Below are 458,255 nucleotides of genomic sequence, written 5' to 3'. Positions count from 1 at the left end.
TCCATTTGTTAATAGTGAGGGTGGGGTGATCCTCCTCAAGCCCTGCGCTGCTGGGAGCACAGCGAGGGGGAGACTCCCACCTGACTTGTTTGCTTGAAAGAGGGCAACCCTGAAATTATGAACACTGGACTGCAAACTGGGCAGTGGGACTGTGCTATAAACCCCCGCCCGAATCTCAGGCTAGCTTACGGCCTCAGAACTGAAGCTCCAAATTAAGTAAGTCTCCTACGTTATTCAGTGGAATTTCAGTTTCTGTCAGACAGTATAGAAGTTATCCCTGATGAAGGTGTAATAACTGCAGCTTTAGTGCTAAAACCTCAAAGATGTACAAAGTATTTTAAAGATACAGTTTGTAAATACATGAAAAGAAATAACATCAGTACAGCATGACAACAGACAGCGGAAAATTAATGGGTAGTCATATATTTCTGCTAAAAATGACTGGATGTATCTGAACTCTTTAATAAGCACCAGCAGTTAGGGTTACTTGTGCTCATTTCCCAAGATGAGTAGCTCAGTCATCTCTGCACCCTGATGAGACACAATACTGTGACAGATATTCCAGTACTCCTGTTCTAAAGGGCTGCCAGTAATTATTCCACAAATTAAGCTGGATATTCCAAGAATACGGAAATCATTCAGCTGTGTTTTGAGTTAATTCTTGGGAACCGTAATTGTTAATCAGAACCTCAGAGTATTAACCAGTGTCAAAAATACAGAAGCAATCCGGTTTCCATCTTGGAGAGTTCACACTTTGGGCACACACCATATACAAGATGCGAATAAACCCAGAGCCTAGAGAAGGATCACAGGTCAGCAGGAGAGCACCTGAAGGGCAACAGAAAGGAACTCCAGCCAGTAAGTCAGCTTCATCAGGGGGCCCAGATTAAATGCCTCTATGCAAATGCACACAGCATGAGCAATAAAGAAGAGGAGTTAGAGACATGCACACACTTGCAGGGCTATGATTTTATTGGCATCACAGAGAGGAGGTGGGATGGCTTCTGTGACTGGAGTGTTGGAATGGAAGGATACAGGCTCTTTAGGAAGGATGGGCAGGGGAGACGAGGAGGAGGTGCTGCCTTCTGTGTCAACGACTGGCTGGAGTGCATGGAGTCTGGGGATGGATGGGGAGCCGACCAAGAGCTTATGGGTCAGGATTAAAGGCAGGGCAGGGACAGGTGACTTTATAGTGGGGGTCTGCTACAGGCCACCTGACCAGGAAGACCGAGCAGACGAGGCCCTCCATAGACAGATAGAAGCAGCCTCATGTTTACAAGCCCTGGTCCTCATGGGGGACTTCAACCACCCTGATATCTGTTGGAGGGACAACACAGCAGGGCATAAGCAACCCAGGAGGTTTCTGGCCTGCATTGATGATAACTTCCTTCTCCAAGTGACAGAGAAGCCAACGAGGAGAGGTGTTATGCTGGACCTTGTTCTCACCAACAAGGAGGGGCTGGTGCGGAATGTGAAGCTCAAGGGCAGCCTTGGCTGCAGTGACCATGAAATGGTGGATTTTGAGATCCTTAGGACAGCGAGGAGGGCACACAGCAAACTCACTACCGTGCAACCCAGGAGAGCAGACTTTGGAAGCTGCTAAGCTACTATCCATCATATTTGGGAAGTCATGGCAGTCTGGTGAAGTTCCAGCCGACTGGAAAAGTAGAAACATAACCCCCATTTTTAAAAAGGGTAAAAAGGAAGATGTGGGCAACTACAGGCCAGTCAGTGTTATTTCTGTGCCCGGCAAGATCACGGAGCAGATCCTCCTGGAAACTATGCTACGGAACATGGAAAATAAGGAGGTGACTGGTGACACCCAACATGGCTTCACAAAGGGCAAATCATGCCTGACAAACTTGGTGGCTTTTTACGATGGGGTTACAGCATTGGTGGATAAGGGAAGAGCAACTCATGTCATCTACCCGGACTTGAGCAAAGCATTTGACACTGTCCCACCTGACATCCTTGTCTCTAAATTGGAGAGACGTGGATTTGATAGATGGACCACTCGGTGGATAAGGAATTGGCTTGATGGTCGCACTCAAAGAGCTGCGGTCAATGGCTCAGTGTCCAAGTGGAGACCAGTGATGAGTGGCATTCCTCAGGGGTTGGTATTGGGACTGGTGCTGTTTAACGTCTTTATCAGCAACATGGACAGTGGGATTGAGTGCAAAACAAATCTAGTAACAAAAAATACTCACAAAATAATACTTATTTAACCAGAATATTTAAAAGTTCCAAGTGTCATAAATAAAAGAAGGATCAACACACAGGAACATTAAAATGCCTCCAGCTGGTCCTTGTATGGCATGATTCAGCATAGCTCCACTGACTCCATGCTATAGCAAAGGATCTGGACCACAACTTTAAAATCAAGCTTGAATATTATGTTGTTTGCAATTATACATGATTTTACATTCTTGTGGGTGTCAGAATGAAACTAGAACTCTGAATTTAGCATACAACAGAGAAGGTAGTATCTGGATTTCTCTACGGTACAAATCTATTGACTGTACGTTGACATTCCTTTAAAGAATGGACAACTATTGTTTCTAGTTATTTTGTTGTTTATGCTGTCATATTGTTCAAGTTATTTGTATGATTTATGATTTTGGTTACAGTTTAAATGCATTCTCTTTTTTTTATCTTGTGCTTACTCTTTATTTAGAATCCTTTAAAAACCTTCCTATACTGTTTTGGTTGTCTGTTTTGTTTGTCTTGTTTTCTGTCTTCAGCTGGTCAACATTATCACTGAAAGTGATTCTCTGCAACACGCTCTCTTATTACAGCTTACAGCACCTTCACTTCTTCCGGCATCACGGGTTTGCATTTGCTACTTTGCCCTACATTTGCAACCCCCTCTTGCACTGCAGACCTTTTTTTTTTTGTCCAACTAATACAGACATGGCTATTTTTTTGCACTTTTGTTGCAAGACTTTTTTCTGAAATCAATATCAGATACATTTAGAAAGACAAAGCACTTCCTTATGAGCAGAGGGAGAACAGGAGCATCTCAGGTCTGTAGCCTCCATTTAAAGAGACAGCTGTTCTCCAGCATTACATCACAAGATCTTTAGCTCCTTGTATTAAGGTCGTGTTTTCCATTAGTGTCAAATTCTTTTCCTGGACTTTCATATACGGAAAGTTTGTTGATAAACTTGGAACACATGCAAAGTGAGGAGTCCCTGTTCGTCATATCTCACACATCTGACCTACCGCAGTCTTCATTTTCTTGGCCAGAATTGAAGCATGACTCACCTCCTTAGCAAAGGTGTTCCTGACTAACACTTCATATGAAGAGGTAAGTTGGTAGACAATAAAACATCCTCGGGCTATGGTTAAACTGCTGCTGCTTGGAGCAGGGAACATAACATATGGTCAGCGAGGTGAAGAAGACGTGTAACTAACAGCACTTGTGTAATATGCCCATGGTAATTTCAGCTGCAAGACAAAATCAGGATGACAAGAACTGTGCTAACTGAGATCAAATCTGGTGCCTGAAATTGTATGTGGCAGTTGGTGAATTAACCCCGAATTTACCATTCTTACAAGACACAAACAGGGAAATGAGCCATAAAATCAGTGTGATATTTCAAGTGATGCACTTGAACTGGTTGTTTCAGCTCTCAAGCATGTGATAGCCAGTCCCAAGCTGCGGCCATGTAATGACAGCAGTGGCCTTCACTCCTCAAAGGATTGTGAAAGATTTTTGTCCCCAAGAAACATTTGGTTCAGTTACATTTAATTTAAGCAAACAGCATTTTCTGCTGTACAGATGTTTTGTGGTAATCTGAAGAGAAGAATCCCACTTTTGGCACAACGAAACTAGCTGCTGTGTCATACAGGAACGCCCATATCAGTGACTGACCTGGCTGCCCCAGAAGTTTACTTCTATTACAGGGAAAAAAAAAATTCCAACCAGAGATTCAGGTACTCACCATTTCTGTGGGCAAATGGTGTTGACCCAATGCACCCTCACAGACTGCTTCCACCACACATGAATACTTCATCTCATCAGAGCATCTAGCCTCTGGGCCAGTAAGTGGGCTGGTATTTCTCCTTTGCCAGATGCTGCCATGGGGTGTGTTAAACAGCTCTGAAATTGGGGGGTCCGGCCTGAGTCTTCCTGCAGGGAAGCTGTGGTTGCACGTGCCTATGCAAACTTGGAGGCAGGAGCACGAGTGCTGCCATCAGATGTGGGCAATGCGAAACTCCAGCTGCCCTCCCAGAGAAACCTCTGCTGCAAGGTCCCACTGGCTGCACTGGTCTGGAGTCATTGCTACAAAAGAAAGGTAGTAAAAGCTGGTGAAAGCTAGCAGGGAAGAACCACGTGCACCACAGGCAGGTGCAGAGTATGTGGCCTTGAGAGAACCTGGACAGTGAGTGCTCCTTGGGCTTGACAGGTAGGGAGAGCCTTCAGGCACAGAAAAGGGGGAAAGGGTCAGTAAGAACCCTGAGGAGAAATCAATTTCAGAGCAGAGTAAAATTTAAAACGCCAGGTAGGAATCCGTCTTAGCAATTCTGAGTTGTGGGGTTTTTTTTTAAATAAGGTATTAAAAAACCCATCAGCAAGTGAACTCTCTGAACAGCTTTGGAATTAAGTGTATTTATATTGCTTTTTCAATGTCCTATACTTGATAATGCCATTCCAGTCGCATATCTCTAAAAGGACTGTAAGAACATAGTTCACTAGATTATTTATAAAAAAACATATGGTAAGGCTACATTTTGTTCTGCCTTCAGTAGGGGAGAAGCTGAAGAGAATGCATAAGCATTTAGTTTAAATTAGAAATTAAGCAGACATCATGGTGATTTATGCATAGAGACTATTACAAATTACATTACAAATCTAGAAACTATAACTCAGATCACATAAGCAAATATGCTTTTGCTGAGTCCTGTTTATCACAGAAACAGAAAAGGGCTGAGGATGGAAGGGACCTCTGGAGAGCTCCGGTCCAGCCACCTGCTCAAAGCAGGGGCAGCCACAGTAGATTGTCCAGGATCATGTCCAGTCAAGTTCTGAAAGTCTTCAGAGATGGAGACTCCACAGCCTCTAAGGGCAATCTGTTCCTGTGCTTGACAACTCTTACTGTAAGTATTTTTCTTATTTTGAATAATTTAAAATTTTTTTAATCTAAGAATAAAAAAATAGATACTGCTTCAAATTAATAGTAAGAGCATAAATCCAGTTTCTTATGGGGCTACATTTAACCTTTTCATGCCTGGGGAGGTTCAAGGAAGGCACTTGTGAAACCTAATGGCAGACTTTGCTTGAGAACCCTGTTACTGGGCTGCAGTGATTAATCTCATTTACCTGCTCGCAATACAGGCTCACATTCTTTTAGAACCTGTTGAAATTTGAGTGTAGGAAATAGGTTTTCTATTCAGTGAAACTTCTGGAAATTCAGACAAATACTTTCCTCCTGCTGCCTGACTACACCAAAACCATTCAGAGTGTTACATCACAAGTGGGAGCAGAGGAGTTGTTGCTCCTGTGCAGTACCATATCATAAAGATATTGTAAAATACCTACATATAACCTGTTCAGAAGCTTCTACAGGAGGATACTTTGTCTAAAAAATAGCCTGAACATCCAAGAGCCAATGCAAAAACTCATCAGTAAAGTGGGTTTTCCAGTTGCTCATGCTGTGTCACTGAAGCATTCATTTCTAGGTGGTCAGATGCGAGTGTGCCTGTACAGAGTACTTCAGATGTTGGCACCTGTGTTTTTTAAACTTATTTCTCTGTCCATTTCAATTTTTTTTTTAGCTGCAGTTTTATTTTCTTACAGTTACTGAAAGCCAGCAATTACACATTAGAAGTCTTCTCAGAAAACACTGAACTACCAAAATGGGAAAATTTTGTCCTTGCCCTTTTGAGTGTCTTGGAGGAATTATTTCGCTCTCTTGCTCATTAGAAGAACAGGAGTGGAGATTTACTTTTGTCAAAATTAAAAAAGCTGTATACAAAACAGCTGTTCTACACTGGGAAAAATACCAGTATACTTACAGGAATTTCAGTAACCAGCAATATATAACAAAGCTGGTAGCTAAACAAAACATGTTTTATTAACTATGAATAAGAAACTAATTCAAATTAAAAAAAATAAAAGCACATATGGAGCATCAGAACAGGAAATAATTTGTTAGCAGGCTGTATTTACTTAAGACATGTTAACAATATGTTACAGTTTGGGGCCTCATCTGAGCAGGTAAGACTGTTTAATTTATGACAGCACAGTGCTTTGCAAAGCACAGTTAAACCCAGTTCCTTGGGCATTGCATAAAAGCAGTTAAGTAAAAGGCAATGATTTCATACTTTTACTGATTGTGACTGAAATTACTTTGCTGTCACGATGAAAGTTTTTCCGTAAATTTTTTGAGTTTTTCACCCACTTGCTTTCATGTGATACTAATCTCTTAACACTCCAGCAAAAGAAATCGTTAACAATCAGCAATAAAGTCAATAAGCATTGAAAGAGCTGACTATGTCATTATAATGAGCAAAAGAACACTTCAATGTTTTTTTTTTCCCTCAGAAATTTTATATTTAGCAAATGACCAGTGTGAATTGCTATCCAGTACACTCACCTGGCAGTTCAAAGTAAAAAAACTGTTCACATCAGATGTCTTATATAAGAGGATTTTTCTGTTATGAAACCCTCATTCAGAGGAAAGAGGACTTAATCATGCAAGAAATCCTACTATCTTGGGGGGGACCATGTACATGAGCAACTTCAGTCTTAACAACCACTATTAAAAAACATTTGTTATTAGATGTATGAAATGCATTTGGTCTATTTTGCAGTCCCAGAAGACAGTATATGGCATTTGCCCTAAACTTGGTATTAGACTGAGACCAAATCTTTGAAGAAATTAAGGTCAGAATACAAATTGCAGCTTTGCATTTGTCACATTTACATTTACTGTAAATATGATAAAGAAATTGACATCTTGTCCATGACTAGCTTCATCAGAGCCTAAAAACCAACATTCAAACAGAGTCGCACCATCATCTTAAGAGTAAATGGGTTTTGAGAGTGATTTTGTATAGTTTTTCTAGATTTTTATTTCTGTAACGCTGGCTGTCAAACGCTTACTGAATTTCTGCCTCGTAGTCATAAAAGAGACTGTCATGCAGTGAAGAGTCTAACCTGGCAGTCACACCAGCGTGTGTGGCATGTGCTGATTTTGCCCACTGACGAGCAGTGGGGGCATCAAGGACAGGATTGCTTTCCAGCCCAGAGAGGCAGAGGCGTCCCAGAGATGCCCGGCCAGGCAGCCGGGGCTAGCCGTGCCCCATGTCATCCTCCCATGCGCTGATGGGGCATGAAAGGTTGTAAGGTGACCACGGGGCATGCCAGACCCAAACAGCAACAGGGCCCATGGTGTGGTCCTGCATTTGGACTGTGCGGCGCAGTCGTTGGGATGACCGGCCTCTGGATGGAGCAGATGCACCCAGGCTCGAACAGGAGAAAGGCATTTGGGGCCAGCCCTGGCTGGGAATTAGGAGACTGTGGAGGGTAGAAGTGGCACTGAATTGAGAACCCCCTCCAAAAATTAATCTGTCTCCATCCTTGGTGCAGCAGCAGTCAGTCCTTTCTATGCCCTTGGGAAAGCCTGAGCTGACTCTGCACTGAACAATTAACCTAACAGCAGCAAGAAGAAGTTTCTACACACAAAAAGAGCAGAACAAAAATAAACACGCAAACCCCTCTCTACTTTACCTATAATCATCACAAACTCTCCCTACAATATTCGACTTTAAAATTAATTATTGTAGCAAAGTCCAATTTTTATCATGCTTAAACCTCAAACAGCAGCAGGTCACATGGTGACTTTTGCTCTCCTTCCAGCAGAGAGGCAACATTTTCTCACTCTACAGCTGTACACTCCTGGTAAAAGACATCAGACACATTAATTTTCTTTTGTTATTACTTGTTCAAGGAAAACCATAAAAGATACTCAGTTACACAAATGCTAGCAAATATTGATGCACCTCTTGATACTAGGACTCATTACACTTTGTACTAACAGTTTTACAGCAGGTTTGGTAGCAGTTACCTAACAAAACTCTTACGTGTTGAAGACCATGTTGTACATTTTTTTTTTTTTAACCTGCATTCATTGCTTATGTACTTTCACTGGCTTTCTGTCTCTCTTTAGATGCAAATCAACATCCAGACTTGATGTATGCTGTATTAGGATCTGATTGTGCAATGTACTGAATGTTCAGAGAGACCACTTTTTGGTCCAGAAAAGCCTTAACTCCATCTGCTATTTTGCCTTTCTCATTCGTACATTATAAATACACCCAATCAAAACTCTATTCAGTCTGTGAGACTGAGGGTGGCTTTGTATCAGCATTTTCCCCTTACTTTTAGGTGATGGACTTCAAGTAGTCTGCTGTGCCTGTTCTTCCCCGCACAAGATCTTCATGGTTTGCTTCAGTGAGGACGTTGTTAAAGTTCAGAGTTGCAAGCCATTTCTACTCAGACTTCCTGAGAAAGTTCTGTATGCCTGCATTAGGCTTTTATATAGCACGTCCATGTCTGCAAAAATGTGAAATTTAAAATTCATTATATGCAAGAAAATAGTTACATTAGTTCATACAAGGATTAAAGACTATGTATAAGTCAATACTTTCTTACTTCTAACTTGACCTAAATAGGGCTTGTCTTAAGATAGAACAAGGAAAACAGTCTCACAACAACAAAAACAAAAAATTTAATATATTCAGATAGTTGGAAGACATTATAATAGTTTCCAAGTTAGAGAACTAGAATGCCTCATTAATGATAACAACGCTAGAATTTGTTTTGGTTACGAGGGTCTCAAAATTATATACATGTTATATTTAGCAAAGTTCTGCTGCTAATTCCTAGCCCCAAAATACATTATTTTTAGCTCAACTTTTGGGAATTAGTTTTGCTTATTTAGATTAGCTGGAGATTGAAAAATGTTCTGAAAGCCTACTAAACATCATTACAATATTAATAACTGAAATCCAGTGTCAACAGAAATGAAAGCAGTCAAGCTTTTTGCTTCACAGCAACAGCTGAATCTACCTTTAACCAAAACCATTCCTGTATATCCCAGGTGGCTGGTGAAAAGACTTGAGTGCAGATTACTGGCACTAAGACCTGTATGTGCTGTATCATCATGCTAGCAGAATTTGTCAGTTCATTGCTTAAACACCTCATCCAAACTCTGATTAAATTGATGGAATTTAACAGAATAAGAACTGCAGCATTACTGAAAGTTAATTGCAAATATGGACTTCAAGAGCTGACCCTGACTTGATCCTACATGACTTAATATGTAGTTCTGCTCTAAATAGTAACACTGGATATTATTAAGAGTATTCAAGAGTCTACATAAAACATCTCTATCCCCTCCTGCCCACTTTGAAAGAATCAGCCTGAAATGCAAAAAAATCCAAGTGGCTTTTCTATTTCTCCCGCACTATCAGTAAAGATTCAATTGCAGCCTCTTTTGCAGCTAGCTGCAAAGCATCACTGTCTTTGCTAGGTTTCCCCAACGAGGACTGATACAAACGTAAGTTCCACCTCTGCAAACTGAATACGCTTGTGGATGCTTTCATGCACATGGAGATATTTCTAGAGCACCTCCTTTTGAGATGCACCAGAAGTTATTATCCAAATGTCCAGTGTTCATCTCCAGTGGCACTGGACAGCAGCCTAAGTACACAGCCAGAATGTCAGAGACTGATTTCAAGCCCCCCCACAAGCCAAAAACGTTACGCTGCATCCAACAAACAGTGTCAGAGGCTAAGAGCTATGTTTTATACACCTGTTTCCTGGAGCAGCAGCTGCTTTGAGGACCCTGACTTCAACACGGGCACTCCCTGCTCAGGGAAAGGGGCATATCCAGCATGTCAGAGTGACTTCCAGAATAGCCAGCACACCAAGGCAACCCTTCAAAGCTGTGGGGAAGTACCTCCAGTCTCCTCCAGGCCTACAGATTCTCCTTTGGAGGATGGTTGTCTATCATAATTCTTGAAAATAAATGAACAAGGCTCACTCTTTACTTCTAAAATATAAAAATAAGACCCCAAATCTTAAGCCAAAATTAGGCTATTGCATAACAGGTAGGTACAAGAAGCTACGCCTCAGAGGGCGACAGTATCAAGCTCCCAACCTGCAAAGGGATGCTCACACAGGAGGGATGCACTGGGCCAACCTGCCAAAACTCACAGGGACTCAGTCTCTGCCCAGTCTGTGAATCCTGGTGGGGCTGGGAAGAAACAGTGCTGCCTGGAGCAGCAGGAACAGCCCCACAGGCAAGGACAGTCAAAAGGTAACCTGGCTAGTGAGTTTAGAAAGAAGCTCGCTCTTCTTCAAGGTTTCAGAACACAGATCTGAGCATTGGCTCAAAAAAACCCCAAACATTTTAGGTTTTCTTTTAGTGGGAAAACATTGCTGTCTGCTTTGCTTTTCAGTCTGGCTTGCTTCGTACTGTCATTCAGCTTTCCCTGTACTCCCTACCTGTTTTCTTTCCAAAATATGTCCAGGGTTTCTTTTTCTATTTTAGTCTTGAGCTTTATACGTCAGCTACCTGAAAAACTTCTGGGTTTATTTTATAAAAGTGTGCCACCTAACAAATTCCCTCCAGTTTTCATATCAAATACTTCTTCCATATTAACAGCCTGTACATTAATGCCACAAAAATCAACACCAGAGGAAAAAAAGTACAACAGGTTTTTTTTCTTGTCCTCACCAGAAGATTACACACATTCCACTGCTCGGCAGGTGTTCACACTGTTAGCATCCACAAATCGCAACTGCACACATTCACCTGAGTGAATCTTCCCTCCTCCTACTTGATGTCATTCTCAAGCACCTTATGTTACAAGATAGCACTGCTGCTGTGTCAAAGGCCAAAATTCCCATGGCGTGACAGACAAAAAAAGCTGACCATATATAATGGTTAACTTCACGGTGCCTTTCAGCTAAAACAATCCCAAAGTACCTAAAAGCTGGACAGGTAAAAGAATCACTTCATCTCTTTCTGCAATAGCAGTCATCAGAAAAACCATGGCCATCACCATTTTTGACAGGGAGTCTTCAAAGTATTTAACACACGAGAGGAACATAGGCTTGCAGGATATAGTTACTGAGAGCAGAATTTGCACACAGGACAGCCTGTCGGGCCTCTGAATTGTAATGCTGGGATTTATCTTGAGAGGTTTCCTCTGAAAGTCATGGTGCTTTGTTCTTGGCCGGTTAAAGCAAAATAACCTAAATATTACCTCCTACATATATAACTTGTAGTAAAAGTTGTAACTTGTATTTGGAGAAAGGGGAAATTAACAGGTGGGGGTGGGTGGAGGGGAAATGTTGAGGGAGAAAGTAATTGGAAACACACCCTCATGAGGATTGAATTTGTTTTCTTTAAAGACTGACTTTGCCCAAATTTCATCTGCTTTTGCTGGCAACAGCTCAAGGCAGACACACTACAGCTAAAGAAACCCTACATTTAGGTGATGACTCCCTGATAAACTTCACATTAATTTGGAGAAGCTATAAGGCAAAGATCTATGGCTTATCAGTTGTAATACATGTTTACCTTCAAGTCAGAATAAGATCATTTTAGCTGAAACAGTTAAAAAAAAAAAGACAAGAGGCAAGGGACACCCGAAGCGAAACCACCATTGTGAGTGATTAAGCAACCTAAGTTATGCACTTATGGCAAGAACGGAGTGACTTTTAGGTATTGGCTGACAGTTTCTATCAACACTACTACGGTATTATTTGAATTATTATATACATAAAGTAATTCTGTATGATGAAGTCATTAAAATAGACTTTGCATACAATGGAATTGGGCTTATCCCTATTTCCTAATAATTTTATTATTTGAAATCACTGATCCACGCACTGTATTACATTTAAGCTGAAGCAGGTATTTCCAGAGAATGTCAATCACAATTCACGTTATCATCTTCCATCTAGCTTATAATTGCCTATGATTGGAGTTTTCTGATGGTATAGCATCTTTTATGTATTCCCTTGTCCATCTGAATTTGGTTTTAGCAAATAAATTTTATTATGTAGTTGTACTGGAATAGAAAGAGCATTTATTGCTGAGAACTTAGGAGAAGAAAGTGAAATGTTCTGAGATACCACTTTAAGAGAAAACCATAACCTGCTTTGCTGAGTTTAAGGTACTATATACAACAGCCCACACGTCACTTGTATGTCATACACAGATCTCCACAAAGCAGGAATAACCACTTCTCGATTCAGTTACTCTCTTCTTCCCAGCCTAAATGTCTCCCCAGATACATATTCCTGCACGCATCAGATTGTTCAGAGTTTTCTTTTTAAAATCACAGTATTTATTGCAGGCCTAAATAAAAAGCTAGCATCTCTTACAGCCCATAAAAAGCAAGGCCTAGACTGATCCAAATGCCATTAAATTCTTTCACCAAAATTGATTCTCCTTAAGTCAGGGGTTTAACAGAGAAAATAAGATGCAGGGAATTGGTAACAATATACCAAAGAACCACTGCCACTACCTCTTTCTTTTGCTGTGGGAATGACACAGAGAGCAACACTCACTACTGGCCCTGGCATCCAGCAGACAGTCAGAAGAACGCTGTTCTGGAGAGGGACTGCCAGCAGCTCCCAAAGCACCAACCTAGAAGGGTCAGGTACTGTGAAACTGTAGATGGAAGTCTGCTAAGAGATCCTTCAGGTTCAAAACGTCAATAATTGTAAAGACAGCTTCATAATGTCTGTAGAAAGCTTGCAGACAAACTTTGACTGCCTGAGACACCCTGTGCATGAAATCCCAGCACACTTCTCTTAATGGGTGCTTAGGGAAGAAAAGCAAAGAGAACGTGTGTTGAGAGAGAAGATCAGACTTTCTTATGCAAGGATGCAGCATGAACTAGCAGTGAATTTGCCATAATGAAAGACAGTGTACAAAGATAACTGCCCTTATCTTGCTGACTTTTCTGTCAGAAGTATTGTACCCCAGCACACCATCTCCACGTATGATCATGGGGAGATGCGAAAAGCACAGGCTGCCATGAACACAGATAAATGTCCACTTTGAACAGTCAGGGTAAGACTGATATCCAGCACAAAGTAAAGTTTCTTAAGTCATGGAAAAACCTCACCACATTATGCAACTTGACAAATGACCAGTAAGCAGATCTCACTAAGCTGATTTAGCATTAACATGGTTATGTGACTTCTAGCTTGGAACTGGCGTGGGTAGACTGACAGGCTTGTAGACAGCGTAAGTTTGTCTCCTACATTGTGCTGGGTGTGCATACTTAATAAGACATTTCATTTTCTATATTAACTGCACTGACATGTATGCACTGAGCAGGAGGGTTAACTGTCACCTTCCACTTGATACTGTTATGTGGATAAATTAGGATACTCTCTCATGTATTTCAAGATAAATATTGTCTTCATGGAAAAATATTTTTTTTCTTCAAAATGGATGAATTTTTTTGTCTTTCTCACATTTATATGTGACTAATTTGCCATTCTAACTACCTTCCCTATTGAAGTAGCCATTTTCTAAATGATTGTGTTTGGAAAAAAACAAAACAAAACAAAACCACAAATCTTTCACAATCTTTTCTTCCTTTGAGAAGGTCCTTTCGAAATCTCCTTTCCATATCTTCTTATAACTACTGCTTCTTAGTCCTTTCCATATCTTCTTATAACTGCCACTTCTTAGTATTTTAACCCCTGGTTCTAGTGACAGATTTTGTTAGTCATTTTGTTTCTTCTAAACGCAAGTTCGTATAGAGTTTTTCTATACTACCAACAATTACAGAGTCCTCATGTTCTGCATAAGCAGTTACAAGATACATTTAATATTTGCAATATTTTATCTGAACTTAAATGAATATAAAACTATTCAGAATTATTTTAATCAGTATAAATAAATGCAATCTTTCATCTTTACAGAACAAAAAACAAGGGGTGACGAGGAGGGGCAATGACCCCAGAAAACCTGAATATGTAATGTGGACTAAGGTGAAGCAACAGTACAGAAGAAAGGATTACTGCCATCATTCATTTGGCAAATTGGATGTCAAATAAGCAAAAATTAATGCCAGCAACAAAAAAAATATGAGATATTGGTCATTTGGCATGAGAGAGAATAGAAAGTGCACATTAGATTGTGTCAAAGTGAAGTTAAGCCTCATGATTTTACACCTAGAGTATACACACGGCGAGGGGGGGGAAGTTACATTCCATGCTGATACAGTATCACAAGACAAGTGTTTGCTAATATCACACGTGGAAAAACCTGCTCTGAATAAAACTGCACTAACATTTATTTCTTTCAGTAAGTGCTTGCTATGGAGCACAGAGCGTTTCCTCCTAAAAGCTTTTCTGGAGCCGAGAAACAAGGTTAAAGGATACATGACCCTTGTATCACTGCATCTTTACCTTCATAGTTCCTGTTCTCAACTACCATTCTCTAGAATTTTGTGTAAGGGTTTGGAACTCTCATTTGTATCAACATCTGCCACTATATCAACAAACATATGCTTATGAAAAGCTGAGGGTTTATTATTAGCAAGCATGGAAGAATGTCTCTAGCTATTGTCTTCCTGTTACAAGTACTTAAATCTTGGTTTCCTGTCTTGCTTTTGTGAATATATTCTCTCCACATTTTTTGTGTGATTTTTCCCAGTATCCTGGATTCATAGTTATAGTTTATTTCTACATTTAACCCCATAAATGATACCATAATGTAATTTCCAACTACACTGAGGCAAAACTAAAACTAAAGCATAAAAACTTCAAATCTAAAAATTGAAAAACAAAAGCCAAAACCCAAAGCCACTGAACTACCAGCTAACCTTATGCCAGGGGAGTTCTCACCTATAAGTTCCATCTCAGGCCCCTGAGATAAAGCATACAGCTTTTTAGACGGCACAGACATCCTCAAAACACCCTTATTCATCTTCTTCTCAGCCTTTCAGAATTTAAAGTACTCTACGGACCAGTATTTCAGAAGAGGAACTGAGGCCGGACAGGCAACCACACTCCAGTCATGGCATCCCCAGTCACTGGAGGACTCACTTTGTACCTCTGCTTCCACAGGACTTTAAAATGAGGTACAGCCTTCCTTCTAGCCATATTGTTCCAGTTTCACAGCATACCAAATGTCCTCGCCAAAATAATTCAGTCTCTCACTAGCGCAAAAAGTAACTTCCTAGTTAGATTTCAGGAATGCACAAGACATATTTCTTACTGATGACATTAAGTAAGAAAATAACGTATTGGTTTAACCAGATTTCAAGGAAGGAAAGCCTCTGCAGGAAGTAAATCTCATCTCACTGCTTCAAGATAAGCAGGTATCTATAACGATAACTTTAAGCATATAAACCAACAGGACTACTTTTACAAGATATTTTTGTCTTCTTCTGGTTTATTCGAAGTGGTTCATGGGAAGAGCTTAGATCTGTTCAATAACTACATATCTGTTCTTGTCCCTAATACAGGGTTCATACCACGACATCACACAGAATCACAGAATGGTAGGGATTGGAAGGGACCTCTGTGGGTCATCTAGTCCAACCCTCCTGCCAAAGCAGGGTCACCTACAGCAGGCTGCACAGGACCTTGTCCAGGCGGGTCTTGAATATCTCCAGAGGAGACTCCACAGCCTCCCTGGGCAGCCTGTTCCAGTGCTCCGTCACCCTCAGAGGGAAGAATTTCTTCCTCATGTTCAGATGGAACTTCCTGTGCCTCAGTTTGTGCCCGTTGCCCCTTGTCCTGTCACTGGGCACCACTGAAAAGAGCTTGGCCCCATCCTCCTGACACCCACCCTTCAGATATTTATAAGCATTTATTAGGTCCCCTCGCAGCCTTCTCTTCTTCAGGCTGAACAAGCCCAGCTCCCTCAGCCTCTCCTCGTAGGGGAGATGTTCCAGTCCCCTCATCATCCTCGTAGCCCTCCACTGGACTCTCTCCAGTAGCTCTTCATCTTTCTTGAACTGGGGAGCCCAGAACTGGACAGAGTACTCCAGATGAGGCCTCACCAGGGCAGTGTAGAGGGGAAGGAGAACCTCCCTCGTCCTGCTGGCCACACTCTTCTTGATGCACCCCAGGATCCCATTGGCCTTCTTGGCAATAAGGGCACACTGCTGGCTCATGGTTAACCTGTCGTCCACCAGGACACCCAGGTCCCTCTCCGCAGAGCCGCTCTCCAGCAGGTCCACCCCAAGCCTGTACTGATGCATGGGGTTGTTCCTCCCCAGGTGCAGGACCCTGCATTTGGCTTTGTTGAACCTCATCAGGTTCCTCTCTGCCCAACTTTCCAGCCTATCCAGGTCACGCTGAATGGCAGCACAGCCTTCCGGTGTGTCTACCACACCTCCCAGTTTGGTGTCATCAGCAAACTTGCTGAGGGTACATTCTAACTCTTCATCCAGGTCCAAGCTAAAAAAATACAGTGCTGCTAACATCATGGGGCTATGTTAACTGTGTGGGCAGTCCCTAGGAGAATGCCACTCTAATTCCTTGAACACTGTTACTTTGAGTGATGACTCACTCTCAAGCGAACACTTAAGAGTTGCTACACTCTAAACCAAAGTCTAAATGCACAAAATCAAACCAGCAATTTCCATGGAATTGGACACATGTTTTAGAAAGCCAGTTTGGATGAGAACACATTCAGTGGCCTTTTCCATCATAAGAGAGCTATGGAAACCGCCCGCCTAAGCTCAGCAAACAGTCTTGAGTTTTTTTTCTGGTGGAAGCACACTTGGTTATTATTCTAACAAAATTAGAAATACTTTGTAGCATCTGACGTGAAGGTTTCACTGTGTTTCATGCTGTACAAACAGAATGAAAAGGCCCTAGGATGTGTATTTAAGTGGACATCTCTTAGCAGAGTCCAGCCGCTACCCTTTCAGAATGGGGGAGTCGCTGAGCAGCACCGGTGGCTGCAGCCTCTGGAAGCCCATCTGCCTCCTTCCAGAGAAACTCTTGTCCTGCACAGAGCCCTTCTTATCTGACCTATGCTTGGTGACCTTCTCCATGCACTAGAGAGTAGGGGAAATAACAGGGTGGTGACATCAAACGACTAGAGAGGAGATAGAGAAAGAAAAATAGTAAAGCAGCAGGGAAAGAGAGAGATGGCAGTGTAGGAAGAGATGAGCGACTGAAGGCAAACCTGGCAAGACTGAGAAAGTAACCCAAATCAGGAGTGTCCATGTAGAGAGCTTTTTACTTCTCTCATTTCTCACTTTGTCATATTCTAGGTAAGTGGTATAAATACATGACTGCAGCATCATCATTTGGTGCTTTTACATCATCCCCACACTTTTCTGGGTACAGACAAGAGGCAGCAAACATAAGCAGCTAAAACTGCAGCACAACCAGGCATACAGCAACCACTGACACACTAGTAACACATCACTTAATAGTAGCGTTATATTTAAAATTACCGCCGTCCTACAGTAAGAACAAGAAAACAATATTAGTGACATGAGAGAAGGATGACCCTGTTTCCAAGATACCTGCCTACAACAACATATCTATTTTTTAAGAATTATTTTCATTCATTTGTGGTAGACTTGTTCCAGAAGTTGATAGTAATCACCAGAGGAAGAAAAATGGGAACCATTTCAGACACTACCCTTTTGTATTTTTCTTTTAAAATGAAGTGAAATAGTATTATAGTGCCCTCAGGTGGTGTAAATTCAATTCTGTCCTATTGTCTGTTCTAGGAAGACAGCTCTGTAAGTAATACGAGTTTTCAGCAGGCTGGATGAATATGGAAGAAAGTTATACAGGAATACAAAGCACAGCATAAACAGTTTTGTTTCCAAGGAAGGCTCTTTTCTTGAGTGTTTTGACAACTCCTGATTTTTAAAAAGCATTCTTTGTTCATTTTTAAATATCTGTGGAAGAAATCTAACAAATGTCCACCAAAAAACTTAAACAACATCACCACTGAGAACAAGAATGAACAAAGATGGATAGAAGGAAAGAGATCTAGAAAAGAAGATAAAACCAGAAGGGAGAAGAGGTAATGAATTCTGTAACAGCTTTTCATAACAAAAAAACTGAGATATGTGTTTAAAAAAAAACAGAACAGATACTGTAACATTTCTTAAATGTGTTCACGTGTGATGTGGCTTAATGGTGAGGAAAAATGCATAAATAAAACAGTATGTGATAAATTTGTCATATAAGCTGAAACCTTCTGAATACATACTGTCATTTCTAATGAGACTTCCAAAGACTGTGGTTGCCAAAAATATATTCTTGGTGTTCAATCTTCGGTGATGAATTGGATTTCCACTCTTACAGAAGACATTTAGTCTGAAGAAATCTGTTGCCTGAAGACGTAGGACATCTTTAATGTGCACCAAGCCAGTAAAATTTTTTTTGTTACTAAGAGTAGCCATATAAAATGAATTTTGTTTAGCTGCCCTACTTCTCCACGTTCAGGGTAATTCCAGTATTGGGTATCACATAACTAAATGGTTGCTGTATGCCCAGCATTTATCACTGGTTTATGTCTTCTTTAAAAAAAAGGTGAGGGAGATCAGCATATCACCAGGAGAATCCTCTGATCAACCACAATTAAAAGGTTTGCCAAAGATTCTGTAAGATTATAACTACTGTTTTTCTATCAAGATACTCTTAAAGCAATGGCCTGTCAGCTTACAAGTATCAGTTAAGTCATGGAATATGTGCACTGAAGATGATGGGAATCACATCACTGAATGTGGTTCCAGCAGAGAATACCACTGCAGCATAGCTTTGTCCTAATGTCTATCCAGTTATGTCCTGTTGTCTTTTCTGGAAAGACAACTCTGTAAATAATGATAATTTTCAGCGAGCGGATGAATATGGAAGAAGCATACAAAACAAAGCAAGCACCATGTTATAGCAGCCCTGTACCTGACTAATCTACTGTTTTTCCAGCTCCTGTTGGAAGGACTCTGCTGTCTTTCAGCTTATAACCACACTCTGGTCCTCTTCATACCTGCGCCTAAACTTGCTCCTAATGTCTAGCCACCAGCATACATCAAAGCATTCCTCAAACAGCTCAGAAAAGTAATTTCCAGACTGTTCCAAAACCCAAAGGGTGCAAAAGGAATTTGAATCCCACTGATCTTTCAGTTCCTATGGAAATGACACTTTCTGTTCTTTCCGTGGTGATTTGGGAAGCTCTCCCACCACTCTCAAGTCATGTTTTACAGGAAATGCTGTGCTGATGCTTCAGTTTTCTAATGATTGCCTCCAGGATTTCTGAGGGTGGTCCAAAGAATTACTGTTACATTTTTAGCAACTGTCTTTACAAACTGTACCCTTCAAAGAAAAACAAAGTAAGCTTCTCACCCAAAGTAGTCCCCCACTCCCCTCACCCTGCTTTCAGTAATCACTAATTACTTTTTTTTTTTTAATCTCACTTGCACATTCAGGAAGAGTTTTACTAACAAAACACTTCGCTGTGGCTCAGAGAGAATCAATAGCGCTTACAAGCACACTCTTTATTTATTGGCAATTTACTCCTGAATTCTCCCATCTACACTATCAATAGGAAGGCAATCTCTTTATAGCACTAATGACTTGCTGTAAAGTGTATACATCTGCTTAATACAAACAAGGGCAAATGATTTCCCAGTCTCGGCTAGATAAAATAGAGCTCACAAGGGTTTATCTCACTTAGAAAGAATAACTTGTAGCCTTCTCTCATTAAAAAGATAAACTGTTTGACTGGGGACTAGTAGGAAAAAAATAATGTTGGTGGAAAGAGGGAAGGGGGAGAGGGTTGGTGGCCACTCAGATCTGACTTGACCTAAGAAGGCAATGCTCCTAATGCTAACAATAATCTAAGCCACTGGCAGCAGAGAAGCAACAGGTAAAATAGGGTTTCTGGACAGGAAAAAAAAAATTATAATTGAAGGCCTAGGAAATTCAGCAATACCAGTGATGTGCTGGAAGCTGCACTAGCAATTCAGCCAACCACATACTGCACTACACTGACTCCTAACTCTGCTGGGGGAGGAAAAGCCTTTCGTTTTGAAAAGGACACTAAGCCAAAAAAATGCTGCCCACCTTGTCATCGTCAAGAATGCCTCTGATGAGACGCAACTGATTGATAAAACAAAGCTAAGGCTGATAACTGCTTATCTTAAATCTCTCAGGAGTTTCACCTGCAAAAATACGGTTTCATTTCTTGTTCTAAATAAACAAATAAATATATATATAAAAAATTATGTCCATGCTATTTTCCACCAATGACCATATCTACAGTAATGGCTGGTGATTTTAACATGTTAAATATTTTCCTTAAACCTAATTCATGTTTTCCAGAGCTTCAAAAACTTGTTGCTTAAATTCAAAGCAGACCATATAATTCATACAGAGGTGTTGAAGACTTCCCAATGATACCTTCAAAATCCCAGTCTACTCTTAGCTGAAATCAGTTATTTTGAAAGAATTTACGCATATGGCTCCCTCCACCCCAACAATTCTCCAAAATGAGACTAAAGCCCTAAAAAGAGAGTAAACCAAATAAAGGCACAAAGATGTAATGCATCCTGAGCCTTTTGCTTTTGTTCTTTCTAGAAAGTACCGAACAGCAGTCTCATCTATGAGCTTGATAGCTGAAGTTAACTGGCTTCCCGGGAAGGTATGGGGTAGGAACAGAAAAGGTAGATCCAACTTTTAGTCCAAAATGTGCCTAGAGGAGCTTGAAAAAAATATTTGGTTTGACAGCTTTATATTGAGCTCTTTTGTTAAGCTATGAAACTTAGAAAGCCAATTAACTTCTTCACACAGCCACAACAGTTGATTTTCAACAGGCAAACCCTAAAACGTCTCTGAAACTTGTCAGGGAAAGGGAATCAGTGAGACAAGAAACTATTGCTTGTGATTTCAGCAATTAATCTGTCTTATTTGAGAAGGGCAAACCAAAGAAGGGACAGAAAAGCAGTCCCTCCCCATGGCATCATGCTCCCCCTCCCAGCTTTTTGGCTTTTTTTTAGCCCCCAGACTATCACCATCCTGAATTCTGCTTTGTACCAGCAACCTATCCATCTCTGTGAGGTATTTCACAGACAGCCCTGAAAGAACCCTAAGATTTCTGAGGGAGGCAATTTGATGAATGGATTAACTGTGCTGTAGTCACAGTAGTGCCAGAGTAACCCAGCGTAGTTTACTTTGCTAAGGCAACAACCCAGAGAAAACAGCACGGCATTTAGTCCAGCTTAGCTTGCTGCATGCCCCGGGTGAGATCTCATCCTGCACGGGCTCTCAACTCAGTGCTAGCATGGGCAGGCTCCTACCAGCCTCAGCTAGCTGCTCCCTCTGCTCCAACCACAGAAAACGCACGACTTTCAGAAGCGGGATGATACTGCAACAAAGACAGAAGATACGTGAATTTCTTGGCTTTCCGAAAGCATCGTAAAACTTAGATACCTAGATGGCAAAGTAACTAAATGCCCCAGTGACGGCTGCAATGCCAGCAGCATTCTTGTTACACAACTGATGATCTTCATCTGTCTTGAACTTCAGCCTAGCCTGTAATCTCAGGCGGGCAGAGGACAAGCACCAAAATGGTCAGCTCTGCATGCACCATCATAGAATTTTTATTCTCTGCAACTTCAAGCCCATGGGGAAAAAAATCTGCAAATCTCTCTCTTAAACGTGAGAGTCTAAATTCTGCCACAGCTGTATGAAATGTTGTTCTGTATTTTGCCCTTGGTATAACAATATAATAACGCCATCCCCTAAGGCAATAACTTCATGTTTGCATTTTTACGTTTCTTCACATTTCTGTTACACTGTTCTCAAGGTCATCCAGTTTCTCTTGTTTGCTGCTCTGGTGAGGACCCTCAGCTCTGCATCATTAGCATATTCCTACTTTTTGTGCCAAGGATCATAATGAAAAATATTAAATATGGCGAAGGATCATAATGAAAAATATTAAATATGGCCTTTCTCAGAACATACATCATCCTGTGAAGATGCTTCAGCAGAGATCATTGTCTTGTCTAAAATGACTTCATTTTCTAGTGACTGCGTTATTAGTCCAAAATGCCCCTCATTTTCAGACACAAGGATCTCCTTCTGGTGTGCAGTGAAGAAGCAGCATCCATACTGCCAGGCATGTGGGCAGACAGCGTGATTACAGGGCCTCATCGTGGATTCTCCTCCTCTCCTGTCACTAATGCTCATGCAACAGCATCGTTTTCCCTCCGCTACCTAACTTCACTCCCACCTCCACCAGCAGCAGAATAATTCAGAAAACGAAGCCTGTGTGGAGAGCTGCCTGGAGTTCCCCCTTCCCCAGTCACTCTGTTTTGACACGGACATTTACAGATGCGCTTTGAAACAACTTGCAACACAGTGGGGGATGCTCTCTCTCATGTACTGCGCACCTGACTTCTCTGTAGTCTGTGAAGTGAGACAGAAAGCACATGCATTTACACCCAGTAAGCGTAAAACACAGATTATTCTTATTTGTGGTTTATTTTCATTTAGTACATGGCCTCTCGGACACTTTCAGCTGCACAGAAGCTACAATAACCGGTACTTTGGCGGTATGCACGACAAAGAGGAAGTCCAGAAAGAACTTGTGTGAAGTTATCTGCGCTGTGGTATTCAACAGCGGGCAACGTACTGCAACACTCTGTTCGGAATACGGCGGAATGCATTCTCAGATGAATGTGACAGTACCAGTCTGGTTTGCTTCCACGTCCTTTGTAAGAAAGGTTACTCACGTCAAGGCCAAAACGAAAAACTCGCTAATTTTAAGCGGTGGAAGTTCATCCTCTGCCTAGCCTGGAACCACTTCCAAGTGTGCTGCCTTTACGGTCACGAGCAGCCCCTTAAAAGCAGACTCAGGTCCCGCGGCCGACGGAGCCGGCGCTGCCCGTCACCCCCCGCCACCGCGGGGGCCGGCCCCCAGCCCGGGGGCACCCACCGGAGGCGGCTCCCTGAGCCCCGCCACCGCCACTGCGCGGGGGGGGCGGGCGGGCCGCGCCGCGCACCGCCACAGCCGCCCGAGGCCGCCAGGGGGCGCCGCCAGCCCGAACGGGGCGGCGGAGGCGGCTGGGGCCGGCGGGAGCGCGGCGGGGCGCGGGCCGGCGCCGGGCGGGCGGGGCACCGGGCGGGCAGCAGGGGCACCCGGCCGCCGCCGCCGCTCCGTGACGGGGAGCGCGCCTCGGGAAGCGGCGTCTCGTAAAGCGGACACGGCGTGGCCGCACGGACGGAGCCGGCGGCGGAACCTGCACTGGTGACTAGAGACGCCTCAGACTTTTACCTCCACCCTGCTAAACTCTCTGCCGAAACGGTCCCGGCCGCGGGCAGCTCCGGCACCCCGGCGAGCAGCGGGCCCCTCGGGGCGGCCCCGGCTCGCTTTACCGAGCTCGCCCAGGCCGAGAGCAGCGGCTGCCGGGCGCCGGGCAAAAGGACCCGGCAGCCGTTTTACTGTGCCGCGGGGCCCGCAGAGCAAAGCCCCGCGTGCTTCCACCTGCGAAAACGGGGGTATTGCATTGCGGGAAGTTAGCGAACGGGACAACTGCACCGTTACCGTGAAACGGGCGTCACCGGTGACCGATATACATTACCGGCCGGGCTCAGAGCGCCGTTTTAGCGCAGGTTATACCCCAGGAGACGGGAGCGGGGGGTGAGCTTCGGGTGCGCGCGCCGGCACGATGCGGGCTCCGGGCAGCGGGACCCGGAGATCCCGGCCGGGCCGCTGCGGGGGCCGGAGGCAGCCAGCGGTAACGCGCGTCTGGTGTCTGCGCGCTCCCGGCCGCGACCGGCGGGAGCGGGCGGGGCCGGGACACGGCCACTCTCTCGTGTCCTCGGGAGAGCGGCCCGGCCCGTCGCCCCTAGCCCACCCCGACCGGCGGCAGACGGCCCCGACGGGGCGGGGATGGCGGAGGCCGCGCTCTTACCCTGTCCTGTCGGTCCTGTTCACGGCAACGGAGCGCCGGCGGGACCCGCTCCGCGGGGAACGACCGGCCCCCGCCCGCGCGGGGCGGAGAGGCTTCCCTCCCGTTAGCCGAGCCCGCACGGCCAGCGCCGCAGCGTTCGCCTTCAGAGCCGGGAAACCCGCGGGCGGCGGGAGGACGCGCAGCCGGCCCGGCCTGCGGCCCTGCGCCCCGAGCCCCGCCGCCGGGACGGGGACAGTCGGCGGGCGGCCTAGGCGGAGTCCCGGTCGTGCGCGACCGGGAGAGGCACCGGCAGGCGTGGACCGAGACAGCCCCCGGGCGGAGCGGCGCGAAGGACCCTACCCCTGCCCGCCCGGTTCGGGCACCCCCCGCAGCTCCCCGATCCGGGCGGACGCTGCAAGAATGGGACCGGGCCGGGACCCGACGGGCCGGGACTGGGAGCCGACGGGGCTAGCCGAGAGAGCTCGACGGACCCGTTGCCGCTCCCCCGGCCGCTGCCGCTCGCGCGGGCAGAGGAGAACGCAACGAGGTCGCTTACCGGGCGCCGAGCAGGGCAGCGCCGTTCCCAGCCCCGCGGCCGCACGCCGGGCAGTCTGCGAGGGTGCGTCCGACGGGGCGCGCAGCCCGCCGCGCCGCTCCTCGCGCCGCCGGCTCCACACGCGGGCCGGGGCTCGAGCCCGAGGGACTCCTCCCGGAGCGCTGCCCGCGCGCAGGCGGCGCGGCGGCAGCCGGGGGACGCGCGCGCTGTTCCCACACGGCGCCTCGTGACCGCTTCAGGGAGCTGCGGCTCCCCGGTCCGCGCGCTCCGAGCGCCCAGGGGCGGGCACGTCCCGTGAGCCCCGCCACCGGAACCGCTTCCTACGAAAACCCCAGCTCCGAATTAATTTCTTGACAAGCGAGCGCGCTGTCGGTGAAGAACGGTACCTGGGTGCTTTTACCGGCGCGAAGGAGCCTCGCTCCGCGGAGATGCGACGGCCAGTCCTCCCCCGTGAAGCCGAGGGGCTCCGTCGGGCCTCTCTGACGCCGGTGCCGTTCGAGACCGGCAGCAAGGCGAGCCGAGCCGGCCGGTCTCTCCCTGAACGTGAGGTCACCCTCACCACAGCGCTCGGAACCCCCCTCAGCCACCGGCCGCCCTCCCGGCCCCGCCGCCGCGGGCGCGGCTCCCGCAGCCGGGACCCTTTCGGGCTCGGAGGCGGCTCCCGCTGCGCAGCGAGGAACCGGCGGCCGCTCCCGGCTTGAAGGGCCTGGGGCGGCGGGGCGGGGCGGGGCCCGGGCGGGGTCCCGGCGGCCGCGGCGCGGCCACGTGCGGCCCCGCGCGCTCCCTCGGCGCCCGGGCCGGCGGTGACGTGTCGGGGTGGGGGGGGGCTGGACGCACGCCGCCCGCCGATTGGGCCGCGGCGGCGGCGCGGGGAGGCGGCCGCCCAATGGGCGCGGAGCTCGCAGGTGCCCGCGCGGTTATCTGCGCCCCGGGGCGCGGCGCCGAGGCTCCCCCGCTGCCGCCACCGCCGGGACGCGCGGCCGAGGCGAGGCGCCCAGCCCGGCCCCCCTTCCCATCGCCTCCCTCCCGCTGGGCCCGGCGCGGAGCCGCAGCCCGTCGGCGCGGGGCCGTTCTCCCCGGGGCTCCCTCCGCGCCGCTCGGTGTTCTCCGCGCTCCGGCCTGGAAGTTGGCGGCGCGCGGGGCAGCGCGCGGGGTTCCCCCCGCTCCCGACGGAAGTTCGGCGCCCGCCGCCGCCCCGGACCCGCAAGCTGCGCGGAGCCGCGTCCCGCCCGGCGCTTCTGGCGCGGGGCCGCAGCGGGGCCGGAGCCGGCGGGGCCGGGGGACGGCGCTCGCTGATGCCCGCGGATGTTAGCGGCGGGGCCGATGGATGCTAATCGCCAGAGCGCCTTCGTCCTCAGCAGCACGCCGCTGGCCGCGCTGCACAACATGGCCGAGATGAAGACCTCGCTCTTCCCCTACGCCCTGCAGAACCCCTCCGGCTTCAAGGCGCCGGCCCTGGGCGGGCTCAACACGCAGCTCCCGTTGGGGACCCCGCACGGGATCAGCGACATCCTGGGACGGCCGGTGGGCGCGGCCGGCGGGCTGCTGGGCGGGCTGCCCCGCATCAACGGACTGGCGGCTTCGGCCGGGGTCTACTTCGGCCCCGCCGCCGTCTCCCGCTACCCGAAGCCACTGGCCGAGCTGCCGGGGCGGCCGCCCATCTTCTGGCCGGGAGTGGTGCAGGGCTCTCCCTGGAGAGACCCCCGGCTCGCCTGTCCCGGTAAGTGCGGCCGGTCCCGGCGGGGCGCGCGCCCGCGGTGCTGCCCCCTCCCCCCCCGCCCCGGGGGTCCGGCGCAGCAGACGGGGCGGGCGGCTCGGCGGAGGCCGCGGGCGCGGCGCCCCGGGGGAGGGAGGCCCGGGGCCGGCCGGTGCTGGTCAGCTCGTCCCGCCACCGCGCCCCGCGATGTCCCCGGGCCGGATCCCGGCGGTGCCCGGCGCTGGCGGAGTCCCGGCCCGCCGCAGCCCGCTCCCCGCGTAGCCCAGGGCGGGCACCTGGCTCCGGGCTGGGCGCGGTGCGGACCCGTCCCCGACGGAGCTGTCTCTCGCCCGCTTCCAGCTCAGGCGGGGATGGTTTTGGACAAGGACGGCAAGAAGAAGCACTCCCGGCCGACTTTCTCCGGGCAGCAGATTTTCGCGCTGGAGAAAACCTTCGAGCAGACGAAATACCTGGCGGGACCGGAGAGAGCCCGCCTCGCCTACTCGCTGGGGATGACTGAGAGCCAGGTGAAGGTAGGTCCCCCCGGCCCCTCTCCCCCCGCCGGGGCAGCCGTCGGCGAGGCGAAAACCGCGCGGCCGTACGGAGATCTTCTCGGAGTCGGTTTTAATTTAAATTACGTTTGGCTACTGGGTAAATTTTCGCCAGTTTCTACGTCAGTTATTTTGTGCTTAGAGTTATTTGCGCTGCGAACGATTTAAGAAAAATCGATGTAATCGGTATTGAAACGAAACCAAGCCCCAAGCCGGCCCCCAGATCGAAAGGGTCCCCCCGCAGGTAGTTGCTCTCAACGGGTCAGCTTTCCGCGGAGGCGGTGACCGGTAACGGGCGCGGCTTTACCTGGCACAACCGCGCGAATTTTCTCGCACGGACTTCGGGCGCGCCGGAGCGCCCGCGGAGCTGGAAAATACTTGTTTTATTCCGGGCACCATATTCCGTTTTCAGCAGACAGTTGTTCCGCGAAAGCGCTGCTCCTCCCGGTGCGCGGCCTCGGCTGGCGGCGGGGTCGGGCGGGGGGGACCCAGGCGCTGCCACCGCGACCCACCCCCCCCACCCCCCCCGCCCCCGCTGCTGCCCGGGGACCCGCGGTGGGGGGAGGGAGGGGAGGGCTGGTGCCGGTGCCGGTGGCTGTGCCGGGGACCCGCGGCCGGGGGAGGGGAGGGCCGGGGCCGGTGCTGGTAGCGGTGCCGCTGTCGGGGCTGAGCCGCGCCCGGTGCCGGTGCCAGGTCTGGTTCCAGAACAGACGGACCAAGTGGCGGAAGCGGCACGCGGCGGAGATGGCCTCGGCGAAGAAGAAGCACGACTCCGAGACGGAGAAGCTGAAGGAGAGCTCGGACAACGAGGACGACGACGAATACAACAAGCCCCTGGACCCCAACTCAGACGACGAAAAAATCACAAGGCTATTGAAAAAGCACAAATCCGCGAACCTGTCCCTTGTCAGCCCCTGCAGCACCAGCTCGGACACCTTGTGAGGGTGGGCGTGGGCACCGACGGCTGCCGAGGGCACGGCGGCCAAGAGCGACCGTAACCGGGTGTTCGGAGTGACGTGCTGTACAGCCGAAGATGTATGTGAAATGTATATATTTTTTACAGAATAAGTTATGGAATTTATTTTCCTTCTCATCGGTGTAAATTTCAGAGGAATTTTTCCCAACTTTTGGGGTTTTGTTTTGTGTCCCTTTACGGTCTGCCCCTCCTCCTCTTAGCCTTCGTGCCGGGTTCCTGCTCCTAACAATCAGGTTTCGTTACGTTTTGTATAGGTCGCCAAATCCGAGCTCAACCACCTTGTATATAGTAAATTTCGGATTTTGTGATGTATATTTCTATTGTAAAAACGGCTGTTTTCTTTCACTCCCTCCCTCTACTCAGTGTTTCGGTGGTTTGATTTCTCCTGCCTCTGGATTTTATGCTCAATAATATCAAAACGGAAAACAACCCCCAAAAAGCACGAGAGCAAAACGGGCGCTTGATTTTTACACTGCGATCAAAGGACGTCTCCACACGGGTTGCGAAGACTTTGTATAAATCAATAAATTATTTAACGAGCTTCTCCTTTCGGAGACTTTCTTCCAGCGTCGCGTTACGCGTCGGCGGTCCCCCTCCCGCTGAGCCTCCGGGGGGGAGGGAGGGGGCCGGGGCTCTGCCGCCGAGCGCGGTGGGGGCGGGATTCGCCTCCGCTCTTCGGGACTCGGCCAGGAGGGCGCGGGGGGCACCGAGTCCTTCCTGGCCCTCGCTTCGCTGGTCCGGGGGCCGCCCGCCACCGCCCCTCTGCTCCGGGCGGCCCCGCCGGTGTGAGACCCGCGGCCGCCGGTCGCCCGGCCCCGCCGCTCGGCGAGGGGAAGAGGCAGCGCTGGGGCGGCCGGGCCAGCGGGAAGGGCCGCGAGAGCCCCCCGCCCGGGGCCCCGAGGGCGGCTGCCCCGACAGCACGGCCGGGAGCCGGGCTCGCTGCCGCCAGCAGGACCCCCTCCACCCCCCCCGCCCCCGGTGAGAGGAGGGTACCAGCGCCGGACTGGCCGAGCGCGCAGCCTTGAACCTGCCGCGTTCAGGGGCCGGTGGCCGCGGGCGGGTGATGTGCTCAGCTCGTGGGGGGGCTGGGGGTCGGGGGGGGGGGGGGGGGGGGGGGGGGGTGGTGGGGGTGGTGACGGACACCTCCCACCGAGCTCTCCGGAAGCTGCGAAAACCCCGAAGACGAGCTCGCTGAGCTCGCTGGGGGAAGGGGGGGGGGTGGGGGGGGTGTGTGTCTACCAGCACCGTCTCCGCCGCCTTCCCGCACAGGTCCCGCGCCCGCCCGCTCGGCATCAGCGTCCCCGCACCGCGGGCTGTGTTTACGACCTGCCCGTAACGAGAGCCAGGTGGAGGTGCCCAAGGCTCCGCTCTTCTCCTCTCGGGCATATTCGAGGCCCGACGAGTGAGTCCCCCTCGTCGCCAAGCTGCCTTTTTTACCTTTTTTTAATGACCGAGACGTTCTTTTCCTTCCGTGCCTCAGCTGCTGCTTCGCAGCCCGAGCACACGCAACGGCCGCACTGCGGGCACGGCCCGGTGGCAAGTCCCGCTGCCCCGGCACCGCAGCCGCGCTGTCCTGCGTCCGCCCGCCGCAGCGCGGGGCCCGGCCGGCGGCTCCACTCCCGCCTCCGGTCCCGGTTCCGGCTCCCGGGACGAGCGCTGCGGCCGTGTTGATGTGTTCCGCTCGGGTCCGAGCAGCTCCTCGGGGCAGAGTAGGGCAGGGGACGGGGTTCCGCAGATCCCCCCTCACTGAAAGCAGGGGCTTGGCGAGACCTCGCTCGAGTCGTGCCGCGGCTACAGACGGAGTAAATGAAGTTTAGAAATTAAGCTTCATCTCGGCTTTGAAGGTACGGAGGCACGGCGCGGGGACCGCAGCGGAGACCCGGAGCCGCTTCCGCGGCCCCGAAGGGAAGCGGATGGGATGCGGCTCCGCCCGCGCTCGGAGGCCGGGACGGTTCGCCCCTGCTGCTTTCCGCGCTGCGTTAAACGGGCGAGCCCCAGGCACGGGGGTCGGCCCTCGGCGGAGGGAGCTGCTCGGGGCTCAGTACTGCGGGCGGCCCCGCACAGCGGAGCGACGGGCTTGGGCGGGCGGGCACCGGGCGGGAACGGGGCCTGCCCGCCGCCTCGGTAGACGGGAGCGAAGCCCGTTAACACACACCCCCGCAGCCCGGGGACACCCCGCAGCCCGTTAACACCCCTCCCCTCCCCTCCCCCCGCAGCACGGCGCCCCGCGCGAGCCCCCCGCCCCCGGTGTCCGTTCGGGCGCTGAAGCTGCGTTTCACGACTTCCCGCAGGTCCCACCCGGGGCTCTTTCAGCGAACCGCCTCGGCGGGTCACCGGGGGCCACCCGCCGTCTCCCGACGGCTCCGGCGGAACGGGGACAGGCAGCAGCCCTCCCGCGGCCTCCCCGCGCTGCTGGGCCCGGCCCCTCGCAGCAGCCCGCGCAGCTCAGCCACCCCGCAGCCACCCCGCAGGCCGGCGCGGCCGCTCCAGCGCGCTCCCGCCCGCCTTTCCCTCGGCGCGGGCTGTGTTTCGATCAGCCCAGACCGGCGCTCTGTTACACAGGTTTTCATGTGAAAAGTAACCCCGTTAACTGGCAGGAGACGAACCGGTAGCTCCCTCGTAAGAAATGTGACAATTCGGTAACTTCCCCGCAGCCCCTCGCGCCGGCGTTAAAGGGACAGACGCAGCCAGATTCACCAGGATCAGTTTTATTGCTTGAGAACCAGAGTACTCGTTTCCAAAGGCCTTCAAAGTCATCATGAGTTGAGTTCGCTTCAGCACAATCACTGCGTGGTTACAACGCAACGTGGCACAGGAACAACTCCGAGCTGCAGGCGCCCTTCGGCAACGGTACTTGACAGAAACCCAGATCCTGCTGCTGAGAAAACACTCTGCCAGCGGACATCAAATCATTCTCAGTGGTAGTGATTTATACCAAAATCAAGCATCAATCTAATGCCATCACGCAGTCCATGAACTCTGTAGTGTTCTAAATTAAATCAATAAAACGTACATTTGTGTTTCATCAACAGACTCCCTAATCACCTTTTAATATTGTATTTAGTGGTAGGAGAAAAATGCTCGTAACAAGATTATATTGTAGGCTGTACTGAGCTACTAACCAGGAAAATTTACAGTTTTTTCTTTCCTTCTTTAACACTGTACAAATACAGTCTTGTGTCCAATACAGTTGCTACCTGAAGCAGACTATTATATTTTCTTCTCCCATGTTGTTATTGTTTCAATATAGAATACTTGGCACCATAAAACAGTAACAAAAGACGGACAAAAACAGTTTACAAAAGTCTGGAAAGTTACACCCAAACCTAGCTAAGAACTTCACATTCAATCCTTAATATTACATAGAAAGAAGGGATTATAGGAGTAGCAAAGTGAAACTGCTAATATATGTGCTATATAGTATGCTATATATCTGTATCCAGGATGGCACTGCTATATATTATTTATTATATAAATGTTGGTTGTTGATGTACACTTAACTAAACCTGCTAAGGCTCCAACACTAACTGCTGATATGGCACTCTCAAGCATTCATATTGGAAAGTATAATTAGCGTAAGTTTTGGTCAGGTTTATAAATTATTTATATATCTGTGTATATATACACACACATACATATATATACACACATATATGCATGTATAGAAAGCAGCTGCTGTGTGATTCAAAAACCATGTAACATGGCAGTATAGTAAATAACATGAGACAAAAAATTATAAAAATGAAAAACAAAATACTAGAACTAAAACACAAACCATAAGCCTTGGTCAACAAAGAAAATACCATTTAAAACCATCAATATCTCTATTTATACAATCCAATGTACAAAACCCCAAAGTGGTAAAGATACATAATGTTAGGCACGACGCCTTTAAAAGTCTATAATATGCTGAAATAGCTTTTCCACATCGACAAACACTTATTAAAAGTTGAAAGTTGTGAAATCTAAAATACATAACATCTCTGCTGTCTATTTAGTTTTGGCAACAGAATTGTGACATATATATAAAAAATAATTCCATGTTTCTACTTGATGTCACATGAACATACAAGACAGTGAGGTATGTGAGGCTTTTCTCGAACAGAGTCCGGATGCTGAAGCATAGTGTACGATCGGCAGTCTAAAAATGTGGCACTCGGGACTTGATTTATCGACACAGTTGTTACGATTATGTATTTCAGTATGCTGCGCGTTCCTTCCCTCCTCGCTACAGTGTGGTTTCACGGAAAATCTTCTCATTTCGTAGGCATCTTTTTCCTGTTGCAGAATTGGCATTTTTTTAAAAAGAAAAATAAACACAGGGGAAATGATGTAGAAAATATAAACGTGAAGGAAAAAAATGATATTTACCACCACATCACTGCACGACACAACACTTGTGCACATTTGCAATAGGTTTACCTGCCCCAGCAGCTATTCGAAAGGACAGGAACACAGGCTGCAGCGAGTCAGGGAGAAATAGAAGTTACACGTTTGAAATACAAACTTTTTTTTTTTTTTTTACAGTCAGTAGTAAACACAACAAAAACTCCTCTATGACTGGAAACAAAATGATGCAGTAATTTTTCGGATTAATCTAAGCAGAAAATGCACAAGAGACTATATAATCTCCTTACAGATCTCTGCTCCCACTGAAATCTAAGGGAAAATTTGCCACTGCTTCCTGTGGGAAGAGGATTGGGTCCCATACACAACTCCCTTTTATCACAGAATTAGCTCCACTGAAAGTGCCATGCTAAAAAAATTCCTGTTAAGCGCACCGGTGACAAAAGAAACCAAAACTACTGCTTCTGAACTGGCTGTCCTGCAGCTGCTGACACACGAAACTTTTCATTTTACTGAGAGATTAGTAAATGCCTGCATTTGAAAATCTGACTTTGATTCTGGACCAAGTATTTTAAGTGTATTCTTCCTTAGAAAAACAATATTCTGTCTCACAAGAACTCTGACCGTGAAAGGAAATGCAGGTTTATATTTGTGACTTTGGATTTATGTGTATACATGCGTACCCACACGTAATTACCCATTATCCGTCACCGAATCACTCCAGAGCCTTAGCACTGTCTCTAGGACCGACACATCACCACTGTCGTACAGTTTGCAAGTTTTGGCAAGTTTCTCATTGAGGTTTTATATGGGTTTTATATAGGCTAAAGCAAACACTCAGCTTCGCTGCATTTCTAGGTTAGCTTTCCATCTGGCATCTTCAGCAGAGAAGACTGTAAAATTCACGTCTTTTTCTTCATTTGAACAACTGGCATTTACGTAATTCTTTATCCTTTTTCCCCACTCGTTGCTTAAATATGGAACTGCCCAATGTGCTATTTTCCTAATAAGCAGCTGGGCACCACATTAACAGAAACTATGCTTTGGAAGCAATTTTGATAACCCAATGAAAATAATTCTGCTTTACAAGAATAATTGCAAGTGCGCAGACAGCTGCTGCTCTTCATTTTGTATTGTACCACGCTTTTCATTCTAGTGCACATCACCCTCTTCTTTATTTGATTTCATACAAGTATCTACTCTAACACAGTGGCTGATTTCAGTTGAATTAAACCTGAAAACACCTTTGAGACTAAATAAAAACATGACAGAGATACAGTCGACTTAAACATAACATTAACAGAAACTAGTGCATACATTCATCCTCCTGATAAAAAAGACTTAGAAGATACAATACTAAAATGTTTAATTTAATTACCTTGTGATCCCCCATGCAGACATTTGGCCCAATGTGGTCATATATTACTATCTTCTCATCGTTTTCTGACTAGTAAAAAAAAACACAACCAAACACACAAAACACAACAAAATACTAGTCAGTTGGAGTATTCTGCAGATTACAGAAACAAAGAAATATGGAAATAATCTATGCAAATAGTTCAAACCAGTTTCTGAGTGAAGCAATATTAACACATCGTTGCTTGGCTTCTCCAGAGAAAGACCATGTAGAATGCATTTTTATGGTCGGTACTGCTTGCAGTAATTTGTGCAATTTGTCCATGTGAAATAATGGATGAAATCAGTGCATGTACTCCTTGCTTCTGGGACCTCAAGAAATTTTAGAGAGCAACCCTTGGACAGATTAAATGAATGACTCTGTCATGACTGCATTCCAGCCTTTTGCCAGCGAAATGCAGCCAGCATGTGTGGCTGCTCCTTTTTTAAGAACAACATACTATTTTTAATGAATTAGGTGCAATGTATGTTGTTCTCTGAGTTAAATGCAATCCACATTGCCTTCTAAGAGCCTTTGATTTCATCATATAGGTGATTTTAACTGTTCAGAGAGATGAATGAATTATTTACAGTTTATGAGTATAATCTTTAACCATTTCTATGAGACACATTTCATCTGAAAAAGGGCATGAAGTGATTTTAAGAAAATCAGCAAATAAAAGACGACATTCCTCCAGTCTCTATTATGAATTGCTTTCACTTTGTTCCGTGTTGAACTTTATCCTTATATACTGACTTCTTTAGCATTTATAGCTTAATGAATAATAAAATGTACTGATCTTTCTGCCATTTGCAATAAACATGATTTTGAGAATCTGTTTTGATTCTCTAGCACAGTACTTCAGGAATAAATACAAATACATTCCCATATAAGACAATTTCTTATTATGCTAAACAATTCCTACAAACTAATTAAATCTGCGATCTGCACACTCTCAAGTCTCTAATACAATCACAGATGTGCTCTAAACTAGTTGGCAATACTAATTTATTTTGTATGGAACAGTCAAGACTTTCTCATCTGCAATCAGTCAAGTCTGACTGGGCAATAACTTTATATAAACAGTAGCATTTAGGACTATAAAGTTAAAACTGAATTATCTTTAACGCAGTAAGGAAGCTTAAGGTCAGATTTACTTTATAGCATGGTTGTCTGCCAAAAATACAAAAACATAACCTTCTGCATTGTATGCATGAGCACTTTCCAATATTTCAAGATCATAATGCCACCAGCATCGGAAGTGGGGATACATTCATCAAAAGCGACTTGATAATTTACAAAGGCAGCATAAAATTGTGGATTTTCAACTGCATAATCTTTAGACAGATAAACAAATTACAGCGGTGCACAAGCAGAAACAATATACACTTGGCTGAGCATTCATTACTTCATGCTATCAGGCATCAGCGCAGCTCCCTCGCAGTGGGCAACCTTTGGTGTTTTAGGGCTCAGGAAGCATAAAATAACATGATGGTGAGGTAACCGACCATAGCATGATAGATGATGTTGCATGAAAGCTGTTTACAGCCCCATGTCTGTACAATCTGTAATGTCTACTGTGTAGCTGAACACACTGTACAATGTGGCAATTTGTGCACACTATCCCTTCTTTCAATAGGACTAAAATGCAGATTTACTGCAATTTTTGCTTGAAATAAAATACGGAATTGCTAAGTTTCTTTTTTTATTTGCCTACAAGAAAAATTAATGCAGCAAAACAACTACCTGCATAAGAATATTCAGTAGCTAGTTACAACCAAAAATTCTTTAAAAATCTGTACATATTTATATTTCAAGAATTTGTTGCAGTGTAATCAGTTAATTAAAAGTTGTTTTTACTTTCTTCACAGTTCCTTTTCAAGCTTTGAATTGTAAGTCTGTGCAATGGAATAAATTCTCAATGGCAAGGCAAACACTGCTCACTGTGTAGAACCACAAAAACTTGTAAGGTCAATTTGCCCTTTCCTCTATCAGTTCAGCATTCTTTTCTACTGAATATTTTCAGTAAGTTTTATGGGCCAGAATTACAGTTTGGTTTTGGGCTGGGTAAGATAACTCCTTTCTCGGTAGAGACTCAGCGAGTTAAACAACCATCCCAGTTTGGCCTCACCTACATCTGTAATTCTGCACATGCATCTCTGGAGATGTTCCAAAATGCGTGCTCATACTTTGCAAATGCAAAGCTGCAGAGACAAAACTATATGCATTTTTTGAAAGTAAGCTTTGAATGATCCAACTGACTGAGGTTCTGCTCCATAGAGACTAAGAACTGGACTAAGTGACCTCACAGTCAGAAATCTCTTTAATGCTCTAACTTTGTTTTCCTTTGTTTAATTTTCTCCCATTATATCCAAGTTATACCCCCCTAGATAATCTGAAAGAATTCCTTTCCCTCTGCACTGTTTACACGCTTCAAGCCTTTGTGTACACTTCTATCTCCTTATTCATAGCTTAAAAAAAAAAATCTTCCCTCATCGGCCACTCTTTCCATGGTTTTAATCCTTTGTTCTTTAGGAATTTCATGGGCGCCAACTACTATCTGTAACATTTCGGGTGAAGTCTCACTTTTTCATATGATATTTCTGTATAAGAAGATCAAGTAACATTGATGTTGACATAATTATTTCACTATAAAGCCTGTACTCCTCTTAGCTTCACATTTTTTTTTAATTAGATACTGCAGTATGCGCATTGTCAAAAATTTCGGGCGAAACTTCAAGATATCATGCAGACACTTCCTCATATATTTTAATTGAAATTTGAGTAGCTATGGAAAAAATGTTCTCAGTCTCTCAGTGAGTTATACACTGCAAAGCAAACAGTCTAATCATGAGATAAATAACCCTGGTGAGAGAGAGAAACAGAAGGTTATAAACTTCAGGAGAGCAAGTTTCATGGGTTTCATTAATTTAAACAGAAAAAAAAAAAGTGCGACGAAGTTGCAGAATATGGATTTCTTTGCAAAGAGCATTTTCAGCAATTCGCTCTTATTAAACTGCATTAGTTATATGGGAACATACAGACAGACACACGACTTTGGGCAATTATAGGTTTGGTAAGTCTGTCATGTGTGAGACCATCATACAGTCTGGTCAGCGAGATAACCTCAGTGCCACAGTGCTGAAAAGTCACAGCATGATCCTTCTTGCATCGCGCTCCTGACCATGGCTAGCACAGCAGGAAAAATTTAGCTCAGAGCAGAAGGGCATGGATGAGACCTCTTTGTATCATACACTGATTTCCTGATGCGTTCTTGGTCCTTTAGAACAACTGACAGCCAGCGTAACCAGGACGGGTCTCTAGTCGCCATGAACGAGAACCCAGGAAAAACCAGAGGCTGTGTAAGTTTGCACACGTAAGTGGCTGACCTGGTTCAGTGTTTCCAAGCAAAGGAGGAGAGCAGAGCGGAGTAAGCAGGAGACAGAAAACGAGAGGCAAGGAAAATTGGAAGGCTCCTGAACTGTATTTAGGTCATTTAACCTTGGATAGAGCATCACCAAGTTTACCTCTATACACTAAAATCCCAAGAGGAACTACATGTCCTAAAACTGTTGAACAATCATATTTTTAAAGCTCTAATGGAATGCCTAAATTTAGGTACTTGGTGCACCAATTTAGGCGCCTACCAGAGGCTCTGCCTTCATTCAGGGGACAGTGATAGGAGATCTGGCCTGTCTAGGATCTGACGTGTTCTTGGGAAATCCAGTTCTCACCACCAGCAACAGAGGGAACCTAAACTCAACACGCTTGTACCTTGGGTACCTCCAGCTGTTGTCACACAGGTTTTTCCTTCAGTAGCTTTGCTCCTCAAGTCAGCAGCCACACCTAGGTACTTCTGTCTGCATCTGCGCTGAATCCTTAGTAAGGGCAGTACTGTTACTTTTGTTACCATAGAATGGACCAGATTAGGGGACTGATGGAGGTTTTTTCATTTTGTTATTTGTTTTTAAAGCAGGCACAGTTTCCCAGTGCTGTATATCCCAGTACAGCACTGACACGTACAGAAGCAGCACAGGAGAGATCACAGGCAGCCAGCGTTGGCAGCTCAGATACCAAAAGAAGCAGTTGTGAAAGCTCATGCTTTGGTAACTGCCAGTGGGTTAACTGGGACAAATCCACATTCTTGGCTGGAAACCACTGGAGGCGTAACAGTTTATTATTGCCACAGTATGCTGTCTCCAGCTTGGCGAGTGTTTGCTACTGGCAACTGAAAATTGAAGGACAAGCAGAAGTGTGTCAGCCCTACCTACCTTTGCTGAAGACAAACACACCGCAGAGGCGGTGGGAGGGCTGCAGGCCTGTACTTACTTTCAGAATGAGCTCCTTGGCTGAATGGGACATCAGGATTCTGTCGCACCACGCTGGACACCTCGTGTTCATGTACTGCTTTCCCTGGCTAGAGTCCTCGCTGTATGGGTAACTGCAAACAAATCGCAATCACAACCATCAGCAACTTTTTGCAAAGCACCCTGAAACCTCTGGCTCGAATGACTACGCTGATTAAAACATTTAACTGACAAAAAGCAGCTCTTCTAGACCCTCTCATACTCACTTGTCTTTCTTTTGTCCTCCCCCTTTCTTTCTCATATGCTCCTTCTCTATTTCTCTTCTTGTATCCACAACCCTACTTTAGGCCAACATGTTAAGACACATACAGTTTCAAAACTCTCACCTCCTACCTTGCATTTTTGCACGTGAGAGTGTTTAAAGACAGCAGATTATTCGTCTATGTGAAAGTATGAAAATCCGTTCAATATGAACTCAGGTACAGAGTAGGCTGTTGGCTATGACTATGGAAAACGAATAGGCAGAAGATGAAAAAGGAAACCTAGGAAACAAAAAGGTTCATCTCATGGGATTTCTTTGCACGACTGTCTCAAGGAGAGCTATCCAGGAATAATTTAACAGAAAACAGAGTTCAGAGCACTGGGATCTCTGCAGCTGTACACAAAACCCACTGGTACGGATTCTCAAATGCTGACAGAAAGGAAGGTATAACAAGAAACCAGGTTTTTCAGGGGATTTCTTCAGAATCAAGAAATTAGTTATGTGGTTTAAGGAAAACGATGCTGACTACATCAGATTCTGAACCTTTGTATGAAATTGTGTTAAAAAAAGTAAATTATTTTGTAATGACGTCTGGAACAGAAGCTGATCAAATGGTAGTTAAGCCGTGCGGTCATTCTGAAAGTGCTATGGGATCTCCAGTGCATTCTAACTTAGTTTAAAAGGCAACAGCAAGTGTTTAGTTTAACCTACAGAATGGCCTAAAGTAAGTTAACTCAGCATGCCTGTGGGAGTCCACAGGCTGAAATCGCCTAAAGCCCCTGAACTGGTAACCTCTGGTTCAACTGTCAGGAGGCTGAGGCCAAAGTTTTCCTCATTTTATCCAAATGTTCTCGCTAGTTTAATATGATGGAACTTTGAATTTGATGATGGCTTATCATGCTGTAAGGCCCCCTGTTTCCCCAGACCATTTCCAAAATGGGTAAGTAGCCAAAGCGGGGTTTGGGAGAAATCCAGAGGGTTTGTGACAGCCTCAATTTCTTGAGTATCAGGCCTGACTGAATTGAAGTTTGTCCTTGATAGATATCTTTAAACAAAACCCGTAAAGCTGGTGTGCATTACCTACATATGTATGTGTGGATGTATTTAAATCTACATTTGCATTTTATTCTGCTCATTCCTGAATTCATAAAGAAACATTGTGGTTTTCCTGATATGTGTGTTAAAACAAACTTTCTGGTATTGTAACAAAAGAGTTTGCATGCTTGAAGAGAAACTTGTTTACCACCCTGCTTGGTGTGATAGTCTGAAACTGAGACATAGAGCTTTCTACCAAATGGGTTTACAAGCTACACTGCCATTAAAGATTAGCCATGGCAAACATCCAAGCAAAGCGTACTGAACGTATTGGAACAAACCAGTGATCTCAGTACCTTTTCCACCTCATCAAACCTAACAAGACTCATTTTCAAAACATATTATGAGAATTCAATTTGCTGCTTCACTGACATACAGAAGTACAGCTTATTTCTGAGTGTCTGTGAAATATTTTGATGATGAAATACTACTGGTCGTAGAAGCTCTTTGTCTGCAATTTAAGGCTTGACTTTTTCTGGTAACCTCTTACTTTAGTTACTGAAGAACGCCACATAACTAAAGCTACTTTTTATGACATAAGGTGTAAGTGTCAATCACATTTCATATAATCCTTCCTTTTCCAGTACTAACTGTATGGCTTTTGAAGTATGACGTTCTGTACCCGGAATGATCTGTTACTGCTATGTGTTGGTGCATTTCATCCGAGAGCCTATATTCTGTGAAATGCTATTTATCAGTTTGCTTTATTGATCTTAACATTTTCAGAGGGTGAAAACTTCTGCCAATTTTTTAAGGTCTTTACCACCACTCACCCAGTCAAGAAATTACTGTAGTTTACAAATTTTTGACAAATCAGATCTCTAATGCTTGGACAGAGATAAAAATACACGTTGCAAAAGTTATCCAGACAAAATAATCTGTAGGTAATAATTTAATACAACAAAGTGGGGCAAGCTCTTCTTTTTATACGGCAGCATTCTTCCTTCAGGCCCGAAGTGTGGAGCATTCTGTCCGCTGCACTCCAGTGCATGAGGCTTCTCCCTTCCCACCACTGCCTCTTTGGCTTGGCCAAGTCTTACTCTCAGCAAAATGCTGACATACATGTAATAAAAAATCCTAACTAGATATCGCCCCCTTCCTGCCTCCCCAAAAAAACAAAGGAAAACTATTTGCTCTCCTTCTTGATGCTCTAGAAGGGTCACAAATACTTTGGAGTAAGCAGGCTTCTTTTGCAGATGGGCTCAAAAGGTGATCATAGCTAAATACGGCTCAAAATTGCTGAGGGGTTCTGTATTATGACTTAAATGATTTTGGGGAGAGGATAGTTCAGTTTATTATATGCCATTTATCTTAAACAGATTTTTGCAAAGAAAAGCTCTATTAGCTCAGACTATCACTGAAGAAATTTTCATGAAACATACTGCCGAATGTATACTACTCCAGAATAAAACTTTTCAAACAACATACGCTCCAGTAGTTGTCTCCATCATCCTGTTCTGTAGTTCAATGAACAGCGGAATGAAAACAGTGTGACTGCTTCCAGAATCAGATCATCTTCTTGTGAACTCTGAAGCTTTTACTTGGTTGGAGCGTTTATAAGGGTTTTCTCTCCTACGGATACTCTGGTGTCTTACATGATGTTACCTCATTCAGATGTCTTCCCACCAGCTGATGGATTTAAAACCAGTCAATAGAAGCAATTGAAAGAGGAGACAGACAGATGCATAAGCATTTCAGGAAGCCATGCTGATGATTCTGGTGCTGCCGTAACAGAGAGACGTTGCAAAAATCAAAGGCACAAGGAAAATGCCCAGCGCCTCAGAACTGCCCCACACAACAGCACTCCATTTCAGTCTGGTACACAACAGCTGTCACCCGAACGCAGCCTTTGGGTACGATCCTGCGCTCCCTGCGAGCACACGGCTCCTGACATTGGCAAGCTTGGCCCCACGACCATGAAGGCTGCACAGTGCCCAACACGACAACTAACAGTGGAGCACGTATTTCAGAAAAAGCAGGACATAAAGACACAACATCCCTTTTGCTTCTTCCAATACAGCAGCCACCCAGACAGCACAGACTCAAGATGGTACTCAAGAAACTGGAAAATACTTCCACCGACTTCAACGGGCTAACAAGATACAAGCATGGTAATACACACCTCTATTTGACTATTAACTTTTTGTTTTCTCTAGGGTGGCTTCATGAGCTACCTCCTCTTTTCCTTCCTTTCAACCTCACTTCTCACCTGCTTCTTTGAGGTAAAGCATAAAGAGTCTCTTTTAAAGAATAACACGAATTTGTGTGCATGCAAAAAGCAGAACTATTCTTGTAATACACATCTTCCAAAAGACATTAAGCATAAGATTGTCTACTATCAAGTGCATTAAAATTGCTTTGTTTTGCTGCCATCTCCAGCCTCTTTTAACACACTCAACCCTGGCAAATAAGGAACTCACAGTTCTTAATTCAAAACTCAGTTAATAGTTCCAGTTAACAGATTTTCTGATCTGTAAATTGTATAAACAGTTACAGACTCCATAAAAACAACTGCAGATCTGACAAAAGTAATTTTAAGGACTCTACACCAAATAATCAAAAGCTAAAAATTCCAGTGTTAATCTCCTAGAGGGTAAGCATCATGCCACCTTTCTGTGCATGCGTTATTAGTCTTGACCTTCGGAACTGTGACTGTTGCAGAGAAAAAGGGAGAACCAGCTCTGTCAGTCTCATGACTAGACACGAAAGAATGTCTTATTTTTTTTAGTACCATTCTGCCTCAATCATAATCTATCTTCTGCAGTGTGTAGAAAACAGTGATCTTGAGAATGAATAGTGAGTGCTCATGTAAAAATGATGACATAACAGATATAGGCCTCTAGGTACCACTGATGAGCAAATGATAAATAGATATAATGCTAACACACACAGGTGCTACAGGTAAGTTAACACTGTACACATTTCCAAACTTTAATATTCAGTATGGTTACTGACATTTTTTTACACATACTAGATTATATATATTTAAAAATACAAATGGAGAAATGAGGAATTCCATATGTAACAACTTATCTGCCCTGTTTAAAACAGTGACAAAGTCAAAATTTAGGACCTTAACCACTCATGTTAGCTGAATAACAAATAGCAAAAATTGCCTGTTATTCTCTGTGTATGCCAGCCAGCAGAGTTATGCAAAACATACTTTGACTGCATACGCCTCTGGATGATGGACAGACAGGCAGTTCTGGAGCTGGAACATCCATGCGAGAGGCTTGCACGATTTACCTCCAGTTGTTCGGAATTTATTTTCCCTCAGGATGCTCCTTCTAGCTTCTTTCCCACCTTATTTCACAAACTTTTGTTTCAGTTACACTCATTTTATTTAACCAGGATTACTGTCAGGTGGGTTTTCTGAATAAAATTTCCAAAAAGTACTAATTAAAGTAATATCATTTATATAATCCTTGATGTTGTCAAAATTTAACCAAACACTTTGAGGAATTGTTAACTAACTCTGTTAATAAGCAGCAGGCTGACCAACGAACGACAGGGATTAGAGCTAATACGGATGAGAGCTACTTAGCAATTGTATGGGGAAAATAACCATTAATAGTGTCAGTAATATTACTGCACGATTGCTGTTGACAGGTATTGTCAAAGATGACTGGACACCTTTACAAAAATACTTACTGCAGGGTGAAAAATCTTCTGACATCATAAACCATCCTGTCAGCAGTGTCTTAACGCGGACCACAAGCCAACAATGCTGTGTATATAAATGTCTTCTTAACTGGCATTTCCAGTCAGGAAAAATGCTCCTAATGAACCCTTCTCTTGTGTAAGAACGGATAAAATGTGTTACTGGGATGGGTGAAATGTACTTTCTAACAGGAAACAATTAATTCACTTTGGAGTGTCATTACCTTTAAACGCTGTCTGTCACATGCAGTTCTGCCTCCCAGCTCGTTTGTGCACACAGTGAACACAGCGACTATGCCCTGCTGCTGACAGCGCGTCTTGGTGTCGCTTTAGGGATGCTGCTTTCTATGGTCAGGACATTTCCAGCAGTGCCGCGGGAAGCGTGACAGCATCCACTAGGCACCAGTGGGGAAAAATTAAGCTATGTAATCCTCTTTAGAACAGTAAGGTCGTTCTGAAAAACTGTGCATCCTATGTCTAGATTCACACGCAGATGTTTAGGCAAACTTTATCGTGTCTCAGGGAGTGGAAATAATCTCCTATTCAAATACCATTTGTTCTCATCTATTAATTGTCATGATATTTTATATCACTGAATTGTTTCTAATACAAAACATTTGAGATCGGACGGAATTATAAAGCATTGATGAAAACTGAGCTCTTTATGTGAAGAGCTGAGACACAGTTCTGATCTGGTCCGTTTTATTTTTGAAGTTCGGTCTGAGTCTTTGCATTCACTAAACCTTCTCTCACTTTTAAGTCTTTCTATTTACATATGATATTGAGAGAGAACTTTGAATGGGAAAAAATCCTGACCACTTTTAATCAGAAAATTATTTTCATTTTCTCTACGAAAATGTGGAACCAATTTACCTTTAGCTCTGACACACTTTCAGATTGTCTAAGATGCTTTTACCAAAAGCAAGGACAGTGGACGCAGGCTGCCAGTTCAAGCTTTGGGTGCTTCAAAAGTTGTTAAGGCCAAAGATATAAATAAAAATATTTTGATATTTTTAATTGACAAGGTCCCAACTCAGCATTAGTGTGAGCTGGTACACAAGTGTGATTTCAACAAAATGCCATTTGACCAATGAAAATATGACATCTAATCTTTGTCAGCTTCCAGATCATTAGTTTCTTCCTCCAGATTGAACTATGATTTTATATTTCCAAGGGAGATTTGGGTGCCCTAGTTCTTTTGCTAACAAATGACCCCATGTAATTTATCTTCATATGTTCATCTTAGGCAGCAGATAGTTAAAGCTAAGCAGTAAGACACATTGCTGTTTGAATTGAATTAGCTGCTTCATATGTACCAAAATACTAATCAGCCTTCACGATGCTCTGCTGAGCTAACCGGCCACGATATGCACCTCACTTAAGCCAAATCAGGAGGGTAAACACCGTCCTGCAAACACAGTAGTTAAAGTACAATGCGTTAAACAGCTGCTACTTGCTAAGGCTACACTAACACCATGGTGATCACACCAACAATCAGAGTCAAAGGTGACAACAAAAAGAGGGGGTCACCGGGGCAATCCAGCAGCAAAGGGTAAGAAGGGTAAACAGGACTCGAGCCACTACTCCGGGCACCACACAAAACAGGAAGGTGAACAACATGATGTTTTTCTCTGAATCTTTTTTATAGATTTATGTTGGGCATATTGCTTTTTGGCTTAACATGCTTCTTTGGAAAATACAGGTCTATAATATGCTTTGGAGTTAACACTTCCGTATCACCAGTGGAAGTCTGCACCTTTTCCAGTTAAAAAAAAAGAAACCCAGAGACCCTTTCTTCTTCCAGCAACTGCCCCTTTGCCTTCCGCCCAGAACGACCCCCACAGAGAAAACCTCCCCTCACCGATGGCGAACGCCCCGTGGCTAAACCGCAGCGACCGTGTGAAGGTGCACAGCCGGCCACCAGCCCCCTCTGCCCGGGGTTTCGCCCGTCCGGGGGCGAGAGGCTGACACACGGCTGACCGCGCCGGGTGCGCCGGGCACTGCTGCTCCCTGCGGGTGTCGTGGGGAGGCCCAGCTAACAAAAATGGATTACTCAGGAACACTGATGCCTCAGCGAGTGGACAATGAGCGACGTGCTCTATTGCTTTAATAACAATAATGTTGTACTCCACTGAACCTATGTAATACCACTGCTGTTACAACCGGATAAACGTAACGATGAATAACGTTGGCTTGTTGGGAAGGACCCAGTGCTGGCTCATTTCAGCAAAACTGGCTGATGTTACTGCGTATGACTGTCACTGAGCGACATGTCTTTCCTGGGAAAGTGCCTGGTTTAGAGTAAGTTACTTTCGGGTTATAATCTACAAATTCTTGCACCAGAAGAAAATTACTGCAAAGCTGAGGCAACAGGTGGGACAAGGTTCAGGTTTCAAACTACTGGGCGTTCCAACAGCACTTTCAGACGAATACAGCGAGCACCGTGGTTAACAGCAAAGGCCATAATCTGTTTAGAATCTGTGTTACTTTCTGCTTGCAGCACGGTTTGAAATCCTCACCTTACACATGGCATAAAGTAATGCTCACTCCTTGAAACTTTGTTACTTCATTGTAACAGCTTTCTGAAAACCATTTTGATGATTAAATTCTCATTGTTTTGGAGGAAATGACAGCTATCTTTTCTGCTTCCAGCTGGGAAGCTGTTTCTGTGCTCCGGCATTAGATGCAGGAAGAACCTGGACAAGGACACAGCATCCCGTGGGAAACTGTTCCTCAGGATCTGAGGGATCCATGGGCTGTTTAAGATACCTCACTGATACCTGGAAGGTGTTATACAGTGCATGTACGAGTATGAAGTATTTCTACTTGATGTAAAAATAATTCTTAACTGGCAGAAAAATCACATTATAAAAGTAACTGATAACGCAAGCATAAAACTCATCCGGGGTTTGAACAATTTTTCATCTATTTGAGTGCCCAACTCTGCCTTTTGTGAGACAGCAGGACCCAGAAGCATTACTGAGGTCATATTCTAAGAAACGGTAACCCTGTTTGCTTCAGGAGTACTGCACCAGTCCTGGCAGCGGGTGGTTTGTATACTCTGAAAACACACGGGGCAATTGGTGAGGACACCGGTAAGCAAAGGCAGCCTGTCGAAATCTAAACCATCACCTTGTCTTCCCATTTCGCACCCAAGGGCGACGGCTGGGATATGTACAATGGCACCCACAGGGCTGGGTACAAAAGGCAGAGCTGCTCTTCTCTGGATGGTCTCTGCAGCAGAGGAGGAACAAGCGACCACATCCGAAAATGGCTTTGCTTCACGGAGAGCAGACTGCCTCACTCTCTAGTACAAATTAGATCAGAAAAAAAAAAAAAGTATCTATCACTGTGCAACCTACTAGAATAAAAAAGGTCATGGGACAAAATACAAAAGTAGAGACTAAACAGACTGTAGATGAAACAGGAGTCCGGCAGAATAAGGGACCAAAGCCAGCGAGAATTCCCAAGTAGAACACTCTTCCAGGAGTAAATGAGATTCAGTCTGTCTCCTGGCGAGAGACGTCAAAGTCAAGATATTGCCAGTGCAGAGGGTCTGCTTCAGAAAAATATCACACAGAGGGTACCTAAGACACAAATATATGTCCAACCAGTAAATTACATGACAGCCTAATGCAACAACAAACAAGAGCAGGTCACTTTAAGAGAATGATTAATACCTGAGATTACTGTGCATGCAGACTTATCTGAAAGCAAACCTTGTAGGTGGGTGTGAACTCTTGCTAAAGTCAGCTCCTATCTTTGCTATACAACAGCTACAAGAATAATTATAATAATTAATGGAGAACTGTGATAAAGGTAACAATTGCCCACCTGTATATTGACTGACCACAATGTCGTTACTGCTTTTTTCACACCTACTGCCTTTTCCAATGATTGCTGACTGCCACAAACTCTTTTCCAGCCTCACACTGGGCTTGCTGTTTGCTCATGGCCAGGCTGTTCAGCCTGTGACTGACAGAGCTTGCAGAGTTTAAAATTCTGAATTGTATTTAGCCTCCAATGGCCAAGGTTGCTATGGGCTACATAACATTACAAAGGGTAATCAGACGAAAACATGAATATTCACTACAGAAAGTAAAAGGTCTCAAAATATTGGAGTAAAGGAGTGGGTGAATAATGTCTGAAAAATACTCCGTTAGAAGGGGTCTTTATATTCTGTGTAAAGATACCAGACTTGTAACGCAGCCTGTGATTCCTTATTAAGCTGTGATTCCTCTTCCTGCCTGCCTTTGCTTTTTGGCAAATGCCAGGAGGATCGAGGAAAGATTTGCTGCTGCTGAAGGCAGCATGGTTTGTTACTTCTGTCTCCGGTTCAAGCGAAGTCAGATGAGGAAACGGGTGGGCTGTGAAGAGGACAACTTCTGGACTGCGGAGAGGGCCGCCCGACTCCGGCTGTTTTCCCTGCTGGCGGGGAGTGATGGCTGCGTTTTCTGCAGAACCCTCTCCCTTGGCAGGTTCCTGGCGATCCCAACTGTGAAGTGCAAGAATGTGCCAGGGAACACCCGTGGGCAGAGGCTGCTGACCTGGGGTAAAATGGCTTCAGTATGTCCAGGTTGCGAGCTAGCAGGCTAGGACTTTTTTCCTTGGAAGTTCATTCACTGCATCACTAGCACGCGTCTCTGTGATGCACGGATCACACACGATGGCAAGCTGATACAATTTAAGTACGCACTTAAAGAATTAAAAGGAATGCAGAATTGAGGAGGAATTTAGAGAAATGCCTAGATACTAAGTGCCCTGCTGATCAGAGAGGAGACAGCCTTGCAAATTAAGCAGATGCTGTGAGTGCCGTGCTCAGGCAAGGCTTTGTTCTGAGTGTTTTTGAGGGCGGCTGCCTGACCACCATTCCCTCCGTGCTGCAGGAGGATTGTCACGCAAGGCAGGAGGACGAAGTCATGTAAGATCAAGCAGACATATGGTCTTAAGCTAAATTACAGTTCTGCACTGGAGAAGAACAATAGTTTTGCTTTGTTTTGAGTTCCCTAAGTATGCCTGCAGAAATGCTATTTTCAGACGTGGCTGGTAGGAGAGTTCAGAAGTGGCTTTGGAATCATTCCTACACACAAAGCTGACTGGAAGGAGTCCTGCAGCTAACATTCACTAACACAGAGTCTATCAAGACCTTGTGGAAACCCATTTGCATATACATTAACATGAATTTACTGTGTTGCCTTAATACTATTCCATTTATAGCTACAACTTCAATTTATAACTATGATACACTATAAATTCTCATAGAACTATTATAATATATAATTATGATCTATACCTACCAAAATTAATCTATGATTAAAAACATTAAAGTATTTACTTAAAATCCAACAAATGCCATTTGCATATTGCTTAGCAGTTTGAAAACTTAGAAGTGCACTGTTGTTTCGAAAGGGCAGAAAAAAAGTCAAATTGTGGATTAACAGCTAGATAAAAACAAAGAACTTCAATTTAATTTACACCCAGCTAAGGCCAAAGTGGTAATTCTGAAAATTCCTCTTTCACCTGCCATCTTATCAGCCACGCCAAGGCTCTGGTCTCCACTCCTAGAATTGTTTTTCATCTTTTATCCAGTGATTGTTTCCTGCGAAACGCAGAAGCAACCCTGAGAGCAGAGCTCGCCTCCGCTCCTCCCCTTACAGGTGGATGGCTGGCCGTGGGGTGACAGCATCCTCTACTTTTGTGCTTTGTCTTTTTCACCTTGTGCCTGCTGTACTCAAAAGAATAACCCAAAGCAGACACGCTACATGGGTAGGAAAATACTCATCCAACAGCCTGACAGGGTGGTTTTCTTTCGTAATCGTGTTGTGAACCAAAGGGAAGTAAGCATTTTACTTCTTGTTTTGAAGCCTCTCACGTCAAGTTTCAACCCGCGATAAATTTTAATGGTCATCGTTAACTTATAAAGCCTTGAAAAATAGCTTTTCTAAATATAGAATTGACTGTCCTGGCTTTTAGTGATATAAGCCAGAACTACAAGGTTATATTAATTTAGCTACACTGCATTTTTATGCAGCCTTTCATAACGGATAGTCAACACACCCTCTCACAGAGGGTTTAAACAAAGGTGGGTCCTCACTCAAAGGATCAAAAAGCATGGAAGATTTGCATAGTTAGTTTGTTACTGAAAACCATTTTGATGATTAAATTCTCATTGTTAGTTAGTTAGTTTTGGTTCTCTTTTAAACGCCAAACGGTGAAAAGACAGCTGTACAGCAATGGTCTTACTTTCTCCATGGCTGTCTAGACTTGGCAAACAAAGCAATGCAGGGACAGAGGCCTCTAGTATTGCAATTTCTTCACAGAATTATCTGTGCAGTAGTAAAAAAAAAAAAATTAAAGTATTCTTGTCTCAGTACAGGGTCTCCTCTCTCTACAGAATTAAGAAGTAACTTTTCATTTGATATTTACTACATCAAAATTTTACTTTTAGAAACCATTAGCACAGGGACTAGAAAGAAAGTAAGAAAGGGTTTATATAAAATTCAGTTTTTAAAAGCTGGTATTAAAAAGTATGATACAGTAGCCAGAAATTGACAAAGACCTGATTTTTTGCCAGGACCTGTGAATAATGATTCCTGAGATGTTTTCTCTAACAAGTGGTAAGACTTAAATGCTCTCACTGATTATTGAATGTAGTTTACAATCGACTGAAAAGAGAAGGTAACAAACTACAGAAAAGCACATTGTACCTGAATTTTGAAGAGCATAATGAAATGAACAACTATAAATACAATGATGAACAATAAAAATCAAAGAAATATTACAACACATCATCACTCCATTATGGCATTTTGTAGTTAGAAAATTACTCGAGAAGTCAACATCTCTATGACTACTTATATTGAAATGCTATCTATAAAAACCTGGAACAAAGAAGGTCTGACAACTTAAGAATTTCAGAGACCTAAATCAAAAGATAAGAAGAATCTTGAGGGTTTTTTATAACAGACAATTTGCACTTTTTCATACTCTAAATGGTCTATTTTACGAGAAAGCACATTAAAAATGCCTTCTGTTTTGTGTTTCTCAGTTACTAATCTTCTTGTTTTCCCTAAATCCTAGACAGCAAGAGTGGTAACTCTTCCCTATCGCTCCTGTAAAGTCTCATGGAAGGTCAGTTTCCCTAACATTCAGGAATACGGGGGATTTTTATCAACATATTAAGGCAATTTAGCAGTTCGTTCCCCCTGAGAACCAAGCACGCTGCTGTCTTGTCATCGGTGTCCCAAGGAGGCTGCTTCCAGACCGGATCCACTAAACACCACAGCATCGTGACGTGATGTCATGCAAAACTTGTGGTGCTTTATGAGGTGATATTATAACTTTTAAAAAGGAGTATGAAAATTTTGGACAACAACTTGCTTATAAAAAGGTTAATCTAAAGAGCAAAGTATAGTGATTTCCTTTCAAAACATTCTTACCAGTATAAAAATATATGCCTACATGACTGTCATGGCTTCATTTGAAATCAAGGAGAAGGGACAGAGAAATTAATTGTAAAAGATGCAGATATATTAATATAAAACAATTAAAACACAGAAATGTACAAAAACATCCTCTCCATTCAGATTATTACAACAGAAGAACTTCTTTCATAATTTTAAATGAAAACTGAGAATATGCAAGAATCGGGTTTGATCATTTTCTCAGTCTGTACTATTAAGTACATTAACATTTTGAGGACACCAAAACTTCCACACACTTTCTAGAGCAGCACTATGTTTACCCCCATTTTTGTACCCACAGACTCAAAAATAAATTCCGAAATACTTGTACAGTCATAACTGAGAAAAATACTGTTAGAGAAAAAAAATTCTGGTCACCCTCTGTATCTGAATGAGTTTTCACAGTCTTGAAGTGGAGATCCGTACAGTGCACGAACGTGTGACGGTGCTGGTGAAATGAGCAGGAACGGGGACTAAGGCGTGAGAATCCAGGACTGGGTTCACTGCCCAGGGTTCTCGACAAAAGCGCTGATCAGAGCTAGCTTAACTCCAGGCTTTCCGCTTCAAGAAAGTAGCTCTGTCTCATGCATTGACCGTGAAGCCTGGCGCCATGAAAAGAGACTGCTTTCTCACTTCTTATTTTAATTAGGACTTTGCTAATTTTTATGCTATAAAACCAGTGGTTTTCCTTCACAACAAAGCTGAAAGAATTCTTCTTATGACACTGGGTGTGTCAGGTCCCCAGCCAGCGCTGGCTGGGAGGCTAGGACTAGGATCTCATGCTGCACATGGTGTGATGCAGGCAATCAAGGTAAAGCACGGGTCAGTAACAATGCGGCACGCTTCTACCTATCCATATTTATACCTGAGGTATCTGGATCGTGGTGTAACGCTGCTCAAGCAGTGGTGTAAAAACAAAGAAAACTGCTCAGGGTGAAATTTTGACCCCACTGGTTAGCCACAAAACCATCACCGACTCGAAGGAGTAAAGCTTTCAACCCCAGGCCAGCTATGGTGGTGTATCAACAAGATCTCATGGTAGTCCAGAGAACAAAAAGTTTATGCTGATAAAAAAATGAATTTATAAGTAACTGAGTCTGCTGCAACTCAAAGGGATGTGACCTTTTCCATTTACCTCAAGAGTACACTGAATCTCAAGCATGCTTTCTGAGGGAAAAATTTACAAGTAAGACGAATGCAACTGTGCTATTGATTTGTAGAACTCTGTGTGCAAATTCGGCAATTCACTGTATGCACAAATGACGAAGCAAATGAAAGAAAGAGAAAACTGTCCTAACCGATCTTTCATTTTTTGAGACATGTGAAATGTAGTACGAATTCAGTACTGTTTTAGCCGAGATACTATGTCTTCAGCTGTTGGCCAGCATCCCATGATTTAAGACCATAACACCATGGATCATGAACAGAAGTAAAGAGTAATTCATAGACTGAATCAATGGACCATAATTGAAATATCATGTATAAAACAAATTCTGAAATACTACTTTAAGGCTATCATTACAATTGCTTACAACTTCCTTCTAAATTCAAATGGTCACTAATTAAGCCCATAAGCCTGACACAAAAAGTGACTAGAGCTTTCTCTGGCTTTCCCTCTAGTGAAAAAGGCTTTGTCTGATGCCATCTGCAGAACAAACGGATGCACCATACACTTTCCAGCAAAGAATATCAAGAAGCTTAAAGAAGAAGCTTCTAAACATACAGGACAGATCATATCCTCCTTCGGTTAAAAAAAAAAATCTAGTATGACTGGATATATGACAAATTTCTTACATATTAAGCTCGTATTTACAAACAGTATATAAAAGCAGTCAAGTCATGATAAGCTACAGATTCCCTCCCAAAAAGAAAATGTGCTACATTAAAACTACCACTTTTTGCCTATTCAAAATACCTCGTTTTGCAGTTAGTAGCATACTGTAGTCATTATTTCAATACAAAGAAAAATAAATTATATTATTTCTTACAGGAAAATCAATGTGCTTATTTTCATGAACAAAAAAGGGACACTGATCTGCAGTACCTCTAACAACCGTGACTCCAGTTCTGCAGTCCTTACTGAGGCAACAGTCCTCACTGACCTGGGTGCCTGTGCAAGGACTACAGAGCAGACAGCAGGATTCCCTTGCCACATGACCCAGAACACAAGGAGAGACAGATGAAAAAAAGCACCTGAATGTAAAGCAAATTTGCTCTTTGTATATGCATGAGTTTAGCTTGTTGCTCTTACGTCTTGTATTTTTAGCAATATTCTCATATTCATTTCTCATATTTTATCAATATCCTCTGCTTAAGCTCAAAGAGATGTCATTCAGCGTTAGCTTCTCTTCCATGCCACAAAGGAAGTGCCAGCTTTCAGTATGTAAAAATTCATTACTGTTTATTATTATTACTATTACTTAGTTATAAGAAGGAAATAGAGCTAGTAGCAGGCAAAGCTGCACGCTAATCCCCTTCACTGCAGGTGAGAACAGCAGCCACAGGGCTGGTCATCTGCGGGCCTCTGGAGGTCGAGGAGGAGTTTGGTACATTACACCGTACCCGCCGTACCACTCTCCAGGTTGTTCACAAAGCCCCACAGCTGGGAACGGACTGGGAACAGAGAGGCGAAGGGGTGAAGCTGGAAACGACCCGTTATGGCTGTTTCCCAAGATCTGGACAGGGTCCCTGCTCAGCAGTGTCTGCTTCCACCTTGGTAGTGCAGATTTTTTTTTAAGCATCTGAGCGAGTGGAAGAGCTGCAGTCTGTAGACAACTGCCAAGTTCAGCGTCCCTTAGCAGTGCTGTGCAGCCGCAATCAGCATGGCACCAGCCTGCTGCGCAGCGGTTTGGGGCAGAAAGGGAAGAATACCAACAAACTCAACTAAAGCAACAATGCGTTTGGGGGAGGTCGAATCCAATTACCGGGGGCTTTGGCCAGAACATCTGTCTAGACGTTGCTCTTGCAAAAATGTTATGGGATCTTTGATGGCAAGAAGTGGTCAGGATCTTGGTTTGTCATCTTGTTTCAAAGACAACAGAAGCAAGCGCAATGTGACTGTTAGCTGCTGCCCCGTGCAGGACTCATCAGCAGCTCTGGAGACAGGGTGCCACCCCCCGCAGAGCCATACCGAAATGCCCACGGCAGGCGTCACGCCGAGAGCGAGTGCGTGATGGCCCCTTGTTCCGGGGGAGTGAGGGGACCGAATGCAGGACCTGCGTCCATCACATCCTCTCATACGGATCAACGACTGCTAGGGCTCAGCTGCCTCGACTTTAACTTTACAAGCCAAAACCGTCGTTAATGAAATAGTTCATCTTTAATACTGGCAGTGTGTACAAAACAAGGATACGAGCTGGATTTGGCTTTGGTTTTGCAAGGAACTGAAAACAAGCAATAAAATTGAGGAAGAAGGAGCTGGCAGCGGTTAAGCTGCCGTCAGAAGTTGGTGACTGCCCTCCTTGATTACAGTGCTGTGGCCTCAGAAAGCTGCTCCTGTAGTTTCCCAGCCAAGTCTGCAAGCATGTGGGCAGGGGAGGGGATAGGAGATAATACTTAGCTTGTATTACAGGGTATTTCCTTCGTTCCACTCATGACATCAACTAGACAAAGTCAAAACCTGCGTTTCATCCACAGGGATTTCTGGGATGCAACATTTTCACCTGGTCTTGCATTTTGTTACCAGGGGTTCATCTCTTGTGTAGCACTTCATTTCACGTTTTTGTTCTAGACAGTAACAGACTCATACAGAAGATATAGTAACTTTAAATGCTAATGGTATCAAAATGTATCATTTGGATGTTTATGCTCCGTGCCAATGTATTCAGATACGGAGGCAGCAGAGAGCACAAATACAGTTGACTAATATTTAATTTACCTCCCCTTACTCCTGTTCATAGGGTCCTTCCCATCCATCCCCCCACAGCTCGCTGCTGGTTTTACAGTAACGTCAGCAGTTCTCAGTCACAGCTCTCACAAGCTCTCCTATTTACTCCCAGTTTAACTTCTTTTGTCAGACACCTTCCATTTTCCACCAAGGCTTCTTTATCTCTTCATATAGTCTTACATTATGCCACTTTCAAGCTCCATTCTGGCTGCACCTCAAGGACAAGTGGCGTTACCCCAGCCAGACAGGGATTCCTGCGTACTCCAGCATCTGACATCTGACAGCAGCAGTCTATCACTCTGCAGACCAGTGATAGGAAAGGACACAGAAAATCTTTCTCCTAGCTACCTGTTTTCACCTGGGAAGGGCAAGACCAACTAGATGTTACATCCCAGGGGAAGCATCCTCCAGCCATCTCGCTCTTCCTACGGTTTTCACCACTCTCCCCCAGCGCTCCAGATCATCCTTGCCCAGTCCTCCCTCCTCTGCAATCCTCTCTTGTTGTCCTTGACTCTCATCAGCTAACTTTCTGGAGCTTTCCTCTTCTGGCTGCTTCTGCAGGTCCTGGTCTCCTCGCCTGGAGACCCAGCGCTGGCCTGAGGCTTCACCCTGCTGAGTCCTAGCAATGCCCTTCCCCGCATGGCTACCAGGCGGCTCCGGTACAGTTTCGGATCTGGCTTTTGTTCCGCCTGTGTTTCACTCATGGAGGCTTCCCACCGCTACTTGCTCCAATGGGATGTAAAGGAGAGGAAGGCTCAATTATCACCTGCCCACAACCTCACAGGACATGGGCCTTGGTAGCTGCGAGAAAAATTCTGGGTTGTATCCAGTCTAGTTGTAATTTGCAAGAAACTTAACCACTAACATAGTAACAGAAATCTCTACTGAGATTTGAACATATTTGTGAAATTTTTCAAGGGTTTAGACCTTGGCCAGATGTTCAGAGTTTCACAGACAGATCAAAAGTACAACTTAGATACAAAGACTACTCACACCAAATTTCTGATCTTTGAGAGCAGAAAGACACCAAACTGTATTGACTGAAGAATCTGCAAACAATTCATGAATAATGTATTTTTGCCAAACCTTGTTCTGGCTGAAAGCACTGAGGTTGGTGAAATCACGGAGAGGAGTTGTTTCTGGGAAGAATTCCTGTCGATTTCCCCTCACCTCCTTTTACCCTGACCAGGTACACAACTAATGAAATGCACTCAGAGATGTACACACTGCTGGTCTTCTGTTATCATACTCAATCAATAAGAACAATTTAGAGCAGCGGTAACCTCTCTGTGCATACTTCCATTGTCCCAAGGGATCAATATAATCAGTATCACAGCTGGCTGGTGAGAAATAATGAGACTATGATAACAAAAAACCAAGCTTTCCAAATTTTTTTTTCATGTATGCCAAAACATCACACTTTTCTACCTGTCTATAAAGGGTAAACCAGCAATATTTAAGAATATTGTATCTACTCTAAATATACAAAAATATGTTTTTATATATGATTTCTTGTAACTTTATTTTAACTTTCTTTGCAAATTAGTATTTCTTTCCCTTAAAAGCAACTGTGAGATTTGACTTCTTCATTCTTGGAAAGGGGCCACAAATGTTTAAAACTGTATCAAATTTTCCACAGATTTCTCCTGAACAGCACTGCCATTTCTAAAAATCTTGGTTTTGTTTGACAGCAATACTTGTCTATTCATGGCTAAAATTCACCTAAGGGATATAATTGACTAAAATCATGCACGTGTATTAAAAAAGCCAAATTATTCCAGCAGTCTTAGCAGTTATATATAACAAGTTTACTGAAACTGAAAAAGCAGAATATAAGGTCCTGCCCTCTCTCCTGATATTCCTCTTGGAGCCGTGCTTGAGCAATGGCATCAGGCTCTGCATCTCCACTTCACGTCTATTCCTAGTGAGTGCCGTTGCCAGTCCATTTTCAACAGCTTGAGGCAAAGACTGCCTTTATGGTTGCAATAAAGTATTTTAACAGATTATCTGGGTCCAGTGCTTAAAAGTAGCTACTCATCTCTTAACACACAAACACATCTCATCTATTTTAAGAGCAACTATAAAAGACAGGATCAGCTGAATCCAAACGATGAGCTATAGAGCACTATCGGCATGCGGACCGCACTGTCACTGTTTATGTACTGATGGAGGGGATGTGGGGAGACCAAAACATTTATGAAAGGAATGAAGATCGTTATCATTTCTACAATACGTAAGGGAGCACTCACATTTTACTGACAGTGCTAGTAACAATTATGTTTTAGCTAGCTAGTTAAATAAATGGATTATATATGAATCTTACCTGGGAGGAAATGAGATGTCCAGTTCATACAATCTGTCTTTAAAGACTGACAGCTCTCTGTCAAATTCTAAAAGCTATAAAAGATAGAAATAAACGTATTCACTCTTTGATGTTGAACTGAAGCAACCTAAAAATACTACATTATATAAAAGGAAATAAACAGAGCCTTTGATTACATAGCTTGAGGCATCTCCCTCATATAATAGCTTTTACAGCATAGCACGAAACACTCAGTACTATTTTGACACATGAGCAGTTCATTGAGAAAAGCGTTCAGAATGTTCCTTTTCATCTCAGCGAAACACGTAACATTGGCTCTTTACAGCACTGACCTATATGTACACTTACTATTTCAAAATGGCTACATTTTTTCAAATTTTATTAGCAATCTTTTCAAAGATAAACCAGACTGGCATTAAAAAAGTACAGCAAACTGATATGCTAATCAGTCCACAAAAATGCTGGCAAAGAGTATTATATTACGTCATATTATCTTTAGCTCAGATAAGAAGGTACGATAAACACAAGGATGTGCACATCACTCTTCCTAAGCAAAGACAAGCGTGGGTTTGTACACCTCTTTTGGGTGGTGTGCGCCAGATAGCAGAAAGAGGGGTACGTGATGACAGGTCAAAAGTGTTCGCAGGCAGCAGCCAAGATACAGTGCTAGAAGCAGATATTTGAAAGAGATGTTCATAAATCTAGATTTAATGTCCTGTATAAATATTAGTCCTTGCCAAATTTGTTTTCCCCCGACCTCTACAGAGAAAATAAATATCTGCAGTCTTCTGTTTATAAACACAAACCTACTCATAACAAGTCAATGATAATTGTCCCCATAAAACCAATAACTGTTCTGATGGACATAAACGACCTTATTTCAGAACCACGGCTGGTGTTAAGCCTGACGCCCGAGTGAATTAACGAGTTAAAAGACAAAAAGCTCATAATCTGCACTGTTACTGGCTGTCGCTCTAAGTGCCACTTTCTATTTTGACAAGTGTGTCATCCAAACAGTATCCTGTACGATGGCGGCGTGTTTGCTCATGTTCATCAATCATGTCCCATCTCACAGCTGCGCTGATACCATTGTATGAATGGCAGAGGTTCCCAAAGAAATTAGATTGTGTCCCTCTTTCCCCTCTGCCACCTCGTAAATCATTCCTGAAATGTGCAATTAGCAGCTACTTGTACACATTAATTATCTCTGTGAAAACCAGCTACCTGAACCACCTGCACTGCTGATTAGCTACCTCTCCAAGGCCCACCCGGCTCTCCTCAGTTTCCAGTTGCCATGTTGCTATATGGGCGCACTTCTACGTGATGATGTCAAATAACAGGCAGCTTCCCCTAATTCAGTGCATCTGACACCAAACGCAGTGATGGTACGCTGGAAAAGCTCTTGCAATACAAACAACTGCAGATAATTTGTACCTGTGTTAACATCTGATCAAAAGCTGAATATCCATGATGTTTGGATAAATATTTATACACATCTCTGTGGAACCTTACGGTGTGTATCGAATAATATGCTCGATCCTAGAAATGCTGAGATGGTTCAGCCACTATTCTTACTGAAGCAATCTCAACATAGTTCAGGAAAAAATGGTTTATCATGCATGTTTCCAGACTGCGATCCTCTATTTAAGTATGTATAGACAGATGTGTAGCCACAAGACATACACACAAACTGGCTATGACAAAAAAGTTACCATCCCTTTCCTGCTCCATGTGTCTCTGTCTCAAAGATATTCTCTGCCCAGCATGAATCCAGCAGAGGAAAACACCCTACCATCCCCAATTAAAACTTCTCCTTGAAACCTATGTCTATTAATACAGTGCAAATACATTTTTCCTACTGTTGCCAAGTAAACTGATCAGAGAAGAAAAGTGGCAACATCAGGAGAAAGAGGGCTATTTCTGAAGTGTGGAAACTGCAAGAACTGAATAAAAGAACAATGCTCCATAGAACACAATGGTGTAAATTACTCATGGGCATTCCAAGGGCTGGCGACGTTAAATAGATGCATTGTCCTCTCATACCAATTCACACTTTCAAAATTTTATACATTCAGATTGTTCTTGCTATGATGATATTTGCAAACTAAATGAAGGCCGGGGTTTAGAGGACTAAGCATTCAGACACGCATTATCCAAAGAAGTTTCTGATGTGTTTATTTGCCGCAGTTGCTTGTTTAGCTGTGTCTGTGCTATGCAGATGAGCTGCTGACACTGGTGACAGAGAGGACAGATACTAGGAACAAGACTGTATTGTGTGCTGTGCTCTCTATCAGTTCCCCAAGTTTCCCCAGGTACAGGGACATCTTTAACCTGAAATGACAAAGCCAAAACTCACGATTACCCAGCTGGATGTCAAAGCCCAACTGGGTGCCTGGAAGAAATATTCAGGGAATGCTTGTTGTAGACAATTCAACCTCACATGTAAAACAGTTAAATATTTTCACTGGATTATTTGCACCAACTTTTATTTCTTGCCGTATTTTAAAGAATTATTTAATTTCAACAAATTATTTTTTCCTAGATATTAAGTCACTATGTTACAGCACCTGTAACTTTCTGTTCCAGCATGTCCAACGACTATGCAAACAGACATCTGCTCATTCTTATGAAGGGCAATGACAAGTTATTCACGCGTTCAGGACTGCGTACCATGAATCCACCTAAGAGCTTTTCTTTATTTACCTGGTACCACTGAAGACAGTGGAGGAGATGAGGGGGCGAAATGATGAAAACTTGAACTGTGCATTTTGAGAAAACTCCAGTTAATTTTTCAGTAGAAGAGTATGTTTTAACTACTGTTCTTCTGGTATAAAAACACTTGGGTTCTCATTTAAGCCTGTAATCTCAAAATGCAAGATTACTGGTGAAAAAACAAGGACTTCACTAGGTCTTGCCACAAATGGTTATAAATGTCACTTTCTCTCAATGCAACTTAATGAGACAAGGAACGGGACTGGACACAGGCACTGTTTAATTGTATTTGCTTTATGACAGGTACATGGGTGTCTGGAGCTGCTTGGCACTACAGAAAATCAATGAAATTTTATATAGGCCAGATGATATTGAGAAGCAGTCAGAATCTCAGAGAATATTATTTTCAAAGCATATAACATTGTATGTAAAAAATGCCACACCCTGAACACACTATTCCTGATAATTTTCAGCACAAGCTTCTCACTTATTTCCATAACGTACATTAAACAGCATTGTGAATAGTGTCATTGCTGTAACAGTAACCATGAGTATGTCTGTCACTCTGCCTTAAAAATGACAAATTAAGTTCAAAGCCTAAAAATCAATATATTGTTCCATTTAATTTACTCATTACAAGATCATCCTTACGAACCAAATCTTTAAGGTGTTACATGATGTGCTGGGGTAATTTGAGCAATTACACAGAGATCTTCAAATGCTGTGGCTGGAAGTTAATTCCAGAACTGTATGTCACAGGCGGTTCAGAAGACTGGTTTTTTTCCCCAACTCAATTTCTCCAATGTATTTATACCTAAATTCCAGCAAGGATGATGCAGGGCCTATGTTTTATCTGCTGTAACCACTGAGCTGCTGATACTATGTCAAGATATTTGCTCTACAATGTCCAGTGACCAGCCCAACACGAACGTTTGATTAACACCTTCCAAATGAAAACACCACCCACACATACAAGTAACAGACCTACAGTTAGGTAATACTCCATGAGACACAGCGACAGTACGCCTCGGGGAATACAGCCACGCAGTATGTGTAAGAAGGCATGAAGCACCGGACTGTGACTGTCAGCAAACACTCACTGCGCACAGTATTATTTTTAAAACCAGGTTAAATTTATTGATAGGATTCTGCAGTCTGAAGTTACGCATTTCTGTTTAGCAAACTTCATGAGCCAAATGCTTCAATTAGTTTGTATACTCCAGCTCCCACTGATCCAAACAGGAACTGGCCTGGTATCAATGAAGTTCTCTGCACAGAATTAAAGAATGACTCCATTTGCAGTAAAGGATATTCCCTATTTAATCTGAGTGGAACTAAAAGCATTTAGGGCTGTTGCCTGTATCGGCTGCAGTGCCCACCACCTTTTCAGGGAATTATCAACGTTGCTGCTTTTCCAGGTAACTGTGTCGCCCGTAAAAGCTGCTGAAGAGAGTTTTGTTTCTCCCTCCCTTTTTCTTGGCAGCACTATGGCACACAACCGCATTTGCGTACAAGGGTGAAGTAGAAGGCAATGCACAACACCAGAGCATGCAGTCCCGCACAGGTACTGTCTGCAGAACCTCGATGGCACTCAAGAAGAAAAAATTGAGTAGGGCTGGACGGATGGTCTCAGTAGTGCGCAGTCCTAGCTACGGGGACCCCAGTGAGCTCCCTCGCCCCAGGGCTGGAGCACGGGCTACAGCCCACTGTCCCTATAGCTCACCGGGCTGTACGCAGTTAAGCAGTGTGTGCTTTGGCCAAAGATATCAATTACATGAAATCCTAAATTTTGTTATTATGCAGCTTGACAGAAACCAAAGGATTATTACAGAGTTTAGCCTGTTGTAGAAATCAAGGTAATTTTGCTTGCTTCAGATTAAAGTGACGAGGCACTCTTCAAAGGTCAGTGTCCATCGGTATGCTGCAAAGGGCCACCCTGGCCACAATCACACGCCTATGAACCCTTTAAAACAAGGCAACTTAATTCAGTCATTGGAGTAGAACAACGGCAATTACTCATCAAGACCCACAGAGCAAAGTCAGAGCACTGGTAGATCAGAAGGTGTTATTAGCAGCATTTATCAAATCCATCTGCAGGGCCCACCAGAGAATTCACAGATGTGAAAAGGAAATGAAGTTTCAGACCAAAAAGAGGAGATGAGCATACAGAAATGACCTTAGAGAATTAAAATGTGTGGACAGTGGTCACCGTAACCTCCATTGCCAGTCTTGTATAGCACACTATTTTTTTCAAGAGACTTTGGAAATACAGTAATTTTATCCAGCTTTCCAGTCAAAGAAAAATATTTAGAAACTGATTCAGTAGTCTACTGACCTCAGATAAAGGCCTGTGGAAATGCTGATCCCTCCTACTTCTCCATGAAAATGTCATACACAGCTCTGCTCTGGCTTTATTTTAAAGTTACTGTTTCTTCTAGCTAAGACTTTGTAGAATGATCCATTGCTATATATTTTGAATCTTAATTTTATCTCTCTCATAAAGCCATTCTTTAAAATCATGTTTCACAGAAAAAAGCCAAAATCACTGAATATAAATGTACCACTTACACTGCTTTTATATATTATTGTATTTCTGCTATTTCTGAGAATTTGTCTATACATCCTGAATGGCAGTGTTGTCAAATCATAAACTCCTACATAAATGTGGATATATGGCATACAGAGAAACTGCACCAAATATACTTTTCCTAGCATTAGAAGAGTTAGGCACAGGCCGTATAGGACTCCGTCAGCACTGAAGCCTCCCTGTGCTTGCACTGACTCAGAAAATCTTTGATTTCAGCGGAAGCTCCCCCAGGAAAATGCTGTTTTGTTCTCGTTTTGACAGTATGCCTCTCTCTCTCTCTCAGGAGACATTCCAATGGTTTAAAGGACACGAACATTTTCCAATAGTATTCCAACTTTTTCAGAAGACTGCTCGGGAAAATGCATTGAAAAATAGTATTTGTTATGGAAATATTTATATTGCTTAAAATGTCTAGAAAGAACCACACTTTCCCTTGCTGCCTACTGATCACTAGAGTAATTACAGGAGACTTCTGTTGCCTTTGCCTTGTTGGCGCTCCGTTTTCTGTCCCCTTGCCTGATTTCTCACATTCCCGCACCTCTCGCCCTCCTCGTACCCCTATGCCCGGTTTGCACCGCAAGGCCCGACAGGGCCGGAGACGGCTGCAGCTGCGCAGCCCGAGCACCAAGGCTCGCAAGGCACAGGTCCGCTGCCGGTGCGGAAACAGCACGGCGACACCAGACGCCGCTAGGCAGCATGGCCTTTCCAAAGTGGTGACATGTTCAGCTGACGGGCAGGGAAAGCGCCTGGCACACTTCAGGGCAAAGTGCTTGAGACCCAGGGCTACCAGCTAGCGTCACGGGCTAATGCAAACACGGCTCACAGGCCTTGTGCTGCACTGTTTCTCAGCCTGAAAGACGCTCAGTGCCTGTAACACCTGAACACCGATTTGGATGAAACAGTGCTTGCTAACTTTTCCAATTACGTATGCTTTACATTCTTCCAGTGGAGGTTGTAGCCCTTTTAGACATTTCATGCGTTCGGATTCTGCATATAATCTTGTTTTTCCTAAATGCCCTGTGTGGATCCTTGCAGTCCACGCCCGTGGACTTCACGCTGAAGCTACTGGTATGGATAAGCTGGAAGTTAAACACCCTGCTGACATCTCCCCAGGGCTCAGACACCCCTCTGAACTGCAGCACGCAGCAGAAAATCCAGATATTATCTTGGGATATTTTTGTTACTTGGAAAAAAAAAAAAATCAGACTCCTCTTGTACTACTTGGGTAATCAGTTCTCAGTCAGGAGAATAAACTTCAGTATACGTCAAGAATAAAGTATTTAGTTAAGAAGTCAAAAACACTGAACCAAGTGGAGTACAGACTCTCACTCCCGCAGCAGCAGTTACCTGCATTAGCGTTCCGCTGACAACAAAAGCACCTTTCCCATCCCAAGTGCTCCTTGATGAAATGCTGCTCTGCACCAGCAAACCACCTCCCACCCCTCCTGCTGCACAGCGCCCGCAGCATCCGAAACGCAGCCCGACTGCTCACGGCTTTCCCATGCAGAGACTACAGCTCCCATCATCCTACATGCCAGCCAGATTTCTCCTGTGAACGTTATTTGCTCTCTTTAGTACATCAACGCAACGCAAAAGCAATGAGGACCTCTAGGTGAGTGCCAGTTCTCAGTGACTTCACCAGCTCCTCAAAGTCCGAGTGCATGCTTCCTGTTGTCTAACGGTAAAAAGTGCATTTTGTCACTCAGTCTCCTGGGATTCCCGTGCTTGCTTTGATTTAAAAAATTTGTCTCTGCTAAACTGCATTCATGCAAATTGTCTTTTTCAAAACTTTACAGGAATAGACACTTTAACGCTATTGTAATTAATTCATAAACTGTGCACAACAGCTTGCAATATAAACCACTCAAAAATGGCAAGAACGACTGAGTGGATGCTAACTTTAAAAGTGAAAGATTCTAATTAGGAATATCCTGCTTGCAAGTGTGATAGTGGATTATTTCATTAAACTTTACATGTCTGTCACTGTGAAACATCACATGAATTTGTACCATTAGGGAGTTTAAACCAGCATGCACTGTCCTGTCAAACTGTCAGTCTGTGAGCTCCAATTTGACAACAGCATAAAAATATGCAGAATACATACACAGACCAGGGACCAGAACCCATGTCTCTGCATCCTCGCAACTGAGTACCCGACTCTCATCTCCAGCAGTACTGCTTGCATGAGTGTCCTTGAGCATTACGTTTCCTGTTAAACTTACTATTTGCTCCTCTTTGTGTGTGTGTGCACAAAGCCCCTGTGAGGCTGTGAGGGGTACCTGGAGAATGCAAAAGGATTGGGCTACTCCAGAGAGTTGCTGCAAAAAAAAATAAGCAACTTTCTACCTTTATCTGGATTGCCGTAGACTTCAGGCAAGATGTGGAAGCCTAGGCAGGATGCTTTTATATATGCCCAAATATCACCCTTAAGGGATGATGGTGAGATCCACAAGCTCTCGAGGACTGGAATGCAGGTGCAAACATTGCCTCTCTGGGTATCCTCTGGCATCTCACAAAGGTTAAAAAGGGTGCCCCTAGGCCAAAGCATGCTAGCAGATCATACTGACTACACGCTGGATTACAGAGTGCAAGTACAGATGCTGGACCTCCTCTTTAGACTATGCTTAAACAAGGACCAATGGCTAAAAAATGAAATATAGTACAGCACATCTGAATTAGCCTTAGAACTTACAGTACCTGTGTGGACAGGGGGACAAAAGGTCATGAAATAATATTTATAACTTTGTGATATGCGTAAATTCTGCACCAGAATAATACATTTATTTGGAACACAAAGCTGGCAGTAAACAGCTAACCCAGCATGTCTGGATTGACTTCTGCTTGCAATCTGGCTTTACATTTATGTTTGCCAGCGACAATAATTTATTGATAATATTTCCTGTCTCTGTCATTACTCATGTTGCAGTTTATCCAATGGCATATCAACTAACCACTAACTTAAGCAAATGCAATTCCAAGCAAGGGAATACTGTTTTTTGAGTAAAGCAATACTCAAAGTGGCACAAAGCCACCTTCCTGCCAGTACTTTATGAAAATCAGGCATCTCAGACAAGCACCTTAAATAAAAGGAGCAGTTTCAGGACGCATAAGATTTCGTTATGACGAGTCCTAGGTAACAATGGTCCTAAGCAATCAATTTCCTTCCTGTATCCTAATTTGCCCTTATACATCATATTCAAGATTTTATCTGGACAGGGGCTGGTTGGCTCAGTGGATAAACCTCTGCCTTTTCACCTCTGGGATCATGGTTCAAGTCAAACCCTGATGAAATGCACTTGATCGTCCTAATCTAGTTCTTAGTGGACAGTATTCCCATTATCTTTAAAAGGGTCAGAGCCAAGGCCATTGGGAAGAGTGCATTGTGCTATATCTTGCCTGTTGATTAATACATTTTCAGTGATGCCAGATCCTTAACCTTTACGAGCACACATATTCACAAAAAGCTTAATAAAGGTCCCTCATGGACTAAATCTTTCTTCTCAATTTGCATATCATTTCAGGATTTCCTGGGAATATTAAAAAAAACACAAATAAATTACGCATTATTTTAAAGTATGTTTGCCTGAACTGCTTGTAGTAACACCTCTAAGCTAATTAGCATGATAACAGATCACTTTAAATCATTACTTGGCACAGGGAGAACAAGACCTTTATAACTCAATCCATTTTTACAGTACATTATAAATTCCTTCTCATACCGTATCAGTTGAAGCTAAATGGACACACAGAAAAAAAGGAATCTATTCTCGACGGCTGATTTCACTGTTCAAAACACAGAAGTTGAATAAGAATGTGCTCTGCGTAGAAGTTTACCATCTGTTGTCTGCAGCAAGAGGACTACTGAAGGACCACTGATAGCAGCTCTTTGCTTATTTTTTGCCATTATAATAGCAATTAAAGTAAGAAAAGGAACCACCAACATTTCATCAGTATCTAGGCTGGAGATCATCAGGCTTTCCTGCATAACTGTCTCGCATCTGTTTTGGAATTAATGCTGGTAACAACACCAGCGTCCTCTGCAGCCCCTGCTCACCCAGGCGCCGTGGTGCGGTGGCACCCTTGGTCTCGCCGCCTCGGCCCCGAGCAGCAGAGGCCGGGGAGCAGCTGGGACAAAGGGCTGCCCAGGCACGTGTCCCTGCGTGAGGGAGGGCAGCGGGGCACCGCGGGGATGGCCAGCGCAAGAGCGGCTACGGAATCAGCCACCGGGTTCCATGAACATCAATGGACAAGATTATCATTGTAGCAGGAGTAACATCAGGTTCAACTCTTCAGATAATTAATTCACTGATTACATTTATTACAGAGTCATGGCCAAAATCTTAAGGGCAGTACATTACTTTCTATCTGGATTGATTCTTTAACATGGTTCATATGAAAGATAGGAAAGTATGCACCATTGCTCATTTCTGACTGTGGTTAAAAATCATAAAATGATTCCTACTGACTAAATCATTCCTCTGTAGTCATTAAGAGTTTTTACATTCTTATTATGTTTTTATTTAACTGACTACTACTGAAGAAATAGCATCTAGCTTGTGGTTCTTTTGTACAAATCAATAACATGATTATAATTTTTTCATTAAATAATTATCCCTGGCTTGCTTTCCTTCTGATTGTTTTGCAATTAACAGTGAACTCCCAAACACAAGATACTTACACTTACAGCCTGATTTATCATAAACGATTAAGGAATTTGGAAAAAAAAGGTAAAAGCATAGATTTATTCAAGAACTCCCCGCACACTTCTGTTCTCCTGAAAGCACCATCATGCTAGTTTTTATCACTTGAGAGCTGGCAAATCCAAAGCCACGACCAGATTTTGTGTGAGGAACGCACTGGCGAGTTAGTGCAGGGTCAGGAAGAGCGGACATCACCACAGACCCCCTCGGGTAGCCAGCGCCGAAGGCCTGGGCACTCCCCGAGCGCCCGCTTGTGCGGGGACTCCCCGTGCTCTCTGGAGGGGGGAGGAGCAGGAAAACAAGAGAGGGGTGGCTGGGACATGGTCGAGGTTCCCAGCGGGGGACTGTCGCCTCTTGAGGGGCGCAAGTGGCCAGTGCAGACGAGAGAAGCCTCTTCTGTGTTTTGCCCACTGTTCACAGGCAAGTCTCTGGAGCAGGAGGGCACACCAGTGCTCTACAGCAACGGGTGGCTGTATCCTGCCATCAAGGTCAGTGGTGTTAACCTTTCCTAATTCAAAAGCAATGACTTAAACCGGAATCTGTCTGACACTAAGGTGAAACTCTACGTGTTGTACCTCTTCTTGTCCCACTTTCTCACCGCGGCTGTGTAACACCCTTCCCTGTAGCACCTAGACATGGTAGCTCTGTTGTAGTCACGGGAGTTACACCCTGAGCCATCCGATGCACTACAACTTTGATGTACAATTCAGAACATATGAATTAAATACTAAGACAGTTTTGCATTATTGCTACACCTATTTTCAAATAGGTTTTCTCTTTTTTCTATCCCTACACAGCTGGACAAATCTGAGTGTTCCTTTCTGAAATAAGATGATACAGAATGGTCACTGCAGTTCGAGGTAATAACTACAGGCAATTGCCAAGCTAACTTTGGAATGAGCTACAGGTAAGTCTGGATAAACTACAGATTAATTTGGAAAAATTAGACCTGACAGATTACTGTATGTATTTCAAACTGAATTTCTGTTGAACAGATAATCTGTATCTATATCAGATTTTTCATAAAAAATACTCATTTTTATAAATATATCTTAAAATTCTTTTTGTTGATTACAATGTAAAAAAGAAGGAATAACTGTGTATGGACAATGATAAAGTAGCCTGTTGATAATAAATATTTGTCAGGTCTTGTCACATCTGTACACATTCCAGTGTTACTGAAGAGACACCACACTGATAAAAAAAAATACCCTCAGAAAAATCAATGGATTTTGAGCTAAAGCAGTTGCTAAACACACAGAAAACATCTTTATCCAACAGCCATAGTGCTGTGAAAATTCCCAAGCCTTGCATTGGTACAGCTAAGGAAAATTTAATCTTCCCAAATACTCATCAGGGCACTCTATCCTGCAGACCTGACAGCCCCACTTATAATTAATTATACAATTTCGATGGGAATATCGACTAAACAAAGCTATAAATCATAGAAAAAGTCAATAGGCATGGACACATTCAATCATGTCCCGACCAATGATTACTACTCTTAAAATACAATAATTATTTTCAGGAGCCAGCCTGAATTAAATTTCTGTCAGGCTGGTACAAGACCGGTGGTTGATGAAGGATGCGATGGATTTTTTGGGTTGAATTCGGCACAGAGACATTTATCCTTTTAGATAGGTAGTTTGTTTTTAGTGATCATGGTGCTGCGTGTTTAACTAGACCATGAAGATTAGATTATCTCCAATGGCTCATTATATCATTTATCTTTTCCTTCCATGTTTGATCTGGAAGATTTCCTGCTTCTTGATGCATGAATGAAATGACTGCTGATTTTGAAATGGAATGTGCTTAAGTGGGATTCTGCCTATGCTTTAACACACCACGTCCATGTATGTAAGTCAACCAACAGTCATCCGAAATACCACCGGGATGTGGTAAACGGCAGCAACTAGAATAGCTTCGCTCAGCTTCAGAAACGCACTGGGGAAAAATAAACATTACAAACATTTGTTTAAAAAAACCAGCTAAAAAATTATTATAATAATACACGTAAAGGAAAATCTGGGACAACAACAGAATTAATATGGAAACAGGAACTGGGACTAGTGTTACTGCTTTGAATTACATGTGCCCAAAACTGCAAAACATCAGTGAAGGAAACATTATGTACTTCCCAAGGATGCATTCACCTTGTAAATTAAAAAAAAAAACAAACCCCAAACCAACTTATCTCACAGTAACTGCATTTTTAAGATGAGTTGTATACAGAGATATTTCTTGTGGTGAGCATACATGCCACACGTGAAAGACGTGCTGTAAGAAGGGACAGCAGTCCCAGCAAACAGCATGGACATCAACAGATGCTGAAAGGAGAAAACAGATCTTCACCTGCCTCATGAGTGTCACTCATCAAACTCTTCTGACCTCAAGTAATGAGTGAGATTCTCATCATAGAATTAACCTCATAGATGTTAATTTAAAAACAGAGAGGGTAATAGGGCTTCAGCTGTCCTCCTTGCCTTGGAACCTTGCCGACAGTCCCCCAAACAGCCCCGTTCCCTCCGAACACAAGAAAATAAGACTTCGGTAGGAGAGAAAACCAGTGAGAGGGGACAGTCATGGAGCTTGTGTACATTCCATGCCTATGCAAAAAGTAGCAATACACTGTGTGAGCAGGAACACGGTGTAATTAGTGAAGAATGCGGCCAAACTGAGAGGTGCAGGCTAGGGCAAGCACAAAGGGGTTCTCAAAAAAGCTAAGTCACTGAAGATAAATCCCTTGTCTTATTTTGGGCATGAGGAAGGAAGGTAAAATTTGGTCACCCTGAGGAAAGGACTGAAGAAAGGGAGCCTTGGCTAGCTTGACAGCCTGCACAAACGACTTTGACACACACAGCTTCTGCAGAACACACAAAGTTCTCTGAAGGTTTTCTTTGTCTAGTGTAGCCTGTCCTGTTTACATAGCTCAGAACATGGAACACATGAATGCCATTAGTCTATGCACACATGGGCAGACCAGGATCAGACTCCCGCGAGCGTAGCTCTTCTGATGTGAGTAAAGTTGGGCCAGTTTCCACAAGCAGAGCGTCTGGCCCATGACATCCGCAATAAGGCTCCCATATGAAATACGCACATTCCTGATTTTTATCTGTGCATAACTGTTTGGGGTTTGTATTTTTTTTTTTTTTTTATGCTTAATGTTTTCCCTTCAGACACATCACTCCTAGGAACCTTAGACGAAATTGAGAAAGCTGGCAGCAGTGACATAGAGCTGTTCCAAAATGAAGTGGCTAGGTTTTGAAATTAAATCACCTTAAAGAAGTCACAAAGCCATCCGCCACAGAAAAACTGTAGTCCTCATTACAAATCAGAATATTCGTGTTCCCTGTCTGCTTTCTGCTCTTGGGAAGCCCTGTATGATTGCCCAAGCAGTGCCAGTCTGCTGCAGGGTTTGAGCTTTCTATTCTGTTTATTCATGCATTCCCATTATCCTCTGTAGGCTCAGAAGACCCAGATATTTTCAGGGCAGCTTTGCATTAAGGGTGTTTCCTAAGTTACTACGGTGCACAATGAAGAGCTGGTAAAGAAACAGGATGCTTGACGAAATGTAGAGTACAGAGAAGAAAAGTAAATCGTTACATATATTTAATTTACAGTTTTGTCTGTGAAAAAGAAGGTAAACAGATGCTAAAGTTAAGAAGCTGTACACAAAATAACTGGCTAAGTGAGGAGGAAATTTCAAGCAGCTGTTGTATTAGATTGATCTGTCTTCTCATTTGGTAGACAGGAGGGTTGATCAGGATAAAGGGCTGGTAGAGAAATGCAGTTCGTACGTGAGTTTCCAACTTATTTCTTCTAAAGTGTTTAGCAATTAACTTACCGCAGTGCCATTGTTATCTCTAAATACATCTTGATTAAAATAGTCAAAGAGCTTCTTTTCTAATTGTAGCATAACCTGAAAAAATAGAGGAGAGAGGTCAGCAAAGCTCTTGGACTCAGCTACCTAACACACAGCTGTTGGAAGTGACCATTTTAGAGATGCGCAACCCTTTACAACTACACAACATTTCTGCACGTCTAAAGCTCCTTGTCAGCTTGCCCATTTGGCTGACTGGCAATCACTTAAAAAGCTCCAATTAACTGAGAATTAGGTGTGACAATCTATATCCCTCCCCTCTCTTTAAATTATCAGTTTTAAACAACTATATTCATGCTTCGTAGGGAAGAAATTGAACATTCAACAACGCTTCTATTTACACAGGGGGTACAGAGGGCATTAAGTTGTTTACCTTTCGGTCATTATCAGATTCACGAAATATTAGCTTGACTACTTCATTTGTGTCAGCTGCCCGGATAGTCTGCATTGTAGCCTTTGCACACAGTGTCTAATAAAAAACACAAAGGGAGAAAGGGAAACTAGGTTATATGCAACATAAGGTCACATTTCATTGAACTTAATCAATCTATGTATCTTCAGTGCCCACCTGAACATATGATTTGCTGTAGGTCAAAATACAGAGCATTGCTAATTTAAGTTACTTCCACTCACGATGGATTTAAAACAATGAAATGAATTACTGTTTGGAGAGAAACAGCCAATATTAAGAGTGTATCAATGAGATTAGGCAAATACGCATTAAATTTACTGCCATGCTCACAGGTCTGACACGATATCACACGTTACTTGTAAACATCCTCAAAAGCCACTTCCTACAGCTAACGAGATATTCCTCAGCCCTACCAGTTTCTGTACCACTCTCTTAAAAGCCAATAACTACATTGGCACTACAGTTCTGCAGGTTAATTCTTGTTTGCAAAAACTTCTGCCTTTTAAATTCATGTTCCACATATAGTTTAAAAGTCCAAGCAACACTCACACAATCTGACAGTAAGTTTCACAGTTTACTCTGGATAGCAAATTCCCCACGGACAATCCGAAAAGATAAAAAAAATAAGAGACATCATCACATCTCTAGATATTTTGAGGACTGGGTGTCTAAAATACATTATAAATCAACATTTTATCAAGCACGGAGGTATGAATTTCCGAGGAAGTGTCAGGCCTCGATTCATTCGCCATTCACCTGGTTGGGGCCCAGTTTCAATGACAGTCAAAGCTGACCTACAGAATAATACAGAATAGGCTGTTTAAAGGGCTTGTTCTGTTGCATTGTAACAGGTGAAAAACCCGGAGCTTTTAGCAAAGCAGTTAGGCATACACTTAGCTTAAAAACATACTTTAGATTCACTGAACCTGTGCTTTTAGCGAAGCTTTAAGTATGTTTCGTGCTTTGAAATGCAGACATAGACAATACCTTAAGTGTAGGGTAGGCAGGCTTCACAAACTGCTCTGTAGTTATCCAGCTTGGGCAAAGCTACTGGATGCTGGATGGTGTGTAATGCTACCCAAGCCCATCTGCCTGGCTTGCTGGAAATCACAAGGCAGAAGGCAGAAAGGGGAATCGAGAAAACTTTGGCATTACTCAAAGGCAGAGAGAAAGCGGCCAAGATGTGCACCCACACCTGGGAGGCAGTCCAGCATCCTTCGCTACAGCCGAGCCACGGGCTGCTGATAGCATCTATGCACAGCCCTGGATAAGGATATTGGCAAAGACTATCCTCCTGAATAAAAGTTTGTTTTGCTAGAGATTCTTAACAAAAGCGTGCTGAAGAAAGTAACTCAGTTAAGAAGAAAGAAAGGTGACTTCCCTGCTCTGCCTGTCCCATTCCTTCTCATAACTGCCAGACAACATTTCCATTTTGCATAATATTCACTTATAAAATAAATAGGTTCTGTGGTGAGAGGGTAATAGAATTTCACATCCTACTACATGCTTCTTTCTTTCACAAATAGAAATACTTCTACTGGCATTCGTTATTAGAAGTGCAGGATCCATCAGACACAACGCCATGAAACTACAGCTTACTTCTCAGTTCCCTATTCTGAATTTCTTCTGAAGGGGATGCCAAACAAGTGTTTAAACAGAAGTCCATCTGCTTCCAAATATTTTAGATCTCGGCTGAGGTTATCAGTGCTAGAGTGGAAGCAATCTGTCAATGGACTTTTTTTCCCCTCATTTGATAGAAAGACACTAAAAAATGATCCTCGGTAAAGGCCCCTGTGTGTTGCCATAGTACAAACAAAAAGCAACAAGCTAAGCAATTTCATTTTTAAAGGATAACCTGAGTGTGATTCAGTAAAACAGATCTCTGATTTTTCTCAAGTCTGTGAACTGAACAGGTGCCAATTCCCCATCTTGCTCATGGCACCAACGTGGCCGTAGGCATCTGTGAAATCACAGTTGTCACTGGAGGAAGGTGTGCTGCTCACACGGACGCAGACACGGGCTGCCCTTTGAGAACTTTTATCTGTTCTGCAGGATTTTAAGGTGTTTTTTTGACAGGCTTGGGAGAAGAGAGGGAAGATGCCGGCAGCAGGCAGTCAAACCTGACCTGGCCTGGGTGGGAGGTAGAGTGGCACACCAGACCATCAGGGAAGCTGCCCTTCTGGTACCACTTACTTTACGCACAGACCTGCCAACTCTTCCCTGGCATTCAACATGTACCGTAGGATCCCGTTTGGCTGTTTGGACACGTCATTACCGTTCTGCCATCTGTGTCTGTACGCGGACGCTGGTGAGGTAATCCACCAGCGAGCCATTCCCAACGTGCGCTCCCTGCGATGCCGGCTATTGAAATTCAAAGCACAGATTAGCTAATCGGGTCAAGCCCAAAAAAATAGCGCTTTGGGCTCATGTGTCACAAATCAGTCTGGTTGCCTTTAAACAGCGCACCAGATTAGAACAAGCACCCGAACAAACCAAAGCGGAAAACCTGCCGCTCTCTAAAGCTGGTTTCTAAAGCCCTAACAAATCGCTCCATCTTTCACTCATTTAAACTTTCCAAATGAGGGTCAATACGGTCCCCGAGCATCCAAATGCTAATGCGCTTAAGTGCGCTTAAGCAGCTTTCCAGAGTGAATGGGCCAAAGAAGGGCTCGAAAAGACAAGGCAGAGTTACTGTCACTGTCAAAAAGTCATTGTAGACACCCCCAGAGTGGTTGCAATTCAAGAAATTCATGATTTCTGTCTCTTAAAGGCATCTGCTTGAGAACATTTTTTTTTCCTGAGCTGCTTTATCTCACAACTTCAGGCCCGCTCTAAAAGAAAAAAACGAGCCATCGCCTCTTGAGAACCGATACAGAGAAAGGACCCACATACCTTATTGCTTTCAAATTTCACACGCACAAAAAGTTACCTTATTCACAGACAAAAAGTGATTGGGCAAAGGTTCATTTCTTATACAAGCTGGAGCACTCCTTTTTTCCTCCTCCTTTCAATTTCTACAAAGTCGTAGTCACCCAAGCAGAAAACTTGCGGGAACATGTGCCTTTTTAGACAAGTCTACTTATGAAGGGATTTTTTGTTGCTGGTAAAGAAAATCAAAATGTTATGAAAACACACTGTTTCTTTTTGGGTATTCCCTCAAAGGTACTGTTTTACAAAGTCAGAAGAGGGGAAATCAGACATCAAAACTCTACCCAAGTTATCTTTTTAAAAATGTTTTTTTTCTTTGGAAACAAGATTTGGTTAAAAAGTTTGCAGGAGTGTTATATTCCGAGCTGAGAGAGAACTCAGTATTGTCTTTGCTTAGCAAACACAGACGTGCCTTATTCCTGTTTTCACATATGTTATCCACACAGGTAGACCCTTTGTAGTATTTTTTAAACAATCCTTTGTGGTAATTTATGCTTATCGAATTGTAAAACATAGCAATAACTTTTCTGATAGTTGCCTGGGAATGTAATAAAAATGCACTGTTATGCAAAGCTAGGAGTGCAGGTTTTTTATATTGACAAGAGACAGATCTGGAATTTCTTCTAAACTCTGCAGTCCTCAGAAACTGAAAGCCTTTGGATCCACAGCATAAATGCACCCTTCAAAATAAGTCTACTCCCATATATATGCAACACATCGAAATGTTTTAGACTGCATTTCTGCATGCTCACATTAAAAAGGGATAAAGACATTAAAACAAATGTGTTTTATACATAAAACATACACACACAATATTCTATCATCTATTATTTAATCGCTTTTTATATTGCTTTTATATGGAAATACTCTGCACAGCTGTGAACTGTACTACCGTTTCCTGCTAGCAGTGCTCTGCTGAAAATTGCAGCCGATTTTTCATTGATTTTGCACTCCTGCTTTCTGAACATCCTTTAGACTCCTGAGTCCACCTCTTGATGTGTGAGCTGAGTTATTGCATGCTTGTAATTACTTCTACAAATTAGAAAAAAGAAAAAAAAAAAAGCTGTATTCAAGCACATAACAGACTCAAACTTTCCTATTGCCTCTGTCTACCGATTCTGAAGATGTGTACTACTTTTCCCAATGATCTGAATACTCTTCTTAGGACTTATTATTACTTTGAATTCTTCTAAAAAAGAAAGTAGAATATATTCCTTGCTTGTTTAGAATTAAAAAAGTTCAGCAATAGTTGCAATTGCAGTTTCCAGTAAGTCGCATGGATAAGAACAGAAGTGTTTGCTGCTAAAAGTGCCAGGAGAGAAGTGCAGAGTCTGAAGAATGCTAACATGAGCCAGTTGAAACAAGGTCTTGAGCACATGAGCAACCAAATCAATGAAATTTAAGATATTTCATTTTATTCCAGTTACATACTCTGTGGATTCTGGCAGGACAAAAAAGACAGAGATGCATGTATCACCTAATTACGACAGTGAAATACTTCTTCTGAAATGCTGCTCAAAACCCAAAATCAGTCTGACACTTATTAAGTTAGGACAATCAAATGCTTTTTTATTATTATCTGGATGCAAATTGTATTTGAAACAATCAGTGAGGTAAAAGATTCGCTACTTTGGGAAGAATAGGAACATCTGTCTTGTTTGGGCTCCTCCTCACCTCTGAGGGGCTGACACAACTTCCTGGGTATTGGGAATACACTAACAGTAAATTCACCAAATCGCGTGATGTAAGAGATATACAATTTGCAAGTGAGAAAAACAAAGTTAAATGCAACTTTCAGAGTCAATGAGTGCACTTAGCTACCAAATGGGTAACACTGTGCTTTTTAAGCACTATCTGCCATTGAAACGGAGACTTATTTAAGCTATTTTTTCATAACCCTGCAGAGTTATTCAGCCATACAGCTCCCGCAAACAATTAGGGAAATTACAGAGCTAAATTCCCCAGTGTAAAGCAATCAAAACCCATCTGAGAGGACACACACTTTCACTTGAAAAAATATCCCCTAGATAATATATTAACTTGTGTTAACTTCGACTGTGTGGAAATAGCAGCAATGTTTCAGAGAAGTTACCACGCTCTTAATACTAATAAGCTTCCAGGAGTAGGAATTTAACTCAGCAGTGAGATAAATGTCAGTTGAATAAAGAAAAATATTAAAAATTATTAATGAGAAACCACTTAAAGCACCAATATGTGAAATAGTTTTTTCTGAGTATTCCCAGAGCAGTAAGCTCACGCCAGAGATGGTGGCAGGGCTAGGTGGGATGGAGAGCGAAAGCCTCCTGTACCACTTTCGCCTTTCCTCTCGGTGCACTGCTTATGTAGCATGCATACGGTCCATCTTCTGATGGCAAATCGATGCAAATTATACAACCCTGCTGCCTGTATTCGTTTTAGGACTGATTTAACTTCGCAGGCAGTTTACAGCAGCACCTGTGAAAGCCTGGCCCAGGAGCTGCCCAAGACCTACAGCAGCACTCCGGTCTCCACCGCACGATCCTTTCGCTGATTTGTGGCAAAGAGATATTTTGCTTTTAAAATGCCTCTTTGGGTAGCATCTGTGACAAAAAAAGCTCAGCACTAAGACCCTATCTTCATTCTCCCATTCTCCCAAAGATCTCCCGCGTCCCTAAAATAAATGATCCCTGCTGGGAACAACTTGCATTTCTTTGGGCGCAGTTTCATATTAGCTGTGCTGAGTTCCTCATGAAATGCATTTTCTTGTCCGGAAACTTAGATCATTCATGACAACGTTTTCAAAGTGTATCACTAGGCAATGCAAAACCATTTCCGTTAGCTTTTCAGGTACTGCACTGGGTTCAACAGCACAGCCCCTGCCCGGCAGCACGCGTAACCGCCTGCTCTGCCGGGGATGCTCTCTCCCGTGCCCTATCATCACTGAAAAAACCACCCTGTTCTTACAGAGTCATCTCTTGCGGTAATGGGCGAGACTTCTGTTTGCCTTTGCCCAGGAGGCAGTGGGGCCACGGTCCCAACAGTGCCCGGCCGCAGAGCTACCCCCAGCCCACCCCAAGCCAGGCGTGGGAGCGGGCAGCTCGGTGCCGGACGCACGCACAATGGCCTGCCCTTCCCTGTCCCCTTCCCTGTCCCCTTCCACAGGCACCTCCGGGGCCGCCGGCCGTGCCCTCCCCGCCTCTGCAGCTCTCCTCTCTGCCAACAGCTGGTGGCAATGACAGCTCTCTTTTAAACTCTCTTCTTCAGAAAAGAACCTGAATTAAGTCCAAAAGGCCTTTGCCATGAAGATGCTCTGAGATTACAGATCTGGAGGAAAGCGTCGAACATCCAACCTTACGTTCTTGGAAAGAATGTGCTGTTCCAGCTCTGACCCAGGAGAGAGGACCACCAGGCTGCTGTGGCTATACAGCTGCCTCCTAGCATCTTTTTAATCTGGAACACAAACTTGTGACAGCGTTTGAAAGAAATAATTCTTGGCACTTGTTACATGTTCAGTAGCAATAAAATTTGATCTGTTTATTAGATGCTCAAGATAACCTAACTCAGCTACGTAGACACTGTGCTTAATTTACAAACCTCTGATGTTTAAATCTGACTTTCCTCATTTTTGCTAACTATCCTAAACACTGTTTTCTTCTGAAACTGAGCAGTTTGTTCAGTTAGCTGTTACTTTGTACGTGACGATTTAATTCTAAAATTTTCATCAATACCCATCGAATGGCAGAACACTATTGATTACTACTTGCTCAGCTACACAGACCCAAAGAGTAAAGGATAATAGTTTTTCACACTCCTAGATTTTTCCCCACAGTATCTTCCCACACTCCATTTTGTCAAACTGAGAAAGACAAATTGATCAGACACTTTCATGGTGCACTGTCCAATCCCCCATCTTGTAACTATTTTTATTTTTCAACACTGGTGTTAAATGGACCTTTTAAAATATTTTTCTTTTTCATATTACTGGTAATTTCTCCCCCCTCCCCAGGTGTATCTCTTTCTAAGAATTCAGAAATCAGGATAGAACTCTTCCATCACACATATTCACCTGCCTGGTGATTAGCTTCTAGTTTTCTCTATCTGAGTCCTGGCCAGCTTCCACATCTTTTTGGCTTCTCTTGTTTCATTCTCCTGCCTATGATCTCCAAGTCTCAGTTCAGCTAAGCATCTACATATTGATTCACAATTTATCCTGAGCTGTTTGGCACCTGCTTGTGTCAGGAACACAAAACTTTGTAGGGCCTCTGCAGGCAAAGGTAAAGTCTCCAGGTAAAGGGTTCCCCTGCCCCCTTTGTAAGCTTTCAGTTTAAATTAACTCGCTGGCATTGATAGGAAGTTTCAAATGCATTCAGGACTTGGATTAGCTCTGGATAAACCCTACACCACTGGAAGATCTGGAACTTTGAAGTAGTCTGCTGGGAAGACCCCTTCCCTCCTCCTGACCTTCCCAGTCGTTTAGCATCACTACCTGATGTCAAGCAGGGTCCTGGGGAAGTTTTCAAAGACAATGATTTGCTTTTCCGAAATTAGAGGAATTGGAACAGTCTAACTGTTTCTATGGAAAGCTTCTGTGCATATGTTGGCTTGTCCCATAATGTGTGAACCTCTTGAGAATTTTTCAGACATTCCTCTATTACTTCTCTTCCATTATTTTTTGTGCTTTGGCCAAGCAGCAATACCAGCTTGAAAAATTCCTTGTTGGAATCCCTCCTGGCACTTACCTTTTTTTGACTCCAGCTGACTAAGAAGAGGACTTTATGTATTGTTTCTGTTAAGCAAAGACTTTGATGAAGCAAACAGGATCTGTAATGTACATCTGTTTCTGCAGAGCAGTGTAAAATCCCCTGTTCTCTTGAATTCAGGAGGGATGAAGTAAGAGGCAGGTTCTCTCCTTATAGCTAAGCTTGCTTTTATCTAACTTTCACATGCAGAACCTTCTATTTCTTTTAATTCTAAAAGCAAAATAGTCTGTGAACCCCATCTGCTCCTCTGTGCCTTGCAATTGCCTTTGTTTTGAGTGGCAACATTTGCCTCTGTGCTGATGGTGGTGGTGTTCCTTCTACCTCCATATCTAATGGTTTGTTACAGCTCTAAGAAATGAAACACAGGAGCAGTAACATGAAGTAGCAAAAATTTAAGCCAATATATAACAAAACTCTTTGGTGCTCCTGGACTCACTTCCAGAACTGGGCGTTGCAGGGTTCCAAATAACTGAAACCTGTCAACTTTATTCTTTGGAACAGTTCCCGGGAGCACAGGTACTGACCCAGCCCGATGGTGATGGATGAGAGCGTGCACTGCCAGAGCGCAGCCCTGCGAAGTGCTCTGCACAGCGCAGTACTTCCATGGTACCTCGCTCGGAGCCAACAGCAAGCCTCAGAAACACTCCCATGCAGTGTTTGGTTCCACCAATTAACACTTCCAGAAAGAGTAAGTTCTGGAGTTTGTCCTTTAAATTAATGTAACTAATGTAACACATGATGCACACCCAAGACACTGTTCAATAGTATTTTTGCACTTGACTTCTATTAAGCTTATCCTCAGAAATGAAAATTGGAGCTTTTAAAACATGAAGTGATTCTGAAATCAAACCACAAGTCTCCCTAAAATCTACATGCTTTTAGCCAGACACTAGCTGCTTTAAATCACAAAATGAGAAATAGAGAGGTATAAAATGTTTTTTTTTTTCTTCCTGTCATGAATAACAGCAAGAATAATTCGGCCCTTAAACAAAGAGGGAATTTGAGACCCAGAATGGGAAAGCGACTTGCGTGAGGCACGGATGCGTTCCGGGCTGCCAGCTCCTTGGGCCTGTGCTCTTGCTAAGTCCAAGCACAACTGTGAGATGATGCGTGCCCTCCATCTCATCCCTTGACCACAGGTATGCACAGCAAAGCAGAAGAGATGGTAATATTCTTCCACTGTTTCCCGTCTATGCAAAAAGAATACCCTTGCTCTAAGTTAACTTTACTTTTTCAGGAAGCAAATGTGACAGGAAAAGAATTTCCAGTTCACTGTATCTGGTTTTCTGACCTGAACAAGTTGGGAATGTGAAAGTCACTGTGCTAATAACTGAAATGTGCTGTACAGTGTTATGGCGAGGCTAAAACTTGGCTGATCAGGTGGTGCCTTGCTGATGCAACACGTGGACAATTTCCTTAATGTATTTTTCCCTTTTCTCTGTTCATCCAGCCTCCTTGTCTTGACTTTTTATATCCTGCCATCTCTCATTCATTCCTCACCGATGTACTCCCTCTCTGGTTTCACATCATTTGCTCCTTTATTCACTTTTGAAATGGAATATGAGTCCAGCAGCCTTTAAGTTCAAATACTCCTTTTTAGCTAGTCATGTTCAAACAGCTCAGAGATCTATGAGGCAGGATTGCGGAATTGTCCTCCTCTCCCACCGCTGCTGTCACGCAGCCGCCAAGCAGTTGGCTGCGATAGCACCTCGGCTCTGAAGATGCTGAGACGCTGGGCTGAACGGCAGGCTTACGCTTCTTGAACAAGACGCAAACCATCACGGAGTCCACCTATTTCCAGGAGCACTTACTCACACGTTAAAATAAATGCTTTTTGGATAAAATGAATGAAGGATATCTTTGTAAAATACTGTGCAAGGTGTGGATCCAAGGTTTACTCTGTTCTCCCTGATAAACAATAAGATGGACTGACAGATCAGTATGTGTATAACACATGCACCACACCCAATAAAAAAACCTGCCAGCACATAGAACAGTTGTGGGGTAAAACAGTTAATGAGTAGAGCAGGAAACAGGGTGGGCATGTTCTGCTTACTGCGTCTCTTCCCCACCCCAGTGAGGTAGTTTTGTATCCTCTTTGGTGTGATTTCTGACAGTGTAAGAACGAAGGGTTTGGGCATTACAGCAATGTTCAGAATTCCCTCCAGAACCCTGCCTTCACTGAACAGGTCCAAAGCTCAGCTGCTGACCAGCACCAAATGGCAATGCAGCCCTCAACCAACTAGAGAGACACAGCTGATCAGAGAGTGGAGGATGTGGAGGAACAGCAACTTCACACCCCTGGCTAGGGATCCAGAGGGATTTAACCCAGCGAAGAATGCTGATCCCCGGCTCCTCTGACAGCACCGGGTGTTACGGAGCACCACTGAGAGAGGACAGAAAGCTCTGCCAGAAACGCGGCTTCCCCAGTTCTCCTGCTCCTAGGAATCAATGATCCATCTTGGAGGGGATGGTGGCCCAACCGGGCCAACAACCAGAAAGCGTATTCCACAGAGTGTCTGAAACACAGAGGAAACCTTTTTCCTTAAAGCAAGCCAGGATTCAAACACGCTGAGAAATGCAGAGAGCTCCCAATCATGCAGAGAGAGGGAAAAATGCAAGTTCAAAAGTGTTAACACAGCATCACTTTAAAGCTAACAGCTGTGGACTAGTTAGTGAAGTGCTATTCTTTCTGCTGTATCTTTAAGTGCTGTTAAATTCATTTGTCACTTGATCGAAAGCCAACAGGCTACAAATCTCCCAAGCCCCTCTCGCGCTGAATAGTGACAGGAGTATTCTGTTCCGCCATAAGAAAACATTTGTGTGCGCCTCTGTCCAGAGTCATACATGCTACTTTAACTCATCTGCCTCCCCATTCTCTGCAGCCCAGGAGGACAAATTGCTCACTGTGGCTCCCTTTCAGAGGCAGTACAGCGCGCAAAGAATCATGACTGAGCAGAAACACAAGAAACAGGCACATAAAAATTCATCACTTTGGCCTCCTGACCTCTTGCCACTGGGTTTGGCAAACCCCGACTCAAAAAGTAGCACCAAGGGAGAGCTGAGCAGACCGGCTGAGTGAAATTACTGACAAAAAATATCTTGGACACAGGAAAACCCCACCAGATGCTTCATTGTCTTTGCAGAGAAGTGGTGCTGAAAAAGGGGGTGATCTACCACATGGCATATTGGGTGGAATAAGTAGTGCCATTGTTTCAGAGCAGCTCTGTCACTTTACTGACTGCAATACAAAGAGGTGTAAAGCAAGATTTAATCCTGACTTTTTAGTCAGCAGATTAAAACCAATCATGCCAGATGTCCACAAGACTGTTTAACATACAGAAAGCTTTTTCATACTCTACAAAAAAGTGAAAGCTGTAATAACTTCTTCTTTATTTCCTCTAGAGAGGCCTTTTTCATTCATTTTTAGTCAGAAAAAAGGGAGGTGTTGTAATGGATTTTAAGATGTGCTATTAATTTTTACTCTAGCTTTTGCTCTTTTACCTTTTGAAACAAAGCTAAACAAAGTAAATTCTTTTACCCATCCAAAATCAGACAGGTATGCCAAAGAAAATTGCTGCTATAAGAAAGCTGTGATTTCAAAATAATTTACACCTCTAAGAGCAGAAATGGACATTATCAGCAGCATTCACAACAGAAGTTAAAACTCCTCTTCGTAATACTTGATGCGATGCAAGATACGAAAGTGTGGTTGTCCGCATGCTGATAAATAAACACATAGTCTTCTTCCCCCCCCGACTGAACCTGTGTTTGTGTGACCTTTCGCATCGGTGCCTCCTCGCTCACGCTGGCAGACACCCAGCCCGAGGACGTACGCGCCCCGCTGCCTACCTTAACTAAGAGCACACTGGCCCACACAGAATCTGGGGCTGAGGGCGTCTTGCATAACCCTTGGGGCAGCCCTTGGTGGATGCAACAGAAACCTCCCGGGGACCAGGAGAGCAGCACAGATCCCAGCCCGGCCGCCCTACGGGGAAGGTCCCTGCAGACCCATGGGACACGCGCTGGCAGGGGCCACCGCCTCTGCAGCCGCCCTGCAGTGGGACCCACAAACCTGGCCAAGGTCACCGGAGGCGACGACAAGCTCTGAAATATGCATGCTAATAAGTAATCTTCTTATTTAAAAACACTCACTCCGTGCTCTTATTTAAACCCACTTACAGAACTGTTTTGCAGTGTTTTCTTAATCTGTTGCTTTCTTCTTCTATTTATAAAGAAATTAATTTCTAAAAATATTACCACAAAGGATACAAATTCAATAATTACTACACTTTTAAAACATGTTTAATATTTTTTTCGGCTATATTACAAAAGTGCAAAAACCCCTGCATATTAGTGGTCCACCCGAATTTCCATAGCCACAAATGTTGCTAAACTCCACAAAACCCAGAATGTATGTTTAGTTTCTCATATTAAATTGCAAATTTTTCATGCATTTAAGAAAAGTAATTGACTTTGAAGAAAAGTTATAGAAAAAAATACTTTCCCTTAAAATTCCAGTATCAGACTGTTTTATATCACATACATCATTCACCAACTCGGAAGCTATATGGCAGCAAAATAATGACTTGCTTGGTATCCCTTATCTATCAGTTACCTATGGAAAAAAATACAACCTACGTATGTCATTCGTTTTCTTGTCACACACTTTAACAAAATCCTCATTACAAGCTCCTTAAATAAGAGTAACCATCTTACTGAGTCACTGACCTAAAACTACTATTAAAGCCATTTTCTTCCTTTTAGATCTAGTCAAGACCTAAATGAAAACAGTTAAGACCATATGGTACACAAACTAGCAAGACATTGCTTTAGTTATACTGATACTATGCTAAGGACAGACAGAACTTTTTACCAGCTTTTTAGTACTTTCAGAGAAATACACGTAACCTCTCACTCCTGTGTTAATGCAGGTGCGAGAAGATGCTCTATTAAACTGCCTAAATCAGTTGCATGTGCAGCTGTAGATGTTCCTGCCTCCTGCCACCAACTGAATGATTTTGTGTCCTTTAAAACGAGGGTGCCACTTCTAGAATTCGTATCAGACAAAAGGATAAGGATGCTATGGTTAACCACGGTTTACAGCATTATAAACCACAGCCACAGTTACAAGCCTAGCACCATGCTCCTTTCCTCGAAAATGTATTTCATTAAGTTAATTAAACTGTACTGTTTGTCTTTCTATCATAACCATCCTTACTGTATTCCTTGCAGGTCTCATATCATACTGGTAATTCTGGACAGATAGACACCTTTACTAATGTTTCTCCTTTCCTCAGTGTATGATGATGACTGAAAGGTGTAACACGCTTGCGTTAAATCTTCTGGCATCTCATTCTCGTACTGGAGAGACCGCGGCAGGCAGCGTAATGAAGATGATGGTATTTTCTTTCTAACAAAATCCAAATGGAGGCTCTCAAGCTAGCTAAGAGGAATAAGTCAACTAAGCACAAATGTCCCTAAAAGATTTCTGCCAGTTAAACACTTATTCCACCACTACTTATTCCACTTTGGAATTTTCACAATTTTAAAGTTATAATTCTACTCCCTACTTCTGAATTTCCTCAAGCAAGTCTTGTGGGTGGCCCTCAAGATACATTTTACCAATTTTTCATGCCCATCCCTCGAAATGTGACCCTGCTCCTGCGCTTTTATCTCTCTGACAACTTCACACAGGAAAACATGCAGCCCCTCTGATAGCATGAAATCGGAAACAATAGACTCTGGAAACAAAAGGTAGTAGGGAGGCAGGATACAGTCCAGGTCCTGGCTGATTTTAGGCACAAACAGATGTTCATAGGGCCCGATACCCTCAGCAAGCTGAAAGAAAAACCTTGCAAAAGAAATGGACCTTAAAAACAATGTATTGAAGAGCTTTAAATAAAAGCAAATGGAAAGCAATATGGCTTTCAATGATAAATCTCAGCAAAGAAAACCACAGTGGCACCATGAATTTCAATGGCGCATTTTTCTTTTTCAATGAACTCTGCAGCTCATTTTGAAATCTACAAATTGCTCAGACCTCAACTTAGTTTACAAGTCTTCCATATCCATTAAAAGGTTACAATACACGCATTCCTCGTTTCTTGTAACTAATCACCATAGCTGGGAACACCCAGTGAAGTCCTGAAATATAGGCTAATGCTATTATTTTAAAAGCTGCTTATAGCTCAACAAAGAGGAATATGCTGAAAGAATCTTGATTGGAAAAAATCTTAGACTAGCTGTTGGAACAAATTATGTTCAATCTCCTTCTCTTTTCATGCACGCTATTCCAGACTCAAAAAGCCCCACGTAAAGAATCTATGACGCTCTGTCCTGAATTGGACCCGGGTTCTGCTTCACAAAAGCCAATACGCACCATTTACAAATGAAACAAAGTGCAGAATCACTTCTCTGACTGAAGTTTCTGCTTTTGTGATTAAAACTCTCTTCCTTTTTCTTGAAGAGCCTGCCATCCAAAGGCCCTGTGCCATGCTCCAATGCACAAAATACATGTATTCATTACAAATAGAAAAAAAAAAAAAAAACCCTGAAAAATTTGGCACAAAGGCGGGTGCATAGCTTAAGTCCTGTTTAGGATAGCCCTCACTTGAACTCTGCACATTTGCATAGATTTTACCTATTCATTGTCTCTGTCCGGAATAGAGTGGGTAACTAAAAGAAATGTTTCATCAGCTGTTCGTGGTCAGCTGCAGATTTAACTTGTTAATTATTAGCACCAGTGAGACACACATGGTAAAGAAATAAAGAAGTGATATCTTCCTTTACCAGCACAAAACTGTGTAGAAACAATTTTAATGAAAAGAAGATCTGAGAGAGAAGGTATCTAGGTCTGCATGGGAAGCTTTAAGAAATTATTATTCAAAACTCAAGCCAGAAGTGACCATGCGTTTGCCTAGTCTAATCATACATACACCACAGACCACTACGTTGCACCGGTTTCCTCCTGAACTGAAGGCAAATGGCACCTCTTTCACTAAAACAAATCTCCAGAAAGACATTAGCTCTTGGTAAGACATGCGACATTCACCAGTTCCTCGGGCAGTCACTCCAAGAAAACAACCTCTTATTAGTCACCCTTGTGGCTGATTTCTCATGCATGACTTCTCATTTCAAATTGTTTGTTAGTGGCTTCTAAGTATCATTTAGATGTGAAAGGAATGGGAACATTGCTGTAAACGTAGCAGAATGTGGAGACCGCGGTCTTCTAACTACTAATTGCTGGGAAACCCTCTCTGAACTACCAGCCAGGGCTGTTCAAGCTAAATTTAACAGAGGTCTAAGGAAGCCTGGTTCAGCAAACCTGACACTACTGCCCGTGAAAGTAATTCCTCTTTGGCATCCCAAGCCGGCCTAGAGTCTCAGAAAAAACACAAAGTGCCTTGCTCTCCTCTCTCATGCCAAATCATGCTTGTTCAACACATGGAGTGAAGAGATTTGATGGATTTCAATATACCACCTCTACAGCCACACGTAAAATCAACATCGTAATCTAAAAAAAAAACCACCTAAAGACGCATTAACGACATATGCGTGGCGTTGCCTCAGGAGCTGAGGTTGAGCCGTTTGCATTCAGTGACTCCTGCTGTTCTGACTACTGATGACTCCTCAGCGCTCCTACGCACGCCAACACAGCCAAGTGCAAAGTTAAGCAGTGCTGCTTTTTCAGTGAACTCGTTTTGCCACACGATCACTCGATTACCATTTCCTCCAAGTTGTTAATTTCACAACAAGCTGCCTTGTTCAAGCATATTTTGTGATTGCATTGTATCTTTCAATGTGGTTTCTCACTATCAACTTTCCTATTAGTTTGCCTGAAATGAATGTCAAGCTAATGAGCTTTTGGCTAATGAGAACCTTGATGGGTACATCTCTCCTTTTTTCCCCTTTAACCAGGCACAAATCTAACCCTCTTTTAGCATTCTGCAACATCCCAGGTAGTCCAATTTGTTCTAAACCAACATTAAAGAGTGTTGGCTACAGATGGACAACTACAATTGGCCAGTCCTGCTAGTTAAAATCCTCCTCCATTACTAAAGGACTACTGTATGCTTCATAACCTTCATGCGATGAGCATCTTCTGTTTCCTTTAGCATGTAGAGCAGAAATATATACAGAAGACCTCTGCTATTTCTGAAACAGCATTTTCAGTTTTATTAAGTGTATGAAATAAATTTTTGTCCTACTTTTTAAACGGAAACCTGGTCAGATACAGTAAAACATTGATCCTGCTCTAAACATCTGAAAGTAATGAACGTAGCAAATGACTCTCCCGACTAAAGGAAAGAAAAAGAAATGACAGAATAATGAAAGAACAACAAAACTGCTGGAGTGATGATCCAGCAGAAATTCAGCACCCTACTGATAAAACCGCCCTGTTCTGCAGAATGCCCGTCTCCTGCCTACACCCCGTTCGGGCACCTCTCTGCCTCGATCCGACAGCAGCCTTGCTGCAGCGAACACGCTGTGAGCACGCCTGCGCGCATGGAGAGTGCCGCAGTCGCAGCCACAGTGACAGTGGACAAAGGACAGAAGTGGAGAGTGCCACCCAACTTCCACTTACTGATTTAACGGCCAGGACACATCGCCCAGGCGCAGGTGGCTCAAAGCTTTCCTTCCTTTTTAAATTATTCAGAAATACGTCAAGTTAAAGAGATTTTCAGCACATTCAAGCAAAACATTCAGTCTGAATTTTCTCCTATCAGACGCAAACAGAGCTCTCAAACATTTCACTTGGGTCCAATACTGACATTCTCCTGAAATTCAGCACTTGTTAAAACTGCAAAAATAAACCACAGAAATGAAAAATAAATTTGCAAGTGGGGTAATACTTGCAAGAGTTGTACTTGATAAGCCTTCAAAACCTACTGAAAAAAAATTCTCGTATCTTCATAGCAGATACCCACTGCTCCTTATCTAGACTTTTGGACTGTCTTCAGATATTTCACAGTGAGGAAATCAAATCAGACTAGGGTTTTGCATGGCATTTAACAAATATTTTTTCTGGATGAATATTAATAACATAGTATTACTCATATGTTGTATCAATGAACTATCCATAACAATCTGATCATCAGAACTGTATCAACTAAACAACCAGTATGATCTGCACTCCATAAAAGACATCCTTCAAATTCTTGGAAGCGTACTCAATGTGCAGGAAATTCAGCTGCCAGTATTAAAGGATTTTAAAATTACCATTACAAAACCACAATAAATTAGCACATAGAGCTGCTCAGTTTAAATACTGTAACATTGCAGGCTTTGATGCTAGTTTTATTCAGTTCTAGGGAAATTATCAAAGGCGGGAACAATGTTAATGGTATCTTCCCAGTGCACACTCATGGCTGTAAAAAAATCTGTGCAAGTTATTGGCAAAAAATCAAGAGAAACAGCCAACTGTATAGAAATCATTGGCAAAAATAGCCTTGCACTTCAATGGTCACAGGTTTTCAACCAGAAATTCTGACAGCGAGGGGTCAACGCAAGCTATTTGCTAAAGCACATGTGATACACAATATCAGGCAACTGTTTGAGCCTAACTACAACAGAATTACAGCCTTAATTTTGCCTATCCCTGCGTTTATTGTTTGTCATTGTTTCTCAGAGTTATTCTGCTGTCAATATTTGAAGAACAGAATCCTGTCTTGATATTGATTTCCTAAAGACTGTGAATCACTGTCTTCATAATGCATATATTTTAAGGCAAGTGCATGCAAAAGGTGGAGGTGAAGCTGCTTATTGAATTAAATCAATACAAAATACTGGATTGGCAATTATCACTGAGTATTCATTTTATGTAACATAAAATACCCATTAAACAGAAGAAAAACAAATTTCCATCCCACTTTGGCAATCTCCAATTTAAATCTCTTGTATACTCTGGACCTTCGGCTTGCCTGAGTTCCGCTGTTGTCACTCAAGTGCTTAGCACATCCTTGACTTTACTCCAAAGCTGGTTATGACTGGGTTGCACAGTGTCACCTTCTGCGATACTTCCATGGTCCACACTGAAGGGCAGAGAAAGAAACCAGTGGCAACTACAGTCTGGAGATGTTTCTCCAAGGGCAGCTTAGGGGCTGTGCTGCAGGGAATTCACGACACGAAAAACCCAAAATTACAGTGAGGGGGAAATATAGGATCCATTCGACAGTCCAGCTCTGTCCAGGTTAAGTCTGTGCTTCTGCAAGCTTAGTGACAGTAATACAGTTACATCATGTTCAGCTGAAAACATATGAAGAATTACAACTGGTGTAATTTTCAGGGAAGCATTAGAGTTATATGAATAAAAGTAATCAAGAAATAGCATTATAGAAACACAAAGTGATTTCCATAAAGAGTTCATCCAGTATACGCACTTCTTTACTGTCTCTATGGAAGCAAGGTGATCTGAGCGACACGCAGAAGTCAGTAAGGATAGGAGTTTAATGTAACTAGCAGCAATGGTACTGTAATCCATTCTGGATGTTTTGAGACTGGAGAGTAAACTAACAACCTTTTGCTGCCTGAGGGCTACTCGCTGGTATTACTCCAGAGTACTTGGGCTGGGAGTAAGAGGGCTTGACAGCAGATGACAGAAACCATCCTGTAGCCACTTCGCAGCCTCCCTGCGCTGAACCACACAGGCAGGACCGAGCTCTGTGGCCTCTTGTCCACATGTGGCAGATGCTGAGAAGCTATGCTGCGTTAAGAGCTCAGGAAGACATTTTTCCTCCAGGAAGCTGATTTTCTCTTTTCTGTCAGGAAAGCTGGAGAGGCTGAGCAGGTTATCTTGTGCTTGCTCAGCCCTGCCCAAGAGCTGTCTGTGGGGATGGGGGAGTGCCAGGAGGGCAAACTCCCACGCTCAGAGGCATCCTGCGCCTCTGGAATACCCCCTAGCCCATTCTACACTTTTTTCCGCATTGGAGGAAGTTTCCAAAGAGCACAAAGGGGCTGACCCTTCATTTATGTTTTGTATGCTGTTCTATTGGACGCCTGAGTGTTATAACAGAGGCTGAACTCAGAATCTGCTCCTACTAGGATGCCATATCATGCATACATTTTGTTTTCAACCTCTACTAGAAAGTGCTATTTAAGTGTTACCATTTATTTATCCCGCTGAAATGGCAAGTTACAAAAATGCTTGGAAAGTCAGCCACAAAGAACTGGTCCTCTAATTACCCAATGGTATGTTAAAAAAAAAACCAAAACCCCATCAAAAGCCAGTAGAAGCCAGATGAAAGATCCTAATGACTTTGCAGAAACATCCACGCGGGTAATACACCTTGTTCTTCCAGAGGAAGAAACCATAAAGGAATATGATAATTTTCAAGGATTTTATTGGCATACTCTTCATTCATTAAAGGAACAAAAAAAATCTATTCTGTGATTGCTGAGAATAACATCAGACTGTATAGGTCAAAAATTGACTGACATCACTCTGGACAAGCATTATTGAGACACACAAAGAAGCTGTTGTGCCTTTAAGCTTATGGTACATTGCAACGCAGTAAATGAAAAGCCACTATTATGAGGGGATGTTTATGTCAGTATCTGAAACAAATCTTCTTTTTACTAGGATAATACTGTCTTAAATTGTTAACTGTTGATCAGATAAACAACATGTGATAAAGATCCTATAATCTCTTTTCATAAAATTCATTTTAAACCCCTGATAGCTTTACATATTAAATTATTACACATTATTGATCCTTGCAAAAGCTTACAATAGCTGTAAATAACATCCTAACAGAGCTCTTGTGTAAGCAGTAATACTAAAATTTAGGATTAGATTTTAAGTAACATACAGATGGGATGCTAAAATTTTCACAAGATAATGTATCAGCCACTACCAGGAACTCGTATCCTGCCCCCTTCCCACTCTTCACTAAGAAAGCCTTTTGGGCTTTGTGTACAAAGAAGCTAATTGGATTTCCATGGTCAGATTGTAGATTTAAGAGATGGTTTATGCAGTAGAAGACACAGGGAACCTCTATAGTGACCTATTACGAAGATGAAGGTGATGCCATTTTGAAGACGCGGCATGCACAAGATGTACTCCTCGTGGTCCTTCAGTCCTTAGGCAGGGTTAGTGAGAAACTGCAGAATGGTCCCAACATCATCACTTCATCCCCTCAACCTTTTCAGCAGAGAGCTGAAACATATGGCCTTTGGGTAACGGGAACATTTCAAATAACACTACTCACCTCTGCTCCTACGCCTTGCAGACACAAAGCTTAAAATAACTTACTATATACTGATTACCTGAACCTAATGACGAGACGACACCGGGTATGTTGATGAAGTTGGTACAGATGGGTGAGGAGTCCCTCCTTCAAAGCCTGCCTTACCTGCCGTGCTCCCAGATCTGAATTTGCCCCTCACTGGACAGACATGATGGGACAAAACTATATTTTGGCTGGCTAACATCATTTCTGTGACAATCCACGTTCTTCACCGACACAGAGGTTTGAGCAGAGCAGCAGGAGAGGGCCCAGGCCTGACCTTATTGAGCGCGGGCCGGGTGCTCGTGCCGCAGCGGGCACTCCCTGCGCGGCCGAGGAGGAAGCTCCCGCGCCTCTGTCTTCTGACGACTTACTGCCATGCTGTCGCCATCATGGCACACAACACGGAAGGGTGGACGGCCCGCCGTCCCACAGAGCACGTGAGGTACAGGAACATTACGCCCGGGCCCTGGAGCCTCAGCCGCCACCACCAGCGCAGGTGACAGGGCTGCCGCTCGCCTCTGCGCAGCCCTGGGAGAAGGGAGCCGCCGCCTGCGTGCCCGTCTGCAGGCCACGGGCAGAGCACGGGCGCGCGCGGCCGGCAGCCCTCACCCCAGCACGCCGGGCCCCGGCCGGCACTTCGCAAAGTGCTGTTTGCCTCTCACTGTGCACAGCTCGTTGGCTGGCTGCACCAACTGGAAAGAGTATTTTAAATAATTTATTATTGACCGTTCAGATGAATTCCTAAACCCTACCCTCCATCTAAGTAAATCCCCACTTACAAAGTATCTATATGAGGTTAAACTTATCCATAAAGATCAGAGCAAGCATGACTGAAGGGGGTGTGGGGTGGGCTATGACTGGTTCAGGGCCGCCCGGGACTCTTTACGCACGGATGGAGCACTTTCACCTCACCTTGAAACGCCCGTGTTAGAATTGGATTTCAAAGCATCAGCCTCTCTTTCCAATCTCTGGTTCACTCACAGGAGGAAAAGAAAATCTTGAAAGGCCTCAACTTAAAAAAAAACTGCATTACTGCATACATGGCCAGGAAGCTTTTCATACTTCTTAAAAAACTATCTTGTAACAGCTGAACTATTTCCTGAGAAGGATCAACTTAAAAATCATAAAAACTATTTATCTGGTTTGAGATTCCTGGGTTGTCATATTGCATATTTTGCTTTGAAATGTCAAATTCTCGTCTCAAAGTTAGACTGGGAAAAAGGATACATTATGGGAAATCCTATTCTGAGAAAGGTAAAATTGCTGTCTGAATTATCAATATTAATAACAACAGATTTGTGGATACACCATGTGGACTGGAAAAATCAACATTTCCTTCAATAATGCACAAAACGATAAAATATAGTGGAGACCCGCATCCAATCCAAATCTTTTAGAAATTCTGTTCTCCAGTACCACTGTGTGAGCCTTCCTCAGAAGACTGATGAGCAGAAGCCGCTTGCCTATTTATTACCTCTCTGCTACAGAAACAACACAGAAGGTACTCACCATGAGGGAGATAAAAGTATAACAAGTTGCATGTGCTTATTCTGAGTTGCTGAGCAGTTAAGGGTGTGTTTTCTGAGCCCTCTTAAAATTAATAGAGGCCTATGCTAATTTGAAGGAAAATGGGAACCTTCAAACCAGATCTATTTGCTCGTAAGGTGATCTGAATGCACAGAGGTCTGAAGGCGCCAAAGCAAGACAAACAAACTAAAAATCTAAGTCAAAGAGCTTTACATGTATGCTTGTATCATAAGGTTACAACCCAACATAAAATGTACTGACCACCTTTAACTCGATGACTTCATGGCAGAGATCCCATTACGAACCAAACACAGGAGAACCTATATCCTTCTTGCAAGGGGCAATTCACTAACTTGCTGATGAGTAAGTATTCAACTGTGGAAATATGTAATCCTTTTTTTTTAATTCTGTAATTTTTATCCATGTCTGAGTAGGATGGAATCACATAGAAACAATCTCAAAATGGATTTATTGAGTGATAATTACATATTCAGCCGTACGGATGTGTTAACAAAAAAAAAAAAGCAAAGAATTGGCACGGGCAGGGAAATGAGGGCTACAAAGTACACTGCAGTTAGTGGAAGTTTGCTGTGTTAATGGAATTTGGTTCCATTACTAAATATACTTGAAAAATTTAGTCTGGAAATGGACTTTGCTCTGGCATGTGCTTTTTTTTAAAAAAAAAAAAAAACAAACTGGAGGATTTCTTTGACTAAACACTGTACATCTGATTTACTCTTTGTCAAGCCACTGGGTTTACTTCCATTAAGCACTACTAATATCTTTTATTTAAGACGGCTTCACCCAGACCTTGAAAAGCAAGAATGAATAAAGTCTGTAACAGGTCAAGAAGTTGACACTCTTGAGATACTCTATCCCTGAGTGTTCTTGCAGATAACAGTAGCATCTTTTTGTTATACACTATACTAGCAAGGCACTATGTGGTCCTGGGGCCATTAGTCATTGATAAAGCAGGAGTGCCTACACTACTTACCAGTGGAGTCAATAAATACCTTTTTTACCCTAAAACTGTGACGGAAAGCTCTTCCTCTCCACTAGAAAAGCAAGACATTGAGTATGAGTTTCTGGTGGAGCTGAACAAAGCAGAGCAACACTCCAGCCGCTGCAAAGCCATAAAGCAGCATTGTGGTGTGATGGTGGATGTGGAGCGATGCTGTGTCTTGCAGCTCACACACAAACCAGTCTGTCCTGTGGGAAGACGCTGCACTAAACCGCGCCTCTGAGAAAGGAGCTGCAGTAGCTGTCTTCTACTCAGAAAGCTCTTGTACCATTGTTACACAGAAAACTCCAAGCCACATGAATCTAAAGATTCTTACCTGTCACTACACAAGTTTAAATAAGGTGGCCTTAACTATAAAGGAAACAGAAGTGATCAAGATTTGAATTACAGGCCAAGCAATTTAATGCAAGAGCCAACTAGTGTCTCTACACAGAGGTGTTTGCTGCCTGGGTCCTATAAATGCCCTAGCATAAATAAGCTTTATATATTTGAAGCATTGCGATTTGTCCATTCTCCATAAGCACTACTCCATTTATCACCAGTCAGTGCTGCTGCCATTGTAAACTTTAGAGTAATGACAGGGTTGTTCTTCAGCCAACACTAAATGTGTGTCCAAATCTAAATAAAAATAAGCTTTTTCTTCTTTCACAAAGAATCAATCTTGGTTCCTTAGTGTACTTTTCTCCCACTTTCGAGAACAACTATTTTCAGGCAAAAATCCATTGAACACATTCTTACAATGATTTTACATAGCTGCACACATACCTACAGATTTTGTCTATTCAATTCACCAATGCTTACTGTATTTCTGACTCAAATTCAAGAATAAAACGTGCCATTACAACAGGAGTTCCTGTGTACAGTATAGAGGCAGACATGATCTTGTTTCTTGATTTTCAGACGCGTACCAAATTCTTTCTTCCCAATTCAGTTTTTGACAAGCAAGCAAAATATCATTCTATCCCACAGGGTGTATTTTTGAAGAGACTCCTTCTAGGCTTCCACTTATGACAACAAAAACATGTATACATATGCTTTTGACATACTGCTGCAAACATGCAGACTGCAAGCTTCCCCCCCTCCCTCTCTTGTATTTTATACCATCAATGGGTGCCTTTCATATACTAGCGCAAACTTTGTCCATAGAGCTTCACATTTTTTATCATGGTAACCACCAGGAATAAACCAAAATGTGAAAAGAATGTATCTTTTCCATCTATTTCTTCTAAAATGACATAATTCTTAGATGGAGAAAAAGATATTTTATAGCACCTATCCAGGCGATATTTTGCCTCTGTTGATGAGTTTCTATACTGGATATAAGCAGAAAAAAAATTAATAGGTGGTTTTAGTTAAATATTTATTACAGACTTTCACTATGCATTACAATAGCCCATTTAATTATTCAAATTACACCTGATTTTTAAAAAAATAATTTTCAAGTCAGGGTATTATTAATGGTTAGTTATATGTGTTTTTTTCTAGCTACAGTCCCTGCAACACCATCAGCCCTCTCTTACCCTGACTTAAAACAATCAGTCGCTAGCATGCTTGAAGATAAGCGCACAGTGAAGCGCTTCCTGCACTCTCGACTCGAACGCTCCACGTCTTACAGGTGCAAGACCCTGGGCACTGTCAAAATGTCCGGCAAACCAGTCTCAGGATCCGTTTCCTAGGGAGTCCATCGTCAAGCAGAAATTAACCTGCAGCCCTATCAGATAGATGAGCATTGTTAAACCCGGGAAGGCTGCAGTGGCTACCTGGGATCTGGCATTAGTATCTTATTAACTGTAAGCCATTATGTGCATTTGAATAAACTCTCAGCCGCTTGAACTAGCCAACTCGAGGAAAGCTGCAAGGTCTCCCTTCAGAGAATTTTGGCTGCTTTGGCAGGAGCACTACTCCTTGCGCTACCAGATATCCACAAGCCCTTGATGAAAGAAAGGCGCACATTCTCTGGCAGCCGCCTCCTTCCCTCTCCACCTCTCCCCTGCCATTTGGAGCACAGGACTACTCCCTGAACCAGAGCCCTTCTGAAAGGGTTGTCCCCAGAAGGCCCCGCGTCCCCAGCGCCAGCCCAGCCTGCAGGTGGGTGGGTGGGTGCATCCCCGGCAGCAGCCCAGCCTGCAGGTGGGTCGGTGGGTGCATCCCCGGCAGCAGCCCAGCCTGCGGGTGGGTCGGTGGGTGCATCCCCGGCAGCAGCCCAGCCTGCGGGTGGGTCGGTGGGTGCATCCCTGGCAGCAGCCCAGCCTGCGGGTGGGTCGGTGGGTGCATCCCTGGCAGCAGCCGGCCACCAGCAGGAAGCGGAGGGATCTGGGCGCTGCCCGCCATCGCTGCCAGCTAGGTGATGAAGGGCAGGTGCGGCAGCGGGCGGCCCCGGCCCGGGCTGCGCGGAGACGGGCGCTGCTGGTACTGCTGTCACCCGCCGTCAGCGGTGCCAGCTGAGCCTCCCAGCTGCCAGTCGCTGCCACGCAAGGCATCAAACATACACTCTGAACAATCGCAGCAGCAGAGCCTGGCTTATAGACTGCATTATTAATTGGTTTAATGACGCCCAGCCCTGTTAGAAAGCTCAAGATAATTGTATTTAATTTGTGTACGTTTAAATTACGGCCCAAGCAGAACCAAATGTAATGAATGTATCATCTTTTCTGTTCTGCCCTGTAGCTGTGTTTGTATTAATTTGCATCTGAAACAGGAGGAGCTGCTAAGCCCTACTGGGAATAGTATTCCTTTTAGTTTTTAAACAGTGTCATCTTTCGCATCGTGATGCTGTGCAAGACCTCTGCCTGCTGATAACAGTGTCATCTTTTCCTGTAGCCACAAATTAAAAGCAGGTTTATGACCACATGCTACTAGACCCTCCAGGGCCCCAGAAAAGGCAGCCAGAGAACAATTCATTCACTCATCTCTCCCCTTATCCATGATGGAAGTAGAAACAATTGCATCATTTAATTTACTATTGCAACGAGGATATGGCTCATTGGCCCCTCGTTGTTTTGAAGATGGATTTAATTAACCTCCTATGAATCTTGCCAGTAAGCGTGGCAGCATCAGTATGGAACGGAAGATGTCAGAAAATCAGCTGCAGAGATGGGTAATCAGTATTTCTCAAGCTAGCTCTGCTGAGAAGACTTACGACTACAGAGTTTTGGCCCCAGCAGAAAGCTAGGGAACATACTGAGTTAATACACTGCTGACTTACCTCTGGGAATCTGAACTCAGGTTTGACTTAGACTACTGAGAAAAAGAGAGGTAATCGAATAATTCCTAATAGCCACATATATCTTTAATGCAGAAGCCATCTGCGATCACTGGAAAATAAATAATTGCAATTAACTACACTGTTAAGTAAATATACAGTCCCTTGGGGAAGCAATCTGCATGCTTTTATAAGTCTGGCTACAATATGAAACTCATCACAATGTCTATAAGAGTAATTTATACTGAACATTTAGTAGGTGCCTCAGATGGGTTCCTGCAATTTACATTCATTAATAAAACTGTCCTTATTAGACCTGAAGTTTTATGCATTTTAATTTAATAAATCTTTATTACATTTTCATTTTACACAGGATTTTGTTTCCAACATTTCCTAGAATCAGTTTAGCTTGTGAAGAAAGTTAAAATCTTTATGAGACAAAGTTATTTACAATGAACTACTTGAGATGATCAAACCAATCCAGGATCTTGTGCACATTTCTAACTGGAAAGAAAGCATGATCTGAAGCTTGTAAGCTATTAAGAATAATTTATTCCGTGATATGCAGGTTTATCTCAGAAATAAAGCAATGTCATTTTTCTTTTGTAAGGCTGGCTTAATACCACTTTACTGAAGGAAGAAGGGAACCCTATTACAGTTTTAAACTACCAGCCACTATGAAGCAAAAGAACACATGAATTGAAGAACACAAAGAAAGAACAATTCTTTTCATACACCTTTTTTTGCATGCTCTTCTGCAGGATTTGTAGCATTACATTAGAAGCTTTCCTTCCTAACTATTTAAAGATTTAGCAGGACATACCAGCATTTCGATAGTCCTGGTTCAATCCAGATTTGGTCAAGCTTTAATTAATATGCTACTTTTGTAAGCAGGGGTTTGCTTGTGGTAGCATTTGCATACCTGTGCCTCTTTATTTTGTACTGCTGTAAAAGTTACAGGAAGAGGGTTTGTTGTTTTCTCACTTACCGCAATTAACTATTCTTCAATGCAGCAATCACCCATAAGACACATTCCTCATCTCAGAAATATCCAAGAGGTTTGGTTTTTTTTTTCCACCTGAGAGTCAGATTTTGAGGAGTTTAGGGGCATAATTGCAACGTTAAGACATTGTATGTGAAGTGGCACTTTTGTTGATCCAAAAAGATGCATTAATCAGCTTCAGTTCTTGCAGAAGAGGAAAGATAGAAGGTTAGACTTACAAACACTGAGGCAAGCCTAGAATAGGTAGAAATACGTTTCTTAGCTGTTGACAGTTTTCATTGCATCAGTTTTTCCAACCCTTCCAACTACATTCAACAACTTATCACTACAAAGCAATCAAGGTTTGAGATTAGCCTCAAAACATGCACAAATCACCAGATAACGTGTATTTACTGCTATGTGTATATTCAGTATCTACTCTGGCATCACACAATAGACTATGAAATGTGTGGAAGACACGAGTTTCACCTCTTCCAGATTTAGTGTCTCTAAGCAGAATAAAATAATCTAATTATATGCCCAAACACCAAAGACTGGTACATAAATGTTTAAATCACGCTTCACAATCCAAACTACTAGTAACTTCACAGCAATCAACTGATGTGAAATTCTCATTTGTTCTCTTATTCTTTCTCATACTCTTATCATTTAGAAAAAGATTACTTTCCTATATATTTCTTTCTTGTTTTTAGATGTAATTTCAGTATTTGTTAAATAACACTGGGGGAAGAGAAGAGCTGTTCTGTTCTCCATATTCCAACCATCAAATGGAGAGATGGGGCGGAGATGTGGAACTGGGTGCACAACCTTTAGAGGGACCGAGAGAAAGGGAACGTGTGAGCTAGAGACAAGATTGGGAGAACACACCCACAAGTAAGGTAAATGTCTTCAAGAGAAACAACAGGCATTTTTCCATGGCCCCAACGGCAGAAAGCAGACACCAATTCAGGACTGGGATAAGAGAGCACCCAGATACACAGTGACGGTTGAGAGTCGAGATATGGAATCCTTACCCAGGCAGTTAATCCAACATACAGATGTCTGCAGGCTCTTGCCCTTACTAGTCGCGAGCTCACTGCCATGTCTGATCCAGCTGCTGAAAAGATTCCTTCCTTCTTCAACTACTGCCATCCCATGTCATTTCTCGAGCCTGTCAAGCACGGAAGTGCCTGGGATGTCATCTGTTCACCTTCTTTCTCAAAACATACTTCTGTTTTCTATCAGCAATTGGCCATTTCTTGTTCAAGCCAAGACTTGTGCAATTTCAGCACCAAATTTCTATGCAGTTATTAATTTTATCCTTCTGCTCCATATGCAAAACGAGAAATCAGAATTGAAGCAGTGAAAAGAAAGATTGCCATCTTTTTCATATTTTGAGGCTAAGGATCTTCTTTCATAAAGGGGCTCCTTCATGCCTTAAAACGGTTTTACTGATGCCTAGCACCAGATAGCTGAGATGCGAATTACATACTTGAGACTTCTTTTAATTTTACCATTGAGACATGATTTAACTGAAAAGTTTTCAGCAGTCTCAGCTGTTCACATAAACCAAATGTGCAGCTACTACTACGTGTAGGTTGGTACCCTGCTATTCAGAAATTATTTGGTACTTGAACAGCGTGCTGGGCTGCATTAGGAGTTGTCAGCAGGTCGAGGGAGGGGATCCTTCCCCACTACTCAGCACTGGTGAGGCCACACCTGGAGTATGGGGTCCAGCTCTGGGCTCCCCAGTATGAGAGAGACATGGACGTACTGGACAGAGTCCAGAGCAAGACTGTAAAGATGAGAAAGGGACTGGAGCATCTTTCGTAGGAGGAGGGGCTCAGAGAGCTGGGAGAAAGCTCTGTGGAACATTATTCATGTATGTAAGTGCCTGATGAGATGGAATGGAGAAGACAGAGCCAGGCTCTTTTCAGTGGTGCCCAGTGACAGGACAAGAGGCAATGGGTACAAATGGAAATGCAGGAGGTTCCCTCTGAACATGAGAAAACACTTTTCTACTCTGAGGGTGACCAAGCACCAGCACAGGTTGCTCAGAGAGGTTGTGGAGTCTCCATCTTTAGGGATATTCTAAACTGAACCGGACATGGCCTGCTACAACCTGATCTAGGTGACCCTGCTTGAGCAGCGGGTTTGACTAGATCTCAAGAGGATCCTTCCAAACCAAACGACCTATGTATTCTATGACTGGGTCTGCCTGAAGATCCCGTCTGTTTGAAGATGCAAGTAAGGTCTGAACCAGCATTACAAGACAGCTTCATAGTCTAGTTAGAAAAGTAAAACCAACTTACTGATTTCCAATCATAATTCAAGACCCACGAACTTGCAAGATCACATGTCCTAAGCACAGGTTTCCAATACCGTATTCTTTTCAATTTCTAAAAACACCTTCTAGTTCCCCCATTACAGATCCGAAACATCAGCTATTTTATAAATGCTGTGGCAAACACAGTCCCTGGGCAATCTTTGTGATCATTACGGTTATATTTTCCTTCAGCAGTGTTTCTGTGCAAGTGCATTACTATGCTGAAATGGTTTCAAAGAACACTATTTGCATAATCACCTCTTTAAACATTTTCCAATTTAATAATTTTCCAGTTGTAATCACATTTTCTGCCATACTAAATGGCAGAAAATGTGATGGGTATTTGTGGTCACAAAATCCAAAATTGCCAGATTATTTCAAATCATTGAAATAGATTATGTTTGGAAGGAAACATGAAATTTGTAGCTATTGAAATTACAAAATGCTTAAAATAGTAAGTAGTATTATCATATGTGTTTACTAAAGAAAAATGTTTCCGAATTTTTGTCTTAATTTATGAAATTTCTGAGGAAAATATATAAACACAGCTAGAAGAAATGTCACATACAGAGTCTGTTTTCTGAAAGTACTCTTAACATAAACGTTATCGTTAGAGAACGATATTCCAAAGTTATAGAACATGATTTAAAAATACTTTAGTGCTTCAGATGCCATGTTATGCTGTCTAAAACTACTGTCATATAGGATGTTCACTTGTCTTGCGCTGAGGAATTCAGCAGGACCAACAAAAGCTTATGACTTGACTGTGAATTAAATGGATGCAGCTGAGATCTTAAACTTATATGTATAGAAAGCTGCATACCTTCACTGCCTAGAAAAGATAACAATCACAGAATCACAGAATGTTCGGGGTTGGAAGGGACCTCTGGGGATCATCCAGTCCAACCCCCTGCCAAAGCAGGGTCACCCAGAGCAGGCTGCACAGCACCGCGTCCACGCGGGTCTTGAATATCTCCAGGAGACTCCACAGCCCCTCTGGGGAGCCTCTTCCAGGGCTCCGTCACCCTCAGAGGGAAGAAGTTCTTCCTCGTGTTCAGACAGAACTTCCTCAGCTTCAGTTTGTGCCCGTTGCCCCTTGTCCTGTCGCTGGGCATCACTGGGAAGAGTCTGGCCCTGTCCTCCTGACACCCACCCTTCAGATATTTATAAGCATTTATAAGGTCCCCTCTCAGCCTTCTCTTCTTCAAGCTGAACAATCCCAGCTCCCTCAGCCTTTCCTTGTAGAAGAGATGCTGCAGTCCCCTCATCATCCTCGTAGCCCTCCGCTGGACTCTCTCCAGTAGCTCCTCATCTTTCTGGAACTGGGCAGCCCAGAACTGGACACAGCACTGCAGATGGGGCCTCAGCAGGGGAGAGTAGAGGGGGAGGAGAACCTTCCTCGACCTGCTGCCCACACTCCTGCTAATGCACCCCAGGATCCCATTGGCCTTCTTGGCAACCAGGGCACGCTGCTGGCTCATGGTCAACCCGTCATCCACCAGGACACCCAGGTCCCTCAATGTCTAGTTTGGATTTGGATAGGGAGGTAGAATTTCCCATGACTATATACACTTACTTCTTCATGCTATGTCAGTATTTTTAATACAATCAAACATCACTAATTTCTCCTGAATGCTCACTTGATGAAGCAAAAAGTCAGAATTTTAAAAAAAGAAACGACTGCTGTGTTTGTAACAACATGAATGTGCAATTCTTACATGCGCTTTAGCTGATGTATTAAAAGCATCTTCTGCAAACAATACTTTAGTTAAAAAAAATACACACAAACACACACATATACATATTTGCATCTGACAAGACAGCCAGATGGTTAGTGATGACACCTGTATTGCAAGAAGACAGCAAGAGCCTCACCCTGCCAGATGACCTGTTTTTTTGTTCAGGGAACCACACCTATAAAGATGAGAAGGTAGTCAAGTCTCCACATCCACCCACAGCCTGACCACCTCACTCAGAATCAGGTTTCCAAATCAGTGCTAATTGCCTAATTAGCTATTAACCTTTTTGATTACAATTACTAATGGGTCACTGGTTGGCTGGAGTTTGCAAAGATCCTAGTTACTGCACAGAACACAGGACTCCATAATGAAACAAGTTCAACTTAAAATATTTCTTCAGATTTCAGTAATATCTAAATCAATTACTTAGACATAAAAAGCTGTTAATCAGCATTTTTTTTTTGAACAAAAGATGCTCGTTCAAATGAGAGAGAGACATCTTACAGGATGAGGTCCATGCTGTGTAGACGAACACATCACAGCAGTACCAGGGAGTGCTCCCTGAACTTCTGCCGGTGCACACTTGATAAAAAGGTATGATGCCACCACTGTCTTTTTCCAAATGAAAGACCATATTGTGCCAAGAGTGTATGATCAAATGAAAATTACGTGATTCGCTTTAGCATCAGCAATATGACAGGAGCTAAAAAACTCATGCTAGAATGAAGTTGTTCCTATTTTACTAGATAATATAAAGTTGAATGGTCAGAGGTGGCAGAGAGGCACAATGCAAGTGAATGATGGAGCTAGATATGCAACTTCTTTATGAGTAATTTTTACCCTTTAAAAAACATTTAATCAGCAATTCCAGTTCTGGCCTATCAAATGGCTGCTTGGCAGAAGTCTAGAAAGGAAGTATCTTGGTTAAATGTAACCCACTAAGTAGATAGGGTAGGTGTACAGACATGAATTCCTAGTTTTACCGTGAGGATTTTGCTTCTCATTCTGCAGATAGGACTTGAAAACTTTTCATAGGTCATAACGACTGGAATCCCAAAAGGGCATTTCTGTTGCTAGCTTTATATATGTTCATATATGATACACTGTTTTCCCCCTCCAGCTTACCAAGTTACTATCAACCCTAATAAAATGTCCCTCTAGGAGGGAAAAAGGAAAACTTTTTTCTGGATACAAGTAAAGGTTATGGTTTACCCTGAGCAAACGGATTTTGAGATTAATATTACTTTCTCCTGAAGACCTATGGTTTGCATACTGAACTTTAGATTCCTCAGTTGCAGTTCTTGAAATCGGGGAGCACACAATTATCCTTCTTCTTTTTTTGCAAGTACCAAGAACACTAAGTGACTTTTTGAATTGGCCGTCTCAGCCAGAAACAGGTTTTTATTCCAAAACAGCCAAAATAAGACCAGTTTATTAAGCCTGATTGTATTTTCCTAAGATGGACAAATTGGATTAGGAAGATTTATAGGTAAGAGTTTCAGCGGATAACTTTTTTTTTTTTAAATATGAAAAGACAGTAATTCTCAAAGATTAATATAACCTGTTACTATGGCCTGCTGACAGCAAAAATACTCTTCCTAGGTTTACAGCCAGGTAACACCTTGAATGGTGGTTTAAACAAAGCGAGGCTGTTAAACTGACTCACCGATGACCACAGCCGAAGCTGTGAGCTGCGATGCTCTGGGCTGGCGCAGGGAAACGGTGAGAGGAGGCAGTTCCTCTCCGACGCACTGCATCAACTGCCAAGTTCCGGCAAAATGCTGGGGCTAACGAGAATGGGAGCCCCCTCTTTAGTTTGAAACATCTGCTCTAACAAATGAAGGGAAAAGGGCACCTCTGCACGTTCAAGACACAAAATGACAGCCCGTGCGAGACGTCCGTGTGTAGGCAGCCCTACAAATATACTGATGGGGGTCACGACCCTCCCACTTGCACTTCCACAGACCCATGTGAATGAGGAGGCAAGGAGAGATTTATGGGACCGATTCTGCTTCCAAATTTACACTAGCAAGCGTTTGTAGAGTTTACAGAAAATATTAGCTGCGAGTAGTTGTTTAAATTTAAAAAAAAAAAAAAGTTAAAAGTGGAGATTAGACTGGCCTTCAACGCATCATGGTGTGAAACACTGTGTGGTCTATAGCAGTCACAGCAGGTGACTGACGTAACTTGTTCACCCACAGTAACTTCATTTCTTTAATTTCTCATATCAAACTAAAAGAGTCTGTCCTCCTCAGTTCTTTGTAATAAAACTCCTCATTTATCTCTCCACAAACTTCTGTTCCCTTCTTGCTCTTAACGTGCTTCAGAGATTTTAGCATCCTAGTTTTATTAAGTTGATAGCCAGCCAGTCGTTTTTGATTTCAGAACCTCCAAGCATTTACGCTATTACCTTTTCTGAAGAACCAAAACACTAACTCATAACAATTTTTGAATTTCTGGAATATTCTTCAACTTCAGCCTACAGCATACCTCATTGCTGCTGCAGATTTCTTTAAAGTCACCTCATCAAATCTCCTTTCAATTCAACTTTAGAAGATAATTTTCCAGAAATTGAAAAGCTACCTTTGTCACACGCACTACACAGTACACATAGTCTGTACTACTACACAGAAATGCGCAATTTCTGATGACCACGAAGATTATATTGACCTATCTGTACTACCTTTAAAACACAGGAAGAGAGAACTTCTGGAAATATTACAGGAGAACCATCTTCTACACAAAGAAACACCACAAATTCATGTTTCCTTGAAATGCTGTGACAATAACTGTTTTAGAGACACTGCAGAGAAGCTGATACATCCTAGAATTCAGAGTCAAACTAGTATAAAATTTCATAGTAATTTTGCTTATGTTGTAAACACTTCCCTAACATGCTGGGAATAGATGTGCAGGAAGATACCTGGAAGCAGTGGGCAAATAATTAGAATGCTGTACCACCCAAAAAATCTAGCATTTAAAAAAAAATAATCAGTAGGCAAATCTTTGAATTTAAACAGTAGCAAAATAGCTAGCCAACTTTGCATACGTAGGATTAAATGGATTTTGCTGACCATCAGAAAACAAATTAAGGTCTTAGAGCACACCTTAAAATGATCAAAACCTGAGGAAACGTACATCCTTCTTTTGTATGTATTGCCTTACTGAACACATTTCCTACTTACAAGGTTTACTTTTGGAAACACTTCTAGCATGAAGCATGATGAACTGAAGATGTTTAGCACTAAACGAATGCAACGCCAGCAAGACTTACCACAAGGAGCACTGCAAAAGTGTCTGTAATTTGCTGCCCTGAACGGGTCTACAGTGGATCTTCAAAAATGTGGTGTCTTCCAAGAGGCTAGACTGCTAACAGAAGATTTTCTGGATCACAGAGGCGTCATCGTGAGTTGTAACTGATTTTCACCGAATCACAGAACGTCAGGGGTTGGAAGGGACCTCTGTGGGTCATCTAGTCCAACCCTCCCGATGTTTTACAGCACCAAAGTAGTGGTGTTTACCTCCCTTACGGGGAGGGACTGACCTCCCACCTCAGCTACGCAGACCCAGCAGGACATGTCAGGATCAGGCCCCGACGATACCCCCAGGGCAGATCAGGAGCTAACTCAGCAAACACATCAGGAAGATTCGCTCACGCTACCTCAGCAACAGCACTTGGCCATCACCACTTTGCTGGCGCATTAGCCCAGAGGCATATTGGTCAGGATGGAAGGCATCTCCCACCACAGGCAGGCAGGGGTTCACGAGCTGAACACAGCAGAGAGACCAGAGCATTCCCCGCTTCTGGCCACGCAGCTCCCCGTCTGCACCCACCTGAGATAACCCAACAGAAAACCCTCCGAATAATTTAAAAGGCGCATTGACAGGAGCAAGTAAAGTCAGAGTGCTAGACCCAGAAGAGGGTCCCCTAGAACTCAGCCCGAGGCAGAGCTCCGCGGTAAGCTCGGCCGGGGCTGGCAGCCCGCCCTGGAGCTGGGGCAGCTGTCCTAACAGCGTAACGAGCAGAAAGCTGCGCCTACAGCATCTGCACTGCGACCACCGGGGAGACCACCGGAGCGAGCCACCGATGGGGTGTAATGGGGCGGTGTTTATTCTTCAGCATGCTGATGCAGTGAGCCAGACAGGTGATTTGCCAGGCATTCAGCTACAAGACAAACTTCCGAGGATTATTACCACAGCAATACCAAACCTTTATAACTACCACCTCGTAGCATTTACACTTCTGCGTATTTATTTTCAGATAAGCAGTGGCTGGGGGCTTTACCCTGTCCCGATGAGAGGGTGGCATTGAGCATGCCTGATGAGATCTCGCAGCCAAAGCCAAGGTGGGGTGTCACTGGCTGAGACCTGGCAAAATGACCCCAATGTCCTTGATGCGTGGCACACACCCGGAGCATACAGACATCTGAGACTTTGGGAAAAGAACTTGCAGTTCCAGGTCCTCTCATGGGCCCTGTATTTTGAATCACATATTGGCCCAAGAAAACTAGACTCAAACAGAACCTTACCATTGGTCCTTTTCAGGCTGAGGGCAACCTTAAAATGCTTTAAATGGACAAGCTGTAGGTATTTCTCCAAACATCATCATGCCAAGCTACAAATTATGCTCAAATGATAACTGGAATCTACTATAAAACAATTGTATTTGCTACGCTTGTTATGGTACATACGTCCTATTTCCTTCTTGCCAGTTTATCTCTCCAGACAGTGCTCTTGTTAATGCACACACGGATCTCAGAATTGCCAGAAGCCTTTACCTGCTTTATCAATCCCCCCGGATTACTCCAACAACAGTAAAGCAGACTTTCCTAGCAAGGAAATCAATATGACTTTAGATTAACGTTCCCATAAATTGTTTAATAAATTATATATTAATGATTTATTGTCTATTAATTATGAATTAATAAGCACAATATTTTTGGCATCTGATATAGCACACTGCACTTCAGTGTCTGGACTCCACATTTGAAACAGGTCTCAGATTCTCCTTTTCAGTGGCTTAATTGAGAAATCCTTTAGAAATATATTCTATTCTTTGTGTTTGGTGCAAGTACAGCCCATGTTTCCACAACACATGTATCGCTCATTGCATCTTAGTGTTCAAGTGTTCAGCACATTGTGGTCTCAAGAGAAAATTCAAAAGGTCAGCAAGAAAAGCAGAGATAAATTTAGTAATATATACAAAGATGACAGGTCAATGGATTAACCCTTAAAATTCCTAGTACTAACTACACTGCTGAATAGGCAGAAGAATGGTTAGTATCAGCTTGCATAGGCACATGTTTAAAATGCGAGAAGGGTCCAGGGTATTTCTGGTGTGCGAGGTTCCTACGGGAGCACAGGCTAACGCTTTGGCTGGCACCGACTGTTAGGTCAGTAACCACTGCTGGCCGTTTTTGTTCCTGTTCCGCCACTGTCAGTTGTGCATGACCTTGGACAAGGCACTCTGCCAGCTTTGGAAAAATAGCACTGTTGAGAAACATAATTTATAAATCACTTTGTGAAGCGATTTGGGATCGGATCTTACATACCTTACATACAATCAAACCATTAGATCCTATCTAGAATAACTCCTTCTAGAGCTGGCCTGTAAGCCTGCCCTTCCAAATTACACTTTAGAAGCGGATCTGTCTCTTTGGAGCCTACGCTTTACTGTCAAAACAGAGTGTGATACAGTTACTGCTAATTCATTCCGGACTGTTCCGGTGCTAAGACGCAGCCAAAGACACACTGGCTGTACCATCACTGCTGTGTAGTAAACTATATGAGACAACCATTTCTTCAACCTTTTGGATCTTCTGACACGCCAATTCACAAACTGCATCAAATGCAGAAGACTACAAAACAATATGACTTTAACCGCATATACATAAATTAGAAGTGGAAGTTTCTAGATCAACTTTTAATTATGTTTAATTAACGTTGCAATGTAGCTGGGTGAAGTTCTTGTTACTGGAGTATGCCACTTTTCAAAAAAACAACAGAAAATATGTGATATTCTATTGCTTTTTACACTCACATGTGCATACACCTTATCTAGGAAGAATGCGTAAATTAATTTGATTCATCTTCAAATTACACCTTGTGTGCTCATAGGCAACAACATTAATTGACATCGGTAAAGCATTCATAAGATGAAAAGTACCATGTCAGGACTAAGAATCAGCTGTACTCTTACTACCTGTTGTGCAGTTGCCTCAGTACGCATCATCTATGGCTAGTGACATTATTTTTGTAGAAATGGATCACTTCAAAAGTCACAGAAATAACTGTAGGAATCAATTTACTGGTAATTTAGTATTCTCTGCAGTTTCAATCCTGCAGAATCCTAGGCAGCTGGTAAGTTAGGAAAAATTTACAGCGCCCTTCAACAGTACTGGGTGTAGAAGATAATTTTACAGCAGCATGATTGATAGAGGTGTTCTCAGACAGGAGCATTCTTAACAATACTGTTGCACCACTAGTGAACAAAAAACAAACCAGTATAAACATTGATGAAAACTATGGGAACCGCAGTTCAGCAGAGCAGGATTTAGTCCTTAACATATGCAGCATCAAGCTGCCTGCTCTGAATCAGTGACTTGAACTTCATTTCAGTTATGCTTTAATGCCATGGTTTAACCCAGCAGCTGCCAACTCAGTACTAGACAGCCACTCGCCCACCCTTCCCCCTTTCTCCACCAGTGGGATGGGAAGCACAAATGGACAAAAGGGGAGGGAAAACTCGTGAGTTGAGATAAAGACAGTTTAATAAAGCAAAAAAGGAAAAATACTAATACTACTAATGATAATTGATAACAATGAATATGCAAAACTAACTATATACAGCACAGTTTTTTTTCAACACCTGATAACCGATTCACAGCCACTCCCCAAACAGCAATCATGGAACCCAGAAATCACAAATTTCGCTAAATTCCTGAAAACGTTCGAACTCCCAGACAAAAGAGGATCTGAACTCACAGAAACAAGAAGGAAAGATAGATTCCTGCCCCCCAGCCAACCTCCATTCCTGAACTGAGCATGACGTCCTTGGTATGGAATATTTCCATCGGTCAGCTTGGCTATCTGTCTGGCTGTGCTCCCTCCCAGCTCCTGCAGACCTGCTCATCAGCTGAACACGGGAAACTGGAAAAGGTCCTCGATTCCACAGCAACAACTGAACACATCAACATTCTTCTAGTACTGAATCCAAAACACAGCAGCTACTGGGAGGAAAATCAACTCTATCCCAGCCGAAACCAGGACATTTAAGTTTATTGGTGAAGCGGCTGCACGTATAAAGGATTCCGAGCAGGAAGCTATTAGTGACATATGCAGTCCTGTAATGTCAAACTCCCACGTTTCAATAGATGAAGAACTAATCATCATGTGAGGAAGGAGAACTGCACTGCACCTGTACAAGGAGTAGCCAGCCCTTGACACAAAGGCTGCTTGCTTCCCACAGCCTGATTTACAAAATAAAAGCTTCTGGTTTAGATGATACACACCTACGCTCAAGGACACCAAAAAGACACTACAGTATCTCTGGGAATTAAAGTGGGAAAACCATGAGATTAAACTGGTTTTCAAACCGGATACTATTTCTGACACTATGTTACCTGGAGACGAGCTTTAGCAGTGAAGTCAAGGTAATCACAACTCACGATGAAAAAGGTTTACTGCATTCTTTTTGGCTTTATCTGAATCTTCCAGTCACCCTTCCACACCGAGATGCTACTGTCACAAAGGTTTGTACAAATGTCTGCTTGTATTTTTGAAGTGTGGAATTCTAACACAGAAATTTAGGAAATTTCTCTTCCCCCCCTCCCCCCCACGAGTACAAATACAAACCAGCAGTTACTCCGCTTGCAGTAAGTGATTGTGAGAGTCACTGTGAGCTATGAACACACTGCAAAAGTCACAAACACACAACTGAAACATGGTGTCCCATGCTGAAGCTCGAAGAGATTTCAAACACGGAACCTGCATGTTTGCCAAAGGAAAGGAGTCCTGCATGCGTTGTGATGACTCCAGGTCTTAAGATCTTAGGTGGGTACCCACATCATCTCCTTTCTACACACAGGACCATGAACAGGGGGCATGGGCTCTGCAGCCCATACTCACTTTACACACCACTACTGAGAAGAAATGCAGCCTCTCAGCTGTGGGTTTAATCGCTTTAGCAGATTCACAACAGTGGTTTTTTCGTTACCTGTCAGATGTTCATGTTAGAAGTATTCTAAGCCAAGCCTGATGTCAATACTAAGACTAGTTCATTACATCACTTTTAGCTTCTCCATAGGCAAAAAGATTGGAGAAGTAAAAACTGGTAGGGTATACAACAGAAGAAAAATAAAAGTCCTACCTCTACTACTGCTTTGGCATCCAGTCTAAAGTTGAAATCTCCAAAGACAAAATACGAAACTTTCTCAAACCGCTGATCTATAATTCTGGAAAAAAAACCAAAACAAACCTGTTATTCAGCTTCACGTATAAGCAAGCATGCATAAACACACAAATCTTCTAGGCACAATCTCAGAAACAGTTATTGGAACAATCAAACCTACCAGTTTATACTGGAACAATGTATTAACCCTGGTTTTGGGAGGATTTTTCTTTTGCTTAGGCAATTCTATCTCTGACCGCAGCAGAACAATGCATTTGCTTTCCCCTATCTGGCTGAAAGGGCAGTTTGAGGAAAGCAAGTTTCCAGCAGTTAGTACAAACACTGCAGAGCAGGCATCTGGGCGTTGCAGAAATCCCGAGGGCATCGCGGAGGTACTGCACACCATTGAAACTGTGAGTGTATGGCTTTGGGCTGGGCAGCTAACAACTGGGAACCCCGAATTAGCAGTGAGTTCAGAATACGTCTACCTTCCGCTGCTTGCTGAGTGAGTTTACTCATCTGCAAGGCTGTGGTCGTGTTTACCGGCGTTTGCCAGTGCTCTAAGAGCCATACAAAAAGTGATAGGTTAGGGCGAAATGCTAATCATCACAGCTGATAGAGACTGACCTACGAGGTTTTTCCTGCTCCAGCTCCAGTTCTCTGGAAGACAGTTCTCTGTTTTGTTTAAAGCAGATTTTTACTGAGGTTGTAGCTAACACCTAAAAGGTGTTCTTTCCAGATGTGAAGTAAAGATTGACTTTTTTCTCAAGCCTTTGCTCAGTACTAAACAGGGAGATACGACATTACTGTTCATCTTTCAAATCTTGTATTATTAAAAATTGTTATTATATTATCAGCTTATTTACCATTACCAACAATTGCCTGGTACTCCCAAGAATGTGCAATTTCACATACTTCCAGAGATCTTGGCATTTGGAAGTCCACCGATTCGCGCTTAATTTCAAAATAAGAATCAATACAATTAATTTCCTATCAGTAGCTGATGAAGGTATGAAATACCTGAAATGCAACCGCCACAGCTGCAAAACACAGATGAAACACACAAAAACCTCGAATGGTATACTAGATGTACACTACATAAGCAACTGGGAACACCCGCAAGGCGATACACTGTGTGTATTCTGGGAACACATACATATGTCAGGGTTACGATGCCAGAAATCCCAGCCGAGCCAGAGGCAGGGATCCATACAGACAGGTAAAGGCTTACGAAGTTATGCACAGTAAGCAGGTTTCCTGGAACAACACTGCCCAGCAAGGAAGCACTCATTTCAAATGGCTTTCAAAGTTTTAACACGCTACATCCATTTAGACTTTTCAAAGCTATAATGAAAGATACAGCTTTGGATTTACAGTGAGACACTGAATCTCCTCTTAAAAACATCTCACATTTTTAGTCAACAGTAATCTATTACGTATGGAATATTATTTCATTGAAAAAATTAATGTGCATTGGACCTAAGGCAGTGATCACTTGAAGCAAAATCTCTTGCAAAGATTTCTCCTTTTCCGGTATGAAAATCTTCAAATCCCCCATTCAGCTGACAAATTATTGCAGGTACTGTTAATAAATAGTGTCTATTGTCAGCTCCCAGCAAGTACTGAGACAAACCTGTCACTCCTGACCTGCACGTAACATTAGTTTGATTAGTGCCCTCCTAGCACATTAAAGGAAAATGAGAACTTAAAAGTTGAACCATTTACATTACCGCAATTTGCTAACACTATCATCGCAAAATCTGATATGCAACTTTTATATAAGAAAAACTGATTTTGCTTTGCCAACTTTCCTGATTCATATCTTCGTTTTGGCTTTGCTTGTTGCCATTTATTGCTGACAAAGAAATGACAGATATTGCAGGAATGACATCAAGGTCTAGAGAAGGCCTCTTACAACAAATTGATATTATGAGAATGATGCCTGTGATTGTATTATGTAAAGACAGATTTTCCAAATAAACAGACTGTTCCAAAAATAGCCAGTTAGAATGCCTCCTAAGGGATGAACAAAACAGCTGATTAGTCTGCTTCTGATCAATTAATTAAAATTCAATCATTTCATAGTCTTGCACATTACCTGATTTAAACATAATTTGCATACAAATCAATCCCAGCTTTAAAGTCAATATTTTTAACCAGTTGCTTCCCTTGTAGTTTTTCTTGTTGGACCTTTTAGAAAGCATGTCTCGTGACAGACTGAATTAAAATAGTCCAAATGCTACTTCTCATGAACGATGCTTTAGTGGCTTCCGACATCTCCTTTTCACAGGTGGTGATATTTAGGTGTACAGTAAAATTATCAACAGTGGTACAGCAAGGGATATACACATATATACGTTTACTAAATGATCTGGGATACCTACCAATAAAATATGCTTTAAGTGACTCAACTTAATGTAGGCACATAACCTACTGTCCTTGCCACTGGAACTTACCATGAGTTCAAGAGTTCCCAGCTCTTAGAATTATTTCAGCACTTTGGTATTCTGATTGCTCTATTCTGAAATACTTGCTGGTGCCTACAATTCCACTGCATCAACAGCACAAGAACTAACCTTCTTGACTGTGCTTTTAGAATCAGACTCCAAGTTAGCAAAGGAGATGGCGATAAAGAAGAGTACAGCAATACTTCCTCCACCAGAACATGCAGGAAAAGTAGCTGGCACTGGGGGCACTCGGATGGAAACCCTGTACTGCAGAACATCACGAGTCTCGCCAGGACCAAGGATGCACAGCGAAAGTGTCAGGACTGGAGCAAGAGTTAAAAAAAAGCGTTCCACTTCTCTTGTTTCTGCATTCTAAGCCACAAATATGTACAGTTCATCACATGTAGAAGTAAATGAGAACTCAGAAGACTTTTTTTTTTTTAATAACAAGTGCTTGCAGAAGAACTAGGAAGGCTTCAAAATCTGCATTGCTGTAGTTTGCTATTTGTTTCTGTAACAATACCCTTCCTTTAACGACGTGTCAAATAATCCTTTAAAAATATTGCCGTGAATCAGCCAATGGAGTGATAAATCTGAATCTGAATCGTATAAAAAGAAAGCAGTCAACCTATGTCACCAGCATTAATCTTATGTTTTTAGTGGGAGGACCTAGTGCCTTTTCTTTTCTACTTGTTAACTATCAGTTTATACCGAAGGGCTTCAACCTCCTTTAAGGCTCTATTCTGTCTACACAACTTCTCTAAATAGCTTGTGACAAAATAGGCAACTTGGGTAAAAAAAAATCATGACTGCATAGAGACTATAAATACTTCACTTCCACAAGTCTATATGCAAGGGCAAACAACAGATCATCAATGCCTTAACTAGCTGTGCTGCTTGTTGTGACCTGTGCAGGGCCACCAAGAGATGACGGGCTATCCAGATGTATTCTGGATGTGCTTGAATGCAAATAAAATAGAAAACTTTTCAAACAATTACAGCCCTTCCTTTCCAGAAAGAGAAGTCTTCCCTTTGAAATGGCTGGAAGAGCACGTTCATTCTTATAACCCTTTGTTCTTGCTCCAGAAGGTATCACTTATGAGAAAAGAGTTTCTTTGCACTCAGAACATACCACAAAGAAATATCTTTTACTTCTGCGCATTTTGGAAGTCAAAATGACAAATTCAGTATGGCAAATAAGGACCACTGGAAAAAATGCACACTTATGACTGGATTTATTGATGATGCTGTTAAACTTCAAAGCACACAAACATAAATGCCATAGATGACTTCTCTTCTACCACTTCCACATACACAGAGCTGTTCATTGCGTAAGCAGTTCTTGATAACAGTTTCAGATTCTTCATGTGTGAAACATACTAATTATTTTGCCAGTTTCAAACTAATTCTACATTTTTAGCTGAAGGCTCTAACACCGGAAGCCTTCTAGACCCAGCTGGGTTATTCTCTGTTTCTTTTCAATTTCGTTACATTTTGAGAAGCGGCAGACCACAAACAGTTTTTGAAATAGAGCTGAACGGCCCTTTAGACTTGCCAGGACAGCAAAAGAATGAAACACTCAAGCGATTGTAACTTGCAGGTAAAGTTTACAGTCAAAGTTAGTCGCACCCTTACATGTTTTGATGAGTCAGATACCTGGTTCATGCTTTTTTTTAAGGAGTAAACTTCATTGGTAAGGGTGCAAACAAATGCAAAATTACTATAGCAATTTCTTTGCTGCAAAATAAACACATGTCATTCTTTCTCTGGTGTAACAACAACAGGTTGCCTCACCCTGGGTATCAGCAAGTGCTTTACAAACACAGAAAGAAGTCACTGTGCCTGCACTGGAAATGTACTTGCTCTGCTGCGTCGCTAGGACTTCTCGGAAAATGACTGCCTCTCATGAGCACTTTTTAGCATGGCAGTCCCCCGACACATTTTCCCGAAGACCTGTGACAAAAACTGTCTGTTGCTCTAGGTGCATCAGGAGAATCAGCAGAAACCTCTGAAATCTTCCGAGCCATGATGCTGAATAGCTTTAGCCTGAGCTCGAGTGGCCTGCCTGCGATGAAAGCACCACCCAGCTTGGAGCAGGGGCTGGCCGGACCCGTGCGACGGGCAAACCTAAAGAGAAGTCAAACAAATGCCACAGGAGAAGCAAATGCTCAGGGTCTGGTCTGGGGCCTAGGATATGTCAAATCACTTCGACATAAAGACAGACCTCTCGGTCTGGATGACAGTGTCACCTCAACGGATTGTGAAGGGTAAGTTATTTCAAAGCCATTTAGGAGATCTGGATGCCATATTCCTACCAAGACTAAAACAAGCATGAGCCAGAGGTGGTTCTTCTCGATACTACTGGAAATCTGGGTCTAGTTACTAATTTTAGTCTCCACACAGAATACCAAAAGGAATCGCGTAGTGCAATCTTAAAATGAACAGTTCTGTGTTACTGGAATCACTGAAATCCTTTCGTAACTTCCTTTATTTTAAAGTACTCGTTATAGTAGTTACAATTAAAGAGACTTTACGAAATGCACCCTCTTTTCTAAAAGCTATATGGTGTACTGTATGCATGTTTTAAAGCACTGTAATTCAGAACATAATAGGGCAATCGGAAATATGACTGACTTCCCCTTGCTTTCACACTTATCTTCCCCCATACTGTCACAAGAAAGACGACGACAAGGAAGTGGCTAAATATCAGCAACTGCTATTTGGTCATGGCAGAGAGCAGCTGAACATGATTCAGTGTGACAAGAGGCACTGTGATTTGGCTAAACCATTTCTCAGGGCACTTTGTAAGGAGGATCAGCAGCATTATTCCTTTAATAGCCATGTCTAATGCAATCGCCAGCTGGGTTTTGTCCCAGACCAAGGTATCAGCATCAGGTCAGAAGGTAACACTCTGTTTACACGATTATTTCCTAAAGCACTTATCTTCTCCTCGGTGTGAAAGTTGACTTTTCTGTTTGTAAGGAGGCCTAAAGAATTGAGGGAATGGGAAAAATTAGCTACACTGAGCTGGAGCTGAATGGCATTAAGTGGGAGGTCTGAGAAAGGCTGCTGCGGCGCTCAGCAGGACACCTTATTAGCCGCGTCATCACAGTTCATTCAGGCAAGCCATACCAGTGTCACCAGCATTCCCACACAAAGACAAAGTTCTTCACACAGTCTATAAACATGCCTCCCTAGCCAATTCATCCTAACTTGACACTGCTGAAAAGAGGGAGTTGAGGGGTTTTTTTTTCTTCCCCCCCCCCCCCCCCCCAACAATAACATAACAAAACAAAACAAAAAACTTGCAGCTCTGCCAAGCAGGCTGAATGAAGGAAAAGGAGTGACACTGTCACATTTCTTGGGAAGAAACAATCCAGAGGTCAAGCCATATTTTATTCAGTGAGAAAATTTTGATAATAACTAAATGTGTTTAAGCTAAATACTAGCTAATATGAGCACTTCTGTATTTCTCATACAACATCCGTAGTAGGAAATTATCTTTCCACAATCTCTTTATTTTTGCACATTACCCATGCAGAGGAACTAAAGGTGTAAAAGCTGCTTTTACAGAGAAAATGTGCCTGCCTATATAAAACATCCTTTCCTAAGTAAAGGAATACAAAAACCGCAACTAACTACGCAGAGAAGAGAGGACAGCTCAGTCTTGGCGCAGCAATCATTTCCCAGGTTGAACTGCCAATCTTGTTTCTTGTTGACCTAAGCAAAGCTTTAAACCAAAAGATCTGTTTTGATTTGAATCTAGTGAACGTAACGCTGGCCAGCGTCTCTGCGCGGGACGGTAAAACCTGTCCACACTGCAGCTGACCGGTGAGGTGCCCAGAAAACCCCACGGAGACAGAGCCAGCAGCTCCCGTTGGTGGGAGCCAAGGGCTAGCATGGAGGTAGAAGGTGACCTATGCGTGAGTCTATACACACTTTCTTTTCCACAGGTCTAAACCGTCAGCGGGAACAGCAACTCCTGCAGTGACTTCTGGTGGAAAGTCACGGAACGACGACAGTGAAACCTGTCTTCTACTACAGCCATGTTAAGGAACTGAAGGTCAAGAGAACAGAAACGTTAGGTTTCAGTTACACAAAACTAGACACAGGATTGATGTGTGGCCTTTCAGATTTCTTTCCTCACTACTTTTTCTCTTACAAGTTTTAGTCAAAGAGATCAGCTTGTACACATGCACCTCGAGAACTGGTCCGTGGAGGATCCACCTCCAACAGAGGTGTTAAGAGAAAGCCCTGAAAGACAGGACCTTGTCATCTCCTCTGCATATTGCCTCCCTTCTGCAGCACAGTCTGCACTCAGCTCGCACCAATTTGCATTCTCAGATACACATTTAGAAACAAATTCCAGAAAAAAAACCCTCCATCAACTCTGAATAAAAGTTACCTGCTGACTGTCTAAGTGTGCCTCGAAAGACGTGATGTAAGCGCCTTCATTGGCATGCTGAAAGTGTTGTAGCATTGTCACTAAAAAGGTAAAGTTTATCATATTTTTATGCCCTGTTCTTTCTGATATAATAGCTAAAACGTATTAATAACATCAAAACATCTCAAAAGGTCAAGCGGCATACAGCAAGATGAAGGGAATTGTCAAGGAGCTTAGGCAATCATCTTAGCACTCAAGACATTTGCCAGGGCTGTTTAACTAATATGTGATGTTCACTTTTAATTTCAATATAGTGCCATTTGGGCAAAAATGTTGTATTTTTTAATTAATGACAATGTCAGCAGCTATTAAGATTAAAAGAAAGACCACATCAATAATAAATACTTAATCCAAAGAAAGGATTACAAGAAGAGCAACAAAAATCAATTTTTAGAGCTGGAAAATGGTGACTTTTTCCTCACTTGACTGGTATTTTCATTATATTGACAAAACCATGATCTTACCTGACACTGACATTCGCCTAATGAAATAGCAGCCATGTATAATGATGTAAGTACCTGTCAATTTTGCTACAGAAGAATACAATGCTACAGCACTGGTGTTATGTTACAAAGACATTTTCTTGCTCTTCATCTGATGTAAGAGCAAACAACAAGAAGAAACCAGAGAAACTGCACATCTTTCTGCATCTTCCTTTACCACAGAACATCAAAATTCTTCCACATAACTTCCGGAACTCCTCAGTGTTGGCAGCACTTTGTCATAAGCAGGCAGCAGAGAACTGCCATATCTACATGAAGACTGAGACGCTGCAATTCTTGCTTTACTGTCCTGCAGGGCTTGGATGTGGTGGAATAAAGCAAAAATCCCTTATTTGCTTAGTGTTAAAAGCGCAAATAGCACACCAGAAAATAAGCAGGATTCGCCGCAGTGGGATACTGATCCATCAGCTCACTAAGGCTGTGGGTAAAGTATTTTTTGGGACAAATCTAGAAAAATTCAGAACAGAGGCATGGCACGTCCTTAAACAGCTCATCTGCAGAACAGTGGCAGAACGGTTAAGAAATCTTCCCGGATCTGCATCTCCCCAGACTTGCAACAAGGGCCTTTCCCAGTCCGAGCTCCTGCGGGTAGCCGCTTGGGCAAAGGGGACAGCGGACGGGGACAGGACACCGGCCACGTCACGCCTCAGCATGCTGCTAGCCCCAGAAACCTGCACGCTTCCATTGCCTTGCCTGGGGAAACAGCTAGGCTCAGCGGGATGGGAAACTAAAACCAAAACCCACTGCTTCCAGAAAAGGGTAATGCAAAGTACTAGAAACACAGAAAGACTTCACTTGCAAAGGATTAAAAAATGCTTGACGTTGAGAAAAGCTAATCAGCAACAACTTTTACACGCTTAATTGTTAGCTTGGGCAGTTATGCCTTTGAAAGTCACACTACAGTGGACTACTGGACTATGTGAGGAAACAAACGAGAGGAGACACCACAGGAACATCTGAAGTGCTAAAGAGAAGGGAAAAACCCCTCTCTTTCAAAAGAGCACACTGATTAAAAAAACTAGCGCTGCCAACATTAGGTTTGACCAAAGAAAATTCTGGTGGATATAGAGACAGCAGAACCATTTTCTTCGCTGAAGTGAGAAACTGAATCACCTTAGCTGCATCTTAAACCCTGCACAAATGGAAGAAAGTTCAAGAAACATTCATAAAAGGTGAAGCAGTGACAGCTATTTACCTGTCAGTCCACGCAGAAGGTCTGCCAAGTCTGTCTACAACTACTGTAGCACTTGTACAGAGGGACAAGCGGCTAAAAGTGCTGTAACTTGCATCTGGCTATTTACCTGTTAGGGAGAATATGGATCTTTCCAGAACACAAACACTCAAAGACGACAACCTTCTCACACAGTGATCCTACCTTCCTATGCGTGTAAAAATGTTGAAAGATGGTTATTCCCCCAGTGCCCACGGACTCAAATGGAAGCAGAAGGCAGCTCTTTCAACCGTTTTATAACTATCAGCTCATAGCATCATCTCACAGTAAGCATTGTAAATAAAATCATAATAGCAATTTATTTTCATTTCTCTTCAAATGAATAAAAATTGGATCAACAGCCCATACAGATTCTTTTTAATTGAATCATAGCTATCCTGGAAAATTATAGGGCTATACAATAGAATATTTCAAAAGACACAAACCACAATGAATGCTGATGTGAGTGTCACCTTTAGCTAGACACTAATGACTGCTCTTTATCTAGCTCCAGACTCTCTAAGGAACAAATTACAGTAAAAAGAGAAATATAACTCAATGAGAACGTGACGCACTCTGCACATTCTCATATAAGGCCATTTCCAGGGCAAAATCAAGCAGACACCAAGTTATCTGCAGCCATTTCTTTTTTTAAGAGGCATTCTCTCTTTTCTTCAGTTGTCTGTGTTTAATTACACAAGTTCTCCTGCGAGTGGTACTTTTTCACAATACATCCAACCTAGTCTGTAGTTACATCAGTTATATTCTACTAGAACGACACGGTAGCCAACTGCGGCAGCTCCAGGAGAACCTGTTCCTGGAAAATAGGCAAAAAGGGGTAAAGCCCTTCCAAGAGATGAGGCGGAGGCTCGGAGTGCCCCCAAAGCGGCCCCGGCGCCCAGGCAGACTTGGCAGTCCCTCAGTGCCATCCACACCACAGGCCAGGGAGACTGCTGTTGTGAAAACTGCTGCCAAAACCCTCAGAGCTCATATTTGCAGCATCTCTTCTGAAAGAGCTACAATTCTATTCACATGAGGCAGACAAACTGCAGAGTGACTCAGTGTATCCACTCTTTTTTTTTTTTTTTAAGTGACACCTTTCTGCGTGACACCTGCAAGTTCTTAAAGTTCTGGATTTTGGATTGCTGATCCTCCACTCGGACCTTTGCTTCCGAGCCTGCTATCGTTTATACAGATTTCTTTTTATCATGAGATCTTTAATTTACAATTTGAACAATACATGCTACAAATTTATTAACAACCTGTTCAGTTAGTCCCAACTAACTGAAGTTAGAGTCCCAGATGCTGAAAATGTTTAACAGAGTGAGGGCAAAATTACTGACTAGGACTATCAGAAATCACCATTCACTTACTACGGAAATGCATTTATTGTGCCCTTAAAAATATAATCATGTATATTTTCCACTACAATGCACACAAGTACAAAATTATTTTTCTGCTAAAAATATAAGCTAAATAAAATTCAGAATGTGTTTGTGTAAACAGGAAGGACGTATGAGTTAAATTTTTGACAACTACATCAAACATGCAAAAGCTGAGCCAGCAGCAAAACAAGAAGCAAGGAAAAAGTTTCTTTGGCTGTATTTGACAGGTTGAAAGTAACAACACAATTTTGCTGGATTTACTCTTTAAAGAGCATATTATACAAACACGCTAATTTTGAGAGCACTTAACCTTAGTTTGAAGGGGGGGGAATGACTGAGTATTAATGAGCTGAGCCTCAGGGTGTTTAATGAAAAGCTGTCCTTTTGAATGTGATCTAAGGTTCTAAACCTTTGTTAGCAGACATTGGGATGCAAGGTTTATTTGCCCTGGGAGTGCATTCTATCTAAATACACAGAAATTTCACTAAACGTTTGAAGGCACATGATTGCAGAGAGTTTTCGCTTCATGTCAAAATCACTGTTGCAAAAAATAAATAAAATTTAAAAAAATCCACCCCCTCCAAAGCGAGCTACTCCTAGGATCTTCTCAAATGACCCAGATCTTTAGAGTGAAGTTTTCCTTTGCCTAGAAACTAAGTGGCTTTTCTTTTGCTCATTCAGCTTCTAGTTCTGGGAAAAGCCCAAAGAGAAACATTTAGATTGGAGGGGTCTTTGAGAAGATGTGACAGTTGACTGATGAGCATCCATAAAATGACAAAGAATAGTTGTGTGGAGCCGGTGCATCACATCGCCTCTCCCTGGGAAACTAATTGCTCTGAATTGTTAATAGTAACATTATTTTTCAGGCAATCATTTCTTTTGAATACCCAAAATGAGCATGAAACAGCTCCTTTGACCGGACATAAAAGTTAAATGTCCCAATGTTGATCAAATTAACTTCAGCTATGTGACAATGGACTATATTTGTGAGAAAATAATGAAGGACACAAAGGGGAGCTTTATGCCAAGATTTCACAGTTGTAATGTAAAAATGTTTCTGTTGAACTAGGCCAGGGAACATTTCAATAGGAAAACAGAAAAGCACTGTCACTTTTTTTTTTTTTTAAAAAAAACACAACCAAAAAAACCAAAAAACCACATTAATTTTATGGATCTGAATGCTCTAGATAATTTCAGGAAATTTAAATGGCTGGCACACCAAGAACCACACTATCAGGCTAACATTTCGCGTCCTTGTCCGTCACAAACTCTCTTCTAATACTTTTAAAGGACCCTATCCTACCACTTCTACTCAATTCCCTAGCCAGGCTATTAAATTCAGTAAGCACTTTTCCACAGCAAGTGTCTAAAGGAGATGACTAATACGCCAATATAATTAATTAACATGACACATGCATAAGCGTTAGTTACAGCAGATGTATGAAAGACTAAACTCAAACGTAAACTACATTTCCTTTGTTACTCTCATGTGTAGCTTAAACCTCCCAACTTTAGAAAATACAAATATGCAAGTATTATCCAAATAGGGCTAATTCTACATGGGAATTCTCCAAAATAGGTCGGGAAGATTTTTTTTTTTTCCCCAAAAAATATATAGCGGTTGTTCTTATTCTCATTTCTAAAGCAAATTCAGTTTTGACTGTATCTGCACCTATCTGGAACAACGCAATTGACCCATGGGAGTTTAGTCTGGGTTTACATTAGCACTGAGACAGACTCATTACATGCAGCAATTTTCTACATACACACTGTATATGTATTTGTAAATATACCAGCAAGTATTTGCTTAACACTAGTGTAATTCCAACTCTCTTAGCCTTTAAAGAGTCTAACACCACATTTTCTTCACACTTGCTAAATGGCAAATGCTAAAACCAACCTGCTCAGCACATACCAGCTAGCTGTCTTTAAAAGAATTATTTTTTCACATTATTAAAGCTAATCACTTCAGAACGCCATTGTAAGACTAAACCTTTCTAGTCCCAAAACATGTTATTATGCTTATTAACAGATTCCCTCAGCAGAAAACATTTTGCAGCAGCTTCAAATCACTCAACACTTCTTCCTTTGTTTTTTCCTCCCTACCCCCCCCAGGAGTTTAGAGATGTCGCGCAACTTTGTGCCTATGCGTTAAAACCTTGCAGTTAAAATAATTTTTGGGAAACCAACTTCCCTCATGTTTTGAACAGTTACACTAATTCATTTGAGCTTTATTTGCAAACTTCTATCTTTTTTGCATTTCAGACTCCTGTGACAGCTTCTACCTTACATGAAAAGGCTGTACTTAATTCATGTTTATGAAGATGCAGTGTGAACAGAACTGCGCTTTCACTTACTCCCACAGTGACCTAAATCAACTGTGAGAAGGTGTTCCTGTTTCATTCAGTGAAGGTTTAGCTCATTAAACTGTTTTCCTTCTCAGTATTGTTCACTGGGTTTGAACTGCATTGCTGTTAAATGCTCTTTAGCAGTTTAAAGGCTTTAAACGAAAAGACTTATCAGTCTCTGTTTTTAACAGCACTAAATCTGCATTATTAGTTCATGCAGATAAGGGGATTTAAAAGCGCAGCTTGAAACCTCTCTCTTCTGTATTTATCTGACACCGCATAGTTCCAGTAGCTCAGCTGGAAATGTAGATCTATGAAGCTTTAAAGAGAGATTAAAGCCAAGAAAAGAAGTACTTTTCCCCCTATAGACGCTCGCACTTTCCCTTTTCCTACTGTCTGAAGGAGTGATGGCAGACAATGGTCAAAGATGGTTCCCAAAACTCTCTGAATGGGGACACTGTTGGTGGTAGCATTCATTCAAAGTGAGCTTCAGTGTATTGTCCTCCCCAATCAGCAGATCAGAATAGAGTTTGCTGGTGGCTGCCAAAAGGTTAGCAATGCCGATGAAAGGGGTTTCCCATTATTCACTGCTCTTACAGAACTCCCCTTTTGTGCGAGCCAGCCCATCATTTCACTACGGAGGTCCGGATCTGCGGCTGGCTGCTCCCTCAAAATGAACGATTCATCTGAATGCAAGCTCACAGTGGTAGCGTGCAACCTAGAATCGAAGGGTTTCTTTTCTAAGGACAGGGGAGTTGGGGCAGTTTTTGGCAGTGTCACATTTTAATGATATACCATCATGACATCTCTGACCCACAGCTGACACTAATACTACAGTCTTATTACCGTGCCCTCGCCAGGGCATCGTGGGAGGTCCGAAGCCAAAATTAGCTAATGAAGCACACTGTATGCAGTAAACAAGCGTGCAATAAATAATGCAAAAGTTTTATACAGGCTTGATAAAGTTCCCTCATGCAAAGCATAAGAAAAGGACAGGAGACCAAAGCAGCCAAGAAAAAATGAAATAAAAATAGGCCTTTCCCACACTGCTCTGTGTAACTGAGCTCAAAAATCTATGTCTCAGACTGCCCTGAGAGCACATGCTGCTCTCACTGCATCTCTGTCCCCTAAGTAAGGCATCTTTTATAAACAACTGCATGCTACCTATCTGCCAACCTCCCAAGTACCACCAGTGTTTTCTGACGATTTGAACAGGTTTTGTAAGTGATAGAACAGAAGACATACCGGATTTTTCCTCTTCATCCTTGTATCACCCCAAAAAGTGAAAATAAATACCTATTTTGGAGGATTTCCTCCTTAGTCCTCTGCTGGGGTGCACAGGGAAAGCGCTGCTTTGTACACAGTGGAACGCAGCGGTCTCTTTTGCTAAAATATTTGCCTGTCTTCAAATAAGATAAAACTTACAGAAAGAAAGAAAACTTTGGCTGGCATGTGACTGAAAAGGTATTTATACTCCATTCTACACTTCAGAAACTTTTTTCAGTGAAAATCTACACAGGGAAAAATGACAGCACCGCACACGCAAAGCTATTGATGGCGGCACAACTTCATTTGACTCAGGAGCGTCTCCAGCCTCGCGGCTGCTGGGCAGCAGGTTTCAGAGCCCAGGTCGCCACGTGTGCCGGGGCTGCCTGGAAGAGACGCTTTAAAGCGCCATTTCTCAGGCGGACACGAAGTCAGGCAGCGCCTCGTAAGAGAAATACCAGTTGGCTTTGCCAATACACGTGTGCCCATGCAGAAAGAATTTTATTCTTACTCTTTTTCCTGACTCTGTAACTGCTAATTAGGGCAGTTGTGAATTGTTGGGCATTTTTGGGACTACCCTCTGTATTGTACCACCCATCAGACGAATCAATGGTGTAACACCATTATAAACCACGGTGTTATTAACAGTGGTGATGACCGCCCACAATCGCTGCGTTGCTGCTTGAAAAGGTGAGCTGCCTACTGCACTCAGCTAGTCCTGAGATCAAAACACCACAGGGCTCAACATGGAGGGGGCTGGAGCTCGAGACTGATGAGAAGAGGCTGAAAGAGCTGGATTTGTTCAGTTTACAGAACAGACAGCTACAGGAGGATTTTGTTGCTGGCTTTATATATTTGGTAGTTACGGAAAAGACAGAGCCAGGCTCTTCCCCGCAATGCACACCAAAAGATGAGGGGTGATGGACACAAACTGCTTTGAGGGAAATTCTGACTGGCTATTAGGCAGAAAAAGTTTCACAGTGAGGGTCATCACACACAGTAATACGTGGCCTAGCAAAGCTGCAAATCACCCTGCGTGGAGCTTTTCAAAGCTCAGCTGGATAAGCCTCAAACAACCTGATATGATGGCGAAGTGGGCCCTACTCTGAGCTGGAGGATGAACGGGAGACTCCCAGAGCTCCCTTCCAACCAGAATTACTCTGTTATTCCATAACTAACAACATAATTGAACAGTAGCCTTATTAGACTCCACACAGACCAGAAAGCTGCTAATCTAACACATCTGAAAAACAAACCTGCTTTCTACTGTACAAGTTCTAGTGACTTCAGACAGATTCTCCAGTCTCAGCGATTTAGCTTAAAAGAGTGTCATACTTAATCTATAATTGGCATCATCTAGAAAACTCTGATTAGAAGTGACCATTTTCAGTTCACAAAATAAAAATCTCTACATTTCCGAGTGTGCCTTTTGAAACATTTTTTATACGCCACTTATGAACACGGAAGATTGAAAGATGCTAGTAAAGGCTAATACATACCTATCAAGTACATAGCCAAGAGCCTTATGCCGTATTCCTGAGTAAACCGATGGGCTTGTTTCCCAAGCAATTAAATTGGAAGCATCATGGAAAAGATGAATGTTTACCAAGTCAAAGGCACTATGACAAAAAAGGAAAAAAATAAAATGATTCAGGATAAAAGAAAAAAACATTTTTTGCATCAGCAAAGCATTCAACACAGTAACACTGTATTCTCTCTTATGTTACCTTAGTATTTACTCACACAGACTGCAAATTAAGCTATCTTCATCAGACTATCATCAAACTCATCCACAGGTAAGACTGCATCTAGGCTTTTGCTTAAAATATGCATAATATGAAAATCAAAAGCTATTTGTTAGTTACAATTCACAGAAATCAAGCACTACCCTCTCACTAAAATATTTTAAAAATAAAATTGAATGTATAAACAAGCAACTTCAAGTTTATAAAGCTGTAGCTAAATACCAAAGTAGAACTGTGGCTTTGCAATAAACAAAATGAAAAGCTACTAACAGGAGTATTTTACTAACATAAAAGGCTAAATCATATCACTACAACTCCGTACCCGACCCTGTGTGAAGAGTGCCAAGATAACAGTGGTCAATTCGCACACCACTTCCAGCTGGGAAGAGGATACAGGCTCTTTGACTTGGACTGTGCCTGCAGGATCATCGAATCAGAGAATCACTTGTGTTGGAAAAGACCTTTAACATCATGTACTCCAAGTGTAAACCTAACAGTGCCAAGTTCACCACTAAACCATGCCTCTATGTGCCATGTCTACGCACAACTCTTTTAAATACCTTCAGGGGTGGGGACTCCACCACTTCCCGGGCAGCCTGGTCCAATGCTCGATAACCCTTTCAGTGAACAAGTTTTTCCTAATATCCAATGTAAACCTCCCCTGGCGCAACTTGAGGCCGTTTCCTCTTGTCCTATCACTTGTTACTCGGGAAAAGAGACCGACCCCCCACTTCACTACAACCTCCTTTCAGGTAGCTGTAGCGAGCGATAAGGTCTCCCCTCAGCCTCCTCTTCTCCAGACTGAACAACCCCAGTTCTCTCAGCTGCTTCTCATAAAACTTGGATGTGGAGTTAGCCTCAGAAAATCAGTAAAATATTGTAAAATTTCACAGCTTTGCTTCCTAACCTGAAAGACAGGAGTATTAACTCATCCTTTGCTACTCTGCAATGAGGCAGGGACTCTGGCAGCAGTCCCTTCACCTGGCTGTGGGCATTGGCATCCCCTACCACCTACTGGCAGTGCACTCTTGAATCACAGGATCATAGAATCACTAACTTTGGAAAAGACCTCTAAGATCATCAAGTCCAACCATCAACCCATCACCACCACGCCTACTAAACCATCTCCTGAAGTGCCACGTCTATACGTTTTTTGAACACCTCCAGGGATGGCGATTCCACCAGTTCCATGGGCAGCCTGTTCCAATGCTTCACAACTCTTTCAGTGAAGAAATTTTTCCTAATATCCAGTCTAAACCTCCCCTGGTACAACTTGAGACCATTGCTTCTTGTCCTGTCACTTGTTACTCGGGAGAAGAGACCAACCCCCCACCTCACAACAACCTCCTCTCAGGTAGTTGTAGAGGGCAGTAACATCTCCCCCCAGAATCCTCTTCTTCAGACTAAACAAGCCCCAGTTCCCTCAGCCGCTCCTCATAAGACTTGTTCTCCAGACCCTTAACCAGCTTTGCTGCTCTTCTCTGGACACGCTCCAGCAGCTCAGTGTCCTTCTTGCAGTGAGGGGCCCAAAACTGAACACACAAGAAAGAAACAACCCCAAGGGGTAAAGGCTGTCTTGGCCTCGGGAGCTCTGCCCTCCTGGAGGAACATGCAGGAGTTGAGGACCACTGTTACAGTGCCCAGTGTCTGCCTTGTGGGATGGCCAAAGACTGGCAGAAGAGATTTCTGAAAAGGAATCATATTGCTTCTATGGAAACTCTATGGATTTTGGTTTGGTTGAGGACAAGAGAAATAGGGATATTCTGGAAGTTGTTTCTTAATCAATTAAACCAACTTCAAAACCCTGTGAAACAAAAATACCTTCTTCTGCCTGCTGGCAAAAAAGCTAAATTACAGAACCATAGAATGGTTTGGGTTGAAAGGGACCTTATAGATGGATCCAGTTCGAACCTCCCTGCCATGGGCAGGGACCCCTTCCACCAGACCAGGGTGCTCAAAGTCCCATCCAGCTGGCCTTGGACACTGCCAGGGATCAGGCAGCCACAGCTTCTCTGGGCAGCCTGGGCCAGGGCCTTACCATCCTCACAGTAAAGCATTTCTTCCTTATATCTAAATCTACCCTCTTTTAGTTTAAAACCTTTGCCCCTTGTCCTGTCACTACAGCCCTGGGTAAAAGTCTCTCTCCATCTTTCTTGTAAGACCCTTTTCTAAACTAAAAGGTCCCAATTAGGTCTTCTGGGAGCCTTCTCTTCTCCAGGCTGAACCACCCCAGCTCCCTCGGCCTGTCTCCACAGGAGAGGCGTTCCAGCCCTCTGACCCTCCACAGGACCATGACTTCCTATGGTCACTAGGTTGTGATGGCTATTTACAACTACTTCCTAGTCAGCGTTAGTCCATAAGTTCCCCGACACAGGGACCGGAATTTGCTATGAGACTGCACAACATTTGGCTGAATTTGGCTGGTAACAGTATTTTTAATAATAATATTGCTAGCCTTACAATGTACCTGTATGCAGGAATTTTCTGTAATTAACGCACCCAGACAGAGGCATTTCCTATTGCCACCTACGTTAATCGCATACGAGGGGTCACTTCTAGCGGGCTGGCAGTCACCTGGAAGGCAAGCTGCCTTTCTGCACTCCGGTCCCCCACTGCTGACAGGCAGGACACGTCTGCCTGGCAAACAGAAAGCTATCCAGCTGTTATGGCCAAGCTGGCATTCTGCTTTATATTTGCTCTGCTTGAGGCTTTTTGTGTCCTAGAGATCTGGACTGCATTTTTAAAAACTCTATGGTCTCATTGCTTTGCTGTTGAGTTTTTTGGTGATGGGACATGGCAAGGCACAACGAAACCTGAAAACCTGGCATATGCTTTTCACACAGATTTAGCAACCCCACCACCCCCCTAACAAAAAAACCCTCAAACAAACCATCGTATGGAGGAATTCCTGCATGCTGCACTGAGGGACTGAAGGAAAGGTGTCTCCTATGAAGCTCCAAAAGAGATACTTGAGGGACAGCACTGACAACATGATGTTTTGGAAAGGAGGGCCCTCCAGCACCTGCAGAAAGTGGTATGCCCCAGTAGCTCCTACACGCATAATACCGCTTAGCACTAAAACAGTCTGCTGCACTTCATTTTGAGGGCACAATTTTGGTTACTGTTTAAAAAAATACATTTTGGGTAAGTTCCACGAACACTGACAGTGCTTATTGCATTAGCACTGGACTGACAAGGGTAAAAAATTTCCTGGGTATAACTGAACAGACTTCTTTAAACTTCTAAACTATGAAGAAACAAAGTTACACACCAGAGTAGAGGTAAGTCTGTCCTAGATGACTGTTAGAAGAAACAAGGCTATTTAATATGTTTTATTCTCACATTCAGAAAAACGCTCGCAAAATTTGGTTGCAGCTGATCGAAGATAGCCAGCATTTAAATGCAAAAAGACGTTATGGGAAGAACGGAGGCAAAGCTCTACTACACTACTGCAAGTCTGGTCTCGCTGGCATTTTTAGGCATGATGGGAGTGGTCATTCTAGACCTGTTTTAAGCTCTCTGTCCAAGTATGCTTCAGTACTGTTCCTGTCCTTGGCAAGCTCAGGCATAATCCATGGACAAAGGATCTCTGTCGGCTCCCCTTCACAGACACGCGGGTTCTTGGTTTTCCTGAGCCCCCTTGACACGATGCTGATGGCCACAGAAACGCTCCTCAGGCCAGCACTGCTCTTCCAGGCACTGTGTGCTCTGTGGCTATATCCCCTCTCGGCAGCTCTTATCTTCAGTAGTAGCTGCAGGCACACACCGATGATTTTGTGAAGGGCTCCAAAACCATGCATTCTCCACATGTTCTCATTTCTCTGCTTCACTGATGAACACCATTTAGGCTTACCCCAGAGCCACCTACGGATTTTGAGCTGCCTCTTTCCAGAAAAACCTGCTGAATGTCCTCTCAGTGTCTTCCCTCTTCCTCGGCCTTACTGCTAGTGAAAGGTCCATTTAGTGAGTTTTGTGAGGTGAACCACAGCTCAGCCCCATCATCCGACTGTATCACCCTGCCTGGGGTTTCAGATTTAAAAAACGGTTTTTCCCTTTACAGGAGCCAAGCATTTCAAACTTGAACAAATGGCTAAATCATACTGACTCTGCATTACCACTCCTGTGCACAGCCATTTCTTGTATGAGAATTCAGTGTGGAGGTACAAAACAACAGAGAAGGCAAACACACCTCATGTTCAAAAATGAGTTTTGTAGCCTGCCAGCAAGAACGTGGCAACAGACTTTGGCAGAGAGAAGAATCAAGCAGAAACCCCAAGCTGTGCACAGGGAGATTCCCCAGCTCGTGGACAGAGTCAGGGAACACATCTGGGCTCAGCAAATAATGGCAGCCAAGGCAGCAAATGCACGATAAAGATATAGAGGTCACCAAGCTGCCGGTACAAAGGCCTCTTCCAAAGATACCGGTGGGTTTTTCTGGCTACCGAGAACAGCGTATCTTGCGGAATGAACTCACAGTGACAATAAAGTAGTCCTGCTAACCTTTGTATTAAGATACATCATTAGCACATAGTTACAAAACAATCTGGAGACCACAGCTTGAGATTTCCATTCCTGTCTGAAGGACGAACAGAAAGAATCCCTGCAGGACAGGGAGAGACCTCATGTCACGAACGCACCTCCTGTGTGAAGGTATCTATACTCCCTCCCTATCTGCCTAAATACTGCTTGTTCTTAAAACTTGCTCATGAAGGACCTGCCACCTACAATTTCCCTGCCCTGAAATTAAAACTTTCATCATACTACCTGTCTTCCTGCAAATGCAACTCCTTTCCTTCTGCCCTTTCTGCAGGGGCGACAGACAGCAACCAGGCTCCCAGATGTGGCGAGCCAAATTTTTTCAACTCCTGCTCAACTACTCCTTCCATTCTTGACCCTCCTGTTCTTTTTCCAGCTTACCTAAAGCACAGCACTCAAAACAAGACAAGAGTACTCTATCAAAGGCCTTGGCAGCACTCAAATAATTACCATACCTCCTCCCCTTCGTGTCCTTCACATGATGTCTCTATTAACATATCTCAGTAAGATGACAATAAATCACATTCAACTTTTCCCTTGATCCTTTTCTACAGTACGGGTACTGAGTCAGTTACTCCCAATACTGTATTTGTGCTTTTGAATTCTCCTCTCAAAGTGCAATGCTTTGCACTTCCCTGACTTTAATCTTGCAATCATACTTCCTTTAAAATATCAAAACAACCTCGACTGTTGATTCTGACCTCTGATATACTTGGAATCGTTGGTGCCATACCTATATTTTATAAATGTATTCACTACTCCATCCTCCCTACCAAATACAAACCATATGTGCAAACTGTATTTAAGACTGTCATGCATTCAGGGTGCTGTCTTGCACCTATTAATACAACGACACTAAGAACTATTGGACTAGAAATAAATACCACCCCACCAGCCCCCTCATATTCAAGATACTAAAAAAAAAAGGCAAAGAAAGAGGTCCATGTAGTTCCGCAGTTCTCTTTCATTTTTTCTTAAAATGAAATCTCTGAGTGCCCCAAGATTTCTTAATTCTTTGTTCACACTAAATGTAAGCTAACAAAGAATACTGGATGTGAAAAATCTGGATTCACAGAGGAACTCCGGTGGGGCAGATCACTGGATCACAGAGGAGGAAAAAGAGGACAGTTCTCAGAAGGTCACTTTTTGGGGTTTTTGGAAGCCCTCTGTTTTAGGCATCAGGTACATTCAATAATTATGTTTTCCAAGCAGGGAAAATTAACAGCTGCCTTCAAGGATTCGCACAAAAGTAACAACAAGTCTCTTGGCCATATTTCTGACGAACTATCAGCATGTAGAAATGTATAGATCAAAAGGCACAATTACGAAAACGGCCAGAAGTTTGTTCGTATGCATATGCACATAGACTGGGTTTAAACACTTGACATACCATCAACAGACACATTATGCACTTAGACCTAAACAGGTGTAATTCCTAACCCCCTGCATTTTCCATAATATTTCACTTTCATTCTCCAGAAATTGTTCACAGACTATTCCAGACACAAAACTACCACCACAGCTCACCTCACTACAGATCAGAAAAAGCTGTGGGCCTCCTCACTCTTACTTTCCACTATACCCTTAGGAAACATAAACATCGTACATTATCTGATCAGAACATCTAGCTATAGGCTGCTCCTTACAACAACTATCCTTTTTTAATATCCACCTGCAAGAAAACAATTCCTTCAAATCTATCTCTGAACAACACTGTTTTCTTGGAAAGGCCTAAAAATAAATTCACATTATGTTTTCTGCAAAGAGGAAATCCAAGAGGATAGGAGAGACAGGACCTGGAAAAGTCCTGACACAAAAGGAAAGCAATTGGTGCTAAATTAAAAATTGGTGCTAAATACCCACTTCTGCAGATCTCTACTGCTGGAATCACATGCCATGTCACATGGATCTGGAAAAATTAACAAGAACCTGCATTATCCCATAGCTACCTGCCTGACTTCTGGGTCAAAAGCCTGTAAAAGGAGAAAACCTGCTGCTTTTTCACTTTTCACAAACTGTTTGCTTAATCTACTAAACATGCTTATGCAAACAAGCAAGAACACTGTCCAGCACTCAAAAATCAGCCTGTGTGAACATTCATCAGACTTTAAAACCAAACTTACAATTTTAAGATGTCAAACGACCACAGAAGGAAAGGAAAAATGTTGAACGTCCATGTACATTTAGGTGACTATAACATAAGTAAGCAGTAAAGACCAAAACTACAACTAAATGGTAAAAAAGCATGGTCAGATTTCCAGTTAGAACTAGAGAACTCTGAACTATCTGCAGGTTTATTTGAGCTCTCCTTGTGTTAAGACATGGCAAATGTTCACGCTCTCCCACATATAGTGTTTTGCGCAGTTAGCTCTTCCCCCAACTTACGCTACTACTATTACTACTATTATTGTTATTAAAGATGGAATTTTCAAACACAGATGGTAAATAGCTTCAGTTACGAGATACACCCCCTATCAACACCGGTTGGCACCGCTCCTTCCAAAGACAGTGATCTAGCGTGTACCACCACAATGATGTCCAGCTTCTATTTTCATACAGCTATGTGCTCCCCTCAGCTCCCATCGCTTTGGGCTGCTGGACGATGCCAAGAGAGAAAAATGTTTGTTTCTTGTGTAGGTTTTCACAGTACATCTTCGAGGAACTCTCTCTGCCTTGAAGACAGGCAGGTCAGATTGAACTTAAATAGTTCTTGCTCGGTGGGACGTTTCCTCAGCAGTCTGTGAGCGCAAAGATGAGCAGTGGGCTGCCTGCTCTCTGCTGCCCTTCCATCAAACCCCACCAGTGAGCGCTGGGCTGCCAGGTGCTTTACTGTACTCTGGGATGAAAATCAGCAACCTCACAGAGAACAGGGCCATGCCTTGGGTTTAAAATGGGAATCCTGACCTGAATCCGACAAATAAAAAGTTCTGTTCCAACAAAAGTAATATAGTAGGAACTGGTTTTAAAAAGCTGCTTTCCTTACAGGTAGGGTCCCTCCACTGGCTTCAGTGGAAACTGGACTGGGCTCAAACAGCTGGCTTAAAGCGTTCATCCAGAATGACCTCTTTGCTCAGAAAGCCCGTAGGCGAGGGCTGCACACAGCCCGGCACGGGCGTCCGACCTAGGTGAGACGCTGCAGGCCCCTGGCTGTCCCAGCCGTGATGGGGAGCGGTAGTCGGGGGACGGCTCTAGCTCAGCACTGTGACCCCTGCAGCTTTGGTCACAGACACAAACTTCTTCGATCGTGCTTGACTGAGAGGTTGATTATGACCTGAATTATCCCATGCTAATTGCATATACCTGTGAACATTAACATCGTATTTTGTCATGTGTCGTTACAACTCACTGAGCATTATGTGCTCAATAAATTATAAAGCAAAGGAGCTGGTTTGCAACCAATCTGTTCTATGAATAGACCAATCTATATGTATGAATACCTTCTTTGAAACAGTTGTTAACAAAAACATACATAATATACACATAACCAGAAATAACTTAAAGATGCAGCTTACCAATCAGTAATACACCATCTTGTTCGAATGAAACCTTTTCTGGACCACTTGCACTGAAAAATAAAGAAATAAAAATCAGTCACCTTAAGAAAAGGATTACTGTGAAATCTATGTATACAGAGAAGAAAATAAAACAAAGTTCATCCATACACTGTAACCAATAAGCACTACACACCAACTCAGGTGCCCTGTAAAACATATATTGTGTCTCTTGTAAATCCTGGAATTATTTGTGGTTTTGGTCCTGCAGCGGTTATAAACTTCTGTGTAAAATTAATATAAGCTCTGGCAGTTGTTTAGAGATGAACGATAACCAGTTAGGAAAGCTTTATAAATGTACTTATGCTTAGCCTAAACCAGCAAATTCTTACTGCCTATGCATGAATGTCTTGGCTTCTTCATAGTTTTACCTGAACTGTAAAATGTCATCAGAGATTTACACCAAATTAAAATGAATGAGATCTGCTAGAAAGCTATTTCTTCTGCTGAGCCAACCCACCCAATATTTCTATAAAAGTTAAGGGGAATTTAAATAATGCTGGAACATTGCATTTATCAAAACGGCAACGTCCGTGAGAAAGCCACAAATCAGCTCATGCCAACGCATGGCACTCCTGATACAGTAACAGGATTTTTTCAGCACCACTCCTAAGCCGCTGCCATAAATTACAACCTCCCGCAAAAAAACATGATTCTGCATCCTATTTATTCACTGTTAACAATGAATGTGGGGCTAGGCTAACGTTCTCTGGTAATGAATATTGCACCAGACAGGCCTAAATAACGATGCTAATGATTCTGTAGCATAAGACTGTAACTCCTTATTACAAATAAAGTGCCAGCCACAGCAGTGCATCCCCCTCGCTCAGGGCTATCGCTCTCCTAAGGCACTGCCTTCAGAAGAGACTTGCCGGGTGCACTGATCCACCCCACTGCGAACACACAGTCCTCACGTAATTTCAAAGTCTCAAATACCGCTGAGATAGTGAAGTGCCTCATAAAATCTAAACAGGGTGTTTTCCAACCACCCTTCAGATGACGGTTACCTATCTCCCACCTGCTCTCCTCTTGCAGCACAAACACAGTAACCGCAGTCAAGACCAACCAGACCTAACATCACTCCTTTACCAGGGTCCCTTTCCCATTGGGGTTTTTGCATTCAGAATATGCTTATGAAGATATTAAAGTGTTTATTTTATGGAACAAATAATAGCTATTTCTTGAAAGCCTGAAGGTGAAAACTATTTACTGAGATGCAGTTGTTCTCCTCTATCCAAACCCAGGAAAATGTGCAGTTACTTGTAAATGGCAGCTTATTTCACTGATTGCACTCAACTTCAGAGCTTGCAATTTTGTGGAAGAAGAGTTACCTACATGCTACAAAACCACAAAGCAAAAAATTGTCTACAAAATCTATGCATGGTTACAGACCTGTTTTCAGTACTTCTTGCTCCAGGTGGTTATTTCAGAATCCCCTTTCTGCAGCCTCGTGGGACCTTGCTACACAGACTGCTAGAGCCGAATTTGACTGCCAGTGCCGCAGTGAAAACTGCAGCTTGGCTGCTTACCTGAGGACACAGCTGTGCTGGCCCTGCCAAAGAAGGGTTGGAGGCTTTTCCTGCACAAATTTTATCAGCTTCGCATCGCTAGAGCCGCGGGCAGCACATGGAAGCAGTCCTCTGAAGACCGCCGAGTCCAAGAACAGCGACTAACAACAAAGCCCTTTATGCAGTGAACCAAAAGTTGTATTTTGATACTGTGGACACACAATGAACAGCTTTATGCTGCTCCTGACTTCTGTCCCTGCTTACAGCTGGCTTTGAAGAGCTCACCAGATGTATATAAGAGAGAATAAAATAAATTGACAAACGTTTGGCCAAATGTAAGTATTTCCTATAGACGAAAGGAGAAAAATCTCCTAAAACCAGAAGGATTATACAGAATAAACGGAATTCTGCGCACACGCGAAGTTTGCCCGCACACACACACAACCCCCCCGCAGATCTGTGCGGTGACTCCTGGCAGCTGACTGCATCAATTTGTATAACTACAGACGGTAGTGCGGGTAAGTGTTTTGGGGATACTTAGTAATTAACATCAGTTGTTTGTTGATGCTTACAGGTGCTTAAATCTTCTAAAACCTTGCACTTTCAGAAGAAAGTAAATTTGTCTAGGTTTAATGAGGTCGTATTCAGGGAGGAAAGCGTAACAGTTCACTACTCTGCAATCCAGCTGACGGATACACTCAGAGGGAACTAATTTCTCTGAACCCTTATTACTTTTGTCTTAGGAGATGTCAACTTTTGATTTTTCTTAAACTGCAGCTCTACTGAGAAAAACTCTGTGGTGTCCGTGAATAAATATCTACTTCACTGTAAATATTTTTTTTTTTCAACACTGAAACAGAACGCCTGCTGTAGTTCCAGCAGCCACTCTGGCCTACCAGGGAATGGCTGGCTGGAGGGCTAACACACCAACTCTTCCCAATAGTCCGGCTTTTACGGCTGAACTACAAATCCCGTAATCCAGTAAGGTCTTGTCTATACACAGTTTCTGTGATGATCATGATAGCACAGTTACAAGTTGAGATCTGGCAAAATGTCAACATTTATTCAAAAGCAAAACAAAGTTAAATGTTAAAACCATTCAAAATTGGCTTAAATCTAATCTCAATTGAAAAAGGAGAGCTCTGTTATTTCATTTGTAAAAACAACTATAATGAACTTCTAATTACTGAAGAACAATACATAGAGCTTAAAGCCAGATAGTCCAAGCCAAGATAACGTCTTCAATCAAGCTGTCTTTTTCCATTTGCTGTTTTCCTCTTTGATTACTCCAAAAGATGTAGCATCACCACAGGGCCAACTAGATCATCTTGCTCGGAGCCACATCCGGTTGGGTTTTGAGCATCTCTAAGGACAGCGATTCCAAAACCTACCGTGTCCTCTCTTCCGTTGTTTGTCCTCATGGTGAATCGTTTCCCCAGCTTTAGTCAGGTTTTCCCTCGCTGCAGCTGATGACCACTGCCCCTTGTCCTGCTGCTGCACGCCACCCTGAGGCACCCGGCCCAATCCCTGCAGAGCCACCAGCCGGTCACCGCAGCCAGCAGCGTGGTCCCCCACCACCTGCCTCTCCCGGCAGCACAGACACCGCTCAGGCTTCTCTTCCCCATCCCGGGCTCCAGCCCCAGAGCAGCCTCTACTATGCTTGCTCCACTTCACCCATGTCTGTCTGGTACAGAGGTTCCTAAACAAGACACCGGAGATGTGACGCGGCCTTGGGAGTGCCAGGAGGACGGGAGGAGTCCCCTCCCAGGACCTAACACATCCTGGGAGGCCACTGGCCTTCTCTGCTGCCAAACTACAGCGCAGGCTCTTGTTCACCTTGCTGTCCAACGAGATCCAGGTCCTCTTCTGTTTTCTGGATAGTCACCTCCAGCCTGTACCGCTTTATGAGGTTATCCCATCCCAGGGACAAGGCTTAACCTTTCCTGAACTCCACGAGGTCCCCATCAGACCATTTGTTCTGCCTGTTGAAGTCCCTGTGAACAGCAGCCCTGCCCTCCAGCATATTGACTGCTCCCCCAGCTCAGCATCATCTGCAAAGCTGAGTGTGTCATCCATCCCATTGTCCAAGCTGTTGAACAGTAAAGACTGCAGCATTGACCCCTGAGGAACACCACCAGTGACCAGCTGGACTTTGCTCACCACCCTGTGAGCCTGGTGGATGGCCAACCTCCCACCCACCTGTACTCCACCTGCCCAGTACATGTCACCAATTGGGCTTCAACGATACTGTGAGAGACTGCATCAAAGGCCTTTCTAGAGTCAAGGTATACAGGATCCACAGCACTCCCCTTGTTAATGCAACTGGTCGCCCAGGAAGATTTGCTCCATCACCTTCCCATGACTGAGGACAGGCCACCTGGGACCGTACTTTCTGCGCTTCTTGAAAATGGCTGTGACATTTGTGTTTTCCCAGCCTTCAGGAACCTCTCCCTTTTAAGATAGCAGTGAGAAGCCTTGCAATGCATCAACCAGATCCCATTCTCCCTTGGACATGCCCTGTCTGCTGTCACGGGCCCACGTATGTACAATTAGCTTAAGGTTTCCTGGAAGTGGAGTGTACAAGATCAAGAGTCCTGGTGTCAATCATCATTCCCTTCTCCAGCAGGCCATCCCACCGGACTTTACACTGATTCCGTCACTGATGACCTCACCAACACAAGCAGTACCGGTATAAAGCATGCCCAACCCTTGGCTCTGCTGCCTTACTCAGCTTCATGCAAGCCTACACTGATACAAGCCAATTAAAAGGCATCTGCAACGCAGTTTATATCCCACGACATGGTAAAATACAGGAATCTCTTACAGTAGCTTGGCATCCTCACACATACACTGCAAATAGTGGTTTTAAGGGCAGCAGTATGTATTAGAGGCTATTTTGCCGACTATTTACTTTAGTAAGTGTAACTGGAATCCTGGCACCTCTCTATTAGAAGTCCTTAAAAAACATTAAAAAAAAGAAATCACAATTTGAAAACTTGTAGTTACATTCCACCAGCCTTTTCTTTGTGAATAGAGTCTCTCAGGAGATCACTCTGACCTTTTAAAACCCCCTAGAAACACCACCTACATAAATAACCTCCGCTACATCAGGTAAAAGGACCTCCAGACAACATTAACATGAAGAGAGAGGTTATAGAGGGCTAATGTCAAAAAGCACTGTGAGCAATAAGTAATGCACACAAACCATGATTGATAATCACTAGCACAGAGCCTTAATTCATCTTTTCTCCATCATTTTACTGAGAGGGACCATATCAAATTAAATAGTGACCCAGAAAGGGTTTATTCAACCACACAAAGCAGGGGCATGAAGGAAAGACATATTAAAGTGGCAATGACGGCAGTGTAATTGCACCTGCTTAAAGGAACACCACAGTCCAGAGGAACTGGAAAGCTGGTACATGAAATGGCTGAACACTGAGCAGCAAGAACAACTGAGGTACCAAGCGGTGTTCAGCATTAACAGGCCCACATCACCGTGGCGAGAACAACTCCTCCTCAAAGCCTCACGCAGAAACCTGTGTTTCACCTATTCATAATATGCTCAATGTTTCACTAGCCAGCAAAAGCAGCATGTATTATGACAACTTTCCATAAAAACCATGCTGAATGTAGTTCCTGCCCCAAAACTGTTTTCTTTCCTTCCTTAGATCAGTTGACAGAACTAAAGAATTTATGCTCTTGTGTTTTTAGGAGTTTGTGTACAAACTGTTCAAAGTACCTTTCTCATTTCCCTGTATTTCAGAGTAACATGCCGCATATGGAATACTCGAGCCCGGTTCAGCCTTTGAACACCATCACACATCGTAACAGCACTATCAGTCATATCTTTACTGCTAAAGATTTCTAGAAGTCATTACATAAATTAAAAAGTCTGCAAATGAAAAAAATCTATGGCACTTATCAAACAAATGCACAGTGAGAGCTGTGCGGTTTAACCCCGGCCGGCAGCTCAGCCCCAGGCAGCCGCTTGCCCACTCCGCCGCGGTGGGACGGGGGAGAGAATCGGAAGGGTAAAGTGAGAAAACTCGCGGGCTGAGATCAGGACAGTCTAACAGGGAAAGCAAAAGCCGCGCGCGGGCAAAGCAAAAGAAGGGATTCCTTCACTGCTTCCCGTCGGCGGGCAGGCGTTCAGCCGTCTCCAGGAGAGCAGGGCTCCATCGCACGTCGCGGTGCCTTGGGAAGACAAAGGCCTCACCCCAGATGTCCCCCTTCCTTCTTCCCCCAGCTCTGTGCGCCGAGCGTGACGCCGTGCGGCACAGGGTGCCCCTTGGGTCGGCGGGGGTCAGCTGTCCCGGCTGTGCCCCCTCCCCGCTCCTCGTGCGCCCGCAGCCCCCTCGCCGGGTGCGGAAAAGGGCTCGGCGCTGCGCAGGCGCTGCTCAGCAGCAGCTGGAGCGTCGCTGTCACCCTCACTGCTGCGGCCACAGATCCCAAACAGGGCCTCGCACGGGCTGCTACGAACAAAATTCACTCTGTCCCAGCCAAAACCAGCACAGATCTTAAGAATATAAAGTCAATCTATTTAATGACAAAGTCTATTATGTAGCGTAATAATTTAATTGATAATTTGCTTTTTCACATAATGCTTTCATTACCCTTTATTTACCAGAAAATACAGTATGAAGAATTTAGTACAAATATATCTATTGGAAGACCACATTTACGTATCTGTGCACGATGTAAGCAAATAGAAGAAATACGCGATAAAACCTGCACTTGCTCCACTTATTTTTACATATGAAGCCATGGGACATGCAAATCACTGTTGCTGTCAGCTTCTTCCTATACACATCACCAGTGAAGCAGTCAACCAGTAGTAATACGTAATTTCTTCACTAGAAGTCATTTTAGACGACAGAAATTCAATAACGATGCAACTTTTGAAAGAAATATCAAGTATTTTTTTGTAAGAAAGATCTAAGTTACCATGTCAAGGTGGCAGCAGGCCTGTGGAAGCCATAGGTACAAGTGGACACGGGGTAAGGCAGAGGTTTCAGGGCCCCTTTTTCAGCTGTGAGACAGCCTCGAAGGACCAAGCGGATACAGGGGAATGCAGGAGCAGTGATGGTAAGTCAGAGGGGCCTGGCCCTGCCAGCACCTGAAGCGTAATGCTCCAGTCTCGATCGCTGCCAAAAATAGCTGAAAATAACGCTATGTGTTTGAAAGCACAACACGGACTACGAGCCTGTTCTCGCACTTCATACACACTGACAGTGATACAATTTTTCTTCTATTTTACAAGGCACTGTCTTTTTTTCTCCTATATTTCACTAAACTCTCCAAAGAACATTTAAGTCCGTAAGAATTTCTTTCTTTGGAAGAACAGAATCTAGGGTTGACAGGAGTATAAACAATGGACCTAAATTTTAGATGCCCAACGCAACATACGATAGTAATTCTGTAACTCATTTCGCTTTTTCTGAGAATGCAAAGAGTCATCACAAAACTTATTTTATAACATAGTCATTAAAGGTAGATATTTACAATAATAAAATTTATCCTATTAAGGTAATGGCAGGACAGTGATAACAGAACACAGGACTGCCAACAGCAAGGTTACATGACTTGTCTCAAAATGACAAAATCAGAACTGCGATCTCACGGATTTGCTGGTGTGGTCAGGGTAAGCCTAACTCAGCATTTGGCCACATTCTCTTCCAATTACTATTTTCTTTAGGACTTATCAATACAGACAAATTATATTATTGTCAGACCACATGACTTAAAATAGTTACAAAAGCAACAGCGGTGGACGGAAACATGATGGTTTGGGCCTCTTCCTTGGTGCAAGCAGAAGCCAGCGCAGGAAGCTGGGGAGGTACTTCAGCTCATGCTGGACAATGTTACCCAGCCTAGGCTGAATAAAGCAAGGACACATATGCCTCTACATCACAAAATGACTCTTGTTTTATTGCGTCACTTGTATCTTCCCTTGCCCTAACCTGTAAATTACCTTTAGATACTCCTAACTTGAACACACCTACTTAATTCCTTTAACTTCAATAAATAATTCACTTATAATTTGGCTATTTAACATTAAGAATGCAAAAGTTAGTAGGTTTTGGACCTAATACAGCCCATTAGTCGAACCACTGTTTAACACCTTAAATATAAAAATGTCATCCTTCACCTTAGATATATACTGCAGCCGAACAACATGCCTTACATATTTTGGATCACTGACGTGCTTTAATATTTCCAAATACAGTATTTAGAAAGAAGAAACTTTTGGAAACAAATTTAAAGAAGAACTATAGCTTGGAAAGGAAAAGAGAGAAAATCATTTTGTATTGCAGATTTCAAAGCAACAATCTTTATTTTGACTTTAACAGATAGTCACTAGCTCCTCCACCATCTGTAAGCCAGCATAAAAACAGGTAGAGGATATAGATCATCTGTACACTCTCAGAGAGGTATCTACATTTTAAAATAGGAAAAAAAAATTCCTGCTTCATGTCCCAGAAAGGGGATACCACATCTTTCACCTTACAGTATTAAGTCTCTTCTCAGATCCTCTGTTAATAGGATTCCTTTAGCCAGCAGATGGATTGTGAATACAGGCAGTTTCATCTACTAAAAGACAACATAAATCATCATTGAGAAAGGAGAGACCGCAGTAAGGTTATCACCATACAGCCTTCTCCATGAAAGGTTTGCATTAAAGCATTAGTGAAATTAATTCATCTTTCATAAGAGCTTTGAGCAGTATGTGTGATCTATGATAACAACCAATTTCTCACTACGGGAAAAAAAAAAATTACTCAGGCCTGATAGACTACACAAATCTGCTTTTTTTTAAATGGCCTAACATTATCTGGAGTGTTGCTCCCAGAGGCATCATTTGAGTCTTATGCCTAGCCAAGAGGACCCATAAATCAAGGCAGAAAGTTTTGTTAGTTTTATATGCAGTGGGCTGTAATTGTTTTGAATTGCATTATGCCTCAATCATTGTAATTACTTTTAGATCATCCCTAAGCAGCAGTAATAAAAAGAAAAGAAACCAGTCTTAAACCATTTCTCACACAAAACAGTGTAAATGTGGCATGAGAAGTCTGGCTAAAACACACAAGAACATGTAAATGTAATGTTTGGACAGATATCCTGCTCATGCGTTCTGCTGTGACAACTCAAATTTTCAAAACACACACAGTATTTTGTGGCCTTTTAATTAGCATCGTTATTACTGACACCTATCTAGGAAGAAAATAGGTGATTACAAGATTAATTTTAGCTTTAAAAATGGAAACGTGTGTGAGAACCAAAACTATGTCACTATTGTTTTTCTGGTGTTCCTGTACTTACGTGTGCTTGAGAGACTCTGTGGTCTTCAGTCCAAAATGAAAAACAGCGTAGTGTAAAAATCATCACAATTATTTTCTAACTTTTCAAGTCACATGAAACATACGCTGGCCTGGTCTGTGCTATGTTGCATGCCAAATGAGCATGGGAAATCACAGAACTGTAAATATCGATGCTGCCACTATCTGCATTATTTTAGCCCTGGAGAGCCTGTGTTACTTCCCTTTCTCACTGTGCAATGGTCTGAAATAGAACACGTAAATTCCCCAGCCTGTCCTACGAGTCTTGCCTCAACACTTTTACAAGGAGTTATGCTGTGTGCAGGAACAGCACTTAACTTTCAAGGCGCTTCAGAGTTTCGTTCATATCTTAATTGCGAGTGTTTGTGAATTTTCTCTTTTCCTATTTGTTCCTCTTCCAGGTAAACAGCATCCCAACAACACCAGAACACAGTGCTTTCTCCTTCGAAAAGTCATTTAAGGTAACACAACGAACGAGAACAGTACGGAGGCATCAGATCCTCAGAAGGTATTTAGCTGCTACTCGTGTTCTGGACCTAACAGTCCCGCGCCCAGAGCAGCGCTGCAGGATGTACGGGACATAGAAGCCATTGCTCCAAACACAAACATAGAAAAACTGATTCCCGAGCATCCACAAGAAACACACACAGTCCTTGGGCCACAAAACAGCATGGGGAAAGCCGCTGGCCTCAAGCATTTCTCCAGGAGACCGTGAAAAACCGTTCATGTAAGAGGTGGCAATAAACGACGCTGAACAAGTTACAGGTTTGCCAGTCCCATGATGAAACAGCAGCAGTGAAATAATGATGGAAATCATTCTTCCTAGGTATTAATGAGCAATCCATAATTTGGCCTATTGCTGTTAAGAGTGATAACAGCACTCACGCTGCTGTTCGGTGCTTTCAGTATTACAATCAAATCATTCAACAGCACTGTTCGTTTCCCACTTACATTGTCAATCACCCATACTGTTACAGCTTGTTGCTGATGAAGGAGAAAAATAAATATCTGCGTAACCACTTGAATTTCCTTCAAAATGATGGAACACTAAAATTCAAAGAAGTATTTAAGATGTTTATTCACAGGACATAAAAGCTAGTAAAGTTATGTCAAAGCAGCTTCTCTTCCAGTACAGAGATACAGAATACAGAAATAAATAATTCCAGTACCAAAGTCAAGAAAAAAAATAACCCATATCCTACCAACCCTGTAATTACTTATGCAATGCTATTCCAAGCACACATGCACTACGTAAACATCTCTAAGTGTGTATATTTACAAATTCTAAACTAATTTTTAAAGTTTATTTAGTTCTTCCTTATATTAAAGTAGTAACATGCCTGTTTGATCCACAAATGTTATAAGAATTCAACAAACTTACTCACTTGGCTTGTAGTAAACACTAACCATTCAACACCCGTGTTCTAGATTTTCTTAAGAAATTTAAAATGAGCAAATCAAAGTAAAAATCAAAGAAGAGAACTGCAGGCAAAGCCTGCACTTGCATGTTACAATTGCCCTTGAAGGTGCAGTGCAAGAAAACCCTCAGCTGTGCTTGTGTTTCAGGGTTTGACAAGACCTTCACTTTCAACTTTGAACATGCAAAACTCCCCAGTTCTTCAGAGAACAAAAAAAGGGAGGACAAGGGCAGCATCAGAGGAAAACATCCGTATGTTTTCAAGTTACATGTATTCTCGCACCAGTAAGAAATCACCTTTTCCCTACATACTTGCAGCGAGTGCAGCAGGACCTAGCTGTCCCGAACAGAAACCGGCATCACCACAACCATGACTGCAGAGCTGCTGCCGCTGAATACAAATGGAATCCATTCAAAGTCGCCTCTCACCCTGCCAAGGAGTAAGGCTCCCTGAAACAGACTTGCAGTTGGCACTGTGTGCTGTTTCTTTAGTTTTAAATGCACAAACAAGTCTTTTCATCACTGTCTCCATCCTTCACAAGGATTTCCTACCATACAAAGACCTCCATTTGAATTTGATAAATCCATGCAATGACTTAAAACACTTACTATAGGTGACAAGAAACCAACAAATAAAAAACCAAGATGCGATTCTGACCTTATTTACGTTGCTGAGAAGAGCTACTTGAGTGATCAGACCAAACCAGAACCAAACCTAGTATTTGGGAACGCTTCATGGGGCTGTACATACCTCAGGGAAATAATCCTGTGGAAACTTCTCTTTCTCCAGCATGGGCGTGCTTTCTAAAGTGTCTGAGTAGATTTCTTTCCCAGTAACCTTTTTATACTTCTTAGCTAGGAAGAGATATAAAACAAAATTAGCATACATGTCTTTAACATTTAAGCAACTTACCGTACTCGCTGGCAAAGCAGTGGCATCTGCAAAATAGGTGGTAGGGTCTCAGCAAGAATATGCAAGCACTGAGCTGTTCTGGGGGAAAAACCAGAGACTACTAAACCACGTATAAACGTGCTTGCTTGTATCAGACATCTTTAAGCTATACGGTTATGGGTACTGTTAGTTTTACTGTCCAGAGCACTGCATGAACCCAGGTCTCTGTGCACCCTTGCACTCAAACTTTCTGGCATGGTTCTTCCAGGAGATGCCTGTTTGTGTCCTCAGCCAGCATCCAGTAATCTACACTGGATAATTAACAGGAAAATTAATACAAAACAAATTAAGGTGAAAAATGTTACTTACGAGTAGTGATTATCTGTATGCTTTATCTAGCAACTCTTTTCAGATTTTTAAGCCTACCTACCTAAGCATCAACTGGTGCACATCTGTAACACACTACTGATCACATCTTTTACCCATCAAACAACTACATAATCATTCATTTAGATCATCTCAGCTTTTTGCCTTTTGCTTCAAACCAGCAGTACTGACAATTATCACCGACTCAGTGGCTGGCCACACTTAAACTGTCTGCTGCCTAGCTGTGTCCGTGGGGGGCTGGTTTTTGTCCCTCTAGAACTGACCCAGTAATGCTGGTGAACTCCCAATGAAAGATGAGGTGACCGCAAGCTGAGCAGCCCATTCCTTTTGTGGAACTGATGGGAGGTAGACTTGTTTTTAATTAACAACTGCCTCTGCAAAGAAAGGTGACATCCTCAAGTCATCCACTGAAGTCATTCAAATACTACAATACCCTGAGACAAAACAAGAAACGTGCTAAAAAGTTCTTATATGAACAGGCTGAATGTTTTCCCTCAGGGACATGAAAGCAGCAGAGAATACACTGCACCAAAACCAAGTGGTTTACTGAGTGGTCTAGAACAGAAAGACCAGAAATTTCTGTCTGCTGTATCCTAAACCAGAAATGGGGACAGTCAGTGAAATTCAGAAATGGCAATGTGGAACCTGACAAACAGAGGAAGTTCATTTTCCACTTAACGCATTATTAATGGGGCAGCTGCCTGTCCCAGACTGTCAGACTCGAGCAAGATCCTGTAAAAGCTGGGATACTCGTAACGATGTAAATAGCCGGAACACAGGCATGACCAGAGCCTCAGAGAGGACAGCTGCTCACCTTCAAGGCCTAATCCAAACAGATGGCCGAGGTGCAGTTGCCCATCAGAGCACTGCCTCTGGGTCTCTGCCATGGTTGGAGACAGTCGGCCGGCAGGCAGAACAGCGGTCTGACGCAGCACAGCCATCCCTGCATGCACGGGTGGAAACGGTTTCCACCTCTGCCAGCATCCCCACTACCCACACCCCAGGCTCCATCCATCAAGAAGGCCAGTAACGTAAATCGTCGAGTTTCAGCTGGGTGTTCCTTAATCAGCTAAATGACTGAAAACAATTTAAAAAATAAAAATCAGATCTTAGGACAAAGAAGCATTCTTTGTTTTCCTTATTTCCTCCTGAAATGCTCTGTGCTTATATATGCAGCTCAGCCAACTCTAAATTATTTGTGTAGTCACTTGAAAACCCTCAGAGTAAGAACCAGTCTTATTTTTGAATGGCCTTCACTGATACCAGGCCTTCTGCACCAGTTCTCCTGACCAGATTATTTCAAACCAAGAAAGCAAAAACCTTTCTCCAGGGATGTGCAGAAGATGAACTGGACTCACTCCATTCAAACCCCGTGCCAGCCGCTCTGTGACCCTGTCACCACCCACCTCTTCCAGATGATCCATTTCTGGCTATCAGCACATGAGGCTGACACATGAACTTAAAGCTGGCATGGGTGCTGTGTTTGTAGAAGAGACTTAGTGATAAAGCACGTAACTTTCCAAAACCTTTAATGCATGGTTACACCAGACAGACACAGCACAGACCTTTCAGCCTTGACAACCAATCTGCGGATCAATACAGCGCATGAACGAGTGGTTCTGCTGCTTGATCCGCTTCGTGCTTGGTCTATCTCCTGACCAAGGCAATGTGCTGGCATGTCCAAAGGCGAGAACCTGACTTCATTTACCAAACTCTTGTGACACAGGAATTTGGGTAGCTAGCTTACAGCTACTGTTAAGATGGAACCACCAAACTGGATTGAGTTTTGACTAAGAGTGCGCAAAAGAAACTCCAAAACAACTATTATCAATAGCCCTGAACTGTCCAGTTCTACCAGATAGCTGGTGCAAATACCAAGCAATACAACACTTGTCACTTTAAGCTGTCTAGATAAAGTATTTTATATAATCTGAGGAAGCATTTACTGTAATGTAGCAATATATCTTCGGGGGGGGGAAAGTATCACTCTTTATGTGCCAATCGCTTTGAGATCTAGCTCCCACAGGAAGACTAAAGAAATATCCTGATAAACTAATGTAGCATCATTCTACGTAGATCATGGATGGATGTGCCTCTTTCAGTAAGTTTAACAGCATCAGCAAAAAGATCCCCATGTCATTCAGGACACAGAACACATTTGGCAGAACTGTAAGGACTGAAGGCTCCTGCTGTGAGAACCTACATAAAAGGCAGCACGTGGCAGAAAGGAGGCACTTTACAGTCAACTCACGCTAACATCAATGCTGAATATGAACCAGCGATTCATTTACATGACTGCTGAGAGGCAAATGCAGGAGGAAAGCAGCATGCCTTCTCATGTCTCTCCAAGTAAAAATACTCCTACGATGCTTCTGACTTCATACCAGAGAAAATGAGATTCTTTCTGTAAACCCAAGTGGTAGACTGAAACTGGCCTAATGCCCCAGTCAGCAAAGCCCTCTGTCGGACCATGGCCCTTTAGAACACATAGCCTGTCGACAGTTTAAACTGCAAGCAAACTTCTGGGCCTCTGACCACTGTAGAACTAGTGTAACACCTTCTATGCTGTAGCAAATAATACGTGAGGCTGTAGGAGAAAACTGTTCTCGTTTTAAAACTCAAATATGTCTTCGTGAGAACTGAAAAACAGAGACAATCTTTTTTTTCCAAAAACTGTATTCAGTCACATCCAACTGTGCAGTGAATTTTGAAAAGACATAGTGATGTTACAGGAATATTGAATTGTATACCAACATGTATTTTTTGCATGCTTTTGAGTGGAACCAGAATTTCATAATGATTTTTGTGCAGAGAATGTTTATATCCATCTGGATTTTTCCTCTGATTTAAGAGCTTAATACACTGTGAAAATGTCAATAGTCATGAGAGAAGAGGCAAGTTTTACATTTCCCCTGAAAGATGGGAGCCCTCCGGGCCGTATTTCACAAACACCTCACTGGGAGACTGATTCTGCTCCACATTAAGGGAACAGCGGGTGACTTACAACACCGATTCAGTGTAGCACCTGCTTTCCTTGGATTTTTATTACGAGTTTTTTCTTTCCAAGTGATGACTGGGCCAAACACATCTTTACGTGCACGGTTCACATCCCATCTGGCTTTGCTAAGGTTCGCCGAGCAAAACGAAGAATCGAACTTTTAAAGGGTTTATTTTCTGGAACAAGCATCTGCTTATTTCTCTCATATCTATTATTTTCCCCTACACTTCTTCCTTCTATTTTCTCACTTCTTTTTAATTCTTACATTTTCTTTTAAAAACCATATGGTAGTGAATAAGCTGTCAATCAATGATTAATAAATCCAGAATGCTCCTCTTTTCCTAAACTAGTTGTCATTTCACTCTGTCAGATGTCGCTAGAGCAGGACACCTCTTGTCTGTGACCAGCAGGAGGGAACTTCGGGTGGAATTCAGAACAAAACTGTCAGTCCTCCAGCACTGGTGCGATGAAGTTGTGGGCTCAGGACTTCAGTGTGCAGATACAGCTCACATATTACTGATACCCAGAGCCCCTCACACGGCAAAATAAATGAACAGTTACTGACAGCGGGCCGGCAGGCCGTTCAGCCCAGGGACTGGGCTAACACCTTGGGTGTGCAGCTTCATGTGCAGTGCCAGGCTCCTCCAGTATTTCCACCCGATTACTATCATTACTCAGTGTCTGCAAAACTGCTCTAGTTTGGGAGAAAGACCAGACACGACCTCTCATCAGAAGTCCCTACATCACTATCGAGTTTTCCTGTACAGTCTCTCAGAAATAAAATCTACTCTGAACTGCCTATGATATTGTAGCTAAAATTGTTCTTCAGCATTGAAACCAGTAATGACAAGAGGAGTTAAGTTGGCTACATCTTGAATTGCTATATACATAGAACTACCGTTCAAATATTTCAGGCAAAGCAGACCCTGTACCCTCAATTACACGAGCAGAGAGAATCTATCTCAACTGAGAACAAAAATAATGAATCTATATAATTAAGACAATTAGTTCACTCCATAGTTACCACCATTTTGACAGTGTCTCAAATTAATGGGATGCTAGATATAGTATTAATGTGACTCAGCTCAATAAGCTAAATGAAGCTCAGAAGATATTTGTATTTAATATAGAGACAGTTCTCAACTGAAATAACATAAGTTTTATATAATCTTTTCTACAGACATCTCAGGAAGCATTCAATAATATTCTATGGTATTTCTAATATTTAATGTACATAGCCTAGCATTACTTTTAAACTTCTCAGATTTAGCAAGACCTCCAACCTGATGGATCAATGTGGGTTAAAAACAATGACATCCTCCTACTGACCTGCACTGCTCCAATGTAATTTAAGCCATAAATCTACCTCAGCTGCTTTGCAAAATGACCATCACTGATGGACATTTAAGGTCTTGGTCCTATATCTGATCTACATGGAAGAACCTTGTGGCCATTCAGAGTTGTTCTGAAATCATCAGGGATCTCTATAGATCCAAAGGTCCATCTGCATGGGAATGATTAATGCACCAGTTTTCAACCTGTGGCCGGTCCATTGACTTCTTCTAAGGGGTCTAGAAAAGGTAAGAAAAGTAACGTCTGTCATCAACGGACTTGCATGCATTATACAGAAGCCTCCATATTATGGGAAAAAGTAGGCACCACTATCAGAGAATATGGTAGAAAAGCTGCCTTGATATATAAAGCCAATTGGCAACTAACAACATTAATTCCTTTGCTTACCTTTAAAATCAAACTGGTAGATGTTTTTCAAAGATTCATGAAGAAAGTAAAAACTTCCTAGAGCCTGTAAAAAACAACAATAAAATAAGAAATTATTAAAATACCTACTTTAGCTAACTAAAAGCAAAAAAAATCCTGCTTTCCAATCAAATAAACCAGAAGAAATAGAATACTAACAAATAGAATTACTAATATTTACATTTTCTAAGATCTAGAAAAATATTAATTTCCTTTGTTGTTCTCTGAGTTTCATAAGCCGTTATGAAGAAGATCCTTAACAGCTGACTAACCATGGTAAGGGCACAGTTACCAGGCATACTTTTAGAAATACTAAGCGGGTGGTGGCAATTAGTAACACATACAAGTACCTTTCTCAACACTGAACACATCCCCACAGTTCTTTTATAAAAGCCAGATAATTTCTGCTTCTCTTTCCAAGCAAAACAAATGCTTTTGAAGACTGCAGTAGAGCAACAGCGAAGGGCTGAGAGACACAATAGGTTTTGAGAGCCAGGCACAGGTTTGCCATCTTCCTACTGAGCTGTGCAGAGCGAACAACTTGGGCAGCTGCAGAGCAGGTATAACACTTCAAATCTGACAGGAGCGTTGGGAATGTTTGTATGCGCTTGTACAGCTCTGCCTGTTCATAAGTGTTCAAAAAGAAAGAATATAAAGAATATCTAGAAGAGGCACAGATGTTTGAATACACGTTAAGCTGCTTGACACTGGCCTAACTGATGTGTTTCTAAGTATAAGCAGAAGCAGAGTTTAGTGCCCACAACAACACATGAAAAATTTGAGTTACTACTGAAAATAAAATACTGTGAGTTCATAGTTTGGCTTTAGATAGGACTTATAACTCCTTCAGCTGATCCTAGTCCTGAGCAACTACTCTGTTTAATTGTTTTCAAAACAGTGACCTAATCCAACTACAGAATTCTGTTACAGTTTTAATGATTAGTCCATGACTGAGTAAAGCATGTAAACATAGAAGTAGTCTCTACCATATTCAGAAAAGCAAATAAACTCCCATCTCAACAAATCAATTTTTAAAACACACTGAAGTCCACCCATATTCAGCAAAATATTGGTCCCTCTTCCTTTCAAATACTTACGTACTTTCCTGATTTCTGAAGATTTCTGAGAGCTTAATCCTCTGTCCATTAGTTAAGCAAGCATCTTTGCTCAAGGTACCACTTCAGCCTAGCCCTTAGTCGCACAGGCACAAGCGCTTTGGGCCCAACGCGGACAAGAGCTGAAATGCCATCTACCTCCGGACTGACCACAGCGCAGCCTCTGCTGGTGAGAACGGCGGTCAGCCTACTGTGGATTTTAGGACCCTTTTATCTGCCACAGAGCTCCCGTGAGATAGGAGGAAATCCACTCCAAGCTTCCCACGCCTGGTAGCTATATATCCCTCATTCTCTGGGTACCCACGCTCAGACTTCTGGGATCCAGCTGACAGGAGGCCGGAGGGAACTCGGCTGCAGCTGGCACTGGTGGCACCGTGCTCCGAACACATGCATCACAGCAGCGTGACAACAACGCTTGCTGCAATCACCGTGTCTTATACAAATAGAAGAAGCAAAGATCTGAAGTGTAAGAGACTGCCTAGCGCAGAGGTGGCTCTCGAGCACGGCAGGTGAAGTGCCCGTGGTCACACGCTAGCAGCAAGGCTGGGGACGGAGTGCTGCCTGGCTACCACGCCAGGACCAGCTGGCCGTCCCTCCTCTGGTCCAGCACCTGCCCCCCAGACAGGACCAACACACCCCACACCTCGGTGTGCGCCCTGCTCCTTTGCCAGCAAACCTCCGGGGACTGGATGGCTGCTGGCCTGGGCGCTCGGGCGAGACTGTCCCTTCCTGGCTCCATTCACACCATGGCAGCGTTGCCAAGTTGTCACCTACACGTACTGTGAGCTTGCTGCTTGCTTTTACTTCCTCACAGTCATGCAATGTACTGTTTTCCTCCAGTTAATGACAGGAAAGGTACATACTTGAAGAGAGTACAGGGAAATCAAGTAAGAAAGGAAAAAATAGTGCAAACAGACTTTATAGTGAAATATAAAAAAAAGTATAAATGTATAAAATGAGAACTTGATGAGCCTTTACATACATTTGACGTGCTCAACAGAAGTTGACTGGGAGAAAAAAGCAGCCTACCACCAGATAAAGTCTTACCGAGAAGCATAAAAGAAGCAAGGCATTAAACAAAAAGGATGATTTAGTTTCATTTTGTCTTTTACTCCTATGATGACAGTCTCCTGGCAGAGCAGTGTTTTGGTTCAGTGACTGCTGCATTATTTATGAGGCGCTGCACATCCAGAGATTAAACATTTGCTGATTTGTCAAAAGCACAAACATGAGGTCCTGCCCATCTCCTTGACATATTAGTCCATCCAACAGAAAACACTGTCACCCATTTAATTGATGAGTACGCTTCCCTGCGACCCAGTCCGCTTCCTTTCGGTCTTGGGTTTGCTTTTTTATAACGTGGAGGAGGCAAATAAGAAAATGCAGGAGCACTCCTGTAGAGCACTCAAGGTTAACTATCCTGCAACAAGGACATGCTGCCAGAAATAAAATAAATCCCGATATAAGATAAAAACACTGCCACCTGATATTTAATTTCTAACTGAAGAAATTGTCATTAGCAATAGAAAATGCTGCTGTTTCAAGCTAAACTTTCAATACACTTTGGATTTTAAAACCAGATTATTCCTAAACAGCAATATGTTTACAGAAGTTTTTTGTAGAGAAAAGTATATTTTGTCTCTCAGAGAGCTAAAACTAGATAAAAGTCTTAAAATCGTATGCAAGTACAGGCAAAATTCAGTTGTTGCACTGGAAAAATAACTTTCCTAAACTCACTTACAAAGCCCCTAATTAAAGCAAAGAAACAAACATACATGCTGTCACAACTTTAAATTTTGTGGAAAGGCAGCAAAGTGCCTCCTTCTTTGCATGCACATAGGCACTGCTCAGCTGCATCATCATCAAGGAAAAACACAGATGGAAGAAAGTTATTTTCAGAATTCTCCATGGTAAAACTAAGTTACAGCGAGGCTGATCAAAAACAGGGGCTTGGGATGGGGTCAGAACATGGGGGTCAGCTGTGGTTGCCTTGCTCCACACGGACTTGGGAAGGCAGTGACAGTGACCGGGTTCGTACGTACTGCTCGGATGAGCAGCTGTCTCACAATACAGCTCTGGATCACAGAATTTCATCTTATGCACAAGCACTTTATATTCTTAACAGTGATGCATTTATACGCACACCGCTCTTATGCTGCTGAAATCAGTGCGATCAGTTATGAAGTAAAGTACTACTGAGTGGAAGGACACTACAGTTGAGCTCTTACCCGCTTATTTATTTGGAGAGCTGACCTTAGATAAAAGCTTTCAACATCAATATTATGTCAAATTTAAATAATTGGAATATGACATATATATCTATATTACAAAAAAATGAAAAGTATAAACAGTTGGATAAGTTCTCAGTTATAAAATCTAGCTAAATATGATTCCTCTATTTTACCAGAAGCTATTAACTAAGTAGAGTGTATTAAAGTCATGTTCTCCAGACTTAAGTCATTCTCCCCTCTTCTACTCTTTCTGAATTCTTCCCAGGTGGTCCATCTCTTTCTTCAACGCATAGGGCAAAATCTGACATATATAAAGATAATACTTTCTTACATAATACTACTCTTTAAGAACTCAGTATAAGGATACAGCTTTATTTCAGCTCTTATACGGTCTTCAGAAGAAGAAGAAAAGGAGAGAAAAAAAAAAAAAAAAGCCTCGGCAAGCATCATCCCAAATGCCTCAAGTCTGAAAAATTTAAAAACAAATGAAAAAGGGATCCTAGAAAGGGAAATCCTGGGCTACATCAGTAACATGTGGCCAATTCCATCTACCTGTAACATCTAAATACTATTTTTAAGGGAGTTTTTCTCCTAATCTAGCATGGCAGAATCTCGCAGGCTGGACGTGACCTCTGGGGTCCCCCGCCCAGCCGCTGCCCAAAGCAGGGCTGACAAGCGGGCTACGCAGGGCACTGCCCAGATGATTCAAAAAGCTCCAGGGTCGGAGACTGACTCCACTTTTGAAGCCTCTGTCTCAGTGCTCCGCTGCCTTCAGGGTAAACTTTTTCCCTTTATTCTCATTGGAACTCCCCTTGTCACAGCTGAGATGGAAACGTAAGGCTAAGTAAAAAAACATATTTGGCCATAGTGACCTACCCAAATCAGGCACAAATGATTTTAAAGACAGGTGAAAATTTAAATCTAGGTGACAGGATTATGAATTCTGAAGCTGCTCAATGTAACATGTCAATAAGTAAACCAAGAAGAACCAAGATGCTCTAAAGACTGTTTTATTTAGATGCTGTAACGCTATTAAAAATAGTACGCCAACCTTATTTCTGAACTTCCCCATTTGCTTACTGCTTGACTTCTTACAGTTTTACCCTCACTTTTAAAAACTAATTTTGACAAATCATGCAGCAAAGTTTGGTTTGATAGTCTACGTTTGTAGCACTGAATGTCAACTAACTGTGCACAAAGAACCTCCGATCGTGATTAAGCAACACTGTACAGTTTCAGGAACTGATAGTACTAACATTAAGATAGGCTTTGGCTGTGTAAGTCTGAACACGCCATTGAAAAGAAGCGAAACTATAATGGAATGGAAATTACGGCTATCACTATCTTCCGCATTGTTATAGACTTAATCAGGTTTATGTACATAAATGTTAACCTGTAAAAATGATGGAGTGCAGTTATAATTCACCGCTCTAACACAATGAAGTAAAAAGAAACTTTCTTTCAGGGCCTAATGCCTAGGCCCTTTTGCTGAGGAGATTATGTTAATTCAATTTATTTCTCATAAGATGACAGTTTAACAATAAGGTTAAATTATATTATTTCAAAGTCTACAACTTTATTCTCTTATTTACCATCTCAGTCTTCTTTGGAAAAATAAGTAGTGGCACACACAGTAGCAGCAGTACATACCTTATCTAAGGAATACAATATAGAAATGCATTACAAACTATAAACCACGCCAAACAGTTCAACTTTTAAAAATTTCATATATAAAGAAAACTATTATTTGTTCCATTTTAAGGATTGTTTAAACTGATTACTTCTGCTGTTAGCACAAATTCTATGCCATTTCTAAAGCAGGTGCTTTTACTGAAATGCAACCTCAGAAGCCATGTTACAGATTGTATCGTACTTTCGCAGTTCCTGCTATACCTGCTGCGTTCAGTTCCGGGCCCCTCACTGCAAGAAGGACACTGAGCTGCTGGAGCGTGTCCAGAGAAGGGCAATGAGGCTGGTGAGGGGTCTGGATAACAAGTCTGATGAGGAGAGGCTGAGGGAGCTGGGGGTGTTCAGTCTGGAGAAGAGGAGGCTGAGGGGAGACCTTATCGCTCTCTACAGCTACCTGAAAATAGGTTGTAGTGAGGTGGGGGTTGGTCTTTTCTCCCAGGCAACTAGTGATAGGACAAGAGGAAATGGCCTCAAGGTGCACCAGGGGAGGTTTATACTGGATATTAGGAAAAATTTCTTCACTTAAAGAGTGGTCAAGCACTGCAACAGGCTGCCCATGGAACTGGTGGAGTCACCATCCCTGGAGGTGTTCAAAATACGTGTAGATGTGGCATTTCAGGACATAGTTTAGCAGGCATGGTGGTGTTGGGTTGACGATTGAATTTGAACTTAATGATCTTAGAGGCCTTTTACAACCTTAATGATGCTATGAGTCTATGTTAGTGACTACAGAACAGTGAATCAGCAAATCTGCAAAAATTTCAGCCCTCTTTACGACAGTCTTTCCAGAGTAGAAGCTTGAAAATAATATGCACTGAGGGTCACTGAAGTTGACTACTATACAGCCAGGGAGGATACATGTTCCATAACTGCGGCCCCCGCCAACAGTGCCGCAGGAATCCCCTGAACAGATCAGTCTGTTGACTTTCATCTCAAGCATTCCGACCAACCTAATTTCTGAGATAAAGGCTCAGACACAGCAGGACAAGCTCTTGCTAGCCACTCTGAACCCGAATTGTAGTGCTACTGCATCAAGAAACGAAAGGGAGATGGTATATGCTCTGCTGTACCTGTAATGTTTTACCAGACTGAAGTGAAGGAAGCAGCCACAGTCTTCTCTGCTTGATTTTCCAAGCAGTCTGCAAACTGAGACTAGTCATGGAAATTGTGTTTCAGTAGCCCCATCACAGAGCAATGAATGGACAGCTCACAGTCTGGCTCAGATCAGAAAGTTCTTAATTAGTTAGGCCAACCTGCCGACCGGTGGGTCTGTAACTGTATCAAAATCACCCTGCGTTCAGGAATACCCAAATATTCCAGAAGTTCAGGAAGATCCGCACAACCCATTGGCCTCAGGCTGTCACAGGGACTGCACGTATAACTCTCTGGACCGACCAGCCCGGTGGCTTTCTACCCTGCCAGTGAAGCCAGGAGCCAACAAAACAGAAAGGGCTTCACCAGAGCGCGCGTTGCCTAGCTGCTCCCGGAAGTACATGCACAATTCACAGTAATACCCGTGGCCATGGAGAAATACCACACAGTCACGGCTCGTGGCTCTGCCTAAATTTATTCACATTTTGCTTTGTAGAGGAGTTTAAGCATTGTAAATAGGCATGAATACATATACACACAACCTAACTAGAACAGCACAAAGCATCAAAGTGAACAGTCAGATAGGGGTGACAACAGTACAGTCACGAACGACAGTAATTTCTAGCTTGGCCAAGGAGCTTAGAAACACACAAGAATTAAAACTGGCTGCCGATTATTCTTGGCTCCCCTGTACATTGTAACTAAACAGCTTTGCTTTAACACTCCTAAAATCAAATAGATCTGCACACAAAATCCTATGGCTAGACTAGGGAAAATTTCCTTTGTGAACTCCTAGAAACTCTTTCAATATCACAACCGCTAATTGTAGAGTACACAGGCAAACACATACCGGCTTCTGAGAGCTTTTGTGAGAACGGCCCTAACGGAAACGCTCAGGAAGTCAGTGAAAAGGCCAGGCGATTATCTCATGGCAACACTGTTATTAACAACATGCCTTTTCTCAGGACTGACGGAACCACCTCACTGTTCCTATCATGTGTGCGTACAGAACGGTACTGCCAGCTGTAGAAACAGACAGTAAAATTTAACTACAGTTCGCACCTGTTTATTAGAAGACCTCTGCATCTCCCCCACAAAATCTGTTAAGGGGAAAAACCTAGGTATCTTCTCCCTGTTAGCAGACCGAAGTCAAACATTCGCTGCCTTCAATACAGTTCCAGAACCATACCCAGTACAGTATGGGAGATCTCTTTCATTATTGCATGCCAAGAGACTAATCTGGAAAAACTGGTACTGATGGCAAGATAAACAAATTGGTTCAGACGGATTACACGTCTGGCATTATTAAAAGCACTATACCTTTGATTATCCAGAAATCTTGCCACAAAAGTCTGAAGATTTCAACAGCTGTAATTTTTTTTAACAGCTAATTGGCATACTTTCTTTTTAAAGTACATCATTTCAGCTGTGGAAATGTAATGCAGAATGGAAATACCTGAACTAAAGTTTAATTACTGTACAGAGTAAACATTTACTGCATTACCTCACTCAATGTGATAAAGCTAATATATAAAGATTGCTTTAAATAAATTTAAAATAAATTGCCAATGATGACACAGAAACTGTAATTCATCTAGTCATAAAATCCATAATTAGCTTTAATGAATATTTAAAGTCAAAGTTCAATCCAACTTTTTCAATGTTTAACCTACAATATCAATATAGTTCAAGGAATTCATTTATCATCGAACATGACAATGTCTGAATATTAATTAGCAGGGGGCACTGCTGACAGGAAGCCCTTATCTCTTACCCCTCTCTTTGCCTATGCTGTGTGTCAACAGCGTGTTTGTCACGCCTCAGATTATTGATTGCCTGCCTGTTTTGCTAACAATAATTAAAAATATATTTTACATATTTATAAACCTGAACATCGAGACCCCATATTAGTTTCCCATCAGTAAAATGGAGTCTATTAGCTGCCATGTTTCAGCCGGGGAAACACCGCAGACGAGAAGCTGCAGCAGCTCCGGACGGGAAGACAGCAACCTCGCACAAAAGCCCTGTTAGTGGGTGCCATACGGGGACACCATATCCGGGTTCCTTCACGTCGCCATGAGGTTCAGCAGACCTCAACAGCAAAACCCGGGATGGGAAACGGCACAGGCCCTGGCTCCCCCCCGGCCCCTCTGGGGGGGCCGCAGGCCCTGGGTGCCAGCAGTGCCTCACGCCCCGGGCCAAGCCCACCACCCTGGCCTTAAAAACGTGAATTTTGATACAATTGTCACTTTCCAAGAAATAAAGAAAGGGCGCGATGCAAGGGCATGCTGGCCCTAACACGTCTAAATAGCAACCGACAAAGTAACTGCAAATAATGAGCCAAGTTAAAGTATATGCTTGTCAACTCTGTTCACAGGCTACTTGATCCAGTATCGCTAAATTAACATTACACGTCTATTATTCATTCAAGGTTAAAAAAACCAGGCTGGGTACACCAATCAACTCATTATAAAATAATCTATCACTTTTTATTTGCAAACAAATTAGGTGTCCAGCAATTTATCATTTCCTGAATTGGACTTATCAGCTAAAGTACATACAATTAAACTGCTATTGAGCTTCCCCCCAAACAGGCCTCGTCTCCCTGACGTGCAGACGGCCGGAGCCCGAACCAGACTATTTCAAACAACTGCGCACTACTTCTGCAGCTTTGTATCTCAAACACAGGTATCGGCTTAATTTCAACAGTATTTGAATAATTACACCTTTAATAAAGTGTAAAAGTGAGTGGCCTCCAAATATTCAGTGACAAATAACTCTCTCGGTGTACTGTAACTTCATCTGTATTAAAGATATCTGCTTAGCTACACATGATACACGTTAAAGCAAACGGAATTATTCACTTGAGAAGAGTAAAACCACTGGCAGGATTGGTATTGAAGACTCTCTTACTCCATAAAACCTGAAACAACGTTACATATCATAACATAAACACACCTGTGCTGTAAAGAGGCAGCTTGTAGTGCCACAACTTGCCTGTACAATCATTAGTATCTTAGCGGTTTCTCTAGTGACCATTTCCCAGGTCCGTCCATGCTGCTGCAGCAGCAGAGACTTCTGATAACAGCAGCCTGCAAGCAGAGCTGGTGGGGGGTGGAAAAAAAGGGTCTCTAGCACCAGGTCTACCCAAATCCTGGTCATCTGTCTGCTAGAATCATATTAGACCCATATCTGCAAAGATACTTCTCCATTTCTAGATTAATTTCCACAGGCTGGTTTTGCCTTTAGAAGCTTTATTTTGTTTGTAATCTATTTATTTTACAGACCTGCCAATATTTCAGACTTACTCTCTCAGCCGTACTGTTGCAGCTAGGCAGCGAAGTTACACTGTTGACTACTTTGTGCCAGCCGAATAACCGCCCACTTTTCCGTGTTTCCATCTTCAACTAGCTGTCAGAACATGCAGGGTGATTTCTATCTATCCTCAACTCATTTCAGTGCCACAATCTTTCCTGTTAAGTTGTAGTTTAGCAGCACCAGACATAACTTTAACATCTAGCACTGCTCCCTCATTCTTTTCCTTCTTTCTTCAGAACAGTTAAGTGTGAGACCAATAACAATGGAGTTATCAAGAGGAAGAGTCACTACAAGTTTACCACTAAAAAAATCCAAATAATTAAAAAATAAATTCTGATTTTTTTTGTTTTCATAATAGTAAAATTAAACGTAATTCAGGAAACCACCTATCCATAAATGTTTATGTATGATTTTATAGCTTGTACTATTTATTTCTGGACACATTACCAAGATTTGGATATTTTCAAATGGGCTTATCTGGTTAGGTTTCTAAACAGGTTATGACCTGTCTACATGACGGATTGGAGTAACTGTTCTAAAAATTCCAAGATATCTAAATCCCAAGCCATTTAGATGCTTAATCAAGAGACCATCATAAAAAAAAATCACTCGTTTGCAGACCTGGTCTTTAGGGATACCTCAGAGAGGTGTCTCTGCTAGCAGCACCATCAATAGTATATTTTCAGGGAAAAACAAAGTCCCAGGAGCTTTCATTTTCCTGTTCTGAAGACTAACAAAATGAGTGATTTTCATCTAACATGAACTACCTCTACTCCCTTCTCCTTATACTTTCCTTACTGCATCAATATAGCAAATGAAAAACCATATTCCATTTTAAAAGCTTCTTTGGGACTCGTTAATTTAAGAAGAAAAAAAATTAACAAACAAAAAATCTGAGCTACGTATAAACATCATGCCTGGTAACTAAATTAATAATCCATATGTAACCTACCACACTGACAAAAAATATTTAATACCGCTTTTGATACTGACATCTTTCAAAAAGAAATTTAACATTTTAATTACAAATCAATGCAATTACAAAAAAAAAAATGACAGAGGTTCTTTCTCTTACAACAAAAATTACTGACAGACCAAGGAGCCACCATGAGTTAGGGAAAGCATATGTATGCTGAACAGTTAAAAAAAAGGCCACTTATCAATATTCCTGAACTCAGAGTAGAACGTTCACAAAGTCATTAATCACACTGTTATTTAATATTTCTATTACACAAGCACTCTAGAGGCCCCCAATCAGGATAAGAGGCACACAGCTTGGCTCTGCACCAATACGAACAGGAGGTTGCCGGAATACAGGATTCAAAACGATCATTCACGGCCACGCTCTGAATTCTGCCCCGGCAACTTTTTAGCAGGCCTGACTGCCAGCAGTGCGTGCAAGCCAACAGCCAAAACCTCTGCCGAGGGCTTCACGGCCAGAGCCAAGCACACCGCACTGCGCCCAGCATTCACTGGCTCTTCAGTATGAGAAGAGAAAGAAAATCTAATTTCTGCCTGTAAGTATAGCAGACAGGATAAGCGCACATGTACCTAAAAAGAGATACGTATTTAAATGCTTAAATACTTCATGGTTATTTCAGTGTTACACCTCACGGAGAGGCAAAACTATTCCCCAGGCTGTTACAAGTTCTTGACAAACAGAACTCAAAATATTGTACAAAGACCCAGGTTTATCCAGTGGATACTGGCAAAACTTCATGAACTGAGAGAAACTGAGCTTGAGTCTCAGGCTGCAGAAGATGACACCAAAGTGCAGAACATTATTTTTCAGGAAGCAAGCTATATTCTGTAATCTATTTCACATTTATTTTTGTAATCATTTTAGGAGCGTAACCAATAGCAACAGAGACCGAAGTAGCACTTCAGCTCTTCCAGAAATGTATTCCGTATTCCCACGCAGGTCTGTCCCGCCAGCACTGCAGGAGCGAGCGCGCCACGCCAACGGCCGAAGGGACGCAGCCGTGCCACAGGCAGAGCCGAGCCGAGCACGCGAGGCAGCCGCCGCTAGAAAAGCGCCAATGCAGCCGCAGAGCGCGATGAATGATGGTGCATGGTCTGGAACCGCACTAACAATTCTGATCTCCCAAGCGCAGGGCCGGACCACACAGGAAAAAGGCCGTCAGGATTAGAGAATGAGATCCTGTCACACAAGAAGTGACTAAAAGAGGTGACTCTGTATGCCCGCAAAACAAAGGCAAGCTGCAGACAAACCACAGATGAGGAGCAGCACCATGGAATGGAAGGAACTGTGTGAGCTGGACAGCCATGCTGACACAGGACGAAGCAGATCCAGACCGAACGGAAGTTAATCACCAGCTACAGGTATCTGGTAACCGTGAAGAGACGAGCTACATGGAATATCCTCCTGGGCACATTCCTCTGATCTGCGAGGGCAGAAGGGAGATGCTCTGAGGGCTAATGCTGACTAGTTCTGAAGTGAAACTTGACAGCCATCCGTGAGCCCAGCAGGAGACCCGGGGCAATTTCTCTCAGTCTTTTGCTCCCCCGAAGCAGTGGTTCCTTCATCGCCAGCCAAACCCGGGCACACAGCCCCGGGCAGTAACGGGCTGCACACAGGAGAGCTCAGCACAGCACTCCGGGCCAGCGGGCAGAAAACGCAACGCTCCGCGTGAATCTCTCGCTGCTTATGCACCTGGTGAGGTGGCTGAGCCGCGCTGTGCGCTCGCAGCCAGGGACCAGTCCCTCCCGACTGTGTTATACAAGACAGGATTTGCCTTGGGCAGTGCTACTGGAACTGGGGTGCAGCTCAGATGGCTTCTGATCAGATGGGAGAGACCAATGGACATTTAACATTTTACCCTACTTTTCTGCTACTAAAAAACAAACAAAAAAAGTGCTCCACGTAGGAAACTGGTAACATGGATGCCTCTTACCACGTTTACTTGGCTCTAAATTATTTAAATTTTAAAAACTTGAAATCTATTTAGTATTTAATTGATATATTCTTACATAATACACTCAAGATAGCAAATTCAATTTGATGAGGACGCATTAATGCCCATTTCATTTAGTATTATAGAGGTCATCTCCAAATAGGAAAGCACCATGTGGTAAAAGGTTGTATTTAGCATGTCACAGTCACTGGCGGCTGCTTTGTATCTCAAAGAACCTTTGTAACTGCCTCAAAATAAGAGATGATTGATTTACAAAGTACCAAATTTCAAATTTCATATTCTAGGACTAAACATCAAATAATTGGACAAAGCTGTCCCCCTGTCTGACCCATCACAATCAAGCCCCTTTCAAGGTTGACTGCCTGCATAAGAAATATGTGCATAATTTCATTTTGTCTCCTGTCCAACATCCAATGTTAGAAGTTAATTAAATTGCTTGTCCATTGTATTCATCCACTTACAAAGTTAATGATATTCTGTTCCTGAATTAAAGAGAATTTTATAAAGCCTGCACTATGGAACCTGGCATGCTGTACACTGAGGAGCTGAACTCTGTCATGGTTCCTGATTGCAGCTCTCCTAATTAGGAAACAAAATGAATGTTTCCGTGTCTGCCAATGCAGAGGACAAGTCATTCCAACAGCGAGGGTAAATGCTTCGTACAATAGCAACTTAATAATATCTCATGTTTGACTATAATAAATTCTGCAGGATTAATAAACCTGTTAAATTTTTAAATTACCATAACAAAGATGAACTGCAGTGTAACAAGACAGTCTTAAAAAAGGGACACAGGTTTGAGGGAGAGAACAGCTTCTTGCAAGGGCATCAACCTGGAGGACACCGAAATCACCAGATACTCCTTCTCGCACGAGATGAGGAAGGAAAACACAACGCTATGCCAATCTACTGGAGCCACCTGAGAAGCTAGGATTAATAATTTAAACTCCACTACTCTCGTGCTTTTGGCCTAGATACAAGGATCTGCTACCTGTGCAACAGTCCTTCTAAGCAACCACACACCAGAAGTATAACGCAGTTGCAAATCAAGTTACCCGTTAATGGCAAACTTCTACAGTCCACAAAAGCTGAAACTGAAGCAGAGGAAGTTCCATCTGAACATGAGGAAGAACTTCTTTACTCTGAGGGTGACAGAACCCTGGACCAGGCTGCCCAGAGGGGCTGTGCAGTCTCCTTCTCCAGAGATATTCAAACCCCGTCTGGAAGCAGTCCTGTGCAGCCTGCTCTGGGTGACCCTGCTTCGGCAGGGGGCTGGACTGGGTGATCTCCAGAGGTCCCTTCCAACCTTCGTCATGCTGTGATTCTGTGTAAAAGCTGCTGATGACAGCACTGAAGCCATCATATGGGCCAAAGGTAGAACTAAGCACAAAGCCTATGATGTTGCATGAGAAAAGATAACCACGTGGTCGAGTAAAAACCATCAGAGTACCGCCCTGCACAGAAGTGCTGTTTAAGATAACTCCTTCCCACATTCAGCAAGAAGCAGCCTTCCAGGACCTACGTCACTTTGACGCAGTCTGTCTCGCCTCAGCCATTCCGATCGATGTCGCGATCATCCCTTGCTCGGGTCCGGCCAGGGTGGCTCGGTGTGGAGCAGCTTGCCACGTCACCCGCTGTCACAGAACTGCCCCATCCCAGGTCACGCTTCACCGTTGGACTGCGGTGGGTGTACCCACTCAGCCTCCACAAACAACTGCCACTGCCATCAAAACCTCGCCCGGCGCACTGCCAGAGCGCGGTGGACAAAATCTGCACCGTCATGCTCCTTATTCAGTGCAATCACACTGGAAACTCAAGCATGGGACGGCAAAACAGCAGCCATTTGGCACCTACAAGAGACATCCAGAGCCTCTGTAACACAGAGCGTGACGGCAATGGTAGCTGGGCTGAGGGGAATGCACGTGTAACCCTCTTAACACCCTTCCTAAACCTGTTTATTCAGGCTTCACTGTAACATGCAGGAAAGGTCAGAAATCTCTAGAAATACTACCAAAAAACTAACCTTTTCAGTGCCTGTTTCATCAGCATAGTTATGTATTGAATAATAAATACAATGCCAATTGCCCGTTTTTGAAAAGCAGAATCTCTACTGACTTTTACTGACTTAATACAACATATTTTACCTTAGAAAATAGGAAAAAAGTCTCTCTCCCAGCTTTTGTCTTTTATCCAGTGGTGTTAGTACAAAAATCAGAAGTGTTACTTCAGTGACACTCCGAGTGGATAAACCTGTCCCAGTGCAATGACTCTTCACGCTCTCACTCTGCACATTGCCATTTCGGCGAGAGACAAAGATATATATTGTAAGTTTTTTAATTATTCTTGCTAACACAAGGCCGAATCCAGTACTTCCTAAGAGGCTTCACTTCACTGAAGAGCAATATAGTTTATGTGATTAGTTATTGTAAGCCTCTGCACCAGTTGCTGCAAGGATTCCATCAAGGTATAACGATTTAAAACAAAGCAGCAATAATATAATTATTTAAGCTTACTCTGTCAAAGTTTATTAAAAATATTGAAAATTGAGTTAGGAAGAATCCTAAAAAAAGATTGTGTATGCAAACTAAAATAAAAGCATAAACGAAAACTCATCCAGCATATTTTATTTAGTGAACATAAGAAAACACCAGGATTACTGAAAATACTTTTTACATACAACAATTACGTGTAAAACAACAGTATGCCTGCTGCCATTTTGCATTTTTTTCATGCACGTTTAGGAGCAATACATTGTGGGAATTCATTTTAAACTGTGCTCAGCATTTTCTTCCAGTGGTCTTATTTCCAAAATGAGGCTACATTTACCAATCCAAAAGATGTATTTTGACTAATGTAACTTTTGTGAACTGAAACTCATTAAATAGTATTGGCAAATCAATAAGGACATGAAGATGTAAAGCTTTTCTTTATGAAATAAACCAAATTATACTCTTTAATCTAAATAGTCAGGTCACTTGGTAATTAAATCATGTGGAAAATCTGCCTTGTTATTAAAATCTCTTCAGAATGTCCACGTAAGTTGGAGTATGCACATATATAATACATATTATTTACATTTCTACCTTTCAGAACTTTTCAATTTCAATTAAAATGCTGTAATTTTTATTGGGAATCACATTACATGCATGACATGTAAATTAATTAAAGGACAATCAATTGTAAGAGATGGCCAACAATGAACCTAAACAGTTTACAAATTACCTACTGTCATTCAACTGGAGCACGCACTGTCTGCGGACAATTACAGAAAAGCTTTAATTGATTTTAAAAATGTCAATAATCCAGTACATTTTGTCCATTTGTAACAGATTTTTAGAATTAAAGTAACTGTTGGGACCACCAGCAGAAACTCCCGGCACAGTGCAGAACTTGGGTCTGAAGTTCAACGAAATGCTGACATTCCTTACACATCCCAAACCAGCCATGTCTACATTTTGAATTGTACACATACCTGTCTTATGTGCTACAATTCTTTAAGCTAATCACATTTTTAAAGGAACATGAATCTGACTAATTACAATTTAAAAAATATTTAGCATGCTTACTCGAAGTTTGTTACAGATGTGCAGGTTCCACTGCTCTGACGACAGACAGGAATGCTTTGGTCTTTAAATTCTGGCAAGCCATGGAGCAAACTGAATTACTCAAGAAAAAACTAGGAGCTGTCTCTCTGATTCACTGGTGATACAGACAGGAAACATCAGCACTCGTTAAAGCTCTGTTGTCTCAACATCCTAAAAAGTCTGTGTAAAAACAGCTTTACTATGGCCTATTTTTACTGCTTCCTGCTTGTTTTAGAACTGGGAGATCTGGCAAGTCTCAGAAAACCGGTAAGGAGAAGGAAAGACCAGGCAAAGGCTTGGTCTCCAGCAAAGGTATCCTCTCAACATGGAAATACCAAGGACGCTACTTTATGCCAATAAAAGAAATTCCAGCAATTCTGCTCATCTAGGTAAGACGCTTGCTGATGTTCTGTTCCTAAGCAGGGAACTCATTTTGTGAGGCCGCCCCTGCATCAGATAGACATCGTGTAAATAGTCAGAAGAAAGTAAATGCTGGCTCACACCTTCTGATCTACTTAGCTGGTGAGACCAGTGAGACGAAGCAGGCATCAAGATGGATGTGCCTTAATCTGCCAAGCCTCTGGGCATGTCAGCTCGTGATTTATCCTGAAGCAGAAACCCAGCTTCATGCTAGGAGGAACTTGGAAGGATGCCACTCTCCCTGCTGCAAAAGTTAATTTCACAAAGAAAACACTACAGTTTAGGAAGAAACGGTTAGAAATATGTTTGCCATATCTTGCTTGGCACTGTAATTCATCTTTTCTATTAACGCTTTACCTTTCAATGTCTCAGATGAATCTTTAGCTACTGAACTGCTACAAAGGATTTTGTGGTGTTGTGCTAGAAACAACAATACAGTTGTGCTCAAAGGCTTACCATCTTAATTTCTGGGTGTTTTTCCTACACAGAGAGCATTAAATGCCCATGCCTAACTAAAAAAAACAATTAAAAAAGAAAAACATAACCAAGTGTCTCTACAGTGCATGTGAAAAATGAGCTTAAGATTACTTCAGTTACTAGCCTGTCACCACTGCCTGGCTCACAACCTATTTTTGGCCTTGCTAGCATTACCATATTACCATTAATTTCTAGCTTCGAGCTAGTAAACAATAAAGAAAATATATTTAAGCATTTCAAGAACAGTATAGCATCGTAAAAACAAAGCTCGTGGCCCTGTAACATGCCTTTCGATCATATGAAATTTGATAAAAGATAGTACAGGAGATGAGAACTAAAGACTTGCAACTGAGGCCTAACTACTAAAATTTTCAACAGAATTAAAGATATGTCCATGCTCAGCATGATGTCAATGCTTTTGAATGAAATGGCAGCTGGGGATGCCACAGCACTGAGCAGGGCACCCTGGGCTAGGAGATGGCCTTGACAACAGCTCAGAAGACCTAGGCATCTACTCAGCCCATCCGGAGTTACAGTAAGGCCCAAGAACCACGCTTTGCTGCTGCAGTAGTGTAAACTGTATATTTACATCTGAATTTGAAAACAAATAAACAGAAACCAGTTTCAATTTCTAAACACAAGTATACTTTCCTACAGAAAACAAACAGATGAATTAAAGAGCCTAAAGTCACTAAAAACCAAAAAAGCTCTTTCAAAAAAGTGAAAAGTACCAGTCAATTGCACTGTTAGTCCACCTACAGGTAGGGTTTTTCTTCCTATAGGCTCAGAGTTGAATTAAAAAGAAGCCACCATTTGAAAAGAATGTTTTAGGAATAGCAAAAGCGAAAAAGAAAACCTCTACACTGATCAAAGCAGTAACTTGAATTTTATTTTAAAACTGAGAAGACAAAAAATAGTCTATACATATCAAACAAGTTGTCTCTTCATGTCACTTTTATGATGGACATTAATCTTCGTTTCTAGACAGAACTGCTGTCTGATGTAACTGCGCTTACTGACTTAATGGGAAGAAATTTATATTAGTCTAGGAAGCTGTGATGAATGCAGTCTTAAAGTTCAGTGACTCAAACACTTTAGTAACCTCAAATGTTAACCCAGGTAGAAAGAAACTTAAATCTTAATCCTGGAATTTAAGATTATGCTTCATTCACATTTTGTTGCTAAGAAATTTTGAATGCTCATGTATTTTTCACACCTATTTATGTACGCATGTGTGTACATATATAAAATCTATACGTGGTATACATAGTTTTCATATAGCAAGCTGTCTGCGGGGGAGGATCCAAAGTACGCGCCTTTTATCCCAGTGCATGCTCCCTCCCAGAACTAAGGTGTGGAAAAGTCACCAAGAGATTGTGAAGCAAATCTGAAGCTGATTCCTTCTCAGCAACCAAAAACTGAAAAAGAATATGCTGAAACTTGACTTCTTTGCCACGGAATCCTGTTCAGGCCTTGTGCACGCTAACGCAGGTGACAGGCTATTGCAAATCCTTCCCCCGCTGAGGACTCGGGAGGGTTGCTGCGCGCTGCTCAGACTGCTCTGACACTGCTTACAACTCATGCTCTCTGCCGCCTGGAAGCGCTTCCTGACAAATCCCTCATCCCCAGCCCAGCTGAAGACGTCAGTCTGAGGCACTGCAATGGCTACCCCAGGGAACTTAGACATGCACTGTCAGAGTTGGTGGCACCGCTTACATTGTTTCACACTTGAATCGCGAAACGATGAGCACAGACAAAGGATACTGACAAACCAACAGAATCTTAGTTCCACCTCCTTCCCATGTATGACATCAGCATGTAAACAGAGGTGGACCAAAAAACCAAAAAATTCGACTCGCCCTATAGCCCCAGGCTATCAGAGCGGTTACACACAGAGGGCCTGCAGTTAGCACCCATCAGTTAATTGTAATTAAAAGTTGGGATGATCCCAGTACCATCTGCAGTGAGTCTGAAGACTGCACCTGCGGGGTGTGCGGAACAGGGCGGACACCAGAGGCATGCCTTCCCTGGCATACTCCCAGTTACTAGTTCTAGCCAAGACAACTCCTTTGAAATGGACAAAACAGCAGAGGCGTTTTGCCTCTGCTCATAACACGGGAAAATCCTTTTTCCACCAGGATTTCCCACCTTCCATTAACTTCCCTCTCCCTTGTTCTTGCTTTCATATTCCTTAAGCACCCCTTGCCTTAGTCCGTTTCACAGGCGGAATTTCCGTCGGAAAATGATTCATCTCTATTCAGGTCCACGTGGTATGACAAGTTTGAGATGGGATTCTCTTCTCTCCCTCCTTTCCTACCACCCCTGCAGACATTTTTGCAGAAATTGGTATGACTATGTCTTCAGTCTGCAATCCGGGACGAGCCTGTGCACACGCAGGAGGAGTCGCCTGGTGCTGCGGCTGCCTCCTCCCCGGATGGGAAGGACGTGATTCGCTTCGTCAGGAACCTCGCGCAACACAAGTCAGTTACAGCAGGGTTTTTAGAGACTGAGATTAAGTTTACTCGGGACAAATCCGTGCAGAAAGAACACCTCCCTTAGTGCTAGCTGTTATTTGTGACCCAATCAACTGTAGATTTCCCGTTTGCAGATGTGTCATTTTGGAAGGATTTTTTTTTTTTAGTATGCCCTACCATCCCTCGGTCACTGGGATTTTTCTTTTACAGGATACCGAGGCCTACAATAAGTCATTCCCCAACAGAAGCCTATATGCTTTCCTACGCTTACAGTACGGTTTACCTGGAAATCTCTTACTCGCTGCCTTGGGGACACGTTGTTCTCAGTCCCTGTTTTGGCTCCCATCGGTCGGCACAAAGCCCAGTGCCGGGGGTCCTCGGGGTGGTGCGAGGCAGCACGGCACTGCCTGCCCAGAGCACCGAGCGGCAGCTCCGGCCACCACTGCTCGGCATGACGGGCTGACACGGCGTGGCCCACGGCCACAAGCTACCCGGCCACAGCTATCCAGAAACACGCATTTAGTTGTGGAGCCGTGCAGAACGTTAGCAGCCAAGGAAGAGATCCGTGAAGAAAATATAGACGCTGCCTAAGATGGAGGGGACACCTATACCAAAGCAGGTAACCAGAACGATGCTCACAGAGCATCAGTGCATGCACATGAGAGGACGCCAGAGAACAACTCCCGCGAGTAAAAGAATGTCTATGAACACAGAAGTGACTAATTACATAGATTTCTTGCTCCTCTTCTACACAATGTGGAAGAGCTCAAAATTCAGTAGACGTTTTCAAGTTGTAACATACTAAAATACTAATTCTTAATAATTGAAAGGAGAAACTCAGCAGAAGGCCAAAAGGAATGCCAGAGAAAGCAGAAATGTTCCCAGTGCTAGTTATCTAAGTGCTGTTCATGAATGTGTGACTTGAAGAAGCAAAAGCCAAACAACACCCACCCTGAAAGCAGCACCCATAATCACGGTGCTTGCTGAGCCATGGAATTGCCCAAATAGGGCCAAACCAGGCACTCCTTAGGGAGCTGGGATGAGGAGGGCCTGCATGAAGACTTCAGGAACACATTTTCTGAAAGCCTGTCTTCTGACATTCACCTTTTATCAGAATTCTAAAGATGAAATTTAACTCAAAAATCTTCCTTTTATGTGGCACAGAAAAGAGCTTTGAAGTTTAACAGCAATTTGTTAATTCCATTACCACAAAACACCCTTCTTGCTGATTCCCCAGACTCTGCAAAACCACTTCAATATGGCTGATAGCTAAAATTTTAATATGCATAGTCATAATTACTAGAAAATTTGAGAGCATTTTTTTTAAGGGTTTTCCAGACTTGCAGAGTCTCCAGGCACTTCAGTTAAGGCCTCTCTGATCTCAGAGGGCTTTAAAGAAGCCAGGAAACTGCAGGCGACTGCTCCCCCCCGCCCCGGTCTGCTACTCTGCTGTCTTCTCAGGACGTGGCGAGATGTCCACGTAGATCTGAACTCTCCAAGGGATGCAGGGTGCAGCACACCTCTGCAGAGGAGCGAGGGGCACGGGCTGGGCTGCGGCTGCTCGCTGGCTACAAAGCGCGGAGCTCGCGGAGGCAGCCCCAGCAGGGAGGGAGTGCAGACAAGGGAAGGCTGCCGCTGGATGCTGTGCTCAGCGGCAACGCCGCTGGGCTCTGCCGGGTGCCAGCGAAACCCAGGACCGCGGAGCTGCAGCACAGCGACCGGACACCCAGCAAAGCCAAAGCAGGTCGCGCTCGTGCCTCCTCAGAGGACTGAAAAATGCACAGGCAGTATTTGCTGCTTCTGTAATCACACAACCTAGAAATTGCAACGAGATTTACAATGGCGTTTAATTCTACGTAGTTTCTCAGTCAGAGGAATAGAATATATGCAGTGCTCTTACTGGTTTCTACTGCCTCAGCTATTTTTTACCAAGTCTAAATTTACCTAATCAAGCAGCAATTGTCCTTTCTTCAGAAAACAGAAAGTAACACAAGCAAGGCAAAGCAAGAAAACACCACAGCCTTCATACCTGAAAGCTTTTATCATGTTATTATATAGATGATGACGGCTTCAAGTGAAATCTCCACATACGACCCTCAAAACCGAAAGTGCAGTTTTCCCAGACGGATGTCTGCAAGCGGTGTCCACAAGCCTCTCCTGCAAGCACCGGTTTGCGTTCCTCCTGGGCCAGCTCAGGAAAGGCAGCTCCTCTGAGCACAGGCACCAAGGCATGCTTTTTATCCGCAGCCTGGCCTTTGCTTCACACTGTGACTGTGCCTGTCCTAGTTCTGGTTTAGTTCCTCTGGACTTAGGAACAACCCGATCAACAGCCTTTACTCCTAAATATCTCAAAATACACGCATTCAAGGAGGAGAAACATTCCTTTACATAGCATCATTTGATTTCAGTTCAAGAAAGCCTGTTTAGCTGTTGGGATGTCACTGATTTCATGCAGCTGACAACTGGTAAATCACAAACGTGAACATTAAACATTATTACACAACTGAAAACCTTTAATGCTAACTCAGAAGAGCAGCAAAGCTTGGTCTTGTGTAATTTGGTTTGTTTCAGAAAATAAGATAATAATTAAAACAAGCCCTTAATGTCTTACAGCTAACATATTCAAAATTGAGGATGCACGATGTGAAAGAAGACCTAAAATACCTGAAAGACTTTAACATATACGGACACTAGACGCTCGATTTATCAAAGGAACTGTAGGGAAAACACCCTACTCCTATCCCCCACTGTTTAAAGACGGTAGTTACTCAGCTCATAAAATACATGCAAACAGCAAAATACCCATTCTACACCATTAGGAGAGATTCAAGAACGGGCGTATGCTGAAACGCGTTTAAGATGACAAAATGCACCGAAGATCAATTTACAGGGGACCTTAGTGAAAAGTTACTGTACGGAAATAAGAATGCTACAAGTCAAAAGGAACAAGGCAACCTAGTTTAATCTGATTATTCTGGGGTTGAGGCAACATATTAATCAAGTGGACAAAACAATTCTATTAATGAAATTCAAAAGGTACAGTACGATAATCAATCTTTTACTATATTGCAAATGATAAAACAAGCATCCAGAAGGGTTATGCTAATTACATGTTTCAAGTCAAATGAACCCGTTCCATGCTTTGTCTTGTTTAGACAAATAGAGCATTCCTGCCATTTAATTATATTTCAGATGTCTATATCAGTGTCTGCAATGATGCATTAGCCTACTGAAGAACTGGAGATAGACTGTTACCTTCTGACAACAGAAGCACACAGTCCACCTAGAGAGCAGCCTGGGCTTAGCAACTCCCGCGGACAGCGGTGCGGAGGCGAGGGACGACCCCGGGAGAAGGCGAGCGCCGGTCGGGCCCCCCGCAGGGCCACCCCCGCGTACTCCGTGGCAAACGCGCGCACGAGGGGACGGGTGGGCTCCGGGCAGCACGGGGGCTCTGCGCGGCGCGGCTCGCTCGGAGCCGAAACGCCCGAGCTGGCGGGGCAGCGGCGCAGCCGAGCGAAGGCGGGAGCTTCTCCGGGGAGAGGGTCAGCCGCGGGCAGCGCCACGCGAACACCAACGCGCTGCCGCTGCTCTCGGGTTAGCCGGGCTGTCGCTGCGCAGAACTTTGTGCTGTCACGTACCTAACTGCATCTGTCCAGACGTTCTGGAAGAATACCATGTAAACCCAAACACCGACTTGTTCAGAAAGACCAAAATTACAGCATTACATTTAGAAAAGCCCCCGACCTTCCTCCGCTGCTTGCAGGTACTCAGGGTAACCGAGCAAGCAGACGACGGGCACACACGTAGGTGCAGAATGCACACCGAGAGCGCATGTGGGAAAAGAAGAGGGGGGAACTACGCTTCTCCCAGGCTTCCAAGGAAAACGAGGACATTACCTAGAGCCCAGGAAAACAAAGACTGGCCAGATACACATCCACCAAATGCATAACCTCCGATTTGAAATATAGCAAATACTGGCTATGTTATAATTTGGTCTCGGTTATTAAAAGTTACATGATTGTGTAAGATAACAGAAAGCCTATAAAATTGGTATGTCACACCATGCTTATACTGTAGATGATAAAAGTAGCTGTGATCAAATACATACAGCTGGAAATAGATCCAATCTATTTCATTTTTCTCCAAGGGTATCAATTTTATGTTACTCCGTATAGATGGCTCAAACTGGAAAGATAAAATATCCCAAAAATAAATGAAACATAATGCAGCTTTTCTGTATAGGCTCATGCGCATATTGGTCAACCCTGCCCCTACCATGTACAAGGACATTTTTGTCTAAATAAACACAGACCTTGTGAGGCCTCAACACTTTTCCTGGCTGCTGTTCCTAAAGTACACACCCTCCTCCTTCCACCTCAGCCACACGCTGCCATTTCCATCCACGTCCTTTGCTTCCGCTCACACAGACCCAGCACTCCCAGCCAAGCTACACCTCACCACTGCAAACGCGTCCGCGCTCGCAGCGCGCGTTCCAGCACCAGCCATCCCGGCGTAACTGTGTTCGCTGCAACAGGCGTGACCGCCTGTGTCCTCCCACCGGTTCAGCGGCGTCAGCGCCCACCGCACCACTCAGCCACCGGGCACCGCGTCAGCATGCGCTGCGTCGGGACGCTGCTCAGACAGTATGAAAAACAGACATTAAATAGTAAACATCATCTACACGGTTCAACATTGACTCACTTCAGCATCTGGAAGTAGACAACAGCCCAAAAGCAGGATTGCAAAATGAAAATAAATTCCACCACGTAAAAAAAGCCCTGGAAATAGGTGACAACTTAAAAAAAAATCTTCTTCAAAAACGGTAATATTTTTAAACAAAAACTACTAGACCTGTAGTAGCAGCCAACACCACAAGAAAACAGTGACAGCAAACAAGTATGTGTCTAAGGCTGTAATTAAAAAACCTCAAACCGTAAAATCTTCCCACACAAAACCAATGAGAACATCCTTTCTGATAAAAAAAGATAAACATAATTTTTCCTTAGCTTTCAAATAAAGCTTTTTTAAAAAAAACAAACGAAAATCATTGCTATATATTTCAGAATCCTAAAACCACACCTTTTTGTGTCTAGCAATAGATTATATTTTTACTCAATGCATTTTCCTGTTTTAAGCAGGGGAAAAAAAAGTAAGCAATAAGAAAATTCAGCTTCCCATGTTGCATCATCTTCCTTACTTTAAGGAACGGTCCCTTTGTTACTTGCAAGAGAAACGGCATCCTAAGAAAGTTACACTAATAAACCCACAGATGCTATCGACGTCAATGGATTTCCTCAGGAATTTACCTATTTATCAACAGAATAGAATTTAGTACCTGCAATCAATGGGCTGTGATCTGGCCCTACATTCTCTGAACTGGGAAACTGTCAATTTTCAGACAGGATACACTATTTTAAATTGTAACAACTGTAAGTATTCCAACTCATCCAGTATCCTGCTTCACCACAGTACTGTTTACTGTTTTCCCTGACAAAATTAAAATGCAAGGCATACAGGAAAACTAGCCTACTTCATCAGATAGGAAAAAATAAAATACTTCGTTATTATGTATGAAAACACAATGCTGATTTTGTAAAATTTAGCATCAACATTTAATTTTGAAATTTTAAACGGTAAACAATCACAATAGCGACACTTGTTTCCTAACCACATTTCAGATAAATTATTAGACGAATCCAAATCACTGAAATGAAAATTTTGGCCTTAAACTATTCCATCTATCTTCTTGGACTTTTAAAGTATACTTCATACAAGAGCAGCGACATTTTTAGGCTGGAGGCTTCACAAGGCTTAGGCATCATTTTCACTATCACATGCTGTATAATCTTCCACGTAAACTTGTGTCAGCTTGCTTTAAATTAACTTTAATTCACGTTTACCAAAGAAGAAATATCAGCCTGTAACTAAATGAGGTCAAGGACTTTGGAAGACCTACTTAATCCCACAATACTTGGAGCTTTTTATGAAGTCCATGTGATCATCATGAGTCACGCAAATGGGCACAAGTCTGTATGGCAGATTAAATAACTCTGTGTAATATTAGTCAGAAATGAGAAACAATAACTAATATTTGTAAAAAGTTACACCTGAAATATTTCACTCCGTCTTATGCTAAATGTACTTTGCAGAAAGGTCAGGGCTCCTGAATTTGCTAGATAAATAAATGTTGGTGAGGTGGATGAATCACTGGAGAATTGGTGCATGGCAGCGAATGAATAACCTGCAAATGCTTCCCAAACCCCATTATTTCCCTTTTTCCAGTAGGCCAAAGATTCATGTCCCTGCATGCCGCCAGTTCATTACGGAGAAATATCATTCCTCTTCTGGCACTCTCTGGGCGGCCTCTCAGCCCCACGAGGACCCTTTAATGTTTAATTCCCCATCATCTGCTCCAGTGAACAGCTTAATCTCTGCTTGTATGATCAATACTATATCAGTGTAAATTAAAATGACAATTTTAAAGTAATTAAGCCTGTTAATGCTCGATTCAAATGTCATTATTTGCACAAGGGATTGAGGAGAAATTACATCGTGTCCAGGGTGACAGGAAAATGTTTGAGCCTTCTCAATCCTGTTGCCGCTGTGCCACTGGAGGCTTTAGCAAAGCAGATTAACTTCTAGCTCCCACTGCCAGGATACCTATCCAATTTCAAAAGAGGATAACACAATTTGATAAATTTAATTCCAGCTACAAACTCAATTATTGTGATAATGGATGAAAACTGGGAGGAGACACTAAACAAGACCCACATAAAAAATACACTTAACTTCAGAATGAGATACAACAGTAATTGTTTTATTTGATTTGCTCTATCCCTTTTGAAAACCCTTTAAATAATTGTGATTGTTGGAAGAATAGCCAGCATTTATTAAATAGCATGAGCTCTAAGACCAAAGCGGCTGCAGTTTAAAGGATTTTGATCACAATGGAAATGTTTGCTATGCTTTGCTTGTACAGCTACATTTATTAGACAAGTAAAATTACATCATTACAGTATCGGATCTCATAAATAGATCTATAAAACTCAACTACGCTCAGATGAAACCTCAGCCCATTCTACGTGCTGGCCTTTCTAGACCCTGCTGTGACAGCCTGTAGTCATTTATTATTTCAAAGGAAGATTTTAATAATAGAAAACCTCAGACTTTATGAGACAGCCATAGGATTCAGTTTGTACTTTAAGTCTGACTAGCTGAAAACGTAGCTGAGCTATCACTACCCGAGCTCATCTCTAGGTCTCAGGATACAGAAGACCACAGCCATTTAGGCAAAACGCTGGACAGAGCCATCAATATCTGATATTTTGAAGCAGACAGCAAAAGTGAAACACCAAATGTCATGGATATAATTCAACAATAAGGAACCGTGGAAAACTTCTTCTGCAAAGGAATTTCAAGAAGTAACAAATTCCTGTCGGAAGAGTTACCAGCAGCTCCAAGTGGAGCCCCAAGAGGGTCAATCAGCATTCCTGTCACTGGATATTGTTTTAATAAATTCAGTTTATCTGACCGTTTGCATTTCCTGAAGTTCTCCGAAATAATTATATTGAATTTTTATTAGTGCACATGAAACATTTTTGGCTTGTGCTTCTTTGAATAATAAATGGCATATATTAAAGTGCCTTACAGGTCTAATAACTTGCATCAGATCCGTGTAGGCCTGTCTTATTAACTTTTAGTTTAAAATACAGCAGAATTCATCAATCAGTGTTTCTACAAAGCAGAGCACAGATTGCCACAGACACTCAAGAAAAATGTATCTTAGGACAATTAAAGCATCTACGGTGTCTCAAGAATTTCATCAGAAAATCTATCAAATCACAGATTTTCTCAGATGAACTGTCAAAAGACAAACCCTAAAAGGGTAACCAAGCACTAATAAAAAATTTTCACAATAATTAAGAAATTATAAAAGAAATAACTAAATTTTAAATACAAGTTTAACTTTTTAAATTAAATTTATTAACTCTAGCACAAACGTAATTTCGAAATGAGAATTAAGGAAAGCTGATTGAGTCATGTCCCGTAGGCTTGACACTTTATTGCTAACTCCTCAAACATTAAAACTGCTGGCATGGCAGAGGTCAAATTAAAGCCCTGACTTCCATTTGCTTTAATTAAAAACAGTTTTCTCCTGAAAGAATAGCTAGATTCAAAACTCGGAAGACAATGTTCAGAAGTGGAAGACTATACTCAATGGGTTGTTTTGGTTTTGTTGGGGATTTTTTTGTTTGGTTTTTTTTTTTTTTTTTTTTTTTAAATCTGGAAACATGCTGAATATTAGTGTGAGTTAATTACATTTTGCTCTGATAATTATGAAAACTTTAAATTATAAAGCTGCCGCATCAAAACAGAACCAAACTGTTATCTTTAAAAAAAAATAATTGGAAAGCACATCAAACTAGTGAAGCCACTGTTGCTTTGGAATTCCCCTGGTATTTTCGAACACTGCTTTGTTCTTTGTTTTCTCATGTTAGCGACAGGCACATAGACTTGGCTACTGCCATAGTGTATGATAAGCACGCATGTGTTAGAGATTACATTTCTTCAAGAAACTTTAAAGAGGAACTAAAATAGATATTTTTTGGAGTTTTTCTAAAATTAAGTTGGGAAATACTAAGTAACATTTTTCTTACACCACAGCGAAATTATCACTGTTTACGATTTCATGCCGTGTATGCACTGACATCTTAAAATATTTCCTCCGTTAAGCAGCACCAAAAATTGGTTCAGATGTGAATGCTGATTGTACGATACCACATGTATTCTACTTCTAGAAAAAAAAATTTAAAAAGAAGTAACCTGGTAATAGAATTGAATAAGACAGATATTTTTCCTCAAGCTTCCCTGCATTTGTAGTGAATGAGAGAACACTGCTCCTTTTTTCACGGTGGACCAGCAGAAAGCGATCCTGGTGCAGTAAAGATGACGACAGCTGTCTAACCTGACCGGTCAAAGGAAGAACTCATTACTCGCTAGCTGGAAAGAGAGAGAAAAACCCTACTTTCAAATTAGTGTCGGAATAGATTATTAGAATCCTTTCCTTTGTACATAACCTAAAACCTGTGTACACTCTATTACAGCTTTTCTGTTTTGCATTATCAGTAGGGCATGTTAATGGACATCAGACCATATGGAGCAACAAATTAATTGTTTCCCCATGTACAATAATAGCTCCATTTATCACGCACATGTTGACCTGTGTTTGCTTTACAAAGCTTATTCATTATCAGTGATCTTGGTGCTTTAAGAATAAAGAAAGCATCAGTAAAAGTTACCACAACTGACAGATGAATTCAGAATTATTAAACATATCCTTACTGTTGAAGGTAGGAAAAGTGTTCAACTTCACCTCGCTTTTAAAATTTCATCTGATAAGCTTTTAAAGAAATAACATTGGAACAAAACCAACATTATTGGTAGTAGACTGGTATTTGTTCATGCTCATGATTGTTCTGCCTGAAAGTAACTTTGTTTTAATACTATGTCTAGTATCAGCTGATTTTTTTCTACTAGGCTTTTATTAACCTGTGAGAAGATAAGCAAACCCAAAGTGCATTAACAGATTATTAATCTCATCTGATCCTCATACTTACTATGCACATTTGCTTCATGTAGAACATGTAGTAAGGGGGGCTTCATCTGGAAGACATTAAGTCTTTGTCCTAAGCTGGCGGCCGCACAAGGAGGTGCCCACACCAGAGACTGGTCTTCGACAAACAAACCCTTCTCAGTGAGGTAGCAGATGGCGGTGTCAGACCCAGCCATTGTGGGTTCAGCCCCTTCAGCAAAACCCATCCAAACACCCCAAGGAAAACGGTATTTTATAAAAAAAAAAAAACCACCAACAATGTGCCCTGTCTCACTAAGACTTTCCTACAGTTTTAACAAAAGGTAGGCTTGATAAATTCTCTAAGCACAACTGAAAATTGAGTAATTGGAGCAGTTCTCAAACGACGGAGTGAAAAGGCTCACAGGTGTCAGAAGAAATTTCCTCACCAGTTCCAGCAAGAGGAGCGAGCACCCTCACAGAGCAAGTACGCTGAACGAACAGAACCACAAATCTCGATTCTGAACCAGCCATTACAACTTCTTGCTCTTTCTTTTTCTGTTCACCGCTTCAGTGGCTTTCTGTCAAAAAATGCTAACAAGCCTTTAAGCTCTTTAAGAGCTTAACAATTTTTCAGTTTGCTCAGCAATAGATTTCTTGCAGAATATTTGTCTTCCACATGTGGTGCTATGACACAGCATTCAACGGTATTGGTCTTTTCCCTTGATACCCGGTTCAAGCACAACACAGCTTGGTCAAACCTTTGCCAACACGTCAGTTACACATTCTTCTTACTCTTTAAGAAAAAGTTTAGTGACAAGTGACTGAATTAAAAGACATTCTGGCCAAAACACTGATCTTAACTTAATAGGACAAATTGGACACAATCAGTAATAGGTCAACAGCTATTGACTACTTTTTTTTTTTTTTTAATATCACAACCAGTAGAAGTTTGCTGAGGATAACATGAGGTGATTGAGGTAAGGACACAGCATCACAGCAGCTGCTGATGTTCTTTTATTGCAATATCTTTAAACCAATGAATTAGTATTACCGGATGTCAGGATGTTAAAATTCAAAATTCTCTTTCTCACCAATGAAACAAAGATTTTTGAAAACAGAGAGACATACCCAGATACACAGTGGAACTCGCTTTAATTTTCAAGCTAAAACCGAACCATGGAACGAGAGGGATTTGGCCCTGGGAAGTCTCCCCGCTACCCTGGCAGGACCAACTGGAAGTCCTTCCCAACAGCTGCTTGCATAACCTGCTCACAGAAGCTTCCACTGTAAAATCTAAGGGGCTTTTTTTTGGGTTTTCTCTAAAATTAAGTTGGGAAATACAAGGTAATGTTTTTTAGGAAAAAAAAAAAAAAGAAAAGAAAAAATTGTTTTAGGTCTTTTTCAGACAATATGGGGAAAAATTTATTCTGTCTGCCTTCCTCAGTTTTCTCCCGTCAAGGCTAGCCATACCCTGGTACTGCCAATCCTTCACAGCGTGTATTTTCTCGAGCTCCAGCAAGCCTTGCCGCTCTTCTCCGAGCTCTGCAAAACAACCCCCAGACATCAGCACTGCTGCTTTCAGAAGGAGGCAGCACTCTTCACGCGCAAGCTGCTCACACCCGGGGTTTCAGGGGGGCTGCTCACACGAGGAAGAACCAATCCAAAGGCATCAAAAATTCCGACACGTCACGCGCGCGTCTCCTTCAAGGCACGCACAAGTAAAGTGGCGGATGAAACAGTGACCCACAGAAGCCAGTGGCTAAATGGAAAAAGGCAGGTAAATCCTGCTCCTGTCAAGAATTTACCTATAATAAGACAGTATAGTTTCACTGCACTTGGGCTTGGATCATAAATCATTCACAGCCTGTTTTGCAAATTAATGAGTAAGAAAAAAAATAATCCTAATTTTCTATGAGGAGAACTCAAATGGGTCATCAGCATAGCACACCCATAGCAGGAAAGAGTTTCCACCTTCTTCAAAACTGACTGCACTGTCTAAGTTATGAACGTACGAGCAGGAAGGGATGCCCAGTTCCAGGTGGGATCCTGGTCCTCCCCCAGGCTCAACAGCCACTGAGCCTTGGTAAGCGGGCGTTAGGCTGTTTGTCACCAACTTCTCCTGAAGCATGGGGCATAACGAACTCTTCCGAGAGGTCAGAAATATTTCCCCACTTGGAAATATTTCTGAATAGGAAATGAAAAAAGTTTAAGTGACTATTGTGCTAGACACAGCCATCAAATATGCCCACAGGATGACTGCAGAGTTACGAAGGAAGAAGACAACACTTTTAAGACTGTTATTCTTTCTTGTTCTCCATCTCTACATCACTAAGAAAGCATTTGAACCCATGTTTTTACTATTTCACTGTTTTCTTGGCCTGCATTCTTACAGAACTATTCTTTTTCCATTTTTAAGATTACTGAAGTGGCCCTTTTATGAACAAACTCTAAGAATATCAGCTAACCCACAGTCAAAAGGTTTGCCTGAAAACAAGCACAGGATCTTTGCTATTTAGCACACACACATAGGAAACGGCCAGGTTTACAAACTGCATTCACAAGACTGACATTAGTAAAAATCCCTTATCTCTTTTTTTTTTTTCTCCCCATTCCCCTCATCACAAGTGATCCGAAAGAGTACGAAACATGCTGCAGGCTACAGATTGGCTTTTCCAAGACACGGTGAACTGTCGGTGAGCTGGTAACGGCCAGGAAGCAGTCCCCATGCGAGAGCTCAAAACCCAGCCACATTTCAGGCTCTGCTGCTTCTTCCCCTGCTGCTGCTCCCAGATGACCACAAGCAGAATAGCTGCGGCCACCACAAGTTCACGACAACACAATTGCTGCGATTAAAAAAGCATACGTATGCATATGTAAACGCACATCCCTCCAAAATGCCAAAGGCTTAGAAATAGCAAGAGGAACCGCAGCCCGGCAAAGCCAGCGTTAAAGGCTTCCTACCTCCTTCGCCTCTCTCCTCCTCTCTCTTCAGGGGGAAGACCACAGCGTGTGCCCCAAAGCTCTGCACCATGAGACTGACTTACATTGTGCCTAGAAATCCTCTAAAATATTGAATCCTGTAACCCGAATTCAAGTCTACAATGCTCAGTGGAGGAGATTCAAAAGCTCTGTGCCAGAAATGGAAAAGGAGAGTCAGAGCGGAGAAGGACATCCACTACAGCTACCTCATGGGTGTCACTGTGCCACCGACTCCGCAATCCCCTTCTGCAGCCACTGCCAACTAACACTTGGGTGCTCTCTGTTAACATGATCCATCGTGCCGGTCGCAAGACCCAAAGTGATCCAAAGCAATGAAGCACCTCACAGAAGATGGCTGAAGCGAAGGGTGGGATCTCGCGTGCTCACACATAAGCAAGCCGTTTATCATCCACGTTCTCACAGCCAAGGGCCCGGCGGAAGGGCCGCGGCTCCCCGCCTGCCCAGGCTGCTGCACCAGAGCTGCACGCCCGCAGCCGGGCTTGCCGCACTCCGCTCTGCTTCCACGCAAAACTCTTCAGGGACGCCCAGCACTCTGTGCATCCAGGCAAGCTGCACGCGTAACAAAGCGTTGGTGTCTCAACACTTACTCATAAAAGTCTTTGCCATGCAAACTGTTTTAATTAAAACATTCAGCAAGGAAGTTCAAATTTCCACCCCCACCATGCCCCCTGAAGCACCTTTACGCCACGCTCCTCGTCTCCTGTTTCTCTGTGGCAGAGCCCGGGCCCCGGCTGCGGGCGCGCAGCAGCATCCCTCCCTGACCAGAACCCCGCCAGCCTCCCTGCAGCCGACCGGAGCACTGCCTCGCGGCAGCCGTCGCCCTGCCCCAAGTGCCCTGTGGGACAGCCCAGCAAAGGCAAGGTTCCATTCCTCGTCTTCAAAGCCTCATTTGAAATTTTGTCCAGTGTACTGACGACCCTCCTGACCCCCTGTAACTATCAGTCCCCAGGACAAGCGCGCTGCAGGAGCCATGGAGCTGGCAGCCTCAACAGGAAAACCCCTGCGAGCACAGACCGGCACATCTTGGGGACTGGCTCGCAGATCTGAGGCTCACTGCTAATCAAAGTATAGCAGGAAAACACACCACACACTTTGACAGTGTCCTGTCACCCCCCATGCCCCTTTTTAGTATAGCCTACATTTAATTACAACGCTTCAAAAAAGAGTCTACCCAAAACAAAAAACCTGTAGAAATGACCCTGGGTGGGTATTCACTGAACAGACGGCGATACATAACGTTTTTCATGTACACGTGTTACAAACCTGTGAGCTAGGTAGCGTACTTATGTGTCAAGCCACATGAACACCAGACAAACAGACACAGGCTTTTGAAAAAAAAAACCCAACTTAAAAATAGTATGAACCCCAGGAAGTTTAATCAAGCTCCTGCATGTGGATAAATTTGAGAGAATTTGACTGAAAATATCTGTTGGCTACTTCCAACGGGTCTCTGGACATTAACAAGATGCACGTCGACAAAAGCAAAAACTGGTTGATGAAATGCAGTTATGCAGGGAAGGGGACAATGACTAAAAGGATATCAGCTCCGTAAAGTAATTTATGGAGCTCTAGTTTTACTCCTCTTAAATGATCATGTCCTCCTTGTATCAAACACAATAAACGCGTGAGCTTAACTATATTTGAACCATCAGGCACCAGCCAGTAAATCTAGGAAAGGAACACCGTAAAATGCGCACTGGCATGACAGAAATTTGCAAAGGTAGGAGCACTGACTCGAAAACTGGGATGCATTTAAGACTCGACAGTAAAGACCTAACTGCTTAAGGGGCTTTTCAGCATGAACCAAGCTTCTCTCTCTCTCTCTGTTAATGGAAGAAGCCACTCTCTCATCGCAACTTTTATTTTTCTACCACCTTTAACAGTAGGGCAGGCACTGCGCCATCTCTTCTGACTACATTAAAAAGCAGGTTCACAAGAGCTGCCAGAGAACAGCAACATCAATATCTGTGTTCCTGAAGACCGTTTTGAAATTTAAAATTAAACTGGCTGGTTTGTAAGAGTAAACAACTTTCTTTGTAAACACACGTTACTGTATTTTACTGTTTCCACTCATCAGAAATACCTGCACCACCACGATTCACAACACTGCAGCATCAGCGCCCGAGCAGGGTAACAGTTAAAGAGCTCATTACATTACTGCATACCTATTTCTGGTTGGATGTAAAATGAAGTTAAACCAATGAAGCAAAAATAATCCATTTAATGCTTATGCTTTGTGATGCATTTATATGGGGTTTCTGTTGTTGTTGTTACAGTGCTTCTGTTCATTCTTATGCTTTAGTGCTTCAAACGCAATTTATCAGCCTGCAGTGGAAAATACCTGGCACCTACTTAAAATGCATGGAGCTAGCAATAAAATTAACCTTGTGGCAATTGTTTTCCCACATGTTTGATAGACCAATGTCAGCTCATCTGTTAGGAGGAAATAAAAAAGTCAAGCCTAAATGTACAAAAAATTATGATGGAAGCCTTAAATAAAGCAAGGGTAATGCAAGTTTATTGAGTCAAAAATCAATCAATCAATGAGCGAGTGGATTAGGAGCACCTCATAAGCCCCAAAGAAATAATTTGCCCAAACACTGGGATTTAGCGGTAGAGGACCAAATTCCAACACTTTTAGGAAGTAAGTAATGAAAAATCAATTCAAAAGGAAAAACAGATCAAGAACCCTGGATTCTGACATGCCGACACATTTATTGCTGAATACCATTTCTTGGCTGACCCGAAAACTTCGGAAGGTGTTTATTTACTTTCAACACCTTCCAGAGATCAATATTTTTAATTTGGATCCGAGTTATTATTTTTCACATCACAGCATCGGGGAGCGGAGTAAAGTGGCTCATATTTTAGTGCTAAAAAGATCGATATGACAGTTTCACCTTCACTGCAGCCCCCCGCAGCCGCCCGGGCGCACATCATAACATCCCGCAGGGGGGTGCAAGTGCCACGGCGCGGGGAGCAGGTCATCACCCAGCCAGAGAGCCAGACAGCCCATGATTTAGCTGATCATGAAGGGCCCGGTGCCCTTAGAAAACCAATCTTGTTTCTCTCACTTTATCAGGCCTGTCTTTTATCCAGCGTACGGGAAGGGGGAGGGGGCAGGAGGAGGGAGAAGGGAAAGCGAGGGAGGGAAGGAGCAGAGTAAGAGACAATCAGTTTTGTAAAGCCGATTACGTCCCTCTTTGTAAGTGCTTCTATTCGTTTTTACCTTCCTTGAACCAGGGCACATCTGTAATCGATAATTAATTTTCCATAAATTTCAAAATATTGTTCTGGTAGCTGAAAGGGGACGGGCGCGCAGGGGAGAGTGCGAGGGAGGATCTCCTGCGCTAAGAGGCATCGCTCTTGGGCTCCGCTGGCTCTATCGATCGTCGCTATTGGGGCTGACGGAGGCAGGCACGGAGAATTATGGACCCGGCCAGCGGACCGCTGCCCTGACATCTCTTTCATTGCAGCGGTTTCAGGATGTGCAGCCTCTCCAAGAGCCAAAGAAAATGGCATGTACTGCATCCTGCCCTGTCACAGCCAACTTCACTCCGGTCTGAATTTAGCTCCTTTCCACTGTTACGCACGGACTTTAAAGGCACCCTTTACATAGGGCTGCAAAATTCACCTTCTCAATGGCGTTCATCTTGCCAGGGTAAGACGACCGAGATGCTACACGAACGCTAACGTATCGCCACAGAAAAAGGAAGACTAATTTTTAATTCTTAGGAGAGTATTAACTGCGGGTTTTACTGTATGCAAGTCAGTGACACGGAGGTCATGGACAGGACATACGCGCCACGAGGACGTGGTCCGCCGGACTCACAGCCAGCAGGGCTTGGAAGACTCCAGCTTACCTAGGCATGGGAGCACCGCACAGGTAACTGCTTCAGGCAGACTACACCACAATTATGGACCGAGTATTCTCATCATCAAGGAACTGCAACTCAAAAACAAGGACTAGTAACTGCACACCTCCAACTGATTTCTTAACAAAACATTTATGGCTATTCCTAAGGAGTCATTGGTGATACCATAAAATAACTGTTACCCGCCATTTAGCACAGTAATCCTTTCTTTAAAAGGACAGCCCGTGTGAAACTAGACAGATAGCAAATCAGGAGAAATATCTACAAGTAAGAAGCATCTATCAGGAAATCTCACACTTTCTTCTTAATGTGTCCTAGACAACAAGAAGCAGAGACAAGGAGGAAATGCGAATTTGTGGATGAGCTGCTGAAAGTAACACATTCTTTTCTTAGCATAATTAATAGCTCACGCTCTTTAAAAAATTGCCTTCATGAGGTCCTGTTCTTAGAAGAGTAATAAATGATAGTCATCCTCCTGGGGTATGCTCCAGAATACTAACGGAAAAGTAAATGCAGGACTATTTCTCCAAATTATGTACCAGAGCTAAAGGTCATATTAAAGGAGCTGCGTTATGTAATGGCATTAACTGAAAGCCAAGCAGCTTCTGGCTTCCTGACAGCAGCACTGCAAAGTCAGGGTAAGGAGACTGCCTGGGGCTCACAGGGACACGCACAGCCACCAGGCACCCAGCCTTCCCGATACGCCTCTTCTGTGGCAGGATGGACAGACGCCTCCAGTTAAATTCGACTCCTGAAGGATAACGGGAGAACTGCAGCTGACTAACAAACAATCCAAGCATACGGAGGGTCTTCTGTGGGTTTGTGACGCTGTTTAGTCCTTGGATTTCACTGCAAAGCACCCTATTTCCCAATTAAATCTCTGCTACTGAGTAAAACACTTTTGGTTTGTTGATCTCTGTCAATCAGAAACAAAAGCACCAATCACAAAAAAAACAGCTTTGTATCCAGGTCAGAGAACGAAATTGTTAACTCTTACACCAGCATTAGAAGATCAGCGAACAAATGCTGGAACAGCTGGCTGAGACTAGCCCCAGGATCCTGGCACGCTCACGGGCTGTTTGGAAAGTCTGGCAGAGGGACTGCAGAGAACAAGCTCATGAGTTGAAACCTCTCACCTGGGAGAAGGCTAAAGACTGAGGACAGGGCCAAGGCCCCCCAGAAAACACCGACCACTCTGCATGTTCTTTGAGGGAGAGACACACCCTGGATAGCACTCTCCAGACTTCTGCGCTGTCACCCTTGCTAAGGATCTTTCCCACTCAGCCAGCACAAAGACATACCATTTTACTGGCCTGTGAGCAAGGTGTCACCGCAAAATGGAAACGTCTTCACACCCACTGCAGTCCCTGAAGAAGTTTTACAGACACTTTGCAAGGGGTATTTTGTTGGCTCATGGTTAAAGGCAATACAATTAAGTAGACCTCTAGTGCACCAGAAATCATAAGGAACACTTGCCAAGTGACTTGGGCCCCATATCCACAACCTAGTTTGGGACCTGTTCAGACTCACAGTCTGGCCCTGTCAGACAGGCTGTCAGCATTTCAAAAGTACTGAAATGCAGTAGTAAACTTCAAATCTTAGTATGCCTACAAACGCTAAGGGACTGGATTTACTCTGGAACAAAACGATGCAGAGTCCTGAGATACAGCTTTGAGCCCTCTGTACTCAAAGTACCCTGTGGTTTCCTTCCCGCCACCACTGTGTGGTTTTGTTTCAGTGATGGAGAATTCTCACAGACTTCTCGCTGGAAGCCTGAACTTTCTCTGTGCCAACCTGGACCGACTCTGCTGTGAAGACTGCTGTGTAGCATGTGCTCACCTGCTGGCTGAGGCTCCCCTTTCATTTGTCTGAGGAATGACCTGGAGGTGGGCAGAGGCCATCCCAAGCGAAGAAGTCAGCCTCCTCAGGAAGCAAATTACAGGCAATAATTCTCACCGTCTGCTGATTTCTTATATACAGAGTATAGTCTTTGTCCTCCTGGAGGTTCAGCCTGTTGTGGCTTCCTAAGACCACAGCCAACCACGGATAAACTCTTTTCCAGACATCCAATAAACAGGACACTCAGCCAAAGATGTGTTATGAGAAGCCAACAAGTGCATCAGGCAATACATGGAAACAGAACTTTTTTTTTTTTGCCCCTCAAAAAAAAAGATTTCCAGATACAGAATTACCACCCTTGCCTACATGGGGAAACTAGTACTCAAAATGAATTTACAGCAAAGCAGCTGTTCTGCACTCCATCATTCCATGGAAAACAGCAGCCTCCAAATTACTTTCTTCACCCCTTCCTTCCCCATACACCTTTGAGCCATCTGACACAGAGTATTCTCTCACTACTGTCAGGAAGATATACAGAGGTACCACCAGAAAATTGTCCTTGCTCCTCTGTCTAGAGGGTAAGTCTAGAGAAAGTGTTTACCTTGGGTAAAAGATCTAATTAAGCAGTTAGCATACAAGTTTAATGCAAAGTGCAAAGGTTTACACGCTCTGTTCTTATGGAAGCAAGTGCAGGATAGCTTATATACTGCACATTCACTCTCACTTACTGATAAGCAATGTTAATTCCAGTTTTACAGCCATTAGCACTTCAGCAATATTTCCATTTTGGGGTAGCCAACTGGAAACACAATTAAACAACATGGGAAATAGAGGTACATAAGTTGTCTCCAGCCCCCCCGCCCCCAATTTTGGCCTTTATTTCTATATTGTATTAAGATTTTTACTGCTGGTTTCAGAGGAAACATTGTTTTTCAATTCTAGAATTACAGTATAAGAAATACCCTACTACGTACCCAGAATACCGTAATACCTTTCAAATATTACTCGGTGCTTTGTTTTCATCATGCCCTAAACCCTCCCCGCCATGCACATGAAACTCCATCAGTGTATTATCTGTTTTCGTGTACCATATTAACTAGGGGATTAGATTGCAGCTTTCTTTGAAATGTGGTGTGTCAAAAGAAGACATTTGTATAATCTGATAGCACTTGTATCCGTGCACGCGTATCTCAGTGGGGGATTTGGGTGTGCTGATTCCATCCAGCATCAACATTGAAACCAAGCCAACCCAAACCACCAGGCAGGGTGTGCTTGAGAAATCAAAGGTGTTTTTTGAGACACAAATTATCTGTATCAGGATCCAAAGCTGGTGCAGTTGGTTCCTTCCGTGACAATAAGTGGTTTTCAAACTGACTTGGTAACCAGGTATCAAGTAGACAGGAAGATTTAAAACAATCTAACATCACAGCAACTGCTATCTAAAAGACAATTTGCATAAGAGAGGACTAAGTACTGGCAATATTTAAATATGGGATTTACAACTGCAGCTGCTTTCACAACAAAATGAATCGATAAAGAAATACTTTTGGAGACATTTTCAGGAATGCAAGACAGTTTAGGCTGCCACCTTTTGAGTCTGATATTAACAAGCCATTATTATAATTAGCTGAGATAGACAGAAATTCTTACCAAAAAAAGCAGGTTTTCTTCGCATATCAAAGATATCATTTACTTTGTCTTCTCCCACCCTCAAGGTCCATGTATTTCCTGATCACCAGTACTCCGTTTCTGACATTCTCACACATAACCCATCCGTTCGTACTTTCTGTCCTTACAGGATTCCTTCCTCTGTGGTCCGAACCCTCTAACTGCCCCAATATAAGCAGTTGAACCACCAACTCTGAACATTTAATGCGAAGACCAGCCAAATTTCTGGGCAGCCCTATTTCCCAGAACTTCTACCCCAGCAAGCCATACCCACGAACACCGGCGGTTTCAGCCTAGTTTATTACCAGTATGCAGGAGTACCCGCACAGCTACTCATTTTCACAAACACGTTAAAGATGAGGCTCAACATTGCACAACACACATTTACACCTTCCATCATCTTCACGTTGCCAGATGCTCCCTCTTCGCTATCCTGATGCACTTCCTCATCAGTGATCCAAACAAAGCTTTGCTCTTTTATTGCCCTTGTTGCTCAGAAGAAACCGAATCCCTTCCTCTGTTTTCTCAAATCCTGTCACAGGTCTGCACTGTCTGATCAGCAATCCGACTGTTGTTCTCATCCCCCTTCCCTATCCCAGTCTACTGCCTCCACGCCACGCTCCAGATCCTCAACCTGAAAATCGTGGTCACGGAACACCCCGACAGATCTCAAACACTCAGGAGTCGCAGCGCAGCACCCTAACCAAAGGCAGCAGCACCCTGCCGGGCTGGCTCCCACGCGGGACGGACACCAGCACAGCCTGAGTGCTGCGACAGAGGGCACCCCGCGTCGGAGAGCCCCGTGTGCATGCGGGGGCTGCACCGCGCCTCGCGGGTCCCATCTTTGCAGCCACTTCGCTTCTCACCGAAACGACTGCCCACAGAACCTACACTCGCAGACCATCCTTCTACACGCACAGTGCTTACAAGTGTGCTTTGGTAAGCATGAAATAAGGCATAAGAGATACTTCCCAGTTTAAGGAAAGAGAAACAATGGATGTCTCACAACCCTGGTGCAGTAATGACTTCTACCAAAAAAAACAAAAACAAAAACAAAAAAACCACCAGCATCTTCACCAGCAGATGAGGAGTCTGTTTCAAACTGTTTGGATAAATGCCTCTCCACTAACCCCAAAAGATGAAAAAAGTACAACCTGAATAGTCAAACTGGAAGAACACAAAAGACTACCTGCTGCACATGCACCTAAACACCGCGTGCAAACCTACTCTTACCAGCAACCAAGGGCGTTCAGCCCCCACCTTCAGCTCCCACCGACAGCAGGGAGTCCTGCCCAGGACCACAGCACCTCGGTCTACGAAGGATCCGCGGGTAATCTGGGAGTAATGCCAGTCAGTTCTAGAATGAATGTTCAAGGGTATTTCAGTTCATTCAGAAATTAGTTGGTTTTTTTTCCCCAAAAGAAATCTTCTGTTTATCTGGAATAGGCGGGATAAAATGAAACCAGCCCAAAAATCCTTTACATTTTAATACTGCACAACCAAAGGAAGGGACCTGACAACAGCAGATCTCTTCCCAACCGCGACTGACACTACCCACCTCTGGAGACCTGCTTAGAAATATCTCAAGGGTGTCAGGAGGATGGGGCCAAGCTCTTTTCAGTGGTGCCCAGTGACAGGACAAGGGGCAATGGGCACAAACTGAGGCACAGGAAGTTCTGTCTGAACGTGAGGAAGAATTTCTTCCCTCGTGAGGGTGACGGAGCCCTGGAACAGGCTGCCCAGGGAGGTTGTGGAGTCTCCTTCTCTGGAGATATTCCAGACCCGCCTGGACGCGGTGCTGTGCAGCCTGCTGTGGGTGACCCTGCTTGGGCAGGGGGGTTGGACTAGATGACCCACAGAGGTCCCTGCCAACCCCTACTATTCTGTGATTCTGTGATTTACCCCGTTTATTTGAAAAACAAAAGCTTGAGACCCAAATATTTGCTATACATTTATTTATGTTAATAAATTACTGTAAACACAGCAATTTCTGTGCAGGGTAAAGGACAGAATTGAGACAACAAAGATTATGCTGATACAGTGAGCCACTTAGAAATCAGCAATATCTGAAATTGTTTGGATAGAATCGGCAGACTTGTAGCCAGACTTCATGAGCAAAAATCACGAAATTTGTCAAAATGAGTAAACCCCACATTTCTATCTTTTTCTCTTTTGTTTCATATGCTTTGCATGTCAGACAAATTATCAGGAAAATACTCCTTGTGTGACATTTCATTGCTTAATGCTTTACTGGTGCAGTAAAACAAGACAACTGCTGAAATTATAGGAAAATAAATTTGTAATTTCTTCCTCATTTAACCATTTTTGAAACTCGTGTATAGGAAAGTCATTAATGTTATGTCCTCCTATCGATGTTCCAAGCCTTTCAAGGGATAACTAATGTTTTTTCTATACTCCTCCATGTGGCCAGTTAAATTAGACACATTATTTCTGTGCTGTTAGAGAACACTGATCAATAGACACTTGGAAAGCCCTCTAAAACTAAGTGGAAACACTTCCTCAGTGTCAGAGGGTTCCGGTTTGGATTTGTACATTGCAAACAGCGTTAAATTTAATAGTACTAAGTGTGTGTCTGTGGCATTTTAATACTAGCATCAAAATCTCTGAACACTAATTTCTCTTTAAAAGCACTGCATGACACTTGGTGTGCATTGACCCTCACCAGGGTGGTTTCGTGGAAGCAGACACTGTTACGTCTCCACCAGCACTAGGCTTTTTGGTTTCTTTACCGGCTTCTGTCACTGGGAATTACTGCACTGCCTAAACTGATCAGATCCCCGCTCGCAGAGCCCGCAGGTCTCAGCGGAGCTCAACTCCACCGAGAACTGTGAGGGTTTTTATTCATATTTTTTCCCTTGGAAACCGGGCTGCTTACTGCCTTTTCACATCAACAGTAATATCTTGAGATTAAGTTTAGGTAGTGTAATACAACAAAATCTTTTCTCCTGTCCATTTGTTTTCAATTGTGAAAAATCAGGTGCATTCCCAAGCCTTTTTGAAACGTATAGCTGGTAAGCTATGTCGTGAAACCTGACTGTCACATGATATTCACAGAAAGAGAGCGAGCAGACTCACGTACTGCTTTCTTTTTTGGCTACGAATACTGCATCGTGGTTTGTTTTCTTTAGAAATTCGAGAGCCATTATTTCAAACGCTAATAAACCCATTAGTTTGTATCAGTAAATAGCATACATATTGTTTTTCTGCAGTCGTGTCGCTCTTATTTAAGGATTAATTCAATGCCTCAGACAAACACATTAGCAAGTTCCTTAAACAGTGTTTCATAACTTCTTAAGCAATTATTTTCTCATTTTCCAATCTCGCATCTTTTCTTGAAAGTCAGAGCTGTTCCAAATCAAACATTTTGTTCACACAAAATTCCTCACATGCATTGCTTGAAAAGAGCCATTAATAAAACTGTGGCTACGCTCGAGCAATGTATAAACAGTCCTGCCCTTAGCCCTACTGCATTTAAATGCAAACAAGATACCAGATCGCCCCACACTAACAATTCTGTTCAATTTTTTTTTCTTCTGTAGAAAGACAAAATCTGGCAACTATGCTCTCGAATTTCTAAAGAGGACCTATGGGGGGCTTTGCAAACTCCAAGTTAAAGCATTTACTATACTATTTGCGCCGCATCTTCAATTATATTAGTGGATAACGCTGTTTTTCATTACTGCTCTTCCTGTTCCATTAAATATTCAGCATTTCCCTGAGCACCTGGCGAACCTTCAGGCACAACACCCCCAGCCCCTCGGCCCAGGAGCGCGGTTCGGTCCCGGCCTGCTGCCGCGGCGCGAGGGGTCAGCAGCCACACAGCCCCCGGCAGCGGCTGGGCACCGCTCCCCAGCGCCGGGCCGGCAGCGGGACCGGCCACGCACCCACCGGGCTGGCGGCCGCACACCACGAGCAGCGTTCACGCCTCCACGCACCCAGCGCTCCCCAGCACGGGGCTCTCAGGACGGACGGACAGACGGACTGCGGAGCGGGTGCAGTGACGTGGCTGGCTTCGCCGGTGCCCGGGGAGCAGGGACGGCTGCCACGAGCGACGCTGCAAGCCTCGCGCCGGAGCTAGCACGGCCTTCACTCTGCAGAGCCTGCTCTCAGCTCTGCCAAGGCGACTTTCCTCCTTTCGCCCCGAGTCGGGCTGTGCTTTTGGACTTCACCTTACTAAAATGAAAGTCCTGAAAACAGGACTTTTACTCTATTCACAATAAGCAAAAAATCTCTATTGGCCGTGTTTTCCCTCAAAATTCTTTACTATTTTGCATGCAACAAATTTACGTACCAAACTGAATTACAGTCAGTCTTTAAGACAGGATTCAGAAGAATAGATTGTAAGTATTATGTACCATAATAAAGAAAAAAAAAAATCTAAATAAAACCTGAGAACTGCCGTGCAAAAAGCAGGCAGCAAGCACGAAGCTGCAGAGGCCTCCGAGTGAAAGCCCCCGGAAGATCTCTGCAGTATCAACTGAACTGTCAGAAGCAGAGTTGTCGAATAAATGGAATATGATTGAGAAGATTTACTGTTTTGAGGTATGTGTTGAGCCAACCAATAATTCCTTCCACAAATCTCTAGACAAACCACTTCAAGACCACACAGTAATTAAATACGCCATGCAGCAGCGGCAAGCAAACCCGCGCCATGCTCCCGCACCGGAACGAGAGCCGCTCTCCTCGGCAGCTCCGGAAGTGGCGAGCGCCAGCGCAGCCGGCGGCAGTGCCACAGGGCACCCCACGTGTCACCCACGGCCGGCCAGCCCGCCGGTGCCCAGGCCACACAGCCCAGCGCTGTCCGACCCACGGCCCAGCCCTGGGCAATGCCCCCCGACACCCCACAGAGCGGAAAATGAGACCCGAACCACCATCAACTGCAAAAACTCCTGAAAAGCACGGGAGGGCACGGGGGCCGAGCAGGAAGGCACGATCGAGGCATCTTCAGTGTAACGACCCCTGTGCTGCCCTCTCTTCCACGCTCCTCGAAACCCCCGGGCCTCCCCCAGCACAGCGAGGAAGCACCGCTCAGCAGGACCGTGCCCTGCAGCCCCCCGCTCTGCGCCCGCCAGGCATCTCCTTGTGCTCACGTATTACAGTCTGTAATGTAATTTCACATATTTCAGCTGATTTTTAGATCTATGGGTTTCTATGAACACAGGTTATAATTACTTTTTACAATTAATCCCTCATCTTTCCTAAATATGTAGTCTGCTGCACGACCACAGTACAAAATTCTGAATATGAAATTCACAGCCCACATAAAAACGCAATTCCATATAAATTATAAAACCACAGCTAACACCAACAGTGTAATGATTCTCTGTATAAAGAAGCTGCTGTATCACCCATTTCCTCAGCACTAGCACATCTGTGAACAACAGAAACTGAGCCAAGACTGCACTGCTGGGCTACTGATCTGTGAATTTCTCACTGTTTTGTAGTTATTCCTTCTCTTCCAGTTAGACAGAAGTGTCAGAAAACAGGTGGAAGATAAGCCATGAATTTCCTCATAGCAAGAAAAATCTGTAAGATGCCTACAGAGTTCATTTCAGAAGTGCACAGGAGAAAACACAAGTCAGAACAAGAGGAAGGTACTGCCGTGGCAACACCTTTCAGATCCCATGTCCCATCCAGAAGAGACTGGAAGAGATTACCTGACAGCCGACTTAGTTCCCTAAGAAATTAAGTGGGAGATTTCATTTCAGGTGGTTGCAAACACGTGCCCGCGTCACAAACTGACAATACTTCCACAACCATTTTTTTCATGGCTTTATCAGAAGCAGCAGGAATAACTTCTACATTCACCAGCTCACTTCATGAACTCGTTCCCCCCCCCCAAATAAAAAAATAGGACAAGAGCTAATGAAGAGGTCCAACTTGGCGAGGCAGGTTTCATACAGCTCGCAGCGTGCGCACGGGCGGGGAGGCCGGCAGCCCACCCGCTGCAGGACACTGCCACCGCGAGGCCCCTTCGCCCACCCCGCGCTCGCCACGCACCGGCTGCTCCGCGCGGAAGGCTCACGTGTTTCTCACACGGGTTCACTCCTCTGACTCTCGCGCAGGAAGCAGAGCCAGCAGAAGGTAAGGATCAAACCCGCATCTGGCCGCAGAGCTGCGCAGACGTCTGCCCCGCGCTTCTCGGCAGATGCTCGCCGGCATCCTCCCGCAGCCCACCCGCGCTGCACGCCGGCCCACGCGCTCCAGCGCCACGCAAAGCATCCCACAGAACTTGCATGTAACATTTGCTTAAAAAGTTGTTACTTATTTAAAAATGTTTATACTAACGCATTCCTCAAGGGAAAAAAGAAGAGACAGTGAGGCAGATGGAAACATTTAGTGAGAAATGACGCGTAGAGGCTAGTGATGACAATATACTTGCAGGTTTTCATATGTTCTTCTTCGAATGGAGCCTGTGGACTTTTCTTCGTTCCAGAAGGTCGCTCCCTGGGTGGACCTCACAGAGGTTACCTTCTGGAGAGAGCCTACGCAGCCGAGCGACAGCCCCGCGGCCGCTCCTGCGGTCTGACCTTCCCTCACACAACAGCCCTGTCCCCGTCCGCTGCTCCCGGCACGGCGTCTCTGCCAAGACGCTGCTTCTGCTGCCTCCTCACCTCGCTGCGCACCGCAGGAACACAGTGCTATATAAATATATATATTTGCTATACAATGAACCATACTCTGTGTAAGCACTGCTGTTGGGAAGTCCGAATTAGGCCCAGGCCTTCTGCAGGAGCACGGCGGGAGCCCCCGGGCAGCCCCGACGGGACGCGATCGCTGGAGCCTCCCGGTGCTGCCAGCACCACCGAGGAGGGCTCCCGCCTCCCCCGCAGCACCCCGACCACGCCACGCCAGCGGAGGGAAATTAAGAGCTGCGAGACTGTGATCACGCCAACACGGAGATGTGCATTCAGTACCCCAGAGATGCTGTTTTATTACGATGATACGGGTTAAGGCCAGAACTGAAGTTCTCTAGCTTGGCGTATTTTTCACAGATATCATTATAAAAACCAAAATCCAGTACAAAACAGAATTCCACGAAAAGGAGGAATGGAAAACAGGAGAAGGTGGAAAGAGGCTCGTGTAACAGCAGAAGAAAATTCAAACAGACTACAGTAAAGGATAAGCCTGGCAAGAAAGCATACTCCAAAACCTCCCGCTCGGCAGAGGGCCACGCTGATGCACAGCCACAGACACAGGACTACGACCAACCTGGCAGCTGCACCAGTGCAGGCTGCACGCCTCGCCACCGGCACGCGCCGGAGCGCACCTCGCAACGCACGCGGCGCAGCGGCTGCCGCGGAGCCCCCGCGCGCGGGGCGGCACAACCCGCGCTGCAGCTGCACCGCCCGGCGAAACGCGTGGCGGCCAGCGCCGACACCGCCTCGGAACCGCGCGCGGAGAAACGGGCCGAGAGCGCACCGGGCATGCGACTTCCCCCAACGTTCCATTCAATTATGTCTCTCTTCCTAAATCATCTTTTTTATTTAACAAAACTCTAAACTGCCACGGCTAATAAGCTCAGAAGAATCAGTGCACACCATTCATTTCTGGGAACAGGCCGATATTTTCTAAGACCCATTAATAACGATGACAGGATTTATGTACAAGATAAATTCAATTCAATTTCCTTTTTCAATTAATGGCCAATTATTCGAACTCAGCTCAACCAAAAATATTACTCAAATATCATTAATCTAACAAAAATTAACTTTACTATTCTCTCGGTAATGAGCAGATATAATTTTAAGGTAAAATAACACACTTGAATGAAATGTTGTTCACCTGTATTTTTAGGACCACTGCATACCACTGGAGCCCTCCCAGTCATGCTAGCTCAGATTATTATTATTAAAGACAGCGACCCAGGCAAAGGTCCCTCCTAGATCCTACTGCAGGCCATCTGATGCTTGATCTGGCTTAGTTTAAGAGCCATTTTACATCTAAAAACCTACTGGTACAGAGTGCACGGGGTCAAGTAAAAACAATCAGAAAAACAAAACAAAAAAATCACCATTTTCTAGACATTAGGGCAATGCACATAATCATTTACCTAGTCCAAGAGGAAACGGCCGTTACTGCAGAACGTGAGCTTTTTGCCTTTTTTTATAGCACTTGTCCTCACGTTATCTTTATTGCTCCCACCTGACGGGTGTCACCCCCGCACCAGGAACCGTTGCAGCCCACGGCCAGCGCTGCACCCCAGCAGCTGCCTGCTGCCCCGTGACGCAGGAGACAGGAGCTGGGCAGGATGGCGATGCCCGAAGGCAACGCGCAGGGCGGGCAGGGACAGCGTGGCAGCCCGGGGAACGGGCAGTTACCCTACACAGCAGCAGGGATCTGGGCCCCACTGAAGCGGTGGTGCCACAGCAGCCCCCGCGTGTTCTGGAGCCCTGCTCATCAGGAGACCCGCACACGCTGCCGACGGAGAGACGTCTGCGATCGTCCGCAAGGCAAGCGCCTCGGCCCCCGTCCCCCAGCCAGAGCTCTGGCAGGGGGTCGGGGGGTGAAGCCTGTCAGAACTATGGGTTGTTAGCTGCTGTATTCGCCATTAATCACCTTTGTCCACTTCCTGGGGGGTTATTCAAGGGAAGTTTCGTTTCAATAATTATCACACAAAACTCGAACTTTGGAAGAAGGCAGCCATGCGAGCACAGCATCCGCTCTCCTTTCGATTTACTTGTATTAGCAATGCAAAATAATCTTTGCAGTTTATGGTGCTGGTGTTGTTTAAACACATCTTCAATGTCAGAAACGCTAGTTTCAAAAGGTATCTTTCTTTGTTTTTTAATTTGAAAAAACCAGGCAATGTAACAATGAATCACAATGCAATACACCCTTTATGAGGGGCAAGCTAAAACTTCAGCACATCGGACGTAAGGCCCAGCAACATTTTTTTCATTGAAGGTTACCTACAGGGCTGAGCAAGCAGACAGGCAATTGAGGCTTCTGCTTATTTTTTAAAAATAAATCTTTACTGAGAAGGAAAGAGACTACGCTACTGTGCGGATGCTTCAGCAAATCAGCTAAGCACTGTAACGACCACACAGCTCCTAACGAAGCTCCCTGAAAACTCAAGGCATGAGCTGGCGACAAGCCTGCTCTCGGAGGTCTGGTTTGCCAGAAGTCCTCAGGATTTGACTCACCGCAACAAAGATTCTGTGTCTACCTACTGAAACCACACATTCAACACAGCGAGCGTGTCTGAAGCTATGCAGGGTTTCTTTCACCTTCTTTTAACAACAAAAAAAAAAAAAAAAAAAAAAAAAGAAAAAAGCATTTGCTAAGCAATATAAAATCTTCATTGAATATTCCAGAAATCAATAAATACAGGGCACCACACAAAACTAGCTTTGATCTAATTATAATAAAAAATGATACTGATTATACTGACATGTTTTCATATACAAGTAATTATGGATCTGATGAAAACACCAACTTGTTTCTGACTGCTATTCAGCTTCTGTATGAATGCTCTTATTCCAGAATAAGAGCACCTCATTCATAATTAACTTCGGCTGTTTCAGAAATACCCACATGTAAAAGTTCAAAGCCAACTATTTTTTACTAACTCTTCACACAGAAAAGCACCAAGATTTATTAATTCACACCTTACATGAAATATACCAAGTACAGTAAAATTAGCAGAGAATTTAAATGCTAGGATGTTGGGGAAAAAAATCAACACAGCTGCAAAGACCTGCTTTATTAAGAGTGAAGTCCATTGGGTATGCTCACAAACAAACAAATGTGCTGAATTTCTCGGCTTCTCAGACTTTTACCTGTTTCAGTCTCCTCGTATCCATCTTCTCTCTTCACTAATTCCACCTTCTCTAACAGAAACTAAGATCTACTTTCTAGATTACATTTTATATGACAAAAAAAGCATCATGGTCTCAAACAGAGATTTACAGGAGGCTGAATTTTAATAAGCACTGTCAACCTATTGGGATATCTGAAACTTTCTGGCTAGCACACGAGTCGGTTTGTCCACGCTAGTTTGCTGTCCGTATTTCCAGTTGTAACTGGAACAGCATCAGAGCCGCCCGTTTGGTTAATCTCAAACTTCTGGGAAGCCATCGTCACGCTTGCAAAGGCTGTCACCCACAAACCTCATTCATAACTGCTGGGAGCTCTTAACTCCGACGCTGTCATCCTCCCGGAGCTGATAAGCGTTAGCACCAATGCAGCAGCTTTCTGCCAAAAGATCGATTTCCCAATCATTTTTAAACTTTATAAAACCGCGCATCTCTGAAGTGTGACGTGAATTGCTTCACCCACGTGCGTGCTGCCCCGCACTGCCCGCGAAACCTCTGCTGCAAAAGCTCGTCACGCCTGCCTGAACTCGAGCCGTAGGTCAAGGCTCACTGCCAGACCCTGGCCGTGCTCCCAACACTCCCCGCAGGGCCGGCGAGCTCCGAGACCACCCCACCGGGCCCCCCAGCCGTGCCGGGAGCGGGCAGAGGGCCGGCTGCAGGCTGTCCCACAGGCTGCGCTTGCGCTCTGCGTGCGCCATTCAGTGAGCCTGGAGCGGAACAGATTCCCGCACGGCTTCATCCTATCACCCACAGCTCAACACAGCCAGCCGACCCAAGCAGAGTTTTCTCCCTAGTCATGACACCTCTCCCTCTCTCCCCACAAACCCTAAGCCTAAACCCAGCCTGGTTTATACCAGATCTGGCATACACGGCCATAAATGACAAACACCTGGTATTAAACTTTAGCTGGGCCTGGAATGACACGAAATGAACCATTCTGATCCTTAACACATAGCAAATTATTAGAGTTTTTAAAGGCAAATCACTCCATGAGAAACAGTTATCACGTTGTTCTTTTACTTCACACCACTCACGTAAAATATGCATCTCCTAGGCCGCCTTGAACTGGCAGAGAGAGGCTGCACGCTGAAGGGACAGGCTACTGAAAACGCCTTCTCAGATCTCGCTGTCAGTCCTAACGCAGCCAAGCTGAGTAACTATGGGCAGCAAAATCTGATGCAGCTTTGCAGGAGCTTAGCCAAGGACAGCCTTACAGCAGAAGTGATGCCAGATCTGCTAGCAAAGGGGATATGGAAGCAGCAGGGGTAAAGGTTAGCCAAACTGCAACTACTTGGGCTTCTCCACTTCTAAAGAAAATCGCATTATACAACAATATATGCGATAGCTGTTTATATTTCAAAGACGGAGAAGTATTAATAATATAATAATTGCAAGGCTACCATCTGCTGCCAATTCCATGCCTTAGAAGGGATGGAAAAAAGCTCACGGAAGTTAAAGAACTTTGCAATCAAACAGAACTAATGAGGAAACAGGGAGATGCGTAACATCGTGTGGGCCAAACCACAGTGGAGATAAGACTAGAAATTTACCCTAAATGGACACACCACAGTGGTGAAATCCCCGGGCAGAGTCATCCAGAGCGTAAGCTATATGCACACAAAGACCGAGCAGAGCAGCTGAAGAACTGCCAGTTCAAATCACATGTGTAAAACACGATTTGTACGAAGCTTGGATTCACCACAGTAGTCTCAGGAACTGTGTGTGAGGACTGTCAGCATCAAGCGCTGAAAAGTAGACTACAAGCAGTCAGAAGTTTAAGCAGCTCAATATGAAGGAGCTTCCTCTCCCCTTTCTAGGTTTCCTGACTTTGGTTCCAAGCTACTAGATGTCTAACAATGAAGGTATGAAATATTCCTGTAGCACACAACACTTTCTCCTGATGACAGCAGCATAAAGCGTAACTAAATCATCGCTCACCTTTTGTTTTTTTCCCCCGTTTCCACACTGAACTGATATAGCTCTACAAGGTTCTTATGAGTTGGAAAGAAGGACAGCCAGAAAAAAAGCCAGAGACATCATTCTATGATTCACCTCCATCTTTTCATTATGCTTTTAAAAATCCTGATGCAAGAACTGGATGCCAGAACACTCATGCTGCCTTCACTACATCTGTACACAGAGGCAAAAATCACACCTATCATTTCCCAATAACTTTGTTATTTCTTGATTCTATCAGCAGTGTTTTTACACTCACTGCCAGGTTACTAATACAGAGACTACATCTGAAAAGATCAGAGGGCTCCTATGGCCAATGCCCTCCCTCCTGTGACCGTCTCTGCTGGAGACGGATGGAGTCCGTTCCCAGCCACTCAACACCGCTTTACTGGTACGTGCAGTGCTATTTACCAACAGCCTGTCACGCCGGGCTACATCAAACACCTTTACAAACCTGTTTTCCAGTTACTAGTTCAACAGAAAGGAATTTATTCAAATCATAAAAACACATGCTTGGTTAGACTATTTTCCATGAAAAACAATATTGGTACAAGCAGCCTTTTCTGCTCCTTCATTCACTGAATATACTGACAGAGTTTCTTTTTCCTAGCTTTAGTAAATGCAGGATAAGGAGAAAAAGATATGCAAAGTAATATTCATGACAAGAAAGGGAGGATTACAAAGGTGGTTGGGGCATACTACAAGAAAACATAGTGCCTAGAAAATAGTGCTAGTACATGAAACAAAAAAGCACACTATTTCTTGAACTAAGAACTTTGCAAAATACAGAACTTTTCACAAACAGCGTGTGCGCTACATCTAGGATTGCTGTGTACCTCTAAGAGCCTTTTTATCCACCACAGCGGCATAAAAAAATAATGTACCTCATGTTAAATACTACTACGAAGTATTGTGACCACCTTTAAAAACAAAGTTACACATATTTTGTTATAGATTGCATTAGTCTCCTACATTGTGCTTCCCAAATTAAGATCACAGATGATTATCTCTTTCTCCCATAATCACAGAAAAGTCTAGGTCGGAAGGTACCCCTGGAGCTGATCGGTCCGCCTCTCTGCTAAGAGCAGGCCAGGTTACGCAGAGCCCCGACAGCTCCTCTCACTGGGTCAGGAGGTGCTTGCTGCAGGCCCACTACAGCCCAGTGACACGACCCCCCTGGGGTCTTTATCAGCGAGCAGCTTTATCCGGACGCAGTTCTGAGTTGTAAAGGGACTCAAACACGCAGCTCTGTCCTGCCACCCTTCACCTGCCGGGGCTTCCTGAACATCTTCAGCACACAGGTTTAACACTCCCGACGCGAGACTCATCCCACTCAGGCTCAGGAAAGCTGATAATCTTGTTTTGGTGTCCCAGCTGCTGCCTTTGGCTGCCAGGCAGCACCAGCTCACGCGCAGAGCGCGGAGCCCGGCAAGAGCGCTCTGAGAAGCTGCCAAGCAGGACCCTGGGGGAGAAGGAAGCTGCTGCCCTGGAGAGAAGGGAGATGTCACTGATCCACCTCTAAAGGACTGCTCTTGCTTATACCATCTAGCAGTAACCACCTAAATCAAGAGCAGACCTGTTCGCACGTTACACAGTCACAGCAATGACCACACGATCACTTCTGCTCTGCATAAAAGGCGACTGCACACAGGCTTTTCTGTTTACCTAACCATCACTGGCATACTAGTGGAAACTTGTGCTCTGGCTCTTCTGACGATCCCACAGGCGAGTGGGCCTGTGAATCAGCTCCAGAGATTGGTCACACAAGCCTTGAACACTCGCCAAGCCCTGTCACCAGCTCATCACGCTGCAGAGCTGGCACTGCCTCACACTGTCAGACAGCCACGTGCTTTCTTGAATGGAAGGCAATTCTGATCCACCAAGAAGGTTAATCATTAGAAGAAAAAAAAAAAACCCCTCAACCTTAGACAATCATTTTGAACAAAATAAAATACTTCCTGTGCACTCTGATATTTGACTCTCTTTTTGAAAGGATGCACTTCTGTGAAACCAGCATTTACACGTCCTGCAAAGTAAGTGCTCTTGGTAAAGATGTAACCTTGCTCACGATGGGAACAGCTCACAAACCCACAACACCCAAAAAACCTCGACCTGGTCAACAGAAAAAAGTCACCTTCTGTTGAGCTACACTTGTGGAAGAAAGAAATTTACCGTAAAATGCTCCTGTGACTTATAGTTCTCATCCAGGTAAACTCGGGCTCTGTTGTAGTCTTTCATCGCATCACTTGATAACAATTCTCTAAAAGAGAAAGAAAAGATTGAAAATATAAACGGAGGTGCGAAGAAACTGCGTTGCCTTAGCACCGTCTGCTGTGCGGTACCGTCCCCAACACCACCCACCGGAACCACCGGCCTTCACCTGCTGCGGGCGCGACTCGGGCGGGAGCTGCCGCGGTGCAGCTGCCTGCGAGCCGAGCAGCCACCCTTCCCACCGGAGCCACCGACCGCCCCGGTGCCGCTCGGGCACAGCCGGGACTCGGCACTCCGAAAGCCACGGAATTCCGTGAGGCGGGGTGACTCGTGCCGAAGGCCCGGCGGTCTGCCGGCCGGCGCGCTCCGCCTCGGCGGGGCCGGGAGCCCCGGGTGCCCGCAGCGGCCTTTCCAGAGAGCGGCTGCATCTGGAGGGGGGCCGGGAGGATGAGGGGCACGACCCTCCGGCGCCGGGGCGGGTGTGGGCGCAGCGCGGCGAGCCCCCCCCACGGCGCCCTGACCGAGCCCGCTCCCGCGCACCGGGCCCCGCGGCCGGGCGCAGCCAGCAGAGGGCGCTGCCGCACCGCCGCGGGGCGGGGCGCTCCGGGGGCTGCGAGGCCCCGCCCCCCGCCGGTCCGCCCGCGCAGCCGCGCCCGGGGGCAGCGTCCGGTGCCGGCACCGGTCCGAGCCTCGCCAGGCACCGGCAGCCAGGGCCGCTGGAAACCGGGCAGCCCCAGGCCTGCCGCCGCCCTCGGGAACGGCTTTTAAGCAGCTGCTCACGCCCGCGGCGCTCCTACGGCAATCCTCCCGCGTACCGGGAGGCGCGGAGAGCCACCGCATCAGCGGCTGCGGGCGCCGGGGCCCCTCCGCCCCTCACAGTGCGCCCGCGGCAGAGCGGCTGCGCCGGCGGGCCTGGCAGGATTCCCCCGGAGGAACGCGCCGCTCAGACCTCCCCGCCCGCCGCCGCCCTCCCGGTGCCACCGGGACGAGCCCCGCACCCGCCGCCCGCCTGCGGGTGCTCTGCAAGGCACAGTAAGCGCTGCCTCGGAGATGACGCGACGGGAGACACGTACTCCGTATCTCGCAGGGCCGTCTTGCCTGGACACAACTTTCACTACTTTTCCCCGATTTCTTAATTAATCTAAAGCACAAACATTTGCCAAGTCACTTCCTTCTGCAACGTCCTTTGAGATGCTGGAGTGGAAAAACATCTCAAAGCTTGTCTGCTTCACGCACTAATGACTTCTGCTCAGAACTGCGTACCACAGCGCACATGACAGCTTTCCAATTACTTACTTAACAAACTTGTCCACGTGAGACATGGAAGCTTCATAGTTTTTTCCTCCAAATTCTTGACAGTGTAAAGCCATGAAGTGGGGCTTGTGTGCATGTACAACCTGGAACAAACAGATAAGGATTAACAAAGTTGTATCCACAAGTATTATCACACAACATAAACGACACAAATCCAGATGTGCTGCTTCGGAAAGGAAGACTGTCAGCTGTCAGCTGAGAAGTAAATGGCAGAACAGTAACAACCAATAAGGGGAGCATCATTTATTATGCGCCTAAGAGACTGAGACAATAATTACTTCGAATATTTTTAGCTAATACGTTCTTTTTTAAACTATGAATTAGTTCCTAGGCATTTAAAGCAAATACACAACTCTTCCAACTCACCTCAAAGAGGACCTAACACCAGTAAGATGATCAAAACATCTCTTTGTCTGGGAGCTGGAAGAGTTCAAACACCTGGATTAATTTGTTAAGTGGGGGTTTTTTTTCCACTTTTAAAAAATATCTTGAATTAGCTGATGACAGAATGCTGACTAGCTGTCACATTTCATATTTTCATTTATGGAGTATCTTATTTACAAAAGTATTTAAATAACACACACACTATGGTATATATACACGCACCTAATACAGGAGGCATGCAAATCCATCACGCTATTTCAAGTGTTAGTCTTGTATAATGCAACTATCTTAAATACTAGTCAGCACTAGGATGCAATTATAATATTAAAAACCTAGAGTGTATGCTTTTTTGGTCATGCACCAAATCAAACATACACTATTTATAAATTTGCTGCTGCGTTAAACACACATTTAATGTTATTTTGTCCTAATACATTTTCTCTGTGTTGACTATATTCAGTATTGCAAACAACACATCTACAAATGTCTCTGTGTTGATATTGAGTCTCTACAACTTGTATTTCGTGTCTTACTATCTTGTGAATTAACAGACACAAGCTACAGAAGTATCTCCATTCTTTAGAAGGGTAACAGTCTGAAATAATCGAGTACTTGCTGGTGCAAACACACAGGGTAAATCACACCTGGAAGAGCCGCAACACAATTCACTGTCACTTTGGACTCGGTGGCACTTGGTGGTCCCAGCCAGCACAAAGGCCAGGCTGTCTGCGGGCCGTCCAGAGGAAGAGCGGCCTGGTTTCCACAAGCTGCTTTGACCAGAATAATAAATTAGCTCCTCTCTCTGCAGGCTTTGGCGCCAGCAGGTTGGGGGCCCCGTGCCATGTGCGGGCCACAGCATCCTCCCCCGTTCTGGTTCTGGGGGTGGGAGGCAGACAGATGTGCAGGAGATGGGCACAATTACGGAGAAGATTCCTAACTTCAACACACTGCAACGAAGAATAATTGATAAAATAACAGGGATAGCTCTCTTTCGTACTGATTTTTTTTGCTGCTGGTACCCTGAAACTCTGAACACACAATAAACCTCTGCGGTCACGCTTTTAATTATGTAAACCAAGAGCGACTAACCGTACAGTAAAAAGGTCTTTAAAAATGTTTCTTTCAAACCGTGGTAGAGAAAAATTGTCATCAGATCCGATGACAGGGTGCAAAATTCCCCATTCTCAACCACGCAAATAATCTTGTTAGAAAATCCAGCTCAAACGCAATGAATTAAAGATTAGCAAAATTTCAAATGCAGCAGCCTTCCACCGAGCGAAAGCCAAGCAGAAACCCGTCCCCGCTCTTCGCTGCCACCTCCTCGTGACAGCAGCGCAGCCGGGCAGCTCGGGGGAGCGCAGCGAGGGGCTGGGAGCAAGCCCCTCCACGCCGCCGCGCACGGCTGCTTGCGGAGCACGCAGCCGGTTCAGGGAATTACAGCACTTCCAGTCCAAGCGAGGTGAGACGCGCAGAGAGGAGACAGTGGCTGCTGGTTTCCAAGGATCTCAGACAAGGCACTTCCTCCTCTGTGCCTCAGCTTCCCCATCATCGAAACAAATCTTGACACCGACCTGCTCGGTGAAGCGTTTTGAGGTAAGCTACTGACAAGTGTTACTATATAAAGGAAAAAAGTAAATACTCCCTCCCACACACATGTTTGCAGATCTTTGTGCACTTTAGTTAGCTCATTAGCACCGGTTTCTGCCTAACCATGATACGGAGCAATCTTGCTTTAAAAACAAGCCACCATCAGTAAGTGCTGAGAATGAGCGAGAGCAGGACCCAATGGAAAGTGCAACTGAAAAAAAAAGCGGACTACAGAACAGATGGCTAAAAAAATACCTGGAACCCAAGAAATTATACTCAAGCAGGACATGCACATACTTTTCCTTTGATATAGCTATGAAAGCTTACATTAATACTAGTTGATTTTATAGATTTACACGCAATTAAGAGAAAGCTTTGCTGAGAAAGTTCTTAAGTACCTTGTCCACCACCAAACACAGCACTGACAGGACACCCATCCAAAGTGGTTTTGATCATACAAAAAGTGGGTTTTGGCTACAACTACCAACATTCAGGAGAGAGGCTTCAACTGCCCTAAAGTCTAAATGTCTAACTGTCAGCAAGAACTGTTAAAGGAAACCGAAGTCCAAGACGAACTCCTCCGTGTTTAAATGCTCAGCTCTAATGACTCGTGGGTGGTGGGGCCGGTACCCAGCGGGAGTTCCCGGGGCGCTCCGAGCACCGGGGGCTCGTGGCACAGGCTGCAGTCCACGACACGCTGCCCATGCCACGCAGGAGGCTCTGCCAACATCAGCACGGCAGAACAGAGACAAGTGTCCCCATATAGCTGCTCCTTTCTTCCTAAGGCACCACCTTAAGGGGCCACCTGACAGCAGCCTGCAACCACAGAGTCCATTAGCAATGAACTAATAACCAAGCATCTTTATGAAGTTTAACTGCTTCATTCATTTTCTTCACTATCTTGGAGATAAATATTCACCAAACACAGCCTATGAACTCGAACTTCGTAACAGAGCTCATCTGTGGTCCCTGAACAGCACGCAGTCCCAACCCTCCTTGTGCTTTATTGCTCCAAGTCAGTTTTGGCTTTCAAGTCCTGATTTTATCTACTTGGAGAGCTCTATGAAATTACCATAATTAGAAAACAGCTGTAACTATTTAGTCTTGTAAAGCAAACATATCCAACTCTTACTATTTCAAAGCAATGCATCCAGTAACTGCTTATTGCAAACACAGCAAAAGTGTGCTGGCACGTCGTGTTATTCCTTTTAACTGCTACAGCAGTTTGCTTCATTCAGCTCTTCTTACACAGCTAATAAAAATAACAAAATGGTAAGACAAAATGGTTTCAGACAGGATACAGGCCTAAGCTATCTCACACTGACGAATGATCAGGAGCCCTGAACATGGAAGTCCTGCCTTGAGAAAACACGGGAGAACAACTTTACTGTGCTACAGAAAACATTTCCAGACTCTGCATCAAGATGCAGGACAGAGTTTCTTGTTCAGATTCAAAACCTTGAGAGCTTGAAATCACAGCAAGTATTAAAAAATTACCATGCTGTTTTTAATGAGGAAACGCACTGGCTTAATAGCAGCAGTGAGAGGCCTCAGTGGCATTCCTTGCAGGTTAAACCACAAAAACGCACCTGACTCTGAGTTACATCCTCTCATATAATAAATACCCTCCAACTAAGAGCAAATTGGCTCTGCTTCATTACCTTTTACTAGTTTTCTACTGTTATGAAAGAACAAACCATACATAATAATGAGTAATGAATACTTTGGGGTTGAAAACTCACAGTTGCCAGAGGTTAAAGATCATATACAAGATCACGTAAACACTGAATTTGCATCTACAGTAGCACAGTGTTTTTACAAAGTTGGACATTATTCTCAATTTCTGGCTACACAATAATAGCTAAAGGAAGCCACAGTCAGAAGTTGTTTTTTGGGACATGGGTAATCTAGCAACATTCTCTAATAGAGTTTAATATAAAACTGGTGAAAAATAGAGAGTTAATCTCTTTCCATTCCTGTAGGTCCTTGTCTATTAGGGCAGGGGACAGGAGAGGGGACAGGGCGGAGGAGAGTGGCCCTGCAGTCGTGGTGCCGCAGGGCAGAGCGGGTACAGGTCTGCTGGAGCCGCGACGGCGCTGGGAGAGGGCACAGCCCCGCACACCGCGAAGCCGGCCAGCTCTGCTAACGGCGAGACGAGTCTGAGGGCAGTGCGTGCGCAGGAGCGAGGGCGTCATTTTTAGACCTTCAAACAAGCAAGGCCGAAGAGAAACTTGAGCCTTGATCTCCCATATCTAGGAGCCCTTTTTTAAAAAAATAAAAAAATGTAACAATACAGTCAAAATAGGAGCTTTAGTTTACTCATGAACTGTGAAATATGTACAAGTCAATTTAGCATTTGTGGCCTAAAGCATTCAAAGTATTTGCAATTCCTGTAAGCCTGAAGAAGAAAAAAAAAACAAGGGGGGAGAGGGGGAGATTTTTACAAGTGCCTAGCTGAGTCCAGATAAGCCTTGTATTTCCATATTTGATATTAACTGACAAATCCAACTTCTAGCTCTTGTTACGTGACTCAAGAGACTCTGATGATAGCCATAGCACGTTTTTCGGTTAAAGCATTCTGAAATTCCCTGTCCCTGAGACAGGCCCTTCTATGGACATGAAATATCTGACATTACACCTTAGTCATGACAGAGGAACACTGTTAAACCTGGAAGTGTTCCTCTACAGTTAAGAAACACTGGAAACAAGGCTGCCCGTGGAACTTTGAATTCGGTCTCCCGATTCACAAAAATTTAGTTACGTTATCCACAGTCTGTTGGCGTGAATGGCCTGATAGACTTGATCCCAGTTGTTAAAAAATTTTACGTTAAGAGATATGGTAGCGAACCCTCTGCCTTGCTCATTGGGGAGCGGAGATCGGTGACACGCGAGGCTGAGGATCGCAATGCCCCAGCATCTGATCTACGGAGGGGAGAAGCGCTCCCCCCTGCACCTGCAAGTCAAAGCTGTGCTTTGGGGGCATAAAGCCCTTATTTAAAGACAGAAAAGCCTGTGTGAAGGGGTTACTGCTGTACGACCTCAACGCACACAGCTGAACATCACCTCTGGTACAATAACACACAGCAGTGTGGCCACAGCCAAGGAAGTCATTATCTAGCTATTGCTACTGAAATTTTAACAGAGTTTAATCCAATGCATAAACTAGGGACAGGAAGAGACTGACCTGCAATTATCGGTCAGGCACGCGCAGCAGAGTAACTCCAGGACTGGCGTTTTGAGCTCTTCATCGTTAATTACACTGCAGGGTCATTCCAAGTAATTCTTCAAGGGATTTTTTCTTAAACCCTTACAAAGTAACGTAGGAACACTTGATCACCAGCTGGGTAGGCAGCTTTACATCCTCCCTACTACTCTGTGTCCCTGAAGTAACTGGAGGAAGGATGTTCGCAGGCCCCAGCGCCGTTCGGTGTCTGCGTCCCATCCCGGCTGCCTGCAGGAAGGCTCCGGTGCCCAGCGGCGTGCGACCTGCCCTGCTCCCGGGCTGGGACACGAATACCCAACCCACCCCAGCAACCCTGCCTGAGAAAAAAGCACCATCGGACAACAGGCCAAGATGTAAACTCGCAAAGGCTGCTGGCATCTGCGACAGACCGCTCTGGTTAATCACCCTGTCTAGTTAAACAAACAGGATTAAGTCCACTAAAATACTTAATAAACAAACTTTCTGAGTAGCTGGGTTTTGGTGGGTTTTTTTTGTTTGTTTGTTTGTTTTCCTTCTTCTTTTGAAAAGGATAATAAAGAAAGTTTCCATGCAGCAATACCAAGATGACCATTAGCTTTGGGTAAACTTTTAACTTCTGTATTGCTACAAATAAAGGCTCTAAATACTCACAAACACATTAAGCAACATGGCAAGCTGCATTAGGGAAAAAACCCTCTGTGCCTGCACACTTTACTCCAAAATGGCAATTTGCTATGAATGCTACACGCAAAGATAGTTACCAAAATCAGTAAAGATTTACAATAGCTCCAGCTCCAAAAGTGCTCCCGCCCCAAACACCAGGCCCAATGCAGCTGCAGGAAGTACAAGGGATGGGGAAGAAGGGAGTGAAAAGAAAAAACCCTTAAGTAAATAAATAAATCAACAAAACCCCTTTCTGTGTGCCCCTATGGCCCCCTCCCTTGCTAACAGCTTCCTGGATGCTCTTGCAGCTTCTTTTTTCCCCCCGTATTTTTTTCCTGCAAACTGACAGTAAGGCTGTGAGCCTGCGTACCCGGCACTTTACACAAGTGGGTCAATAATCCGATTTGCATATTCCGTGGATACTCTGTCATTTGCATAACATCTAGTTCATCAAATCATCTCATTTCTTGTTACGCACTAAGCTCTTCCCTGTCACACAAAATGCTCCACATGCTACACTCACAATCTGTTTTCACCCTCCTCCCACCAGCCACCTTCCCTCCTCGGTTCCAAGGTATGTCTCTGGGGTAAGCGACCTTTTACTGAACAGAGGATGGGAGTCTGAACTAAAATATTTAAGACTTGAGCTACCAGTAACTATTCACAGTGAAGAGATGAGGCATAACAACCAGCATTAGGACTTCACTGAATTCTGCCTCCTTATAAGAAGGTTTTTTCCCCCCCCTCACTCGCTATGATGTCTGACTATCAAGGGCATGGTAGGACATACTTGCTTACAAGACTTATCTTGATACCAGTGGATTGTTTTCAACTGCAAATACTATTTTCTGCTTCCAACATTAGAAACTAGAGGAAACTCTGCAAACCCTGGGATTCTGCAACATCCTTCCCCGGTAGCGCCTGCTTCCACCTCCAACACGCACACAGATTTTGGTGCTGGGCGTCGTGCAGCGTGGTGTGCAGGGTGACGCACCGGAGTGCAAAGCACAAGACGGCGCGCTCCCGAGCCGCCCGGTTCGCTCTGCAGGGCTCAGGCTGATGCCAGGGACAGTTACACCACGGGAGCCGGAGGAGTTTCCCAACTGCAGACTGATTTTGCTGCACACAGCGGCTGCGTGGCACTGCCGCAGCAGAGCCGGGCTGGCACAGCTGCCCCAGGCCGTCCTTCCAGAGCTGCTGCGTGACGCTGGCAGGGATCCTGCTCGCCTTCACAAAACGCTTACACATTTCTCCAGCCCAGCAAACCCACCGCAGCATGCGACACGCTGAGCTGCTCCTGAACATGCCGACAACCTTGTGCCTTTTTGCTCCGTACCCACACCATCAGCGCAAGTCCAGGTCACAGCTGTTGCCACCCGAGAGCTAGGAGTGAACAGCTGAGCTCTGAACAAGGACACCATTTACTGCACAAGCCCAAGGAAACAGCACCCGCAACCACGGCTCTCCTGACGGGCAAACTGTCTTCTCTTAATCACCTCCGCGAGGTATTTGGGGGATTTTCTGCAAAGTGATTGCTCTGTGTTTGTTCTCCTCCTTCCCTAAACATGATGCCCAGTAGGCTGGGTATCTTTTCTCATAGATACTTTATCCCATTACAGTATTCCCTATTTTCCCTATTTTCAGGGACACTCCTTCCAACAACTTCGGTGGCCTAGAGCCTATACTGACCAGTCAGTTACAGGAGTCACCAAAAGCATTCAACTGAGGAAATGTTGCCAGCTTCATACGTTGTATATCTGCAAAATGTGACTGTCGTATTACTAGGGGCTAAACAAAATAAAACACAGTCTGCAAAGCCATAGCATTTAGAATAACTCACTATGCAGCCACGGAGATTATCAAGATTCTTAAAGGTTATGATCAAATAGTTTAATGAAAGGCAAGATTCCAAGATTTTATGAATGTTCATGAAAAAAGACAAACATGCTGGAAGAAAAACTGTGAACTGTTTAGTAATCACACAGGTAGGGTGGTAAAAGGTTTTAAGTATATTACAGTGAAGTTTCACCAGTACATGCACTGATAGCCTGACTGTTGCAGATCAGACACCAATTACAACAAAACTCTATGACTGTAGTCCATCTCAGAAAGTTGTGTTTCCTATTCAACTCCATCTATAGCACACTAAAAAATTGTTTTAAATCACCTTTCTCTTTCGACCCCATTCAAAGCAAAGTAGCTGACCTATTTTTAGGTTTGAAGTCACAGACATCACCTAAGATTTCACTATGACATAGGACTCTGGGCCTTTTCAAGCACAAGCACGTCTTCTTTCAAGCAAAGATGCTTTCAGCAAAATCAGCTGCGACCAACAAGTGGAAAGGGACTTTGAGAGTAAAGCTCAGAGAGCGCCATCAAACTTGGAATAAATGGGGCTTAAATATACCTATCAAAATCTGTATTACAAATGGGTAGATATCAATCTACAGCAGCAGTGTCTATGGCTACTGATGGGCATTTGATCAGTGCCATGATCTCGATGGCTTCCTTGCACAAAGAAGAAAGACTGCAACAACAAATGAGGAAATGAAAAAATAATTTCATCTGTTACTGGAAGCTCTACCCTAGCTCCCACCCCCAAATCAAAGCATGTTTTAGATAGAGAGTAAGCATAACCACTCGCCGTCCATTCCAACTCTAAGCTTAAACACGCGATCTCAGATGGCAGCCAGCTCTTTGAGTGCTCCTTCTCTTCTCAAGGCAAAAAGCAAAGCACAGTTTGTACTTTCTCTGCTCCAGAGGTAAGACAGAGCTGCAGAAAATCACCACATGGCCTCCGTCAGCCCCACTACACACACTCTCCCATTCTCCTCCAAAAACGGGGGGGTTCTTCAGCACATGGGAGTATCCTTCAACTTTCAAGGCTTCGCAGTCCTAAATTAAGCCACAGAGGAGCTGCCAGTTCCAGGCTCGGTTTCCCGCGGTCCTGCTGCCCTCAGCCCCATCCGTCCGCCCGGACCCCAGACCCCATGCCTGGCACAGGCGGGTGCGGAAGGGGATGGCAGTGGCAGCGCTGGTACAGGCACAGGGACAGCCGAGAAGGGCTGGGAGCAGGCACGAGGTAGAAACCCTGTCTGTCTGAAGGGAGCTGACCTTCAAAACACTACAGACCAAGGAAAGATACTCCTGGCCATCTTCATGTCTACAAATTAAAAAAATTAATTCAGTGATGTTAAGTCAAGAGGCCATATGATGCAAAATTTGATGACAACTATAGAAGGAAAAAAACATTCACTGGGGCAATTCTCAAACTGCCGTATTTCAAGACGGCAAGTTCCTGAAGCTTAGCTTTTAGAGCTGAATGAAGCAAACAATATTCACCACTTCCCTACAGGACAGGTACTTTTCTGGCTTCACAGAGGAAAGCTGAAAACACAAATTGAAGGAATCCCAAAGCCAGAGCACACAAATCACAGATTCAGTTACTCTGTGCTCCTTCTGAAGAGTATCACTACTTGACAACAGATGCTCAGAAGAATCTACACCTTCAAACAATCACCACCTTACCCTACGCCAAACCAGAGGCAGGAGGCTCAGGGAGGTTAAACCTCTCAGGTTGCCATCACATGAGCCCACGTATGCTTCACGCACCACCTCTGGGAGTGGATGGAGCACAGGGAGAAAAGGAGGAACATGGGAGGAGGGCTGACATTTATTTCGTTCTACTTTATAGGTTAATTTAAAATAAGCTAACTTTAAAGTTCATGTTTTAATCCACAGAAGAGACAGAACATCATGTTCCTCAATCATGTGGTGAATGTTTTTTATGATACCGTGTTTCAATTCGATGATGTGCTTTCATCGGTTTGTGAAGCATTCACGGACAAGTGGATGGGTCTTTCTGAAGCCTCCTCTTGTTCCTAAAGCAGCTCACTACTAGAGCACTACTGGAGACGCCGACTTCCTTTTTCTACTACTACTTTTTTTGCAAAAACTGGCTGGCTTTAAGCCTTCTTATTTATCTACACATAACAAAAATACAATGCCTACGGCTTATACCATAAGGAAAAGTGTTATGAAGCCTGAAAACGAATGCCATGTATTCACCCATTGGATCAAATAGAAAAAGCAGAGCAGCGAGGAGGAAAAGCTTCGCTATGTATTTAGTGATGGGAAACAAGCAAGTTTCTGAGATCCAGGCCCCTCTTTCCTCCTAGGAGCCTGCTGTCAGCAGCGCATCACGGCTGCTGCCTATTCCAGTGCTGCATGATGTGCATGGGAAAGGCTCTGCCACCACCTCCTCTGGGGCACATGCCAGAGGCCAGTACCTATAAATATCTGGAACTGAGTTCAGCTGAACTCTTCCTTCATCTTGTTTTGGTTTTCCTTGGGGGAAAAGCAGCAATAATAGTGAACAGCTAGAAAATTACCCAGTATTTGATAGTTATATCAGTTTTAAACTATCAAGTCAGATGTCATCCAAAATGTGGGCTCCACTTTTACAAGACTGGAGACCGATGAATCCAAGGAAGACACATCACGCAAAACAACAACTCAGCCGTATCAACTGTGTTGTCAACAAAAGTGATCAAGTAATATGCTGCTTTACAGGCTGCTACATTGTAAGCTGTCATTAAAAACACCCCTGAAAGTTTATTTAAAATATTTTTTCCTGTTTTTATTTCTTGGACAAACAGTTTCATTTAACAGCATTAGATCTTCCATATTTTTCATGGTAATAGTGTAGGATATTTGTAGATTAATGGCAGAAGTTAAAATTTTAGCATGTGACATTTGAATGTTATTTTAGTCTTCCACATGCTACCATATTCTCAGAAATGCATACAGCATATTAGCAGTGATGATACCTAAATTAAGTGACTTATATTTACCTACCATAGCAATTAAAATCCCATATTTTAATTTACTAAAACTTAAAAACAAGCCCCAAAACTGCTCCTTCATCGATATGTTCTTTGACATCAATTCAAAGGCGTGTTTCTATTGTAGGTTTAATTTCTAGAAACATTTTAAACAGAGTGGTAATTGCGCTTCCTTTTTTGTGGAGATCATTTTGACTGCTTACAAAAGGACTTAATCCTCAGAAGTTATGCAAACTGTATTGACACAACTACATATGCAAATTGAATTCCTCAGAAGAATGGAAAAAAATTGTGGTCTGCGGTTTATCTGGGTTTCGAGTTTACGAAGAAGTATTAAGAGACATTTTCCAGTACTTCTGACGAACTTCGATTTGCAGAGGTTTTCAACAAAGCATGCAGAATTCAAACTAAAAAAAAAAATTCTGTTGTACATTTGCTAGGTTGCTACATAACCTAATTCAGGACTGTGCTGCACTATTATTGGTACAAGCGTGTTAGTCTCTTCCCTAAGGAGCTTTTTATAAAGTTTTATTCCACTTCCTACTGCATTTGTGAACACAATGTAAACAGCCATCATCCTGCCGCACGCACAGAAGAGAGGAAGGAGGGTTCAAGGCTACTGAGCAGCACTGTTCCTCAAAACACGCCGAGGACTGCTGCTCTGTTACCAGCAACCAGCAGAACTGCTAAACTTTATTTCCTCCCCCCACCCACCCTCCTTTTTTCTTTTAAATACAGCTTTCTCCAACTGCAGATATGGAGGGCAGTGGCACAGAGAGGGAGGGTGGACGCAGCAAAACTACTGCAGCTGAGGAAGGGGCTCAAGCCTCCTCCAGCTACACTTTGGCTAGCCGGGACCCTGGACTTCACTGGCCACAGGGGAGTGTTAACGAGTCGTTTTCTGCTCATTTTGAACATTGTATAGAAAATATTCACTGGCCCAAAGACAGACCAGGTCCAGTTACATGCCAGTGGTCTCAGCTCTAGGATACCAGCGGGTCGTTCCTCTCCCCTCCTCTTCCTGTTGTCCACAAACCCTCTGGAGGCCTTTCTGTGTGCTCACCCCACTTCACGAAACAAGTGAACATGTAAGGTGTCTCCTTGATAAAGACAGACAAATAAGTCATATGATGCTGAAAAATATGCAGCAATGTAAAAGAAGTTTCTATCTATTTAAAGGTATACTGAATTTTCTTCACAGAAAGAATCTCCCTGAAGATGTGGAGATGGTTTAAATCAGAATTAGCTGAAAGCCTGCACAGTGTGAGCATCATGTACATATAGCAGTAATCAATCAAGATGGAAGAAGAAAAATAAAACAGATGCATCTTCTGTGAAGTCAAGAGATAGTGAGGAATGTAAGAGTGGTTATTGCATCTTCGATTTTTGCAAATCCACTAAACTTGCCACAAAAAGCTAACTGCAGTATTTGACAGCATTGCATAGGCTGCACCAGTAACCTGACCAGATAAATAATTACAGGACTTTTTCAGTTACAAAAAAGCAAAAGATAAAACGTTGCTAGTAATTTTTTCTGTATTCAGTTTCCCCTTAAAACTTGAACAGCAGAATATTGTTGCTTTGACCATTTTTGTATATGAGATGTGAAAATGAATAAAGGAATCTCAGACTCGCTCCGTTCTGGCAGATGCGATCCGAGCTCTCAGAGTGAAACGTCACTCAGTACTCAGCAGGGATGACACCTTTGTGGTCCACCACTGCTCATTTCCCATTGCTTCGGTAGCTGTTTCTGCGTGAACTCAGCAAGTTAAACAAGTCTCTACTGCAATAACACAATGTGTTAGAGTGGCTCTTATGCTTAAAAAAACCCAAAATAACCCACACCTGAAATTTGCAACACATAACATCGGTTCAGTTTCAGTATTTTCGCATTGCCTGAACAAGAAAACCCATGGACAGCAGGCCCTATATATTACAAACCAACACCAGAAGTTGTTAGATTTCAGTATAAATGTAAACTGGACTTGCCAACAGGGTTATTTGTTTGGTGGGTTTTTTTTGTTTTTTTTTTTTTTAATTACTCAAATACATTTCTTACTCAGGAGACTTAAAAGCCCATTTCATGCCAAACTAAAGTCTTTTTTATAAAGTATCAAACCTTTTTTTAGGTAGAGGGTTGTCAATGAGAATAAACTATGCTTATACACTGAACTTTTATAATCATTTGTAAGAAATCCAGAAAGAGACATACTCTTTAGGACCGGTTTTGACTATAAAACAGTTAGCGACTTCAAAAGCAAAAGATCTTTACATTATTAAGCCACTAAGCAAACGTGCTTAGAACTCCATGAGAAAATAAGTTCTACATTACCTGATAAAATTCCCGAAGCCAATTCTTCTGTAAATTTTCTGGCTGAAAAACAAAACACAAAAATTAATTAATAATAACAGTAATGCATTTTTGTAATAATAGTCCCATAGTTATTGCTTTCCTCAGTGCATTCAAGTGGGGAGGTTTTTTTCCACAATTAAAGAAAAAAAGTACAAATGCAAGGGTGTTATTCCTCAAGCACCAATGCAAAGACCTCTCCCTTTTGTTTCCGAGTCCCCTCTTCGCAGATTTTCACTAAGGTGGTACATTTTGTATATGACTTCTCAGCATTCGTACACTCACAAGGTTATCAAGCAATTAAATCAACACACTTGATTTCTACTGAAATACGTGCTTTTGAAAGTACACATTCACTGGCTGGATATCAGAAACTTCACATGAACTGCTGATACCCAGCTCCTGCAAACGGAGCTTCAAGTTCTACGGATGTGCTGCTAACGAATTGGCTCAGAGGGACAACCGTGCTTTTGCCGCGGGCTCGAGCACATTGGAGCTCCTGTCAAGGACAAGCTGGGAGAAGCATTTCAAGATTGCTCCAGAAGCTACGAAAACTGAAGCAGCAAAACTACAAAGTTCTGCCTCTTCAGAAACACAGCCCACCCTAGACATGACTATGGAGGCAGATTACCAGTTTTCACACATCAAATGCACAGCTACAAGAGAAACATTTGTTGAGTTTTATCTTCAGCAACAAGACTTCTGGATAATTTTTGCATCATAGTGGGGAATAAAAACCCAAATCAGACTTTTCTCTCCCAGAAACAGCGGGAATGGACAGTATGTGTGGCAGGCAGCAGAATGTACTGAACCAAAGACCAGAGGGATGCCTCAACATCCTCCCTTTAGTAACAGTCATGACACCAGCTGCCTGGAGGCAAACATGCAGGCATCAAATGTCTGTTCTGCTCTCTTTTCTCCTCAAGCATGCTATTTTCAGAGTTGGATACAACTTTAAACTTACTAATTTATAGTGACTGCTTGTTGCATGAAGATTTGCCCATAGGTGGCTATAAAGATTTGTTAGTAAAAAAAAAACCAAACATAAAAAAAACCCCAAAAAAACCACCAAAACACACCACATTTTTTTGTCTGCAAGTCTACAACAGTCATCCAGTCCTGTAAACCTATAAACTCTACAAGTCTACAGAAGTTTTTTGAAAGGCGGAGGGGATAAAAGCACCACATTTATCCCTTGCTATCCGTCACCTCCCTTCTGTTGATTGCTCCTTCTTGACAGTTCTGGAATTCAGAGAATGCTTTCAGCAAGGTGAAATTTTCACTCCTCAGGAACAACTATTTTTTCTAGCAATGAACTCTCTTAGTATTTCCTCTGGAAGTTAGTGCTCTCTGTGTGGGGGCACGGGGCCTGGCACAAGCAAGAGCAGAGGCCCCTTGTTCTGCGCCTGAAGTCAATCCTGGTGAATCTCGGCCCGAGCTCAGGGACATCTTAAATTAATAAACACACAGAAGAAAACTTCCATGTCTCCCACCCATGCCCTGGCCCTCAGCTGAGTAGCGCAACACAAAGCCAGAATAAGGAAGCTGCAGACAAATAAAAACTGAAGGCGGCAGGCAGGCAATAAAATAGTCCCTCTGAAAATGGCATCTCATTAACTGCTTATTTAGCAACTCAACTCTTTTTCTACTCATTCTGAACTTAATGAGACAAGCCACTGGGTAACAGTAAGTAAGAACAGTTGCTTTTATAAAAGCAGCAACAAAAAACCAAGAAAACGAGGAACCACTGCGATTTCAAGCTGACTTTTAACCTGAAGTTATGAAGATAGCACAAGATTTATTGGATTTTTCTTAATCACTCTACAAAACACATACAAATTGAAAACATGCTCTGTGTGTGATTTCTGTATGATCTAAATCAAAAGGCCAAACTATCTAGAAAGCAAGACCTTGGCTATCATGAAATTCCTAATTAAATTCTTCTGGTAGTTACGAAAACTAGGTAAGCAAGTCCTGTGTTAGGCTACAAGCATGTTTCAGCAGTGCTGCATATTTTCAAAGCAAAGTATGGCCTTACTCAGTAGGTAGCAGGCAATTTTCATGTTAAACAGACCCCACGCACTCCTCACTTCTCTATTTTATTTATGCCAGTTGCAAGATGTCCTGGAGACCTCTTGAATTCTAAGAATAACCCGAAATTAACAGAAGCCATCCATTTTTGTAAATCCACTGAAGAAAACCAAACCCCACTTCAGCCTGTATTTACAGACAGGAGCTAGATGACGGGTGACACAATATCCCAAAGAACGCAAACCTGAATTTGAGGCAAACGCACTCCGGAGTGTGGGAGACTTCACCGAGAGCCTCACCTAGTTTCAGACACAGTCATTCTACGTTAAGCACAAACGTAAGATTTTTATTTAGCATGTTTTGATATTTTCATCTAAACCCGAGTGCAAATCTGTAAGTTAGGATGGCGTAGCTATTCACATAATTTTATATTAGCTATAGCTTTTTAAGGGAGAAAAAATTGCTACCAGTCAAGAACATCTAAAGCAAGTTATTCATGTTTGAGGAATCCCAGGGGAGAAGCTAAAGCACAGCCTTACTTTTGTTTTCAAATACTACTGCAAGTGGTAGACGCTCCCCCATTTGCTACATGACTAAATGAAAACATTGTAAGATTAAACATGAAAACAACCCAGTACATCAGAGGGAAGTTGACAAGACGGCTCTAGGGCCCTCCAGCAGCTCCGCACCTACCTCCCATATGCCGGGAAAGATTGTTTTTGAGAAATCAGATCAAATACTGAAAAATTTGCCAAACTGAATCCCGAGCAGTGACAGCAGTCCCTCAGATGAGCAGCCTACGGAGGCTCCTCACAGTGCCCCAAGGCTTACCCAACTCTTCTACTGCTACCCAGTTCTTCTATGACTGCCAGCTCCCCTCCCCAGCGCAGCACCCAAAGGACATACCTGTTACAGGGAGGAATAATGACTTCACTCCCGAGAAGGGACACAGGGTCACTGGATTTTGCTTCCTGTGCTCCTAGTTCTTCTGACACCCTGGCACATCGCTTGTAGCAAAGTGTCAGGGGCACATACCTACAACTTAGAGCAGCGAGACACCATCAAAATACCATCTAACGTGGACTCGTGTTGAAGCAGCAGCGAGAGGCCACAGGAGTGCAAAACCAGATGGCCCTAGCTCTTGGTGGCAGCTCTGCCACCGCAGCTCTCGGAGACGTACCAGGGATCACCGGAGCTTTCCGTGTTGGGTGGCCCCACAAGATGAGTCACGGCAGAAAGCCAACAACACACTGGCTTGTTCCACCTCTGCTACCCAGCCTGCTAAGAGATGGGCAATACTATTTACTTGTCCTCATTACAGCTTTGAGATCCTTGGACGGCAGATATTATAAATGGAGAGCATCACTGTATCAATCCATACCTCCCACTGGAGGAGATACAAATACACACAGAAAACTCAGAGCTCCCCAGAAAATTCAAGATCTCAAACTTACGTGAAACAAATCTACAGCAGCTACATTTTGAAGGTAGGCCAGGAATGAGTTTTGAACACAAGCAGGAGTCAGCCACAAGTGATGATTAAAATAAAAGCTGCTAACAGCACTCCTGTTGCCACATTTAGCGATCACAGTATCTACCAACACATGTATTTATGAAAAAGCACACATAGCCTGCAATTAGATTCATGTGGAGGAACAGTGCTTTGGAGTTTGGATTTTCATTTGTTTGTTTTTTAAAATGGTCTTTCTTATTTTCAACCCCAACAGTCACTGCCTGGAACTCCTGGAAGTGGATGGAAGATGTCCTCTATGGAGCTGCTGTGTGCTTTCACCAGGCGCATCGAGAAGCTCAGCTCATGAGGAAAGGACACCTGGCTCCTTGGGAACAAAATTCAACACAGCTCCATACCCTGCCAGGATAACCCCTCCTGACACCCGCCAGCGTTTAAATTTGCTGGCACAGGCCAGCGTTCAAACAGAAAGAGGAGAAATGAATTCAGGTCACTAAGTAGAGGTACACCTAATTTTACAACTTTGCTTGCCAGCACACCCCTTTAAACTAATTAACAACAGAGCACAAAGTCTCACAGGGGGAGGTATTTATAGAAATAATTACAGAACTTAGCCAGGTGCAACGAAATAAAGCAAATCGCCAAAAGGTGTCCGAGGGTCCCAATTTCCTCCTTCCCTTCTCCTCACCTGTGCAGCACAACAAAACCACCACAAAACCACCAAAGTCGCAAAGTCCAGAGCGCTCACGGGGGGCGAGGGATGTCGGGGAGCCCCGCAGTGCCGATGGCCCCGGGCCGGCTGCGGGTCCGTCCCTGTCCCCACTGAGACCGAGGAGCACTGCCCGCCGTCCTGCCCCGGAGACGGCAGCAGGCAGGCATGCTGCCAAACACCGGCCTGCAGCTGAAGGCCCGGCACCCAGGAGACAGTTTTAAAACAAGTTAATTCTGTAAAACAAGTAATTCTGTACTTCTGTTAATTGCAGGTAAGAAGCAAGGGGCCAATGGATCATCACAGTTCACAACTGAGATTTTCTGAAAGAGGTGACAAAAGCCCAATGAAACGACAGGGCTGGTGCAGACCACAGCTGTCCCGCCTGCAGGTCAATTCCTCCTGGGGTCCCCCAGAGCAGGGCAAGCTCTGAAGAAGTGACGACGGAAACACAAATCTGAGAAACAGCACGGGAAGGTGCCAGGCAAGCCCCTTGGCAGGCAGCTCCGGGAGCTGGGGTGCCAGCGGGGCGGCTGGGGCTGCCCCCGAGGCCGGCTCTGCCCCGTGCCCCCGGCCGCGCGCAGCTCGCCTGACTGCCGCCTCGCCAGCAAGAAGGGCCTGGCCACGCTCCCCACCGCCGTGCCCTCCGCCACCGTCCCCCATATGGCACCACCACAGCCTTTCTTTCTGTTTTTACCACTCTATGGCACAATGCTGCAATTCAGCCCTCCGCCTCAAGCTCCTGCCCGGTCACCTCCTTATAAATGAAACAATTTAAAGTTTTGAAGGACTGGAAATAACAATCAAGTGGAAACACAACTTATCTTCCTCTTATTTTTCTCTCTAAAAATAGGCACATTATATTTCATGTCTTCCAGACTCTTTGGCCTTCTTCCCATCCTTTCTCTCCATGCTCTGTCCTTCATTAAATTACCTCATTCTCTTTGTAATGTAACTGAAATGAATCTTTTCCCTGTCCTCTCCAGTGCTCAATCCCTTAACACCCATGCACCGGTTTCTCCCCATCCCCTAACCCGAACCCCACTGGTTTCCATCTCCCCCCACCCGCAGCCCTGCAGCAGCCGTGTCTGCTCAGGGTCCTTCTCCCCTGCCCAGGCAGGAGCCCCCGCTCAAGCCCTCAGGGACCCAGCAAAGAGCAAGGGCTCCAGGAACGACAGCAAGGAGAGACACAAGAAAAAGGTCCGAGCACCCTTCCATGAGTCTCCTCTCTCCGAGCGCCCAGTGCCCTGCTCTCCTGCCGCCCTCCCCTGCCCTCGCAGCCCCAGGCCCGATTTGTGACTCGGAACCACAAACAGAAACCCTACCCCCCGAAACAGCACAGCTTTCCGAGACTGCAGAGCCACGTGGGATCCCTGTTAGAACAACAGGACACGCGCACCGCACGCCGCCGCTCCCTTCAATTAAAAGCCGTTTTGACCTTTTCCTGGAATTCTGAATCCCACTAAAACAGTTTCTTTTCATGCCGAGTTTCCATTCAAAGTCTATTTATGTCACACTGCCTACTGTATTGGTCAGGCTTATAAGAAAAAGCAGCAAGCTTGCGAACACATGGATACCACATGAGTTGGTAACGTCCCGAAAACAAGCGGCTTTTCAAAATGAACATCTAAGTAGTCTCTCTTCTCCCCCGTGTTTCCATTTCCTACGAAATTACACCCAACAGCCAAAAGAAAGCTTTAAGCCTGGTGCAAAAACATATTTGGACTGGGAAGAAGTCTTTTCAAAAAAGGAAAAACAGAAAATATATTTAGACGGGGTAAGAAGCCTTTCATTCAAAAAGAAAATAAGGAAAGTGAACTAAATGAAACCAAATTAACGGCCTGGAACATTTCTTTTTAGTTTCACTCAGAGGGGAATGGAAGAAAGCAGATGAATTATAGAAGGCAGGTTCTATTTTGTGAAGTTTATTTTTAGCTAAGAATGGGCTCATTTTTTAAGCTGAAAGAAAAAATTTGTGACGCGCTTTGTGAAAACTCTGAGCTCCAAAATGAGCACAGACGAGAACTGGCTGGCTGGACTTTGCACATCGACTTGAGCAGAAAGTACAACCAACCAGAATTTCTAAGTGCCCGACTTAAATAGCCCTGAGAGCCCCATGTGGGCTAAGGGATTCCCCAGAACCCTCAGCTTGAAAGATTTCTTGGCGTTGCACAGCATCACGCTGGCCCTTCCAAGGCCGTATCTTCTAAGGGTGCAGCCCCAGGCAGTACCCAGAGCCCTTTTAATCTCTTCCCTACAATCTGTACTCCACTCAGAGAGAAAGAGACGCTATTTTTCCCTGCATTTGCTATGTTTGGTTTTCTACTTATTTAATGAAAACCAAAACCTTTAATCAAGTTCTGTTTGACCAGAGTAACCAGGCTTCCTCAAAAACTGGTTTCAGGTCCATCAGCATGACCATTACAGCTATTTCACTGGAATTGTTTAGATTAAGATTTTTGATCACGATTTCAGTCTCCTATAGTGTCTTTAAAAGTTTATGGCAAATTCTTGACAATTATATTCAAATCTCTTTGACTTAATTTTTCTTTTTCTTTTAACCTTCAAACAGACTTGTAAGGACTCCCATTGCTGTGCTCTAAATATCAGACTACACAGACGATGCTGAAGAAAGCCCATCAGATGGGTACTACTGCTGTGGTGTTTTGTACCAGCTTTACATTCACAGTCGACAAACAAAAAGATGATACCCTACACGTAATTTTCACATTATTGGTTTACCAAATTGCAAAGTCAATGTAGACAAACCAATCAGGATCAAACACGACAACAAGAACTATTTGTGAGTCAAAAGAAAACCTGTAAGGAAAAGTGTAGATCCTTCCAAATCTGAACTTTTACTTAAACACTATTGTTTTCATTACATATGTTTGCACAGACAACTTCCAAATGCAAACTCAGTGTCACTCACTTCAACGTTTCTGAAAGCTCACAGCTTTCCCAAGCAGCAGTAGAAAAAGAGAGCCTCATCCTACATTACACCCTAGGGAGCGTGACAGTCACTAAGTTCGAGAAATAAATGCACAGAAGTAGAAATATAATCAGACCAATTAATGCAGTTGGAAAAAATGGGGTTTCGGACACGCAAGTCTTTCACTGTAAAGTTTAGGGCAGTTTTACTCCTGGGCTGAGAAAAGCAGTGGCTCGTTGGATGCTGAATCAAGAGAAATGAACAAAGGCAGAAGGCAGAGCTCAGGGTAGAACAGCGTGAAAGGGGACAGGAGGAGCGAAGAAAAGGAGGGGACTGCTGCCCACCTTTCCGGTCACACGGGGTGCTGGACTGCCCTGCCAGCACCAAAGGAGACGGACACAATGCAGAACACGAATGCCGAGAAGCAAAGATGGTCTGTGCCTTCTGGTGGTCTTGTGCCTTAGGCAGGAGGGGTTAATCCTCGGCAGCCACAGCCCTCTGCCCCTCGTAGAGGGGGGTACCAGAATTCCAGGCCAGCAGAACATTGCCAGTGCAGACCAACGGACAGCCTGTGCTGGCCTGGCACCCCACGGGACAGAGCCACGCCGGCACCAGGCCCGCTGCCGCGCTGGGCTGGTGTTTAACGACCGAGGTCCCTGGGGTGGTGGCTTCTCAGAGGGGCACTGGAAACAACCATCTTGGTCTTGCCTGTTCAACCTGGCCTGCGCTGCTGACAGCTGAGTATCTACTGAACATGCACTAAACCCCTGTTCCGTCTACCACCTTCTCTGCTGATCTCCCTTCCTGCGAGTGGGTCTGAATCAAGACACAGTACACGGCGGGAAGACAAAAAGCAACTGAAGCAGCGACGGCTTCCTGTGGAGTAATGCAGAAAACACGCTGCTCGCAGCCTCCGCAAGGAGAACCACGGCAGGATCACAGGCGAAGCAGCTCTCTGGAGAGCCCCAGGCAGATAAATGGGCCGTGGCCCAGGGCTGTGCGCTCGCTAGCACACATCTCCAGCAGAAACAGCAGGAAAACCTAAAGCCTGGGCTTCCTGTCAAAAAACTTTAGAAGCTGAAAGCAGAATACTAAGCATCTGCTACCTGTTCTGAAGGCTATGTGTTTCCCTGTAACTGAAGCTGTCTACAAACTACCCGGTATATGCGAGACATCAGCACCTCCTGAAACAACGGAAACCACCTGTACCTAGGCTGTAAGAGACACCAAGAGACAGACCTTCCCCACCAGGGATGGTGCATTCAAAACCCAGCAGCACTCTGCTAAACATAGGAAATGCAGTCTAAAACAACAGCAGCAAAGGGTAACCTCTTAAAGAGTAAGTAAACTCTTCCGGCCACATCTTAGAGAAACATCGGGAATGAGGTAATTGAACTGAATTAAAGCAATGAAGGAGTGATCAAGTGCCCACCTCTTCAAAGGTCCTGGAGGTAAAGACACATGTATTACAGTGGATACCAAGATCAGAATTAGTCAGAGCTCTAACGACACAAGACAGGGAAGGGGAAAGAGCCACCTTTCTTTAATTCCTAAGAAGTAATGGTAGCACGTGCTTTCAGGACTCCAATCTGGACAAGATCTTCCAACCCTTCAGGACCTCACTGACCTTGAAACCAACCTAACACATTGTTTGTTTTAGGGTCTTTTCATAAACAAACAAATCTTCACAAACAGTTTTGACAAACTTCTCGCTTCTGAAGGGCCAAGAAACTGACCTTAGAGGGACAAAGGCACAGCTTGACAGCGAGAGGCACAGGAAGCGGCCTTGTGAGAAAGGCTCTCTGCCACGCGGCGTACAGCACGCCAACGGGCGCCGTCAGACCTGCCAGCACGCACGGGTACAGCTACGTGAACAGCAAGGGGGAGAGAGACCACAAAGAGATGCCGAGTCTCTGTCAGAGGAAGCAGCAGGGGACCAGTGATGTTGCCAGAGACTCTTCTGCAGAGAATGGGTTAATACAGCCACAAGCAGAGAAAGCCACTGGCCCCTGGAAGTAAGCCTGGAGATTTTAAAGTGCTGAGGGTACCGGCCGTGGTACTGTGCGGAGCAGGAAAGCGCGGATCAGCCCCGCTGTGAACACAGATGCTGAGGAAGGGGTCGGGACGGCTGCCTTTCTGCACAGTGCCGGAACAAGCACTTGGCACAGAACATCAGGAACAGCACAAGGTGCACAGCTGGCCGCAGCAGCAGCTGCCAGCTGATGGAGCCGAGCATGGAAACCATGGCATGCCAGCAGCTGATGGATGCGGCCTGTTGGAGCAAGCCAGCCAGCCCAATAATCAGCAACCCCAGCAGCACTCCTGGAGACAGGCACCGGACTCTGGCATTTGCAGTGAATTAATTTCGGGCAACACCTAATTGCATGAGTGCACAATTGCACACAACGCAAAAGCACGGCACCGCACACAACTGCGAGCGTCTGCGCCATCTGCAACCGGTGGGCATGTGCGCAACGGCTGAACAGAAACCAGCTGCAGCAGCAAGGTCCTAAACCCCGAGGAGCTGGAGATGGCTCCTGGTGTGCTGCTGCTGTGCAGGACCTTGGGCCAGGGGCACTGCAGGGCAGAGCAGGCTCTCGCAGGCAGCGCAGGATGAGCCTGAACATGGAAAGATGGGAGTTTTACCGCGGCGAGGATGAACCTTTGCAGAGGAAAAGACAATGCAGCGATGTGAAAACCAGCGATCTACGGTATTGCGGCAGCACGATGGAAATAGCTGAAAGCACAAGTCATTGGACAGACACAGGATAGACCACGAGCACCCAGACACGGTTCCCTCTGGTGTGACCTTACGACGAACAGGACCTCAGGGCTGAAGCACAACGCTTGCTCCAATGCCCAAGAGCCCTCAGAGCAGCCACTGAGGAGAAGAGAGGCACAGCGTTACACCTGTCAACACAAGCACCATCACTGAACACCGCACAGCACCTACAGAAAGCAAACATCATTCTGGACACAGGAGAGTCAGATAAAAAAATAATTAAAACAACAAATACTTTTTATTAAAGAAGAACATCTGCTAGCAGAACTGTCCCCAATTTTAGTTTATTTGGGGGGTTAGGATGTACAAAGTGCGTTAGCTGGTGCCCCTGTGCTTTAAGGGAGCAGGAGGAAGCGACTGAGTTACCGTGCATCAACCACTCACCCGTCCTGGCGAGACAGGAATGAAGCCTGTTCAAAAAATCTGAATTTGAAAAAGTGCACCTTTCCACGCTGCTGCGCACAGATCCCAGTGTGAGTAGCACCAAACACCGGGCCACTCGACAGAGCCATGCCCAACGTTTGAGCCCACCCCTGTGCAGCCCGGCGGGCTCCTCGGCCCTGCTCGAAGCTGTGCCCATGCAGCATTGCAAATTTTCTTTCCTGCCCCGAAGAGCAGCTCTGCCTCAGCTTCTCAGTGTCTCATTGCGGATATTGAGGAGTCCCTCCTAAACTCCATGGGCATAAATGAACAAAAAGTTCAGCCAAGAATACCCAGTGGGAGGGGGCAGCAGGAACAGACACGGGACAGGACAAAAAAAAAAAAAAAGAGAGAGAGAAAACCACTCATTACCAAGGAAAAAAATAAAGTTTACATGACAAAACTGAAACTGGACACCTACTTCAGCATGAACAATGCCTGCATTTAATGAAGGATGATTCAAGTGCGGTGACTACAAGCAATCTATCATTCATATGAACAGTTAAATCTCAGGAAAGAGTTCATGAATCACATACAACACCCAAGTTTGTAACACAACTTTTGTAATTCACAAGTACAAAGATGAAAACTGCACCCAAAGTATATCACAGCAATGGAGCATCAGAGCAAACACCAAGTACTACTGCACACAGCAGGAGGTCACCGTGACACCAGAACAAGCCCTTCTGCAAGATCTGCTTCTCATCCAACTTACAGCTAACCATCAGTGCCATCCCTGCTCTTTAAAAAAGAACCAGGAGAAAAGACCATGATTTGTACTCGCTATTACTTAGCAAGGCTCCAGTTCAGCAACTCACTCCAAACACGTTTATGCCCTAATGTTTTATAGAGCCATATACCTACCCTGTAGCTGTTACTGCTACCACAACATCTGAATTTTCCTATGTCCAAGTTACAACAGCAACACAGTTAATTCAGGAAATTTTTAGTTGTAGAGCTCCCATGAGGGAGCAAAGACACAACAGTGAAGCAGCTACTAAAGGCGATGATTGATGCAGTTCCTCCTGTAGGCTAGATTTTATGGAGGCTTGAAAATATGCTCCGTATTTAATTAATCCTGTTGGCTGTGACAGTGGCACACCTGTCTGTCTTGAAGCAGCAATGCCATAGACCCCTGGTGCCTTCCACCAAGAAATAAATGCACTGGAGAGAGCATCACAGATTAGCCATTCCCATGTGGATGTATTGCATGTACCCAACTATATCTACGGCTTCGTGGTACCTGCAGAGCCAAACAGCTCAGCCAGTAACTGCAGAGTAGTAGGGTAGTATAAAGTACTGTATTAAATTAATAAGGCAGAATGTGTTCCATGGAAAAAAATAAATGTAATATTATGTAAATGCTCACTTTTGTAGACAGGAACATTCACGAACTAAAGCTCAAGAGCCAAAGTTTCATAAGTTACTCACACTAGTGTACAGCAGTGTGTGTCAACTACTCCGAGCAATAAATACTTTTTCCTTGAGAAGATATCCACATTTATGAGCTAAACGTTTGATTGAGCATTGCTCTGCTGGGGATGAAAGTCCGAGGCTTTCCCAGAATCACTGCAGAATCGATTCCAGGACTAACACACCAGCAGTGTGCAAGCTGTCAGTGAGGCAGCTCCAACACACCCTATTAAATCAGAAGGGGGACCTTTTGTGCCAAAAATACCATAGTCTTAAGAATGGCTGTCAGTTTACTGCCAAGTGAAGCACAGGGGATGCCAAAATGCAGTTCATCACACTAATAAAGAAATATGTAGTGATCTAACCTAAGTATTTGATAGCAGAGTAGAGCATGTGAAAGTTGTTTACATCTTCTTTCAGAAACAAAGCACTGATGGAGATACTTCGAAATTAATTGAGTGGGTTTTCAGTATTTTTTTTTTCTCCTGCTCCTTACTGCTGTGCATGTTTCTGTAATAAGCACACCTTTGATTAATGGCCCAATAATCCACAAGGGTTATTTTCAGCTTTGTTCAGTGCCACCACACGGAAACACCAACACTGTTTTGGCACTGCCGGGAGGGAGCTCGGCAGGGAAGGTTTAGCATGGACAGTGCTTTCTGGCGTGCTGACACCCTCCACCAGCCAGGCTCCCGTAACGTTGCAGTGTGACGCTTTGCTGAGACAAAGCATCTCGTGCTGCACAGGAGTTCCTGGGTGGGCAGTCCGGCATCAACAGGGCAAGCTCTGCCACCTCAGAAGGATCCGAGACAAGTCTCACACGCAGCTCAGCGCAGGTTCAGAGCACCCGAACTCCCCTGCCTGCGAGCCACAGGTCGGTCAGACACACACGACATCGGGGGTTCAACAGCACCCAGCTCCCAGGGGCTTCACAACAGCAAGTTCCCAGCGTTGGGAGCCCCAGCAAAAGCACAGAGGGATGTTAGGGGCTCAGGAGTCACCTCAGCGGCGAGCAGTAAGTGCTGCTTCAGTGCCCTGGTCAACACCGTCCAGCTGAAATGCAGGGCACCAGACAGCTGCCACAGCACAGCCCACCCTGTTCAGCAGCCCCAAGCACGGGGCACCAGGCAATACCAATTCGAGGGGCTACCAGGACCCTACTTGACATGATCGGAAAGCAGACCTATTAACGCTTCCCAAAACCAGAGACTGGGTTTGGCCCTGGTTGGGTCGAGGATGTCCGTGCAGCACAGAGCCCGAGCTCTTCAGGCCAGTAACTCCCCGCAGCCACCCACGCCATCACCTCCGCTCCAGGGTTAGCTGGTGCGACAGGAGGTGGGGGGCTGAAGTCATTGATACTGCGCCCAGGCCACGACTAACGGTGGGAAGAAGAGTCTCTGCCAAACACTGTCCTGGCAGGACACTCAGACCAGACTGCTCTGGGTGCCTAGTGAACGGAAGAACACGCAAATGATGCATGACCAGGGCACCAACTCCAGAGAACAGCAGGCACCGAAAATTCAGTGTGGTCTCATTTGTTGCTCAGCTTAGGTGAAGCGACCTGAGGAGTCTTCTCCTGACAGGTGAAACTGGGGCAACCTCTTTATTGCTGCGTGTCACAACCAGGTCTTCTTAAGCAAAAGCAAAGGTTTTGGGTCGTCTTTATACAGGAAGAATGGGGGGAAAAAACCCAACCAACAATAACAAAAAAACCCCCAACCCAACACAGGAAGCATCAGTTGCCCTATACATAGATATGTTATTACTGACACTTTGGTTGCTCAGGAGGGAAGCCAAATCCCCTTCCTTCTTGCATCCTCGGGATCCTCCAGGAGGAGGCTTACGTGCTACAATTGCATTCAACATGCAGTTGCCTTAAGAGGAAAAATTTAAGAAGGGAAATAACTAGGTAATTCTTCACAGTAAAAAATAAAGTCTGCTAGGAGAAAGAAGTCTTCAAAGCCATGGACAACTGACAAGAAACAATTCAGAGAAACAGTGCTAAAAGGAAAACAGTTTTGCTCAATTTTGTTAACATTATTGACACAATTTCTAAGAAGCCAATGCAGCAGAACTGACTTATGCAATTGGAAATAACATCCTTGGTATTCTGTTTCCATAAAAGACCATCAGATGTCTTGCAGACAGGTAATATTACAAAGACATAAATTATCAGAGACGTGTACGGCCCTTTGTGAAGAGTTTTATCCACTTAACAGTTTTAGTTTAAGCAGAAGCAATCTCTCAAACTAAATACGTAAATACTTCCTTGTTGCTTTTAAAACAGATGTACATTTAAATCTGACATTGATATTCATTTGGAAACCTAAGTACCAAGCAATATTGAAACAGTGATTTTAGATGCCTAGAATTTTGATTTCTCCAGTTCTTTATTTTAGCATATAAATCTTGGGAACTGTGTTTGGGCCCTGGTGACAGAAAAGAGCCTCTTGCTATACAGATCCATTAACAGTACTACGGCCTCGGGGCTTCTACATGCAAAGACTGGATGTGCAGTCAGTTCTTCTGGCTTCAGTCAGGATACACCTTTAAACACCACACCAGGGCTGCATACTCATGTTACAAGTGGAAGACCAAGCAAAAATCCCCAAACATAATGTTTTGAAAGTTATGGCTTTACTGTTCCCCCACCCCCAAAGAAAATATGCCCTATATAGTAGGAAATGGCATTTTAGCAGCTTTCATGGAATAATATAGAACAAACATGTGAGATAAAACCAAAAATATATTCTAAACTCTGATTTGTGTAATGCTCTGTTAATTCATATGAGGCTACTACAGTGTCAAAAAGGCAGCACTTATGGTAACTTTGGAATTTCCATAAATACTTCACTGAAATGAGCGCAAACCAGGCAGTAGCGTAGAGTTCACATAAAAGGACATCTGTTCATCACCGTGCGAGAACAGGGCAGGCAGCACCCCCAGGAAACACACCTCATACCAACGCCCAGGGCTAATGGCAAGGGCCAACTACAACAGAAAGTTTTCAATTCCAAAATCATACAGATGATTGGGCATTTCCAGATAGTTTTCCCATTCGAACACTCCTCCTGGCTATCCCATACGCCAAGTGACATCAGGTGGCCTCTCGCCTGACCCCCAGCACTGCCGGAGGTGCTGAGGAGCCGGTCAAGGAGCCAGGCCATGCCACCCGCCTCGCCCTGCGGACTGCCATGAGGTGCCAAGGGGAAAAACCCCTGGCCGGGCACAGGCCCGGCGCGTTGGGACACATCCCTGGAGAGTCACCCACGCCCGTGGCTCCACAGACACAGAGCACCACGTTGTTCAGGCCTGCTTCTCCAGGGATGTTTGTGTCTCGGGAACTTGTAAGAACTGAAACAAACCAAATGTTCCTCACGCCATTTGGGAAAGTTTGCCCAGAGAAGCTGTGGCTGCCCCCTCCCTGGCAGGGCTCAAGGCCAGGCTGGACGGGACTCGGAGCACCCTGGGCTGGTGGAAGGGGTCCCTGCCCAGGGCAGAGGGGTGGAACAGGATGAGCTTTAGGGTCCCTTCCAACCCAAACCGTTCTGTGAAAGTTCAGGTGAAATAGCACTGTACTATGCTTTTTTCTGTTTTTAAAGGTATCACTTCAATTTACTGAGACAGGACAAAACACTAATCAGGGAAGCAGGAACGTTTTGTAAAGAAATGCATTACTGGAATATTCCATTTTCTAAACGTGCTCCCCGAGTCAGGCAGCAACGCAAGCAGAGGCAGCCGGGAACGCCGCCGATGTTGCAACGCTCCTTCACACAAGCCGAGCAGCGACGAACAGGGGATCACCTCAGGGGCACATCCCCTGGCTCACGCTGCGGGAACAGACCGCGCCGTGCTTCCCACCAGCGCTAGGGTCAGGCCACGCGCATGCCTCGGCCACCGCACACGGCTTACACAGCTCCCAGGCAGAGCAGCAGCTGCCCGGCTACGTACCGAAGAGCTCACATTCGTTTTTTTCTCTAAAACCAACTAAAACCCAACGTGGTCAGCACGGCAGCTGCTCCATCGCCCTAGCATGCAGAACAGCACGACTGTCAGCACAGGCGCAGCGAAGCAGCCGAAGCGCGTGCTCCACACGCTTCTGACTTCGGAGCTGGCAGCAGAGCCACCCAAGCGGCACGTGCTCGCTGGGGCCCTCGGGAGAGGGGACACGTCTTCAGGAAACACGCTGAAGCAGGTCCTCACCCTACACACCATGGCGTGCGGGCAGCACCACCTGCCAGCCGCCGGCTCTGCTCGTGGCTTCGCCCCAGGCCCCCTTCCTCCTCCAGCCCACACGTGCCAGCCTGACGCCCCGCCGCAGCCCCTCCGACCCCCGGCAGCGCTGAGCGGGACAGGACGGGACAGCGGGTGCTGCGGCTGGCCCCAGGCAGACCAGGGCTGCCCACCCCTCGGCATGGCCCCACCGCCCCGGGACAGGCTCGGCCTTGCCATGACGCCGTCCTGAGATATTTAGAGCTATTTTTAGAGCTGCTAACGAGGGAGAGGAAAACAGATCACACTCACCAGGGAACACATCTGCTGCTCTCGGAGCTCATCCTACCCGCTGCTGTACAGAAAAAAGCCGGTTTTCCTCCTCAGCTGCTGCTCTGCACAGCGTTCCCCCACGCGACGCGACACAGGGCTGCGTTCGGACGGCTGCACGCGTGGCACACGCTAGGGCTGCTGCCACGCACCAGTAACTGACCGCAAACCCACGCAGAGTCACCTGGGTGGCTCTGGGCAAGGGTGCTCAAAACGTGGCTTTGAAATGGTCCCATTCCCCACCTTCCAAGAGCAGGCCTAATTCGAGCTACAGCAAACATGCTGAGAAGACACGGGAGAAAAAAATCTTTTATGCTGGTGTAAATCACCATGGTTTTTCATTTAGCCTTTTTTGCCATTAAGTTCAAAGTAAAAGTCGACTCTCATGTGAGCGAGTTTCCACAGGAAATCCTGCCCTGCGTTCACTCTTATCCCTAAAGAGAACCGCTTCCTTTTGCTTGAAAGGCAACTGCCTTGAGTCCTGTGCCACAGCGAGTACTTTTTCACACTAAATATAGATTCTCAAGGAAGGAAACATCAGGCACACAACAAAAGCGAGGAACATTAGCATGCACTGTGTCAGATGGTGAAGGCTCTCTGAAAACACGCCTGACTATGAGAACACAGGCTCTGGCAACACAAAGCAACTGCAGACTAATGAACAGCAGAGAGAACTTTTCTGTCGAGTTTCAGAAAAATCAACCGTTGCTTAAAATATATTCTAAAAACAAAAACCCCAAGGCAACAAAAACCATGCACAGACCAGAAACACAACCTATCAGCTCCCCAGCCTCACAGGATTGTCTGACTGTTCCTCTTCACCTTAATGGATATATGACCTTGTTATATTTTACTTTTTTAAGCACACAGACTTTGTCCAGCCTGCACGTTTTTTTCAGTTTGGGAAGTTCCCCACACTGCACAAAACGCCAGCACGAAATAACAAGTGCCCCCGGTCTCTGCAGATCTCCTCACATCCCCAGCCTGATGGTTTCTCAGCCAAGCACACTCACAGTTTCGCTTGTGAAAGTGAAATTTTGTTCATAGCAAATCATACGCAACCTCAGCAGTCTGCGTGACCAACTCCACACATGAACCCACAATATGAATTGTAGCATCCAATTTCAGTTCTGCCATCAAACTATCACACTGTCCCGTGCCACAAAGGACAGACGAGCAGGAGCGTAAGCTAAGCTGGAAGCTGCCGCGTCTGTCCAGTTACTGGGGACGAAGGCTGCTCTGGATCTCGCTGACGCACGCGCTCCTGCGCTGGGGCTGCAGATCTCCCACGGGTATCACGTCCCAGTGACGGATGCTCGGGCTCCCATTTCAGACATCATCACGCTGCCTTCCCCAGACTGCTCTTCCTCAAGCTGCAAACAGAGAATTCCCCTCTTGCACAACTGCCTCTGAGCCCATTCCCGCAGAGACACCTCCCGAGCTCCTACGCTTCCGGCCAAATGCTCCAAGATCCCTCGACAAGAAAAAAACAAAGATAAGAGTGCATTTCTTGTGTAAAATAAATGTCTGCTTAAACTCAAAGTGGAGATCCAGTCCAGAAGTCTTTATTTTCACCTAAAGAAGTCCAGTAAGAGTTACTTGAGTACAACCAGAGGTTACAAAATGAAGCTTAATTTGTTCCCTGGTCCCACCATATATGGTTAAAATGAGACACTGACTCAGCAATGAACCAACAGGTCAACGTGTGAGGAAATATTCCTAGAACAGACCTCTTCGTACTGCGGCACAGTCTCACCGCAACAGCTCCCACGTCAAACCTTTCAGCTCCGACACTATACTCTAAATGCCATGCTCTCCTCTTTCTGTCTTTATAGACAGTTATTTGATTTCTTTTTTTTTTTTAATATTGAAGTGTTGATACATATTGGTCCAATTTCCATTTGTCTCCCAATCAAACTCTTCAAAAATTGTTACATGAAATTGAAGTTTAGCAGGACAGAGTACATTTCATAAACATCCATTTTTACCTCAGCATCACTATGGACACAACAGATAAGACTGTTATGACCGCCACCAGAGGGAAGCATCAAAGCTTTTATTACTCTCAGGAGAACAGTCTCAGCACCACCTGAATAAAGGTTTAATTCTCATATATTATTAACCAATGTTTCAAAGAAAATTATCAAGCTGACTGTGGACTTGCAAGTGGGGACAGATTAATCAATTAAGTTCCTTTCAAAAAAGCATGACCAGTGGGTAGTGGTGTAAAAGGTATTAAATACCTGCAGTGCTTGTGAAACACCGTTGGCTGGACAGGGGCTACCAAACAGCAAACTGGCATTTCAAAAGGGAAAAACTGTCAAAGCAAGCTTCATTGGATCTACTGCACTTCCCACAGCTTTCTATTTTCATTTCCTGCACAATTTTCTGTTCTTTAGGCAAGAAACTTTTTGTTTGAAACTGACCAAAAATAATGATACATATTAATAAAGGGTAGTAATGTATCATTTTGTAATTTTCAATATAACTCTGCAAAACAAAATTGGAAATTGAGCTAAAGCATTCCTCTTTCCACAGCTGATCTCACATTCATGCTTTGCAGAATTAGGGCCCAAATTACCCTTCTGCAGATTTTTACCAAGTAACAGGGAAGGATCACATTAGTCAGCAAGCAAACGGTACAGAAATTAAAACATGTTTTTACATGTTTTTACAATATACATGCTGAATTTAATTGACTACCTTCAAAGTAGTAGTTTATGCAAGGAACTAAGGTTACTGCCATTCAACCCACACAACACAGTACTGGCAAACAGTTTACAGGCATTTATTGTCTCAACCACCAGTAGTTTTTGCTTTGTGTTCATGACCTATGCTTTTTCTTTTTCCTTAAAGAAAACTCCAAAGGCCATGTGAGTACCTCAGTCATTATTCCTGTGAAAAATGTAATTTCTCACTGATGGATACAGAAACTTGAAAACATGACACAAATGCTCTCTAAAGTATAACACCCAGAAAGCAAATGAGTAAGGCCCCAGATCTCCTGGTTTTCAGCACGTCACAGCAGTTACAGCACCAGCTGCAGCCAACCGGGCTGGGGGTTGCCAGCTCCCAGGGTCCTCGATGCTGCACCGCTCATCCCACTGCCCCCAGGATGCTGGCCCCAGCCACTCCACGACAGGGACAGAAACACCTCAAACTCCAGCCCCAGGCACAAAAAGAAAGCTATTTTCACAGCATGAGCAGCGATTTGACAGCCTGCACAGCTGTAACGAGCTCTTACGTGCTCAGGGGTATTCCTTCTGCAAAATTATTTTTACTTTTTTGTAAAAGTGAAAAACAATTTATTTACCATGTTTTATAAAATGCCTTTTTGACATATGCTTAATATTAAGTAGCACTAATTTCATGCAAATGAGATCATAAAGAGTAAAGTGGGATGGTAAGCGGGATAAGGAATAAATTACTGCCACATAAATAATGGCACATATGTAAAGCACCACCACTGCTGGGACAACAAAGCTTAGCTACTCAAGCAGAAGCTAAGCAAGTTTCACAACCCCATTTATTGCCCGGGGCATCTTTCCTTCAAGGTTTCTGCGATCTGCTTCCCATCCCATCACACTCCTCCACCCACTTTCACTTTGACTCAGTTTCTCATGTCACACTTCCCAGGTAAACACTTGGCAGCTCCACCTTCCACAATTCCACCTTCCATCAGAGCTTCCACCCAGCAACAGCTCCATCTGAGCTCATCCCTTTCATGTGAAATCCCGAGTTACAGCTAGGAGGAGTGCCAGCCCCGGACCAGGACCCCAGCATGCCAGGCACTATATATGGATACCCGAGAAAAAAAAAGGCAGCCTGTGCCCCAATTTGTTTTTTACATACAAATACATAGATCTACTTTTTATATAAACATATTTGCATATATTAACTGTTAAAATTGTAAGCTTAAAGGAAAACCAGCAGGCTAGAAGTCAGCATGGAAGGCTGCTGTTTTCAGTATAGAAGCTGCCCAACTCCTGTCAAATTTTTCCAACGCTCCCTTTAAATTTTTCCAGAAAGTTTTGTAGAGTTTTACAAGGAGGATTCCCAAACATAAGAGGCATACTGGGCCAGAGCAAAAACATATCTCCTGGCAAATCCAGTGAGTAAGCAATAAAAACAGGAAACTTTGGCCAAAAAAAACCCCAAACCCCAAACAAGAAAAACAACTAGGAGCCAACCTCCCACTATTATTTGAAAAAAAAAAAATGTCTTAGGAAGGCTGCAGAAAGCAAGGGAATCTTACATTAAGTCAGGCAGTTTGTTCTCAAAATAAGAGAACATGAAATAAATGAAGAGTCAAGACAAGGGGTGAAATGTGCGACAGATGAGGAGCATTATTTGTGTGAGTGCAGTCTGAACAGACGCTACACGAGCCAAGACCGCATTCACCACAGGCAGGGAGAACCTTTTACAGCCATCAGGATGCAAACCAACAATGTGAACAAGAGCCCGGCAGCAGGAATGACCGTTAGCCTAGACTGCAGGCAAGGTATTAGCAAGATTGCGACCCAGCCTGAACTTCAGGAGCCAGAGTCTGCGTTAGTGCGGATAAATGGATCGTGTGGGATTCCAGAAGACCTTCACAAGCTCATGGTGAGGATGCTATTGGTAGAAAGCTTCACAGATACAAAAATCAGGCTGGCTAGGCTTAGCAATATACCAAACCATAGATACAAGAACAAAAATATACATGCAAAAGAACTAGAAATGTTCTCCAAATCACAAAAAGCAGAACCTCTCTTCAGATATTGCCACATCCACCTGCCCAAGAACAGGTCCACAGCACATCAACTACAAGATTGAACGCTGCAAGAAAGCCTGGCCCCGATTCCACAATTTCTTGCCCGTTTTTGTAGGGAGCTGTAGCCTCCTAAGACCGTTCCTGCCAGATCCAAACACTCGCCAGAACGAGAGGTCTAAGCTCCCGTGCTTTCTGTACGATCTGCCCCCAGCCCTGCTTGCCTGTGCGGGAGGGCTGATCGCAGACCCACCTCCTGACACCCCCGCCGCACTTGCCCAACAGCGCGATGGAACGCCAGACGGGGCTGCCCAGGGGGGCCGTGGGGCCTTCACCCCCGGAGATGCCCAATCCACTGGGCAGAGACCCTCTGGGCTCTGTGTTCATACTCTCACAGGTTTTTTCTTTTCCCCCATAAAATTGTGGCCTTCAAGTTGTTAAAGCGACTCAAGAGGGACTTCAGAGCAACCACACATACTCAACCGATGGTTGACTGCACACAGAGCGATGAGCAGTAGGGCTCGGGCTGCGTTTCCCCCTTGCTGAACTCCGACCCTTCCGAAGGCCATGCCCAGCTCCTTCCAGCCCCTCCGTGCCATTTCCGCAGAGGGAGACCGGCACGGCGGCCAGCGGTGACCCTGTGCTGCTGGGGGTCCCCCGCCAGCCGCTCCCCCCAGCGCTGCCATCAGCACGACGACTCTGGAAACAGGCGAAGACCAAAAAGGTGTGCTACAGCTAGCGGTGCCTTGTCTTCTGGCCTACCACATCCTCCGCTCAAATGCCAGCGCCGCAGGTCACCAATTCGCTGCCACACTCACACAGCAGCTTTCTCACCGCGAATTCACCCCGTGGCCTCTTCACCACCGGGACACAGGGTGGCTATGTGCCCACTGCAAGAGCGGGTCTTCAAAAGGTCTCATGCTCGTGTCACGTGCTTTAGCTTGCAGCAACATAACCCACTTAGCACGCTGAACTGTTAGAACTTACTATTTTTCAAATATTCAATAGTACAGAAGTAAGAAACTGGGGAAGTTATCTCGGAGCGTTTCTAGGATAAGAGTATTTCTGGGAGCTAGAAAGAAAATGCAAAGAACTGTTTCCTGTGGTGTTTTTTTTTTTTTTAAACATACAGCCAAGAAACAGTTCTGCCTCTTGATGGCCCACCACAGAACGGCAGATGCGACACCCGCCGCCACGACACGGAGGAGCCACGCACGGCCCCGCCGCCGCGACACGGAGAGCACAGCCACGGGCGAGGTGGGCGACTCGTCCTGCCCCACCGGAGCCGTGCCAGGCTGCCCCGGCACAGGGAGCGGCCAGAGCCGCCCCGCAGTGCCCACCGGGACACGGCCACACCGGGACACGGCCACACCGGGACACGGCCACACCGGGACACGGCCACACCGGGACACGGCCACACCGGGACACGGCCACACCGGGACACGGCCACACCGGGACACGGCCACACCGGGACACGGGCCACCGACTGTGCCCATGCCGCCCTCGGCGCTGGTGTGCCAGCCCGTTCCAGCAAGCTCGCAGAGCAAACTCCCGACCTCGCACCAGCCCACCTGCCCTGCTAGGAGGGCTGCAGCCTGAACTCCCGAGCATCCCCCCCTCTGCCCCCCACTACGCTTCCGAAACACAGGCAAAAACTATGCGGCGATTTGCTCACTCAGTTTCCCGATCCTCACCCTAAAAACCATGGGCTGAAGAAGACAGGCTACTTTTCTATTTTAGGAACAAAAGTTGAGCCAAATGAAAACTCTGTATTTTAAGAGAAGTCAGATTTTTTTTTCTCAACTCATTACATAGCACTTTGCTTTACTACACTCATCCACAAGACACAGCCAGGAATAGAGACTTTCTATTTAGAAGTTACACGTCCGGGATGCTTCTTACTCTAACACATTTCTCACTCAAATAAGAGACAAGGCTGCAGCAAAAGAACTGATGTTACATACATTTTCCCAGAATTTCTGAACTCTTCCTGACCTACTGTACATATGCAGTGTGGCATACTAGACTAGAATAAACACATGCTTAACAATTAAACAAAATGCTAGGCAAGTACTGCAAGGATATGTACTCTGGGTCCTGCTAATCCTCGGTGTTCCAATGAAAAATCACTCTATTTGTAAGTGAACAATCACAATCGACAGAATTCTGCTGTCGAAAACACAGACTTTTTTTGCGGGGGAAGACATCTTCAGTTGAAAAAACTTTTCATCTCAGAATAACTCCTATAATTACAAGCATGGGTGAGGCCACCACAGGGATGGATCCCTGGGCGGGGTGGGGGTGTGGACCTCCACAGTGGTGAGCAGCTCCCGGACTCCCCCCGAGGAGTCTGAACCTGGCATGCTCGTGCTGACACTGCTAAGGCATAAGGCAACCCTACCCCACGTATAATAAAGCAATGAAAACAAACACAAAAGCCAATTTCCACAAACATTTTGCAGGCACATTTAATGAAGTGGTAGGCTTGACTCAACACTAAAACCCAAACGAGCAGTATCACGAGGTATCATTGGAGACCTCCTGACAGCCAGCCAGCAGCAACACTATTACAGGCAAAATTTATCCTGTGTCCGTGGCTCCAGAAATTCAAAGCCACTATGGAAAATTTTGTATATTTAAACCGAACTATTAAGAGATATCCTGTTTGCAATGAGGTAACACCTCTATTTTTCTCTGTCACAAGGAAGTGCACTTCACCTAGTATCAACATTTCTGAATGGTGCTGGAATGGCTCTTTTCCTGTTTAGGAAAACGGGCTTCAGGCTCAAGTTAGACTCTGACAACAAGTAAAGATTACTTTATCGCCTTTTTTCCCCCTGAAATTCTTTTCCTATTTTGAAACATTCCAAATGCGTAATAGGTCACACTGGGAAGAACCACCTTGAGCTTTCTCTGACCATTCGAGTGAGACTACACTGAAATCCACTCACTGGGTACCGCAGCTTGAGGATGCCCTTCAAGAGACCGCTGCAAATAGGAGGACATGCTTAAAAGGAAGCTGTGAATGCTTTTTAAATGTTTCACTTGGAGAGCTCTGGAAACATACGTTTATACAGCAATATGTGAATTGCTCTAAGAAAAGCAAAAGTACAACTGTCTTCACATTCAGGATTGAGAATTAAGACCATCACCACAGCCGGCATTCCTCCAGCACAGGCTGAGCCAGGAAACTGCCCCACGTCCCTCGGGCCTCCCACAGATGGCCCGAGGAGAGGGCCCGCACGCAGCGCGAGGGAGGAAGCCAAAGGCTGCACCGCGAGAAACACCGTCCCGAGCAGCACCAGGCAGGGACACAGCCGGTGACAGCACTGGAGACGCGGGGGACACACCCCTGGGACTCAGTTCCTGGATCATGGAACAGTTGGGGTTGGAAGGGACCTTTAAAGAGATCAGCATGCTCAGAGCCCCGTCCAACCTGGCCTTGAGCACTGCCAGGGAGCAGGCAGCCACAGCTTCTCTGGGCAGCCTGGGCCAGGGCCTCTCCACCCTCATAGGGAAGAATTTCTGCCTTGCATCCAGTCAGAGCCTACCCACTTGCAGTGTGAAGCCATCCCCCCTTGTCCTGTCACCCCACACACTTGTCCCAGCCCCTCTCCAGCTCTCTCGCAGCCCCTCCAGGCCCTGGCAGCTGCTCTCAGGTCTCCCTGCAGCCTTCTCCTCCCCAGGCTGAGCAGCCCCAGCTCTCCCAGCCTCTCCTCCCAGCAGAGGGGTTCCAGCCCTCGCATCATGGCTGGGGCCTCCTCTGGCCCCGCTCCCACAGCTCCAGCTCTGTCCTGTGCTGGGGGCTCCGGAGCTGGATGCAGGACTCCCGGGGGGTCTCAGCAGAGCGGGGCAGAGGGGCAGAATCCCCTCCCTCGCCCTGTGCCACGCTGCTGGGGATTCAGCCCAGGACCCGGTTCACTTTCTGGGCTGCCAGCGCTCACTGCCGGGTCGTGTCCAGCTTCTCACCCCCAGCACCCCCAAGCCCTTCTCGGCAGCGCTGCTCTCCATCCCTTCACCCCCAGCCTGTACTGATACTGGGGGTTGCCCCGACCCAGGTGCAGAACCCTGTAACTTGACCTTGCTGAACCTCATAAGGATGACACAGGCCCACTGCTCAAGCTTGTCCAGGTCCCTCTGGATGGCAGTGGACCACGGATGGACAATTAAGGACAACTCAGCTTTTTTTTCTAGAGGGAAAACATTCATGCTAATTAGCATGAACAATTCGAAATTACACAGCCATTATAGAAGAACAGTTGGATGGCAGACATAAAACTGGTAACCAGAAAATACTGTTACACTACATTAGGTATTTTTAAATTATTCTGCTGAATCTCTCACAACAGCTGTAGACTTGAAGGCAACTTTTAGGGCAAACCCACTAGAATAAAGCAGGTTTGAACTGACTTTATTCACCAATCTCTCTCTCATCCTCCCTCAAAAAAAAAACCCACAAGAAAACACAACTCCAAAAAATCCCGCCACAGATTGTAGCAGCAAAACCCTTGTGATTCCAGTGTTTAATTTCACTGAATAGTTACAGCAACTGGAAGTGTGGCATTGACATGAAAACTGTGGATGTCGTTAAGAGAAACCCCACAGAATCTTGGAGGGGAGCATCCACCATGGCCTCTCGCCTCAGACGGACCCCGGGGCGGACGGGAGGGTCTCCCCTTACACACCCACTGCTCTGGGAGCACAGAGCTTCTCCGAGGGGACACCTTTCCTTTGTGAAGGGAACTCACCCTTGCTCGTCCCAAAAGCCAGCCAGCAGAGCCCTCTTTTGGGGCGATTCCACCCTCAGGAAGCAGACAAAAGCCAAAGCCAGAAACCAGCAGAAGGGAAGACACCACAGCACTACAGAGGAGTGCCAAGAGGGCATTTTCAGGTTAGGAGAAACGTAACCCTTCTGCACAGGCAAGATCAAACACCGAGACTAGGTAAAGCCACCCGCACCAGAACGGAGCGCCCAGCCGCCGCGCTGCCTTCCCACGCCCGCCAGCAACACCCTGCCTCTCCCACACGGCCGAACCTCTGGCAGAGCGGGGAAAGCAAAGCAAAGCAGCCAGGCAGCGGCCAGGACCCTCGGACCACCCGGCCTGTCCACATGCCCCTCCGTGCCTGGGCTCGGACCTGGTGCAAACCAGGCGGTATCCATGGCACAGAGGTCAGGAACGACACAAACAGCTGGGCTGAGGTGACAGAGAGCACGGACACAAGCCAGCCCGCACCACTGGACCGAGAGATCATGCCCTACTTCCAGGCAGACAGGAGAGACGCAGGAAACACGCCAGTCCTCTGCCTTTTCCCCTTCGAAAGTCTCCCTAGAGGCGAGCATGGTGCTAGCTTGCTAGCTAACAGCAGAAGACTCGGCACAAAAATGTTTGTTCGCACATTTCCCAAGGCCACAGCCCGACTCTCTGTTTCCATGGTCGGGCAGGTAGAGCCCCTAACAAAATCTTCGGCAAATGCAGCAGACCGTTGCATTTGCTTGACTGCCCTTGAAGCTGGCATCCCCCAAACAGATCACAAGTATCATTTATTAAATAATACTTTTTAGATGCACACTATTTCTTGCAATATCAGATTTCACTCACTGAGTAAAGCAGCAGTATCAGACTCTCTATAATGAGATTTTTCACTGTGCAAGTTTTCTACACTGAAAGACTGTTCTCCACCTCATAGCACCTTGCAATGCACCAATACAACACACAGTCCATTCCAGAGGAAAAAAAAAAAGGTACGTAAACTGTCAAATCCTACGGCAAATAGTTCACAATCATATTAATTTAGTGTACCCAATAATGCCTAAAATCTGTTTCCATCCTTAAAACAGAGTTCAGTTTTCAAAGCAAACCCAACACTAAAAATTTGGTCTCTCACCAGTTCAGGCCTTTCTGAAAGAGACCAGGAGTTGACATTTCCCAAACGCACCCACAGCAAAACACCCACCCCGCTCGGCAGCCTCTGCGCCGGGCTGCTGGCCAGCCAGAGCCGAAAAGCCAGGGACGCCTCGCGTGCAGAAGCGGAGGGACACGGCCTTGGGCAGCTTTCTGGAGACAGAGGGAAGCTTTCATAGGCGACCTGAACGCTAGCCCAACCTTCAGATCCTAAGGACAAATGTAATTTCCCCCCCAAAAAGTAAGTCCTGTATTTGATTGCCAGAATATTTTTTTAACCTGTAAAGCCAAATGTAAGTGAAGGCACTACACTTGGTATTTTAAAAACCAGATGAACGAGCGAAAATTCTTTTTCCACTCTCTTCTTACAGCCCTTTTACACACCTAACTGCCTTTTGCTCCCCTCTTAAGTTTTCACACAAAGTATTTTCCACAGTTACACAGGGTTTACTCTTAAATGCAGTTAGGGGTTAATAAACCTAACTAAAATTAATTATTTATTAACTAACTCTTAGTATCTGGTATATACAGGCTATCATACACCTTTTGTATATCTCTATTTGAAACCAAAAAATTTTGGTATGCTGGTATTGGATACCTCCATCCTGGTACGTTGTCTGACTTCAGAGGTCATCACATTCACACCAAAATACAAGTCTCCAGCCTTCTCCCAAATTCCATAGCAAAACACTGATTTTCTTACATTGCCTTTTCTAAGGTTAATGAGAACAATATTCCATGCACCCGGCCGGTCCAGGCACCCTCACGTGACAAGTACATTGTGAGGATGCTGGCTCTAGAGCTCAATGCCAGTTCATCTGCTTTTTCACGTACTTTATTTCAAGAGCAGACAGTTCGAAGTGACAGGGCACAGTTTAATACATCCAAAATAGATCCCCTCTCGTTTTCAACTGTAACTTGCCCATCAGAGATCCTTAAAAGACACCCCAAATTTCCGAACCACATTGAAACTCCGGAATTCTCCTCCCACCCTCTGATTTCCAGTCTTTAATAGAAAGATATTAGCTGTAACGATCATTCCAGATCATATACTGATTAAAGCGCAAAAGACGGTAAGTGATGAAGTTGTCACTACTCCTGAGGGCTTCAGAGAGTTCTGGAAGCTCCAGCCCGCCTTGGTTTTGAGTCTTCTCCTCTGACTGATGCAATAAGCTGCAGTATCCTCCTCCAGAGCAGACAGCAGCAGCCCCCAACTAGAAATGGGGGCATAATGACAAGGAAATCTCACCAGGCTAGGGAAAATGAGAGTATCATTAAAGAGCAATTAATTTCCCCTTGGAGAAGTAACTTGGTTATTTCTAGCCTCTTCATTAAAGCAGCCTGCAAGTAGTCTTTCAGGATCCACCCTGCACCTCCACCTCCCAGGCAGCTTTCCTTGGCTCCCGAGAGCCCTGCCGCAGCCTGGACATGCCAAGCGTGTCCATTTACTGCGCGTCGGAGAGCATGGACCAGAGCCACGTTCCAGCTGACTGCAGCACCTGCATCAAAAAAGGGGGTTTATTTTAAGGGGTCCCATTTTAACCAAAATGGCACAGCTCTGACAAGTATCTTTAGATGCATCCTTCATGTGCAGCTTTACAGTCAGAAAATAATTCAGGATGAAAACAAAAGATTCAAAGCAGCACTGAAGTCCAGGTTCCCTGACCATCCAGGTCATGCTTCCCATCAACACAATCCCAAGCAGATCAGATGAGACACTGAGAAAAAGCAGTTAATGAAGTGGCCTAGATTGTACATGCTCAAATTTGTTCTACAGTTCAGCTATGATTTTTAAGCAATATATTTACAGCCCAATGAGAGGAGTGAATATAAGCAGATTCTCAAAACCTAGGCAGATTCACAGCACGTACATAAAATTAATCACGAATACTTAGCTAAAGAGTGGTAGAAACGACCATCAGGGGAGCAATTTGATCTAACCAAGCTGAATTCCGATTATAGACTGCAAATTCACTCGTTCAAAAGGAATCATATGCCTATCATATATGGGGGGGTGTGTGTATATATCTCTTAATATATCCAGATCTATCCCTTATGAAGGATTAAAGTCCTTGAGGTGCAGTTTTGGCCCTGGCAGAGTTTTGAATGACACTTATTGCTATAATGGCGAGATTAACCGCCGTGCTGCCAGCAGTTAATTACGCAGCGGGGAGACACCATGATTGCGCAGTGGGTGTCACAGCTGTGGCTCTCGGTGCGGCTGGGTTAAACAAACTGGCAGTGCTGGTGAGAACGCTGCGCACAGTCTGCACAGTGTTCCCTGCCTCAGCTTCCAGCCTTCTGGCATTCCCGTGAAAAACTTACCCAGGACAGCAGTGGCAAAAAGCGTATACTAAAACTAGCACTGCCAACTCTAATGTAAGGATTTCAAAGACTTTTCAAAGACAAGCGAGTTGACAGGGTCGTAAGTTAATTAAGTGCATTTTACTTCCAATTATCCACCATTTCAGGTTGCCTTTTTATATGGTTAAAGTATAAGCAGGAAGGGCCCAAGAGCATCATTCCATATTTACAATAGGAAAGATTTTCATTTTTAATTAAAAAAGACTTCATTTGTATTTCAAACAAGCTGAGTTTCTTAGTAAACTTGGATTTCACAGTTCCAATAAAATCAGGGACAAAAGTACTTCACTTAGTAGCCTCAAAACCCGAAGTCAAGGTTACTGACAAAATAGCCTGTTATTCCAGCAGAGGTGATGCTGGAAGCAGTCCTACCCTTACAGGACAGAAGGATATTGTTAAACCAAAGAGACTGCTATTCAGGGCTCTTCAGTGAAGCTATTAAATAGCACAAATATTAACAGAAAGGAGTAGTGAAGAAAAGCATCATTGTTCCCACACTGACCAAATCTTGCATATACTGTGAACACATTAGCAAATACTTAACACCACAAGCACTAAGACACTCTTTGTGTCTTCTACAGCTACGGAAACACGTCATTGTGTTTTTACTTCACTCTGAGAAGGCTCTCGCATACAAAAATATACTCCTTCCTATCAATTTTTTTTTTATAAAACAACAAAATCCTGATTATTTCCACTTATTGTTGATAGGAGTGAACCTCCTAGATTTTCTCTGAATGAAACTAAAAGGCAATATACCTGTTTTAAGGCTGGAGTGTATTTAGCCCACAAGATCAAAGTAGAACTACTCTGAACACTGGTGCTCAAAATCAGCTGATTCTTTCCAAAACCACTTCTACTAAACTATGTTACTTGCTCATATGGTGTAACAGTGCAAATACGTAGTATTTGTAACCAAAGACGTCATAATATCTTGTAAAGTGACTTAATGCGTTAAATGCCCATTGCCATCATAGGAAATAATGCAAATATAGCAATTAAAATAACTTTAAAATTAATAATAATAAAAAGATTCAGGACTTGGGCTCCAAGTCTATTCTGGTGCTTTTAAAGTGTTTTAGTTTGTATTTTACCCTGCACTGTCCAATACACATTATTTTCCACAAAGACACAAAGCAACGTAGAACTTAATAGCATCCAAGGCTAAGCTAGAACCGGGATTAAACTTACAGGCCAGACTTTGAACTGTTTCTTGGACACTTGCCATTCCCAAGCAAACAGCTTTGTCAGGTTGTAAATTAGTTGAGTGGCACCAGTACGAGAGCAGGAACAGGGAAATTCCAGCACGCTTCAACCAGCAGGACAGAGAAACAAGAGCTATGAAAGACCCCCAGACTTGACTTCTGCTTTTCCTTAAAGAGCATTAATCCCCAAACACTTCTCTCACCTATTTTAGATCTCATGAAACACTTACATGTTCCAAAAGTCCCAACTCACACTCGTTCAGCCAACACTGGGTAGATCTCACCCTTACTTAAGGCAGTTCCTCCAGGTTTCCCTCCTACGGCCACCAGTTTACAACCTGGTCAGCAAGGGCTGCCTCTTCAGTAAATTGTAATGCAGACCAGGTGTGATTTGAGTCAAGCCTCCCAGCTGGCCCCACTCTGCACACGTGGGTTTGCCAGCAGCCCTGGAGCACGAGGACTGCAGAGCAGCAGTCACTTCTGCAAATTTTTGCAGGTTGTCACCTATGTTGCCTCCCCTGCAGTGCTTCAGCTCTGCCTCGCCTGCAGAGATGGCCCAGGCTCATGGCCATATCTCACCAATACAGCCTTCCAGATGGGCGGTGGGGATGAGAGACAGATTGAGGGTCATGAGCTGAAGTGATCTACCCTAAAATTCCCCCTCATCTGCCCAGGGGCTTCCTCTAGAGCAACTCCCATTTCTGTGACGGTACTCAAAACCAAATCAGAAAAAAAGAGGTCCTCAGCAGTGCATCAATCAACATACACAGGTATCTGGAAGAATTCTACAGGGAAAACAGCAAAATAATTATAGCTTGGTCTTTCTAAACTGTGGAAGCACTCCGAAGTGCTGCACAAAATATTTTATAATATAAAATTATTCTGATATTACTTTGGTTCTCAGATAACACAGTGTACAAACAAACACAAGTCACACTGGAAACGGAAAATAACACCACCTTAGCTTTAGAGCATGCAAACTTTACAACATTAGTTTTGTATTTCACATGACGGTTCACAAGAAAGACTATCACCCCCACCCCAAAAACGAGTATTCTGCATTTTGAATTCATTTGTCTAGGCTCTAGCGCGATTACCCCCCCCACACCAAACGCCAGGGCCCTCTGGATTTACCGCGTCGCTGCTGACCGGGATTCCCACGGAGATCCGACTCTCCCTGCGCTACCCCGTGCGGCCACCCCCAGCCACAAGCCACACAACAACGAACAGCTGTCCCGAAAGACTGAGCGGGCAGACGTCCCGCAGCAGCGACCGTCACTACAGCGAGCGCAGCCACAGCGGGCAGTTGCTCTGCCGCCTGCCATCGGGTGAACCCGGACACCTGGAGAAGGCAACTGCCTTGCACACAACCCAGCCTTCCGTCCCAGCCTTCAGCGCCGGGCTGCTGCCGCACATCCTAGCTGGGGGTGATTTATTTGCTTTCTGGTGCGTGTAGCCGTATCTCCCTCACTCAGCTTTGGTAGAAGAGCAAAAGGAAGACATTAACAGGCGACAGACCTGGGTTTTACCACTACATTTAGAGTCTGAGCTGAAGGTTTAAAATGCCTTTTCATCAGCCGTATTTAACAGCAGAGAACCATCCCTGTGATGGCAACATCCAGCACGCAGTTCGTGCCCACGTGGTTTCTGACACTGAGCTACAGAAACCTTAGCTCTACCACTGCTAAAACCAGCAGCCGCCTGATGTCCTGAGCACGAGTGCACTGGAAAGAACTGCCCAGAGGAACTCCAGCCACTCCAGCCCCAACACGAAGTTTCAGTTTCGTCGTCTTTTGATTCCCCGTCTTTGGGCAGTGCCAGATTTAAATTTTGATCTGATGTCCAGACATATAGCTCTTGAACACAATTTTTGGTTACAGCCATATAAAAGTAAACCCTGAGAATATTAGAAGTATCCATTCTAAATATATTCACTGGTACCTAGCTTTAGCTTCTTAATGTGCTGGACACAAACTTTTCAGGTACTACTGAGAATTCTAAAAACAATCCATCAGAGTAATAAGAATAACCCCTGTGTTAGAGGACCTTTCACCTTCTTGAAAACATCCCAATGTGTAAATACTTAAGCATTAATAAGATAACCAGAACACGCACCGCAGAGAGAATACTTTAAACAAGGCGCACCCCATTCTTCACTCGCGCCGTCAGGGGTTTCCCAGAACGAAGAGCCTCGGCAGTGCTCAGGTCCCCATTCTCCCCAGGGAACGCGCACGCGTGCTCCCGCGCTCCTCGCCCAGCTCCCGGGGTACCTTCGCCCTGCACCCCCCTTCGCCTCCCAGGGCTCGTGCACAGGTGTCGCTTAAGACATGGCTGCACGGGCCGGAGAGCCTTTCTGGTGATGGGAGGGATGGAGGGAGGGAGGGAGGGGAAGGCACCAGCGAGTTTGGAAACCAGTCTGCTCAAACGGCCGGCAGGTAACTCGGGGAAACATTTTGGTGGCACTGTTCTGGCTGCTCCGCCTTCCCAGCTGCTGCAACTCAGCTAGGGAAGCTAAAGATACTTTGCTTTCTAAAAATTACTTTTCCATATAAGGAAGAGCTGTTGTTACCACAGAGATGCTACCATGCAATCACCACAGAGAGGGAAGTCGGTCTACATCACCGTGACGGGATGGAGGCGGCCCCTGATATCATCTTCTCACGAAGACGAGATCACAGCTGCAGCCGGGCTCACCTCCATGGCCAACGCCGCTGCCAGAGCGTTCCGTTTCCTACCTTAACACAGCAATTCTTAAAAGCCAGGAACGCTGCAGGAACGCAGCCCTCCCGGCAATGCCAACAGATTCAGAACAAATGTAACAGGCTATGTTCCTCGGCATATGGAGCTGACCCCTCTTGAATTTTTCAAACTTTAAGAAGAAAATGTCATTGGTGTTTTTTTGAAAGATATGTCCTATTTTCCTATTTTAGTACGCAGGTTTGAAAATCACAGTCCTATTTCTCTACTGACAGGCCAACAGCTGGAAAAATGCTAAGGATGGTATAGCGTAAAAATGAAAACATCCACAATAAGAAGATCCCTAGAGAAACAGAGAAAACAGAAAATTAATAAAAAAACCCACTGCATAGAAGACTTTAAAAAAAAAAAAATCACACAAGATTAATACATTCCGTAGGCAGCTCACAGAAAGCTTGATATTCCAGCTATCAGCATGAGATATCAGAACACTGCATCAGGAGTAGGTAACAGAATGGTTTTGAAATAATAAACCATCAGGTTTCCAACGTACATCAGTATAAAAAGTAAATGAATACACAGGCAAACATACTTAACAGAAATGTTCAAATGAATCTGTTATTTGGTATCGTGTATAAGAAGTTTGAATAGGATGCTGTGTGAAGTTCAACAGGCTTCTGGATTTCTGTAGACTCTAAAAATCCAGCAGCTCTGACTGTTACATTCTCATTCTTCAATAATTTAAACAGGCAGTCTATCTTTTTTTTTTTTTTTAAAAAGCCTTTCTCATTCCTCTCAGCACATACAAAGCTTCTGTGATAGCTTTCATAAAATGCAACGGGAACCATGAGATCACAGCTAGGCTATGATAAATTTCACCCACATTCCCATATACTGGCTGCAGAAAAATTAATAAATCAAATATTTCAATTCTCAGCAGATTAGATTGTTGAGAGAAAACAGATGCTACGAAAGCTCGAAGTATCACTGGTGCCGAGGGCGCCTGAAATGGCTGGGAATTAACTGGGTGAGATAAGAAGGGAGATGATCGCATAAAGCAATCCACACGCTTTGCTGCAGATACAGGGGAAAAACACTACAGAGCTTTGGAAAGCCTACCTGCTGGCACATCTGAAAATGATCTTAACCCCAAAAATATGTGAATAAAACATACTGGCTAGGCATCTGAGAAGCAGGTGTATCAGTAGCACTGGGAATACCTTGCAGGACAAGCCACATCCTCTCTTCCCTGCACCAGCAAGAAGGGAGGCTTCTCAGCAGTGCCTTTTTCACACCAATGTGTGAAGAGCGAATTACCTGTCCCTTTGTCCCTCCAGAGTCTGGGGAAGGGTTCTGATCCTATCTCCGCTGCAATCACTGGTATTCACTGTCATGGAAATCTGCACCTTGGGGTGAACCTGAGAAGAGCCCCGGATAGCCCACTGGACCTGTTTCAGTTGTACCACTTTGACTATCCTGTTTTGACAACATGTAGTTTCATGGAGAAAAAAAAAAAAGGAGAAGAATCAACATACAAAGCACAGCCTTAATCTGTATTTGTAAAGATACACAGAGTGAGAAAAAGTGGGGAAAAAGGCTAGAAGAGAAAAAAGCAGGCACCAAGTCAGCTCCAAATTGGTGGGATGAAGAAGCTGTGGCTGAGTGAGGTTGTTTCCTGCCCAACAAAATTACACTCGATGTGATACATCTCAAATGTACAACACTATACCTAGCCACAAAGTTTTTCTGTGGAGCTCTGTTTCGCAGAATTTCACTAATGATTTCATCTGTTTAGATGCAGTATGTCCAATAGATAGCTGCTGCTGAAGCCACTTTCCAAAGAGAAGGATTTCTCAACGTCAGCACTTTGGCACAAAACAACCTTTACAGATGGTGTTTAAAAACAAAACAAAAAAATAAAACAAATTCACAAAACTCAGCCAAACAACAACAACAAAAATCCATAAACACAATACTGGAAAAAACAACCCCAAATACCTTCCAATGTAAATCAGGAGCTAAGCAAAGTAACGCATTGCTTTACTGTTACCCTGCATGGCAACTTCAGAAATGTAAAATAAAATAACATAGTCCTAGAAGAGGAGAGGAACTAGTAAAGGTTAGTTCCTGGGGCTACTGTTTTAACTCCAAATGAACTCTCCCAGCCCAAGTGAAAAAGGACTTGTGTGAGAAGACACCCTAGGAGACGGCGCTTGCTGCGGTGGCCGAGGACGGCGGGTCCCATGGCCAGCAGCTTGCCTGCACCGGGGCAAGCTGAAGCTGGCAGGAGTCTCTCCATTTCCTGGGAATACCAAATCATCTCATTTTTTCCCCTTCATATCACCTCTGAGTTAACAGCAACAGGGCCTCAAAGCTAGCTCTACGAAACTCATGTTTTAATATGATTTTTTTAATTCCTATTTTCTTGACCGGGGACTTTTCTGATGGGGAGCAGCAGGAGGGGATGTCTGTGAGCTGAAGTTCACTCTCCCGGGAGTCTAACTCCTCTGTCCTCAGCAAGGGAGGGGACAGCATGACAAGCAGGCCCACCCTCAGGTGTGTTAGTTTTATCATGCCAGGTATCATCTGCACTGAAAACACTGTAATTATATTACACAAGCTCATGGAAACAAAGCTGCATCTTACATGTTAATAAACACCACACCCTGTCACTTCAAACCAAACCTTCTGATTACTCTTTGCATCTCTGCTTTACCTAAAAGAGGCATATATACACACACACATGTGCGCACACACACACTCCCACCTCCATAAAAAACATGTGCAGTAATGACTGCCAAACAATCTGGCTTGCTCCTGCATTTTTTGTTGAAGTATTACTGCAACCTTGACCTTAAGACACATTGCATTCTATCCATATAGATGCACAAGACTCGAAGACAAGCAAAATGCAGTAAAAATACTGCACTACCAGCATACAACTTGACATATCAGTTTTTAAAAAGTTGTCCATGAAGATGGTTCAGGAAATAAACTTAAAAATCCACTAACATTTGCAGGTAGCTGTTAACTGTAGTCACAACATCTTTGCTTGAAGATCAACTGGAAATCCACGTTATTTGTCACAATGCCACAAACTGCATCTGAATGCAATACATTATGTGAGAGGCTCACAAGCAGTTATGGACAAGGAATGGCAGAGTTTTAAAAACACACACCAAGTCCTTTACAACCAGTGACACATTGTGACTATTTTCACAGACCACTTTTCAAGTAATTAATACACTTTGGGAAGAAAAAGGCTTATTTCAGTGAGTATCTGAAAAAAGCATATTAATCCCCAACACATAAAGGTCGTCTCAAAGCCTTAAAGGATTTGCTAAGCATAATAGTTCATACTTTGCATGTCTGCTTTGATTATGTTTGACATAGTTTCCGTATGGAAACTTACACTGAATTTCATCAAGAGCTCTGCTTTGTTTAAAATAGCAATCCATCTAATGTAATAAATATTTGCAGATACAGGAAAACATCACCTTTGTGGGTTATCCTTCTACAAAAGGGTGAGAGAATTCACATACAATTTCACTCAAATGCTTCCTATTTCCTTCCTGAACAATACAGACCTTCTTACTCTCCAACCCAATTCTGAGCTGTTTCTCTTTGAAAACAGCTATTTTTGGTTCACAATTTCTATTTGTGGAAAATCCTGCTTGTTTTACTCACGCTGAAAGGGTTTACTGAAGTTACTCACATAGATAAAGGTTTTAGCTTATGAAATCTCTCATCAAAGCAAACAAAACCATCTGACCAGCCAGGGTTGGACATAATGGCCTCAAGCTCATCACTCAAGAAAAAAAAAAAAAAAAAAAAAAAAAAATCCTGCCATCTTCCTATACCAGGCTGCTTTGTACACAGTCACAGAGCTGCTGCGGGATTTAATGAAAAAACACTAAGTAATGCGAGAAATAGAAGCAGCTATGTTAAGTCCAAAATTTAGGTCAATAATAATCTCAAATCATTTTAATGAAAGATTATCATTACAAGTTAATGTCTAACATTTAGAATACCACCAAGCCACGGTGCGATCGGGAATCGGTCAGGTAAGCACCTGGAACCACGTTCCCAGACCACCTCACCTAAGCCCACCCCACTCTGGAAACAACCCCTGCTCCGAAAGCCACGGTGCCCAGCGCTACGCCGGCACACGCAGGTTTGCCCCAAGGGTTCAGTCCTTCCACCCACAGTTAGGAAAGCAATGAGAAACAGGGGAAAACGTGCACCTCGCCTCTCTCCCAACATTCAGAGAAAACCATGTGTAAAATTCTGAGATTCGGTGGTTTTAAAACATTGAAGATGAGGTTCAAAACATGACGAAAATACACAAATTGAGAAGCTGAGTGCACTTCAAGCTGTCTGCTTACTAAATAAAGGATGTGACAGAGTTGCTCCTCCTCAGTGATAGGAAGGACTGACATTAGTATAAACAAGACACAGATTGCTGCAGCATAACAACAAATAAAAAAAAAGAAATTTTGAAGGAAGAAAACCAACAGCGATTGCATTTGGGATTTGTACTCCAGCTATCTTATTCTGAACAATGTCTTAAAACCAACCCATTCTGGTTTACAAATTAAAAATAGGTCTATTTCCAGATATCCTAGTCCTAAACGTTGTTAAACTAGCAAAATTAGCAGATACTTGGTACAAGTCCATAAACCCGCATGTTTTCATTTCCGTATTATCTCCAACGCTCCACGACGGAGCACAGCTAACGGTAACAGGGACGACGGCTCTCACAGAAACGGGGCTCCACGCAGCACGTGCCAGCTCACGGGAGAGGAGCTGCTCGCAGCAGCTTTCATCAAGTTTATGGTATGGCTGCTGTCAGAAATGAAATCACTTTGCTGGGAATGTCTACTCTGAGCTTAAGAAAAGAACAGCAAGTTGGGGGGGGGGAGGGGCAAATACAGTCCACAGATGGCAAGCAGTGCTTCTCATGGCTAGAGATTTAAGAAGAACTTGCCAACTGAAGATGGCAGGCGTATTTCAAAAAATAAACAAGGTAGAAAAGAAATAATCTTTAAAAAAAAGAGTGAAAGTGCTGTCTGATGCTGCCAATGTCTGCAAAGAACACCCAAACAAGTACACAAGACGCAGCAATAAACTCCAGCAAAAGTCTGAAGCACTACTAAACGTAAGCATCTTTTCCCTCCCGCCCCACCTTGGTTTCATGTCCTGCAGTTTATCAGAGATGAGTAAATTTCTCCAAAATAAGGCAGCCTAGATAGAAGCCACTTCAGACAACTGTGCATTTCAATTTTTATCAGTATGCCTACAGAGCTGTTAACAACTTTATAAACAGTACAACATTTGCCTCTACTAACCAGAACTCCCCCCCCCCCCGCCATTTTCACAGACCTGCAAGGAATACAGACTTCTTAAGAAGGTTCTCACCATCCTAAACTTCCACATCCAAACCCAACCGTACGCTGGATTTCCTCTTCAGACCATGCTCATCACTAAAGAGCACCTCCGCATCCCTGGAATGAGGGTGGAAGACGAGAGGTGTTGGGCTGGAAGAGTGTGCCAACAGCACAGAACGAACCGGGGGCTGTTCGGCACCAGTGCGGACTGCGGACACTTCACTGATGGTGCAGCTATTCACGGAAATCATCTCACTTACATTCTCAGTCGCATTATTTAATCAAAACCCAGCATTTTATTAGAGAAAAAAAAAAAAAAAAATCAAAGCTGTAGAACAGGCTCCATAAACACAACACATACATTCCAAGCACTAGATAGCTAGAGCTCTGCTAACCGAGCACACAGCAATTATTCACTTGTCAGGTGCACAGGAAATTTAAATGAGCTTTGTTAATGCCACATCTGTTGGCATTTGCTTTGCATTTTTCCACGAGGTAAAATGCTTGCTGTACTCCAGGTTCTGTATCAGGCACTGAAATTCAGGAAGGTTTTACAAACACTCTGTTTTCCCATACTGATACCTGTAAATTGTACTTGTCACTGGGCTCTCCAGGTGCCATGAGCTTAATCACAAATAATACACTTAGCTCAATTCTGTTGCTATTTCCATTTTACATTTCTAAATAGCTAGTAGATCTTACAATATACTTAAAAAATATTTATGCAATACAGCTTCAGACACAAGAGGTTCAGTTTTATCCATCTTTGAAGTATAGGCAGTAATAAAAGGAGAAGAAAAGGTGCATGACAGACAGACAAAAGGGAGAGCACTGCTCCAGGAGAACACACTGCCGTGAAAAACCCAGTGTAGGATAAAAGGGACTGAAAAGCTTTACCATCTCTAGTAACGCATATGAAATAAAGTTCACTGTGGCAGTGTTTATCACCATCTGTTCACATCACATCTTCTTGAAGTTCATCATCAGGAGTCAGTCCTTTTCAAAATATTAAAAAACCAAACAAAACAAAAACCAAACAACAAAACCAACAAAACTCATCACCCCAAATCACCACTACCACAAAAAGAAAACAACAAAAAACCAAAAAAACCCCACACAATGAACCAAGCCACATTTCCAAACTCTGGAGATAAATCCCCATCATCCTGTTCACTGACGCAGATGGTCAAGACATCCCAGGAAACATGAACTGCTGGTGCCCAGGCCTTTGGTGTAGCCAGCGCACGCACGCAGAGCTGTCAGTGCCGTGCCTCAGCCCAGGGAATGAAGGACAACAACTGGGTGGAAATGAAGGGAGCAGCACTGGTTTTAGGGGTCTTTCTGCAGATCTCTTTCCGACCACAGCAGCACGTGTCCGTCGTCAGGCCCAATGCCACTCACACCAACAGGAACAGTAACCAAAACAAGCTGCAATTCAGCAAATTCCGAACTGAAAGAAAGGTCTGTAATATTCAATTGAAGCAGTGTTTCAACAGCTCTACCAACCACCTTAAGATACAAGTCATATAGCCTCTCTAGCTATTGTTTTTTTAATGAATTCCCATAGCCTACTTGGTTCATTACTTTTTTGAATGCAAATTTGCCTGTAGATCACTTGGTTCAGTGATAAGGGGGAAGATGTTACTGACGCATAAAACTTGGCCAAAGACAACACCATGATAAAAAAGTAGACATATTTCCCCCTCAGTATTCATTCAGCTTGCCTTCCACCTCTGAGGGAAGCAAAGCAGGGTATAAGCTTTCCAGGAACAGGCAAGGGCCACAGTTCTCTGGAAAGGCAAATCACTTCAGAGTACATTGACCTGTGAGTAGACCTTTTATTCATGAATCCTCGCACTCAAAACTGTATTTTCCCCTCAGATACAGAACCGAGCACTTTGGGAGAAACGTAGTTTCTACCATCTCTAATTAGAGATCTGATAATCTCTATTTCCAAAATGAATTAGAGACCCATATTTGAATTCATGATTACTCACTTGGAAAAAGCACACGCTTGGCTCCAGTGGTAAGTCACAGTTAATGAGATATGGAAAAGTCAACTAAAGTAAATACCACAATTTCAAATTTGTTTTTGATGAATCTACGTATTGTTTTTTCACATTATGATTTGCTTATCGCTCCAGAGAAAAATACTTGCACAATCACACAGTTATTTTACAGAACGTAGGATTATACTTAAATGATAGATATACGCATCAGGCTGGGCACACGAATAAAAGGAATACGTTGTTCTGAAACACCAGGCAAATAGTACAGGAAGCCCGTGAACACCTCTAATCTATTAGCACTGCCACCATAAACTTCCCATTCTTTAGCTTAAAATGTACCACTAAGGGAAAAGTACCCATGTTAAGCAAGCAAAAGCATCAAAAACGAAACAACACACAGAATAATCCAATAAGCTGCTATCTGTATAAAAGTCATTTTCCAGAAACATTATTGGAAATTCCCACATTAAAACAAAAATCTTCAGAAGTTTTCCCACTTCTTTATACATTCTTTTAATGACAACAATCAGCTATTTCAATTTTCTTAACGCTTTTAAGTTCACGGACTTAATTAAGAGGTTTTGGAAGAAGTGCTATGAAGACAAACTAAGAACTTCAGTTCTGCTGAGAACTCTGGATAACATCTTCACATTTTTCAACTAATTAAAATACCACTGCACCTTCTGAAAATCCAGAGCGGCTAGAGGAATTTCCCTCTAGGATGATACCATGCAAAGAAATGTCAGTACCTGTGTATTTCAAGCAAACGTAGTTAAAGTGCTATATAACATATTTTCCCAATTTCAGCAAAAACTCTACGGAGCTCTAAGGAACATGGTTAAGTGATCCAAGTATTTACAGATGCTTCAGCAAAGTCAGCTTTTTGCCAGCACTAAAGGAAATTCACCATAAGTTTATTCTTATATTTGGAAGAAAAACCAGTAACAATATTCCTTGCAAGTATGAGCCTATGCAACACTAACTTTTAACTGTTTGGGTATCTGCGTGTTCTGGGTTTGTTTTTTTTTTTTTTTTAAACAAATGTCTCTTATCCAGGATATTCATTATGATTTCTGTATCTGTATGACATCCCAGTGCAATGGCTGTGATTCCAAGTAGGAACACCATCCACCCTCGTCTGCTCCAGTCCTCGTCCCCGCTTCTGGATCCTACTGCAGGAGCTGACCCTAAAAACCACGAACTATTCAGAATACAGCAGCCTTCCACGCATTTACGGTGCATAGCACAACGGGGTCCCCCATCGCTGCCGTCTTCAGGACGCAGCCCTGCACGGGCTTTCAGGATAAAACCACGCCCGTCAACCTCGGGCAGCAAAGTCAGAGACTCCTCCAACGAAGAACTCGCACAGCTGCTGCAAACGCTTTCTGTTTGCGGGTTGCTGACCACCTGCCTGCTCGGAGCAGCCCAGCAGCAGGGAGGAACGAGGACCAGGCAGAGGCGAAGCAGAAGCCGCACGGCACGACGGCCCAGGAGCAATGGAGCACCACGTGCATCCTCCAAAGCAGCGAAGGACGAGCTCCCCGGAGCCTGGCGAGCCCCTCCCTTACACCTCTCCGGCCCGCACCGCTTCGTCCTGCTGCTGCTGCTGCTGGGGAAAGCCCCTCGCACCAACAGCGGGGCTGAAAGGCCAGCTCTCCAGGACTGCCAGCTCTCCAGGACTGCCAGCTCTCCAGGACTGCCAGCTCTCCAGGACTGCCAGCTCTCCAGGACTGCCGAAGGGTTTTGCCTTCACTCCCCCCCTCCTCCGCAGCTGCCAGGAGCCTTGCCGGGGTGGCTGGGGAGGGCTGTCAGAGCCTGCAAAACCCGCAGGAGAGCCGCCGGCATGCAAGCACTGAGCTCGGAGAGGGAGCAGGGAGATGGAGAGACAGGCCTGCAAACGTCTGTGGCCTCGAGAGACTCCACTGGCCTTGCCTCGCCTCCCGCTGCCACGCAGAGCGGCCTCAAAACCTGCTGCATCCACCCGCACCATCCCCAGCGCCCCGAGCAGCCGCCGGCCACCCGACACGGGCTCACCCGGTGCCCGGGGGGCTGGGCACCCCCGCCAGCCTCCAGCCGCCCGGCTCCCCCGGAGCACCCCGCACCGGGGAACAGCGGGGAGACCACACCGGACGTGGCTGCGCAGTGGGCGACATCGTTAAGCCACACAGCAGTCAAGCTGGAGATCGGGCGTGGAATTTTCCTCGGCCGAGGGAAGGGCCTGAGCTTGCCCGGCTGCTGGAGGCGATGGCGGGCAGCCTCACCGCACCGGGCGAGCCCGGTCCTGCCGAGCACGGCGAGCGAGCCAGGCCAGCCTCCATAACGCGCCGGTGCGGCCCAGGACTGGCAGCCCAGGACTGGCAGCCCTGTACGGCCCGCCGGACAGAGCGCACACGCCACTTCCCAGAAGCAAGGCAGAGACCGCTAAAATACTGGCAGAGGCTTCACTCTCTGCACTCCCATCTATGCCAGGTGAACTACTGCAAGTACGAATGGCAAGGTCATCTTGCTTTGCGTTACCAGGCGATTGAACAGAAACGTACAACAGGAGAGGAATACTCTTATTTTTTTGCTTTTTATACTATGACAACATCTCTACCCAGTTCTCAACTCAGTTCTTCGGACCAATCATGCTTCAAGTAATAAACAGTAATATCGCCAACACAGCAGTAGATAAAATAGAAACACAGGAGTGAAGCAGCCATTCTGCTATCCAGTCGGTTCCCATCACACACCTTTGCTGTTACTTTGTTTGGGGTAAATATCGCATTCCTCAGCTGTCCGTGAGCCCTGCAGATCCACTGCTCTTACCATCACAGTCACTTGCTACTGCCTTCTGGCTGCTCTGCTTCTACCACCTTCCCAGTTCTGAAGTGATCAGGAACAGCGCATTTCCTGGCTACTGGAATGTCAACAGAAAAGCAACCAAATACAAAACAATCAGAGCTGAAAGCCTGACTTAGAGATTTCAGCTTCAGCACACCAATAAAGCATATGAGGACGCTTTCAGAATACTTAGAGAAATTTTATAAGCTGACAGACAACATGCATGTTTTTCCTCAAGTTTTCTGGAAAGCAGCATAGCCTTTGTTTTCAAAGGCACATGCTGCAGCTCCTGGACCAAAGTCACCCTGCAAAGCATTTGAAAATGGTCTACAACCATAACAGAAAAGCAGATAGAAAGGGAACATGGGTTTGCCACAAAAAGATGAACTGAGAAGTAAGCAGTCGTCTTCTGCAAGTGCTGGAAAGCAATGGGCAATGGCATCAGCAATAAAAAAAAAAAACAAGGAAAAAAACCTGCATACTCTTGGCTGCACAGAGTCGCAGGCTGGCTGAGGCTGGAAGGGGCCTCTGGAGGTCACCTACTCCAAGCTCCTGCTCCAGCAAGGTCACCCAGAATGGGCTGCCCAGGACCGTGTCCAGACAGCTTTTGAATACATCCAGGGATGAAGATCCCACGACCTCTCTGGGCAACCTGTGCCAACGCTTGGCCACCCTTGCAGTAGGAAGGTGTTTCCATGTGTACCTTCCTTGCACCATTCTGAACATAACACAAAGCAAACCTTCTATCTGTTTAATACAGATTTTCATTACACAACACTGAGTACTCACCTACAAATGAGAAACCAAATAATTTGGCAAAAGTTCATTCTTTTAAGCAACACAAGCAGTCATATCTTACACCAAAAATTCCACCTACTTTGTTGAGGACATATCCCTTCACCTGGCTTACGCTGCTCCACCTTTACCAGTCCTGGCATACAATGTATTTCCACACACTCACTTCAGGAAAACTCTAATGGCATTGATAACCTATAAGAACAAGTAGATCCATACGGCATCAGTTCCTTTCCTGCTTTTTCCTGAATTATACTAAAGATCTTTGTTTGTTAAGTAAAAGTTACACAGTGGTCATAAACCAGAAATACTCTAATATTTAGTAAGGGTAGCTGGAGGGAAAAGGCTTTGCTTCCTTTTTGCTAAAAATTGCTGTCCCACAAGACAAATGAGAATTGGCTTCACAGTCTTGCGAGCAGCCAAGCCTGGATAACGTCTGTCCTTCCAGCCCAGAAAAACAACATTGCCAGTTCATGAAAACAAACTTGCTCTAGCAGAAGATTTTTGGGTCACGTCCAGTTCTCTGAAGTGAGTGGGCTGGTCCTATCATACTGTTCCACGCAGTTCTTGACTCCTTCATGAGCCTGGCAACATCTGAAGTTAAAAATAAATTTTAAAAGAAAATAGTTCCTTCATTTCTTCCTCCAGTAAAAGTGTGATAGGAATTCTAGACCAACACTTTCACTTTGAACAGCTGTTTTTAAAAAACATTTTGTGTCCCTGACCTCACCATTCAAACGGCCAACGCTTTTGTCAAAAGAATCCTTCTTTGGGCAAATCTGCTGCAACAACGGATCTAACAACAGCTGGCTGTCCAACACTACCTACAAAGGTCTTCACTGCCCAGTTAGTCCAAGAAAAGTGGTAATTCTGTCCCTAAATAACCAAGAATTCTGAACTAATTAAAAAATAGCTAATGCTGACTGATGGTACTTAATGAATACAGCATTCCCTCAAGTGATTTTTGCACAATTTCTTTCAACTTTTTTTTGACATATAAACAAACACTGCTAAAGAGAGTTCAGCATACATTTCTGAGATGTTCCTATGGGAAAACTAGCTTTGCTTTTCCCACTGGGATTGGTAAAGCCTCTAAAATTAGAGAGTTTGCCACACTAGAAAAACAAAAAAACTTCACAACAATCCCCCATGGGATCTCTTAAAAGGCTTTAGCGAAAGAACTCAGCATTACGTCATGATCACAAAGCCTGCCTGCTGCTCACTGTTCATCTACTGCAGTGCACGCAGTGCTAACGGCACGGTACGTAGCCGCTCCGAAAAACCCATCTATTAATATGCAGTGACTTGCTGATGTATTCAAGGGCAATCAAAAAAAATAAAAATAAAATCTCTTTTCAAGAATGCAATGAAAACTGGAAAGCGAAGAGCGAACAAGTAGAGGCAGCTCTACCTCATACACAGTACAACAGACGAGGTTTGGATACGGCGTGTTCCCATGGTACTTAATGCCTGCGATCGGCCGCTCCTTCTGCCGCGTGCTAGGGAAGCCCTTTAATGAGAGCTGAGCTTTCTACAGAACAGTGACGTTACTCGGCGCCCTGTGAAGAGTCTTTGCAAGCCTCACCAAAACACAGACCGAGACGGAGCATCTTTCCCTGCTTTTACTTATTCCCATACGTGAAGATAGACTTTTTCTTTTAAAGTCTATCTAAAGAGCTAGATTTGTCATTCATCTGAGCTTACATAAATCAGAAAGAACCTCCCACTAAGCAAGAGGCTCATATAGCTTGTATTAACTAAGCCTTTGTTTAGCCAGGAACTTCTCCAGTAATAAAACGTGGTGCGTGCCCGTACAAGCTGTGCTGAAGTGAGTACATGGTGCCTCTCTGTCTTTCTCAGACTAATGGGGAAAGAATGAGCCATCACCCTGGGTCTCACCCACGACCCACACTGTCCGGTTACCCCGACAGAGCTCACGGCTCGACTCGGGCACACAGCCTTAAGAGGGAAACCTCTCACAGCCTGCTCCAGCCGAGGAGCTACTCTCACCTGCTTACATACCACCACAGCTGCCCACCTTACCATCTTCAACCTCAATACATTCACAGCATCCTTCTAAAAGCAAGCAGAACCATCACTTTCAGTTTTCAGAGGGGGAACTGGGATGCCATGTTCACAGCCTGACACAAGCACAGGAATGCCTTTGGTGGCAGCTTGAGTCGCAGCTGTCTGGGGAATCCGCTGCCGCTCGCCCAGGGTTGCACGGGATCCTTGTGGCCCAATGCCAACTGAACCCTGGTGTCCAGAGCTCCCACCACCCTCCCTCCTGACAACGACCGGAGAGCACCCGTGGCCCCAAAGCAGTTAATATTTCTCCAGGTTGTTTTGAGGGATGGACAAAGTCCTGGGCAGTTGCTACACTGCTTCTCTACAACACAGGCACGCGGTCCCTCTGAGCTGTGTCAGTTACTGGTATCCCCATAGAGCAATCCACAGCCACGAGTTCTGCAACCTAACATTTTGTTAGTTCCAAATTTGTGCTTAACTGAACACCACGTATTGCACGTTGCAAAGAAAAACACCCAAACAGCCCCATGTCAGTGCCATTCAGTACACTTCACTCCTACATCCCTGAAAAGAGAAGTGCACAGCGTCTGTATGTGCACCAGCAAGCCACTGCAAACTCACATCGTTCAGCCTTCGGAGAACCAGAACTAAAAACCCACGGGTTCCTCTGAGCAACAGAACAGCGTTCTGCTAGCCCTCCTGGAGCCGTCAGTGAGCAGCAAGCAGCACACACGCTTTGAAAACAGTGGGCGATTCCAGATTCCTTTTTACAAACTCCTGCGCCTCGGCCAAGCACCCCGTTCGGTTCCGCAGGGAAGCAAAGCACCGAGCCCCGCCGCGCTGAGCTCCCTGCTCACACCGCGCTCCCGCCCTGCTCGCCCCAGGACCCCAGCACCAGGCCTGCCTCTGTCCTCCCGAGGAGCTCTTCGAACTGGCATATAAGGTACCTATACCATGAGAGAAAGCTTTCAGTGTTGTCATGGGTTTTTTAATTACTTTTCTTAGCTTTAATTTACTGCTTTTAAGGACACTCTCTGTTAAAGCTGACTCATGAAGACAAGTGCTTAACAACTTGAAGACATTAATGAAAACAAATCGTAATTATACCTGACTTCAAAATATCATATAAAAGCAATGATCACTTTTGTTTGCTGTCAGTAAATGCTTTAATATTTTTTCCAGTAACATACTAGAAATGAAAGTGATTAAATAGCACATTTACATTTGAAGTGGTGTACGAAGAACGAAAACAGTGCTAAAAGAAAATGTTGAATAACTACTACACACCACTGGGAAAGAGGCCATAAAGAAACATTTTGCTTTTAATACTCACTCTTCCCCAGTGTTGACGATTATTGTGCTTAATCTGACCTTTTCCACAACATGAAATAACATATTTCCCTGGAACTTTCATCACGTGAAGACTCCTTGCCACTTCAGTAACACAGATGCAAAAAAGGATGCCAAGTGACTCTGCGATAGGCTATTCAAGCAGTCAACAAAGGCAGAAAGTCTTGTTTTTCTGTGACCACTTCCTTTTCTCCACCAAGAGAATGAAATAATATCAAATAATAACAAATAACAAATAATAACAAATATCTGCAGGGTGGGTGTCAGGAGGATGGGGCCAAGCTCTTTCCAGTGGTGCCCAGCGACAGGACAAGGGGCAATGGGCACAAACTGAAGCAGAGGAAGCTCCAGCTGAACCTGAGGAAGAACTTCTTCCCTCTGAGGGTGACGGAGCCCTGGCCCAGGCTGCCCAGGGAGGCTGTGGAGTCTCCTTCTCTGGAGATATTCAAGACCCGCCTGGACAAGGTCCTCTGCGGCCTGCTGTAGGTGACCCTACTTCAGCAGGAGGGTTGGACTAGATAACCCACAGAGGTCCCTTCCAACCCCTACCATTCTGTGAAAGAAGATTATTAAGAAATATTGAATAAAGTATTAGACTACGCTAACGCAGATATATTTTGCTAATTTCCACACACTAAAAGCATACGACTGGCTTGCAGTCAGACCTGCCTGCCTGCTGGATTTTTTCTTTTTTTCCAAATTAAGAGTTGAGGGGCAGAGGACAGGGTAAAGCTACCATCAAAGTGGCTGGTCTTCTGGGGTGGGGGTGGAGACAACCCCCAGAGCACCTTCTTAAAGCTACCTTCCACTTGATTTCCTCTTCTCACACGGGTGCCAAGGAATGGTGTGTTGGTCTACGCTGGCAGAGAAGAAACTTTGAGCTTAACCTCGCAGAATCACTTTTTCGACAGAGACCAAGATGCTCGTTGCATCAAAGGCAGCGCAACGACATTTCGAAACCCAAGATAAAGCTCCACGTGGAACAGTTTTGCAGCACCAAGGGAGTTATTTCACTGGAAGTACGTCGTCTCCGCTCTGTCCCTAACAGACTCGTTACCCAGCGCACCCCGGGGCCCGAGGACGTGCGTTAATAAATCAGATCCCTCTCACACGCATTCGGTCCCTGCTGCAGCTGAACAGCTCCTGCTTCAAAGGGCAACGAACAATGTGTTCAAGGTAACCACGCTCACCTTCCTCACGGCTTTTGAGGCACACGCAAAACTGCAAATCAAAAGGCTGCTTTTCTCAGCAACATCCTCACTTCAAACAATAAATGAGGAATAAATGGAGAGCGTTCAGGAGGAGGTAAGTACACACAGTACAAGAAAGGGAAAGCAAGCGTTTGAGATAAAAAGAGGAAATACGTTTGCAGGGAGTGGAAGATATAAACAGTGTGATGAAATAAATAAGAGAAAAGGGAAAAAGAGAAAACATAAACAAACAACAGATCAGCCTTATAGAAAAGTGATGAAACCTGAGGGCGTGACTGGTATTCTATGGTATTCTATTCAACCCCCTTTAAACTCCAGTTCTGTGGTATGAAAGTTTATGATGAGAACTTTAGAACGCAACAAAACCTTTAAAATTTGACCCTTGTGAGAGTGCTTGTGCGAGCTAATAAACTAACAGATTCCCATGTAAGGCATTCCTCCTATGGTATCCTACCCCCATTGCAGAATTTCACATTCAAATATTTTGGGAATTCAAGCCTCTTAAAGCATCACGCTGATACACTGGCAATTTGTGGAAACCCAGGAAGTTACAAAATTCTAACTGTGCTCCACCTGCTATAAAACCCCATGAACAGAAAACTATAATTATATAATGCACTTTGCCACTATTACCTCCTCATGTAAACATGTGCTCTTGCTGTTAATGATAACAATTAATCAAAAGGAAAGGAAAGACGATCTATAAGATAATCTTCTGAGTTTCCTGCTTAAGGGAGGCTAAACACTGCACAGGCTTCTAATTAAAACTCTTCTGCTCAGAACTGTAAAATATCTGTCAGAAAGAAAACCTGGTATTTTTTGTTAAAGAAAAAAAAAAGGGGGGGATTCTTTTAAGGATATAACTCCATCTTGGAGATAAAAAAAAAAAAAAAAGACCCTCTGTGTTGCCTGCACTATTACTGCTCCAATTCTCTCCAGCAAATTAGAAACGAGGTTTTAAATTTTACAGGTATGTGGAGGCACAATAATGTGTCACTGCTTTACCGCATGACTTCTTTGGGTCTTGATCCTCATTTATACTCCAAAGGCGAGTTTGCTCTGCATCTCGTTCTCAGCATCTGTTACACCTCAGGGGGCTGACAGCGAAGGGCTGGCTCGGAGCAGGACCTGCGCAGTCGCCACGCAAGCCCACGGGGGAAGAACCCCTGGACCGCAGCACAGAACCTGGCACAGGGATGCTCCTACCCAAGTGTGCGCACTGGCCAGGAGCAACCCCACCAGCACGCGCTGCCGTGCTGTTCTCAGCCTGAGCTAGGGATGCCAAGAGCTGAATTACCTAGGAAGCTAGAAATCAGCACGAGTAGATCGTCTTCAAGCAGGCTGTGAAGGATTTAAAAAAGACCTTGTCAAAACCGCATGCCTGCGAGCACATCGCTCTCACTGTACACATCTGACACTATCACCTACCTAAAGACTAAATGAAGAAAGAGCTACGAACTGGTACAACCCTCCCCGCAGCTATCCTCCAGTTTTTTCAAAGCATGAGTATCAACAGCTACAAGTTATCCCCGTATACCTGGAAAAAGCATTTTAGTAACGAAGACCAGCTTGCGCATTACGGCTAGTGCAGCTCCATCATACCGCCTAAGCCACTGCAGCTGTCCCCCGCGCATGTCCCTAAGCTCACAGAATCACAGTGCGGGTTGGCAGGGCCCTCTGTGGGTCCCCCAGCCCAACCCCCTGCCGAAGCAGGGTCACCCAGAGCAGGCTGCACAGCACCGTGTCCAGGCGGGGCTGGAATATTTCCAGAGAAGGAGACTCCACAGCCTCCCTGGGCAGCCTGGGCCAGGGCTCCATCACCCTCAGAGTCAGCTCATTCCCAGTCACAGCAGAAAAAGAAAACAAGAGGCAGTGAAGGAATTTCAAACCACACCACCTTTCCACAGCAGCAGATTAAGAACTACACGCAAAGCGAGGGCTATTCAGCAGCCAGACACCATCACGTTCGGGCTACCGCTCAGCTTTGTTCAGCTGCACATCTGGGCCAGCAGCTGTATCCTGCTGGTAAAGTGTTACCAACAATTTCATTCAAGATACAACAGATCGTACGATTATTAATTTTTTTTTTTCAAATGCACAAGCACTGCAAAGGGTAACATCACAGGTTTCTCCTCCCCATCATCATTTTCACACAGCTCAAGAAGTTTCAGGTACTACCAAAGTCTGGTCTACCTCAAAATTTCACCTCCTGCATAGGGGTTTAAAATTGAGGAAAACAAGAGTCTCTTAAAAAAAAAAAAACAGCGTAAGCATGAGTACAGATGAAACTAGGAAAAAATGTTTATTTGATATTCTGCAATAGAAAACCAAACAAACAGGAGAAGACAACGTTTAAGAAGTTACCAGGGGCACTCACACAACAAAAAAAATTAGTATCAGAAAGCAGACACCAAAATAACCAGAAAACAGCAAGTGAGGAGTGCAGAAACAGATAAAGAGAAAACAGAGATTACTTATTTTTAGGGTTCCCATAATAGCCAACACTGAAAAACGCTTTTTCATTGGCCACCTCCATTATTGCCCAAGAGTATATATTCCCAAAATGGAAGTCCTCAGTCGTGAGCGTGCAGTTCTACAGGATGACAGAAAGCAAGGTGCTAACATCGCGGGGCTTGGGGCAGTGCCCTGGGGAGCCAGCCAGAGCCGCCCAGCGCTGGGCTCAGCTCGGGCTCGCTGCAGGAACCCTCCCAGGAGGGCTTTCAGACCCACCCAGACACGGGCAGGGCTCCTTCTCCAGCTACCAGCAAGCTCTGGGGAGAACAGCGGAAGGAGGAGTCTGCTCCAAAGCCTACAAACCCACCGGCAAAGCCAGACCAGGGCCCTCCTCGCTCGTCTGCCTCTGCCCCTCTCCCTCCAGCTTCCCCATTTCTGTTCTTCTCATCCCATGCCTGGCTGGAACACCACCTCAGCTTACCCCCCCCCTCCACCAGCTCGGGTCCGCAGCCACTCTCACACTGTCAGCCCCACGGAATCCAGCAGAGAGACTCCCCGTACCCTTCAGTATCTCACAGAAACAGTGCCTTTACCTGGGCACATTTGTTCAGTTTTCTCTTCCACTCCAGATAACATCAACACAGCCTGGCAGTAAAGATGGAGTAAGTGTTTCTCAGCAGTGAAATAACACGGGTCACGACAAATCAAACATTATTTTTCACTCAATCTAGTAACTATGATCTAAACAAAAGAAGGTGCCTTGACTTGCAACATGCTAGTCTTCATACTTTTTAGAAATTAAAACCTAATTAATATGTTTTCCATCCTACCGCATTTGAAATACTACACAAAACTCAAATAATGATTCGGGAGGGGGAACAAAAAACAAATCCAAAGCCAAAAACCTCATTATCATTATCACCTAATCCCAGCTAAACCCACAGATACCTAGTATCAAAACAGAACTACACCCACTGTTTCAGAATTGGAAAATTAAGGTCATGTGCGATAAAGAGACATCTACACTGCAATCACCACCCATTAGAAGAGCAGGCTGTTTTTAAAAATTATTATGGAAAGTATTTCTACTTCAAATTGAACAGACAGACTTCAACTCTTAACAGAAGTAAAGGATATTCCAAGTTCATACTCGGAACTAAAGCAAGAAGCCTACTTATAATACTACTACCAACAGGACTTGGAACAGGAAATTCCACCCCTGGCCTCTCTGTGCACTGTATGAGAAAGGGAGACTTTCACCCAAATGTTGAGTAGGCTAAGGCCACTCTGCAGTGCGAAAGCTCACTGCCCCACCTCGGCACTGTCACATGAAGGCTAGCTTTTTGTATAGGCAAAGAAAATACAGGTAGGACAATAACGCTGTCACTCATCTAAAGATCTTGAGTATCAGTACCCTAGCACCACACAGCAATCCCCTAACCTACTTTCTCCTCTCCTTTTTTAAACTAATGAAGTTACATGTTCTGTTTAGCTTTTATCTTTCTTGCCAACATCACACTTCTATTTTGGCCTAAATTTGTCCTGAGAATTTAAGAACTGCATCTACCTCCCATTAGGGAAGAGCTACGTTCATTTGCTGGTACAAAAACAGAAGGAAACGTTTTTCAGAAGTACCTACCCAACCTAGGCTCATATATTCCAACTTCAAAGGAAACTGGAACAAATGAACTACTGTCCAACCCAAGCAGAAGTGTTGGAATTTGTACGGCTAAGTCTGCTGGGCATACTGGAAATCTTTGCCATAAAGACCCAAGCCCAGAGGTTTAAACATGGATTGCTAAAGTCACCTAAAACTGAAACAGATTAAGAGAATAAAAAGAGGTGCTGGGGGTGAGAAGCTGGACACGACCCGGCAGTGAGCGCTGGCAGCCCAGAAAGCGAACCGGGTCCTGGGCTGAATCCCCAGCAGCGTGGGCACAGGGCGAGGGGGGGGATTCTGCCCCTCTGCCCCGCTCTGCTGAGACCCCCCCGGGAGTCCTGCGTCCAGCTCTGGAGCCCCCAGCACAGGACAGAGCTGGAGCTGTGGGAGCGGAGCCAGAGGAGGCCCCAGCCATGATGCGAGGGCTGGAACCCCTCTGCTGGGAGGAGAGGCTGGGAGAGCTGGGGCTGCTCAGCCTGGGGAGGAGAAGGCTGCAGGGAGACCTGAGAGCAGCTGCCAGGGCCTGGAGGGGCTGCGAGAGATCTGGAGAGGGGCTGGGACAAGTGTGTGGGGTGACAGGACAAGGGGGGATGGCTTCACACTGCAAGCGGGTAGGCTCTGACTGGATGCAAGGCAGAAATTCTTCCCCATGAGGGTGGTGAGGCCCTGGCCCAGGCTGCCCAGAGAAGCTGTGGCTGCCTGCTCCCTGGCAGTGCTCAAGGCCAGGTTGGACGGGGCTCCGAGTACCCTGGTCTGGTAGAAGGGGTCCCTGCCCACGGCAAGGGGTTGGAATGGGATGATCTATCAGGTCCCCCCAACCCACATCACTCTGTGATTCTATGATAATCAGAAAGGCACTGTTTTCAAGTGTGAGCACTAAGGTGTCTTTTCGATATTTGTGACTGCACCCAACTAAATATACAGCAAACAGTAACAAACTTCGGAGACTGCAACAAAAATTGAATCGCAAAGATCTCCATCTGCCTCCATCCAGCAGCAACAACCCAAGCTGCCTTGGTCACAACTGCGCTGACAGCGAAACACGCCGTGAGGAAAGTTTCTGCACCACAGGTGGTCCCGCAGCCCACCCGAGACAGCCGCCGACAGCAGGGACGCAGGCAGGGGCAGCACGGCCGCCCGCCTGTGCTCGCTGCAGCCGGGCGCGGGGCCCGGCCTGCCCTCGGGACAGCCATGCCTCCTGCCCTCACGCTTCTGCAACCCAGCCTGCGCTGCTCGGTGGCCAGCACCGCGCCGCGCTCCGGGGCCGAACAGCCCTGCGGCGCAACACAAGCGCTTCCTCCATCGGCCGGCTCTCACCGGGCGCGAAACGCTGCCGACCCTGCCCGAAACCCTCCCGAGCAGGGTCCCGCAGAAGCCACCAGAATTGCTCGTGGGCCCAAGAGTGTCCCAGAGGAGCTTTCCTCCATGCCAGCTCGGGCATCTTGTCACAGATGTCGGCACGGCTTTCTGCCGGTCACCCACACGCACAGCCCTCGGGAGGACGAGCTCGCACCGCCGGCCCGCTCTCATCGGCCCCAACATCAGCTGCTCACGCCAGGGGTTTGTCCCAGGGGAAATCAAACGGCATTAAGCTGTTTACAAGTAACTGAAAAGACTGAAAAGGATACAGCAGACAGGAAAAAAAGACAGCACGTTAAAGTAATTGAAATCCTACACAGCAGAGGCAGTGAAGGGCCAGGCAGACGGATCCTGCGGGCAGTACGGCTCATGGAAAGGTACACGCGAGGTTTTGTCTGGGCAGACAGAGGAGGCAAAGAAAGCAAAGGGACTGGGGCGGGGATCGGAACAGGAATCTCTCCCTCTCTTTCCTGAGGGACAGACTCATATCACAGAATGGTTTGGGTCGGAAGGGACCTTACCCATCGCCTCGCCCAACCCCCTGCCATGGGCAGGTGCTTCAGAGGAGGGAAAAAAGAGAGAAAGAATGACCCAGAGGTAACCCGAACTCCACCGTCTGTTGTTAGCAAGAGCATACACTGTGACAAAAAACAGGAAACGTTTATACAGCAAGACAAGCTTTAAGTGCTTAAGGAAACACGAACGTACCAGAAATCATACACATTCATATTCATGAGCTGCACGTGTTCATCTAACTCTGAAGTATACTCGTAGATCTAATACAGCATTAACATTTTTAATGAAGCAGCAAAACTATTCGAGGAGTGAAACAAACCCAGCACAGTCCTTCACTGGTAACATGTTTATTCATGAGCTCCCAGGTCACCATTGCAACAGGTGGATGCAGATGGCTGGCAGGAGCAAACCAGTATGTTGTAACTTGCGACTGGCAATCGGAGAGCAAAAAAATCTCAATTTTATCTTCTTTGCAAAAGTGGAGCCAGGTCAGCAATACCAGTGATCTAAGAACGAAGACCCCATTCAGACAAGCCCGTCTACCAAAGGGATTTTGAGTTACTCTCCTATAAAACACTGGTCGCAGCTGCACCTACAGCTACGCGCCAGCCCCGCGAACAGCACAGAGAGCACACCTGAAGCGCCAAGCGTCCTGTGGCCGCACGGCAGCACGCTGGCCACGCTGCACACACCGGAGCAAGGTCCGCCACAGAGCCAGCACCCGAGGGCTGATCGTGTGGAAAGGGGGAGCAGAACTCCCACCCATGGGGGCTGGGCAGCTTCAGCAGCTGGAGACCCCCATTGCTAGCACCCCCTGCCCGGGGGGCCCTTACGTGGGGTGCCTGCCCCGGAGCCGGGCAGAGGATGCGCCCCAGAGGGCTTCCGGCCTGTGATGGCTCGGATCCCCAGTGCAAGAGCAGACGGCACCGCGTCAGTGCAGGACACTTGGACCCGAGCACCCCATCCATGCGGGGTCTCTGCGCCGTGTCGTGAAAACGCCTATCGCTACACTACACTGAGGTCTGGCAAAATTTGGTTAAAAATGTAGTGTTTAACTAAAATACAAATCACCAATTGAAATTTGAAATCAGAAATGGGAAAAAACAGATTAAAGGAACCAGAAATGGTTTTCCAGCCCAGCTTCGGTGAAGTCCAGCAAAGCACGAATCCTTGTTCATAACCGAAATCACTTTGGGTCAGAGCAGAGAAACCTACTCCTGCACTGAACAGGACGAGCCCAACAAACAGGGACAGCTCCACCACGTAACTCGAAAGCTGAGTTCCCACACCAAGCTCATGTCATCTTCGCTGTGCCTGAAGCGCACCAACGTTCCCCCCGAAACCTGACCGGGCAGCCGCCAGCCCCGACCCCAGCAGCCACAACCGCGATCACGAAAGCTCAGACCGGTCCTTCCATTCCCCACCCCGCGGTGGAACGTACCCAAATAAGCCCGGTTTCGTCGCTGTAGAAAACTAATTTTCCGTTGCAAGGGAGTAACTTGCTAGAGCAGAAGCAGCCCCCTCTTCGGTCACGCCGAACACGCTTCCCCTTCCCCGGGAACACCGGCGAGTCTCAGACACGGACTCGGAGCAGGCAGGAGGTCAGTCCGTCCGGCAGCCCCGCATCTCCCGGTGGCGGGGCTCCGAAGCGGCCGCCCTCGCCCCGCTCAGCCGCAGGGGCGGGCAGCGGAGCACCGCGACCGGGGCGGGCTGGGGCAGCGGGGTATCGCCGCCAGCCCCCCGCGGCGGTGGTCGCGGCAGACGGGGGGCAGGGCCCGCAGGACCCCGCCGGACACCCCGCGGCTCCGCTCACACGCGGACCCCGCGCAAGCCGAAGGGGCATTCCCCGCGCCCGCCTCACGCGGCCGGCGCACCGAGCGCCAGCAGCCGCGGTGACAGCTGCCGAAGTTCACCGAACCGGGCAGGGGCGAGCTGCGCGCCCGGCCCGCGGCGCTGCTCCGGGCCAGCCCTCGGCCGCGGGGAGCCGAGCCGACCCCGCGGACCGGGGGGTAAAGGGGGAGCACAGACCCCCGGCAGCCGGCCGCTGCCGCGCACTCGGCGGCTCCCGGCCCGGCGGTCCGCAGCCCGGCTGCCGCTCCGGACACCCGCGGACGCCGGCCCAGCCCACGCACGCTCCGCAGGAACCCGCCTGCTCCCCGCTGAAGCGGAGCCCGCGCCCGCGACCCGCGGCGTGCCCGGGAGGATGCTCGGCCGCCGGCTGCCGCCCCGGGACACCCCCCCTGCCCCTGCTCCCCTCCGCCGCGGGCCGAGCGGGAGCGGAGCGGGCGGGGGGCGGCGGCGCGGAGACCCCCGTGCCCCCCCCCCCCGGCCGCGGTACTTACGTCGTCAAAGAGGGACCCGACGTTGGCCGTCACCAGGAGCACCCCGGCGCCGGCCGCGGCCCCCTTCACCGCCATGGCGCCGGCGGCGGGCGGGCGGAAGCGCGGAGCGCGGCCGGCAGCGGCGGCGCTGCGGGGAGCCCGGGGGCGGGCGTGGGGCGCTGCGGGGAGCGGGGCGCCTGGCCCGGCCCGGCGGCGCGGGCGGGCGGGCGGGGGGCGCGGGCGGCGGCTGGTCCTCCCGGCGCGGGCAGCCCGCGGACATCCGCGCCGCGGCGGGCCGGCCGCCCTGCGGCTGCTGCGGGGCCGCGGCGCTCAGCGCTCGCCCGCCGCCGCCGTCGCGCTGCTGCCGGGACGGCTCCCGCCGGCGGAGGCTGGCGCCGGGCCGCGGCGCATGGCAGGGCGGCGGGGCGGGACGGGGCGGCGGGGCCGGGCTGAGCTCGGCGGTGCCCGGCGGGGCTGGGCTGGGCGGGCGCTGCGCGAACCGCGCTCCTGCTGCTGCCGCCGCTCCCGACTCCGGCGGCGCGGCGGGCGGGCCGGCCTAGGGCTCTGCGCCCGCGACGTCACAGCGGCACCGCGCGCCTCTTAAAAGGGCAACGCCAGCCCCGGGGAGGGGGCGCGCGCGGGAGGCGGCCGGCGGCGCTGTCCCCTGGCCCGGCCCGGCCCCGCTGCGCTCGCCGCAGCCTCAGGGCAGGGGCAGGGCGGCCGCACCAGGGGCAGGGGCAGGGGCAGGGGCAGGGGCGGGGGCAGGGCGGCCGCACCAGGGGCAGGGGCGGGGCGGCCGCACCAGGGGCAGGGGCAGGGCCGGCCCTGACCCACGCGGGAGCGCGGCCCGGCCTGGCGGAGCGGGTGTGCGGGGTCTCGGCTCTGCGCTGCCCCAGGCCCCGGGCGGCCCGGCAGGCCGGCGGTGCCGGCTCCCGAGAAGCGCCCCAGCACAGCGCGTTTCCCCCGCTGCCGTGTGAGTGGTTTTGGCCCACGCGTGGGAAACCCACGGCATTGCCAGGAGGGTCCGTCGTGGGGCGGGAGATGGGATGGCTGTTGGTGACGCTGGACAAACCGCCTGGATCCCAGCCGGCGGAGGAGTTGGCTGAAATGGTCCGCGCGGAGCCGGGAGCGCACCGAGGTAATCTTCAGTTTGCAAAAACACCCTTTGCATTGCAACCGTCTCAATAACTTTGATTAAGAAACCGGAGAAATGATAGATCGATCTTTGCTAGGCTGCGCAAAATAGCTGGCTCCCAAGTTATCTGTATTTCACGGCCGATTAGTAATAGGAACAAAATGTGCAGAAGCTGGTATTACAAGGCTGGTGGAGGTCTTACTGAGCCTCAGAGCTGGGGAAGCTGTTGTCCAAGCAGCACGTGGATGGTGTGGCCAGAGAGTCGCCCAACAGAGCAGGGAGAACAGGAAACCCAAATGAGAGCCAAGAGCAACTCCACAAATACACAAAACTGAGCGGAAAACGAAATGTCAAGGCAGATCTGGCAGCACTGTGGCAGAAGATGTGATGGTGAAGAAGGCCCAGCAGATGACACGCACCGTAGCAAAGGTGAGGAGGGAAAGCACCAAAGGCCGAAACACCCATAGCACTGAGTAGGAAGACATCACACTGAACAGTAAGGCTTGGCCAGACAAACGTGCATGCCCCTGTCAGAGAAAGAGGATTGTTACTGCTCCTCAGCAGAATGTTCTTTCTCCTCAGCTCTTGGCTGTGTCTCCCCAGGGAGAGGTGTCTGACGGGCAGCAAAGAATCACGTCTGGCTCCATACACAAGGCAAAGAAAATGTATCTGTCTCCCACATGGGCCTTCAGGGGTGGTTTATGCAAAAATTACTGTATTTTGCATTGTAGTCGACAAAGCGTGCTCATGGTCAGTTAACAAGCCTCTCCCAAGTTAAAGATACATTAGCTCAGCTGCTCGTGCTTGCAGTGAATGAGATTTTGTGTGCGGCACAAAAATTGTTCCAAGCCAGGCCGTCTCCAGTGACGCTGGACTTGGTGAGTCAGTCCTGTAAAGTCTCTTCTTTGCGGCAAACTTTCTCAGGTAGGGATGCAAGTGGAACGACAAAAGCTCTGCTAGGTCGTGACCGCTGGCCTTCTTTGCTAAAAGGTGCAAATTAAATGCACAATTAAATAAAAAAGAAGTTGAAATTGTGGAAGTCTGCCTCATACGTGGGATACTTACTGACCTCCAGCGAGCTGTGGCACGCAGATAAATGCAGCGCAGAATGTGCTCGTGCCCAGAGACACTAAACACTGCTGGACCTCTCTGGGGAATTTCCTTGGAGGTTTTGTGCTGTTCCCAAGACAACTATTGCATAAAGTTGCACTGCAGACACCCTGTAGTGGGCATGGTGGTGCTGGTTAATGGTTGGACATGATGATCTTAGAGGTCTTTTCCAACCTTAGTGATTCTGTGATCTTACCTGGATGCAGCCATCAGAGGTATCAAAGATCAGTTGATCAAACATACAATCCTGATACACCTTGACATGTTCACACGTAAGAAGAGAGAAAATGGGAGAGAGAGAGAGTGGAAAAACCCATTCACGGCTGTGTTTTTGGCACACAAGCCTTACAACTTTCAGCCCACAGCGATTACGTTGCAGTCAGGGTGTGCCGGAGGAAGCTGTGTCAGATTACACCCAGCTGGAAAGGGATCCCGAGCCATATGGCGTCCAGGTGAGAAGTCTGGCAGTGCTCAGGAACAGGAAATGAGAGTAGGAAGTGGCTGCAGACCACGAGCGGTTCCTTGGACAGAACCAGGCAGCAATCACTGCAACCTAGATGTGCTTTGCCGGTTTCTTTGGTGGAGGAAGTACCGCAGCACGAAAATGTCACGACTGCGTAAAAGTAAAGTGGTGACTGACCAATGACTGATCTGATATCTGCCAATCCCGTGCCTTTTTCAAGGAAAAGAGTGGATAAAACCTGAGAAAACAGGACCACAAAATATAGCATCACACAGAAAGCGCGTTCAAAAGAATTCCTGAGCGCTGACTCTCCCAATAAGGGATTGTGACAGGAGCCGCTTCCAACAGCAGGAAGGGCTGAGCGCTGAGCGAGGCACAGAGGTGTCTTACACCTGCGGATGCGTGTGGGGCGGCGCAGGCTGAGCAGAAGGCCCAGCCTCCCCGGAGGGAAGCAAAGCAGACGCCAACCAGCCCGGTGCCAGGCGGACAGCCTGCTTCTTGCCGCGGAGCGTTGCTCAGCGATGCCTGCAGCAGCGGGCATTAGTGATTCGGGGCAGTGTCTCAGCAGATGCAGAACTCAGACTACGCTGTTTGAGGCAATGGATCCCAGCTGCCGCCAGGTTTTTTGCTGCTTTCTCCAGGGTCAGAATTAATTCATCCCATCAAACGGCTGCATCCTATCAGTAATAAATGTTTCCAATTAAAAAAGCAAGAAGTCGCTGAAGCGGTCTGTCCACACTCAGTTGCAGGGGCCCAGTACAAATACTGGTGGAAGACACACGTGGCCAGCCACTTTTCAGAGCAGGGGAGGTGGTGAGGTGATGTGAGCTGATTTTGTGAAGACAAACTGAGCAGAGCTGATACTCGGTAAACTCAGATGAGCAAGATCTATACCTGTGCTGGGGGAGTGGGGGAAGGGGGCAAATCTATGTCCAAATATAAAAGTTTGCCAATGGCAAAGGTGAAAGAGTAAAAGGGTAAAACCATCCTGAAGTCTGTATTACGTGACCTTTGGCGTGAATGTGAAACCTGTGTGTGCTGTGGAGCTCGTACTTAATTTTGCTACCGATAATGCAATGGATAGCTTGCAAGAGGAGATGTTGCAGTGTAATGATGGGGAAACAGGAATAAGTACTGAAGTACCTCTTTGCACCCTGTTGAGCCGTGGAAGTTGTAACCGCCTCCAGCTGTATCCACACTGGTGCCAGCTCCAGCTCCAGGGTTCACAGCCCTGACCCCTGGGCCAAGTCCGGTTGGCTGGAGGTGCACATACAGGTCAGAACATTTCTCTTCCTCCTCCGCACAGAGACAGAAACTGATGGGTATTGATCAGTGGTGGTGTTGTAAGGAAAGCACCACTACTAGCTAAGGTTGCCTAACATTTTCTGTTACAGCTCCCAGCTTTCCAGTGCTTACGACCCAGACGGTGTAGTCTGAATATTTTCAGTCTTGGTGCCTGCCTTGAATGTTAAGTTTGAGCAAGAGGGCTCAAGAATCAGGTTAGTTTTTACTAACTGGCTTTGCTGCTATGAGGGAAAAAATGTTTTTGAGGTTTATTTTTCAAATGAGCCTGAGGGTCAGGTAAGTGCACAACATCACCGTCCCCATGAATTTTCATTACACAGCTTGGAAAACTCTTGTCACCACTTGCACAGATGCCATGGAGAAGTTGTCTGGTAGGTTTTGGCTCTTGCATTTTTGGCCAAAGCTCTAATGTTTTCACAGCTTTTGAAACAAATCACAAGTAAGATGATAAAGAGTTACTTGACATTATTCCTTGGCACGTCCTCAGAAAATGGGATGGAAACGGGCAGGGAGAGGGGATGTGCGGTATTCCACACCCACCGATGCACCTTCTGAAGAGCGCAGGCAAACTCAGGCAAGGAAAGAGCAGCAGCGTTTGCTGTCGGACAGGAACGGCGGAGCCCGTGCAGGTGGCACGCAAGGCAACAGGCGTGAAGGCAGGCGGGCAGGCAGGCAGCGGCAAGAGGCAGGACGGGGCACGGGCCGAGAGCCCGAATCACCCGGCCTCGTCCCTTCGCGGTGCGGATGGCTGGGGCCTGGCCTGCAGCCCGCCAGCCTGCGGACTAGGTGGGGTTGAAGGTTTCAGCACGCCAGGTTTCAGTGGGGGTTGCAAGACGGATTTTGCTGCCGGTGAAAACTTGGCTGGAAGCAAATTCGCTTTTTCAGCTGAAAAAAATACTGCGACCTCCGCCCCAAGCCTGGTCAGGCCAGCTGCCTGCACAGCAGACCTGAGCGTGTTAACAGAAAACAGAGCTTCCTTCGTTGTCTCGAGAACACACACACACCGCGCTTGGCTGTGTTGCACCCGTGTCTTGCCCCGCGGCCCTCGGCGTGTGAAAGCCGGGTGGCTGCTGACGGCCTCGAGCGCCGCGTGCCCCTGCGCACCCCAGCCTGGGCAGCCGGGCGCAGCGCGGGCACGGGGCCTGCGGCACCGTCAGGCACCCCCGGCCGCGGCTCCCGGCCCGCAGGAGCCCCCCGGGCGGGGGCAGAGGTGGACCCCCGGCCGGGAAGGGCCGGCGGTGGGGCTGGGCCTTGGCCCGGCTGGGTGCTGGGCTGGGGGCAGGGTAGCGGGTGGGCTCAACCTTACCAGTAACGCAGCGCTGACCGGACTGGTTTGTAATGGCAGTCTCCGTAGACTTGGAGGAGCTCATCCTCTGAAAGTACAGGTGAGATATTAATCGCACTGTGCTTGGGAAAGGGAAGACGGAAGTTTCAAAGTCTGCTAAATGGTGTGCCTCTGTCCGGAGTAGAACCGCGCGCGGCGAGGGGAAGCAGCTGCTCCCCGGCGCTGTCCCCACGCCGCCGGCCCGCTGTCCCCGCGGTGGGTGGGCGCCTGGCCCCCGCGTCCCCCAGCCCCGCGCAGAGCTCCGGCTGCCGGAGCCGCTGGGGCGCGGCGCTGCGGGGAGCCCAGCGGCACGGGCGCCCGGTCCGTCGCGAAGGGGCGGCCGAGGAAGCACTCGTAGGCCGATGCCACTTGTGCAATTCCTCCATCGTTGTATCTGACTTACTTTCATCACTGTCTTTATGGCTTTACTAATTGGCTTATGCTTTTATTAGAAAGATCTTTATGAAGAGCTTTTTGTACTGGCAGGAAAAACAACAAAAAACCCAAACTGTATTGGATTAAAACCCTTAAATGCAATGCAATATTTGCTGCCTGAAAGCTCTTTCATAACGCTGAGGGATGGACTCTGTTCTTCTCAGAGATGGATCTCAGTGGGCTTTGTGAGCCTATCCCGGCATTTCATTAAAGGGGCCATTTTGTACTTCATAGACTGCAAAATACAGCTGGAAGGAAATGGTCTCAGAGTTTTCACTGTCCTTTTCTAGCTCACACTTTGAAAGTCAGGAAGGGTGGCACAAGTGGCTGCTCCCTAAATGTACTGAGTTCCCGCAGCCACGGGGACCAGAGGTGGAAAACCCCAAATCGGGTACGTGGGTGTCTAATCCCCGCTTCAGACCACAGGTTGCTAACGTCCAGTGAAAGCGTGCCGACCGAGTCCTGCAGGTGTCGGAGCACGGTGCTGGGTACGCTCGCGGCTATGTCCGGAGACCGGAGGACGGGGCGCTTGCATCCTCGTTAGTACAGGCCTCCAGCTTGGCCTCAAAACAACTACTTCTGCCTACTGTTAATCAGAACCAATTGGAAATATTCAATACCTGTCTTACTTCTGGTATGGAAGCAGGCAAATCTAGCTTCTGACAGACTATGACCGTTTGCTAGAGTGGTTACAAATGCTGTTGCTTTTATTTAAAATTCTCTTATGGTGCCACTTGATCTGTGACCCAGATGAGAAGAAGATTCTTTGTATTTCCCAGAGCGGACAGCCCTTACCCCAACAAGCACCGAATCCAGTGACAGTCAATGCTACGCATTGCAAACAGCCCTAAAGCAATTAATCAATGACTGAATTTGTTATTCAAAAAACTTCCAGGTGCACCATTACGGTTTCCAGCATGCCTGAAATTGGTTTAATGTTGCTGTTTTATAGCAAGGCTGATTTACAGACAAGACAGTGTCCACTTACGCAACGAGTAGGACGTGGTTTATTTTATGCTAAGAATACAGAAGCAGGAGTAAATCAGAACAGAAAGGAGATCACAGACTAGTGTCTTCAGTGAGATGCTACTTCTTTCAGCTGCTCAGAGTTTGCAGAAGTTAGGCAGAGGGGTTTGCTTTAACACAGCTGGTTACCATTAGAGTTTTGCCCTTCAGAAAGCTAGCACGTTTGGTCTTAGGATGAATGCCTATCCCAGGCGCTCCAAAATTACACTATGAAATTTGGCCTCCCACAGTTGCTCCCAACAGAGAAACATGGTAGTAGCCAAAACCTCAAAGAGCACTTAAAAGCAACCCTTCAGCCCAAATCCTTAAAAATCTATTTCCTTTTCGTAGGCGTCTATAATCACTTGCTTTTATACTTTCCCTGTGCTTTATGTCCCCTCCGGAAGGAAAGCAGCTCAGGGGAGCGCGTTGGGGAACTCACGGTTCCAGACACTGGCGTGCAGCCCGAGGCTCTCCTCCTCCTCCCCGAGAGCGACGGGGCTGGCTGCTGCCCCGCGGGGCAAGTCCTCCCCACCTGCCCTGCTGCTGTCGTCCCTCGCTGCCTGCGGCTGAGCCAACCCCCTCGCTCTGCTGCTCCTCTTGCAGGGTAAGGCCGGTGGAGAAGCGCTCGTTCAGCTGCGGAGAATGGCACGACAGCTGGTGGAAGCGCAAACGGTGAAGGTTGCCCCTTTGCTGCTACCCTGAGCAGCAATACCTGTATTGGTTGCTGTGTAGTTACAAAGTCCACAGTTAGAAGGATCTTAAAGAGTAGGACTAGCATGCACGGAAATAAAACTTAGTGGCTCAGAAATCCACTCCTTTAACAACAGACAGCTGCACTGTTTTCTCTGCAACACCTATGCTTTATTTAAGGTGCCAGTACCCTGTATAAAATATCACCGAACACTCTAATGCTTGTGAGAACCAGAACATGTACCGCAGGAAAATGGTCATATAAACCAGAGACTTCAACTTTTTGTTTCGCCTTTATCCCTATAGCGCTATTTGTTATGATGTAACTTGCAGAGAAGCCCGCAAATTACGTGACGTTGTTCTTCGTCCACTTTTGGCACCCAAATCACACCCAAGACTGACAGGTGAGGCTCTTGGATGCCAGCAGTGCAGCAGACTGAGCAGTTTGGGGAGCTCCCGCACACGGGAGTTAATTCTGTCCCTAGAAGGATGTCATTCTGGCGCAGCTAGTGACATTAACCAAGCGACTGGGTTTTGTCCAGCATCTTTCAGGTTCAAAAAATTATTTGAGAATATTTAGAAAATAATAATAAATCTTTTGGCTAAGAAAGTTAGCATCAATTGGTTTATATGGGATTCAGATATGAATGCCAACATTGTATAAGAAAAAAGGTTATTAGTAAACAAAGTTTATACACTGCAAAAATGAAAAGGAAGAAAAAATTTCATTAAATAATAGCAGGTGCTTCTGGAGCCTATTTTATTTCTTAGTATTTGCTTTCTGCTTATCACACTAGGTTAACAGTTTCAGCCTCCTCAAGAGCCACGTACCATGTGCCAGGCTCTGCCAAGTGTCGCTGTTTTAAGCCTGGTCCAGTGAAAATAAACCAGCAGTGACAGTGCGTGTGTTAAAGCCCTTTCCACCCCCAGGCGTGGGGTGAGCCAGCAGGCTTGACAACGCCGTGGTGGACGTGGCCAGGTTCAATGCCACTGGCACGATGGCAGTAGGAAGCCTGTACAATAAAAGTTGTATCTCGGGATAGGGAGCTTGTACAGAGCTTTTCTTCCTTTCTCACAGCAATCTGCAGAAAAAGCACATTTTTTATGAGAAAAAAATTCATCTAGGAACCTCCCCTATTCAATGGCACTGGAAATAGAAAATGTTTCAATTGCAGAAAAATGCATTCTTGTTCATTATAAAAGACAGAAGCAGAAATGATGACCCCAATTTTTCTTTTTTAAGAATCTCTGATTTGGGGAAGCAAGGGAAGCTCGATGTGGCAAGCACAGATTTAGTTTCATTTTGGCAATCAGTGAGCAGTGCTGCACGTGTGGTTTGTGAGCGGTTCCTCAGCGGCTCTGTGCCATGCAGACTTCGGACTTTGATCAAAACTCTGGACCGGGGCTGTCTTCCATGCTTGGGGCAGTTCCAGTTCGTGACATCCTCAAGGACAGCTCACTGCAGTTTGCTGCTGTCGGCAAAGGGACGAGTTGAACAAAACATGCCTTCACAGCTAGTAAACGCCTACATGTTGAGGTAGCAGACAGAGCAAAACGCACAGCTCGCGAATCGCCACCGGAGAGGTATTGCTGTATCAGCGCCAGCGGGAGGACTCCATCTAATAATGCAGAGCTCTTTAAAGAGCCTCTTGGCAAAAGCATCTTGAGCAAGAAGTGCACAATTGTTGGTCTGTCACGACAATCATGCGTACAGGATCATCTGCAACTACATTAGCTTTAGCTGGTATACAACAGAGAGAAAGTTAACGCCATCTCTCCTCCATTCTTCCCTCCCGAGTACGTGCAGGATAAAGCAGGTACAGTTGTACGCTACTTCATCCTCTCATACCTGGGTGTTTATGATATTTACAGAGGCAGTTCCAGAAAAGTTAACGCCCAACACTGAATGGGAACGGGTTGTCGATATTTCACTTACTCATTGTGCCATGCGATTCGTAACTTCCCGAACGTAGCTGCATTAGTTACAACCGCTATACATCCCTTACTGTCTAGCTTCCTTCAGTGACATTACTGCTGTTACTGGACCGAGGCACTCCATAGCACAAGGATACTCTGTGGACTTGGCAATTACCTGATAAGAGAAAGGGGGATAGGGTGAATAAGCCATTTTTTTCTTCATCTTTCAAAATGTGTTTCCAGCAAAGCACCCGCTGGATCAGCACCGCCAGGATTCCTGGCGCAGAGGGTTACCTGCTGTATGGGTAGCCCACAGCGTGGTCTGGATCTAAACGGTGAGACACAGGCAGCGACATGTCTGCTACTGTACTTCCTGGAGCCCAAAGTAAGGCCTTTTGCACTGCTGACTAATAATGTCTTTCATTAAAGCTTAGTTCTGCCATTGTACTGCAATTTTTTCCTATCAGGCATTCCACGGGTGTCCTTACAATGGTATTAGTGCTGTCTTCAGTTACCGGTGGGTTCTTACCCACAGACTGACTTTGTAGCGTTACACCACACACATTTCCAAATGAAACTTAACTGAAGTTCTATAATAATCAAGGTGTAACCTAACCTAGAAATTTTTGTTTGTTGTTTTAGTGTTTGTCATTCACCAAGTAAAGAAGAGCAGAGAATTTTGTCTTTTTTAAACTTAAGCCAAACTAAGTATTATTGTAGAAAATAAAGAACCGCCCTCTCCCTGCACTGAGTTTGTAACTTCTGTTTTTAACCTTTTTGCAGACTAAAAGATTTTTTGTACAGTCTTCCACCTCTTTGCGTTTCTCATATTTATTCTCTTCTCATAGTTCTTTCCCTTAGAGGATTTAGCTGCGGATAGATCCATCTGGTCTGCTATTCCAGTGCTAAAGGCCAAATATTTACTTTTGTACGGCTCATAAACAGTCATACCTTGCAAGCACTCCTTGAGAAATCCTAAAACATCGCATAGACTTTATGTGTCGAGGCATTTAAACTCCCAATGATGTGCAGCTGCTCCTGGAGAAGGGCAGAGCGACTGTCTGTCGCGTGGTCTTGACCCTCTGGCAGCGGTGTCGGGTCGGAGGACAGTGCCCCGGCAGATCACGCCTGCCATTCCCAGCATTGTTCCCGCTCCGAGGCAGGAAGCCACGTTCTGAACAACAGGAACTGGGAAAGGTTGGGCCCGTAGCGTTGGAAAGCTGCAATGCCATCTATTTATTCAATTCAAATATGGCTCGAGTGCTTGATTCCTTCCAATGTAGCTTGAGTGGTGATTCCTTCCAATATGGCAATCAATGCTGCAGCTGCCTCACTGGTTTGCCGTTATCCTGCGCTCCGAACTGCGCTCTCCTGCCAGGAGCGTGGGAAGAGCCGCGTGTGCCCGGGGTCTTACAGCAGACCCACGCCGGAGAGGTGTCACCGGGCACCCTCGGTGTCGTGACGTGGTCGTACCGGGGCTTTGCTTCAGCACGGAGAACGCCAGTGAATGAGCACGCAGCACTCTCCTGACTCCCCTGGGTCTGCTTCAGACATCCAAGGTCCACACCTCCTCAGACACCAGAAAACTAACGAGGCCACTGACGTTCAGGGACAATGAAATGTGCCCTCGACGTGTTGCTCACAGACTGAGTCTGCCGCTGCCCACCCGTCGCTTGTCACCGACAGAACCCTGGAGGCTGTACAACAGCTCAGCTGTCTGGCTCTCCGACTAATGTCCTGTTGCTTACCTCACACCCCGTTTTCATTCCCTCTGCTGAGATCACTCAGAATTAATTACCCTGCGGTTTACGTCGCTGCCTGCTGGTGATGGTCCGGCTTTGTTTTCTCGTTGGTGAAGTTTAGTCTCCATTATCACAAAGTTTCAGAGATGCATGTGAAGGTGAGATACAGAACATTTTATAAATACATGGAACAGATTAGAGAAAGCAAGATACAAATAGCTAACCACTGATTACTCTTCTGCATAGCTACCTCCCAGACTACAATAACAATCTTTGAGACAATTCATGAATGATACCATTTCTTCCAGCCCTTGTATCAAGTAAAAAGAAAAGTTGAGTACTCTCAGCTGATTCTACTGTAAGAGCAGACAAAGAGTGGTTTGGGGGATATTAAGAAACTCAGCTCTACTCTGTGGTATCAGTCCTTCGTTTTCATATAAAATGGTAACAAAACCTCCAAAAGACCACAGCATCACAGGATTAGTGTGGAAAAAATAATAGTAATAGAAGAAAGCACAGCTTGTTAAACATGACTATACCCATAAAATAGGTATTGCAATGTATGCAGTTGCATATATTGTTTTTGAAAAGTTGTATTTAGTATATTGCAAATTTATGCCTGGTAGAACAAACATTTCCCTAAAAACAAAGGAAAAAACACAGCCGCAGGGTAGCTGTGAGCTGTGTGGTGGCAGACTAAGAGAATTAACGACTTATGCTAAACAATTTCATAACAAAAATTTTTAAAAACCTCATCCCAGAAGGCCAGCAACTTTCATCATAAGAAGGATTACCCATCCTCTGGTCATTTTAAATTATTAAATTGTTTCCGGATGACTGCAGAGGACTGTCAGGATTTTTATTTTTTTTTTTCTAATAAATTCTGCCTTGGCGGTAAAGCCAGAGCAGAAGCAGGCGGTGTTGGGGGCGCAGAGCGAGCGGGGGCAGCTGCTCTCTGCTGTGGCTGACCTTTCTGCTGAGCGGCCGGTGCAGAAAGCGGGACGTGCTGGGCGATGCCACCGAGCACCAAACCAGAGCAACCAGGGCGGGAGCTGCCGGGGTCCCGGTGCCGCAGAGGAGGGGTCCCACGGCCCCAGGAGGGTCTGGCCGGCTGCCACAGGCGGGAACACGGGGGTCCTGCTGCTGCGGGCGCTGCGCAGGGGCACTGGGGACACGGCTTGGCTGCTGCGGGCAGCAGAAGCTGGTCCGTACGGGGTCTGCGGGCTGCCTCAGCCCCTTCGCAAGGTATTTTCACAGCAGGCCGTGTGCGAGGCGACTGCAGCCTTCCCGGATTCATAAGCAAAGAGTCCATACACGGATCTCACATGGGGAAGCGATTCATTTATAATTTAAGCCACTTAATGTTCCTCGGCATTTGATTTCTTTTAAGTGAGGAATATGATGTCATGTGGGTGTGTGTCTGTGTGATTTGGCCAGTTCTGCTGTCTCCACAGCGCTCCTAACCCTTCACTGCCAGAGACAAACTATCAGGTACCCCAGCGTAACAAATCCTGTCCTTTTTCTGCACCCAGATTTTTCTAGAAAACTGGTTTTCCTCACACCTGTTACACAAACCTCAGAGACTGGGTGGCAAGGCACAGCGGCGGGACATGGTGGTAAGGACATGGCAGCAGGCTGCGCATCCTCCTCACGTTTGGAAACCACCTCGAAGGAGGCCACGTCCTGGGACGTGCTTCCCCACAGCTCCTGCAGAAAGCGAAACCTGGAGACAGCCACGAAGTCCAGGCCCGTCACAGACGCGCGTTGGCAGCGTGCAAGCTATTCCTTGTGAGGCCGGTCTTCTCCATCCCTTCGCAATCTGCCCACGGGTTGGTATAAAAATGCGAATGTCATCTGTCCTCCCGTAGTTCCAAATGGGGATTGTATTCTGCGGAGCCCCCGTAGATTACACAGCCACTCCCCTTTACACCTTTTTTGTACCATGTCCTGGGGCTGGGACAGAGAAACTGCTGAGGAACAGAACCTTTTTTTAACTGGATTACACAAGAAGTAATAGTGTCAATATCATTGCTGCAAAAAGTCTATTACCTAATCGCCTAACCTTAAAGAAGTAGATTAACATGGTGTCTGTTCTCACAGGACCATAGATATTTTTATGGGATAGGGCATTATAATAAAAATTCCCTAGACTTCAGTTTAATCTAGAAAACTCATTAAATAGGTTCAATACACTATGGAATTCTATATAGAAATTTTATTGTTAAATGTGTACCATATTTCTCTGCCTTCTTTGCCCAATAATTTTTATGTTGTAGCATATTTTACAGTGTGGACAAGATAGAAAGAAGACTCAGAACTGGCTTTAAAGATCATTGACCTGTGCTTTACTACATGGGATGATGGGAGGAAAAGGGTGATAATTTATAAATTACTTCATTGCTGAGGATGAGCTTAGCACGAACAGAAAACCAGGACTAGGACGTAACTTGGTGGGGTTTCAGATCCTCAGCCAAAGCTGTGTTACAGAAGACAAACGGAACACTAACATGCGCTGTCGGTGAATCGCCAGCACTGGGGCAAGCCCCGTTTTTGGAGCCATCGGTCACGTGAGAGCCGCCCCGGGGAACAGGCACAGGACACATGCGTGGCTGCGCCTCGCCTGCGCGCAGCAGTGCAACGACCCGAGCACGGAGCCGTCAGCCTGTGGGCAGCGTCGGCCGGCGATGCGTCCTAGGGCACGTCTCACGGGGCGGCAGGAGCAGGGCCCGTCCATCCGGCACGCTCCGCAGCCTTCGGGAGGCTGCTATGGAGCCCTGCTCAGGATCTCCACCCTGGTCGCAAGGCCCCCGCTGCCGAGAGCCCACACAGCCAGCAGGTCAATGCGCACGAGGTGACGATCACAATCAGCAGCTACGCTCCTCTGGCAAGACAGACGCTAATACGTGTAAAGCTTTAAAGGAAGAGCAGAAGGTGTAACTGCCAGGACCAGCTTGAGACTCTTGAAGAAATTCCTGCAGGATCTGAGGCTCGTCACAAATCTCACTGTCTTACTGCAGGAGGTGCATTTTTAAAGCAGAGTCTTGCTTGGGTGTTATCGTATTCCATATGGATGTTAAAATATCGCACACAAGAAGAAAATGCTTCATAACGTGTATTTTTTCCCCACCAGAAAGCAAACTAAATGACAGCAGCTAATCCCCTCACCAACTGCAGTTAAGCACCAACAGGGAATCAGTCCTGAAAAATTAGCAGCCATATAGTGGCAACTCTTAAAAAGATGCTTTGATTCCCCTGTTTTTAAACCCAGGGATGAAAACTTATTTCTTTTTCAGCAGTCCAGCTTAAAGGCATTGTGTATAGTATGGTTCAGTTAACGAGAGGTGCGTTTGTGTTGGTAATGTTTTCAGGCTATACCTCAAAGTATTGGAATTACTGAAATACTGTCAGTATAACTGAGCTGTAAGCTCAGGTTGTGGAAGTTTTTTAGGGTTGTACCCGTGAATAATTTTTCTGAAGGAAAATAAAATTGTGCTGCAAGGCAGCATCCTTGTTTTCAAGCAACATATGGAAGTAATAGCTCCAAAAATGCATTAGAATAAACTCTCCTGCTTGCAGATAAACAACCGTACACTCTGTGAAGCAACTGCACGGCCCCTTCGCTCCCTTGGACACCACTTGTGTTTAAAAATAAGATGTTTGGTTAGCATGTCCCTACCACTAGTGAAAGTAAAAAGCATTCCCGTTTCAGAGGAGCTGTCTCCCCACACCGAGGAGGGAGGGAGGGCGAGCAGGCGCCCGGGGCGCAGCCGGAGGGGAAGCAGAGGGAGCTGGGAGGCTGAGGCTCCTCCTTCCCAACCAAGTCATGGAAAAATGATGTCAGAATTCCAGCGTCTGAATAAATACGTGCCCTGTGACCTTAATCCCCTAGGAACCGAAAACATCCAGAGCGAGATAAAAATAGTACACCCTTTACATTGCTGAGGGAGAACAGCGCTGCTCGCAGCTAATTAGCTAAATCCTGTTAACGGCACCGGGGCTGGGAAGGGAGTCGTTGGGAGACGCAGGAGCCGAACGCGCAGCAGACGACGAAGCAGCGGGCGGGCGCGTGGCGAGGCGCTTACGGGCATCAGACCGCGCGAAGCAGGCGAACGGCACGCGGTGCCGAGCCAGGTCGGAGGGTTCCCCGTGCACGGCACCCACCCCAGCTGCGGCACCGTGCCACACGCTTCGAAGGAGACCCGCCACAATGACTCCCCGTTGATCGCAGCTGCTGTCCGAGCCCCCAGAACTCCTCCCAACAACATTACAGACCTTGCCTGCTTGCTCACTTGTGCTGGAAACAGCTCGGCAGCAAGGATCCTTTTTTTTTTTCCCCCCCTTTAAAAAGAGAATTACAGTGATCCTGACAGCAAACGTCAATGAACCGTTCAGGTTCAGTTGTACCATTCTATTTGAAGTACTACAGCTTCACACTGTGCCAAAGATGAACTATTTATTCATGCCATAGTGGAGACAATAGATTGCTTCAAACAGCATTCGCAAATGTTTGCTCTAATTCCGAGTGACTTTTTCATTAGTCAGCACTATTTTTTCTTTGTTATTGCCCGTTTGCAAACACTAACGCCAGCCGAGTCTGACATGGCAAGTGTTTTCCCCACGCTGTGCCTGCCTATACCCGCACCTCGGCCGGGGTCTGGCAGCACGGCCGGGCTCGGTGCCCGTCCTCCACACGCAACAGCCGCCGCGCTGTGCCGGCCGAGGCGCAGCCGCCTCGCAACGCCCTCGCCGCAGCAGAGCCGCGCCGGGCACGGCCGCAGACCCCAGACCGCAGCAGCAGGGATTTATCACTGCCAGTTAGGGTGTCTTGAGGCAGTAACTACTCCCGAAGTGCTCTCAGCATCTTCGTCTGTCGAGCATAACACAGGGGGTTTTGCCAGAGACATTTCCCTCTAGCAATTTGCGCTTGAATTTTAGCTAAACTACTTCCAGGGTGAGAAATTACTTTGACATAGTTTTCAGTTCTGGTGCATGTACGGCATATTTCTGCAAAACCACTGCAAATATTTGTTTCTGAAATGATCTGACAAGCCATTAGAACAGTTTGCTTGCTACCAGAAGGACAGCAAGTCTGTGTCCGGTGCGTGCTTTGAAATGCAAGTCTGGGAGTGCTTACGTTCTGCAAACCACGGTGAGCTTTGCCCGGAACTCCAAGCCAGAGCTTGGATGGCAGCAGCCTTGCTCCCGAGACTGCGCGGGGAAACACTGCAGAGCACTGTGCTGCACCTTCCATCCACAGCACCTGGCGTGTTACACGGCATTTTTCAGCCACAAAAAAATGACAGTGTGCGTGCATGCGGTACATAACACATTGCTTTGCAAGTGGAAGGCAGCGGTCTGAGGCACGGACCCCACAGCCTTTTGGGGTGCCTGGAGGGAGCAACGTTTTTGAAAATGCAAAGTTTCCCCAGAAAATGCTGCTTTGGCACCTGCCAAGGTGTGTTGTGGCCATGGGGTTCCACACCCAGGGGCCAGGTGCAACAGCTCCATGGCATCGCTACACCAAGAAGCTAGTTCCCTTGTTTTATGTTTTGTTTGTTTCTTAAAAGCATACTTGAAAGCATCACCTATCTCTGTGGCACAATAAAAGAAACATGTATTTAACCAATATTTTACATTGTGCACTTTTTACAGACAAAAACCCGTGACTGGCTGGTGGTCACAAAACCAGACAATTTTCTCAGATCACTGTATTTCACACTGTTACTAAGACTGAAGTTTCGCATTTCCACTCCATAAAAAAAAAAAGCTGTCTGAGAGCAGAGTTAATTTCATGCCATCTCAAGCTTTAAAAGCTGACTAATTCTTATCCTTAGAGTAACACAAGGATTGAGCTGTTCATAGCAACGCGCTTGCAGGCTGAAAGGGACGGCTGTGCTTGCGTCCGTGCCGTGGGGTGAAGCGCCCGGCTGCGAGGAGCCGTGCTGCGGCAGGGTGTCACAGCCCAGCAGGACACGGGGACACCGGCCAGCACTGGGGTCTTGCAGTGGGCTGGTGGCACAGCGGGGAGCTGCCGCGGGGATTCGGAGGAGCCCTGCCCCGGCCCCACAGCTCACATGAGCCAAGGATGGTACATGGGAAACCAGAGAGCTTGGACCAGAGGCCCTGGACGTGGAACCGTGCTGTCAGGGGTGTAGGGCTCCTCCACCCGAGGCATCCAACAAGCCTGCCTCCATGCCACCGGCCCCTCCCCCAGCTGGGCTCACACCAGGGGTGACACCCTGCGCAGCCGGAGCTCGGCAAACCCCACCTGGGCACCCGGCTGCTGATGACACCACGGTTACCTTCAGGTGGGTGAGAAGCTGGAAACATCTCAAACACCCGTGTATTTCCCTCCCCCCACCCTTGTATTTCACTGAAATAGACAAACTCAGTCCAGGGTTAAAAACCGCCCAAAATTGATGTGAAATTCAGCCTTTTTCTGCTGTTGAAACGAACCTCTGGGCACCAGGGCCCGTCTCCTGGTAGCTGTGGAGCTCTGGCAGCAGCCTGGGAGGTGCTGGGGCCGTGGGCAGCACAAACCCGGCCATCTGGAGATGGCAATCCCTGTCAGCTCGCTCATCCCTTGGCACCACTGCCACATGCCTCCAACACCTGCATCGTCTCCATCCCACGGCTTGCTCACACTTGTGAGGATGACGAGAGGCGAGGTGGCATCACCACCTCCCAGAGCTACGCGATAACTGCCTGCTCAGGTGCGCTGTGAGGTTTCCCCAGCCCACAGCTGCCTAACCTTTGTCAGCACTGCTTTACCTCCCTCCTACTTCTCTTTCTTCACTGTGCAAGAAGAGCACAACTTAAACAGCAAGGAAGAGTCACCCTTTGCCTCACGGCTTTGTAAGTTAAAAGCAACATCTGAGCAGCCAGACCCTGATGACAGTGTCCCTCTTGCAGGCTGGTGAGAGGAAGGTCAAAGCCTTTGAACTAACCTCCCTCTGCACCCAGACCCAACAAGGCGCAAGGGCTCTCAAGGCAGCACAAAGTAAACAGAGATGTGACTCCAGAGCATTCCCACTGCTCTTCAACACCCGGGCACACGCTCTTCCCTCAGGACTAGCCCAGGCACATCACCTCCACGTCACTGCTGAGCTGCCCCGTGCCCACTCCGAGGTGAGCACGCAGGTGGGCATGCAGAGCAGCAGAGGCACACCTCACTGCACAGCAGGAACATTTCCCTGGGTACACCAAAAACCCGACCAAGAGCACTTCAGCCTGGGTGGCACCAGCTTGATTTACCCCCCAGCTCCCGCAGTTCAGCTTCCCTGGCACTGCACATACCTGATGGGACCCTCACCCAGGGACCCTGGCTCCAGCTTTCCTCCCCACTGCACATTTGCTTTGTTTCCTTCTCCCTTGCCCTCTCTCCCATGCTCATTTAAGTAATCTCTCATTACCTAGGGCACCCTCTGCAGCTGTGTGCCTTACAGCTGCTGCTTAATTAGCACCTGGATTAACTGCTTTGCCATGTCAGCCTGCTCCACGTCTCCCACCGAGTGGGGAAGCCTCCCGGACCTCGCAGGGCGACAGTGGTTGTAGGGGTAGCACTGGCAGGCAGCAGATCCCTTTGCAGAGTGGTTGCTGGGCTCCTTCAGCAGCTGAGCTGAACCCAGTCTGAATGTCGCAGCAGTATATCCCCATGTTAGCAAGTGACTCTGAGAGCTGAGGATTACCATCCCGTGCCAGCTCCCGGTCAGGCACAGAGCACACGTCAGGTTCAGCGCTTCCCATTGAGACTGTCCATACAGACACGTTGACAGAGAACACAGGACTATGCCAAAGCGAAAACGTGTCACTTGCTGAGTTTCAAGTGCTCTAAAGAGTTAACTTTTTCTTCCTCTGTCTCTCCCACTGTGGAGAAGGTTTGTACAGAGCTTTTCCCTAGAAGCAGGCATAGTAACTGGGAATCTCGTCATCAGTAAGACAGGTCCTGAAGCAAAGTGTGCAGTCCTGATTCACAAGTACACTCAGGCCAAAACCACGCAATAAATGCTAAGCACAGCTGTTTGGTGAGGTGCAAGTGCAAAAGCAGCTCCCCGCCAACAGGATTTTCCACCTCAGACTACTTCAAATACTACAGCAGCAATAAAATTAACAAATGCAAAGCCTTGTACAGAATCACGTTGCTTTCAAACCTCTGCTCATCCTCTGAAGCTGCACCTGTGCACAATACTCGCTTGCAAAGTACCCGGAGGAGAACGTGGGCAGCAGACTAGCTCACTGCAGGCGGGCAGGCTGCCTGGAAGAGGCACAGGCAGGAGCACGGGTGGCAGGCACCGCTCCTTCCTTCCCTCTGCTCTGAGACGTGGAAGCAGGCAACTAGGAGGAAGAAATGGAGTAGCTCCAAGGCAAGATACAGATTACTTTCACTAAATGCTTCCTTACCCCTTTCCTCTCTCAAAAAGGCACCAGAAGAGGCATCTCACTGTGAGTTTATTTGCAGAGATGTATTTCAATTCCTTTATGAAACGTTATTGCTTACTGCCCTTCTTGTAGCTGAAATTCTGTTTCCATTTTTAAAGAAACACCTGCACTTTACTTTTTCAGTAGCTGCCAAAGGATAGATAACCAGATGAAAAATATTGTCATTATCCTGTTTTTTCTGTTTTCAAGAAGCCTAGTAGATGAAAGGTGATCTGGTAAAATATCCAACACTTCACATAAGCAGTCTACAAGCCACCGCATTCATAGGCTAGGTGGTGGGTTAGTAGCTGTGGCATCAGCCTTAAACCTGGACCACTCATACTTACCATGTTACTAGTCAGTGCCACGGAGAAGTAATGTAACGGGTAAGATCTGGACAAGATGAAGTGCAAAGTGCCTTTTTCTAAATACAGCTTGCGATCCCCCGTCCCGCTTTCCGGGCAGCTGACGACAGGCTGCAGAGGCTGGGACCTGCAGGGGTGCATCCCGGACCCGTCAGCAGCCGTTCGACCTCTGAAAGCTCCACGCCCACGACACTTTGGTCCCATCTCGGGGACTGGAGAATAAGCAATGGGTGGGCATCTGCTGCTTTTTTCGCAACACGTATGACTTTTTGGGCTCATTTTAACTAATTTGGTTTTCTTCCTTCAGGAGCTGTTTGAAACCAAGGAAAAGACGTGAGATAGAGACCACCTACAGGGTCTTATTCTCCTCTTATGTAAACCCGTTAAAAACAGTAATAGCCCCATTAAAGTGAACAGATTTATATCAGAATAAAAACAGTGTGAGCAGCAAGAGAATTGGCTGCTTGGGGTATAAATTCATGAAAGTCATTTGAAGGCTCTCTGGGAGCATAATTAGAAACACGAAGTCCTGGGATGCCTTCCTTCCTTTTTAATCCAAAACTACTTTCAAGAGCTGCTGTCAGCTTGAAAAGTGGTTATTAAAAGAGAAACAGCTCCAGACAGTTTGAGGAACAATGCAGACTATGAAGTTTCTCTGCTAACTGTAGGGTTTGGGCTCCTTTTTTTTTTACCCTTTTCTCTCCCCCTGCCCCCCATGCATGATTATTGGGCAAAAGATCTTTTTAATCAATAGGGGACAAGACACAGGCTGATTCTGGGGCACAAAGGGATGTCAAAAGAGTGAAAGGGAAATAGTCCTTCAATCTGTCTCATGGTAATTTCATTCAAAGCAAAAGATACTTTTTGGAGCAATGCTACATGCAAAATTTTCAGATGAAGGTATGCTTGTAAAGTTCACACAATCCCTTTAGGCACTGGCAATACATAAGATTACATGAGAGAGCCTGGCAAGAGCTTGTTCCTGTTACATTATCTAGGGACAATAAATCAAGCGTAGAGAGGAAACCGAATTCATCCAAGATGCTATTTTCAAAGGCTTCTCTGCCTTGATAAATAATATTTCCCTTTGGGAAGAGCAACAGGGAAGGAAGTACAAAGAGCAGCTACCGGTCATGTGTTGAGTTGCTGGAGGGTGCTCAGACGGCAAAGTGATGGACACGCTGAAAGCTATTAAAAGGTAGCTAAGACTGGTATTTGTCCGTGTCTGAAAGCCAGCCTTTCCTTCCCCTTCTCCCCTAGAGCTTGCGCAGTGAGACCTATGTGGAGCCAACCTCCTTTCAGTGCTCTCTCCAAGGGCAAAGCACATCTTCTCCGATTCCTATCCTAGAAAGGTTCATGCTGATGTTTTAGAGAAAAGCTCTAAGCTGGAGGATTTTTTCTCTGCCTTTGACTCCCAGGTTCCCAGGGATCCTGGAGATGGTGCATTTGGCTTTCAGGACCCTGGTACAGGATCAGAATATACTGCATTCATGAAGGTTACAATTCAGCAATGGTTTTGGCAAAGTCAGACCAGATGTGCCCTCCTGCACATGGCATAAACCAAACAGCTACATGCTTCAGCTCTGTCAGGGGTTATTTATGACTCGAATCAAGTTTTGGTGGTCTGCATAATGAGCATGGAGCATGGCTACAGCACCATCAGTTAGAAGCAGCTCTTGGCTTGTGACCTCTTAGAAATCCCCATGGCCCAAAATCAGTGACCAAGATGTAAACCATGTCTTATGCCAGCTGTAACAGACAATATACAATGGAAAAAGTACAAGCAGAGAAGAGGAGGGGAAAGCGGGTTGGAACTGGAAGCAATTATTGCTCTTACCATGAAGAGCTATAGTAAGCTGGCTGGTCCCAGCTTTGCAGAAAGAGAGTAGGGGACAAGGCAGGTGTCTTTCCTGTAGCTGTTCATTACTTCTGCCACTCTGCGTCTTCTCAATATGATCATCCATTCACACTTTTATTGGAAAATGACTACAAAATTTATTTATGTCTCTTTGAAGATATACAGTTACAAACGGTGCCTCTTCCCCTGGTGTAACTGTCCCTCTGGCATTTGAGTAACAGGAAATCCTTGGGGACAGTAGTGTTTGTTTCAGTCCCATCAAAGGCTGGCCTCCAGGAAAGGAAAAACTAAACACACGAAATGCCAGTGCAGTCAGCTCCTTCATCCAAACCCAAAGAAGATGTAAGGTAGCAATCTCATCGGGAGATGCAGGGACCCCAGCACACCCAGCGCGTGGGTGGGACGGCGGGACCACCTGCAGCGACTGCTCACACACTGTTTCAGGGCACAGAGGGGTGTGTAGACGTCAAGGCAGCGTGTGCCCAGGGAGCTTACGATTCACCACCAAGGCAATGAGGGGACAGCCTGCAAAGGTGGTGGGCATTCATTCTGGGTTTCCTTGTGATAGAATTGGCTTCACCACCTCGTGGCCACGGCAAGGTGCACAGTGGAGAGCGGGCAGAGCAGAGCTGCACGCACCGCAGGTGCTCAGCGATGGCAACTCGAGTGGGTGAACCGGTGACGAAGGGCTTTAAAAATTAGCTTCATGTTTTTCAAAGGTTTGATGACGAACAATGTGTCCCAGAGATGCGCAGCAGCATCGGGAGCAAAGCTGAGAGGCTTCGCAGCCTCTCCGTGGGATGCCGAGGAAATGTCAAGCTGTCCTTAGCCTGGAAGTGAAAAGGTTACACTGAGTTAGGAAATCAGCACTGACTGACTTTTTCTCCCCTGGAAGTCCAACAAAATGTCAAGAGCCTGCCCAGGCTGCGGCACCAGGAGGGAGGCGCATGGGACGCTGGCTGCCGGGGGTGCCGGTGGTGGGGCCGGGACCCCGGGAGAGGCAGAAGGGCCGCGGGGGTGGGGGTCTGCAGGAGCACGGGCTGGGACGCGGGCCCCGGCTGCAGCGGAGCGAGCGAGGGGCCGAGCACCGGCACCCCTGCGTCGGGAGCGGGAGCCACCAGCCCTCCGGGAGGAGCGGGTGGAAACTGTGCTTGGGTGCCTGTCTCCAGCTGATAAATGGGGTAGCGTAACTGAAGGAAACAGCCAGTCGGAGAGGAAGGCCAAAGGAAATAATGACTCACGGCTTGGCAGCTGAGCAAGTGCCATCCGAGCCCTCCGGTTCCCCGCAGAGCCGGTCCTCGCAGCGCGAAGGCGAGCTGGCACCACACGGAGCCGGGAGGGCTCTGCTCCGCTCGGCAGCGTCCGGCTGCGCCGAGCACAGGCACGCTGCGCGCCGACGCCTCTGCCATCCCCAGGTGTGCCACAGGCTGTGGCTGTTTGCTGTGACCTGCGGCCATTGCGGCTTCACTACGATTTCTAGTACGACAGAAATTAGTCCCAGCCCCTGTTTACCTGGCGACTTGGTGTTGTCTCCGTGAACCTGCCTGACTGAGGACTGGCACCAGACCGTGCTCCTGCGTGAAGTCTTAACAAAATACTTTTTCCTGGACGCACTAATACACCACAGAGCTTGCTGATGTCAGGAAGCAGGCACAGGACAAACCGTCCCAAAGACGGAGGGTGGCGTGGAACCCCCTCCGAAGGCGTGCCAGCCGTCCCATGGCAGCAGCACCAGCGCTCTGTGAAGAGTCACACACTGCACCGAAGCTGGCTGGTGTCACACGTGTCACTGCTCTTTAACGCAGAGAGCCTTCAGTGCCAAATAATTTTAACTTCAGAAAAAATATATTCTTAGTGTAACTGTAGGGTTTTTTGACTTTTTCTATAATTGAGGTGAATTAAGTGTAATTGGAAGCATCTGCTCTTATTTTGGCGCCCAATATAGCGTGGTATTCTACATCTCCTGGAAGACACTCTCCTTCTCCAACTCCCACTAGATCCAGCTAAAAATAGTTAATCTAAATCCCATTCTCTCAGGCAAAAGTGCTCTTCAGCTCTCAGGATTTGTCCCTCTGTGCCAAACAACGGCCCCCTGCCCTCCTGCCCTGGCGGGATCGGGGGGAGGCTCCCCCGGCCCCATTCTGCCCGAGCAGCACGCGCTGTCACCAACCCCTCGCCTGGGGAGCGGCTGCGGTCAATGCCTGGCAAAGCCGTGACACCGGGGCAAGGCGGGCGGCCCCAGCACCCCGGACGTCCCGACAGCACCCCAAGCTCCTCCAGTGCCACAGCTGTGGCCGCAGCCCACGCAGTGACCGGCTCAGGGCTCGGGACACCTTCCCCGGCATCCGGGGGAACGTCACCTCCTGTGTGACAGAGGCCAGCTTGGTCTGGTGGGACCTCGAGCCGTCCCTGCTGCCTGGGGGAGCCCCCTCTCCTGCCCAGAGCCTCAGCCAGGGCCGCGTTCCCTCCGACGAGTTCCTCACACCAGTGACCACATGCTTCTATCTTACTTGGGGCAAATATTCCAGTGTCAGGGTTTTTTCCTCATTTTTGAGCAAAGTATAGGCTGAACAAGCCTGGAAAATCTCGGGAGAGAAAACCTGAACAAAAAGATTTGCATAGATGGCTTGGCACAGCTGCAGAAAGCTGCACTTACATTAGACCAACGACTGGAAACTCAGAAAATTCAATTAAGCCTAAAAGCTAAAAAGAAACTTGAAGCTGTGAAGAAAGTCTGGGTATTTACTGGGATTTCTCTATCTGATCGCACGCTCGAGCCAGTGGTCCTCGTTTCTGAAAAGATTCCCGGACAAATTCCTTTCAGAAAGTGCTCCAGGACACGAAACAGTTAAACCACAGAATACCCACGCCTGGAACTGGCAACGAAGATCTAAAAGATGATGGCTGCCCGAATATTAAGGGCATTTTTTTTCCTTCCAGTGGGAATAAACCAGCTGTAACGTTTTGTCTTCCTTGCTCTGCAGGCCGGGGCATGGGCCAGGGTGGGGTGGGGAGCCCGGTCAAGGGGCTGAGGGGGATCAGGGGTCTGAGGAGGATGAGGAGGCTGAGGGGGATCAGGGGGTTGCGGGGGCTCAGGGGGCTCAGGTGTGCCCCCTCCTCCCGCAGCACCTCGGGCACGTGCCCCCGTGCCTGCACCGCTGGGGCTCCGCTGCCGGTCCCCGCTGCTGGGGCTGTACAGCAATATTTCCCCGTGACACGGGCTGTCCCCGGCTCGGCGCTGGCTGTGGGAGCCCGCCCTGCGAGCAGCTCGAGGGCTGCAGCGGGGCAGCAGCCCCGGTGATGCCCCTGCCCCCAGACTGCCTCCCCCTGCTGCCACTGCCCGGGGATGGCCGGGTGCTCCCGCCCGCTCAGACACGGCTCTCCCCGAGTCCCATCCATCTTCTGTTCAGGGGGGCTATAAATACATCTTCTATTCTATACAAGTAAGGCATGCACTGAAAATATTTATGCATCGCATTCACTCGCCCAGTCCTCTGGATTCCAGCCTTGACAACAGTAAAAAAGCCATCATTACTCCATCACGTGGGCGGGAGAAAATTCTGGTGTGTATGAAAGTGAGTTTATCTTTTAGGAAGTTTGAGGAAATTTCACTTCTGCGGAGACTGCAGCACTGACAGCTAAACCTGGCCCTTTAAGGAAATGTCCTCTAAAAGAAGGCAAGGTTTATTGGGTTTTATGCTGTTGCACTTTTAGACTGTTCAAAACTCTCCCAGGAATCCTTTTAATATTCCCATAAAATTGAAATACGAGTTATGTAATTATAATTAGAGCACCATACTCTCGATAACATTCACTTTGTTTCTTTAAAAGCTGTTTACTTCCTAACTTGTACCTAGAAGAAATCTTAAAAACACCCAAGCAGTTCCCCTCTCCCCCATTAAAGCACACACCAAACCGCTAATTGCTGGAAACTCATTAGAGCTGTTCTTACAAGAACTGTGTTTCCGCAGCGCTGCCTCCCTCCGCAGTCGCCGCGCCTGACGGCGGGTCGGTCGCGGGCATTTCTTGCGCGGTCAGTGGCACCGCTGCGGCACGAGGGGCTGGAGCCCTCGGCAAACGCGGCGCTGTGCTGTCCGTCTGGAAAAGCCGGACACATGAGATTTGGCAAGGGCTGGATGTGGCAGCCCCCTCATACCTCAGCTGCCTTCCCTGGGAAAGTCACAAACGTCTTAAAAATGCCAAACTCCCCCACCCCCAGCATCCGCGTGTGCTGTAGCAGCCGTGGGGCTCCCAGCCGGGACAGAGAGCCGGAGCCAGGCTGCCCACGGTGTTACGGGGCAGGACGGGCGGTAACGGGCACGAACCGACGGCAGGGAGCTTCAGGGTGGGTGCAAAGAAAACCTTTCTGCCCCTGCGGACAGCCGAGCAGAGCTGCTCAGCTCAGAGGGGCTGTGCGGTCTCCATCCTCCACCGCTTCCAGACCTGGCCAGGTAAAGGTGCCCCGCAGCTGGCCCGGCGGGCAGCGGGAGGCTGGGTCGCCCGTCTCACGAGGTCCCTTCCCACCTCAGCTGCCCTGGGATCCCAATATTGATCCGGTGCCATCGGAGATGTCGAGGGCACAGCTTGACTGGGAGCTTTTCTGTTTGTTGTCTGTGGTGTCGTTGCAAGACGTGAGGTGTCGATGCTTGACGAACGGCCCGGCACGCACTGCCGTGCACCGTGGCTGTCAGCAGCAGGGAGAGAAACCTTCAGCCGTGACCTTGAAGCAGTCTAAAAGCACAGAAGTCAAAGGGCATTTTAAAACAAGCACTGAAAAATGGGGTGGGGTTGTGAATTGTGAGCAGCTTTGCACAGTCTTTGAGGACCTGGCTGAACTCAGGCTGGGTTACCGTGAGCCACGCTTGTGTCACTTCGTGGTGTGACAGCTGGCGGCTCCTCCAACAGTGGGGTTGTGGCACTGGGGTGTCCCGAGGTGCCTTAGATAACTCAGTGAAAGACACAAAATAAATGCAGTCTGTTCTTTTCCGTGTCTCTTTCATTCTGAAAATAGAAATTGCACAGGTTAATCTTTTTATGCTGAGGTTTGACATCTGTTAGAGCCCAATAAAAGCATCACCAAGTAATTTCCCTTGCTTCCCTTTGATTTTAGCACTCTTGGTACTAGTTTGTGCTGCCACCTTCAATTATTAAGCAGCAATATCCATAGGGTAATCCTCAGAATTTAAACTCTGCAGACTACCAGGAAGCACAGATTTTATTTTATTCGAGAGGAGCCCACATATCCTTCACAGAAGAGAGATGATGTGACTGAATATGATGAGCCAGGAGAACGGAGCCTCCTTCCCCTGCCCTTGTGCACAGCGTCGGGCTGGGGTGGGGGTGCCAGGGGTTACCCCTCGCCCACAGACCCATTGGCACCGAGCTCTGCTGAACTCCTGCTCCGCAGAGGGTCCCTTCCTCAGAGCACACTGCCCAGCGGCCATATTACGATTTTAAAGTTAAAATGCTGAACTACACTAATGACCCTGAGGGGTTAAGATAAAATTTATCCTGAACACTTTTGTCCTCACTTCACACGTACGTGCAGAAGGCTTGTAGGTATCTTTGCCAATAGCTACAATATTCAATCAAAACAACCCCTCATATGTAAACAAAATATGAACTAAGTGTAAGCGGCCAGAGTAAACCTGTCGGGTTATGCAGCCTGCTGCAGCCCAGCTGGGACCCGTGCGGTGCCAGAGCCCTCGTCTCGGTGCCCATCTCCTGCCCTTTCCAGCCAGCCAGGAACTGCACCGTAAATGTGTTCTTAACCTTTGCGAGGGAAGCGAGAGCGCTGGGGCTGGTATTTGCGTTTCAAAGCTGGCACCCCTGCCATCCTCAGAGAAGGGATAAAACAGAGGAGAAATATGACAATTTTGCATGTAAATGCTTTTGAAATCATGCAATATCAAATGAAAAGATTGTTAACATTCTCCTAGCTTCCTTGAAGCTGAATAATATTATTATGGGTAATACTTAGAAAGCTCAGCTGGTGTGTGTCACCCAAAGATAACACATTCCTGCTCAAAGTGCTTCAGAAAAGCAGGCAGTTTTCTGCTGGCCGCAGAAAGCCGGCGAAACGCCGGGCAGGGTCACGCGACGAGCCCGTGCGACAGCACCGGAACCCAGGGTTGTGTGGCTTGGGCAGGGCTCAGCCGCGGGGATTCCTCATCCACCTCTGCTCCCACCCCCTCGGGAGGGGATGTTGTAGGGCCGGTACCGACCCGCAGACTGGTGCGGGCTACCACGGCCTGAGCTGTGCCGGTGGGACCGGGGGCAGGGGCAGCCGCCTCCCGCAGACACTGTGGGGAGAGAAGAGGGGCCCCCGCGTTTCCTCCCAGGGCTTACGGGTTGGCTTGCAGCAGAGAACCAGTTCCCTGAAACCCCTCCAAAAGAGACTGACACTTGACATATCAAAATATAATAAAGTTAGAAAAGCAAGGGAACAGATAGTTTAATAGGGAGCCACTTCTGGTGGTTACTAGATAAGATTTGAAAAAATGGTTTCATCCTGACTTGACCTAAATGGAGTGGAAAATTACCATGACTACATTTATCTGAAATCATAAAGTGCGTTCTGATTAGACCGTGATAAAAAGGATGGTATAAATTGATCCAAAGATAAAGAAAGGGCAGGGAAAATGAGATGAGATTAAGAAAAGAAGCAGACGCTAAAAAGGAAGGATAATACAGCGAGTTTCTGAAGCTGTATTAAAAATAGCTGTAGGAACTGGAACATAAATAGTTCGGTGCTTCACTTTCTGCTCGTTGCGCTGCGGCTCGGACGCAATAGTTGGGAGTCCAAATTATCTCCTCGTTAATCCCAAGCCCTTCGTCAGACCGCTAAATGAGAAGTAGGTCTAGACCAGGCAGCCGCCCTCACCTGAGGACCAAACCCGGGCTAAGCCGCTGTCTGTCTGTCCGTCCATCCGGCTGCGGGACCTCCTGCCTCCCCTCCTGGGTGAAACCTCCAGTTGGTTAATGTGCTTCAGCCCCTATCAAATTACACTGAAATTCATCAAAAGATTAGAAAACAAGTGCAATGGATCTGGAAACAAACAAACAAACCAGAAGGAGTGACTGGCTGAACCTCACTTCCTAGAGATAAGGCACTTGCCGCTGGCAGAAGCTTTGATGGTCATGGAAACAAATTTTTCTCTGATAAAAATTGTCTTTCAATTTCCTAGAAAGAAATAAAAAAAGTGAAAGAAACCTTTTTTTTGGAACCCGACTGGGCTGCGTAACTGGCTGTCTGAGGGCTCGGTGTTTGCGGCACCGTGATGGCGCTGAGCGGGGAGGAAAGCCACAAGCCGTGAGGTCGCGGAAGCCTCGTGAGAAACGCGAACAACAGCCCGCGCCGGAGGGGCTCCCGGCCCCGGCGTGCTGCGCCGGCTCATGGCAGGGGCTGCAGCCGTGCCCCAGCACCCGGGGGTCCCGCTGACGGGCCTCAGCGGAAGCTTCAATCGGCAGTAACCCCGTGCTCCGCGAGCCACGCGCCCCACCGTTCCCCGCGAGTCCGCCCCGGCTCAGGAGTGGCAGACGGATACTCGCGGTGGTTTGCTCTGAAGATCGTCTGTCCCAGAAAACATTCCTGACAGTCTGCAAACGCCGCTGCTATTCTGCTTGTTAAACGTGGATCAGAAATGGATAAGGGACTGACACGACCTTCCTTCTCAGCTATTTTTTTCCTCTTCAGTCTAAAGACTGGAACGTCCAGCCTCTCTCTAGAGCAGGAAAGCAGTTTATGTATCTAATCCCTCATGACTCTGACCTCAATCGGTTTTATCTAAGCGCAGCACTGAACTCCTCAACGTCCTGCGAACACAGGCCCGTGCAGCGCTCTCGCCCGGACCTTTCTTGGATGGCCAAGCGCGGCTGGTTGATTTAGATAAGGTTCAGCAAACAGCGTATTTGGAAAACTGTCTACTTTTTCCTTTCGGTATAAACTTCCTTTTCCACTCTCTGTTTAGGTTAGCGTAGACATACGTAAATCCTTCCAGCAGAGATTTCCTTCAAGGAGGAAGAGGAGGCACGGAGTGGGAGGAAGCCCGGTTCCCGCCACACCGCTCGGATGGTGTCGGCAAGGGGGGGCTCCCCGGTGTCACTGCCACCATTTCCCTGCGGCACCCCGGGAGTGACCTGGGGCTGTTCTTCTGTTTGAGTAAAAGCCTGGTATTCACATCTGTCTCCTTGCTGCCCCGGCCGGTGCTGCAAGTCCACGGCAACATTTTAGTTCTCTCGCTGGAGAGCTTTCTTCAACGTCATTAACCAGTCAAAGATAATTTAATTTCCCCAGGTTCGGCGTTGTTTCGATTAATGTCCGGCCAGTCAGCTGTTGCTCGGGGTGTTTGTGCTCTCCTCTCTCTGGCTGTGGGCATTTTGTCCTCCAGAGTGGAATGCAACAGATGTAACTGGAAATGATGTCTTGACTGCTGGGTGATGTTCCTGGGGACTAACCAGCCCTCTGCTTCCAAAGCCCCACGGACCCTCCCGTGGCCCTGGGCACGACTGCGGTGGGACTGGCTGAGATGGAAATCACTGGCCCTCCTGCCCTCCCTCATCCCAGCCCCGCTGGCAGTCACCCTCTGGGTGCCGGGGCACTAAAACCTGACCTGGAAACTGCCCTGAGTGCCATGGGGCTGAGGTACAGAGCAAAAGGAGGGGGCCATTCCTCTGATACGTGCTGCTAACGTGGGTCCAGTCGTCAAAGATGAAACACAGAACAAACTTCGTTGTGAGTAAGAAAAGATACCTAATAAAATTAATAATATGTGTGCAAAATTAACGGCAGCAGTGGGAAGAAAGGCTGAGCTCGGCGCACGAGTAAAGGCAGAAGGACAAAGGGCAGCCCTGACAGGTAGGCATGTGGGAGGAAAGGCTGCTCAGCCACAAAGTGACCTCGGAGAAGAATTTATAAAAAGCATGCTTCCAACAAGAGTGCTACCGCTGTATATTGAACACCACTGTAATGCTGTGACTTTCTTTTATTCTTCAGTAACTCCAAAGCCACCAAAACAATCAGAGCTGTGTGCTTAGACTGATCCCTTCGGTCAGTGTCGGTGTAAAGTTACTCTGCTATTCTGGTCTTTAGACAAGAGAATTCACAGCAGAAGGTTTTGGTAGCTGCAAAGGGCATTTCTCTCCCATATTCAGCAGCCAGAAAGGGCTATGTGGGCTGCAGGACAATATGAAAAGCAAGCTAGATAGCACAGTAGCATAACAGCAAACTTTATAAGCAGATGCTTATAAGCATGCTGCTAACCATGCCGTAACAAATGTTTGATTCCCTCTTTCAGTGCACAGATTCAGCATCTCTTTGTAGTTCCAGCTTCACGTTAAATAACAGCTTTATTGAGGCACAGAAGGAAAGGGAGATGCTGAATTTAGGAGCATAGAGTGTGAAGGTTCACTTATTTCTTAAGCAGTTGCCAACTAAATGAACAAAGCAGGTGTTTTGTACTACTGTGGGAGCCAATTTATCTCTGCTGATCAGCAGTAGGAGGAAACATGGGAAGATGACAGCAAAGCTGTCAGTCCTCCCTGACCAAGACCTTGGGTCTGGGGTTGTGAGCCGAGCTTGATGGCAAAGAGCTTTGCACCGTCCCCAGGAGGCGATCCCAGGGAGGCGGAGGGTGCCCCGCTCCCTGCAGCTTTGCAGCTCGGTGATCGGCCCTCGCCGGAGGAGCTCACTCTCTTGGGAGCTGGTGGATCCAAGGCCAACAGAGACTGCAAAAACCACATCCAACTACTCTCCAGTCTCATCTTCGCTAATGTCTATTTTCATTCATTAAAGTCTGCCATTGCTGCCATGGTGAACGACTTAGAAATTTATTATATAATGATATTAAAGGCACATTTAAATAAGAAAGTTCAACCCACAGTTCTGGCAAAAAACCTCAAGTATTCCCAGATCACACCCCCTCCTACTTTCCCTTTGAGTCTTTCAGATACCATGACTTAACTAATTTTTTTCCTGCGCTTACTTCTGTGCTGGTGTTGACAAATAAAATTTGTGCTCTGCTTCTTTTTTTTTTTTACCTGACTCATATGAAGCAGATATTCTTTAAACAGCTTTAGTCCTCACTGCAGAAACCACTGTCACTCTTTTTGGCAAATCAATCTTGCCGCTGACAGACTCGGCAGGTATGGTTTTGCACAGTGTAGACCCAAACCGTTGTGCCTTTCTTGGCCGTGTCCCCATTTCTCATGTGCATCAGCCAGCGGAGTCTCTGGCCTCAGCGACTGCCCCACGGACTGCGGCTTCCAGGGGCCTGGCTGGAGGCTTTGCATTGCCTTCGAGAAATCGAGCCTCCCCCTTTTGCCCAAAGCCCACGTCCCTGCGGGCACAGACGCGGTCCTGGTGTAGCAGACGAGGTCTGAGGGTTTGAGCTATCGGCTTCAGGAGGATCGAGTGCCAGGACACGTGCCAGGGAGAGCGCAGGCACGCGGTAACGCGTCTCGGGCGCTGGTGTGTTGTCCATCGGGGGTTTTCCGCAGGAGACAGGCAAGTATCAACAAATGCACCCCCGTCACCGAAACGCTTGTGGCTGCGGCAGAGAAGACACGGGAGCTCTACAGAGACCGACTTGCTCTTTAACCCGACTGCCAGTCCTCCTTGCCAAGAAGAAAGGTGGGTGGTTTAGGCACGCTTGTTTTCCTGTTGCAACAGTTTTCGAAGTAGATGCGGCTTTTCAGTCTCGACGGATTCAACCCCACACCTGCTGCGACTGAGCACTTCTGCTTGCTCTTCTCTCCCTCTCCCCAGGTATGCTTTTGTCTGTGTCTAATGGTGCTTTCTGCGACCTCTCTCTCATCGCACACTGCCTTTGATGTTGGTGCTGTCACTGACATTGGCTTTGTGCTCTTTTCTGCAACTACTTTACCATTGACTCATGTCTCTTTTTTCTGTGTGTTTTTTTTAAATGCATAAACATATATCCACCCTTACCTCAGTTCCTTTCTGTTCAGCCGTGTGTTCTTCTGGGAGGGGGCCAACTGATGAGGACAAGCGAGAGGGGCTTTAGCTGCACCTGAATATCAGGGAATTTGGCTTTTCAGAACGTCCAGTGAAGTAAATGTAAAAAATATTTACATTTTAGTGAAAGCATGCCTCTTGGAAAGCGTTTGTCGAGGGCAGGTCTCACCCCTGGGATGCAGCCCTGTGCTTTCCCACCGTACGAGTTCGTTTGCTTTGGCACTGGCGCTCGGTCGGGGCTGGGTTACACTCCTCCCCGTCCAGCCGCTGCTGATCTGAGCGAGCACTTTCGTTCAACGAGATACTGGGAATGGGTCCTAAAAAAACTTTACAGAGACGCCTTGATTAGTTCTGCTGAAAAGGATACTAAAAAAAAGTTGTGTGGCAGAGGCCTTTCTGCAGGATCAGCCTGCGGTGACTGGTGGGACCACGGCCGACGCCTGGATGCTACCGCCCCGTAGCCTGATTTCAGAGGCAAACCAGACCAGCCCCCCCCATTTGTGGTCCGGGGACTGATTTTCAGAATTATCAGCCTTCACTAACAAGAAACAACAAGGGAGGCAAACAAAAAACAATACCAAGAAGAATCAATATACTTAAAGAAAGAAGATAACTTCTGCATAGCTGTGGCGTGCTGGGTAAGCCTGCAGTGATGACTCCTGCATTTCATGCACAGACCACGCCTTTCAGGAGAGACGAGCTAAAACTGCTGATGGGCAGTAGATTCCCACAGACGTTTATTCGCAGCTGCCCCTGTAAAGGTTTAATGTGCTGTTCCAACACAGCCTTCCTGGGAGAGGAACATAACGGATGGAGGGAAAGCGTGAACGGTGCAAGAAGATAACAGAGGCTGGTAGATAGCAGAAAAAATACTGCTCACATTAGCACTCGATTGGATTATCAAAACAGAGAGATCACCGGATTTCCAAAGATCAGTGCTCCGCCATCTTTCAGCTAGAAGGCATCTCAGATGCTGTTCTGTAGTTATAAGAGGAAATGTTTCACCTCTCAAATCACGAACATGTCTCAATTAGAAGTCTCCTTTGCCGATCAGCCTGTTCAAGAAAGAGCGAGGCCTAATCCTGATTAATTTGTCAGGATCTTAAATTGACTGGTACGGCTGGAGCTGTCGGGAGAGGACTAACATAGGTGGCAGATAGAGGCATCAATCTCTTCTCTTTGGAGCAGAGATCCCGCTGGGATGGAAAGCGCAGGGTGACCTGAAAGGGCTGAGCGCCAGCGTCCAAGCAGCCTTTCAGCTGTTTGGTGAGAAACAGCTGGTTCCCCGGGAAAGCAGATGTTTGGTGCACAGAAAGACGAGGGATAAGCAAGCCAAATCCATCCTCGGTGCGATTTTGTTGGCTGTAGGCAACACATAAAACAGGAAGAGGGCAAAATGAATCCACAAAAGACGAGCACAGACCAGCATCAAAGAAATCAGAAGTGCTGGCCTGAAACTCAGCGCGGTATGTGCTGCTGAAGGCAGGCTGGCTCGTGGGGTTCCCAGCGGGGATGGAGGGCAGGAGGAGCCTCGCAGGCCACCAGGGGCTGGTGAGAGGGACCGTCCCCACCAGCATGGCTCGCTGGCACCGGGAACCCACAGGGCAGGGCAGGGTCCTTCCCTTCGCCTCCTCGGGGGTGGTACACGGCAGGAGTGTTTCCTCGGCTCCGCTCCCGACTCATTCTTTCCTCTTCACAAAAACATCGCAATGAGAATAAAATGGTTTCCTTTGACAAAATGCTGCTTGTTGATGTTCAAGCAAAGTTAACATTTGTAAAGCAGTCAAGGAAGAGAAAGGAAGCTCTTTGACAAATTCTGTGAACAGAGAAATTATTTTATTTTCTGAACAAATTAATTTCACTGTTCTTGGCTGTCAACGCAGATGCAAAGCAGTGTCCAGGGGTACTGAAAAGGCAGATGAATAAGAAAGCGAGCAAGCGTCCTCCCTTTGGGTGTGTGAGTCAAGAGACAAGGGATTTTCTGTGATGTGTTGCTAATTACTCAAGCTCCTCAAATCTAGTGTCTTCACACAGCTTCAAAAAAGGCATATAGACATCCTACGCTTCTCTGTACAATTACACTGTATAAATCATTAACCCCAAATAAAGTGCAGTAATCACGTGTGCTATCACTCAAGTAAACAGTCTTACTGATTTTAGTGGTACTGTCAAAGGTTGTCAGTGTTAATTTTAGCTTCAGTATAGGAAGCGTGGGTGTTAATGTTAAAAGCAAATTATTGCCTGTATCTCCAGCTAACTGATGTTCCAATTAAGGGTATTCATTTTTTTAAACTTCAGACGTTACTGTTCATTTTAACCACAGGAAGCCTCAAGGAATTCAGCTGGACAAAAATTCAAATGGTGTTCTGCACAAACATAAGCATATAGAGAAATGGCAATAGGTTGCCAAGAACTAAAAAAAATAGATGTTCTACTTTTAATAAGTCACCACTGCAGTTCACAGATAATTCACAGTTTTTCTGGGTACAGATACGAAAATCCAGAGAGTAATCTCGCATTCAGCACGCTTTCCAAAAATGCAGCGCAGCCTGTAAAGCCCAGACCCACGCTCGGGCGCCGCAGCTCCACTCCCCACCGAGCACCCGGGGTTTGGCTGTCCCGGGCCAGGGCACATCCCAGCGCCGGCAGCGCCCGCACAGCACCCTGCCTTGGCTGGAAGAGACCCAGTGCCGGCGGGCTGGGGAGCGGCTGCAAGATTTAATCGTCTTCACTATGCAACACGTTCTCAAGGAAATGGCATTTCGCCTGAAAGTGGTGTTCAAAGTGAGAAGATTTCGCTGGGACTTGCCTCTTCCAAGTACATTTTCATCACGTGGGATGTTTGGTCTGAAGCACTCTCCTCACAGAGGGACTGGAATACCCAAGTGGAAAAGCTAAGCTTTCAGTTTGATTTTTTTTAATATAAAATTCCATTTTTATGGAAATGTTAAGTTTGGATCACCTCTCACCAAAGGCAAATCTTCATTTGAATGGTCTCCATGAAACAGAATGAAATGGCTCTGTTTGGTAAAAGTGAGGAGACAAAATTAAATTGGAATTATTGTCCTGTCCTGCTGGAGATTTTTTTTTCTTTTAAATCAGAAAAGTGACTGTACCATAGGTCCTGAGCAGCAGTGAGGAATCGTCTGTTGAGATACATGGGAATTGCATCTTTTGACATCAGTTCCTGAGTCGCCCAACGAGTTCCATGGCTTTTTGTGGCAAGGACTCTTCTCCAGCACAAGCCCTTACTGTTGCAGACCTTGGAGTTGGGAATGTGCAGACTAAGGCGTTATTTTGACTACAACCTAAAGTCCTTGTAGAAAAGTTGAAAAAATTCCAAGGTGCTGCCAGTGGTTTTGCTGGGGACAAGATTAATGTTTGCTGTATTTGCTGTATCCTTTTAACTGCTGCTTTCCTCCTCCTTCCAGTAGATAAATCTGCCTATTAGTTAAACAAATGCACTCTCATAGAAACCAAACACAAGAATTATATTAACAAGAACGCCCTGTTCTTAAAATAGAAAAGGAATAGTAAAGAGAGCCCTTGGGTTCTGGCTTGTCACTGGGTGCTGCTCACTTAAGTGTTATCGCTTTGAACTCCCATAATAAATACAGGCTGTAGGAAAAAAAAAAAGGAAGTCAAAGAGGTACCTGCATGTTGGAGTGTTTCAGCTAAATGCGCACGATTTCGTTGTGCCGCTGTTACAGAGCCAGGACAGTCTCGCCTCCTGCAAAGCTTGTGGGCTGAATTGACAAGGGGGGCGTAGCAGGAGAAGAGAAGAATGGAGTGGTTTAGCCTTGGAGGTCAGCTCGCTTACCTCTCGACAGGGACTTTTTTCTCCCTTTTTTCTGCATCCCGGTGGGTACTGCGTTACACAGCGGGCGTACGTGGAGCAGTCAGCACTGCAGCCTAGCTATGGAGGACTGTCTGCTGGCGGATATGCCACCATCGTGGTCTTTTCTTAAGAAAAAGAAGGGTTTGTTTTTTCAAATTACAGGTTATTTGTTGCTTGGAAACAACCAGGAAAGACTGGCATGCAATTTTGCAAAGGAGCATCTGCGGAACAGCCGACGGTCTGCTCCGTGCGGCCTCGCTGCTGCCTGCGAAGCAGAGCTCGGGAGTTGCTAGCCATCCTGCTTCATGCTCAATTCCCAACAAGCAAAAAAAGAAACTCTGGGAAACCTTGGGGAAAGCTTCCTGCCCTCCCTGCCCCGGAGCGGGCGGCTCGGGGCTGGCAGGGCACGGTGCGGCCGGGAGGTGAACCCCAGCCGGTGGCTGCCCGGCCCCTCGCCGCCGGCCTCCCCAGACGCACTGCTGGCTCCGTCGGTGCTGCGGTAACTGGCGTCTTGTGCTGATCTTTACTGCGTACTTCAGACTGTAGGACCTTGCTCCGGAACGTCCTCCAGAGGACATTTCCTCGACCTCGCTGCTCGCTGGCGGCTGCTGCCCCGGCCGAGGTGCTCCCTCCATCCACGCTCCTTTCGGGGATGCAGCAGGCTCTTGGCCAGCAGTGACTTCACAGCCGCCATTTACCTTTTTTGGCTGAGCGCTCCTTTAGTATTCAGCGACGTGCAGAAAAAAACCCTTAAACCCACAAGGACCCTGGGATGCCTCATCCCACTCCTTCCCCAATACCCGAGTCGAAGTTTGAGGTTTTGACCCTGACCTCCTCTGACATTGCTTGGGAGCGCATTCCTCAGCCCGAAGGCCGGTACCTGCCCAGGGTGCGGGGAGCGGGGGGACCCCGTCTGCCCCGGGAGCCGCTCATCGCCTTTTTTGGAAGAGCCGGGACTGGCTCGGTGCGGCACGGCGGGCGTCGCAGGGCGCTGCGAAGGCAAGGCAGGGCTCCTCCGTCCCACATTCCTTGCTAATTTTAACCGGCTCCCTTGAGCGGCTCGGCAGCAGAGCCCCGGAGAAGTACGGTCGTGATTTATTAGTCTTTCCCTTCTGAAAACTTTTGTTCAAGTGTCTCGGGACACAAGTAAAACCAGAATGGGATTCTGAGCCTGAATCCTCAGAGATGTTTATCTACATCATGAAGTACTGCAAGCTTTCTGCAGTGTCAGCAGTTTTTTCCCCAGAGACACCCCAGCTCTGCGGTGTCGGGGGGGCGGGGGTCACTGACAGAGCTGCGTGAGGACAGTGTGGTGGCACGGCTGAGCGCTGGGCCTGGCCATGGCTGGTGCCATCCTGCAGACCCCGTGCCCCGGCCGTGGCTGGGCAGCGTGCTCGTGCAGGGATTCCATGCGTAGTGGAGGTGCCGGCCACCTCCCGCAGAGCTGTCCCTCCGCAGCAGACGCTCCCTTCGCTGTTGGGACCATCAGAGCAAATGACCAGCGTCCACGCAGGCAGAGGACCAGGCTCACCCCAAAGCTGGTAGCTGCCTCTCTGTTCTGGGCAAAGGAAGGGCACTGGTCGCCAGCCGGCAGGGCTGACCTCCCCGGGGTGGCCCGGTGGGCATCGGCTGGGCAGGAAAGGGCAGGGAAGCAGAGCTCAGACTCCAGCGACAGGATGGAGTGTGACCAGAAACCGCAGCCTCGGAGGTAAGACGGGTTGCTGAGCCTGTGAAGGAGCCGACCGCGAGGAGACACAGCCGTCCTCAAGCACTCAAACAGACGTCGCAAAGGGGCAAGGGACGGTCTGCTCCCTGCAGCAAGCAGAAGAAGCAACAGCATGCTTGACTCGAAGCAAGCAAGGTTTGGTTTAGGCACAAGGAAACTCATTACTGGTAAGTTCAGCTGAGTGCTGAAACGGACTTCCCAGGGACCCTGTGGCGTCCGTGTGCTTGGGGATTCCCAAGCGCGAGCTCAGCCAGCACGTACAGGTACCGCTGGTCCTGCCCTGGGGAGAAGCACAGGCTGGAGGACCCCCGGCTGCGCCGTCTCCTTGCCTCTAGCACGGGCACTGATTAACCAGAGCCCTTGGGAGTCCCCGCTGCCGGGCAGGGTTATCTGAATGCCAGCAGAGACGTGGTTCCTGAAGAGCAAAAAGCTCTACCATCTCGCTGCCTGTCGTAGCACTTTCCTAGCACCTCGCTGTAAAAATTAGTTTATCATTATGAAATTGCATCAGTAATCAAATCAGCATGAAAGTCACAAACCACAGTATTTGTGTAGAAAACATCCCAAAGGGAAACATTAAACATCCTCTTCTAACTAGTTTCTCTTGCTTATTTCACGTTTATATTTTGTATGCGTATGGACTTTGCATCTCTAGCCAAAACGATACAGTGCTCTTGGAGAATGGAGATTAAAGCTCCAGTTATGCTTTTTCTTGTCCTGCCATTGTTATTAATACAGAGGGAAAAGAAGGTCAGTGCTTCTCGTGCCACGCACCTCGGGGAACATGCCCGAGGCTCCTCAGCACTCGGTGTCAGCGAGCGCAGAAGCCCAGTGCTGGGGACAAAGTCACAACCACCAAATCACCTGAGACGAGCCCAAGACTGTAGCTTGAACATGAAACAAATCTTGCCTCATTACTCTTACGGAACTAATGATTCTCTAAGGTGTTTTGTCCTTCAGGCTGAAGAATTAAGCAATGCTTTGCAGTTTAAGGGGTTTTTTTGTTTGTTTGTCTTAGATTTTCCTATCCAGCTGCCAAATGCTTTCTGGCTCAGGCTTCAAAACAAATGAATGCTGCTACAATCAACCAATTTAAATAAATACTGGTTGAACATCTGAGGTATGAACCAGGGAGGAAAGTGGGACTGGAAAACCTCCAGCCGTCTGTTTGCTGCTGAGGTGGAGCACCGAGTCCGGCCCTGGAGCACAGCCCTCGCTGCACCCCCAGCCGTGAGCAGGGAATGAGGAAGGGAGACGGCTGCTAGCGAACAGCCAGCGACACCGACAAGGGCAATGTTCGCAGCAGCCGCTTTGGCCATTTTCTTGCTGGCAAGTGACTTATTTTCTGCTGGTCAGCTGCAGGGTGTTTCCAGTTTCACCACTGGCAGAGCCTGGGCACTGCGCTGTGCTTTGCCGTGTGCTTCTGAGTGGCCGTTCCGAGAGTGTCCCTGGCTGAGGGACCTCCTGGCAGCGCAGGTTGCTGCTGCCGAGTCCTGTTGGCGGTGCTGGGCAGAGCTGGTGTTCCTCTGAGCCTACCCGAGCCGTGCAATAACTCCCTGGTGTGCGTTACTGCAGGCTAGAAATGAAGCATGGAAGTTGCAGAATAGATGTTAACAGAAAAGGAAAATCCTAATTAGCACTCAGTGTTACTGGCAATACTGTTGCTGGTTAATCGAGAGCTGGAATTTCGAGATAGACAAGAGTTTGAGCAGGGGTCTACCAAATGACAAAAGTACATCCGCAGCCTCCCAGGATGCCTGCATGAAGGCAATATTTCTGTCTCATTGCTATGTCTCCCTTTCCCTTCTTTATCCACACCGAACCCGAGCGTTGCTCTCTCCGCTGATGCTCTCCCTGCCTTCCACGCAGCCCGTCAGGACCCGTTCACCACCAGGATACCAAATCCCAAACACTGCTGGCGTACGGCTTCCGCCCCATCACCTGCGTATTTCAGGATCTACGCAGGACGGTCGTATTTTCTGCTGTGCTGCTCTCCATGCTCCGAGACCATCCCTTGCCACCATCTGCAGGAGGCCTCCTTCAAACCACGGCAGACCTCGAGCCGTGGAGGACTGCTGCAGAAGGGAGCGGTGTGCAGGTGGGACACCGACAGCCAAAGCGCTTCGCAAAAGGTTTATCAACTCCAGAAAGTTTCTTTAGTCCAGAGCCTTTTCTAGTTATCTTCGAGCATTAGGAGTCTGCCCCAGCTTCAGATGTCCTGTCTGGAAGCGACGGGGCAGCACTCCCGTTCTGGGAAGCTGCCGGGAAATGTTTCTTTTCATCCCTCGGCACGGGGCAATTGGGTCTCCAGGTATTTTACTCCCTTTTCTTGCAGGCACCGAGTTCACTGATGGCTCACTGCTAGCTGAGCCCTTTCAGTGCCCTCAGATGGGCATTTTAATGACTATTTCAATGTATTTCTCCACTTTCCATATTTCTCCACTTTCTATATTTCTGTTGAGCTGCTTCCTTGTCTCACACAACGGGCTCCAACTGTCGCCAACACGATGCCTTTACTTGTATTTAGAGTTGGAAAAAAGCAGAATAAAGTTTGTTCTTGTGCCTATTTCACTGTGGGAAGGACCTCCCTCCATTTTAAAAGAGGCTGGGTTTTGTGTTGTTTTTGTCATTTTCTGTAAGAGAACACCTTCAGCCATCTCCATTTTCCAGTTACCTCTGCTAGGCTGTCCGGTTGTGGTTAATATCCAGCTTTGCTGAGTTTGTGAGCATTGTGGACTCCCAGGCAACTCCCCATGCAGGAAACAAGCTTGTGTCCCCACTCAGTGAAACATGTAATTTCATTCTTAAAGTACCATTGAGTCTAGCTTGAGTTTGTGCATTTTCCCAACATACTTAAATACTTTTCTTATGTAATTTCAGTTTTCTTAAGGAATTTCAGTTATCTTTGAAGCTTTAAACAGGAACAAGGTTTGTGGAGAATGCTGGCAGAGGTTTCTCTGGGACTGGAGCCCACCTGAGAGACGTGCAGCCGCTTACGGCTCCAGTACCTGTTCGCTAGAACCCAGAACAACCCCCAGCAGCCTGTAAACAGAAGTTATTCCACAAAGCACCGTACCATATGTCTCTTTACGTAATTTGATTTTGTCTCATGTTCTCAATCTCCTGAAAACCATAAAAAAAATTGTATCTGGGTAACAGCAGGAGATGAGGAAAACAGATTTAAGGAGATGAGAAGTTTAGCCTGATGTTCTTCACATCAGCCCATTAAACTGCACTTAGAGATTTCAGAAGCATTAGCCTTTGGTACTATAAATTGAAATTCCTAATCTTTCTTGATTTGCTACAGCCTTAACACTTTAATCCACCTTGTTTTCTCTCCTGGATGCTTCTCTCCTGATCCCATAGTTGCCAGATTAAAAGTAGATCAAAATAATCAAACAGCCAAGGAAGAAAGAATAAGAACATCCTAGTGAGACGCAATCTTTGGAAATGAGATTACATTTAAAAAGACTTCACACGTTTTACTGAAGCAACAGTCCCACAAGTTATAGAAATGGAGAATGGATTTATGGTTCTCAGTATAAACCAGTGCTGTTTCTCCAGAACACGAGTCATCATTTTCTGTTATTATGAAGAACGGAACAAGGCACTTGTGAAAAATAATACACTATATAACCAGATCTTCACATTTATGACTTAAAATATTGTTGTCAATATAGCTAACTTAGCTCAAACATTTAAAAATACCATTAAAAATACCAACACATGGTTTGGCCGCCAGCCTGGCACCGCTGGCAGTATCTGAAGGCTAGAAGCCTGGTTTTGAACGGTCTTCAAAACATATGTGCTACAGCTTCTTACAGGTGCTGTTCACCACAAACCAAACACACTGAATAAACAGCACGGAAAAGACTTCCCCACAGTCCCAAAGATCCTGCAGCTCAAGCGGGATGGGAATTGGGCCACCCACGCTATTTTTTAGTTCACCAGACTGTGTCATTGCTGTAGGCACCTTGCAAGATTCCTCTGTGCCTGCTCCACGCGCCTTCCTTTCTCCCCACGCCATTTCCTACAGCCCAGATGTAGCCTTCTAGTTCGGGCATGCTTCACGCAAGCCAAACGTTCCACCCTCACGCATAAAAGAGGACGCTTGCCAGAGGCTGCTCTCAGCTGCTGCTCGCGGCTGATCAGATTATCTTGCCATTTGTCAAATTATTTATGAGCGTTATCGCTTGTTGTCCAAACCATTGCACCCCTTTGGCGCATGGTTACATCACTGTGTCCCCCCGAAACTGGCAATTAAGCACCACACATATCGCTGAGCACTTGTTTTCTCCTCTCCACGTAGAAAAATCAATCAGAGGTTCTCACTGGGCAGTAAATGTCAATTGTGCTAACATTACAAAATCAGAAACATCTGTAACTATAGAAACCCTCAAGACAAGACTCGTTTCAAGAATAAATTATGACAAGAAGCTTTTTATGTCTGTTTGTAAACAATAAATATAAATTAAACCAGATTAATTTATTAGATGCAAGTTACTTTTTTGGCCTTTAGTAGTACGGGTTCTCAAGACACATGTATCAATATCAACATGGAGGAAAAGGGTATTTTATCAATGTTTGCATCTGAAGAACCAGCATCATTATTTGTATCAAAAATTTTCTGCTAAGACAATCTCCACTCTATTTCAGTGGAGAGCATACTTTTTAGATGACTAATGGCCCACCCTTTAACTCACTTCAAAATTAATGCAAAAACAATGCAATGCTCTTTTTTTTTTTCCTTTTTGTTTTTTTTAAACTTCATCTTGCTATAAATTCTAACCTAGTTCCTGTCTGAGTGCCACACAAATTAGAAATAAAGCTCGGTTCTGCACATTGTGATGTGGCTAGATGTATTTCGATTTTTATCAAATGTAAGAGCTTCACCAAAGTCAGTGGATCTGTGTTAATTTCTGTGTTAATTTCTGTTAATGGATTAGTATGAAGCATAGTACCAAAACCTGATGAAAACCTCCTGGCTGTGAGGAGAGTTTGATCTCTGTGACCACGAGATGGCTGCTGCTGGCTCTGCCTGGCCCAGCCAAGCGCAGAGAGGATGAACCTCCATGGCGTGAGCAACAAGCCGAGGGCAGATGCATGGACGGCGCCGACACCGGCAGCTCCTCGGGGCAGCAGGCCAGCTCGCAGCTTTTGGGCAGCAAGCCAGGTTCCTGCCTGCGGAGACCCAGGTGGGTACTGATGGAAGAGCCCATGTTAGACTCATAGAATCATGGAGCGGTTTGGGTTGGAAGGGACCCTAACGCTCATCCTGTTCCAAACCCCCTGCCATGGGCAGGGACCCCTTCCACCAGACCACGTTGCTCAGAGCTCCATCCAACCTGGCCTTGAGCCCTGCCAGGGAGGGGGAAGCCACAGCTTCTCTGGGCAGCCTGGGCCAGGGCCTCACCACCCTCATGGTGAAGAATTTCACCCTCATATCCAGTCAGAGCCTACCCTCTTTCAGTTTAAAGCCATTACCCCTTGTCCTATCGCTCCATGCCCTTTTAGATTACCTAAGTATTCATCATTAATTAAAATTGCTCCTCTCCACATTGCTGAACTTGCTAAAAAAAGATGCTTCTTGAAGGAGATAACCTACCCATCCTGGCTTGCAGAACCTGGTGGAGATAAACCTTGCTGGAAAACTGAGCTGGTGTGCCTGATAACACTGTGTTTCCTTTGAAGATTTCTTAGGAACAAGCCGCCCAGCGTGCAGAGCCGCTGTGTCAGGGTCAAGCATTGGGGGTGTGCTCAAGGCATTGCGGGACCGACCTCCCTGCACCCCGCAGCAGGTCCGGCAGACGCTCTGGTCCTTGCCCAGCGTGGGAAGTGCCAGTGAAGTGCTGGGAGCGGGTGCTCTGGGAACACAGAGGTGTGCTGGTGTGGAGCATCTCTTGGACGTTTCCCTGGGGAGACACCAGGTGCTGGGACGTGGCACAGACATTTCCCAGGGATGCAGGTACACACACACTGTCTGTCTGGCAGGGCTGCCCCCCCCTCCATTGCAGCTGTGGGACAGGGGCAAATTCAGCATGAGAGCGAGCGATTTCCCCCCTCTCCACGTTACGCTGCGCACATCTCCAGTGCCTGGAAGGAATCAAGGGAAGGTTTTGCTGCAAAAGCTGAACTGACATGATTGGCAACTTATGGCCAGTTCCTTCTTTGTAACACAGAAACCACAACCACCACGGTTTATCTTCCGCTATTCGTGTGCGCTCACAGCACAATTCCATGAAAATCATACTTCAGAATCACACTGAAGCAGATTAACACTTTCTTCTCGAAACTTGCTGCTGCCAGTTTAGCAGTCTCTGTGCTTCACCTAAGAAAATCCTTGGAGATAAAGTTTGGATGCAGCTCCCTTCAAAAACAAGAAAAGCTTAAGGAAATATTTATTTGGCAATTTTTTCCTGTGGACATGAAAGAGTGTGAACTTGAGAAGAGAGGGTGGAGGGCCACACTCTGTGTTTTCAAATGCGTCCCTCGGCATCCTTCCACTGCTTCTGTCCACCACAGCTCCATGACGGCCAGAGGGATGCTGTTTTTGATTCCTTCTTTGCTAAATGATTCCTGCAGCACAGGATCAGACCTTCCTGCAGATCAGGGAGGTGGAGTGACTCCCCACTTCCCATAGCGAAAAAAGCAGCACAAAAGGAGACTGAAAAATACAGCGACTGCTGGGGTTTTTGGGGAGAGGGCAGCACAGACAGACCCAGGAATGCAGGTGGAAGGGGGGGGCCAGGGGGAGCGGGATGGGTGCTGGTGGGAAACCCCAAAAGGGAGACAGCCATGGGTGGCACGGGCACATCGGGCTGAGCCTGGGGCACAGAGAACGGCACAGGGCACGGTGCCTTACTCACGCCATCATCACTGCGCTGAGCAAGACAGCCAACTGAAAATGAACACAGCATGGTTTTGTTCTTTTCTGTTTTTGTTTTTACAAGCCTCTTCTACCTCCTACATAAGTCTTTGAAAATCAGGGCAAAACAATGAAGCAAATATCAGCTCAGTGAAGGCTGTGGCTATTCAGTCTTAGACTCCCTCTGCCTGCAGAAAAGCAAACAAATTCTCATAAAAAAAAAAAAAAAAAAGAAAATCATTTCACCCCCACAACCATGGCCTGCTTTCAGCAGCTCCACAGCTGGGACTGCCTAAACGCTACAGGCCAGGAAAACGCTGTCCCCCTTGCAGATACCTTCACGTGGTGTTGGTGTAAAATGTTTCAGAAACAATCTCCAGATATCAAAGCAATGTGGCCTTCCAAAGCCTCACCTTGGGTCATACAAATGTTATCATAAGTTTTCGACCTTATCTTCCAGGCTTTTAAGAAGTGAAGGACTTGGGACATACCACACAAATAGCAAACTTGTCATTAACAGTCTGATAAAGTCTTCTAATGGCTTGAAAGCAATGATGCAAACAGCATGTGTTGGGAACTCTGTCAGAAATATTCAGCACAATCACAGCAGGAGAGATGATATTTAAATACGTGCAGTGAATTTGCTTCAGCACCAGCCAAAATTTTCATGCTTTCAATAGATGTGTCCCCATACAAAGCAATTATAACTTAGCTCTGGATCCTGAGCCGTGCACACTGCTCAAGACAGGCCACAGAGGGGAGGGCGGGGGGTCCCCAGGGGCACAGAGGATGGGGGATGCTCTCCTGCGCTGTGAAGGAGGGTGCTAGGTGAGCTCCCACCAGCAGTCACTTTCAGCAGCAAGGGATGTCATCAAGCTGGATCGAATCATGAGCTGAGGATGAACTCAGTACCCTTTTAGTGGACTACAAACTTGCAAAGTAATGACGGGGAAGCAGCTTAGTGCACCAGCTACAGAATTTCTGTGTAAAAGGGCAAGGAGGTTCACTGTGCTATACGCTTTTTTTATTTTAAATGAAGCAACAGATGACAGGAAAGAAACTTCTGCTTCATAAAGCACTGCAGTTTCCAAACTAAGTACTCTTCGTCTGACCAAATTAATGAGCCTGGAATCCGCAGCAAAATGCCTTACATGAAGAAAGTGAGGACTGCATGCTTGATGCCCTCAGGCATACCAGGTGTATTAATAAACCCTCCATAATTAGAACTCTGTTATATAAAGAAGCAAAAACAATGTGCTTAAATGCTTGCTTGAAATCGTTGTAATAGTGGGGTCAAGATGGCTAGATCAAACCACTTTAACACAGATAACCACACAAGTGCAATTCAGCCCATTTCCCCACACTACTCGAACGCTACCAGATTCCCCCTGCATCAGCCAGCAGGATGCTGAGCGAGCTTTGCACCGCGCTCCTGGCTTCCCAAACTGTGCAGAGAGGAGCAGGCAGCTGGGAAGCTGTGAGCCAATGCCTGTGTATAAATGTGCAGGTGTCATCCCTCTCTCTAGTCCCACAGCTCCTGCCCCGCACCACAAATACCCAGGCCACCCACCTGCCCATGTTTTGAAGGATCTTTTCCAACAGCAAAAGACTAGCAAATTCCTACTTAGTCATGAAGTGTACTGTTCACTGCCACATAGGTAAGAGCCAAATCGACAGAGGCAGCATCATCCCGGAATGTGCCCCAGGAGAGCATCTGCCAGGCTGGAATCCAGCTCTCAGTGCTGGACAAAGCCACGCGCACCGATGGACCTTGCCAGGATTTTTACCCTCTTTCCTCTCTCTGTTGTTGTACTCAAAACAGAGGGTTTTGCCCCTTGTAGGGCACTACTGCTGTGGCCCGCTCCTTCCACCTGCCCACCAAAACACTGCTCCTGCCCTCCCTGTGCCCCTTGCAAAAGCCGTCGAGGGACTGGTAATAATTAAGCTGCCAAAGGGTGTAAGGGACAAGCCGGAGCCAAGCGATGACAAACGCAGGTTGTTGCTCTGCTGCTATTTTTCTCCAAGCAAAGTCTGTGCTGGTGACAACCTTGACAGCTGGGTAAAGTGACAGACACAGTGCTCACGGTGACAGGTTTGTGGCACCAGGAGAAATTACGGCTGCTAAAGGAAGTGTCACAGCACCATCAAATGTCACGAAGCCACTAGCTGGGGCAGATGATAGAAAGCTGTGCCCTCAGGATTGATGCTTTGGGATAAAATACAACATTTTGAAGCTTTACCAAAAGAAAAAAAAAAAGGTCAGTCCTCTACTTGGATCGTGAATGGGTGAGAAGGACATTCCCACGTACTTGCCAGGCTGGAAGAAAAGGAGATTTTTTTTACCCTTTCACCTGGTACCTTGCTCCCTGTGCAGATTAGGCTCCGCTGCTGGAACCCCTCTGCCGCATTTGGAAGGAGACGGGCACCTCAGCATCCTGGGCTATTTTGAGTACAATGGGCAAGCGAGGTAAAATGCTGACCAAAAGATTGATTTCCAGATCAGATAGATACAGTGACTTTTTTTTCCTTGAAAACATCATCCATGAGATACTACTGGGAAAACAAAGAGGATACACTAGAGCTCGTTGAAGATAATGTAAGTTTTCATCAGATGGGCAAAGAAAAGTGGGATTTCCTCCAGTGTCACAGCGAAACCAGAGTCTGTCCTGCTGCGGGGTTACGCACTGCTGCTGCCTGGAGGAGGTCAGGCATTCAAGTGAGGAAGGGAAAATCTGAGCATCTCCTTGGGTTTGCAAAAAAATGTAAAGCTGCACTTTAAGGTAGCTTTCAAAAAGATACTCAAGTAATTCTGCAGTGGAAGACTAAAGGTACTGAAAAAATCCAGGCTTTAAAAAAAAAAAAGCCAGAAGGTAAAAGCTAACAATATAATTCAGGAAGCTGGGTATGAAACCTCTAAGTAATACTACTGATTTCAGCTGTTTAACAGGAGCTGGTCACCAGCAGGAGAGCACAAGCAGGACGTTAACTGGAGCACGGGGAACGCACTGGGAAATAATTCAGCGTCCCTCCTTCGTGCTGCTGAAAGGTGACTTCTGACTTCATACATAGGATATATAGGTTGGTGGAAAGAAAGTTTCTGAGCATGAACCTAACACAGTTTAAGAAATCCCAGAGAATAAGACATGAAGATATGTACTAATGTCATGTACATCAAGGTTATTGGAAGTTACCAAAGAAACAGTAAATACTAATGGAAACTGGTTATAGCCGTGAGACAACTGAATCGTTTCCTTCTCAGTCTGAATCGGAGAGTTTGTAACTAAAGAGCAACTAGCAAAGTCTGCATCCTAAGCTTGTCACCAGTCTTTTTAGAGGACTGTCTGAAGAACAGGTTCATTATAGATCTTCTGGGATGATCCAGATAAAATAATTCTGTCAAGTTAGAGGCTAAATCTTTGCTCCCAGTACAATGGCATTGCATCTACTGCAGACATAATATCATTCACTTATTTCAATGCTTTTCCACTAATATGTTGGAAAATTTTCAGATGGACTAAGCTAAAAATGAAAATTAACTGGATGTAATGGTGCTTGGGCTCCCAGATGGTCTGGATAATACCTTCAAGTTGAAGAGCTGGTGGTACCATCACTTGCCGAAGTGAGAAGAAAATAAATAAGGGCAAATGAGGGGAAAAAAAGCCCTCAACCCAGCTCAACATGCAGAATCCACAGGAACAGAAAACGTAACAAAGATGACCACATAGGGACATGGCAAAGATTTCTTTGCCCACTGCTTGTCCAGGACAGCAGCCAGTGCAGATCCTCAGTGGCAGCTGTCACTGCCCGACCGCTGCCCTGGGCAGCAGTGACTCCAGAGCAGGAGCTGCATCCCTCGGCTCCCGATCCTCCTCCTCTTCCTCCCAGGAAGGTCCTTCTCCCATGAACCATGATCAGCCCTGGTGGGCATTGCACCTTCCGGCAGTGAGCAGCCCCGGCTGCTCGTGTGCTGCCAGAGTAAGACCTTCTGCGTTCCGACTCCAGCCCTGACGTGCAATCCCATCGTCTGTGCTCCTCAGAAAAAAGTGACTGTTCCTTACTCTTCCATGATTTCTTGGTCATACCGGCAGCTCTGCTGTCCTTACCCTTCCTGGTGTCTCTCCCAAGCTGAAGAGGTCTCATCTATTTAAATTCTCCTTAGAGGGAAGCTGTCCATACCCTCATGGCCCCCCACCTTTTGGTTACCTGCAGTGAGCAGTGCCATGCATGCTGTGCCGGCGCTCGCCCCGCAGTGCCAGCCCCATTTGCCATCAGTGTTTTTCTGCCGTTGTGACAGTGGGTCAGGATAGAGCATCTGCAGCAACACCAACACCGCTTGAACGAGTGGCCACAGCCACCCCATACACCAACACCGTATGCATATGCTGTCTCTTGATTCCCATCACGCATTATTCCTCCTGCCTGCCTGTTTGCCCACTTTTAGCAGTTTCTCAGTAACTTTCTTTGCTTTGGCTACCTGTATTATCATGTTGTGGTCAGCAGCTAGTGTTGCCTCACTCTTCAGTCTTTCACAGGGATCTTTTGGTTTGGCTTTTTTTTTAAATACTAACCCCCTTTCTCCACTGTGAAACTGGCAGTTTAATTCATCTGCAGGCATTGGCTGGAGGACCGGCAAGAAGCTGTTTGAAAATCTAAGTGCACACTATTAAACAGACCACCCCATCTCTTGCTGACTCTTTCAGAGGCCCCTAGCAGTCTTATGAGGAATAGTTTCCTTCTACAAATCCATGCTGCTTCTTTCCCATCACATCACCCCACCATGTACCTGCTAATGCCCCTTTCTGCTGGTCGTGGGGGAGCAGAGCCCCCTCGGGGATAATTGCTTCCTCCCCAAGAGTTACATGAAGTGCTTTATAACCCCACATGCACTATTATAGGGGATCAATATAAATACACTGCAGATTGGAGATAGCAGTTGGATATTTCAGCTCTAAGCCTGCTTTTATTTCTTTCTTGCTGTGTCCCTGTTACGCTGGCAGAGTGGGTATGAACCCACTGGCCTTCTCCCCTTCAAGCAGGCACCTCCTTCCTGGGTTGAAAACAGAGCAAAAATTTCAGGTTCTTTTCTAAATCTAGATCTTCCACAGGGGCCTGCCATGTGCTAAGCTCTCAAAACAAAGGTAGCAAGGCACTTCTCAGAATAAAAGGAACATTTCCATTGTCAACTGCACAACCATTACAACCTTCAAGTATAACATTAAATCTTAAAGCGTCTTACTGAAAGTGGACAAGTTACAGGTGAATGTTTACAGAATGCCCCCAAACAATGCAGATTCCATTCGATTTGACAGAAATCAGAAAGTCTTCAGAAGATAAATAGTACTAGCTTGCTTGTGGGCTGTTTGCTCAGGGTAATGCTCCAGGACCCAAGCCCCGGGATTTCATAACCCCAGGTTGCAGGGTCACCTGCTCACTGCTCTGGTTTCCACGCCCTGAGCAGGCAATTCAGCTTTGCTTCCCACCAGTAGAAGCAAGGCTGGTCTGCGACCAAATGGGTCCCAGTTAACCTAATTTCACCCAGATGAATGTTCATGAAAAACAAACAGATGGTAGAGGGGAGCTGTCAGGCAGAATTGCGCTTAGAAGACATTGAACTGATGGTGAGCAATTCATCACGCCGCTTTCTCAGCCGCACTGGTTCTCTGGACGTTCACGAGCACCGTTCCCAGCCCGGCTGCGTGCCAGTTCCCAGCACAGCCATCGGTGCAGAAGCCAGGCGGCTCCCGGAGCCATGCGCAGTGCCTTTGGGTACCCATATTTGCTGGTTGCCCAGATGTAATGTTGTCCGAGACAAAATTTTAATGTCTGAGCTGCCTTCATCTTGCCCGAATAAATATATTAGCACAGCAGGAGCTGGCCCAAGAGGTCATTACATGCATTAATCCCCTGAGACCTGCTTGCTAGCCGTGCTTTGAGCTGGCTCCCCTGATGCGGGGAGCAGGGGCAGCTGCGCCCAGCTGCCTGCAACACCTCCTCTCTCCAGGGCGTCCCGAGGACCTCTCTCCCCAGGCACAGCTCACTCCTGGACTCACCGGGCTCCTCCCGGGGACACCAAGGCTTGGCCCCATGCCGGGACTGATGCCGTGGCTCGAGCTTTGCAAGGTCCTGACCGACGCAAGTTATTTCTCCCAGGGAGGCTGATGGGAAGGAACTGCCTGGGCAAATGACAACAGGATTTCTTCCCACCACCATTTTAAACAAGTAGGCTTCCACTTGGCACCCACACATTTCTGAGCTTCCTCAAATACCACAACGGAACAGCTTTTAAGACACTTCTGCACTTCTCATTCTGGCAGAAATCAGGGAGGCAGAGCTGTAGGGCAGCGACAAGCAAGCTCTGAAGAAGGCACAGAAGCCCTTCTAACTTTCCAAAGGAGCTTCATTTTCAGCTTATGCAAAAGCTCAGACCAAGCTTCATGCCAACCAAGCCACTTCCAGCCTTAGTTATTATGAGAAAAGAATCCTGGAATAAAAAGGTCATGGCAGAAGCACATTCTTCCTGTGCAAGTTCGGGTGAAACAAAGCCATATGATAATATTTTTCAGAAGAGGAGTTCAGCTATGAACACAATGACCTGAGGCTATGCGTACTATTTTTGATATTTACATGACGACCTGGCCATATTTACAAGGGTTGTGGTTCATTTGCACTGTTTTTATTTCCTTTAAAACCCTGTTTACTTGAGAGAATGAGTTTGGAATAACACAACATACAAATAACCTGCTATGTACAAATAACCTTCTATACAGCAGTCAATGGAAAAACTCTGTTAAAGTCTATAAGCTCCTGTCAGACACAACATTAGGTGCACTCTGATGGCTGGATTTTAGCTCTGCATCATCACATGCCACTTACACCACTCATTTTTTCATGCAACAGCACTGGCCCAGGCACCTTTGTGCAACTTGCCATACATCAATACCTCCAGCAAGCGGACGCGTTGCCTCTCCGAGTTCTGCACGGGGACGCAGACAGGACCCTGGCCGAGCCAGGCAGAGATCCTGGCCTTGGCACACATTTGCCCCTCTGAGGCAAACACTCAACAATTTAAGGACAGAGATAAATACCTCTGTTTATGCTCTAGGCAGAAAGCACATCGCCAGCGCTTGCGCTCTGATCACACAACTTGTGATGCTGCACAGGATAACATCTTGGAAATACTCGTGAGTTTAAAGAAGTAAGATTATAGCGCTTAGGTCATAGAGGAAAAACTGGAAAAGGTGATCCAAACCCATCTAAGTTCAGCCACAGCGAAGTCTAGAAACAATAAATTCATTTTCTAATGATTTTAAAGCATTAGACCAGCTCCATGGTCTGACTCACTTTGTCCCTTTAGAAGGGCAATATTTGAATTCAAGTCTCCATACCTTACTGCTTTTGTGCCTTTCTTTTTCAGTTCTCATAACTGTAAAACAGGTTTTCTTTAGATGCCACATCTTCTCAACGTTTCAGTCACCCAGGACTTCCAGAAACAGACCTCAGGCAGAAGGCAGAGGTTTAAGCACCTTCCACTGCAATCCCCACACGTTTCTCCTCTGACTGCAGCCACCATTTTTTCTGCCTTCCTTCCTATAATTTACAAAATGATTGCAGAGTCTTTAGAAAAGACTAGGAGGTGGAAGGTTTATGTGGGTTTTAGTCTTGTTTTCATTTTTAACATGGAAGCACTGAAATAATCCTCTGTCAAATTCTGAGGAGGCAGGTCACGCCGTATCACACTGCCTTTCATTAATGTCAGAGCAGCCTTATTTTTCCAGTACCTATTAAAGTTGTCAAAAGCTAATTCATAAATATCATAATGTTTCAATATTAATCTTCTGGTTGTTTCTTTTCATTTAAAAGCAGATGCAACATGAGAGTGAATACTGCGTTTCCCAGGCAAACCCGCCTGGCCCCAGGTCAGCGAGGCACAGCCCAACCAGCGATGACAGCGCCGGGATCCAGACCAGCGCTGGGGTTTAGGACAATCTTCACAGTGCACGGCTATTAATACTGCACAGCTGGAGAGGGAAACAGTGCCAGCAGCTCGAGATTACTGACCCTGGACGAGCTGCCCTTTGCTCTGTCTGGGACAGGGGTTATGCTGGCAGTGACCATAACCGAGTCACCTCAGCTGGCACCCATCTTTGCTGTTGGGGTGCTCCAAGCTGCAGAACACTGGGTAGTGTCCTCCCAAAACAGCTGTGCTGCATACATCTGTCACTTCACTGCCGAGAGATCGTCAGAATGACAAACTGCTTGTACCATAAACTGCCAGCTGTGACCTGTATGGGAAACCCCTCCCGCACACCCTTGGAACGGAGAGGTGTTTGCACAGCCCCTGCTCCGGCTCTGCCTCCCGCGAGGAGACAGGCAGCACCCGCCGTCCCTCAGCCGTGCCCTGCTGCTTCGGGCAGAGAAGGGTCACGCTCCCCTTGTCCCGTACTCGGGCGGCAGGAGCCAAAAGCCCTGGCCGCACCGGCAGCAGGGCGCGCGTTAACACGGCGATGGGGCGAGGTGTGCCAGAGACGCTCGGAAGAACCAGCGGCCGCCCCCGTCTTTCTCCCCAGAGGTGCTCAGGGACGGTCACAGCTGCAGCACTGAGCCCTCGCCCGGGGCCAGCCTGTGCTGCAAAGCACGTTTGATTGTCAGGCTGGAGCCGACTCATGTCTCACGAGGCCCAGGTCGGACTGGAGACAGAACAAGGCTGCATCTGCCTCAAAGGCTGAAGACCATGGAAGCCCACCCTTGAATCCAAACCCCTCCTGGGGATGGAGTCTATCAGAGGGTTTTAAGTTGAGAGGAAAGCGCTCTCAGCAGAAATAAAGATTTAGGGAGAAGCAGAAATCACAGAATCATTTAGGTTGGAAAAGACCTTTAAGATCATCACATCAATCATAAAATACCCAGGGCTGTGTCAGCATCGCTGCAGGATCAGCCCGAACCACCCTGAGGCCTTGGGTCTGGAGGGTGGGTGGGGGTGGCAGAACCGTTCCCGCAGAGCCAAACGCAGCCATCCATTGGGAATGCGGGAGAGAGCTCCTCATGGCCAGCATCCCACTCAGCACCACCTGCCAGCGCCATCCTACACCTAAACCTGCTCCCGGGCATCTGAAAGGCTGCAAGCGAGGAGCAGACAGAGCATCAAATACATTTTTCACAACCTGCCGCTGGCATCCTGACACTCGGAGCTGGTCAAGCAGAACATGGACCTGCTGGTAACTCCCCCGTTCAGCAGCGATGAAGAGCCAAAGACCACAGCATCTCTGCTACTTGTACGGGTTTTACCCAGAGTGGAGGAACAGCCCCTCTGCTCTAGGTTGCAGCTTTTCCATCCGACTTCAACACAGCTGCAGTCTGGCTTGGGCTGCTCTTTGTTTTTTCACTGCATTCCCATCAACCGCCTCACTTTGAGAACTGTGGTAAGAAAAGATCAGCCAAGATTTCTTTTATTTTCATGTCTGGCCAGCCTAACTGGATGCAGATCCAAACACCCAGGGCTCACGCCCTGGCTCCCCGCAGTGGTGCAGCACAGAGGAAATAATATTCATTCCTCAAATGCTGGATTAATCCAAGCTGTCAGCTGCTTCTTTCGCAGCGTTTAAATGTTAGAGACTACGTTACAGAATAGCTGCTTATCCTGCTCCCACAGCATCCACGACGGGAGCGGCTGCACGACCCCGGGACCGGACGGCTGCAATACAGCAGCCACCACTCTCCTCACACGCACCGCATCGGTACCGGAGCCGCACGATCCAGGAGCGGAGGAGGGAACCCGGCACTGCCGCTGCCAGCAGGCAGGCAGCTCCTCTCATCTGGGGCAACAGCATTTCTACAACCCCACCAGCTCCTTCTGCGGAGAAGAAGGATATTTTTTTAAATAGGGTCACTTACCAGACTAATGAGAGGCCTATAATTTGCCTTTGCACCAGACTGTTTTCCCAGTGAGACTGCCTGTTTCACCTCATTATATGGATCGTACCCTTTTGTACACAATTTCACTAAGAAGATTAGAATAGTCGCAGTACCGGTGCTAAATATAAAAACACATTAAGCTCCCAATATTGAGTATATCCATCAGGACTTCCAAATTAAACTACTCCATATCTAATGCCCATTGCCAACAAGACTTCCTAGCTTACTCCCCTCGAGCCACAAATGAACACTGAGGCACAGAGAGGTGGAGGGGAACTGAGCAACGAGCCGAGAGCTGGAAGAGGGGCCTGGGGGTGACATGGTCTCAACCTACAAGTACTGACACCCGGTGGGAATGTCAGATAGCAGGGTCTTTGGTTTTGTGAGCATCGTCAAGCAGGCAGAAGTTGAAGTCAGAGGGTTGAAGCCGAACCCAGAGCCAGGCTTTGGGGTGATGGACCATCAGCCCAGGAGGTTTCTGGCAGCCCCTTCTCTCCCAGAGCCTGCATTCGCTCAGACCACCCATCTCCGAGGGAAGGGCTCTGGCCCAGAGCTCAGCAGCTGAGCCCAATAAACAACCCAAGACATCTGCAAACAGAAGACTCAGCAGAGAAGCAGTAAAATGGGAATTCTTCTTCTGGCACCTACACCACAGCTGACTTAAATCAGGTAACCAAATATCTATAAATTGTCTAATTAGGTCAGCTTCCATTGCAACCTCGGCCTGAAATGTCCCAGCAACTCAGCTTTCTTCAGAGAAGGTCTTTTAGACCCCTTGTTCTACGTGGTACTTCAAAATGATCACAACTCACTTAATCCTCATAATTTACTTGAGGTTTTCTGGAAAATGCCATGACTTCAAACGCCTACATTTCTCAGGAATGCAAATCTCTATGTATGGAAGGGATTTGTTCTGAAAACCATAAAATCTCCATAATAGAGCTTTGTAACACAGCTGCATAATGATATAAACAGTGGCTCCAAAAGGCTACTCGTGTTTATTTTTCAAAGCCCTGAAATAACAAAATTTAACTAAGAAAAAAATCCTTTTTTTAACATAAACCTGCCCTGTAGCTTCGTCAGAAATTCAGACGAAGCTGTGTTGTGCCAGTTCAGGTTTGCCTGCCGAGGGCTTTCCCATTCCCCAAGAGCATCCTCGGCTTGCGGGTGGGTGTCCCTGTCCCTGCCCCATGCTGGGGTCTCCGCTGCACCCCCAGCTCCCACCGCCCTTCCCAGGCTGCACACAGAGTGCGCGCAGGGAGCTGTGCTAGCTGAAAAGCAACAAAGCCCAGCAAGAACCCACATTTATTGCCTTTTTTTAGGCTGAGTTACTTCCCCAGTGCCACTGGCAGATCGGCTGTACTGTCCTGAGCCGCAGGGCAGGGGTAAGCAGCCAGGGCGAAGAAGGTGGGGGAATGTTTTAACTCAGTCTGGCCAAAGACATAACTGAAAATACAGAGGCTGCGAGCTCCCAGCAGCAACAGATGTCTTTCCCTGCGAATCCTGAAGGCCCCGGAGCACTGTGAGGGTTCTATGGGTCCTGCCAGCTCTCATCGCCATCACTTCAGCTTGCACGCTTTTGTTCCAAGAGCATTTTCTGTGAGTTCCAAACCTTGATAACCCCCGTTTAGCTGACATTTTCGAAGTGAGCAGCCTGTTTAGGCATTACATGGCCTTCCCGCTGCTTGTGATCTCTCCCGGCCCCGTCATTCACTTCGTCAGTAGAGCACGTTCCTGGTGGAGCAGCCCTGGAGAGCGGGACCATCCCTGCGTGAAGGCTTCACATCTGGGCAGCGCTCCCATGGTGCATGCTGCCTGGCTTCATCGTGATGAAGCCGAAAGTGAAAATTTATTCATAAAACAGATCTCTGATGCTTCCTACAGTAACTTCTCACCTCCCTTCCTCAGTTCAATGCAGGGAAGAGTCCCATGATGAGAAATCCACCCTGCTGCAGGGGCTGCGCTGCATCCAGCACCGATGCTGCTGCTTTGGGCTACATTCACCAGCAGTGCAGGGGACCAGCAGTGCTCCTCCAGCCCCATCCATGGAGCCTCAGACAGGACAGCAGTAAGCACTCAGCAGTAAAAAGAGACTTTGAAAAAAATCTCTTTAAAGGGTGAATAGGTGCTTAAGCCACCTCTGAGACCACACAGCTGCTCCCATGTGAGAATGTCCCCATTGGGATGACTGGCACCAGCCCTGGCCATGCTTCATCCTAGGGCTGGCTGGTCCGGCTGCCCCAGGCACCCCATGGGGACGATGGATTTCTGTAACATTACCGAGAACAATGTTTTCTTTGTTTAAAGAGTGGTCACCAGGCCCATTTCAGCTGGCGAAGTCACCAGGCATGGACACCACACTCTTCAGGGATGGCAGCAGAAGGCACAGCCTGCTTGATCTGGCAGGGAAAGCACCGTCCAGATGCGAGCAGCACAGCCAACAGGTGGGTACAGGGTCTCAAAGCCCACACAGCATCACTGGGGTTGAGGGAGGCAATTTTTGCACAGGGTAAAACTTTTACTTGTAAGGTACAAGATTGAGCATGAGAAAAAAGGTGTTGGAAATGCAGAAGTTCAAAGCAACAGAAAGCTATGAAGTCTGCAGAACTACTTATTGCAGGATGAGACTCCTTGATATAGAGGGCAGGATCCCCAAGGTCTCGGTTCTGTGTTGTCTTTCTGGGGTCTGGTACAGCTAAATTCGCCTCATTTTCCCACAAGCGGTGTGGAAAAGACAGCAAATAAATGCAAGGAAAGACAGGGCTTGTACTTGCACAGAAATATCTGGTGGATTCCGATTGGTACCTCCCCAGACACTGCTCCAGGATGCTACAGATATGTTTTTTCAAATTATTTGAAGTTATTACAGACCCATTCCTTTGATAAGAAAGGAATCAGATTATTACTAATAGCAATTATTCATAATACTGCTTTTGTTTTCAACGTAACTTGCACATACTCTGTCAGAAAAGCACACTGTGCTTGGCTCTGCTGCTGTTCACCTAGTGCAGATTTCGACGCTCTGCAGCCATCAGCAGGCACTTACAGGCTCAGACACACCGAGTCTACAAAATGGAGAGGAACTGAGACACAAAATGCCACCATTTGGGATTCAGCCTCCCTGCTGTCCTGGTGAAGTGCTTCAATGCTCAGTTTTTGTGCTACCCCCGTGAGACACAGCCCACGGTAGGCACTGGCAGGACTGACCCCACTGAGATAAGATGCATGATCCCAGTGCCGACAGATAGATGCAGAGTCCTTTGGTTGGCTTTTTGGGTTGTTTTCCCTGTTTTTCACTTTGTTTTCAGTATGCCCCTACCTCATCTTCTATTTCCTCCTCTAGCAGAGCCATCTCTGCAGATGAGACTGCTTTTTTTAAGCCTTTTGCTCTCCCTGGATGTTCTGCATCTCACCAATGCCCTCAAGGATACCGAGGAATCACAAGCACCACAGGAAAAAAGACAAAAAGAGAAGCACAACCTGAGAGCGAGACTGACACCTCTGACAAGCAGGGGATCACAAGCAACAAACAGATATACTTTTCCTCACAGCATGCCCATCCACAGAGAAAGCTTCCCTTGTGCTGCAGCGTGAGGAGCTGCTGCTGCATCTGCAGCCCCATGCACGGGGAGCCCAGGGCTCAGCTGCCCGTCAGGCTCCCGGGGCATCAGGGCAGCCCCACACCAAAAACCCCAGCAGGGACCCAGCTGCAGCAACCCAACAAGCAGCAGAAGAGACAAAAGACCTGTCTTGGGTGTCTAAAACAGGACTGTATTTCAAGGTTCTGTCAGCAAAGCAAGCAACCACTCAGCAGCTACCCCTGCCTGCAGGCACCCAAGCTACCCAAACCTCTTATTTTTCACTTGGAGCACTTACTGTCCCACAGAGACAAAGACAAGAGGAGCTGCAGGGCTGGTGGGTCCAGAGACCACCCTATGCTCAGGAAACACAGCAGCTCAATTCTCATTCAGCAGGGGAAGACATTAAACCCTGCTCACTGTGGAAACAAGTGCCCAAATCACCACCCCTTCCCACACAAGCCATAACAGAGGAAGCCAAAACAGTCCTACCTGAATTCACACCTCCAGACAACCCTCAGCACAGCCTTGGTGGGACAGGCTTTAAGAGTCCCGGCAAGCTGAGGGTGTCGTTAGTGCTAAGGGTGGGCAGCTGCTGCCCAGGGGCCTGGGTGGGCGGGGGGAGCTGGTGGAAGGGGCTGGGGTCTCTGTGCGCCGTGGAGGAGAGAAAACACTGAAAAGCCAGGTGCTGCTCTAAGCTGTGTGAGTCCTTCATTGGGTCTGTGATTAAGTTTCTGTCAATTTTCTGACCCAAACTTTGCTTCCTTTCCTGTAAGATACGGAGTCAGAGACGTTCCATCCCTCCCCCGTGCGCGGCAGCTCCCCAGCCGGGATAAACTCTTTATTGTTTATCTGCTCAAAAACATCACCACCCGCTAAAATAGGGCAACCATTCCATTAGTCCCTAATTGGTTTGGGTTTTTTCCTGCCATTCAAACTAATTAGAGTCACATGGCAACCTCTCGCTTGCTCATTTTAATGAGGATTTTGATTCAGGCGAGCGGCAGCAGGCGTCAGGATCCCATCTACGTGCGGGTCTGACGCGCCCCGGGGCTCCGCGGGCGCGGGGCGGATCCGGCACGCGGGGCGCTCCCCAGCACCCAGCCCACGCGGCCCCACGCCGCTGCTCCCTCCGCCTCCGCCCGCGCCGCGGGTTCCGCTGCGGCAGCCTGAGATCCTGGTGACAGCAGCTGGTGGCCATGGCGGGCAGGAGGGGACTGCTCTGCCATGTGCCAGCCTGCAGCCACGCTGCCGGTGTGACAGCCGCCGTGGCTCACCCGCTGTCGCGGCCAGGGACACGGGGACCGGCCGTTTGGCCGTGTACAGAATTCATGATCGGGATGCTGGCAGCAGGAGCAGCCACCTTCCTCTCCCGGCTGTGTCGCTGGTGGTGGCCGGGGATGCAGCTGGACTGGAGGAGAGGGCACTCGGGATGAGACCAAAATGAGGTCAAACACAACAGCTGGCTCCGTCGTGACATCACCTTCATCCTGTAGATACGGCAAGGCGGTGTGCGGTCCCGGGCAGCCCGGCCAGTTTGGTTATCGGCCCTCAGAGCGGTGTCCGGCCGGCTGCCGGGGGCATGAGGGGCGGGAGAGCGGCTGCCCTGCCCCGGCTGCCGTTGCCCACCTATTCCTCACCCCCCTTCCAGGCCAACATCCCACCTTGTCTTGCTCCTGGCTCTCACCAGCACTTGAATTTCAGTAATTGAGCTGTTTGTCTACATATCACCGTCTTACCCTGTTGTGGAAAAAGAACGAATTACTCACAGACAGGGCAGTTCCGATGATTGCGTTCGTTCTTCATCCAAAACCAGAAATCAATGAACATCCCTCAGCATTTCCTAAGAGTAACAATATTTTCTGCCCAGCTGCTCTGAGCCCGCTCCTCTGGTGGCCTCTGCTCTGCCTTGTGCTCGGGCTCCCATTACTGTGCTCTGAGCCTGCCAGATGCCTCCAGCAGCCCCAAATCCAAATGAAGGGAAAAAATTGTGATGAAAAATGTTCTTCACTCCCAGTGCTCAGAAGGTAGTGTTGGTGGTGATGGGGAACGTGCTCAGCGCTTGTGGAGAGGCCCAGCGCAGCCTGGCCTTTCTCCTTCACTCTGCAAATGTCCCATGCGTGAAGCTGTTCCCAACCGCTCTGCTCTCCCCTTGTACGGGGTGAAGTCCCACACCGCGTCCCTCCCGCAGGTGACGTGAACAGCCCAAGCTGAGAAGCGCCGGCCAGTGCATCTCCAGCGCTGTGCAGTGACCACAGCCTTGCCCCAAGCAATGCCCATACCACCCGTACCAGCCATACCTCCCATACCAGCCATACCAGCCATACCACCCATACCTGCCATGCCACCCATACCAACCATACCTACCGTGCCACCCACACCATCCATACCTCCCAGACCAACCACACCTACCACGCCACCCACACCATCCATACCTCCCAGACCATCTAGACCACCCACAGCACCCAGACCACCCATACCTCCCATACCAGCCACACCGCCCACAGCACCCATGCTGCCCACACTGCCTGCACAGCCCCTCGCTCACTGCGTGCAGGGCACCTCGATTTGGCAGGTAAATACCCCTGCAGCTGCCCTGAAGCCCTGCAGATAGGTTCAGTGGTGGATCTCCCCAGCCACAGCTCGGAAAGGGTCCCTCAAGCACTGTCTGAGAAGAACCTTCATGAAGCCAAACGCGCCTTCCCCGGAGGAAGAGGGGACGTGGTGAGACAGAGACCCAAGAGATTTTGGGGTGCTCAGGTCACACAGGGCTGAAGCGGGGGCTCAGGACCAAGCTGAGAGCTGTGGCAGGACCTGCTGCTCCTCGTGACACAGCTAAGCAAGAAAAATATGTGTCCAGCACTGGTTTTTGCTCTTCCCAACACCAGAAACCTTAAACTGTACAGAAGTATTTCCAAATAATGTACTCCAAACAAGGGGGAGAAAGGCTGGTCGTCATATATTACGCAGGGGCTGAACGGACACAGGGACCACTTGCATTAACCTGCAGGAGAATTAGCATTTGTAATTTGCCCCTTAGAAATCCTGGGTTACCGTCACCCTCAGTTCACTGACATCATAGTTATTAGATAGATCATTTTTATGGATTATGCCTCACAAGGGCAACGTCTTAATGAATAGTAGAATTAAATGTTTGCCAGGATTTTTTTTAAATAAATGATCAATTACCGCTGGGTGCATCCATCACATTTATTAGCTACCTTCCAGAAACATTTTTTATAACTTGCAAAATGAAATGAGGTTGAAGTTGAATTTTATTTCTTCTCCATTTGCCCACAGTAAATAGGATACTTACGCATAAACCACCAAGATCAGTGGGGTTTTTTGTATGTCTTTTTATGACACTGGATAAAACTCTGTGTGTGCAGAATAATGAAAAATATTTTTCAAAAAATTAGTAAATGTATGGATTTCCTTTTCAAAAGTGCCTGGGGAACTGTGACCTGGCAGACGATTACTTACTCGTTTCCAAGGTCATCACGAGACTACCTGGTGTGCATTTACTACTACTAACGCCCAACTACAAGGTCAGATTGAACGCTGACATTTTGTCGTGTCACTCGTACTATTACTACTTTAGCTTTAGCAGAACGGAGTCAGAAATATCATATACTTCATTTTCCTAACGTCAGGAACCGGCACGCACGGCCCCAGGCTGCGGCCCCGCGGCCCCGCTGGCAGCACCGGCACGCTGAGGGGGTCCCGCTTCCCCCTCGCCTGGGTTCAGAGCGGGGAGGCTCATGCTGCCGGCGGCCCGCGGGCGCGGAGGGAGCCCGGGGTGCTTTAGGCGCAGACGTGGGCAGGTGAGCAGCTGACACCCGTCCCCGGGGAGCGGCGATGAGGGGACAGGTACCGCAGAGCCTGCCCTGTCCTACGGAGCAAGGCAACGAAGCGGTAGAAAAAAATGACAGGCATCTCCTCATGGACTTTTCTCTGCCTTCAGTGGCCCGGCAGATGCCACAGACAGGCGAGTCCGAGCCGTCACCACCGCTCCCTTCGGGGCAGGAGCTGCGGAGAAGATTGATGAGCTGGACCACCGCTTTCCAGTCTGACGACTGCCGCGTCCTTAACATCCACACATGTGCAAAGAGCCTTTTTCATGCCAGGAGTTCATGAGCATCCTTCAGATGGCACTCCTTTCCTTCTTTTCCCAACTTTAAAGTCCAAAACTACCCAAGAGGTTCAATTTCTCGCTCACTTTCTTTTAAAATGCCTTTTGAAATACTTTGAGTACATTCTAGTCTCCTTTCTATCCCCAAAAGAAAATGAAAGAAAACTAAAGACATCTTTGCTCACAAGAATAAAATATCTCCCCCTGCTGCAGGTTAAACGAGGTGTTAGGACAACGGAGCAGCGGCCGGCGGCGAGCAGTGGCACCCGCGCTGCTGCCGGGGGTGGCTGCGAGCTGCCCCGCTCCCTCGCCGGGGCGGGAGCCTGCGAGGCTGAACGGGAAGGGGGTTGTGCTTTGGGCTGAGGGTTGGAGTTTTGGAGAAAACTAAATATCACAGCCATAGAAGAGTGTGCAACTGGGGACAGGCTCCTGCTCTCAGGAATGTCAAACCCAAAGTGTCTGTAGGGAAAGGGTTTTAGTACCCATCTCTGAGACACTTTGGGCTAATTTGTGCAGAATGCGATAACTGATTATCTGTTTTCTGCTGAAGGCAGAGTACCAGTACCACTTTCATATAGATTTTAGCAAACAATTGTTAAGAATAAAACGATTTTAAATTTTCACCCTTTGGAGTTGCATCTGAAGGCAGAAACATTTTCCAAAGTTTTATTTACGTACTAAAAATGTCCTGCTCCAGTGCCAGTGTATCTGTGAACGTTGTTTAGCACGCACCATCGCGAAATCATACCTGTGTGTGTTGTGAACTATGCTTTCCACATTGAAATGTAACTTCTTCATGCTCCTAATCTTTTCCTCATCTGCATCAAAGCCTTTCCTAATCAGCTCTGCTCTTAGTAGTGGAAAATCACAATCAGGAGATTTTAGTACCAAACAGCAGAGGATATGACCTCAGATCGCATGCCGTGGAATGTGTTGCAACATTACTGGAAATTTTAAAGAAAAAGATGACACCATTGTGAATCAATGAAATGTGGTCACGGTGGGGCACTGGCCCCGAGCCGGTGCTCGGCTGCCCCGCTCCCCTTCTGCCACGTGAGCTCCGTGCCCTCGGCAAACGGGTAAAAGCTGGGTTTTAACGAGCAGCTGGTCCCTGGGGAAGGGGACTGCCCTTCTCCCACCGCCCCCTCCCACCACGCGTCTGCCCCCCAGCCGCCCCTGCCCGGTCTCTCCCCTTGCCCCCCGGCAGAGCTCTGTCCCCCTGAGCCCGGCGATGGGGACGGTCACCGCGTGCCTCCCAGCCCCAGCAGCCGCCAGCGCGTCAGACCCCGCGCGGGCTCTCTGTGACAGCTCTGCACGCTTCGCTGGGAAACGGCTCTGTGCTCGCTCCCAGAGCGGACTTTATGGGGTCTCATTTCACAGAGGTACTTTTACAGCTTCCGTGACCGCCCTGCGTGCTCTGGTGGCCAAAGAAATGGGTTTTATTAGTCTGTGTCGATAAATCACAATGGACTCTTAAAGTGCTATGTATATAAAACTATATATATATATATATATATCTCACATCACAGTTGAGGAAGTAGCTACTTTACCCCTTGTTCAGTAGATTATTCACAGGCTGCAGCGAGTCCATTTTTTCCAGCAGTATTTGAAGCTTGTTCAGTACATGGTGGATCAGACTTGCAGCGCGCAGCCGCAGCCCTGACACGTGCAGGCTCCACAACCTTTGTGAGAAATCTGCAGTTCTGCCACCGTTCTGCATCCCCTCCAGAAAGAATCGGAGAAATTTAGATTCATATCTTCTTTACCATGTGCTACTGATAAACATCTGCATTTTGTAATCACATAAGTGAGAAATAACGTGATAACGAATGGAAGAGATCACATTTACTAGAGACTGGAGGTGGTTTTTCTGAGAGAGATGTTTTCACATTGATTGACTGTGAAAGCAGATTAAAGGAAACGTCAACACTACAGCATTACACATTATTTTCTAAAATGGGAGGAGTCAACAACAGTTATAAAAAACGGCCTAAAAACATGTAGCTCCACCCCAAAATTGTTTTCTAATGTGCAAGAAATTGCCACGTTAGCCACAAGAAAGTCATATTTTGAAGCACGGGAGGGAGCCAAGAGCCAGCGGTTGGCTGGGAGCTGGCTGACTCAGGGCTGAACACTGTGGCAGAGAGCAGAAATTGCGGGGCTGCTGAGGGCCAGGCTGCAGCTAGGGTTTTTCTGAGTACGAGCTATGTTGGCAAAGTCGAGGTCTGGCACATGCTGCAGAAGTGCGCAGCTAACAGGCCCTGGCCCCCCAGCCCACAGCCAAACGCCCGCAAAGCCTTGGGGCTGCTGGAGCCAGGACTGCACGGCAGCTGGGGAAGGTGTCTGCCTCCCATTTTATATGTGACAAACACAGGTAATTACAGAAGTGTGAAATCCAAAATTGTAGCTGGGGCTTTGGGCAAAACAGCGTAGTCCGGGTACTTTGAGTCCCAAGCCTAAGATTTCAATAGTAGATAATTTTGTCCCATGTGAGATGGAGCTGTCTCTATGAGGAAGGTCTTCACCACGTGCAGAGCCCTTCTTTCTAGTGTTCACAACTAACAGGAGCAGCCATTATTCTTCAGTTTACTTGGTGAACAGATGCTGGCTTTGGGTAGCAGAGCCTGCCCCCATAGCAGGTCGCCGGGGGCCGTTAGGAAGCCCTGCGGGGGATTATTCTGAAGAAGTCAGCAGGAACTGGAGCAAAGTGATCTGCACTGCTTCACAGGGAGGGGTTTTCCACCGTCGGAAACGCTCCAGCTCCCTGAAACACGGACAAATTGGCAGGCGAGCAAGCCCTGCTTTCTGCTGCTTCTCTTCCAGATCTGCTGAGCGGCTGGAACGCGCCTCCCCGCATCCTTCCCCGGGAGCTCATGTTCCCCACCCCTGGCTGCTCCGTTTGCTTGGCAGAAGTGCCCAGTAACCCGCTGGCTGTTCCCACCTGCGGGCAGGCAGCGTGCGCGCCATTGCCAGCCAGCATCTAAAATTTTCTCTGCTATATTGGTCTCTAATGGGCAACGTTATTTTAATGAATTACATCTTTGTGGAACTAGGCATTCCTGGAAGGCTGTTCCCGATCCGCACGGTGCAGCCTGCTCGCATTCTTGACCATTTACATCTTTTGCATCATTAATGGCATTGCAGGAATCCCACTTACATGAGCTGGGGAGTGCTCTGGGAGCGAAGAGCTTGGCATGCCCCAATTCAGACACTGCAGCTTGCAAACTGGCTCACCCTCTCTGGGCGCAGGTCGTCCCTGCAGTTCAAGTCGTTAAAATTAGCTCCGGACCTTGCCCAGGGCTGTCCTTCCAACATCATGCAACAGCAGCTTGCAAAGACGGCATTTTGGAGACATTTGAGATAATGCTGGCAGCTGCCGACCACTGGAGAGGGTGGAAACAGTATTTTAATTCACACATGATAAAGAAGGCTTTTATCTGAAAAAAAAAATTCCTCATCCAGCTAGAATGAAGGTCAGGAGCAGGAGCTGGTCCCAGGGCTCAGCTTTCTGAAGGACAAGGCAGCGCCCACGGCCCCCAACGACGGGGAGCTCTCCGGGGCATCCTCCCTCCAGCTCGCCCCGGCAGCGGCAGCCCACGCCGTCCCGCGGGTTGGCAGCGGGAGGGGAGGGCGGGCGAAGGCAGGGGCTGGGGGCTTGCACCGCCGACCGCCGTGGCCTGGCTGGCCGGGCGCCGGGGGGCTCGGTGACCCACAGCCGCTGCGCTGGGGTCTCTCTGACTGCTCAGGCTGCTGGGGCCGGCGTCTGAGCTGCTGGCGTGCTCAGCGAGCTCCTCTCTGAGACCAGCATGGGTCTAACTGTCAGAACTAAAGCCTTTTATCACAGCTGAAACAGTCCTGTGCTAACACCCAAATTTTGTGTATAAGCATGCAGCTGCATTTCTTGTTTTCCTTTGAAATGCTACATTAGTAAATAATACATATGGAATTTCACTAAAGCTCTGTAGTCCTGCGTGTCAGAGGGACGTAAAATAACGCAAGTGCTTTTAAAATCGAAAGCACCGTGATCAGCAAGCGAGGGACCACACGCCGTGGCACCCATGGGCAAGTGGACCCGTGCAGTAGGTGAGCCCCCGTCACAGAAGTGTCCTTGCTGCAGAAACCGCTGTGGGTTTAAACCTCGCCATTGCTGCTCTCAAACGCTTTGAAGTTTATTTTTGTTTCTCCGGGTTTCCCAGAATAGGACATGTCTGTTACAGCCACGGCTGTGGGCGTGTGGGCAGGGAGGGGGTCCGTGGAGCACAGAGCGGTCGCCCTGAGACGCACAGTGCAATGTGGCTTCAGGCTGCCTGGGGAGGGGCTGGGGTGGGGATATGTAATTAGCAGGTTTTCAGTCTCTCATTCTCCTGCAGAAGCTCATTTTTAATTATCTGCTCTGCCCTGCGGCTGCTAGACTCCTGCCTGAAGAAGAGAAAAGGGGGCTCTCCCGAGGGACTTATCCCTGCTCCTACTTCACAGACCGCAGCTACCAAAATAACAGCGATGAAGACGCTCACGTAAAACCCAGCTTTTCCTCTGGGCCCAGAGCAGACACTGCGGACCAGACGTGGCCTCCAGAAGCGCCGCTGAATTTTTGCATGGAGAAGGTGCTGAGCTGGTAAAGGCAGCTATGCGCATCGCTGTCGCTCTCGCTCCCAGCATTCCCAGATGTTGGCAACAGCCTCACAGCGTTGGGCAAAACAGCTTCGGGCAGAGCCGGGGCAGAGCCGAGCCGGGGGCTCACCGGCCCCTCGCGCTCCCCGTTCTGGGGTCGGTGGGCAGGGCGAGCACTGCGGCCATCGCTCCCGGGGCTGGGTCTGTGGCATCTCCCCCATCTCAACCTCTCCCTCCCCGCACCGCAGCCATCGCTCCTGGGTCTGAGTCTGTGGCATCTCCCCCATCTCAACATCTCCCTCCCCGCACCACGGCCATCGCTCCCGGGGCTGGGTCTGTGGCATCTCCCCCATCTCAACCTCTCCCTCCCCACACCGTGGCCATCGCTCCCAGGGCTGGGTCTGTGGCATCCCCCCCCGCATCTCAACCTCTCCGGCCCCGCACACCGTGAGCTCATCCCGCCCCGAGCCCCGCTGAAGGTGACCCAGAGCCCCCTCCTTCCTCCCCAGACGGGCCCTGCCTCGCACCCACGGGCAGGTGTTTATTTATTGAAGAGTCTGTGCGCTCTCTCTGGGAGCTCCAGTAACTCCAGTCTCCATCAAAGCGTGCTGAGGGTAATTACAGTGATTAAAACCCACTGAATGATTAGCAGATTATTGCTGCTGACTGATTCACCCAGAGTCAGCGGGGCAGCGTCCCCAGGCCTGGAGCAGAGCCCTCCCGCGCTGGGGACGGGTCCCTGCTGCCCGCTGCTGCTCCTTAGTTAAGCAGGAGGGTGGCTGCTGCCTGCGGCATCACTAAATTTAGTCTGCTGGGAGACAGAAGCAGCGTTTTGCTGCTCCGACTTCAGCAGCATCTTGCTTCACCGCGCGCTCTCCGGAGGCCAGCAGAAACAGACTGTGGGGAACTGCGCCCGGATGCAGTGAACCATCCCTCGCCTGGCCAGTCGCCCTCGGCTGCTGTGGAACACGCTACCAGCAATTTAGAAATGAAAAAAATACAAACAGACAGGAAAAAGATGCTGGGAGTGTTGCTCCTCTGAGGGATTCAGGCATTGCTCCGCCGAAGGGAGTGAAACGATCTCTAGTTCACAAGCCAGCCCTTCCACGGGCACCCAGCCCCGCCAGCGTCCGGGGAGAGCTGAGGTACCAGCCAGCAGCGCGGGTTTTCCTCCGGCGCGCGGGGCTGGAGCTGCGGGCTGCGCTGGCAGCACGTGCAGAAGGACGGTGGGGAACAGAGCCGGGGGAGAGCAGGCAGGGGTGCAGCGGGACACGAGGACCCGCTGCCAGCAGGAGCGGGGAGCGGCGCGGGGTGAAGTCACCCTCCTCGCTTCACCCCCTCGCCGCTCTCGGCTCTCTGCTGCCCGATGCCGCTCCTCGCCGGGAGGTGCCTGCGTGCTGCGAGCCCATCGCTGGCCCGCGGGACCCCCGAGCGCGGCGGGACGGACGGGAGCCCAGTGCGGGGCGGGGGCACGCTGACAGCCACGGATCGGGCACGGGCATCCAGCAGGACGGAGCCAGCGAGTGCTCGGAGCAGAGGTGGCCGAAGCACGGGGCAGACGCTCAGCAAACGGGGCAGAGCAGATGTGTTTCAGTACTGTATCCACTCCTCCTCGGGAAGATGCAGCGAGGGGCCGGGTAAATGCTGGGAGCGAGGGGCTGAAAGGACAGTCCGGCTTTTATGAGCCCGGAGCAGAGCAGCTCTGTAAGCACACAAAGCAGAAGAACGAAAAGTGATTTTCTTTTTCATTTTGCTTGCATCCCCAGCAGCTCAATCTCACCTCCCTCTGAGTACCTTACACTGACAGCGTTTAGACTCCGGGAACAAAATGTTTTCAGGTCCAAAGCTGATGTTTTCTCTTGCTTCAAAGCGATGTGCTTCATTGTATAAACCATTTTCTCATTTTGCAAATTCCCTTTGTATTTTCAGAAGCTTTTATTCAGCCGTCAGACAGAGAGGACTCTGCAGCAGCAGCCACACCGCCATTTACGCTGACACGGACAATTCGGAGCAGGCCATGCAACCGTCCCTGTTTCTGAGGGTGGCACCCGCGCAGCAGCGATGGATTTTCACCTCCCGGCAGTCTCCAGCGCAGCATGCTGAAAAGCATTTACACTAGCAAAACAATGTGAGTAGCCATTAAAAAAACCCCTGAATTTGCTACCCAAATTTGGCAGCTATCCTGGGGCTCAGAGACGACAATCTGCGTGTCACAAAATGCAGGGGGCAAACCTTCTGGGCATCCCCACCTTGTTCCAGCCCACGGCCGTAACAGTGGGTTTTGGCCAGCCAACACCAAAGCCAAGGAGGTCAACTGGAGAGAAAGAAAAAATGAGCAGCTTTTCCTTCCTGGGCTGAGCTCTGTCCCTGCCGCTCGTGAGACGGCCGTCCTGCCCGAGGACTGCACGCTGACCACAGCAACACGCCGAGACACTGCGTGAGGCCACCCTTTCACAGGCATTTTCCGCGTCCTTAGTAGTAAAATCCCTTAGGGTGAAAAATAGAACTGTCTGGTTTTTAAACTCCCACTAGTGAGAGATGTGTCTTACTGAAAACTGACCCCTCTGTGTTTTACATCCACTGGTGCTTTTCCTTTTGTTAAAAATCTTCCTGAGTATCTTCATTACTTTTTCTGCTTTTAAAACAAGAGTCAGAAGCTGAGCCAGGCACCTCTGTGCAGCCCCTCCCGGCCAGCAGCCCTGGACCAGTCACACCAGTCTCCCAACACGTGCTGTGGACGCTGCTGCTGGCCCTTTCCAAGGCAGCGAGCCCGGTACCGGCGTCTGCCCGAGTTTCCCCCTGGCAGCTGGACCCCTGCCTAGCCCCGGGCTTTGCCGGTGTCGGCGCTGCCGAAGGACTCAGGGCTCCGGCAGCAAGGCCAGCCTGGGTGCGGGGGGGTCGGAATGGCTTTCCCTTGGCGTCCCCTTAGCTGCTTCTCTCTGGAAAAATGAGAAATGTTTCCCTTGGGCTGGGGAAAGCTGCCGCCGCCTTCCCTGTCAGCATCACTGCTTCTGCCACAAACGAGCAAGGATCTGTGATTTGCACGAGTCGGTTTGCAGAAGAGCAGGAGTTTGGAGTCATACAGGCTCACAGATAACTTGAAAGGTTCCCAGATAAAAAAGTCAAAGCCTGCTGATGAGATGCCCTTTAGCTCAGGCTGGGTATGTGGGGGGAATCTTTCAGTCCCTTGTTCCTGCCTTCCACCCTCTGGTTGTGCTCTGAGAGAGGAATACGATGGTTTCATCAACAGCGGATGAGCCACAGTCTGGAACTCACACTTTAAAGGTCACAAATAACTATGTGCTAATTTCTGAAAGGCTGCCTGAAGTGAATACCATTGTAACTCTTCAAATAAATCATGTTTGTATTGGCCTTGTAAATCAGTGCATTGCTGTGGGAGTTACCAACACTCAGTTTTAAGGGGTAAATCCTTGATTTACTCAGTTACAGAGTTTAAGCAGCAATCGTGTTGTCCCAGCCGTGCTTGCTAATGAAATGATTCTGCTAGCAACATCAGTGACCCTGTGAATAACACCAGTGAGTAATTTCAGCCACAAAACCGTCTTTCACTTGATAATAAGAAGATGGTCATGCATGTAGGATAGTGCTAACACTTGAGAAGAAACAACTATAAATAATTATTGCAGGTTACAAGTGATCTTGATGGCTCTCCTAAGACAATCAGCACACGAGTACCAAGCCAAGCAGCAGCGAACAGCATTTGCCCAGCCAGCAGGCCTTGGCTTGGTGCAGCCTCTGCAGCACGAGCTGCTCCTGGGGCTGCTGCACGGGCAGCGACCGCTCGGCAACGCCGCGGCGACCGCTCGGCAGCGCTGCGCACGCGGCGAGGGGCCGCGGGCATTGCCCGGATGCGCTGCCCGCACAGCGCGTCTTCAGAAACCGGTGTCCAGGTGCCAGCTGGAATGCAGAAGCTGAAAGGCAGCCAGCAGTCGTTCGGGGGAACCTCTGTTTGCTGCGAGGGCTCCCTCGTCAGGGGCGTGCAGATGTGCCCCAGCGCGCAGGTCAGCACCAGCACCCCGAGTCTGTCACACTGCGCAGCAGGCTTTACGCCTCCGTGACTCGGCTGCTGAACTAGTTCTGGGCTGTGGAACAGGAAACAGACTATTTTGGCCACTGTCAAGAAATTGTTGCATTTTATTGCAAGGAAGAAGGCTATTTGAGGACTTTGAAAACAGGCCTTAGAAGATCAAAAGCCCAGAATACCTTGTGCTCTTCTCTTTCGCCGTCTCGCTGCTGGCAGCGGTGGATGTGCCCCGGCAGCAGAGCCGCTCGGCAGCCGCAGAGGAAGCCCCGTCCCACCACCGCGTGCCCTGGGGAGCAGCCCCGCTCCTCGCAGAGAGGTCCCCGTGCAAAAGCTGCTGGCGTGCGGGTGGAGCACAGCCTGCCTGATACTGACCGTGTGTTTTGGGGGTGAGGAGCCTCCTGGCACAAGCCCCCGCCGTGCCCGCGGCAGAGCAGGCGCTGCTGGGCTGCCAGCCCCGCGGGCTCGGTGCTGCCGACGAAGAGCTGCTTCGCCAGCAGCTCTGAAGGTCAAGGTGTGCTTGTCTAAATAGCACGGCTTCCCTTTGTGTACGTGTCCTTCCGTGCGTTTAAAAGCTCTTTGGGATTTACCCCAGACTATGAAAACGTAGCACGCGGCACGGCTGCATCCACGCAGCGCGGCGGCAGCTCTGGCAGCGCGCTTCGCGGCTCTCGCTGCGGAGGGGCTCCGTGCCGATGGCCTCTAGACCCAACTTCTTCCTTCTGATACACAAGCTGGCCTCGCATACCAAGGACCGCTACAGGGAGGGACGATCGCTCTGCATCATCTCAGTTTAGCGCGGTCCTTCTGGCACGTTGCTCAGCAGCCACGTCAGGCTTTGCACGGTCGATCCCATGTGCTGTGGAGAAGCCACCAGTTAGTAACCACGGAGGGACGACAGGCAGAGGGCTTTGTTTTGGAGCGGTGGGTCTCCAAACGACCTGCAAATCGACGCAGCAGGTACCGAGCCCCCGGTGCATTGGTGCTGCCGCAGGTCTCGCCGGCAGAATCACTCCTGTCCCAAGCAGGCGCCGATGTTTGCCTGTGATTTTTTTCTAGTTGAACGGATTGTGTGTGATGTTTGATCAGGCGCAGGAGAGCCAGGTGACGTCGGCACGAGGCAGCGCTGCTGCTGCCAGCCTCTGGTTGCTGCAGACCCAGCGTGGGGGACGGCACGGAGCAAGCAGCTCAGCCGGCCTTCTTCAGGGCTGCCCGGCACTCTGCGTGTGCCAGCGGCGTGGCTGGCCGCGGTCTTTACGGACAGGCAATATTTCCCGTAATGCTCGAGTGTATAACCAACAGCCACGAGGGCAGGAGCCCTGTGAGACTCTCCTCTTAGGACAAGATGAAACGCAGTCTGTATTTCCCACCCAGAAACCCACCCCATGTTAAAACTTTCTTCCAAAATTTTGCCTGAAGGTGGAATTTCCCTCGAGCCAGGACGTGCCTTCGCCGCCGGGTGCTTGTCGCTCCAGCGCGGTGGGAGGCCCGGGGGCGAGGAGGCACGCTCCATCAGCCCGCCCCGTGGGCATCACGGGAGCTGCACCCCGCTTGCTTGTGGGGTCTGCGGTCCCCACCCTTCCAGCACGAAGGACTGCCCAGCGATGCTCTGTCCTACCAACCCATGGTTCGCCATCATCAGCTCCCGGCTTTGTGTGTCTCCTCCTCGGAGACGGGGCAGGGGGAGCAGGAGGACTGCCCAGCGATGCTCTGTCCTACCAACCCATGGTTTGCTGTCATCAGCTCCGGCTTTGTGCGTCTCCTCCTCGGAGACGGGGCAGGGGGAGCAGGAGGACTGCCCAGCAATGCTCTGTCCTACCAACCCCACGGTTTGCCACCATCAGCTCCCGGCTTTGTGTGTCTCCTCCTCGGAGACGGGGCAGGAGAGCAGGAGGGGGTCCCCTTATTGCCCCCCTCCGTGCACCGGGGGGGCAGCTGCCCGCAGAGGTGGGGACAGACATCCAGAAACAGGCTGTGCTGGTGAGCAAGGCGGCACATTAGCGAGTGTGGTCCCTCCTACAGGGCACAACAAAATCCTCCAAACGCTCTCTTTGCCTCCGTGTTCTCTGAGCGAAAGCAGACACATCCACGGAGGGGTCTTCGCCCGGTATGCCTGGGGGGAACACAGGGAAGCCTTGCGGGAGAGTTTCCTTGGGAATATTGTGGCGTTGAGGTGGGGAGGAGGAAGGGTCCTTGTGTGTCACCGCAGGCAGCCGGTCCACGTTTACCTTCTCCCTGCCAGCCACAGCATCCGGGGAACAAAACGGCCACTGTCCCGCGCGCAGGAGCGGGGTGGGACGCTCAAACCAGCCAGATCCACCTCCTGCCCACCAGAACACCCATGTCCAGCCAGCCCCCTCGGGCCCTGCGTCCCCTCCTCTGCGAGGCCAGCGCGGGGGTGGCCGCGCAGCCGGGCGGGGGCCGCGGGAGCAGCCCCGAGGTGGCACGGCGTGGCCGCGGGCATCGGCCGCGTGTCACCGCCTCACCGCAGCCGCCCGTCACGCGCCCGCAGCTGACAGCCCGGGGGCTGTGGGGGAGGAAGAGCACGGTGTCCCTGCCGGGTGAAGGTGCCCTTGTCCCCCCTGCAGCCCCCGGAGCCCCTCCGGGGAAGCCATGTCCGTTCGGGGCTGGTTTCCCCCCGCTCGCTGTGCTGGGACGGGTCGGTGCTTGGATTTCAGCTGCAGTTGGGTTTATCGTGAGTAATTCCCCAAACCAGAAATCCTCGGGAAATGCATCAGCCGAGCTTCGCAACTCAGAGAAGGCCAGAACGGAACGGCTTCACGGCTCCCGCGTTCCTCCTCAAAACCTTCGAGCCCGAAGGCGAAGCAGAACCGCTCTTCCCTCTCTGCAAAGCTTCGGGTTTGAGCAGTGGCGTTCTCCCAAGGAATCAGACTCTGTGATGATAATGATGATAATAATTATAATAATAATAACAACAGCGGCGGGACCGCCTGCTGCTGCGGGGTCTGGCCAGGGCGGGGGGAGCTGCGGGCCTCCCCCCACGCGGACTGACCGACCGTGTGCTAACGACGCAGCTGCAGCACAGCCAGGACTGGCTGAAATCGTGAAATACAAGCCCCGAAACAGCCGGCACAGGTCATGCTCCAAATATGGAGCAGCCATTTGGGGGAAAAATGTTACCTAATCTGACATTTTCAGCCTGCAGCTGCAATTTAATTGCTTAATACCCATAGCAAGCAGTTTTCTCGTAAATTAATAGCATGATACATGTTAGAAAATTAAAATAGCTTCTGTGGCACTCATGTTTTTTTGCCTTCTTACCTTCCTGGTATATTTTTAGAACAGGAGATGTTATGGTTCTGAATCTCATAAAAAGCATTTACAATAGTTAATATTTAGTGTATTAATGCACCAGACTGCAGCAAAATTTATACAGGCTTTGTCTGCCCGGGCTGGATTCACTGCTACGCACCGAAGCAGCAGCCCAACCAGGCCCGACAGCAGCGACCGGTGTCCCGGGATAAAGACCTCGTGCGGGGAGACGCAGGGCGGACACAGCGGAAGCCTTCGCCGCCACGGCTCCGTCCGCAGCCCGGAGCGGCCGAGGGGGCTGCAGGTCACCCGGGGCTGGGGCAGCCGATGAGGACGGCTCCCGGGATGGTCCGGCAGCCCCAGCCCCACATGCCGCGGTGGCAGGGCACCAGCGTGGACTGGTGAGGGTGTCGGTGGGACCGAGGGGAAGAAGTACTGAACGACGACAAGGTTAAACAAAAATTCCTTGGATGATTTAAATCTGCTGGAGCACGGGAGAGCCCGACCCCTGCGGCACAGCAAGGACCGGGGAAGGGGATGCGGCATGGGGGAGCATCACCAGCGCCCTTCCCGGCAGGGTGCCCCGCGGGGACACCCAGCCTTCTCCAGCCTGCACAGCCAGGGGATGCTCTCAGCAGCGAGGTATGCCGGTCAAAATGGCGGTAGTCAGCAATGGCCCTCTGCAGCCACCCTTGGTGCTTAGGGCAGTGGTGAGGAGGGTCCCGGCCAGTCCTCGCTGTGCCCCCTCCCTGGCTTCAGGGCTTTACCCCGACCCGGGCACTCCTTGGTCTCCCCCCTTGCCTTTGAGCAGAGGCCAAAAAGCAGCCCTGGGGTCAGGTCCCAAGAGACTCCCTGGTGACTTATTTTTAAAGTGACGCCCTTGAGGAGAGCTCTCTGCTCCCCAGGCCGGGGCTGAGCCCTGCAGAGGCATTGCTACCCCACCAGCCGCTGTCCCCAGCACGCCGCAGCGCCCGCACACCCCCAGCCCCGGGCTCTGAAGCCAGCCTCCAAGCCTTGGACACCTCACCACGAGCCTGGACCTTCTCTGCTGGCTGCCCAGTACTGCCCCGCGCTCGCCCAGCCCCGGTGGGCCCCCGAGCTGGAGCCACGGGACCCGTGCAGCCCCCAGCAGCCCCCCAGCCGGGAAGGGGTGGCACGGTGCTGCCAACACCCTGTCCCCACGACACAGACCTGTCCAGGTGCACTGGTTTCCTCCCAGCAGCCGGGGCTTGCTAATGCCAGGATGTGACCCAAGGACCCCAGGCTCCGGGGAGCGCAGGGTCCTTCGTCCTGGCTGTGCTGCTCCCCCCCTCCATCCACACCGGCACTAAAACCATCGCAACTGGAATGCTCTTCATCCAAAATATTTGGCACTCGCCTTCACTGTTGGGAGCACTTCAGTGTGTGGATTTGAGGTGTTTCATAATCACCTTGGGAGGAGCCACGACTCGAATAGTGCATTTTTCCAGCACAGAGAAAGTTTCAGACCATCAACCTCTTGCAGTTCGCTTCTAACGAGCTTTGGTAGCAGCACAGGGTTTCACCAGCCATCACAGGGCGCGACGCAGCCCGAGCCCAGCAGGAACCTGCGCCCAGCGCTCCAGAGGAATCAAAGCTGAAATTTCAGGGACTGCTGGAGCATCCCCATGGGAACTACGCTGCCTTGGTGGCAGCTTTATAGCCCTTCTCGCTCAGCCCCGGGGAGAAGTGGAATCAGGCAGGTTATCTGCAAGCCTGATGGAGCCATTCTGGCAGCCAGGCACCTGAAATGCTTTGATTTAAACCTTCAGGACACACCAAATTAAACAGGGAACTGATCAGCCTCCCCGGCTCTAGCACCATGGAAGAGCCAAGGCAGCATAAACTTACCTTTTCGCACCCTGTCCAGCTCCCAGGCTGGCTGGAAACCCTCTAATGAGCAGGCTGAAAGGAGTAACAGGACATTTTCCTGCAGCAGAAACCTCTTACTGACCCAAATCAGCTCTGGGAAATCATGACAGCGATGGAGCGGCTGCAGGAGTTTGTAATGGACTTCATGATAAAGGGCCTGTTTATATATTTAGCATTTTCCTATGCCAAAATGCAGAGGGAGCACATTTTGATCTGGGCTTTCATCCTGAGGGCTGACCCTTCCTTCCCCCAACAAACAGTGCGGTGAATTTAGCAGGACAAGTTCTCCCGCTACAGATTTTTGCTAGTGATGAAAATCCTGCAACAATTCGCCTCATTCCTTTGTCGCAGTTACATCATCTCCGATGCCTTCAAAAGACGAACACCAGCAGAAAGCACAGTACAGAGGCAGGGTTCCTCACACTGCTATAAAAAAATATAGCCTGCTATCGTTTCCTTATTCCTTCACAGAATCTAGCCAGTAAAATACTAGCACTAATTTACCAACAGCTGCTCATAAATTTGGGAGTTTTTTGTTACGTTTTTGTTTTCCTCCCACCAACGTGCCTCCACACCCTCATGGCAGCTGAAGTGCCAGGACCCCATCCGCGGTCTCCAGGACACAGGCAGGCGCAGCTGGCCGCTGGTGAGAACAGGAACTGTGTGCTCAGAACACCCATCTGTGCTTCAGAAAGGTATCCCCGAGACCCAGGAAATCTTTTATCCGTAGACGGTCATTGTCGATATTTCACAGCAGAGCAGAGCTGTCCCTGTGCCAAGGGGAGACAGCGTTTGCTGTTCACGAGATGGGAGCTGAGCGGGGGACGTCTGGGTCCCAGAGACACCGAGCCTCTTGCTGGGAAACGGGCCACATCTTCTGATCCAGCGCTTTCCCATTCATCAGCACGCTTCGTTTCCCCCTCCGACGGGAAGGATGTGCAGACGGCAGCACTGCAGCCAGACACTGCTGCCACACGAGCTGCGCTGGGCGGAGAGCGCAGCACCAGCACCGACTGCTGCGGCCGGCGCGGCGGCAGCGGAGCCGCTGGGGATGCAGAGGGGCTGCGCACCCCTCCTGCCCCACGCGCAGCGGCAGGCACCAGGCATCGCGCCGGGGCGGGCGGCAGCGGCCGGCTTCCTCTGCGCTGGGCACTGCGTGGGACAGCTCCAGGTCGTTTCGGACCCCAGGCCCGGTTCTCAAGCCAGCCGGCGTGCTGGTTCGGCCCACGCGCTGAGCCGCCTCCAGTCCGAGAGAGCGGAACGTGCCGGTCTCGGCTGGCGGGATCAGCCCCCACGGGGCCAATCTCACCCACGGAGACTTTGCACTTTGGACTCTGACTTGATGGCAGTGAGGACGAGGGACGCTCCACGGAGCCGTGCTCGTCCGGTCTAGGGGATGGTCAGGACTGTACGTCACCGCTGACACGGGGGTGGCACGATGCCCGGGACAAGCTTTGTAGATCACTAACCTCTTCCTCAGCAGCTTGCGTTTGGTGGACCAGCTTTCTGGCCTGGTTTCCCCAGCAGCGTCCTGCACTGTGCCCACTTCCCAGCGTGGCATGGCCGCTCTGGACACCTCCCGGGGTGCTGGTCCTGCAGGGCAGCGAGAGCCAACAATGCGACGGGCAGCGTGCGGAGGGGATCCAGCCAGCCCTCGGAAGCGCTGGCACTGAGCAGTGATACCCAGAACCGTTAAGACTGCCTTCTTGGGACTTCAGAACAGGAAAAAAAAATGTTTATTAGGTAAATTCAGTCTTCCAGTGCAAAACCAGCAGGCACAGAAACAAAGTCAAATGTAAAGAACACATCCTGCACCCACACCAAAGCCTGCCTCTGCAGATCCCAGCATCCTGCCTATTTGCTCTCCTATTTTTAGGAAATAGTTTCAATTTTATTAAGCAATTTTCAGAAATCAGTACAGCCATTCATATGAAGGTTCAGTATGTTAATAAACAAGCCAGACAGAGGAAACCCAGTAACAAGCCTTCTCTGCGTCATGAATTCATCTACAGCAGAGCTCATAAGTTAAATCATTTCTTCTAAATCACAGAACACATGCACACTCTATAATTTAAGTCTGAGCCTTGTTTTAAGAGGTGGCCTCAATTACTGGGACTCCCCTGAGATGCATCACTGGAAAGCCTTCACAATTTCTGAAACAGGAACAGGCTGCATAAGGTCTCCCTTATAGCCTCAAGCCCTTACAAAAGGTACTTGATCTCACCACGTCCTGAAAGCAAAAGTAGATTTTCCTTGTAGGGTTTCACAGAACATGCAACTCCTACATCTTGTATTTTCAGATTTGTTATTTTTATTTTTATTGTTGTTATTTAACGAACTCAATAATAGGTAAAGTGGAATGTGTTAGCAGTATTGCCTTTTGCAGTTCAGTTTTCCGGACGCGCCTACAATCAGATTTGCGGAACTGCAGCACAGGGACTGACCCGCGCTCCGAGCACCGCAGGTCTAACGCGCAGTGACCTACACCTTAGAGCAAGCGGCCGTTCTGCCAGCAGCAAAGGCTGCCTGTCTTTACACATAACAGCACATACTGCAATAGCACAGGACAAACCAGCTTGGAAACATTTAAATCCCCAGGTAGGAACAGCAGGACGCAGACCACGAGCCCTGCGGCTCAGAAGCGTTGTGCTTGACTTACCTGGATGAAAACCAGACGCCCACAGCTCCTTGCAGAAACCCCTCCATGGCTGCGAGGTTACTGAGCTGGGCCAGTCACCTCTCCTGCAGGCATCAGGCACGACTGGAGCCCAGCACCCTGCAGCAGCCCTGCGCTGGGCTGAAATGGGTCCCGGGCATGGGTGGGGTGGGGGCCCAGGTGCGGCTGCTCAGGGACATTAGGGCTGCTCAGCGCCCTCAAGGCCCTGACAAAGCTAACGCGTTTCCAAAGTCAGACATCTTTGACAGATTGTTTTACTTCCTATTTATTTCTGTAAAATCAACTGTCAGTGAGAGCTGTGCCTGGGCAGGGCAATGTGGCTGTCCTACAAATTGTACCAGCAGAAGTCACCGCAGCCAAAGTACGCTGGCACTGGGCTGCTGAAGCCACGGCAGCCACGCGGGTGAGGCTGGGGGCTGCCCAGCTCTCCCCGGCCCCCCTGCGCCCGGGGAAGGGGCGAGAGGAGCTCTGCCGAGTTGTGTGCTGCTGCCTGGCTGCGCTCGCTCCGGCCGCGGAGCAGCGAGGGGCTGGTGGGGGAGCGTGGCAGGACGGGTGCTCTGCGTGGGTGCAGGCTCCCGCGGCCCCGCTGCCCTCTCGCTGCCCCGCTCTGTTCTGCAGTGCAGGAGCTCTCAGTCTTCCTCCTCGTCAGGTGGGCACGCTGGGCTTTCCCATTTTCACAGCTCTCTTCAAAGCCTTGCTCCATTTGGAGGGTGAAAGCACGGTTCTGCAAAACAGAAAGTCCAGGGGAATCATCAGATCATGGAATCATGCAGGTTGGAAAAGGCCTCTAAGATCATCAAGTCTAACCATCACCCCAACACCCCCGTGCCTGCTAAACCATGTCCTGAAGTGCCACATCCACACGTTTTCTGAACCCCTCCAGGGGTGGGGACTCCACCACTTCCCAGGCAGCCTGGTCCAATGCTCGATAACCGTTTCAGTGAAGAAGTCTTTCCTAATATCCAGTCTAAACCTCCCTGGTGCAACTTGAGGCCGTTTCATCTTGCCCTATCACTTGTTACCTGGGAGAAGAGACCGACCCCCACCTCACTATACCCTCCCTTCAGGGAGCTGTAGAGAGCGATAAGGTCTCCCCTCAGCCTCCTCTTCTCCAGCCTGAACAGCCCCAGCTCCCTCAGCCGCTCCTCATGGGACCTGTTCTCCAGACCCCTCCCCAGCCTCGCTGCCCTTCTCTGGCACACCTTGGCACCTTCACACAGTGGCACCTCCTTCTGAGAAAATAAACGGTGTGAGCATGTCGTCCTGCAGAACACGCAAAGATGTCCCCATTCTATGTAGGAAACCTCAAATTAAGTGCAGCATGTTCAAAGAGCGCAGTGAAATAGGATTTACATCTCTTGTTTTTAAATATTGGACATTTCCAAACAGCTTATACATTTGCTTCAGAAAATGCAATTCTACCCAGTTCTACCCCCGTACCAGGAATGCAGCTTTAGCTTCCTGGGCATGATTTTCAGCAGATTTGTCCTTTCTTTTGTGCAGCATTCATTGTCCGGCCTGACAGCTGCTCCTCTGTCTCTGCTCGCGCCTTTTTATCAGTAATCTCTTCTTTGATTTGTGTGGGTTAATTGTTTTCCGAAATGTCAAAGCTTATTTCTCGAGTCCTGAGCACACACAAAAAGACAAGCGGTGTGACGGGAATGCAGGTACAGCCGGGGTTTGGAACGCGACTCGGGCACGGCCTGCACACCCATACCTGCCGAAACAGCCGCGCGGCTGCTGCTTGCCCTCCCGCCCCGAGTGCCTGCCGTCCCGCAGAGCAGCAGGAGAAGAGCCCGGCAGCGTCCCGGCAGGGTCCCGGCAGGGTCCCGGCGCGCAGGGGGTGGCCCTCGGCACGCGCAGCTGACCCTCGGAAGCACACCTCTGGACATCAGCAGTTCAGCCTCAAACTCTCGGAGCACTGGAAGCGGATGCTGCATTGCCTGGGATCAGGTGGGAAAACGCCGGTGAGCATCACAGAGCTGCAGACGTCGCTGCGAGCACAGACTTTGTCGCTTCCGACAGAGCCTCGGCAGCCGGGACGAGGCAACAGAAGCACGAAAGACGGCCATCACCCCGTCAGGTCTCCACATTACATGCTGCCTCGAATACTGTGGGGCGGGTAACGGATGGGCAGTGTGGGCCGGTTCCTGTTCGAAGCGAAGGAAGCCGTACAGGAGCTCAGGACGCAGCACAGCCACAGTAAATACTGTGCAGGCGCTTATTGTGGTGACATTCCACGAGGAAATCCGCTCCGCAGGCAGCAGAGGAGTGGGGCCTCCCCTGGAACAGGCAAACACAATAAATGCAGACAAAGAGGATTTTGCGACCGGACGGTGGTTTCTGCTCTCCGGAGCGCCCATCTACCTGCCGCGGCGGCCGGAGGGGAGGCCGGGAGCGCAGCGCTGCCGGCACCGACCCCCGGGCTTCCCCAGAGCGGCTCTGCCGCGAGGCGATGACCTTGCGGCTTGACGAGCGTGGCTGGGGTGTCGTTAGCGTAGGGACTAATCACTGTTCTGACCACGCCACCGTCTGCGCTGCGCCTTTGGGCTGGAGCGGAAGCTCGCTCCCTTGGAGGAGCAGCCAGCGGCTGGGACGTGCCCGGTGGCACTGCCTGTCCCCTCCTGGGCGGCAGATAACCGCTGTCACGTGCCAGCATGGCACCGCGTGGCATTCCGCCGGCTGCGACACAGCGCCAGACACAGTTACTGAAATTACCAGCTGTTATTCTTAGAAATGTGCCCTCCACAAACCGCGAGGCGCTGCCAACAACGGCCGCAGCGATGACGTTACCGGCACCGCCGCTCTGCGCCGTCCTGCTGCCGTCACCGTGCCGCTGGCCTCGCACCCTTCGCAGCCGCGCACACTCCAGCTCCAGCCCCTCCCCGCGCTGCAGAACCGCGTCCTGCCCGCTGGGCTCCAGGGAAGAGACCTTCCCGCTCCCGGCAGCTTTCGTGCCCCCGGAGTAAGCAGCGACATAAATCAGCCGGCGCAGAGGAGCGCGGGAGGGAGGCTCCGGCGCTGCGGCAGCGACGGGCCGACGAGCGAGGCAGGCGAGGAGTTCGCCGAAGCCCCGTCCCCGTCTCCTCTGGGTGCCCAGGCCCCCAGCTCAGCGCGGCGCAGCCCGGAGGGTCCAGCCCAGCTCTGCCGGAGGCACAAGCCGACATCGGAACGCTCAAGGTCATGCGTGAACTTCACCACACTTTATGACAACATCGGATTTCGTACAGGCCCTTCACCTGTGCCCTGTCAAGCTTTGGGATCTCCTGCCTCAGACCTGGAGAGCAGCTATCAGCCCAAATCAGGAAGGTCCACGGCTGTTGTCATGTGTCACTAGTCATTGCTTCAGCTGCTGCAACCACAGGCGCCGTTCTCCTCCTCTGTGCAAGCTGAGTCCATTTAAAATGCCCTCGTTCTCTTCCGTTTTCATTGCTAACGTTAACAAGCTCACTAACATTCTGGGGAAACGTTCCTTCTTGCAGAGATGGCTCAGCAGCTCCGTATGTGACCAGAGCTACTCAGGCCATGGATCGCAGACCATTCCAGCTGCCCGTCAGCCCCTTTCCCTGGGCCCTTCGACAGCGCAGTCCCGGGGGCCGTGTCTGTTCTTCAGTCTTTGGGGGGAAAGGCGAGGGGAAGCTGTCGCGCCTTCCATGGCCTTTGCTGGCTGCTGCCGCCATGTGCAGCACCCGGGCTCAGCTCGCTGCTGAGAGCACGGAGACGCCTTTGGACCCATGGCACGGGGAGGGGAGGGCAGGAACCGGCGCTGCATTTCTGCCCCTCCCGTCCCCCCTTCTGCTAGCCGACCCCGCTCACAGACTGAGCAGCCCCTCGCGAGCCTGGGCCCGTCCCTCTGCTCGCTCCACTGCTGCTGAACAGAAGGGTGCTTTCAAAACCGGGCTCAGCCTGCCTAAGCCTGGATTGCTCCTGGAAAAGCTTCTTCTCCCCTAACACCGGCACAGGGCGAGCAGGGTGACGCTGTGCCCCGTGCGCCCCGCGTGTCATCGAGACAGCCCTGCACAGGAGGTGCTGGAGGAGCTGGAGACACCAGAGGAGCTGGAGACACTGGACACAGTGGAGGAGCTGGAGGCCCTGGAGGAGCTGGAGACGCTGGAGTCACTGGAGACACCAGAGGAGCTGGAGACACCAGAGGAGCTGGAGGCACTGGAGGCACTGGAGGCATGGAGCGATGGCGGGCGCTGCCACAGCCAGCACGACGGGCTAACAGCACTCTGCTGCTCCCACCTCGGTTTCCCCTCAGCAGCTGCATCGCCCCGGGAAGCAGTACTGTTATGTTCTCTGCTGGCGTGTAGGGAACTGCCTTCAGCACCAGCGAACGCGTGGCAAGGAATGAATTCATCCGGCCCGAGAGAGGAATTTGCTGTGGGAAATGCCATTATTTGACATTTGATTTTATCCAAAATTAGGGTGAGAAGTGGAGACACTGATTAGTTTAACAAGATTTCAGCTCCGGCAACAGCTAATTTAGCTATCCTGGCATTCTGAAATCTCAGCGTGAAATTCTAATTTGAAACCTTTCATTTCAAAATACCGTTTTAGAAGAATAATTTAGGGAAAGCGCCACTCTCCTGCTGAAACAATTCCAGGGAGAAATGTTTCAACTGCCTTCAGTACTGAATATGTAAGAGCTAAATACGCAATAACGCATTTGGCTATGCACAAGTGTGCTCTCCGCATCTGAAGAGCAGCTATTTCTCATCTCTCTTCCATAAAGTTCTGTGTAGAAAAAGTAAATTGCAGGGAAATGTGGATGGATGCTCTTAGAGAAACCCAATCTGAAATTCAAATGAATGCTCACAAACACCAACTGTGTCCTTTTTAATCAACTGCTATTGCAAACTTAATTTGTATTGATCATGAACATCTAAAGCTGGAGATTAATATCAGCCAGCGACTACAAACTGTGCTGCGTTTGTCTGCAAACAGCTGCTTTTCACTTGCAAATTGGTGGGTTTTCATGTCCTGAGGGGTAAAAAAGTATTCAGGAATAAAGTATTCTGATATATGGGATATTCCAGAATATTCTGGAATAAAGGACTGGAGCACATAGTCTGCAGCCTGCTTCTGGCTGGCTGATGATCACAGCTCATTAGGCAGGGCAAGGGAGAGCAGCGGGAGGGATCCCGGGCTGGGAGCGATCTGCCCTATTGCTCATTGCAAGTGTTGGCACTTTTCTCCCCAAATGGCGGGCGGGCGGTGGGTTTGCAGCTAAAGCAGCAGCGTGGCGCGCTCCCGGGCACCCAGCTCTGCGGGCAGCCAGGACGTGTCCCACCCCAGCACGAGGTCTCCGCTCTGGCCACGTTCTCTCCTCCCAGCTCACGCTCAGATAAGTTTTTCTGTGGTTTCTAGCTTAGGTTTCCTACTTGTTTTTCCTCCCCCTTGCCCACTACTCCTGTCCTCCCTGCATGCCTCTTGGCTTGCTTTCTTAGAGAGTACCAAAATTGGCAGCTTCTGGCATTTAGTAGTGTTTTAAACTACTGTTTTTTTAAAGCAAATACAGCAAGGAAGCACATTAAACTTTTCTACCATTTCATAAAAACTCTGGTGACCAAACTCTGCCTTAGGATGGTATCCACGCCAGCCGGCGGACGCCCTGCAGGTAACGCAACCCCTAAGAGCAGAGTGTTGGCCATGTCCGGCGCGCGCCGGGGCCAGGCTGCCGGCGGGGTGCGGGGGGCCGTGCGGGCTGGCCCCTGCCCCGACCGAGGCTGCAGCCCCCGAGGGTGCCCGCGTCCCCCAGCAATGCCGCGCGCCGCAGCCGCTCTCGGGCAAGCAGGGGCCTGGCTCTCCCCACCCGACTGGTTTGCAACCAGCACAGCGAGTTGTTCAAAGTTTCCCTCCGAATGAGCTCATCTGGCTTCCCCTGGATAAACAGCAAGAGACGTGTTTGATGTTTCCCTGCTCAAATACTCTGTTTGCTTCCTTTATGCTCAAACCCAGAAGAAACAAGAAAATGGGAGCAAAAAAGCACCCAGACAAACCAATCTCCGCAATCCGCACCGTGTTCGTCGCGATGATGAGAGCCCGCTGCCTTCAGCCCTCGCTTTGCAGGGGCACCTCGCGGCGGTGGCCTCTGCCGGACGCCGATCCATGGGCACGCTGCTGGAACGGAACAGCACTCTCGTTCTTCCTGAGCAGCAGGGCTGTCCTTCCAGCCCCGAGCCCACAGCGAGGTCTCGGACCGGGCACACGGCCGGATGGAGGAGGCAGAAAGCCTGGCGTGGGGCTGCCCAGAGTGGGTGCGAGCACCCAGCTGTGAGATTCGGGCTGCGGGCACAGCCCGTGCCGTGGGCATGCCCCGGCGTGAGGGCCACCGCCGACGTCTTGCATCGATCAGGACAGGGCTCGGGCAAAGCTTCCCCGGCAGTGCTCTGCGGGACGGACGGCCTCGCGCAGTGAGAGCGGAGCCGTTCCCCCGTGGCCAGGGGTGATGGTGTTGGTGAAGTAATATGGACGTTTTAGATCAGGCCTAGGCACACTGGGCATGGAGCTATTCATCACTTTGCATTCTCATTCGGGAACGCCACAAGAGCATCACTCAGAGGGAAGGGACCTGCGGAACCTGGGTGTTCCAAGGCTGACTCCGTGGGCTGTGCTGTGGGCAGTGGGGATGCGGGGGCCGGTGTGCCCGAAATCACAACCAGCTCGCCAAAAATGGGGCCCAGGTGCCCGAACCCGCATTTTTTATTGCCTGTTGCAAGATGAACCAATGTTGGCAGCAGCTCAGCAGAAGGATGGTGCTCTGACAGCGAGAGGCTTCTGCCCAGGGGTGAGGGGCTGCAGGGCTGCACCCACGGGCAGGGTACGCGGAGCTCTGACCCACGGCCACCACCGCAACGGGCAGGGACGCAAGCGGATGCCCGAAGCGGGCAGACGAGGCTGATACGCCACCAGATTGCCCTCTGGAATGCACTTCTGGCAAGGGATTTTTAAATAATTTATCAACTACCATAAATTAAAAAAGAAAAAAGAACCCTGAGGTGGTAGCTGTCCTCATCTTGTTCAGCTGTTTCACCGCACTTTTCATAAAAAAAGAAAAACCACCATTTTTGAAATTTTGAACACAATCAATAAGAAATATCAGTCCATACAGTCCAAGGTTCATTGCTTTCAGGCAACCATTCATAAATATTTATTAGAGAATTAAAGAGCTATTAACAAGGGTAACTGTTGAGGAGCATTCATTAACTGTCTTCCACAAGAAATGACATTTGCATTTTTCGGTAAGGAAATCCACTTTGTGGAATGGCACCTTGCATGACAATAAAATGTGAGATAAAACCTGACATGAAGGCAAGAAACGCCCATTTCTTACACAAAGGGTGCTTAGGATTGCGCATCCGAGCCGGTTTAGGGAGCTGATAGAAGAACACTTTTCTGGACCCTGAGTCACTCCATCCTGGCCCCAGCACCCGACCCACCTCTCCCCACACCGCAGTGGCAACTCATCTCTTTTCAGTAACCATGATTCATCCTGATTTGCATATCCTGGTCCCTGACTCCACATTTCCTCTAATTAATTCCCCAGAAAGGCGCTTCACCCTGCAGTGCTGTGTAATTATAAGTTCTGCTCACATTTGTCACAGCAGAAGGCCCGGCTGGGGCTGGGGCTGGGGTGCCGCGGCGTGGACCCGGCCCCGACGCCAGCGGCGATGGAGGCGATCGGGTGTTTTACAAACACCTACGCAGCGTTGCACTTAGGGGCTCTCCGCTTGCTCACCCGTTGCACACAGGGGCTTTTATTATCGTCTCAACACCCAGACCCAGCAGGCACGATCCCGTAAGTGACATCCACCGGTCCCTCGAGTCATCCGTAAGAGAGGGGTAAGGGCTCCACGGATTTTACCTAAGAAAACCGGGCAAGGCAGGGTCTCAGAGGGGAGCAGGAGGAAAATGATCATTTGGGGGCCAGCGAAAGCAAACTAAAGGGGCACAGCCTGCGGCCGAGGACTGCACGCCAGCCTCTGCAGTAAGAGCTCCCTCGTGCCGACGTACGCGTGCAGTGGCCATACGACACCGTCAAGACAAACAGTCCTGCCGTGAAGCCAGTAATTTTCCTGCAGCTGCAGCAAATGGAAATGCATAAGGGAATCCCTGGGGAGGATCTGTTACATAAAGCAATTATTTCTCAGTCTGAAAGGCAAGACAGTAATCGCATCCCCTAACGTCTCTCCTAAAGCATAATTCAATAATTAATATTTGCTCTTTGGCATTTCATGGTGTCTGCAAATGGGGAACCTAGAGCAGCCCGAGGTTCCCCTCGCCTGGGATCATGCATAACACAAGAGTTTTACCCGACAGATGAGTGGCTACTGGATTTTGGCCTGGGATTCCCAGACCCCTGCGGGTCCAAGGGGTCCACAAAATGCAACCAAGAAAGGCAGGACTGTTCTCAGCAGACTGGAGACCACTTGACCCCGATGGCGAACTTCTAGGGATCTGCACGAGGGCAGAAAACACTGGAAGCGAGCACAAGAGGTGGTGCCTTTGCTTTCAGGGTTATGGGATGCTGCAGACCTTGTCCCAGGGCTGGGGAGAGAAACGGGGTCAGTGCAGAAGTTCCCCCCAGTGATCTCTGTTTCCCAGGTCTGAATCATCGTGGTGGGCCATTGCTGGAGGAAGAAAAGATCCACTGGGCAATGCCTGGCTACCTGAAGTCCTGCAGAAAACTGAAGTCCCATTCGCTGCCATCAAATTAGTCGCAAGTTATTTCCTGAAGTCTCTGAATAGGTATATTTAAAACTGCAAACTAACCACGGCCAGAAACTCTCATATTCTGTTTCTCTGCAAAACCACAGCAGGCTATATATATGTAAATATACATATATGTGCATATACACACACAGACCTTTTTTTTTTAAATAATGTCTGCTACTACGGTGTGGTATGTGCACTCTGTCAGTGTTTCACAAAACGTCCTTCGCGCACAGGACGTGGGCTGACGGAAAGGCGGTCGCCCTGGGTGTCATCTCCCTCTCGGACAACCCCTCCTGACCGACTCGCCGCTGGCCAGTGCCGGGCCGGGAGAGCCCGCGGCTCCGGGACCAGTCTCCCCCGGCAGCAGGGGCCGGTCCCCTCGGCGCCCGCCATGCCCTCAGCGGCACCGCGCACCCTGCTCGGGGCAGCCGTGTTGGTGACCGGCAGCAGGGTGTTCCGGCGTGACGGCGTCACATCTGCTGCTCCGCACCGGCACCGTGCAAACACACGCAGCCACGCACTGGGGCCCTGGCAGATAAGCGAACACAAGTACTCCTCCTTCCCACAGACGAATGACAGAGAAGCATCGACACACACGTTTTGGGCAAAACCGTGTCTCCGTTCAGTTTTCTCCAAGCCAGGTTTCAAGCCTGCATGCTTTCGGGGCGAGCCTCCCTACTGGCTGAGGAGACGACAAAGGCCGGCAGCAAACAGGATGCTGAGAATTTATCTGAAGTCAGGAAAGTTGTGAAACATTTTCTGAATTCCAGGAATGATTCATGATTTTTACTTTTTTGGGGCAGACCTTTTTAGTTAGTCACCGACATGGTTTCAGCGACAGATTACGCTCTCGGAGCCTTTGGTTCCCATTTCTAGATCCAGACTTTGAAACTTCATCCCTGAACTACACGTATCACCTATGGAGCTCCTTTTTTTTTTTTTTCTTTCCCCAAAGAGGATGCTAATCTCTATCTTGGGGTGACTTTCTCATCTCTCCCACGGCACTGTAAGTGGCCCTTGCTGAGACACAGCTGGGATGCTCTGGCAGGGCAGAGATGTGGCGACGCTGCATGTTTCCTCTAAGCAATGCATTCACCCAGTCTCTTTACTGCAAAACACAAACATAAATGCTGGGCCTAAATTAAATCAGAGAAGAGGTAACAGTCAGAGTTAGGAACGCCAGAGACAATCCACACCTTGAAGCAGGGGGTATCTGGGAAAACCTGGCTGTTTGTGAGCAGAAATTTGGCAAATCTGAAGGTATGCATTCAACTATTAAAGAAAAACTCAAGGCGTCCCCAGACTATATGAGTCAGAGATTCCCCCCAGACCAGACATCAAGATCCCAATTAGAGTAATTAAATTTAAACACACCGCTTGCAGGTGAAGGTCTCTGTGGGGCTGTTGTCGTGTGGCCACGGTGCTACTGTATGGGACCAAATGCCCTTGCAGGTGAGTGTTGGATGGTCCAAGGTACAGGGCAGCAGCCACCAGAGACTTCTTCAGGGAGGAAACGTGGCCACCTCGCACGTGGCAATGCTTCGTCTAATCCTTCACGACACGCAGCACAGGAGAAAGAATTTCAGGCGTGTTTTAGTCCTGACTGTTTGAACAAGAGAACTCATATTCTACTTCTAATTAGGTTTTGTTATTAAACTGTTATCTGATGTGGAAAGATAGGCTCATAAAAATGTGCTAGAATGGAAAATCTGAGAGCTAGGAACTTTCACATGGGGCTTGGGTGAGCAGCCATCAGTGTGGGTGAGCAGCACGCCTGGCCCCAGCCCCGGCCCCGGACGGGGGTCCGTCCCCACAGGGTCCGGTCAGGCTTGCTTTCTACCTCCTTTTCTCTCTTCTTCTACACCATCAGGTAGAACCACATTCTGGGGCGAGGGACGGTCCCCCGGAGCGGCTGTGGGACTCGGTGTCTCCAGAGCATCTCACCCCACCTCTGCCAGAGAGCTGGCCAGCCTTATGCCGTGAACAGAGCGGTGCAAGCTCGAGGGAGGTTTTCCCGGCGAGACAAGCCCTGGCGCTCCGACGAGCGGCACTTCTCACGGCGCTGCTTCTTCCCAGGGAGCTCCCGCCAGCACCACGACCCATCAAGTTGCCAAAGCCGGGGCTTTCCCCAGCGGGTCGCTCCTTGCCGCTCGGGAGAGGGATGGGGTCCCTGCTGGGGGGTGGGCTGGTTGTTCCCTCAGTGAGCAAAGGGGCCTCATTTTGGGGATGGGGGGGGGCTGGTTTTGCTTTTAATAGGCAGTGATAGCCAGCCTTCCCTTAGTTTACAGTAATATCTGGCATCACCCCAAAAGTGTGTCAGTAGCAGACAGCGTAAAGCCAAGCCAATCCATTTACAATGAACAAACAGACGTTCTGGAGAATGCTGCAAAGGTTTCAAACCAGAATTAGGAAAACACCTCACTCTTAGCTTATAGCTCGCACAGAATTAGGTTTTACAAGTTAGACACAATTTATGTCACAAAAATCTGTAATTCCCCTTTCAGGCCGCTCACCCGAGCTGACAGCTGGGGCTGCAGGTACCCGATATGCGTACACGGGTGTTCTGCAGTTCAGGTGGTATCTGACCACAGCTTCTGACCGGTGTAAAGGCTTGTAGCAGAGGGCAACAATTCAATGGACAGACGCTGGCTTGGACGTAGCAACCTGAAAATTCATTCAGGAAACACTTTCTTAGTCTTCCTAAGACTCCCTATACTGAAAAGTCTTCATTTCCCCAAATGGCACACGTTTCGTCCCTGAACAAACCCCTGAATATCAATAAATACTAGTAGCCTTTATTTGTGAAAAATATATGCAAAGCCTACTGCCAAATCAATCACCTGTTTTTTTCTATAAATAAAAGTGGGAATTGAAAGCTTGACGCTGCATGTTAAATGAAAAGTACAGGAATAGGTGGGCTCTTTGGTTTTCTCCCTCCTTCTGCTGCTGGGATTTTCAAGCATAGTTTTTGACTTCCAGAAGCAGAAGCAGCGAGGTGCCAGCAGCGAAGCAGTTAAAGCACTGGCAGTGCTGGGACACGCATGCCGAGCAAATGTGTTTCTATTTTCACAAGAGAGAAGGCAATGCAAATATACCAATACTGTTTACACAACAGAGAAGGGAAGGGAATATCTCCATTATCAACTAGTAATTTTTCCAGACAAAGAAGCCTTTTCTGTAGCGCAGTAATCCTCTTTTACACCAACTATATATAATTGACACTTCTCAATTATACACCTACAGAAGCACAAGGTTATTTCTTGTCTAGCTGGTTTTCAAGCCAGTGTGCCAGCTTTCCACATTTTCCATTACTCCACACCTTACGCATTGCTAATGCCTCTGATAGGAAATTACACGCACTCTAATTACGGCACGCCGGGCCTGTCTGCGCGGCTCCCCCCGCCCTGCCGGGCTGCATAAGCAGCAGAGCATCAGCGAAAATTCCTCTGCGCTATTCAGGCATGACCTCCCTGTTCAGAAACCAGCCCCGGTCTCCCCTGATCTGGGATTTTCCATCTCCTCCCCACGCAGGTCTTGCACAACGGCCCCGCAGCGGCTCCGTCTGCGACGGCATTCGGGCCGTCCAAGCCCTGCCCGGTGCTCGGCGGCCAGCGCAGACAGTCCCTGGAGCGGAGCATCCTCTCCCGCTCTGCCAGGAGCAGCCGGTGTCCCCGGGCTGGAACCTGTCCCGCAGGGCAGCCCACCGGCGGTGGCATCCCCAGCACGAGGTCCCGCCGGCAAGGCAGAAAACAGATCAGAAACCGTGCAAGCCACGGCACCCGGCTTTCTTAGGGGCACCAGCTCCCAAACCGCCTGTTGTCATCCCACACCTTCTAACCAGACGGCCGCCCCGTGGTGCTGCCTCGGAGGGGTGCTGAGCAGGGTCTCCAACACGGTCTGGAGCCCAAGGTTATGCGGGCGTTGCAGCTTCTCCCTGCTGCAGCCCAGACGAACGGCTGCAAACCGGGTGCGAGAGCAGACGAGCGGTGCTGGGGCGAGGCCGCCATCGCTGGAAATGCACGGGACAAGGCAACGCGCCGCAGCGGGGCGGCTCTCCCCACCCCAGCCCCTCTGCGTCGCCCCGCGCTCGGCATGGATTTTGGCACACCCACGCCAACCCCATGGCACTGGAGTTTGGCACACCCACGCCAACCCCATGCCACTGGATTTTGGCACACCCACGCCACCCCCACTGCGCGCGGCAGGCAGCTGGAGTGCCCCGGCGAGGGCTCGATCGCTCCGGCGAGCTCCTGGCCGTGCGCAGCGCCGGTGCTGCTCGAGTGCGGGACTGATGCCGGAAAAATGTGTGTTGGTACGGTAAAAATTGGTTTCTCTGTGCGTGTTACTGGTAGTTCAAACAAATAAATAAAGTCAGTGCAACTCGGAGACAGTCCCAATAAATGTTCTGTGCTCTGTGAGCGGCCTGGAAACGAGCTCGGTCAGAACTGGTCAAAGCCCCTGAAACGGCTTATTCACCCCCTTCCCCAGCCCTGCACGCGCACACAGGCAGAGCTGAACTCTGCCTTCATCAGCTGCTCCATCACCAGCAGAGATCAGGGACTCACTACTTCCACAGGCACTGAGCTGCACTGTGTGCAACAGACCCGTGTTGGCTTAAGGAGCCCATGGTTTATTTTTAGACCCATTTGTACGTCTCTCACTTTAATCTCTCCTTGCTGAAGCTGTTTTTGCACTCCGTTCTGACACTAGCGATAGGCAACAAAATAATCTGTTTTAAAACCCCCCATCCCCAAACCCCAAGACCGCGTGTTATTGACCGCAGCAAGCGCGAACGCAGACGCGGAGGAAGCTATTTATAGCTTAGATAAACAGGCAGAGGTTTTGCTTAACGAGAGGAAATGGAAAAATAGCGCTCAGCCATAGACCTTGAACGTGTTGCCCTTGCCCGGGCTGGGGAAGGCTGGCGGGTTCCCGCTGTCCCTGCCAGCCCACGGGGACGGGGACGGGGATGAGGACCTGGTCCCGCGGCGTGGCTGGGATGGGGATGTGGGCGCGGGCGCTGCAGCTGGGTGCCAGCCGGGCTCTCGGCTGTCGAGGGCGTTTCTGCCTTCACACAAATGCTTGTGTGGGAATTCTGTTTCTGCCCTAAAAACAGGATGGGAGAAGAGCGCGCGTCGTGCCCCAGCCCGCAGAGGATTGCTGCGCTGTGACTCACAGGGGCAGAGGGCTTCAAGCTGCCTTCGGCAGGGACTGGAGGGACGATGCTTGGGGCACGACGAGCAGGAACAAAGGCATTTATTCAGAAAGCAAAACATACAGAGCACAGCTCTGTGTCACTTTAGCTGCCAACAACCCTAAACGCACCAAGTAGAACTAATCCAGCTGTGTTTTCCAGGGAGAAGGAATACACAGCAAACACGTCTCAACCAGCGGTTTCCCTCAGCTTCTGTGCCCTGAGACTTTTGAAGTTCAGGGTTTTCATTTTCCTGCAGCAGTGGTAGCAGCGTGTGATGCTCCCCGGGCTTCCCAAAGCACCACCGGCCGCATCCTGGATCGCCCGGCTTGCTCTGCCCTTCGGCAGCTCTCTCTGAAAGTAAGCCGACCGCGTTCCCATTTCCTTCGCCGGCTTGAAGCCAGCATGAATCAAGTCAGAGGGTTAATCCCTGAATTTCAGGCCCAGGGAACTGGGCTGCGCTAATTCTTTCCTGTAGATTTGCTAATTTGATTTTTCTTTTGCTGAGACATCAAAGCCAAACCCCCGGAGGAGAACTTCCTAATCAGCAAGGAGAAAAGGAAATCACTTATTTAGCGGGAAGGATGTAGACATACCAAAGGGAAACATTTCCATATTCTTTTTATAGCTAAGAAAAACAACTTTAAAGAGTGAGTCCCCTAAAATCCATTTTTATTGCAAGGAAATGGAGGTTTGGGACCCTTCTGTACAGTTTTGCCCTCTGTACCTATAAATGACAACATCACTGAGATGAGGTGAACTGGAACATCTTTTCCTTGTTCAAAATATTCTACATTATTGAATGGAAAAGGAGGAAGGAAGCCAGGAAGAAACAAAGTACTCATGAATAGTGCGAAGCCAACCCTTAGATTAAATCTCCTGAGCGCTGAGTCAGTCCTGCAGGTTCTGTGTGGCTTGTGAACATTTTTTGGACTCCCTAACTCCAAAGACATCCAGGTTTAGACACCCAGGATCCCGTCGCTGCACACAAAAGCTAGCCTGCACTACACAGCAAAGAGCTGGCCAGATGAGTGTCCAGTGCAAACCGCAACTTCATTATACAATAAATTAAAAAGTGTATGTAGTAGATCTGCATAAGACTATTTCCTTGCTAACAAACATCTGTCTCTTGCTACGGAGATAGCAGTCCAGCTACTTGTTGTGTCTCTTCACAATCATCCAACAAATTTTGCCTAAATATACTGCGACTCTGGGGACTGCCAGAAGATTTCAGATCCCAAAACTGAATTTTAGCACCATCTAAATCTCTCATCACAGCCACAACAGGAAAGACAAAAGAAGCCCTGGGGCCCATCCGAGGAGAGAAGTGAGGCCAAGCGACTCATTACTGTGTGAACTCCGCTCGGGAGCCAAGGAGGACGCTGGAGCCGCTCTACGGCTGCTCCTTCCCCAGCTGGCCATGGCACAAAGCAGTAAAAAACATCAAATCTGGTTCCATTTTCTAGAGGTCAGAACGAGCCCATTTTCCACAGTTTTCTGCAGTGTTTCATACTCTCAGATTTTATCCAACCCATTTAAAAAGCTGCTTCAGAAGCTGGCCTGCTGACAAGACAGCCCCGGTGTCTTTGGGCAGGGACAGGCACGGGGCCTGCTGGAGGTGGCTGTGCCCACCAAGAAGGGACTGATCCCCGGAGCTGCTGCCACATGAAGGACAGACGGACTGGCCGGTTGCTGGAGCTGCTGCCACACAACGGACAGACGGACTGGCCGGTTGCTGGAGCTGCTGCCACACAACGGACAGATGGACTGGCCGGTTGCTGGAGCTGCTGCCGCACGACGGACAGACGGACTGGCCGGTTGCTGGAGCTGCTGCCACACGATGGACAGATGGACTGGTCGGTTGCTGGAGCTGCTGCCACACAACGGACAGACGGACTGGTCGGTTGCTGGAGCTGCCGCCGCACGACAGACAGACAGACTGGCCGGTTGCTGGAGCTGCTGCCGCACGACGGGGTGCTGGCCAACAGCCACCCACCGTGGGGACGGCCGTCGGCTCTGCAGAGGCATCCCCGAGGCACGGCAGTGAACTACCGGACTCATCCATCTGCTGCACCGCAGCTGACAGCAGCGCCGTTATTTCCAGCCAGAGGTGTGAGGACATCAAAGTTAAATCTTCTTTTACGACGCCAATTTTCAAAGATTAAATCAGAGCTGCCTAATTGAAATCCATGGGGAGAAAGGTGCTGTTGGAAGTGCGGCCCGAAAACGGTGCGAGCTCGGAGGCACGGCCACGATCTGCTGGGAACGACCAAGCCGTCTGCTGGGATGCCCGGTCCTTCCAGTTCAGCCACACTCTGCCAGCAGTGCCACTTCTGTGGATGCTGTTGTTGCTTCTAAACTGCAGGAGGACAAGGGGATGATGCTTACAGGAAAGTCACACCAAATTTAATGGGGAATTAAAACTTTTCTAAAGCAGAAGGTTCTGTGTGGTTAGTTACAAAAAGGTGACATTAATTTCTCTTTATTTTACAGCAAAATCATCTCTGTTGCTTTTGATGGGCTTTGAGACTGATTTCTACAAAAATCCTATACTTTGCAATGCTCGCTAAGCTGAATGCTTATTCCAAGCACAAAACACAGCTGTATAAATTACACATTAGCTAGTGACTCATAAGAAAAACTGTTAACAGCGAGGGGTGGCTAAGAAAATAATTACACAAGAAATCCTGCAAACTGGAAGCATCGCGGGACACTCCCAGCGTAAATCTGAAAGCCTAAAATGAATCTCAGCACCCCCAGGCTTTTGCCGAGGGTGGGTGGCAGCGGGCTCGGGGCCGGGCGCCGGGTGCGGGGTGTCGGGTGCAGGGTCCGTCTGTGCGATGGGGCGAAGGCAGCAGCAGCACCAGGGCTGGGGGGGCCCTGCCACGGACTGCCACGCTCCGTCCCCTCCGCAGTCACTGAGCGCCGGGAGTGCAGGGCAGAGCTCCTGGCTGGAGGCACAAGGAGCGTTTCACAGTCTGAAGCCTAGAGTGTGTTGAATTTAAGAAGTTTCATGACACTCGCCCTAACCTGCAGCGATTACAGCGCTAGGTGAGGTGCCGGGGGTGTCACGCGGGTGTACGGCTCAGGCGGCAGGGTGAGCTTAGTCCCGTTTGTTTTAGCCTGGCAGCTGGGGCAGGGCTGAGCTGGCTGCCAGCCACGCTGGGCAGGCTGCTGAATTCCCGAGCCTCCCTTTTATTTCCCAAAATTTCTCCAAAAGATACATGAGCTGGAACTTCCCCAGCGATCTCCTGCGTGTCTCTCACCCATCACAATGGATAATAACAGTACGGTGCTAAAAAATCCAAGAAGCCTGAGAGCTGACGGGGTTGTAAGACGCCCTTTCAAACACCCTCCTCTGAAACTGCTGTCTTTAAAAGCAGTTGTCTCCCTTGAGGTGACGAGGCTGTGCTAATGAACCCTTCCCTGCTGGGTCTCATGAGGCGCCGGGGACCACCGAGGCTGCCCCGTCCTCCGCCCTGGGCAGGGAGGGCAGCCATGGGCAAACCCAGGGGCTGAGCGGGCAAAAGGCAGAAAAAGGAAGAGAAAACCATAAATGCATCACAGAGAAGCCTGGAAATCGTTAACTCTGTGTTTGCCACCCGTGGGCAGCTGTGCTCGTCTTGCAGCAGGGCCGTGGTGGTGGGTCACAGACCCCGGGCTGCAGCAGCCCTGCTCCCGGTCTCGCCAGCCCAGCCAGCCCCTCGCTGCGCCGTGCCGGGGACCCGGCCCCCGCTGCGTCCCCAGGAGCTGCAGCGAGCGCGGGCTTCCCTCCAGGAGCTGCAGCCTGGCCTCCTGCCTGCGCGTGCTGCAGGGGACTGATCTCCGCGGAAGGCATCTCCCAGGGAAACAGGAAGCCGGTTCCTTACGGATCGCCTGCACGGCTCCAGCCCCAGCATCAGGAACGGCTTCAGAAGCTCTTGGAGCAACCAGGCCAGCCATGGCTGAGCATCAGCGTCACTCACCGGGGACAGGCTATGCCGCTTGGAGAAAAACGGGAGAAAATGAGTGATGGCACCTGGAGGCACTGCAAAAAGGCAACGCTAAGATAGCAACCTCGTGGGCTTGGGGTGGGCACACTCGCTGCAGAGCTCTGCAGGTGAACATCTCTGCTCACGTCTCAGAAGTGCTTTGATCCAAGAGCTTTGCCCTCTATTTCGCCAGCACGCCCACGGGCGCCCACCCTGCCAGCCCTGCCCTGCACCGATGCTGCGGGGCTCACCTGCAGTGAGCACGCTCCTCTCCTCCGGAACGTCCCTTTCCACCCTTGATTAATTAGAAGAACAGCAGCAGCAGCACCTTGGACCAGAAAAGCACATTTGCTTTGGTTTCACCTCAGCCTCCTTCCCCAAAAGGTGGTTTGATGTGTCACAGAGTTTTGGACACGCTAAGCTATAATTTCCTATATACAGGTTGGAAATTTTTATGGCTGCGCAGGGAATAGGATGGACTGCAGACAAAAACAGAAAGAAAATTCATTCTTTTTTTTTTAACAAAACCAGTGACCTCACTAAAAGTATAATACACCATCCTCTCCTCCGTTGGGAAAGTACCATTTAGACCCCAGCTACTTCCTGGGTAAGCGAAAATAGCCGTGCCCAGCCCAGGAGCAGGCTCAGGAGGGAGCGGAGGAGGATGTTTCCTCCGGGCGGGTGCAGGGGATGCTCCGGGACGCACTCGGCAGCGCAGCGGTTCCCAGACGGTAAATACCACGGAGGCGAGCAGACCAGAAATAACCAAGGGGGTTTTTCCCTTTCTCATTCCACTTCCATCCACAAGCTGTGTCCCAGCTCCCTTCCCGGGTCTTTAACCTACGCCTTCACCAAGGATCGGCTGCATTTCCCAAGCGAGCCTGCGGCGTGAGCTGCCGGGAGCGGCAGACACAGGAGCCGTTGGTGCTGGTTATCCCGGTCAGCGCTTGGGCTCACAAACTGGATTTTGACAGAAAATGCCACCACTCACCTGCTGCAGGGGTTGCCAGCCTTTAGAATACTTCACAGCAGAGACAAACCGCCCGGCGCAGCCGTGTCCTGGCACACCTGAAGCTCCCGTGGCACTGCCGGCTGCGTGCCTGGCGGGTGCAGTCGGGGGGTTGGACTAGATGACCCACAGAGGTCCCTTCCAACCCCTACTATTCTGTGATTCTGTGATTCTGTGATTCTGCCCTCCGCTCCCTGCCCGCGCTGCAGCCCACCCTGGCTCGGGCTCCTGCCCGCTGCCCGCTGCCCGCAGCCGTTCCAGCCCATGGAGCCCAGCGCCGCCATCGCCGCTGGCAGGCTCACGGGGACAAACCCCTCCGGGCTGCAGGCCCTGCGCAGAGCCCCGCAACCTATTCTAGCCAACCTATTTGTTTAAATGTTCTGTGTAAGTGAATTCCAGAGAGATACAATACTCTGCAAGAAGAGCATTTCTGTTATCGGTTCTAAATGTACCGACCTTTCAATTTGTGCTTGGCCTCTTGAAAAATACTCTTGTTAATTATTATTATTACCACTGGATCATAGAAAAAGTCTTGAAATTTAACCATTAAATTCAACTGAAAGAGTAACTCAAAACCTTGGAAAATTACATGGATCTCCAGTGCAACTCTTCAAAAGACTTATTAAAAAAAAATCTACTTAAAACCACATTATACTCTCTTAGCTTGTTTTGATCTTTTAATTCAATTGATTTGTCCTTGGAAATCAACGGACCACAAAGAAAACACAGTTGTATTTTGCACATCTAATGCAGAATCTGTGAATAAAAATAATCACCAAGGCCACCAGCCACATGGAAAATTCTGTTCATTTTATCTCTGCAGTGAAAGCTGGAGCATCCGACACAGTCAGCTACATGAGAAATTCACCTCTGTCGTGTTTAACCCTCGTCAGCGGTGGTGCCGCGTGCGAGAGAACTGCCAAGGGCACCGCTGGGGTACCTGCCCCCTCGGCAGAGCCACGGCGCGCCGACTTCACCCGCACAACGCACAGCCTTTGCCTCTAGTGCATTTACAGTCCAGTAACAAAACCTGCCCTTGGGATCTACCATCACCAACAGATGTTTGACAGCACAAGTACTTCAGGTATCACTGAAAAAACCAACCCGCCAAACACCACCAGAAAATGCCCAGACCACACTGACTACTCAGACCACAAGTGAGAGCAGCGGTGCCCGGGGTGGCCTCTGAGCGTGGGTCTTGCACTGAAACTGTGAGCCCGATGGTGGTGGTGGAGTCTGAGGGGAACTCACGCCCGAGTGGAGCAATGCCAAGGTGAAGACCTCTGATCGGAGAGCTGGAAGGACACAACTGACCTGGAGACTTCCCCGCAAGGAGACCAGAGCTGACCTCTACCGGGATCCTCGAGATCAGGGACACAGCGTGACACCTTCAGCCGCCGCGCTAGAGTGAGAAGAGGGAAGAAAAAGCCCGGAGAGGAACGGCCCCCGAGGGAGGTGCAGCAATGAGGACGCTCCTTGGCGGTCACCCGGCCAGCATCGCCGCTCCCCACTGTGTTCTGCGCGCCGGGGCAGGCCGAGGGCCTGGGACCAGCCGACTGTGGGGCACGACGGGGGGCCGTGCCAGCACAGCCATGCAGTACCAGGGGCTGTGCCGGCAGAGCTGTGCGGTACCGGGGGGCCACGCTGGCACAGCCGTGCCGCACGGGGGGCCGTGTGCCAGGGCTCGGCTCGCCCTGCGCTGCCCAGGCTGCTCCTGCTGCAGGAACCGTGTCTCTGCCCAGGCAGGAGTGTCCAGCATGGGGCAAGCACCATCCAGTAACTCTTTAACACAGCCAGGGTGTCACGGGCGGCTGAGCAGGTTCAGGGCTCAAACGTACCAATTGTCTGCTATTTCTGGATTATTCTTAAATTTTATGTATGTTGGTAACTTGGCACTAAGAGGCTCCCACGCTGAGCGCGTACGAACGCGCATGTGCTAAACCGAGCATGGGGGCACGATCACGTACACTTGTAGCATGTGGGACCAGGTGCCTTTTACGTTTGTTTACACATTTTGCCATTATAGAAAATTAATCTTAAGGAAAGCAAACACTCCAGCTTCATGTTCCCTGCACAGCTGAGTGTGATGGTTACTCTGGCTTTTATTGCTAGAAAAATCTTTCTTTTGATGTCCTTTGAAAGCATGTCCTTTGAACTACAGTGTTTTTGCTAACATTACTGGTCAGATCACACTCCCAACAGATGAGAAATTTGAGATTTAATTTCAGGTATCAAGGGAAACTTTGATGCAAATTGATGTGCTTTAAGCAAGATATAGCTGGAAACTATCTAGTAAAAATCAAGATCTGCAGTTTCCCCCTAGGCTTTCAATACTCTCATACATCTCAGCAGATCGGCAATATTTAGAAATAGTTGTTGCTACCACTGAAAATAAAAACCACAGTGTATTTGGCCATCACATACGCATGGCTAAATATACCACTGATGGAAAACGGCAACAAACAAGGTGGTTATGGCATGGGATAAAACCAAGAGACAAATAAACCTTATCCATAAATAAATAAACAGGTAAATAAAAGGCAGCCACTTTCCTTTTCCAGGTTCCCACAGACTATTTCAAAATAGGCATCTCTATGAGCGACTGCAGAATTTGCAGAGAAAATAAAAAAGATTTTAAGCCAGCTGTTATGCAGAGGTACAGGTAAGACACGTCCGAGCCCTCCAGCCGGGCTTGGCCGTCGCACACAGCTGCTCTCAGCTCCGTCGCTTCGGGTCTGCTGGCTGGGAAAGCGAACGCGCTGCCCGGGCGCAGAAAGCGGGGCGCGGGGCGGCTCTTTGACCGAACCCCGGGAGCCGTGCCCAGGCGCGGGGAGGACCCCGGGGTCCCCGTGGGCGCTCAGGGCCACCTCCACCCTCCCGCTGCTCGGGCGTCCCCGTCGCTCCTCCTCGGCCAGAAGCAGAGGGCTTCCTGAGGGCTGACGCCTTCACGGAGTTTTCCACCTCTGCCACAGCCACCGCGCAGCAGAGCAGCACTGACTGATGCAGCCGGCTGCAGTCCGACCGCACGATCTGGGGGCCAGGAGCGTAACGGTGCCCTGCTCCGCTGCAGGGACAGCGGCAGGGACGTCACGGCAGGGCCAGCACCCACCTCCACGCGCACCGGGAGAAGCTTTTCCTTTCGGACCTGGCTCCGAGCGAGCAGTAACAACCACATGTCGAGCATTAGCCTGCGGAGCAAACCTTGGTTTGTCTTCTTGCGGAAAGACAACTAATTCCTTCACTGCTGCAGAGGCGCAGTTTGCACATCCCTGTTACACTGGGAGCGTTTTTCCCGTGAGAGCCTTTGAACTTGGGCTGCTTTGGGCACCAGAAACGTTCCCAGAGCTGGAAGCAGACGCCAGGGCTGACATTTACGCCTGCAGCCGAGCCTGCACAGATGCAGTTTCTAACTTCAGTCTCCTGCTCCAGGGGAAACACCTGCCAGCGACCGGCGGAGCAGCCTCCGGGTCTCAGAGCAATCGGGAGCGATGCTCGTCCCCCCATGCAGGGCACGAGCCGGGTTTGGGGAGGCAGCTGGCAGCCCCGCTCCCGTCGCCGCCGGCCCCTCCTGTGCCGCACGCCCAGCGCCCCGCTGCAGCCGGGGCACCGGAGCTCAGCTGCTGCCGCACGCCTCGCTCATCGGGGACTCGCATTTGCTGTTATGGGGGAGCCTATTTTAAGCTCACCTGCTGTGAACAGTATCCACAGCAAGCTCCAAGCCAGCACTTTGAGTGTCTCCTCTGCAGCGGAAGGGGCATGGAGCCCGGCACCCTCCCTCGCCTGGTATCACTGGTGGCACTTACAGAGTATCTGCCACCGAATATCGCAGCACCCGGTCCCTGCGCAGAGCTCTGAGCACCAGCCAAAAAACCTACACCAGCAAACTAACCGTCTCCTCCGGTTCCATTAGCGCTCATTAGGAGGTTTGCAATGGCGAGTGGGAAGTTGTGCCAGCTGGATGCGCTGCTTGAATGTCACAAGTACAGCACACACACGCATGTGTGTGCACACGCACACACAAGATAACCACAAAACCGATGGACAAGCATCTGCCTTGGGGAGCTCACATCCACGGAACAAGAAACTGGCCGCGCAGAGTCAGCGCCGAGCTTTAGGTTCTGTGTCCCCCCCAGTGCCTCCCGCAGCCTGCCCGCAGTTCAGAAACACCCTCAGGCGAATGAAAAAGCAACAGAAAGGGCCCCGGGAAACAAAGCTGTGGATGTCTTTGGAGGCTGAAGGCTCTCCCGCCGCCCTCCTCCGAATCGGCCACAGGAGTCATCTGATGGCAGTCAGATGCTGCCAGTAGTTTTACAGGGTCTGTTATGCATCAGTTCGGGACCCGGCGATGGAAAAGCACAGGCGAGCGCTCTGAATGCCCTTTTCACTGCAGACTTTCTCCTGAGTAAATTTTCAGGCCACTTGTGTGCTGTGTATGTCAGTTCTGTACTGCGCCAACGAGGCCTTTCCCAACCCTCCAGCTGAAGTGCTCCTCCAACAAGCGCAGAAACCTTAAATCGCAGAGGCAGACGGGACCTCTGCTCCGCGCTCAGCTTCTCTACGGGGGGTTAACTGCACCGGGCGTACCCCGAGGCACAAATCCCGGGGGTCCCGCTTTGCCCGTTTTCTGCAGTCAGGGTGCTTTACCGAACCCAGGGGCCAGCGTCCCCGTGACAGCCCGCCCTGAGCCTGCAGCTGGGACCCTGCCTCCCGCAGCACCCGCAGCCCCACGCACACACCAAGGGCATGCACAGGGACACGTGTGCACGCACACGCACGCAGACGTGCATGTACACACCCCTGCAGACCTGCACGCACGCACCCCTGCGCACTCCCACCCGCGCGTGCCCAGCCCCTGCAGCTGATCCCTGGCGCCGGGGGCTCGGGGCTCCCCCTGTGCTGTCCCCCCGCAGCGGGGCAGGGGCTCGGGGCTCCCCCCCCCAAGCCTCGCCACCAGCCCCATCCCAGCGGCCCCGCATCCTCGCCCACCCAGGCAGCCCTCGCTGCGGCAGAATCCCGAGCGCTCCGCAGAGCAGGTCCAGCAAGATCCCTGCCTGTATTTCTCACAGCAGCGTTTGTAACCTCCGTTAGGCCGTTGCAGCCTGGCAAAGCAGAGCTTTAATAAAAGCCTTCTGTGTTCCCCAACCGTGATTTTAACTCCCTGCAGGGCGAGGGTTCACTCCCTGTGTCGTGCCCCCGCCGCACTGTGCCCAGGCTGGCCCTGCTGCGGTGCCCGGGCTGGCTCTGCTGTAATGCCCACGTTGGCCTTGCTGCCATGCTCGTGTTGGCCTTGCTGCCGTGCCCAGGCCGGCCTTGCTGCAGTGCAAAAATGTTTGTTCGTTGCCAAAGGGCAAAAACGAGACGGCAAAGCCCACTTCTGCCTCCTGGATTTTGGAATAACAGCACTGGGAACGGTGGCTTGTCAGCGCCGTGCTCCCGCGAGGAGACCGCACCGGCCCCGGCTGCCGGCGGGCTGTCTGCTCTCCGGACGGCACTTCTGGGGCTGCCAGAGCTTCCACAAAACGCTCGCTCCTCCCAGATGGCTTGAAGGCACTGAAGAGTAAGGGGTGCTAACAAAAAGTAAAGTGTTTCAACAGTCTGGCTGGCTGTGAATCCCTTCTGCTTCCAATCGTTCAGCTTTCAGCCCCTGCCATTTCTGTTTTCTACACTGAATTCCTGGACAGAGGAAACATCAACTTCTAACGGAAAAAACCAAGCAGGGGGAAGAAAAAGAGCAGCAGAAAATAAAAACATCCTTGAATTCTCGATACCCATCACACAGAAGGAAAACAAGCATGCGCCCATTTTCACCACCCTGGCCAGCCGCGCTGCCCTGCCAGCAAACCGCTCCAGCCCAAGCGCCGCTCCCCGCTCCGCCACTCGCCCCACGGGTTTCCACCTCCTGCTTGTCCCCGCGTCTTCGCTCCTCGTCTCTTGAAACGCAGCAGTGAGTCACCCAAAGCACACACGCGCTGCCAGACAGCCCGAGAGAAGAACACAGTGCGGATAAATAACAGCAGACAAGGGCTCCTGTTCCAAGAGTCCGCTGCGTTGTGGGAGGGTGAATCCGGGGAGCCGGGGGTCCCGGCCTGGGGAGGGCAGGCGGCAGTGGGAGCTGCTGCGAGGGCCCCGGGACCCCGGCCGGCACAGGGAGATGCTGCGAGGGCCCTGGGACCCCCGGCCGGCACAGGGAGATGCTGCGAGGGCACCGGGACCCCCGGCCGGCACAGGGAGATGCTGCGAGGGCCCTGGGACCCCGGCCGGCACAGGGAGATGCTGCGAGGGCCCTGGGACCCCCGGCCGGCACAGGGAGATGCTGCGAGGGCCTGGGACCCCCGACCGGCACAGGGAGATGCTGCGAGGGCCCTGGGACCCCGGCCGGCACAGGGAGATGCTGCGAGGGCCCCGGGACCCCCGGCCGGCACAGGAGATGCTGCGAGGGCACCGGGACTCCCAACTGGCACAGGGAGATGCTGCGAGGGCCCTGGGACCCCCGGCCAGCACAGGAGATGCTGTGAGGGCCCCGGGACCCCCGGCCGGCACAGGGAGATGCTGCGAGGGCACCGGGACCCCCGGCCGGCACAGGGAGATGCTGCGAGGGCCTGGGACCCCCGACCGGCACAGGGAGATGCTGCGAGGGCCCTGGGACCCCGGCCGGCACAGGGAGATGCTGCGAGGGCCCCGGGACCCCCGGCCGGCACAGGAGATGCTGCGAGGGCACCGGGACTCCCAACTGGCACAGGGAGATGCTGCGAGGGCCCTGGGACCCCCGGCCAGCACAGGGAGATGCTGCGAGGGCCCTGGGACCCCCGGCCAGCACAGGGACACCACGCTGCCTTCAGGGACAGCAGCTGGGCTTGTGCGAGCCATCGCTTGCTTGAGGAAGAAAAATATTCCCCTTTCGGAGAAGATGACAAGCCACTGCTTGGATTCTTTCAAAGTAAACCTTTGGGTTGTTGATGTAAAGAAATTTCTTTTATTTTCCAATTCCTCTTTCTAAGCCTAAGCAATGTGCTGATCAGTGCTGACAGGGTGGATAACGTAGACACATGACGCATTAATTGCCAGGCGTGCATCACCCCTCAGATTCAGCTCCAGCAGAGACTACTCCTTCCACGCGGCGCTGAACTTTCTGAAGTTCTCCTGCATTGACTCAAAGAGCTAAAGAGAGTAGAACTCTCCCCCTTGGAAGCAGCCCAGCCAAGATTTACAGTTTTCCACAGTCAAGTCCAAAGCAGCAGCACAGACCTTGGCAGATAACGTGTTCTTGACTACTGCTTTAAGGAAGCATTTAATGTAGTCGACTCAACAGGGAATTTCACGTCAAACAAAATCTATGTTTTTAAATGTTACCCATAAATAACTATCATAGTTTTGAGCATGATTTCCTTTTCTGTGTCAGATGTATATCTCTATTGAACACTGCATTAACTCAGTGGCCCTGCTTTACTTTTTTTACAAACAACCCACGAGTAAACCGTCTGCTGTTTGGAGATGACAATCTATTTTTGATGGTTCAAGCGTGATGGTTTCAGACTCAGACTGTGCTCCGTTTGTTGGGCGTTAGTTGCCCTGTGGGGGAAAGACAAGGGCTTCTGTTGGAGGGCAACCCCTGCACTGGTCATTTCGTTATTGAAATGTCAGATGTTTGTGTAAGCAAACACCTCTCTCCCTCTCTTCACCTCACGCCAGAAACCACCTTGGCTCCTTCAGCGGAGTAAGGAACTTCGGGCTGATGTCTGCCAGGGCTTGCGTGAGCAGTGGTTTGACACAGACTGTGCCTGTTTTCTTCGTTATCATCTAGTATGAACATAAAACATGAAATAAAATGATGAAGAAAAGCAAGCTGGAGAAGGAGTTGATTTGGTCTGTCCGGAGTGTAAAACGCATTTCTAAAGCTCTGTGGTCGGTAGATTTTGTTCTGCTGGAAGTGTAAATGGCTTTTTCAAACAGAAGCCTCGCTAACGAAGGAAACGTTCTTTGCACATCTAGAGCGCTGTGCAACCTTTTATTTTCATCTTTTTTTGGCAGTGTGCTGCAGTACCAGAGTCAGCTGTAACCGGTAAGCCTAAACGCAGGACAGGCTCTCCCACACGTGTCCCTTTGCCTCCCGTTCTGACATGTAAAACTGCAGCGCAAACCGAGCGTCTGCAAAGCCCCGGCACGCAGGAGGACGGGACGCGGAGCGGGCAGCCGCGTGCCTCCGTCTGGCCCCGCGGCAGCGGGCACGGCCAGAGCCTCGCCACAGGCCCACCCCAGTGAAACCTGTCTGCACGGCACAGCTCGCCGGGGCTGAGCACGGGCCAGAGCACGGGGACGAGGGCTTGCCTCCCGGTGCCAGCGGCTGCCTGAACGACCGTGTCTGAACCCCAAAGCGGGCAGCACAGGCTGGGCTCCCCGCCTCGTACAGCACCTCCTGCAGCCCTGCGGCCGCCTGCCCCTGGACCCACGGCCTGGGTCTCTGCTGCGGACCCCCAGATGCGTCTTCCCACCTGGACTGGGGCAAGCATCCCAACCCCCATTCCCACAGGCACCGCTCGACTTCCACCAGCCGACCACCCCTTCCCCTTCCCGTGTCCCTCAGACCAGGGTGAGGGGACCCTCGGTGCCTGGGCAGCGCCTGCAGAGGTTAACCCCAGAGGGAGAGGAGCTGTGCTCGCTATCAGGGCGAGGTCTGATTGCTCTGGGAGGGGTGAGGTGCTGCACCTTGGCTGACTCAGCAGAGCCTCCCCACACTGCAGGAGCGTGGCCGTTCCATCCTCGCGTGTGGCCCCACATGCCGCAGGATGTCCCGGGGTGCCCACCAACCGTCGTCCCCGAGGGGCTTGGACTGTCGGGAGACCAGAAGCCAGTGCCCAAATTGCCGGCTGCTGGGGCGTCACGCAGACACGCAACGGATGGGCAACTCTAGCTGAGCAGGAAGAAACCACGCTCCTTTCACTAGCGCTCAGGCTGGAAACCAAGGCCAGCGTCAGAAGACTTGGCCCCCCTCCACCCTCCTGCTTGGGGGGATGGCCCCGCAGCCGGCGCACGGCAGTGCCGGTACCACCAGCTGTGCCAAGCCACCCGGAATCGCTCCTCTGTCACACTGCCAGTTTGTAAACCCCACGAACAGCTGATTTCTTGGCTACACGCTCGTTAAACACTGCTACCAGAGCTCATCAGCAGCGCGTGTGCCCCTGGCTGCTGCAGGGCGATGCCAGCCTGCCCTGGGCTGTGCTGAGCGCCCGGGATGCTGCGTAAGGGACGCGGGGACGGCCGCCCCACGGAGCCGCAGAGCCGGCGTGGGCCGTCCCAGCGGAATAACTTACAGCAAGGTAAAACCAATACAAACCTTTAAAGTAAAGCAAAGGCCAAACCCCAATAAACTGCAGAGCAACACCTGGGACCGTCCCAGGCACAAACTCCCATCCCCTTCGCTTGTTTGCCGAGCTCCTTCGATGGGCCTCAGAGGAGCCCTTGGGAGCTCACAAAGCCAGATTATACCAAAGCAAGAGGATTTCCAATCAAGACACATAATGAAGGATGTCCTGCCAGCAGCTTATGTGCCTCTAATCTGCCTTGCTCGTCAGCACGCCCCACCTAATTACGATCAGGGCAATCCCGAGGTGGGCAGGAGCTGGAAGAGGACAGTTTCTTTTCTGTTTAAATTCAACACCTTTGCACTAAGCTACACCACCTGTAGTCGCTGACTCCATCACAGACAGCGCAGTTATGTCAGTACTTCAGGCATTCCAGCTAGATATCACAGAATCCCAGCATGGCAGGGGTTGGAAGGGACCTCCGGGGATCCCCCAGCCCAAGCCCCCTGCCCAAGCAGGGTCACCCAGAGCAGGGGGCACAGCACTGCGGCCAGGCGGGGCTGGAATATCTCCAGAGAAGGAGACTCCACAGCCTCCCTGGGCAGCCTGGGCCAGGGCTCCGTCACCCTCAGAGGGAAGAAGTTCTTCCTCATCTTCAGCTGGAACTTCCTCTGCCCCAGTTTGTGCCCATTGCCCCTTGTCCTGTCACTGGGCACCATGGATGCAGTACACGAATTAACACAGGAGAGCCACACCACGGCAGCCCCAGCACTGCTGGCTGCAGTGTCACCCTCATGTCCAGAAAGCAAAATATAAAAGACGACCTGGTCACGAAAACGTATCTTGAGTGTGCTTCAGCAGACCGACTGTTTGATTTACCAGCCCCAAGCCCCTCCAGCTGAGCTCAGCCTTTCCAGCACACGGCAGCCCGTGCTTCAGCTCGTCCCGGGGCTGCGCACAGCCCCGCCTGCCCTGCACGAGAGATGCCGGAGCGCTGCAGCACGCACAGTCTTGCAGGATCGGCTTCCACCGGTGTTCCTCTGCCAGGGACAGGGTCTTGGGACGCGCCAGCCACCTCGCTGCCCATGCAGATGAGGCAGTGTGCTGGGCGAGGGAGGGGATGGGCAAGGGGGAGGAAAAACAAGTGGGGCGAAAGAAAGAGAAGCATAAGAAATAGGGAAGGGAACATTTTGCCCGAGGTAAGAAAGTTTTCTGACTGGGAACTCCGAAAGTTCTGGGACTGAGGTAAAGCTTCTGGCCTGCCTGCTGGACAGCCAGCTCCCACAGCCTCATTTTTCTCCTCCCAACACTACAGCTATGTCTATAGTGTCCATGTGTATCTTCCAGGCTACTGGAAAACCACCCCAGCACCCAAAGTGGCCATGCCACCCATCCCCAGCCAGCCGCTGCGGCCCGCGGGGTGCCCATGAATCACCGCCGATAACCACGTGCGAGCCCGGCATTCGGGACGGCTTGGCAGCTGCCCTGCACCGGGAGGCAGGCGGCTTCCAACTCGTTTCTTCCAGTGATTTATTGAAGACGACTGTTCTTTTCAGGAACCGGGACTTAAGAACCTGTGATTTATGAAAACTCCACATGTGCTCTCGCTCTCGCTACCCACGGACGGCTTCCAGCAGGGTCTCCCCGCCGCTGGCTGCCATCCCCGGCCCTGTGCGAGAGCCTGCACGCTGCCGCGGGGAGGAACCGGCACCGGGGAGCACGCGGAGCAGCAGCTCGCAGCCATCCATTTACCATGCTCACCAAGCAACAGCATCTAAATTTAGTTCCCCATCTAATACCCTCTCTGGAGGAAGTGTCAGCTTTCCCCGGGCCGCGGGCTGCCAGCGGGCTTGCTGCTCGCTCGGAGACCGACCGCAGCTAGCTGACCCCCAGCCCTCCGTGTTTTGCCCTTGGGCAGGAGGGGTTCCTTGGTGCGGTTGCTTAGACATCACCAAGAAATCAGAGGAGCGATGAGAACCCACCCCAGCGTGCTGAGGAACACCCCCCTGCAAACAGAGGAGCTTTAACAGCCAAATGCAGAGAGGGGTTTCTGCAGCGGAGCTTATTTCTGTGCTGTGCGTGCTATGGGGGGGGGGGCCTCCCTCTGTGCTCACCCCTCGCAACGTGGGCAGGAGCAGGACAGCATCGCTGTTGCGATATTTCCACATCTTACTCTGTTATCCCCCTCAGGCCCAGCACCCAGAGCAAAACCACCTAGCAAAAACCTCTGCCCCAAAAAGGGACACTAACTCCTAACCTTTGTACCTGAGGAGCAGGAAAAGCGACCCAAGCCCCTCAAAGGGAAACTCAAAGGGCACATAAAAGCCAAATGCACGTTATTTAATCAACAAATTCCACAAGCTGGTGGGTTTTAAGCTCGCTTGCCTTTCGGCAGCAGAGCCGAGGACGGCCGTGCTGAAACAACAGGGTCGCAGCGCGGGAGGACGCGTCCGTCGCCCCTCGGCAGCTCGACGGCAGGCAGGGCCGGCACGCCTCGCCTCGCCGCTCCCCGCTAACTCTGCCGGCAGGAGGGCTGACCTACGAAACAAAGCCTCAACACCTGAAGCGAGTCAAGGCTCCAAGCCCACCTGACAAAGAAACAAACCCACTGCCTTTATTGTTAAGTTCTGGGGAGGCTCTTTGGTGCCTCTAGAATGTTTGAGGTTGGTGATCCTGACTCCTCTGTGTGCAGAGTCCCCCCGCGCCCCCGGGGCGGGGTTGGCACCCGTTGGTGATCCTGACTTTGCTTTTTCTAAAGCCTTTTACCGCTTTAAAAAAAAAAAAAATTTTCCACACTGGTTTAAGTTAGAATGTTTTCTTCAGCACAGAACTGTTTAACAAATGTTTTAGCTAAAGAGATTCCTGTAGTAGTGTAGGCTAGGGTTGGGTTTTATGGGACAAGGGTTATTTGCTTTTAAGTTACTTGCAGGAAATGTATTTTGCTCTCCCAAGTAGAGGAAGGCCACTACAGACCTAAAGCACCCCTCACCTTCGGGCGCTTCCCCCTTCCCCTTTCCTTCCCTGTGTCAGCCCCGTTCCCTTGTCAACTCACCCCGCGGCAGGAGGGTCAGCAAATCTTTACTCTCATTTTCAGAGAAATCATTATAAATAATTTCCTGGTGATGTTCTTCCTTTTTCTAATAGGCTGGGGGGGAAAACCCCGCTGGGACAGCCATTTCTGCACAGTACAGCACTGACTGCTGCCGTTGGGGAGCTCCAGCCGTGCAGGACCCAGGGGTGGGCTCGGGGGCCACGGCCGCGGCCCCTGGGGCCAGCCCCACGGCGGCAGTCGGGGCGGTTTGCTGGGGGGGAAGGGGCAGGAGGAGAGGGGTCAGGCTGAGGGAGGGCAGCAGCAGGCTTCACTGCGGTTCGGAAACCGCCATTACGGTTCAAGTAAACCGCACAGATGGAGCAGTCGCGACGAAGGCGACGAGCGGCGTCTCTGGTGCTCCGGCAGCCTTCCCCACGCTCCTGGTCACCGCTGTGCCGTTTGCCCTGGGCGAGGCAGTGCTCGGCCGGGAGAGATGCTGCGCGGCTGCCCCACTTACTGACTGGTTTGACGAGCCATTTTCTCTCACCCCCCACGTTTTTCTGAATTGCTGGAATATCAGGCTCTCTATGTTTGTCTGGCTTTTAACTTCTGCTGCAAAAAAAATGTTTACTGAAGTCAGTGGCACTTCCTTCTTTAAGCATTTCTGCAGCAGTGCATTAGTGATTCAATTACTCAGTGCAGTATTTTAAGTCAACTGAGTGAGATGAGTGGTAAGTTGCCACAGTAGACGTTAATATAATTTATGCAAGACTGCAGAATTGCCTTCAAATCTCATAGGACCAAGTAATTCATTAAGAGATGCCTGACAAAGTTTGCCAGCGCTTTGCCGTAGGTGTGAGCACAGCACAGCCCCACCGAAGCCGCTCTGGACTCTCCGGCAGCAGAGGCAGAGGCCCAGAGCCGAGCTCCCCAGCGCTCCCCGCCAGCACCGGCACCGAGGGCAGGGCCAGGACCTTCGCTGGCACCGGAGACGACGCTCCTTCCAGCCCAAACAGCGGATGCGAGCATTAAGAACATATTTTCTAGACAGGAAAACAACACAATTGGGCAGGAATGCGTTTCTTACTTCGTTCCCGCTGCATGACCTCCCCCCTCTGTACTGTCGGCTCTCCAGGCCCCCTGCACCCCCGGTTACTGCAGGTCAGCAGCCCTTGCCCTTGCCGGTACCGTCGGCTGCGTAACGTCGCAGCCCATGCTTCGTCCCTGCGAAGCTGCATCCCTTCCTGGCTGGGCTCCCCTCCAGGCAGCAGCCATCACGGTTTATTCCTGGAACACTGAAGAGTTGGCTGACGGGGCTGGTAAGGTTTATCTGAGCTAGAGAAGGGGTACGGGCTATCTGCTGACTGCCCTGACCAGCAGCACTTCCCAGCAGCACCTTCCAGGTCCAACTTCAATCGAGACCGTCAGGAACTGAAGCCCGGGAGACCTATTTCAGGGTGAAACATGTCTGGATTTTCCTTCTGCAGCAGATGCAAAGTACTTCTAAAATGAATGATTGTCGTACCCATAAATTCCCGATGGATGGAAGTCCCGACTTCTGGCCACAGCCACTGACTTCCACACGTAGAGAATTACAGGTCCCATTTTGCAGCGGCAGATGATGTCTGTGGGCAGCACTGTTAAACAACAATTTTGTTTGCTGACTTGTAGCAAAAGGAAAAACCCAAAGCCCTGCACAAAAAATGCTTTTCTAAACAAAATGCTTTTCCACGCTTCCCAGAGAGACATTGGTGGCTCATAATAAAGGAAACGCTAACGATCCCACCCAGAAAAAAGCACGCCATAGCCATCACCGTTGTACAAACAACCGATCACATTTGGCTGATCATAACTGATCCCCGGTATTTGTAATGGGAGGGGAAAAAAACCACTAATTGCAGCTGATAATTAGCATCTGTGATGGGAAGAACAGTTTAACCTTGAAATAAGGATGAATTAAATTAAAATGCAAAGCTGCCCACCGTGAGAGCAGCAGCAGCCTGTCATAGACCCTTCTGAGACGGTGGGGTTGGGACCAGGCGTAGCAAACAGCAAAGATAACAAAATTAGAGAACAGGTTTAATTAAGCCAAATAAGCATTAGCTTTCCTCCAGAGGAGGAGATACCAATCCGCACATCAGCCAGCTGCTGGTTTTCCCTGCTTTATGCGTTTAGCACTATGCAGGGCAGATCCCAGCATGGCAGGGGTTGGCAGGGACCTCTGTGGGTCACCCAACCCAACCCCCTGCCCAAGCAGGGTCACCCACAGCAGGCTGCACAGCACCGCGGCCAGGCGGGGCTGGAATATCTCCAGAGAAGGAGACTCCACAGCCTCCCTGGGCAGCCTGGGCCAGGGCTCCGTCACCCTCAGAGGGAAGAAGTTCTTCCTCATGTTCAGCTGGAGCTTCCTCTGCTTCAGTTTGTGCCCGTTGACCCTTGTCCTGTCGCTGGGCACCGCTGGAAAGAGTCTGGCCCCGTCCTCCTGACTCCCACCCTGCAGATATTTATCGGCGTTTCTAAGGTCCCCTCTCAGCCTTCTCTTCTTCAGGCTGAACAATCCCAGCTCCCTCAGCCTCTCCTCGTAGGAGAGATGCTCCAGTCCCCTCATCATCCTCGTAGCCCTGCGCTGGATTCTCTCCAGTAGCTCCTCAACTTTCTTGAACTGGGGAGCCCAGAACTGGATACAGTATTGCAGATGGGACCTCACTAGGGCAGTGTAGAGCAGAAGGAGAACCTCCCTCGACCTGCTGGCCATCCTCCTCTGAATGCACCCCAGGATCCCACTGGCCTTCTTGGCACCCAGGGCACGCCGCTGGCTCATGGTCACCCTGTCGTCCCCCAGCACTCCCAGTCCCTCTCCGCAGAGCTGCTCCCAGCAGGTCAGCCCCAGCCTGTACTGGTGCCTGGGGTTGTTCCTCCCCAGGTGCAGGACCCTGCACTTGCCCTGGTTGAACCTCATCAGGTTCCTCTCTGCCCAGCTCTCCAGCCTGTAAGACGCTGTGTCGCTGGCGCCAGCAGCAGCTCCGCAGCCCACAGACCTTGTGCACAGGAGGACAGCTGTCCCCTCGCAGGGACCAGGGGCACGGGGGGGTTCCTGTGTCTCACTGCCCCCTCTACTGCGCTACACAGCCAAACTAACTCCTTTGGGAAAATCTGTGCTGATTCTGCCTGGCACAGCAGCTTCCCGGGCTTCAGTGCTCTGCCTGACGGACAACCTGTCCTCCATCCCACCCCATGTGCCAAGGTGCCTGATCCCCAGCCCCATCCAGCCCCACAGCCCGCCCGCGGCCGTGCCATCGCCCGCCAGCTCTGGACGCGCTCCTGGAGAACCCATCTCACCGCCCTGGGGTCCGAGTGCCCCCCACTGCCCCGTTACCCCCCGCTGTGGCACCCACGCCTGGCGGGGAGCTCTGCTGGGGCCCGGTGGGGTGTGGAGAGGGACGCATCTCGCCCCAGCCCAGCCACCGCTCCGAGCTCTGCGCACCGAACAGGGTCAGCAGACAGGCAACTCCGGTGTCAGCACCCGTGCACGCGGCGCTGCCGACAGGCCGACCGGTGCTGAGCAAACACCCTGCTTTTCCTGACAGCCGCTGTCCTGCCAGGATCGCCCGAGACCAGACATTTGCTGCAGCAGGGCTTTCACATTAGCCTGGGTCTCCGGGGCCACCCCAACGCCCGTCTTCTCACCCACGGCATCGCCCTGGCGTACGGCGCAGCAGAGCCGCCGGCCCACGGCGCTCGCCGCGTAGCTCCACCTTGCTTGGTGTTCGCCCGACCCACCAACCCCCACAGCCGGGGCCCGGGGCACGTTACGGGGGGATGAAGCACACAGAGGGAAAGACAGCACCAGAGAAGACGAAACTCAGAAGAAGTGGCGTTCCAGGCTCCGCTCCCTGGGAGGAGAGGCGTGCAGGCAGAGCCTGGGGAGTTGTCTTCCCGCTGGGTATCAATTGGTAAGGGTGACGCTGCGTTAGTGTGGCTTTTACAGCCATTTGTAAGTCACTCTGGGGACCGTATTATATTGAACAACCTTTTTTTTGATTTAAAGGATTTTTCTAGTAAGAGGTCATAGATAGAAAGGTGAAACAGATGTTTCCAAAGGCAATTCCTGTCCAGACCCCTACTCCAATTTCTTGAAATTGCTGCAATTACCATACCAAGAAGTGTTTCATATGTCAGGGACAAACCACCGCAGCTAAGGCAGCCAGCATTTATTAGCAGCTGACAGTGTCAGCACCGGGAAGAAAAAATTACCTGTATATTACAATAAACTTCATTAGCTCAAGCCACAGTGGAAACGGCCGCTTGGGAAATTGTTGATACAATTTCTGGTGTGCACGCAAGCCATAATAGAGATAAAGAGCATCATACTTCCAGGAACACCTCCCACTGCCCAAAGAGCCCCCGCAGGGAGAAGACCCCGTCCCCCATGATGCCAGCGGGTGCGGATGGGGCCGTCCCCCTCCAGGGCATGGCGGCTGCTGCTCCGGGGAGGGGGCTCGGGGGGAAGCCCGAGAGGCCCCTGAGACGTCGGTGGAACCATGGACAAGTCACCTTCTGAGGGACTTCAGAAGAAAACAACAACATCAACGGAGTAAAAGCTGAAAGTCACTGAATTCCCCCAGAAAACACTTTTGTGCTCGCCCATCACAGACTTCAACACTCGATGTTGCTCCTGCAAGCCCCATTCTCCCCAGCTCGGTCTCGCGAGGGCCGTTACCCCAACGGCACAACCCGTCTAATTCAATGCACGCTTACTTACACCGAGTTATTCCCGAGTTTAAAAGCACCTTCACATAAGTGAAACTCACGCACGGGTTTAACTCAGGAAAGCAGCGCGGGCTCTTCAGTTTGTGTTTAGGTTTTGTGATACGCGGCACGCACCTACACAAGCGGCTCTGAATCCCCGTGTGCTCGCACCCTCCCCTGCCAGGGAAGAGACCCAAATTCTAAAATTATCCACTCAAAACGAGCATTTTCTCAGCCCACTTTGTATCAGCAGCCACTGAGTAATTCACAGCAGATCTAAGATTAGCTGACGAAGTGCAGTGACTCATCAGCCGAGCCTCCGCGCCGCTGGGAAAATCCAACTTTTCTTTAGCAGCAGAGCTTCAGCCTTGGAAATACACAAACACGGTTTGGAGAGGCTACAGCAACACGAGGAGGCTTATTTAAAACTCACTGATACAGAGTTGTGCCTGTGATGCCCTTCCCCTAACCGCATCACGCTCACGTGCAGTAGCGCGGGGTCGTGCCCGGGACTCCCCACGGCAAAGCCGGGGCTGCCCCGCGGTGCCGAGCGGGCGAGGGTCCGGCCGAGCAGGAGCACGCAGCGACACCGCACCAGCCAGCAAAGCCGGCCTTCAAACCGCTCATTAGCGCACACCCATGAGCAAATTAAACCCATGCAGGATCATTACAGGCTTCTGCAAACGACGCTGTTGAGCAAAATGATGGGGTGGAGGAAAGTCATCATCAGAATCAAAGCCGAGAGGATCCCCACCCCCACGCCAGTTATGAGACGCAAAGCAAGACCCAGTTCCAGTCCCGGCTCTGGACCCCTCTCCCGTGTGCTGGTTGGGGCCGCGGGGCCGGGACCCCCGCCAGCCCTGGCCCCCTACAGTGCTGGCGTCCCCCGGCCCGGCCCCACCGGGTTTCAGGGGATTTGGCCCCAAATTGCTTCCCCGCCCCAGGCTGGGCAATGGGAAGCCCGCAGCCCGGCACGGGGGGCCCGGCGATGGGGGCCGAGCCCCAGGGGGCAGCCCCAGCCCCTGGCACGGCAGGGCCCTGCACCCCTCCCAAACTGGACCCCCAGCACCCCATCCTCACCCGCCCCGAGGGTTTGCAATGGAAAACCCAAGCCCCCCCTCCCCGGCCCAGGCCCGTCGGTGGGGGTTTGCTGCGTGTGGGGGTCTCTATTTCAGCCATGCTCTGTTTCAAGCCACCTCAGGCTGCGGTTATCAAAGCCAAATGCTGCAGGTTTTGGTGTCTAATGAAAACCAGCTTACAACTGATGTGTTTGTCCTGAGGAATCAGTTTTGAAAGCAACTTGCCCAACTTCATGCTTTACAATATACACTTCAAAAAAAAAAATTGAGTTAGGGGAAAGAAAATACTTTCCGTACACGGCAGACAGCCGGGATGTGGGCAGGGATGGACACACGGACACGCCGAAATGGCAGGGATGCTCGGGGCGCCGTGGCCTCGGGGGTCACTGCTGAGGGATGGGGCAGATGTGGGGCAGTGGGACCCCAGGCCCCACCCAGCTACCAGGGCTTGGGGTCCCTCCCCAGTCTCGCAGCAGAGCCATTAATCTCTGGACATAGAAAAAAAAAACCAACACATCAAGGCTGCTTAGAAGCCCTCTGCTACAAGCAGTAATAAAAAATGTGTAGTAGTAATAATCTTAAGGTCTAGCAAAGTAAGAAAATTACTACATATGGGAATAGCAGGTATTTCTTTTGCCAGCATAGAGCTACTTTCATCTTTAACTGTTCCATTTCCCATTTTCTCCTACCTATTAAGGGATACCATAGCTCCGGGAAGGATTACCGTGGCAAGGCTGCATCCAGTCTGGGAGGACAGATCAATGTCCAGCGTAACTCTTGCTAAAATCCAGCACGTCTGGCTGTCAGGACAGCTTCTCCCCTGAGGAGTGAAAACCAGACTGGTGCCAACAGTGACTGAAGTGCATTGAGAGTGGCAAACGGTGATGCTGCCGCCCCGGGCTGTGCCCGACTGGAGAAGGAGTTTTGGCTGACTCTGGCTTTCTGAGATGACCCATCGGAGCTGTTCCACTTCTCTTTGATCCCACAGCAGCGCTGGGGCTGCCATCCCACCCAGCGGGGACGCGCTTTGCTCCGCCTGTCCCTCCGCAGCCGGGCTGTCCTCGCACCGGCAGCACACGTGCCACGAGCTCCAGGGTTGGAGGGCAGGTCCCTGCTCCTGGCCGCAGACCTCTCACGGAGCAGGGAACTCGCCGGCGAAGGCCACGGGCTCGGAGCAGCAGGGGCCGGTGGCTGCCGCTGCGCCGGGGATGCGCGACCACCCCAGCAGACACGCAGCCCCGAGGGGTCCCGCTCGGCGCCGGGGCCCGCACCAGTGCCGCGATGGGCTGGGGGCAGCCAGCCACCGTGGAGTGGAAACCAGCAGCTTCAAAGACCCGCCTGCAGGTGTGCAAGACGCTGACGGAGGCTAGCGGAGCGCACTAGGGCAGCGTTGGAGAACTGCGAGTCCAATGAAACACTCCTCCAAGAGAAAAAAAAAAATAGTGGCCGCACTCCCTGCATTTCGTTAGGCTTTCAGCGCACTGCTTGGCCAGCTTGTTCCAACACAGGGGACCCGCGGGGCCGGCTGGCTCCTGCCGTCTGGGCAAGCGGCACTGCCGGTGCTCCGGGGCAGGTCTGCGTCCGTCTGCTCCCCCCGCGGGCTCCCGGACGGCCGGGCCTGCCGGGAGCGGGTTGAGTCAGCCTCCAGGGAACGCCATCACGGCCCCCAAAACACGTACTAGCATCAATACGGTTAAAACGCTTCGAGATGTCAATAATCTTACTGGCCATAGCTCAGCTGGGAAAGGAGAAGTGAGGAGAAACAGTCGAAAATGATGAACTTGCAGGCACCACTACCCAGTGTTGGGAATCCTCTCCCTGAGCGCAGCCCCACAGGTCCCTCACCAGCGGCAAAGGCAAAGTTTGGGAAAGGGATTTCCATCCCCTTCACTTCAAAACGCCTTTTCCCTATCCAGTGCTAGGCCAGGGAGAAAGCCGAAATTCCACAAAGTCCAACGATGAGAAACGTTCGCTTCGGGTCAGCGGGAAAACCCGAGTAACTCCGCAGCCGACCCTGCAAGGGTGAAAGCCGGCAGGGACCTCTCCTGCGGGCCGCACCGCGCCGCCGGCTGCACAGCCCCAGCCACCCCCCCCAAAAAAAAGCCAAGTTTTCTGACATTGTAAGGCCGTTGTGCTGCACAGGGCGCTGCAGGGAGGCGCGGGGCCTTCCCGGGCTACGGCAAGAGGCACCTCGGTGGGCGGGAGGAGGGTGTCGGGGCGCGGGCAGCCCCCCGGCAGAGCTGGGAGCACCGCACGGAGCAGGCAAACAGGCTGCACGCTGACTACACGGCCGGTAAAAATCCCGTTGGTGCCTCGGGATCCCTGGCAGAACCAAAGCCACCGGGGCTTTCACTCCGCGAGTCCCTGGGGTGGCTTTCTTGGCGTGGAGCATGAGGCGACTTAAACCCCGGCCGCGCGTAGCCAGGGGTCGGAGCGAGCCCCGTAATGAAGCACGCCGGGCGGGGAGACCGCGGCTCCCTGCTCGCCCGCTCCCCGCTGCCGCCCGGCCACGACGCAGCCGCCACTTTCTCAGCTACGGCTGGGCTCCAGGCGGGCACTTTATCCCTGTCACCAGCCCTCGCTGCTGACTCTTCCAAACCAGCCCGCAGCTCACGCAGCAATAGAAGCTGTTCGGTTAGGCCACCTACACAGCTCGTTCCTTTTCATAGATTTAGTAAGTCAGAAAAGACAGGACAAAAATTTGGTAAGAAACCACGCTTTTGAAGCAAAATAACTGGACTCCCTCTCCAGTTGCCCCATGGGAGGGTGCGTGGCAGCAGGCAGCGCCCGCCCGGGGCAGGGAGCCTGCCAGCTTTCGGGACCGCAAACCTGCTGAAGGCCCGTCGGACCTGAGGCCACGCTAAAGGAATGTGGATTATGCACACAAAATCCCATCTACAGATTCAGAATATCAGCAAAATGACTTATTACAAAAAATACCGATGGGTTCAGTATTGGTTTGAATAACACTGGAATAAAATACTGAACACTCCACCCCCCCCCAGTGAAAACCACGCTCGGATTCTGCAGGGCTTGCATTCAGGAAATCAGCTGTGGGAGCTGAAGCACAGCTGTAGCGTTCGGGAGGAAACCTCCAAAACCACAGTGCGGAGCAGCGGAGACTATAATCAGCCTTTAGTGTAACAAAAATTGAAATGGACTGAAAAAGGTCCATCATTTCCTAAAGCCATGCACAAGTTTTAAAAGTATAAGGAGGGAAACGTTAAAAACTGAACAAAAAGTGAAATTTCACAGCACACAGGAGTCTGCTAATGATGTTCAATGGGTAGCACAGAACCTGCTACAGAGAATACTAAAGACCACTTACTATTCCTGAACATTGCCATTTAGGTTTTAACCCAACGGAGCTTTTCATCTGACAGAATAAAAGACTAAAGTAAGCCATTCAAACTTCATTATTAAAAATGACATTTAGAAACTTCTACATTAGCTTTTTAAAATAAGTTAAGAAATGAAACATCAGTGTGCTCTTGCTTTATGTTTTCGCATTTGCTGAGAAATTATTTTCATCTGTCTGCATAACCGTCGAGGCAAAAAGAGCAATTTGCTGTGAGATTTTTGCTTTACGCCTTGCCAAAACCAAAGAATAATCTTTTCACTGAGGTGAAGCGAGCCAGCTCCTTCGGCTCCCACATGCAGACCCAGCGTTGTGCTCTTTGCTGGGCTACAGCTCAAGGCCGGTGTTCAAACCCCTGCCCGGCACAGAGCCGTCGAGCTGGGACCCCCGTGCCCAGTCCACTCGCACGCCTCCAAGCACTATTTTCTCTGTTATCGTGGTTTTTTTGAAACTCTGTAGCGGTTCTTAGTAAAGTGGCAAAAAGCCGGTGACTCACCTGCAGTGCCTAAATTCCACGGGCCTGCTTCGCTCCGTAAGCCGGCGTTCGCACCGACACGCGTGCGTCCGGCCGCCCGGCATCACAAGGGCAAAGCACAAAACAAGGCACCCCGGCACACGCAGCCCTCCCAGCAGCAAACCAGTCCCCAGCCTTCCCGCCGCTGACACAAGCCCTGGTGAGGGTGAACACCCACATTTTTCCCTTCACCTCTGCGCTGGCCAGGAGTCTGGGTCAGCAAGAGTCCGTTGTTTGCTTTCTGACAGGCCCGGCAATGCCAGGGGTGCCGCACGTCCCGGTGCCAGGACCACAGGAGCTGCGCCCTGGGTGACAGGGGACTCGCAGGACACAGCGACCTGCCCGGGAAGGTGGGGAGGGCTTCTCGCAGGGATGCCACGTACTCCTCCACCGGCGCCCAGCAGCACGGCCGCTGCCCGAGGGCGCGAGGTGACAGGACTACCACGGCAGACAGGTTTGCGCTGGGCGGCTCAACACCCGGCAGAGCTCGTCTGTGTGCACCAGGGGCTTTACTGCGGAGCCAAAATATCACAGGGAAAACTCTGGGACATCCCCTCTTCAACAACGCTGTCCTGGGGACCACATCCCGCTGGGCTCCCGCTTACCTTCTCAACCCGTTTCATGTCCCAGGCCTAGAGAAAATCCGTGGCCCCAAGCGCGAGGCGTGGTCATTCTCTCTCCCACCCAGAGACCGAACGCCGGGTCCGGAGGCTGCTTCTGCCCGTCCACGGGACTCGCGTGACAGACGCGCGCCAGCCTCCTCGGCACGCGGCCGCAACGCGCGTGCTGCTCTCGGCGTCTCCCTCGGCCGCGCAGCAGCCCTTCGCCAGAGACGGGCGCAGACAAGCGCCTTTCCCGAGAGCACGGGGGAGTGGGGGCTTGGTTATTTTTGTTTTGCCTTTTTTTAAATTTTATTTTTCGAATGAACAGAAGGCTGCCTGTAACTCCCTTCAGCTCACTGCTGCAATAACACAGCCAAAAAGATCGGCAACGCTTTTTGGCACAATAAAGAAACGTGTGAGCAGAAAACACAAAAACTACCGCACATAGCCATCGCTAACCCTAGGCCCAGCTCGAGAAGATGCTAGAAACAAGCCCCACAAAAACTGCTGCAGACAGACAGGCAGGGGCCGAGAAAGGCAGAACTGTTGTCTCCACGAGCGGGAGCACTCACCGCGCAGGAGCGTCTCTGCCAGCCAAGCAGTCCGCTCGGGAGACGGGCGCAGCGGCCGCCCAGGTAAACAACTGCTCCACAACGGCTTCACACAAGGTGCAGGAGCACGCCCCTCCGCTGCATACTGCTGTCCTTTCTACCCTTATTTTCGGAAAACAGGAAGCTTATTGATTTGTTTGCAGAGGCTGCCAAAATCAGTCCTGGGAGACAGACGTCCTGTTTCAGCACTGCATTTTAGTCTGCAGTTTTTATACCACAGCCTTCCAACTGTTTCAAGGGAAACACATTTGACTCATTGTATGCTCTTACTGAGACTCAGCAGAAGGCTTTTTTCGGTGTCGAACTCTTCTTGTTAAACTTTGTTGCTGTTAAACAGAAAAGGGAAGCTCTAACCCCTCTTGCTGACATTCAAAAGACCACGATATGAACGAGCACGAAGCAGGAAAGCACAAGGCTGAATGTTCTCCGACCCGCTCGCTCTTCTGCTTCGGCACTAGCTCGTCGCGGTGCTTGCTGACACTGACCAAGAACAAACAGCAAGCAGAGCCTCTGCAACGATCCTGTGCTCGAAGGCAATCTTCTGCACGCAGACAACATTTTCCCTAGCAGGGACAACTCTCAACTGTCTTCTCCAGCATCAGAAGCAACGGATTACCACAAATTAATGTTTCTAGACTGAGAGAATCCAAGGGAAAGCTAGACCAATGCAAAACTAAAAAAAATAACCAATAGTTTCAAAAGCTTGTCCATAGGTCACTTCAGTTCGTCAAACATTTGTACTCTAAATCTGGGAGAAAAGCTGCAGGCTGCTTGTTTTCTGGTTTTTAAAGACTGCCAGTCATTCCTGGTCACATCTAAGGATGCAGATCCTTTCTGTCCAGCGACATGCGTCCAAGGGGCCTTCAGTTCGGCTCGTTGACTAGGTGTGAACGCAGCAGCCAGTCCCAAAGGTGAGCCCGCTCTCCGGCTGGCCAGCCTCCCCTCGGGCCAGCAGGGCACGCCAGGGCTGTGTGCCTGCCGCCGCAGGTGACCCACGGAAGGAAGAGGACGGTTAGGACAGAACCCACCCCAGCTGCCAGGTGACTGGCTGTGCACGTACCTGAAAACACCGATTCCCTCAGCTCTGCAGTAAATGACACGAAAAAGCTTTAACACATGCAATGACAGCCACGTAGCTATGTTGCACATTTTCCAAGTTTTAATAGACACAAAAGTGAGTCCATTGTACTTAAGACACTACAATGATTTCATTCTATTGCATGTCCTGCTCCAATTACATTTCTCAGAGTACAGTATTGAGTAAAAGTTTGGTAGCTTTAAAATTAACAAGTGTGTGAAATCTGTAAGTAAAATAAGCAGCAGCAATAATCTGGGGGATTTTATCAAGAATAGCTAACTTTTAAGTAATAAATACATTCCAAGTTGTGGTTTTTGCTGTTCTCCTAGTTCATTGCCATATGACTTGTCAAATTCTCATTCTAGGGTAAGGTATCCTTAAGACTTTCCTGCCAGCCTCACACCAGAAGGGCCACCTAACTCCAAGCCCCGGTGCCTGTCACCTGTCCCAGATGAAAAGCAGTGCAATCTGACAAGGAAACTCGTCCTCCCGCCATGCGCACGGCAACCTCCAGATTCTCCTGGGGAGCACGTCAGGATGTTTACCGGCTTCGTGACCCTCTAGGAGAACAGCTGTGCTCTTATCTTCTGTTACCTTGAAGAGAGTGAAAGAGGGAGAGGTTACTGCAGGCAGCACGGAACGGACCGGCGTTAGCGGCGAGGCAGACGCTCCGGGTTTCCTCTAAATATAGCCAGGAATTCTCCTGCTCCCGGCTGGCCCGGCAGGCAGAAACAGCAGCAGCTACAGCTTTGGAAGAAACTCGTCAAGTTAACAAACCCAAAGTAAGAGCGGGAATTTTCTCCAAGGCAGACACGGTGTGAATTTCAGTGACGATAATAAATCTTCAGTCTCCGGCTTAAAGACTTTTCGGTTCCCGTTCAGGGTGGGTTACTGTAGGTTAATCTGCCACGAGGCCCTGCAGAGAGTGCCACGTGAAGAACATCTGCCTCCACTTTTCAAACACATCTATAAAATAGGATTATTTTCCCCTTGAGAGCAAGCCATACAGAAGCTTTTCTAAGTACCTGCAACCGCTGAAGACACGGCGGGCTGCCGCAGTGCCCGGTCACGCGTGAGCGCGGCGGCAGAGCAGCCACGCCGCGTCCTCACTCCGCCTTGGAGGCGTGGGACACCCTGCTCGCCCGGGCTGCGGCAGCGGGCGCGTGGCACGGCAGCGCTGCGGAGCCCGCGGCACGGCTTGACGCGTTACGCTGCTGTCACCCGGCCTCCTCGCCAGACTCCGGCCACCGAGGGCAGACGGCAGGCTCGAAGAGAGACGTCTGCTGGAGAGGGATGTGCCTGTCCCAACAAAAAACCACGGAGGAGAGACGTCCTCGTCTGTACCCATGCATGCCAGCGGTACTCGCGCTGGTCCTGTAACTCTGGCCATGGAGTGGAAGCCTTGAAGGAGTTCAAAGGGGGCATCCGCTTGTCTTGAAGATCAAGTGAGGAAACCAGAAGACAGGTGAAACAACTTGGTGATATAGAACTGAACCAAAAAAAGGCACGGAGATCTACACTTACAGTCTTCAACTGCAAAAGCATCACTGCACCACACTTCTGTGCCAAATCAACTAACATGGCCGAGCCAGAGCCACGGGACGCGCAGGCTCAAGCCCATGTTCCTGACAAACAGGATTAATGTCATGAAGCAAAAGATCAAAGACCTCAAAAACTCCTCACAGCCGAGGTTTGTGACTTACAAGCACAGAGCACAATAAACCAAGAACAGCAACACCAAACACAGGAAGACGATCACATCTCCAACGCTGCTGAAACCCCAGCAGCACCTCTTCCGTGGGCACGGGACCAGACGCGACACCGATCCGCCCAGACTCCGCATCCAGAATGATCCCTCAGAACTGCCCACGCAGCTGAGATGGAAGGGCTGACTCAGCGCACCACGAACATCTGCCCTAAAACCCGTATTCCGGAGAAGGTCTGCAATCAGGTTTCACAAACTCCTCCGGTATTTAGCAGAATCATCCTGCTCCTAAGAAACCGGGATGTCTCCCAAGAAGGCTCTATTACCTACAGTCGACAGAGTACAAATTTGTACTTAAATCTTGCCAGGGAATCTATTCCATTTGCCTTCCAGTGAGTGGTGAGATTTTCAAGAGCACACAACAAACTCACTTGCAGGCTTATTACCTTACACCCACCGAAGCCTTAGCGAGGTCCATGGACTTGGAAGAACAACCCTCAAGTGGCTTTTGCAAAAAGCTGACCCTTTAGAGACAGACTACAGATCGAGAAGATTTGGTCTAAACAGGAAAAAGATGCATTTCCTTGCTGAGGAGGTGACAGCGAGCCCTCGGGCCGGTTTTGTTCTTTGTGATGCTCACACTTGGAGGAAGGAAGCATCACAACAGAAGCACGACGCCAACTGACCCGCCAGCGAAGGCTTCTGCCCGTGCACGGGAAGACGCTGCCGGCCGTAGGGACAGCGATGAGGCTGACCCGCAGCCGCTCGCCGGGGTCACCTGGGGTTCTCTCCTCCAGCAGCAGAAGGCTGGTGCTACCAGCAACACAACAAACTGCTTTAAAACAGCTGATGCTCCATGTCCCGAAGAGTTGAAACCTCACCACCCTGCTCGGCTCTGCGTGCTGCGGACGCGCGGGGGCTCATCCCGGCCTGGAAACACAGAGCCCCGCAGCGCAGCCCGGCAAGGGGGCAGAGGCTGCCTCCTACCAGAGCTCAGGATCTGTTTTCGGCAGCTCCTGGGCAGACCCAGGAGTCTTCAACACGTGTTCAAGAGGAGCAACAAACACAGCAACAGTCACTCGTATGTTCCCACTGCATCGCTGGAATACTTCAGAGCTTTCTGTTTAAAAAAAAAATCAAAAAAATCTTGAAGATGGAGCAGCAGCTTAAACACCACATTCTGGACATCGCTGCAGGCTCGGCACACGCATGAGCAACCAATACGTAACAGACTGACTCAGGACAATGGCATGATCTAGCAGCCCGTGTGCTAAGCTGTACGTCGAAAGGAAAGCCAAGAAAGCTCTCCTGAAGCCAAGTGCTTATTCATAATAAAAAAAATTGACATTTTGGATTAAATGAAGCCATTCACAAACTCAGACATCACAGCCACAGCAGAGTGCACAGAGCGGATTTATCTTCCGAGGCAACTGCACCCCGAGGGTGCTGGTGTGCGGGGACCCTGCTCGGGCCAGCTCTGCCCGCAGCCCCGCCTGGGGACTCGTGCCTTGACCCTCCTGGCGAGACATGTGCGGGGCACCCCGCATCCCTCCGCGGCACGGCGAGCACCCCGCACCCCGCGCCTCTCGCCTTCGTGAGCGCGCCCGGCACAGCACGGAGGGGTTCCTGCGTGCCCTGGCACTGCCGGGCTGTGCCGCCGCCACCAGCAGACACCCGCAGGCTCGCTCCAGGGAAGAGCCAGGGACATGCACGCGTGCTGAGCCAGAGTTCGGAACCCTTCCCCGTTGGACAGACTCTCTGGAAAGCCCCAGAGCGCTGCGGCGTGGAATCCCTCTCCCGTCGCAGCCCTGCGAGCGGCACAAGCCCCGGTTACCCTGCGTGTCCCGGCAGGCTGGGAAGCAATGGCAGCAAGAAGCCTGCTGATTTTCTCCGCCATAAGACAATTAACAGCAGGCTGTAACTGAGCATGGCCACATCAGTCTTCCTCCAGACTTCTCCCCCTGGGTAAAGGGCAGCGAGGCAGTCCTGGCCCAAGCTCAGGAGGATCAAGCGGCCGTGTCTTCCCGCAGCCCCGAGGAGGAGGGCCGGGGAACCCACAGGACCCGTGACAGGGGCCGCATGGCTCCCGCAGGCCTTCATTCCTCCAGACAGCACCTGGACCAGCCCGAGCCGCCAGCGGAAGGGAAGGAAGGGCAGAGAGGCTGCTGCTGGCAGCGGTCCGAGATGCTCCTTCCTTCCCATGCTCTCCTCCCGTGGGAAGGGGGCTGGGGCGCGTGGGGTTACTGGATCGCCGCCGGGACCCCCGTCCCTGACCCGCCGGAGGGGATTCTGGAACCGCCTCCCACTCCCAGGGCATCAGGATCCGCTGGCTTGAGCGGGCTGGCAGCTGCGTTCTCCAGTACTAAACCCTATCGTCCGAGCATCTCTACGACAAATCCTGTATCGGGTTTGAGGGATTTCTGCTTTTAGAAAGGGCTGCTTTCTCCATGAAGAAAAGACTCAAGTTACCGGCTTGAATCAAAACAGAGCAAGTCATCATTCATAAGGGAAGTTAAACTGGTAATTTTGCTACAATTCTTTTCTTCAGCTGCAGGGAGCACACAGGAAATGTGCTTTATAAAGAGAACTAGTCTGTCTGCTCCTGCAACAGCAAGAACTGGTACGCCAGTTAAAAGCACTCACTCCTTCAGAAATTAATCAACTTATGAAAAAAAGCCTTCATTAAAAAAATGCCCTGCTCCTCCCTTCCAGAGAGCCGTGGATCCCCGGTGACCAGAGATGGTTACCCGGCCACCGCGGGGCAGCTGAGGGAGTTCGTGTGGGAAAGGCGCGAGCACACGAAGCCGTCGGGAGCCTCCTGCCAATGCGAGATGCGCCACGTTCACCCCACGCCGCGCCTGCAGGGCCGGGAGCACAGGGAGCTTTCTGCGGCCCGCGGGCACCGGGGCTGGCCCAGCGGCCTCGGCACGGGCGGGAGGCGCAGCCCTCGCCCTCAGCACCAGACAGACATGGCTGCCGGTGAGCGCGGCAGGACCCCACGCTGCTCCGGGGCACAGACGGCTCCAGCAGAACCGAGAGAGCACTTTCCAGCTCACCGAAGAGCCGGAGGTCTGGGGCGCAGGGACTGTAGGTATGGAGGGCACAAGCGCTCCAGAGGCCGAGGTGTTAAGCCCCACCTGCGTCGTCACTGCTGGACACAAGAAGCCTATCTCAGACCTACGTAACCTCAGGACGTGCAAGAGTTCAGGAACCAGCTAATGCAAAGCTCACAAAGGTACGTATAGAGTGCAAAGCAGATGCATCAGGCAGACTAAAAAAATAAATACACCAGGCACCAGCCCATCCCCATCCAGTCGGCAGGGTACAGGCAAGCAGCTTCCCTCAGCCTTTCGTCAGGCGGAAGCTAGAGTTTGTCACTCTGCCAACACACTCCCCTTCACCTTGATCCCAGTGTCAGCGACGGGTGCTTATGGAAAAAACCAAAACACGTACCATGGCTGGAAAACAACAGCTTGCGAGTTTTTCAACATTTAAGAGTCTTCACGCTGATTTTTGGGTTCAAAGTCCTTTCATACCTGAGCACTAAAATGGGAAATAGCTGCCTCACCCACTGTGCCACCAGGCCTCACGAGCCAGCAGCTGCACTGCCATCAACGACGCAGGCTCCTGCGCAAAGATCCCGTTCACTGCAGAGCAACAAGCACCCTTCTCTACACAGAGCTATCTGCGAGTTCCCAGAACGCCCCTGCTCCTTCTCGGCCCACAGCAGCCTCTCTGTGTGCAGCCTGGAGGTGCTCAACACTCTGCAGATACCTGCTTCCCCGCAACACAAGCAGATGAACTTTTGAGCCTTACCCAGCGAGGCACGCAGAGTCCCTCAGCAAGGGCTTCGCCCCTCGGTCGGGGCCGTGCCGCTGCTCCAAGCCGCTGCCAGCCAGCCCTCTGCCTGCAGCACCACGCTCGCCCGGCTCCGTGGGGAAAGCGGAGGGGGTAACCGCAGCTTGAGACACCTCCTTTTGAGTTTACAAATGAAACGGGTAAATAAATGCAGCTCAGGAAAAGCTACAGAAATTTCACTTTCACATTATTTGTAAAAGCTACCGAAGAAACAAGTTTCCAGGCCCTTTGTCCAGACATCTCTGCTCACCACACAGACGCGCCCGGGAAGCGGCGCTGCGGACCCTGCTCCCGCACAGACCCCACCAGCGCCGAGCGCACGGCCGGCTGGCGACGCTGCACGGGGACGCCCACCCTCTGCTCGCCACCGGCACGCCTGGCTGGCACAACCTGCAGGCGCCCAAAGCTCTGCATGGGGCTTGCGGACCCTCGGCCCGGGAAGCCGCTTGCTGTGCTTCCAAGGGAGCCGTTCTGCCCTTCAGTTGTCACAAATCTCCTTCGGCAGCTGAAGTTACAGCTCACGTAAGCAGATCGCGTTCCTGGGCACCTGCACAGCTCCTGCGCAGTTCGGAATAGCAGAACCTGCCGGCATTTCCAAAAAACAGGCCTGGAAGCAGAGCGGAGGGAAAGAGGGGCCACAGACGGCACAGCCGGGGAGAAGCAGCGCGGCTCTGGCCGTCTCCACACGCAGCCGCAGCGGTCACACGCCAAGCACGGAAGCGCTTTCGGGAGCGGGGAAGTCAGCAGGATGCCACCAGACACGCAGCTCCAGACATCCCGCGCTGGGGCACGCAAGTACGCAGCGCAGTCTGTTTTAGACCTGTTCTCCTACTTTGCATTAGTATGCAGGGACGCTGACTCCACGCTGTTCGCAGGAAGACTGAGAAACAGTAATTAAGTTGGATGCTTGGGTTTAGTTGACTGGACCATCCAGAAGCCAGGCCAAGAAAAACCTCCAGCAATCATCTTCTGGGCCGAAGTGTTTCACGTGACCTGGCAGGTGTGTTTAAAAATTTAACTATCACAGCAATCACCACTACAACTTTATATAAAGCTCTGTAACTATTTTGTGCCACTGGTAGAGAAGAAAAGAGGTAAAAGGAAAAAGAAGAGTGATTTATGTTGCTTCATAAACTGCTGGCAAGCAGCACCGGCTACATGCACACACAAAGCCCTGAACATCTTTGCAGGTGAAGTCATAACCCAACGTTCCAAATTTTACGTTAGCGCTTACTATATATAGCAAGTATGCAATCAGCTTTGATTCTGCTGTGCATAGGAGCAGTGTGCTTTGTGACGAACGGCTCGAGGTACTGATACTGAGGGTCTGTTAAGCTAAGAGCAGTAAAATTAAAACCTTCAAAAGCCAGTATTTTCAAGCTTAATGGTTCCACAGCCACAGCTTGGGGGTTAAGGGGATAAAGAGAGGGAGGAAGAATAAAGGATTTTCCAGACTGAAAAAGCAAATGAATATACATGCTGTAAACTTGCTTCATGCAGAGATGTAAATGAAAATCTACAAGCAGTTTTTATAAAAGGTTTCACTGCACGGAAGGGCTGTGGGCAGGGAGGGGAGGCCTGTCACGAGGAGCTGTGCAGGAGATCTCGGAGCAGCTCCAGAGAGCCAGCCTCGTGGCACCGCAGCATCTGCTCAGCCTGCCCAGGGCCCCGTACCCGCACAGACCAACGCTCTCGCCACGCAGCCGGCCCGGAGCAACACACGCTCCTCGAAGCGCCCCTGATCCCACCACGCCATGGTCCCGCGCACGGCCCCACCGCCCCGGCTGCGACACACATGCTCAGCACGCCGCGGGCAACGCTCCGGCTCCGAGAGGCTTCCTGAGCATCTGGAGACAGAGTCCCGCAGCCAGCATGGGCGAGGGGCACCTGGCCAGGCCCGCAGCACAGCCGCCCAGGGCCGGGGGCCGCGGGGAAGCAAAGCCCCCTCCGTCGGGACAGGCTGGATGGGCGGCTGCTCCCTGCGCACCAGGGGCTCGGCCGTGCCGGCAGCACCGCTGCAGCCGCCGCTTCCCACCGGTGCTGCCCGGGCCAGCGGCTTGGAGAGGCCATCCCCGGTGATGCCATCGCGACTCCCCAAACACCAGGCTCCGCTTCTCCCGGCCTCCTCCCGGCACGCCTGGCAGCACACCGAGCTGTGCCCGTGCCCCTTGGCCCCATCTCTGCGGCAGCGGCACCCCGACACCCCTCTGCAGCCTCCCCACGGGCAGCGAGGGACGGCAGGGAGCGGCTGCAGCGGTCCCCCAGCGCGCAGCCCCGCCAGCCGTGCCCGAGGTACCCGCAGCGGGGAGCAGCGCTGCGACGGGTGCCCACCTTGCCAAGGGCAGCCGGCCCACGCCGTGCTCCGACTTCCCAGCCCCGGGATGGGCGCTCTGTAGGGAACGGCAAACCCCGCTCGCCCCGGGCGAGGGGAATCCCAGCATGGTCGGGGTTGGCAGGGCCCTCTGGGGGTCACCCAGCCCAACCCCCTGCCCAAGCAGGGTCACCCAGAGCAGGGGGCACAGCACCGCGGCCAGGCGGGGCTGGAATATCTCCAGAGAGGGAGACTCCACAGCCTCCCTGGGCAGCACCGCTGTCCTCGGGCTCGGCGCTCCGGGCACCTGTGGCGAGGGACCAGGCCATGCCCCGGCTCCGGGGCTGCGACGCGGCGCGGGGGGCCTGTCAGACTGGGCTCTGCTGAGGGGTACCACCGCCATGATCCCAGCACTGCCAGAGCCTCAGGCCTGGCCACGGACACCTTCCGCTACCAACAGAGCCCCGTGGCCGTAAGAGCCGGCCGAGCGGCGGCGAGCCAGGGCCTGGCGCTTCCACAGCGGGTCAGAACGCCGCGCCCGGCGCCCCGCGAAGCACGGACTGCTCTGCGGCGCGGGCAGCGTGCGCAGCGGCTCCGTGCGTGACACGCAAGTCGGGGCTGCAGAGCGGCACAGGAAGATGCTGAGCGGGCGCTTCTCTAAACCAAGGGTGTCTCACACATCGACTCCTGCGGGTTGCCAGTCTGCCTGTTGTTCTTCCAGAAACCTTGTCTGACTCGCCAGTTAATGACAGCATTCTAATAAAATATTATCTTTGCAAAAAAAGTATAAAACTAGGATAACAATATATCAAGATGATCATACCAGCTTTCCAACCCAAGCCAAAGTTTGTTAAAAAATCCACCTGCTCCCAGTTTTACATGCATTCACAAACGAGCTGCGCCGTTTGTACGCTTTGTCCAGCCATCACCCTCCCCGCTCTGCAGAACGGCATCACGTGCCAGCAGACAGGCAGTTTCACAGCAGACAGCGTCAGCAGGCACCGACTTCTGCCGCGGCCGGGACTGGCACGAGCGGCGCTGGCAAAGCGCTGCTGCCGAAGGCACCTCCCGCACTCCCGTTCCTGGTCTGTACTAACGATAACGAGCCCCTGTGCAGCTGCCAGTGCAGGCACAGCACGACGGATTTTCCAGCGGCAATGTGCAATAGTGCCAGTCCCGTGCCTGCTCTTAGGAACTACGTTAACAGACACTAGGCTGTACTGCCTTGAAAAGGCCTCAGAGCTCCCAGATATTTAACTGCAGCTCAACTGCCACTGCGGCCCTAGGACTGGAAACTGCAAGCATTGGTGGAAGCTTCAGTCACACCCTTCAGGAAAGAGCAGTCGGTGAGCAACTGACGGAAACCTTTCAGTTCTACCTCAGGGAAATTCAAGGAAAGCAATAAAATTCAGTCCTCCTGAATGGAGAGAATCAGGTACAGGGCGAGTCTCTGTGATAACGAGTTGTTTTATAAGCAGTGTACCAAAACACCAGACATGCTGGTCGAATCGCGAATCTAAGTAAATGTAACCCGTGGAGCACAGGAAGTTGTTTTGTTCTGCTTCCCCAGTTTTAAGCAACTGCAGTAGTTTACCCAACTCTCATGCCATCTCCAGACAGGCAGACTGGGCTGGCTGCTCACCTCACACACGTAGGCAGAAAACCAGCTGTGGCAAGCCAGCTGAAGGAGGCCAAGGCCATGGCGATACGTGTAAATATATCTATACACCCACATACACACACAGAGGTTTGGCCAAAGAGCACGCAGGGAAGGAGGGGTCTGGTCTAATCCAGGCCATCCCATCACTTTCTTCTGACCATTCTCAACACATTCTTCCTCCCCCCAGTTTGCAGACCTGCTCCACCCACCCCTTCTGCTCTGTACCCACAGCTCAGACACCCCCCGTGTCGGCAGTAACCCAGGTCTCCTCCACAGCAAGCGCTTCTCTTCCTTCCTGAGGCCTCGCCCCACAGCCTTTGGCCGCCCACCTCGCAGCCAGGTCTCACCGTCAGCTTACACAGTACGTGTGGCTGGGCAAGCACCCTCCCGCCCTGACCTGCAGGCCTGGCCTTGAGCTCCTCTTGGCCACACGCTTCCCTGCTCCACACGGACTGAGTGGCACGGCCGGTCTGACGGACGCGCAGCACGAGGTGCTTCTTCACCCTGCCCCTCCTCCTGCCCAGACGTGGCACAGCAGCCCACCGGAGCCCACCGCGCAGACAGCGGCCAGCGACAGCGACGGTGCCCGTTCTGCTCAGGCGGCCCCTAACCGCGCACTCAAACACTGCCAAGGCAGGCCGGCAGCAGGATGAAGCTCTGCTGCTCCTTTAAAGGGAGCACTGTTAGTACAGGAGCAATGGATTCTGCACTGGCGAGGACAGCGTATGCTGGGCATCAGGTTTATTTATACCCCAGATCTAGGAGTCTGGGTCCAATCCAAACACTCCTGATATAACAAAGTCCTTAGCCAGAGTTAAGTAGCATTCGAAGGGGCAAGATCAAGGATGAAGCTTAAATGCTGCTGCTGCAGATCTACGTTTTTACTTGCTCAGGTGTCCAGTTGTCCAGACACCTTGAGCACACAGGACAAATCTCCCACGCTCTAATTATTTACTCCAGCCAGGCTTGCTGAAATGGAGTAATAAATCAAGCAAAGCAAGTCCTTCACCACACTCAAGCAAGCGGTGAAGTCCCATGCCAGAGGGTACAAAAAAAGTCCTTTTTCCCCCCCTCAGGATTAGATGAGCACTGACCATCGCGGTCCCACTGCATTAAACTAGCTTAGACAGAGAACAGACAGCCTACAGCAGGAGTGTACCGGCTTGCGCACACACAGTCCTTCTCGCATGAAAAAGAGCAGAAAAAGTTAGGGGACAGCATAGAGAACCACACTGTATAAAGCAAGACTTTTGACAAGACTCTGCCTAATGATTAGTTATGGTTTTCAGACAAAAACTTAATCCCTCCCCTTGTTTAGCAGCACCACAGACCAGGCCTTGCCTAGATAGTGACGACTGGCAGGTCGTGAAACAGTTCCAGATCTTACTCCAGCTGCTGGACTTTTCCCCTGGCCTGCACTGAAGGCAGCGTCAACCGAAATTACAGATGGTATTGCTATTCCAGTCACACCACACCCCGTATTTTTAGGTACCAAATTTTCACCCTGGGCAAAGCTTTGACTGATGAGAATGGGCGTTCCATCCCCCTCCACGCTTGCACCCAGCAAAAGAAAAACCTGGAGGCATCACAGAGAATCAGCTCCTACATTTATATTCCCACCTTATGTCCTCAAAGAGGTCGCAGGTGAAGCCCAAAAGAATTTAGTTTGATGATGCAGGCCATTCCCCAGCAACACACCAACATTTCAGACACAAACCAAACCCCAAGTGCTGTCAGCAATGTTGAAATACTGTTCCCCCATCCTGAGGAGCCGTAAAGAAAGTGGCTTCACAAGGAACCAGAGGGGTCAGAGAAACTGCAGGGGAGCAAAGGGCTGCCAAGGGCCCTCAGCTGTTATGGGTAGCTGCTGGGCATATGATAAGTATAATCTCACTTCCAAGAAGAGCTTTAGTCCTTTGCAGCAAGAAACATTTCAAAGAATCTCAAAAGTCTAGGAGCTGCTAGCCCTCCAGGCACAGAGGATTAGTTCTGATGCAAATGAAGTACCCTCACCACTCACCACACCCTCGCTGCAAATGGCCAAATGGCCTCGCTGCAAATGGAGTTTATCAGCCCTCTGAGCATCGATGCTTGCTACCTCGTGATGCCAACTGCTTTGTACTCTCCTCTGAGAGCAGGGGCTCCCATTCCCATGGTCCCCCTGAAGGTCTGGAACTAAAGGCTCTTGTCACCTCTGAAATCACCACCAACAGCCAGGCATTTAACAACTGTCCACCTCGGTTTTTAAGGAAAAAGAAATGCAAACAAACAGCGGAACACAGATTAAAAAACACAAGCAGGCTTTTCACATGAAGCATTAGTCCAGCAAGCACTCACCTGATACTGGAGGCAAAGTTATGTCTCAAACTGTGTTAAGAGATCTCTTATTTCTGGAGTCAGATGCTCTACTGCCTTTGCAGCTTCTGTGATAGCTTTCCGATACATCCCTTTCTTCTTGCGATTAAATCTCAGTTTGAAAAATTCGGAGAAAGGAGAGAGTTTTGAAACAGATAAGAATGAAGTCGTCGGAGAACCAAACCACGATACTTTAGCTTCTCGCCACGAAGGTTCCCCGTTTTCCTTCTGGCTAAGGTTTATGTCAAGAACACGTGCTGGCCACCATGGAAAACCATGAATTTTACCCCAAACAATATCCCCCACTGAAACTGTTCTTCCGTCTTCTGTGACACATTTAGACACGCTCTGGGTATGCAGTCTAACCGTTAGCGGCGGCACAATTTTACGCTCATCTTTTGAAGATGAAGAGACGGATGCATCATCACCAGGCAAAAAGTCACATATTTCTGGTGATGTTACTTCTGAACTAGAAGACTTGGATTCGTCTAGACTGTCATTACTACACACTGATAAACTAGAAGAATCTGCTTTTCTTTTCCGATAATTCATAAGGAAAGCCAAGTTATCGTGTCCATCTTTACCTTGGGGAAATCTTTTAAAGTCATCATCTTCACCTGAACTCCCTGAAGATATCTCAGCCAGACTTCTGTCTGTGGATTCATCGTTGTAAAATGCGCCAGGAGTGGACTCCCTGCTGTTCTGAAGGACATTTATTTCGTCGATAAGTTCAGCCTTATAAATTGAAACGCTCTGACCATCATTGATGCGATGGGGCTTCAGCCGTATCTTTGGGGGTGGGACATCCGCACTGGAATGCACCGGCCGCGTGAGCTTCAGCTTTGGAATGGAAGCAAGCTGGCTGCCTGCTGACTTGTCCATTAAACATTTGGTTTCTCGACACCGTTCAGAGTCTCTGGCCTCCTCTTGGTCCTCCCCTCCGTTCTGCAATATTCGCTCGGGACAAAACGGTTTGACTGAGCCATGAACCCGGGAAGGGATTTTTACAACCTCGCCTTTCCCTTGCGGAGTACTGTAGGATATTTTTATAACTGGCGTCCGATGTACTAGTTCCCCAGAAAACTTGTCATCCTCTCTCTTTTCTCTTTTGTTCCTTTTCTCCGCGTAGTCGGAGTCACTGTGCTTCTTCTGCTCTTTCTCCTGGATGCTCAGCTTCCTCCTGGTTTTCGCGTTCTGCCTAGCCGTGTCGGCATCCTCCGGGTTCAGCGTGTTTTTGCACTTCTCGCAGAGCACCTGTCTCGGCCGTAGCCTGATGGTGCTCATGATGAGCCTTCCCGGGTCTCTGTTCCGCGACAAACGCCTCCTCGTCCTCTTGATAGTCCGTGGCGGTGGCTGCGGGACCCACTGGTTGTACGTGTGCCGCAGCCACAGCGGGCGAGGAAAGGGAGCTCCCTCGAAGTACGGGGGGTAAGGAGGAAGGCTGCCAGGCGGCGGGGGAGGCAGCAGTGGGGGGACTTGCTCATCGCCGTCTCCTTTGGTGGGCTTGTCGCCAGCCGGCCGCGGCTCCCGCTCGCCCCGCGCAGCATCTCCGCCCTCAGCAACTCCGTTCGCGCAGGCGTCGGCGGGAGGGTCCTCGTGCTTGGGGAAGGAGGACGGGAGGCAGAACAATCCGGACCTACAACGGGGAGAGAAGGACAGGGAGGGAAAGAGACAAGCGTCAGGGTGTCTGCAGGGTGCTTCTCTGGGCAGACTGCGCACGACGAGTGTGCTGGTTTCTTTAAAAAACAAACAAACCCCCCCAAAACCCCCCTCCCGCAACTTCCACATACGAAGAAGACAACATTCTCCCTTGCCTCTAAGACAAGGCAGCCAATTCTGCCACTGAAAAAAATAACAGCACTTCAAATTTCAGGAAAGGTGTCCTCTTCTTCTGCCAGAAAAGGCAAGGAGATCAAAATCTCCTGTTGCACAAAGTTTTGCTCCAAGAAGCTTTACCACGCAGGGCAGTTTATTTTATCAGCAGGCCGGTAAATCCACCAGGGCTGTGACACAGATTACACAAGCCTTCTGGAACTGTTCAACTCCCTTGCTCCATGCTGTACTCACACCGCTGACTTTTCAGCTCCTCATTCAAACCCTGCGCCTCTTGACTGGGGCAGATAACTTCCACTTTCTGGGCACGCAGCTCTGCTCCTCTGCCCCCGTCTCTCCATATGTCACTGTGTTTGTTACAACAAGGAACACTCTGCCATTTCAGAACAGCAAGACCAAGAACGATGATGTGCTACTGCCCAGTGCCAAGTCATTACAGGCTACCAACGTCTGGATACCATATCTTGCACAGACACCGGCAAAAGCCAGTCCTCCGAAACACTGAAGCACACAACTGCGATTCACGTTTCCGGGTTTCTGCACCAGAATTTATGCCCTTGGCCTGACATTAGAAATATTCTGCTAACGCAGCACTTGGACAAATATTTGCCCTGAAACACTGACTCGGAACGGGCAACGCTCTCTGCCTTGGCTTGCCAGAGATACGTCTGTAGAGACTACACCATCAGTGAAATGTTTCTGCTTTTTTAATAGTAAAGTGCTGTACGAGTGAGCCACGAAGAAGCCACAAGGAGATGGAGAACAGTTGCGGACCAAACACTCCTTTTAATTTCGGACGCTACATTCCCCATTCTCCTCCTCGCTAGCCACCGTCTTCCTTCCAGCCACTGGCAGGCGAGGAGCCGCTCGGTGGTGTTACAGGGAGAAGGACTTTGGCAACCGCCACGCAGAAGGGCACCAGAGAGAAGCCGAAGGCATCCACTCAGTCACACGTCCCCTTGCCAAGAGAAGCACCACGTCAGTGCCGCGGGCGCGCCGACGGAGAGGAGCCTCCTGCCCTCCCAGGCACCCAGCGCCTTCCCCAGCTCTGCCCTCCGGCCGCATCGCCTTGCTGCGGGGAGGACCCCAAAGCCAGCGCTGCCCCTCACCAGGCACCAGCAAGGAGGTCGCTGCTCCCCACAGCAACACCCGCAGAGAGCAGCGTTCCTGGAGGTCGGGAACCATCCGAGATCAGGGAGGAAAGGAACAGGGCTTTTTCAGCAGGTCACAGGAGAATGGGGAACACGGACCCCACTTCATACTGCTCTGACCCACTGGCTTCATTCTCCTTCTCTCGGACAACTACAGCCTGCATCTCTCTGGCATGGGTGCCACGAAGACTCCAGCAAGCCAGGAAGTAAGCAAGCAGGGGTTCGTCTGATCCTGGTACAGCTCCCTGCCCTTCTCTAACTGAGATCAAAAGAACCACCGAGTTATCTGGGCTCCGCAGAGTCCTTTCCCACTGCAGAGGGCAAGGACTCGCTTCTCCCGTCAGAGTAAGAGCACAGGAACTTGCTGTTTAGATGACAGTTCGGTTTACTAGGAACCGCCAAGTTGGAAGGCTAGTGAGTCAAGAGGATTAAGCTGCTGAAACCACATAATTTAGAACAAAATGTTTTTGTTCTAGGAGTTTTTTTTTTTTAAACAGACACAACTGAGAACGTAGGTGTCTTTCAAACAACAACCAGGAAAGCAAGTACAGTTTGTACAGCCAAATAAAGATGTCAGCACGGTTCATAACACAACTGCACACGCTGTCATTTCCGAAGCTCTGGCTACGAATTTTGGTTATTCTGCGCAATGAGATTGTCTGATTCGGCCACACCAGAAACCTGTACAAGCCTCCTGTTCGTCCCGTGGACACAAGCCCAGCTCGCTCTGCTCCTGCGGGCCAGCGCGGGCCAGCTCTGGAGAGCTGGCCCCCAGCAGGCAGGGCCACCGAGCCCGCTGCCCTCGCGAGCACCCGGCGCGGCACGAGGCTCCTCGCTCGGCAGAAGCGAAGCACTGGAAGGTTCCCTTCACGGGATGATTTACGCTTGTCCAGTTAACGCATGAGCACGTCGTAACCCTGCTCGGCTGGGCACGTCCCCCCGCTGCAGGAACGCTCCGCAGACCCCAGCCCCTCGGCAGCCCGCGGGTCGGTGCCCACCCGGGGCGAGACACGAGCGTGCCTGCGCTCGGGTGCCCGGGCCCTGCTGCCGTCGCACAGCCCTGGCTGTAGGGAAACCCCAGCTGCAGGGGGAGCGGTGTGGGCCCCGCGGTGCCTGGCGAGGGGGCACGGGCTGCGGGGACACCAGGGCGCAGGACCTTGCAGGCCCGAGGGGTGACACGCACTGCCAGGCTGAACGACAAAGCAGCGTAAGGGCCATTTTCGACAGCAGCGGCTTCCGCAGGGCCAGGCAGTGGCTCTGGTGGGGAGGGCCACGGCCGGGCAAGGGCAGGGACAGACCCGCTCGGCCAACCCCGCTGCGGCATGGCGGTGCGGCAGGGCGGCAGCGCAGCAGGGAGAGCCACGCAGCGCACGGCCGCGGCGCTGGGAACCGCGAGCCGCGCAGCCCGGTGCGCTGCCTGGGCAGCCACGGTCCTCCCGCCGGTCCAGGGCTCGGGACCCACAGCGCAGGGGCAGCTCGCTCCTCCCCGCCGGTGCCCCTCGGGGACCCGCAGCAGGGCACCCAGCACCCCGCCGCGGGCGGCTGCGCGGGCGGGCACAGCGCAAGGGCAGCCATGGAGAACTGCAGCCCCTGCAGCTCCGCCAGCGCTGCTCCGGCCGCAGCCACGACACCGGGAACCGTCTCCCTCTCTGGAGATGTTCAGGACCCGCCTGGCCGCGGTGCTGTGCAGCCTGCTCTGGGTGACCCTGCTTCGGCAGGGGGTTGGGCTGGGGGACCCACAGAGGTCTCTGCCACCCCGACCATGCTGTGATGCTGTGAACCCACGCCAGGCCACCACCCAGCACGCCAGGCCACCACAGCCAGGTCGCACGGGTGACAGAGGTGCTTGCTCCCAAGCGGCCTCTGTTTCTTTCCCTTCATACCGGCAGCATCTCCAAAGGCTGTACAACACCGTTTCGCTGAAGAATCGCCCCTTTTGCAGCCCGCCCACCATGCCAGCTCCGGGCAGGGGTAAGCAGAGCTCTGGGGTCTCGCCCGCCCGCCTGTCCCCGAGGCTCTGCGCACCCGGCCCTGCTTCTCAGGCGCAGCGGGACGGAAAACAGCTCCACGTGCGCCTCGTATCTCATGGCCACATCGCCCACGCCGTCACCCAGGGCTGCTTTCGGTTTCTCTGCCCCTCCACGCTGCGCACTGCTGCCGGGCAGGCGCTGAAGGACCGAGCTCCTCCGGGCTCCCGCGGCCGCCGGAGCACCGGACGGATGGATGCGGGGAAGTCCTGTCCTCGGAGAGCGCTCGCCGGGGGCCGTGCCCGCAGCCCCCACGCTCCCCCGCCGCCGGCCCCCTCACCAGCCTGGAGCCGCCTTCCACGCAGACACAGCTCCTCGTGAGAGGACTGAGCGCCGGCGCCTTTCCACCCGCTGCAGAACAGGAGACGTCTCGTCCGGCACACCTCACTTTCCAGGAGAAGCTCACTTTCACCGTAAGGAGAAATATCAGTTCCACCGGCCTCCCCTGCATCCTCCAGGCTTTTCTGCTCAAGTCTGGATGCAGTCAGTGTGCTAATTCTGTTTACTCGCTGTCGCTATTGACTCTGCACATTGACACCCATTCAGCTAAGATGAAGGTGCCCGAGTTTGTGGGTCCGGGGCACGAGTCCACGTGCAGGTACTGCAAGCAGCAGGGAATCCTGCAGAACACAATTTGTGCCCCCTCTGTGGGGCAGGCGTAGCCAAATAGACTAAGTCACCTCACTCCAACCTCTGCTTGGAACAGAAGACACCATCCTCTGATTTGTGCTCATACATAATTAAAAAATAACTAATTATAAGTTCAGTTGCAACAAAATTACCAAGTCTTGTTATCAAAAACACTGTAACGACAGTGAAAATGCATTTGAACCTCCTTGCGAGCATGGACACTGTGTAGCTGACTGCCTAGAAGAGCAAAATTATTGGAAGAAAGTAACTGCCAGTCACTGGATGACAAGCACGGGCGCTTGCTGCCTGCACAGGCTAGGCTGCGGTCGAAAAGAGATGCCTGTAGGAAGGCAACAACCACCCTGCCTTCAAACAATTCAGCTGCTACTGGAAAAGTCAGGCACGTGTTTTTAACTACATCCCGCTGCTCCCAAAGGCACAGGGGAGAAGGCAGGAGGCAGGCAGCGAGGGAGGCAGGCAGCGAGGGAGGCAGGCAGGCAGCGAGGCTCCTGCCCGCAGCCGCTCCCGCTTCCCGCAGCCGCTGCCTGCAGGCCGAGCCCCCGCAAACCCGGGCAGGCGGTTTCGGGTTCGAACCTGTGCCCACTTCTTCGTGGCTAACGTAACGGGAGCCCGACGGTGGGACCTGGACGGAGGGGGATCTCCCGGCTGCCTGGGCGCTCGGGGTCGCGGGCCTGCCTCCTGCTCAGCTCCCCACGTTAGCCGCCTCATTTTAGGAGAAATAAAACAGATTTGCGCTGTATACAATGCTAAAACCAGTTTAACGCACAAAAGAAAGCCAAAGAGCCACCACACAGGCTTTGCCTCTCTTCCTTTTGGGGTTCTCCCCTCTTTTTTTTTTTCTTTTTTTTTTTACAGGTGAACCGACCCACTCCGCTTGCCCCCCTCCGCCACCCGCCCAGCCTCCCCGCCCCGGCCGGCGCAGTGCCCGCACGGCCTGGCTGCTGCCCGGGAGCTGCGGGCAGGGCAGGCAGCAACCCCCGCGCAGGGCACAGCCCAGCGAGGCTCCGCTCCTCAGCAGCGCAGCGGGGAAAATGCTTTTGCCACACCTCTGCTCTGGACTAGTTTCGGGGCCTTCAAAGCTCAGCACCAAGCCGACAAATTCCTGCTGCCGCCGGGACACACCTCAGCCCTCACCTTCCAGCCACCAGCAGACTATCGTAGTCTGCTGCTACTGCGGCGCACAAGACCTCTTCTCCCCTCTGCACCCCAGACCTACGGCTGCTGCAGCGGAGCAGGGGCTTTCAGCCCGCTCCCCATGCTCACCCCAAGCTGCTGAGGCTCACCAGGAGCCGGGCACTCGCCTCGCATCCAGCACGTTCTTCCTGCCGACAGCCACGAGCGGAGGCCATGGCTCTCCAGGCACGTGTCGGCCCTCACCTCACAGCCCTGCGATGCTCCTCGCAGCCCACCCAGTGCTTGGGACCACCACGAACAGGGCATGGCCCCAGCAGCCGCTCTGCATTCCGGTTCTTCACAGCCCGTGGGGAGAGGCCTTCCTCCCAAGAGCTCCAAAGACTCGGGGAAGCAGAGGTCTCTGCCCAGGGCTTCTGGAGAGACGGGTGGGATGTGCTCCCACTCCACCATGGCCCTGAAGCGATGATTAAAACGCAGAGCCAGCCGGCACTCAGAAGCTGGAGTGCTTTTCCTCGTGTCTCTCCACCTGAGGCAGCACTGCCGTACCAACGGGCTGCAAAACCGGCCCACTCGAAGATCTTCAGCTTCCTCTGAGGAGAAAAGAGCCAGCAGCCACCCCATCCCTGCGTAACCCTGGGGGCAGGTGGGCCCATCCAAAGGCTCACCTTTTGCCATGGACAAGTCTGATCACGAGAGAGGACAGCTGCTGGGGCGGGCGGGAGGAGACGGGGGCAGCCATCCTCCCCACGAGCGAGCGCACAGCAACCCACCCCCTCGTCCTGCCCTCCCTGTTCCGCTCCACGCCGGGAGGAGGATGCGGCTCCGTGTCCTACTGCAGGCCCAGGCGGCCCCATGCCACAGGTCTCCCGGTTGGGGGGACTGCAAATGAGCACCCACCACGCGAGGGAACTCCACCACCCCGGTGACCGGGGGCCGCCCTCCCGCTCCAGCAGAGACCGGCGGCACGGCCGCGGCAGTGACCCGCTCCGGAAGTGCCTTGAAGTCTGGGAGGAAACCCTGTCTGGTCGGTTCTCGGATCCACTGCGGGCAGAGCGGGGCAAAGGAGAAAAGGAGTCACAGAATCACAGCATGGTTTGGGTGGGAAGGGACCTTACAGATCACCCGGTTCCACCCCCCTGCCATGAGCAGGCACATCTTCCACCAGCCCAGGGTGCTCAGAGAACAGCTAGGGGGAAAAAAACCAGGTGAAACAGAGCACGCTGTCACCGAGGAAGACGACAGCCGGAACGGGAAAAGCCAGAAACAGCGGGCTCTGAGGCGACGGAAGCGACGCCTCCTGCTCGCTGCGCTGGAGCTGGGCACCAGCAGACTCTGCCAGCGCCGGACACCTCGGTGCTTCTGAGAGCCCGGCTCCGACTTTGACAGGGTCACGGCACGGCGGGGTTGGCAGGGCCCTCTGCGGGTCGCCCAGCCCAACGCCCTGCCGAAGCGGGGTCACCCAGAGCAGGCTGCGCAGCACCGCGGCCAGGCGGGGCTGGATACCTCCGGAGCGGGACAGCCACCGGGACAGCCGCGTGAACCCCAACAAACCGCGCACACGGAGTCTCGCAGCCCCGCGCCGCTGCCCGCTCCCGCCCAGCGCCCACCCGGCGGCCCGCGGCCGGGCCCGCTGCTCCCCCCGCACGGACGGCACCGCCGCACCGGCCGGCTCCCGAGGCCCCCGCCGCCCCGGGAGGCCGGGCCGCCCCGCCGGGACGGACACCGCGAGGCCGCACGGCCCGACCGCGGGAGCGGCAGCGCCCGGGGAGCCGCGGGCCGGGCCCTCCGGCGGAACGGCCCCGCGGCGCCGCTGGGGAGCGGGGGGAGGGCGGGCCCCGGCCTCCCGCACCGGGCCGCGGCCTCCCGCACCGGGCCGGCCACCCCGAGGGGCCCGCGCCCCCGGGCCGCGCTGTTCCCGCCGCGCCCCGCTCCCCGCCGCGCCCCGCCGCGCCCCGCCGTACTTCTTGGTGCAGTCGAGCAGGACGCCGGTGAAGCGGCGCTCCCCGCAGCTCAGCGTCACCACCAGCGTGTCGTTCACCACCTGCTCCACCCGCACCGGCAGCCAGGCGCCCACCCGCGGCGGCCCCGCCGCCTCCGCCGCCGCCGCCGCCGCCTCGGCCATGGCCCTGCCGCCGCCGCGCCCTCCCCCGCCGCCGGCGGCCGCTGGGGCCGGCCCGGGCCGCGCCGCGCGATGACCTCACGCTGCGGGCGCCCCGCCGCCGCGCGCTGCCCGCCGCGCCTGACGTCACGGTGACGCCCCCTCGCGCGTGACGTCACGGAACCGCCCCCGCGGCTGTGGGCGGACCGGCGCCCCCCGCCCCGCCCCTGCCGCGCGGCGGGCGGGGCTGCCGGCACGCGGGACGGGGCGGGGCCGGGGGCGGGGCGAGCGCACCGGGCTCCCGCCCGCCCCCTGGCGGCCCGGCGGGGAGAGGCGGCGGCTGGTGGTTAATTACTTGCCCCCATCAGGGCTGGTGGTTTGATTGCCCTCCTCAGGGCCGGGCCGGGCCCGCGGTGCCGGGTGGAGGGCCCCGAGGCACGGCCGCTCCGTGGGCTGTGGGCACGCGGCGAGGAACTCGGCCGCTCGACGTCCCCGAGAGACCCTCGGGTGCCCTCGGAGGGCCGGTGGCACCTGTGACACTGCTGCTTCCCAGCGGCTGAAGATATCTTCAGGTCTCGGGGTCGGATGGCAACTTAAATCTCGTTTACTCGACCTGCCTGATGCTCACCGCGGTCCCTTCACCGCGGCGCAGGAACTCAGCTCCAGCGCTGTTCCCGGGTCGCTTTGCTGCCGCTCTGCACCGCAGCGACCCGCGCCCAGCCTGCGCAGCCGCGGCAAAGACGAGCAGCGCGGCAGCAACGCGCCCTTGCCGCGGCGCTTCACACGGGAGGGAGCCGGGAGAACCTTCCTGCCAACGCCGAGGTTCTGCCTCTCGTCCCACTGCCGGGCACCCCCAGCGCGCCGTGACCCCGGGCACCGGCAGCCGGCCGCACGCCGACGGCAGCCAGCACCCACAGCACGCGCGCGGGAGGTCAGGGTGGGTCCTGATGCGGAAAGCTTGCCTTGCAAACTGTAGCGCTTCAAACCTCCTCTTTTGCCCAAACACCTCCAGACTTCAGCTGGTGAAAGCCCCACCAGCACCTGAAAACCATCAAAAAGTGACAGCGAGACCCCAGGACTGAGACTGGTTGGGAAACGCTCCAAGCCCAGAGCCTCAGTGAACACCCAGGAGCAGCGGGTCCACCTGCGGTCTCGAAGCGACGCTGGGTTGCAGACGTCGGTGTCACCGGGCTCGTTGAACACTTACCGACCTCTGCACAAATCAGCGCTGGTGGTGGAACTGCACCAGGAGCCAAAGGGGCTGCGGGGACAAACCGCACCGTGCTGGGCACTGCCGCTGCCACGGCTGCCGTGCTCTGCCCGTGAGCCATGCCAGAACAGGAGGGTAAAGCAGTCTGGGTTTGTGTCTGGTGATCTCCTCTCCTCTCCTCTCCTCTCCTCTCCTCTCCTCTCCTCTCCTCTCCTCTCCTCTCCTCTCCTCTCCTCTCCTCTCCTCTCCTCTCCTCTCCTCTCCTCTCCTCTCCTCTCCTCTCCTCTCCTCTCCTCTCCTCTCCTCTCCTCCTCTCTCCTCTCGGAGGTCTGGCACTCCTGGAAGTGGAATAAACGAGTGCGGATTAATTCCAGCCCTCCTGCTGGAGTGGAAGCGTCTGTTCCCAATTTTCCGTGAGCAAGCACCAATAAAACCAGCACGGAAATCAATCATCTCATCTGTGTGTGTACAAAACTAATTGACATACTCTGTTCAGTCACTGCCTCCCATTAACCAGTTGTTGATCCACATATACGCGAGACAAACCTCTCCGACGGATCTGGCAGCGCATCCGGCGACACCTCACGCAGAAAGCAAGAAAGATGCTTTGGGACCGGCCACAGACCCACAAACGCAGCAGATCCCCCGGGATGCACCAGCTCAGCCTTCACGGATGATTTCTGCGTGGGGCTTCAGGGACACGAAGCTCAAAAGCACGAAAAGCCAAAGTCAAGTGCTCCTGAGATGGGCCTTTCAGGAACCAAAGTGGGGACAATCCTTCTTCAGCCTTGCACTTGCTAATGACGTACCGAGTGCCGTTCTGTCACCAGCACCAGCAGCGTTCCCTTCGGGGTGTCTTTGGGCTCTGCACGTGGGCCAGGCAGGACTGATGGACATAAACGAATGCTTTTACCGATAACTACAGGCAGCAGGAGCTCCAACCAGGAGCAAGACACGTCCAAAAGCCTCACCCTGTTTCGCACGCACCCACGGCTCCTCAGCTCGGCATCCGGTGCCGTTCTCTGATGGCTGTCGCATTCGTTTCCAGCTTTCTTTGAAATTCTGCATTTTGGGAAGTCCCGTCCACTAACTTACTTTTATAACCATCCTTTACAAATAACAGGTATATTTTTACTAATCTTTTACGGAAGGACCCCGTTGTTACCCGAATAGCTGAACAGACTCAGGTACGCCAGATCCATCGGCGGTTAATGACGCGTCTCTGCTGTTGACTAACTCTCATACACAAAGGACCAAGACCCAAGCGTGAGCTGTTGAAGCTTAACGAAGGTTTCAAGCAGAGGCTTGCCAAAAAGGGCCAGGAAAGGTTTACTCGCATGAACAGTACTGTGCGTGGTTTTGTTCGTTAATCCAAACAGCAAAATAAACCCAAGAACTATCAACAGAATTGGCATTCGGTGTTAGTATGGAAACTTTTCACCGTTGCAGTTGCAGTGTCTGGAGGGCAGGACAAGCGGTAGTTCTGAGGCAGCCTTCACTTTCTGCAAAACCTTGAAAATAGGTTGGGAGCAACGTGCAAGCACAGAGGCAAGTTCTGATGTCACCAAGGACAGAGAAATCTGCACGAATTTGCAGAAGGAAAAGGATTTTTTGAAGCATCATTCAACACACGGCGATACACTTACAGAAAGTAAAACCCTCCAAAAACCAGAAAGGCAACTGCCTCCAAAACGGCCCAGAAATGAAGGCGCGTTGTACTGTCACGTGCAGTCAGTAAATCCGGAGACTCTGGACGTTCCCCGGGGCTGAGGCAGCCCGCCTGGGAACACACGCGAGGCCAGCAGGGAAACCAGGGACAGACGGCATAACCGTACGCATTAGGGACATTCGAAGGGAGCCCAGTCAGAAGCTGATCTGATGAACACCCCTGTGAGCAGTGTCCACTCAGAGGAGGTGCACCAGCCCCGCGGGAGCTGCTCCCAGCGTTCCGTCCGTGCCGCAGCAGAGCCGGCCGAGCGAGACGCGTTAGGAACCCGTACGAGACGGGGACGCGCGAAGACGCGTCCTCCCGGGCGGCAGAGCCAGCGGGGTGGGCGCGGGGGCCCTGGGCCAGGGCTGATGGCAGGGAGGTTCGGTGGCGTCACTCTTTATTCTCGTGACTAACATTTCCGACGTTTTAAGGCAGCACAAGAGGCCAGGGCCACCCGAGGTCCCAGCAGGACAAGTGACGGGACCGTGGCACGGAGGACAGAGGCAGCGGGGACAGAGGGAGAACGCAGAGAGCACGGCAGGGAGGAAGACCTCTGCTCCTGGTGAAATCCAGTCCCGTGATCCACCCCCTGCCCCCCGGCCCTCCTGCGGTACTGGAAGATCCCTGGCAGCGGTTCCGCTCCTGCAACGCGTTTCTGCAGCCAGGCCCTCTACAGAGCGTCGCTGCTGTTCTGGAGGAGTCGGAGGTGAAAGCTCCCGCCGTCCCGCCCCGGCAACTCCAGCCTTGGCGCCGTGTCCTTCCACGTAGCCCCAAGGAGCGACGCTGCTGGGACGTGGGCTCGGCTGTATTGCGTCTGGCTTGCTCGTTCTCTCCGCTGCCGCACTCTCGCTGCGGCCGGCGCCGGAGGGGCCCTGCCGCAAGCTCCCGGGAGCAGCAGGGGCAGCTCTGCTGCTCCCACACGTCAGCAGGGCTCCGAACCGAAGCGCAGGCGCCCCGAGAAGGGCTCCTGCTGGCTTCCTCCTCTCCAGGAGGGGGATGCAGCCTTCAGGACAGTAAAATGCAAACAAGGTCATCCTACATTTGAAGAGCAGCTTTAAACCCAAGGGTGTGATTTAACATTAAACACAGCGTTTGTGATGAAAACCCAGACAGGTCGGCTATGACTGGGACACGCAGTGCAAGGCCAGCGCTGTGCTACTCATTAGTTAACTGTGTAAAGTTACAAAAGGCTGCTGCAAACCTTAGGGACAATTTTTGATTTTTATTTTCATAGGATTTTTGTAAGCCTATAGAAGCATGCTTGAGAAAAACGTGCAGAGAGGCTGAAGAAAATACTTTACAACCCTGTATCACAAATCTCCCTAAAGAGACAAATTTTACAGTCAGTTAAAGCAGATTGACTGTCATTATGGGTTTAACATTGCCAAATGGGGTCGGGAGTTTGTGATTCTCATTCTCATGAAGCAGACATTTCACACGTATCAGCTCCAGGCAATCAGAACTTGCTGGTGGAAAAGGTCTTCTGAGTCCGCGTTCTTGGCGCGTCAGGTGGAGAGCGCGGAGAGTCCCCTGGGAAGGCCGTGAGACGGTGCTCCCGGGGAGGGAGTCCTCCTTGTGGTTTTGCTAGCGTGGTCTGCAGATCGCCAGCCTTAGGTTTAAAACAAAACAAAGCAAGAGAATGGATATGTAAGTGTGTACAATTACCAACAGGAAGTAGCGCGTATGTCTGTTGGGCAGACTTTTACCTGCAGGTAATACATGCACAGGCCAGTTTGTAGCAATAAAGTTGTTATCAGTTATAAAAGGGCTGGAAGCATTAAAGCTCAACAGATTTTGAAAGTAATAAACAGTAACTACATGTACTAATAAACTTATCACTAATAAATATTTTTTGAATAGTGTCAACTCCATATCGGTATGTAAATACACTTTTTAACAGATTAAGATTTATATTCATTCACTTTGATATTTCACAAAATTGTAACAAACTTGAAAGCTGATGGAAATTCAGTACAGCTTTTACAGGCCTTCGTGAAAATATATTGCTTTTTAGCAATACAACCAGAGATTTTAAACATTGTTTCTTTTGCTATTCGGTATGTTATGAACACTGCGGAATACAACACAGTCACACTCAAAATGCAGCAGCCTCGGGGGTTCCCGTAAGATCATCGTGCCGAGTTTACACACGTTTCATACACAGCAAAGTCCGTGAGTAGATCTTTGCAGGCTTTGGCCCCTGACAGTCCATTCCACGTATCTATTGTAAAACAACTTTAAAAACGAACCGGGAGCAATTAAGCGAACAGAACGACACCTTCCCGCTGTTGGAGGCGGTCACTCCGCGAAACGCGCTGCCAGCGCGAGGCACCGCGTGTTAATGGTGCGCTGTGAAGCTGGACGTCGCGCAGATTTGGTGAGTGGACTCAAGCTCCTCAAACCCCACAGCTCCCCACCCTTTTGGGTGGTATTTACCACTTTTAACGTATTAGCAGGCCGTTACAGAGCGAGCAGCTCCCCTGTTCTGCACGGCTCGCAGCTGGGAGCGCGCAGCCGCCTGCGCAGACGCATTCGACGCTGCGGCTGACCGGCGGACATTCTGCAGGCCGGCCGCCACGCGGTGACCCCCTGCGGATACCGAGCGGGAATGGGATCGCCTCAGCACCGCCACGACTCAGGCGTCTGCTTGGGAAACCAAGGGGCAGGCTGCTAACGGGAGTGGCAAAGGCGCCCGAGCCCCCCCTGCGCTGCAGCCGCGTGCCGCCCGGTGAGAGCCGAGACCCCGAGCGCCGGGAGCCCACCCACGGCTCCTACGTGCCAGGGGATGCTGTCACACATGATCCTCCTCCCTGCCTCGAGGAACGGGTTCCATCGTGGGAGCGTGCTGCTCGCGCTGCGTGGGACGCGGGTGACTGCAGACCGGCGTCACCATCTCCCGGCACAGGGACAGGCAGCGAGCGCGGCGCGCGACCCGTCGGCCCTGTTCTGCGCAGCAGGGAGGCTGTGCCTTCGGCGCGTCAGGTCCCTTCGCTTTGGAGGCCAAAAGGTGCTTTGAATAAAACCAGGATTTCTTTTATCCAGCAGTAGATGTACTGTAACGTGGTGCAAACACTGCAGAAAGGAGGCTATGGAATCCATGGCCTCTCCGTGACCAGTTCACACAGCTACAGCCCCGTGTGCACGCCCAGTATCTCTGCCCCGCCACTGGTCGGGCTCCCCAGCACCTGGAACCGCACGCAAGTGAAAGGCTCCGGTGCAGGGGAGTCCCAGCAGGCACGAGCTCTCGCTGCTGCGCGACGGGGAGCTGCAGCGGAACAGCCCGCCGACGGACTGCCGCTCCTCTTGGAAGTAAACAGCTTCGGAGCCATTTCATGTTCCTGCCGCACTATAAAAGGGTTTTGTTCGTTACTACAATGTCATTTTTTACTGGGAGAAGGCTTTGCGAAGTTTCATACCGCCGATACTACCTCTAGACATTAATGCAAGTGCCTCCTCGCTGGATTAGAACGCGCGACACGCAGACAGCGCCGCGGCGTGCGAAGGACCACGTACAGCCCTTGCGCTGGCTCTGCCCTCGGGAACCGCGGATCTACGGCAGGTTGCTTCCTGGAACCTGACAACGCCATCAGCTGAGCGCTGACCGGCCCGGCGGGCAGCGGCGGAAGGAGAGGGGACGGGGGAGCGGACCCTGGGGCCCAGCAGCCGGCCCCCAGCCCTGCGGAAGGCAGGCGGTGTCAGCAGCCACCTCGCCCCACGGGATCCACGCAGCCGCCCAGGCTCCCCAGGCAAAGCGCGTCTCGGGCCGAGTGTCTGGGCTGCGCACCGCAAACAAACGACATGCAAAGCACTGACTCGTTTTACTGGAGAGAGGTAACTTCCTTCTGACCAGCTACGCAGTTTGGAGAACGGAGGTAATGCTTTCAGGCAGGACAACGCAATGCCTGATAATGTTGCAATAAGCAAACACATTTTGCAGCCACACCACCTTTAATGGCAGCGCTCGATTGCCTCTTCCCAATCAGGACACTCACTGACGTCTCTAGGCACAGATTTACGAGTCCTCTTTCCAACTGTACATGGGTAATTTCGAATTTCAACTTTTTTTGCTGTATTAAACACTTGCACTGAACGGCTTGTACAGCATGTGACAAAAATCATCATCCCTGCCTACTGAGTTTTATAACGATCTTTGGCCGTCTTTTATGCTTTTCTTGGGTTTTGTCTTCTATATCAGAATTCTGGCTTGGCTTTCAGAGGACTCAGAGCACTACAGATGCTTATGTCTGTTTGTAGATGACCATGCTGTGTACATACGCACAATTTCAGCTGAGCAAAAATACAACGTTTAATTTTTAACAATTATAATTTTAAAATATTTGGTACCTGAGATTTTTGTGACATTAACGAAATGTCCAGTTAACAACTGCCCACCAGCGCAGAGCGCTGCGTTTACTGTACTGCCAGAGAAGCAGAAGACGCTCACCGTCTCAGTGTCTTGTTTTGCTTTCTCCATTTCCGCTCGGGACGTTCCTTTTAGTTTTTCTCCTCTTGCTTTCATCATTCGCGTGCAGTGTCTGATGCGCTGTTCCAGTTTCTTTTCTCTGAGGGATCTAAGTAAACATGATAAAATTATTATTTCCGTTGCTTTATATTCACTGATGCTTCTGTTTCCAGTTTCAACTATTTTAACACATTTCTGCCCAAAATATAAACAGAGCCCCAGGGAGCAAAACGAGCAAGTGCTGTGGCTTTGCCTCCGTCGCTCTGCACTCCGTGGCGTGTGCTGCGCGTGGCGGGCTCGCCCCGCTGCGTCTGCCCTTGGCTCTGGCGCTGGCAGAGACCTGGCCAGCTCGTTGGTGAAACCAGCCCCTGGCCTCGCTCAGCACACCAGCGCGACGCGGCGCGGGGCAGAGCTCGGCGCTGCCCTTGGGGGGGTCCCGTGCACGGCTGCTGCGGCAGCCGGGAGCCTCTCACTGAACAAGGCAGCAGAATGAAGCAGGAGCAGAGGAGAGAGGTCCAAGGGGGAAGCTGAAGGAGGTGCGGCGTTCCAGGAGGAAGCACCGACGGGGAGGAGAGCGCAGGCAGCCGGTGACGCCGCGTGAAACGCTGCAGACGGCGTGCCACCAGAGCAGGAATCGAAGGGGCAACCGGCCTGAGCCCCGTGCCAGCGGCTGAGCCTCCTGCAGCGTGTGCAAACGGCCGCTCAGCCGTCTGCCCCGCAGATCCCAAATCATGTTGGACAGCAGCGGTACTACAGAGCAGCCCTCTCCAGCGCCCGAGGGATATTCACGCAGGTATGAAAGCCAACACAAGAACGGGGCTGAAATATCAGCGACCGCTAAATAAATGTATTTACTGTACTTTTTGTGCTCATCAGACCTGTCTGGCCATAGCCGTGGTATCTGTAACCACCTCTCTTCCATATCATGAGATGGTATCATAAAGTGTATTTTTCCTTAAAGCTGATTATAATTCTCCTTGATTTACAGGCATCTGTTTAGTAGTTATGTCCTGAGATTATCAACTAGAACACGCTCGCACAATTAGTCAAGGTACAGCCTCATATAAAGATCACACTAATTTTCAGAAGTGCAAAATGGAGCAAACCAACACATCTCATAATCAGAAAAACAAACAGAACATTTCAAGCTTTCCCCATATACATTAAAACCAAACAGAAAAAACACCCTGAGACTTAATTTGAATGCCTTCTAAAAATAGCATCAAACATTTTACAGGCTTTTAAAAATCTGGGGCATGTTCATACATCTCCCCTCTCTTTTTTTTTTCTTTTGCTTGTTTTGCTATACTGACATGAAGAAGAATGATTTCAAGCATCTTCCAGCCCAGCTGACAGACTAGGGCCACTGAGACAAGGATGTAAATTTACACTCCAGGACGAGCCTGGCAAGGTGAGGCCATCAATCAGCTGAGATTTTTTCGTTCATTTTGCAAAAAGGACCAGAGATACTCCATTTCTAGCCAGGCCTCTGGCTCACACTCGCTGTATTAAGATGATATAGAGATACTATAAAATAGTTGGTTTATTGCTGAAATAAATTATTACTATAATAAAATAAGAATTGCTTTAACAGCGTGCTTCTTGTCTTGGTATTGCATCGTACACGAAGGAGCAAACGCACATAGCTCAGGCACAAGTCTCGAAGGTAGGACAATAGGTCACCTGGTAAGCAAACAGTAATTTCAGGAGCTAGGGTGTAATTCCAGCCCTGGTGGGAAATGCTGGTGCATACTGGCTCCCTAGCCTTGTAGGGAGACTTGTGGAGGAGCCAAGTCAAAGCCCTACCTCCGCATTCAACTTCTCACACTCCCAGAACCCCAGGCCTTAGTGCTTGGTTGTAGGGTTAGGCCCTTCCCTCAGAATTTTCCATATAAAGCTAAGAGAAAAAAAAAATGTTTTTGATTTTGTTCTGCCAGGTTGGTCGCCTTTAAAAACTCAAAACTGTTTGGTGAAGCCAAATTCTTTTCCAGACAAACCACCTTACCCAAACTATACTTCAAGTGAACAAATTCCCAAGGTTTTGCACTGAGAAAAATGATTGTGGTAGATCTTAAATATTTTATAGGCACTTCATTTCTCTCAGTGCAAAAGCTTACCTCCAAACTGGCTCACAATGAAAGTGCTGATTATATTTTAATAGTACTGCATAAGACCACGCTGCTGCAAAGAAAGTCGATCAGCTAACAGAAGGAGAACGCTATAGAACAAATCCACTTCCAGAATTGTCCCTTATGACATTATCACTTAAGGTGAAGACAGAGCAGAAACGACACGGCACGCTCCCCTGGATTTGACAGATGCGCACAAAAAGAGTATTTACTTTTGGGAAAGTCAATGGCTGCAACGGCAGCCACCTATCCATGCCTTTATCATAGTTACTCAAAACTAGGATTCTATACCCAAGACAACCCCTTAACTTTAGGAAAAGTATTTGAAGTTTTATTAAGTCAGGGTAGCTGCTTTGCGGTTCCCCCCCCCCCCCCCCCATTCCAGCAAGAACAATTTGAAAACTAAACTCTTTAGGGTTAAATAAAGGAATATTCTTGTACCGCACAAGGAATATGAAACTGCTCCTAACAAGATGATCAGACAACAAAGAAACACACTGAACATCAGAGCAAAAATTAAAGATTGCCAATATAAAAATATGAGACCATGTTGCAAAGCTCTTATTAATACCTAATAAGTGCCGAAACGAATGCCAGCCGCAGCGAGACTGGAGCGCAAGGCGACGTGCGTGGGCTCGTGTGCGGTCCTGGGGTGCCATCCCCCGCTCAACGCACGCACACGCAGCGATCGACCGCCACGGACACCGCGGCTCGCGGCGCGTCTGCGTCCTGTGTTGCTGACGCCGTTTTAAACCCGTCCTCTGTCACCACTGCGTGTGCGTATCACTTCATCACTGCAAGTACCGAAATGTGTTCGGTTTGGTTTTTTTAAAGAAAAAACTTTTACAGGAGAAATTGAAGGATTGTTCTCTGGGAGCGAACACATTGTTCTCCCTATTTATGTGGGAAAATGGAGGAGAAAAATGAGGAATATTTAAATGTATCAGGTAACAATATACCTACTCCATCTCTCGCATTCAAAATCCAGCTCTCTTCTACGCAAACAGAATTTCCGTGCCCCTAAACCTGGCCAGTCAGGCTGGCCAAAAGAAAGGCTTCCCAGGCAGGGAGGGCAGACGGCGCACTCCTCCGAGCCCTCACCCACCAGGGCTGACCCCAGGCTGCAGCAGGCACCCAGCTACCGACTCCCCAGCGCAAGCCCCTCCGCCTGCCCGGAGCTGGACCTGCTGCTGACGGCGGGAGGAGCGTTTGTCTCACAGCCTGCTGCTGGTCGTGCTCCTGCCTTGAATATTGCCAGACTGCCCTCGATGCTGAACATTGCCACGCAGCGAAGCAGCCGCCGCAGCTGTTGCGCTTCGATCGCCAGCTTCAAGGGCGGAGAAAGCCGGCAAGAAGCGATGCGCGTCGGTCTGATCCGTACACGCAAAAAGGATAACTTCACGCACAAGGTCTGTGCAAAATTAGTTAAGCACAGGCAGCTATTATTGATCCCACCCAGTAACCAGAATGAGCACTGGCGAAGCAGCCGTGGTTAGGTGACGCCGCGGCGGCTGCCAGCCGGCCCTTCTGAGCGTGCGGCCGCACCGCTCTGCAGCCCGCCGCGCCTGCGCTAGCTGTCCCGCAAACCTCTCCCCGCACCGCAGCACCACCGCTCTGCGCTGGCTTCATTGCTGTGGTGAGGCTGGCCAAAGACATCACTGCAGACAGGAGTATTGCATTTGTGTACTTAACTGCCCGGACGATAAAAGCCAGCAATGAATAATCACAGTCTCAAAAACTCAGGTTAAAACGTCTGGTAGCTGAAACTCAGGTAACCACTCTGCTGAAGATGCACGAAGTGGAAGAAAACCCTGCTCGTGCCACTCTCCCAGCCACCAGTGCCAAGTGTTTTAGTATTGTTACCGCATATACTATCATACACAAAAAAAAAATCAGTTTAAATAAAAAATCCTCTTTTGCTAAAGTAACCAAATAGGATCTTTCGCAGTGCCGCTCGGTGAGAGCAAAGGGCACTGCCGATACGCTGCTGCCTCGCCAGCAAGCTGCCGCCGCCGCGGTCCCGGGGCTCTGCAGGTCAAGCGAAGCTCTGCTGCCAGGATGAAGAAACACCGGTTAACTGGTGGAAGATGTCACGCTGTGGGTGAGCAGCAAGGCGAAGAAGGGTGGTATTACCAGGAGCAAGCTGCCCGAGCGGGAGCGCCGGTTCCTGCAGCCGGTGGAAGCGGCAGACGGCTGGAGCACCGGCGCTGGGCGCCTGCCTTCACCCGGGAGCCGCGGCTCCGAACGTCGGCACCTGGGCTGGATGCCTGCGGTGAGACGGCCAACCTATGGCATCTCCACTCTGATAAACTGCGGTTCAGAAAGACATTCTTCCAAGCACCGATGCTTTTAGAAACACAATTGGGCTTAGTTTCAAAAATGTGAGTTTAAAAAGAAAAGCAAAAAGCCTAGTAAGCTGGCTGCCTTGTTTTTACTTTTAGAATACACACCAAAAAAATTGTTTGGTTGTGGCAGATGTTGAATTGCAAATTTTCACACAATTCCAGAAAAGCTGTAATCTGTAATACAAGGGTCCTTTTTTATTTGAGCACCAGGCATTGCTACGCGGATATGTATAAAATGTAACACTAAACCTGTACCAATCCCCTTTTAGTCACTGAGGGATATAATTCATTTTAATTTTAAACCTACTGACATTCCAGGCAAATTTGGGTGTATTCCCACACTTCCACAGTTAAAAGCAGCATGCCCAGCAATCATGAAACTGAGATGGCAGAATTCTTCACAGCAAGAGAAAAACCCTCACAGCATTTCAAGCCCCTTCAGCGATCATCTCTAACCGCCTTACTCAGTGTCTATGCCACAGTTCATTTTCACACCAGAGCACTGGAAAATTCATGTGTATTCACTTTCAGCATCTCATCTTTGACAACACTGTGTATAAGGAATGAGAATGTAGCGGTAAAACTGAAAGGATACTTTTGAGATCCTTGTTTTAATGTTTGTTGCTTTGGGAAAAAAACAACACAAACTTTTCAGGCCTTTTTTATACGCTCAGGAAGAACCAGAAGCGAGGTCCCCCCTTTCATATGCCAGTGCTTACAAATTCCTGGAGGAACCAGAAAATCCAGCCGACTTCAAGCTCAGTTTGGCAGAGGCAACATCTCATATTGGAGGCGTTCAATAATTTAACAAATCATGTTTCATCATACGCACGTCTGTTTTAACGCCTCCAAGCAGCCCGATTGTTGGAGCCCCTGCAGATTTTGAACAGCAGTTTGAAGGATCTGGCAACTCCTACACGGCACACGGGGCTGCAGCACCTCGCGCAGGAGCCGCAGTCCACACAGACATTTGAGAAAGGGTCTGAAAAGCCACTGCCAAATTACCGGCATTTAAAGTCCTGTTTTTTTCTTTTTAAATTTTAAATTTAAATATATGGGCTACAAAGAAAACAAATCAAAGGGTATCATGAACGGATTGTTTTTTCCAGTGCTGTATCTTGCTGTTTTCTGTTACATACCATATCTGCATTCTTAGGTGAAAACCTGAACGTTTCTTTCTTCTCTTTCATCAAGTTCGCTTTTCTGTGCCATTCCTGAAGCATTTCTTTACTGCTGAAAAAGTTAATTTATATGAAACTTTTAAAGCCATAATTTAAGAGGTGAATGTTACTCCTCTTGTTGGCACGCTTAGCCATTTGCAGCTGAACCATGTATGACACTCCTTGGACATAGTGACTCCTGACACAGAGACACAGGACCGGGGCCTCTGCAGGCACCGCTGGCTGGCCCAAGGAAGACAAGCGCTGCACAGACCCACCCTCACTTCCCCGTTCAGCAGAGGAATACAGCAGCAAAGAGCAGGACAGAGATTCAAACAAAAGCCAAGCAGAGTAATTAAGTTGCTCGGAGGACTGGTAACGAGCTGCATGGTTCATCTCTGGACTAGAGTTTAAACTTGGTAAGTTTAGATCCTGAGAAAATTTGAGTGAACATAAAGTAGTAGAGGGTTGCACCACAAAAAGTTCTGCTGGATAACGTGATACAACCCATCACATTTTTAAGATTCGTCAATAAAGGTCTCATTGATATGGTATTTACTCTGATTCTGAATGTCCACAGCGATTCTCCAGCTCTTCTTCGTTCCAGCCCTAAGTTTCAGGTTACTTCTCCCTGCACTGCCATTGTCTGGCACAGAGTAATCCTCTTCCTTCACTTCCACTCTCTCTTCAAAAAGACTTGTCAACTATAACAACGCCTAGTAAAGTAATATTTTAATAAATAATAGACATTGTCTATTGTCCCCAGTCTCTCATTATGGATGTTCTCCTGAAGTCTTCCCAGTACTTTCCTCCTGACCTCTGTATTCTATATATATACACGTATGTATATAAAACAGTCTGTAACTGTCCATCAAGCTAAGGAATGCTGGCATCGAAGTCCAACGAGAAGCTCAATGAGCACCTCCTTCGTGCCAGCATTTCACCTGGGAATGAGCGCGGGTCAGAACGACAGCCAGCCACGATTAGCAGGCAGGGCAGGTCGCGGCACGCGACAGCTCAGCCTTGCTCCCGGCGGTCGCTCTGCCGCTGTGCGCACCGCAGCTGGAGGAACTCGCAGTAGAAGCAGGCTCATCTTCACCAGCCCTGGCCCAAACCATTGCGCGCTGTCCGACCACGAGCGCCTAGACACACGCTTCTTCGGAGTGGGGAACCCTGCTCAGCCGGCGGCATTCCCTGCCTGGCGGGAAGGGGAGACAAGAATTCCCTGGCCCTGCTCCTCTCCTCCTGGTCCTTCCCTCTCTCTGGGTGCCGGGATGCCCAGGGAGCCCCAAAGCACACCAGATTTAACCCAAACTGCTGGGGTGCAGCCGTCTGGTGCTTCCCGCAGTGCCACGCAGACGCGCTGGTTCTGTAACATGACATTTATAACCCAGTCACAAAAGAAAAAGGTATGAAGATGATACGAATTAGGATTAACAATGCCTCATTTGGGGTCCAGTCTGTAACAAGCGGATTGTTTTCTGAACAGCGGCCCGAGTGCATGCATATAGCGGGAAAACACACAGAGATATAAACAAGTTCTTTCAGCAAAATTTGTTCAATACACATTATATTGTAGATACATCACATTTTTATGTCGCGTGCAGAGTTTGCCCTCTAGCTGCAGCCTTCTGTCAGCAAAGATAAAGTTAAATTCCAGTTTACACGGAATGTGACATACAAATTAACTGAAATGGCTTTATTGTCTGCTCAATTGGAAGGGGAATTCATGGAGTTCCATGGCTGAGTTGGTAATAAGCTTGGCAAGTCACCTTTCTTGTTGCCTTGGAGCACCGCATTTTGTAAAGAAAAGCACTCTTTATATTTCCACTTCTAGTGCAAAATGTTTGAACTTACTTCTTTGCTTATAAATAGTCAACCAGGCAATCTATTAAGAAGTAAGAACTTTTAAAAGACAAGGACACTGTAATACTTGCTTTTTCCTTTGTTCAAATAAAGCTTGGTCCTCTTCCAGCTCCTTTTCTGCTACCGATCTGCACTTTTCAGCTCGCTTTCCCCAAACTGCCCTATCATAGGATAGAAACTCAATAAATTTATGTTTCTATGTGGACATCCTCCTTTTGCAATGGACAGTTTGATACTGTTAATTAGATTGCACATAGAAAACTAAGCACATTTAGTGATGTCAACGTACACACTCCAAATGCAATTACTAGTGATCCTGCATAGAGAAGTCTGTTTTATTTCAACATAACCATTAAAATTATTAAAGTAAAAAACATGTTTAAGTAATTTACGCAATGAATTACTTCACAAAACCCACTGCAAGCCCAAGGTTGTATTGTGAGGGAAAAAAGTGAGCACAAACCATGAATTCCATAAGATTTTTTCCACACTGTTGATACTTCTAAACCACCCCCCCCTTAAAACGTGAGCGTATCAATATTTCCTTTTAATGCATATTCTATTTTCACAAGTTTACAGCAACCTGTGTTCTGGAAGAAACCAACAGTCTACTGAGGAATGCGAGCAGAATAACGGCTTCCTTTTGACTGATCACTTAAGTATCTCATAGTTTGGTAGCCTCTTCACCCAGCTCTTCAGCAAATCCACCATGCAGAAGCTGGTTCAGCTTACAATCATTTTTGTTGAGTGCTTAGTACCTCTGACTCACACCAAGTTTAAGAGCCACTTGTCCCCATCACCTGCAGAAATCAAGTTCTCAGAGCAGCCTCCATAGTCTTCCTCACTGCAGGCCCCTTGCTGCCTTTACCATGGACACGGGCGACCCAAAGAGCACGGCTCCACGTCCCTGCTGGAGCCCTGCCTCCTCCAGGGCTCAGCCAAGACCTGGGCAACTCAACAGAGAATCACCACAGATGTGGCAAGTTTTCATAGAGTCACAGAATCATTAAGGTTGGAGAAGGCCTCTAAGGTCATCAAGTCCAACAAGTCAACCCAACACCCCCATGCCTGCTAAACCATGTCCTGAAGTGCCACATCTACACGTTTTTTGAACTCCTCCAGGGGTGGGGACTCCACCACCTCCTTGGCCAAGACAAATACACTGCACTAAAGACAGCGAATTCTGAAACGGGGTAGGACACGAAAGCGGAAGAACCCAGCTTTGTACTGGGATCTCTACTTTGAGGAAAAAAATAGAGTGGAAATAAAGACTCACATAATGCATGTACATATAATGATTGAGTTAAGGCTGTATATAACCCTAACTTTCTCTCTCACTTCATTTTTCTGCAGCATTTATAGCCTACCAATGTAGATTTGGGTATAAATAAGTATTACATGAATTGTGTATGACTGAATTAAAGAGAGAGTTCTCTGCATGACGAATAGGAGTTAAAAATATGTTCCATGTATCAGAGGAAGTAAAAAAGCAAAGCAAACAGTTACAATAATCATTAACATACTACAAGTGCCCAAATGCATTCTGTGAGTCAAAACAGGAAAGCTCTTTTAACATAATCAATTTAAATATGTAATGTAGTGTAACGATGACAACCAAAGTACCGATGAAAGCTTTAGCACAGCTTGCATTTCATCCCAATGGGCATCTGAGGTTCAACAAATTTACCATTATCTCAAATAACACCTTCATTTATTTATTTATTTACACGACGTATTAATCTTCACACACAACTGAACTTACTCGGTGATCTTTCATAGTTACAAGACGATGATTAATACCCAGGTATCTCTACGCTGCACTCCAAAGCGCGACTTTTACTTACTGATAACTGCGGCTCAGCAGCAGCCGACCAGCACAGAATTCATCCCACTTTTTGGGCAGGACCATGCCCTAGATCTGCCACTGCCCGAAGAGTAACCACAACCGCTAAATGCTTCGCAGCTCACCTTCGACTGCGGTGTAGGGAGATCGTAAGATACACAAAGCTTTGGAAACAGAAACTATAGACTCCGGAGGTTCCCGGAATCCTAGAGAAGAAATGCACTGGATTTCATCTCCCTCCTCCTCCCACATTTTAGAGAAAAAGCCTTATTCCAAGGTACATTCTGTTATCCTCTCTGCATGAAGTATGTATATACTACTTCTTACACACTGCTCTCATCCAGCACGAACAGATGGGCCGTGTGGGAGGGAGCAAAAAACTCCTGCATGTTACAGAAGGTTCTCAAACTTCATGTGCATGCCCACAGATTCTAAATATTAAACTCCATGGGATTATTTTTCTTTAAATATACCACTATCTAAACTAACATTAAACATTAGAACATAATTAAGTTACAATGCTGTTCCAGATCATAATTTATAATTTTTTGTCATTCTAATCTATTGTGTTTGAATTAAGTAGAACAGAATGCAATTGCACATTCTTACGCAGACAAAAATGCTTTTTATCTGCTATTTTGAAGAATACAAACCAAATCCTCAGAATTTTCAAGACCGTGTACCACTGAAGGGGAGCTAAAAACCAAAATAAATAACTAGAGTGCCTGAAGCATATTATGTGTTTATTTTGAAAGGAAGAGTGCAACAAATGGCCAAGAGAACTTGGAAAACCAGCTGTAAGAGCCCACAACACAAACACCACACTATTGTCAGACACCACTCTGCTAATTTCCAGACAAAACTCTCACTTCGCATACTAACTTCAAGAGCAATCAGCTGTAATTACTTCTAAATTGCTACTGTGCGTATAGAAAGTGATCTCTGAAAAATAATACTGGTTCACCTCACACAGGCAGATAAAAAGATAAATGCAGACAGCTTATTTTCATAGTCTGCATATCTTTAAAAGCCAAACCAAGCAAACCCCTTTCAGCCCAGGATAGAGCTCCCAGCACCAGCCCAGCAGCATGCGTAGCCAGCTGGCCCTGAGAGCAATGCTATCTTCTGTTCAGGGGTTTCACTTCTTCAGTCTAACACAAAAAAGACATGCTTTTGTCACTACCCTGAATTTTTTACTTTAGGTAACAATTAAAAATGCTCAAAGATAAATTAATTTCCTAACTGTAATGAGGAGAATTCGTATCAATAAGTACGGTAAGAACGTGCACTCTACTGCGCAGAACTTTTGCTTCAGCTTTGCACAACTGGCTTACTAAAACTCCACCTGAATGCTAGAGAAAGCTTAGTTTTATTGGACTGAAGCATTCCAATGTATTTCAACCGTAACGATTTATTACCAGAACACTTTGAAAGTCTATCAAAGGCATGATTCCGAAAATCCAAGAGCCACAATAGTTCTCACTGAAAATAAATGGTATGTTTGCCATTCTATTCCCACTCCCAAATGTTTTTCCCATTTCGATTCTAAACTTTATTCTGCTGTTGATGGAAATACCAAGTGAACACCTATGCTTTGCATCAGGCCTCTGTCCAGAAAAACAAACATTAGCCTCAACTACGTTAAGCACAAATGAAACCAAGAGCTTTTTTCCCTTTCATTTTAGTACTCTTTGTAAATTAATGTAGCACAACGCACCACTAAACATGACAGATTCTGCAGAAGGTACAGCAAAAAATAAGTTAAATGACGAGTGTATGTTCCTATATCAAAATGCTCTATTTCTCCATTAAAATGCTTGTATTTACCCCCCCTCCCCCCAAAAAAAACCCCACCAAACCCAAACACTGAAACACTTAATGAAGCTCACATGCTTCCACAGGCCACTGATTACTTTGCTAGGAAGAGGATATCTCTGATTTTTTTCCATAATGTTTAGCAATGACCTGTTTGATTCCTGTAGCATGGGCAATCCTGTGAAATACAGAACTCTGGGGTTCTAGCTCTATCATTATGGCTACATTAAAAGTTACACCAGGACTAGACTTCTAAAATGGTAAAATATATTTAAAAGAACAATCTTGCATCTTGAAAGGTCTATTTTAACCTATCACTGGTTTCCTTCCTGGAAGACTGTAAATTTTTCCAGATGATGAATTTACGCTAATTCTGATCCGGTGTGGCTTGAGGCAGGCATCGGGACCCCCTCGTGCAGCCAGGCGCTGGGCTCGCGTCCTAGCGCGCCTCTTCCAATTAACTTCGCTCCTGGCCCACAGCAGTTCTCCTCTAGCGCAATCCTGGCTTGCGGAGGTATCACAGTGAGGGTGAAGCTAACGCAACGTGGTCTGAAACGAGCCTTGATTTTAGATCTTCTGAGAAAACAGTTCAGCTTGCCAACCCACTGAGCTACTTGGCTTCTCTAATATGTCACATGAACCTGTCTGCAGATCGCGTAGAAGGAAGTCCTCCTGCAAGTATAAAAGCCAAGCTAGGAGGAGAATCCAGATGGTATCTTAGTCTCTAACTTCACTTGAGATCCTGATGATCTCATCATGATTCATGAGAAAATGTTAAGTAAGCAGATTTTTACATATTATGCATGATAAAATAAATGTCCACTGATATGGGAAAAATGATATGAGCATTAAGCACTAGTAACACAGATAAAACTTGTCTATGTAGAAAAATGTACTGCTTACTCTCAAGTCACGCTAAGATGTGGTGAAAATTGAAGGTAAATAGTGGTAATCAAGCAAGACGACTGGGATATAAGTTGTCTCAAAACAAGAATTATAAACAAGCTCTGAAAACACGAAGACAATAATCATGTGCAGTTCTGGAGGTGCACATGGCTGCCTTTTAATGACATCATACATGGAACTGAGATGGACAAAAAAACTATCCAGTATCTTTACATCATTATTTTGACTTCATTTTCAGTATCATGGTATTTTGAGCTGATATTTTTACATGTCACCATATTGCTTAGCATTTTAAGTGGCTCATTCATACTCTGAAGTTACTGCGTTCCCTTTAATGACATCACATTTTAACACTCCTAATTCCAGTCTGATACTAATGGCATCCACAGTAAGTAGCCTTCATTACAGGAAAGCTTAAGTGTGAAGAGAGTTCTTCTGTGGGAATATACCCAGTGTTTCTATTATTAATGACTTCTGGAATATATCGGACCATAAATAATGGAAATGATGTCGCATCTTTTCCTCTCTGCTGACAACTTCTTAATTTTACCCTCCTAATGAAAATTTATAACTGCAATACTGTAGAAGAAACAAGAAAGTGTGATAAAGAGCAAATTGTGCTTGTCTTTGAAGAATGCGAGCTCAAACATTCCCCAGCCTGAACCATTCTGTGATTATCCGCCAGCGCCTGCAGCGGCCCCGTGCCCCACTGCAGCAGCCTCAGTATTGCTCCTTTACCCACCAGGCCTCTGACGGCGTCACTGGAGGCGACGCGATTAGCACGACTTTTGGGGTTTGACGTCCGCGGGAGGCTGTCCCTCATCTCCTCAGCGTCTGCAGCAGTCCGAGCATCTGAACCAGGCTGTGTTCTCAAATGGAAGCTACACTGACCCACCTGTGATTTTAATGGCTCCACCTCTTTTCTGTAAGCCAGGTACTGTATTTTCTTTTTTTTTTTGGACAGTTATCTGCTAATTAAGAGTCCTTTCTCATTCCCTTTATATCTCAATGTCCCCTATATTCCCCATGAAGCATCACCTACCTGCACACTTATCCTCTCTGCTGCTCTGATGAAGTGCCTGGCATGCAACACTAGCCACTTGTCATCCTAACGACCTGGCCCAGCCTTCTGCTCATGCTTCTTCTCTGCTGATCCTGAAGAACAGCCTCTGCTGAAAGCTTTGTCTTCTGTTCCTCTAACCATATTGCATGTAATTAAGGCTTCCTCTTATATGAATACAACCTCTCCTTCTCCACTTAGGGGTTTAAGATTCATGGTTTGATCGTTTTATCACAACATTGAAGCATTTCTTTTTCCTCGTTTTTCCTAGCCGGCAATGTCCCTTTCAGATGCAGAGCTGGATGACACCCATTAGGGAAAAAGCCCCCAAGGAAAGCATCCCTTGGTCCACACCTTTTTCAGAACAAATTACAGTAAACGCACACAAAGGCCCCTCCAACACACCTGAAGCAGCTGTCTCCATACAGAGTAGTTCTCTGTTCCCAGAATGCCGAAGAAAGCACAGGATGGATTTTAATCCCTTTTGTATGACATCTTCAGGTGGAAATTCAAGGGGATAGTGTCTCAGATTCAAGGCTGCCAATGAAGTTACGTTTCCTGTGAAAAAGAGGTAATTTAGCAAGCACAGAACCATAGAACAGCCCAGGTCGGAAGGGACCTTGACAGCCCATCGGGGCCACATTTTGAGAGATGGGCGAGTTCTCAGACCCACAGCAGCTGAGTCAGAGTGACTGGTACGTACTGAGTTTATGATTTCTACAATAACAACCATTATTCTGCATGCAGATTCTATGTACTACCTCAACTGCTTTCGCCAAATCTAGTGATTTTTTGTTTGCTGTTTTTAGAGCTACACATAACTGATACTTATGTACATGCAAAGTATTACTAATGCTGTAACACCTAAGATTATTACTGAATTCCTGATGGGCTATATTTCTTTTCTCAAAGCCCAAGTTATTCTGGACAGACTAGACTGAATTACATTGAAATGTTTGCTTTCTCCTTGAAAGTAACTCCTCAGCAGGTTCAAGTTGCTGATTTACTAGGCCACCTCCAGACCGGGGCTTCTGTGGAAAAACAAGTCAGTGTTCAAACCCCGTTCCAGAGTTTGCACCAGATAGGTACAGAACCAAACACACACCTATTTTATCACTTCATGTACTTTTAATTGAGACGCAAAATGATCATCTCTTCTGTCAAGAACTTCTGCCTTTTCCCAGCATGGGAACACATCCCTGGACGGAGCCAGAGCTGCTGCATGCATCTGGCACGTACTCTGCCCCTGGATGACCTCAGACATTCTACATTCTGGTTTCTGAGCTGTTTCACATGAATTTGCATAAAACAGGCTCTGTCATTCTTCTTGTGATCAGTTCCACACTTTTTCTTCTTTAACCTTGTTTTGCCCTTATATACTCCAGTTGCTTCATAGCTTTGTGATCCTTTCATGTTTTATTTGATTTTTTAAATTTTTAACTATTTAATTTCTCCTGTGAGCAAATTGTTCTCCCCATTCAAGAGTAGTCAAGACCAAATGAACTTTCTCACAAGGGCTTAGCTAACCAGTCCAGTCCCCCAGCTGCTGTTCTTGTGCTTTTACTCATAAATGAATGGAATTTGTGGTGGTCATAGATCAGGTTTTTTACCCTAGATTAGTTTTTTTATATGAAAGGAAAGGATTTATAGGTTTTAATAAAAGTTTTCCTTCTTTTCTTTTTCTAGGGCATTGTTCTGATTTTCTACTTCTGAAATCATTGTGTCTATATTGCCTCTCACTGCCAGCCTCACTGGCAGCTATTCTTGCCCAAGGAAACAAAGAGCCACCATCTCTTGACGACAAACAAGAGAGGGACATAAATCTTTAGCCCCCTGAGGGCTAAGGAGCTCCTGCATCTCTCAGGCCTGCTGCAGACTCCTGCTCATCTCATCAGCAAAAGGACACGCAGCACAGGTTACACACGCAAAGAGAAGATGCCCAGCAGGGCGGAAGCCATCGGTCATCTTCTGTCGACTCTCTGGTGAAATGGGAACAAAGGGCAAAATATGCACAGCCATTTTCAGAAATCAAATTTATGCTGATAATTTATAAATATTTATAAATTATGTTTCACAGCAGTAAAATAAAATTAGCAATTTTCCATTCCTAACTAGATTTGCAGAATTAAAAAATATTTTCAGTCAGTTTTAATTCAAATAAAAGCACAACAGTTGAAATCCGCTCAATTTTTCAAAAAAATAAACGTACCATGTCTCTAAGAGAAAGGTAATATCATATTTTGTCCTGACATTTATTTGAGATTGACATATGGTTTATAATAATGTATTTAGTAAGTGCAGCATTGAAAACCACATAAACAATCTCAATCCAGTCAACCAGAGTATGTTTTTCATACACTTTAAACCTCCATTCACAGCTTGACTGTACAGTCTAATCGGCCTCGTTTCCCACAGGCTGGCTGCTTAGAATCCTGACTGCCTGTCGGCTTTACTCCTTACAGTATAAAACAGTGTATTTGCTCTTTTAAAATGTTTCTGTAAAACCTTACTTGCAGGGACGACAAATACATTACTAACAGCACTGCTGTTTGATTACCAGTAATTAAAGCTGAAAGGAATGTTACAAAACAAATTTTACAACGTGATTAACAGCTCCATTTGACATAACTTCTCTAGAAATGTCAACTAGAGCAATATTGACAAAGTACGCTTAGAAAGAGAAAATAAAAACCAGCGTGAGAGCAACTGAAGGCAAGGAGCCGCTGGAGCAGGTTCTCCGGAAGCGGGGGAGTGCAGAGGAGTTTTTCTAAGGATCACGATGGGGGAACTGCTGAGCCCTTCTGGGTCCATTCTCTTGGAGGAGACTTGAGACCCAAGCGCAAATGGATGCTTCACACCAAGGGGACAGCAGGTACAACCCACTATATGTAAAACTATACCAAGCTACACAGAGAATTTACTGCCACATCCTATCTCCGCCATGGAATGCAGATTTGTTCCAATTTCACTAAAATGGAGAACAAATGCACCTAAAACTTATTTCTTTTCAACTACATTCTCATTTTTCACTGTTTATCTGTTTTCTTGTCAGTCACAGGGTAAGAGCTAACAACTTACTAGCAGTGCAAGAAAAACTGAGTTTTGCCATCCCAAGACCAATGAAATTACTTACTTGAGAGCTAAGGAAAATTCAGCTCAAATCTCAAGCATTCCCCCCCCCCCCCCCCCCCCCAGACCATAGCTAGAACTAGAACTCTCAAATTTTAACCAGAATATTACTCTGAAATCTGCTAAAGCTGAACTTAAACTGAGAACCAGCAAAACCCAGAACTGTCCAAATCATTGTTCTGAAATTGCACTCAAAATTGCAACTGAGGTGATTTAGAGAAATTGAATAGGGATGGGACTGAAAAAATTATTTGGTGATATCCCCGGGGAAATGCTTAGACGAAAATGTAACTGCACTGCGTGCGTACTACGCGCTGGCTGCAAACAGAGACACTGCTGGTTTACTGCAAGTTAAGTTTACGAGGGAACAGTGGGGAATCAGCCTGCTGACACCTCACGGGAGGAGACAAGTTCTGACGAGAGGTCCAAAAAGAGGAATTACTTGGTACCACGGATCGAGGGAAATACCCCAGGCAGACAAACTGACCAAAGGAAAAAAAAAAGGGGAGGGAAGAGACAACAAAGGATGAATTACTCGACTACAAACTGACAAATACAACAGACCAGCAGGGCTGTACACGTAATTATGGTAGAGTTACAAAGAGAAATAAGACTGAAAATCCATGTTGATTGCTCAGAGACCAGACATGCTGCTGTGTAATTATTGCTGTAGGTTTTGGGAAGCAGCGTGTCCACAGAGCTCAGATACGAGTGCATCTCTCAGACAAGCCAGCATTCCCTGAGCAATCCCATGGGTTGCTGTCAATACGGCATTGGTGATAACGAATGCTGAGGTTTAGCGAATTGACTGTATTCTAACAATCTAAAACCAAAAGTTTGCCAAGTGAGCTACAATTACCAAAATGCCTTTTCATACAGTCATGATTCATAAATTAGAAAATTACTTCAAATAACCATAAAATATAAATGCAGAAAGGAAGAGCTATGTTACTAACAAGTAGAAATGGCTTTGAAAATGCACCTTGTAAAGAACTATTTGGGAATACAATTAGATTTAAAATAGTTTAGTATGAAGAAATTGAATCTATTTTTAAACAGAAACGACCAAAATGAATCACACAGATGACTTCAGTATTGGAAAAATGAAATCTCTTTTTTACCTTGCTGTAAGCCACTCCGGTTTGAACACGATTTGAGCGTAGTGGGGGAGTTGCGCGGACGCGCAGCCACAGCTCACGCCGCATGACGCGGCAGCGCGCCCTGACTCCACCCGCACGCCTGGCAGGATGGCAAACTGCCACTCCACCTTTCAGCTTCCTTTTCAAAATCATTTCCTTAGATTTTCAACTGCATCACCTACTGAGCTTTTCATGCCTTGGAACTGCTCCTAAGTCATTCAGAAGAACACTTGGGTAGACGCAGCAATAAAATTATCTGGCTCCCATGCAGCGCTGTCTTCAGCGGGCTTGAAGAGTTTTACAACAGCATCATCAGCCCCGCTTCACAGCGGGGGAAACCGAGGCACGGGCAGTCCGGTGACTTAGCCGAAGCCAGGTGACTCTCCTGACTTCCCCAGCAAGCCACCGGCAGTCCTGCAAGCAGAAGCCACGTATCCCAAGTTCCCCACAACACTGCCCAACCAGCGCACAGTGTACTGGATTTTGAGATAATTTTTGGAAACATGTTGGCTGGCAATGTATTTTTAATCTTTGATAATTACATTCAGAACTTGTGATAATTCTACACAAATTACGCAAACCAGTATAAACGCTTTGGTAACAGCCACAGGTGAACAACAAAACTGTTCTGTTGCCATCCAGACTTCTGCTCCCCTTCCAAAGATTTTCATTCATTGAACAAGCAGATGAATAACAGCAAACATTGCAAATTCATTCCAGATCTAGGTGAAAAACATGTCCAAGAAATGCAGTCTAACAGCTGAGATAGAGTTATCATGGATCATCCTCCAAACTCACCTCAGTTTACATTCCAAACTTTATTTGGTGTTGGCGATACCGTAAAACTGGTATTCTACCTACTATGAAAAGAGAAGACAAAGAACCATGGAACGGCCTCTGCAGGACGGTACCTCCACTGTAAGTTAGTGCTGGCACCGTCAGCATTAGCTCCTACTCTGTTTCTTGATATAGGTGGTTATGATGGCAAGTGTACAGACAAGAGAGCAATAGGGAAGGGTAGGAGGAAGAGTAGGCTGGGAATTAGCTCATGAAACATGATTTTGTCAGAAAAACCTGTCTTGTCAAAACACGAGTGTTTCGTAAAAATACACTAGATTTTGACAACCGCTCACAATGTCACAGCACAACTCCCAGGGTTGCCCCAGCTTACCAGGTGGACTCCTTGGTCATCTCCTCTGGTCCCTGTGACCAGAGATGCTGGCAACAGGCTGCCTGGGACATGCAGGGGCCTTGGGAGTCCTGACACGTGCAGCTCCAGCAAAGGGAAGCCAGAAGCCTTTAGTAACCCGGGTTAAGGCAACCCTTGCATTGCATCTGCCGTCCTCTAGCTAAGGTCCAGATCACGGCGCCGTCCCGCTCTCACGTTGTCCACTACGTAAGGAGCCAAGTCTGAAGCCACTCAGCTGCGGCGGGGCAGAGAGGGGCACGGTTTTGCAAATTGTGTATATATATGTATACAGACATATATCTGCATATACATTACACGGTGGCAGTTATGCTCTTTATGACTGCTAGGTGGCAATGCCATGGACATACAGGCTCTGTCGACGGAACAGACCATCCAAATAAGGCATGTGGTCGGACAGCACCACCCCAGCACAACAACCCTGCCAGCCTTAGCCAGGATCCTTGTGACCGCCAAAAATACCAAAGGGGATGTGTGCAAGTGATGAAGGCAAATGATGCTAGAAGTCCTGCTGGCAGAGCAGACCAGCCTGGCTTGGGCCACCCCTGCTCAGTCAGGCACCGCTGCACCCCTCGCTAACGAGCACGCACACGAGTTTGGAAGCCTGGCTGCAGCCAGCCCCTGCAAACACCTCCTGCCATCTGTCACCACCGCACTGCTGCCCAGAAAAACCTGCCCAAAAAGCCTGCGGCATTCTTTTCCAAGTGCTGCAGCTTGAACAAAGCCTCCAACACGGCAGGAATGCTGGCATCCTTATTGTGATACCCATCATCCACAGAGCCAGGAGAAATGGCTGTGTCACACAGAGCAGGAATTCCCTCACCTCAGTACCAATCTGGGAAACCTGTAACGATCCAAGCATTACAGCAGAAGCCAGTCCTGGTCTAGGATCTGTCCAGAAAACAGCACCGCATGAAGCAAGTTTTACTGTGGAAAGGCCAGCACACCAGTGGCTCATTCTACTTTGAGAGACACGAGGATGTTTAAATCGGTAAATAGCATTTTTTTCGGTCACTGCTCAGCTTGGGGTAGAAAAAGCAGAGTTGTTCCAGGAGCAGGCTGCCTCCTGGAAAGCAGGAACGGAACAACTGCTGCCCTCTGTCCTCCCCGGCCTGGGCTACCAGCCGTTCCTCTCCAGCAGCCAGACGGGCAACCGCAGGGCTGCGGAGATCACCGAGCCCAGCTCCAGTCTGAGGCTGCTTCCCTGCGCCCTCCTACGCTTTGATCCCCTGTTCAAAGCTCTCCTCCACACAGTTCTCCTAGGAGATACGGCTCCACACGGTAAGCCCTGCTTCAGGATGCAAAAGCTAACGAGTGCAGCAGAGCTGGGAGCACGTGTGAGTTGTGTCTCCGGCACGCTGGCTGTGCAGGAGCTCAGCACAGAGCTCGGGAAGGCCAGAGGGCATTCCGGCCTCACCTGACCCCAAGCCCCTCGGTAGGAGGTCTGAAGAAAGCTGGGTCCTAGAGAGCTGAAGAGTGCCACAGAAAGATAAATATCTAGGTACAGACCTTGGTGCTGGAAGCCTCAAAAAGGGACCAGCCCAGACTGCCCCAAAGTAACTACTACGTGGAAAGCAAGAGGGTCAGTATTGCATCAGCAATGTTTTCTGCCAAAATCTGGGCAAAGGCACAGGGCCAGACCGGCTGTGATGTACGGGCACTTACTGCTGTGCCCGCCTGCCGCTTCACGCGCTGCCGAAGGAGCAGGAGGCACCACACGTGCACAGCATCAGGTACGAACAGCAAAGCTTCAGCACACTAACAAAAACATGACTTGGGAACATTCTTGGGTCTCAGACTATGACTGGGTCACTAAATGGTGGGCTTGGTCCACGAGATGCATGTCTGCCCATACCAGCCAGGCCTCTCCGGGCAATTCCTGCGCGCGGCCGGGAAACAACAACACTCCAGATCCGCTCCCCGGGAGTTCTGCACGCTGCCACACTCCGCTGGGACCAAACCAGTGTAACTGTGTAGGAACAGGTCCTTCTGTGCCAGCTGGCCTCAGTACTTGGGCATCTTGCTGGGCACATTTTACTCACCAGCAGAGATGTCACTGCAGGGACAGAGACAGTTAAGATACTTTATGTAGAGAGTACTGGAAAGGGAAATTAATAAAATGGAGTCCAGCGAAGCACAGGAGCCTGCACGGTCTATCACAGGCAGCTGCAAAAGCTTATGCCAAAGTGCAGTCTGAACACCGGCTACACAGGCAGAAGGAAGCTAGGCTTAACCGAGAAGTCTCCAACCGAAATGTTCTCTTCTAACCGTGTGGCCATCTTCAGGTCAGGCCATTTTCTGTGACACAGTCCCAGGCTCCAGATGTAGCTTTGGAGGTTCGTCTCCCAGTACTACAGCAAGGAGCCTTACAGGTCAGACAACAACAAATAGGGACAAAACCAACCAAACCCCAACACTTACGCTGTGAGGACTCCAGGAGCCCAAGGAGTCCCAACTAGACCATCCCAGGAATCCGTGCAGACTACTCCATTTTCCTTAGGAACATTAAATTTGGAAATATTTGTTATTCCAAAGTAGTAACTGCTAATGCAAAAAGAGTCAGTAAAATGAAGCTACAAACTGTAGAGACATCCTTAAGTGTAAGAAACTGCTGAGGAAGTTCTCGGCTCTAATCACATTTAGTTATTTATGTCTTACTATGCAGATGCCCGAGATCTCTGACATCTGAGACGTGTTTTTTACTTCAGCCTTACTGAGAGAAACAGTATTGAACATTTCTGACCAGAATACTACAGACAATTTGACAATATTTTCTCCCCTCATCAATGAAGGCAATCATCGTAAATAACATAAGTATTTTTCCCCCCTGTCATAGCATACATTTGTGGCAAATCAAAACCATTCTTGAGACAAATATCAAAGTATTTTAAAGTCTAACCACAGAATTAAACACTAAGAGCCAAAAAATATCTATGATCTCTTCAAAAAAAGAAGCCAGTGCTTACCAAGCTCTGTGGGTAGCTCTTTTATATGATTCCCTTCTAAAAGCAGAGTTTTCAATTGCCTTTTCAACGAAACAGAAAATAGAAGCAAGTGTAAGAGCAACGTTCATTTAATTCAATAGAAACACAAGAATATTTTCCCCTCCCTTTTTTTTTTCTTGTTTTTGTTTCCTACTACAGAAAGGACTCCACAACGCAAATCCACACTTCAGCACTGACATCAGTGCTGGAAAACAACACACCCCAAAGCTTTCTGGTATGACAGCCTGAAGTCTGCCTTTATGCCCATTTATCATATACTACTTCAGTATTTAGTATTTGATCTTTCTTTGCAAAGCCTCCTTATCGCTTTAAAGTCTGATACTGACTGTTCCAATTATAAACACAACATTTTCAGCTGTTTATAATTTTGCTGAGCTTCAACTGTTTGGGCTGAATGCGTTCCTCAGGCTAAATTGGAGCTAAAACTGCTCAGCCATTTTTGATAATGAGATTAGAAAGAAATATGCCCTATGCGTATTTAATTTGCCAACTTCTTTTTTGAAAAGCTCTAGTGTTCCTATGCTTGGAAGCAGCCTAGAAGCTTGGCATGGGTCACATGTGACATTTATGGCATTTATGTCACATATAAGATAATATTTTTTTGACATATCTGAAAATCTGTTGACATATAGACAAATCCTAAGCTTCTCAAAAAACCATCAGTATGCCCGTGCTAAGAAAACAACTGCTATTGTTTAGCATGTAAAACGCCCAGAGTTGCCGCGTACGCTGCTGTTTGGAGTGTCTCCGATGGGAACCTCGGCACTACCACACGTTTAGGACACCTGGACACCTCGTCCAAAGGCAGGGAGCTCGCCCCTTTCTCCCCTTGGACCACACAGCTGCTGACCCTCAGGCAGCCATGAAACAGAGACCATACAGAAACCATATTTTACCTATTCCCTCATTTCTGTCTGCTTCATTTTGACATGTTAAAAGCTATTTAAAAGAATATATTAATATCCAGCAACAGATCAGATCAAATTATATTCTACAGACATGGTGCCATCCATACCATAAACGAAAAACTGTCCTAACAGAAAAGTCAGTGGGTATTCATTTACTAGTGCTGCAATTTGACTTGTTTACTGTTGAAATTCAAGGAAACAAACAAGAAGGAAGCTTGGTAGTTTCTGTCATAATATTTCTTTACCTCTAGGAAAGAAAAACAAACATTTTGGCAGCTGCTCAACACCGGATTAACATTTGTGGCAATGTTTTAAGACATTTCAATTCAGTCAAAAACACAGAAGCACTGTATTCACGTTTGCATTTCTGAAGCAGAGTGCAGAACTGTGTTTAAAGCAAGACACTAAGTGAAAGCAGCAGGCGATGCCAGGCGCCGAGACCCGAATTCCCCCCGGTACGCCGGGGCGGCCCCGCCGTCTCAGAACCCCTCGGTGCTCCCGGCCCCGCGCACAGAGAGCCCAGGCCCTGTGCCACAGCCAGCGCCCGCTCCAGCCCGCTCCCGTCCGAAGGCGGCAATGCCGACGTGGAGCGTGCCCTCGGCTGGTCCCTGCCCAGCCGCACAGCCCCACCTTGCCAGGGTTTCTAGAGGGAAGAGCAGCACTTGACCTCCCTGCGCTGGGAGCTGGGCACTGTTTCCACCACCGAGGCAGCGTTTTCGTTTGTCCCGGAGAAACGTTCATCAGAGTATCTATTAAAAATCAGCAAAAAGATTTGTGAGTGACGTGAACGGCCAAGCGAGCGGGCCCCAAACTAGCACAATGTTTCAAAGAGTCTCTGCTTTTGAGAAAAACTGCACTTTCGGCTGCTTCTAGAAAAGGATACCCAGAGAATTTCCAAACATCCTAAAATAAAGCTTGTGCTCCAATGTGTAATCAGGATAAAACACAGCTAAGTAATACTCAGTGAATATTTCTGATGGGCGTTTTCTAAAAGCTGAGCTGCTGTCTGAAGTCGGTGGAAAAATACAAGCAAGACAAAGCACAACACATGTAGGCACTAATGACTGATGCATTATTTTCAAGGAAGATGCACACAGAGAACGTCTTAATCTGAAAGGATTTCAACCACTCATACCATAACGATCATACAATTTACAAGCCACATTAAAATACTATCAGTCCTGTCCAATTTAAAAATAATTTACGAAAGCTATATTTAAAAGATTCGAAAACATCGAACGACATTTTCCAGCTATTTTTGGAGGCATAACCCTCATTTACTGTATTTTTCTAATCAGAAGCTGAATATCACAAACAAGTGATTTTAAAATACCTTTAAACACCTTGTTTCAGTCACAAGATGCCATGAAATTATTTTTTTTATTTTGGACAATTCTGTAGCATATACTGTTCAAGAGTTGCCTGCTTTTCCTCCTTCCTCTTCACAGAAAGGTTTCTTTTAGAACCACAACTGCAAGCAAACTGTCCTGTGTTGTTTGGTTCTGTTTTTTTTCTTCCAGTAACAAAATAATTTCTTTGTTACTATTAATTACCAGATATCGTGACTTGTGGTCTTCCACTGCTGCAGTGAGAAGCAAGGAATTGTCTAAGGATGTTCAGAAAAACTCCTGGTGAGAAGCTAGTCTTGGTGATCGCGGCAGTGTGAGAGCAAGTGCACTCTGCAGGGTCACAGCAACACGGTGCACTTCTTCCTCGCACGCTCTGTCCGAACCGGTGACGGCCAGTTCATCCTTCCAACAGCTCCTACCATGTCAGACAGCCATCAAACACAGACTAATGGGTAACGTTCTTTGACTCAACTGTCCTGCACTGTCACTTAGGAGCGACGTGAGGTTTGTAACTATGGGTCCCCACTTCCACCTCACCTACAACACCAAAAATAGTCACCTACAGTCAGCAAAATGGAAATGGTGTGAAACTTATGAGAGAAGACTAAGAGGTCTTACATTTCCACAGTTAAAAGAGTTTAGAAATTCACTATGTAATATTAATTGGACCTTTCAGTCCATACGAGTTTTAGTAAACAAAATTAAGCTTATTCACCGCTCTCCTGCACTGAGGTCAATGTCAAACAAAAGCACATAAAAGCCTGACTGTTGCAATGAAATTACAGTAAGGCAAATAGAAGACAAATACAATTGTTATTAAATTATCTATATGACCAATGATCTTACCTGTCCAGGGGGAAGAGCTTTAATCGTGTTACACCGGAGATCCAGCCAAACAAGATGCGGCAGCTTTTGAAATAAATCCTCGGGAATCACCGATATGACGTTTCCTTCCAGATGAAAGTACAAAGAGAGAAAAACATAAACGTGTTTTAAATCCAGAAAGAGAGGGGCCATTCTTTACCATGCACAATGTTAAATGTGAAAACCGTAAACGGCACTCTGTTTTTGTGGAAAAAACACTGTTAAAGGGGATTAAAGGATATACAACTCTAAAGTAGAAGTGATTTATTTAAGGACTTTCTCCAAAAAAAAACCCCCAGACATTAAAGATCATAGCTGAGAATCTATTGCCTTTCCACTCACCTGACAAAGCACCTCGCCCTTAACTGCTCTGTGCTGCACTTCAGCCGAGGGTGTCAGAACCACTCGTAACAATTTACTCACCTTTATGTTGGGCAGTTGGTGTATTTCCTCAGAAAGATGCCTAATACTTTTTCTGCTGACATCAAGACTACTTGAAGATGACAACAGACACTCTTCGACATCTCTCCTGATCTCTTCTGATGAGCTGGAACCAGCCGAATTTCTTTTTTCAAGACATTCGCCTCCAAAATGACCGCCGCTGCTGTGAAACTCCCTCGCACAGCCGCCATCCATCTGCCAGCCAGCGTGGGACACCGGCTCAGCAACCCCCACCGAGCGGCCGAAGGCACGCCGTGCGCCGAGAAAGGCAACAACGCATCCGGGAAGGAGAACGTGCACAAAGCGCGGCTGCTGAAGGGGGACAGCCCTGCAGAGCCCCGAGCGACACAGAGGTTAGCCAGTGGGCACGTCGGTCTGAAATAAGGCATGCTCTGAATTTGCATGATGGTAGAAATCCAGCACTGGGACACGAAGCATGCTTGACCTTACAAATCCAGATAACTCTGTTCCCAGTAACCTGGCCGAGTTGGACCAGCAGCACTAGTAGGGATTAAAACACAGGAAATTAATTTCAGAGTTTAGAGACTTTTTTTTCCTGACATACACTGTGCTTATTAAACCAAGCGAGAAAACAAAGCTATTTTAATGGGATTCCTTTAGACGCCATTTCCTTACAGAAGAATTTTTTTTCAATTTGTAGAAGAGAACCCGAGACATAGCAGTCTGTAACCTCAATGCATATTGCACTCCGTAGGAAAGAGTATCTCACTAGCTGTAAGAACTATCACATGGCAAAATACAGCGCCCTGGCAATAATATTTTGAGGCAAATGAGTAACCTGCTCACGAGCTCCCAGGCATTGACAGTGTCTTTTGGAGCAAGTACAGCTGGAGACCGGAACGTCTCAAACGGCCAGAGATGCTGCATTAGCACAAAGCTTCGATTCCATCAAATTTAAAACTCTCTTACATTGACTCAGCTGAGCAATTCCCTTGTTTAGGAACTTCTGACCTCCAAACACTGTCCGGACAGGACCCTGGTTTGTAGTAGAGCATGTTGAACCTTGAAAGCTTCCATTTTATAGGAAATCTCTGAATTCTGAAAGAAAAACCTGTTGTCCTCCAGTACCACCATTTTCACGGGAACAGTTGTCTTTAATGCTTAACTAAATCGGCCTAAATCTTCATGGGTTTTTTGTTACAGGGCCACAACCTTCCAGAAAATACACCAAAAGACAAAACACCTATTCCTCAGCTTGAATACAACTCCACTTTGCAAATACAGATTCTACTAATTAGGCTATTACTGCTAATTTTAAGAAAAAGCAGGTATGACCAGTAATTTCATTATGCTTTTCCTGGAAGAGATTCTCTTTGAGGCTACTTAGGCAATTAAATGGTAATTATAAGCAATATCTATAAAACAGAGGGCAACATTTATGAAAATTAAAAATGGATCAATGAGAAAGCTGTACTGAAAGAAGTATTGCTTTGTATTTGTTTATGCAAAACCAAAAATATTTTAGGATAACTTTAAGATGACATAAGTAAAACATTAGGATTGAAACTGATGACATCATTCCATTAATTAGAGCAGGTGGAGTCCCTTCCAGCCCAAACCATTCTATGATTCTACGATTATTTCAGGTAGGTTTGATCTCAGCATGCTGTTTAGAATTCTATAACACAACAGTAATGGAGGAATATTTTTTTGACTTCAGGTAAGTTAGGAAGCAAAGTTTTTTCCTCATCTTTCTAAAGTAAGAAACATTGAATAATACAAGAAATACATTGCTTTCTATATAAAACTACTTCCTATAACTCTACATAGATTTCTTTTTTAATACTCCCATAAGTGAAAGAGCTAGATGACTGAATTCCAAGAATCAGTCTTATTAAAATATAGCAACATATGTTCTTAATTTCTTAGTGAAACATTTGGTTAACCTAAATAAATAGATAACATAAGCAGGAAAGTGAACAGACACACAAATGAAAGAAAACACAAGGAAATAAAAGGCGGCAGAAGACACCAAAACCTTAAAGGGCTGAATTGCTCCAACAGCACCAGAAATAAAATCACTCTTTCACAGGATTAAGCAAGAGAAAACATTACAGTGTGCAGAAAATTAAGCAGGATATATATTTTAAGCTGTGAAAGGCTAAACCAAAACAAGCAACTGAACTAGCACACGCTTACCTCGACAGCTTGAGAAGAAGACATTTGGGAGGATGGAAGGCACTTTCCTCACTCCGTGGGCTCGAGCACCCGCTGGTAACAGGCAGGCAACCCCTGCACCACCGCCAGCACCTGTGGACTCCGCAGGAGCCCTGCCCTGCAGGGAGAGCTGTAACCTCCTGCGACCAGTCTGCGCCAGCTTTTGGGCTTTAGCCTGCGTGGCAGCTCTTCTGCCTGTTCGAGCTTGCTGCAGGCCACGGCCGGGCATCCCGGCAGGAGCAGGTGATTACTCAGCTGCGGTGCTGTTACAGGACGTGGAAACAGCTGGATCAGAGTGATTACTATTAGCGTCTTGAAAAACAGGATTGGGACCATTTACAGAAACACTAACGATAGGGAAATGTGTGAACCTCCCCCCTCGTGTAATGTTTATTGAGAGCATTATGTGTTCTTTTAGAGGAACTTTTCAAAATAAACATAGGCTTTTCTCTGTAGGCTTTCTTTTTGATGAAGAAAGCATGTGAATTTTAGGAATCACAGTAATATTCCTTTCATCATCTTAAAAATATTGCAGTTATAGCGTTTATATCCAAGAAAAGGGCTTTTTTCTCGGTATATACCATGGTACATTGGCCCCCTTGTTTCTATGCCTAAATTACGACTGTCTTACAATATTTGCCTCCTTTGCAGTTTTATGATAATTGGTAGCATTTTTGTTTAGAAAATATTTTCAGCAGCTCACCGAGAACAGAATGTAATGCTACTTCAGGCAGTTCTATTTATATTTACACTGGTTTTATTCAGGATAACTTCACTGATACCAAGGAACTTAATCCTGGTTTCCACTGATGAAAGAAGCAAACAATCACCACTCGATGCGACCAGTAAAAAGACAGAAGGGGAACCGTAAGCCATAGCTACCAGCAGAGTATAGCATCAAGAGATAAACTGCAGGATCCATACCGTTTAATTGAAGTGTGAGGTTAGCACAGACAAATTGAAATATTATCTTTGGTTTCCCTCACGCTAATTTTCATCCAATATAAAATACACAGCTCACGCTGCTTGGTAGTGAGAATGATCAGTCGTTCCTCAAAAGATACTCATTCACTTGCAGAACTGAGGCATTAGAGAACAACTGGATGAAATAATTCCTGATAGGAATCCTTTGGTTAAAAGAACAATCCTGGATTTTCATAAAGAATTGATTTGACGTGTCCTAGATTAGAACAGGTATCATGTCCCCCAGTCAAATGAATGCACGTTGGCTTTGCCTGTTGAATGTCAGTGAAATTCTGATGAGACACAACATAGGTGGTACTGACTGTACGGAAACCTGATGAGTTTGGATCAGCACATGTAATTCCGTAAAGTTAGAGACGATTTCAGGGCTGGTGAAATGAAAGGAAACGCCGATCTCTTGGAATCCGCGAGGAAAGAGAGAATATGCAAAAGCAAACACAGATGGAAAAGAGAAGCTCTTCCAAACACAAGAGTGGTTGCTCTGCCTTTTGCAAGTCTGGCCTTGCCTTTCGGCAGTCTCTGCTTACGCCCAAGTAGCGCACAGGCGTGCAAGCCTCGTCTTCCTGAGGCTATGGCGGGGCTACTGCGCAGCACCTTCTCCATACTCTAGTCAGCAGTCAGGTCTGCTCTGGTCTGCATGGATGTGCTGCAGGTCTGAATCCAATTCCACAGTCAGAGACCAGGATGATGCCTGGTTTGGAGCACCGATTGCTGCGCTCCTGGCTGTGTTGCAGGGGTCGTTCCGTCCCCTCCCCACAATACCTGGCATCAGCTAGCTAGCGTCGGGCAGGGTGGTGGGCTGGGTGGGCTTCGTACACACCGCTGACTGCAGCAGCTCTGCTTTGCCCAAGGCTTTTCTCCTGCTTTCCCCTAGAAAGAATTGAACCTTCTCGCGACTCTTCTTTCTTTTCTAATTTAAGAAAATCATCAGCTCTGTCTGTTTCCAGGGACAAGCAGATGTGCATATAGTATCCCCAAGACTTTCACTAGTAAAATGCCTAATTGTCTCTTAGTAAAATATAAAACACAGAAAGAAGAATGGAAAACGGAAGAGGAAAAAAAGAAAAAAAAGGAGTAACGAATTCTTAGCCGTTTCAGGAACAGTCTGTTCCTAATAACCCCCTTGGCCACCCAGCTTGCACATTTCCACCTTAGAGGTGTAGTTAGAGATACATCCGAAGGTGTCTTGAAGAATAAATTATTCCAAAAGTCAGCTTTTAATCAAACTTCCTCATTTCAAAACCAAAGTGGATCTCTGTTTCCCTGGAGACCGGGATATGTCAGCAGGCAGAATTTTCTCTCCATTTCCCTTTTCCATATGGGGCCACTACAGAGCAGTTTTTGTATTTTACTTTTTTCTCCTGCAGGACAAATACTGTTGTCTGAGAGAAAACAGGAGGGCTACCTTTAGGATTTCTGGCACTCATTTTGCACCACTGCAAATGACGGTGCACGGGCAATCGTGATCCAGCATCCCCTGGTTCCCAGACTGATCCGAGACGGTCAGCATTTCATCCTTCTCTCAGTTTCTGTTGGTACAGAGAGGGTGACAACAACAGAGCCCCATCTGAATTACTCAAGAGTAGACGGAGAGTTAGAATTCGAAGTGCACTGGAATTTATTTGCAATGGTGTTAAAATATTGACAATGGAAAAGCTTATATAACACCATTTCTGCTCAATATTTGCAAACTAAATACAAATTTCACTTTTCCTAATGAAGTGAGCAGCTGTGGCAGTTTTGCCCAAAGGAAAGCCCACCACTACATGACTTAGAGTGTGTGTAACAAACACAATGTTTAACAACAGTATTGTTTTTCTCCCCTTTTCCTCCCATGCATTCTCCAAGTTCAACGTTCATATGTCTCTCATGTCCCCTCCCACACATTCTCCTTTTCATCATTCAGATGTCGTCAGATATCACTTAAGATCACAAGCAAAAATACTGTTTTTCAAACTGGAGCATCACAAAATTTAGATAATCAAAACATAATTTCTGAGGAGAAAATCCAGCCAAGCTCCGTTGACAGCGGCCCAGATTCTTTGCTGTGCCACAGAACTCTGGAGGAACTTTTCTGAACTTTCTCTCTTATCGCTTGGTTCTGTCATCGTTGTTGTTGGGGGTTCAAAAGGTGCCAGCACAGCACAACAGTCTCCAAATACCAGGTTTGGTATTTAGAGTAAGCATATCCTCTCCCAGATCACAGCAGAGGGCAAAAATCAGATTAATTTACACCTGACAAGAACTGTCTGATTCCATTCATTCTAAAACTCACCCAGTTTTCTGGTTTCGATTACAACGGCGCTTAGGTCTCAAACGCGGGCACCTTCTTCCTGCAGAACCCCAAGGAGAGGGCAGTGGCTGTCGTGCTGAGCCATGGGCACAGGACCCCGCTCCCGCTAGCTGTCAGGGCAGTGCCCGCGGTTTCACTCCGAATGGAGAAAAGCCTTTGGAACTGCGGATGGGTTCAGATACCCGGTGGTTCTCCGCCTAAACAGTAAGACTAAAATTCTGATCGTCTTGGCTATGCAATAGACAGCCCTCGTGACCTCATCATGAGGATGACAGCGAGGTGACATTTCCTTGGGATTTGTTGGATGCTTGTTAGGATGTGTGTGTGTGCCTGTGGCTGGGAAGCAGGAGTAAATGAGAGGCCCTGGTTTTACTTAGCCTGTATTACTGTCTAGAATTTTGAGCAGCACTTAGTCAGTAGTGCTCTGAGTAGCACTAAAAAAACCCAAAACCAACTTCAAAGGCTTCTTCTTTACCTAAATTACTTCTTACCTTTTCCGGTGAAGCAAAAATTAAACAAAGCCCCGCACTGCGCCTTCTTCCATTCTGCAGGTAAAAGAACCAAGAGATGTGGCAGATTGAAACCCTCCTCTGGTGTCAGGACCATCGCATCCGCATCTCCCACTCTTTTTTCCTACACTACATCTTGCAGACTTCTCAGAAAAAGACTGTGTTTCTATGCTATGGATTTGATTGTCCACATATTAGTGGAGAATGAGAGAGAAACGACAACTGAACGGCAGCTGAGCTGAAGCTGTTTCAGGGCATCTCTCATACTTTTCCTACAGGACGCAAGGAAAGAGAAGGGAAGGAGTGAAAGCTGATAGCTCAGAGATCTGCAGTGTATTTGAAAACAAACCAACCCCTAAACAAAGCAAAAATTATTGTGTTGTATAAAAGTGTTCGGTCTTGTTATTTGAGAGCGATTCTTTCCGATTTCTCAAAGAAATATTCTTTAAGAACTATTCTTTGCCTTTGGAAAACTGTTCTTAAATTACACCCGTCAATTGTAATCCTTTTACGACTTTCAGGCTCTTTTAAATAATGACTAACTCCTAGCAAATCTTCTGTAAAGAGTGCAATAACTAACATATCCATTTCAAAACATGCTATGAAAGAAAACAGCATAAATTTTAAATTAAAAGTTAGGAAGCATCATCTCAGAAATTACGAAAGTACCAACTGACGGTGTAACAGATACAATCTAACGGCTAAAGAGCTGTCACTCGCCTCGACACTTCTGACGTGGTCTGCTGACGGTGTAAGTTGTTTCTGAGGAATGCACCTAGTTAGATGTTCCTCGAGCCATTTCCATGCAACAAGCCATAAAAACTGGCGTCACGAGCACGTCACAGCTCAGCATTCTGTGATTCCTGTGGTGACTTGGGATGAATTCTTTCCCTGAGGAGCTTGCAGCAATCCCGAGTTTTATCACCGGCAGAGGAGCAGGAACTCTCTAGAGCTGGTGAGATGCAAGCGCTGATTATTTAGGCAATGCGGCTTTTCCGTGACGTAGCGCTGCACAGCAGAGAAATGCGGCATCAGGCTCCCCATCAGAGCTCGCCCTCCGTACGCGTTAGCAGTTCATGCAGCAGAACGGAACAGTTGCAGTCTCTGCAACCCGCGTGTCGGCAGGCTGTTTGCGACGGCGGCTGCGGGCGACACTTCCCTCCTGACCCCTTGAAAGCAGAGCCGCAGGCCCGGGGGTTTACAGAGGAAACAGAGATCTGGGAAAAGGAGGCATCTGACTTACCGTCTGTTTTAAAGCTCGGAAGCAAGCCTTGGAGGCTTCGCACCCCTGCTCCTCCGCGGAGCGGCCTCCGTGTGCCGCGCCCGGCAGCCACGCAGCCACCGCCTGCGGGTCCCCGGGCTCTGCTCCCAGCTGGGGCTCCCCACCGCCTGCGGGTCCCCAGGCTCTGCTCCCAGCTGGGGCTCCCCACCGCCTGCGGGTCCCCAGGCTCTGCTCCCAGCTGGGGCTCCCCACCGTCTGCGGGTCCCCGGGCTCTGCTCCCAGCTGGGGCTCCCCACCGCCTGCGGGTCCCCGGGCTCTGCTCCGATTTGGGGCTCCCCACCGCCTGCGGGTCCCCGGGCTCTGCTCCGATTTGGGGCTCCCCACTGCCTGCGGGTCCCCGGGCTCTGCTCCGATTTGGGGCTCCCCACTGCCTGCGGGTCCCCAGGCTCTGCTCCGATTTGGGGCTCCCCATCGCCTGCGGGTCCCCGGGCTCTGCTCCCAGCTGGGGCTCCCCATCGCCTGCGGGTCCCCGGGCTCTGCTCCCACCCTTGGCTCCCCACCGCCTGTGGGACCCCAGGCCCTGCTCCCAGGCGGGGCTCCCAGTCACCTGCGGGTCCCCTGACCCCGCTCCCACCCTTGGCCCCCCGCCGCCGGCCGATGTCGCCCGCAGAGCCCGGCCCGCGGCGGCGGGCGCCAGGCGGCGATGTCCTCTCGCCGGCGCCGGAGGGCCCTGGGGATCTGGGCCCACAGCGCTGTCCGGGCTGGGGCTCTACCTGGGGAACACAGTCCGGGCGTTAATTATTCTCCTAACTTCGGTTTATTGTGCTGCTGGCGCTGCGGTGGTCGGTACGAACCGCCGCCTCGGGCCTACGGGCCTAACCCACCGACCTCGGGCCGGGCCGGGCGGCGGGCGGG

General features: G+C 47.7%; 3 protein-coding genes and 1 long non-coding RNA gene across 9 annotated transcripts; 2 read left to right on the top strand and 2 right to left on the bottom strand.

Moving 5' to 3' along the window:
* Nucleotides 1–25,735: 25,735 nt before the first annotated feature.
* On the top strand, nucleotides 25,736–28,231 carry NKX6-2 (NK6 homeobox 2). The gene is made up of 3 exons (XM_075424429.1): nucleotides 25,736–26,195; nucleotides 26,532–26,704; nucleotides 27,416–28,231. Exons 1-3 carry the CDS (start codon nucleotides 25,781–25,783, stop codon nucleotides 27,662–27,664), a joined length of 837 nt encoding a protein of 278 aa, XP_075280544.1. The 5' UTR covers nucleotides 25,736–25,780; the 3' UTR covers nucleotides 27,665–28,231.
* Nucleotides 28,232–30,390: 2,159 nt separating this feature from the next.
* On the bottom strand, nucleotides 30,391–274,452 carry INPP5A (inositol polyphosphate-5-phosphatase A). 5 transcript variants are annotated; one of them, XM_075424002.1, is made up of 16 exons: nucleotides 274,342–274,452; nucleotides 217,171–217,212; nucleotides 204,141–204,241; nucleotides 202,806–202,893; nucleotides 149,529–149,592; nucleotides 144,263–144,366; nucleotides 133,208–133,260; nucleotides 124,914–125,033; nucleotides 109,791–109,875; nucleotides 70,690–70,785; nucleotides 70,281–70,355; nucleotides 56,438–56,511; nucleotides 37,771–37,882; nucleotides 33,424–33,492; nucleotides 32,121–32,157; nucleotides 31,838–31,976 (listed from the first exon to the last, which is right to left on the bottom strand). In XM_075424002.1, the coding sequence occupies exons 1-16, from the start codon at nucleotides 274,414–274,416 to the stop codon at nucleotides 31,927–31,929; spliced, it is 1,245 nt and encodes a 414-aa protein (XP_075280117.1). In that variant the 5' UTR covers nucleotides 274,417–274,452; the 3' UTR covers nucleotides 31,838–31,926. The 5 variants fall into 5 exon arrangements, with proteins under 5 accessions (XP_075280115.1, XP_075280119.1, XP_075280116.1 ...); XM_075424003.1 differs by having other exon boundaries at nucleotides 31,891–31,976; nucleotides 32,070–32,157; XM_075424000.1 differs by lacking the exon at nucleotides 32,121–32,157 and having other exon boundaries at nucleotides 30,391–31,976.
* A 718-nt stretch (nucleotides 274,453–275,170) lies between these two features.
* Nucleotides 275,171–289,059, top strand: LOC142361772 (uncharacterized). Its single transcript, XR_012764380.1, has 3 exons — nucleotides 275,171–275,458; nucleotides 286,982–287,278; nucleotides 287,726–289,059. It is a non-coding gene; the product is annotated as an uncharacterized LOC142361772 (long non-coding RNA).
* Nucleotides 289,060–353,858: 64,799 nt separating this feature from the next.
* Nucleotides 353,859–417,629, bottom strand: PWWP2B (PWWP domain containing 2B). 2 transcript variants are annotated; one of them, XM_075423999.1, is made up of 3 exons: nucleotides 417,469–417,629; nucleotides 408,694–410,347; nucleotides 353,859–354,333 (listed from the first exon to the last, which is right to left on the bottom strand). In XM_075423999.1, the coding sequence occupies exons 1-2, from the start codon at nucleotides 417,627–417,629 to the stop codon at nucleotides 408,712–408,714; spliced, it is 1,797 nt and encodes a 598-aa protein (XP_075280114.1). In that variant the 3' UTR covers nucleotides 353,859–354,333; nucleotides 408,694–408,711. The 2 variants fall into 2 exon arrangements, with proteins under 2 accessions (XP_075280114.1, XP_075280113.1); XM_075423998.1 differs by lacking the exon at nucleotides 353,859–354,333 and adding an exon at nucleotides 396,882–397,416.
* Between the last annotated feature and the right edge of the window lie 40,626 nt (nucleotides 417,630–458,255).

This window comes from Opisthocomus hoazin, chromosome 6 (assembly GCF_030867145.1).
Source record: "Opisthocomus hoazin isolate bOpiHoa1 chromosome 6, bOpiHoa1.hap1, whole genome shotgun sequence".
NCBI classification, from domain to species: Eukaryota; Metazoa; Chordata; class Aves; order Opisthocomiformes; family Opisthocomidae; genus Opisthocomus; species Opisthocomus hoazin.
The sequence above is the reverse complement of the archived record's forward strand: the minus strand, read 5'-3'. Positions and strand labels throughout refer to the sequence as shown.

Excerpts from the sequence above, each read along its gene's own strand:
- NKX6-2 (XM_075424429.1), top strand. The coding sequence starts at position 25,781 with ATGTTAGCGGCGGGGCCGATGGATGCTAATCGCCAGAGCGCCTTCGTC. Across the intron at positions 26,196-26,531 it reads CCCCCGGCTCGCCTGTCCCG|CTCAGGCGGGGATGGTTTTG; the intron begins GTAAGTGCGGCC and ends GCCCGCTTCCAG. Across the intron at positions 26,705-27,415 it reads TGACTGAGAGCCAGGTGAAG|GTCTGGTTCCAGAACAGACG; the intron begins GTAGGTCCCCCC and ends TGCCGGTGCCAG.
- INPP5A (XM_075424000.1), bottom strand. The coding sequence starts at position 274,416 with ATGGCGGTGAAGGGGGCCGCGGCCGGCGCCGGGGTGCTCCTGGTGACG. Across the intron at positions 70,786-109,790 it reads ATGCCAAAGCAGTAGTAGAG|ACACTGTGTGCAAAGGCTAC; the intron begins GTAGGACTTTTA and ends GTTTTTTATTAG. Across the intron at positions 37,883-56,437 it reads GACATCTCATTTCCTCCCAG|TTACCCATACAGCGAGGACT; the intron begins GTAAGATTCATA and ends ATTTGTTTGCAG.
- PWWP2B (XM_075423999.1), bottom strand. The coding sequence starts at position 417,629 with ATGGCCGAGGCGGCGGCGGCGGCGGCGGAGGCGGCGGGGCCGCCGCGG. Across the intron at positions 410,348-417,468 it reads CTGCTCGACTGCACCAAGAA|GTCCGGATTGTTCTGCCTCC; the intron begins GTACGGCGGGGC and ends TCCCCGTTGTAG.